Here is a 495,172-nt window from a genome sequence, read left to right as displayed (position 1 = left end):
ATTAACTACAAAAAATTAATCATGATTAATTGCAGTTTTAATCGCACTGTTAAACAATAGAATACCACTTGAAATTTATTAAATATTTTGGACGTTTGTCTACATTTTCATATATCTATTGCATGAGGTGAATTGAAAAATACTATTTCTTTTTTAATTTTTACAGTTCAAATATTTGCAATCAAAAATATACACTTTGATTTCATTTATAACAGAATACGAGTACTGTAGTGCAATCTTTGTTGTGAAAGTGCAACTTACAAATGTAGATTTTTTTTTAATTACATAACTGCAGTCAAAAACAAAACAAAGTCCACTCAATCCTACTTCTTGTTCAGCCAATTGCTCAGACAAACAAGTTTTTTACATTTACAGGAGATAATGCTGCCTGCTTCTTGTTTACAATGTCACCAGAAAGTGAGAACAGGCATTTGCATGGCACTTTTGTAGCCGGCATTGCAAGGTATTTCCGTGCCAGATATGCTAAACATTAATATGCCCCTTCATGCTTTGGCCACTAGTGCAGAAGACATTCTTCCATGCTGATGACGCTCATTCAAAAAATAATTTGTTAATTACATTTGTGACTGAAGTCCTTGGGGAGAATTGTATGTCCCCTGCTCTGTTTTACCCGCATTCTGCATATATTTCATGTTATAGCAGTCTCGGATGATGACCCAGTGCATGTTCATTTTAAGAACACTTTCACTGCGGATTTGACAAAACGCAAAGGTACCAATGTGAGATTTCTAAAAATAGCTACGTATCAGAGGGGTAGCCGTGTTAGTCTGAATCTGTAAAAAGCAACAGAGGGTCCTGTGGCACCTTTAAGACTAACAGAAGTATTGGGAGCATAAGCTTTCGTGGGTAAGAACCTCACTTCTTCAGATGCAAGTAATGGAAATCTCCAGAGGCAGGTATAAATCAGTATGGAGATACTAAAATACTAAAAATAGCTACAGCACTTGACCCAAGGTTTAAGAATCTGAAGTGCCTTCCAAAATCTGAGAGGGACGAGGTGTGGAGCATGCTTTCAGAAGTCTTAAAAGAGCAACACTCCGATGCAGAAACTACAGAACCCGAGCCACAAAAAAAGAAAATCAACCTTGTGCTGGTGGCATCTGACTCAAATAATGAAAATGAACATGCGTCGGTCCACACTGCTTTGGATTGTTATCAAGCAGAACCCACCAGAAGCATGGACGCATGTCCTCTGGAATGGTGGTTGAAGAATGAAGGGACATATGAAGCTTTAGCACATCTGGCACTTAAATATCTAACAGTGCCATGCAAACGCCTGTTCTCACTTTCAGGTAACATTGTGAACAAGAAGCGGGCAGCATTATCTCCTGCAAATGTAAACAAACTTGTTTGTCTGGGCGCTTGGCTGAACAAGAAGTAGGACTGAGTGGACTTGCAGGCGCTAAAATTTTACACTTTTATTTTTGAATGCAGTTATTTTCTGTACATAATTCTACATTTGTAAGTTCAACTTTCATGATAAAGAGATTGCTCTACAGTACTTGTATGAGGTGAATTGAAAAATACTATTTTTTTGTTTTTTTACCGAGCAAATACTTGTAATAAAAAAATCAATATAAAGTGAGCACTGTACACTTCGTATTCTGTGTTGTAATTGAAATCAATATATTTGAAAATGTAGAAAACATCCAAAAATATTTAAATAAATGGTATTCTATTATTGTTTAACAGTGTGATTAATCGCACGATTAATTTTTTTAATCGCTTGACAGCCCTAAAAGAAAAGAAATCAGGTTTCCCTCCCAATTTCCCCTTTCCGTAATTAACTCTGCCGGGCTTCCCTGTTGGAGGGTTAACGGTATCACTAACCTGCTGCAAAATGCTGCAGAGTTCGAGCAAACAGCCTGCGCTCTGCTCCTGCGCTCAGCTGCTCCCCGCCCACATAGGGCACACAGCCTTTGCAAAGCAGTTGCCTTGACTGCTTGCTCTCCTGGAGTCTGAGTCCAGCAACAGAGCACCACTCTGCTGGGTACTGTCCAGCCCAACCAGAGACAGTCTCAGCCCCAAAGAACTCACCAGCCACAGGGTGAGAGACAACAGGTGGCAATGACAGAGATGAGTGGCACCAGGCAACATGACACGATACTGCTCAGTAGTACTCACAGCTCCTTGTCCGCTGAAGGGGGTTTGTGGTAATGTCAATAGACGAAATGGGCCAAGACACCAGGTGTTAAGTGGACCCTGTCCGGTAGGGCACTAGCCAGTTAAACTTGGGCCGAGGGTCCAAGGACCAGGGCTGGCTCCAGCTTTTCTGCCATCCCAAGCGGCAAAAAAAACAAAGCAACAACAAAAAAGCCGATCGGCAGCACTTCGGCGGCGGCTCGATCACGCTGCATCATTCTTCCGCGGCAATTCGGCGGCGGGTCCTTCACTCCCCGTCTTCCTCTTCGGTGGCAGCTCAAAGAGGAAGAGAGGGACTGAGGGACCCGCCGCCCCAATAGTGGACGGAGTGCCGCCCCTTTGTATTGGCTGCCCCAAGCACCTGCTTCCTTCGCTGGTGCCTGGAGCCGGCCTTGCCAAGGACAGCGTCCTTAGCCCCATGGTAACCCCAGCACTGGGCAGCTTTAGAACCATTGATCAGACACAGAACAGCCGACACACTGGTGACGGAGTTGAACTGGAAGTAAGGCTTTGACATTGCCACTCTCCCTGATTTCCTTTCCCGGCAGCTGGCAGTCTTAGCTGGTATTAACGATGGTAATACTGGTTCTCCTTTGGGGGGGGGGGACAGTAACCAGGGCCATCTCTAGCCATTTGGGTGCCCTACACAGCCCCCCCATGGGGGGCTGTCTGGGGCCCCCAGGCCTCCTCCCCCCAGGATCTGGGAGACAGGAGCTGTGGGGGGCCACTTGTGGGGGCCCCACAGGCCCAGAGTGGCCCGGGGGATTAGCGGGGGGCTGGGAGCAGCCCACTCCGCTTCCCTCACCCCGGCCCCAGCCGTGTCACTCTGGGGAGGGGGCTTGGGGGAAGGGATCTCCCTCCCCCCCCCGGCAGCGGTGGGAAGCGGAGCAGCACTCCCCAGGGACGGGATGCTGGGAGATGCTGTGGTGGCTGCGAAAAGGCCAGTCCTGCTTCCTTTAAGACGAAACACACAGAAAAGAGGAGAGGAAAGAACAGCAGAGAGAAAAAATGCAGCTTCTGTCTCTGGTGCTGCCTCTCAGCTGCAGTCTCTGCTGGAGAAAGACAGGCCCAGCCCCGCGTTGGCAGACACTTGGGCATGTCTGCACAGCGTTTTGGAGTTGCAGGAGTAAGCCTCCCAGCCTGAAGCCGCAGACTCGGGCCTGACAGTGCTCGGAAGTTACGGCTCAGGCCCGCTAGGCTTCGGGGCCCAAGCTGCAGCCTGAGCCGCCACTTCGCCAGGCTGTCTACACAGCTGTTTCTAGAGCACTAGGGTGAGCCCAGGTCTGTCCACCCCGGTTCCAAAAAATTGTGTAGACCGACCCCCCCAAGACCTGCAGACGTGGTCCAGCGGCGGGCTGTTTAAAACACTGGTGTTTAGCCGCCTCTCTGGTCACCAAGCAGTGCTGTAAAAGAGACAGTCAGAGCTGGCTCAGCCAGGCGCTGATTAACCAGCAGGCAGAAGGTGAGTGAGAGATAAGAGAAGAAGGAGGGGGGGCAAGTAGGAAGTCAGGTCTCACATCCCAGGTGCTGTTCAGGATACAGCTGGGCCCTGCTTTCCAGCCTGGTCCACTCAGCACATCGCTCAGGATCAGGATGGTGAAGGTCGAACAATGTCAGCCTGGATCCCGGGTCCAGGAGCCAGTAGGGCTGGCAGCCAGGATGGACGGTGCTTCTTCAGCCCGCCTGTCTCCCAGCCTGGCATGTTCACACCCCCACGAGGCGTTAAGGATCCCAGAAGGAAGTGATAGTGGAATAGCCCATCCCCCTCATTATTTGGTCCACCAATTAGGCCTAATTTCTGACACACCAATTTTGCTTAATTAATTTCTGATCCATTTTCCTTTGTTTACCAGTCACCCTGGGTCCTGGATGTGAGCAGTAGACCTAATTCAGTCTGCCTGTCTCCTTTCCATACCCCTTCGGTCATCAGTCATGGCCACAGGTCTTTGTACAGCGGGGGCAGCCCTGCTGGCCTGCACTACTCCCCCCGAGGGCACCGGGGCAGAGAGGAGCTGAAGGCTGGGGCCGAAGGGCCACAGTGAGGAAGCGCTGCGGGTGGTTAGGAGAGGGGACCCGGGGTGTTTGCTGGAAAAGGTGACACCTCCATGAAGGCAGATGCTGGCAGAGCAGAGGAACAGGTGGTGCCTGCCCCATGGGTTAGCACTGGCACCGCTGCCTCCTCCTAAAGTCAGGCAAAGAGGCCGAAAGGTGCTGCCCGTCTTCCTCCGCTCTGCCAGCGCCCGGCCCTGCCACCCCCAAACTGCGCTGCCGGTCCTGGCTCCTTCCCATCTCTGTCAGAGCCTCCAGTCCTGACCCCCGCTCCCCCTGCTCCCCCCAGCCCTGGCGCCTCCCTCCCCGCATAGCTCTGGGGAGGTTCCCAGCCCCACCCTGCAGCTCGTGGTTCCCCTCCCCCAGGCCCGGCTGGCCCTCGCCCTCACTTTGCAGTTCCCACTCTGACGCCGGTCCTGCACCGCCCCCTGCTGTCGGGTTCGGGCGCAGCCGCTGGCCCAGCACGGTCGCCCCCACATTGCCCGGGAAGCAGAGATGCTGTTATTTTAGTGACCTGCTGGGAGAGAAACTCGGATGGAAATTGCCATCAATCTCTGTAGGGTCCCATTGTTACCATAGAAACATGAATGTTCCTGCAGCAGGGAGGTCCAGCCAGGCGCAGGGAGTTACATGGGCCCGTGGTGCCCGGGCTCCACCAATGTTCAGGGCCAGATGTCTCCCCGGCCCTGCCTGGTGCCCCCGCGTGCCTCCCCCAGAGCGTCCCTGCCTGTGCCCTGGGCATCGGGCGGCTGCCCGTCCGCTCCACTTCGCTCTCGCCGGCCGCTGCCGGCTACAAAAGGGAGCGGCGCCACCTGCGGAGGGAGGAGGGAGGCAGCGCACACGTGATGGCAACGCCCCCCCCCCAGCACCCACCGCAGGGGAGGTGAGGGGGCTTCTGGACCTGAGAGGGCACGTGCAGTGACAGTGGTGCGGGGCGAGTGTGCTGCCAAGGGCGAGGGGGGGCCTCTCCCAGAGCTCACTGCTGCTGGGGGGGGAGAGGGCTAGGGGGAGGCCTCCCCTCTGGCCCCAGCCCCAGGGCAGCCTGCCTGCACCCCAAACACATCATCCCCAGCCCCGCCCCACCCCAGAGCCCACACCGCCCGCACCACAACCCTCTGCCCCAGCCTGAACCCCCTCCTGCACCATGAACCTCTCATCCCTGGCCCCACCCCACAGCCCTCACCCCCACACCCCAACCCTCTGCCCAAGCCCCTCCCACACCCCAAACCCCTCATCCCCAGCCTCACCCCTCACCCCCCACATTGTGCAATATAGGGGAAACTGTTAAACACATATTGTTTCCTGTCCATTTTTACATTATTTTAAAAAATATATATCGGCGTACAAGGCAGTTGCGGGAGGGCGGGAGCGGACGGACGACTTGGACCCGTTCTGGGCACCACCAAAAATTATATAAACCTGCCGCCCATGGGTCCAGCAGGGTCCTGCTCACAGCCCAGGCTGCAAGGCGGCCTGGGATCTACGGGCACCGCTGTTGACTCATAGGAACAAGGCACCCCAGGGTACTTCCTGGCTGAGACTGATCCTGCCACCCCAGCTCAGACCTTCTGGGCTTCCCTGCAGCCCCGTCTGGCTCCAGCAGCAGCTCCCCCCTGCACCTTGGCCCCTCCCCACCCTCCTGCCACCACGCACCCTCACCTCTGGCTGTACAAACATCTTTAACAGGAATTAATCAGTCAGCCATGAACCCTGGCTGCTGCTGAGTCACCGCCTCAGAGCCCAGATCTGTGCCTCTCCTGCCTGGAGCAGGGTCTGGGCAATCGATACACTGGGATATTCCCATCCTACAAGTGCAGACATCTGTATGATAGATTACAGACTTCTCCTTTATAGGATGAGCTCCAGTCCCCGTGGCATTTTCTTAAACCCCCAGCTCCTGGAGTCATGTGATCGTGTGAGACTGCTTTCATAACTGTTCTTTGAGAGGTGTTGCTCATGTCTATTCCATTCTAGGTGTGCGCCACGTGCGTGGTCGTCGGAGATTTTTGCCTTACTGGTATCCATAGGGTCTGCTCGGCTGTGGTGCCCCCTTGAGTGTCGCACTCATTTGTCGGTATATTAGGCACTGCCAACCCTACACCCCCTCGGTTCCTTCTTGTCGGCAACTCTGACAGAGGGGCAGGAGGGCGGGTAATGGAATGGACATGAGCAACACATCTTGAAGAACAACCGTTATGAAAAGTAGGTAACTGATTTTCTTCGAGTGCTTGCTCATGTTGATTCCATTTTAGGTGACTCACAAGCAGAATCCCTGGAGATGGGCTCAAAGTTCACGGTTGTGCGGTATGCAGCACTGCTCTGTCAAAGCCAGTATTGTCTCAAGCTTGCTGGCTAAGCGCATAATGAGGTGCGAACATGCGGCCAGACGACCAGGTAGTGGCCCTACAGATCTCTGGGATTGGTACCTGTGCCATAAAGGCCGCTGACAACGCTTGTGCCCTAGTTAAGTGTGCTGTCATGATCGCCAGCAGAGGCACCTTCGCCAGCTCATAACAGTAGCGGATGCAGGCCATGATCCAGGATGAAATCCTCTGAGCAGACACTGGGTGACCTTTCATTCTGTCTGCCACTGCAATGAATAACTGCATTGACTTACAGAACAGCTTTGCTCTATCTATGTAAAAGGCCAGTGACCTCCTGACGTCCAGGGCGTGTAGCCTGCGCGCCTCATCTGACGCATGAGGCTTTGGAAAGACGGGTAAGTAAATGTCCTGGCCAGTATGAAACTGGGAAACGACTTTGGGCAGAAATGCTGGGTGCGGTCAAAGACTGTATAGGGCAACTCCAAAGTGAGCGACCTGATCTCGGACACCCCGCAGGCCGACATTATTGCCACAAGGAACAAGACCTTCCAGGAGAGAGCAGGAAGCCAGAGGCTCAAATGGAGACCCTGTGAGTCTCGGCAGCACAAGATTCAGGTCCCAGGGAGGGACAGGATCCCGGACATGCAGTAGACACGCTCCAGACCTTTCAAAAACCATGCCGTCATGTTGTGAGCAAAGATGGACCTGCCTTGGAAAGAGGATGGAAAGCTGAGATAGCGGCCAGGTCGACCTTGGTTGATGACATGGACAAACCTTGGAGTTTGAGGTGCATCAGATAATCCAGGATCTCCTGCAATGGGGCCTGCTCGGCCTGAATATCCCGTTCTGAGGCCCAGCATGTGAACCTTTTCCATTTGGCCAGGTAAGTCGCTCTGGTGGAGGGTTTTCTGCTACCCAGTAAGACCTGCTGGACATGGGCCAAAGCATGCCCGTTCGTCCGTGCTTAGCCATGCGGTAATCAAGCCATCAAGTGCAGCACTGCCAGGTTCAGGTGCAAAAAGCTGACGTGGTTCTGGGACAGCAGATCTGGCTAGAGAGGCAGTTGCAGCGGGGCAGCTACCGAAAGGCTCAGCAACGTGCCGAACCAGTGCCAGCGAGGCCACGCGGGGGCTATTAGGATAATTCTCATCCTGATCTTCAAAAGGACTCTGTGAATCAGTGGCACTGGCGGGAAGGTGTACATCAGCACCCCCAACCACGGAATGAGATAGGGGCCCCTGCCCATCCCCCGGATCAAACAGAACACATGGCATTTTCTGTTCTGCCTGGATGCGAACAGGCCCACCTGGGGAATCCCCCACCTCAGGAAGATCAGGCTGACCGTCTGCGGATGGAGTGACCACTCGTGGCGAGACAAGAAGGTTCTGATGAGGTGATCCACCAGGATGTTCCTGGTTCCAGGCAGGTACGCGGCTACCAGATGAATGGCATGCCGCACACAGAAGTCCCAAAGGCAGAGAGCTTCTTGACAAAGGCCCGAAGACCTGGCACCACCCTGCCTGTTGATGTAATACATTGTGACAGTATTGTCCATCAGGACCTGCACCACCTTACCCTTCAGGTGGGGCAAGAAAGCCTGGCAGGCCAGGCAAACCACTCTGAGCTCCCTGATGTTGATGTGGAGGCCAGACTGTCCCGCAACCAGCGGCCTAGACGCTTAGCTTGCACAGGTGGGCATCGGAGACTAGGATCAGTGACAGGGATGGGGTTGCGAAGGGAACTCCCTCCAACACTGACCCACAGTCCAACCACCCATCCGGGGTGACCCAATCTGATCCAGCACCCTGACTACCCAGTCCAGGTTGTGCCTGTTGGGGACGTAGACTGACGCCAGCCACGCTTGCAGAGGCCGGAGATGGAGCCGGGCATGATTGACTGTGTATGTACCTGCAGCCATGTAGCCCAACAACCGCAGCAAGTGTGAGCCATGGTGAGCGGGTGGTTCTTCACATGGGAGATCAGGTCTGACAGGGCCTGAAAATGTGCTTCCAGCAGGAAGGCTCTGGCTCGCATGGAGTCGAGAACTGCCACAATGAACTCGATTTGCTGGACCGGCATTAAGGTGGATTTTTTCTCGTTCATTAACAGGCACAGCTTGCGGCAGGTGGAACTCACCAGATCGAGGCTCCTCTGCATTTGCTCCCGAGACCTGCCCTTGATGAGCCAGTCATCGAGATATGGGAAGACCTGGATCCCTCAACATCTCAGGTTACATTTTGTGAATGCCCTCAGGGCCAATGAGAGGCCAAAAGGGAGAGCAGTGAATTGGAAATGGTGTCCACCCACTATGAAACGTCTGTGACCTTGGTCCTTCAAGTTGAGGGTCGCGTACCAGTCTCCTGGATCCAGGGAGGGGATGATGGAGACCAGGGAGACCTTGCGAAACTTCAACTTTCTGAGTGACTTGTTGAGGCCATGCATGTTCAGAATGGGTCTGAGGCCCGCTTTTGCCTTCGGGATTAGGAAGTAGTGGGAATAAAACCCTTTTCCCTTCATGTCCCGAGGGACCTCCTTCCCCACCCCCAGGTACAGGAGGTTCTCAACCTCTTGGACAAGGAGTTGCTCATGAGAAGGGTCCCTGAAGAGGGATGGGGGAGGGGGTGGGTGGGAGAGAGGGCAGCTGAAAATTGCAGGGTATAGCCCTGAGATACTATGTCCAGCACCAGTGGTCCGAGGTGACCCCCGACCAGGCCGAACAATAGGGACGAAGACGGCTGAGGAGAGAACAAGTTGGATCTGGGGAATTTACTGGGATGTCGCTCTCAAGCGCACCTTCAAAGTGAGCTTCTGGCCCACAGCATGCTTCATTCGCCAGGCCGGGCTGTGCGGGTGAGCGGGAAGAGGAAAGGCAGCGACGACTAACGCTTGTGTCTCGGTCCCTGCTCCTTGCAAACCCCTGACAAGGCTGACAAGGCCTTGGGGACGGGGGCGGCCGGAACTACTTCTGTGCAGACTGCGGCGTGTGCATTCCCAGCAAGTGAAGGGGGCCTGAGTGTCCTTCAACCCATGCAGCCTTGCGTCAGTCTGCTCCGAAAATAGACCGTTCCCTGGATCGAGGTCTGCATCTCGCGGGACAGGCCGGTGGTCTGAAGCCAGGAGTTGCAGCTCATAACCACTGCCGGAACCACCCTGACTGCCGAGTCACACGCCCTCTGGGGAGAGCACCTAGCCACAGGGTGCCGAATTCCTGGGCCAAACCCTGCAGGAGGGCCTCCTTGAACTTATGGAGGGAGTCCCATAAGTTACAATTGTACCTGCCCACAAGGACCTGATGGTTCGCCACCCGGAATTGCAGGCTGGCTGTTGAATACATTTTTCTCCCCAAAAGGTCCAGTCTTTCGGCCTCTTTATTTTGGGGAGTTGAGCTGGTGTGCCCCTGCTTATCCTTTTTGCTGTTCCACAGAGACAACCAGTGAGCCCGGAGGTGGGTAGGTATAAAGGTACTCAAACCCTTTGGCCCAGACGAAGTACTTCTTTTCGGCCCTTTTGGATGTGAAAAATCTAGTGCCCAACTATAAAAAGGGAAATAAGGGCCTTGGCTACACTCGGGACTTCCCAGCGCTGCCGCGGTGCGAGTGTAGCCAAGGCCCTTCCCAGCGCTGGGAAGCGCGAGTGTAGTCGCGCCGCCAGCGCTGCGAGAGCTCTCTCACAGCGCTGTATGTACTCCACCTCTCCGAGGGGAATAACTTGCAGCACTGCGAGTGAGCGTGCAGCACTGCAGGCTCTGATTACACTGGCGCTTTGCAGCGCTGCACTCGGGGGGGGGGGAGGCGTTTTCACACCCCTGAGCGCAGCAAGTTGCAGCGCTGTACAGCGTCAGTGTAGCCAAGGCCAAGGACAACCTGGGAAATTACAGACCAGTCAGCTTAACTTCTGTACCAGGAAAGATAATGGAGCAAATAATGAAGCAATCACTTTGCAAACACCTAGAAGATAATAAGGTGATAAGTAACAGTCAGCATGGATTTGTCAAGAACAAATCCTGTCAAACCAACCTGATAGCTTTCTTTGACATGGTAACAAGCCTTGTGGATGAGGGGGGGGGGGGGGGAGTGATAGATAGACTGGTATCATTCTGGGATGTATTAGCAGGAATGTTGTAAGCAAAACATGAGAAGTAATTCTTCCGCTCTACTCTGCACTGATTAGGTCTCAACTAAAGTATTATGTCCAGTTCTGGGCATCACATTTCAGGAAAGATGTGGACAAATTGGAGAAAGTCCAGAGAAGAGCAACAAAAATGATTAAAGGTCTAAAAAACATGACCTATGAGGGAAGATTGGAAAAAGGGGGAGGGGGGTTCTTTAGTCTGGAGAAGAGAAGACTGAGAGGGGATGTGATATCAGTTTTCAAGTACATAAAAGATTGTTACAAGGAGGAGGGAGGTAAATTGTTCTTCTTAACCTCTGAGGCTAGGACAAGGAGCAAGGGGCTTAAATTGCAGCAAGGGAGGTTTAGGTTGAACATTAGGAAAAACTTCCTAACTGTCAGGGTGGTTAAGCACTGGAATAAATTGCCCAGGGAGGTTGTGGAATCTCCATCACTGGGGATTTTTAAGAGCAGGTTAGACAAACACCTGTCAGGGATGGTCTAGATAATCCTTGGTCCTGCCATGAGTGCAGGTGGCTGGACTAGATGACGTCTTGAGGTCCCTTCCACTCCTATGATTCTATGTTCAGAGAGAGGCGAATAAAGGGGTGAGATGGTGGGATCTGGAGTGATGAATGGTTTGGAGAAGGGCACTCAGGCATTACCATTCACCCTTGCTCACAACATGAGACTAAGGGCCAGTGCAGGGACACTCCAGGGCAACACACTGAACATGGAGACAAGGAAATGCTTTTTCACACCCCAGAATTGATCTGTGGAACTCACTGCCACAAGGTGTTGCTGAGGCCATGTACTTAGCAAGGCTCAGAAGCGGATTGGACAGTGACGTGGGTGATGACAACCAGAGTTCCATTAGCCAGGCTCAAAGCCAGGACGACTCTGACTGCTGCCCATTATACTAAAGCCCAGTTGTTATTCCGTGTGAGCACCAGACTCAGTGCAACGGGGCCCTGATCCCACCCAGGGCCCTGGACACTACTGCAAACACCACCATGCAGGCAGGGCCATATTATCCCAGCACTAGGCCCTAGGCAGGCAGGGCCCTACCTTCCACACCAGAGAATGGGAACAAACCTGGTGCATCCCCAGTACTACATGGGCTGCCTACAGCTGCAGCAAACATCACACTGCAGGATAACTCTCTCCTAGTCAGGTCAGACAGAGACTGGCTCCAGCTGTTCAGTCACTGCCCTATTAACCCCTTCATGTCTGCCCCCCCACCCCAGGCTCCCCGCCATCCATCTCGCAGCCAGCTCCCCCGTGTGGGCACTCACTGCCAATTCCTGTCCAGTGCCTGGTGACGAGAGCGAAGCTCCAGCTGGTCTGGTTCAGGGACCTGTCGCAAGTTGTAAGATGGTCGCTGGGCAGAGCGGAGGAGACATGGGCAGTTGGACGCAGGGCAAGGCCATGCAGGCTCCCAGGGGAGCCCTGGTGCAGGAGCTGCCCTCATGGCGCTGATCACCCCACTGCCCACTCAGGTTTGGCCCAGTCACCCATCCATCAAGACGGAGGGGCAGCTGGGCCAGACTTGATTGGTGCTGCAGCCTGATGCGTGGGGTCCCAGCATTGCTGAAGTTCGCCCCCGCCCCATTTTGGTCCCTAGGCACGTGCCTGGTGTGCTTAGGGGTTAACCCAGCCTCCACACAGGGCACAAGCCAGGTCTACCTGCAGGCGCGACAGTGACATTTCCCCATGGCAGCTGTTCCAGAACGGCCCACTAGGGGGCACTGACCTCAGCAGCGGCTGGTCCTAGCCCCTGAAGCTGCTGGAGCAGGGGACGAGCCGGGCGGCCAGGCCGACCCGACCCCACTGCCTGCCCCGCTCCCTGGCCCCCTGCCCCACACCTGTGCCCCTGGCCCTGTGCCCCGCTCCCTGGTCCCCTGCCCTGACTCCCTGCCCCACATCTGTGCCACCTCTTCCGCTGCCCTACTCCCTCACCCCCGTCCCTGTGCCCCGCTCCAACTCCTTACCCCACACCTGCACCCCCTGTTCCCCTGTCCCGACTCCCTGCCCCACACCTGTGCCCCCTGTTCCTCTGCCCCCGATTTCCTCGCCCCCCGCCCCTCCCCCAACTCCCTATCCCACACCTGCACCCCCTGCCCCACGCCCGCACCTCCTGCCCTGACTTCCTGCCCCGACTCCCTCGCCCCCTACCCCTCTCCCCCAAATTCCTATCCCACACCTGCACCCCCTGCCCCACGCCTGCCCCCTCTGCCCTAACTCCCTGCCCCACACCTGTGCCCCGTTACCCTGCCCCGCTCCAACTGCCTGCCCCACACCTGTGCCCCCTGCCCCAACTCCCTATCCCACACCTGTTCCCCTTACCCTCCTGCCCCGACGCCCTCACCCCCTGCCCCTCTGCCCTGCTCCAACTCCCTACCCCACACCTGTGCCCCTTGCTCCTCTGCCCTGACTCCCTGCCCCTCTGCAATTCCCTGCCCCATGCCCACACCCTTTGCTACCCTGTCCCGACTCCCTCACCCCCTTCCTTGACTCCCTCACCTTTTGCCCCCATGCCTTGACTCCCTGCCCCACACCCGTGCCCCCCGCCCCGCTCCCTCACCTCAACTCCCTACCCCATGCCTGTGCCCTTTGCCCCACACCAGCACCCCCTGCCCTGACTCCCTTGCTCCCTGACCCCCACCCTGGGCCCCCTGCCCCTCTATCCCGGACCCCTCTGTCCCCCACCCTGCTCAAGCCCCAGCAGGCGCAAAAACAGCTCCCTCCTCTCCACAGGGGTGTGATGCCCCTGAGGGAGCCGTGCCAGGGCTCAGACCTGTCCTGCTCTTATCCCAAGGAGGCCCACGCAGGGTGCCCGGACCATGCCATGGGGCAGGGAGGGCAGCACAGGGCCGGTGGTAGCTGCTGTATTAGCTCCATTTCCATCACTTGTTATAATTCCCTGTGGGCAGAGGGGCCTTTGCACGCTGTGCACGCACAGACAGCAGCCCAGGAGGGGGTCGGCTCGGGGTGGAGGCCCCTTGTGCCCAGCACAGACACCCAGAGCCATTTCCACTCCTCCTGTCAGTGCTGCTTGAGCAGCAGCAGATGGGGCTGTGGGCAGGGGCCGTAACCCCCCCACCCCTCGGGCTGGATGGGGCAGGCAGGAAGGGCCCAGCCCAGCTGTGCGCTCACTGGGCCAAGGGCCAGGGGCACTGCAGGGAGCGGTGACTCAGCCTCCTGCCAGCGGATGCATTAACCTCCAGCTGCAGACAGAGTCTGGGACCCGCACAGGCAGGCAGGAGGCTTCCTGGGTTTGTTTAGTTTGGAAAAGAGAAGACTGAGAGGGGACATGATAGCAGTTTTCAGGTATATAAAAGGGTGTCATAAGGAGGAGGGAGAGAACTTGTTCACCTTAGCCTCTAAGGATAGAACAAGAAACAATGGGTTTAAACTGCAGCAAGGGAGGTCTAGATTGGACATTAGGAAAAAGTTCCTAACTGTCAGGGTGGTTAAACACTGGAACAAATTGCCTAGGGAGGTTGTGGAATCTCCGTCTTTGGAGATATTTAAGAGTAGGTTAGATAAATGTCTATTAGGGATGGTCTAGGCAGTATTTGGTCCTGCCATGCGGGCAGGGGACTGGACTCGATGACCTCTCGAGGTCCCTTCCAGTCCTATAATCTATGAATCTATGAATCTTCCCTCTCTGGGTCCCGTGCCCGGCTCCTCCCCAGTGTAGGGGATGCTGGCAGGGTGCCCGTCCCATGAGCGGGTCCTGCAGTCATTGCTGGGCATGTGCTGAGATGGGGGCTCCTGGGCCATTTCCCCCCTTCTGCTTGGGGTGCCGGCTGGGTTGGAAGGAGCCCTGGCTTCCCTGGGGGAGTGACTCAGCACAGAGCATGTTCCTCGAGGTGCCTGGGCACATGGGACAGCGCCAAGCCGTCTGGGCCGGGCCGTCCCCTGGAGCTGTGCCAAGCCATTGTTCTGGGGCCCAGACGAGGGCACGAGCCCTCCCCCCTCTGAACCCAACAACCCGGATGCAGAGGGACCAGGTGCTCCCGCCTCAAGGCTCAACCTGCAGCAGCAAGCCCCCACCAGACCCCCACCCTGCAGCACTCGCTGGGCTCAGACCACAGCCGGCCAGCAGCTCCCGGGGAGTCACCCTCAGCCTACGGCTGTCAGCCAGCCCAGCACAGACCCTTTGTGCTGCCCTACACCCCCAGCTGGGGAGCAGAGACCCGGAAGGAGCCTGGGGTCCCACTCACAGGGGCACATATGGCTCACCAGCACCTGCAGCCCGCGGGCTCCTGGTGCAGGCACAGCGCAAAAGGAAGTGATGGGCGAGCCAGGCCCACACGCAACTCAGAGCGAGTACCGGCGAGCACCCTGTGACCTCAGAGTGCCTGGCCCCCCAACAAGGCACAGTCCCACCTCAGCCCCCACCTCCAGCCTCGCTCTCTGCAAGGTGATGCTGCTCCCGCAGGGCACAGGAGGGCATGTTTGTGTGCGCATTGACCTGCCCTGGCCAATGCATTTGGCTCCCCACCTTCCAGCGCCTGGCCCTAGGCCACCCCTCCAGCTGGCCCAGTCTCTGCCACCTGCAATCCATGCCCTGCTGCATGGCCTGAGTCAGGGCCATCCCACAATCCATCCCCCCTGCGGCCATGCCCTTCCGCATGCTGGCCCACCCCCTGCTCTCTGTGCTGCACCATTCCTGACTGCCTCCATCCATTGGCACCCAAACGAGATCCTGGTGCAGGGGCAGTGGCTGCGCTCGACCTTGGACCACGCCAGGACACCCCCGAACCTCAACACTTCACAGTGCCTGACTTACCTGCCATCAGCAGCCAGTCCCCTCTGCCAGGGCAGCCCAGGCGGAGAGCTGGCTGACTCGGAGCCATGCTGGGACAGGGGCTAACCCCATCTGCACAGGGCAGCCCAGAACAAACATTCAAACGCAGACTGGAGACAAGAGCCGCCCGTTCTGGAGGATCCCTGCTGTGGGCCAGCCTCTGCCCAGCTCGCTCAGCAGCCCTTCCTGGGGCTGGGCTGCAGGGCGGAGGCTAGCGCTAGCCAGCCTGCAGCATGGAGGTGGGATGTGGTAGCAGGCACGGAGGGTGAGACCATGCACTCAGCCAGGAAAGGCTCGCTGGAGCCTGCTCCCCGGGGCACAGCGCACCTGGCACGGAGGAAGCAGGCACCCAGCAGCAGCAAGGGAACCTGGGTTTCGTGCATCAGCCCCCGGCCTTGGGGAGCCAGTGCCAGCTGTAGGGCACCAGATGCTTTTGAGTGCTCGCCCTGCCAGGGGTGCCAGTTGCACCTGGGCAAACATCTCCTCTGGACAGAGGGACACTAGCTTGGCTGTACCCAGCACAGCCGCTACGGCCAGGACTGGATGGAGCCCCCGTGCAGAGCCACAGGCTGGAGCCAGCCCCACGCCCAGAGGAATGGCTCAGCACCGGTGCTGTACTACCTCTGCACGTGGAGCCCCCCGTGCGCTGCTCCTGCACTCACCTGGTGCTCAAGAGGCCCCCGCCTGGCCAGGTGGGCAGCCCCTGCCTGCCCGCTGCTCTTCTGTTCCCCCAGCTCCACTCAGGCTCATCCGGCTCCTGTGTCCTGAGGCTGCCAGGCTGGGAAGGCGCTCTGGATCTACAAGGTGGGTCTTGCTGGCTCTGGTGGCCGGTGAGTCCCAGCACCACACATGGGCAGAGTAGCCGAGCCAGGAAGGGCCCCCAGGAACCCCAGGAGAACCTGCAAGGCTCCAACCCCTAATGGACACATGGGGACAGGGAAGTGCTGCCAGCAACACCCCAGCCCCTGCAGGTGGGGCTGAGCACCCCAAGCACTGCTGGGCCTAGCAGGGGCAGGGAGACCAGCCACTCCCCATAGCACCCCACAGAAAAACAACCAGCTAGCTATCTGCCTTGCCCAGGCCAGGCTGCCCTGGAGCCATACACCAGGGCAGCCCCCCAGGCTTAGCCCCCAGGCCCCTTTAAACTCAGCAGCCCCACCTCTCTTCCCCCAGGGGCAGGCCAGGCTGCTCATTAGCAACCCTGCAGCCACCTGCTGCCTGGCTATTTCTCCGCCTCAGTGGCCAGCTGAGCCCAGGTTCCCTGGGACCCCTTTGCGGGGAGAACAGCCTGGCTCAGCCCCTCTCCCACGATGGCCTCTCTACAGCTCCAGCAGTTCTGCTGCCCAAGTCTCGCGACCCGCCTGGTGTGGCGCTTCCACCCGCCGGTGTGGAATGGGCTGTGCTTGGGCAGTGCTGCGCTGGGCCTGGCCGGGCTGCTCCTGCAGGCTGTGGTCCGGCACCGCCGGGGCTGTGGCAAGGTACCTGGCAGAGGCTCTGAGCGCAGGCTGCGTGCTGCCAGGGGGATAGTAGCTGCCATTACTGCCAGCAGCTGTCTGGGCACTGCAGGTGAGAGCAGGTGACTTCCCAGCTGCACAGAGCCCTGCTGCTGGGCTGCTCTCACGGGCTCCCCCGCCTTCCTCTTTCCACCAGGGATCCTGAGCCGCTCCGTGCTGTGGCTAGCAGCCCCCCCTGGCTCTGCAGGCGAGCTGCCCACGAATGGGACGGCAGGCTTTGCCGGGCCACTCTGCACTCTGGCTGTGGTATGTAGCATGAGCCCTGGGTGCTGTGTCTGGGGGCTGGGGGAGATGCTGTGTCTGGGGGGCTTGGTGGGGGACTGTGGCTGGGGGCGCAGTATCTGGGGGGCTGGATAGTGGGCTGAGACTGGGGAGGGGCTGTGTCTGGGGGGGCAGTATCTGGGGGGCTGGGTAGTGGGCTGGGAGAGGTGCTGGGGTTGGGGCAGTATCTGGGAGGGCTGGGGGAGTTGCTGTGTCGGGGGGCTGGGTGGTAGTCTGAGGGAGCCGCTGGAGCTGGGGGGGCTGCTTGGGCTGGGGGCAATATCTGGGGGGCTGGGAGGGCAGTGTCTGGGGGCACTGTGTCAGGGGGTTGGGTACTTGGAGTGCACTGGGGGGGGCCATGGCAAAGGGGAGCAGGGCTGGAATAGTGGGTGGATGGCAGAGCTGTGTGGGGCACAGGGAGGGCTCTGGCTCCCTTGCAGGTGGGGGACCCGCTGGCTTGGGGGTAGCAGGGCAGGGCACAGCCCTTTCACATCTCCTGTCACCCCTCAGATGTGGGTGCAGTACTTCTACACGGCTCACTTCTGGGCCTTGTTCTGCTACGCGCTGGAGGCTGTTCAGTTGCTGCGGAGACCTGCAGGCTGCAGGTGGGGCCACGCACCTTCCCTTGCACTCCCCGGCCCTTTGGGGGGCGACAGGCCCCTCCCCCCCACGCCCCATCCTTTATTCCCTCCCCATCCTCTGAGGACGCGGCCCTTCCGCAGCTCTGCTCGGGAGCCAAGCAGGGGCCCCGGTGACTCCATTTCCCACCCCACTCAGTCCCACGTCCTACAGCGCTTCGTGCTCAGGCCACCCTACTTCAGCTTGGGCCTGTGAGCAGCAGCCAGGCCTGGCTGCAGGGGCCCCGGCGATGGCTGGCACTGCCCCGGCGGGAGCTATGCTGTGGGGGGCCTGGCCAACCACTCTCCTCTTGCTTTGCTCAGGTCCCTGACTCCCTACTACCTGTTGTGCTGGGGCCTGTCCAGCACCCAGTGCCTGTGGGGCGTCCAGCAGCTCCTGTCCCCCGCCAGTGCCAGGTAAGCTGTAGCCCCTCCCCTGTCCTGCCCCTGCCCAGTCACAGGCTCATGCCCCCTTCTCCCCCAGGTGTGACGCGCAGCGCCCACTGGCACAGATCCTGGCCGTGGCTCACTACACTGCTGCCTACGTGCCGCTCTCGCTGGTCCTGCTGGTGAACCCGCTGCTTCTCTCCAGGGCCCTCTGTGCAGGTGAGCCAGCCCCACGCCCTGCCCCGGGCCCTCCCGGGAACACTGGCAGTGGAGCAGGGGGCTAACGGCATCTCTCCTGCAGCCACAGCCCTGCTGAGGGGGCAGACGGGCAGGTACACAGCCAGTGAACGGCTCCAGGAGCAGCAGCTTAGGAGGAGATTCACCAGCATCACTGTCACCTTCACTGCCTGGTAATGCCCCCCCGCCAGCCAGCGCTCTGCTCTCTTCCCCCCCCCCCCCCCAGCCAGCACTCTGCCCCAGTGCCTGGTAATGCCCCCCCCTCCTCCCTGCACCAGCCAGCGCTCTGCCCGGCTGCCTACAGTGTCCCTGCTGGAGGGCTGCTGATTCAGTGGGGAGGGGTGGCTGCTGTAGCTCTCCCCCGATCAGTCAGCGCGGCCCCATCTCTGCTCCCCGCAGCTGGCTAGGGAATGTGGTGAATGACGGGCTACTCCTGCTGGAGCCTGCATGGCGCACGGAGACCCTGCGGCTGTTGCACGTGGCCATCCGAACCTCCTGGATCATTGTGGTGGGAGAGGGCAGGGGGGGCAGTGAGGCTAGGCTGCCCCGGAGTCATGTATGGGGGTGGTGGGGTGCCTGTGAAGGGAGGGGGTAGTGGGGGTGGGGTGCCCTGGGGTCACTTATGGGGGTAGTGGGGGAGGGGTGTCCCGTGAAGAGAGGGGGTAGTGGGGGAGGGGTGTCCCGTGAAGGGAGGGAGTAGCGGGGGAGGGGTGCCCCGGGAGGGGGTAGCGGGGGTGGGGTGTCCTAGGACGGGAGGGGGTAGCGGCGGAGGGGTACCCTGGAAGGGGGTAGTGGGGGAGGGGTGTCCCGTGAAGGAAGGGAGTAGCAGCGGAGGGGTGTCCTGGGACGGGAGTAGCGGGGGAGGGGTGCCCTGGGAGGGGGTAGTAGGGGAGGAGTGTCCCGTAAAGGGAGGGGGGCAGCAGGAATGGGGGTCCTATGTGGTGAGACCAGTAGAGCAAGAGGCTGCAGGGCCATGCTCACCTGATGGGGGACACCACACGTTGGGAGGTGGGGGGTTGCTGTTGCTGTCAGCACAGTTGCACTGGGGCCCTGCCTGCGCCTGCCCCCTCACTGACCCCCCTCCTTCCTCCAGGCCATCCTGAACCCCGTGTCAGGGCTCCTGCTGTCCCTGGCGTTGGTGGGCTGGCAGCGGGCAGGCCAGCCAGTGGGCAGAGCAGCAGCGAGGACTCTCCTGAGCCTGTCCTGGGCCTTGCGGCCGCGCCTGGCCAGCTGTGGGCCCCCAACCTGCTCGACCTGCCGACCTCCAGGGCGTCCCTGGGTGAGTAGGGGCAGAGCAGCCCTGCCCCCGAGGGCACTGCAGGCCAGGGCGGGCAGCAGCCCGCACTAATGGCTCTGCCTGAAGGTCAGGGCTAGGGGGGCCGTGTGACTCACCCTGCCCTCGGGGGCGCCCCCAGCTGGGGTGCAGGCAGACTGCTAGGGCGCGGGAGCCAGGTGCACCTGAAATGCTGAGTCTCTGCCCCTGTAGGACTCCGGTCAGCCGCTTGCCCCTCACATGCAGCGGCTGCAAGGCAGGGGGCTTCTCGCCTCTTCCTCTCCCCCCCCTGACCCCGTTTCTGGTGCATCTTGTACCTCCTCCCCAAATGGAGCTGGCCTGGGGGGGCAGGGAGAGCAGAGCTTCCCTGGGAGGCAGTGGGGCTCAGCCCTGTGCTGGCCCAGGGTGGCAGCTGGTTACAGGATGCCATGGGGCTGGCAGGCCCAGCATATCTCCCTCCCTTGGCAAGACCTGCCCCCACCCTCATGTCTCCCACTCCCCCTGCAGAGTTAATCTCCGTGTGGCAGAGACCTGTGCTCTGCGCCCAGCCAAGCTGCGATGGACGGCTGGAGGGAGTGGCAGGGCGAAGCTGAGGGCGCCTGCCCCACGGGATGGCTCAACGGCTGGACGGACGGACTGACGGCTGCTGCAGTGTGAATAAAGGCTGCTGGGCTCAAGCCCACTCACTGCACCTCCCCCAGCTTGGGCCAGGCTGGCCTGGGGGGCTGAGTGCCTTGGGGGAGGGGGCCACAGCATCTGCCTGGGCTGCAGATGGCTTCGCCTGCTTCCCCAGGCTGGTGGGGTGAGCAGACTGGCTTTGGGCCTGAGCCAGCCAGGGCCTGGCAGGAAGAGCCCCTTGTCCTTTGAACTTGTAGAACAAACTGTGCCCCACTCCCCCGCTCATACGAGGGGTTCCTGGGCCTTGGGGCGGAAGCTCTGCCTGCATTTCTAACTACAGCGGGAACAGGCTCAAACCCCATCTCCCCCCCAGCCATTCCAGCCTCTGTCCCCCTTCCACCCAGGGCTAGGCTGCTCTGCACCCCACCCTTGTATTCAGGGGGTCAGGCAGGAGCGTGAGGGCAGATAGTAGCTGGGAGGACAGAGGGGGGTGGAGGGAGGGCGCAGCGCACGAGCCCAAGACTGCACCTAGCTGACTCAGTCAATTTTATCATACCAGACACCGCCCCCAGGCCCTGCCCAGCCCAGCCCTGCCCAGCTTGGCAACTCACTGCTGATGCAAACTTCCCCACCCCGCCCTGCTCCCCTCACTAGCCACTGCCCTGCTCACACTGCCAGCCACAGCCAGGGCCCTGCCATGCCCCCCACAGCACCCCTTGTGGGAGACACCGGGCTGGAGCAGCCAGGAGCTCCCCCACAGCCAGGACCCTGCCCTGCCCCCCCATAGCGCCCCCTGCTGGGAGACGCCAGGCTGGAGCAGCCAGGAGCTCCCCCCACAGCCAGGACCCTGCCCTGCCCCCCCACAGCCAGGACCCTGCTGGGAGATGCCGGGCTGGAGCAGCCAGGAGCTCCTCCCACAGCCAGCACCCTGCCCTGCCCCCCACAGCGCCCCCTGCTGGGAGAGGCTGGAGCAGCCAGGAGCTCCCCCCACAGCCAGGGCCCTGCCCTGCCCCCCCACAGCGCCCCCTGCTGGGAGACACCGGGCTGGAGCAGCTGGGAGCTCCCCTGGTAACCAGGGCCCTGCCCTGTCCCCCACAGCGCCCCCTGCTGGGAGACGCCAGGCTGGAGCAGCCAGGAGCTCCCCCCCACAGCCAGGGCCCTGCCCTGCCCCCCCCACAGCGCCCCCTGCTGGGAGAGGCTGGAGCAGCCAGGAGCTCCTCCCACAGCCAGGGCCCTGCCCTGCCCCCCCCCACAGCGCCCCCTGCTGGCAGAAGCTGGGCATTCCCTGCAGAGCTCAGTTTCATAATCTGTGCTCGTTGTTTGGCTTCCACTCCGGGCCAGGCCCTTCCCTTCCTGTGGGCAGAGCGAGCGCTGAGCCAGGAGATAATGCTGCTGGCAGCCACCCCCTGGCAGGACCTGACCCTCTGCCCTGTGTCACTCCTCCTGTGAGCGTGGGGGGCTGTTCCAGGGCACGTGGAATCATTGGCTCTGGGGCTGTTTAATTTCCCTGGGGGCTCAGGCTGCAGCCCAGCTCTGGGACCCTTCACCTCACAGGGTCCTAGAGCCTCGGCTCCAGGCCAAGGCCAATGCCAAGCAGCTACACCGCCCCATAGCGCCTGCCCCACGAGCCCAGGTCAGCAGAGCACACATCCCCGACGGGACATGCCCAAGCTCCACAGGATGAGTGTGGCCCAGTGGGGAACTGAACCTAGGTCTTCACCCAGGCTTGTGCCCTACCCACTGGGCCAGCCTTCCTAGCCAACTGCCCCCTCCCAGCTAATCCCACCTCCCACCTCTCCTAATGCTAACCCCCACCTGCCCCCCGACACAGCCCCCCGACCCCCTCAGACACAGCTCCACAGCCAGCTCCCGATGTCCCTGATACAGCCCCCCGACAGCTCTCCATCCAGTTCCCCAATGCCCCTGAGACTGCCCCCCAGACAGCACCGCCCCAGACACAGCCCTCCCAACCTGAACAACCTGCTGCCCCCCACAGCACACCCAATATGACTCCTCAGCTCTAACCCACCCACAGCCCCCCAATCCCCAACCACCCTACCTAATACAGCCCCTTCTAACACAATCCTCTATCCCACACACTCCTTCAACCTCCCCCCACGCCTAACCAGCCCCATAGCTCCCCTACCCAACTGCCCTTCCAAACCAACTCTAACCCAGTCACCCCCAATGACCCACACACAGCCCCCTCAAACCAACACAGCCCCCCAACTTCTCCTGCCACCTCGTCCCTCCCAACCCCCTCCTGCCCCACACCAAGTTGGCCCCCCACCAAGCCATGTCGCCTGAAGGCTGGGAGCTGGGTCCCTAGCTGTGCTGGGTGCGGGGAGGGCCCAGCTGCCCCAGGAGCAGAGGGCCTGGCTCAGTGCCCGGCCGCCGAGCTGAGATGAAGGCTGGTGCCGAGTTTGGAAGCTGCATTTCTTGCTGTTCCCTCCTGGGCCAAACAGGAGCCAGGGTCCGGAGGTCACCAAGTGCCAGGGCAGGCAGAGGTTGCATAGGCTGCTTTTGGCTCTGTGTTCAGCTGCAGAGACCTTGGAGCTGGGTGCAGGCCCCAGTGTCCGAGTTAATCGGTTACAGCCTGTATTTGCCTTTGCAGCTGTCCACGGCAGGGTTGGACTTGTTGAAATTCAGCGTCCCAGGGAAGCCGGGAGGGCCTGGGCCGAGGCACCGAGTACTGGGCGATATTTGGCCGTGCGGACCCCGCCAGCCATTGTCATGGGGAGACAGGAGAGGCTCATGGGCTAGGGGGTCCCTGCCTGGGGGCCCTGCCGGGAAACTCGGGCTGCTGCAGCCCCCAGCTGGAGTCAAGTCCAGGCCCTCCCATGCTCTCCTGCAGGTGGGCCTGGCACTGCCAGCTCTGGGCTCTCCCCTGCCTGAGGAGTCCAAGCTCAGCAGTTAGTTCTGGTGCAGCTGCCCTGGTGTGGGGCGGGGGGCACGTGGCTTGTGGCTGACCAGGGAAGGGCTGTGGCAGTCAGTGGGTGCGGGCCTGTCTGCCTGGCCCAGAGAGGGGATCCTGCAGAAAGGCAGGGCTGGCAGCCAAGTGGCACAGCTGGACACACCTGAGGCTGTTTACCTGGAAAGTGAGCAAGGCTGGATGGCGTCAGCCCCACTCCCCGGCTGATTCCGAGGGCTGGCCTGTGCGGCAGGGGAGGGCCAGTATAAAGGTCCCAGCGCTGCTGAAGCACGGCACTTGCAAGAGGATAATTGCACAGTGCCCTACCTGTTCCTCGGTGCCAGCGGTGAGTCTGGGGCCCTTCTCCACAGCACGCGCTGCCTCAGCCTTCTCCAGAGGCTGGCCCCCACTCCCACCCCCTGGGAGCGGGCTCTGGCTCCAAGCTCTCCATGCTGCCCCAAGAGCCTTAGGCAAGGGGTCCCGGAGGTAACCTCCCTAGCTGAGGGGTCTCCTTTCCACAGCCCAGCCCAGCTGAGGCAAGCTCTCCCCTCCTTCAGGGCTGGATGAGAGGTCTCTTCCCTCCCCTGTCCCTTCGCCAGCTGGAGGAGCAGTTTGGGTAGGCAGGGAGCGGAGGGTGGTGTTGGCCAGCTTTCTGCCAGGGATGTGGGAGGAAAGGCGCTCGCCCCCTGGGTGCCAGTGGCAAGGGGGGCCCAGGCAGAGTTAAAGGGGTTCTGCTGCTTTTCCAGGCTTTCATTGTGGGGGTGAGCGCGGCTTCACCTGGACTCTCAGCCACAAGCGAGAGTGTTTTCTGCTCCGTCTCCACCACACTCCGCCGGCTGCCCTGACCGGGGAGCCGTGGCTGCCCCAATCGTGAGCCAGGAGGCATGTGAGTGGATTTACACCTCCTCTGTGGCTCCCCCTGTAACGCAGTCCCTGCTGAGGCCCGTTCTCCAGCCGCTTTTACCATATGGGCAGCTAGCTCACAAATGCCCCGAAGGGCTCTGAAGCCCTCTGAAGCCCCAGCTACAGTCCCAGCTCAAGGGCGCTAAGCACCATCCAGCAGCTCCTGGGGGCGGTGCAGATTCCTCGGCGTGGCTGCTGGATTTTCCCAGCCATGGAGCCTGGGGCCAGAGGAGACAAACCTCAGATCCAGCCTGCTCCTCGCCTAGGGGCCTCCAAGCCTGCTGTTCCCACATCCGACACCCACCCCACGCTCCTCGGGCAGATGGGCCACAGCTGAGCCTTGGTGCCACTTCAGCTGCCAACCCCAGAATGATGCCCAGCACGCGCTGACCCTCTGGGGGCAGGGCTCCCCCCTCCCATCGCTGCCCAGCGCCCGCTGACCCTCTAGGGGCAGGGCTCCCCCCTCCCATCCCTGCCCAGCGCCCGCTGACCCTCTGGGGGCAGGGCTCCCCCTCCCATCGCTGCCCAGCGCCCGCTGACCCTCTGGGGGCAGGGCTCCCCCCCTCCCATCGCTGCCCAGCGCCCGCTGACCCTCTGGGGGCAGGGCTCCCCCTCCCATCGCTGCGCAGCGCGCGCTGACCCTCTGGGGGCAGGGCTCCCCCTCACATCGCTGCCCAGCGCCCGCTGACCCTCTTGTGGGACATCCTGGGCCATTTCCCAGCATGCTCCAGTTGCTTTCCAAGCAAAATCCTTCCCTCCCGTGCTGCCCCATGTGGCGCCTGGGCTGGGGAACAATGGGGCACAGACCCACACCAGACTAGAAGCTGGGGTCTCTTCTTAGTCGCTGGGCCATTTCCAGTGAGACAGCCTGAGCGCTCACCAACCCTCTGTGCCGCCCCAGCAGGCAGGGTCCCTTGGTGGCCATCGCAGCCCCAAAGCAAGAACTCAGCTGCACTCTGGCATGGACCTGCCGTGGCTGGGGGAGAGGCGCCCCTCCCCACCAGCCCCAGCACAGACCTGCCCCGGACTTGCTGCAGCCGGGGGAGAGGAGGCCCCCTCCCTCAGCCTAGCCCAGGCCCGCCGGAGCTGCCACAGCTGGGGAGAGGAGCCTCTCCTCCTGCCTGCATCCCAAAACCCTCATCCCTGTTCCGCACCCCCCAGACCCCAACTCTCTGCACCAGCCCTGAGCCCCCTCCCACAGCCCAAACCCCTTGACCCCACCTAGGGTTACCATATTTCAGCAAGCAAAAAAGAGGATGGGAGGAGCCCCGCCCTAGCCCCTCCCACTTCCCGCCCCCCCAGAACCCCCAACCCTCCCCCCGTTCCTTGTCCCCTGACTGCCCCCTCCTGGGACCCCTGCCCCTAACTGCCCCCCAGGACTCCACTCCCTATCTAAGCCTCCCTGCCTCTTGTCCCCTGACTGCCCCAACCCTTATCCACACCCCCACCCCCAGACAGACCCCTGGGACTCCCACGCCCCATCCAACCACTCCCCACCCCCTGACAGCCCCCCCCCAGAACTCCCAACCCATCAAACCTCTCTGCTCCCTGTCCCCTGACTGCTCCGATCCCTCTCCCCACTCCTGCCCCCTTGACAGCCCCCCCCAGAACTCCCAACCCATCTAAACCTCTCTGCTCCCTGTCCCCTGACTGCTCCGATCCCTCTCCCCACTCCTGCCCCCTGACAGCCCCCCCAGAACTCCCAACCCATCTAAACCCCTCTGCTCCCTGTCCCCTGACTGCTCCGATCCCTCTCCCCACTCCTGCCCCCTGACAGCCCCCCCCCAGAACTCCCAACCCATCTAAACCTCTCTGCTCCCTGTCCCCTGACTGCTCCGATCCCTCTCCCCACTCCTGCCCCCTGACAGCCCCCCCCAGAACTCGCAACCCATCTAAACCTCTCTGCTCCCTGTCCCCTGACTGCTCCGATCCCTCTCCCCACCCCTGCCCCCTGACAGCCCCCCCCAGAACTCCCGACCCATCTAAACCCCTCTGCTCCCTATCCCCTGACTGCTCCGATCCCTCTCCCCACCCCTGCCCCCTGACAGCCCCCCCCAGAACTCCCGACCCATCTAAACCCCTCTGCTCCCTGTCCCCTGACTGCTCCGATCCCTCTCCCCACTCCTGCCCCCTGACAGCCCCCCCCAGAACTCCCGACCCATCTAAACCCCTCTGCTCCCTGTCCCCTGACTGCTCCGATCCCTCTCCCCACCCCTGCCCCCTGACAGCCCCCCCAGAACTCGCAACCCATCTAAACCTCTCTGCTCCCTGTCCCCTGACTGCTCCGATCCCTCTCCCTACTCCTGCCCCCTGACAGCCCCCCCCAGAACTCCCAACCCATCTAAACCTCTCTGCTCCCTGTCCCCTGACTGCTCCGATCCCTCTCCCCACTCCTGCCCCCTGACAGCCCCCCCCCAGAACTCCCAGCTCCCCACCCCCCTGCTCCTTGTCCCCTGACTGCCCCTTCCTGGGACCCCTGCTCCTAACTGCCCTCCAGAACCCCACCCCTAAGCCTCCCTGTTCCTTGTCCCCTAACTGCCCCCTCCTAAGACCCCCCCCCCAACTGCCCCCCAGGACCCTACCCCCTACCTGTACCCTGACTGCCCAAAACTTTCTCCACCCCCCCCAAAAGCCCCCCCCCCCCCGTTTCTTGACTGCCCCCTCCAGAACCTTCCTGCCCCCGGTCCCCCTTACCCTGCTGCTCAGAACAGGGTGTTGGGCTCTGTGCAGCCGAGCCGGACACGTGGCTGCGCTCCCCAGCACAACAAAACCCGGTCCCTGGCCCTGCACAACAAAACCCGGTCTGGCCCTGCACAGTGCTGCCGGACCGGGTTGCAGGAGAGGCCAACTCAGAATGCAGGGCGGCTCCGGCTCCTCTACAGCTGCTCAGGAGTCCAGCCCGGGATTTTTCTGCAGCCCTCCCAGCCGCTCGCTCTGCCGGGGGAGGGGGAAATCCCGGACATTGTGAGTGCTTTACAAATTCCCCCCGGACGCTATTTTTAGCGCGAAAAGGAGGACATGTCCGGGTAAATCTGGACGAATGGTAACCCATACCCCACCTCAGAGCCTGCCCCCCTGCATTCCAACCCTGTGCCCCAGCCCTGAGCCCTCTCCTGCACCCTGAGCCCCTCATCCCCCACCCCACCCCAAAGCCCACACCCCCAGCCAGAATCCTCACCCCCCTGCACCCCAACCTTCTGCCCCAGCCCTGAGCCCCCTCTCACACCTCGAACCTTTCATCCCCACCCCCATCCTAGAGTCCACACCCCCAGCCAGAATCCTCAACCCCCTGCACCCCAACCCTCTGCTCCAGCCCTGAGCCCCCTCCCACACTCTGAACCCCTCAGCCCCACCCCCACCACATGAATTTTGTTATGTGCTCCAATATGAAGGTCATGTGTCACACATCACCTCCATAGTGGTGCACATAACAAAATTAATTCCACACGTGAACATAACAAAGTAGAGGAAACACTGCCCACAAGGACTCTAAGGTGACCAGCAGACAGGTTTACAGCTGCCCAAGAGAGGCAAGTTATTTGATGCTTTAGGGATGAGGTCCTTTCCCTTTCCTTTAGCTGGGTCTAGTGGGCATTTCCTGGGTTTATTATAATACTGTGGTTTGTCTACAGCTCAGATTGATCCAAAAACAGCTTTAACTCTGACCCCCATTAGGGCCTGTCTCCTAGTCAGCCATTCACCACCCCTTGCAGCCAGCCACCGGGTTCTTCAGCAGCAGCAGTGTCTGCATGATCACAAACATCCCCTCACGCTACACGTACTGCCCTGAAAAGCCCCCGCTACTGCCTGAGAGCGCCCCACATCCTGGGCCAGCTCCGCCTACGGCAGTGGACCTCATTGTGACGAGGGACACAAACCGCTCTAGCCTTGGAGTGCCCGAGACAAGGACGCCTGCTGCAGCTCAGCCCCAAGGCTCTGTCCCTGTGTACACACTCAGGCCTGCACCCAGCGTGAATGAAACTGCCCGTGTGGACTCTCTGAATTCAGCTGAAGCCTGGCTTGTATCAGTGGGGAAGTGAGCTAAGCTACATTGGTACAAGCCAGGTTTACACTGAATGCAGAGCATCCAGGCAGGGCCTTGTACCTTGTGCCTGATTGACAAAAGGGGAGATTTTAAACCAGAGCAACTTTGAACATGGACTAGTCCCACTTCTATTTCACTGCACAGGAATAAGGTGGTTACTTATAGCCCATCATTTTTTTGGGAGACTCTTGAAAAGGATTGTTTATGCTCTGCAAAATCCCATACAGGCTCAACACATCAGCTCCTTCTCCCATAAATAGAACGCTTTGGCAACAGGGCAGTTAGTAGCTAGAGAACAAGGGTGGACAACATCTCTGTCTCTTTGAGCCCCAGGATTGTCATTACCCTGTTAAATCTACACGAGGGGCCTCGGCTTATCAAGCGACAGGCAATTGTGGGGTGCCAGAGATCTAACCTCCGTTATGGGACAGTCTGGGAAAACCAGCACTGCCCGGGGAGGCTTCCGAAGAGCACGGCCATCTCTACGGGGCGAAGAACACTCGGTCACACCTTTGTAAGGACACCAGCCACGTAGCAGGGCCACCCCCTTGTGCACAGAATGGCGCTGCAAGTACCCTAGCGCTCCCCTCCCCCCACCCCCAATTCTTGGTGACTTGGCCCCCCAGCTCAGCCACAAGAGGCGCCCCACCCCACACCCCGTTGGGGTATCAAAGTCCAAACCAAGCCAGTTTCCTGCCCCAGCGTAAGCTAGACACAGCCTGGCTTCCTGAGGGTCTCGCTTCTCTGCATCTCTTTTTAGCCCAACCTCTGGACTCAGCCCTCCTGAGCCTCGTGGGGCAGCCTCCCTCCTGGGCTGTGCGGGAGCCCCACAAGAACCCTCGTCAGAGGGCTCCCCAGCCTGGGAACTCTCTGTTTAGAGCTGCCTGCCCTCTTCTCCTTCCCAGGGCCTCTCCCTGCACAGCTGGGCTCCCTCCCACTGGCAGCCCTGCTCACTTCGCAGCAAACTCCACCACTTTCCCTCTCCCCTCTCGGCCTCTCCCAGGGCTCCTCCTTGGCCTCAGGCCTGGGCGCAAACGTTCTCCCTTGGGGCAGGGTGTCACGGACTCACAGATCGTGCCCACTCTTGGCCCTGTGTGGTCCGTGGGGGGTGCCCCTTCCAGTGCGACAGCTCTTCTCGGGGGCCCACTCTCTCTCAGGGTCAGGCCCCTCCACCTCCTGGATCCGCACCTCTCTGAGCCTTAGCACGTCTGTCTCTGCCGTGGGCCCCCTCAGGGAGTCCACTTGCTCTGGACCCCCGGGGCCTCCACCCCCGAAGGGGTTGATGCAACCCTGTTCTCTAGCCCGGAGTGACTCCTAGCCAGCGTAAAACAGGAGGATTTATTGAGAGTTGAACACAGCACAGGAAACTCTCAGGGCCTCAGGCCTGGCCTCCCTCAGCCCAGCACATCCCAGTCTCCCTGCATCCAGGTGGGCTCTGCCTGCTCCCCCTCTCCAGCCCAGAGCCCCCCTGATCCCAGCTGGGCATCTGAGATCACCGGCTCTAGGCCTCTGTTCATTGTCTTCTCTCCAGGTAAACAGAGTTGTAAACCTGGGCCTTCTCTCCTCGCTTCTGTCCTCTGGCTGGAACCGGCTGGTTAGGTCACAGGGTCCTCACTCTGCAGCCCATTGTCCGCCCACTGGCCAGAACCGGCTGCGTCTCCTCAGCTGGGCCTCCGGGTCGCCAGTCACTGGGGTATCCATCCTCCCGGCCATCGGCTGGGTCCCCGAGTCCTCTGTCCAGTCCTCTGCAAAACACACTCCCTCTCCCTTCACCTCGTTAAACCAGTAACACCCAGGGAAACTGGGTCCCACCCCCTCCGCATGCAAACCATTGAAACTCCACAGAAAACAAGAAAACCTCCCACTACGTCACACAGGGTAAGCCCAGTCCTGCTTTCCAGGGCTTTCCCTTGGCCCCCCGGCGTTGGGGCTCTGCTGGGGCATCTCAGCCTGCAGGTCTCTGCCCAGCTCCCCCTCACCAACCCACTGGCTGCCCGTCCATTTCTGTCTCCCGCACGCCCGGATGGGCCCCTTGTCCCCTGACCCTGTGGGGTGGTGGGCTGCATCTGGCACAGGGGCAGCCCCGGAAGGGCCAGCTCACCCTGTGACATGTCTCTGTCCTGGCGGATGCTGTCCCATGGGCACATGGGGATTACGTCTGCCAGAGGCAGGCGATGGGCCGAGATGGGCCATTGGCCTGCAGCAGTCAGGGTTCAGGTATGTTCACACCTCTTGGGCTGTCTAGGAACCGGCTTCTCACTGGGCCCTCCTCTGGCCAACGCCTCCTGTGGCCGGGACCATCCTGCGGCGGCAGCAGCTTGGTAACCCCCGCAGGGAACGCGGCGCGTGTTTGGGAGCAGAGTGCTCTGCTGTGGCCAGGCTGGTGCCTGGGGAAGCTCCCGGGACTTACCGCTGTGGCGTGCTGGCCCAGTCTGCACTGCTCCTTGCACTCCCTCAAGCCAACTCCTGCAACCTCAGCAAGCTGCCTCTGGGCTCTGCATGTGGGCTCCCTTAGCAAGGGCCATCTGGGCAATGCTGTGTCGGGCCCTCTAGCCCAGAGCCCCTGCCATGGGGCCAGTGCCAACACTGCCCCACAGAGCCTGGGCGTGCTGGAGCTGGGTCGTGGCTGGCCTGCAGTCCTGCTCCTCATGCTGTGCTCCACGAGGTGCATTCCCAGCTCTGCCCCGCAGGGCGGGAAAGTTCCTGTCCCCACAAACCACGCAACAGCTGCTGGCTGGGGCATCCAGGCTGTCCCCGAACAGCACCTGTGAACAGCCACAGACCCACTCCCGCTCAGGGAACTGACCCTCGCTGGACCCACTGGCTGTGTTCCCCAGTGGCGCCCCAGCCTGCTTTCCATGCTGCCTTTGGACCTGTCTGCTCCAGCCTCTCTCAGGAGCAGGGAGACCCAAACGCTGAGCCCTGAAACCAGCGCCCAGACGGGTGCATCACGGACCCTGCCCTGCCCCCCGCTCATACAGATCTAGTTAGGGTGACCAGATGTCCAGCTTTTAAAGGTTTCAGAGTAGCAGCCGTGTTAGTCTGTATCCGCAAAAAGAACAGGAGTACTTGTGGCACCTTAGAGACTAACAAATTTATTAGAGCATAAGCTTTCGTGGACTACAGCCCACTTCTTCGGAGGCATCCAAAGAAGTGGAGGCTTATGCTCTAATAAATTTGTTAGTCTCTAAGGTGCCACAAGTACTCCTAGCTTTTAAAGGGACAGTCCAGTCTTTTGGGACCATTTTCTTCTATAGGCGCCTATTACACCCCACCCCGTCCTGTTTTTTTCACAGTTGCTATCTGGTAACCCTAGATCTAGTTAGTAACGCCTGAATTGAAAACACCAGTCCCTGCCCCGCTGCTATCATCGCCCAGCCCTGGCCCCGTCTAGCCTGCCCCACCCACTGGTATCGCTGGCCCGACTCCCTGCCTTCCCCCCCAGCCCATTCCCCCCCCCAAGGCTCCTCAGCCCACCTCCATCTCTCCCCCCCAGCTCCCCTGACTGACTCCACCCCCCAGGGGCGGCTCCAGGCACCAGCGCGGCAAGCACGTACCTGGGGCGGCAAGCCGCAGGGGGTGGCAGTCAGGGAGCCTTCGGTGGCACGTCTGTGGGAGGTCCGCCGGTCTCGTGGCTTCAACGGCAATTCGGCGGTGGGTACCCTGAATCTGCGGGACCAGGGACCTCCTGCAGGCATGCCGCCGAAGGCAGCCTGCCTGCCATGCTTGGAGCGGCAAAATACATAGAGCCGCCCCTTCCACTCCCACCTCCATCTCCCTCCCCACCCCCCGGCTGCCTCCAGAGTCCACCCCCGCCTCCATCTCTGCCCCGGCTTCCCTGCCTGCCTTCCCTGATGGTGTTGCCATGTGCGTGTGATGGGCACATCCCTCCCGCTCTCCAGCCCCCTTCCCTGGCGCTCTCTGTTCTGCAGGCAGAGCTACTCTTATGTGCATCTCAGCCCTCCCTGTCTCCTCGCTGCTAGCTCATTATTATGGCCACCTTAAAAGCGTCACGTCCCTCACTCTTCCAGCTCTGTGGCGCATGGCTCCTATGGGCTAAGTTTGTGCAGCATCTGGCCCGGCCGGGCCCATGGCGATAATACAAACAATTTTAACCCTTCTGCCGGTGCGGGGTCGGGGTCCGCAGCAAGGCGGGCTGGGTTCAGTTTTCTAGGGGTTCCTAAAGGGCCAACCTCAGCTCAGAAACTTGGGAACCTATACACCCCCCAGGGCACCTCTGATAGGCAATAGAGTCCGTCTCAAGCCCTGCGCCCATGGGTTCAAAACCAACCCTTGGCAGGAGGGGAGACAACACAATAAATGTGGGACAGCCTGCAAGTAATAATTCACTTACACCCCTTCAGTCAGACCCGGGGTCCCTCTCATTTGTTATGTCCATGTGCAGAATGAATTTTGTTATGTGCACCACTATGGAGGTGTTGAGTGACACATGACCTTCATATTGGAGCACATAACAACATTCCTGTGGCAGGGGTGGGGCCAAGGGGTTCACTGTGTGGGAGGGGGGGTCAGGGCTGGAGCAGAGGGTTGGGGTGCAGGGGGGGTGTGGGCTCTGGGATGGGGGTGGGGATGAGGGGCTCAGGGTGCAGGAGGGGGCTCAGGGCTGGGACAGAGGGTTGGGGTGTGGGCTCTGGGATGGGGTGGAGGATGAGGGGTTTGGGGTGTGGGAGGGGGCTCAGGGCTGTGGCAGAGGGTTGGGGTGCAGGGGGGTGTGAGCTCTGGGGTGGGGCCGGGGATGAGGGGTTTGGGGTGCAGGCTGCCCTGGGGCTGCAGTGGGGAGAGAGGACTCCCCCCAGTCCTCTCTCGCCGCAGCAGCTCGGGGCAGGGGGAGGGGCACCTCTCCCCCGGCTGCGGCAGGTCCACGCTGGGGCCCGGCGACGAAGGCACGTCTCCCCACCGTGAGCCCCTGTGCAGGGCTTCATAGGCAGCTGCACGGCTGCACAGCTCGTATGGAACTTAGGTCAAACCCTCCCGCCCCAGGTCCTTCCCAGCAGCCCAAGCTCAGGCCTTCCCCAGCCGCTGCACCTGGGTCACGGTGAGCAGCGGGGGCTGGTCCCCGTTTTCTGTCCTAGGTGGGGCAGCAGCTCCCCAGCTCACAAGAGTTATAGGTTCAATTGTGGGGCAGGGAGGTGACACCCCCATAGCCACGGCTGGGCTCTTGTGGCTGGTCTCTGGCCATCCAACTCCCCTGAGCTCTGCACCAGCCGTCAGCCTCAGGACAGGCCACCTGGAGTCACTGCGTAGCACAGGCACAGCGACAGTGACACCCGGCCTTTGCCAGCAAATCTCTCCCCCCCCTCGTTTCCCACCTGTGCCCAGCTCTTTCCAGCCGGGCCAGGCCAGAGCTCCATCCGAGTGACCCCAGCACAGCCAGGGCGGGTCTCTTGTCCCGCCCTTTCCCAAGAGAGTCAAGAGTGTTTTATTGCCCCCAAACTCAAAACTTACCTGTATTTTAACCAAAACAGCCCCAAATGCCACAGAACTGAAATGCAAATGAGGCCTGAACTCCGCAGTCAGCTCCCCAGCAGAGAGCCCCTCCACCCCCCATTGGAGCCCTGGCTCACCCTGTGGGGCCCCCTGCTCCCCCGGGTGCGATGGGGCGCTCCCTGCTCTCTAGGGCTCCAGAGCTTGCGGCTCCCACAAGAACTTCCTCCTGAACACGCTGCTGCTTGCTCTGCTCCTGCAGTCTGAGCCCTGCCCTGTCTCCCGTCCCCGGTGCTTGGGGCTCTTGGCAGAGCCCGGAGCTCCTCTCTAGAGAGCAGCTCAGGAGCCCGTAGGGGTGCCGGGGCGTGAGCAAGGAGCCGCGCTCCTCTGGCCTGGCTGGCTCTGCTGCCAGCAGATTCCAAAGGCCATTTTTGCTCTTCACACAACAGAGCAGCAAGGAAGCACACAGGTGTAGAGGAGTCCCATTACCCATGCCCCTCTCCCCAGGCCGTGCCGGCCTAGCCCCACACACACTCCTGTGCCAGAGGGGCTGTGGGCTTCTCAAACGCACAGCACAGCCAGGGCCACTGGAGGCTCACAAATTATTGACAGGAGACGCCCCAAGGCTCATGCAGTCCGACCTGCAGCAGGGGCAGGCTTTCCATGTGTCAGCATTGGGCTCGTGGCTCAGGCACCGAGCTGGGACTCAGCCCATCAATTCCCAGCTGTGCGACCCGGGAAGTCACTGACTCTACTGGTCCCCGCTCCCTGCTGGACAGGGCCGCCAGAGGGGCGGGGGGGGGCAAATGGGGCAATTTGCCCCGGGCCCCACAGGGGTCCCCACGAGAATATAGTATTCTATAATATTGCAACTTTTTTTTATGGAAGGAGCCCCAAAAATTGCTTTGCCCCAGGCCCCCTGAATCCTCTGGGCAGCCCTGCTGCTGGAGAGGGGTGCACATGCAGGAATGGCAGTACCCAGCAAGAGGGACACGAGAGAGGCAGCTCTCCCATGCCTGCAGAGCTGTCTGGCAAAGCCGTGATGTTCCCCCCTGCGTGGCAGACGCCCGTCTCTTGCTGCACAGGGGGATGGCTGTTCTTGGCCTCTCACGGCTCGCGCTGCAGCAGAGGGCATGACAATGCGAGGCCTCGGGTGGCCCCAGAACAGAGGCTCCTGGGTGCCCAGCTGGGACACCGGGCTCTGGCACAAACTGTGTTCTCGTTCCAAGAAGGAGCTGCCAGTTGCCAGATGTTTGTCAGAAGCCACTAGGCAGTGACTGATGCCAACTCTGCACCATGGCGAGAAGCTGGCCTGCACTTCCCCTCAGCCCTCTGACCCACCTCCTGGCAGCAGCTGTGCACCTGAGCTCCCACAGCCAAGCACCTGAACTTCCCTGTTTAATGATGCTGGTTCTGGCGGGACACAACTGAGAGTGCCAATTCATGACAAATTGCTTAAACAGGGCAGTTACAGCCCAAGGCTGGGGTTTTTCCACCTCTAAGGCAAACCAAACCAGCCAGACTAAGAGGACTTTGGTTTTGCCCCACTGACTAACCACAAGTCACACAAGCAATTCCCTTAGACACTCTAGTTTCCCAGTATCACCACCAGTGCCACTCGTTATGGGGACAAATGGTTATGAAAACCAATACCCCACTAAAAGAAAAAAAGTTCTCCTGATCCCCAGGGACCAAGCCCCAGACCCAGGTCAATATACAAATCAGATCTTACCCACAAATCACGCTGTTGCCAATCCTTTAGAATCTAAAATCTAAAGGTTTATTCATAAAAGGAAAAAGATAGAGATGAGAGCTAGAATTGGTTAAATAGAATCAATTACACACAGTAATGGCAAAGTTCTTGGTTCAGGCTTGCAGCAGTGATAGAAACTGCAGGTTCAAATCAAGTCTCTGGAACATCCCCAATTGGGATGGGTCATTCAGTCCTTTGTTCAGAGCTTCAGTTTGTACAAAGTCCCTCCAGAGGTATGAAGCAGGATTGAAGACAAGATGGAGATGAGGCATCAGCCTTTTATAGTCTTTTCCAGGTGTAAGAACACCTCTTTGTCCTTACTGTGGAAAATTACAGCAAAATGGAGTCTGGAGTCACATGGGCAGGTCCCTGCATACTTTGCTGAGTTACAAGGCATATCTGCCTTCTCTCAATGGGTCAATTGTATAGCTGATGGTCCTTAATGGGCCATCAAGCAGGCTAGGCAGAGCTAACACCAACTGTCTGGGATGTCACCCAGAAGCATAGCATAAGTTTGAAATACAGACAGTATAGAGCCAATATTCATAACTTCAACTACAAAATTGATACACACATATAGACAGCATAATCATAACCAGCAAACCCTAACCTTGTCTTAGACACTTCATTTGACCCCCTTTATACAAGATTTGGTGCCACTACAGGACTTTGGTTGCAACCATGTTCTATATGGTCCCAGTTCAAATCAATAACGTTACACCCTGGCTACATCCTGGCCTGCATCCGCCAGGGAGCTCTGGGTCCACGGCGAGCTGTCCCATCAGAGCGAGCCTGGCTTGTTCTCTGGGGCCTAGGGCCATGGCGAGCCCGGCTTGTTCTCTGGGCCCTGGGGGGGCTATGGCGAGCTGTCCCTTCAGAGCGAGCCTGGCTTGTTCTCTGGGTGAGCCGTCCCTTCATAGCGAGCCCGGCTTGTTCTCTGGGCCCTGGTGACAGTCACCTCTGCAGCAGGGGCGTGAGCTGGCGTCACCCTGAGGCAGCGTGAGGCTCTGGCCATGGGGGGGCAGTGGAGAGAGCACCCGGTGGGGTCCCTGGCATGCCAGGAGGGCAGAGAGCCAGACTCGTTCTCGTGGGCAAGGTGGGAGCGGGCGCGGGGCTGGGCCCGGCTGGAATGCAGGACACTGGCACTTTGTTTGGCAGGGGGTAGGCGGAAGTCAGGGCATTTGATCTGAATTCTACAGTGTGTTGTTCAGGGTCCCATAAAGGCCTCATTGTATGTGAATAGTTTATAAAGCAGCATATGACTTCCCAGTGCAGGGCAGCGGCAGATAGAGACAAGGGCAGGCAGCGCGGGGGGCTGAGCTGCGCAGAGACATGAGAGCTTAGCGGGGACCCTTCCGGGCTGCTCAGAAAGGACACACTCCTCACCACAAGGTAACACAGCCGCTACAGGCCCCGACCCATCTCCTGCTCCTGCCCCTCTGCAGAGCTCTGCACAGGGGTCAGTGGCGCAGGCGGAGCCGACGGGCAGAGGCAGGTGATGGCTGCAAGTCGCGTTTCTGGGTCTGTCTGGGGCTGGCAACCCCAGCAGGGGAACGGACGCTCGTCCGCTGGGCCCGCTGCGGCTGCTCCCAGTGCTCTGGCAGGGGACGGGGAGGTGTTGTTGGGGTCCTGGTGCCATTCTATTCTGATGGCCGGTGCAACGTTCTCCCCCGTCGTGGTGCTCTGGCTAGAGGTTGGGAGAAGGGGGCAGGCAGCAGGGGGCTGGGAGACGTCCTGGTGGAAGTGGGTGGCCCAGGTAACCCAGTCACAGCTTATCAGCAGAGCAAACAAGGGCTGGGGCTGTGTGGGGGGAGCGAGGGGCTGGCCCCAGGCAGGGCGGGAGCGCGCAAGGGTAACACGTGCCCTCACTTCCTGGCATGCAGCAAACAGCAGCAAAGGCCCATGCAGTTCCCTGGCCCCGTGGCACTTGGTGCATGCTGCTCCCTAGCAGGACGTGGGGTGAGCCAGGTGCCCTGGCCCTGGAGAGCACATCACCTGCTGCTGCTTAGTGCTCCGGCCCCAGCAACACCTTTTGGGGCTTGACCCTTCCTCAGCAAGCCACTGACCTGCCCAGATTGAGGCCCTCTGTCCTGCTGAGCTCTGTGCTCCTGCCCGGCCGGGCTGCGGGTGGAGAGCAGAGCCCCTGACTGTGCCCCATGCTGGGGGTCAGCAGCAATCAGCGCGCATGCCAGGGAAAGCTGCACCCCACCGCACTCCTCCCCACTCCTGAGGGGGAACAGCTGCCCACACTCCACCCCAGTCCTCCAGCCGCTGGCCCCAAATCCCACACCAGAGTGCCCTGGGCTCTGCAGGGTGAGGGAGTGCTGCAAATAATATGCAAATGAGCAATCCAATCAGCACAGACACCCCAGGCCCCAATCGCTACATGACATTCAATGTGTTCTAAGCTTCCCCTACCTCAGCTTCAGGGCGCTACAGCTGGGGGGTGGGGGGGGGCTGAAATCAGCAGGGCGAAGCTGGAGGGTCAGACAGCTGGGGCAAGGGCGGGGGGGGGGTTGGAGCTAGAGAGCCCCAGGAGGAGGGAGGGGATAAGCATATTAGTTGGATTCTCCTGTGAACGATCAGCCATGAGAGGGAACTATGTCGAGAATGAAAAGCCCATTGTTAGTGTAACCCAGACACCTCCTGGGTGTGGTGTCTGTCCCATCTAGTGGCACCGAGACCATGTAGAGAGATTAATGAGTTTGCTCCGCAGCCTTAGCTGAGCCAGTTGGCTTTTAGCTCATGCTGCAGAGGCCCCAGGTTTGATCCTGCCTGCCAACGACTGGGGTCTGTCTGTGTTACGTTAGGTTTCAGAGTTAACACTTCACTGAGGTGTCCGGATTAGTTCCCAGCTCCCTGTGCTCGTTTCAGGCTGCCTGCAGACTCTGGCAGAGAGCCTGGTGTTTGTTTCAAAGTGGTCAAAATTCTGCAGGCTTCCTTTACAGCATGAGGGCTAGAAACACAGACCAAGAGTGTCACTAGTGGTGACTCAGTGTGGGTGCCCACCTGCAGACAGCCAGGCCTAACATACAGCATGGTCGGCCCCCCAGCTACCACTGGCCAGGCTGTGCGGACACTCACATCAACAGAGGAAAGGGCTAAGTAAGAAGCACGGTGAATGCTGTCCCTGGATCCTCGACTGCTTTTGGCCTCTGGTCTCCAGTCCTCTCAGTCCACAGGGCCCATCTCTAGGGTCTCTGGGCTGCTAACCATCTCCTGCTGCTGTCTCTTGCAGGTGTGAGGCACGATGAATTGGGCAGGCCTCTACACAGTGGTGAGCGGCGTGAACCGCCATTCCACTGCCATCGGGCGCATCTGGCTTTCTGTCATCTTCATCTTCAGGATCATGGTGCTGGTGGTAGCAGCTGAGAGTGTCTGGGGGGATGAGAAATCTGCCTTCACTTGCAACACACAGCAGCCAGGTTGCAACAGCGTCTGCTACGACCACTTCTTCCCCATCTCCCACGTGCGCCTGTGGGCCCTGCAGCTGATCCTGGTCACCACACCCGCCCTGCTAGTGGCCATGCACGTGGCCTACCAGCAGCACCAGGAGAAGAAGCTGCTGGTGCTGACGGGGCACGGCGACACCAAGCACCTGGAGGAGGTGAAGAAGCACAAGATGCGCATCTCGGGCTCCCTGTGGTGGACGTACATCTGCAGCGTGATATTCCGACTCCTCTTCGAGGCCGTCTTCATGTACATCTTCTACATGATCTACCCTGGTTACCAGATGATCCGGCTGGTCAAGTGCGAGGCCTACCCATGCCCCAACACCGTCGACTGCTTCATCTCCCGGCCCACCGAGAAGACCATCTTCACTGTCTTCATGCTGGCCACCTCGGGCATCTGCATCATCCTCAACATGGCCGAGCTGGTGTACCTGGTGGTGCGGGCCTGTGCCCGCCGGGCCCAGCGGGACTCCAACCCCACATCGGGGAAGAGCTCCTTGTACGGCCACAAGCTCTCCACCGAGTACAAGCAGAATGAGATCAACCAGCTGCTGACGGAGCAGGACGGCTCCCTCAAGGACATGCTGCGCCGCAACCCGGGGCTGCAGGAGAAGAGCGATCGCTGCTCCGCCTGCTAGAGGCACCAGCCCCATTGGGTGGGGGCCCTGCCATGGCACAAGGCCCTTACCCCTCAGCCCTCCACCGGGAGCCATGGGGGACAGGCTCTGCAGGGAGACGAAGAGTATTGAACGGAGCCTGTTGGTACACTCATGACTGCCTGAGCTCCGGCCCTGGGACACTGCCAGCTTGTGCACAGGTGTCGTGCCAAGGCCTTCACCCCACACTGCCATGGGCCCATGGCCACGCACAAGCCCAGTCATCACACCCTGAAACCCGTCAGAAAGGCTGGGGCGGCTGCAGAGCGCTCGGAATTTGCCTTAGTTCATTGTGTGATGTCCCCCAAGCCCCACCGGTGCCCCCAACAGAGGCCCTGTCTCCTGCAGGGAAAGGAGCCATCCTCATTGCGGGGCCCAGCCCCCGTGGCTGCTGAGACAGAGGACACCAGGTGGGGCCTGGCAAGTGGAGTGTCGGAAATGTCGGCCATTAAAGCTGTGTTTTCAGGAGCTGCCTCTTTCCCTTTGTCACCTGGGGTTTGGTGAAGGCTCAGGATCCCCGGGGCGGCGGGACTGCAGGCCCCCCCCAAACCCTGCCAAGCCGGCCCACTGGGCCAGCTCCTTTCTGTCCTGCTGGGGGCTGGGCCAAGCACAGACTGAACAGAGAGCTGCATCCCCCCAAACACCTACCAAACCCTCCGGGCTTCTCACGGCAGCCAGGCCCTTCCCCTGTGTCCTGCATGGCAGTGTGGTATCCGGGGGCTGCTCGGACCCTGCCCAGCCCCGCAATGCTGCCAGAAGGCTGCAGACCGCCCAGGTTCTGTGAGCATACTGTGAGTGTCCATCTGTCCTGGGCTCACAGCTCCTTGGTCAGCATGGGATGCCTTTCCAGCAGCATGTGCAGCAGGACAGCTTTCTCCCCCAGGGCCAGGACCCATCTTGCTGCACATGCAAGTCCCAGACCCCTGTGCCCCCTGCCCCTGCTGGACGGGGCACACTCACAGGCCAGAGACCACTTCAAAGCCCAGCTCTGTGACATACCAGGGCACAATCCAGACTAGTTGGGGGCTGTGTCACCCCTGCCCTGCAACCTTGGGTGCCTTGCTGTAGCAGCTCCGACCCGGACTCTTCACAAACAGCCTCCAGCATGCAGGGCAGCCCCTGAGTGTCTGTGTGTGACTGCACCCAGCCAGCCACACCCTGGCTCTCACCAGCCTGGGTTACACTGCAGGGTGACCCCAGCACACCCCCAGTCCTGTACGTCCAGCCCTGGCCTGGACAGCAAATATATTAAATCCAATATTCCTTTAATGGAATAATATGCCAGTTAATTAGCTTAGATAGTTCTTCAGACACTTCACTTAAACACACTGGCTTAGATAAAACAGCCAAACATGTTTATTATCTACAAGGAGAGAGATTTGAAGTGAGTACAAGTAACACGGCATAAAAGTCAGAAATGATTAGAAGAAACTAAAGAGAAACCCTTTGTTGGTCCCTTGCTTAACAAACTACAGCAAGGTCAAGCAAAGCCTCTCACCACATGCTGCAGCAGATTACTGTCCAAATGCTCAGGTCAAGACCCTCCCCAGAGTCCAACAACTGCTTCCTTCTGCTCTTCAGGCACAGTAAATGTGATGGGGGGGGCACGTTGGGGTGTTTGGCCCTCCTGTTTATGGTTTCAGTCCCCCAAAAAACATTTCCAGTTGGTACCAGGAGCCAAAATGTCTAGATGGAAGGATGTTCCCTGCTGTTTTTTTCTCACCTGTTTGAGCTTCATTTCCCTCCCTGCTTGATGATTCTGTTTCCTGCTTAAATGCAAATGAAGCAGAGTGCGCTACTTTGTGTAGGACAGACCTGTCTGCCTGGGCTGGGCTGTGGGGTGTGGAACGTGTGCGAAGCACCATCCAGGGAAACCCTACCACTACACACACAATGGTGGCACATTTTACCAGGATGCTACTGAGCAGCAGATGAGTTTTCACAGGGCTCCTGTGCAAAGGTGATTCCAAGAGTGAGCAGGTGTGAATCTAGCCCCCACCCCCAGCCCTGTGGGTGGGGCATATTCACAGGCCAGGGATCCCCTGCAGCCCAGCCTACAGGTTGTGCCGCATAGGATAGAGTTGGGGCTCAGGGAAGACATCAAGGGACCCCCCCTCAGAAGTGGGAAGGGGGGCTGCTCCCTGCTAGCCTGGGGCTGGGGGGCAGGTGTGGGGGGTCTCAGCTGTATGTTTCTTTAATTTTCATGAGTAGTTTTCTCCCCTGGCTAGCTGGACATGGGGCCACTGAGGGGAGGGCAAAGGAGGCGCTAAGCCTTATGTGTGGGGGGGACACACACCATGCTGGAGAAGAGGATGGGGGTACCACGCTTGGGAGATCTCCATGCAGCTGAGGCAGTGGAGTGTGCTGGGTGCTGCGTGGTGTGGGTGTGACGTTATTGACATAAACTGGGACCATATAGATCATTGTTGCAACCAAGGTCCTGTAGTGGCACCCAAATCTTGTATAAAGGGGGTCAAATGGGGTGTCTAGGACAAGGTTATGGTTTACTGGTTATGATTATGCTGTCTATATGTATGTATCAGTTTTGTGGTTGAAGTTATGAGTGTTGGCTCTATACTGTCTGTATGGCAAACTTATGCTATGCTTCTGGGTGACATCCCAGACAAGCTGAGATTAGCTCTGCCTAGCCTGCTTGATGGACCATTAAGGACCATCAGCTATACAATGGACCCATTGAGAGAAGGCAGATACGCCTTGTACCTCAGCAAAGTATGCAGGGACTGGCCCATGTGACTCCAGACTCGATTTTGCTGTAACTTTCCACAGTAAGAACAAGGAGGTGATCTTACACCTGGAAGAGACTATATAAGGCTGATGCCTGATCTCCATCTTGTCTTCAATCCTGCTTCTTACCTCTGGAGGGACTTTGCTACAAACTGAAGCTCTGAACAAAGGACTGAATGACCCATCCCAGCTGGGGATGTATTCCAGAGACTTGATTTGAACCTGCAGTTTATTCCATCGCTGCTGCAAGCCTGAACCAAGAACTGTGCCATTACTGTATGTAATTGATTCCATTTAACCAATTCTAACTCTCATCTCTATCTTTTTCCTTTTATGAATAAACCTTTAGATTTTAGATTCTAAAGGATTGGCAGTAGCGTGATTTGTGGGTAAGGTCTAACTTATATATTGACCTGGGTCTGGGGCTTGGTCCCTTGGGATCAGGAGAACCTTTTTCTTTTACTGGGGTATTGGTTTTATAACCATTTGTCCCCATAACGTGTGGCACTGGCGGTAATACTGGGAAACTGGAGTGTCTTAGGAGATTGCTTGTGAGACTTGCGGTTAGCCAGTGGGGTGAGACCGAAGTCTTAGTCTGGCTGGTTTGGTTTGCCTTAGAGGTGGAAAAACCCCGGCCTTGGGCTGTAGCTGCCCTATTTGAGCAATTTGTCCTGAGTTGGCACTCTCAGTTGGGTTCCGCCAGAACCGCATTGTCACAGTGGCGTAGTCGGCAGGATCCACAGAACTAGGTCAATTAAGCTTTGGGTCAGAACCCCACGCTGTCCAAATTTGAGTTTTGGGATTGAGAGTTTTGTTGGTTAAAGAACTGCTGCAATGGCTGAGCAAAGAGCATATGAGGGACTTGGCAAAAAAGCCCTGGAAAATTTGTGTTCAGAAAAGAGGATATGCTTTAGAAAGAAAGCTACAAAGGAAGAACTGAGAAATCTGTTAATAGCCAGTGATCAGGGGGCAAGAGCACAGCCCTTACCTGAGGCTGCAGAAGATGCAGAAAAAATTAGGATGCAAAGGGTGACAAGTAAACTGCAATTTGAGCATGAACAGAAGCTAGCAGATCTTCGATTGCTGGAGAAGCAAAAAATAGCAGAATTAGAAAGAGAGAGAGAGAAGGAGGCTGCTGAGAGAGAGAAAGAAGCCGATCAAAGAAAGAAGGAGGCTGATGAGAGAGAAGAGAGAGCTCGTAAGGGACGTCTAGAGCTGCTCGCTGCTGAGCAGGAGACTCACAGGATGGAACAGGAGACGGCCAGACTTCAGCTCCAAGTAATGGAAGAGCGGAGAAAGTCATCCCCACCTGGTACTCCACCTCCCCCCCGCCATGAGAAAAACTGGGAAAGGATGTGTCCCATTTACAATGATACTGAGGATATAGAGGAGTTTTTGTCTACCTTTGAACGCCTCTGCAATCTGTACCAGATCCCCGAGGGTCAGCGAATGCCTGTCCTGCTGACCAGACTGACTGGAAAAGCCAGGGAGGTATTTAATGACTTGGGGGAACAAGAAGCCTTGGATTATGGGCAGTTTAAAGATTCTGTGTTAAGGCGATTCAAGGTTACTCCTGAATCTTACAGAGTTAAGTTTAGAGAGTTTAAAATGCCTAAGGATTGTACTTTTGTAGAATGTGCTCATAAGCTGATGGGTTTTGTTAAAAAGTGGGTTGTGGGGGCCAAGGCGCATGGGAGTTTTGAAAAACTGCTGGATTTAATAACTTTGGAACAGTTCTTAGACATTGTGCCGGACAATGTGAGAGCAGCTGTGTGTGACAGGGACCCTGAGTCAGTCCTACGGGCAGCAGAGATTGCGGATGCCCATACCCAAAACAGGGCTCGAGAAGGGTGTAAAACCCCGGGGAAAACTGATCACCATTCTCCCCAGTTCAAGAGGAGGGAAGGATTTAAAAATAAACCTGACTCTTCTAAAGGAGTTCAAGGGGGTCCGGGGGGTAGGAACTCACATCCCAGGACGGAACAGGTTACATGCTATCACTGTGGTATGCTGGGCCACATGAGACCAGACTGCCCGACACTGAAGGGCAGCCCAAAACCAGCAACCCCAAATGCCACGGCCAATGCTAACCCTGTTGTTGTAAACTCACAGGCAAGCCACACAGAGCCCAGCATTGGTGCCCTGTGTGCAAATGCTGTTTCTGTGGTCTCGGAAGAATCTGACCTTAAAACTCACATTAGAGCTAAATATGGGGGAAATAATGCAGAGTTTATTAGCAGTGCAGAAGTAAATGGAGTGAGGTGTATGGCATGGAGGGACACCGCAGCAGATATTACTCTGGTTAAAGCAAGTCTGGTCAGGAAGGAAGATTATTTGCCAGGTGAAGATGTAACTGTTGTAGCCTTATCTAAGTATTTTGTCAGGGTGCCTTTGGCTAAAATCCACCTGAAATGGAAGGGATTGGAGGGCACCATGGTTGTGGGAGTAAAAGACATAATCCCTAAGGATATTATGATTGGAAATGATATTAAAGCTATGGTCAGTCAAGTTAATACAAACCAGGCACAAGAGAGGATTGATCCTAAGGTTGTGCCTATGGAGGGTTTCTCCAAAAGTTTGTCTTTGGAAAGTAGCTGTTTGGCTGTGAATGGAGTTTCTGAATATCTATCTAATGTCTCAGAAGTAAATCTGGAATTAGATCAAGCGAAGGGAGAGGAGAACAAGGAGATTTTGGATGAGCCTAGGCAGTCTTGTGAGCTGATGGCTTTATCTAGTCAGCAGTTTGGGAAGGCAAGGAGAGTGGAAGATGAGTGTCCCTATACCTTGTCTGTTTCCTGTGCGAAGAATAGTGACAGTGAAGGAAATGTGCCTGTGTCTGTCAGGGGTATTGACTTGCCTATGGAGGAAGCTACCCCAGTCTCCAAGCAGTTGTCTGTGAACAGCCCGGTGTGCTGGGACAAGGGAAATGAAATCCCAAACTATATGTCCAGTAAAGAAAAATGCGTCTCCAGCTCTTTTTTGTCTGTGGAGCAGACAGAAGGTGCCTTTCGGCCTATGATGGTTGAGAGTAATTTAGTTGTCTCAGAGTTGGTTCTGGATTCAACTAAAGCCCAGGAAGGGAATGGTCCTAAGTTTGCATCTGCTGGGGAGAATGGCACCGTAGCTAGGTTGCATCCAGTTAGTGTCTTAGCAAAATCCCAGAGACCAGACAATTCTGATGCTTGTATTGGGCCTGTTGCTCATGTGTGGTTGGAGAAGGGTGCAACAACTCTGTCTGATCCGGGTGATACCCTAGCCAGGGCACAAGGAGAGCAGAAAGGTAATTTGGTTGTGTTACCTACGGACAGTTTAACAACTTGTAGCAAAAAGGAAAAAATTCCTAAGCTGGTGTGTGGCAAAGAGAAGGGAAGTATTTCTAACCTTTTAACTAAGGCCTGGTCTACACTACGGGTTTAGGTCGACTTTAGCAGCGTTAAACCGAATTAAGCCTGGACACGTCCACACAACGAGGCCCTTTCTTTCGAATTAAAGGGCCCTTTAAACCGGTTTCTTTACACCACCTCCGACGAGGGGATTAGCGATAAAACCGGCCTTTGCGGGTCGGAATTGGGGTAGTGTGGACGGAATTCGATGTTATTGGCCTCCGGGAGCTATCCCACAGTGCTTCATTGTGACCGCTCTGGACAGCGCTCTCAACTCAGATGCACTGACCAGGTAGACAGGAAAAGACCCGCGAAGGTTTGAATTTCATTTCCTGTTTGCCCAGCGTGGAGAGCACAGGTGACCACGCAGAGCTCATCAGCACAGGTAACCGTCATGGAGTCCTCCCAGGATCGCAAAAGAGCTCCAGCATGGACCGAACGGGAGGTACGAGATCTGCTCGCCATATGGGGAGATGAAGCAGTGATAGCTGAACTCCGTAGCAGTAAAAGAAATGGAAAAGTATTAGAAAAGATCTCCAAGGCCATGAAGGACCGAGGCCATAACAGGGACACACAGCAGTGCCGCGTGAAAATTAAGGAGCTAAGGCAAGCCTACCACAAAGCCAGAGAAGCAAACGGAAGGTCCGGGGCAGAGCCGCAAACTTGCCGCTACTACGCGGAGCTGCATGCGATCCTAGGGGGTGCAGCCACCACTACCCCAACCGTGTGCTATGACTCTCTCACTGGAGAAACACACAGGGAAGACGGTTCGGGGAACGAGGAAGATGACGATGGAGGTACTGTAGGTAGCTCACAGCAGCAAGGAAGCGGAGAAACCGGTTTCCCCAACAGCCAGGATATGTTTGTGACCCTGGACCTGGAACCAGTAACCCCCGAACTCACCCAAGACCCTCAGGGCACACAGGAGACCTCTGGTGAGTGTAACTTTGTAAATATTTGTAAACATTACAAAAAAAAAGCAAGCAAGTCTGTTAACGTGTATGGGGATGGGGCGGAAATCCTCCAGGGACATCTCCAGAAAGCTCTCCTGGTTGAAATGGGGTGATTTTATTAAGGGGGACATTCAGAGGCGCCCGTTCCTGCTCTTCTGACCAGAAATGTTCCCCGCTGTTAACCACGCGGTGGGGGGGAGGGGTGAAGTGATCATCCCAGAGAATCGTGTGTGTGTGTGTGGGGGGGGGTGGTTTACTTGTGTTTGTGCCGCATGTTAACCGGGAAACCGCAGCCCCCTCCTTTTACATTGAAACCCCATTTTAAATGGACAACCCAATTCATCCTTGATATGGGAAATGCGCTGCTGTTTGCAACCTTTCCCGCATGTTAAGAAGGTTAAAAAAGCCAAAACACTGTGGCCTACGATGGCTGCCTGCAAGCCGAAATATGCGACCTTGTAATGAAAGAGTGTACCCATTGTTCCCTAAAATGTGTCCTTTTTAACCACCTCTCCCTTCTCCTCCACCAGCTGCAAATGTTTCTCCTTCGCAGAGGCTCGTGAACATTAGAAAGAGAAAACGTAAGACGAGGGACGAGATGTTCACGGAGCTGCAGATGTCCGCCCAGGCTGATAGAGCACAGCAGAATGCGTGGAGGCAGTCAATGACGGAGATGAGAAAAGCCCAATATGAACGAGAGGAGAGGTGGCGGGCTGAATCGCGGGAAGAACAGAGCAAGTGGCGGGCTGAAGACGATAGGTGGCGTCAGCTTGCAGACAGACGGCAAGAGGCAATGCTCCGTCTGCTGGAGCATCAAAGTGATATGCTCGAGCGTATGGTTGAGTTGCAGGAAAGGCAGCAGGAGCAGAGACCGCCGCTACAGCCCCTGTGTAACCAACAGCCCTCCTCCCCAAGTTCCATAGCCTCCTCACCCAGACGCCCAAGAACACGGTGGGGGGGCCTCCGTCCACCCAGTCACTCCACCCCAGATGATCGCCAAAGCATCAGAAGGCTGGCCTTCAATAAGAGTTAAAGTTTTAAAATGCAGTGTGTCCTTTTCCATCCCTCCTCCCCCACCCATCCCAGGCTACCTTGGCAATTATCCCCCTACCTCTGTAAGGAACTAATAAAGAATGCATGAATGTGAAAAAACAATGACTTTATTGCCTCTGCAAGGGGGAGGGGAGGGTGGGGTGGGGTGGTTGGTTTACAGGGAAGTAGAGTGAACCGGGTCGGGGGGGGGGGGTTGGAGGGTTCATCAAGGAGAAACAAACAGAAGTTTCACACAGTAGCCTGGCCAGTCACAAAACTCGTTTTCAAAGCTTCTCTGATGCGCACCGCGCCCTGCTGTGCTCCTCTAACCGCCCTGGTGTCTGGCTGCGCGTAATCAGCGGCCAGGCGAGTTGCCTCAACCTCCCACCCCGCCATAAAGGTCTCCCCCTTACTCTCACAGATATTGTGGAGCGCACAGCAAGCAGCAATAACAATAGGGATATTCTTTTCGCTGAGGTCTGAGCGAGTCAGTAAGCTGCGCCAGCGCGCTTTTAAACGTCCAAATGCACATTCCACCACCATTCGGCACTTGCTCAGCCTGTAGTTGAACAGGTCCTGACTCCTGTCCAGGCTGCCTGTGTACGGCTTCATGAGCCATGGCATTAAGGGGTAGGCTGGGTCCCCAAGGATCACGATAGGCATTTCAACATCCCCAATGGTCACTTTCTGGTCCGGGAAGAAAGTCCCTTCCTCCAGCTTTCGAAACAGAGCAGAGTTCCTGAAGACGCGAGCATCATGTACCTTTCCCGGCCATCCCACGTTGATGTTGGTGAAACGTCCCTTGTGATCCACCAGGGCTTGCAGCAGCATTGAAAAGTACCCCTTGCGGTTTACGTAGTCGGTGGCTTGGTGCTCCGGTGACAAGATAGGGATATGGGTTCCGTCTATGGCCCCGCCACAGTTTGGGAATCCCATTTCAGCAAAACCATCCACTATTGACTGCACGTTGCCCAGAGTCACTACCCTTGCTATCACCAGGTCTTTCATTGCCCTGGCAAATTGGATCACAGCAGCCCCCACCGTAGATTTGCCCACTCCAAATTGATTCCCGACTGACCGGTAGCTGTCTGGCGTTGCAAGCTTCCACAGGGCTATCGCCACTCGCTTCTCAACTGTGAGGGCTGCTCTCATCTTGGTATTCTGGCGCTTCAGGGCAGGGGAAAGCAAGTCACAAAGTTCCATGAAAGTGGCCTTACGCATGCGAAAGTTTCGCAGCCACTGGGAATCGTCCCATACCTGCAGCACGATGCGATCCCACCAGTCTGTGCTTGTTTCCCGGGCCCAGAATCGGCGTTCCACGGTATCAACCTGCCCCAGTGACACCATGATTTCCACATTGCTGGGGCCTGTGCCTTGTGAGAGGTCTATGGCCATGTCAATTTCCTCATCACTCTCGTCGCCGTGCTGCAATCGCCTCCTCGCCTGGTCCGGGTTTCGCCTTGGCATGTTCTGGCTCTGCATATACTCCAGGACAATGCGCGTGGTGTTCATAGTGCTCATAATTGCCGCGGTGATCTGAGCGGGCTCCATGATCCCAGTGCTAGCTATGGCGCCTGGTCAGAAAAAAGGCGCGAAAGTAGTATCTGATGGACCAGGAGAAGGAGGGCGGGAGGGAGGGAGGGAGGGAGGGAGGGCCAAGTGACGACATGGCGTACAGGTACAGGAACAGGGAGAAACACAAACAACTGTCACACAGAATGGTCCCCCCAAAGATTAAACTGGAAACCCTGGGCTTAGCAGGCCGTTGATTTCACGGAGGAAGGGGAAGCAAATGAACACAGAATAAATCTATTTTTTACATCTTAAGGTGGCAGCCGACGCTGCAGCATGAGTGACAGCCATACCAGTATGATGATGATGGGTACCAATCATAATATACCATCATCTGCCAAAAGGCAAGGGGCTGCTGCTGTGTAGCAATGCAGCCCCATGTCTGCCAGCCCCACGTCCGCCAGCACCCAGCATCGCCCTCGGCCTCTTCTGGGTGCTTAGCAGACAATATTGGGCAATTGGCAGAAAATAGTACATTATGACTGGTAACCGTCATCATCGAGACAGTAGCATGTCTGCCCAGGTGGCCATGATTGACAGCCACTCCAGTACGACGACGACGGGTACCAGTCATAATATACCATCGCCTGGAAGGGGCTGGTGCAATGCAGCCCTACGGCTGCCAGCCCCACGGCTATCACTCATGCTACACCGTCTACTGCCAAAAGGCAGTTAGCAGCTGCTGCTGTGTAGCAATGCAGTCCCACGTCTGCCGGCACCCAGAGGACATATGGTGACGGTGAGCTCAGCTGTGCTGAGCGGGCTCCATGTTGTCTGCACAGGTAACCCAGGTAACCCAGGTAAAAAGGCGCGAATCTATTGTCTGCCGTTGCTGTGACGGGGGAGGGAGGGGCCTGACGACATGTACCCAGAACCGCCCGCGACACTGTTTTGCATCATCCGGGCATTGGGATCTCAACCCAGAATTCAAAGAAAAGGCGTGAACCGCTTCGCGGCTCGAGCTGTGGCGCAAACGTAGTATCTGACGGCCTAGGGGAAGGAGGGAGGGGGGCCGAGTGACGACATGGCGTACAGGCACAGGGAATTAAAATAAAGAACGGTGGCTGTGCATCAGGGAGAGACACAAACAACTGTCACAGACTGGTCCCCCCCAAAGATTAAACTGAAAACCCTGGGTTTAGCAGGCCGTTGATTTGACGGAGGGAGGGGGAAGCAAATGAATACAGAGAAAATCTATTTTTTACATCTTAAGACGACGGTGCAGCGTGACTGATAGCCCTCGGCATCTTTCTGGGTGCTTGGCAGCAAATACGGGGCGGTGTATGACGATGGTCTTCAGGCCTATTGCACGAGCTGCTGCTCAGGGAAGACTCTGCTAATGTGCGATGACCCGACTTGTAATAGGCCGGCTAACAGTCATAATACACCATTTACTGCCAAAAGGCAAGCCCCACGGCTGCCAGCACCCAGATCGCCGATGAAGGCTACCAGTCTACTGCACCGTCTACCGCCAAAAGGCAGTTAGCAGCTGCTGCTGTGTAGCAATGCAGTCCCACGTCTGCCGGCACCAAGAGGATATATGGTGACGGTGAGCTCAGCTGTGCTGAGCGGGCTCCATGTTGTCTGCACAGGTAACCCAGGTAACTAACCCAGATAAAAGGGCGCGAATCTATTGTCTGCCGTTGCTGTGACGGGGGAGGGAGGGGCCTGACGACATGTACCCAGAACCGCCCGCGACACTGTTTTGCATCATCCGGGCATTGGGATCTCAACCCAGAATTCCAAGGGGCGGCGGAGACTGCGGGAACTGTGGGATAGCTGTGGGATAGCTACCCATAGTGCAATGCTCCGGAAGTCGACGCTAGCCTCGTACTGTGGACGCGGTCTGCCGACTAGAGCACCTAGAGTGTGGACATACACAATCGGCTGTATACAACCGATTTCAATAAAACCGGCTTCTATAAATTCGAACTAATTTCGTAGTGTAGACATACCCTAGGAAGCCTATGGGTTCACCTGAAAGGGGATTGTGTAGAGATCTGCCTGATGGGCCAGAGGTGATCCTGAATGTAAGTAAGACCCAGACAGAGTCTGTTGTTGCTCAGGAAAGTGTGCCTTTAGAGCAAGCCCTAGGTGAAGAGGGTAAGGGCAGAATTTCTGTGAGGGGTGAATTGCTGCTTAGAAAAGCTCCTGGAGAAAGGAATCCTCATGGTACTCGGTGCAAGCAGTTCCCTGCAACTGAAGGGTGTGAGAGTGATTTAATCAAGGAAGTTTCAGTTCCTAGCAGCCAAAAATTGTCTGTTGTGAATGGATCCTCTGACTTTCCTTTTAAAAGATCCAGTGTGGGTAGCTTTGAGAAGGTCTCAGAGGAAGTAAAAGTTGTTAAGGAATTGAGGCATCCCTATAACCGAGTGGCTGTGTGGGGCCAACTTGTTGGGGAGACAATGGTGTTGGAACAGGAATGTCTCCTTTCTGATTCTTTAAATGAGCAATTTGTGCTTCAGGGTTTGAGGACAGATTTGGTTACTGATGTGTCAGAGCAGAGCAGTTTTATGGCTAAATGCTTGAGGATGCGGGGGAGAGCAAGCAAACTCTCACCCGCAGACTCTTTGGATTTGTGTGGTATCTCTTTAAGACAGAGTCCAGCCTTGGAGATGATAGCAGTTACGAATATGAAAACTGGTGGACTGGCTCTGGTCTGGGGTAGTGCAAATTACTTGCCTGGCTGGGAAAGGAAGGACTTGCTAATAGCTGTTAGCACAGAGGGCCCACCCCATCAGCCAGTGAATTCTGTTAAGCAAGAGAAATCGGGGTTTGATCCTGCAGGACAAGGAGGAAAGAGAACGCTGAATTTTGCAAAGGGAAGCCACAGGTTAACCCTAAAATGCCCCAACTCCAATGGTATTGAGCCAAAGGTGTGGCATGACAAACATGACTGTAGATGGACACTTGCAATGAACTTGTTGTTATTGCTAAATTTTGTAATTAACAATGTGCCTAATCTTTTGGAGAATCCCTTGAACATGTTAAAAGGAATACATGAAAACACACGTTATGTTAAAAGGCCTTGTTACACTGGGGTTTCACAGGTAATGCCTATAAACAATATGGGAACTTTTCACAGGGGAAAAGACATTCCAGACCTAATGTGCTGTATGAAAAGGAAGACTGAGGCACACTACCATATTGCTTTCATGGCTAAATGCCAAGATTCCTGGACTATGAAGAACATTAATATCTGCATTTATTCGATGTTAATTGGGTTCCAAACATTTGCCCGAGCTTGTATGGATAAAGTAGCAGTCTTCTTTAGCTCTTGGCAAGATCACATGGCACATACAGGAACCATGCTGCCAGAGCAGATCCAATCCACTATTGTTCTAACTAAGTGTTACCTTGAGTTTGTAAAGAGGTTCAATCATGTGGTTGAACATGATTTTGATAAACCATTTCTGTTATACACTGGTACGGCTTCTAACCCAATACTAGCTGTAGTGAGACAGAACCCAGGATGGGGAGCTCTTGGGATGCAGTCAGTGATGTTTGTGTCATCCCTTCCTGCATCAATTTTGCGTTGGGGGTGTGACGTTATTGACATAAACTGGGACCATATAGATCATTGTTGCAACCAAGGTCCTGTAGTGGCACCCAAATCTTGTATAAAGGGGGTCAAATGGGGTGTCTAGGACAAGGTTATGGTTTACTGGTTATGATTATGCTGTCTATATGTATGTATCAGTTTTGTGGTTGAAGTTATGAGTGTTGGCTCTATACTGTCTGTATGGCAAACTTATGCTATGCTTCTGGGTGACATCCCAGACAAGCTGAGATTAGCTCTGCCTAGCCTGCTTGATGGACCATTAAGGACCATCAGCTATACAATGGACCCATTGAGAGAAGGCAGATACGCCTTGTACCTCAGCAAAGTATGCAGGGACTGGCCCATGTGACTCCAGACTCGATTTTGCTGTAACTTTCCACAGTAAGAACAAGGAGGTGATCTTACACCTGGAAGAGACTATATAAGGCTGATGCCTGATCTCCATCTTGTCTTCAATCCTGCTTCTTACCTCTGGAGGGACTTTGCTACAAACTGAAGCTCTGAACAAAGGACTGAATGACCCATCCCAGCTGGGGATGTATTCCAGAGACTTGATTTGAACCTGCAGTTTATTCCATCGCTGCTGCAAGCCTGAACCAAGAACTGTGCCATTACTGTATGTAATTGATTCCATTTAACCAATTCTAACTCTCATCTCTATCTTTTTCCTTTTATGAATAAACCTTTAGATTTTAGATTCTAAAGGATTGGCAGTAGCGTGATTTGTGGGTAAGGTCTAACTTATATATTGACCTGGGTCTGGGGCTTGGTCCCTTGGGATCAGGAGAACCTTTTTCTTTTACTGGGGTATTGGTTTTATAACCATTTGTCCCCATAACGTGTGGCACTGGCGGTAATACTGGGAAACTGGAGTGTCTTAGGAGATTGCTTGTGAGACTTGCGGTTAGCCAGTGGGGTGAGACCGAAGTCTTAGTCTGGCTGGTTTGGTTTGCCTTAGAGGTGGAAAAACCCCGGCCTTGGGCTGTAGCTGCCCTATTTGAGCAATTTGTCCTGAGTTGGCACTCTCAGTTGGGTTCCGCCAGAACCGCATTGTCACAGTGGGGCAAGGATGTAGCCCCAGCCCAGGCCTGTCCTGCCCCCTTGCTGACAGTACCACACTTGGGCCACGCAGACAGCCCCTCAACCTGTCCCAGACAGACCGCTTGGGCTGCCCTGTGGAGGGCAGGCAGCATGCCCACCACAACTGGCCCTTGCACAGAGCAGATACAGGGGTCTTGTCCCTGCCCGGAGAGCAGCCGGGCAGCGGTTGCTGTCCCCGGGCACAGGGCAGCCCCAGACGCATTCCCAGCCTGCCGTATGGAGGCAAGCAGCGTAGGGTGCAGTATGACCAGTTCCACCAAAGCTGGAGCCTAAACACCTGAATGAAGCTTAGTCTACCCTCATACTTTTCCTGGGCTTATTGAGAATATGAAATAAGAGAAATCCAAAGTATGACTCCAACCGGTTCCCATGCGTACAGGTCAGTCAGACTTTTGAATTGGTGGGAATGGATTTAACAGGGCCATTACCGGCAACGAAGGAGGGATACCGGTATATACTGACAGCCACAGACTATCTTACAAGATGAGTTGAAGCATTTCCACTTCGAAATAAGTTGGCATCTGAGTTGTTAAAAAAAATGTACGAAATTATACAGCAACTTGGATGTCCACAGCATTTACTGACAGATCCTAGGCCAGAATTCAATAATGAGGTAAATACTTTTTTCTGAGGTTGTTTTTGACTATGTCTTCAACCACACTTTCAGATCACAGATAGTTGACAGTAAACATGGGCTTCATTGCCCTGGGGAGTTTTTCTTTATGGGCATTTTTGCTGACAAGTTTCTATGAACTCCCACTCAACTTTGGCAAGGATTACTACTGGTCACCCCATCAGGGTTGCTATAAAATTTTATTCTTTCATCTCTTTATACCCACCAAACCTGTCCAAAGGAAAGTTTATGGCATAACATTTTTTCTTTCAGTATAACCTAGACATTTGCAAAAAATTGGGACTACAGCATAGCTTCACCAGCCCATACCACCCACAAACCAAATGGATTGGCTGAAAACACAAACAAATCCATCAAAAGGTAATTTTACGGCTGGGAAAATTACAGTATTAATAGCAAGGAGAATGCACTATGACAGAAGCTACAAACTGCTTCAAAATGTTAGTACGTCGCAAGTCCACTTGTCTTTTATTTCAAGAAAAAGTAATCGTACCAATAAACTAGGATGGCCTCTTTACGCCTTTTGGATTACGTATAATTTCTCTCAGTAAAGACAGTCCTTTCCCCTCCCCCCACAAATAATTAGGTCCTATGATGATGTCACTTGAATAGATATGTGGGCAGAGTTGGCATTGGGCTTTGTTGCAAGGATAGGTTCCTGGGTCAGTGTTTTTGTTCAGTGATGTGTGGTTGCTGGTTTGGGCCCAACAAAGAAAATAACAGAACACCATTAGCTGTCACCTTCAGCCCCCAACTAAAACCTCTCCAGCGCATCATCAAAGATCTACAACCTATCCTGAAAGATGATCCCTCACTCTCACAGATCTTGGGAGACAGACCTGTCCCCACTTACAGACAACCTCCCAACCTGAAGCAAATACTCACCGGCAACCACACACCACTGAACAAAAACACTAATCCAGGAACCTATCCTTGCAACAAAGCCCGATGCCAACTCTGTCCGCATATCTATTCAAGTGACATCATCATAGGACCTAATCACATCAGCCACGCTATCAGGGGTTCGTTCACCTGCACATCTACCAATGTGATATATGCCATCATGTGCCAGCAATGCACCTCTGCCATGTACATTGGCCAAACCGGACAGTCTCTACGTAAAAGAATTAATGGACACAAATCTGATATCAGGAATCATAACATTCAAAAATCAGTAGGAGACCACTTTAACCTGTCTGGTCATTCAATGACAGACCTGCGGGTGGCAATTTTGCAACAGAAAAGCTTCAAAAACAGACTCCAAGGAGAAACTGCTGAGCTGGAATTGATATGCAAACTAGATACAATCAACTTAGGCTTAAATAGAGACTGGGAATGGCTGAGCCATTACAAACATTGAATCTATCTCCCCATGTAAGTATGCTCACACTTCTTATCAAACTGTCTGTACTGGGCTAGCTTGATCATCACTTCAAAAAATTTTTTTCCTCTTACTTAATTTGCCTCTCAGAGTTAGTAAGACAACTCCCACCTTTTCATGCTCTCTGTATGTGTGTATATATATCTCCTCAATATATGTTCCATTCTATGCATCCGAAGAAGTGGGCTGTAGCCCACGAAAGCTTATGCTCAAATAAATTGTTAGTCTCTAAGGTGCCACAAGTACTCCTGTTCTTTTTGCAGATACAGACTAACACGGATGCTACTCTGAAACCTACATCAAATAGTTTCTAGCAAGGTCGGACCTATCGCTGCTCCAGGTAGCAAATTCCTACAGATACCTGTTTCACACACCCTATGGTGTAAGAAACTGCTTTCTGTAGGAATTAGCTAAATCAAATAGCAGTTTTTTAGCAAATTAGGAGGAGTCAGCAAATAAGAACAACCTTATGTTCTTGGTGGTGATGGGGGACTTCAACTACGCAGACATCTGTTGGGAAAATAACACAGATTATCCAACAAGTTTTTGGAATGTATTGGAGACAATTTTTTATTTCAGAAGGTGGAGAAAGCTACTAGGGGAGAGGCTATTCTAGATTTGATTTTGACAAATAGGGAGGACCTGGCTGAGAATTTGAAAGTGGAAGGCAGCTTGGGTGAAAGTGATCATGAAATGATAGAGTTCATGATTCTAGGGCAGTGGTTCCCAGACTTTAACAACCTGTGAACCCCTTTCACTAAAATGTCAAGTCTCACGAACCCCCTCCTAAAAATGAATATTTCCAGGGATTTTCTCCTTTACCTGAGTATAAACGATAAAAGCAGTGATCTTGGAAATACAAAATTTGTTTTTATGATATGCTTATTAAATAATTAATAATAGTGTGTATCATTACAGTATTTTTATTACATTATGAAAATGGCAACACACTTCCAAGCTCTCACTTTCGTAGCTTGTGTCACTTTGAATAAGCCTGTTATAAGACAGGACTCCTAGGTTTCATCAAGGAGTATCAGATGTGAAACAGCAGTAAGGTATTTAAGAAGCCAACTCAAAGAGTTCCTCCTACACAAGCATTCAGGTCTTGAGCAGTCCAGGCAAACAACGCACATTACAATAAAGCTTAAACTTGTTCTTCATAATAATTTTAAAAACAATACTAGCTGCCTAGTTAATTTTAAAATCAGCAAAAAATATCCACCTCCCTTTCCATTTCTTATAAGGAGTCTTGAAGTTTAAATTCCTCAGTGTGATAGATATGTTTGCTTTAGGGTGACTGGACAGCAAATGTGAAAAATTGGGACAGGGGGTGGGGGATAATAGGAGCCTATATAAGAAAAAGACCCCAAAATCGGGACTGTCTCTATAAAATTGGGACATCTGGTCACCCTAGCTTGCTTTGATCTGCTTAGCTCTTGGAAGTCCAGGGGCTCTGGGCTGCTGGCTCCAGGCTGCCTGGGGTACCTAGGGACAGCTCTGTCCACCATTAGGGCATTTTTTCCTGAGAACCCCTGTAACATTTCGCAAACCCCAGTTTGGGAACCACTGTTCTAGGGAATGGTAAGAGGGAGAACAGCAAAATAAAGACAATGGATTTTAAGACGGCAGACTTTAGCAAACTCAGGGAGTTGGAAGGTAAGATCCCATGGGAAGCGAGTCTAAGGGGAAAAGCAATTGAAGACCAGTCATAACTATAAAGGGAAGGGTAACAGCTGTCCTGTGTACAGTACTATAAAATCCCTTCTGGCCAGAGACTCCAAAATCCTTTTACCTGTAAAGGGTTAAGAAGCTCAGGTAACCTGGCTGACACCTGACCCAAAGGACCAATAAGGGGACAAGATACTTTCAAATCTTGGGGGGGGGGGGGAAGGCTTTTGTTTGTGCTCTTTGTTTGGGAAGTTGTTTGCTCTTGGGACTAAGAGGGACCAGACATCAATCCAGGTTCTCCAAATCTTTCTGAACAAGTCTCTCATATTTCAAACTTGTAAGTAAACAGCCAGGCAAGGCGTGTTAGTTTATCTTTGTTTTCTCAACTTGTAAATGTACCTTTTACTAGGGTGTTTACCTCTGTTTGCTGTAACTTTGAACCTAAGGCTAGAGGGGGGTTCTCTGGGCTCTTTAAGTTTGATTACCCTGTAAAGTTATTTTCCATCCTGATTTTACAGAGATGATTTTTACCTTTTCTTTAATTAAAAGCCTTCTTTTTAAGAACCTGATTGATTTTCCTTGTTTTTAGATCCAAGGGGGTTGGATCTTGATCCACCAGGAGTTGGTGGAAGGGAGGAGGGGGAATGGTTAATTTCTCCTTGTTTTAAGATCCAAGGGGTTTGGATCTGTATTCACCAGGGAATTGGTGAAGAGTCTCTCAAGGCTACCCAGGGAAGGGAATTAGCATCGAGAGTGGTGGCAGCGGACCAGATCTAAGCTGGTAGTTAAGTTTAGAAGTTTCATGCAGGCCCCCACATTTGTACCCTAAAGTTCAAAGTGGGGAAGCAGCCTTGACAAGACCATTGGCAGTTTTTCAAAGAGATGTTATTAAGGGCACAAGAGCAAACTATATCACTGTGTAGGAAAGATAGGAAGTATGGCAAGAGACCAGCCTGCATTAACCAGGAGATATTCAATGATCTAAAAATCAAGAGTCCTACAAAAAGTGGAAACTAGGTCAAATTACAAAGGATGAATATAAACAAATAACACAAGTATGTAGGGACAAAATTAGAAAGGCCAAGGCACAAAACGAGATCAAACTAGCTAGAGACATAAAAGGAAACAAGAAAACATTCTGCAAATACATTAGAAGCAAGAGGAAGACCAAAGACAGGGTAGGCCCATTACTCAACAAGGGGGAAAACAACAGAAAATGTGGGAACGGAAGAGGTGCTTAATGACTTCTTTGTTTCTGTTTTCTCCAAGAAGGCTGGTGGCGACTGGACGCCTAACATAGTGAATGCCAGTGAAAATGAGGTAGGACTAGAGGCAAAAATAGGAAAAGAACAAGTTAAAAATTACTTAGACAAGTTAGATGTCTTCAAGACACCAGGGCCTCATGAAATGCATCCTAGAATACTCAAGGACCTGACTGAGTAGATATCTGAGCCATTAGCAATTATCTTTGAAAAGTCATGGAAGACAGGAGAGATTCCAGAAGATTGGAAAAGTGCAAATCTAGTGCCCAGCTATAAAAAGGGAAATAAGGACAATCTGGGGAATTACAGACCAGTCAGCTTAACTTCTGTACCTGGAAAGATAATGGAGCTGTAGCGAGGCGGTGGGATACCCCACAGCCCTGCAGAGGGATGAGCCTCCCCTAGCACCAATGTGGGTGGAGCTAGAGGGTCCTGCGCCCACCCCCCACAGGTCATGGCGCAGGACAGGAAGTAGAAAAGCCCCGCTGCAGAGCTCACTTGAAGGCCAGCCGCCGGAGAGGCCAGATGCCTGTGACCTAGCTCTGGGTTGAGGAACGCCAGCAGGCCACGCCTACCCCTCGCCAGCTACCCCGAGGGTCAGCCGAGCCTACCCCTCGCCAGCTACCCCGAGGGGCAGCCGAGCCTACCCCTCGCCAGTTACCCCGAGGGGCAGCCGAGCCTACCCCTCGCCAGCTACCCCGAGGGTCAGCCGAGCCTACCCCTCGCCAGCTACCCCGAGGGGCAGCCGAGCCTACCCCTCGCCAGCTACCCCGAGGGGCAGCCGAGCCTACCCCTCGCCAGCTACCCCGAGGGGCAGACGAGCCTACCCCTCGCCAGTTACCCAGAGGGGCAGCCGAGCCTACCCCTCGTCAGCTACCCCGAGGGGCAGCCGAGCCTACCCCTCGCCAGCTACCCCGAGGGGCAGCCGAGCCTACCCCTCGTCAGCTACCCCGAGGGGCAGCCGAGCCTACCCCTCGTCAGTTACCCTGAGGAACCGATGGTGCTGGAAACCGCTGAGGACACCGGCCAAACCCAGGTACCTTACGAGGGGGAGTCCGGAAGTAGCCCGGGGGCAGCCGAGCCTACCCCTCGCCAGCTACCCCGAGGGGCAGCCGACCCTGGCCTGGCCGCAGCAGGGCCAGAACCAATGTCAGTGTGTTGCGGTCAGGATCCCCACTGACACAGCAGCGAGTCTTCTGCCGCTGTTAGGGCCCCGGGCTGGGACGCAGTGAAGTGGGTGGGCCTGCGTCCCCCCCGTCACCCCACTCACGGGTGGCCGTCTCCCCCTCGCCCCAGACGCTCAGAAGCCTGAGCTCCTGACTGTGTGTTTGCTGCCCGCCCTGACCTAGGGCCTGGGCCCATAGCGAAGCAAATAATTAAGCAATCAATTTGCAAACATCGAGAAGAAAATAAGGTGGTAAGTAACAGCCAGCATGAATTTGTCAAGAACGAATCGTGTCAAACCAACCGGATAGCTTTCTTTGACAAGGTAACAAGCCTTGTGGATGGGGGGAAGTGGTCTACATGGTCAATCTTGCCTTTACTAAAGTTTTTGATACTGTCTCCCATTACCATCTCATAAACAAACTAGGGAAACGCAACCTAGGCCTTCAGTAACTGCTACCAGTAGCGCATTCCTATGGAGAGCAGTTTAATACACTACACCTGCTGCAGTTTTTGCAGTTACACCGGCCCCACCCAGCAGCTGCAATCAGCCCACAGGAGCCCACAGGCAGAGAGGGGCAGTGCCTGAGGCCCCAGCAATGGCAGGGAAATGAGTCAGTGACACAGACCCAGAGAAACCTGCCCTCCCCCACCCCCCAGGCTGCAGAGGAAGGCAAACAACCCAAGGTCCCTGCCAGTCTGACCTGGCGGAAATTCCTTCTTACTCAAGATAGTTAAGTCCAAAGCAGATTGCAAAGAGTTACCAAGGGATCTCACAAAACTGAATGACTGGGCAACAAAATGGCAGATGAAATTCAATGTTGATAAGTGCAAAGTGATGCAGAGTGAAAAACATAACCCTAACTATCCATACAAAATGATGAGGTCTACATTAGCTGTTACCGCTCAAGAAAGAGATCTTGGAGTCATTATAGATAGTTCTCTGAAAACATCCACTCAATGTGCATCGGCAGTCAAAAAAGCGAACAGAATGTTAGGAACCAATGGAAAGGGATAGCTAATAAGACTGTAAAAATCATATTGCCACTATATAAATCCATGGTATGCCCACATCTTGAATACTGTGTGCACTTCTGATTGCCCCATCTCAAAAAAGATATATTAAAATTGGAAAAGGTACAGAGAAGAGCAACAAAAATGATTAGGGGTATGGAACAGCTTCCGTATGAGGTGAGATTAAAATGCCTGGGGCTCTCTCTCTCAGAAAACAGATGACTAAGGGGTGAGTTGATAGATGTCTATAAAATCATGACTGGTGTGGAGAAAAAGTGTTATTTACCCCTTCTCATAACACAAGAACCAAGGGGCAACCAATGAAATTACTAGGCAGTAGGTTTAAAATTACACAAGGAAGTTCTTCTTCACGCAGCGCACAGTCAGTGTAGGAACTTGTTGCCAGGGGATGTTGAGCAGGTTGTGGGTTCACAAAAGAAATGAGAGATGTTCCTGGAGGACAGGTCCATCAATGGCTATTAGCCAGTGGTCAGGGACCTGCTCTGCCCTGGGTCAGAACAGTCCCTGGCGCCTGGGTTTGGTGTCCCTGCTGCTGGGGCTGCAGCGTGTGGGCACGTAGCCAGGCTGTGCCCGGGACAGGCAGAGGGGCCGTCCCACAGCTGGCCCAGGACAGGGTTTGTGCTGGGGACGTGTCTGTGTTTCATGGATCTCACTGGGCAGGCTGAGCCCTGCCAGTGCCCTGCCCTCTGAGCTTCTACAAACTCGGGGGGAGGGGCAGCTAACGCCACCTCTACACTATAAATATTAACAAGGGGGCGTGGCTACACTGCATGCCCTACCCCCACTGCAGCGAGAATGGTAAGGAGGGCTTTGCAAGCCTCCACCCCTCCCTGTGCAGGATCCCAGAGGGGCCCTGGTCCGCTGAGCTTTGTTGTGTGGCTGCAGCACAGGGCTCTGACCGGAGTGCACCCAGCTGGCCAGGTGAGCAGGAATGCGCCAGGGGCTGCACTGGGCGCCCCCGCACGTTGGGGCATGGTTTCCCCCCCCCTCCCCCCAGTTCAGGCAGAGCCTTCCATCCTTGGGCACCGGGCAGCCGCGTGGAGGAGCCCAAGGCACCATGTGAGGACGGCGTCAGAGATGGGGCATTTGCAGAGGATCCCAGGCCCAGCAGCGCATGGAGCCGGTCGGTCAGGAAAACGACCCTCCAATGGCATTGAGGCGGCCAGAGCCAGTGAATTGCTTGGGCTCGGTCACAGAGAGCTCCCCCCCTCGCTGCCCCTACACCCTTCCCTGCAGTAGGGATTATATTTAGAAACGTGCTCAAGCCAAAAATAAAGAAGTAAAAAGATTTCCCAGTGGCTTTTTCCATTGTCAGTCACGGTGACAGCCACGAAGCGCCTGCTCCAACATAACCTGCATAAAACATGCTAGGCAGACAGACAGACTTGCACGCCTGCCCCTTGCCAGAGACCAGCCGGACACCTCTGCCCCTGGAAGAGGAGCTGGGACACGTCCTGCTGGGGCTGCGGGGATCTACTACCCCAGAGGCACGGGGCAGCTGAGTTGCCTCCACGGCCAAGGATCTGCAAACGGTGAGGGGGTTTCTTTGCCTTTTGCCTGGCCTGTGGTCTCATGGCAGCTGCCAAATGCACTAGGCACTGGTGTCTGCTCCAATTTGCACAAATGGGCCCCGACCCTGCCCTCCATTGGTCTGTGGGAGAAACCCCGGCCCTTTGCCCCAGTCTCGCCCTTGTGTGGCCCTGGCTGCATGGGGAGCAGCTTTGGGCTGGGCGACTGCCTCAGCTGCCTGTGGTGCAGGACGGGCTCCTGGTGCAGCGCTTTGCGAGCCCCACGTAAAGGGCTTGAGCAAAACAACTTTGACTTGAACTCTAGCCTTGGAGCTTTCAACCTGGGTTAATCCCTAGAAGAGGAAGCGCAGTGCAGGCTCCCCCCTACTGCCCAGCCACCTGACTCCCTCCACAGGGACCTGCTCAGCTGTTCTGTTCAGGAGGCCACTGATTTCCAGCTGCCCTGAGAGGCTGCTGCAGAGCTAGGAACAGAACTGAGCCATGCTGAACCTGGGGCCACCTCAGAGCCAGTCTCCAGCAGTGAAAGGGCTGCAGCCCAGTGCTGCTGTCAGTGCCGCCTGTCCCCAGCAATCAGTGCTCTTAAAGCGGGATACCGGGGCCAAACGGGGGTTAATCCTGGAGGGGTTTTGCAGCCACAGGCAGCTGATGGGCTCAGGTAGCCTCAGGTTAACCCGCTCCCTGCCCTGGCTTTGCTCTTGAGTCAGGCACATGGCTTTTACAAACACATCCCTGGCAGCAAAAGACAAGCATGGCTGTGAGCTGGATCAGGCATTGCTGTTCTGGGACCCCAGGGAGGAAGCTCCAGATGCCGGCAGCGGGACCCAGGGAGGGCTCTGCTGTAGGGATGTGCCCAGTGCAGGGTGCCCCCATGCCAGCTTCTCACAGGTCTGGAGCAGCACAGGGTGCCGGAGTCTCTGGGATGCCGACGTCTGGGCGTGTTCCTCTCTTTTAGGATGAGCCGGTATTTGCACTCATGGGTGACTGGAACCTGCTGGGGAGGCTTCTGGAGAGTGCTCAGGAGCACTCCACAGTGGTGGGGAAGGTCTGGCTCACTGTCCTGTTCATTTTCCGTATCCTTGTCTTGGGGGCAGCTGCCGAGAAAGTCTGGGGGGACGAACAGTCGGGCTTCTCCTGTGACACCAAGCAGCCAGGCTGCCAGAACGTCTGTTATGACGAAACCTTCCCCATCTCCCACATCCGCTTCTGGGTGCTGCAGATCATCTTCGTCTCCACCCCCAGCCTCGTCTACCTGGGCCACATCCTGCATCTGGTGCGCATGGCGGAGAAGGAGCAGCAGCGAGAGGAGACTTGGGGGGCCCAGCAGGAACCCATGGTGCAGCATAAACCTTCCATCAAAGATGTTCATGGCAAAATCCGCCTGCGGGGGGCCATTCTGAGGACGTATATTTGCAACATTGTCTTTAAGATGCTCTTTGAGGTGAGCTTCATTGTGGGCCAGTACGCACTGTATGGGTTCGAACTAAAGCCCCTCTACACGTGCAACCGCTGGCCCTGCCCCAACACGGTCAACTGCTATATAGCCCGGCCCACCGAGAAGACCATCTTTATCCTCTTCATGACGGGGGTGGCCTGCCTGTCTCTGCTCCTCAACCTGATAGAAATGTACCACCTGGGCTTCACCAAGTGCAGGCAGAGGCTGGCAGCCAACCACTGTCGGGCACCCAACCCCAAGGCCAGCTCCAACGCTCCCAGAGAAACAAGCAGCCACCACATTCCCCACTGTCCTGCACCCTACAGCCTTCCCCATGCCGCTGACCCCAGCCTTCCATTGCAGCCTTACGCCAGCCAAGCTGCTCCCTCAGCGGGCGGGGACAGCCGTGCAGCATGGAGCAGCCGCGAGACAGGCACCCAGGGTCCGGTCATGGAAGAACTGTTGCAGCAGGGCAGCAGGTCCAGTAAATCCAGCACTAAGCTGAGACCCAGTGACTTGGCTGTTTAAGGAGGCGGCCCATCCCTGCACTGAGAGCCTGTTGCACTGGCCCAGGGCTGACAGGCAGGGGAAGGGGGCTCTTGTACCAGACAAGCACCATTACCACGAGGCTGCATCACAGGGCGCACAGCTTGGCTTAGGAGCCTGTTGTGTTTCCATGGATACCACCATGGAAATACTGGGCCCATAATACAGACACCAGGAGCCTGAACTCTGGGCCAGACGTGCACAGCTCAAGCCCTCTCCCTTCAGTGGCGCTGCAGCAGCCTTGTGGCTGTCGGGGGCAGGAGGCAGGGAGCGGGCCGGGAGCCGATGGGGGTAAATGCTCTATACTTGATAGGACGCAGGCAGGGCCTGTAGCTTTTCCTTCCCCATGTGACAAGGCCTCTGGGCTGCATTGGACCTGGGCAGCCCCACTGGCGTTTCCCCTTTTCTGGATAGAGAGCTGCCCCCGCCCTCCCCCCAGCCTGACCTCCGCTCCTGGGCAGTAACATTGCTCAAGAAGGCCCCAGCAGAGACTCCTAGTAGGTGGCTGCTCAGGGACAAGAGATCCTCCCAGGCCCCAGCAAGGAGAATGGGACTGGACATAGCCTCTGCCACGCACCTGGGGCCAGCTGGGTGTTCCACAGCTTTGCAGGCTGCTGCTGTAACAACCTGTCAGGGAAGATGGTGCTGCTCCGAGCAGGAAGGCCTAGGCCCCGCTGCTGCTGCCTCCTAGCCCCACGGCTCCCTCCCCAGCCGGGGCGACTCTCAAGCCATCTCTACCTCCGAGGGCAACGCATGTGGGGAAGCAAAGACTGCAGCTGTGATGTTCAGGTGATGATGAGGTTTCAGGTTGGGCAAGGCAGCACTGGACCCCTGTATTTGGGCACCCCCTGTTGTGATGTGACTGAATTCTCTCTCTTGTGAAAAGGGGAGGGACCACCACTGCAGCTGGAACTAGGGCTAGCCCAGGAAGCTTCTTCCAAGGCTGACAGCAGCTAGCGAGACGGCGCCTGCAGGGCCCACCATTCATTTCAGCCCCCCAGCGCTAGATCACGTTCATCTCATTGCAGGGAGGCTCCGTGAACCTGGACCTAGGGCTGCTTGGCTGTCTCCTGTCCACACTCTCCTCTGGTCCCACGCAGGACTGGTCAGATTGCCAGAGGGAGAATTGTAGCCTCTGGAGAAGGCCGTGTTGCACACAGGGTGCCCCTCATGCCCTCAAGGGCACAGCCCAGCCACTCCCTGCTTAGCTCATAGGAGATGGAGGCAGGAAGGCCATGGCCCTCCCTTCCCCCATGCAGGCCAGGCCTGCCCTGACCACAGTTCATAGCTTCTAATGCCGGAAGTGACAGGCCACTATGGGGTGGGTTTAGGCCCCAGCTCAGGCAGAGCTGGCACGTCGACCCATGCTGGGAATTACAGCTCCCAGCTGCTGGATAGGGTGCCCTGGCAGGTGAGCTGCCAGACCTGGTCCTACATCCGTCACAGACCCTGGCATGGATGGCGGGGGCAAGGTGGCAGGGATCAAGCATAACTCCCTTATGACTGAGCCCTTGAGACAGGCAAGGGGGCAGCAGCCCTAGCCTCCTCCCTGGAGCAGAGGCAGCCCCTGCTCTGCCCTTCAGTGGATTAAGGACAGCAGCGGCTGGCAGGTTTTTGCATCTTTATTTGAAATGAATGGTTTCTAGAGACACAAGGTTAGCCTAATGCCCCGTTAGCACTACAACAAGACCGGTGACTGGCTCACTCTTGACATGGAGACAGAGGGCCCCGGGCCAGGTCCCAGAACAATATATACAGACTCAACAGACAGTGCCGAGTCCCATTGACAGCTGATAAAAAAATCAAAACAAAACACCAAGGGGAGGGAGCCAGAAGGGAACAGCAAAGCTGGGGCAGGGGCTGGGCAAGCGAGAGACCCAGGCAGGCTCCATTCCTCTGTCGGCCTGCGGCCCCCTCCACTGCTTGCAAGTTCTGGCCTGGCGCGGCCCAGCAGGATTCTCAGTCTAATGCAGGCTTGGAGGAGACGGGCCCAGCAGCAATGAGTCCAGGCACAGAGGCTACCTCCTCCATCTGATAGTGTCAGGCTAGCAACGGGGGCACCGTCCATTCTGCTAGAGCTTGGGGGGCAGGGAGGAAGGGAGGGGCCCCTGCTCGTCAGCTCTGGCAGCGAGGATGCCCCTTGGCTCCCATGCCCGATGCAGAATTCAGACCTTCAACGGCCCCCAGTGGCTGTTGTGAGTGCACAATGCAGGGTGAAGCCACAGCTAATGCAGAGCTGGGGAAGGGAGATCCCAGGAGCCCCCTGGGCAGTGAGCTCTGCGCTGCTGAAGAGGAGAATGAGATGAGGAACCAGAGACAGCACAGCCAGGCCCCTCTGGGAACGCAGCCCCCTCCAGCAGAGCTGGGAATGGTCCAGCCCAGAGAGTCAGCGTCTAGGAATGGCCCTGCTACCCCGGCTGGCACGGCTCCTCCCAGGGCCCTGCGTGCTGAGCATGGCTCACTTCCCCACTCCTGCTGCTTGGGCAGGGAGCTGACTGTAGGCTCAGGGCCTCCTGTGCGGTCTGCTAGGCCCAGCCTGTCCCCACTGCACTGACCAGTCTCTTCCCCATGTTACACCAGGCAGGGGGAGACTGAGAACGGCCCTGGGGAGAAGGGACAGGCAGGGCTCACCGGGCCAGTGCCCTTTGGGGTTCCTGGCTGGGAGAGGGACTGGCTCTGTATCTCCACCCCGGGAAGACAGGCGGGGGAAGTGGGACACTGCCCCAGTCAGGCAGAGCACAGGTAGGGCCTGGGTGCCAGGGGCTGGTGGGGGAGGGGGACGGCATGTTACTAGCATCAGGCAGGGATGTTCAGAGTCCTACATGCGCTGAGCTGGACAGCGCTACCACATCTGCAGGGCTGGGAGCGGCACTACACCCCCATGCCATGCCATGCCACACTCACATGCCACAACCCTGGCCAGATACGAGGAGCAGGGGAGACACCTTCCCAGGCCAGAGCAGACCCAGCCCAGCGGGCTCTGGGTGCCGCCTGCCCATGCTCCAGCCCTGGCCTGCGCTCAGTCCATGTCCTCCTCCAAGCCGCTGCCCCGGCTGTGCTCCTCGTAGATCTCCCGGACGGCCAGGATGCGATTCAGCATGCTCTCCAGCATGCTCCTGTCCATGGGGATGACCGAGTACCAGAGAGGTGACTCTGCAATGCACGACCGCTCTGGCTGCAGGTAGAAGACGTCGTTCCGGTTCCGCAGGCTCTCTGGACTGTGGCAAGAGAGGGGCAGAGTGAACCTCATCCTAGAGGCCAGAAAGCCCTGGCCTCCTCAGCCACCCTGAGCCCATAGGGTCCTTCCCTCTTGACCTGGAACCCAGCAAGCCCCCCAGGGGACCAGCGGGCCTCAGTGCCCCCCCATTCACCCAGGAGACAAGGAGAAGCCTAGAGCCCACCTGACTGAGGTCTGTAAAGGAGGCACTAACACTTAGGGCACTGCTCGTCCTGCAGGGAAGGGCCCATGAGCCGGGCTTGGAGCTCCTCTCCCAAGGTGACCTGGGACAATGCTCATGGCAGGCAGGAGTGGGGGGTCCCGAGGCACCACAGCCACCTCCTCCTGCCAATCCGAGGGGAGGGAGGGACGGTGCCCACTGAGACGAGTTACTCAGCCCAGGGGCTGTGATCACAGCACTCCGGCAACGGCAGACACAGGCCGGACCTGGGGATTTGAGAAACCAACCCCTGGAGACGCGCTCTTCAGGCCTCCTGCTTCACTGGCAGGACCCTGGCAGTCAGTGCTCTGCACAGCTCTTTGCAAAGGCAGCACGTCAGGGGCAGCCTCGGGCCGCTCTGCAATGACCTTCCAGCCAGTCGAGGGGCCAGACTGGGCACACAGGGCTGCAGGAGAGCAGGGGACGCCCCAGCAGATGGGCGGTGGCTCTCTCTCCCCGGGAAACTCACCATTTGGAGAGATAGAATTCATAGAACTTGACCGGGCACCGGAGAGGGTTCATCCTGTTCTCCCGCTGCTCCAGGATCGGCAGCTCCTCCTCTCGCTTCCGCTTCCCAGAACTGCTGTCTGCAGAGAGAGGCCAAGTCAGAGCAGCGCACACGCGGGGCAGGGGCGGGGAGACAGACACGCGCAGGCCCCTACCTCGCCCTTTTTTCTGCCGGACGGGGGCGTAGTAGCGGATGCTCACCACCTTGGTGGTGCCCCGGGCTGTAGTGCACTTGCGGGACTGGCGTACCACATTGGTGAAGGACAGCTGCATGTGCTCCTCCGCAGTCTGCAGGCCGAAGAACTTGGTGTTGAAGAACATGAGGGTGTTGAGGAGGACAAAGGGGGAGTACACCCCCAGCTGCTTACACTCCCAGAGATGCTCCTCCTCCACACGGGAGAAGATGGTGTCTGCAAGCACACAGCGGAAGAAGCTGGGTCACACGCATCTGTCATGCTGCGGGTTCCCCGGCAAGGTCTGGCCTGGCAGGGAGACTGGAAGGGATGTGGCTGCCACCACCAGCCCAGCTTCAGCCATGTGTGTCAGGGGAACATCAGCCAGGGCACTGGGGTCCTCCCCTGGATCTCTCTCCCTGCCTTGGGCTGAGGGAGCTTGGCCCAGTGGCAGGACAACACCTGTTACAGCAGAGACCCTTGCCCTGGGGAGTGCCCATGTCCAGATGGACTAGCCAGAGGAGCCATGCTTGCAGCGCCAACTGACACCAGGCTGGGAGCTGTCCCGCTGTCCCCTCCCCAGCCATGACCCAACCTAGGTTAACCCACCACAGCACAACTGGTGCAAACCAGCCCCAGACCAAACCAAGGGCCCCGCCTCGGTACTGAGTGTCACGCACAGCTGCATGTGCTAGTACAAGCAGAAGGAAAGGGAGAACAGCAGGCAGGACAGGATCAGGCAACTCCCATGCAAAACCAAGGCAAACTGCTCCAGCCCAAGAGCCTCCCCTGGCAGGCAAGAGGCTGGGACAGTTAGCTCGACTGGTATCAGGGTACATGGAGACAAGGGCACCCAGCCTGGGGCCCAGAATGGGGGCGCCCTCTGGCTGCCGAGTACTAGGGAAAACACGGCCCTTATGTAGGTGTCTAACCGGGGGCCGAGTGCCCTGGAATGACTCTCTGTTACTGCTTGGATTATGCCAGGAAGGTCACAAACCTCTGGCCTGGGAGTTGGGAAGCAGACAAGGGTTCATAAGCCCCTGGTCTGACACAGTGCTTTCCAAAGGCTGGGGCAGGGCCTTCCCCTGCTATGGAAAGCAGCAGCCTGGTCCAAAGGGGCTGGATGGAGAGTCCCCTGATGTATATGGACAGAGAATGTGGTTTCCACGGGCACCCGCTAGCCTGGATTCAACCCTCAGTCAGCCTGAGATGCTGAATCCCAACTGCCGACAATCCCTGGCCCAGCTCTGCTGTAGTGTCCTGGGGGGGAAGATTACATGAGGCTCCAAGATGCAGCAGGGGCAGTGGCCTTCCCCCTCCAGGAAGAAGAGTGGGCAGGCCTGGCTTTGTGCCCTCAGGAGAATTCAAGGATCCACTTGCCTCCCATGGCAAACTTCCCCAGGAAGCATTCTGGGGGAGGGGAGGAGGGGAAGGGGCAAAGGTGGCCCCTGCTTGGCCAACTCCAGCCAGGCCTGAGAGCTTGACCTCTGGCTGCTAATAAAGGAGCGTGCAGCCTTGGGACACGTACTGTTTGGTAAGAGTGTGGGCTGCCAGCCACTAAGGGACTTGTTCAGCTCCTGCACGAAGGTCAGGTAGTAAAGGTCTGTGAAGATATTCACCATCCGGTTGTTCTCCAGCAGGTACTAGAAGGGAGAGAACACATGGTTAGTGTCGGGCACAGGATGGAATTGTTCTGTACTATAAGTGTGATGCAGACGTGTATTTCACTTGGGGCGCGCCCAGTGCGCTGGAGCTGGAGAATTTTGCCTAGCATGACCCATAGGAGGCAGCACTCGTGCCTCATGTTCAAAACCTCCCCCCCGGCTATCTAAGGTGGCCGCACCCTCCCCCACCTCAGTTCCTTCGCACAGAACGCCCAGAGACTGGACTCTGATGCAGAGGGGATGGAGGGTGGCTTGTAGAATACATGTCTGCATCACATCTCAAAAAGCCAGTTACAGGAAGGAACCATTTCTTCTTCTTTGAGTACATGCAGCTGTGTATTCCACTTAGCGGGCTCCCAAGCAGTAACCCCCCCAGGAGGCAGGGCTTGGAGTCTACGTACACAAGGATCACACGACCATCTACCAAAACTTGCATCTGCCCTGGAAGATACGGTAATGGCATAATGGTTTGTAAAGGTACGTAACAACCACAGAGCAGCCCCGCAAATATCCAACACAGATGTCACTGAGGAATGCTATTGATGTTGCTTGTGCTCTCATAAAATGCACTCTTACCCACTGAGGTGGCATAGCCAAAGCTATTTCATATGCAGTCTTGAGACAGGACATTATCCATTTAGAAATCATCAATGACGAGAGCGCCTGACCCTTAATGCGATCTGCATATGACACAAACAGGCGAGGCATGAAACGGTTTAGTTCTGTCCAGACAGAAGGCTAGACATCGTCTGACATCTAATGGATGAAGACGCTGCTCCTCCGGAAGTGAATGCAGGTTCGAGAAGAACACAGGCAAATATCCCGCCTGGTTCAAATAAAACTGAGAAACCACTTCAGACAAAAACGCTGGGTGTGTTTGTAAAGTCACTTTGTCCATGGGGAATTACATATAAGGAGGCTCTGCAATCAGAGCCTGCCATTCACAGACTCTGTGTGAATATTATCGCTACCAGGAACTCAGTCTTCTGACACAAAAGCAGAAAGGAACAAGATGCCAGGGGTTTGAATGGAGGTCCCATCAAAGCTGCTAGAACTGCAATATGGTCCCAAAAAGAACTGGCTGTCAGACCAGAGGATGGAGACAAAGAAGCCCTTATAAGAATTTTGCTCCCATGGCACGGGAGAAGACTAATGTTCCCTGAATGGGGGGGGGGGGGGGGGATGATGAAATGCTGATATCGCTGCGAGACGCACTCTCAATGAGCTAAGCGCAAGACTCAATGACTGATGGAGCAGCAAGTACTTCAAAAAACAACAGAGGTCCTGTGGCACCTTTGAGACTAACAGAAGTAGTAGTAGTTACTTCTCTTAGTCTCAAAGGTGCCACAGGACCCTCTGTTGCTTTTTACAGATTCAGACTAACACGGCCACCCCTCTGATACTTGACAAGTACTTCAAGAGGTCCTAGATTGGGCTGCGGAATTCAACCACCACACTGAAAACCATTCCATTTCACCGAATACGCCATTCTGGTAGAGGGCCTTCTATTGTTGAATAGGACCTGTTGAAGAGTGGCTGAACGCCGCACTTTCTCCTCGTTGAGCCACACCATGGCATGCAGGGAGCTAATCCCGGGATGCAAGGTGCAGCCGTGATTCTGAGTGAGTAGGTTGGGATGGAGAGGAATGGATATGACAGTGTGAGAAGGCCGGAGAACGAGCACTGCCTCTGTCACGCTGGGACCATGAGAATGAGTTTGGCCTGATCCACCTTCAGCTTGAGGATGACCTGTGAGAGGATCGGGATCAGGGAAAAGCGACTGCCAGCTAAGGTGGAAAGTGTCGGACAGGGAGCCCGGACTGAGGCCCCCTCGAGAACAGAACAGATGGTATTAGCACAGGTCGATCGCCAGAATGCCCCAAGCTGCCAAGATAAACCAGAGGACACATGTCTTCAGGGACCACTCATGACTCAGGGAAAAATTCCTGCTGGGAAGGTCTGCAAGATGATTCTACACCTGGGTAAGTGGTCATCTATCAGAGTGATCCTCTCCTCAGTGGAGAACTGCTACTGCCTGATTGCCTCTTGGCAGAATACCCTGGAGTATGTTCCCCCTTGCCTGTTCACATAATACAACACGGTGGTATTGTTAGTATGTGAACCACTGAGCCCTGATACGGTCCCGAAAAGTGTGACAGGCATCGTAGATGGCCTGAAGCTCCAGCACATTGTAATGGGAACAGGGGCCTCACTGCATATCAGACTTCGAACTTTCAGCAACCCCAGATGCACTCCCCAGCCCATCAGGGAAGCATCTGTGACAACAGACCTGGGTTGTAAGGGCCAGACGAAGGGAATGCCCTGACAAACATTCTCTGGAAGTGTCCACCACTGCAAGGAGTCCAGGACCAGTGGAGGGAGACGGACCAATCTGTCCAAAGAGTGAAGAGTCGGATAGTAAACTGTCCTGAGAAACATTTAAAAGGGGGAAGATGCAACCTTACAAACTGTACCAACTGCATGAAAGTGGACATGCGGCTCAAGAGCCTCAATGCACAGCCCAGCTGTTGTGGAAGGCTGAGACTGCAGACTGCGGTAATGGTGGCAAATCGCCTGAAAACGGCCAGTTGACAAAAACACTCCCGAACTTGTCGAGTCTATTAGGGCCCCAAGGAACTCAATTTTCTGAGTGGGAACCAAAGTTGACTTCCCCATGTTTAGGATGAGACCCAGATGGTCAAAAATACGCAGTGTAGTGTTTATGTGAAAAGGATTACCTCTCTGGACCTGCCCCTCAGTAACCAGTCATCCAGGTCTGGGAAGATGTAGTTCCTTTCTTCCTGAGGTGCCATGCAGTGCCCAGGACCATGCATTTAGTAAAAACCCGAGGGGCAGAAGAGAGGCCAAAGAGAAGCGTCATATCTGGAAAATGACGTTCCACTATGACAAGTCGCTGCATGGAAGTCAGCATCCTGAAGGTCCACAGCAGCAAACCAGTCATTCTGAGACACCATGCGGAGAATAGTTGATAGAGTGACCATTCGGAACCTCCTGTACCTGATATTGTTGAGGCAGTGAAGGTCAAGAATGCGTCTTACCCCTCCTCCCCTTGGATTTGGGCACCAGAAAGTACTGGGAATAGAGGCCCTGACCCCGGCGTTCCAGCAGCCAGTAGAGAGAGAATCTGCACGAGGAGCAGTACCTCATGAGAGGGGTCCCTGGAGAGGGATGGAGAGGAACTGGATGGCACAGCCCAATCTGATGGTCCTTAGGACCCAGCTGCTGGTGATCAACCTGCAAGCACTAAGAAAGCGAGGCAGCCTGTCCCCAAACAGAGGGGATGGGGACAAGGAAACAACGACATGAACACTGCTCCAGACCAAGGAGTCAAAATGGGTGCTTGGGTGGCACTGGGGGAAAGCGTGTTGACTGGCCAAACCCCAGACCCGAATGCCTCCTCCCCTGGGACCTCTGCACCTTTCTGGGGTAGTCCCACTGTTTCTGGGGAGGGAAAGGCTGCCCAAATGTGCGCTGCAGACGATGCTGCTCCTGACGACCACTGTAGTGGCATTTCTGCACTGCTGGCATATACCCCCCAAAGACCATAGGGAAGCCATAGAGTCCTTGATGGAGTGCAGCATCTCGGCTGTCTTGTTCAAGAAAAACACTTGGACATTGAAGGGCAAATCCTCTATGGCTTGTTGCACATGGGGAGCAATGCCCGAATTCTGCAGCCAGGACGCCCTTCTCATGGTCACTGCCAAGGTCAAAAGCATCCACGATGTCCAGTGTGGACTGCAATGAAGTCTTAAGCTATCAAGCAGACTTCGGAGAGAAGTACACGGAATTCCTCAATGGAGGCTTTGGGCAGCTGGTCTGCAAACTTAGAGATAGCTGTTTAGTTCACAAAGTCATATTTGGACAGCAGTGCCTGCTGGTTAGCAACCCGTATCTGCACGGAGAAGGAGGAGGTGCAAATCCTCCTTCCCATCACATCCACCCGTTCACAGTCCTTAGCCTTTGGAATGGACTTAAATCTGCCCTGCCGGTTCCTATTGTTCACCTTGGTTACGACCAGGGAATATAGGGCTGGAGAGGAATAGAAACCCTCAAATCCCTGCACCTGAATGAAGTAGCTTTTCTCCAACACTTTGTAGTAGGCAGTACCGAAGTTGGCATGCTCCAGAGCACACTGTTCCTAGGGAGGACGACTCTTCCAGGGGAAGATAGGTAATATCCAACAACGTATAGGTATTCTCCTGCAGGAACTCCGCTTGAACACCCAGGGAAGAAGCCAGACCACACCGCAAAACGTCCTGCTATGCCTTGAAATCCTCTGGTACTGAAAGAGGAAGATCCAGGCACCTGGGAATCGTCTGAGACAAAGACGGAGTGGTTAACTGGGGCCATGCCGGATTGTGTTCCAGGACTGATGGGCCTGGACGGGACAACTCTGGAGGCTCTGCAAGGGGAAGGCTCACAGGTACCTGGGGCTATGGTGAATCAACAGCCACCATCACAGACCTGCCCAGTGATCTCACCTTAGAGCAAGATGAGGAGAGGGACCTCTGGATCAAGGAGCATCCCACAGATTCCATGGAGGCCACTGGTATGGATAGGGCATTGGTGGCCAGTAGGTGTCGGGCCAGGGGACCCCATCCTGACTGCAAGACAAGCGCCAATCCTGGTACCCATATGGCTCCATGAACGGACCCCGATGCAGGTCAGGTGATGGACAGTGAGAGGAGGAAGATTCCGACCTGGACGCCAAGGAGTCCAAGGCTTCAGGGAATCAAGGTGGCACCTGGCCTGAGCGTGTGAGCAACCAGTCTGACTCACCTGTAGCCCAGAATGGAGAGGGAACTGGGGCCGACAGTGGAAACAGAATCACCGGCACTGAGTTCGCCTCCATAATGTCTGGTGCTGGAAGTAGTGTTAACCCCAAAACCAGCAGTGGTACCGAGGTGACTGAAGGTGCCACAGTGGAGAGCGACGAGTGCGCGCTGACAACAGGGATGCCAAAGTTGCTCCTGGCACCAAGGAGATCCCTTGTGATGAGCCTGGTCCCAGCCCTAGCCCCACTTCCACTGACTGTGGAAGGGAAACATTGGTGTGTGGTGCTGACAGACACACAGGTCCATCAATGGCTATTAGCCGGATGGGCAGGGATGGTGTCCCGAGCCTCTGTTTGCCAGAAGCTGGGAATGGGCGGCAGGGGATGGATCACTTGATGATTACCTGTTCTGTTCATTCCCTTTGGAGGCACCTGGCATTGGCCACTGTCGGAAGACAGGTGTGACGTTGCACTCCATATGTTTTATGGAAATATGTTTATAAGTGTGAATATAATGTAACTGGAATATGGTTTATGCAAAAGGTCTCTTGTAAGGTATCATTACAAAGCTTATAATCTACTGAGTGTGTTCATCCTATTTGTATGAATGTATCATTCTTGTATCTGAAGCTAGAAATATGAAGTATTACTCTGAAGTCCTACTGTAACTATGCAAAGTGTGGGCCATTAATGGTGGTTTAGAATCTTGATGGCTCCCATTGACCAGGGCAATTGGTTGTAAATGGCTCTGTTTACTTGTAAGCCTTCCTATGTTCATGTGAGTCAGGCCGGAAAGAATGGAGGCTTGGGGTCTCACAGGACATATGACCATGTTACATGGTACTGGAATCCATCTTAAACCTGGTGCTTTTCCATTTAGGAGGGATAGGGAGCCAGAGAGACAAAAGATTCCTGCCTTGTGCCAAAGCCATAAAAGGGGATGGAACAGGACAAAGGGGGCTGCAGTCATGAGAAATCCCCTAGTTACCACCTGAGCTGCAACTAACAAGAACTGTACTGGGGAAAGGATTGGGCCCAGACTAAGGAGTCTAGTCTGTGAAAGAAGGTTATTGGAACATCTCTGAGGGCGAGATTTACCTGTATTCAGTTTCTAAATTAGGCTTAGACTTACGTGTTTTGTTTTATTTTGCTTGGTAACTTACTTTGTTCTGTCTGTTATCACTTGAAACCACTTAAATCCTAATTTTTATACTTAGTAAACCCAGAGTAAGTGATTAATACCTGGGTGAGCAAACAGCTGTGCATATCTCTCTATCAGTGTTATAGAGGGAGGACAATTTATGAGTTTACCCTGTATAAGCTTTATACAGAGTAAAATAGATTGATTTGGGGTTTGGGTCCCATTGGGAACTGGGTGTCTGGGTGATGGAAATAGGTGACTTGCTGAGCAGTTTTTGGTTAAAGTCTGCAGCTTTGGGGGCGTGGACCAAACCCTGGGTCTGTGTTGCAGCAGACTAGCGTGTCTGGCTCAACAAGGCAGGGTTCTGGAGTCTCAAGCTGGCAGTGGAAAACGAGCTCGGAAGTAATTCCAGCAAGTCAGGTGATAGTCCCAAGGGGGTCTCTGTGATCGAACCCATCACAACAGGAAAAAGGGCAAGATGGACCTTTGGTCTGACCCAATATGGCCATTCTTATGTTTGGTGCAGCAGCCTGCCCAGTCAATGGGCTATAAACGATGCAGCCCTGGCAAAGTCCTGGACCAAGGGAGAAGTTGGGACAGAAAAGCAGAGGTCCATTGCCACTTACTATGCCACTGGCGCAGAAACAGCCAGTGCCGGCATCACCCTTGTCGGTACTGGACTCAACAGATGCCATGGGACCAAAATTGGAGACAACAGGACAGGGTCTCTGACCTCCCTGTGCAGTAGCGGGGAGAGGTTGACGGAAACTGCTCCATTGCATCGTTTCGATCCACACTCCTTCTGGAGGAGGCAGACAAGTCCCCACACAACCTGGAGCAGCCACGATCAGTCTTACGAGACCTCTTGCTTGGCGCACTCAGAGGGAGCGACTCCTCCATCTCTTCAGAGAGGCACCAGCTCCAGAGTGCGAAACAGCAGCACGCAGAACCTGAGGGCAACGTCCGATCCCACGTAGGCCTTGGTGCCGAAACAGGCCATGTGGCCTGTTCAAGCAGGGGCTGCTTCAGACCAAGATCTCTCGCTACCCGAGTCCGTTTGGTGAATGATTTGTGAACTGACCACCACTCCTTGCCGTGGGCTTTGTCTAAGCACAGCAAGCTCTGTGTGTGGGGATCGTTGCTGGGATCACTCCCCCACACCATGGACAATGTTTAATCCCTGGTGATGGCATCACAAGGGAAATACTGAAACTAATGCTAACACACATCAGACTAAGGGCACTATTAAGTAGACCCAACTGGAGAAAGGCACTAAGACATAGTGAGGTTAGGAGCCACACACTGCTCCGGACAGGAAGAAGGAACTGAAGGGGTAGAGGCAGCGCTGCCTGCAATAGCCAGGGGAGGGACTATCAGCATGAGGCACGAGTGCCACCTCCTACAGGTACTGCTAGGCTAAATTCTCCAGCTCTGGTGCGCTAGGTGCGCACACACCTATGTGGAATACATGGATGCATCTGACCAAGAAAGACTGCTGCAGAGACTCTACCACAGGGTATCATATTGCCTCTATATAAATCTATGGTATGCTCACATCTTGAATACTGCATGCAGATGTGGTTGCCCCATCTCACAAAAGATATATTGGAATTGGAAACGGTTCAGAAAAGGGGCACAAAAATGATTAGGGGTATGAAATGGCTTCCATATGAGGAAAGATTAATAAGACTGGGACTTTTCAGCTTGGAAAAGAGATGACTAAGGGGGGATATGATAGAGGTGTATAAAATCAAGAGTGGTGTGGAGAAAGTAAATAAGGAAGTGCTATTTACTCCTTCTCATAAGGCACAAACTAGGGGTCACCAAATGAAATTAAACAGGCAGCAGGTTTAAAACAAACAAAAGGAAGTATTTTTTCACACAATTCACAGTCAACCTGTGGAACTCCTTGCCAGAGAATGTTGTGAAGACCAAGATTATAACAGAGTTCAAATAAGAACTAGATAAGTTCATGGAGGGTAGGTCCATCAATGGCTATTAGCCAGGATGGGCAGGGATGGTGTCCCTAGCCTCTGTTTGCCAGAAGCCGGGAATGGGCGACAGGGGATGGGTCACTTGATGATTCCCTGTTCTGTTTATTCCCTCTGGGGCACCTGGCATTGGCCACTGTCGGAAGACAGGATACTGAGCAAGACGGACCTTTGGTCTGACCCAGTATGGCCATTCTTATGTACAGCAAAATTAATAGGCAGCAGGTTTAAAACAAACAAAAGGAAGTACTTCTTCACTCAAAGCACAGTCAACCTGTGGAACTCGTTTTCAGGGGATGTTGTGAAGGCCAAGAGCATAACTGGGTTCATAAAAGAATTATCTAAGTTCATGGGGGACAGGTCCATCAATGGCTATTAGCCAAGATGGTCAGGGATGCAACCCCATGATCTGGCTGTCCCTCTGACGGCCAGAAGCTGGGTTTGGACAAGGGATGTATTACATGATAATTGCCCTGTTCTGTTCATTCCGTCTGAAGCATCTGGCACTGGCCACAGTCAGAGACAGGATAAAGGGTTAGATGGACCTTTATTCTGACCCAGCCTGGCTGTTCTTAGTACTGGTCAGAACACACATTGCAGAATTAGAGGGAGTTCAGAGAAAGGTGAGGAGAGTTAGAGGCCTGGAAAAAAACACCTGAAGAGAGAGCCCCCAGCGCGATCCTCACACAGCTAGAACACAAGAAGCTGCTAGTTACTAGGGGTCATGGGGGGAGCAGGCCAGGGGAGTCCCCTGCCCCTGGGTACAGGTTTGGGTGGGGAGGGCCCAGGAAAGAGCCTACTGGTACTGGGGAGAGGGAGGGGTGCAAGGTCTGCCCACACTCTCCCATTGCGTGGTGTTAGGGTGGAGCACACGAGGCCAAGGGAGCCCCCCTTACCTGCTGGATGCCGAGGCAGAGGTAATAGATGCTGTCTGGCTCATAGCGCTCGCCGTTGGGCCGTGTTATCTCCTTGACGAACTGGGCAAGACCATAGTTGAGCTCGGCAGCCGTGCAGGCCAGGATATCCTCTTTGATACGCATGGGCTTAGCTGCAGAGACAAGCAGATCAACCTCAGGCAAGAGCTCTTGGGGGGTTGGAGTGCTCAGCGCTGACAAGGGAGCCTGGCTGCTGGTGTCAGGGACGGGTCCCTGGGGCTCGCTGGACTCAGGAGCTCCTTGGACAGGCTTCCCAGGCCCACTGGGCTCCGCAGCCTGATGCTGCAACCCCTCCCCAGCAATCCCTGGGGCAGAGGTAACACTTACGCCCAAAGCGCAGCTCCTCTCCCTTGCTGGACTCCCCGCCGGCGTACTTTGTCTGCACCCAGCATTTCCAGGCATTCACCCCATATGAATAATTCAGTCCTGTGCAGCTCGGCTGGCTGCTCATGGAGTCCCGGGAGCAGCTTTCGGAGAGCACCAGACGCTTCTGACCCTGCAGAGACATGCACCGTAAGGCTGGGAATGCCAGAGCACACGGGTGCACAGGCAGGTGTTCCTGACAGTCCCAAAGGATCCCAGAACGCCCACAGACTCATAGAAGCGTAGGACTGGAAGGCCTCTCCAGAATGCCCACGACAGTAATGGTTAGGGGAACCAGCTGTGAGACCAGGCTCAGGTGCCTTGTTAGCATGTTTGGCATGCAGGAACACCCCATTATCACAGGGTATCACAACAGACAGGTGCAGGCACTGCTGGGGCAAAGGACCAAAACCTGCTACCAATGAGGGCAGACCAGGGGCAGCCACAGAGCTATCACCAAAAGGAGACAGCCAACCATCAGACCAGCCCTCTCCCACGCAGCAGGAGCTGCAATATTGGCACTAATTCAACATGTTAACAGAGGCTGTGAACTCCCACAGCAAAGCTAAAAAAGCCTAGAAGCTCTGAGGGCCAAAGCTTTTCGGGTCAGGGAGATCAGTGATATGCTCAGCTGAGCATTTGATCTTCACACGACATTCCCAAGGTTTGTTTAGTACCCACAAAGCCTGGGAGCAGTACAGACACAGCAACAGGCAGCCCTACACCCTAGAACAGGCTGACTACTACGTTCAATTGAACTCAGGGCCCTTCTGCAATTAGAGCCGAGTAGCCTGGCTCCTTCAGAAGGAAAATCTACATCAAGAGGGCGCCTAGCTGGACACAGAACCATAGAATCGTAGGACTGGAAGGGACCTCGAGAGGTCATCTAGTCCAGTCCCCTGCACTCATGGCAGGACTAAGTATTATCCAGACCACCCCTGACCGGTGTTTGTCTAGCCTGCTCTTAAAAAAGCTCCAATGATAGAGATTCCACAACCTCCCTAAGCAATTTATTCCAGCGCTTAACCACCCTGACAGTTAGGAAGTTTTTCCTAATGTCCAACTTAGATCTCCCTTGCTGCAATTTAAGCCCATTGCTTCTTGTGCTATCCTCAGAAGTTAAGAAGAACAATTTACCTCCCTCCTCCTTGTAACAATCTTTTATGTACTTGCAAACTGTTATCATGTCCCCTCTCAGTCTTCTCTTTTCCAGACTAAATAAACTCCGTTTTTCAATCTTCCCTCATAGGTCATATTTTCTAGGCCTTTAATCATTTTTGTTGCTCTACTCTGGACTTTCTCCAATTTGTCCACAGCTTTCCTGAAATGTGGCACACAGAACTGGACACAATATTCCAGCTGAGGCCTAATCAGTGTGGAGTAGAGTGGATTACTTCTTGTGTCTTGCTTACAACACTCCTGCTAATACATCCCAGAATGATGTTTGCTTTTTTTGCAACAATGTTACACTGTTGATTCATATTTAGCTTGTGATCTACTATGACCCCCAGATCCCTTTCCGCAGTACTCCTTCCTAGGCAGTCATTTCCCATTTTGTATGTGTGCAACTGATTGTTCCTTCCTAAGTGGAGTACTTTGCATTTGTCCTTATTGAATTTCATCCTATTTACTTCAGACCATTTCTCCAGTTTGTCCAGGTCATTTTGAATGTTAATCCTGTCCTCCAAAGCACTTGCAACCCCTCCCAGCTTGGTATCGTCCACAAACTTTATAAGTGTACTCTCTATACCATTATCTAAATCACTGATGAAGATATTGAAGAGAACCGGACCCAGAACTGATCCCTGCGGGACCCCACTCGTTATTCCTTCGAGCATTTTTGTGAACCACTGATAACTACTCTCTGGGAACCGTTTGCCAACCAGTTTTGCACCCACCTTATAGTAGCTCCATCTAGGTTGCATCCAAGGAGAGAACCTGGCATCCAGGCTGCAGTCCATTCAATGGCAAAGCTCCCTTGCACAGCCCACCTCCTGCCCCCCATACGGCCCGAACTGAGACCAGAACCCCACAGGGTTCAGCAGGCAATGTCCACCAGCTGCCCTGGGCTGCTGCAGCCCCGCATACGCACATGCAGCGCTCACCTTCCGGATGGTGCGAGGGAGGTCTGGATCTGTGGATACATCATCTGGCCCGACCAGGCCACAGTCAAAGAGGAAATCCACACTGGGGTTAATGTCCAGAGGGTCTGACAGGAAACAAGGCAGCACAGGAGGGTTCAGGGGTGTGGGATTTCGCCAGCCATGCCATCCCCTCAAAGGGACAGAGCCAGCCAGGCTAATGTGGGCATTACCTACGGATCCCCCCAGGGAGATCTCCTAGCCCCAGCCAATGGCAGGCAGCAGCACTGACAGCACCAAGCCATAGTGCATGATAACACCTGGGCCTCTGAAAGAATTCAGCAAACTACCCTCTTGAGGGGGGTTCCCCTGCTGTGCCATGGTCCCAAATTATCTCCCTCTTCCAACGCTGCGGCCAGGCCGCACCTTGCTGTAGACACGCTCCCTCAGTCTCATGGCACTTGGCTCATTGGAGTCTCCCACTCTGCTAAGTACTCCAGGGATCTCTGACCCACGCCTGCGAGCCAATGAGCCAGGAGTGAGCAGATGCCTGAGAACAGCCCCCTTCTCTGCTGCTCCTTCCAGTAGGTCACAGTCCCAGGTTACCCCAGAAGGGGCCACCTTGGCTGCCATGCTGCGTTCTTCCCGACTGAGGGAAGGTGTCCTGGGCACTGGGGGAGGAGAGTGGGGAGCATCACCACAGCTACCTGGCTGCTGGTTTGCAATGGGACATGCCAAGAGGCAGGCTCTAGCTCCCCCTCCCCCGTGGCTTTGCAGAGGAGTTACTGCTTCCGAGGCATTCCTGGCCCCCCTGGGCATCTGGGAGCTGGGTTACAGCCCCCTGTGGAATTGTCTGCTCTATTTCCTGCCCATGCTTCTGGCCTCCGCACATTGGATCACTCTGCTGTTTATTCAGCCAGATCCCTGGAGCAGATTTAGTGAAGGACAGACCTAACCCTTTCCCTGATGGTCGCCTCGCCCAGCTGAGCGGTCACTTGGCACTAGCCTTCAGCCAAGCCCTATTTAGGAGACACTGTCACAATCTAGAGCAGCCAAGCTCACTTTGAGACACACCACAGCGGAGGCAGGAATCTCCAAGGGATCTGGCACAGCCACACCCCGCTTCGTTCCTGGCCTCACCTTTCTGCAGGTTTTGCTGCTAACTTCATCTGCGTCTCCCTGGCATTACTCCTTATTCCATGCAGTGTGGCCCTCCCACTCCCTGCCCTTCATAGGCTGCACCAGTGACCCTGACTTGCCAGGGCCCAGGGTCACTGCTGAGCCTCACTGGCTTCCCTGCAATTGTGCAGAGACACGTCAGCACGTTCACTGCCCTCTTGGCCTCTCCTCATGCTCATGTTGGAGGGACCAGCTCCACCCCCCAAATGTATCAGCTCCTTCTGCCTCTGGCCCTGTGTGCCCAGCTGGCCATTTGTTCTTTGACAAGCAACAGTGTCTCTGTAAATGCTGCCTGAGCAGCAGGGTCCCCAAGGCAGTCTGAATGCATCCCTGGGCCCCACGCAGCCTGCTCTTACTTTTGGGGAAGTCGGCCTCCAGGTCCTGGCCAGGCTCATCCAAGACATTTGCCATCTTGACAGCCATGGCTAACACATCATCTCTTGCTGGCCCAAACAGGTCGCAGTCCTCCAGGAGACCCTCCGCGCTCTGGTTACTCACCAGGTCTGCAGACACAAGAGCAGCTCAGGATACTCAGGCTCCAAATTAGCCTCCCCCACCCCCTCCAATTGGAAACAGACATAATGGGTCAAATGACACTTGCAGAATTAAACAGACTCTCTTAGGCTGAGGCTCTGTGCTAAAGTGCAGCTGACCTCCCTAAAAGCCACGCTGCGGAGCCTTCTCCAGTGCTTGGAGTGGCCCTATGGCCTCTCCCGGAGACCAAGTCAGAGGCTGCAAAGTAGGACTCAAGAAACCTCTCAGGTGACTGTTTGGGAAATGCTTACTCCGTGTGTAGTGCTGCACACCCATAGCCCGCGAGGGACAGGGACTCGCACTCCTGCCAGGAGCTCCATTTTAAAATAAATCAATTGGAAGTGAACCCAGGATGGTTCAGGAACATGTGTAGTACTCACATCCCCACCAGACAGCGCTGCAGGCACAGTTCTCTGCCAGAAACACAGCTCTTCAGGTGCCTTCTCAGTGGCATCCATCTTAGTGGTGGTGCTCCCCACAGTTAGCAACCCCCCCACACCCCAGGCTGTGCAGAAGTTGAAGCACAGACAGAAGGGCTGGCTTTTGTAGCAGCTGAGCCCAGGCCAGCTCCTGAGAGGGGCTCCAGCACAGGGAATGGCGATGAAACCTACCGCACAGGTCTGAGGATGCCTTGTCCAGCTCCTCAGCCTCTGCGATCATCTCGGCCATGGCCAGGATGTCAGCCTCCAGGGGGTTGGAAGGGATCTTCACCTTCAGCTCCTCGATGGTCTCCACTATCTTATCCGTGCTCTCCAGCGTGGTGGGCAGGAACATTGGCACAGGCACCTATCCGTCAGCAGGACAGCAGGCAGAGGTCAGAGCCAAACACGGCCTCTGCTTTGGGACCTGCACCCGACAGCAAACTCTGGCTCTGCCAAGTGCACCCAAAGCCAGGAGGGAGGAAGGAAGGGGGGCTCAGAGAGGCCCGTGCAGAAGAGATTCAGGGGAAGGGGAGCATGAGCAGATGGGTGTGTTGCTTACCGGGACAGGCATGGAGAAAGGCACGGGTACTTTCTGGCAGTACATATGCATAGGCACAGGCACGAAGATCGGGACGGGGATCGGCAACACAATCACCTGTGGCTTCCAGTCTGCCTCTGGCACAGAACAAACGGCATGTCAGCGCCTTCTGCTGGCTGGCATGGGGACCAGTCTCTCTCTCTTGCATCCCACCTTGGTTCTATTCCTTACAGCACCCCCTGCTAGTTGTAAGTCTCTCACTCTCCTCCATATGCTGACACCCACTGCAGCGCTACCAGGTCCTGCATGCACACCCAGACACGAGCTCCCTGAATTCACAGGCAAATCCTGCATGATGGGCTATTGCTGCAAACCCTTCTCTCCTAGAGAGCCAACGGCCAGGGACACATCTTACAGTGCTAATGGCATTTAGATTGCTCACTCCCCCAAGAAGGGAATGCCACAAGCACACCAATGGCTCGCCAGGACAGACCTCTTTGGCAGTCTATGTGGAGCCCGTTGGCAGGCTGGCTCAGATGTTGCTGCCGCCCAGAGCCTGCACGTGGTCAGCTTGCCGCCCCTCCTCCCCCCCGACCCCAAACGAGACCACTCTCTGGAGTGACATGCAACAATCCATCAGCGCTGAAAATCCCACTTGGCCCTAGGGAGAAGGCACATGGCTACTGTTGGGATGGATGCAGCACCAGCAGGGGCTAAGCAGTGGGTATTGCCGGGGAGGTGGCCAGTTAGCAAGCAAGAGGTGCAGAATTTCCTGTCTTTCCAAAGGAAGGGGTGGGGAGGTTGCAGGGACAGGTGGCACAGGTGCTATTTGAGGAGGAAGCTAGAAAGCGGACTGGACCAACTTACTCTGCTCTCAGCAGGGGCAGACCACTTCTCTTTGGCTGGCACCTTCTAGTGAGTTGCTTCCCCTCCCCTCCAGGCTTTCAGCACAGAAGTTACAGCCACTCCCACTCCCCTCTCAATTTGGTGCTGGGCGTTCAGTGAGTTTACACACACTCAGTCAGGAGCTTGTCCCAGTGGTCCCTGCAGCCCCAGGAAGACACAGCACATGCTCTTACCTGTCTGACATCCCTTGGACTTCACTTCTATCTTGCAGGACACACCCCGGTTCTGCATCAATGGTTTGCACATAGCAGCCTTGTTCTTCCGAGGCGTGGCTGGAACTGGTGGCGGTGGGGGAGCTGGGGACATCTGGGCTGAGGAGGCCTTTGCAGACACCTGTCGAGATCCAGAAAGGGACAAGTCTGTGTCCTGTGCTAGTGAACCCCCCTCTTCCCCAACAACCCACATGGCAAGGGCCCAGTCCTCATGGCCAGGCCCCTTCTCCCTGAAGCTGCTGCTGGTGGTGCCTCCTGCTGCCACCGTTTCAGGCAGTACCTGCAGACCCCCAGATACCCACTCCAGCACCATTCACTGCTCTCAAGCCAGACACCCAGCAGGTGCTTGTACCTACGGACACACCCCATGCCAGGGAGCCAAGCCCTGAATGGGCTGCACTGCCCAGGGGCGCAGACCTGGCCAAAGGAGCGGCGAGCTCAGAGCCGGTGACCAACGAGCCCCAATCAGCAGGGAGCGTAGCACCCATCAGTCCCACCCTAAGGAGCAGGGAAGGAATTTGGTCTTTTCAGGGTCCCAGGCTTTCACAAGTGAAACGAACAGCCACAGTCCAGGAGGGGGAAACAGGGTGAGGGCATGCGTCAGTCAACGCTGGGAACCTCTCAGAGCTTTACATTGATGTGCCTTCCCACGGCGTTCATCTGCTCTCCTAGGGCCAGTCAGCCATTGCCACTTGCCCATGCAGCCGTACTGCCCTCCCCACAGGCTGGTTCCCAGCAGCACACCTCAGGCTCCTCTGCCCGTGCACAGAGATGCTGTCCCAGCCTCAGATGGGGCCAGGGCCACCCTGGAAACACTGGCCAGGTCCTAGAATTTGTTACCAACTCAGGAAGTCCCCCTTTGGGACAAGGGCAGCCCAAGGGCCTCCCCCAATGTGTTCCCCCTCAGGCCTCACCATATTAGTCTCTGCTTTCTGTGGGGAAGAGCCAGGAGGTTTGGGCTCGGGAGTCTGACCTGCAAGGGAAAGAGAAGAACCATGAACACATGCTGCATTCTTGCTCGCCTGTGCTCTCAGGCTGGCGGGTCCCACTGGTGGGCCTGGACAGAGCAGCAGCCACTGGCCAGAAGAGCAGGGACTGACATGCTCTCTTCTCACTAGCCCAGGGCCAGTCCTGGACCATACTTGCCAATGTTTCTAGCCCGATGAGGTTGCAAATTTTGGACCTTAAAAATCACATCATCGTCTCCACTGTTATCTTGCTCTCCCCAGCACTCCATCCCAGCTGTCAGCGCTGGCCTGGCACCTACCCATCCCACAGCGGGTGGGCAGCAGATTCCAGACTTTTATTCCCAGCTTGACCACTGACCTACTGCATGGCCTTAGCTGAACCACTTCCCCTCCCTGTGCCTCAGTCTCCCCACTGTAAACCAGGATACGCCCTTTGCAAAGTGCTTTGGGATCCTCAGGAGGAAGGTGGCAGAGAAGGTCAAATGATTAACACTACTGCCAAAATCTGCCCTGCCGTGCCCCCCGGGAGCGAGGATGGCATAGCCCAGTGCACTCTGAAGACAGATGGCCTGACTCAGGGATTCTGTCTGGCAGAGGTAATAGCAGACCAGGTCAGGAAACCAGCCAACCAGCTACTAACCATAGAGATGAATGGTCTCCCCAAGCCCCTCTCAGGAGTAGTTTGTTGTTAGCTCCTTCACCCATGTCTGCCAGCGTGTCCAGAATTACCCAGCAGGCATTAGACTGAGAGTGCTGGTGGGCAGGGACTGCCGTACACTGTACTAACGCAGCTGGAGCAGCGATGGCAGGCTCAGCTCTCCGTGCAGGCTTCAGCAGAGCTCAACATGCTAAGGAGCAGGAGTCACAGAGGCACCAGTCCCCCACAGTGCGCTCCTCCCTGAGCAGAGCAAGGAGCTGCCGATGGCCCAGCCCTGTCAAGGCTCATGGGACCAGCCCTTCTTGGGTGCTTGACCCACACAGATCTTCTGTCTCTTTAGGAACAACAGAGAGCTGCTGGGGAAATCCGAGCACAGCCCACTTGATGGGTGTGTGTGTGTGGGGGGGGGGGAGAGGAGGGGGCAAGTCCTGCCCCAAGACTCCTGCCACAGGTCTGGCAAAGGTCCACAGCTGCAGAATCTGCAGGTCTCTTGGGGGACCTCCCACCTATCAGCAGACAGGCAGCGAGCCCAGACAGAATGGAGCCCATAATGTGCCTGTCTCCAAGAGACCATGGCTGTCAGCAGGGAGGGCCAGGGCTGTAGGGCATGAGCTAGGCTGGGTGACAGGCATCTCTGCAGCAGAGCAATCAGAGGCCTACAGCAGCACCCCACCTGGCCAAGGACAAAGGACCCGCTGCATGAGGGGCTGGGAACCTAGAAGGTCTCTCACAGAGCCCCACAAGCTAAGTGACCAATCCCCCATCTTCTGGGTCAGGTGCTCCTCTGAGGCACACTGGCTGGTTCGTGGGTTCCTCCTGCCATCAGGTCAGGAGCTCTCCAAGCCCCCATTTGGGAAGATTGCCATTCTGCATAGGAATGTCTGGCCGGCCAGAGAGGGAGGAAGTGCAGTAGGGCCTGTTGGAGAGCCAATCCTTCCCAGTGGGAGACTGTCCACAGCTCTGGGACACAGGTCTCCCCAAAATCGGCCCGAGGCTCTGGTGCTCACACACAGAGACTTAGTCCAAAGAAGGGGCAGTGGCAACCTGCAATTCGCTAAGCAGTTCCAGGGGCACCATCTTTCCAGAAGCAGCCACAAGGTCAAAGGGATGCAGAGCTCCGGAAAGCCACATGGCACAAGAGCCTGAAGAATGTGCCTGGGACAGAATCAGAACTGCACAAGGCTCCAGGTCTGTCCCAGGCACAGGCACTGGTTTCTTACCACTCATGGCCCTCCAGAGTTCTTCATCTCTTTGACCCTGCGGCTGCTTCTGGAGAGATGGTGCCATCTCCACAGCACTGGGGAAGAGGGTGTTGGTCCCAACATGCTCCTTTGTGCTGTCACCTGAACCACCCGGAGCACTGCTGGTAGGAAACGCCTTTCCTGGTTTGGGCTGCTGGAGCTGAACCTGTACAGGGCCCAACCAGAATCCCTGCAAGAGGAGCTCTTTCCTGCTGTCTCTCTGTGCTCTGGCAGGTCACGCTGAACCCATCAGTTCTGGGACAGGCATATCACCCTCCAAACCTGGGATCCCCGGGGGAACCCTGCTGTAGACATGAACTCCGTGGGCTGTCGATCAGAATCTAGTTAGTTACTACACACAGTTGGCTTCTGACCTACCCATTTCCTGAGACCTAGCTCCTGCCCAGCTCATCTTGGGAATCAGGGGTGGCATGCAGCAGTAAGATCCTTCAAGCCTTTCACTTCCTGTGTATGTACTGCTCTGTGCTGAGAAAACATCCTTGTAAAGTCCCAGCCTCCCTTCAGGAGGCTCCATGCCTCTTCTTGGGCTCACACACAAATGGCACTGCCATCAAAGGTGGACAGCACTGGGTGCATTTCAGATGAGCCACCTATTCGTCACTTTCAAAGGGGATAAAGAAGATCAGCAACACGGGTTGATGGGCTGGCTGATTACTGGGCTTGGGGGGAGAGGGGGAGTCTTACAGATCCCCTGCAGCCTGTGCTGCAGAAGCAATGGCCATGGCGTGTGAAACAGGTCCTTCCCTAGGGCCCAGAGGGGCGAATGGCTTGCTTGCCCAGGCGACTCGTGTGAGTGCTCCACAGGGCAGCGTTACAGGCCCCTCCAGAGTATGCACTACCTCAAGGGCAAGGAAGGAGGTGGTGGGAGGAGTCCATGTTACCAGCTATGGATAGTGCAGCTATCAGCTTCCCCTCCGGCTAGGCAAGATCAGAGCATGGCAGGGGAAATGGCAGGCGTAACACTCGCCCTCTGTCGGGGGAGCCTGACACATCTTGCCTGGCTGGATCCTCAGCTCCCAGATGTCTCAATACTACGAGGGGCCAACAGTGCTTTATCCAGGTAGCTATAAGTTCCAGGTCCCTGGGGCCGCCAGGGTGGGTCATTCCAGCACGCAGGCCCTCCCGCCCCCCTCCGATGTGCAGGGCCTTGCCCTTGCTCCTGGCCTTTGTTGCTCCAACATGCTTTAGGTGGGGTGACCCCTAGACAGCGCTCAGGGACTTCACTGGCTACAGAAAAGGCTGCCATTTACTGAGTGCTGCTTCTCACCAGGAGTACATGGAACAGCTCTGCTGTTAGCTGCCCTGCCATCCATCTGGTTTATGGTGCCGGTCCATTCCTGTCCCCTTCTCCTGCCAACAGAGCCTGGAGACTGGGGGCAGAGCCCTGGTCTCTGGAGTGTATTTCCTCACCTTGGTGCAGGTGAGCCAGGGATCTTCTCAGTAAGGAATATTTGCTCTTCTAAGGCTGTAGTGCTTTTGGCAGCAGGCTCAGGGTTTGGCAAAAGTTGATGCTGGGTCCATCTGAAGTTCAAGTCATTTGATCTCCCAGTATTACAAAAGCACTACATGTCCTGGGCACTTTGCAAGCCTAAACCAAATCAACTGAGTAACACAGGAGGAGGTCCTGGCCCCAACAACAGCCAAGCAGAGCAAGGCTACGTCTGTGACCCCAGGACGGGGTTAGCTGTGTCCCCTCATGGTACCAATCGGTACCTGCCATCCAGGGAGATCCCAAGGCACTTTGCAATGTCCTACCACTGATTTACACAAGTTAACTACAGGAAACGGGGTAACAGGCAGAGAGAATTCAACCTCCAACTGGAACTGCTGGAACACAGCACAGGATTGTCCAGGACACTGGGGTTAGCAGCCCCAGCACTACCCACAACAGCCTGGGATTGCGGAAAAGCAGAAAGACTTCCATGTCATGTCTCATTAAAAGAGCAGCACAGCTCCCTCTACTGTCCTGCTCCGTTACAGGCTCAGTTCTGACTGAGGGAAGAGCCCCACCTATAGCACCACCAGCACCACAACCTGCAGCACCCTGGGTGTTCCTTGAAGGTCTCCCATCCAAGCACTGACCTGGCCCAATCCTGCTTAGTTTATGAGATCTGAGGAAGTCACAGCTCGGAGGTAGTGCGGGGCTGCAGGTGGATTATCAAGTCAAACCACGCTGTCCCCTAACCCTTTAAATCAAGCTCCCAGCTGGCAACTTGAGGAAAGAGGCTGGAGTCGCCTGTTAAATCCCTGAGCATCCTCGCTAAGAGTGAGAGCTACAGGCAGCATGCTGGCGCCGGCTCCTCCCATCTGGGCCCTGTGTGTCATAGAACCATAGACGTTAGAGATGGAGAAGCCCCAGTAGGTCCCACTCAGTCCATCCCCCCAGGGGCCAGTGCAGGATTGTTCCCTAGTGTCTCGTCCAGTCCCAGCACTGGAGTTTCCAGTTCTCCCTGTCTCTCTCGGGCTGAGCTCTGCTGGGCTCCCTCCCTCCTTCCTACTCACTGTTCAGCAGGCTCTCGGGCCCCTTCTGCGTGTCCAGGTTGGGCTGGTTCTGTTGATTGTAAAACCTCAGCAGACACTGCTGGTTGCAGAAGTGTTTGATTTGCCCCCGCCAGTGGATGGTTTCCAGCAGCTTCCCCTGACGCTTGCAGGCATGGCACCGAGCTGCCTAAAGCCCCGAGTGGTAGGAGACACAAACAACCAAGTAACTAACTACACCCACTCTGCATGCAGAGAAAGAGGAACACTTGGTAAGATGCTGTGAGCTCTCCCACAGAAGTGCCCTGTCAGCAACAGCAGTGTAAGCTTCTCTACACCACCACTAGCTGTGGACTCCCGCAGTACAAACTTCCTCAGAGCAGTGCTCTGGCAGGATCAGCTGTGAGCTTCCCCACAGCAGTGTCCCACCATTGCTAGCCTGGGACTCCAGCATCTGGAGCTCCCCAAAACAGGGCCAGCTGGGGACTCCAGCAGGGCCAGCTCCCCACAGCAGGACCCAGTTCTCTGGATCAGTGCCCACACCAGTAAGTCAGTGCAAGGCTGCCAATGCCGATACTGACCTTGAAGTACCATAGCAAGTATTTGCTCTTGCAGTCTTCACTACAGAAGTCCCAGGTGCTGCCCTCCAGCTGCTCGGTGACCGCCCGCTGGCAGGTCTGGGAACAGTAGGTGCAGGTGATGCAGCACAGACCCAGGTTCTTGGTAAAATCCTGTTTGTAAAGAAGCACACACCCTGCGGAGAAACAATAGGAGTGAAACCTTCCCAGGATGCACTGGGGGACTCCCTGACCTGAACAAGACCAGAAGCCAGGTGTGTGGAGACACAACAGAGCACAACGTTGTCGGGAACAATCCTGCACTGGCCCCGGGGCTGGGACGACATGGGACCTCCGCGGATTTGCCATCTCTCACCTCTTTGCTCCTAGGAAGAGCATGACTCCAAACAAACGCCTCCAGCCTCCTGTGTGCAGGAACTTGCCAGGCAGGACAAGGTCAGGCCAGGCCAGCCCAGGTGCAGGAGTGCAGGTGTGTGATGACAGGAGGTGCGGAGCTGCCACCTGCTGTCTCCCCCAACCCTCAGACAGAGAAAAGCAATGAGACAGCCCTCCCCAAGCTGACATTGGACGGCAAGGCCTCTTCCCAGGTGCTGGCAGCCAGAACTCCACCCCTGAATCAGCCTCCCTGCACTACAAGGCAAGGCCTTTGCCCTGGCACAACAGACCTCCCTCCATTCCACTACAAGGTCTCTCCTTTCCCCAAGCCACAGGGTCGGCAGCAGGTGCCTTCCTCTCCCATGCTCCCTCCATATACCTTCGCTGCAGAAGTTCTTCTCCACCCCAGAGAAGCGGATCTTCTCGTGCAGCAGCTTCTCTTGCTTGCAGTGCTCACACTGGGACACCACCCCACGCAGCCGCTTGAAGTCCTCACAGCAGTCCTTGCAGCAGAACTGGTACACTTTGTCCTGCCAAAGAGACCGCTGCCTGGGTCAGCCAGCCTGGCCAGAAACCTAGGCTGGCTAGGAAAGCAGGAGCGGAATCATAGTGCTGGGTAGACAGAGTTACAACGTCCCCAGTGTAGGAACTGGGGCAAGAGGGACTCACCCTGAACCCAGCCCAGCCTGTGCCCTGAACACCAGGAGAATGTCTTCCATAGCCACCCTCACAGGGCTATGGCTGCCAGCTAACCTGGTCGAGAACAGGCTGACCTGGGCTCTGCCACTGCCCAAGGGTGGCTCCACTCCTGTCCCTCCTGCTCCCTCTTCAGAGCAGCGAAAGGCACCTGAGGCGGCTCCGCAACCCCTCTGGTTTGGGCCTCAGCCCCATGGACCCAGGGCCCAAGACCCTGCTGTCCCTTCTCACCTGCCAGTCCAGAATCTCTGGCTTCCCGCTGAAGAGATTGTGACAGTAATGACAGTTCAGGTGGATCCCCCCCTCGGGGCTGGTACGCTGCAGGGAGAAAGTTAAAGGAGAAAGGGCACGTAGGGGGCAGATGTACCCACCGTGCCCACCAGCTGGAGCATTCCTGCCCAGCCCCACCACACTCACTGGCCAACATATCCCCACCCACCTCTGCCTGCCAGCACATTCTAAGGTCACTGAGCTTAAGGACAAAAGGGGACCATTAGAGCATCTAGTCTGACCTCCTGATGGTGACAGGCCATTACATTCCACCCAATTCCCCTTGTATTGAGCCCTAGAACATGGGGTTATGTTGAAAGCAGATCTTCCAGAAAGGCATCCAGCCCTCATGTGCAGACCTCAAGAGATGGAGAATCCACGACTTCCTGGGGAGTTTGTGCCAACGGCTAGTCACCCTGCCTGAAACGTCGGTGCTTTATTTCTAATCTGAACGCGTCTAGCTTTGGCTGCCAGCCACTGGTTCTCGCTCTGCCTTTCTCTGCTAAATTAAAGAGCCACAGAGTGCCATGGATTTTCTCCCCACAAAGGTGTTCAGATACTGTGGTCAACTCACCTCTCAAGTGTCTTTCTGACAAGCTAAACACATTGGCCTCTACATCTCTCCCTAGCACATGTTTTCTCCAGCCCTCAAATCCTTTTTGTGGCTCTGTTCTACACCCTCTCCAAAATTTCAACACTTTTTAAGGTGTGGACACCAGAGCTGGATGCAGTCCAGGATCAGCCTCATCAACGCCTTATTCAGAGGTGACGTCCCCTCCTAGCTCCCCCACTCACTATGTCCGTTTACACAGCCAAGGGTCACATTAGCCCTTTGCCAGAGCATCAATATAAGAACATAAGACCGGCCGTAGTGGGTCAGACCAAATGTCCATCCAGCCCAGTATCCTGTCTTCTGACAGTGGTCAATGCCAGGTGCCCCAGAGGGAGTGAACCTAACAGGTAATGATCAAGTGATCTCTCGCACTGGGAGCTCCCACTCAGCTGCTTGTCTGCTATGACCCCTAAACCTTTCACAGTCCCCTTCCCCATGGTTGGCATTCTTTGTTCCTAGATGCATGAACTTGCATTTGGCTTTATTAAAACACATGTTGTTTGAATGGGCCAAACCAGATGGCTCTGTATGCTTGCCTGTCCTCAACATCATTTACCACTGCCAAGCTTTGTGTCATCCACAAACCGTATCAGCAAGAATTTATATTTCCTTCCAGATCATTGATGAAAATGGTGAACAGTGGACCTAGGAGACCGATCCCTGCGGGACCCCATTAGAAACATTCCCAGTCAGTAATTCCCTATTGACAGCTGCTTTTTGAGATCTGTCCGTTAACCATTCTTAATCCATTTAACATGTGCTTGACGGATATCATAGAGTGGTAATTTTGTAATCAACACGTTGCGTATCACTATGACAAACCCCTTACTAAAGTCTAACTGTACTACATCTACACAGTTCGCTTTCGTCAGCCAAACCAGGTTTGTTTGACAAGACCTATTTCCCATAAAGCCATGATGACTGGCATGACTTACATTTCCATCCTTTAATTCTTTATTGATTGATTCCTGTATTTGCTTTTTCATTACTTTGCCAGGGATTGATGGCAGGCTAACTGGACTATAGTTACTCAGGTCATCCTGCTTGTCCTTTTTGAACCATTGCATGACATTAGCTCTCTTCCAAGTCTTCTGGAATTTCCTCAGTATTCCACAATTCACTAAAAATGCATGTCAGTGGGCCAAGGATCTCCAACTCTCTTAGGACTCTTGGTCAACATTATCTGGGGCTGCTGCTCCCTGGGACTCCTACAGGGAGGGCACACTGGAAAGTCCCAGCTGGGGCCTAGGAGTTGCACGGACTGTGCTTGTAAGTAACCCTGGTGCTGGTCCCACCCTCTGCTCTTAGGCTGGCTGCAAGATGTAGCTGGTTGTAATTTACTCCTAGGCCCCAGCTGGGACTTTCCAGTGTGCCCACCCTGTTGGAGTCCCAGGAAGCAGCAGCCTCTGCTGGGAGAGGAGAGGGGAGGGGGATCCCTCCCTGACAGGAAGCGTGTTTCAGTACCTGGAATTTGGTCCAGCAGCTGGGGCTGCAGAACTGGTACACAACCCGGTCAGTCTTGTTGTAATAGCAGGGCTCAGACAGGCTCTTTCTGCAGAAGCTGCAGGGCCTAGTGGGACCTAGCAAGACAGAGACAGTGATGGCAGCAGCGTGGAAGGTGGGACTGGAGGGAGAGAATGGGCTGCACGTTCCTATCCCATTTTCTGCAGGTCTGTTATAGTGGGCCTGGTACTCAGACACCCTGGTGCAACAATCCCAGGAGAACGGGGATGCTGGGCTTTGCCAGGGCAGAAATGCTGCCTCAGGGGAAAGGGAGGTCGCAGCCTCACTCCAGCTTGGTGACCAACCCGGCTTACCTAGGGCAATGTCAGAGATCCCCAAACGTGTGACACCTCTCTCTCTGCAGGCTCCCCCTAAGCCTCACTCCGACAGGTCAGAGGTCAGCGACACAGGGCCCTTTGGGGCAGACGTTCTCTTACCTGTCAGACCCGACTGCTTCACTTTGTGAGAGGTGGTACAGCAGATGGAGCAGAACAGGCCCATCTTGCCGCTCCGATCCACGTTGGGCAGCATGTCGAAGTTCTTACACAGCGTTTTGCACCACATGCAGGGGTACACGCGGGTATTCTTCTGCAAGCATAAAGCAGAGGGTGGCTACTGGAGAGCTCAGGCCCCTGCTTTCCTCCATCCAATGTCCTAGTCCATCCTCACCCCCTCTCCCTCCTCCCATCCCCTTCAATGGCTCCACAAGGCAGTTCTTCTACAGCAGGTTGACATGAACACACAACATGGACGACAAGCTTGCACTCTGTTCCCCCCTTGGGTCACAGGCCCTGGCACGCTCCCCTCTACCATCTGAGAACCCACCTAGATCTCAGGCTAGCCTGGGACACACAGCCGCTTTGTAGGGACCCCATGGCTGGATGCAAGAGAGGCCCCTCAGTGGGGGTATTGTCTAGTTCACTGAATCCTGCACAGCACAGCAGGATAGAACCAGCTCTGGGCTTTCTGGCCACCATAAGGAGCCAGCTCTGTGCCTTTGACAATCAGCCTCGCTAGCCAAGTGACCAGGAGCGCCAGCCCACAGGTCCCAGGGCCAGGCCGACTTATCCAGCCAGCCCACAGGTCCCAGAGCCAGGCCGATTTATCCAACCAGCCCACAGGTCCCAGGGCCAGGCTGACTTATCCAGCCAGCCCACAGGTCCCAGGGCCAGGCTGACTTATCCAGCCAGCCCACAGGTCCCAGAGCCAGGCCAACTTATCCAGCCAGCCCACAGGTCCCAGAGCCAGGCCGATTTATCCAGCCAGCCCACTGGCCACAGGGACAGGCCTGGGGAGCTGCAGCCCCAGCAGCAAGAGTAAGCTCAATGCACCTCTACTGGTCTGCTTTGAAGAGAGCCTTTGGATCTCTTTTCTTAAAAAACTTCCTGAGTGTTGGAGGAGCCAAAAGCGAGACTGCTCAGCGTTGCTGCTACTGCAGAGGAAGCGCCCTGCACTGAGCCAGGGGAAGGCTGGTAAAAGCCTCGGGAAAGGGAGATGGATGCCCCCAAAGCCCCTCCCTGTCTCCAGGAACTCCTCACCTTCTTGTAACTATTGAGGCAGGTGGAATTGCAGAAGCGTTTCTGCTGGCCCTCGTGGAAGAGGTACTCCAGTGGCAATCCCTTGTTGTAGATGTAGAGGCCGCAGTTATCACAGCAGTTGGTTTTCAGCCCCTTGGTGGCTCGGAATTTGGTGAAGCAGGCGTCACTGCAGAGCCGGTGCACCACGTTCCCATTGCTGACCTCGTGCTGGATCTGCACACACACCGGCACCAGGCACTGCCTCAGAGGCAAGCACAGGCCCACCCCGGCCATTCCGCAGGGGCCTGGCCCTCGAGCTGGCCTGTGCCTCTGGGCAGGAAGGGCCATTACTCTAGCAAACCCATGCAGGCTGGCTCCCATCCCAACAGGACAATGGAATGAGCGGCACGGGGAGCTGCAAGGGGCAGCATGGGGAGAAGAGAGCAGAAGCTGCGCCTCTGGGGCTGATGGGTAGAAAACAATGGAAAAGGAAGAATCTGAAAACAAGCCCAAATCTGCACACAGGCCACAGCCTGAGGCCATAGGAGTCCCTGGCAGGTTCCCCAGGCCAACCCAGATACTGATAGGCTCAACCAAGCCCCTATAACTGGATTAGGTAGCTCACAAGCACCTGGAAGGTGTGGGCAGTTGCATTAACTCCAGCTCCAGCAGATGGCTTCAAAGCTTCTTAGGCCAAACACTGGACAGACCAGGGCTCTGCTTACCTCCCCAGGCTTGTGACAGACACTGCAGCGGCTGGTGTCCGAGGCCTCTGCAGGCTGAGGGGCTGGTCTCTGCTGCTGCGCTTCGTAGAGGGAGAGGCACACAGAGGTGCAGAACTCATGGAAAGAAGCACCTGAGCCGATCTGGGCCACAACAGAATCCTTGGTGTTCCAGATCTCTCTGGGGGGCAGGAAGGGACTGGTTAGCGCAGGGGACACCCCCACTCCAGGACAAAGAGGGAGGGTGGGCCGTAATGCAAGGGGCTCCAGGACAGGGGGATGTGAGGGGGATCAGAAAGTGCAGTTAGAGGGAGTGGAGTCCTGGGGTGGGGAACGATAGGGTATTGGGGGGAGACCAGGAGTATGAAGGGGGGCAAGGGAGCAGGATGGGGTGACGGGGGAAGAGTAGACAAGGGATTCAGCAGGAAGGGTAGTGGGTTGGGGAGAGTGTGAGGGTGGGCGCGAGGGAAGGTAGGCAGGGGTAAGCAATACTGTGAAAGCAGGGCATATGGGTAGATGGATGAGGAAGGCAGGGTGAGATGGGGGCGAAGATGGCTAGTCAGATGGAAGGTGGGGGGGAAGGGGGCAAGAGGGCGGATAAGGCAGGGAGAGCACACACTTTTTACAGAAGGTGCAGATCTTCTTGCCGGGTGGTTTCTTGGAGAAGGTGGTGAGACAGGAACTGGAGCAGAAGAGCTGAGGGAGCCCTTTGCGCTGGTAGGCTGTCTGGCCCTTCTGCAGTGGGGTCCGGCAGTTGGCACAAGTCATCTTGGTGACGGTGGAGCGGGCAGCCCGCTGAGCCATCTGTGTGCGTAAGGACATGCGGGTCGAGCGCCGGGTACGGAAGGGAACAAAGTCCTCATCATTGGGATCATCCACCATAGCATCCGAGTCCTCGTCAGAGACCGGGACTGTGAGCAGGGAAAGGGAGAGACAGATTCCCTGTTAGGGACCGCAGCATAACCCTATGTCCAGACTGGGGACAGGGCTTTCTGGAGTCCATTTCAGGGTGCAGAACCTGGAATTTCCTCAGCAGGGAGGAGTAAGGGACCTTGGAAAACTGTAATGTGCTGACAGGGGATGAAGCAGGAAACCCGCAGGCTCACTGAGCCTTGGGCACTGCTGTCTCCACAGGAAAGGCACGATTCTTTGGGGCCAAGCAGCAAGTTCAATTGCAAACACTTAGAGCAGACTGCAGAAATCTCTACACATTCCACTGTGCATTACAGAGACCAAGGCAGCTCCCACCAGCCCCTTCCCACAAAAGAGAAGGGAGCAGGTGGCACAGCCAGGGTGCGAGGGGCACAATTCCTCCCCACTCCTAGAGGAAGGTGCAGCAGATGCCACAAGCACTTTTAGACTCTGCATCTCAGAGGCAGACACGGCATGTTTTCCCCCAGGAAAGTCCCTACAATGAAGCCCATCTCCTGATCCCCAGGTGGGGTGGGGAGAAAGGGACAGAGCTGCCCAGGGGATTGTGCTCCTGGCTGGGAAGGGGCGTCTCAGAGGAGTGCGCACACCGCCCCTCACCTCTTCCCTCTCCCCCGACTTAGAATTGGGCCGAGTGGCCAGCCTAGGTTACTTACTGCTCTCAGAGGAATTCACAGTTTCAGGCCTGGCTGCCTCTGATCTCCTGGCTCGTTCGCTTCTCTTCTGCTCCTGGAAGATACCCAGAGAATATTCAGATCAACCATCTTCTGGGGTGACCATGGACAGAGAGCCTCGGCCACTCCCAGGGCCCAGCTTTAGGGCTCTTCTTTCAAACTAACTGCAGATGGTTCAAGCTTTGCTGAAGCCCAGCCAAGGTCCTGACTGGGTTTAGCAGGGCAGGGGGACCGAGCTGGCTTAAGAGAAAGGAGCTGTAGCCTGGCAGGTGGCAGGGAGCTAACATTGAAGCCACCTGCACAGCACAGAGAAGGTGTCTGCCCCAGGAGACATGCACACTCCTTCCCATGCTCACTCAGAGGGGTGGCCTTCAAGTACTATTTCAGACAGAGACACTTGTCTGAACTCTTCTCACCTTCTCAGTTGGCTGTTCGCTTCCCTTCCCGGACAGGTCTTCTCCTGCAACGGAAATACAGATGACACCTGAATCCCAGACCCTGGTTCTCTCCAGAGCAGGGGAAAAGCTTCCTGCTCAGAGACAGCAGCCCTCTGCATAAACAGGAGGGGCTAGAAATCACAGGGAAGAAGACCCGCCTTTGCTCCTGCCTACGCATGCCAGCAAGGCTTGATACCACAGAGCCACATGGAGGAAGAACCACATACAAGGTGTGGTATTCACAGCTGGGAGCATGCTGTGGGGAGCAGGCCTGCATGCAGAGTGGGAGAGAGACACTGGGCAGCTGCAGCTGTCACTTCTACATTTTCGGAGCCAGCCTGCCAACCTGGCGACCGAATCCTCTCTCTAAACACAGAACAGGCTCAGCCTGGGAAAGGTGTGGGTAGGTCCAGGCCTTCCTCAGCCTGGTGTGGAGAGCAGGGCATGAACTCTGCCTAATGGAGACATGCCCTGCCCACGCTGCTCCACCCCTAGTGCCAAGGTAGCCGCAGACATCACCAACCGCACCAGCATGGGCTGAATCCAGCTCTTTGGCAGGGGGACCAGTAGTCAATAGGAGCAAACTTCAAGCCATGGCAGCCAATGAGCGCGCTCATTTGCACCCAGGGCCCTGACTGCCAGAGCTATTAATCCCTCCTATTGGGGCCACTTCCCCAGCCCACCCAATTAGCAGGCAATGCTGGTTCACACACAGAAGAGACCTAAGTTCCCTGTAAGCTGCGCAGCAGTCTATTTAGAGCCGTGTAGGCGCTCAGGGAACTTGCCTGGAGACCTGCCACAGCTGGGGACCAGCCGGGGAAGGGGCGCCCCTCCTGCTGTGGCCAGGGCGACGTGGACCCAGCTGTGGCCAGAGTGGCCCAACCCAGCCACAGGCGCAGCCGGAGCACCCCTCCCCAGGTCCGAACTCAGCCCAGGCCCAGATGTGCGGGGATAGAGGGAGGGGTGCCTATCTTGCAGCCCCAGCCCAGGTGCTGCTGCGGGGAGAGAGAGCTGGGGGGAGTCCTCTCTCCTCGCCATAGCCCCGGAGCACCCTCCTGCACCCCAAACCCCTCATCCCTGGCCCCACCCGAGAGCCCGCACCCCCAGCTGGAGCCCTCATCCCTCCGCACCCCAACCCTCTGCCCCAGCCATGAGCCCCCTCCCACACTCTGAACCCCTCGGCCCCACCCCCACCATATGAATTTTGTTATGTGCACCAACATGAAGGTCATGTGTCACACATCACCTCCATAGTGGTGTACATAATAAAATTTATTCCGCACATGAGTGGGAAAAATTAGAGGGAACACTGGCAGGAGACCCCAGGGTAAGTCGAGAGCTGATCAGTCTCCAGTTTACTGGAGCAGAGGCTGCCCACCACTTGTCATGCAAGAACTTTGCCCTGGCTTTGGAAGACCTACCTGGGGATGATGACAGTGTGGTCTCCTGTGCTTTCGGCATGCTGCTCTCTTGTCTGAGGGCATTACCTCCATCCTCCTCCCCCTCCTCAGCCTGGCCTTCATCAGTGTGCTCAGGGGGCAGGGCAGGGCTCTGTTGTAGCCCCTCTTCTGCTGCTGGCTCCTCTTTTTGCACAGGGGAGCTTTTCCTTGGTGCCTTCAACCTTGTTTTCTTTGTCTGCTTAAGACTGGGCTGTGGCGAAACCGCTGGCAAACTTGAGAGCTGCGTTGTAAATTCCTCTGTGGATGGTGCACAGCTCAGCTCCCCTGCAACAGGAATGGGCTGCAGGGGGGACTCCGGGGTATTGCCATCACAAAGCGCAGCAGTGGCAGCAGCACAATCATCTTTTAGGTCCCCAGAGTCATATTTTGGTTTATCTTCCCCTTCTTTCCAAGCTTCTGGCACAATGTCTTCCCTAGCCAGCACAGAGGAGTCCCCATGCCCATCAGCCATGTCCTGGGAAGAATGTGCCTTGTACAGACCCTCCAAATCCCCTGGTTTATCTAGAACCATCAAGTCAGTGGCTTCATCCAAGTCATCTAAGACACCAGGTTTCTCCAGAACATCCAAGACACTGGGTTTATTTAGATCAAGATTGTTTGATTTGCTTAGGTCAGCCAAACTGTCTGCTTTCACCAAAAGGTCTAAGTCCCCATCTGCAGTGACCTGCTTGGTCTGATCCCATTCCATCACAGGGGGTTGAAGACCTGACCCTTGCTGTGTAGAAGCTGTCTGGGAGCCCAGAAGGTCTTCCCCAAACTCCATGTCAGCAGGGAGATCACCAATCAGTGGCTTATCAGGCAGAGAAAGTGGGTCCAAAGATCCAGGAAATTCACTGGAATCCATTTAGAAGCAGCAAACAACTGTGAATGAGAAAGAGCCAGAAAGTCAATGTTACAGTGTCTAAATACAGCATTACACACTCTTCCAGGCTGTACCAGGAGATTCCTGGTGGGAATCTAGCACAGACCAGGAGACAAGCGACTCCCCTCCACTTCTCACAGTATAACAGGGAGTTACAAACTTCTGGAGCCAAAAAGCTGCCTTGGGCTCTGCCTGCCTGGGAATTTACCAACACATGCCTTTGCTCCACCACGGCCAAGATTCAACTACAAGGGTGAGTGAGTATGTTTACAGCAGAGAAACACAGTGAGCTACTACAGAGGAACTGTTTCAATTCAGAGGACGCTGTGTAGCTATGCAGCAATCTGCAATGCGGTAGTGGGACAGGTGCCCCATCACCCCTTCAGTACTTCACCAGAGACAGACCAGGGGGCAGGATGGGTCAGTTCTCACACAGCTGCCCACTGTTACTACTTAAAATGCCTTTTCTCCCAGCCAGTTCATCTCACCACCAGGAGCCGCCCCTCCCCTGTCCTCACTGTAGGAATCCCCTGCAATCTATGTAGCCCACGCCATGGAGACAGACTAACCCCAAGAGCTGGGAGTCAAAAAGCACAGAGAGACAAGGACATATCTCTGGGATCCCAGCTGTATAGGTGCAGGAGTTGCGGAGTGTTTGGTTTCTGCAGAAAGAAACCTTCCAGTGGGGAGTAAAGCGGGTTATGAGTGAAGACAGAAATAACCCTAAGAGGCTAAAAACCACTGACAAAACATAACAGAAAATCTAGTACCTTGGGGAATTACCCTGAAACTGGTACAGAGCAAGCTGGGCAGCAACGATGCACTAATCTGTGCTACCCCTGCTGGGCTCCTCAGTACGTGAGAGATTGGAAGTTGAAGTCAAAGGAGAGCCACAAACATGATCAAGGGCTGGAGGAGCTGGAATTATGAGCAGAAACGGAGAGTGAAATACAAATGTCTTAGCTAAACCAGAAAAACTACCATCAACTATATGACAGGTGTAAAAACCAAAGAGGGAGAGGGATCCTAGGAAGTGCCCAGCTCGACCAAATCTATGGTCTAACCAGTGCAGCATTCTTTTTCTGACAGGCCAGAACCGGACACTTCAGAGGAAGGAGCAAGAACTCCACAAGAGCAGATGTAGGATAAAGCATCATTCTAATCCCTAAGAGTTAGAAATTGGTCTAAGCTCTGAGGCAGGAGGTTTAATGTGCCTTCCAACTTTCGTTACCAATCACTATTCTAACTCTGGACATTCTCAACCCTGTAAGTGTCCACTCGCTTCTTAAATGGTCAGTGTTTGGTCTCAGTGACACCCTGTGGCAGCAAGTCCCACTGGCTAATTACAAACTGCGTGAAAATGTATTTCCTTTTCTCAGTTTTGGATCTGCCACCTTTTAATGTCATTAAAATGTCCCTTTGTTCTTCTGTCATGAGAAGGGAAAACAGGAGCTCCTGATCCACCTTCTCTTGACCAGTCATTTTACAGACCTTTATCACGTCTCCTCTTTAAAGGTAACAATCCCTATTTTTTCCAATCTCTCTTCAGGGAAGCTGTGGCAGCTCTATCACTTGAGTCTCCTAAACTGGCCCCAAAATAGCTAGCAGAGTGCAGGTGCTCCTCCTCAGATTGCTCCATCTGTTGTACCTCTGAGTCTTTTGCCCCTCGGTCCTCTAAGTTCCGGTGGCCAGCACAAGACTCCTCCTCACACCCTGTGCCATAATACCACTTGGTGGATGCTCCCTATAGCTCTAGCACCTACGAGGAAGGAATTATTACAGCCTTTAGTCCAGCATCCTCTCTGGAGGAGCTGGGACCTGCCACACTAGTTGGCTGTGTAGAAGTCACCTCACAGCTCAGGTGAATGGAGTTCATAGTAAAATAATCTTTGACCGTATGAAGAGAAGGTAACCCTCATCCAGCAGCCGACACCTCTTGAGAGGGCGTATTTCACTTCTGTCACAAGCCCACACCGTCCAGCATAGACTATAAATAGGGTGCAGCAAGGATGAACCCTCCAAATAGTGTTTTCTCTCAAACAGGTTTGCAGTGCAAGATGACAAAGGGCAGAGTGAGACTCGATCAGCTCCTTCTCTTCCCATCCACAGCAGAAAAGCCAGGCATCACTCAAGAGGCAGTTTATTTCAAACTAACACACAGGGAATACATGTATGGAGCAGGAACAGACCTGGAGAAACTGTCTTCAGAAGGAGGTAAAAGTCTGACTCTGTAGCCAGATGTAAACATTTTCAGTTATCAACTAAAATAAGAATAGCCAAATATCCTACTTCAGGGTGGCAGCTGAGCACTGCTGCCCTCAGGAAGGGAAACGATTCATCTGGTACTCTCCTCTGAAGACATCATCTCCCACAGGCCTATCTCTTCAGCATGAGAATGGCACAGCTCCCCTTGTCCCATTAGGGCACCAGTAATAGAGAGCCATGCCCCCTACTACTGTCGCATGCTACTTCCTGCCAAATATAAATGCTGCCCTCTGTCTGTTCCACACAGTTCTTCTGGCTGGATAGGAGGCAAAGCTCCCAGGATGAGCCAGTTCAAGAACATAAAATCTAAAATGTGCCTCAGAGAAAGGAAAAGGAGGAGTGCAAGAGAAAAGCCTCTCAATGAAGAAAAGGTCCAGAGCCTTAGGGGAGGTGAGAATGCTCCAGAGAGGAGATCTTCCAAGAAGCAGAACAAGTTAAATAATTTATCCTTTTCTAAAGATGCCCTCTACCAGGATTCCCACTTCTGCAGAGTAAGAAGTTAGTACACCGCAGCAGCGAGCAGCAATAAGGTCAACACCAGCCCAGTGAACAGGGAGGGGTTTCATTTGATGTACAAAGCAGAGGAGAAAGACACTTCTCAAAACCACAATTAGGTGCAATGTACAAGCCTGCGGAATAAGCCACAGGTGCTAAACACACAGACAAGATTAGCCACTGTATGAAAACACCACAAAGCTTCATTTGGTGGTGGGAAAGTTTGATGTCCTGTAATAGGGGCTAATCAGGCCTAGTTCACCCGTGTTAAGGAGCTTCTTCTCTAGGAAGCCCCCGGCTAGGGTTCCACTGGGTTGCAGCTCAGGGCCATTGTTTGGGACAGCCAGAAACCAGTCCTCCGCAGTCCCTTGAGTTACTACTTGTACCTCTGTAGTCTTCCCCAGCTTCTTTGTCCTGCTCCTCCCTTTGCTGGGTGGGTTGGTTGGTTTGGCAGCTTTTCACCAGCCTGCTGAAGGACTCCTCTCCCTGCAGTCCCCCTCAGGGCAAGTCTACACTACAAAATTAAGTCGAGCCTAAGTTACACCAATGTACAGCTGCAACAGTAATTAAACTGCTTTTGCACGTCCACACCACGCTCCTTGCGTCGGTGGTGTGCATCCTCACTACCAGCACTTGCACTGATGCAGACAGCAAACACCACGGGGAGCTCTCCTACTGTACAACTTGCCACCATCTAGCACAGGATGGTTTGGGAAAGGTTTACAATGTCTCATGGGGGCAAATGAGTCACTCAGAGGCAACTGGGAACACGGTTTCAATATCCCATGATGCAGTTTTCTCCATCCCATAATTTTATCTGCATCCTATGAGGTCTGTAACTCTTTTCAAAAGCCCCACAAATCCACACATCTGCCATGTCTGTGAGAGGCATGGTTCCTGCACAGGTCTGCACTATTTTGAGAGCACAATGCGCCTGATCCTGCAGCATTTGCAGAGCCACCAGAGAAGGTGTGGGGAACATCACAATTCCATGGAGGCTAGCTTGTTGTGGAACACAAACAATTGAAAGTTGTTCCTAGTCTTCACAGAGCAGCTGCAGATGGGGAAGCACCAGTTCTGGGCCCAGGAAACAAGCACTGACTGGTGCGATTGTATTGTTACGCAGGTATGGGATGAGGCACATTGGCTGTAGACTTTTCGGATGGGCAAAGCCACATTCCTGGAAGTGTGTGCAGAGCTTGCCCCAGCCCTCCTGTGCAGCGACACCACAAAGAGAGCTGCACTGACAGTGGAGAAGCAAGTGGCAATCGCTGTGTGGAAGATGGCAATGCGAGATTGCTACTGATCTGTCAGTAATTTATTTGGAGTTGTGAAATCCACCGTGGGGGTTGCTGTGATGCAAGTTTTCAGGGCCATTAATCACATCCTGCTACAAGGGTTTGTGACTCTGGGCAACGTGCAGGACAGTGGCTGGTTTTGTAGCAATGGGGTTCCAAAACTGTGACAGGGTGGGGTAGATGGCACACATATCCCTATTTTGGCACCAGACCACCTTGCCCAAATACATCAACAGAAAGGGCTACTTTTCTAGGGTATTGCAAGTGCTGATGAAACACCAGGGATACTTTCCCTGACCATCTTGCGTTGATGTCAGTAAGGTGCATAACACACATTTTTAACACAGGCCTGTTCAGAAAGCTGCAAGCAAGGACTCTTCCCAGACCAGAGGGTTACCACTGGGGATGCTGAAATGACACTAGTGAACCTGGAAGACCCAGCCTGCCCCTTAGTCCCGTGGCTCACAAAGCCGTACACCAGCCACCTTGACAGCAGCAAGGAGCACTTGAATTACGGACTCAGCAGGTGCAGCATGACAGCTGAATGTGCCTTTGGCCATTTGAGAGGACATTGGCACTATTTACTCACGAGATTACTCAGTGAAAAAAATATCCCCCTAGGTATAGCTGCCTGCTGCGTGCTTCATAGTATGTGTGAAGCAAAGGGGGGAAAGTTTCCACCAGGGTGGAGGTGTGGAACAGCTGTCTGCTGATTTTGAGCAGCCAGACACCAGAGCTGTAAGATCTCTCCAGGGAGCTATGTGACTCAGCGAGGCTTTGAAAGACCATTTTAATAGAGAGCCACAGTGATGTGTGCTGCTATATCATGCTCTGCCTGGGTTTTTTTTGGCAGCCCAGTATGAACCTTGTAATGAGTGCTCTGTGTGTGTAGTAATATAACATTGCAAATGCACCTATTGCTATTATCTGTGAAGGTCAGCCCTAGCCCTCATATGTTGTGAGCTAATAAAAATGAATTAAGTTTCCATAAATAGACTTTTATTCCCAACAGACATATCTGTAACTGAATGAAACTTTATAAATACAGGGAAAAGAACCTTTGAAGAAGAAAGAACAGTTATTTCCATTTCATATACACATACACCAACTGTCTGTCACAGGGGGGAGTGGTAGGGGTAATGCAGCACCCCTGGATACCACGTGGAATGTGGGAGGACAGGGGTGTGGGGAGGTGCCAGAATGCAGCTCTCTATGGGCTGCAGAGGGAGGTGAGCACGGGTCTGTTGAAGCTGAAGATCAACAAGAGTCTTCAGCATGTTTGACACTTGAGAAGCACTAGCATCTCCTATGCTGCACGTCTCTCTCCTTTTCCTGTGCTTTTCTCCTCTCCGCTTTAGCCCTGTCCATTCTATCCAGGAGGGTGATCCTCTAAGCCCTGTGCTCGGTATCCGAAGCACTAGAGGCTTGCAGGCTCTTTTGGAACACATCATCCCATGTCCTCTTCCTTCTCCTCCTCCTCCTGTGGCACAGCCGCTCTGCTGGTCTGGATGGAGAGACCCTCAAGGCCACATTTCCAGCTGCAAAAGATGCAATGCACAAAGTTACTATTGGGAGTGTATTCACAAGATAAATGGAAACTTGGCATACTGAACTCACTCCCCTTGATCCACACAAGTTACAGGCACTACATTCTCACTTCTCCTTGGGATTCATAGAGCATGGGGCAGTTCCTCCACCTCTATTAGCTATTTCACTACCTCTTCTAGCATGATCAAAAAAGAATAAATGAACAGACAATACCAAAGCAATATCAAAGCAAATTGCATACTTACCAGAGGTTCCTTCTCCTGCATCAGGCTCGCCGGTGCTGGACATCAGAAAGAGGTCCTTGCTCACCATGCCACTGGATCCACCCTGGTCGCCTGTACCCCATGCTCCTCCTTTGCCTTGTCCAAAACCTCTTCCTCACTGTTCACTTCGGGGGCCTGTTACTCCAGCTCCCCTGAAGTATCCACAGGGCTCTTGGCAGGGGTGGTGGGGTCTTCACCGAGAACGGCATGCAGCAATTTGTAAAAGCAGCATACCTGCCGCTCTGCGCCAGAGACACTATTTGCATCCCTTGCCTTCTAGTACGCTGCCACAGCTCCTTGACTTTTATGCAGCACAGCTGTGGGTCCCTCTTATAGCCCTTCTCCCCCATGCCCCAAGCGATCTGCTCGTAGATATCAACATTTCTGCGGCTAGATCAGAGTTATGCCCCCACTGCCTCTTCTCCCCACAGATATCCACTACTTTTGGTGTACTCCAGGAAGAAGTGTGTCTGCATTGTTGAACCGGCATGGTCAGTTGCTAGATGAGCTCTCCATACCAAGCAAACAGGAAATGGAATTTCAAAAATGTGTGGGGCTTTAAAAAGGAGGTGTGTCTACCTGTGTACCTGGCCCCCGGGCAGTGGAATTCAAAAAGATGACCAGAACGGTCACAGTGGGGTATTGTGAGACACCTCCTAGAGGCCACTGAAGTCAACCCAAGTAATGCAGTGTCTACACTGACACCACATCGACTTAACTGGTATACCTCTTGCAGAGGTGGCGTCATTAAGTTGGCATAGAGAGCAAGTCACAACGGTGGGAGTGACATTTTAGTGTAGACTCTTACAGAGTTAGGTCGACATAAACTGCCTTGTGTCGACCTAACTCTGTAGGGTCGACCAGGCATCTACCTGCCGCTGTGGAGTTACCAAACCAGCTCTGGCTGAGCATGCAGGCAGTTGCTTTGTTAACTCCCTGAACCTTCAGCCAGCATGGAGTATATAGATGCCACAAGACCTCCCCTATCTTGTGAACATGTTCTGGAGCACAAGTCTGAAACGGGACTCCTTTCTGCAGGCCAGTCCAAATAAAAACACCTTGTAAATGCATGGGGAAGAGGACCCCAGATCAGCCTTGCTGATGTCTACCATGGAAACACCCCTGAGGCAGGCCGTAGAGGCACCTGTGTCGAGGCATGCGGTCCAAGGCCCAGGGCTGTCCCTAAGGGGGGTGCGGCGCCTAGGACATAGGCACCGAGTTTCTAATCTGCCAGGGGGGTGCTCCCCTAGGCCCCACCCCCACTCCACCCCTTCCCCCAAGGCCCTGCCCCCACCTCTTCCCCACCCCCTCCCCCAAGCACACTGCAACCTCGCTCCTCTCCCCTCCACCCCCAGCGCCTCCTGATGCTGCAAAACATCTGATCCGCGGCAGGCAGTAGGCGCTGATCGGTGGGGCCTGCTGGTGAGCAGGAGGCGCTGGGGGAGGATCTGTGAGGGGGGCTGCTCCTCGCCTCCCCCCGCCTGCCTGCCACCCGCTGCTTGCCTCCCTGTTCGCCTCCTCACCCCGCTCACCCACCTGTCTTACCTCACCGCCCAAAGCACGGGACCCGGGGCAGTCACCCCAATTTTCCGTACCCAAGGGACAGCTCTGCTGAGCCAGTCTTCTCATTTCAGGCAGTCAGGACCAGTGTTCCCTCTAATTTTTCCCACCCACGTGCGGAACGAATTTTGTTATGTGCACCAATATGGAGGTGTTGAGTGACACATCACCTTCATATTGGTGCACATTACAAAATTAATGTGGTGGGGCCGAGGCATTTGGAGTGTGGGAGGCGGCTCCAGGCTAGGGCAGAGGGTTGGGGTGCAAGGGCTCTGGCTGGGGGTGCAGCCAAGGTTGAAGGGTTTGGGGTGCAGAATGGTGCTCCGGGGCTATGGCGGGGCGAGAGTACCCCCTGCAGCTCTCTCCCTGTGGCAGCTCCAGGGCTGGAGCTGTAGGATAAGCACCCCTTCCCCGGTCCCAGCAGGTCCAGGCTGGGGTTGGTTCGGGCCCAAGGGGGAGGGGCACCCCGTCTGCGCCTGGGTTCAGGAATCTGGGCCCCGTCTGGGTCGCACCACCAGGCCAGTCCCACATCTGGGGGTGAGGCGGGCCACGCCTAGGAGTGGGCCGGGCCACAGCAGAGTTGAGGCCGGCAGAGGTGCGCCCCTCCCCCAGCTGGTCCCCGGGGCGCCTGCGCAGCACTAAACAGACTGCTGGGCAGGTTACAGGGAACTTGAGTCAGGACACCGTAACATGAAATGCAGTAAGACTTCAGCTCAGACAGATCTTTCTGTGAACAACACTGCCCAGCATATTGGTGTCCAAAACTAGCTGGACTATCGAAGAACAACTAAAGGACTTCAGCATATAGAAAAAGGCTTCACTGAGGTGAGCATGTGGGTGAGGGAAAACTTAATAGGCCAACAGACTACTGAAGCGGAACTCCATCACCACAAAGAGGGTTCTAAGATAAGCCCAGAGCACCACCGTATCCTTGTAAAACCTGGAATAACGTGCACCAGTGGCTGGGGCATGACTGCAGTCATTGTTCAGTTTCATTAGCTTTCTCAGGACCGCGCTGATACCACTTGAAACAAGGCTTTTTAGTGAATGGTTTGAAGAGCAATAAGCCCTGCATAAGGCCAATAAGGAGCTACAGATAGTGCCTGGCTGTGACAGGTTCATGGCAGGCTGAAACAGTTGCCCAATGTACCTGGATGGAGTTAGTTGGACTCAGGCAGAAGTAAGGGGTCTCTTTGCACCTCACTGCAAACTTTTTCCACTTGGAGTTGTAGGTTCTTCTGCTAGGTGGCTTTCAAGAGACCACAAGTTGCCTGCTTAAAGACACCATGACTACAGATCTCTACCTTGCCAGGAGCCATGCTCTGAAAGCCAGATTCTCAGACCAAGGATCAGCTTTGGCGAGCTGCAACAGGTCAATGAACCATACCTATCTGGGAGGGCAGAGGGCTTTGGGGATCATTGAGCGTCTCTCTCTCTCCTGGACTTTGCCAGAAAGTCTCCTTTCATAGGCCTGCCCAGGAGGCGTCCCTTTATAATGCGGGATTTTCTTAGTGCCACGAGCAGGACACTAGTGGCTTATTGTTCATGGGAGTGCTGAAGTGATCCACCTTTGGTGCCCTTTCCATAGGGGAGATGTAATCCACGGACCACTCTCGAGGATCTACCACAGATCTATCTGCAATCACATCTTCCTTTCTTCAGTCCTTAGTGGAACAAAGGATCTGGTCCAAGAGGTGAATATATAGTAGAACCTCAGAATTACAAACACCTCAGGAATGGAGGTTGTTTGTAACTCTGAACAAAACATTATGATCTTTCAAAGGTTTACAATTGACTTAATCCAGCTTTGAAAATTTGCTATGTAGAAGGAAAATGCTGCTTTTAACAATCTTAATGTAAATGAAACAAGCACAGAAACAGTTTCCCTACCTTGTCAATTTTTTTTTAATCTTTCTTTTTTTTTTTTTTTTTTTTTTTTTTAGTAGTTTACATTTAACAGTACTGTATTTGCTTTTTTTTTTTGGTCTCTGCTGCTGCCTGATTGCATACTTATACTTCCAAATGAGGTGTGTGGTTGACGGGTCAGTTCGTAACTCTGAACTGCCTGGTAATAGCAACCATAATGTAATTAAATTTAACATCCTTGTAAGGGGGAAAAATGCCAAAAGAAACCCACCACCGTAGCATTTAATTTCAAAAGGAGGAACTACACAAAAGTGTGGAAGCTAGTTAAGCAGAAATTAAAAGGAACAGTCACAAGGATGAAATGCCTACAAACTGCATAAAGACTATTTAAAAACATCATCACAGAGGCTCAAACTAAATGTATATCCAAATTAAAAAACAAAACAAAAAAAACCCAGTAAGATGACCAAAAAAGTGCCACCATGACTAAAACAGCAGAGTAAAAGAGGCACTTAGAGGCAAAAAGGCATCCTTTCAAAATCAGAAGTCAAATACTACTGAGGAAAACAGAAAGGAGCATAAACCCTGGGAAGTCAAGTGTAAAAGTATAAGGCAGGCAGGCCAAGAAAGTTACTCTTCAAATTCTATCTAATGATAGCTAATAACAGAGAAAACAGAAAAATGTATTTATTTGTACATCAGAAGCAGGAAGCCTGCCAAACAATCGGTGGGGCCACTAGACAGCTGAGTTGCTAAAGGAGCGCTCAAGGAAGACAAGGCAATTGCGGAGAAGCTAAATTAATTCTTTGCATCAGTCTTCATTGCAGAGGATACGGGGGAGTATATCTCCAGCCATACTTTTTAGGTGACCAATTTGATCCACTGTCCCAGACTGTAGTGTCACTAGAGGAGGTTTAAGAACAAATTGATAAATTAAAAAATAATAAGTCACCAGGACCAGATGTTATTCACCCAGAAGTTCTGAAGGAACTAAAATATAAAATTGCAGAACTACAGTATGTAACCTCTCTCTTAAATCAGCCTCTTTACCTGATGACTAGAGATAGCTAATGTAATGATTTTGTTTGTTTGTTTGTTTTTTAAAAAGGTTTCAGAGGTGATCCTGGCAATTACAGGCCAGTAAACCTAACTTCAGTATCATGCAAATTGGTTTAAAATTATAGTAAAGAACAGAATTATCAGACACGTAGATGAACACAATATGTTGGGGAAGAGTCAACTCAGCTTTTGTAAATGGAAATTATACTTCACCCATCTATTAGAATTCTTTGAGGGGGGTCAACAAGCATATGCACAAGGGGGATCCAGTGGATATAGTGCACTTGGACTTTCAGAAAGCGTTTGTCAAGGTCCCTCACCAAAGGCTGTTAAGCATAGTAAGCAGTCATGGGATAAGGGGGAAGGTCCTCTCATGGGTCAGTAACTGGTTAAAAGACAGGAAACAAGCGTAGGGATAAATGGTCAGTTTTCACAATAAAGAGAGATAAATAGTGAGATCCCCAAAGATCTGTACTGAACCAATGCTGTTCAACATATTCATAAGTGATTTGGAAAAGGGGGTAAACAGTGAGGTGGTAACATTTGCAGACGAAAAAAAAGTTACCCAAGAGTTAAGTCCAAAGCAGACTGTGAAGAGTTACAAAGGGATCTCACAAAACTGGGTGACATCATGGCAGATGACATTCAATGTCGATAAATGCAAAGTAACGCACATTGGAAAAAAATAATCCTAACTATACATATAAAATGATGGAGTCTAAATTAGCTGTTACCACTCAAGCACTGGATAGGTCCCTGAAAACATCTGCTCAAAATGCAGCAGCAGTCAAAAAAGCCAACAGAATGCTAGGAACCATTAGGAAAAGGATAGATAATAAGACAGAAAATATCAGAATGCCATTATATAAACCTATAGTACACCCACATCTTGAATACTGCACGCACTTTCAGTAGTCCCATCTCAAAAAAGATGTATTAGAATTGGAAAAGGTACAGAGAAGGGTAATGAAAATGATTAAGGGTATGGAACAACTTCTATACAAAGAGAGATTAAAGAGACTGGGACTGTTCAGTTTAGAAAAGTGACAATTATGGAGGGATATGATAGAGGTCTATAAAATCATGAATGGTGTGGTGAAAGTGAATAAGGAAGTATTATTTGCCCCTTCACATAAATACAAAAACTAGGGAGACAAGGTGGGTGAGGCAATATCTTTTATTGGACCCACTTCTGTTGGCAAGAGAGACAAGCTTTTGACCTGAAGAGAAGCTCTGTGTAAGTTTGAAAACTTGTCTCTCTCACCAACAGCAGTTGGTCCAGTAAAAGATATTACCTCACCCACCTTGTCTCTCTAATATCCTACTACCAGCACAGCTACACCACCACAACATACAAGAACTAAGGGTCACCCAAATGAAATTAATAGGCAGAAGGTTTAAAAAAAAATAAAAATAAAATAAAAGGAAGTACTTCTTCACACAAAGCACAGTCAACCTATGGAACTCACTGCCATGGGATGCTGTGAAATCTAAAAGCATAAATGGATTCAAAACCGAATTAGACAAGTTCATGGAGGATGTCTAATGGCTAATGTCTAATAGCCATGGTGGTCAGGCATGCAACCCCATGCTCTGGGTAAACCTAAACCTCCAACCGCCAAAACCTGGGCCTGGATGACAGGATGATCACTTAAAATTGCCCTGTTCTGTTCATTCCCTCTGAAACATCTGGCAGCGGCCACTGTCAGAGACAGGATACTGGGCTAGATGGACCATTAGTTTGGCCCAGTATAGCCGTTCTTATGTTCCCTGCCAAGTGCCTGCTGACAAAAAAATGGGAGGGACACAGCTTGTTCCCAAATCTGGACTGCCCAGTACCTCCTTGTCTGTTGACTGAAATGGGTATCAGGTTGCCATGCTTTCCATGAAGACCATCACTGGGGATACAAGATCACTGAAGGTCTTTGGGATTAGGATAGGACTCCTTCATGTCCAGAACATTTATGTGCAACTGCTGTTCCTGAGGAGACCAAGTTCAATGAAGGGGTAGTCCCTCAGCTGCAGTTTAGATAGGAGGTGTTGAGACATCCAATCTGTTACACAGATATGAAATGGAAGCCCTTGTGTTGCTTATTTCCAGTGGGATCCCAGGATCTGCTGAGGTTGCCTCATGTGCAGATTGTGCCATGGAAACTACAAATACAGTTGTAGCCACTAGATAGAACATTCATAGCATGGCCTGTACTGTCACCTGCTGACTTTTCATTATCTTTTCTGCCAAGCGAATTAGATGTTGGATCCCATCCTAGGCAGGAAAGATTTGAGTTGAGATATCTAAGAGGGCTCCTGAATATGACAATTGTCTTCTGGTGCAAGTTGGAACTTTGGTCATTAAGCTTCTTGATAAAGTATCCTAAGAACCCCACGGGATATACACACTGATCTTTGACACCAACCAGAGCAGTGTCCTTAATCAGTTAATTGCCATGGCAGGGGAATGTTGGGGCTACCTACAGAGACCAGGAGTCCACAACTACCAAGCATTTAATGAAAACACAGTGCTGATGCCAGTCCAAAAGTGCAGATAATGCTGTTCCCCTACGACCAATCAGATATTCCCAGTGCTTGAGACGTTTCCCTTTGTGCACAGAAGCATCATTAAGGTCCAGGGCATTCAAGCAGCTGATTTTCTCTAGCACACACGATGGCTCCTAGGGTAACCATCTTAAACTTTTCTTTTGCCAGATACCGATTCAGATTTCCAAGATCCAGGCTGTGCTGGAAATTTCTCATCTTTTTGACTATCAGAAAGTATCTAGAATAATGAAGGTGTTAAACAACTTCTACTAAAGTTCAACATTTTTAAATCAGCAAGTCCAGGTGAGATGGGGTGACGACTCACCAGCGTGACGCCTCCTGATGGTTGTCCAGGGAATTAGCTCTTTCTCCAGCTTCGGAGCGCCCTCTGATGACGGATGTCTTGCCTGCCGCTGGCCCCTGTGTCCCTCCCAGACCCCGGTGCCCTTTGTCTCGGGGTTCTGCCCTCTGCAGTACCCATGCAGTCTCTGGGTCTCCCCTCCCAGGGGAACCCCCAACCCTCTATCCCCAACCTTGCCTCAATGGCTACTGCCAGTCATCATCTAGCCCCCGCTCCCTGGGGCGGACTGCAGTCTCTAAACCACTCATCATCGGCAGAGGCAGCTGGCCCCCTTGCCAATCTCTGGGTTGCCCCTCTGCAGCCCCAGTACCTTTTGTGGGCTCTTAACTCGGCCTGCAGCCTGGGCTTTGCTAGGCTGGAGCGCCCCAGCTCCCTCTGCCCTTCCCCAGCACTACTCCACTCTAGGTAAGATCCTCAGCTTCCCAGGCAGTCAGGTCCTTCTCTCTCAAGAAAATTAGAGGAAGTGTGTGTCTGCAGCTTCTGACCCACAGCCCTCTTACAAGGCCCAGCGGGGCCCTGATTAAGCTGACCATAGCTGTGGCTGCTTTCCCTACCAGCCCAGCTTTCCCCACTGCACCAGCTTTATCCCCTTCAGGCAGATAACTTGCACCCAAGAGTTTTAAATGAATTGGCCAAGGAACTCTCTGGACCAGTAATGTTAATTTTCAGGTTTCAGAGTAGCAGCCGTGTTAGGCTGTATCCGCAAAAAGAACAGGAGTACTTGTGGCATTCAGCAAATCTTTAAATAATGGGAAATTTCCAGAGAACTAGAAAAAAGCTTATCTTGTGCAATATTTAAAAAGGGCAAGCAGGACACTGATCTCAAGCAAAATAATGGAACAGCTGATAAGTGACTCAATCAATAAAGAATTACAGGATGATCCAGTCAACGTGATTTTAGATAATAGGTCTTGTCAAACAAACTGGATATTATTTTTTGAGACTATTACAAGTTTGATTGATAAGAGTAATTGGGTGGACAAAACACCCTTAGAGTTCTGTAAGGCATTTGACTTAGTACCACACAACAATCTGATTCAAAAATTAGCACTATACAATATTAACATAGCACATAATAAGTGTATTAAAATCTGGCTAACAGATGATTCTCTATTAACATTTTGAGATCTATCAATGAATGACTGTGTTGCGAAAGACTGGTTCTCAGCCCAATGCTACTCAATACTTTTATCAAGGACCTGGAAAAAGTAAAAGGTTACTTACCAGTAACTTTTGTTCTTCATGAGTCAACTCTGATTTCAAACTTGGAAGATTGGCACCCCCTTGTCTGAGGGGCTGTCCACTGGGGCTGCAGGACCTTAGTGACATTGACATTCAATTTCATAACTCATATCAAGGGAGCACAGCCCCCAAACATATCAGTTCCTTCCTATCTGCCACCAAGAGCATTAGGGAACTATCGTGTGTGGTCAGCCCCGCAGATCTGGGCTAATCCCCTTGGTTTAAATAGTTATAGCTCAATTATTACTGCTGATAAAGTTGGCAGAGGCCATTAAGGTTGATGGGAGTGGTATGAGGAGGACAAGATCACTGTTACAGAGAAATCCAGATCACTTGATAAATCAAACTCCATGCATTTTAATACAACCAAATGCAAGGGCCAACATACAGGAACAAAAGAGTAGGTTATACTTACAGGGTGGGGCCTGTATCTGGGAAAACTGAGCCTCTGCAAAGGATGTTGTAGATAATCAACTGAACATGAGCCCCCATTGCAATGCTGCAGCTAAGATGGATAATGCCATTATTGGTTGTTGTGGTGATGTAAATTACTCCCGCACAGCCATCAGGCAAGGTGGTGTTACAGAACTCCTTTGGTCACAACCAGCTCCAATTTGACAAGCCTCTGAGGCTTGTCAGGTCTTGGGGTTGGCCCTTAAAAGGGAGGAATCCAGGCTAGTTGAGGAGGCCCTCTGAAACAAGCAGACCTGGAGCACAGTGCTCCCAGCCCCAGGTCCTAGGTTACTGAAGGAAAGGCTTGAGCACGCTGCCTGGCCTAGCCTTTGGAGAAAGAAGACGGAAAAGAAAACCAGCCTTTGTTGGAACCCCCGGGACTAAGTCTTGGCTTTAGCTATAGGGGCCAAGACTTCCTTTGGGGATCTGAATGACTGGCTTCCCCTTATTGGCACAAAGCCCCGAGGGCGATGGAAGTATTTTCTTTTTCATTTGGACTGTTCTGTACCCACCAAAGAGGGTGGACTCAAGCAGCACAGATGAAGGGACATCCCGAAGGGGATTTCAAGTAACGAGGTAATGATGTAGGAGGTAAGTGAAATGCCCTTCCCCCCTTCAAGGGTGCAACTGGGGAATGTAGCCTTTGACAGATGTAGAAACAGGGAAAGCAGGAGGAGGGAGTGGCATTCCCTCCATGCATATGGCACTGGTGAGATTATTGCTGGAATATAGAGTCCAATTCTAGTGTTTACACTTTTAAAAGGACATTAAAAAACAAGAGGAGTCAAGAAAGAGCCATAAGAAGCAGACAAGGTTTGGAAAGCTTGCCTTCCAGTGAGAGACGTAAGGAGCTCCATCTATTTAGTTTATTGAAAATTAAGTTAAGAAGGGACTTTATCACAGCCTAGAAATATTTACATGGGGAAATTTCTGATAGCAGATGGCTCTTTCATCTAGCAGACAAGGCAGAACAAGATCCAATGGCTAGAAGCTGAAGTTGGACAAATTCAACCTGAAAGTAAGGCACAGATTTCTAACAGCACAGGTAACTAACCACTGGCCAACAGAGATTCTCCATCATATGCAGTCTTTACATTCCCAGTGTCTTAAGTTATTGGACTCAATGCAGGAATCACTGGGTGAGGTTCTCTGGCCTGAGTTATGTAGGAGGTCAGATTAGATGAGCACAATCACCCGCTCCTGGCCTTTAAATCTGTACCAATCTTCTAGCTCATACGAGTCTAAATAGCAGCCATCCACGCCATGATCCCTCAAGCCTGCTCCCCCATGCAGCTGGAATGGTCTACACAATATGGGTCATCCCAAGCTCTCTGGAAAACACCTCACTGGCTTTGCCACAACTATCAGTGCCAGGGACACCAGCACCAAGACTAGAGTTTCTTGCACCTGGCGCACCAAACTCTTGGGGTTCAAGCCTCAGGTCTTGGTGCAGTAGTTACTCTGATTCATCAAGTGATCATACACCTGCCAAGAGAGAGCAACAGGATGCCCTGAAGTCGGTATTGTAGGCTTCAGGATAGTTTCACAAGAGCAGCAGTAATCAAACTAGGTTGCCCAGAATATACACAGAAACTTTATCCTCCTCCCTGCTTCAGCCAAGTGAATGCAGGAGGTTGAAATCCAGAAGCCTTAAGGCAGAACTGTCCAGAGTTGGGGCTTTGACAGGGTGTGTCAGAAAGTCCAACTTACAGGGCCACTCTGGGATGCCTCAGAGGGCTTGAAGGTACTCCTCACGCCTCTTCACCACTCAGGTACATCCACTGATGTGTCCAACACCTCGGCACTAGTGGTAAACTCTGAGGCAGACAATATCCGCATGCTCAGCAGCCTGTGACAGATTTTGGAGCAGAGGAGCAGCCTCCTTCCTCCTTGTTTTCCCTTCTTCTGACACCAACGGCCCTCTGCTGATACCTATGTCACCTCTTTGCCAAGTGATGGCAGATATTAGGGCTTTGCCCATTAACTTCCCAGGGGAGAAGTGAACAATATGGAATCTGGGTGTATTCCAAGTGTAACTCATTTTATTTGCATACATACACCAGCCCCAGAACAGAAATGCAGGCAATCCCTTTTTTCAGGAATATCAGCCCAACTCCAATGCCTGATTCCCAGGGAGCAATTCTGTCTCAAGAATTGACCCCAGTCAGAGACCAAGGCAGAAAGCAAACTTGCACAGCTCCCTCTCCAAGAACCACTGCCTCTACCCAGAGCCTCACCTGTAAAACAAACAACTCCACAAGCATTTCTTCGCAGACCAAAAACCTGCCACCAAAAGACACCTGCCAAAACAATACCATACACAAAAACAGGGTGAGTGAAGAACAAGCATCAAACTGAGAGAGACACTTAAGCGGATGTCGCTCAGTGTCAAGTCAGCAGCCAAAAGACAAAAACAGGTATTGGAGCCCTGGAAAAGGCTAAAGAATAGTGGCTCCTCAATGCCAAGGAAATTGCCCAAACATGCACCACCATGCCAAGGCAATGGCCTCAAAACTTCCCACAGATGACCACAGCTGCCTGGAAAGCAGTTGCAGACACAAACCACCACCAGATGAGTATAGCTGAGACATGGGGAAGAGCTGGAGTGCTGGTTTGATGAGGTGCAGTCCCTGAAGCAAGCTCATTTACTAGCTGTGATGTTGAACATTTGGAGACATTTATACTCCATGGGGATGGCAGACAAAACTGCCAGTAAGCAGCCTGGCACTGATGCCATGCTATTTTCTAGGGCCCCAAAACCTGAAGAGCTAGGAGAGGGTTCTAACGAGTCTTGAGCTAGGAACCAAAGACCCATCAGTGAGAATCCAGCACAGATCAGGTTCTTAGAAAAGGAATTTTCTCCCCATATGCAGGTGTATACAATTGGCCGGGGGCATTACAGGGAATTTCCACCTTTCCCGAGGTGAACTGCATCAGGAATTGGCAGAAGCAGAATGCTGGTTTGGATAGACCAGTGTTCCCCCCCACCACCACTTTGGTAAATCCTAGGTTTCTCTTCCTTTACGTTGATTAACTTCAAGTATGGGCAATTGGAGAGGCCCATGAGCTCTGGCCAGGGGATAGCCACAGGAATCTGCTGGCAGGGTCCATGCCCATCAACCAAGAAGACTTTTCATTGGGGAAGAAGGAAGAGGTAGAGAATGGGGTCTCTTACGCCAGATCTATACCAGCAAAGCGCTCCTAGTGTGGACTCAGCTATACCCTCTAACCCTGAGCAAAACAAGCTAGACTAGTAAAAGTGCAGTTTTGCCACTGTGTCTACCCTACAGACTGCTGCCAGCACAGCTATATCAGTCAGGGATCACACCACTTCACAGCTCAAACTCATAGCTCCGCCAGCAGAAGTCTGTAGCCTAGACACAATCTTAAGCTTCTCTCCCACCCACCCAATTTAAAGCTATAGGACCTAACTTTGATCCTTTGTCCCAGATGCCAGATTTTTATTGGGAGTCTGGAGTGACCAGCTGTTTGGGTGGGATTGTTACACTGCCCCCAGCAGCTGGGGGGGGGGGAGGGTAGGGGGTAGGGCAGAAATGACTGTAGGCACAAAGGGAACTTGGAATGGGGCCTGGCTTGTGAATAGGCAAGAGGCATGGCTGGAGCAATGGGGTGCAGCTTGGTTTGGCTTTTGCTCCATCAACCCCAGAGGGCAAATGTGCTACTGTCCCTTTCAAGATGAGAAATTAAGCTAGGATGGAGGTGATGACAAAGTCATGCTCTAATCAGGAGCTTTGAATTTGGGAGGTAGTTTGAGGGAATGGCAGCACAGTTTACAAGGAAGAAGCAGAGTGATGAGAAGTGAGTGAGCTGCAGGCTAGAATCAGAGCTGGAACAACACATCAGGAAATGAGAGAAAGCTTCTACTGGGGCAGAAAAGTAACTCAAATAATAGCTCCTTCTGACTTAGTTGAGAGGGTCATCCCCACCCTGCATCCCAGAGCCATGCACCATACCCCATCCCACAAGACCACTCCCTGCAGCCCATATCTCAACCCTTACCCTGAACAAGCCCACATGGCAGGTAAAACCCCACCTCCACCCCACAGAGCCATACCCCCTCCCATCAACAGCCACAGCCCACCCCTTGCAAGCATGTTCTGCAGGCACCACCAGCAGATATGTCCCACCACAACCAATCCAACAGCAACCTCCAGGCAGAGCTTTGCCCTGCCCCACCCCATTCCCACTCTCCCAGGCACACCCTCTGGGTAGAGCTGTTGCTTTAGGGACATAAAGGCATCTCCTCCTTTTTCTCCACTCTAGGGCCTACAACATAGCTCAGGAACAGGGAGCTGGAGTCTAGTGTGACTCCAGCAACAGTATTTTTAGGCACTTTCAAATACAAACTTTTTATTCTCACGTGTGGTGAGCCAAGCACATGGGACACGCTGCAGATAAAGTCTCTGCCCAAAGGGCATGCAAACCAGGTGGCGAAGAGGAGGGGAAAGGGCTCTGGAAAAAGCCCTGCTTGACTCTGATGTGGAAAAAGGTATTGGGAAAACAAGCTCAATAGGTGTAAATGTTCCAATCCCATTTGGTGTCTGAGAGAAACAAGAAGTCCCCAAGGCCAAAGCACAACCTACAATCAACCACTGTATAGCCAACCACGGGCAACGCGCCATCTTAGCTGGGCTAACCAGAGGCTTGCAGGGCTTCTAATGATGTCAGAACATGGGGGTAGAAGAGACACACTGTATTTCCTGGAGACCCAGAGCAAGCACTCAACGCCAGCACAGCCTGGTCTGAAATTCTGGGCAGTGGGGCAGACTGGGGACCCAGACTGCCCCACGTGCCGGCAGGCATCAACACTCAGCTGCGGCCACCTGCCACCAGCACAGACAGAAACAATCCTAGAGACAGCTCCTCACCTGCTCCACCCTTTCCCCATAGACCCCTACCATCTTCTCTCCCACTTCCCTAGAACACAGGTACCCTCCCCCATGAGGGGAGCAGCACCCGCCCCTGCGCTCCCAACCCTGTTCCCCCTCCCCCACGAGGGGAGCAGCACCCGCCCCTGCGCTCCCAACCCTGTTCCCCCTCCCCCACGAGGGGAGCAGCACCCGCCCCTGCGCTCCCAACCCTGTTCCCCCTCCCCCACGAGGGGAGCAGCACCCGCCCCTGCGCTCCCAACCCTGTTCCCCCTCCCCCATAGCGGCTCTGCACATATATGCTCCCTCCCTCCCTCTTGCGCGGAAAAGGGGGCGGGGTAGGTGCGCGCCCCCTCCCCCCTGCGCGGAAAGGGGGCGGGGGAAGGGTCGGTGCGCGCCCCCTACAATGCGCGGAAAGGGGATATGGGTCGGCGCGCGCCCGTCACCGTGCCCAGAGGGGGCCCCTCCTCCCAGGGGCCCGGCCCCTCTCCGCACGGGGGGCCCAGCCCCGCCCCCACCCGGGAGCAGAGGCAGAAGGCACCCCGCGGGCGAAGGCTGGAGCCGCCACCCCCCTCCCTATCCGGGACCGCGCCGCCCCGCAGGCCGCGCTAAACCACCGCAACCAATGAGGACCCGCCCCCAGCTCAACCGCGGCTCGTACCTGGCTCGCCGCGCCGCCCGCACTGCCCGGAGCCCGGATTCGGGTCGCGGCCCCTTTAAATGGAGGCGCCGCTCCGAGCCCTCAGCGCGCTGCAGCCCAAGGGGGGGCGGGGGCGACTCCCCATTGGCTGCGGCGGGAGGGGGGTGGTTCCCTATTGGCTGCGGCGGAGCTTGGGCTCGCGAGACTCCCTTTCAGAGGGCAGCCCCGAAAACCCGGAGCGGACTCTAGTGTCCGGGATCGGAGGCAGAACCTGGGATCTGCAGGGCGGCCCGAAAACGCGGGGTGGATTTTCGGATCGGAGGAGGATAAAGCCTAAAGAAGCTGGAGCATAGCCCAGAATCGGGGGAGCCCGGGAAACTCGGTGTGGCAGCCGGGCCCGGTAAGGGACGCTGCCTCCGCAGCTGCCCCGCATGCTCGCTTGTGGGGTGAAATCCCGGCGCGGAACCCGGGATCAGGAACGGCACCGTTTGCATCGTCCCCTCCTGGGGGTGCCCGCAAAGTGCGGAGCGGATCCTGCCGCCGGAGCGGGAGTACCCCCCCCCCCCCCGGAGCCGTCTGCCCCGTTAACCCTCTCGGGCCCGGGAGAGGCCGCTGCGGAACGGGCCCCGCCTCGAGCCCCGCGATGGCTGGCCTCGGCCCCGGGCGGCCCTGCCCTGCGAGCGCGCGGGAGGCGGCTCCCGGCCCGCTCCGGCCCCTACCTGCGCCACTCGGGAGCCGCCCGGCCCGCTCCGGGCTCCGCCGCCGCCTCCCTGGAGCTGGAGCGTCTCCCCCGGGCGGTGAGTGACAGCGCGGCCGGGCGGGGCTTCGGCGGGGGCCCGGGACACGGCACCGCCCCCGGGCTGGGCTGCGCCCGGACCCCCGCCCGCCCCCGGGCACCCGCCCACTCCCACGAACCCCCCCACTTCTCACCCGCCGGGCCCCGCCCACTGCCGGGCACCCCCCCCATGGCCCCCTCCCCTCACTGACACTCCCGACTCTCCTCACCCCCCGCCCCCCACTTCTCACCCGCCGGGCCCCGCCCACTGCCGCCCCCCCCATGGCCCCCTCCCCTCACTGACACCCCTGACTCTCCTCACCCCCCGCCCCCCACGGACCCCCCCCACTTCTCACCCGCCGGGCCCCGCCCACTGCCGCCCCCCCCATGGCCCCCTCCCCTCACTGACACCCCTGACTCTCCTCACCCCCCGCCCCCCACGGACCCCCCCCACTTCTCACCCGCCGGGCCCCGCCCACTGCCGCCCCCCCCATGGCCCCCTCCCCTCACTGACACCCCTGACTCTCCTCCCCCCACGGACCCCCCCACTTCTCACCCGTCGGGCCCCGCCCACTGCCGCCCCCCCCATGGCCCCCTCCCCTCACTGACACCCCTGACTCTCCTCACCCCCCGCCCCCCACGGACCCCCCCCACTTCTCACCCGCCGGGCCCCGCCCACTGCCGCCCCCCCCCATGGCCCCCTCCCCTCACTGACACCCCTGACTCTCCTCACCCCCCGCCCCCCACGGACCCCCCCACTTCTCACCCGTCGGGCCCCGCCCACTGCCGGGCACCCCCCCAGCCCCCTCCCCTCACTGACACCCAGACTCTCCTCATCCCCCGCCCCCCACGGACACCCCCACTTCTCACCTGCCGGGCCCTGCCCACTGCCGGGCACCCCCCCATGGCCCCCTCCCCTCACTGACACCCAGACTCTCCTCACCCCCGCCCCCCACGGATACCCCCACTTCTCACCCGCCAGGCCCCGCCCACTGCCGGCACCCCCCCCATGGCCCCCTCCCCTCACTGACACTCCCGACTCTCCTCACCCCCCGCCCCCCACGGATACCCCCACTTCTCACCTGCCGGGCCCCGCCCACTGCCGGGCACCCCCCCCATGGCCCCCTCCCCTCACTGACATCCCCGACTCTCCTCATCCCCCGCCCCACACGGATACCCCGACTCTCCTCACCCGCCGGGCCCCGCCCACTGCCGGGCACCCCCCCATGGCCCCCTTCCCTCACTGACACCCTGACTCTCCTCATCCCCTGCCCCGCCAGGCCCCACCCAGTGCCGGGCACCCCCCCTTCATGGCCCCCTCCCCTCACTGACACTCCCGACTCTCCTCACCCCCCGCCTCCCACGGATACCCCGACTCTTCTCACCCGTCGGGCCCCGCCCACTGCTGGGCACCCCCCAATGGCCCTCTCCCCTCACTGACACCCCCGACTCTCCTCACCCACCCCGCCCCCCACGGATACCCCCACTTCTCACCTGCCGGGCCCCGCCCACTGCCGGGCACCCCCCCATGGCCCCCTCCCCTCACTGACATCCCCGACTCTCCTCATCCCCCGCCCCACACGGATACCCCGACTCTCCTCACCCGCCGGGCCCCGCCCACTGCCGGGCACCCCCCCATGGCCCCCTTCCCTCACTGACACCCTGACTCTCCTCACCTCCCACGGATACCCCGACTCTTCTCACCCGTCGGGCCCCGCCCACTGCTGGGCACCCCCCAATGGCCCTCTCCCCTCACTGACACCCCCGACTCTCCTCACCCACCCCGCCCCCCATGGACACCCTGACTCTCCTCACCCGCCGGGCCCAGCCCACTGCCGGGCACCCCAATGGCCCCCTCCCCTTACTGACACCCTGACTCTCCTCACCCGCCCCGCCAGGCCCCACCCACTGCCGGGCACCCCCCATTGCTCCCTCCCCTCACTGACACCCTGACTCTCCTCACCCCCCGCCCCCCACGGACACCCCGACTCTCCTCACCCGCTGGGCCCCACCCACTGCTGGGCACTCCCCCCATGGCCCCCTCCCCGACACTCCCGACTCTCCTTACCCCCCGCCTCTTCTGCCCCACTCCCATAGGCCCCCTCCCCCAGGGACACTTCCACCTCACATGTGCACAGATCCCTGCTGGGCCCTGCCCGTTTATGGGGACCCCCCAGGACCCCTTCCCCACCGCTCTGGACCCCCGCTCCCCTGGGACCTGCCCACTTCCAGCATTCCCCACCTCACCAGGTCCACTCCCCCCCTCCTCCTGGGACACCCCCAGCTCTCCTCACACCCCCAGACTCCCGCCCTGCTGGGCCCTCTCAACCCACAATACCCCCACATCTCCTTATACCCCTGGGACCCACCCACTCCCTGGTATTCCCCATCCCTGTTCACCCATAGTCCCCCTCCCATCACCTCTCTCACACTCTCATAAACCTCATTCTGCCTGGAACCTCCTCCCCATTCCTCACCCACACCCTGGACCACTGCCCCCCAGACACCCTACCACCCTCTAGGGACACATTATCTCACACATATCCCTGTGGGGGGACCCACCCCCTCGTGGGGATCCTCCCTCCCCCAACACCCCATTCCACACAGTCCCCCTCCCCTCAGAAACAACCCCATCTCTCCTCACACATATCCCTGGACTCCCCAACCTGACTCTGCCCCGTCCCCCAGGAACCTGCCTACTCCCAGACACCCTCTTCCCCACCACTTCTCTCTCACACACACACGCACACCCTTCCACCGGCCCCACGGGGGCACACCCACTCTCAGCTGTCCCCTCCATCCCACATCCCATTCCCTCACAGCCCGCCCCCAGAGATCACCCCTTTGCTCACACCCCCTCATCCTCCCCATTCTCCTAGGGACTCCCCAGTGACACCCCATCTACCCTCACACCCTCCGAGACACCCCATCCCTCCTCTCATACACCCCATCCCCCCAGACACCCTCCTGCATCTCCTCACACATCCTGCCCTCCTCTCCCATCCTCACACACACACCTCTCTTTCCCCAGGGACACCCCTCCATCTCCTCTCACACATACATACACACACACACACCTCTCTCTCCCTGAATAACCCCATCATTCCTGGACCCTCCCAGGGGCTGCCCACCGCTTCATACACACACTCCCCTCTGCCTCTGGGGACTCCCCATTGTGCCCCTCCCTCCCACACTCCCCTGGACACCCCCATCCCCTCTCACATCACTCTCCCCCCAAGGATTCCCCATCCCCTCTCACAAACACACCCCTCTCCCCCAAACATGTCCCATACCCTCTCATACACACAGCTTTCTCCCCCAGCCCCCCCCCCATTTTGTCACACATCCTTCTAGCCCCTGGAGACACCCCCCATCCCCTCATGCACACACACACCATCTTCTGTGGACCTCTCCATCCCCTCACACACCCCTCTTCAGCTGGACACCCCCCAGAAACACTCCCCATTCCCCTACACACACATACCCCTTTCCCCCCCAGGACACATCCCATCATCCAGAGCACACCCCATCATCCCCTCACACATCTTCCAGTCCCCCAGAGACATCCCGCCTCCCTCCCTCACACCCCCCATCTCCTGGGGATCCCTTTGTCCCCTCACACACACCGTTTCTCCCCAGACTTCTTCCGTCCCCTTATACAACCTCTCCCTTCAGGGACACTCCCCTCCCCCACCCTACCTTGGATGCCCCTCACACACACACACACCACCCTCGGGGATGGCCCCATTGCCTTGCACACCTCCCTGGTACATCCCTATCCTCTCTCACACACACATCATCCTTTCTGAACACTATTGTTTCCTGTCATTCCTCCATCCTCCACTCCTGTCCTCCCTCATGAATACCCGTATCCTCTCACATGTACCCATTCCCACACATGAAAACCCCCATCCACTCTCTCACACACCCATCCCCTCTGGATGCTATTATTGCCTGTCACCCCCCACCCCTCACAACATCCATTCCCTTCCTTACCCATCATCTGGTGTACCTGCCTCCTCTCCCCCATTCTCGTGGGTACACCCCCATCTTCCCCCATCCATTCACCCATCCTCTCCTTGTATACACACCCATCTCACTCCCACCCCCATCCTCCTGGTACACCCACCTCCCTTCACCCATCTGCCCAATTCCACACAACCCAATACCTTTCACATGCCCTCCTTATTGATTCTCCCCTGAGATTCCCATCAACCCCCTCAATTTACTTCTTGGGAACACCCCCATCCCTTCACCCATCCCCCACCACTCACTGATCCTCCCTATCCCCTCACACACACCCTTCACCACAATTCCACACATTTTTTGAGATTCCTTCCATCCTCTTCCCCTTAATTCCAGCTGAGATCCCCACACGTGCCCTCAATTTACTCCTTGGAAACACCCTCATCCCTCCTCACTCCAATCCCCTCCCAAGGACACTCACCTGCCCCCTCAATTCCCAACCCACAACTCCCCCCCCCCCATCCTCTCACTTGCTTCCCCACTCCTTCCCTGGGGAACCCCAACCCCTCACCCAACATCTCCCCCTCCAATTTCATGCCCCCAAGGGGGGTAACCCAATAGGGAGTCACAGTGAGAAAGGGCTGCACTGCAGGCACCAAGAAAGTGAGACAAGGAGCTGGGACTGGAGTCAGAAAGGCAGAGGGCAGTAATAGGATACAGGGAGGAGGATGCATGGCTGAAGCTGCAGGGAAGGAAATGGATTTTAGCTGCAGTGTGTTAGATAGAAGAAGGGAGAGCCAGGAAGGCTGAAGAAGAGGCAATTACAGGAGTCCAGGCCAAAGAGAACCAAGGCATGACCCTGGGTTGTGGCAGCAGAGATGAAGAGGAAGAAAATGTTTAAAGATGTGATACAGAAAGACAAGATAACTTGGACAGGAGGAATGGGTAGAGTCACAAGATAACCTGCTTCACCAGCAATGCCAGCTCACCTACCTGTTCATCAACTTCTCACACCTTCCTTGCCACCCCTTTTTCACTGAACACCTCCCTCAACTGATCTGGATGGCCAGTAACTGCCCTCTCCTGCTTTAAATCTCCACTCAAGTCTAGAAGAAATCTGCCAGTTGGTGTCAGCTGAGATGAGGGGGAGAAGGGAATAAATCATTTGCAAGATAGGAAAAAATACTTGCTTTATTGTGTATATATATAAACAGTGTATCCCTCTATCCCCACCCTTCATATGACATATGTCTTAGATGGTAAGCTTCATAAGGCAAATGACTCTCTCCCTACATGTGCAGTACAATGGGGCCCTGATCCTGATTTTGACCTCTGAGGCCTATTTGCAATGTAAATATTAAATTATATACAAAAAAAGTCAAAATATTAAGGTTGCAAAGTGAAACACTCAAAATCTAGGAAGCACTTGTGCATCCTTAACACTGGCCCTTTGTGTACAGAGCCATTAAACCTCAAGAAAGAGAAGGCCTCAAAGAGTAAGAGAGGGATCTATGGTGAGATTGAGGAGAATAAGAAAGGAGAAGAGACTTTTAGACATGGAGGGGAAGAGCAGAAGCAGGGGAGGAGGGGATCAAGGAGGGAGTTGGAGAAGAGGAGGTCAATGCGCTGGGCATAGAGAACTCATTCAAGATGTAGGAAAGAAGTGGGGTGCTAGAAAGCGAATTGGGATCACAGAGAAGTTTCCTCTGGGGCAGCAGTGCCCAAACCATGATCTATGCAGAACTTAATTGTCACATTCTCAAGAGAGCTAAAATATATAAATACTTCCCTGAAGTGATTTTCACCTCTTTGTGTTTTATTGATTTACACTCTAGCCAGTGGTTCTCAAGCTATGGGGCGGGTCTCCCAAAGGAGGCCAGAGAATGTGTCAAGGGAGGCAAGAGCTGTGTGCTTTTATTTTATTTTTTTTAATAGCTCTGGCTGTCAAGCCACCTACCCCCACCCCTGTGGCTTGAGCTCCTGAAGAAGGGCTGTGCCCACCCCGGAGGTGGGGAGAGCCAGAGCCCCACCCTGGGGGCTCAGGCTCTCCTTCCTTTCCCCCACCCCCCGCACATATCCTTCACCTGGAGGGGCGGGGCTCTGGCTCTCAGTCCTGGGGTGGCGGCAGCAGCAGCACAGAAGTAAGGGTGGCAATAGGGCACTAAGTCTGTTGTGAAAAGTGATATTAACAAATCAGGGTGCTGCCTTCAGACCTGGGCGCCTGGCCAGCAGCCACTGCTCTCTGCTCTGCCTTCAGAGTTGGGTGGTAGTAATCGCTGCTCTCCGAGCTCTGGTCATATGTACTGGGGGGGAGGGGCATAAATGACTACAGGCACAAAGAAGGGGGGCCCCAATCAAATACGTTTGAGAACCACTGCTCTAGACTTAGAACAGTGTTTGTGTGTCTACAGATGCAGGTACACACACAAATGCAATCAGATGGAGATAATAGTAGTAGTTATCACTGGTATGTTATGGGGTTTGAAGGTACAGGCAGCTGGGAAGGAAACTGATCACGTCAGAGGAGACGGGTCTGTGCACATGGGATGGGAGCTAAAGCCTAGTGATCATCAGTGGGAGAGGAGATGGGGGAATGGGTAATGGCCAGTAGGAAGGAAAGTAAGGCTGGGCAGCCTCCAGTGGGAAGGGAAGTAGGGCTAATCCAATGGTAGAGCTATGACCTGGCAAGAGATGTTAAGATAACAAGAAGGGTTTCTTCATGTATTTTAGCAACAAGAAGAAGTCAAGGAAAGTGTGGGCCCCTTACTGAATGAGGGATGCAACCTAGTGACAGAGGATGTGGAAAAAGCTAATGTACTCAATGCTTTTTTTGCCTCTGTCTTCACAAACAAGGTCAGCTCCCAGACAGCTGCACTGGGCAGCACAGTATGGGGAGGAGGTGACCAGCCCTTTGTGGAGAAAGAAGTGGTTCGGGACTATTTAGAAAAACTGGATGAGCACAAGTCTATGGGGCCGGATGTGCTGCATCCAAGAGTGCTAAAGGAGTTGGTGGATGTGACTGCAGAGCCATTAACCGTTATCTTTGAAAACTCAGGGTGATCGGTGGAGGTCCCGGATGACTGGAAAAAGGCTAATATAGCGCCCATCTTTAAAAAAGGGAGGGAGGAGGATCCGGGGAACTACAGGCCAGTCAGCCGCACCTCAGTCCCTGGAAAAATCATGGAGCAGGTCCTCAAGGAATCAATTCTGAAGTACTTAGAGAGGAAAGTGATCAGGAACAGTCAGCATGGATTCACCAAGGACAAGTCATGCCTGACTAACTTAATTGCCTTCTATGGGGAGATAACTGGGTCTGTGGATGAGGGGAAAGCAGTGGATGTGTTGTTCCTTGACTTTAGCAAAGCTTTTGATATGGTCTCCCACAGTATTCTTGCCAGCAAGTTAAAGAAGTATGGGCTGGATGAATGCACTTTAAGGTGGAAGAAAACTGGCTAGATCGTCCGGCTCAATGGCTCCATGTCTAGTTGGCAGCTGGTTTCAAGCGGAGTGCCCCAAGGGTCGGTCCTGGGGCCGGTTTTGTTCAATACCTTCATTAATGATCTGGAGGATGGCGTGGACTGCACTCTCAGCAAGTTTGCAGATGACACTAAACTGGGAGGAGTGGTAGATACACTAGAGGGTAGGGATAGGCTACAGAGGGACCTAGACAAATTAGAGGATTGGGCCAAAAGAAACCTGATGAGGTTCAACAAGGACAAGTGCAGAGTCCTGCACTTAGGACGGAAGAATCCCAGTCACTGTTACAGACTACAGACCGAATGGCTAGGAAGCAGTTCTGCAGAAAAGGACCTAGGGGTTACAGTGGACGAGAAGCTGAATATGAGTCAACAGTGTGTCCTTGTTGCCAAGAAGGCTAACGGCATTTTGGGCTGTATAAGTAGGGGCATTGCCAGCAGATCGAGGGACATGATCATTCCCCTCTATTCGACATTGGTGAGGCCTCATCTGGAGTACTGTGTCCAGTTTTGGGACCCACACTACAAGAAGAATGTGGAAAAATTGGAAAGAGTCCAGCGGAGGGCAACAAAAATTATTAGGGGGCTGGAGACATGACTTATGAGGAGAGGCTGAGGGAACTGGGATTGTTTAGTCTGCAGAAGAGAAGAATGAGGGGGGATTTGATAGCTGCTTTCAACTACCCGAAAGGGGGTTCCAAAGAGGATGGATCTAGATTGTTCTCAGTGGTACCAGATGACAGAACAAGGAGTAATGGTCTCAAGTTGCAGTGGGGGAGGTTTAGGTTGGATATTAGGAAAAACTTTTTCACTAGGAGGGTGGTGAAGCACTGGAATGTGTTACCTAGGGAGGTGGTAGAATCTCCTTCCTTAGAGATTTTTAAGGTCAGGCTTGACAAAGCTCTGGCTGGGATGATTTAGTTGGGAATTGGTCCTGCTTTGAGCAGGGAGTTGAACTAGATGACCTCTTGAGGTCCCTTCCAACCCTGATATTCTGTGAATCACTAATGGGTGGGAAGTGTCTATTAGACAATCTTTCTGATAAGAAGTTGGTTCCACGTAATGAAACATTAGGTGAAGTAGCAGCATTCTTGAAGGTGGAAGAAAGAAAATGAATAATGGTGATGGAAGGAGTGAGACGAGGAGACAGGCTGGGATCCAGGATTGGAGGCAGTTAGAAGCTAGGAGACGTCACAGGTGAACACAAAGTTCACGGTAGCAAAAACTCAGGTGTTAGGAACCCTCGTTATAGTCTCACAGCTTTATGAGAACTCCCTCCAGCCTTTATTAATCTATCCGAGTAGAAACAGATTGTTTTTCTATTTAAAGAGTATTTAAAGTTCAGTTATTGTCAACAAAATATGTACATCCAAATCAGTGCTACTGCCTTTGGGGACCACATAAGCTTATTCTATGTTTTAGTTGTGTTGGTTTTGTAAGGCTTGGGAGAAGGAGCCGATACTCCATTCTGAGCCGATTTAAGATGGAGTCACCGAGAGCTGATAAAAATTGAGCCCACTATAATAGAATAAGAATCTAACACCAGGCATGCTGGGAAGAAATTGAACTCTATTTCCAGTCCCACCTGGTCTGGGTCAGTGTTTCAGCGGTCACATGGCAGTAGTCATTATCAACTGATACCAGTGGCTGTTATTACACCCACAATGCGATGTTTACGGTCACTCTTCAGAGTCTAAGTCTATGTCCACACTAGCAATTTGTTGGACGGAGGTGTGGGAAAAAAAAAAACCCACCCCGACCAACATAAGTTTCACAGTCAAAAGCACAGGTGTGGATAGCGCTATGTCGGTGGGAGATGCTGCCGACATAGCTACTGCTGCTCATTGGGGGTGGTTTAATTATGCTGATGGAAGAGCTTTGTCCCGTCAGCATAGAGCAGCTACACAGGAGACCCTGCAGCAGTGTAGCTGCACCACTGTAAGGTCTGTAGTGTAGACATAGCTTAAGACTTCTTTCACTCACCAAAATCCCCACGATGGCTAAAGATGGGATTTTCAAAAGTATTGGATATTGCCGTAACTGCTCCCATTTAAGTGAATGGGAATTTTACCATTTGTTTCACTGGGATTAGTTAAGCCAATACCCTTTGGAAAAATCCCACTCTAATTCTAAAAGCTCCAACCCTGGCCTACAAGTGTGAGCTAGGGTTGGAGAAGAATTTAAAACAGAATTTAGAGGAATGACAATCTGCTCTGAGCCTGCTCCTGGGCACCTGCTAACAAAGCTCTTCCACACCCAAAGTTGCACCAGTTTCACTAAATCAGTGTAACATCCCATCTTTAGGCCCATTCTACACTTAAAATTTAGTTTGACATAGCTATATTGCTCAGGGATGTGACAAAACTACACTGCTGAGTGCCATAGTTATGCCAAGTTAACCTCCAGTGTAGATGCACCTAGGCTGATGAAAGGATGCTTCTGTCAACCTAGCTACCATTGCTTGGTGAGATGGTGTTCCTACACCTGCAGAAAAAACCCTCTGTCACCGCAAGCTGTGTCTGCACTATGTGGTTATGCCAGTATAGTACGCATAGTATAGACATGGCCTGAGTGAAACTGGTACAATTCTGAGTTCAGACAAGCCGAAAGTTGCTCTTGTTCTGTACTGAAGGTTCAACTGCCTTTAGCTCCTGCCCTTTTGACTGAGCCCTACAGAAAACTGTCCCCAGCCAAACAATAGCAGTACAAAGGGGCAACTCAGCCCACCTTCAGAACTTTGAAATGTTAATGCCATTAAGCACAGGCAATTTCTCAGATCTTCTATTCTCCTGGGATTTGGTCAGTGTTGTTCTCATGAAACCCCCACACATGCTGAAACATCACAGAGGTCAAGAGGAATGTCTCCTCCACTTCACGCTGCTAGTGCTAGTATTACAGAGATGGAATCTACATGCTGGGGGATGCAGTGCCTCCTAGCTTCTTCCTTTGATGCTAGCTGCTGCTGCTGCTTATATTGTAGCAGGTGCATCTGCACACATGGGGCTTCTGTAAGACTAGCAATGACTGCTGATCTCCTGAGAACTCTGGTGAAGCTAATTTCCCACACACACACACCAAAAAAAATCAAGGAAATTAAATGCAAAAAGACTCCATTAATGCAACATTAAGGCTGTGAACATAACTGCACAAGAATTAGGTAAGGGAAATGTTTCCTTTTTTATTACAGTTAAGTCTTACTAATAGAGTATAAAATGTAGTGCTCTTACCAGGCCTAATGTGCATTGTAAACTACGAGGTGTTCACATAGTTATGTGATGCCACATGCCAGTTAGATATCAGACAGGAGGTGTGTGAATCACTTTTTCTCTTGAGGCAGCTCTGACCAAAATTACTTGTGTCAGGCTTGGTCTACACTATATACTTACTTCTGTATAACTATGTCGCTCAGGGTGTGAAAAATCCACATACCTGAGTGACGTAGTTATATTGATCTTACACATACACACACACACACACACTGTATAACTATGTCGCTCGGGGTGTGAAAAATCCACACACCTGAGTGACGTAGTTATACTGATCTTACACACACACACACACACACACACACACACGTGTAGACAGTGCTATTTCGGCGGGAGAGCTCCCGCCAACATAACTACCGCCTTTCGCAGAGGTGGATTATTAAGCCAACGGGAAAGCTTTCTTCTGTTGGCTTGGAGCATCTTCACCTGACACGCTGCATTGGTGCAGCTGCCCCAGTGCAAATTTGTAGTGTAGACCTGCCCTCAGTTTAGCTCTCTGTTTGAAATATGTGAGTTGGAGTTTTCTACCAGGCAGGAATGTTAACAGTTAGCCAGTATCCTGCCTCCCAGATGAGCCATCATTCCTGGCCAGGAGGTAGAGTTCTGGGAAAGCAGGGGTTCGTTCTCTTGTAGTGCTGGGGAGTGGAGCAAAGATGGATTTTCATCCTCCCTAACTCCTCATCCTGAAACTACCAGGCCAGGGTGAGCAGTAGCCCTCTCAGCATGCAAAATAGGGACTGATGACAAAACATGGGAAGTGTCTCCAACATGGGGCACTGCTTACCCAAAGTATATATTAAATGGCACATCATTTGGGGGGTTCTGTTAATTATTTTCAATAATACCTTTGTTAAACTACTGGTTGTCCTGTGTTACATTCCTTCCCTTTCTCTGGGTATACATTTTCCTAGGAGTCTGTTTCCCACAGAGGGACACTGTCAACTTTGGGCATAAAAAATAAATAAATAAAAAACAAAATTTGCACCACATTAACTATAACTGTATGATTAAAGCAGTACCATCTCCCTAGGGTGGATGCAGTTATATTAGTGTAGAGGTGCTTTTATTCCTGTACACAAAGGGGAATAACTACTTGTTTAAGTCACCTTTATAGTGGTTTAACTGAATATACAGTAGGCTTTTACTTGTTAGCAAAATAATTATACAAGTCACATCCATAACCAAAATAGTTACATCAATAGAAATTTCAGCTGTTGACCAGGTCTTAAAAATTTTTTGGTTGAAAACACACACATTTCCTTACCTGTGTTTTCCAGTTGCTTCTCCTCCACCCATCTCCTATCCTGCTGCTGCAGGCCCTAGGAGGGTTTCCCTGAGCTGAACTGTATTCCCACTACTGTCACCTTTGCTCCCCTCCACACTAACTGTACAACCTCTGTCCCCAGCCAGATTGTGTAACCTCATCACCTTCCCTGTGGAACACTCTACCGCACGCCCCCCCTTCCCCCCCCCCAAAAAAAACCCCCACCTGTGCCTGCAGCCAGGCAAGATTACAAGTCTGGTTAATAAAGGTAATAGTACTGATAGCACTTTTGTAAAGCAGCTAAGTACTGCACAACATTCTGATTAAAAACAAGCACTAAACAAAATCAACATGGGTCATATTAAATATATTCAGAGCTAACAGATAAATATGAAAACATACCTGTTCATTAACTATTATCAACTGGGGGTTGCTCAGGCCTTGGTTCTTGGCCCAATGCTATTTAATATTTGTAATCAATGATCTACAGTATAAAATAATTGATAAAGTTTACAGATGAGACTAAGGTTGGTGGATTAGTAAATGAGGGTGACAGACCACTGTTTCAGAACAATCTGGATCATTGTAAACTGGATGCAATCAAACTACATGTGTTTCTGACTGAGCTTGTGAAGTTCTCACTCAGCATTTCTCTGTCTGTAACACAATCAATTCCAAAATTTCAGGGAATGCTCTAGGCATCAATGGCCAGAACTGTATTGATTTGGGGGGGGGGATATCAGAAAAATGGGGGAGACACAAAGCTCCTGTCAGCTTTTTAGCACAGCCAACCAATGCAAGCACCTCTGCAATGGACTACAGATCAAACAACTTGTTGATGGCACCCGTTAATGCCTTCTAGCATAACAATACTCCTATTTCATTGCTGTGTATCTTCCCAACAGAGTTAAATCATTCAGGATGTCAAAATGTTAGTCTCCCAGACAGAAAGAACAACTGTGAGGGAATGAAGGTGGTGGTGGGGGAGGCTAGGATGTGAACGCAGCCCCTGGCATGAGGGAGGAGAGAATGAGGATCCTGGTATGGGGGAATGGGAAAATGGAGCACAAAAAGCCACTCATGGGGAGACTGGGGGAACTTGGTTTGGGGAAGGGGCTCACACAGAGCCCATGGCATGTGGGAAAGACAAAAACCCTATCATGCAGGAAGAGGGGAGATGGGGGAAGAGGCTAATGAGATTTCACACAGTCTCTCTGACGCGGGGGAAGAATGGGGGACTCTCGAATGGGAAAAGGGGGCCACACAGAGCCCTGGCAGGGTGGAGGAAAAGGGAATGAGGGCACATAGCATCCCTGGCTGGAGAAGATTGAAAGACCCTGGAATAGGAGAAATGGGGGGCATAGGGGAACGAGAGTAATGGAGCACACAGAGACACTTCCGTGAGGAGGAGAATGGAAGGCCCTGGAATGCACACAGAACGCCTAGTTGGAGGGAGATTGTGGGAAGTTGCAACAAGTTCCTGAAATAGAGGGGGATGGGAGGGTGACACCCACCCACAGATCTTGGGGACAGGGAGAATGAAGGAGCTCCTGCTGTGTGTAATGTACTTGGCCTACAGTAACTAGAAAGCATGCAATCCTCTACCAATACTTCCAAATACAAGGTCTTACATCTAGAACACAGAATTCAGGTCATCCAGGGTCAGGGACTGTACCCTGGAACACAGTGACATCAAAAATAATGTAAAAAGAACAGGAGTACTTGTGGCACCTTAGAGACTAACAAATTTATTAGAGCATAAGCTTTCGTGGGCAGTAGCCTGTTCTTTTTGCGGATACAGACTAACACGGCTGCTACTCTGAAAAATAATGTAGGGGCCCATTGTAGGTAACCAGCTGATTATGAACTCCCAGAGCAAAGCTGTAGCAAAAAGGACTTAACACAGTCCTTAAACTGGGGCATATACTTCGGGAGTAGGGAGGTTACAGTACCCCTGCATACCACATTGGGGAGATTGTTACTGGATTACTGTGTCAACTACTGATGGATGCATCCTTTAGAAAGAATGCTGAAAAACTGGAGAGGGTTCAGAGAAGAGCCACAAGAGCAAATTGAGGAGTGGAATGAGTGGGAGACTTAAGATCAATCTATTTAGTTTATCAAAGAAGCTACTTGGTTGTGATCTATAATTACCAACACAGGAGAAAATACTGGATAATAGAGGGAATCTAGCAGACAGAGACAGAATAATATATAATAACTGGAACTTGAACTCAGTAAAGTTCAAATTGGAAATAAGATGCAAATTTAATTACCTATTAGAATAATTTTGCCAAGGGATGCAGTAAAATCTCCATCACATGGAGTCTTTAAATCAAGACTGGGTATTTTTCCAAAAAGATCTGCTCTAGTGGGAAATATGGAGTGACATTGAATGGCCTCTGTTACTCGGGTTAGGCTAGATGAACACAAGGCTCCTCTGTCTCTCACACCCCTGCTGCCTACCACTCAACTACGAGCTCTCTGAGGCCGGCTGATATTTAATCCCTGGCTGCTGGGCTGTGGGGTAAATGGGAGCTAGATCCACAAACAGGCCTTAGGATCTACATTGCAAACCCTAACTTTACAGACCCTGTTAGTCTGTATCCGCAAAGGTGCCACACGTACTCCTGTTCTTTTTACAGACCCGGCCACCGAGCGGAGTCAGAGACCCGCTGGGTGCCCGGGCTCCCAGACACTGCAGTAGCCGAGCGAGATGCGGAAGGCCCCAGCAGCACGCTGGGCAGGAGTCCCCGCAGCGAGCCAGCAGGAGATGCCCAGGAGAGGGACGGGGCCTAACCCGGGGCCTGAGGCTGAAGCTACTCCACGCTGCAGGAGAGGGAGCGGCCGGGAGCGAGCGGGGCCGCGCAGACCGGGCCGGCCGGGCGCGCTCCCCGGGGACCATGGCGCTGTGGGACAGAAGCGGCCCTGGGCGCCCCCCCGCCCGACCCTCCAGCCCAGCGGTCAGGGCGCCCCACGCGGCTTCCCGCCCCAGCCCACAGGGGCCGGCGGGCGAGGCTGGCAGCGGGCGGGGCGGGGCGCTGCCCTGTGGGCTCGGGGACAGGGAGGCCCCAGCCACCCCCCTCTGCTCGGGCGGGCTCGCGCCGGGAGCAAGGGTCATAGCTCAACCGCCGCTCGGGGCGGGCGGGGCCGCGGCGCCGGCCCCCGCATTCGCTGCAGTGGACTGACAGCACGCGGGGCAATGCTTGCAGCACTGTCTCTTTAAGCATCCCCACGCTCGACGCTTGCGCATATGCCGATCCCAATGCGCCTGCGCACGCGCAGGGATTGGCTGGTTCGTTCCTTTGTCCCTACCTCGCCTCTCACCTAAGCTTGGTGCCTGAGGGGATGAGTGGCAGCTAGTTTCGCGGGCTGCGAAGGCTGCTCAGCCAATAAACTCCGAATAGAGGTGCGATCTCGTCTTTGGTCCCGCCGTGCTCCGTTCCTTCTGTGATTGGCACGGGTACGAGCCACTGAACGGAAGGTATGAAGAGAAGGTTGGCCAATGGGGCAGCAACATGGGCGGGCCTTGGGTAGCTGGTTAGGCTGTCCGATTTCCGGCCGCACGCGCTCTTTTTTTCTAGGCTACTAGAGGGCGAGAAGGCCGCAATCCGTGGTGGGAGCGAGGGCCCAGGAACAGGTGAGGCTGGCGGCGGGGGCGGCCCGTGAGCGGTACCCCGGGCTCCGGACGGCCCCACCCCACGGCGCGGGAGGCAGAGGCTCCGGGCGGAGCCGGTCCGGGGGCGCAGCGGGCTCCCGTGGGTTCGGCTGCCGGTAGCCTTCCGCCCTGCTGGGCCCGCGCGGCGAGGCCGTGGTGTCCGGCTGACGCGCCTCCAGCAGCGGCTCGTAGCGGGGCCGCGCCGGCGGGAGGCCTTGGCTGCACGCGAAGCGCAACCGGTTCAACTTCATTTTAAAGTCCCACTTCAGGATAAACTGGTGCCACTTCCTCGTGTGCCCCCCTCCGCTCCCAGTTAACTGCCGCCCGGCCCGTCACCCCCGCCCGCTCTTCACTCTTCTCCTCCAGCCTCGCTAGCTTTCACACACACACACTTGCCCTTTCCTCCCCACTCGGGGCCTCGCAAACCTTCCTTAATCCCGCCTGTGTGTCTGCTCCTTGTCTCCCACGCAACCTCCCCGGGTGCTTTTGCGCGGCTCCTCAGTTAACTGTAAGTAAACGACTTATTTGTGCCAGTGGTTCTTGGTAGCTTCACAAATTATATGTTTTTTTTACTACCTCTCCTTATGTTTCTTGTAGGCACAGTACCCCGCTTGTCATTCTTTCTGTAGGTGATTGGAGATAAATTTATCGCTTTGCATAGCCCTCTACCTCTCATGTTCCTGCCTCAATTGACCCCGCCAAACACACACACTTGCCGTAAATGCACCAACTTGGGAGAATTATCCAAGTTGCAATTCATTCTGTCTTATGCATTCTAAAAGCTGCTAACCAGGTTGTAGTTGCAGGTTTTTTTCTTTGTTTTGTTTTTTTGGTATATATTTGAACTGTCTGCAGCTCCTAGGTACAGTGTGTATGGTGCTTCATGAGTAAAATAACTTCTTTTGACTGAGTGCATAGTTTGAGCATGCTGTGTAATGATTGCAAATATCTTGTCTGGTTACCTTACAACCACTTTGACCAACTTGGAACCTGTCACAGATTGAAGTGTCACTAGAGGGGTTTTTGGAATTAATTGATAAACTTAAGAGTAACAAAAAGAACAGGAGTACTTATGGCACCTTAGAGACTAACAAATTTATTTGAGCATCCGATGAAGTGGGCTTTTTGCGGATACAGACTAACACGGCTGCTACTGTGAAACTTAGCAGTAACAAGTCACCAAGTCCAGATGGCATTCACCCAAGAGTTCTGAAATAACTCGAATGTGAAATTACGGAACTATTAATTATGGTTTGTAACCTGTCCTTTAAATCAGCTTCTGTACCCAGTGACTGGAAGATAGCTAATGTAATGCCAATATTTAAAAAGGGCTCTAGAGGTGATCTCGACAATTACAGACCGGTAAGTCTAATGTCCGTACTGGGCAAATTACTTGAAACAATAGTAAAGAATAAAAATGTCAGACACATAGAAGAACCTAAATTGTTGGGCAAAAGTCAACATGGTTTCTGTAAAGGGAAATCATGTCTTACTAATCTATTAGAGTTCTTTGAAGGGGTCAACAAACATGTGGACAAGGGGGATCCAGTGGACATAGTGTACTTAGATTTCCAGAAAGCCTTTGACAAGGTCCCTCACCAAAGGCTTTTACATAAATTAAGTTGTCATGGTATAAGCAGGAAGATCCTTTCATGGATTGAGAACTGGTTAAAAGACAGGGAACAAAGGGTAGGAATAAATGGTAAATTTTCAGACTGGAGAGGGGTAACTAGTGGTGTTCTCCAAGGGTCAGTCCTAGGACTAATTCTAGTCAACTTATTCATAAATGATCTGGAGAAAGGGGTACACAGTAAGGTGGCAAAGTTTGCAGATGATACTAAACTGCTCAAGATAGTTAAGACCAAAGCAGATTGAAGAACTTCAAAAAGACCTAACAAAACTAAGTGATTGGGCAACAAAATGGCAAATGAAATGTCATGTGGATAAATGTAAAGTAATGCACATTGGAAAAAATAACCTCGACTATACATATAATATGATGGGGGCTAATTTAGCTACAACTAATCAGGAAAGATCTTGGAGTCATCATGGATAGTTCTCTGAAGATGTCCACGCAGTGTGCAGCGGCAGTCAAAAAAGAAAACAGGATGTTAGGAATCATTTAAAAAAGGGATAGAGAATAAGACGGAGAATATCTTATTGCCCTTATATAAATCCATGGTACGCCCACATCTTGAATACTGCATACAGATGTGGTCTCCTCATCTCAAAAAAGATATACTGGCATTAGAAAAGTTTCAGAGAAGGGCATCTAAAATAATTAGGGATTTGGAACGGGTCCCATATGAGGAGAGATTAAAGAGGCTAGGACTTTTCATCTTGGAAAAGAGGAGACTAAGCGGGGTTATGATAGAGGTATATAAAATCATGAGTGGTGTAGAGAAAGTGAATAAGGAAAAGTTATTTACTTGTTCCCATAATATAAGAACTAGGGGGCACCAAATGAAATTAATGGGCAGCAGGTTTAAAACAAATAAAAGGAAATTCTTCACACAGTGCACAGTCAACCTGTGGAACTCCTTGCCTGAGGAGGTTGTGAAGGCTAGTACTATAACAGGGTTTAAGAGAACCTCCATGAATTTATCTAGTTAAGTCCATTCATCTAGTTAAAAGCAACAGAGGGTCCTGTGGCACCTTTAAGACTAACAGAAGTATTGGGAGCATAAGCTTTTGTGGGTAAGAACCTCACTTCTTCAGATGTCTTGCATCTGAAGAAGTGAGGTTCTTACCCACGAAAGCTTATGCTCCCAATACTTCTGTTAGTCTTAAAGGTGCCACAGGACCCTCTGTTGCTTTTTACAGATTCAGACTAACACGGCTACCCCTCTGATACTTAATCTAGTTAAGTCCATTAGCCAGGATGGGTAAGGAATGGTGTCCCTAGCCTCTGTTTGTCAGAGGGTGGAGATGGATGGCAGGAGAGAGATCAGGTTAGGTTCACTCCCTCTGGGGCACCTGGTATTGGTCACTGTCGGTAGACAGGATCCTGGGCTGGATGGACCTTTGGTCTGACCCCGTCTGGCCGTTCTTATGTTAGGCCTCTCCACCACTTCTAAACGGAGCAACTTAGTATGGAAGTAATTAGTGGCAAATGAACGTGGATGCCCAAGGTAACTTTTTAGTTAAACAAGTACTATGGTGCAGCTTTCTAAGCATTAAAACACCAGTACTGATTGCACAGATGCTTATAGTAAACAGTGTCATTGGGGGAAATATTTGTGGGGTTTTTTTTTTGTTTTTTTGAAGTCTGATTATCTTATATAAGTTCTATTAACCATCAAAATAACAGCCACTAAACATAATATATATAAAATAAGAATGGCCATACTCAGTCAGACCAAAGGTCCATCTAGCCCAGTATCCTGTCTTCTGACAAGTGGCCAATGCCAGGTGCTTCAGAGGCAGTAATCAGAACAGGTAATCATCAAGTGATCCCTCATCTGTGGCTCATTCCCAGCTTCTGACAAACAGACTAGGGACACCATACCTGCCCATCTTGGTTAATAACCATTGATGGACCTATCCTCCATGAATTCATCTAGTTCTTTTTTGAACCCTGTTATAGTCTTGGCCCTCACAGTATCCTCTGGCAAAGAGTTCCACAGGTTGACTCTACATTGTGTGAAAGAATACTTCCTTTTGTTTTGCCTAATTAACCTAATTTTATTTGATCACCCCTAGTTTGTGTGTTATGAGGAGGAGTAAATAACACTTCCTTACTTACTTTCTTCACACCCATCATTTATAGACCTCTATCATATCCTCCCTTAGTTGTCTCTTTTCCAAGCTGAAAAGTCCCACACATATTAATCTCTCCTCATATGGAAGTTGTTCCATACCCCTAATCATTTTTGTTGCCCTTTTTCAAATCTTTCCAATTCCAATGCATCTTTTTTGAGATGGCCTGACCGCACCTTCATGCAACATTCAAGATGTGGGCATACCATGGATTTATATAGAGGCAATATGATATTTTGTCTTATTATCTATCCCTTTTTAATGATTCTCAACATTTTGTTAGCTTTTTTGACTGCCGATGCACATTGAGTGGATGTTTTCAGAGACCTATCCACAATGACTCCCAAGATCTCTTTCTTGAGTGGTAATAGCTAATTTAGACCTCGTCATTTTATGTGTATGGTTGGGGTTATGTTTTCAAATGTGCATTACTTTGTATTTATCAACATTTAATTTCATCTGCCATTTTGTTTCCCAGTCACTCGGTTTTGTGAGGTCCCTTTGTAACTCTTCGCAGTCTGCTTTGGACTTAACTAATTTTGTTTCATCTGCATATATTGCCACCTCACTGTTTGCCACTTTTTCTAGATAATTTATGAATATATTAAATAGGATTGATCCCAGTACAGAACCCTAGGGGACACTATTATTTACTTCCCTCCATTCTGAAAACTGTTTATTCCTACCCTTTGTTTCCTATCTTTTAACCAGTTACTGATCCATGAAAGGACCTTCCCTCTTATCCCATGACAGCTTACTTTGCTTAAGAGCCTTTGGTGAGGGACCTTGTCAAAGTCTTTCTGAAAATCTAAGTACACTCTATCCACTGGATCTCCCTTGTGCACGTGCTTGTTGACCCCGCTCAAAGAATTGTAGTGGATTGGTGAGACATGACTTCCTTTTTCAAAAACCATGTTGACTCTTCCCCAACAAATGATATTCATCTACGTGTCTGACAATCCTGTTCTTTACTATAGTTTCAACCAGTTTGCCCAGTACTGAAGTAATTGCCAGGATCGCTTCTGGAGCCCTTTTTAAAAATTGGTGTCATGTTCTCTATCCTCCAGTCATGTGGTACAGAAGCTGATTAAAATGATAGGTTACATACCACAATTAGCAGTTCTGCAATTTCACATTTGAGTACATTGAGAACTCTTGGATGAATAGCATCTGATCATGGTGACTTATTACAGTTACTTTATCAATTTATTCCAAAACCACCTCTAATGACACCTCAATCTGGGACAGTTCCTCAGATTTGTCACCTAAAAAGAATGGCTCAGGTTTAGGAATCTCCCTCACATCCTCAGCCGTGAAGACTGATGCAAAGAATTCATTTAGGGTTTGTCTACACTGGCACTTTACAGCGCTGCAACGTTCTCGCTCAGGGGTGTGAAAAAACCGCAAGTTGCAGCGCTGTAAAGTGCCAGTGTAGACCGTGCACCAGTGCTGGGAGCTATTCCCTTCATGAAGGTGGGTTTTTTAGAGTGCTCTCTGCCGTGACCACACAAGCCACATTAAAGTGCTGCCAGCGAAGATGTGCCCTTAGTTTCTCCACAATGGCCTTATCATACTTGAGTATTCCTTTAGCATCTCTATTGTCCAGTGGCCCCACTGGTGGTTTAGCATGCTTCCTGCTTCTGATGTACTTTAAAAAGGGACATGGTTAACATAAAATCATCCTGGCCTGAATTTTTACTTGCTACTGTTACAAGGAATACATCTTATTAGAATTGAATGCTTAGAGGGTTTTTTCAGTTTTCTTTTTGCATTTGAGTGCTTCACATGTATTTCACTTTCCCCTGGGTATGTGGTTCTTTCACATAGCAACATGAGAGAAATTATCTTAAAAAATAGGAAAATATAACTGCAGAGGTTGGCATTAGGACTTTGAATCAGGACTGAAAACTGACTAGATTTTAAGTTAAACTTTTCCCTTAAAGGCGGATCTCTTCTTGGTTTTGCAGTATTTATGTGGCTAATAGGTCAGAAAGAGTACTTTAGTTGGAAATATCATTGGCTACACAGGTTAATTTAAATCAGATGTACTATGTTCAAATTGTATTTCCTTCGTATTGTCTGTTTTCCCCCCAGGTGTCTGGGGTTGCAGAGACTGGAAATACTTCTGTTCTGATAATTATATCTGTGGTTGTGCTCAGGAAAGTAGCTGTAGTGTTGTGTGCTGGTTTGTACTTTGAGGATATATAACCGATGATATATTTGCTCTCAGGTTGGAAAGATGCAAGGAAATAAAGGCTTTAACATGGAGAAGCAAAACCATGCTCCAAGAAAACAGCATCAGCAACAACATCAACAACCACCTATTCCTGCTAATGGACAGCAGGCCAACAGCCAGAGTGAGTAGATTACACAAGTCAGTCCTGGTTGTAGCCCTCTGGGCTGCTGAAGTGCCATCAGCATAGGCCCTGACTTAAGTTTCACTTTAAACTGTTACAGGTTCTTTTCCCTATTTGAGATAGGATTAGTTTGGATCCTCTTCTGCTGTCAAGTTCCTCTGGACTTTTTATTGCCAATCCTTGCCCTGTGAATAAACCCAGAGCTTTTTACTAAATCTGTAAACAAAGGAGATTGCATTCAGGATTACGCGTTCAGTTCTGCTCTTATGGCAGCGGTGGCCAACCTGAGCCTGAGAAGGAGCCAGAATTTACCAATGTACATTGTCAAAGAGCCACAGTTATACATCAACAGCTCCCAGTGCCTCCCACCCGCCGGCAACGTCTCCGCCTGGTGCAATCAGCTGTTTCGTGTGTGCAGGAGGCTCTGTGGGGGAGAAGCGAGGGCATGGCAGGGGAAGGGGCAAGGGCCTTGAAGGAAAGGGATGGAGTGGGGGCAGGGCCTGGGGCAGAGCAGGGGGTTGAGCAGTGAGCACCTCCCCACCCCACCCCCGGCACATTGTAAAGTTAGCATCTGTAGCTCCAACACTGCAAGGAGCCGCATATTAACCTCTGAAGAGTTGCATGCAGCTCCGGAGCCACAGATTGGCCACCCCGTCTTATGGCCTGTTCAAATGTGTTGAATGCTGGCAGTTCCCAAGGGCTTCACTGAGATTTTTGGCACTTAGTGCTTCTGAATCAGGCCATTAATGTGCATGTTCAAAGATTCCTTCCTTGCTGCTTATAGGATCTTCCAGTAAATCTAACTACCTGGAGGACTGCAGATCTCTCCAATCCTTCAGTGTTATCACTATGGATTTTACAAGAAAGAAGTGGCTTGTCTGTGACTGGCACTCTTTCCTCCTTTTCTCTCGCCCTCACCCTTCTTCCCAACGTTGTACCAGAGGACCACCTAGCACAATCCTTCCTAGGTACTGGTGGGATAGAGTTGCTGTCAGCATAGATGCAGTTCTAATAGGAAGGTTGTTGTAGTGTTCCCCAATCACACGTCAAATCAAATCACAGATCGCATCAAAACTTCTGAGCGAGGTGGTCTCCTGACTTGGCTGCTTGAGACTCCAGCATCAGAGGGCCAATAGTACCAGTCAGGGTTGCTGTGCCAGTAACTCCAATCCACTGAAGTTTACTCTTGTTCAATATGGGCTGGAGCTCTATGGGATTGTTGGGTTTTGGTGATGGTGATCTTGAGCTGGAGAAGTGGGGTTTAATGACCTTTGGGGCCTTAACAGATCTAATTTAATGGTTCAGAAGCATGTAGTGGTGAGGGTCTGAAGCTGCCATTTATGGATGACTGGGAGGGTGTCTGGTTACAGTGATAACATAACTATCAAATCAACTGATTTATGTAGTAGATTCCACGTTCATAGCACAAGTGTTGTTAAAAAATAGACCTGCTTAAGTGGTGTGTGTGATAAAGTGGTTGGCCAGCCTTCTCCCTACTAGAGTGGGATAGTTTTACCCTTGCATTCTAATCTCACCCATTAAAAGCTGAATAGAGTGACAATGGGAGATCATGTCCCTATTCATGTGACTTACAGGTCATCTCAAAATACCGTTTTTGTGATTATTGCCTGAGACCATAAGCCAGAGCACTTCGCATATTTTTTTCCCACCATTGTAGTATCTGTGCACTTTCATACTCCCTGCCTCACTATATTTTATGATTTATCATTAATTTGCTGGCTTTTTGGTTCTGTTTTAGCCACTGAGTGTTACTTGAACATAGACTTTGACTAACTTTGCTGACTTTTCTGAGGTCCCATCCATATTGCTGCTTTTATAGCTTCCAGCTGCTTTCTCTCCAGCTTGGAGATAGGGTCTGGGTTCCAGACTCTTTCTAGTGCATTCCCAGGCTGTAGGTGGCTGAAATGTTATCTGTTTTTTCCCCCTTTTGCATCTGTTGTACTAGGCAAGACTTATTAATGTAAGTATCTTTTGAATGTTTGTTTTCCTGAATCACTGCTGCGTTCTGAATTCATTCCAGGATGATAATCTTCTAGCAGCCTATGACACTGCAGCTTTTCTGTAGATAGCTAAGCTGTGGTCTTGAAGTCCACGTGCCAAACATAGCTTCTCTTACTGTGGACTAAGCATCTTTTGATGCAGTAGTCAAGTTAGGAAGGCTGCTGCATTCTTCCAAGGTCCCTACTTCCCGCTTTGGGCTCTGCCTCACATAGTGGCCGATGCCTTGTTACGAAGCAGTGCTGTTCCTGCAAACTTCATCTTTCATCAGAATGTTGGCCCATGCTGAAATACTGTCTCCTTGTTGCTATGGAGTTGGTTGGAGATGTTTGAGACTTGGGTGAGTGGGTGGAGTTAGCTATTGTTGTATGTCTTTATGCTCGCTGTGATGTAACATAGTGGAATTTATCCCCCCAATTGTAGAGCGACTGTGTACCTTATTCCCCTCAGATGAAGGCCTCACTATTGACCTGAAGAATTTCCGGAAACCTGGTGAAAAGACATTCACCCAGAGGAGCCGCCTTTTTGTGGGGAACCTGCCCCCAGATATTACTGAGGAGGAGATGAGAAAGTTGTTTGAAAAGTATGGGAAGGCAGGTGAAGTCTTCATACACAAGGACAAAGGCTTTGGATTTATCAGGCTGGTGAGTCGTTATTGCTACCTTTCGGGTGTCCTGTGTTAGCGCTCTGACATTAGGAGAGTGGTGCTCGTTGGAAATAGTAACCATGTTCACATATTTTGCTAATCAAGCTGGTATCGTCACATAGATGTTTAAAATTAATTCTGGTGATCTGGAGTATGGGATACATTGGAACCAATCTAAGCAGCTAGTGTGGATGGGAGCCTGTTCGGAGGGAGAGTATGGGTGCCAATCAGCTTCACTGCAATTCCAGCCATTCATAATATGCAAGTGCCTTTAAGGTCTCATTATGGCTGGAGAGAAAGGAGATACAAGTTTGCTGTTACAGGTGAAACTGGCAAAAAGCAGGGTACCTTTAGGTGGAAGTCATTGACTTCATCATTTTTCTTGATGGATGTGAGGAAGCTGTTTGTATACAAAGACCAGCCTCTATAATTACTGCTAGTGATGGACAGTCTTGAGCCTGGTGGGTCTCTGGTTGATCAGATTGAGGGAAGTAGCTTAGAGCAAAATTGCTTGGTACTAACTGAAATAGCAGCTGAGGTTGCCTCTGTCCTGTCTCTTCTCCTCCGCCCCCCCTCCCGCCCCCCCATATTCACTTCTTAGTTGAAAATTGATCTCTGTTTTGTCTTGTGCCTGTCTCGTGGTTGGTTCTTAGATTTTTAATATTCTGAATTATACAGCAGGTTAGTTGCCGTACAGTTATATGAATTAAACAAGGATACTTCATTTATTTCAAGACAGCTACTCCAGACATGGGAATAAGGTCTTGCCCATCCTCCAAATTAGTGTCTTGGCATCCCATTTAGGAACGGAAGATGTAAAACTGGGGTAACAGCTGTGCTTGTGACAAAGCCTATATTTTGAGTCCCATACAAGTGTTTTGCTTATATTGAACATCAAGAAACAGGAAGGAACCATCTTGACACTTATTTGTCTTGAAACACAAAATGGGCAGCATGGTGAGAAGCTGGAAGCTTTTAAAAGTACTATGGAGATAATGAGTATATAATGCAAGTTTGCATATTTTCCAAGAAGTCATTAGTCAGGTAACGGATCTTAAGATTTTGAAAGACTCCTGCCTTTCTTGTACTTTCATATACTGAGCAGTTCCTGTGTCAGTCATCAGACTAGACTACTGGGAAGAATCAGGAAAGTAGCAGTTCTCGCTGTGATCCTAGTGCTATTCATAGATGTGTGCTTAATTAATATTAACTCCTAGCTACTGTCTGTAATCCTTGCAACATTCCTTTTAAGTTTTGTACCTGATGTTACCTGCTTTCTTTTTATTTTCTCTCCCCAAACTTCACACGTGCTCCCTGAACTAGTTTAACGGGCACCTTGGATAATGGTCAGAAGACTTCATTTTATTACAAACATTACTAAGGCATCCTTTGTGGTATAAAGAGTTCTTTGTTCTTCTCACTGTAGTGCTTGTCCAGGGAAAGACAGGCTAGTGACCCTGTCCTCTGCTTCTGTGGCAGGAAACATGTTTCCATACTGCACTGCAAATTTTAATAACTTTCTTGTCTTCAGGAAACTCGCACTCTAGCCGAGATTGCGAAGGTAGAACTAGACAACATGCCTCTCCGTGGGAAGCAGCTAAGAGTGCGCTTCGCATGCCACAGTGCATCACTGACTGTCAGAAACTTGCCTCAGTTTGTGTCAAATGAGCTCCTGGAGGAGGCCTTCTCTGTGTTCGGCCAGGTGGAAAGGGCTGTGGTTATTGTGGATGACCGAGGAAGATCGTCTGGGAAAGGCATTGTGGAGTTTTCAGGGAAACCTGCTGCTAGGAAAGCTCTGGACAGATGTAGTGAAGGGTCTTTCCTGCTAACCACGTAAGTGAGGCGGGTGAGAAGTGCTGTTCTGGAAAGTGCATAGCTTGGCCAGGGCGGGTGCTGGCTTGTGAAACACTGATGCATTAACACTAGAGTGGGGCTATGTGTGGTATGGGGCAGACAGAAGGCAGTATGTACTTAAACTTAAGTTCTATAGTGACAAACTTCCTGTCTCATATCTGGACCATGTTAGAATAAATCTGTGCACAGGCTTATGTTCAAAATTACCTTGCTTCCTGGAGGCTGCCCATGGGATTGAGTATGCTAATCTGGGAGCTGCTGCTGTTGAGGTTTCTCATAGACAAAGCCTTCTTTGGGCAGTTCAAGTAGTCCTGAAGAAGCAGAGGCTATTCCTCCCCTCTTAAAGTATGGCTGGCAAGTGAATAAAGCTTGTGTATGTTAACTGTGCAGTCTGGATCACCCCAGAATTGATTATGGAAATGGGCTTTTGTTTCGCAGTGGGTACTTCTGTGATAGAACCTTGCACCCAATCCTGTCAGCAGGCACAGATTCAGTTTCAGTTGTTTAAATGACTAAGTTGTGTGCGTGCGTGCATTTGTTCTGGCTGCAGCACACTAGCCTCCATGCTTGAGTGTTCCGGGACACCTAGCAGGTCTGCAGATTTCAATGGCCTTCTGGGAGTGGTGTTCCATTCTTGGGAGTGGAACTAAATCTGGAATGTGCTTTGCCCCATTGGTCCCAACAGCCAGTGAGTCGAACCTTTTATGTATGGTACAAGGCCCATCGCTCCAATGCTTTTGGTTAGGCTGGGTCGCTGTTTTGGGGAATGCTGAGCTGACTGTTTAATTTGTTTGTTTCCTTTTTGGGTTTAAAAAAAAAAAGTCAGTTAATTTGGTAACAGCAGTTATTAAAGCACAGGGTATATTGCGTTTGATTTATAATCCACTTACTCTAAGTAACATTTTATTGCTGTCCTTGTTCCCTCACTACCATCATCCTTGCATAACTTGCCTTGTTCCGGAAGGTTTGTAGATGGCACCTTTCATTCCCCTGCTAGGATACCCTGAGATCAGTACCCAAACACCTTCAACTTCAGAAAGCAGCTCAGTTCAGTTCAAACTTTTTTTTTTTTCCCCCTGTGCTAGTCTCTCCAGTATATGTCTGTGAGAAGCCAATGGTGGGCTACAATTGGAGGGTCTTTGGACTCTGCCCAGACTGTTTGGAAATCTTCACTCGTATCACATCTTTGTTTAGTAACTATCACTGGCTGATTAAGGACTCAGAAGTAGCTATCTTAAAGAAAGAATACAAGAACTAGTGGTCACCAAATGAAGTTAATAGGCAGCTGGTTTAAAACAAGAAGTAATTCTTCACACCATGCACAGTCAACCTGTGGAACTCCTTGCCAGAGGATGTTGTGAAGGCCAAGACTATAAGAGAGTTCTAAAAAGAACCAGATAAATTCATGCAGGATAGGTCCATCAATGGCTATTATCTAGGATAGGCAGGGATGGTGTCCCTAGCCTCTGTTTGCCAGAAGCTGGGAATGAGTGACAGGGGATGGATTACTTGTTCTGTTCATTCCCTCTTGGGCACCTGGCAGTGGTCACTGTCGGAAGACAGGATACTGGGCTACATGGGACTTTGGTGTGATCCGGTATGGCCATTCTTATGTTCTTAAGAGATTGTGGAAGCAATTTCAAACAAGTCACACTCAAAACCCAGACAGTACCAATGTATAACTTGGGTGTGAAGATGGCTTTCACTTGTATTCTGGCTGTCATTGTCTTAGATGGTTTTCTTAGGCCCTGTTATTCTGAAATTTCATTGGTAGAGAGAGAACAGTATTTTATAGCTCTAGCTAGGATTAAAAAACACACAGAAGCTGGCCTGCAGTGCAGCCATTGTCTAGGTAACACTGAAATCATGTGGTCTCTTTTCATTCCAGATTTCCTCGGCCTGTCACTGTAGAGCCAATGGACCAGTATGATGATGAGGAGGGACTGCCGGAGAAATTGGTCATAAAAAACCAGCAGTTTCACAAGTATGTGTCCATTAAGGAAGGAAGAGGGGTGTTAGTGGTGTCTAGAGATTGGTGTCTTAATCTTTGGGAGAGTGCATCCTCACAAGCTAGTAAAAAGCTCTTTTTATTGCCTTAGTATATTTCTCTCTTCTCCTAATCCTAAATATGTTTCTTTACTAACTTATGCATGCCTCTAGAAAGCACCATTTCTGTTCAGGCAGCTGAACTTTTCATGAGTAGTTGCCCCTACACTAGGGAGGTGGGTGAAGGGCAGAGAATAACTAGGACTACCTTTTAGTTTCTTTCTTCAATGTTGGGGAGAAGATATGCCAATGCTTCAGATAGGATCCTCTGCTGGAAAATAGCAAGATGCAGAAAGAGCAGCTTCCCGTTCGTTGCAGTTAGAATTCTATTTCTGTGTCAGGCTGACAAGATGGCAGCTCCTTGGATAAGATATTCTAAGTGTGTTACTGATCGCTCTCTTTTGTAGCTGTTAATTAGAATGTCTCGTATTTCATTTGTATTAATCTTTATTTTCCTCATTGGCTTTGCTCACGTTTCTTTATCTCCCCCTTCTCCTGTTCTCCTGCAGGGAGCGTGAACAGCCTCCTAGGTTTGCACAGCCTGGTTCTTTTGAGTACGAGTATGCCATGCGCTGGAAGGCTCTAATAGAAATGGAAAAGCAGCAGCAAGAACAGGTGGACCGCAACATCAAGGAAGCACGTGAGAAGCTGGAAATGGAGATGGAAGCAGCTCGCCATGAGCACCAAGTTATGCTCATGAGGCAAGGTGAGAGCCAAGATCATCAAAGACCAATAAAACATTGGCCCGAGACCACTCTTAGGATTTCTTCTTAAAGCCAGGAGTGTCTAGCACAGTAACCAGACCAGTGTTGGCTGAAGATGGGCCTGGGGATGGATGTCTGACTGATAGACAATGACTGTCTGGCAAGCTAAATGAATCTGCTGTACAGCATAACAGACTTCTGTTCTGCTATCTTCTGTAGGATGGCAGCTATAGAGTCCTAGTTGGTCACATTTGTGAGGCCATACACTTAACTCAGTGGTTCTCAAACTTTTGTATTGGTGCCCCCTTTCACACAGCAAGCTTCTGAGTACAACCCCCCTTATAAACTAAAAACACTTTTTTTTAATGTTTAACACTATTCTAAATGCTGGAGGTGAAGCAGGGTTTAGGGTGGAGGCTGACAGCTCATGACCCCCCACGTAATAATCTCGTGACCCCCTGAGTTCTCCCAGTTTGAGAACCCCTGACTTAACTTGATGGCATTTCTTTGTGTATGTCTGTAATGCAGTAACTTGTGAATGCTGTATCTTGATCAATTTCAAAATCCCAGGGAATGTCCTATATATCAGTGGTGAGAACCCTACTGATTTTGGGGGAAATTGGAAATCTGAAAAGTGAAATGAGGGACACCCAGAACCCCTACTGTCTGTTTAGCACAGCCACAGCTTCAAGCACTTCTGCAGTTGTTCATAGATTAGATTGATTGAATGGCACTCTTTCACACTTTCCAGTATAACCAAATATTTGTCTCTCATCTCTGTGTGCCCCCCTCCCCCCCAGTAGAGTTTAACATGTTGACAGGCTGAATTACTTATCTCCCAGACACATAATAAAGGCGCGGGGCGTGGGGGGGAGGGATAATTGGAGCATGCACACAGCCCATGGAATGGGGGGTGTACAGAACCCTGGCAGTGCAGGGAAAATTGTGGGATCCTGGTACGGGGCAGGTGGGAACACAGACCCAGCATGGGGAGAAAAGAATGAGGCAGACAGCCCCTGGCATAGGGAAACTAGGGGCACACAGGATCCCCACCATAGAGAGATTTCGGGACCATAATATGGGGGCACACAGAACCCCTGTCCTGTGGAAAACCGAGGACATGGAGGGAAGTGGAAATGGCTTGAACACACAGCTGCTTGCATAGGAGGAGAATGGGTGCCCCTGCTATGGAAGGAGAGGAAATGGGGACCATACAGAACTTCAGGCGTGTAGGGAGGGAATATGGGACCCTGGTATGGGGGGGGGCAGGGAGGAAGGAATAGTGGGGCCCCCACAGAACCCCAGTCAGGAAGGAAGGAGTGCAGGGAATTGCATGGAGTCACTAAAATAAAGGGGGATGTAAGGGTAGCACCCAGGGACCACTTGGGGGAGGGTGGAGGATTGCAAGGAGCCCGTGGTGTGCACAATGAGCTCAGGCTAGAAAAACTACTAATGTGCTACCCCTGGTATGGAAACGAACTGGTAAGTTAAGTTCAGGTAGAGATTCACGGAAGTTGGGGGAGGTAATGTTAGTCTGGTCACCTAGCAGCCTGCAGAGGGAATGACATTTGGCCCAATGATTGGCTTCTACTGTCACCTCTTCCAGACTTAATGAGACGCCAGGAAGAACTAAGGAGAATGGAGGAACTGCATAACCAAGAAGTGCAGAAACGTAAACAGCTGGAGCTCAGGTAAAGGGAGGTGCTGGCCATTCATATTGCTGTGAATTAAATGCATCCCCTTAGACCGGGGCTAGAGCATTATCCAGAGCAGTTGGACACACAATTTAACAATATCATTTCCAAACATTGTTGAGTCATCTTCATCCATAAGCAAAGTTTACAGTAGGTTTAGGGTGCAGGATTGTTTAGGGGGTATACCAGTGACCTTGAAGGACACTGACTAGTACTTGTTTTTTCACTGATAGACTCAGGTTTGGATTCTTACTGCTTGGCTTTCAGAAGTATATACAAAAGCCAGGTGTCTTTGCAGCAACTCTGATTGCTCTAGCACTGTAGGTAGGGAAACTCTTGCCCTAGCCTCAACTTTTTAATTCTTCCTGTCACCTAAGGATATATGAGAGACTCTCTCCTCTCTCAACTCCTTTATGGTCTTACTGCTTGGTTCTCAAGGTAAATCTGTAGGCCACCAGGAAGATCTTCAGACCAGTTCTTTGTGGAACACAGCTTGAGAACCACTTGGCTAATGTTTCCTGATTACGTATGGATAGTGTTTGTTTAGAAGCCTAACGTATTCTCTGACTGAGATTTTTTTTCTAATAAGCTCACTAGAATTGAAAGGGATGAGAAATAATTGTAGTTTTCATGAGTTGTAGAAATTTATCATATTGAAGGGCTTAATGCTGCACTTGTCTGGAAGAACAGTGTCATCTTTACTGCTGACAAATGCCTACCGTGTAGCACTTTGCCCCTGTGATACAGAATCTGCTTATGTTGTGCTGAGTGACTCTAGAATCCTTTCCTTGCAGGCAGGAGGAAGAACGCAGGCGCCGTGAGGAGGAGATGAGGCGGCAGCAGGAGGAGATGATGAGACGCCAGCAAGAGGGCTTTAAAGGGAATTTTGCTGATGCGGTATGAGTTCTCCTACCTTTTGATTCACACATGGCTTCTGTCAGAAGGATAGTTGTCCAGACACAGGGCAGGATTTCTGTTGATAAGAATATAACTGGGCATATATTTTCTATAGAAGAGTACCTTTGTATGGAGGTACAAGTAACACAATAAGATGGGGATGGGATTGTCTTTTTACAAATCAGTTTGATCTTATTGAGGATCACAAACACTAAAAATAACCATACTCATGGTTATTACATGGTCTCACTACAGGCAGAATTAAGATTGTTTGAGTGCCTTAACTGTGTTTCCCTTTTTTTTTGTTCAGTCTTTAATTTCAGGGGGGCTTGGGGGTGTGTTTAATGATTGGCTTTGGGATAATTACATCATCTCTAATGTAATTTACCCTACATTACTGGTATGTACTCTGTCTTAACTTCACCTGAATGCAGTTTTGTCTGGGACGGGGGTAGGCAACCTATGGCATGCATGCCGAAGGCGGCACACGAGCTGATTTTCAGTGGCACTCACACTGCCCGGGTCCTGGCCACCTGTCTGGGAGGCTCTGCATTTTAATTTAATTTTAAGTGAAGCTTCTTAAACATTTTAAAAACCTTATTTACTTTACATACAATAATAGCCTAGTTATATATTATAGACTTATAGAAAGAGACCTTCTAAAAACATTAAAATGTATTACTGGCATGCAAAACCTTAAACTAGAGTGAATAAATGAAGACTCGGCACACCACTTCTGAAAGATTGCCGTCCCCTGGTCTGGGACTATACGGATGGATATCCAACTGTTCATGGGAACTCACTTCCCTGCTGCTGTCCATGTAGGACCCAGAGTGTGTCAGTCTTGCTTTGCAGCAGAGCACATGCTAACAGGTCCTATTCTTGGAGCAGTGATTAAAAATTTCTTTCATGAAGATCTCTGCAGAGCCCCACAAGGAGTCACTTGCCTGGCCACAATAACATTGGTCTGAAGACTGCTGCATCCCTTCTTGGCAGTTTGTCTAAACATTGCTGAGTTTAGGGACCACTGTTGGCATACAGTGTGGTTGCCATTAAAAATCAGTACTTGTCAAGTTACCTCACAATGATATTGGGTACTGCAGTTCCCCAAGCGTTAGAATGGCAAACGTCTCTAACTGATTCCTTGATACCAGTAGCACTAGTTCTAAGGCCACGTGTTTCACAGATCAGTAGGGCTAAAAACAACACTATTGGGAATTCACTCATTTCTAGCTCTGGCAGTTTGCAAGATCGGCTCTTAAAATCTCATTTCAGAAACCACCTTGCTTTCAATCTATTTTATTTCTGATGCTGTAATAGCTGCCACCTCGAACCATGGGAGCTAGAAATTGTAAACAGTGCCTTATACTAATAGCTTGGAATGTGCTTTCACAGGGTGGAAAGCAGTGGTGTCATATATGTCAAGTGGACTGTGTGCATGCAGGTTGAACTATTTATGTGGCCTACATGACATCCAGGGTTTTTTTTGATGTTTCTTTTCTTCATGGTTGTGAAGAAAACTTTCCACGTGTAAACAGCATGGCTGATGCAGTACTGTCTTCCTGAGGCTGCAAACAGTTTGAAACAGTGACTGTGAATTTCCTTGGTCCACATTGATCTCGTTAATATTGACTCCGAAGCCCATGATTACACTCCTATATTCTCCCACATTTATCTCCCCCTGATGTTTTGTTGTATCATTAGATGTAAGCTCCTTGGAGTAGAGATGGACTCTGTGGGATGATCTGCTCCGTTTTTGAGCTGCTTTTACTCTTTTTTAGAAACCGATGCAGCCCTCTAATATGGATTAACTTATACTGGTATAAAGGTGGCATAACTGTATCCACACTAGAGGGTATCCTGGTTTATCTGTACAAAATCATCACCTAACTGAAATAGTTAAATCCTGTACACAGTTTCTGTACAGGATTTATCAGGCCTAAACTATGTGCCTAGTACCCAGTACAACCGAGCCCTGATCGGGGCCTGTAAGTGCTACTGCAATTCAAATAATAAATAGTAGTCCTGGGCATACAAATGAAGGAAAATGAAACTGGCTCTGCTTCTTCTTGTGAACTGCTCTTGGGGTAAGGGGACACTGTTTGCTTTGAAGCAAAATAGCCCCTTTTTGGGCTCACTAGCCTATGCCAATAGTAAAAGCATCTGCATTCCTTTTAAAAAGTATGCTGTTTCCTGACCTTGGTGAGGTAGTAGAGTGAATTTCACCTAGTGTTAGCAATAGTCTGAGCAGCCAACAATGTCAGATCTCTTTACCTAGGCATCAGACATCTCTGTATACCAACACTTGTGCTTTAAAATTGCACAGTGCTTTGCTTCTGTTAGATGTTTCACAGTGCAGGTGGCTAACTATCCTGCAGAATTATACCTTTAAATTGAGATCTTATTTGTTCAGCAGTGAATAGTGGGGTGGATGGTTCATTTTCCTTTGCAACTTTTCCTAGAGAGTGACTTTTCTATCCAGTCTTCAATGATAGTCTATTGAAACTCTCTGGGTTGTATTAGACAATGTCTTAAAGGATGTGGTGTGAAATAAGTCTCTCTTTCAGAGGGAGCCACCGGATATGCGCATGGGACAGATGGGCATGGGAGGTAAGAGCTGCCTGTGGTTATCTGTCTGCTCTGTTTCTATGCATGTTCAGTTCCCCTGTCTGCAGACACTTGACCCGCTCTTGGACTGTTTCATTTTGCTAATTCCATATTTAGTACACTTAAAACTTGCTGTAAATAACTTACCAATGATGTCTGTTCTCTTAAGTTTATATAAAGTAGTCTTTAAAGCATGTGACAGTTCACAGCAATCAAAGTGAGAAGTATTTGGTGGATACAGTAATGAAATTACTTTAGGTGGAAAGGTATGTCTGCAGAGGGCTTAGCTCAGTAAGCAGAAATTTCAGGTGAAATTGTAGGTAGAGTCCAAGTGGAATTAAGATTTCCCAAGGAGACTTGTGTCTACTTTAGGAATAGGTAAAACATGCAGAGAGATGCAGAGCTCAGCAAACAAAAAGGTCAGATGGGTAATAAGTATAACTCATTGATTGTATTTCCCTATTTCTAGTTCACAATCTTCAGTTTTAGGCTACTTGGGCAGAAATCAGTGAAAAAAGGTGTATTGGATGATTAATAGATGTTGAAATGTGATCTTTATGGCCGTCAGCTATCTGTGCTTTTTGGGTTGATTTGAGTTTTGACTGCAAGGGTAGTTAGGCTTGGTTCACCATTATCTGATAACCAGTCAGGCTGCCATGCATTTAGGACTCCCTCTCTGGGATAGAACAAAGCAGGAAGCTTGCGTAGGTCTTGTCTCACTACTATGAGACGTGTCCCCCAATTCCCTTATGTCTCTGCCAGGAATATTCTTCAGATCTCTCTTTCAGGTGCCATAGGTATGAACAATAGAGGGGCTATGGGTGCCACCACTGTCCCCGCCGGTGCACCTCCTGCAGCTGGTCCTGGAGCTATGATGCCTGATGGAGCCATGGGAATGGTAATGTATCTGCAGCATTATTTTTCTAGCTACTCTCTTTTGAACAGTTTTAAAGAGTACAGTGTGGGGCTAGCTATGGAGACTCAGTAGCTTCTGTTGCTAAGGCTGAAACTTGCTTTACATCATAGACCTGCTTTTTGGCCCCCTCTCAAATCCTCAGAGGTCATTGTTCATATATGATATGTGGCCAGCATGGAACTTGCTGCCCCAATCTGAGGTGACTCAATCAGAATTCCTAACACTTTTCTGTCATATTGTACCTCAAAAATAACTTGCCCTAAAATGTATTTGAAAGATCTCAGTAACCGTTTTTGCATGTGACAGATCTTTTACGTGAGGAACGGAATATTTGGGAAACTTCACTGAATTGGGGATCTGGGTTCTGGCAGACTATGTGGTTCAAATTTTCAAGAGCTGTCTACCTAGCAGTTCCCATTGAGAACAATGGAGAATCCCCCTAAAGTGAGAACAGTGTGGGTTGCTGAGCTCTTCTGAAAGTCTGACCATTAAAGGGCACAGAATGACTGGAGACCTATGTTTGCTTATTTTTCCCTGCCTAAATGGTAACTTTTCCTTGCAAAGAGCCTTCAAAATGGAAAAACCATGGTTAATGGAGGCTTTTCGTTGTGACAGTTTTGAGATGGGGAGGAAGAATTGGGAGAAAAGAGACACACAACCCCCCCCCCCCCCCCCATCACCAGCAGTCAATTTTGTGAATGCACTATCTTGACTATGGCAGTATCTCCTTTTGTCCTTTCCACTGGTGTCTTTCCTCTGCAGTGGATGCTGGGGAATTTTCATTTTCTTCCCCGCACTTCCCTGTAAGTGGAAATAAATGGAGGGATCATTGGGGCTTCATAGCCTCTCATAGTTATTTGACGTTTCTCCTCCCCGCCTCTCCCTAAATGCTCTATAAAGTTTAGGAGCTCTTCAGGTATCCTGCTCCTTGCTTTCCATCAGTATCATTTTAAGCTGTTTAAAAATGCAAAAACCCAAAGGAAATGTCAGGATAAAAACTCTTAATGCTGAATATCTATCAGTACCAGAAGGTTAAAAATTCCATGAATTAGAAATCCAGAATTAAGGCTCTGCTTAAAAGAAACCCGCAGCCAAACTGTGCTTCAGCAACAAGGCCACAAGAAAAGCAAATCAGGCAGTCGTCCATCCACACATTTTACCTCAGCAGTCACCACAAACTTGAATGCTTTACTCTGAATCAGGCAGTGGCTATACCAACTTTTGCCTTTATGTCCACACATAATGAAACCTGTCCATATATTCACTTTTTGAATTCTAACTGAACAAACAGAATACTAAATATAGCTATTCCTCCACTCTTTAAGATTCACTGGACCACCAAGTAGGCGAGTATGAAACCATATATAAAACCAGTGCTTGTTGGTGCATATTTTTGATACTACATCTGCAAGTTTTATGAAGGCAGTATATTTGCCTAATAAGATAGCCACAGCCATTGTATGTGGACTACTTAAAGCCTTTATAAAAATGATGCAAGGAACAAAGATATGAAAGCTAGGTTGCTGTAGAGGCAAAGTTAAGGTTGTTGCATGTCTTCACTTCAATTCTAAGCTTTCAGATGTTTGGGGTTTCTTTAGTTTAACAAAGTTTGTGTGAGTAATTTAGTCTTAGGAAGGTAATGGAGTGGGAATGGTGATGACTCTTAAGAGGGTTGAACTAGATTAGCTTGTAAAGAATCTGGTTTTGATAATCTCCAGTGATGTCACATTAAAGCCTTGTAGCCAGCTTCAGAACGGGCCATGTCTTCCCTCCATATTTCTCTCCCATTTGCTCCACAGAGCTCTGCTCTTGCCTGAGGCACAGTATCACATCTGCAGCATGAGCATAGCAGCTGAATAAATATTTGGTGTCTAAAGAGTTCTAGGTATTTTGCATACCAAATAAGAGAGACTCTGCTTTAGAAAGCTTACAGTCTAAGCTGTAGACTAGTGACCATTGGGGTAGGCAGGCCAGGGGGAGGGAGAGGACAAAGGTTACCAATAAGGTCATGCAGTTGCTCTAGTTGCCAATGTAGCATATATTATTATCTGAGACGTCTTCAGTTCTCTTGTGATAACATTAGTGTTTCAAGTGGTGACCAAGTTTGTGTGGGTAAAGGGGCAGGGAGATTGGTGGATTGGATGATGGGGAGAGGATGGATTCAGTGAGGGGGAAATGTGAAAGGGATAGGCAAGAGAGTGAAAGGAGGGGAGTCTAGCCACACTGTTGAAAAGGAGAACAAATATTGTCTCTTGTGAGTGTGTGTGTGTGTGTGTGGGGGGGGACTTCTAGAGGCCAGGAGGCTTTTATAGGCTGCTTTGGAAGCCAACCCTGCTTATACTGGCTCCATGTTGGTGCTGGGAGTTAATGGAGCCCTGTGTCCCAGAGCAGCTGCTTGGTCTGATACGGTGCAGGTCCTGCATTCACCCATTCCTGGCACTGACAGTGGTTCCAATCCTTCCCTCAAGTAGGGCCTGTGAGAACGTGGCCTGCAGGGCAAGAGCAAGGCTGTTCCAGACCCTTTCTTTTCTGCGTGGAGAGTACAAGGGGGGGGGCTGCCATTTTACTACCCCTAGTTGTGTAAAATCCTCAGCAACACTGGCAGCATGTCAGGGTTCCAAACCCTTGATCACCCCCATTTGTAGTTTGAATGATGATTGGGGCTGGGTGTCCAGGAATGGTGTTCGGTTTGGGGGAGTATGGTGGAATTGTGAAATTCTCAGGATCCCAGATTGCATTACTCAGACAGTCCACTATAGGGCATTAGTCTATGGGTTTGTGCGGCTATTTTCCAGTATGCTTGGCCCTGAATTCTGTGGGGACGCTGACTTTGTTTCTGTGGTACTTAGTTATCTGAGATCACATCCCTGTCAGTCCAGTCTTGGTTTGGGGCACTCCCCTCAGTAAATCTGGAATTAAGAGTTTGCTCTATATTCATAGAATAGGGAAGATTCTGAACTCGCTGCTTTCCAGTTACTTAATGACTTGAGTTGGTTGTCACTTGGTTCTGCGGAGTCCTGATCAGACCCAGGTGGACTGGAATTGCTTCTAACTTAAGTCTTTTCTCCTTTCTGCCTCTTCTGCGCTCTCGCCCTGTACAAGACACCGCCACCGCCCACTGATCGCTTTGGCCAGGGCAGCGCAATGGAAGGACTTGGAGCTATGGGAGGAAACCCGCCTGGCTTCAACAGAGGAAATCCTGGGGGGGACTTTGGCCCTAACAAACGTCGTCGATACTAACAGGATTAAGCTACCCCCTACCAACCCCCCAAAGAGGAAAGGAATCTTGGCAGGCCACATAGGGTTCTACTTGGGGGTGACTGTTCATGGTAGTTTTAATTAGGGCCTGCTTTGGCAAAGCCACTCTAGGAAAAGGGGAGTGCAGTCTGACTGGTAAAGGTTTTAGTAAATTTAATATGGTGCATTCCTATAATTTCAATGTGAAAAGTGGATTCTGGGAGGCTTCAGTAGCTGTGCAGTAAAAGTAAGACCCGATAGAACCCTGATGCCTTTACCATTCCATGTTTCCTACATGCAGCTGCAGTCCTGAGACTAACTTAGATACAATTGGAGTATTAGCATTCGTCCAGTACGGCTCCTTTGAGAGCACGGGCAAGTCTCTGGAGAACTAAGGCAGCACTTGGATCTTTTGCAGCCCTCAGCGGCTCTGTAAATTTATATAGCTCCAAATGACCCATCATGTAGTGAAACCAGGAGGGTTTTATGTTTTTTATCTTGTAGTTTTTACTTTTTCCCTGGACCATTTATTTCTTTAAAGTAGTGGACCGTCATGTGCAGCCTGAATGGCTGGAAGGCTCTTGATTGAATGGATCTTTGATATGTGTTGTACCGCTGTTTATTTTTACTGGTAGTAAAGTACAATCTATTGGACAAAGATACTGTATCTCATGCTGAAGACTTAACTGAAACTATTGTTTGTATAACCTTAATCTTGCTTGTCTATTGTGTAGAACTACTACAAGATTTTCGTTTAGTGTAAATTGTTTGAACACGAGCTGTAATCGTCCCACTAACAAGTTTGAGTTTGTCTGAGGAATGTTACAGGAATGCATTATTAAAGTGGATTTTAAGCCTTTTTTTATCTTGTGTGCAGTCTCTTCTGTTCCTGAATAAAGCTTCTGGGTACATGCAGACTGAGGCACATGAAGCCCCAGTCATTGGAGCAAAATTGCATTGCTGTCCTCATCCACAACGTGCAGAAATTGTCTAACCCTTGAGAGTTCTCCAACAGCATTATCCTTGTCGTAGATGGCATTTTATTTATAGAACTTTGAGTTGGTTGGAGCCTTCCAATCTCAACTTCAGGGGCTATGCTCGGGTAATTCACTGAGGTTTGTGCCTTTCAGATCTTTTCAGACTCTTCTGCTCTTCCTATTTCCACTTCACCAGAACTCGTATTCCTGCATCCAATACAGAGCTAGTAGAAGCTTTTTCTCTTATTAAGATGTGGTGGAAACTAGAAATATGAGTATTTTGAGATGCTGTATCCTGAAGTCTCAAGCTCCTTGCTCCGTTTTGCTGTCTGGGAAGCAAACAGGTTGCTTCAGCAAGGGATACTTTTTGCAGGGGAGAAGGTGAGTGAGCAACATGAGACCATGTGTAACTTGCCAGAGCTGTTAAATAAGAAGGGAGATCAAATCAGAACAGTTCCAAATGCCTAGCCCTAATGGGGGCAGGAGATTGAAACTGTATTGTCTCGAGTGCCAGTACACTGTTTGCAATGATTTTGCTTCAGTAAGTAGAAGCTTGAAATTTATGATAAACCTACTTAACTAATCACAGAATTCCAAGGGTATGTTGTTTCAGGATATAAACCAACCTCCATTAATGGGGTGGCTAGCAAGAAGTCTTTCCTGCCTCAGGCTATTCCATAACCATTATTGCAGTGCTTCTTGCTCCTTTCTCCAAAACACCTGGTACTGGACTAGATAGCCCTCTGAGCTGATCTAATAGGGCAATTCCCGTTTCTAACCATAGTAGAGAGAGTGGGTTCTGCAGCTACATCATGTGCTGCTAAGATGTTTTTATTTGAACTGATGCAGTAGTTTTGTCACTGGTTTCTCTTTGGGTTACCTTGGCTTGGTAGGTATTTGAGGTCCTGCAATGCTGTGTAGTTGAGTTGGCTGGAAAGCTGCCTAATCTTTCCTCTACACCCTACTGATGGGACAGTAGGGTCTTGTGTCTTAGTTACAGCTGATCTGTCCCACCTCTCTGCATAGGGCTGAAACGGGTACCGTGTGGTGTGATCAACACCTAGAGTTTCTAACTTCACAGTGTGTGTGGCAAAGGCAAGATGAAATGTCTAGGTAATCTGATAACTTCTGCTATGCTGCTTCTCTGCTTGTTTGCCTACTGAACTGCAGAAGCAGGAAAAGAAGTCTTAGGAAAACGGGGACTGCTCAAGCAGTGGAGTCCGCTGTTGTGACATTTTCCTTCACCACAGTAATAATGTAAGATAAGGGCTAGACTGGCTAACCTTTTTCTAAGAGTACAGGAACAAAAACAGGGTGTGAGAGGATGGCAGGGAAAGGGGGACTTAGCACTGCTCAAAGTTCATCTTACTCGCAAGCCAGCCCCGTCGTGGAAATTAGAAGGAAACATCCACTGGCAGCTACGCAACTAGAAGCCAAAACTCCTCTCTGTGGTATGTATGTTTCTGAGAGAGCTTTATTCTCATTTGAATTCCTTTTAAAGCAAGGTGGGGAGCAGACTAGGGAACTGTCAGGAAAATCAGTAACAAGGGATTGTTATGCACTTCACTGAGAAGAAACGGCAGCAGAGACCAGTTGTTGGATAATTTCCAAGGCTGCTGTGCATTAGGCGGGATGTTAAGGACAGGATGACTTCGGAGCTCATGCTGGATGCTGATGAAATTTTGTTTCATTAGGGGTCTCTCTGCTGCTGACCACTCAAAATAAGGGTGGCTGGAGATGCTGCAGCTGGGCTTACATTGTTAACTTATGCTGAAAGAAATGGCTTTTATTAAGAGGCCATCCAAGGAGCAGGACTTTAGAGAAGGATTTTTGTTTTTTCTTCTGACAAGCCAAACTCAACCTGTGTGCGTAAGAACAGAGCATACTTTTCAAGATTACTAGCAGATACATAATTGCAGACTTTGCAGATTCATAAATTCCAAGGCCAGAAGAAACCAATGTGATCTAGTCTGACTTCCTGTATAACAGGCCATAGAACTTCCCCAAAATAATTCCAAGACCAGAACTTTTAGAAAAACATCCAACCTTGATTTAAAAATTGTTAATGACAGAGACACCACTGTCACCCTTGGTAAATTGTTCCAATGATTAATTACTGACATTGTCAAAAATGTACACCTTATTTCTAGTCTGAATTTGTCTGGCTTCAACTTCCAGCTATTGGGTTGTGTTACACCTTTCCTTTCTAGACTGACAAGCCCATTATCAAATATTTGTTCCCCGTGCAGATACTTATAGTCTGTAATCAAGTCACTCCTTAACCTTCTTTGTTTAGCTAAGTAGGCTGAGCTCCCTGAGTCTATTACTATAATGCATATTTTCTAATCCTTTAATCATTCTCATGGCTATTCTCTAAACCCTCTCCAGTTTATCAATATCTTTCTTGAATTGTGGACACCAGAACTGTACACAGTATTCCAGTATGCAATGCAGTTGTAGAGAGAAATTAGACAAGTTGGGTGAAGCAATATCTTTTATTGGACCAACTTCTGTGTGTGACAGAGACAATCCACACAGAGCTGTTCTTCAGGTCTTGGAAAGGTATTTCCAGCATAGCAACAAAATGCAAGGTGGAAGAGATAGCACATATTGTAAGGGACCATTCAAGGTAGACTGGACCATTAACAGCTCTGCAGTCATAGGACCAAAAGGGGCAGAAGGGTGGGTTAATGAGTAACAGAAAGTTGTAAGAAGCCATAAATCCAGTGTCTCTGTTCAATCCATGATTTTTAGTGTCTAGCTAAATAATAAATTTAAGCTCCCAGGCTTGTCTTTTGAAAATGCTATGCAGGTTTCCTCTCAGGATGAGGACTGGTACATCAGATATAGAATGATCCTTTTGTGAAAAGTGTTCACCTGCAGGTGATGGGGTTTTTGTCTTTTTTCAATTTCCTGTGTGAGTTCATTCCAGAGCATGGTGATTGGTTTCGCTCACATGATAGGCATGTGCAGTTGTACCAGTTTCAAATACAGAAGTAAAATAACTTCTACTCTAGATTCCTCTGTGTATGCATCCCAGGATGGCATTAGCTCTTTTTGCCACAGTGTTGCACTGTGAGCTCATGTTCAGCTGGTTATCCACCACGACCCACAAAATGTTTTCAATCACTACTTCCCAGGATAGAGTCCCCCATTTTATAAGTATGGGTTACGTTCTTTGTTCCTAGCTCTAGGCAGTTGCATTTAGCCATATTAAAAAGCATATTGTTTGCTTGTGCCCAGTTTACCAAGTGATCCAGGCTGCTGTGAATCAGTGACTTGTCCTCTTCATTAATTACCATTTCCCCCCAGTTTTTGGTCATCTACAAACTGAGTGATGATTTTGTTTTCTTCTAGGTCATTAATAAAAAATGTTAAACAGTGTTGGGCCAAGAACCAATTCTGGCAGGACCCCTCTAGAAACACCCACTTCATGATGATTCCCCATTTCCAATTATATTTTGAGACCTATCAGTTAGCCAGTTTTAAATCCATTTAGTATGTGCTGTGTTAATTTTATATCATTCTGCTTTTTTGATCAAAATGTTACCTAGTTAAACACCCTACAGAAGTCTTAAGTGTATAACATCAGCACTACTACTTTTATCAACTAAATTTATAATCTCATTAAAAGAAAATTCAGTTAGCTTGACAGAATCTATTTTCCATACACCCATGTTGATTTGCATTAATTATTTTACCCTCCTTTCTTTACTAATTGAGTACTGCATCAGCTGTTCCATTATGTTGCCTGGAATTGATGTCAGGCTGACAGATCTGTAATTACCTAGGTCATTCAGTTTATCCTTTTTAAATATTGGTATAACACTTGCTTTCTTACAGTCTTCTGGAGCTTCCCCAGTGCTCGACATTAACAGTCCAGCGAGCCTCTCCGTCAGCTCTTTTAAAAATTCTTGGATGCAAGTTAACTGGACTTGCTGATTTAAAAATGTCTAACCTTAGTAGTTTCTGTGTACAGTCTCCAGAGATACTAGTGGAATGGAATGAGTGTTATATGGTATGACTACAATCATCAGTTTTTCCCAAATACAGAACAAATATTTATTGAACACCTCTGCCTTTTCTGCATTATTGTTGGTAACTCTGCCATTTCAATCTAGTAATGGACCAATACCATTGTCAGGATTCTTTTTGTTCTTGCTGATCATCTAGTATGGAGGCCTCACCTGCATCAGTTCATAATCCCTGGACCTCAGCAGGAGGAGACCAGTCATCACATAATTATCTAGAGTGGGTCTAGCCTGCAAGGAATTCCTGCTTCTGCTGAAGGATGCCTTCAGATTCTAAGGGCAATGCAATTGTCAAGTGTTACATAAATCACCCGGGCAGGGCACATTCACCTTCTGGGTGAGGCAGCCAAAAAGTTTAGGAAGTGATGTAGCTTTTCCCCCCCTCACGGAGGCTTGGTCTCAGGAAGAGGAAGGTCTAACGTTTTAGACCTGGCACCCAGAGCTGATTTTCATTCAGGCAGTTCCTTTAGATGAACTCTGCACATTGGCACTACCTGCCCACTTTCACCATGGTCTGAGGGTAAAAATTCCTTAATTACTAGATGAAACTGGCCACTCCCCCTTACACTCTCAGAGCCACACTGGGAGGGAGGAGAGAGCGGCTCTGGGATGGACGCTGCTCTCCAGAAGCTTGCAATGCAGGCACCTTAATCCCACAAGTGTGAATTTGCAAAGGCTGTGCGAAGAACTTCAGCACCTGGTAAGTAACCTTCATTTCTGTGTGTCCATCAGCACTAGCCCTGCCACGAGCATAGTGCAGCAATGTAGCCTAGAGAGATGATAAAGATGACTGAATTGAGAGGGAAAATATAGTCTTTTGGCCACTAACAAGGTAAAGATATATTTCTGTACTCTGCTGCTACCTGGGACTCCAAGAACAATGAGGTCTGGTAAGATTCCCAGATTGCCAGCACTGGTATTTGCCATCATGTGAGCAAGTGGGCAGAGTTCACCAGATCCTCAAAATGCTTCTCACTGTCCATCAACATCACTCCAGCGAGACCCATGTTGTGCTTACAGATCTGGCTGAAAACCAGTTTCTTTTATGTCCTCCAGAGTGGAAAGGGTTAAGGAAATGGTCTCCATACTGGACCCAGAGGGAACCAAGTTGAGCTATTTTATGCTTCTAGGGGTACATCTACACTACAGGGGGGAGTCGATTTAAGATACGCAAATTCAGCTACGTGAATAGCGTAGCTGAATTCGACGTATCGCAGCCGACTTACCCCGCTGTGAGGACGGCGGCAAAATCGACTTCTGCGGCTTTCTGTCGACGGCGCTTACTCCCACCTCCGCTGGTGGAGTAAGAGCGTCGATTCGGGGATCGTTGGGACGCGATAAATCGATCCCCGAGAGGTCGATTTCTACCCACCGATTCAGGCGGGTAGTGTAGACCTAGCCTAGGAAGATGTTATGGACGTGGTCCCCTGGTGGTCAGCTCCTTCCTGCACAGAGATGAGCCCTGATCAACACTGCAGCACTCGGCTTTTAAGAGTGGGTAGGGAGGAAAGGTGAGCCAAGAATCCAGGCACCATGTTCCCCTGCTTGAGTAGGTAGGCAGGAAACCTAGTACTGAACTCCAGGACCCCCTCTCTTCTGGGAAGAAATTGAGGGGCAGCCATTCACAGTGACAGCATTTCCTATGACTTAAATCTGATACTATATTTCCCATTATGTTGTGGTGGTTTTTTCCTTAAAGTGCATCTCATAAAAGACTTACCAGCTTTTTAAAAGTCATGTAAGTTAACCTGCCCCATGTTACCGTTATCTGCTGATTGATTAACTTTTCAAAGAACTCCTACAAGTGTGCTGGTTTGACCAACTCATGTTATCCACACATTGTGCTCTTGTAGCCTTCATTCAGCTGTTAGAACTGAGCTGAGATTTGCCCAGCTGATGCCAATTATTTCCCTTGGCTCTGTACTATGTACAAACCGTATCTCGTCATCTTTCCGGTCTCCTAAGACAGCTGCTGTTTAAGGATATCACATCTCTTACTAGTACAGCTATTACGTTTTATCTTCTTCAGAATCTTGGGCTCAATACTAGATGTTCTTGGTGATTGTGCCCCTTGATTCAGAAAATTTTTCAGCTATAAAAAAAGTTGTTTTGGAATAAGCATTTCCTTGTTGGCTTCTACAGTAAGTTTGCTTATTTTCTCTGCTACAGTACCATTCTTTGTTAATGTCCCTCATTCTCTGGTTTATGGGGGTACCTGTAGGCACATGTGCAGCCTTGCTTCCCCTAAATTTAAGAGGTTTTATTTTTTAACTTAATGTTTTTGGCTTCTTGTTTTTACACCTTGCCATAGTTTGGGTCCTGACTGATTTTAATTTTTTGAAGGAAGATTTCCAGGTTGTCCTCTTGAAAGAATGCCTTTTAAAAAAACCCTAATAAACTGCTGCCTGTCTCGACTTAGCCAAGTATTTCCCCCCCTTCCCACCAAAGCTATGCAAACTCTGTCTCTTAAGAGGCAATTTTAAATATACTCCAGCCACTCATATGACTTCTTTTTTTTTTTTTTTTTACTTTAGGCCGCAGCCAAACTGTTGTTTTTGTATAGAAATGCCGTACTGGATCAGATTCATAGTTCATCTAGTCCTGTGTCTTATCTCAGACAGTGATCAACACCAGACGCTTCAGAGGAAGGTGTAAGAAACCTCACAATATGCATATGTAGGATAATGTGTCTCCATGAAAGTCTCCTCTTAGCCCCTGATTGTTAGAGATTGGTTTAAGCATTGAAACATATGGCTTAAATCCCTTCTTAGGCCTTTTTGTTAGCATTAACTAATATAATTTTAGATATTTTTATCCATATAAATGTTCAGTCCCTCTTTGAATCTTCCTAAATTCGTGGCCTCAACAACATCCTGTGGTAGTGAGTTTGTCTAATTACCTGTTGTGTGAAAAAAGTATTTTCAGTTTTGAGTTTACCACTTTTAAACGTAATTGAATGTCCTCTTGTTCTTGTGTTGTGAGACTAGGAACTGCTGTTAGTCCTATGTACCTTCCCTGGACCATTGTTTTATATGCTTTTATCATGTCCCCTCTTATTTGTCTCCTTTCTAAGTTAAGCCCAGTCTTTCCAATGTCTCTACATGTCAGAGCATTTCTAGGCTCCTAATCATTCTCATCCCTTATCTCTGAACCCTCTGCAATATACTTAGTGAGATGGGATGACCAGAACTGCACAGAATCCAGATGAACCATACATTTTTATAACATTTCTTGTGTATTATTCTCTATCCCCTTCTTCATGCAGCCTTTTTTTTCCCTCCCCTACCACAGTGATGTTGAGTAGAGGTCTTCTCACAACAATTACTGTAGAACTCATTGTCACAGGGTGTCATTGAGGCCAAAAAATTAGGAAGACTTAAAACGGTATTGGTCATTTATAGAGATATCTGTCATTACAATAGTTAACAATCTTGAAAGAGATATTAAACCTTTGGCTTAAGGCCTGAAACATATCTTTAAGAAAAGGGATTTGATTTAAGGGGGTGCTGATCATCCCAGATCTGCTTAATGTGGTGTTTCTTGCAGCTTCTTTGGAAGCACCTGGTGCTGGCCACAGTCAGGGACAAGATATTGGATGGGGTGGACTATGGGTCTGATTCAGAAAGGCAGTTGTCTTCATTGAGCTGGCCAGAGGGATGCCCAGGTCCTTTCCTGAGTTGATACTAGAGTTAATTTAGTTAGAGTTATGAGTAGTTCATTTTACTTACACACTCTCTCTCTCGTATTTATCAATGTTGAACTTCATCTGTCATTGTGTTGCCCACTAACGTAAGTTAGAACCTGTAAAGTTCCTCCATCATCTCTGGACTTGACTAACTTAAATAACTTTCATCTGCAAATATTGCTGCCATCACTGCCATCCCTTTTATGATTGTTAGTATTTTCAATATTACTGCACTTAGTGTGCAGCCTTGGGGCATTGGGCTGTCAACTTTCAGTACCTTGTGAGGTGAGTTACCCTCTCTTCTGATACTAAACTTAATTATGCAGTAACCTGTTTCTCAGTAAAATATCTGCACTCACCATCTGCATTAACTCCCGCCTGTTAAGCAATAAAGACCATTGCCCTTGTTTCCCACCCAGACAAATTTTCCATGTTTTTGGTGTCTCTTTTCACAAGAGAATCTGATTATAATTGAGGAAAATGGGGTTAATGATACTATTTCTGCTGTTATACAGATTTAATGACTACAGAATAAATAAGCCTTGTTTTCAATTCCCAAGCAGTCAGGTTCACAGCAGGCTCTGCCACAGGTGTTGGTCACAGCTAATCATACTCTGCCCATTCAGCATGATCTCCTGTTTTATTTTGAATTCAGACCCAGCCCCCTGCTTTCTGGCTGGAGGAGGTGGGCCACTTATATTAAAACTAATCTTGAATTTTCCTGGCACCTCTCTGCCAAGGAGAAACCATGGCTACTGGCAGAAGGGGATAGATTTGGACTTGGGCCTAGCTGGGCGCAACCTTTACCTCTCTGTCAGCCTGACAGTCAGCAGGAGTAGCTGGCATGAAGCCAAGAGTAGCCCTCTGCTAAGGTACTAGAGAGAGTGTCAGAGTTAGGTCCGGATCTTCAAAGATAAATGCCCAATTCTGTAATTATTTCAATGGGAATTAGGTGCCTCAATCCCTGAGTGCCTTTTCCAGTGTGGGGAGAAAAACAGGCAGGAAATTAGTCTTCAAGGAGGGCTTATTGTGGAACAGGAGCGTTGTTCTTGGCACAGAATGCTGACTACAATGATTGTGAGTCCTAAAGCTTAACCTTGTTTCCCAGTGTGGTACAGGAAATGGTTGCTCGTCCTCCCCCTTCCAAGCAGCATTAGTTCCTCAAAGCTCTGATGCAGTGTGAGGATCTTATTAGTGCTAGCAATGCCATAATGAACTGTCAGAAGCTACAGTTGCAAACTAGAGGCCTCTCCCTCTGCTGCCTGCCTTTTACCATGTGACTTGCCATATTAAACCAGACCAAAGGTCCAGTTTCGTCCCAGGGTTTTCAAACTTCATTGCACCCTGACCCCCCTCTGACAACAAAAATTACTACACAATCCCAGGAGGGAGGACCAAAGCCTGAACCTACCTGAGCCCTGCCACCTGACGCGGAGGCCCTGTAGGCCGAGCCCCGCTGCCCAGGGCTGAAGCCGAAGCCTGAGCCCCGCCATCCAGGGCTGAAGTCCTTGGGCTTTGGCCCTGGGCTCTAGCAAATCTAACACTAGCCCTGGCAACCCCATTAAAATGGGGTTATGACCCACTTTGGGGTCCTGACCCACAGTTTGAGAACCGAGCTGGTCCAGTATCCTCTCTTCAACGTTGGCCAATGGCAGATGCTTGAGGGAAGGTGGAAAAATCCCTCAGCAGTCATGTATGTAGGATGAGCTGCCCAGCCACACACACCAGGTTTTTTCCTGGTCTCTAACACTGTAAATGCAGGGTGGCAAGGACCTCGAGATCTTCAAGTCCCTCCCCCTGCACTGAGGCAGGACCAAGGATACCTAAACCATCCTTGGCAGGTGTTTGTCCAATCTGTTCTCAAAACCTCCAGTGGTGTGGGGATGCCACAGTCTCCTATAGAAGCCTAGTCCAGAGATTAATTACCCTTATAGTTAGAAAGATTTTCCTAATATCTAAACTAAATCTGCCTGGCTGCGATATGCTGATTACTACTTGTCCTATCTTCAGTAGACGTGGAGAACAATGGATCAGCGTCCTCTTTCTAACAGCCCTTTAACATATTTGAAGACTCTTACCAGGTTCTCCCTCAGTCTTCTTTTCTCATGGCTAAAACATAAAACAATTAAAGTTCCTATATGCATGCTAAAACCTTACCAGAAATCACCCCTCAGTCTTATGGGGCCTCACCTCACTAGGCCGAAGTCCTTCCCAGGAAGGATTACGGTCCCCCTTGAACAGAAGATCCTGTCCATTTGTTTGATCAGAAAGCAGGCCTTGAGTCAGTTTAAACTCAGGCTTTTTATCTAAAAAGTCCTTTCTTTGTCTGTTGGTCTCTGGAGAATATGCAAGCCTCTCCAGGTGGTGGTACTTCTCTGGATGTGTTACGAATGAAGTGAATTTGCCCTAAACCGCCCCTAGTGGTGTTAGTTCCTGGAGGAGCTGTGGCCATTTTCTCCAATGGAATTACGTATGATTCCTGGCCCACAATAATACATAGTCTTAATATAGTAAGATCTCCCAAAGATACTGCAGGAAATTGCCATACCTGTCACAATCACATTTTTGGCCCATTCAGTTTGTGATCTGCTGTAACCCCCAGATCCTTTCAGCAGTACTACTGCCTACCCAGTTATTCCCCATTTTGTATTTGAGCATTTGATTTTTTTTTCCTTCCTAAAGCTCAGTAGTTTGCATTTGTCTTTACTGAATTTCATCTTGTTGATTTCAAACCAATTCTCTAATTTGTCAAGGTCATTTTGAATTCTAAATCTGTTTTCCAAAGTGCTTGCAATCCTTCTCAGCTTGGTGTCATCCATATATTTTATAAGTATACTCTCCATTCCATTATCCAAGTTATTCATGAAAATACTAAATAGTACCAGACCCAGGACAGACCCCCGTGGGGCCCTATTATATACATTATCCCAATTTGACAGTGAACCATTGATAACTACCCTTTTGAATATTGTTTTTTCAGTTAACTGTGCTCCTACTTTATTGTAATTTCATCTACATTTCCCTAGTTTTCTTATGAGAATGTCATTTGGGACTGTAACAATAGCCTTGTTAAAATCAAGATACATCATGTGTACTGTAGCAGAGGGGTAGCCGTGTTAGTCTGAATCTGTAAAAAGCAACAGAGGGTCCTGTGGCACCTTTAAGACTAACAGAAGTATTGGAGCATAAGCTTTCGTGGGTGAATGCCCATTTCATCAGACCCAAGCTGATGCGTCTGATGAAGTGGGCATTCACCCACGAAAGCTTATGCTCCAATACTTCTGTTAGTCTTAAAGGTGCCACAGGACCCTCTGTTGCTTTTTATCATGTGTACTGCTTCCCCTCTATCCACTAAGCCAGTAACTCTGTCAAAGAAGGAAATTAGGTTGGTTTGGCATAATTTGTTCTCAACAAATCCATGTTGGCTATTCCTTAGCACTGTTATCCTCTGACAAATTGTTTGTTTAATAATTTGTTCCAGTATCCTTCCAGGTACTGAAGTTAGACTGACTTGACTATTATTCCCTGGGTTCTTTGTCCCCATTTTTAAAGATAGATTCTGTGTTTACCCTTCTCCAGTCCTCTGGGACCTCACCCTTTCTCCATGAATTTTCAGAGATAATCCTAAATATTACATCTAACTTATCTAAATATTCTTTAATGTGTTCGTTGCTTGTTCCCCCTTGTTAGAGATTGGCTTAAGCCCTGAAGCGTGAGGTTTAATATCCCTTCCTTCCTAAATTTGTTAATTTGTTAGTAAAGTAGAACCTCGGAGTTACAAATACCAGAGTTATGAACTGACCAGTCAACCTCAAACCTCATTTGGAACCAGAAGTAAGTAATCGGGCAGCAGCAGAAACAAAGGGAAAAAAAATAAATACAGTACAGTACTGTGTTAAACATAAACTACTAAAAAAAAAAGGGAAAGCAGCATTTTTCTTCTGCATAGTAATACAGTTTTGAAACTTTCAAAAGTTTACAACTGAACATTGACAAAGAACAGCCATAATGTTTTGTTCAGAGTTACGAACAACCTGCATTACCGAGGCGTTGGTAACTCTGAGGTTCTACTGTACTAACTATTCTAATGCTGAATATTCTTGATACCCATACAAATGTCCAAGTCCTTCTATAGTTGGGATTATATTTATCAACATTGAATTTCATCTGCCATTTTGTTGCCCAGTCACCCAGTTCTGTGAGATCCCTTTGTAACTCTTCGCAATCTGCTTTGGACTTAACTATCTTGAGTAATTTTGTATCGTCTGCAAACTTTGCCACCTCACTGTTTACCCCTTATTCCAGATCATTTATGAATATGTTGAATAGCCTTGGGCCCAGTACAGATCCCTCGGAGACACCGCTATTTATCTTCCTCCATTATAAAACTGACCATTTATTCCTACCCTTTGTTTCCTGTCTTTTAACAAGTTACTGATCTATGAGAGAACCTTCCCTCTTATCCCATGACTGCTTACTTTGCTTAAGGGCCTTTGATGAGGGACCTTGTCACAGCCTTTCTGAAAATTGAAATACACTATATCCACTGGATCACCCTTGTGCACATGCTTGTTGACCACCACAAAAAATTCTAATAGATGGGTGAGGTGTGATTTCCCTTTTCAAAAGCCAAGTTGACTCTTCCCCAACATACTGTGTTCAGCTATGTGTCTAATATTTCTGCTCTTTCCTATAGTTTCAACCCATTTGCCTAGTATTAAAGTTAGCTTACTGGGCTGTATTTGCCAGGATCACCTCTGCAGCATTTTTAAAACATTGGCATCATGTTAGCTATCCTCCAGTCATCCTGTGCAGAAGCTGATTTTAGTGATAGGTTACATACCACAATTCTGCAATTTCATATTTGAGTTCCTTCAGAGCTCTTGTGTGCATACCATCTGGTCATGGTGGCTTATTACTGTTTAATTTATTAATTTGTTCCAAAACCACCTCTAGTGACACCTCAATCAGGGACAGTTCCTCAGATTTGTCACCTAAAAAGAATGGCTCAGGTGTGGGAATCTCCCTCCCATCCTCACCTGTGAAGACTGATGCAAAGAATTAATTTAGCTTCTTTGCAATCATCTTGTCTTCCTTGAGTGCTCCTTTAGCACCTTGATCATCTAGTGGTCCCATTAATTGTTTGGCAGGCTTCCTGCTTCTGATGTACTTAAACATTTTTTTTGCTATCAGTTTTTGAGTCTTTTGCTAGTTGCTCTTCAAATTCTTGTTTGGCCTGCCTAATTATACTTGGCTTGCTGGAGTTTATGCTCCTTTCTATTTTCTTTAGTAAGATTTGATTTCCAATTTTTAAAGGATGCCTTTTTGCCTCTAATGCATCTTTACTCTGTTTAGTCATGGTTGTATTTTTTTTAGTCCTCTTACTTTTTTTTTATTATTTGGGAGTACACCTCTGTGATGGTGTTTTTTAAAAGTTTCCATGCAGCTTGCAGACATTTCACTCTTGTGACTGTTCCTTTCAATTTCCATTTAATTAACTTCCTCATTTTTGTGTAACTCCCCTCTCTGAAGTTAAATGCTACTGTGGTGGGCTTCTTTGGTATTTTCCCCCTCATAAGGATGCTAAATTTAATTACGTTATGGTCACCGTTACTGAGCGGTTCAGCTATATTCACCTCTTGGACTAGATAGACCCTGTGTTCAATATAGGACTAATCAAGACTTGCCTGTCCCCTTGTGGATTCCAGGACAAGTCGCTCCAAGAAGTAGTCATTAATGGTGTCTAAAAATTTTATCTGTGCATCCCATCCTGAGGTGACGTACTCTCAGTCAGTAGGGGAATAGTTGAAATCGCCCATTATTACTGAGTTTTCTTTTTTATATCCTCTCTAATTTCCCTGAGCATTTCCCAACCACCCTCCTGGTCAGTAGTATAGTCCTACTGCTATACTCTTATTATTCAAGCATGGAATTTCTATCCCTAGAGCTTCTATGGTACAGTACTGCAAAAGGATGGAAGATTGATTTTCTCTTGTGCTCAGGATCCAGTAGTAATAAAAAAGGGTAAATCATGTAGGGGAAAACATAAGCACGGCCATACTGGGTCAGACCAAGGGTCCATCCAGCCCAGTATCCTGTCTTCCGATTGGCCAATGCCAGGTGCCCCAGAGGGAATGAACAGAGCAGGTAATCATCAAGTGATCCATTCCCTGTAGTCCATTCCCAGCTTCAGGCAAACAGAGGCTATGGACACTTCAGAGCATGGTTTTGCATCCCTGCCCACCCTAGCTAATAGCCATTCATGGACCAGTCCTCTGTGAACTTATCTATTTCTTTTTTGAACCCTGTTATAGTCTTGGCCTTCAGAACATCCTCTGGCAAGGAGTGCCACAGGTTAAACTGTGGTTTTGGAGTTCAAATGAAGGTGTGGAGGAAAAAGGTAATTCTAGCATTTGAGCTCCTGCTTAAGGTCAACACTATGATTTTGTTAATTCCAGGCCACATTCCAGCACAGATTGCTCCTGATCCCTCCTCTATTGCAGTTTGAAGGGCACACAGAGCAGCAAGCATCAGGCCTGGTCTATGCTTAAAACTTAGGTTGACATAGCTATCGTGGTTGGGGGTGTGAAAAATCCATATCCATGAAAACTGTAGCTATGGCAAACCAGCCAGCAGTGTAGATGCAGCTAGGTCACTGGCAGAATGCTGCCATCAATTGCTATCGTCTCTTGGGGAGGTGGAGTTCTTTCAGTGACAGAAAAACCCCTTCCATTGCTGCAGTTCCCTGTGTCTACAGGACAGGGCTACAGCAGCATGGCTATAGCACCCATAGTGTAGACATGGCCTCATTCTTCCCACCCGCCTGTTTCAGCAGCAGCCTACTCTTCAATATAGAGCTGCTGTGGGCTGCATTTCGTAAGTCCCACATGGTCATGCAGCTAGCGCTGCACGTACAGGGTGCCTTCCCCCTGCTGCTTTCTTGGAGGAGGGAGGCAAGAATCCCAACTCAGCATCCATAGTTGGCCTCACCTAAACTTGACAGGTCATAGCTTCATTAATTTACAGCAACGGGGGATGACTGACATAGCTTACTGGGAATTGCCATACAATTTATATTGAGCAGACTAGTGCCTAAACTATGCCAGCTACATAAACACTAGCAGTGCTGGCACCCACCCTGAAGATATCCGTATCCAGATGGATAAACCTACAGCTCCCATCGCGGGAGTATCTGTAGTGCCAAAACCCTGTACCATTCCAGTAGGAGTGTCTAACCGAGCCTATGGAGAGTAAAGCTAGATCCTTTAGATTGGCAGCGCTTTCTCAGCAAGTAGTTACTCAGCTCAACAATACTTAATTAATAATATTAAGTGTACATATGTAGAGAGAGAACCTTGGGCTTTCCTTTAAAGGAAGAAACCAAACTCCAAACAAAGGTTTCTTTCTGATTGGGATCTTACATGCAACACAATCTGGGAGAATGCTAGGTAACAGGGTATGGAAACTAGAAAAATTGTATGAGACTAGGTTGCCAATATCAAGTTGACCCAATTTCAGATCAGTTACCCCTGTGGGGAGTGTGAACATGCTGAAGTAAGTAGCAACAGCCATAAAGAATGGGGAGTAAAGCACCAGATGAGGAGATTTTGCAGCACACAGATCTGGAATATTATGTTTAGTTCTTGTCATTGCCATACCAGAAAGATGCCAATAAACTGGAAGGAGATTAGAGAAGAATTAAAAAATATATATATATATCCAGGGGCTAGAGGGACTAAGAGGCAAAGAAATATAACTTAGATTATGTTGTTCGTCTTTCTAGTTCGAAGAGGACCATAACATCACTGATTGGTTTGGTTTCTGTGAACACATGAGTAGCTGACAGGACAATTTGAGCTTTCAACTGTCTGTGGCACACTGAACAAGAGATGCCACTATGGGTTATTTGATTAACAGTGAACATACTGCTGTTAGTTGGTGCTTCTGCTCTGCCTCAGCAGTTCTTCTCTGTTCATAGGCTGTAGCTCCGGTGTGGATGAAACTTTGCCAGGTAGAACAATCATAACAGAGCTTCCCAAAACTCTGGGTCAATATTGAAACGCCTTAAGGACAACTTGAGGGAGTCTTTGAAATGTTTCTTGTGACCTCCCTGAGAGTGCTTTCCTTCCTTTAGCTCACCATAAAAGTTCTTCTTCGGCAGTCACTCATCTGACATTCTGGTGATATGGCCTGCCCATCTCATCTGTGATTTCATCAACAGAGTGTGGATGCTTGGAATGCCTGCCCGTAGGAGAACCTCAGTATCTGGAACCTTGTCCTGCCATCTTCGCCTCATCAGTTTCCTCAGACAGTCCACAGGAAAGTGATTCAGCTTCATAGCATGGTGTCTGTACACTATCCAGGTTTCGCATGTATCAAAGTTGGCAGCAAGATGGCTTTGTAGACATTCAGTTTTGTTTGACTGATGCCTCTGTGCTCCTACACATTTGCACGTAGTCTGCCAAAGGCCACACTTGCACTGTGACAGTGTACTGCCGAGGTAGGTGAACTTTCCTTTGCCTGGAGGGTTTGGTCATTCACTGTGATAGCAGGCTCTACGTACGGCTTTCCTGGTGCAGGCTGGTATATCACTTCTGTCTTCTTGATGTTTATTGTGAGACCAACGTTATCACAAGCTGCAGAGAGCTAGTCCATACTCTGCTGCGTGTCTGACTGATAAATAGTGACTAGAGGGGGAAGAGTGGAAGGCAGATGTCCACAGATATTTGAAGAGTATAAACACCAGAAAGGAAGATGAATCACTAAAGTGAGACAACGCTGCAAAGGAATAAGATGATGAATACCAGGAAAGCTTGGTGGCTGCAAATTGTATCAGGCTGTGGAACAATATTTCAAGGAAAGTGATGGAAACCCCATTGCTTGTAATATTAATTTACAATGAGTGAGGGCAAGATAATACTGTAAAGGGATGAACTAGGAGACCTGGATGAACTGGTAGATCTTTTCCATCTCTAACATTTGTTGGAGCAGGTCAGTGTACCCACACACACTGTTGTCTGTGATTGCAAGGGAAGAGACACTGATGAATCTCCTTTCTTGTGTTCTATGGAATACAACAAAGAAAAGATATATCTGATTTATTCAGGATTTCTCCCTTCCCCTAGTCAAGATTTCAACCATGGCCCTCCCCATTTCACTCTTCCTTCTCACACATTCAAGTTTTTGCTCCTCTGCTTGGTAGTTATCTCTTTACTTTCTTCACTCCTTTCTCATAATTTTCCTGTGTCAGGCAGTAAACCCAGTACTGCAGAGTCTGCCAAACCATGGGAGATGCTGTTGTATCCACACCCAGTCCCTGAAAGCTTGGTGATGAGATTGTCTCCCCAACATTGTTTTGTGCTTGTCCACCAGTCCTACAGGCCACCTAGTCTTTTGTCAACATCAGCACTTTGCCCATAATAAAATCTGCCAAAAAAAAAAAAAAAAAAAAAAAAGTCACCACTTACTCACATAAAGGTAGGTTTAGACAAGATGGCAAGCTCCTGCTGTTCCCCTGTGCTTTGTCTTTATTACATTTTTCATCTTCCAAAGGAGGCACTCAGACCCCACGGTGATGAGTGTGGCGTACCTGCTTAGATAGAAGAGGATGCGCAAAGAGGAACTATAATGCTTTTCTACACTGAAGTAGAGGCAACAGTCTACAGAGAGGGTCACACATCAAAAGGAAAGTCATTGCATTCCAGATCAGCCTACAGTAACTCTTCCTAATCTATCCTTTAGCCTAATTACAGAGCATGGGATCATGTAGGATAGATGGCAAAGTACAGCTGACAAGTCTGTCATGTAGATAGACTATGGCCTCATCTTTAATAAGACTGCATCAAGATTTAGCACCCTTTCATTATAAAGAGGGGGTGGCATCAAAGTGCTGCATTTCATGCACATTAAGTGCAGTTTTCAAACTTCTGTCAGCTTGCCAATGGGGCCTTTGTTGAATGCAAAGTGTGGATGCCCCCTAAACAGGTCTAAGAAGAAATAGCAGAGCAAGGGCATTTTTATGGACATTGGTCTGTAGTGTTAGAGTGAAGGCAGAAGTAATAGTGTGCTGACTGCTTTTGTACAAGTACCCAAGAGCATACTTCATGTTCACAACCATTAAGGAATCATAATTGCAACAAATCAGCAAGGAAACACAAAAGGGCATATTCTAGAGAAGAGGACAAGACAAAGACCAGGATCAAATCTGATTCCCCTGTTCATTGAGTATTGCCCAGACCAAAAACTAGATCTTTGACCTGTACAACCCAGGAACTAAAATAACACGCATCAGCTCTATTCAAAGGATCCGTAAGAAACAATTCCAACCCAGTCTGCAGTCTTGTAACGCAACACACTACCTGTAACTCACTTTTATTAGACATTACAAACAACTTTATCTGAAATTGCTTTTGTTCATTCAGGAATGTTTGTATTAATTGATATTTTCAATAAATTCTGTCAAAGAAAAAGGAACGAAAAGGCAGCGAATGTGCTTTGCACACTGATCTAAAACAAGGAAAGGAATAGTCACCTGAGTCAAATGCAGTGAAAAGGAAAATGTAAGAGAAATGCCAGGCCAGGAAAAGCTAGTACTGATGTGTTTTAATAGCACAGAATTTTTTGAGGTGCAAGATGGTGTCAGGAGACTTCAATTTTAGTCAGATTTTTCTAGTTCCAGGTCAACAAAGCAAGGATGATGTTAGGTTGCATTAAGAAAGGTATAAAAAAAAATAGTATAATGTCGTTATATAAACGAATGACATACTCTGACTTTGAAAACTGAATTCACCTCTGATCATCCCATCTCTGCATGTTTACATCTAGTCTATAAGATTAGAGGTGTGAAAAACCTCTATGTAGAAAGATTGAGAAGATTAGGACTGTTTAGTTTAGGGAGAAGATGAATGTAAGGGGACATGACAAACACATACACAATTCATTATTTTAGCAAAGTTCAGTAGTGAGCTCCTTATTTTACTTACTCAAGGTGAAGAACAAGGAATTAAAAGGCAACAAATTTAGAAGTAATGGAAAGAAACCGTTAAAAAAAAAAAAAAAAAAACACCCACCGCCTACCCTATGGAACTCATTACTATAATATAATAGAGGCCAAGTGCTTAGCAGAATTTTAAAAAGTTAAACATTTACATGAATAATAAGAATATCCACAATTGCGTTAGGATAAAAACGTGTAAGAGTTATAAACCCACCACTAGCTACCTGGAATTAAGAAGAAAATTCTCCTATGGACTAGCTATTCCATAATTACCATGGTCAAGAGTTCTTTCTTCAAGTGTCCTCTGCATAGTCCCACTCAATGGGATCGCCGACCAGTGCAATCTGAACGGCAAAATTTTACTAGCCATAGCCATTGGAGCATCCACCCGCCTCCCTTGGCCTCTTCCCCTCTACCCCCCCCCCCCCCCCCGCCCAAACTCTCTGAATTTTCTAGGGCAAGAATTTAAAAAGAAGCACTCCACTGCCTCAGTTCCTTCAGCTGTGACCAGCTGGATGGTTACATGGTTGCTGTAGGATCCTTATGGATCTGTATTAGGTGGGTAGTTGTTCTGTAAGTACATGGTTTATTTAGAGCTAATTAGTTAAAGTATAACATGCTGGATCAGAAGGCTAAGGAGTCTAGTTTCAAAAGGTGTAGCTCATGCCCAGCAGTATTTCCAGTGTCAGATGCACATGCCAGATGCTTGGCATGTTTTGAAGAAGGGCATTCTCCCTCTAAATGTCTGATCTGCTCAACATTTGCCACAAGGGCAAAGAGGGACAAAACTGGTTCCAGGCAATTCCATTGCAAGAAGCACTGATGGCGGTGGCCAGTTCTCAGAGACCAGCTTCAGCTCCGCCTCTAACCAAATAAGCCAGGGAGAAGCAAGATTCTGCTTCTGTGTCAGACGCAGGATCCAAGAGAGCTAAGGGTCCGACAAAGAATAGAGAATCTGGATCAGTGACAGCCTGTGTTTCCAGAGCTGTCCGGGTTCAGAGAGACTTTGTTGCAGTACCGAGGAAAAATGTGCAGCCCTCATTGGGGTCGGCCTCATTACAAAGAGCTACTCGGAGGGATAAGGACTTACCGGAATAGAATCTCATAACGGAGCCAGGCTTTGATTCAAGATTTCAGTGCAGAGTTAGGAGTCATCCGTGGATCCAACAATATCCGATCCGGAGGAGCCTGTCCTGAGGTGAGATCTAAGGATCCAATTAAGAGAACTGAAGAAGGTTTGCTAACTAGCATGCCACCGCATAGCATTACAATTAAAGGAGTAATTCATCAGGCAACTCCATCTATGGCTCTGTTGACAGTTGAGTCAGTACTGCGTCTCAGGACACGTCACATGAGATACTACACCCAGTCAGGCCGACTGCTTCTCTGAGAGACAGCAAAGAAGAGGAAAGGGTCAGGAGCCCTGTGCTGCTGTCTTCTCCTAGACCTCTTCAGGACCCCTGGAGAAGAGCTTCTCTGTGCTCTCCTTTTTCAATAAGGTTATTGTCTCTGTTCCCACCTGAGCTGCAAATGGATTGGGGCCAGAAGAGCAATGCAGATCGCAGGTTAGAACCAGGAAAAAATTATTGTAATCAGTTCACTGCAGCCTCACTGGATCCCCGGGCATAGAGGTATTTCCAGCCAGATCCATCAGTGGGGTTTTGACCCAAGTGGCAGGTACCTCCCTGGGCAAAGTGGTCTCACTGGCCATTTCTGGCATCTTATCAGGAAGGACCAACATATGGGGTCAGACCTTCAGCAAGACAGTATGAGGAGGACATTCAATTGTCACATCTAAGGGATAAGGACCAGCCAATGTAGCTTACTCAGAACAAGTTATATATGGAAATAGATGAAATATTATCCGAGGAGGAGGAACGGGAGCTGGAAGATTCAGAATTAAGGGATGCGCCTTCTCTGGATGAAAATGTAGAGGACATCTCAGTATCATCACCAGCGGAAGATATTGTAGCCTTTCATGAGTTTGAATGTCAAAAATGTTACATATTCCTTCTGTTAGAATGCGATGATTGCTCCACAGCATCTTCAAAATTTGAGGGGCAGCGGCTAGTCAACAAGTCATACTTCTCTTGTTAGAGGGATTGCTTCAGTCAGCAAAGATAGGCTGGAAAACTCCCTCAACCACTTAGCCTGTCTAAGAAGGCAGACAAATTATATCCGTTCCCTCAAGAATGACTTGCTGTGTTTCATACCCATCCATCTCCTAATTTGTTGGTGGCTGAAGTGGCACTTTATAGATTAAAAGGTGCCCAAGCTCACTATGCTCCATTGAATAAGGAAAGGAAGAGGCTGGGGCATTAGGGAAATAAATATTTTCTTCAGCTACATTAAACATGCGCATATTCAACTAATGACGTTGTCAAAACGAGGTACCAATACCATCTCTAGAGCAAAAAGCCCTCTTTCCTTAATGTGCTCCCAGAGGAACACACAAAGTTATCAAATGCCATTTTGACTGAAGGAGAGAATGTTGTTAAGCAACAGTTGAGAGTGGCTTTTGACTCCTAAGATACTTCAGCAAGTTCTGTAGCTTTGGCTCACTAAGGAGACATGGATGGGTAAGATTGTTGAGACTCCTTCTCGAGATAAAAAGGAGGATTGAGGACCGTCCATTTGAAGGAGAAGGTCTGTTTAGTATTCAGACTGATGATGTACTAGAAAAGAGGAACAATATAAGATCTACTGCCAGGGTTTCCTTAATACAGAGAAGAGGCTGTATTTGACTGCATTACCCAAGTATCATAGGCAATACCCTCCTTCTTCATTTCCTTCACTTCATTACAATTCTCAGAGAACGCTATATCATTGCCAACCTCAACATTATACCCCACAACACCCGCTACAATAGAGGAAGAAATTTAAACCTTGCAATAATAAAGGGAAGGTTTTGTCATCTTTGTCTTCTGTGGTTCCTCCAAGACATCAAATCTGACATAAGGATACAGAGCTTCAAACCAGTCCCTTTGGACTTTATTTATGCACAGTTTGGGGACTGCTTGTCCTTTTTTTTATTACCAGTGGGAGTTAATAATATTGGACAGATGAATATTAGAAGTTATTTCATGCAGTTATGCAATTCAGTTCAAAACCTTTCCCTCAGCAACCACCTTACTTCATATCTGACAGAGATCAAAGTTATCTCAATTTGTTGAAAAAAGGAGGTTCTGTCTTTACTAATTAGATGCAATAGAAGTAGTTCTACAAGATCACAGAGGGAAGAGGTTTTACGTGCATTATTTTCTAATTCCCCAAAACAATGAGGGACCTTTGGATTGAAGGAGTTCGAACACTTGTAGAAAGAAATTTCACTTCTGCATGTTGTATTTAACTTCTATAATACCTTCTCTTTCCCTCTAGGATTAGTTCGAAGGTCTGGACTTAGAAGGTGCATACATCCACATTTCTATAAAACCATGTCAGCGGAAGTACCTGTGTTTCATTACTGGAGAGGACTATTTTCAGTACAAGGTCCTCCTTTTTAGGTTGTCCACAGCACCCATGGTGTTTACAAAATGCCTGTCTGTTGTGGCAGCATATCTAAGAAGGCAGGGGGTGTATGTATAGATGTACCTAGACAATGGGTTAACAAAAGCATCATCCAGGGAACAGCTCTTACTACATGTAAGTCAAGTATGTTCACTGTCAGCCTGGGATTATATATAAATTGGGGAAAAGTCATGCCTAAACCATAGTCAAAGGATTCTTTTTGTAGGAACCATATTGGATTCAATTGTGGGGAGAGCTTTTCTCCAAGAGGAGAGAGATGTCAAAATAAAAAGAGATATACATCACCACCCCCAGTTACCAAGACAATCGATTCTTTTCTTCTTTTGGTTGCTAGGTCTGCTGCATCAACCACAGCACTGATTCCTTATGCTCGTCTCCAGATGAGAGAATCTTCAGCAGTGATTACCAAAGAATTACAAATCAGATTTAAACAGCATGCATTGAAAAATATTAATTCCATAACATCATTAATGTGTTGGGCAGACCATCATAATGCAATAAAAGGTGTTCTTTTCAATCCCCCTACACTGGCAGTAATACATGCATCTACCCTAGGATGGGGAGCCTATCTGAACATAAAAATGTTGGTCAGAGATCATTGGTCACCAAAGAAAAGGAACTTACACATCAGTATTTTAAAATGGAGACAGTCGGACTAGCCCTTAGGTCTTTTCTACCTCAACTCAGAAACAAAGCAGTTTCAGGTAGTAACAGACTATGACAATGTCATATCTAAACAAGCAAATGGGCACTTACTCTGTGAAATTATGCAGAGAGACCAAGAGTCTTTGCATGGAATGTGATAGTCATCCAGTAGCTATTCACATAGCAGGGGAACACAACACCATTGCAGCAACAGGAAATGCTAGAGATATTGTTCCAGGGCAGACAGAGGCAAGGAATCAATATCGGATGCTTTCTAATACAGTGGGATCAGGGTTTAATGTATGCTCCCCCCACTATCCTCTTATTCAAAGAATGATAAGTTAAGACAGGACAAAGCCTGGGTGATTTTAATGGCACCATTATGGCCTAGACAATAGTGGTATCCAGATTTGATACATCTGTCCACTGATGTCAGACTTGTCACAACAAACAGGGAAAGTCAATCATCTAGACCTTTGATCCCTTCTCTGGACTGCATGGGGAGTAGACCTTTAGCTAGACTAGAAGAAAGCCTTTAATTAGAAGTACAGCATTTACAGTTATATTCTAGAAAAGAACCCACACAGAAATGCTATAGTCTTAAATGGAAAGGTTTGTATTGTGGATTTCCATGTGTAATGTGGATTTGTATATGGCAACAATTAATTATATATTAGAGTATTTATTGTATCTTAAGAAGACACCTCTTTCATTATCTTCAGTTAAGGTTAATCTCTCGGGCCTGGTCTACACTGGGGGGGTGAGGATCGATCTAAGATATGTAACTTCAGCTACGAGAATAGCATAGCTGAAGTCGACGTATCTTAGATCGACTTAGAATTACTTACTTCGTGTCCTCGTGGCGCTGGATCGATGGCCTCGGCTCCCCTGTCGACTTTGCTTCCACCTTTCGCCAAGCTGGAGTTCATCAGTCGACGGGAGAGCGATCAGGGATCGATTTATCACGTCTACACTACACGTGATAAATCAATCCCCGATAGATTGATCGCTACCCGCCGATCTGGCGGGTAGCGTAGATGTACCCTCGGACATATCAGCATATCATGTATCTGCAGAGGGAAAATCAGTTTGTACTAATGATACAGTTAAGAGTTTTATAAATGGCTCTAATAATTTGTATCCTTCAATAAGAACTCCTATACCTTCTGGGATCTTAATGTAGTACTAGCACAAGTAATGAGACCTCCCTTTGAACCTCTGGAGAGCTGTTGTTATTTTGTTTATCTGTAAAAATAGTATTTTTGATAGCAATCACTTCCATAAGATGCATGTGAATTGCATTCATTAATGGCTGATCCACCATTTACTGTGTTTCATAAGGATAAAGATGTTCTTTGCACTCATTCTAAGTTCTTACCAAAAATTGTCTCTGATTTTCACATATCAATCTATAATTTTTCCTCAAATCCCATACTCCAGATAGAGAAGCTAAATTACACACATTAGATGTGAGAAGAGTATTATCTTTTTAGTTAGACAGGACTAAACAGTTTAGACCGTCTTCAAGGCTGTTTATAGCTCATGGACCAAAAAACAAAGGAAAGCTATTTCTGTACAGACTCCCTGTAGATTAGGTATTTATGAAGCTTATAAATTGTCGGGATTATCCATTCCACAGGGCATCAGAACTCATTCAATTAGATCAAAGGCATCTTGCATGGCTTTATCTAGACATGTTCCCCTGTTAGAGAGATGTAGAGCAGCAACCTGGTGTTCTGTTCAACTTTTACTAAACCTTATTCTGTAGACCTGCAATCTAGATCGGATGCAAAGTTTGACAGGGCATTCGTGTACTCCTTGTTTAACTAGAACTCCAGCTCCCATTATCCTGGGTCACAGTACTGCTTATTAATCTGACCCATGAGTGGAAATATGCATAGGACACTCAAAAGAAGAAGTTAAGGTTACTTCCCTGTAACCGAGGTTCTTCAAAACAGACTCTGCATATTCACATTCCCTGCCCATCTTTCCACACTACCTTGAAGTCCTGCTTATCAAAGAACTTGGGATCCTGGGGGATGGAATTGAGGCAGTGGAGCGGCATGCTCCTTTCTAAACCGTTGCCCTAGAATGACCAGAGTTCAGGGGTGTGGGAGAGGTAAGGAGGCAGTTGCGTGGATGCTCCAACAGCTATTGCTAGTAGAATTTTACTGTTCAGGCTGCACTGGTTGGCACATCCCAGGAGTGGGAATATGCAGAGGATGCACAAAGAACCTCGGTTACAGGTAAGTAAACTTCATTTTTTACACTTTCTTCTGAAACATGTGGTGCTGGCAAATGTCAGAGACCGGACACTGCACTAGAGAGACAGAAGTTCTGAGCCAGAATGCCTCTTCCTATGTTCTGTATTCCTAGTCTGGCTGTGTTTAGATAATCCGCTCCCTATGCCTTAGCATCATGCTCACAGGCAGGCAGGTCTAAACAGTGCCACCACAGAGGGAAGCCAAAACACTAATTTTTCTGCTTGGTGTCTAGGGTGTAGAAATTAATCTCTTCTCTGTACACAGAGGGAGCCACCTATAGAAGAAAGAGTGAATCAGAGCAGGGAAGTGTTGATAGCGATTATGCTCTAGGGGAATGGGTCCTTATTCTTACAGTTCCAAGGAAAAGAAAATATGGAGCCTAACAATCCTTAGCCCAGCTTTAGGATAGAGTCCAAAGCCACCAGAATCTGGGTGTCAGGTTATAGGTTGGGCAAGTGCCTAAGAAAGTAACTACATGTTTTTATTGGTCAATTCTGGAATTAGAAATCAGAGGTGGATCACGTAGGTCAGGCGTTCACATTAGATCACCTAGGCTAATGGTTTGCAAATTGGTTTGCAGAATGCTGGCTAGCCACATGATACTGGCTTACCTCCTTTTCTCCAGATGTCAAATCACATTCAAAGAATCTAAAACACATTAAATACTGTCCTAATATCACTCTTCCATGTCAGCAGTTATCCTCAGGGATAATATTGCATCACTAGAGGGAAGGGAGATGTCCATAAAACAATTTGCACATTGAGGTATGGTCCACCCCATGACAACTCCCTGACTGGGGCAACTACTGCCCTAGAGGCCAGTGCAGAGATGGTCCCTGAAGCCGGGTGCCTCAAAGTGAACTCCTGCCTAAACCAATTAATTTTAGTCCCCCATTCACCCGGGAAACTTTCCAATCATTAATGGGAAATAGATTGTGCGAGCCCTGCAATATTCTAATCTCTGGTTCCCTTTGTGTGATTTACTTGCATTCATTGATATCTGCATTCATGCTCATTCAGTTCTGGCTTTCAACCCACACTGCTCCCCGCAGAAGTTCCCAACTGTACTGTGAAGCTATTCTGGGAAGATAATTTAGTCTCCCTGTTCCTTACTCCTAGTTCTGCACTTCCCTTACTTTTCCATCAGTGGAGCTTTCTTTCCCTGGAATGATTACTCAGAGGAGGCAGACAGGACTGATGGTTCTGCCTCTGTATTGGCTCCGGGGTCTCTATCCTGTAATGACTCTTCTTCACATCAGTGTTTCTATGACCATGGCTAGTCATTCACTGCACGCTGTCTAGTTATCACTCCCATTTCATCTTGGGCATGGACTGAAATGATCAGAGTCCTCCCAATACTCACCCAATGAGCCTTGGTCATTGAGACACCACTCACTGTACACTGGAGTGACAGCAGCTGTAACACAGCTGGCTGCTTGCACCCTTGTCATTAACTCTCTATAGCCCTGCAGCTCTGCTCAGCCGAAGGTGTTGTCAGACGTCACCAGGCCCGTGATGTTGTACCTCTTGCTTTAAAAACACAGTAGGAATTCATCTAAAACCAAAATTGATAAAGAATGTTAAAGACTCATGTCATTAACGGACTTTGAACTTGCTAGCTTTGAAATGTGACAGATACACGAGATTCCCACACCCTGTTCCCAAACCTGCTTCTCAGGGGTTAGTATACCTGGAACTTTTTTGGGTGGAAGGGGGAAGGATGGGGACATTAAGAAAAAAACACCTCCCCCACTGCAGCCCACGGTGAAGTGCAGGCCAGACCTTGGGGAGAGCAGGGAAAGCTCTGTGAGTCTCCGACAGGGAGAATGCACCCACTGATTTAATGTATCCATTTCACCATATGTGGGCAGGTATTAGAAGGATTAGTGCAGACCCCACTTTTCTCCTCAGGGACACGTCTCTCCCTTGAGCCCTGTACTTACTGATCTCTTCTGAGTATCTTATTGGGTGCTGGGAAGCAGGTGGCGTAAACCCGCCCACAACTGAAAGCCCCTTCCCCAGCCTGGGGAGGAGCTACTGAGCCCAGAACTCAACTAAATTTGGGAGACAACAAAGGAAAAAAACAGGAACAAGCGTGAGGGTCAAAGGGCCAAAACTAGGGAACCTGAAGGGGACACTGAGCACAGAACCCTGGACAGTGCCCACTGCTCCTCAAAGGTATCCAAGGAGCCAGTCACCACACATCCCTCCAGTACCCTGATAGCCTTTTACATGCATCCGACTGCCAATACCTGCCGTACCCCCTACTGTCCTGACACCCCTTTACCCACAACTCCACTATCCACTCTACCCAATGCACCCCCGCACACACATCCGTTGTCCTGCTACCTCTTTATACAACCCTGCACTCCCCCGATACCCTTTAAATACATCTCCACTCCCTGCTCCTGCCTGGATCCCCCACTATATACCTCTTCACTACCCTGATACCCCTGCCCCCACATGCCCACTGCCCCATCTTCACACACAAACACACACTACCTCTACCACAATACCCCCTTGCACTCACATGCTATCCCCCTCTACACCCCATACACTCTCCCACTACCCACCCTCTGCCCCACATCCCGTACACACTCCCACTACCCATCCTCTGCCTCAACACCAGCCCCCACACTCAGACACACTACCCCCCTTTGCCCCACTACACCCCGTACACACTCCCGCTACCCACCCTCTGCCCCGCTTCACCCCATATGCACTCCCGCCCCCCGCACTCACACTACCCCCTTCTGCCCTGCTACGCCCCGTACACACTCCCACTACCCACCCTCTGCCCCACTACATCTCGTACACTCCCAATATCCACCCTGTCAAGGCTGCTTCCCCACTTTGAACTTTAGGGTACAAATGTGGGGGCCTGCATGAAAACTTCTAAACTTAACTACCAGCTTAGATCTGGTCCACTGCCACCACTCCCAAAATGCTAATTCCCTTCCCTGGGTAGCCTTGAGAGATTCTTCACCAATTCCCTGGTGAATACAGATCCAAACCCCTTGGATCTTAAAACAAGGAGAAATTAACCATCCCCCTCCTTTCTCCCACCGACTCCTGGTGGATCAAGATCCAACCCCCTTGGATCTAAAAACAAGGAAAAATCAATCAGGTTCTTAAAAAGAAGGCTTTTAATTAAAGAAAAAGGTAAAAATCATCTCTGTAAAATCAGGATGGAAACTAACTTTACAGGGTAATCAAACTTAAAGAGCTCAGAGGAATCCCCTCTAGTCTTAGGTTCAAAGTTACAGCAAACAGAGATAAACACTCTAGCAAAAAGGTACATTTACAAGTTGAGAAAACAAAGAGAAAAACTAACACGCCTTGCCTGGCTGTTTACTTACAAGTTTGAAATATGAGAGACTTGTTCAGAAAGATTTGGAGAGCCTGGATTGATGGCTGGTCCCTCTCAATCCCAAGAGCGAACCACCCCCAAAACAAAGAGCACAAACAAAAGCCTTCCCCCCACCAAGATTTGAAAGTATCTTGTCCCCTTATTGGTCCTTTGGGTCAGGTGTCAGCCAGGTTACCTGAGCTTCTTAACCCTTTACAAGTAAAAGGATTTTGGAGTCTCTGGCCAGGAGGGATTTTATAGTATTGTACACTGGAGGGCTGTTACCCTTCCCTTAATAGTTATGACACACCCTCTGCCCCACTACATTCTGTACATACTCCCACTACCCACCCTCTGCCCCAACACCACCCCCCGCACTCAGACACACTACCCCCCTCTGCCCCACTACACCCCATACACGCTCACAACCCCTCAATGCCCCACTCCAATGCTGCACACTCTCCCTCTGTCCTGCTGCCCTTTTACACAGGTTCCCACTACCCTCCTCTGCCCCGATACCCCCCCACACACACCATCTGCCTTGATATCCCGTTACACACACCCATTGCCCCAGCACCCCAAGCTGCACCAGGGAAGTGCAGCACCCCTCAGCAATCCCAAGTTGTGCCCAGGGGGCCCCTGGCTACTTCTCTGCCCAATACCACTTCCTGATCCACTCCTTGTAGCTGAGGCAGGACTCAGTTGCTGCCAACAATGCTGAGGTTCCATGCCACTCAGACCCAGGTCAATGATGCAGACCTGCACCCCCATCCAGGCTTCCTCCCACCAGCCCTGTGCCCCCCTCCAACCTTCCTAGTAGCCTCAGTCCATATGCCCTCCACAGCCCCTGCATCCCACAGCCTCCCCAATGCTCCCCCCCCCAATAGCTCCCACCACCTCTGTGCCCCCTCCAGCTGCCCTACACGCCCTCCAGCCTCTGTGCCCACAGCCCTCTCATATCCCCGCAGTCCCTGTGTCCCCCACAACCTCCCTGATAGCCTCCATACCCCACAGCTCTTGTACTCTCCCAGTACCCACAATAGCCTCCTTCACAGCTCCCACAAACTTCCCAATCCCTATGCCCCTAACTCGAATCCCTCTTCAAAGACTACACCCGGTCCTCCACCCCAAATACCCAGATATCTCTGAGTTGCTGTTGGATTCCCAAGGGGACAAAGAAAACTTGAGCAATATGGTTCTGCAGCAGGGTGACCTCTGAAGCCTGTTGCTTGTGCTCTCTGCTGCCTGCCCTGCTCCCTGCATCACTGAGCTGGGAGCGGGTTGATTTGCAGCCTGGTTCCTGCTCTAGGGTCCAGCGTGGTCCAGTTTGCTGAGATGTCTGCAGACGCAGCCAAGTCCCACCCACTGGTACAGGCACTGGTTCACCTCACTGCAGGGGCAGCAGGTGAGTCTGGAGCCGGGGCCCATCCTCTGCAAGGGGCGGAGGGCATTGGCAGGTAGAATCATTTGGGAGCATATCTGGGTTCTTCAGAAGGGCAAGATACCTGGCTGGGGAGAAGGGGAGCCCCGAGCCAAATGCATGGATAGGGCCCCAACAGGAAGTGGGGTGAGGCCAGGAAGGCAGCAGGATTTGGACTTGAATCCCTGAAATAAGACAGGACCGCGGTTCAGGAGCAAGTTAAAACTTATCAGAGGGAGGAATTCTAGCTCAGAGGACACCTGCAATCCTGGGCCTCTCAGCTGTGGGAGGAGGAGACTTACAACCCCCAGCACCTGACCCTGAGGTACCCGGGGGCTTTGCCCCATCGGGGGTGGGGTGAAGAACTGGCACTGAGGTACCTGGGGGCTTTGCCCCGTTGGGGGTGGGGTGAAGAACTGACACTGAGGTACCTGGGGGCTTTGCCCCGTTGGGGGTGGGTGAAGAACTGGCACTGAGGTACCCAGGGGCTTTGCCCTGTGGGGGGGGGTGAGGTGCTGGGGGGGGGTTAAGGGGGCACTGAGGTACCTGGGGGCTTTGCCCCGTCGGGGGTGGGGTGAGGTGCTGGCACTAAGGTGCTGAGGCTTTACCCCTGGGGCAGGGGCAAACGTACTTAACGTACCGCACAGGATCTTTTCAGGGGGGATAACGCAAAGCGCTACATTTATTGGTAGAACATGTATCAATCCACACTGTATCATATGCATATGAGATATATTACACTCACACACAAACTCCATCTTGTTGTTGTTACCAACTAGTTGCTCCCCTTAACTGCACTGGCCAGGTGAGTTAGATGGGGAAGGGGTGGAGCCAGGCTTCTGTTGATCCGGATCGATGCTCCGATGTTGACAAGACGAGACCTGGGATCCTCTGCAAGACACCTCACATTTATAGCAGCTTCCCTCTCATGCAAATCTATATCAGATGCAAAATCTGTGTCTGTGTCAGTTGGTCATCTGTGGGGCTTCCTTCTGGGTGTTGTCTTAATGCTGCCACATTTATTTTCAAAGAGGGTGTTTTCAAAAGAAGGTGCTCCCTTCTAACTCCCAGGTCCGTCAATATGTCTGATCTTCTTTAATGAGCCCACTTGACAAGTTTTATTGTTCTTGGGTCTGGCTTCTATCCCCTCCAACTGTTGCAGCTGTCTGGAGGTGCTTGCCTTCCACGCCTTACTCATTCACACCTCATTCATTCAACAAGGCAATTGATTAAAAGGGGGGGAGATCTTATTCTACTCCTAGTGAAAAGTATCAGAGGGGTAGCCGTGTTAGTCTGAATCTGTAAAAAGCAACAGAGGGTCCTGTGGCACCTTTAAGACTAACAGAAGTATTGGGAGCATAAGCTTTCGTGGGTAAGAACCTCACTTCTTGCATCTGAAAGCTTATGCTCCCAATACTTCTGCTAGTCTTAAAGGTGCCACAGGACCCTCTGTTGCTTCCTAGTGAAAAGACATTTTTCTTCTACCTTAACTATCCTTAGGGGCTATAACATTATATACCTCTACCCCGATATAACGCAACCCGATATAACGCAGTATAGCAGTGCTCGGGGGAGGGGGGGCTGCACACTCTGGTGGATCAAAGCAAGTTCGATATAATGCGGTTTCACCTATAACGCAGTAAGATTTTTTGTCTTCCAAGGACAGCGTTATATCGGGGTAGAGGTGTACCAAAGCTCAATACAAATTTTCTATATAAGGATTTGATACAAAGTTCCTATATCAAAGGACTTGCTACAAATTTGTATGAAAATAGAGGTTATCGATGGAAAGACTTAATACAAGGTTATCTGAAGATGCATAATACAAAGTCATATGAAAATGATACACAGTTATGCGAAGATGCTTAATGCAGAGATTTAGCTATTGGCGAAGGGGGGCACTGAGGTAACTGTGGGTTTGTCTCTGCAGGCGGGGTGGCATGTGTGGTGAGCGGGCAGCCCTTTGACACAATCAAGGTGAAGATGCAGACCTTCCCCACCATGTACCGGGGTTTCTTTGACTGCTCAGTCCGGACGTACCGGCAGGAAGGGCTGCCTGGGCTGTACCAGGGCACCACTCCAGCCCTGCTTGCTAACGTGGCAGAGAATGCAGTGCTCTTCGCTTGCTATGGCTTCTGTCAGCAGCTGGTGAGGCAGCTGTTTGGACTGAGCAGTGTGGTGGAGCTGAGGTATGGCCTGGCCCTGCGGGTGTGCGGCATGGGGACGCCAGAGGGGGTGGGGCTGCATGGCAAGGCTGCTGTAAGCCCCCCTGGGGGGCTCAGGTTGGGGGCACTTTGGGCAGTATTCGGGGTGACGCCATTTTGGGAAGCCGAGTCACCCACGTTTTCCATCTGTGACAGCCCAGGAGAAGGCTGTGGGGACGTCCCTGAGCAAGGGGATAGTCAGAGTTGGGGAGGCAGGTCATGCTCCTCCTTTAGGGTAGTGGTGATGAGGGCCTCTGCTCGGCCCTCTGCAGAGCCTGGGCCTGTGGGGGGTGAGCGTTGGCTCTAACATCTGTGTTCCCGCGCCCTATGGTGCCAGCGACCTGCAGAGTGCACTTGCCGGCTCGTTCTCCTCTGTCTTTTCCTCTATGGTGCTGTGCCCTGCGGAGCTGGTGAAATGCCGCATGCAGGCCTTACATGAGATGAAGGTCACCGGGCGAACAGCACTAGCACGTCACAGGTACGTCACAGCCTTGGGAAGCAGGCCAGGCTTTGGTGAATTACACACGTCACACACAGCCCTGGTGGGGAAGGTTTGTGAGTAAGGCCTTGGCTACACTGGCAATTCACAACGCTGCACTTGCTGCGCTCAGGGGTGTGAAAAAACACCCCCCACCCCCAGCACAGCGAGTGCAGCGCTGTAAAGCGCCAGCGTAATCAGCGCCTGCAGCGCTGCATGCTCGCTTGCAGCTCTGCAAGCTATTCCCCTCGGAGAGGTGGAGTACTTGCAGCGCTGCAAGAGAACTCTCGCAGCGCTGGCGGCGCGACTACACTCGCACTTCACAGCACTGCTGAGGCAGCACTGTGAATCCGTGAGTGTAGCCAAGGCCTGAGGCAGAGGGTCTGAATTCCCTCTTGCCCAGGAAGATGAGGGTGTCACACTGCCCAGCTGACTAGAGCTGGCTTGGTGCTAAACCCAGACAATGTAAACACATTCCTTCAGAAGTGCTTACTGGGCAGGGCCCTGCAGCTTCCTTCTGTCCCTCCTGGCCAGACTGGCTGCCTGTGGGTCTGCATGACACAGCATACCCAAAGCCTTCCTCTATCCAGGGGTAGGCAACCTATGGCACGTGTGCCAAAGGCGGCACGCGAGCTGATTTTCAATGGCACTTACACTGCCCGGGTCCTGGCCACTGGTCCGGGGGGCTCAGCATTTTAATTTAATTTTAAATGAAGCTTCTTAAACATTTTAAAAACCTTATTTACTTTACATACAACAATAGTTTAGTTCTATATTATAGACTTATAGAAAGAGACCTTCTAAAAATGTTAAAATGTATGACTGGCACGCGAAACCTTAAATTAGAGTGAATAAATGAAGACTCGGCACACCCCTTCTGAAGGTCAAGTATCAGAGGGGTAGCATGTGACAAAGTGGGTATTCATCCAGGAAAGCTCATGCTCCAATACAGCTGTTAGTCTATAAGGTGCCACAAGACTCTTTGTTGCTTTTTACACTTCTGAAGGGTTGCCGACCCCTGCTCTGTCACAACCAAATATCCTCCTCTCCTTCCTGGAGACTGTATTGTGGCTGAGCTGGCGGCCAACATCTCTCCCATGGCACAGTGCAGATCATTGCTGCTGTGGTTGCCAGGCTACCCAGCTCCCCCATTTTTGTGCCTGTGTCCCAAATTAATCCCATGTTTCCAAAGGACAATTTGTGGAGAACATTTGCAGATAAGGGAGCAAGGGAGGTCAGTGGATGATACACCAGAGCCCACTCAGATACATGAGTTTAAACCAAGTCCCCCTGCTCCTTTCTTCCTTCCACCTCAAATTCCGCCTCTAGCAGGACATGCTGGAGTGCGCCCAGTTTGGCCTAGAAAACTAATCTGGGATTCACTCTCAATGAGAATTTGGGGTAATATGGCATGGTTCTAGGTTGACTGATCGTCCTGGGTTGGTAAAGGTAATGCTGAGTGTGATAGTTTTCATTCTGGCCCTGATGGTCCTTTTTTGGGTACATTGCCTATGTTCTCTCTTGCAGCTCTACCTGGGCTACTGTGAAAAATATCTTTCAATCTGAGGGCCTGCTGGGATTTTTCCAGGGCCTGACCAGTACTTGGCTACGGGAGGTACCTGGCTACTTCTTCTTCTTTGGTGGCTATGAAGTCAGTAGAAGCTTTTTCACCCAGGCTGGTCAGTGCAAGGAGGATCTGGGTGAGTAAAGTTGGATGTGGGCAAGATAAAGGGAGTTTCAGCCTTAAGGCCTTTGCAGAGGAGTGGTAAGGAATTGTATCATTTTGAGCAAGGATAGAACTAGGATCTGGTTGTTTTCACAATGAAGTAGTGACCAATATCGATACTGCTCTGACCACTCTAGGGGTAGTGTTGTGCTACGGCGCTATGAGCTTCAGGCAGGTGACAGAAGCAGAAACACTTTATGCAGACTGGACAAGGGGGAGTCCCAGGTACTAGTAGATGGACACCAAATCAATTTGAAGGAGAAGATGTGGAACTTCAGAAGCAACCCATACATGTCACAATCCCAGGTTCCAACCCTCCTGGAAGATTTTAACTCCCCAGTTTTTTATTTATAGCATTGCCCCTTGGCCCAAGCAGGTTCTTAACCAAGTTTTTTCATTAGGAGGAGAAATTGATTATACAAGTCAGGGATTTCTTTGGTGCAAACCTGTTTATTTACAAAGATTGCCCAGAAAGTCATGTTTCCCTGAACACAATAGGAACAAACAATAAGTGGCACTTTCTTTGCCCAGAAACCCAATCCTGTTTCTCCAGAGTACTATGCTCAAAAGAAGCTCTTTCTCTGCTCCCTCTCAGGGTCATGCTAACAGTGTTTCTCTGGTTTTCTCCTGACGACACACACAGCTCCACCAATCAATGGCCCAATCTCTGTATTTTCAATCAGTCCAAGGGAAACCCCTCTTATTTTCCCTGAAGTAATTCTTGTTCAGGCCTTCCTACATGGTCCAGCACCTTCGCTGGTGGCTTTCAAGTACATAAAAGGTTTTACAAGGAGAAGGGAGAATTGTTCTTCTTAACCTCTGAGGATAGGACAAGAAGCAATGGGCTTAAATTGCAGCAAGGGCGGTTTAGGTTGGAAATTAGGAAAAACTTCCTGACTGTCAGGGTGGGTAAGCACTGGAATAAATTGCCTAGGGAAGTTGTGGAATCTCCATCATTGGAGATTTTTAAGAGCAGGTTAGACAAACACCTGTCAGGGATGGTCTAGATAATACTTAGTCCTGCCATGAGTGAAGGGGACTAGGCTAGATGACCTCTCGAGGTCCCATCCAGTCCTATGATTCTGTGATTCTTTTGTTCCAGCTATCTTACTCCACAAAGGAGCTTAATTGCTTCTCCAATTTAGCCTGAATGAAAAGTAGCTAGCATGTTAATCAGGTTCAGCAATGTCTATGATTGCCCACAGATCAAACATGCCAGCCGGCAGCCCCCATAGCCCTCCAGCACACCACGCCATCTCAGGCCTGGTCTGCACTAGGAAATTAGCTTGGTATAATTATGTTGCTCAGAGGTGTGAAAAATCCACACCCCTGACAGGCCCAACAAAGAAAATAACAGAACACCACTAGCTGTCACCTTCAGCCCCCAACTAAAACCACTCCAGCGCATCATCAAAGATCTACAACCTATCCTGAAAGATGATCCCTCAGTCTCACAGATCTTGGGAGACAGACCTGTCCTCGCTTACAGACAACCTCCCAACCTGAAGCAAATATTCACCAGCAACCACACATCACTGAACAAAAACACTGACCCAGGAACCTATCCTTGCAACAAAGCCCGATGCCAACTCTGTCCACATATCTATTCAAGTGACATCATCATAGGACCTAATCACATCAGCCACACCATCCGGGGCTTAATGGTAGCACTGGCCCTGCTCTCAGGCAGGCAGGAACACCCTTGTCCATCAACATTCAGCCAGGCTGAAGACTGGGGAGCGGGAGGCAGGGTCGGTTTGATGGGGAAGTTTCTTTCTCTCCTACATCAGGATCAACAATCAAGCAAGCAGGGAGGGACCACATTCAGCACAGCTGGGTACATTGTCAAACCCCAGAGACACAACAGGCTGAGCCTCATTGGGCCTGACATCCACTAGACCTGCAACTTAGAGTGGAAAATAAGAAAAGAGACAGACACAAACACAAGTAACCAAAAGCCATCTTCCCTTGGATTCCTTTGGGTTTTAGGTCCCTCCCTCATACATGGTTTGCCATTGACCATCATGGCAACCCTGCAGGATTCCAGGAGTTCTTTTACCCAAAACGCTCACAACATTAGGGCCTTGTCTGGAAAATGTTTGTTTGTTGCAGTCCAAACACTCCGTGTCTGTGACTAGTCTGTGCACCTATTAATAAAATCCTGGTTCCCAAACCAGGCCAAGTAAGTCCTCCATGTGTATCAGATTCTCTCAGCATGACTCTGCCTGAGGAAATGAAGCTTCTCCAGATTCCAGGACCTTGACCACAGCTTTAATCCACTATAGTCTCTCCTGAAGTCAGGCTCTGGCAGTGAGCAGTTTCCATTGTCATGACAGATGTCACCATGGAGAAGCTGTTTTTGGCTTGGTATTTACCAACGTAGTGGAGATGGTTGATATTCTGAAAGTTCTAGGTATTCTCAGTGCTAGTGATCACAAACTGTAGAATTACTGAGCCATACCAACTCTGACCATGATCTTATTAGCCCTCCCCAGCTAGGTTGTATTGCTTGGAGATTGATCACTCCAGGGTAATCCAGGAGATGTTCTTTCTTCTGAGTCGGTTCTGAACCAATCAGAGCCCCAATATGTTGGTTAGTGGCAGAGTGGTTCCCATGTGTATCTAGTTACGTTTTTACATGAGGTGTCATCTGACGGATGAGACACCGAGGTTCTGATCATTCATGATTCAGTGAAGATCATTTGGCACTTTTGGGGTAAGAACTGGGGTGCGAACCCTGGTGTCCTGACCAAATTCCAACTCAGTCACTTATATTCTTCTTCGAGTGGTTGCTCATGTCGATTCCATTCTAGGTGTGCGCGCCCATGTGCGTGGTCGTCGGAGATTTCTGCTTTTGCAGTATCTGTAGGGGCAGCTGTGGCACCCCCTTGAATGCTGTGCTCATGTGTTGGTATATCAGGCGCCACCGACCCTATGCCCTCTCAGTTCCTTCCTACCGCCCATGGTGGTTGGTCAGAGCACCTTTCCTTGCATAGCAAGGGCTGGCGGTTTCGTCACTTCTGACTTTGAGGCTTAGGGCCTTGTAAATAGTTGTTTATAGTAGTTAGTGTTAAGTAGTTGTTAAGTGTAGTTAGGAGTTAGAAGTTAGAGTCCCAGGTGGGGCATGCCCCCTCTCTGGGGTTTAAGCCCTGCGCGGACTGTAACAGGCCTATGCCAGTAAGTGACCCCCACAGCAGCTGCCTCAAGTGTTTGGGGGAATCACATGTGAAAGACAAGTGTTGTATTGTAAAAATTTTTGCCCCAGCACTCAGAAAGAGCAGGATATTAGTTTGCGGGCTCTCCTCATGGAGGCTGCCCTTCATTCGGCTTCCAAGCTGTCCCACCAAGACTTGCCTAGTACCTCGGCCTCAGTGCGCAGCACACCCCTGTCACCGGGCTCCACCCGACACCACTCCCCATCACCAGTGCCCAGAAAGAAAACAAAGAAGCACGGCTCCCCAGCACTGGGCAAGAAAGTCCATGGGACATCGGGCAAAGGACACAGTTCTGGCTGCCCGGCCACTTCGGAGCCACGTGGACATGCCTCCCCGGCCAGGGCCCTTATTCCCTTAAAGGATCCACCACCAACTCCCGAGAGCGGTAGGAGCCCCAAACTCCTGGTGGCATCGATGCCTTCTTAAGCTCCCCCGCGCTGAGAGAGCAGTGGCCTCCGCCCCACAGGGCTGGCACCGCACATGCCACAGGAAGTGGTCCCAGTCCCCACCATCTCAACGTGGATCATCTAGGGGGAGGCGCTGGTCTCCATTCTACCAGCACCGTTCACCCTCCCGCCAGTTGTCCTCTCAGCACAGATCTCGGTCACCTGTCCCATGAGAGCGCTCCCTGTCATGATTCCGGTCCCCTGGCCCCAGTCCCCTCAATACCGGCACTGATCCTCCCACTCCAAACACCGGTCTCCAGTGGTGATGGTCAGCAGGCAGACACAGGCGTCGACAGCCCCGCGTGGTCACTGGAAGGGGGTTCCTCTGACATGAAAGGGCAGTTCAGCCCCTCGCCCAGATCCCCCTGGCACGATTGGGCACCTGAGGCCACGTCAATATCAACGGCACTGCCTTGGCAGCATGGCCAGTGGCCAGCACAGTGGCCTTATTGGAGTGCGTGGAGCGTGCCAGTGATGACGATGCCCCCTTCGCACCACTCATCTTCCGCCGCCTCGGAGCAACAGCTGGCAGCACTGGTGGCACCAGGCTTGGTGCATGAGACTTGCGCAGAGGTCAGGGTAGAGGAATCAGCGCCCACCCCAAAACCTCCCTCCCCCACGGAGGATGATGCCCCAGGGCCTCCCCTGGCCATACAGACGAGGTGGTCGCCGGACCCTCGAGGGCTAGCCCGCCAGACGATTGTAAAGAACACCAGGCCCTGCTTCAACAAGTGGCTGAGAACTTGAGCCTAGAGGTGGAGGAGATGACCGAGCAGGCCGACACCTTGTTCAATGTCCTCTCAGCCTCTACCCCGGCCCATGCTGCACAACCAGTGCATGACGGGGTTCTGAAAATTGCCAAGGTCCTGTGGCAAACCCCGTTGTCCATCCTCCCTCCTCCAAAAGGGCCGAAAAGAAGTACTTTGTCCTGGCCAAAGGGTTTGAGTACCTTTATACCCACCCACCTCCGGGCTCACTGGTTGTCTCTGTGGAACAGCGAAAAGGATAAGCAGGGGCACACCAGCTCAACTCCCCAAAATAAAGAGGCCAAAAGATTGGACCTTTTTGGGAGAAAAATTTATTCAACAGCCAGTCTGCAATTCCGGGTGGCGAACCATCAGGTCCTCGTGCGCAGGTACAATTCTAACTTATGGGACTCCCTCCGTAATTTCAAGGAGTCCCTCCCGCAGGGTTTGGCCCAGAAATTCAGCACCCTGTGGCTAGGTGCTCTCCCCAGAGGGCGTACGACTCGGCGGCCACGGTGGTCCCGTCGGCAGTGGTTATGAGGTGCAACTCCTGGCTTCAGACCGCCGGCCTGTCCCACGAGATTCAGACCTCGATCCAGGGAACAGTCTATTTTTGATGGGAACGATTCAATGGGAACGGTCTATTTTCGGAGCAGACTGACGCAAGGCTGCATGGGTTGAAGGACACTCAGGCCACCCTTCACTCGCTGGAAATGCACACGCCGCAGTCTGCACGGAAGCAGTTCCGGCCGCCCCCGTCACCAAGGCCTTGGCAGCCTCATCAGGGGTCTGCAAGGAGCAGGGACCGAGACACAAGCGTTGGTCGTCGCTGCCTTTCCTCCTCCCGCTCACCCACGCAGCCCAGTCTGGCAAATGAAGCATGCCAGGGGCCAGAAGCTCGCTTTGAAGGTGCACTCGAGAGCAATGCCCCAGTCAATTCCCCAGATCCACCTTGTTCTTTCCTCAGCCATCTTCGTCCCTATCGTTCGGCCTGGTCACAGGTCACCTCGGAGCATTGGTGCTGGACATAGTATCTCAGGGCTATACCCTGCAATTTTCAGCCCTATGCTTGGGGGGGCTGGGGTAGGGTTACCATATTTCAACACTGAAAAAAGAGGACACTGCACCCCACGCCCCTGCAGCCTCTGTGCCCCCCGCCTGGCCTGCCCCTGCGCCCCCCTGCCCCTGCAGCCTCTATGCCCCTACCTGCCCTGCTCCGCCTCGCCCTGCAGCCTCTGCACCCCCCCCCCCGGCTGTCCTGCTCCCCCGCTCCCCCAGCAGCCTCTGATTTTAATTTAATTTAATAACCATTTTTTCTGCTACCCTGAATTGCACTGTATCAAATGGATACAGGAGTTGTTTTTGCTTCCTGTCCTTTGCTGAAGGGTTGCTGTGGGCTGTTAAATATCTATGGTCTTCCACCTCAGAGTAGAGCCCTGCAGCAGGACCTGGATCCCATGGGTCCCGCAGGACCCGCTGCCATAATAGCGGGAGTGGGTGGGCGTAGGAGTGAGTACTGCGGGGTGGGACAGGAGCAGGATTAAAAATTGTCCCACACCGGACTCTAGCTCAGAGGTCGCTGGGTTTCAGTGCTGGATGTATGGATGACATATATTCCCATGATGAGGCTGGGCTGCAGATGTTGGAAAGAAGAAGGTGAACTTGAGGAGTTGTGGAAAGATGTAACTGCTGATTTCCTTGCTTTTTATGGTTTGCACTGATGAGATATGCACCTCAAAGCATATTTAATAAATAGGTAGCAATGCTGATAGCTAGTCACATGGAGAGCGATCTGTGTTGTTACGTATCACCCCCTTTATACCTCCCCTGTGCTTTGACATGGGCTCCCCTGCCAGACCTGGTAATTGTTGCTCCATCCTGGTAGTTGTTGAAAGCAGCTATAAAAACCCCCCTGGGGAGTGCAGGAAGAATGAAGCTCTATGAGAGGGGACATGGGAGGAGAGCAGCTTTGCAATGGGGCCTGGAAGGGAAGCAGTGCTGTGAGGGACATCGGGCTGAACTTGTGCACGGGTCACCAGAGAAGAGCTTCACCCCCACTGCTCTCTTCCCCCTCCTTCTGCCATTCCCAGGCCAAGCCACACACAACCCTGCTTATCCGCACAGACACTCACGTCCCTTGGGCTTTCCAATGAGCTGCTGCATGGTATGCTAGAGGAACTACGGGGGGTGAGCAAGGATATGGGGCTAGCCAGGGGGTGACTGAGGAGGTGGGGGGCAGGGTTCTGGGAGTGACCTGGGATGGACGAATTGTCCAGTGGTTCAAGAGGAAGGCTGGTTCAGCGATTAAGATGCTACCCTAGGACTTGAGAGATCTGAGTTCAAATCCCTGCTCTGCTGCAGAGTTCCTGTGAGACCCTGAGCAAGTAATTTCGTTTCTCGGGCCACAATCACCATTGTACAGTGGGGACAATACCTCAGAAGTGTGTGGGGATAATACACTATTGATCATGAGGCACTCAGATACGACAGTGAGGGAGGCCAGGAAAGCACCTCGGAGAAATTAGACCTGGGAAGCCCAGTGCCTCTTTGGTGAGGCATCAGCACTTATCAGGCTCCCCTAGCACTGTTGCCTCCACTCCCTGTGCCCAAGACAAAAGCTAAACTCCAGACAGGTCTCTTCAGCCTCTAATCATGTAATTCATGTGCCTGGCCTGGTCTCTCCTCCCTGAGTCCCAGGGCTGCTGGTTGCTTGCACACATTTTCTCTTCTTTTGCTCGCATTTCTCTGCAGGATCTGGGAGTTCCCCAATGACTTTCCCCTTTTCCACACTGAGGTCTCTCTCCCTGTGTTGAATTTTAGGTTCTCTTCCCCTAACAGTGAGTGGTGGGATGGGGGGGGCCTGTTTCTGGCTGGCCGTCTATCCCATTGACTCAGTGAAGTCTCGGATCCAGGTGCTTTCCATGGCAGGGCGGCAAGATGGCTTCCTGCTCTCCTTTCTTCACATCTTGAGGACAGAAGGTAGGTGACACACAAACAGCTTCATTCACTGAATCCATCTCTAAAGTTAGACATTTTAAAATCAACAGGTCCAAATTATTTGCATCCAAGAATTTTGAAAGAGCTGGCTAAAGAGTTTTCTGGACTATTAACATTAATTTTCAAGACTCAATAAGCTCAATCTATTTATCTTAACAAAGACGTTAAGGGCTGATTTGATTACAGTCTAATAAATACCTAAATGGGGAACAAATATTTGATAATGTGCTCTTCAGTCTAGCAGAGAAAGGTCTAACATTTGGAAGCTGAAGTTAGACAAATTCAGACTGGAAATAAGGTGTAAATTTTGTCAGTTAAACATTGGAACAGCTTACCAAGGTGGTCGATTCTTCATCACTGACAATTTTAAATCAAGATTGGATGTTTCTGTAAAGGATTGGCTCTAAGAATTATTTTTGGGAATTGTCACACAGGAGGTCAGACGAGATGATCACAACGGTCCCTTCTGTCCTTGGAATCTCTGGTTCCCCTACTCGAAAAGGGGCTGTGGGCATTCCCCAGGTTTGGTCTCTCTGCCTGAGAGCGTTTCCCTTGACATCTTGCTCTGGTTGAGAATCTCACCGAGCTGAGGCCGTTGTGGGCTCTGTAGGGGATGTTCTGTTTGTCTGTCACAGGCCTGGTGAGCTCACCTGATTGTGGTGTTTGTGTTGTAGGTTTCACGGCTCTTTACTGTGGACTGATGCCCACAGTGATACGCGCACTCCCCTCCAACGGTGCCCTCTTCCTAGCCTATGAAATGACGAGGAAAAAGCTAACTGGCCTGCTTGATAGGACACCCTGAGGTCAGAGGTCAAGGCCTGATTTGGAAGGTGGCATTATAAAGCAGCTTGAACTAAGTTTGGGACTCCTTTCTGGCTGCTATGGCCAAACCTTTCTGGATGGTTCTCAGTGCCTTTGGATTTTTGACACCTCCCAGCCTGGGAAGGACAGATGTCAGCAGGCACTGAGCAGGCTGGCATTTAAGGAGTAATATTATGTTCACAGGCATTTCAAAGGGATGGGGACAAGGTTCAACCCCTGGCCAATGCAAAACTGAATCATATAGATTTCCTTCTCTAGTGGGTTCCCTGTGTGCCTCCTTTCTAAAAGTCTACTCTTTAATCTGCATTTCTGATCAAATCCAAGTGACCTGTGTTTGCTGAAATGGAGCAGAGAAGTAAGCATGCCCCAGCAGGCAATGGTGTCTAATATGATATGTTTGTCTTTATGTACATAGATATAATGAGAATAAAACGTTCCTAGATTTTTGTGGCAATAAATTAAAATCTCTAATCGGAGAGGGTTTCTCTGTTTTGATGGGGGAGAGTGGTGGGATTCTGGGACTAGAGAATCAGGAGGAGGAAGAATCTGGGCAAACTCAGTCTGGGACTTGGAGAACATTGTATAACATTTGCTCTTTTCTCCTGTGACCTCAGTGATGACAGTGGAATGTTCGAGGAAGCTCCAGAGAGTAGGCTCCCATGCTGGATTTCATGAGAACCTGTATGAAAAGCTTTACTGAAGTCCAGATATGCTCCCTTAGTACACTGATGTATGCATGTCCAGCAGTAGCCAGCACCTTCCTCCTAGCAGCCACCCCTATTCATTGGATTCGACATATCAGTTCAGATGCTTAAGGCATGCACTTGGGACCCTCCAGAATGTCTTTTCCTTTGGTTTGGTGAAAGCATTTCTTTAACTTTTGGATTGTCTGGACCCCTCAGTTCAGGGCAACTGCACCAGTATTTCCCCTCTGTGGTCCACCAAGGGATCCACTCTAGGCTCCCAGATCATCATCTGTCACCTCTCTTGGGTGGAGACTCATGTCTCTCTCCCTCCAGACTGGGATTTTTCCAGGCTGCAGAGTTCCTTGCCTACACTGTGATATTCCCAGCAAGTGAGACTTTCTAAATTGTATCTGTGCTTTGCTTTGCTTCCTCTCCTGAGGCTGTGAACAGAGTAATTACCAGCAATCACCAGTCACCACACACATCTTTCTAAGCAAACACATTTATTCTTAAGGTGAAAGCATTACAGAGAAAACAATAAAAAACCCTCACACATTCTAAATGCTCAACGGTGGTCCTCTGTCTCCAGCTGCAAGTTCTGGTGGGCATCAGTCCTTCAAAACCCAGAGGGCTGCAAGTTCATGACTATCTCAAATTCTGAACCAGAACGACCAGCTGGGCAGTTCATCTGTTTCTTTATACAGCTTGGGCCTTTGATCTCTAATCTTTGGGAACAGGTAACCAGCAATCAAAGACCCGCCCCTCAGGGCATAGCTTCAAAAGGCAGGGTTTGTGCATAACCAGAAGTGGGGAATTTGCATTAACCAACCCTCCCCCCGCCTTCCAGATACTCTACAGGAAACCCACTTAACGCTTATTGTCTATTCTTGTCCAAAAGTCCATTCTTGTCTGGCACATTTTCAGTGGTAGTCCTTTGAACTTGCAGGCCTCAGATCACATCTCCCCCCTAGAGAGGTGCAATGGGGTGTGTACTCCACACAAGCCCTGAACGGATTAATCTGGGCCTGATTGAAGATGGAGCACAGCTGGGGAGGGGCTGGGTAGTGCTTATAAAGCCAGGAAATTTGCAGCAGAAAGGGGCTGCAGGGGGAGAGTCTTCAGTCACTCAGTGGGGTATAGAAGAGGTACGAAGTGGTCCAGGGTGGGCAGCAAGGACTCTGAGGGACCCTTGGCTGCCAGCTAGTGGGTCCTGGGCTGCAACCCAGAGTAGAGGGTGGGCCTGGGTTCCCCTACCAACCACTGAGGAAGGTGGGGTGAAACCCCATGAGGTAAGGGGTATAAAGAGCCCAAAGGCAGACAGAAGACCTGCTGTAAGGTCATTAGACGCTCTGTTACCCTGGGAGGGGTGGACAAAAGCATGATCTGTCCAGAGGGACAAGTTGTGGGGAGAGAGACCATTGTAGTGATAGAACAGCCATTAGCAGGGGGTGCCATGTGGGAAGACAGTTGCTATGCCATGCCTGGCCATGAGGCGGCACTCCTGCAGTGAGTGAACCCTTTACAAGAGGTTACATACAATCCTGGCCCACAATAATACATAAACTTTGCATTTAATACAATGAACCCCAAAGATACTTACACTGAATTCAGTGAGGTTTCCCAAGCACATGCTGGACACTGCTGTCTCTATCACAGCACATTCCATCCAGGCTGGATTTCACTAGACCCTGTCTGAGGTGCTTTGCGAAAGTCCAGCTGGTGCCTTTGTACACTGACATCTGTGTATCTAGTAATAGCTGGCACCTTCCTCCCCCAGCCTCCTTAGTCATTGGAACAGATGTGTCACTCAGGAGGCTCGACGCATGCGCTTGGGACCTTCTGGAATGTCTCTTCCCTTGGTTTGCTAGAAACCTTTGGTTCTTTCTGTAACGTTTGGATTATCTGAACCCTGCTCTGTCCTTGGCCAAATATTTCCATACACCAAGGTTGAGACTTAGAATCACTTGCTGGAAATATTCTTTTTCCTATTAGTAAAGTTCAGGATACTTAAATGTATTGCCTCATAACCCAGTCTCCTCCTTGTCACTGTGTAAGGAATTAAAAGTAGGGATATGATTAGAAAATATTAATGTAAAAGTAGCACCTGCCCAAGCCCCGTTCTAATACTGCCTGGCTACACACCTGGACTGGGACTGAAATTGTGCTTTAAGCATCATTTAAACTGTTTGTCTGCTAGTCTAAGGATGTTCCTCCACCCCCACACCAATGACACTGTACGTGTAATAAATAACATCAACCTTTGCTTACTGTTCACACTCACATAAATGGATGTGCTGGACTCCACAACAGATTCACTAGCTACATTCTTCTTAGGGATGGTGGCGGGGCAGGGAGAAGAACCCAGCTTGGTTTCTCAAAAGTCAGACTGAGCAGATCATTGGAAAAATTGTGCTGCTGCAAGATGAGTGATTGTGCAGTGGAGTCACTGATTAGGAGGACAAAGAAAGGCCTTTTGACTGAACATAACCTTGGCTGCAGCAGCTGCCTTCCTAGCACAGGGATTATGTCATTATTCACACCAGGGCATGGAAGTTTGTGGGCTTGCACTAGGGATAAATTTGGCTTCTTTCTTATTTTGTTCCTTTCCCTGCCTGCAGTTGCTGTGGGCCCTCCCCTCTCAGGAGGGGGGCAGGACAGAAATGTCTGCTCAGACAGTGACACTTGAAGCTGACAGACATGTCCAGCCAGCTCAGCTGCTGGGCCTGTGTGCCCATCTTTGGGTTGCTCTCTGATTGCCAGACTGCCCCTCTCTGGCTGTGCCTAAAGATAGAACCAGCCCATCTCTCCTTCCAGCCTCTCTCTGCTGCAGGCTTTACAGAGCAATGTAATTAATCAGCGCAGGGACAGGAAAGTGTGCACAGGCCCTTTGCACCACAGGGCAGGAGTTACAATTGTTCGAGCCTTGGAAATGGCTTTGCTGTGTTACAACAAGGGCTGTGGACAAAGATTTGATGCTGATAAGAACTCTGAGGGTAAGTGGATTTGTTTTCCAGGAGTTAGTGAGCTGAGATTTGAGCTTTTTTCCTCAATCTTGTTACAACGTTTCCTTGCCCTTGTGTCAGGTAACAGAAGTCGAACTACTGGGATTTCCAGTGAGCCAGTTGCTCTAGCTGATTCCCCGACTCTTGGAAATGCCCATCTGAGTCAGCAGCATTCAGCTGCATGTGGAAAACCATGGCCAATTAATAGATGGTGCCTGAAAATGTGGAAGGGGATGCAAATTCTGCCCATGAGTTGACACCAATCTGCACTGAATTGCATGGTAGAGTTAAGCTAACCTGGGGCCCTAGGCATGAAAATAAATTCAGCCCCCTTCCCCTATCCAATCCCCTGGAAGTATTTCATTGAGTTGGCAGCATTTTAATGTTTTTTCCAGGACCAATTGTCTGAGTAAGCGAGGAGCCTAAGTGAGGGGTCTAGTGAAGTTCAAGTAAATGGAGGCAACTGGTGTCAATGAGAACTCCCTTCCAGACAGGTGTTGAATCGCTGAGGTCATTGCAGCTGTTGATGGAGTTCCAGGTACTCGGGGGCCCTAGGCTCTGCCCTTAGCTAGTCTGGGTTCTTCAAAGCCCAGAACAGTCTCTGGTTCCTGAGGTGCATGAGAACCAGGTAGGGCATTGACTGTCCAGAGGTCATCTGCAGGTGCCTGTCCTGAGCTGAGTATCTCATAGGGGCGTAAAATGCAAATCTGAGAAGTGTTACCCTGTGGACCAGACCTGGAAATAGAATCATAGAATATCAGGGTTGGAAGAGACCTCAGGAGGTCATCTAGTCCTACCTCCTGCTCAAAGCAGGACCAATTCCCAACTAAATCATCCCAGCCAGGGCTTTGTCAAGCCGGGCCTTAAAACCCTCTAAGGATGGAGATTCCACCACCTCCCTAGGTAACCCATTCCAGTGCTTCACCACCCTCCTAGTGAAATAGTGTTTCCTAATATCCAACCTAGAACCTCCCCCACTGCAACTTGAGACCATTGCTCCTTCTTCTGTCATCTGTCACCACTGAGAACAGCCGAGCTCCATCCTCTTTGGAACCCCCCTTCAGGTAGTTGAAGGCTGCTATCAAATCCTCCCTCGCTCTTCTCTTCTGCAGACTAAACAAACCCAGTTCCCTCAGGCTCTCCTCATAAGTCATGTGCTCCAGACCCCTAATCATTTTTGTTGCCCTCTGCTGGACTCTCGGCAATTTGTCCACATTCCTTCTGTAGTGGGGGGCCCAAAACTGGACACAATACTCCAGATGTGGCCTCTCCAGTGCCGAATAGAGGGGAATAATCACTTCCCTTGATCTGCTGGCAATGCTCGTTCTAATAGGCCTCCTACTAATAGCCTGATTGGCCCAACTGCTTGAGCTAGGGAAAGGGGTAGCAGCAGGCACTGCTTCTCATTGCAATCTGACTCACTCCTGTAGACAGGGACCTGCTGCTCTGACAAGCACCATACTGACGGCTGGAGTAGGCTTCAAGAATGCACACTCTGTTCGGCAGACGGGAAACTCAGTGCTCTCGTCCCAATAGTTCCTAGCCGGTCCACCACAGTGATCAAGGCAGGAGCACTGGCTGTGTGGGAGCTCCAGTTACTCCGTTCCCAGCCTCGCCCAGGAGGAGACCCTGTAGGAAACAGGGCAGACGTACTGGCTGTGGATGCATAGGGGTTGCCCCGGCTACTTCAGTCGCAGCCTCTCCCAGCAGGGTGGCCATGACAGAATGCACCCCAGTGTCCACACCCTACTCACTGTTGTAATAATCTTTGTATAGAGTGTGCCTTGTGAGGTACCATCTGAAAACTCATATTTGCTGGTCTGTATTGTCTTGATAAAATGTGTGAGGCAACATTGTCTGTGACATTATAAGATTCCCCTGTATGGTGATTTTAACATATGTTCCAAACTGAGGTTGGCAAACAGGTCTGTGTCAAACAAAGGATTGCGTGCTCTGCTTAATTTGCATTTAAGCAATAAACAGAGTCATCAAGCAGGAAGGGAAACAAAAGGCACTCCAACCAGTGAGGAAGAGCAGCAGAGAACATCCTTCCCTATAGGATCTCTATGTCAGGGGTGGCCAAACCGTGACTTGTGAGCTGCATGCGGCTCTTTTACCATTAAAGTGCGGCTCCTGGAGTTCCTCACAACATCTCCACTCTCTGCTTATCAGACTCGTGGGGGAGCTCAGGGCCTCTGCCTTGCAGTAGGGGAGTGGGGCAGGGGCTTCGGCCCAGCAGGGAGGGAGAAGTCTCAGGGCTTCAGCAGGAGCGGGGCTGAAACCAGAGCCCCAGCAGGCACCTCCAATGGGGGTGAAGCACTGAGTCCTGGCAGGTGTGCCCTGGCTCTCGAACTTCTGAAGATTGCCGTATGTGGCTCGGAGGGTCAGTAGGTTGGGCAACCTGCTCTCTGTCCTGAATTTCAGCTGGAAATGTTTTCAAGAGGGGGACTGACACTATAAAAATGAGGGATAAATACCTCAAGGAACACTCCCCCTGCTCTCTCCCTCTCTGTCCATTGATTCACCACATGAGAAGGGACAAAGGAAGCAGGGGTCCTGGCCGAAAAGTTTGGTCAACAAGACTGTTGAGAGGATGTGCTGAGAAAAACTTTGCTTTGAATTTAGTATAGTTAAGTTCAGCACGAATTGCATTTTATCTTTCTTTTTCTTGTAAATAATTTCTGACTTTTATGCCTCATTACCTGTATTCACTTAAAATCTCTTTGTGTAGTTAATAAACTTTTTACTGTTTTATATAATCCAATGTGTTTAAATTGAAGTGTCTGAAGAACTATTTAAAATAATAAGATGGCATATAATTATCTTAAAAAATAGCAGACTTATCATATCTGTATTGTCCAGGAGAGCGTTGAGGATTACAGGACACCTATTTCTAGGGGAAATCCTAAGACGGGGGGTGTGCTGGGGTCACCCTGCAGTATAATCAAGGCTGGTAAGAGCCATGGTGTGGCTGGCTGGCTGCAGCACACAGACATAGCTGGGAGTGACTTACATGCTGGAGACTGTTTGTGAGCAGGCCAGACTGGAGGCTACAGCAGCACAGCATGGCAAAGGGCACCCCAGGTTAGAGGACGGGGTGACACTGCTACTCGTTAGTCTGGATTGTACCTTGGTACTAGGTTTCATAGAATCATAGATTATAGGACTGGAAGGGACCTCGAGAGGTCATCGAGTCCAGTCCCCTGCCCGCATGGCAGGACCAAATACTGTCTAGACCATCCCTGATAGACATTTATCTAACCTACTCTTAAATATCTCCAGAGACGGAGATTCCACAACCTCCCTAGGCAATTTGTTCCAGTGTTTAACCACCCTGACAGTTAGGAACTTTTTCCTAATGTCCAACCTAGACCTCCCTTGCTGCAGTTTAAACCCATTGTTTCTGGTTCTATCCTTAGAGGCTAAGGTGAACAAGTTCTCTCCCTCCTCCTCATGACACCCTTTTAGATACCTGAAAACTGCTATCATGTCCCCTCTCAGTCTTCTCTTCTCCAAACTAAACAAACCCAGTTCTTTCAGCCTTCCTTCATAGGTCATGTTCTCAAGACCTTTAATCATTCTTGTTGCTCTTCTTTGGACCCTTTCCAATTTCTCCACATCTTTTTTAAAATGCGGCGCCCAGAACTGGACACAATACTCCAGCTGAGGCCTAACCAGAGCAGAGTAGAGCGGAAGAATGACTTCTCGTGTCTTGCTCACAACACACCTGTTAATGCATCCCAGAATCATGTTTGCTTTTTTTGCAACAGCATCACACTGTTGACTCATATTTAGCTTGTGGTCCACTATAACCCCTAGATCCCTTTCTGCCGTACTCCTTCCTAGACAGTCTTTTCCCATTCTGTATGTGTGAAATTGATTTTTCCTTCCTAAGTGGAGCACTTTGCATTTGTCTTTGTTAAACTTCATCCTGTTTAACTCAGACCATTTCTCCAATTTGTCCAGATCATTTTGAATTATGACCCTGTCCTCCAAAGTAGTTGCAATCCCTCCCAGTTTGGTATCATCCGCAAACTTAATAAGCGTACTTTCTATGCCAATATCTAAGTCGTTGATGAAGATATTGAACAGAGCCGGTCCCAAAACAGACCCCTGCGGAACCCCACTCTTTACGCCTTTCCAGCAGGATTGGGAACCATTAATAACAACTCTCTGAGTACGGTTATCCAGCCAGTTATGCACCCACCTTATAGTAGCCCCATCTAATTTGTATTTGCCTAGTTTATCGATAAGAATATCATGCGAGACTGTATCAAATGCCTTACTAAAGTCTAGGTATACCACATCCACCGCTTCACCCTTATCCACAAGGCTCGTTATTCTATCAAAGAAAGCTATCAGATTGGTTTGACACGATTTGTTCTTCACAAATCCATGCTGGCTGTTCCCTATCACCTTACCACCTTCCAAGTGTTTGCAGATGATTTCCTTAATTACTTGCTCCATTATCTTCCCTGGCACAGAAGTTAAACTAACCGGTCTGTAGTTACCTGGGTTGTTTTTATTTCCCTTTTTATAGATGGGCACTATATTTGCCCTTTTCCAGTCTTCTGGAATCTCTCCCGTCTCCCATGACTTTCCAAAGATAATAGCTAGAGGCTCAGATACCTCCTCTATTAGCTCCTTGAGTATTCTAGGATGCATTTCATCAGGCCCGGGTGACTTGCAGGCATCTAACTTTTCTAAGTGATTTTTAACTTGTTCTTTTTTTATTTTATCCGCTAAACCTACCCCCTTCCCATTAGCATTCACTATGTTAGGCATTGCTTCAGACTTCTCGGTGAAGACCGAAACAAAGAAGTCATTAAGCATCTCTGCCATTTCCAAGTTTCCTGTTACTGTTTCTCCCTCTTCACTAAGCAGTGGGCCTACCCTGTCTTTGGTCTTCCTCTTGCTTCTAATGTATTGATAAAAAGTCTTCTTGTTTCCTTTTATTCCCGTAGCTAGTTTGAGCTCATTTTGTGCCTTTGCCTTTCTAATCTTGCCCCTGCATTCCTGTGTTGTTTGCCTATATTCATCCTTTGTAATCTGTCCTAGTTTCCATTTTTTATATGACTCCTTTTTATTTTTTAGATCGTGCAAGATCTCGTGGTTAAGCCAAGGTGGTCTTTTGCCACATTTTCTATCTTTCCTAACCAGCGGAATAGCTTGCTTTTGGGCCCTTAATAGTGTCCCTTTGAAAAACTGCCAACTCTCCTCAGTTGTTTTTCCCCTCAGTCTTGATTCCCATGGGACCTTACCTATCAGCTCTCTGAGCTTCCCAAAATCTGCCTTCCTGAAATCCATTGTCTCTATTTTGCTGTTCTCCCTTCCACCCTTCGTTAGAATTGCAAACTCTATGATTTCATGATCACTTTCACCCAGGCTGCCTTCTACTTTCACATTCTCAACGAGTTCCTCCCTATTTGTTAAAATCAAGTCTAGAACAGCTTCCCCCCTAGTAGCTTTTTCAACCTTCTGAAATAAAAAGTTGTCTCCAATGCAGTCCAAGAATTTGTTGGATAGTCTGTGCCCCGCTGTGTTATTTTCCCAACATATATCCGGATAGTTGAAGTCCCCCATCACCACCAAATCTTGGGCTTTGGATGATTTTGTTAGTTGCTTGAAAAAAGTCTCATCCACCTCTTCCACCTGGTTAGGTGGCCTGTAGTAGACTCCTAGCATGACATCTCCCTTGTTTTTTGCCCCTTTAAGCCTAACCCAGAGACTCTCAACACTTCCGTCTCCTATGTCCATCTCTACCTCAGTCCAAGTGTGTACATTTTTAATATATAAGGCAACACCTCCTCCCTTTTTCCCCTGTCTATCCTTCCTGAGCAAGCTGTACCCATCCACACCAACATTCCAATCATGTGTATTATCCCACCAAGTTTCAGTGATGCCAACAATGTCATAGTTGTATTTATTTATTAGCACTTCCAGTTCTTCCTGCTTATTCCCCATACTTCTCGCATTTGTATATAGGCATCTAAGATACTGGTTTGATCTTTCCTCCCAGTTTTGTCCTGACTCTCCTTTCTCTCTGCCAGTATAGCCCACACTCCCTCTTGTTTCCGACCCATCTCCCGGGTCTCCATGTTCCCCACTTACCTGTGGGCTTTGCTCACCTGTCCCCGTCGAACCTAGTTTAAAGCCCTCCTCACTAGGTTAGCCAGTCTGTGTCCGAATAGGGTCTTTCCTCTCCTCGAAAGGTGAACGCCATCTCTGCCTAGCAGTCCTTCCTCAAATAGCATCCCGTGGTCTAGGAAGCCAAAGCCCTCCTGGCGACACCATCTTCGCAGCCAGGCATTCACCTCCATGATGCATCTGTCTCTGCCCGGGCCCCTACCTTTGACAGGAAGAATTGAAGAGAATACCACCTGCGCTCCAAACTCCTTCACCCGTACTCCCAGAGCCCTGTAGTCACTCTTGATCCGCTCAGTGTCACACCGCGCAGTATCATTTGTGCCCACATGGATGAGTAGCATGGGGTAGTAGTCAGAGGGCCGGATAATCCTCGACAATGCCTCCGTAACGTCTCGTTTGTGCACAGCTTGTTGCACTTCAAGCACTGGGATAGCACTGGTGGCTGGAAACAGTCACAGAGAGGTTACAGCTTGTTGTTTTCTGTTTGCTTATTTTGAATAAGGGAAATAGAAACAGTAAATCATAAAAATGAGTAGCAGCGACAGAACTTCAAAGCTAGAGATGGCCAGATTGGAGAAAGAAGAGAGACAGAGAAAGTGAGCCAAAGAAAAGCAGGCATAAGAGCAGCGGCTGGAAGCTGACCAGCGGTGAGCCATGGAGCTGAATGAACAGGAAGCAGCAGCAGCTGCTCACCAGCAAGCCCTGGAAGGCTGTTTGTGAGTGGCCCAGGTGGGAGCTCCTACAGCAAGGCATCATAAAGCACCCAAGGTTACAGGGGAAGGGGTGACACAGCTACTCATTAGTCTGAATTGTGCCCCCGCGTATGTCACAGGGATGCTGTAGGGAGCAGGGCAGGAGCGCTGGCTGACCAATAGGGATTTGTGTCCTGAAGCGCTGACCCTGTTTTGAGAGATGGGGTCTAAATTAGCTGTTATCACTCAAGAAAGATCTTGGAGTCATTGTGGAGAGTTCTCTGAAAACATCCACTCAATGTGCAGCGGCAATCAAAAAAGTTAATAGAATGTTGGGAATCATCAAGAAAAGGATAGATAATAAGACAGAAAATATCATATTGCCTCTATATAAATCCATGGTACACCCACACCTTGAATACTGCATGCAGATGTGGTTGCCCCATTTCAAAAAAGATATATTGGACTTGGAAAAGGTTCAGAAAAGGGCAACAAATATCATTAGGGGTATGGAACAGCTTCCATATGAGAATAGATTAAGAAGACTGGGACTTTTCAGCTTGGAAAAAAGATGACTACGTGGGGATATGATAGAGGTCTATAAAATCATGATTGGTGTGGAGAAAGTAAATAAGGAAGTATTATTTATTCATTCTCATAACAGAAGAACTAGGGGCCACCAAATGAAATTAATAGGCAGCAAGTTTAAAACAAACAAAAGGAAGTATTTTTTCACATAATGCACAGTCAACCTGTGGAACTCCTTGCCAGAGGATGTTGTAGAAGGCCAAGACTATAACAGGGTTCAAAAAAGAACTAGATAAATTCATGGAGGATAGGTCCATCAATGGCTATTAGCCAGGATGGGCAGGCATGGTGTCGCTAGCCTCTGTTTGCCAGAAGCTGGGAATGGGCGACAGGGGATGGATCACTTGATGATTCTCTGTTCTGTTCATTCCTCTGGGGCACCTGGCATTGGCCACTGTTGGAAGGCAGGACACTGGGCTGGATGGACCTTTGATTTGACCCAGTCTGGCCATTCTTATGTTCTTATGTTCTTGTTTTTGGCTCATAGATTCCTGTGTGTACCACCCAGGTGTTCCCATATTCCATGATGCCCTAAAGGTGAGTGCAGCGGTAAAGGGACAGCTCTTGTCATAAGTTCAGGATCAGGTGCCAGAAACAGCTGCCTACGTGAGGTATGGATGACAGTCCATATGTCCATGTGTATGGGTGACAGTCCATCCAGGACAAAGGGAGATCCAGGATATAGGGAAGTGTGTGTTTGATGTGGGGATTGAAAGGTCAGTATGGTTTTCCGTACCTGACCATATACATCCTATTCTTGTGTCCAGGGCTGGTCTTGTTGCAAGAAACGAACCACAGACTTCTCAGAATTCCTCTCCATAAAGGTATGTAACCCACACACCTCTACAGGCGCTCCAGTCTCCACTGCTCCTAGACACACTTGGCCCCCAAAACAAAACAACGGAACCCTCACCCTTGGGCTGCCTGACTGGTCTGTCCCAACTCTGTCCACTTCCCTGCTGGTCCATCCCTGTCCCGTTCACTTCCCTGCCCAGATCTCTATCCCTGTCTGGTCTGTCCCCGCCCTGTCCACTTCCCTGGTCAGATCCCTATCCCTGGCCAGTCTGTCCCTGCCCTGTCCACTTCCCTGGTCAGATCCTATCCCTGGCCAGTCTGTCCCTGCCCTGTCCACTTCCCTGGCCAGATTCCTATCCCCATCTGGTCCATCCCTGGCCAGATCCCTATATCTTGCTGGTCTGTCCCTGTCCCGTCCACTTCCCTGGCCAGATCCTTATCCCTGCCTGGTCTGTCCCCACCCTGTCCATTTCCCCATCTCTGCCCTGGCCAGTCTGTTCCTCTCCCGGCTGGTTCCCTGTCTCCATCCAGCCTGTCTCCCCCCCCATTCAATTCCCTGTCCACCATCTGGTCTATCCCATTCCCACCCAGCTCCCCTGGTTCCCCTACTCTAGTGGGAATTTTTCTCAGACTAATGATGTTACTCATCTGAGTCCTAGATACTGGTTGATGGATATGGATCTGACTTTCTCTGCCTAGTCCTGCTTCTCAGTCTCTCACGGACTGCTCCTGGATGGCTTACCAGTCATATTTAAGATGGATGGAAAAAACCTTCCTTCCTTCCTTCCTAAATTCGCTCCACTTCCTCACTCACAACTCTCTTTTCTCTCACTCAAGCACTTAACTCGGGGGCTGTCTCTCACTCCTCCCATCACATCCAGGCCAAGACCAAATCTTGCCATTTCTTCATTTGCAGCGTATCAAAAATCTCCCACCCATCTTCGTCGCAGTAGCTAACACTCCTGCTCAGGCCCTGGGATCTCCGGTGTTGATTATTGCAATGTCTGCCTTTCTGGCTAACTGTTATGCACATTGTGCTTCACCAGCAAAGGACTGGTACACAAAAAGAAGAGCCAGAGGCCTCTCTGCAATGCTCCCCAGAGGTGCCCAGGGTTGTGAGGCACCTCACCACCACCTAGCCTCATCATGAGGAAGTCTTGTTTGTGCCTGATGTGGATCAGATCCTTGAAACCACCAGCCTCTGGCAGCACAATTAGAGCCTTCCAGGCCTCGGTCTCTCTGTTCAGGTAGCAACACACCAACTGCCAGATCCTTGGAGTGTTCCCTGTAGTGTCTAGCCCCCTCCACTGAACCCTCACAGGGCTACCAGGCCTGCAGTTCTTAAGGAACCGTACGCCAGCTTGTAAGACTCAACTCAGGTTCAGCACTTTGCTTAACATCACAGCACTGAGATCTAGTTATAATGAAAACAAGAATGTGTTTGTTGTCAGAGAACCAAGATGCATGTGATAGTGAGAATACTGGAAAAATGGGTTACGTACAAATCAAAATCATAACATGCTTTCTAGAGACTAAAACAAGTTATCCTCTGGTTTAACAGCTTGTCTCACCCATCGTTCTCACCAGCGTTTTCAGCCAAGCCTGGCTGAGACTCCTCTTTCACAAAGCAAACTGACTGTTCGTTTGCTGCCTCAGGGAAGGTGCTAGGGTGTCATTTTTTGTCCCCCAAATATTCTAGAGCAAATCTTTGACGTGCACCTCAAGATGGGGTCTCTCTTCTCCCATCCCTCTTCCCCGACTGTTTGCTTCTTCCTGTTACTTTTCTCTCACTTCACAGTGCTTCATTAGCATTCGGTTCAGACTAGGGAGAGGTGACCTGCTGTGAACCATACAGTATTTAATTTAGGTCTAAACAGCCAGACACTTCTTGTCTGACAGAAACCGCTTTTTTACCTTTGCCAGTGGCCAGTCCTAGACACAGACATTAAGTACATAATTGCCAGTGTATATACGTAACTCCTTACACAGCATCTGTATGTGCCGTTTGTGATTAGATTGATGACCAGTGTGACGCTGGCTTTTCTTTGAGAGCTCAGACGACATTCTTTGGTGACCTAGATAGACTGTATGTCCCAGACCCAGGAGATCCTTGTCACCCAGGCAACCCTCTGTTCCCCTTGCCCACTGGCACTCAGAGGTTCCTGAGCCACCCCCTCCTGCTGCACTGTAGTGCTAGGCTGTTGGGATGCTTTTGGCACAACTTCCTGGCAGTTAATGCAGCTGGGCACAGCATGACGCTCTGCTCCCCTGGGCTGCTGAGGTTAGGGACTGTCCCCTGCACGGTGCCCCACACATTAGTGTGCTTAGTGTCCTGGCTTTGTGGAGTTCGGGGGCAGCCTTTCTCTGCAGCACGGGGCATGTGTCACTTACTGCTCTGGAGTAGAGTAAATGGTGGATTCTTTGTAACTTGACATCATTACATCACAAATTGAAGACGTCAGTAACTCAACCAGAGATTATGGGCCTCCTACAGGAGTGGGTGGGGGAGGTCTGTGGCCTGTGATGTGCAGGAGGTCAGACTAGATGATCACGCTGGTCCCTTCTGGCTGAAAGTCTGTGAGTCTACGACCATGACCTACAAGCCCCTTGCGTGGGGAGGTCAAAAGGAGTGTTAGGCTTGTCTCTGGTCCCTCCCCTTAGGGCTGCATGAAGGGGTGTCACAGCAATGAGAAGCCCCCTGAGCCTTTCCGGCCAGAGGATACCTCAGACAAGCTGAAGGCCAAGCCAAGCACAGAACTCATTGTCCAAAGCCCCAAATCAGCTGAGAAGATGCAGCGTGAAAGGCCAAGGTGAGTCAGGCACTGGCCATGTAGATGGCCCTGCCCCTGCTTCCCTCTCAAGATGGGGCAGGGAAGGTTAATCTGAGTGTTGAGGGAAACAATGCTGTTTTTTGTTATGTTTTGTGTGGTTTTTCTTTCCAGCTCTGATGAGCCAAGACAGCCACTGCTGATTAAAGTGTCCAGGTCTCTGGAGCAGACCCTGGAGAAGCTGAATCTGGCCTCCAAAAACCAATGCCCAGAGGGAGGTTCCTTGTGCAGGGGTGAGAAGATGGGGATGGGCCTGGCAGGGTAGTCTTGGGCTGTGCATTATGGGAAGCATGGAGGGTGCACTACTTAGAAGCAGGTATGTGTATCATGAAGAGGGATTGCAGGCTGTGGCAGGCTGTGGGGTTATATGCCAAGATGGAGCTGTGCACTGGGGGGCTATGGACTGGTATCCTGGTGAAGAATAATGTGGCTCATGGTCCTGGGTGATGGGCGTGTGAGTGGAACCCCTGGGTGAATGTCTAAGCCTGATAAAGAGCTCTGTGCTATGTGTGTTGATTACAGCAGAGGCCATTCCGGATGTCAGACCTGGCACCACCTGTAAGAACTCAGGCTGTAAGGTGGTGAGTTGCACCCTTGGTTTTGTGTTCCAAAGTCCAGGTCAGGGTGTCCCAGGCTCTGGGGAATCAGATCTCGGAGCGTAACTCTGTGGACACATGCTCCCTTCCCTGCTGATTCTGGCTCAGTGCCCTGCACTGGCGGAGACCAGCTTTCTGGGTTTGTTTGGCAACTGGGGGGAGAGGGTCTTCACGATCTCTCTAGTGCCCACCAAAAATAGTAAGTGTCAGCACCTGGGACTTACGACAGGAACATCTAGCTACATTTTCTTCAGCCACAGTGAAGGTTTCGGGTGGAATCTGCTGGCCCCACAGCAAAGTTGGCGTCACCACTTCCGTCACCGAAATCCAACAGGCTTCCCAAAAAGCTCTTACTGCAGCCTCCACTGGCCAGGAGAGCAGGCTCCTGGAATGGTCTGCATGACAGACAGCAGTTCCATCACACCAGCATTGCACACTGATGGCTTGTGTAGGTGTGTAACCTTCCAACCCCAGAACCCTGGAGCAGGGGTGCTCGTCCCAGTGCAGCTGGGAAGCCTGTAACCATGGGGAGAAGGGAGGGGTTCAAGGGGCTGGAAGGAGGGAGGGATTAGGGTGAGTGGGATCCAGAAGGAAGTAGATTGAACGGTGTAGGGAGAGACTGAGAGGGCAAGGAGAAGGAGGGAGAGCACAGCACAGGGAGTGCCGGGCGGGAGAGAGAGGGGTAGCAAAACCAGCAGGGAGCAAACACACAATGTGGGGAAGCATGGAAATGGCAAGGAGGGAAAGGTGACGGGTGTGGGGACTGAGAATGGCTAATAGTGAGTGTATGTCTCTGTCCCTATCCCCTTGGTATCTGAGCCTCCCATCCCATGCTGCATGTGTTTGAGGAGAGAACTGGGGAAGGGGCAGTCAGTGAAGGGTCCTGAGGCTCCAGCCATGTCCTGCAGGGCACTGCGGGGACCAGCTGCACTTTAAGCAAAGAATTCTCCTTCCGCCTTCCCCTAAAGGTTCAGGTCAGGTTTCATTTTCATCAATATGCTGTGCTGATCATTGCCACTGCCTCTTCCCCTGCAGATCTACAAGGGGGCAGAGAATGAGACGGAGGCTTGTATTTTCCACCCCGGAGTTCCTGTCTTCCATGAGGGGTAAGCAACATCCTTTGGAACCAGGAGACTTTTATCCCCATACTTGTAAAAACTGCCTGCCTGCCTTGGACCCTGACTCCGCTCTTCAGTGGCAGACCAGTCAGCAGCACAGCAAGCTTTCCCACAAGGAGAGACGCTCAGCCTGGGGAGGCCCACTCAGTCCGCAGCTCCTCCAACTAGATGGCCAGTTGTGTTGGTTATTTTTATCCTGTGGCCATGTGACACCCCAGCTCATGTCACACAGACAGGCTAGCAGATGGCCACATCTCTTAGTCCCTCTGAGTTTGTTCAGACTGGAGCTGTCAGTCCCAGATCCCCCATGCTCAGCATCTTGAGTGCCCCAGGTCTCCCTGTCTCCACCTAGCTCTACCCCTAAACCCCTAGAGCTCCCATCTTCCTTGGACTCATGTGTCCCTTTCTGGCATTCCTAGATTAATTTGTTTCTTGCTCTTTCCCCAGTATGAAGTACTGGAGTTGCTGTGGCATTAAAACTACAGACTTCAGTGTGTTTCTGGAGCAAGAGGGCTGCAGCACTGGAAAACACAGCTGGATAAAGAAGGAGGTATGCCAGTGAGCAGACAGCAAAGGAATCCTGAACTGTCACTGCTCCCCGCTCTGTGCTGGTAACTGTGGCATCTGCTTGTCACTGGGGCAAGACAGGCCAAATGGATTCTTAAAATATCACATGCAAAAAATATTATGGCTGAAAACAATGTAATTCCGAGGCCTTGAATGTGCATTACCCGAGTCTCCTTTCCTGATCACACAGCACAGGCAGAAACACAAATGCCTGCATTGGAGCATCAGGGTGCTAGGCAAAGGGGCAGAGTAGGCATGAGAGCCAAATCCTGTTAGTGCTGTTTACGCAAATAATCCCTCCTTGTAGGGAGAGTGGGACTGGGCCAGGACTGCTCACTGTGTCCCTTCTTTAAAGGGCTAGTGCAGACCCAGGATGGAGAGAAATTAATGTCCTCTCCATTTTAGTCTGTCGTTTGCTGAATAATGTGTCACTTTGCCCAGTGGCAAGGACTCCAACAATATTTATACAGCACAGGGCTTTGAAGAGGGAAACCACCATACAGGTGTTATTAGGCTTTGTATGATCGCATGGGATAAGCCATACTGTAGCGCCTATGAAGAATGGGGCTGCATGACAGTCTGTGAGGGCCTTAACTGCATTTCTGGCATTTAGTGATTGCAGCCCTTCACCACATGCTGCCTTCAGTCACATAGGCTTGTGCATACAACTTTCTTGAGCGTTTTTTTTAAACTGAGGATAAATTAAAATGTATTTAAAAATGTATTTGAATCTCTGATCCTTTTTCAAACTTTTCTTAAACTTTTCCCTCTTGTCTGAGGCCAGGTCTGAGCAGCTTAGCTCAGAAGGCAGGTGTTTCAAACCACTAGCGATAGATGCATAAAAAGAAATGCTATCTCAGCCAGACCTAATGGAAATGAGCTAAAAAGTCAGGGCATGGTAGCAAAACTAAATACACATGACACAGGCAGTGCAGAATATGAACAGTCTCCCCAGGGGTGACCCTCCAAGGGAGGCTAAATCAATTTCAACAGGCAAGGGGACTAGGGAAGCTGCACCCAAAGTTTGAAGGCACTTCCAAGCTAACACAGAGTCTGCTCTTCCTGTCAGCAAGTGCAAAGGGGTCCCGCCTGGATTTTTCCCTTGAAGGTTTGCAGTTCAGGACTGACCAGACCCAGCCCTGCTTAGCTGTTTAAAAAAAAACACGAGAGAGGAAAAAATCAGGCCAGCACAAGCCTTCCCTTTGAAATATCCTGCTATTACTTCTTAACATACACCCCTCTGATTGCTACAGGGTAGTCATCTTCACTGGCATGGCTGGTTATTACTCCGCCCATTTCTAAAGCAGGCAGCAACACAGAACTGGGACATTATTACAGAATTGTGTCTGGTGCAACTGGTATAACACGAGATACATAACTGTCATTTCCCCTAATTGAACGTTGCTCTCCTTGCATGGCTACTGCATAGCTTCCTTTAGATGGGGCAGGCTGAAAGTGCAGCCCTTGGTTTTAACACCTTAGAAACCACTGGTGGGTGACAAATAAAAAAGTTAAGCAGGGTTAGTTAGCAAGAGCGGGGCACTGAGCCCAGCTACCCAGAGTGCCAAGGCCTTGCTGCTTAGATGGGCTGGTGGGTAAGTATAAGCAGCAGTGGGCGAGAGAGGAAGGTCTCTTGGCCCAAGCCTCCGCTCCTCTCCCCTCTCTGGAGATTAGTGTCCCCTGTGGCTAGGAGAGAGAAATCAGCTAGCCCAGTGTCTGCACTGTCAAAGGGAAAGGTTGAGCAGGAAACATTTCTCTGGCTGTAACAGTTTGCTTGTGGAAGACTCTGGCTGAGGTACAGAACAGGTTAAGAGGAACGTTTAAAACAATTGAATTGGATGTAGCATTTATGGGCCTGTGCATCTTCAAACCTTTCCTAGACAGGCAGTCTCACACTGACCTGGACTTCGTGCGTGAGAATCACACAGGCAGCTGAACTTCTGAATGCAGGAAAAGCCTCTCAAAATTTTCCTAGCACCAAACATTTCTGTGTTAGATACTTGCCAGTGCCAGTGTCAGTCTGGGTTGAATTACACTTGCTCCCTAAGATGGCTTTGTTCAGAAGTGTCACCCCCAAAGCATTCCAGCTCTGGGGTGATGAGTGCCAGTCTAAGGTCTGAGAGAGAGAGAATTCTTCAACCAAGTTCACAGCTGGAAACAGAGGTTTAGTTTTAGAGGAAGGACCAGCACTGATTGGAAGACTGAATTGTGTACCTTGAAAACCAGGCCTGTCTGATTCCCTGGGGAATCACTGTGGGGATTGGGAAAACCTGGTGAGGATCTTGCTGTGGAACAGGAGGAGGATGGATATTAAAAGTGATGTAATTGCTTTGGTGACCCTGCCTCCTGCACACAATGGTGAGACCCTCTTTAGTCTCATTGGGCTGCAGACTGGGTTGGAAATGGCTTTAGTCTAAATGTAAAGAACCCAGTGTTACATTTGACGTGCTGGGCCAGCTTGGCCTCTAGGGCTATGCTGGGACTCTAGCCTTTAGTTAACACATCAGCCAGGAGGAACGGTGCAGGGCTCCTTGGCTAGATCTGTTTTTTCTGCAATGGGGGACGAGATGTGTGTGCTGGAGGCTGGCCTCAGTAACAGGCTCCTTTTCTCACCAGGATAAGAAGTTGGTGTCTTGTCGACAAGACTGGCATCAAACCAGCAGCCAAGTGGTGGTGACAATTTATGCCAAGAATCCTCTGCCAGCACTCAGCTCTGTGACAGCCAGTCGCACTGTGGTATGTGGGGTCCAGGGCTAACAGACCTAGAAATGCAAAATGCTGTCCTGCTGCGTACTAGTCTTCGAGGCCTGTGCAGGCTGTCAAAGCCAGCCAGTGCCCTTTGTATGCATGCTAATGCTTTCCAGAACAGTCGCTTAAACACCCCACTTCTAATATAGAGTCTTAGGGTAGACCTTGTGCTCCTGAGAAGGAAAATGCAATTCCCCTTGGCTTGGTCCATCTCTCTCTTCCTTCTACTATCTGCTGCAGGGAGTTGCCATCTGTCTCTGTTTTTGTGGGATAACCCTGATATGAATAGGACTACCCTGCTTCCTGCTGAAGGGGTGAGACAACATCTCAGGCTGATAGTGTTCTACCTGTTAGCTGCCTTAGAGATACTGTTGCTCAGAATATTACTGCCCTGGCTGAGGAGTGGCTGGGCAGCAGAGGATTGCCTTTGTTAATTTCTGTGGTGTAGGTTCCCCTGAGGGCTGTCCTTTATGGAGCTGCAGCCACAGGGAGCAGTTTTGTCACTGTCTCTCACTGTGCAAATGAAGCTGTGTAGTGGCCAGTGCCAGGTGCTTCAGAGGGAATGAACGGAACAGGGCAGTTATGGGTGATCCATCCCCTGTCGTCCGGTCCCAGCTCCTGGCAAAGAGAGGCCTGTACTCGCAGTTGTTCAAGGTCACAAAGGTCCGGCTCACCCTGTTACATTAAATTGTTTACAAAAGTTGAAGACAAATAGACTGCTACAAACTGAACTGTTTGCATCAAAAACAATCAGTGCTGAGGGCTCCTGGTAAAGTCATGGGTTGGTATGATGGGTTAAAAGATTCTAGAAAGGGAAGAAATGCTTATAATTAAAAATTTTCAAAATATGTTTTGATTGGTTAATGTTAATAGGATGAGGTTGCCCCCCCTTCTTGAATATTGTTTAACGGGGGAAGAGGAGAGGGGTCATTGAACTGGGAACAGGGATGGACTCGAAAGACACCTGGAGCAAGTGTGAGGTGCCTTTTATTTGATTTATTTTTATATTTATAACTAAACCCTGGCAATATTTATTGAGTAGGGTCCTGGAATCTAAGTAGTTCTGTGGCTCCTCCTTGCACAGACTAAGGGCATGTCTACACTACGAAATTAGGTCGAATTTATAGAAGCCAGTTTTATAGAAATCGGTTGTATACAGCCGATTGTGTGTGTCCCCACATAAAATGCTCTAAGGGCATGAAGTCGGCGGACCGCATCCACAGTACCGAGGCTAGCGTCGACTTCCAGAGCGTTGCACTGTGGGTAGCTATCCCACAGTTCCCGCAGTCTCCGCCGCCCATTGGAATTCTGGGTTGAGATCCCAATGCCTGAATGATGCAAAACAGTGTCGTGGGGGGTTCTGGGTACATGTCGTCAGGCACCTCCCCCTCCGTCAGAGCAACGGCAGACAATCGATTCGCGCCTTTTTACCTGGGTTACCTGTGCAGACAACATACCACGCCAAGCATGGAGCCCGCTCAGCTCATCTCAGCTCACCGTCACCATATGTCCTCTGGGTGCGGGCAGACGTGGTACTGCATTGCTACACAGCAGCAGCTAATTGCCTTTTGGCAGTAGACGGTGCAGTATGACTGGTAGCCTTCATCAGCAATCTGGGTGCTGGCAGACGTGGGGCTGGCAGACATGGGGCTGCATTGCACACAACAGCAGCCCCTTGCCTTTTGGTAGAAGATGGTATATTACGACTGATATCTGTCATCATTGTACTGCAGTGACTGTCAATCATGGGCACCTGGGCCGTCTCAATGATGATGGCTATCAATAGTAGTATGCTATTTTCTGCCAAGCGCCCAGTATTTTCTGCCAAGCACCCAGAAGATGCCAAGGGCTATCAGTCATGCTGCACCGTCGTCTGCCAGCTTAAGATGTAAAAAATAGATTTGTCCTGTATTAATTTGCTTCCCCCTCCCCCCGTGAAATCAACGGCCTGCTAAACCCAGGGTTTTGAGTTCAATCTTTGGGGGGGGCCATTCTGTGTGACAGTTGTTTGTGTTTCTCCCTGATGCACAGCCACCTTTGTTGATTTTAATTCCCTGTACCTGTACGCCATGTCGTCACTCACCCCTCCCTCCCTCCTTCCCTCCCTCCGTCCGTCAGATACTAGTTTCGCACCTTTTTTCAGACCAGACGCCATAGCACTGGGATCATGGAGCCCGCTCAGATCACCGCGGCAATTATGAGCACTATGAACACCACGCGTATTGTCCTGGAGTATATGCAGAGCCAGGACATGCCAAAGCAAAACCAGGACCAGCCAAAGAGGCGATTGCAGCACGGCGACGAGAGTGATGGGGACATTGATATGGACATAGACCTCTCACAAAGTACAGGCCCCAGCAATGTGCAAATCATGGTGTTACTGGGGCAGGTTCATGCCGTGGAACGCCGATTCTGGGCCCGGGAAACAAGCACAGACTGGTGGGACCGCATCGTGCTGCAGGTGTGGGATGATTCCCAGTGGCTGTGAAACTTTCGCGTGCGTAAGGGCACTTTCATGGAACTTTGTGACTTGCTTTCCCCTGCCCTGAAGCGCCAGAATACCAGGATGAGAGCAGCCCTCACAGTTGAGAAGCGAGTGGCGATAGCCCTGTGGAAGCTTGCAACGCCAGACAGCTACCGGTCAGTCGGGAATCAATTTGGAGTGGGCAAATCTACTGTGGGGGCTACTGTGATCCAAGTTGCCAGGGCAATGAAAGACCTGGTGATATCAAGGGTAGTGACTCTGGGAAACGTGCAGGCCATAGTGGATGGCTTTGCTGCAATGGGATTCCCAAACTATGGTGGGGCTATAGGCGGAACCCATATCCCTATCTTGGCACCGGAGCACCAAGCCACCGAGTACATAAACCGCAAGGGGTACTTTTCAATGCTGCTGCAAGCCCTGGTGGATCACAAGGGACGTTTCACCAACATCAACGTGGGATGGCCGGGAAAGGTACACGATGCTCGCGTCTTCAGGCACTCTGGTCTGTTTCGAAAGCTGGAGGAAGGGACTTTCTTCCCGGACCAGAAAATAACCGTTGGGGATGTTGAAATGCCTATAGTTATCCTTGGGGACCCAGCCTACCCCTTAATGCCATGGCTCACGATGCCGTACACAGGCAGCCTGGACAGTAGTCAGGACCTGTTCAACTACAGGCTGAGCAAGTGCCGAATGGTGGTGGAATGTGTATTTGGACGTTTAAAAGCGCGCTGGCGCAGCTTACTGACTCGCTCAGACCTCAGCGAAAAGACTATCCCCATTGTTATTGCTGCTTGCTGTGCGCTCCACAATATCTGTGAGAGTAAGGGGGAGACATCTATGGCGGGGTGGGAGGTTGAGGCACATCGCCTGGCCGCTGATTACGTGCAGCCAGACACCAGGGCGGTTAGAAGAGCACAGCAGGGCGCGGTGAGCATCAGAGAAGCTTTGAAAACGAGTTTTGTGACTGGCCAGGCTACGGTGTGAAACTTCTGTTTGTTTCTCCTTGATGAACCCTCCGCCCCAGCCCCCCACCCGGTTCACTCTACTTCCCTGTAAACCAAAAACCCTCCCCTCCCCTCCCCCTTCGAGCACCGCTTGCAGAGGCAATAAAGTCATTGTTACTTCACATTCATGCATTCTTTATTAATTCATCACACAACTAGGGGGATAATTGCCAAGGTAGCCCGGGATGGGTGGGGGAGGAGGGAAGGAAAAGGACACACTTCAGTTTAAAACTTTAACTCTTATTGAAGGCCAGCCTTCTGATGCTCGGGCAATCATCTGGGGTGGAGTGACTGGGTGGCCGGAGGCCCCCCCACCGCGTCTGGGTGAGGAGGCCATGGAACTTGAGGAGGAGGGCTGTTGGTTACACAGGGGCAGTAGCGGCGGTCTCTGCTCCTGCTGCCTTTCCTGCAGCTCAACCATACACTGGAGCATATCAGTTTGATGCTCCAGCAGCCGGAGCATCGACTCTTGCCTTCTGTCTGCAAGCTGACGCCACCTATCATCTTCAGCCCGCCACTTGCTCTGTTCATCCCGTGATTCAGCCCGCCACCTCTCCTCTCGTTAATAATGTGCTTTTCTGTAGTCTGACATTGACTGCCTCCATGCATTCTGCTGTGCTCTTTCAGCGTGGGAGGACATCTGGAGCTCCATGAACATGTCATCCTGAGTCCACCGTTTTCTCCTTCTAATCTTCACTAGCCTCTGTGAAGGAGAAACATTTGCAGCTGGTGGAGGAGAAGGGAGAGGCGGTTAAAAAAGACACATTTTAGAGAACAATGGGTACACTCTTTCATGTTAAATTTTGCTGTTCACGTTACACAGCACATGTGCTTTCGTTACAAGGTCGCATTTTTCCTCTTATATTGAGGGCCTGCTGGTTTGGTGTGAGAGATCACTCACGCAGTGCCAGGCAACAGATTTTGGCTTGCAGGCAGCCATGGTAAGCCACAGTCTTTTGGCTTTTTTCACCTTCTTAACATGTGGGAATGGTTTCAAACAGTAGCACCCTCATTTCCCATACCAAGCACCCGTTGGGTTGGCCATTTAAAATGGGTTTGCAATGTAAAAGGAGGGGCTGCGGTTCCCGGGTTAACATGCAGCACAAATCCAACTAACCCCTCTCCCCCTCCACACTCAATTCTCTGGGATGATCACTTCACCCCTCCCCCCCACCACGTGGCTAACAGCAGGGAACATTTCTGTTCAGCCGAGCAGGAACGGGCACCTCTGAATGTCCCCTTAATAAAATCACCCCATTTCAACCAGGTGACCGTGAATGATATCACTCTCCTGAGGATAACAAAGAGCGATAAGGAATGGATGTTGTCTGCGTGCCAGCAAACACTGGGACCATACGCTGCCATGCTTTGTTATGCAATGATTCCAGACTACGTGCTACTGGCCTGGCGTGGTAAAGTGTCCTACCATGGCAGACGGGATAAGGCAGCCCTCCCCAGAAACCTTTTGCAAAGGCTTTGGGAGTACATGAAGGAGAGCTTTCTGGAGATGTCCCTGGAGGATTTCCGCTCCATCCCCATACACGTTAACAGACTTTTCCAGTAGTTGTACTGGCCGTGATTGCCAGGGCAAATTAATCATTAATCATTCAACACGCTTGCTTTTAAACCATGTGTAATATTTACAAAGGTCCCCTGTGTGCCCTCAGGGTCTGGGAGCATGCCTTGGGTGAGTTCGGGGGTTACTGGCTTCAGGTCCAGGGTGATAAACATATCCTGGCTGTTGGGGAAACTGGTTTCTCCGCTTCCTTGCTGCTGTGAGCTATCTACATTATCTTCATCCTCCTCTTCCTCATACCCCGTACCCCGAACCCTCTTCCCTGTGTGTCCTCTCAGCTAGTTTCCACATGAGCAGTACTGTTTTGTAAGTCCTCTGTTAGTAGTGGGAAGTCTGTTAGTGAAGCTGAAGGTTTAACCCCGGCCACCCTGAATCAGCACAAAAATCTGGCACCTTGGGGATTAGCACCTTGGCATCTCTAAAGTCTCCTGAAGGCTTCAGATCTCACTTACTTTAGATTTTGGCTGCCGAAAGGTGGAGGGAGCAAAGTTAATTTGCAGTTCCTAGGTGTGGCAAGGAAAGAAATTCTTCATCATTTAACTGCCACATCAGCTCTAATTATGGTCTTGGCTTTGGGTGGTTTGTTAATTCAGTATTATTACAATTCCTCCACAAAGGTCTTTGATAACTTTGAGTTAAGAGCATTAGGCTCTATATCCCACTGCTGCAATCTGTAACTAACAAGACAATAAGCAATTACATAATTCAGCATCTGTGTAATTATTGGTTCCCCTTCTCAGCCTCACCTCCTTCTGCAGAACACACAAATGGGGGTTAGATGCTGCAGGGCCTGGGAGCTGAGGATGAGGAGTTTGACTTTGCCCATAAAGCTTCAGGATAGGCAGGAGATGGATTATCAGATCATTACTACAGAGGCCTGAAATGGGCGGGGGCTGTCGTGTGGGGACACAAACACCACAGTATCAGGCTGATTAGTCTCCGTACTTAGTCTTGCCTCAGTGCAGGGGAATGGACTAGATGATCTATTGAGGTTCCTTCCAGTCTACACTTCTATGATTCTGTGCAGCTACACTATCCCAAAAGGCAGGTCCTAGAGGTGACACCTTGCCCTTGCTGTGTGGCTTTGATGCTCACTCACTCACCAGCTCTGCAGAGTTGGTCCTTCTGTACTTGCTAAGAGACTTCTTTCTTTCTTTCTTTCTTTCTTTCTTTCTTTCTTTCAGATTGATGTCCATATCATGTTCGAAGGTGACAAGGTTTTCCAGGCAAAGCTGGATCTCTGGGGGGTAAGATTTCTGTTTATCTTGGTTCCCTTATTCCAGCAAGCTGTGGATGGAAAGGGACTGGAAGCTGGGCTCAGGTGCCAAGATGTAAATTAACAGATCCCAAGGCCAGAAGGGACCGTTGTGATCATCTAGTTCAGTGGCTCTCAAACTTTTGTACTGGTGACCCCTTTCAAATAGCAAGCCACTGAGTGCGGCCCCCCCCTTATAAATTAAACACCTTTTTATATATTTAACACCATTATAAATGCTGGAGGCAAAGAGGGGTTTACGGTGGAGGCTGGCAGCTCACGACCCCCCATGTAATAACCTTGCGACCCCCGGAGGGGTCCCGACCCCCAGTTTGAGAACCCCTGATCTAGTTTGACCTCCTGTGTAACACAGGCCATAGAACTGCCACAAGATAATTCCTAGAGCAGAGCTTTTAGAAAAACATCCAATCTTGATTTAAACGTAGCCTGTGATGGAGAAGCCACCATGATCCTTGCCATGACTCCATGCATCTGAAGAAGTGAGGTTTTTTACCCACGAAAGCTGATGACCAAATAAATCTGTTAGTCTTTAAGGTGCCACCAGACTCCTTGTTGTTTTCATGATCCTTGGTAAATTGTTCCAACTGTTAATTGCCTTCACTGTTAAAAATTCACACCTTACTTACAGTCTGAATGAATCTCGCTGCAACTTGCAGCCCTGGGAGCCTGTCAGACCTTTGTCTGCTGGATTGACGAGCTCATTAACAAATATTTGTTCCCCATGTGGATGTTTATGTAACTCACACACCTCCTGAGTGTGGTGTTCTGTCCTGTCTAGTAGCCTCAAGACCACTTAGGCCTTGGCTACACTTGCAGATGTACAGCGCTGTGAGTTAAACCTGACTTCGTGCAGCTGAGTAGGGAAAGCGCTGCAGTCTGTCCACACTGACAGCTGCCCAGTGCACTGTCGTGGGCACATTTGTGGCAATTGCAGCGCTATTGGGAGCGGTGCATTATGGGCAGCTATCCCACAGAGCACCTCTTCCCATTCTGGCGCCGTGGGTTGTGGGAAGAGGGCGTGGGTGCGGGGCATTCTGGGTCTTGTCCCAATGCCCCGTGATGCATCGCTTCACATCCCAGAAATCCCTTTGTTTCCGTTCACCTTTGGCGCCATCTTTGGGAAATGGAGCCCGAACTGCTGAGGTGTATGCTGACTTATCTCGCCAGCACGTCACGTTTGGCTGTCGAACTATTCCTTAAGATCCAAAGTGACAGTGAGAGTGAGGAGTCCGACGATTCTATCGAGCCGCGTAACGCGTATGACACGAAATTGCTTGTGGCATTGACGGACATGCTCAGCACCGTGGAATGCCGCTTTTGGGCTCGGGAAACAAGCACCGAGTGGTGGGATCACATCGTCATGTAAGTCTGGGATGACGAGCAGTGGCTGCAGAACTTTCGGATGAGAAAAGCCACTTTCATGGGACTGTGTGAGGAGCTTGCCCCCACCCTGCGGCGCAAGGACACGAGATTGAGAGCTGCCCTGCCAGTGGAGAAGCAGGTGGCTATTGCAATCTGGAAGCTGGCAACTCCAGACAGCTACCGGTTGGTCACAAACCAGTTTGGAGTGGGAAAGTCGACCGTTGGAATCGTGTTGATGCAAGTTTGCAAGGCCATTAATTGCATCCTACTCAGAAGAACCATGACTCTGGGTAACGTGCAGGAAATAGTGGATGGCTTTGCACAAATGGGGTTCCCTAACTGTGGAGGGGCGATAGATGGGATGCACATTCCTATTCTGGCACCACCCCACCTAGGATCTGAGTACGTTAATCGGAAGGGGTATTTCTCTATGGTTCTCCAGGCGCTTGTGGATCACTGTGGGCATTTCATTGACATTAACACAGGCTGGCCTGGAAAGGTGCATGACGCATGCATCTTTCGGAACACTTGGCTGTTCAGGAAGATGCAGGCCGGGACTTTTTTCCCAGAGCAGAAGATCACGGTAGGGGAAGTTGAAATGCCCATTGTGATCCTTGGAGATCCCGCTTACCCGTTAATGCTGTGGCTCATGAAACCCTACACAGGGAGCCTTGACAGCAGCAAGGAACGGTTCAACTACAGGCTGAGCTGGTGCCGAATGACTGTGGAGTGTGCCTTTGGCCGTTTAAAGGGCCGCTGGCGATCTCTGTATGGGAAGCTGGACTTGGCCGAAAACACCATCCCTGCGGTTATATCCGCGTGCTGTGCCCTCCATAATATTTGTGAAGGGAAGGGTGAAAGCTTCACTCAGGCATGGACCTTTGAGGTTCAACCCTGGAGGCTGAATTTGCACAGCCAGAGAGCAGGGCTATTACAGGGGTCCAGCGCGGGGCTGCAAGGATTAGGGATGTCTTGAGGGAGCAATTTGAGGCTGAAAACCAGCAGTGATATCTGGTGCCCTGCATGGGAGTGAAGTGCAGTAGTTCCAATCTTTAGGAATCAGTGTCTGCTAAGCAGACAAGCAGACTTGCAGTGCCTGTTTATTTCCTGGGCTAAGGAGTCTTTTACTTTATGCAATAATAAAGAATGTTTTCAAAGCCAAAGAATCCATTTATTGAAAAGAAAAAAAATATTTATTGAAAAGAAACAAGGGGGTGGAGTGGGGAACGGTACAATCACAGATTTGCGTATGTCCTGTCTGGTGTGCTGTGCAGTGAGTGCTGCACTTCAGGACAGCTACACTGCATGGTGATGGGGGTTGAGTGCAGAGGCTAAGGGTTGTGGTTTTCAGGGCTGGGTGGTGAAGATACTGGTGTTGGAGGCAGCGGGTGGCGTGAAGAACACGGAATTTGGGGAAAGTGGGTTGGAGGTGACAGTGGGACACAATGGAAAGAGTTTTGGGACAAGGGCTGTAGGGGGGGATGGCGTTTGCGGTACTGATCCTCTTTCTGCATGGCTACGAGCTCCTGGATAGCGTCTGCTTGGCGCTCCAGGATGCTTATGAGCCTATCAGTGCTTTGCTGCCGGTGCGCGGTGTTTTGCCGCCGGTGCGCTGCGTTTTCCTGGCGGATCCTGCTTTCTCTCTCCCTCCAGTTCTGTGCTTTCTCATTCTCTTTAATAGATTGCCGCATCACTTTTTGCAGCATGTCTTCTTTGCTTTTTTGCGGTCTCTTCCTGAGTCTTTGCAGTCTCTGAGCAGGCGACAAGAGGGATGGCTGAGGTCTCAAGGTTGATGCTGCTGTATAGGCAAAATGCAACATTTAACAGAGGCAGCATTGTTTATACCAGACAGAGTAATGATTCCCCCCGCACTTAAGGAGTAGAAAACACACAGGGTCTACACAATAGCATAATTTTCCCGTCCGAAACAGAACACACATATCCCATGGGAGCCTCAAAATGGTGAGTAAGGGGAACTGATTGTTTCAGGGCTGCACTGTCCTCTGGGTTTCTGTGCCTTGGGGAGAGCCAACAGCTTCAGGGGGCACCTACACTGAACACTGTCCCAACATTTTCCACAGGAGTTCGTCCTGGACAATATCTCGCTGCTGAAGGTGACCTGGGAAGCAAGGGGCAAGCAAGCAATGCGGCTTCCGCCCTGGCCCATATGCAGCTTGCCTGTGTGCAGCAATGGTCCCCCCGCCCCTCGCGGCACAGTGGCGCGGACACGTTAGCCTGGCTGGGACAAGGACCACGGTGGCTCTCCCGATAAACCTGCGCAAGCGCATTGCACACATTCTGGATGAGACATTCGAGGAGATTACCGAGGCCGATTACCGCGATGTGATAAACCACATCAATGCACTATTCCGCATCTAGGCATGCATGCCTAACCCTCCTCTCCCAAAGAGCCTGCACCGAAAAAATTCCTTCCCGAAAAAAAAAAACGCTTACCGGGAACCTGCTCTTCTGTTTGTCCTCCACCAAGTACCGGCCGCTGCGACTGGCTACCTTCCTCCTGGCTCGAGAAGAGCTCCTGGCTGCATGGCTCCAGGGATTCCGGGCTGTCTCCATCTGGCCCACCACCATCACTCTCGTTTTCCTCCTCCTCCTCCCCCCCCCCACCGGCTCTGAAGTGTCCATGGTGGTGCTCGGAGTGGAGGTGGGGTTAACCCCAAGTATCTCATCCAGATCTTTGTAGAATCGGCAGGTCACGGGGGGATCACCCAAGCGGCCGTTTGCATCACGGGCTTTGCGATAGGCACTCCGCAGCTCCTTCACTTTAATCCTGCACTGCAGGGCGTCCCGGTCATGGCCACTTTCCATCATGTCCTTTGATACCTTCCCGAAGGTATCGTAATTCCTACGGCTGGAGCGCATCTGGGACTGGACAGCTTCCTCCTCCCAAACGCTGATGCGGTCCAGCAACTCGCCATTGCTCCATGCTGGGGCTCGCTTGGTGCGTGGAGGCATAGTCACCTGGAAAGATTCGCTGATAGCACTCCACGCCACGCCGGGCTGAGCAAACAGGAAGGGGATTTTTAAAATTCCCGGGGAATATAAGGGTGGGTCACATGGTTAGTTACCTGAGGCCAGGGCAGTAGAGTTTGAACTGATGACCAGAGTGGCTAGAACAGGCATTGTGGGATACTGCCGAATAATTCTGGAGGCCAATCACAGCGCATTGGGCGGCCACACTGGCGCCGCAGCGCTGCAGCGGCAGCGCAATACTCGCTGTTCCTCTCGGTGAGGTGGAGTACATACAGCGCTGCAACCACGGAGATACAGTGCTGCAAATGCCTTGCCAGTGTGGACGGGGAGAGTTACAGCGCTGGGGGCGGCTTTACAGCGCTGTAACTCGCAAGTGTAGCCAAGGTCTTAGAGAGAGAGGTAAAACGAGTCTGCTCTACAGCCTTAGCTGAGCCAGTTGGCTTTTAACTCATGCGGTAGAGGCTCCTGCACTAAGCGCCAGAGGTCTCAGGTTCAATCCCGCCTGCCTACAACTGGGGTCTATTACATTTACAGACTGATCAAGTCATCCCTTAACCTTTTCTTTAAGCTAAACAAGCTGAGCTCACTATCAGGCATGTTTTCTAATCCTTTAATCCTTCTCGTGGCCCCTCTGATGGACACCTGTACTGGATACAGAGTGGTCAGTGCTCTTGGGGAAGCATTGCAAGTACAAACGTGAACTCTCCAGAGCCTCTAGTGCTGGCATCCCAGAGTCTTACCCTGGACCTTCTCATAAGGCAAGGGGACATCACTTTGTCAAGGTTTGAGCCTCTCCAGCTTACCCCCTTGTGGCCCTGCCAGTGCACTATGTACTCCCGTCAGGTTCTCTCAGTCAATTACCAGACTTAGGCTGGCTCCAGAACATGCACCTGCTTCATGGGGCCTGCCTTATTCAGTTGTTTATAGCGGTAACTTGCTATGTTAGTTGCCCCAGGTCACCCTGCTCTGTGTCCCTATAAGAGTCCTGGTCAGCTCTTTGTCCCAGATCAGGAGACACCCCTCACCCCAGCATCTTCCTGGAGCTGGGTTGTGCTTCAGACAGTCCCTGTCTCTCCTTCTGGCAGAAGCCCAGTTCTCTGCCTTGGGCTGGGCTGTAATTTAGCCAGCTCTAGGGCCTTAGCCAACTTCCCCCTCAAGTGGCCACTTTCGCCTCTTACTCCCCGCAGGTCTGCAGACAGCTGCCATCAGCCAGCTTTATTACAGCAGCTCCAGAGCAACCTTGCTGGGCACCTTGTCACTTGCTGCAGGGACCCCACAGGAGTTAGCAGCATGCCTTGGTGGCTTCTCTCCAGGAACCCTTATTTAGCCATTCCAGTAACTCACCCCCTTCCTGTCCTCGGATGGGCCTTTATAGCCCCTGGTTTAACTCCGACCAACCAGACTGGCTTCACTGGCCACTGCTGCTCTGAAACTAGGGCCCTAGACCAGCTCTGCTTATTGGGGTCAGCTACCTTGTGGCAACTTGTTCCTGAGCCATAACGGTGCCCAAGAGCTGAGCCCAGTTCCATCCCAGCTTGAACCCATCTCTCATGGAGCCAGAAGAGACCCTGTTCCATTCAGATTTTGATATTTCATTTTCTTTTCATTTGTAGCTGGAGGGATATGGGCAGCTGGAAGTGCTGTGCTAGCTGAGGCAGTTTGAGTTTCCTGGAAGAGGTTTCTGAGCTGCCATTTTGTAGAGCTCCAGGAAATCCATTGGACTTTTATTGCTATGATTTATAAAGTGTTTAGAAGCGGCTCACGGTAAACAAGTAAAGAGCAAGACCATGCCCCAAAAGAGCTTATATGCCAACTTTAAAAAAATAATGTTAAGATTCCAAAGTCAAGCACTTAAAAGTTATGAAAGGCTAGAATTAAGGATGCTTGTGCAACCTTATCTCAGTCCTCTTGGGTGTACACATTATGAAACAGTCTTAATTACACAATCACATACTGTTTTTTTCCACAGGGTTCCTGCCTCATTCAGTGCACAAAAGGATGGCTGGTGTTCATTCAACAGTTTTTCAACATTGTCTAATATGTGACCCCAGGCCTTATTTACAGCACACTATTCAAACTCTGCTCCAAATAAAATTTAATTTTCTCATAGGCTTTTCTATGGCACTCATCATTATACTATCCACCCAGCTCCGATTCATCCCAGGAGCACCTATTTTCCATCAAAGCATGTTCATCAAATATGCTATACTTATGGCATCCCACATCAGCCTTTCCAACAATTTTGCCTGGGATCAATGTCTGGCTAAGTGGCCTATAGTTATCCAGGTCATCTTATTTATGCTTTTTAAATATTGGCACAATACTAGCATTTTCCCAGTCTTCTGAAACTTTCCCAATGTTCCAAAATGTGTTAAAAATCAACATTAATGATGCCGAGAGCTCCTTGGCTATATTGTTTAATAGTCCTGAGTTTAAGTTATCTGGTCCTGTTGGCTTTAAAGAGTTTAACTTTAATTGACTAGCTGCATCCTCTGCACTGAATGTCATGGGTCATGTGAAAAAAATACTAGTGATCATGTAATTAGAAACTGTATCATGGTGCATCCACACAAAGGGGGCCAAATTAAGGGTGCACTGGCAGCCTTATTTCTAGCATTTCCTAACTTTGGAATGCTTGACTTTGCAATCTTAGCATTCTGCTAACACCGATTTTGTGCCTAATTTGCTAGAGGGCCACACACTTTGTAGTATCTGTAGGCTGAGCATGAGCACAATGTACACAACAGGAGTTCCCTGCATTCCTCCATTCCCTACAATAAGCTCCCTGTGGGCCACCCTCCCATCCCCCAGTGTTTCAGGGACTCACAGCAATGCTTCCCCCCATCACGTCTGGGGCTTTGTGTGTCTCCCATTCTCCCCTTCACCACATGCCAAGGATTCTGTCTCTCCCTTTTTTGCTCCATTCCCCCCATGCCAGGAACTCTTTGTATCCCCAGCTTTCCTTTTCCCCATACTATGGTCTCCCATTCTCCCCCTCATGCCAAGGATTCTGGGTGCCCCCCTTACCTGTCCTGCAAGGGATTCAGTGTGCCCCCTTGCCAGGGTACCCTCTTCTTCCCCTCCAACCCTAATTGCTTTTCTCCTGTCTGAGAGAGAAATCATTAAGGCTGTCTTGATTTTAAACCTGTGTTGGGCCGGTGAGCAGAGCAGAAATGGGGAGGGTGTTATGCTGGAGAAGGGGTTAATGGCTGCCAGCAACCAGGTCTGTGATCTGGAGACAACTACATGTTGGGTTGAAGCTGATGCTTTACTACCCATATGCAAGAGCCTCCATGTGTCCTCCATGTCCCCCTTCTGGCTCCTTGCCCAGCCAGTCCCATTCCCCCCCACAATCCAGGCTCCTCATCCGATCTCAGTATCCACATACACACACACTCCCCGGCCCAGTCTCCTTCCCCAGCCAGTTCCAGTATCCCCTCCCATTCCTCATCCAATCTATTGCCTGCCCTCCCCCCCGGCTTCCAGTTCTGTCCCCATCCCCCACTGGTTCCCATTCTCCTGGCCCAGCCACTCCCAGTCTCACCCCTCCCAGCTCAGAGTCCAAGGTGCCTTGGCCCAATCTACTCTCTCCTCCTTCAGTCCGACTACCCCACCTTCAGGCCTTCTCTTGTCCCCTCCACGTTTGAGTCTGGCTGCTTTCTCCGTCGCTGCCTGACATTGCGAGCACGAGAGAGAGAGAGAGAGAACATCTTCATTCTCTCAGTTCTCATACCGACAGGGCCGACGCTTCCACTAGGCGACCCTAGGGCAGCAGGATTTGGGGTGCGGCATTTTGCCACCCTTGGCGGAAATTCAGTGCCGGGGGGTCCTTCCGCTCTGGGTCTTCGGTGGAAATTCGGCGGCAAGTCCCGGAACGAGTGAAGGACCCGCCGCCGAAGTGCCCCGAAGACGCGGAGCGGAAGGATCCCGGCCGCCGAATGCTCAGAGGAGGAGCGCTGCTGCCTAGGGCAGCAAAAACCTTGGCGCCACTCCTGCATACCGAACCTCAGAGCAGCCCATAACAGCAGGGAGTAGCAATTGCAGGGAAGGTCCTGCTCGGTCCCTGCCATGTGGGACTGAACCAGCCTCAGTGCAGTTAATTTTCAGTGAATTTAACTGCCAAACACTATCAAGTCTCTGCTGAGCACCTGCAGACTGAGATGCTTTCAAAAACACAGACGTTGACCAAATGTGGGTATGTTTCCTAGGAACTGCAAAAAGCACGTCTCTCACACCACACCAGGGTAACCCCTCTGCCCTGCTCCAAGTCCATCCCTGCAGAGACGTGCACTTCTCAACCAAAGAACTGTATGAATGTTTTTAACCAGGGTATCAAGTATCAGGGGGTAGCCGTGTTAGTCTGTATCTACAAAAACAACAAGGAGTCTGGTGGCACCTTAAAGACTAACAGATTTATTTGGGCATAAGCTTTCGTGAGTAAAAACCTCACTTCTTCGGCTGCATCCGAAGAAGTGAGGTTTTTACTCACGAAAGCTTATGCCCAAATAACTCTGTTAGTCTTTAAGGTGCCACCAGACTCCTTGTTGTTTTAACCAGGGTAAAATGACATATATTTTCCCTTACCTCATTCTAAGAACATTTTTTGCTGAAACTTTAAACAACCAACCAAAAATCAGCCTGACGCAGACACTTGGCAGAGAACATTTCAGCCCAAATGGTTACAATTTGGCAAAGTTGTACAGCTGAAAACAGGGTGTTATGCTGGGGAGTGTTGGCCACTCTTACGTAGAGCCAGCACGCCCAGCTCTACCTGTAGTTCAGACAGTGAACAACAAGTAAAAGGCCAGAGAGTGGCTGAGTGCGACAGTGGGGCCTGTGGTGATGCCATTTACACGTCTTGGTGCGCTGTAACATTTTGTTTATCTCTTCTCTGTGCAATCATACAGCATCCTTGGGTCACCCAGTCTCCTCCTGCATCAGGCAGAGCGCCCGCATGCCCACTAACCTGCCATGCATTTCAGTCAGGGTACGATTTTGCCCATAATTCACAGCATTCCTTCTGTACTTTTACAATCAGTAAGTAACTGATCCTTGGGCAGGTCTGTCATTCCTCCTCTTGTGCAGTGTGAGACGCTGAGGCACAGGGCAGTGACATGACTTAACCAAGGTCACATGGTGAGTCTAGTACTGCCAGGATTAGACTCAGGACCTCCTGACTCCCAGCCCTGTGCTCAATCCTCCAGACCAGGCTGCCTCCCTATTTTACTAATATGTCGCCTAAACATTCTCTGTGGCCCCACTATCTCCTGAGTAGGTAGAGCAGGGGTGGGCAAACTTTTTGGCCTGAGGGCCACATCTGAGTATGGAAATTGTATGGCGGGCCATTAATGCTCACGAAATTGATGGTTGGGATGTGGGAGGGGCTGAGGGCTCTGGCTGGGGGTGCAGGCTCTGGGGTGGGGCTAGAAATGAGAAGTTCAGGGTGCGGGAGGGGGCTCTGGGCTGGGGCAGGGCGTGGGGGTGCGGGTTGGGGGGTGAGGGCTCTGGCTGAGGGTGGGGGCTCTGGGGTGCAGGTGGGTGGGAGCGAGGGGTTTGGGGGATGGGAGGGGGATCAGGGCTGAGGCAGAGGGTTGGGACACTGGAGGGGGTCAGGGGTGCAGGCTCCGGGCAGCATTTACCTCAAGCAGCTCCCAGAAGCAGTAGCATGTCCCCCTCTGGCTCCTACACAGAGGCGTGGCCAGGCGGCTCTGCGCACAGCCCCGTCCGCAGGCGCCGGTCCTGGGACTCCCTTTGGCCACGGTTGCTGGCCAATGGAAGCTGCGAGGGCAGCACTTGAGGTGGGGGAAGCATGCAGAGACCCCTGGCTGCTCCTATGCTTAGGAGTTGGAGAGGGGACATGCTGCTGCTTCTGGGAGCCATGGGAAGCCATAGCACACGTGGAGTGGGATAAGCCCCAGAGCCTGCTCACCGGCAGGGGCTCAAAGGCCAGATTAAAATGTCTGAAGGGCCGGATGCAGCCCCCGGACCATAGTTTGTCCACCCCTAATGTAGAGGAAGGAATAATACTTTCATTCCCTTGGAGCATTTCCTATCCCTACCCTTCACTCCATCCTCCTGTAGCATCTCCTCCCTGAGCTTTTTTGCCTGTAACTACAGTTCCTCTTGTTTTGCTGTGTCTCTCCTCAGCTGTGTGCCACATTTCTGCACCACAGCATCCTGGGGCACCCAGGAGGGACTCCTATCTCTATGCATGGCACCCTGGAGGCCCCTAATCCCTGTAAATGGAATCCAGTTGGTTCGGCACATCACTGCAATGCAGTCATTGCCCTCCCTGACTTTACCCAGGATCCCTCTCTTCTAGGAGCTGAGAAGAGTACTGGCTTTGCTGTAGTGAAGGCTCAAGTGTTCTGGGTAGTTTATCTCAGTTGCTACTTGTGCTTTCCATTCCCTCTCCCTTGGTAACCTTCCACCTTTTCCTGTGTGGATGACTTAAGGCTCATGGTGATCAGCCCCCCACCTTCCCCAATGGAGCATCAGAAAATCGTTGAGGAATCATGGTGTTAGTGTCCCAGGTACTGAACTCCATGCAAACAGTTTGGTTTTCATTCTGCTCTGCCTCATCTTTACACTGACTTCTTGCTTCTCCAGGAAAACCCCATTGGCAAATATAATGGCTAATACTAAATGTCTGGCCAGAGAGTGTGTCTGATGAACCTTTACTGTGACATGCCTGCCCCATTCTCTCTAGGTCATTGATGTACAGAAGAGCTTTGTAAACATGGTGCCCACAAAGGTGGAAATCACCCTGCGAAAGGCCAGCCCCATGACCTGGGCCAAACTGGAGCATCTCCAGAGCAGCTCTCAGACCAGACCAGACCAGACCGAGACAGACCCTATGGATGCCGAGGACCCCGAAGGAGTGCAATGGGAGGAGTCAGATGACAGCTTGAGCTGGTCAGAGGAGGGAGATGAGGAGGGGGAGGAAGGAGCAGTAAGCAAATGACATTCATGTAGCGTCTTCAAAAGAGAGATTGAAGCCTCTTTCTTTCAAACACAAGCATGTGGGACCCCAGAACCATCTCCAGGTGAGCAGATTGAATTCCCTGGAGACTGAGGGCCAGCTCTGAATTTAAAGCTGCTAGAGACACTGCCTCCCAAGTGTAAAGAGTTCAGCTCACCTATGTCTCTCTGGCATTGTCTACACTGGGATATTTCTTGTACACTTGTGAGGAAGTTAAATAGCAGCTCCTAAAGTTTGACATTTTTAAATCAGCATCCAGGCGTTTTAAAAGAGCTGGTTGAGGAGCTCAATGGACTGTTAATGTTAATTTTCATTAAGTCCTGAAAAATCACAGAAGTTCCGAAACACTGGAAGAAAGCTAATGTTGTGACAGTATCCAAAAGGGTAAACCATATAACCTGGGTAATTATGCACCTGCCAGTCTGACATTGATCCCAGGAAAGATAAAGGAGCGGCTGATATGGGACTTAATTATATTACTCTCCTTTAATTTTTTATTAATAAATGCCAATCAACATGGGTTTATGGAAAATAGATCCTGTCAAAACTAATTTGATATCTTTTTTGAATGAGATTACAAGTTTTGTTGATAAAGGTAATAGTGTACCACATAACATTTTGATTAAAAAATTGGAATGATATTAAGATGGCACACATTAAGCAGATTAAAAGCTAGCTAATGGATAGGTCTCAACATTTAATTATAAATGGGGAATCATCATTGAACAGGTGTGTTTCTAGTGGGGTCCTGCAAAGATCAGTGTTTGGCCCTACACAATTTAATATCTTTATTAATGACATGGCAGAAAACATAAAACCATTATTGATAAAGTTTGTAGATGACCCAAAAATTGGGGGTGGTGGTCAGTAATGAAAAGGAGAGGTCACTGATACAGAGTAATCTGCATCGCTTGGTAAGCTCAGTGCAAGCAAACAATATGTATTTTAATATTCATAGATTCCATGTTGTAGCAAGGTGAGACTCACTGGCACAGCACCTCCTGCTGGTTGTTCTGGGAATTAGCTCTTCCAGCCCAGAGCACCCTCTGCAGGCTGGTGTCTCACCTGCCACTGGCCCCCATGTCCCTCCCAGACCCCAGTGCCCTTTACCCTGGGGTCTCCCCTTCCTGTGGAACCCCCAACCCTCTAAACCCACCTTGCCTCAATGGCTACTGCCAGTCATCATCTAGCCCCCGCTCCCTGGGGCCAATTGCAGTCTGTAAACCTGCTGCCTTTGCCTATCTCTGGGCTGTCCCTCTGCAGCCACAGTACCTATTTGGCCCTTTTAGCATAGCCTGCAGCCTGTTTTTTTTCCTGGCTGGAGCTCCCCAGCTCCCTCTGTCCTTCCCCAGCACTGCTCCACCTCAGGTACCCTTCTCAGCTCTCAGGCAGCCAGGTCCTTCTCTCTCTCAAGAAGTTGGAGAGAGAGTGTGTGTGTATTAGCTTCTGGGCCACAGCCCTCTTATAAGGGCCATCTGGGCCCTGATTAAGCTGGCCACAGTTGTGGCTGCTTTCCCCATCAGCCTACCTTTTCCCAGCTGCAGCCCTCTCCAGGGCTGCTTTAACCCCTTCAGGGACAGAGCGGGGTGACCACCCCGCGACACATGTCCAGAAGGGACCATTGTGATAATCTAGTCTGACCTCCTGTATAACACAGCCCATAAAACGGCCCCAAAATAATTCCGAGAGCAGAGCTTTCAGAAAAACATCCAACATGGCTAAATGTAAATGCATACAGCTAGGAACAAAGAATCTAAACCATACTGACACAATGGGGGACTCTATCGTGGGAAGCAGTGACTCTAAGAAAGATTAGTGGGGTCATGGTGGCTAATCAGCTGGCTATGAGCTCCCAGTGCAACGCTGTGGCCAAAAGGGTTAATGTGAATCTTGGATGCATAAATAGGGAAATCTCAAGTACGAGCAGAGAGGTTATTTTACCTAGGTATTTGGCACTGGTCTGACCACTACTGGAATACTGCGTCCAAGTCTAGTGTCCACCAGTGGTGGGGTGTGATTTTTTTGACAAGAGAGGCACAAATCACAAAATGGGTGTATCTATGACTACAAGTTATATGGTACGTGGCAGCAACTCCTCCTTTGCCATTTTGAATGGGACCCAATCTAGTTGGTGGTCTCTGGGCAAGCCTGCTGGACTGGCCCTCACACCCGAGCTAGGTGGGTAAACCCCTAGTTTCTCCAGGTTCATGGATAGCTCTGGGGTTTAGGTGGGAGGCAGGTGACTGGACACCCAGAGTGAGACAGCAGTGCACATGGCCAGAGGCAGAAACTTAGGTACTTAAGGAACTTTTACCCTGACAATGTAGGTGCTGAATGAGTTTAGGCACCTACAGGGATTGGTGGCAATTTTGTGGGTTGCAGTGGAGCCTAAACCCCAAACTTAAGGGTCTAAACACCTTTATGAATCTGGGCCCAAGAGCTTTGCTGTTACTAAGGTCTCTGAAGATTCCCACAATAGTTTGGTTCCCATGCTTGCAGAGCTCCCTGCCCACAAAAGAATAGTCTATACTAGTCAAATACCTGATCCCCCATCCCTTCAGAGCAAGAGAAGGTATCCCCCATCCCTCACACAGGAACAGTGATACTTGGGGAAAAAAAAAAAAAAACAGCTCTCCTCAAAATGAACATCCAGAGACACCACAAAGAGTGAAATGGTGAATTGGCTCAGTACAATGGGTCCAGAGCCAAGCAGAGTCAGACAAGGTGCCTGAGAAATGGGCTCTTTCACATGGCGTGGAGCAGCCAGGAGCACAATAAAGCTACAGAGCTAAGAGCTTTATTAGTAGTAACCCGGAGTGATACAGATAACCAGTCCTGCTGCTGAGTGCATCAACTCCAAGTGCCTCCTGGCACATCTCCCCTCTGAACTCCAATAACACTCTTCCCAAATTACCACCACCATTTCTACTAAAATAGGTGAATAGAGAACAGTTCAACATGATCTAACTATAAACCTTCCCCAGAGGGCAAGACAGCCTGCCTGAACCTCTGAGCTCGCTGAGATAGTTATTCTGTCTCATGTTCAGTGGCCCTCGGGTAACTGCATGTGCTGCTATCTTCTTTTCCACTGCCCTTTTCCTTCTATTTGGCTTTAATCTTGTCCTCTCACTATTCATAAATTCCCAAGGCAGAGGAGACCGTTGTGATCATCTAGGCCTAGGGTGACTAGATGTCCTGATTTTATAGGGCCAGTCCCAATTTTTGGGTCTTTTTCTTACATAGGCTCCTATTACCCCCCACCCCCATCCCGATTTTTCACACTTGCTGTCTGGTCACCCGATCTAGGCCAGTGGTTCTCAACCTACTTACCATTGTGGGCTGCATTCACGCAATATATACACTACCTGTATGGCCCTGAGGATGTCACATGGATTGCAGCTGTGTGCTGTTTGGGCCGCGGGTTGAGAACCACTGGTCTAATCTGACCTGTATAACACAGGCCATAGGCAAGCATAGGAGACAGGACACTGGACTAGATGGACCTTGGGGCTGAACCAGCCTGTCAATTCCAAAAGCCTATGGGATGGGATTTATGCTTTTATGTTAAATGCTGTTCATTTTGTTTCCTTATCTACCTACGCTCCCTCACCCATCCCTCACACTTTGGTTTGAGTTTAAACATCTTCTGCCTTGTTTAATTTCTTGCAGTAGTTTAACACAGAATTATGTTTTCTTAAAAAAAAATTATAAAGAATTTTGTAAAGACAAAACATTAAAGTTTGGGCCCAAATTACTTCTGGGATTTGTAAAAAATATGTGGTCACTGGGAGCTAGCTAAGTACTGAACCACCTCCTGTGGGTTCCACAGTGCCTCTTGCCTTCTCTTTTTGACTGTAAGCTTTCTGGATCATGGAGTGTCTTTATACTTGCATTATGCACAACACAAAGCACACTTGTAGTTAAGAAATAATAAATAGATGAAATTCTCCACCCAGATACAAGTCACTTCTGTTAACAGGTTGGATTCTGGGTCCAAGAGAGTTAAGTCTAAAGCTGACTGCAAAGAGTTACAAAGAGATCTCATTAAACTGGGTGACTGAGCAACAAAATGGCAGATGAAAATCAATGTTTATAGGTACAAAAAAATAATCCCAACTATACATATAAAATGATGGGGGTCTAAATTAGCTGTTACCACTGAAGAAAAAGATCTTGGAGTCATTGGGGATAGTTCTCTGAAAACATCTCAATGTGTAGTGGCAGCCAAAAAACCTACCAATGTAGGCACCATAAGGAAAGGGATAGATAGACCAAAAATATCATAATACTTCTGTACAGATCTATAGCACACCCACACTTGGACTACTGAGGGCAGTGCTGGTTGCCCCAGCTCAAACAGATGTATTTGAATTGGAGAAAGTACAAGGAAGGGGAAGGAAAGGGCTGGATCAGGCACTAACTGCCCTGGCATGGTCACGCCTGCTGAGGCACATGGCACTGGCCACTGGTGCAAGACAGGACACTGGGCTAGACGGACCATTGCTCTGACCTAGCCTGGCAGCTCTGATCACGTCCCCACAAGACCGGCTTCCCTTGCATGCACTGCCGAGCGCACAGGCAGGAACCCACAGGCTTGCACAGCCCAGGGCAGGCCTGAGTCCTCCCACACCCCAGCCCAGCATGCCCCCACGGAGCCATTGCGCTGCCCCAGAGAGCGCTGGGCCTGGGAGAGTAGGGGCGGAGCCTGTGGATGGCCAGCGTGTCCAGGGTCATAGAATCATCTAGTCCAACCCCCTGCTCAAAGCAGGATCAACCCCAGACAGATTTTTACCCCGGATCCCTAAGTGGCCCCCTCAAGGACTGAACTCACAACCCTGGGTTTAGCAGGCCAATGCTCAAACCACTGAGCTATCCTCCCCGTCGCAAAGTCTGGTCCCGATTTGCAGCCCCCAGGACGGTTGGGGCGGAGTCATGGCGACCCCGGCATCGCCCGAGGAAGGAGCTCGCTCGACCTGAGGTACTACATCTCCCAGAGGACACCGCGCTCGTAGGCGCACATGCGCAGTGTGGGGTGCCGAGGGCGCGCATGCGCAGGGTGGGTCCCAGGGCGGGTCCCTGAGGTTACTCGACTCGTACCGGTCGTTGCCGTCGAGGGCCCGAGCGCGAGAGGAGCCTGCGGCGAGTGCGGTCTCCGCCGGCCGACCCGAGGTGAGCGCGGGGCCAGCTCTCGGGGGCGCTCTGGCCGCGCGGAGTAGGGAGCCCCGCCGGGGGCGGCTCCGGGCTGCCGCGGGCCGGTGTCTCGGCGACTCGCCCGCGTAGTGCGCTGGGAGGCCGCGCGGGGCCCCGGTGCGCTGCCTCCATCTTGGGCACCTCACGCTCGCCTGAGCAGGGCCGGGCCTCCCGACCGGGCTGAGCCCGCGGCCCAGCGGCGGCGGCTGTGGGCGAGCAGGGGCTCGAGGCCGGCTGTCCTGAGCCAGGCTAGTGCCCGCGCCCTAGGCGCAGCCTGCCCCGGTGTCGCCTCAGCGCGGGCCCGGGGCAGGCGCGTTGCGATTCCCGTCGGGCCTGGGGCTGCCCCGCTGCCGCCTTCTCCGTGCGGGGACCCAGGTGAAGCGGCTTTCCCAAAGGATCGCGTCACTCCCCGCTGCCTAGAGCACCGTCAGCGAGCCTTGCCTTCCCGCGCGAAGCAGGAGGCGTTGTGTGCACCACCGTTTTGTTTTGTTTAGTGTTTTTCATACATCCCTATCTCCAAATGCTTGAGTTAATTTCCTTGTCAATTTAGTGTTTCTCTTCCTCACGTTCAAGGTATTGCCCACCTTAAAGAACTGCCCATCTCTATTGGTCCGCTTTTGTCTTTCATGCGTTGTGCTCAGTGCCTCTCCGCTAAGGCTCTCCCCCTCATCTCGTTTGTTATCTTCATATAAGATGTTTCTTCACAGTCAGGGCTTCTGAAACTGATCAGAATGATGCGGAGTATGTCATGCCACTGCTTGGTAAAGTGATGGGCTGCAGTTGTGGCCTTGATGCTGTCTGTCAGAAGACTCAGGAAGGCAACCTAACATGAATATAAGACATGTGATCTTTATAACCACAATTTCTCACATAAAATTGTATGTTTTGTAGAAAACAATGGCTTGGGCTTCCTATAGTTAAAATAGAAAGTTTCAGTTTGTCACTAGCAAGTGAAATTTTCAAGTCCTGATCCAGGGAAAATATTTACAGTTGGTGGCGCTGGCAAGCTGTCATTTTTTCCTCAGGGCTTTGTCGTTCTCCCTCTAAGCTACTTACTGTAGCAATAGCAGAACAGACACCCCTAATTCTGTTCAGTCATATCCCAAACTTAATGCCTCAAGGAGAGGAACCAGCAATAACATCACAAACCAATCCATGAATAAATTATTGGATATCCTAAATGTATTAGCCAAGAGGAAGTGTGAGGCCTCATCTGGGGACAAGAACAGCCTATATTATGGGCAGCAATAACTGCACAATAGTTAGGGTTGCAGCATGATCTCTATTAAGGACTGAATTCTGTAGCTTCTTTAAAATTAATATGCACAGTGTGATTGATTTAAAGTGGAATGCCAGTTTTCCCATTTTAAAATGATAAAACTTCCCCACCTCTTCCTTACAACACTTCTGTGAGGATAAGTTAATTGTTTTTGAGGTGCTCAGATACTACAGTAGTGGATGATGTATAAGCACCTAGATCAGTGGCACTCTTTTGAGCTCTTCCTCTCCCCTCAACACACACACAGGTTTTAGTATCCTGTTTTGGCTCAAAGGGGCCTGACAAACCTTTTTTTAACTCTGAGGTGGATTGGAAGGGAGCACTGATGAGCCAATTTTTGTCCTTCCTCTTAGAGGAGAGGGGGAGGGTATCCCACTTTCACCCTCATCCTCTGCTCTGGGGAGGTGCTGTCTGAGAGCATGTGGGCCCACTGACCAGCGTTTATGCTTTAATTAATGGACAGTATTGACTATGCTTCAATTACTGCTGGAGCCTGTTGCCACCCTTTGCTGTCCTGGAGCCAACTTACATTGCATAACTAACTATAATCACCTTATTACTGTACCATGGGGAAGATTGTGCAGGAAGTTTACTCTCTGATCCTAAAATCTATGAATCTACAATAGGTAGATATGAGGAGGCATTGAGAACATGCTATTGTTTGTGTTGTTTCACAGATTTGAATTCCAGCATTCATCTGCATGCACTACCGCTACATTCACTGTTAGGTATAGCTGTATTGAATGGTGGAAGAATTAGTTGGAGCATCTTGGCAGAGCTTTTGCTGTGATATGGAGAGAGGTGCATGTATACCTTCAGAGATCAGAGTCCTGTGCCACCTTATAGACTAACCGACGTATAGGAGCATGAGCTTTCGTGGGTGAATACATGCATCCGAAGAAGTGGGTATTCACCCACGAAAGCTCATGCTCCTATAAGTTGGTTAGTCTATAAGGTGCCACAGGAATCTTTGCTGCTTTTACAGATCCAGACTAACACGGCTACCCCTTTGATTCAGAGATCAAGTACACCTCGTTTCAGTGCTGATTTTTGTCTGTTGTCCGTAGAGGTGAACAAGTGTGTCTTACCTTGGGGTTGTCAGCAGTCTGGTTGCATACATGAAAGCGGTCTCCATGGTTTAGTGAGGGTTAAGTGAAGCATCGCTCACAAAACAGGATTAATAGTTATGAAAAAAAAAAAATCTAATGAGAATCCAGCAACTCACAACTCAAACATTTCTTTAGAAAGCAAAGGAGTACAAGAAGTGAGTAAATTCACATATTTTGGTAGTAGCATGCAAGCCAGTGGGGATGTCCAGATGGAAATAATGTCACAAATTGGCAAGCAACAGCTGCATTTATCATCTTAACTAGATTTGGTTCTGGAAAATCTACACTTTTAAAATCAAACTATGAATCTTCAACTCAAATATTATTTCCAACTAACATGGAGGTCAAAACTGGAAATCCACCTAAGGTACAGTCAGTTATCCAAGTGCCTTAGAGAGCAAATACCTTAGGAAAATACTCTGTGTTAAGTGGAATAAAATACCAAGATTTGTTAGAATTCAACAAATTATCTCTAAGGTAATCCAGAAAAGATGGAAATATCTGGGACTTATTAAAAATGAAGCCAGAGTGTCTTCATGGCAGGCATGCCATTGGGCAGCTTGAGTAACATACCAAAAGGGCCATCCAAAAGAGAGTCATATATTAGGGGGATTTACTATGGCTGTGTTTCTGCAGTTTAGGCTAATAACACTGCTCTACAGCCAAAATGCTTCTGAAATAAATGTAGTCAAACTTTACTAATTCTGGGTCACTCAGAACGAAAATGATGCTTAAAATTGTTGATTGGCTCTAGTTTTCAAGATATGCTATTGGGTCAGTATATACGACCCTTGACTTGGGAATGGCGGAGGATAAGTGAGTTATAAAGGGAAGGGATCTCAATTTAAGCCAGAAATGACTAAAATACATCTTTGACTGGATCTATGAATAAATCTATGACTGGGTTTGGACAGTACTTGCTTTTTAGGCAAAACAATGAATGATGCAATCTGAAGCTGGTGTTGCGTCATACATGATATGAATTGCATCATGTTATTCCTAGAAGTCATGGATGATGCAATCATAACGAAGCTTACGTCACTTTGCTGAGCAAATTGCCCTATATCAGCTCTAGAAATCATACAGTGTCGTGCTCTCTTATTTGTGAGTGTTTGATTTTGCAAAGGGACACATTTCTGTTTAGCCAAAGTGAGCAGAGATGCCTCGTACTTGTGTGAACAGTGCAGATAACTTCTGCTATGTTTGTGGTGAAGTGACTTTTGCATCACAAAAGCGCAGTATAACCACTATGGTTAAGAAAGCCTATCACCTTTATTTTGGCTGCAAAATTGGAGCTCAGGACAAGAGGTGGGCCCCACACATATGCTGCAACACTTGTGCAACAAATCTTCGCCAGTGGTTGAACAGGAAAAGGAAATCTATGCCTTTTGCAGTGCCAATGATTTGGAGAGAGCCAACAGAGCATACCAGCAATAGTTACTTCTGCATGGTGCCTCAAGTTGGGAAAGGTGTGTCAAAGAAGAAAAAGTGGACTGTGCATTATCCAAACATTCCATCAGCTATACGCCCAGTACCCCACGGAGAAGGACTGCCGGTTCCTAATGCACCAGAATCAGTCTCACTTGAGTCAGACGAGGAAGAGGATGAAATTTCTGGTCCTGAACCATCAAGGTCACAGGACCCACATTTTCTCCCATCCTCCTCCTCTGAACCACACCGCATAACACAAGGTGAACTGAATGACCTTGTCAGGGATTTGGAACTACCCAAGAGTAAGGCAGAGCTGTTGGGCTCCAGACTCCAGCAGTGGAATCTCCTGGCAGGTGATGTTAGGGTTTCCGTGTTCCGTGACCGTCAAAAGGATCTTGTCCCATTCTTCTTCATGGAAGGTGATCTTGTAGCCTGCAACACATTGATGGTGTGATGGCAACCCTCAACATCGTTCACGATCCAGATGAGTGGAGACTGTTCATTGATTCATCGAAGACGAGTCTTAAAGCTGTTTTACTGCATAATGGCAATGTTTTGCCATCAATTCCAGTTGGTCATGCAGTCCATATGAAGGAAACCTATGACAACATGAAACAACTTTTGAGGTGCATAAACTATGACCAACATCAGTGGCAGCTTTGTGGCGATTTGAAGTACTGCTGTTTTCTCTGCGAATGGGATAGTCGTGCAAGAGATTCCCACTACATCAAGAAAGATTGGCCACTCCGACAGTCACTGGAGCCTGGGAGGAAAAGTGTTCAGCATCCACCACTTGTTGAATCAAGGAAGATTTTGTTACCACCCTTCCACATCAAGATGGGTCTGATGAAGAACTTTGTCAAGGCCATTGACAAAACACAAGCAGCTTTCAAGTACCTCCGTGGAAAATTTCCAAGGTTAAGTGAAGCTAAGATAAAGGAAGGTGACTTTGTTGGTCCTCAGATTTGTGAACTTCTTCGAGATGATGCATTTGACCATGCACTGCGTGGCAAGGAAAAGACGGCATGGAAAGCCTTCCAGTTAGTGGCAATAAATTTTCCCAGAAACAACAAGGCAGACAACTACAGGTTGTTGGTGGAAAACCTCCTCAAGGCATACAAAAGCCTTGGTTGCAACATGTCACTAAAGATACATTTTTTGCATGCTCATCTAGATTTTTTTCCACCGAACTGCGGAGCAGTGAGCGACGAGCACGGCGAGCGATTTCACCAGGACATTGCAACAATGGAGAAACGCTATCAGGGCAAATGGAGCCCATCAATGCTTGCAGACTATTGCTGGACAGTGACAAGAGATGCTCCATTTAATGAATACAAGAGACAAGCCAAGAAGCGTCGAGTAGACACTGAATAGGAGTAAACTATGTACATAATAGTTTTTTGCCTTTTGTTTCATAATAAATTTTATTTATATAACCCTTTTGCTGATTTTTAAAGTGTTACATAAACAGGACAGGTGAAATATTATCATGTAAAGCAACCATAAACACACAAAAAGACCTAGGTTTACAATTTATGATTAAAACTCTACTATCTACACAATATACATAGACATAAAATGTAAAAACTTAAATATCTTAGAAACAGTAGCCAATCAGTTGTTTTAATTGTCATATTTGAATTCAGCACATCAAAATACATAATAAATAGCACATTTTATCTCTGAAGCAGACGACTGCTCAAAAATTGTAGACCAGTGTAATTCCTACTTCCAAATGAATGTGCAGATATCCTTATGGGGGGGTGTTCATGAAATATCAAATTAACTCTGTATTTCCTGGCCTTCATAAGCTTGATTTGATTTTCTTGTAATGATAACATTTCTCAAGGGTATGTGGGGAGACCTCATCTGAATGTTTCCTGTTTTTTTAATGTTTGATTTTGGGGATTTGAAGTCCCATGTTCTGGGAACGGAAGGCATGTTGTACAGCAGCATCACTTAACACTCCATCTTAATGAAAGGTTTTGTGAGTGAATAAAATATGCCCAATGTATCTGGAAAGCTCTCAGCAGTATCAGAGGTGCTGAACCTCCAGAAGAAAGAAAAAGACAGCTCTGTATCTGTTCACATTTGGAAGGTTATCTTCAGAATTGTAGTGGTTAGAACCTTTATTAATTAAAGGTTAGTTTCTGCAGAAATTAATGGTACAGACTCTCCAGCTTGTCAGTGAAAAATTCTTAGGTCACTCATGAGTAATCAAATAAGACAAGCTGTGTAGGTGGAGAAAATAATTAAGGTTATTGAAAATGTAAAAATGGAGAAAAGAAATTAGACGTTGCTATTTATGGGGCATTCTTGTGGATTATTTTGACGTTTCCAGAGCTTCACAGCACGTCTCCCATCGCCATGTTTGCTATTTTTCAAAGCAGTGATTTCTGCACTTTAAATATCTGTAATTGGGGAATTGAAGATACTGGTAACAGTGAATGGCATATAATTTATATTGGTAAACCCTTTGGTTTTGGCCTGATTCTCCCCCTTTCCCCCCATTGGAAGATGTACAGAAAGTGTAAACCATTCCATTAACACCTTCCCACCTCTGCTATATTAAAAGACTATTAAGTTGCAAATGGAATCTCTAATGGTCTAGAACAGGGGCGGGCAAACTTTTTAGCCTGAGGGCCACATCGGGTTTCTGAAATTGTATGGAGGGCTGGTTAGTGGAGGCTGTGCCTCCCCAAACAGGGGGCAGGGGCCTGGCCACGCCTGGTTATCTGCCCCCCCCCCCCCCCGCTTCTCGCCCCCGATGGGCCCCCCCCCCGAACTCCTGCCCCATCCCTCCGCCGCTCCCTGTCTCCTGACTGCCCCCAGATTCCCCACCCCTGGCTGCCCCATCCAACCCCCCCCTCTCCTTCCTGACTGACCCCCCCCCCGAGACCCCTGCCCCATCCAACCACCCCTTCTCTCTGTCCCCTGACTGCCCCCTGCTACCCCATCCAACCCCCCCTCTCCTTGTTGACTGCCCCCCGACCCCTGCCCCCATTCAACCCCCCGTTCCCTGCTCTCTGATCGCCCTGACCCCTATCTACACCCCTGCCCCCTGACCACCATCCTGAACTCCCCTGCCCCCTATCCAAGCCGCGCTGCCCAGAGCACCAGGACAGGCAGCTGCGCCACCCAGCTGGAGCCAGCCACGCCACCGCGCAGCACAGAGCACTGGATCAGGCTGCGGCTCTGCAGCTGCTGTGCCGCCCAGAGCATTGTGCCGGCCGCGCAGTGAGCTGAGGCTGTGTGGGAGGGGGGAAAGCAGGGGAGGGGCTGGGGGCTAGCTTCCCGGGCCAGGAGCTCAGAGGCTGGGCAAGAGGGTCCCAGGGCCGTAGTTTGCCCACCTCTGGTCTAGAAAGCCAAAATTAAGGTGCCTGAACAACTCCAACTCTGCCCCTGGTGCATATGCATTATGATGGACTCGGATTACATGATCACATAGTACTTTTCCCAAAAGGCTGCCGTATTCAGTGAAGAGATTAGATATGCTTCATGAATAAGGCAGCTTTTTAATATTTCTATTATCCTCATTGTTCAGTGTGTGGGCCATATGCTTAATGCTCTGCTTGCAGCGCAACCCTTGTACTGAATGAGGTGGAGTCTGCAGGTCCTGGTCACTTTAACAACACACTATCTGTCCCAGGCTAAGCTGAGCCTGTAAAGCATGAATTCCACAAGCTCTTTCTTGCGCCACTAACAAAACTCTGTTATGAAGGCAGCAATTGTCTGGGGCCTCTCTCTTTCAGTGTCCAATCTGCACACTGGGTCATGCAGAGGAAAATAAATGTTCATATAATTAAAAGTTACATTGTAAGGGCATAAGAGGGCAGTACTAAGATTGTGCAGACAACATTAAATTTGGCATTTCTAGCCTGTGGAGTGCTTTATTTTGCAATATTAATGTTCCTTTGAGGTAGTTTTTGGGATGGAATGTCCCATGTTTGCTTTTTTTTTTTTTAAAGCTCTAAAACAATGACATAACATGCAATTATTTGCTAGACACAAGTTAAATGCACTTTCCTGTACAGTCTGGGCACACAGTACAATGCATTCTTTTCATAGAATCATAGAATATCAGGGTTGGAAGGGACCTCAGGAGGTATCTAGTCCAACCACCTGCTCAAAGTAGGACCAATTCCCAACTAAATAATCCCAGCCAGGGCTTTGTCAAGCCTGACCTTAAAAACCTCTAAGGAAGGAGATTTCACCACCTCCCTAGGTAACCCATTCCAGTGCTTCACCACCCTCCTAGTGAAGAAGTTTTTCCTAATATCCAACCTAAATCTCCCCCACTGCAACTTGAGACCATTACTCCTTGTTCTGTCATCAGGTACCATTGAGAACAGTCTAGATCCATCCTCTTTGGAACCCCCTTTCAGGTAGTTGAAAGCAGCTATCAAATCCCCCCTCATTCTTCTCTTCTGCAGACTAAACAATCCCAGTTCCCTCAGCCTCTCCTCATAAGTCATGTCTCCAGCCCCCTAATAATTTTTGTTGCCCTCCGCTGGACTCTTTCCAATTTTTCCACATCCTTCTTGTAGTGTGGGGCCCAAAACTGGACACAGTACTCCAGATGAGGCCTCACCAATGTCGAATAGAGGGGAATGATCATGTCCCTCGATCTGCTGGCAATGCCCCTACTTATACAGCCCAAAATGCCGTTAGCCTTCTTGGTAACAAGGGCACATTGTTGACTCATATCTAGCTTCTCATCCACTGTAACCCCAGGTCCTTTTCTGCAGAACTGCCGCCTAGCTATTCGGTCCCTAGTCTGTAACGGTGAATGGGATTCTTCCGTCCTAAGTGCAGGACTCTGCACTTGTCCTTGTTGAACCTCATCAGGTTTCTTTTGGCCCAATCCTCTAATTTGTGTAGGAGCGCTGGCTACTTCAACACATTCAGACCATACTTTAAAAGCCCATACCCTTTAAAAAATGAAATAAAACTCAGCTTTCTTACTTATATACTAGTAGCTGAAAAGCTGGGTTGTTTCACAAGTACAGGGTATAATTCATAAAGTAAAAATGACTGAGAACTCAAAAAAATTGTGTGTCACTTAGGTTTATGGTTTTATGGTAAGTCTGAGTGAGGGTGTCTATTGTGCTGATAGATTTTTATTGATTTTTGATGATGATGGTGAATGAAGGGTGTGTCTTGCCTTGAGGGTTTATTGTGCATACTAATTGTTGGTGGGTTGTGGTGGTGTTTTGTATCTGGGGGAGGTTGTGCTGGGAGAGCTGTTGATGGCAGCTGGGCCAAGTGATCAAGCCATCTGTGCAATTGCTCTCATATATCCAGTGAAATTGTTTTATGCAAATCAGCAGTAGAGTAAGGTCGGTGATTGGTTGCGATATCAGAGGTAACAATGGTCTTATGACTCTTGGTATGTCATAAATACATGTCTTACTGTAGCTGTACACCACACAGGTGTAATTTGTAAAGTGAAAATGCCTGAGAACTTAAAAACTGGATGGTCACAGATGGTGAAACCCAGTAATAATGCAACCTGGTGATATTCTGAACATACTTGTAGCTGATTCCATTGCTTCATGCTGACTCTACAGACATAATAGGCTTCAGTGTGATCCACAGTGACATTCCTGGAATCTTATCTATATAGATGCAGAAATCTAATGGAATACTGAGAGACTGTCTCTCCAGTAATACCCTCCATTCAGTTGTTTCACCTTTGACTGTTCTTTTTAACTTCTGTTTAACTAGCATTTTTGTGTAGTTCCCATTTTTGAAGTTAAATGTTACTATGGTCTGTTTCTTTGGTATTTTCCCCCCTACAAGGATGTTAAATATAATTACATTATGGTCATTATTACCAAGCACCTCAGCTATAGTCATCTCTTGGACCAGATCCTGTACGCCACTTTGGACAAAATCAATAATTGCCTCTCCCCTTGTGGGTCCCAGGACTAGCTACTCGAGAAGTAGTCATATCCTGCTACTTCTTCCATGTTTTGCAAATTCACTTTTCTCTATATCCTGACTGCTAAAACTCTTGCCCTAATTATCTCCCACCTTGATTTTAACCAATTCCTTCCTCTGTCCTTCCAGATGTACACTACCTGCCCATCTGTATTACATCCAAAACATTGCCACCAAAATTACCATTCTACCTTGTAGATCCATGCACATTGCTCTCATTGAATCCCTCTATTAGCTCCCATCACTCACCATATTCAATTTAAACTTCCCATCCTTGCCTTGAAAGCCAGGCACAACTGTCCTAGCCTGCATCTTGGATCTCACTTCATAACTCATATCTCTTTTGCCATACCAGTGGTGCTAGTCTTAGCTCTAGGCTATATTGCAAACTTATGTCAGAAAATCCACACCCCATGCGATGCAGTTATACTGACCGAACTCCCGGTGTAGACAGTGCTATGTCAATGGGAGGGCTTCTCCTGTTGACATAGCTACCACCTCTCAAGAAGGTGGAATACCTATACCAACGGGAGACGCTCTTCCATCGGCATAGGTAGTGTCTTCACTACAGTGGCGCAGCGATGCTGCAATGGTGTAAGTGTAGACAAGCCCTACATGTCTCCTCTTGATAGATTTCTCATATTCTTGTCTCCATATCTTCCATACTGCCGCCTATGCACATACCTTCCTTTCCATCCTGTTCTACTCATTTTCTTCCTTTCTCACTTAAATCCCTCCGAAAGATTCATTTTCAGGGCCACCAAAGCAAATAAATATCTAAGATGAATCCCCTCGTCTGGGTCCCTCTGTCCCTCTTGTCTTCTCTTCTCTTTTTGACTGTAAGATTTTCTGGACTATGAAGTGTTGTCATACTTCTATCATGTACAGCACCATGCACGCTTGTGGTTAAGAAATAATAAATAAGAGAAATGAAATTACCTACCCAGGTAGAAGTCACTTCCCTTGACAAGTTGGATTCTGGGTCCCTGGTGTGTGAAGGTTTTGAGTGTTTGGAGGGTTTTGCTGCAAAACCTCCACAAGAAAATGATTGTATATTTAAATAAGTGATACTCAGACCTCAGTGGTTCAGGAGCCAAACTAGTGATCAACTCCGAGTAGGTTGTAGATCCTTGATGATGCGCTGGAGAGGTTTTAGTTGTACGCTGTAGGTGATGGCCAGTGGCGTTCTATAACTTTCTTTGTTGGGCCTGTCCTGTAGTAGGTGACTTCTGGGTACCCTTCTGACTCTGTCATTTTGTTTCTTAACTTCCCCAGGTGGGTATTGTAGTTTTAGGAATGCTTGATAGAGATCCTGTAGGTATTTGTCTCTGCCTGAGGGATTGGAGCAAATGCGGTTGTATCTTAGGGTCTGATTGAATTGGCCTCATTAGCACTACAAAAAGTAATTTTCCCTCTGTTGATATTCACCCCTTCTTGTCAACTGTTGGGAATGGGCCACATCCACCCTGATTGAATTGGCCTCGTTACTGACCCCCCACTTGGTAAGGCAACTCCCATCTTTTCATGTGCTGTATATTTATACCTGCCTACTATATTTTTCACTCCATGCATCTGATGAAGTGGGTTATAGCCCACAAAAGCTTATGCCCAAATAAATTTGTTAGTCTCTAAGGTGCCACAAAGACTCCTCATTGTTTTTGCTGATTCAGACTAACACGGCTACCCCTCTGAAACTGGTTTAAAAAATAGCCTTTCATACAAATCTCTAAATTTTAAGTTCACTTTAGTATTTTTTTTTTTTTTTTTAAATACAACATTCTGAACTTCCTTGGCGTTTGATTCTGCTATGCATTACATAACAATGCAGTCATCGCAGTGGGATTTATGCCACACATACATGTTTGAGTTACCTGTGTAGATTTTTATGTACCAAAATTTAAGGTAACTTATGTCCCACTAATAAAAGCCTATTTTAATAAAGTACAAATAACTTTATCCAGAGAGAAAATATAGCCAGGATTCTACTTCCCATATAAAGACTGTGGGATAATTGAATAGATCACTGTAATTGACCGGGACCAGCAGGTTTTTTAAACCAGGATCTCCTCATCTCTTGCCTGGGTTTTGTTTTTGTTTGGAACAGGAAGAGTACCTCGATTGGACATTCAAAGTTTAATGAATTAGTTCAAATGAGTATACTTTGTCCCTACAGAAAATTACTATATACTTAAGTATAAATCACAAAAACTATGTTTTGTGATAGTTAAGATTGCTCTAGTCTGTTTTTAAAAAGGGATTATAAAAAAGTCATACTAGAAAAAACTAGTCACGTGGCACTCTTTAAACAGTCGTAATTACCTTTTAGTTTATCATCACAAACTGCCATAGACAATTAAAGCAGTGCACAAACTACAAAAAAACCTCCTTGTTTTGAGTTAGAGGATCAGTTACATTCTTTGTATAGGCCTTTTTCACCCCTATTAAAATGGAAATTCTGGTGCAATCTTAATAATAGAAGTGCCACCACCCCAATATAATGTACATAACTCTACTTTCAATTATGACTCTAGGTAGCTGATCATTGATGTTTGCCACTTTAGTAATTCAACTTTTAAAATATTTTTATGATATTAAACTCTAGTCTTGACACTGATTCTGGCTGGCATGTTTGAACAGTTAGATGCACATGTTGCAGCAAGATCCACCTTTTTAATAGTTGTTGTTGCAAGAATTGGGGTGTTTTAGCCCAGAATCTTGGCTAGATTCCAATTTAAATGATTTATATTATATCTACCTAAATTTTCTCCTTCTGTTTGACAAATAAACAAAAATTCCCAAAACCTACTCTTTGTTTCCCCTCCAAATCTGCTAGGAGATCTCTGGGGCAGAATTTCTACCATGGTCTGCAGAGGTGGCTGTATGTTAGTTGTGAATATGTGTACAGTTCCCAAAGAATTTTGGGATCCTCCAGTTTGCCAGGCACTAACCTGACTGAAAAGTTATTTGAGCATCTGTTTAGATCTTTTATGTACCAAAATTTAAGTAACTTATATCCAGCCTATACAGAATATTAAAGTATACTGATCATGGGAGGAAAACCAGAAGACAGTATTGTGGAAGCCCAGTGTAGATAAGATGTCAATGCAGATGTGATTGATAATGTCAAGGGATAGGATAAGGGCAGAGGAGAAACCCTGAAATTTGATTAGTAAGAGATTATTGATGACTTTTAGAAATTGGGGTGGGGGGGATCAAGAATGGAGTTGGAGAAAAAGAACTTTGCAACTTTTGAAGAAAAATCATTTTAACATGGTTTCAGAACTATGTTTTGTGGTATCTTTTCATTTTTTGTAATAGGCAATGTAGTCACTCACTTTCGTCTTGACTGGAAGCAGCTGATTGTCTGCAGTTTGGGAGTCAAGGACTATAAGTAGTCCCTCAAAGGTATTTGGGTGGGGAGGCAGATACATGCAGCAGGTTCATTCCTGTTCAGACTTAGCAATAGAAACTCCAACATGAAAATGTACAGCCAACTTTTGTGCCTGAAGATGAACAGCAGGAGCTTCAGGTCCATAAAGTCCAGATTGAAAATGATGGGAATCATATGATGGCGAGAGATAGAATAGGTTGGATTTGAGGAATTCTCTGCTTGGCCATCTAGCTAAGCCCCCTGCTTTAAGTCAGCATATCATAATGTTTCTTAAGGGATGTGGGCGTAAGTAAAGTCTTAGGCCTTGTCTACACTACAGAGTTTTGTCGACAGAAGTAATCTTTTGTCAACAAAACAATGGAGATGTACACAGTATAATTCTCCTTCCACCAACAAAACTCTCCAGCTTTGCCGACAAAATAAAACCACCTCTCATTGAGGTGTTGAGCTTTTTGTGGCAAAGTTCTATAGACAGAGTGTCAGTGTAGACACTGCACTTGGTTATGTCGCTGTAAATTGCTTCCAGGAGGTGTCCCACAATGCCCGTCCTGGCTGCTCTAGTCAGCAGTTCGAACTCAACTGCCCTGCACCCAGGTACACAGGCATCTGCACCACCTCCTTTAAAGATCCAGGAATTTTTGTAATTCCACTTCCTGTTTGCTTGGCATGGAGAACTCACATTGCATCTTTCCAGCTGATCATGGTGGCTCCATGCAGCAAACTCTCTCCCGCTTGGAGCACACCTGAGTTGTTGGATCTGCTGGCTCTGTGGGGAGAGGCGGCTGTGAAGTCCCAGCTCAGCTTCAGCCATAGGAACTTTGATACCCATGGTCAGATTTCTCGTGGCATGTTGGATAACGGCTATGAACAGGGCATGCATCAGTGGCATGTGAAGATAAAGGAGTTGAGGCAGGTGTACCAGAAGGCAAGGGAGTCAAACCGTTGCTCTGGTGCTGCATTGGAGACCTGCCATTTCTATAAGGAGCTGGACGCCATCCTTGGTGGTGACCCCACCTTCACCACCAAGATCCCTGTGGATACTTGGGCCGGGGGGGCAGCGGCTGGAGACAGCAGACAGTGGACTCAACCCTGAGGACGAAGTCGTGAACAAGGAGGTTGAGTTGGAGGACGAGGTGGGACAGGCAACAGTCATCCAGTACCGTGGCGAGCCAGGACCTCTTCTTGACTCAGGCAGGTTCGAGCCAGTCCCAGCAATCTATCTCTGATGCGCATGATGCAGGAGAGGGGAGCTCTGGTAAGTGATCTTTTTGAGTTGATGCTATTCGGTTATATGAGGTAGAGCTGTCCTTTGCTATATGCTAGAAGTGGGTGAAGGGATAGAAATATACAAGACTAGCTGTGATTTTTGCATGTGATTCACATCCCCCTGTGCAGCTATGCAGTGAGGTGGAACAGTGTGTTAATGCACACTGAGATTTCATGGGAATGCTCTAGTGAGATCTCTAGGAAACTTTTCTGGGGGTACTCACCAATCCTCTGCTGAGGGTTCCTTGGCAGAGCTGCTTTGTTCTTTTCCCCCATTGTAGGAAACTTTCCTGCGCCAATCGGGAATCACTTGTGCAGGGACCAAAGCACCACAGAGGTGAGCTGCATAGGGATCTGAGCCACACGCATGCAGGAGATGCATCCTTGTTTACCTGCAGGAGTGAGATATTGACTTCAATGATCCCTGCCTGTGGAAAATTGGTGGCAAAATTTTCAGTTTTGTCCCTAGGTGCTTGCAGTGCTCCTCTTAAAAAGCCTCCCAGACCCTTTGCCCCATCTTGAGCACCCTGCCTCCCCTGGCCAAACTCACCATGTTTAGGGTGTTGGCTGAGCTGTGTGCCTGCCAAGGGATAGTGAGAAACTGATTTCATATTTTAAAAGGTGCATTTTACTATAATGATTTGAAGCTGTGAGTGCACTAACAATCATGGTTCTATTTGTTGTTTCTTGTGCTTTTGCAGATGTGGCCTTCAGGGGAACCCACTACACGCCGGCAGAGTGCTCCTGCCAGGTAAGGAAGCCAAGGAGGACATGATTTGAGAGGTGCTTCAGTCCTCAAATGCCGAGAAACAAGAACACAGGGTGTGGAGAGAGAATAAAAGTTAAAATTATAAAATAGGCAGGAGAGCCAGGAGTGAATTTTAATGGGCCAGGAGCAGATGATAAAAGTGATGGAGGACCAAATGGAGATGTTGAAGTCTGAAATCCTGCTGCAGGCAGAACACATGCATGCTCTTCACCTCCTCCTTCCCCCCACAGCCGATATAGAGCTGCTTGTCATGCCCTCCCCAAACTCCTCTCAGACATTTCTTGCATCTTCCCAGTCCGTCTCAGTACCCTGTTGACTCCACCCCTTCAGACAGTTTCCAAAATGATAGCTGGAGTTATACACAGCTATGAGAGCCTACATCAGGACACTGCCCTTCACTGTTATCTCCCTTTCCACCGAGCATTTTCTGTGTGATTTTAATTGGTATTTAATAAAAACATACTCTCTGAAAAATAATCAATCTTTATTTGTCTCCTACACAGAGTGGTTGCTGCTGGAATTAATACAGAGTTGCAATTTGATCATTTGCTGACTACAAATCATGAAAATGTTGATGATTCCTGATCATGCAAGGCGGCAAGTTAAAGCATGGCAGAGTGCTGTATAGAAAGACACATTGCTGGTGCTCATTGTCAAAATGGTGCCTAAAAAGTTCCAGGATTCAAATAGCCCTCTGTTGTGCCCCTCTAATAGCCCTGGTATCTGGCTGCTCAAAATCAGCCACCAGGTGATCCGCATCCACACTCCACCCCGGGGGAAACTTTTCACCCTTAGTCTCACAAATATTATGCAGCGCACAGCAGGCTGCTATGACCATGGGAATATTTTCCTCATTTAGGTCTAATCTGCCATAAAGGCAGTGCTAGTGTGCTTTTAATCTGCCAAAGGCACATTCTATGGTCATTCTGCACCTGCTCAACCTATTGTTGCAGTGATTCTTGCTGCTGTCCAGGTTTCCTATGTAAGGCTTCATGAGTCATAGGAGTAGAGGGCACACTGAGTCTACCAGGATCACTATGGGCATTTCAACATCACCCATTGGAATCTTGTCTGGAAAGAAAGTCTCTGCTTGCAGCTTTCTGTACAGGCCAATGTTCCTGAAGATGCATGGGTCATGCGCCTTCCTGGACCACCCCACATTTATGACAGTGACACGCCTACGGTGATCCACAAGCGCCTGCAATACCATAGAGAAATACCGCTTTCTATTGATGTACTCCTTTGCAAGATAGTCCGGGGCCAAAATTGGGATATGCGTGCCATCTATCGCCCTGCTGCAGTTAGGAAATACCGTTGCCGCAAAGCCATCCACTATTTCACACACATTTCCAAGAGTCACAGTCCTTTGTAGCAGAATGCCATGCACACTTGCGATAACGCAGTCCCAACTTTGGACACCAAACTGATTCATGAGTGACCGGTAGCAGTCTGTAGTTGCTAGCTTCCACAGAGTGATCACCACATGCTTCTCCACTGAGGGGGCAGTTCTCATTTTGGTGTCTTTGTACTGCAGTGCTGGGCCAAGCTCCGCACACAGTTCCAGGAAGGTGGCTTTCCGCATCTGAAAGTTCTGCATTCACTGCTTGTCATCCCAGACCTGCATAACGATGTGATCCCACCACGCAGTTCTTGTTTCCCGAGCCCAAAAGCGATGGTCCACCATATGCAGCAGCTCAGTGAATGCCAAAAGTAATCTGGTGTTGTTTCTCTCCATTGCACACAGCAGGTCAGGCACCTCGGATCCCTGTTTCGACTGGGAGCTGCTCATGATATACTGCATGACCAGCCATGACGTATTCATAACCGTGATCATAACAGTAGAGAGCAGTGCAGGATCCATCCTTTCAGACAGATGGCAGGCGCACTGTAAACAGGCTGTTGAAAAATGGCACTGAACGTAGTCGGAAGCCCATGGAGTAATGGGACAGAAAAAACTACATCATGGGACGTTGAGCCCGTATCCATGATGCACTGTGATCCACTCTGCCTTCCCACAACTCCTAGCTGCAGAAGGTGGCAAGTAGCACAGTGGGTTAGCTACCCACAGTGCATTACTCTGTTGATGCTAGAGCACCAATTGTGGATGCGCTCTGCTGATAGGAGCGTTATGTGAACATGCACAAGTGATGTAATTAGAGCGGTTTTTGATTGTTGGCGTAACTTGCATCGACACAACTCTGGAGTGTAGACAAGGCCTTAGTCTCTGATATCTCCAGTAGTGATTCTACAACCTGCTTTTGGAAGCTTTTTACTGCTGAGATCTTCTTACGGTATTAGGGTTTTCCTAGTACTTAACATGAGCTTTCTTTGCTGCAGCGCATTAGTTCCTGCCTCTTCTGTCAATGATTGGTGAGAATAATCTGATCCTGGCCTCTTTAGAACAGTTCTTTGTGTATTCAGAGTGACATGGTAGCAGTCTGTGATTGTAGTTCAAAGAACAGATGTATCAAGTTTTCCTCCTAGGTTCTATTTCCTAAACCTTTTATTGGTGTGGTCTGAATACTCTACAGTACTATGCAACTGGTGCTGAGTGAATTAATTACTTGTTTTATAGGCAGTATTCATACATCTTACTAGCGCATTTGCCTCATCTGCACTGAATCATATTCAGTTTAATTCCTAGAGCCTTCTCTGTGTTACTACTGCTTAGGCAGTAGAGAACAAGGATCGCATGGAGGGGGCTGAGCCATGCAAGTGATAGAGAACATCTTGCTGTGGGGCACAAGACCCCAGATCCCTTTCTCTGCAGTCAGGTCCCTCCTAAAGACTCATGTCTAGATTACATACAAGAAATTATCTGGCTGGTTAAGGCTAGGTTGTAGGTATTCAGCTAATATATTTTTATTTAGATAAATAATCAGGATGTGTCCAATTGCCACGTGACCACTCTATTTGTATATTGTACCTCTTTTCCTCTCCCCTGCTTCTACTGTTTCTTTCTAGAGCAGAGGGTCTCAAACTGGGGAGAGGTATGGAATATATTTTGGAGTGTGTGTGAGAAGCTTGGGGGGAGAGGGGGAGACTTACTGCGCACATTTTACCCACAGCAGCAAATAACTATCAAAGCTGATTCCTCCAGACATATCAGGTCTTGAGATGGCACTGTGCATTTGACTCTGATGGTGCTGTTCATTTTGATAGATTTCTGTTAAGCTTGAACAGCATTATACAAGTCATTGCCATCTGTACATTAATCTGTTTGCTACAATGCAGTGTGCACATTTAATTTTAAGCATCACAATTTTGCTTTTGCCCTTATTACAATGGATCGTTGGCTCTGTTTGAATCAATGCCTTACTGTTTTTAATATTTAGTGAGAGTTGCATGTTGATTTTTTTTTTTTATTGGTATATGTACTTGTGTGTGTGTGGGGGGGGGCATAAACTACTACAGACACAAAGAAGGGCATGATCAAATAAGTTTGAGAACCACTGTTCTAGAGTGTAAGCTTTTCTAGTGGTGACTGCTTCTTTGTGTGTGTTTTTAGCATCTAGCATGCTGTGTCTGCTACCAAAAATAAGTTATTAGAAATGTTGCGGGCATGGTATTAGAGAAACCTTCTTCACTTGGTGTTTAAAATTCCTATAAACGAGTCAGCTCTTTCTGACTTTTTGTCTCTTGTTTTCAGCAGGATTCTCCATTTCTGGGTAAAGAATGCAGACAATAAAGTGCGTAGTTGTTGGAGATGGTGCAGTGGGAAAGACCTGTCTTCTCATCAGCTACACCACCAATGCCTTTCCAGAGGAGTACATACCCACTGTGTTTGACAACTATAGTGCCCAGATGACTGTGGATGGCCGGACAGTTAGTCTAAATCTCTGGGACACTGCAGGCCAGGAGGAATATGACCGTCTGCGTACACTCTCATACCCTCAAACCAATGTATTTGTCATCTGTTTTTCCATTGGAAGTCCCTCCTCTTATGCAAATGTTCGGCACAAATGGCACCCTGAAGTCTCTCACCACTGTCCTAATGTTCCAATCCTTTTAGTTGGCACCAAAAGGGACTTACGAAGTGATGTGGAAACAGTTAAAAAGCTGAAGGAGCAAAGCTTGGCTCCCACTACCCCACAACAGGGAACTTCACTGGCCAAACAGATTGGAGCAGTAAAATATTTGGAATGCTCAGCTCTGAACCAGGAAGGGGTTCGAGAGGTGTTTGCTGAAGCTGTGCGTGCAGTTTTATACCCAGTGACAAAGAAAAACACAAAAAAGTGTGTCCTGTTGTAGTTGCCGAAGATGATGGATATTTGAAGTGGAATAAAGACTGACAGGGATCTTGGTGGGCTCCTTTCTTTTTTTAATCGAAGATTTGCATCTTGCACTAACAGCTAAACAGAAATGGTTCATATTAAAGTATATTCTTGCAGTTTGGTAACTGCTTCAGGGAAACTGTGACAAACCAGTTCATTCCAGCCTAGTGAGAGAGTGATCAGATATCTATCCATCTTCTAAAGTTCCAGAGTCTCCAACATCTCCAGAGTTCAGTTGGCTTCCATTCTTTTCAATGGAGGAGGAGGAGGAGACTTCTTCAAAGCCAAACTTCACCTTTACTAGACAAACTTCAGTTATTGGCCTTGCTGAAAGAGACAGATATTGCTAATTTTGCTTTAAATGTAGTTCCTGTGCTTCTGGCCCTTACTGACTCATCAACTTGGTTTACCAGACAAGAGTCTGGCTTTCTAATTATTGCTTTAATTTGACAACATGAAATTTGAAAACCATTTGTCGAAATTTGAAAATGCTTTCAGTATTGATGAGAGACTTACAAGTAATCACATTCTTTACTATAAAGTATGAAAAGTTAATGAAAACCAATCATGTTTAGTCCAGTGGTTCAGACATAAGGAACTCCTGAAATGGTTTAATTAATATTAAGACCAGAAGTTGGCACCTCCTGATATGTGGAATTCTGGATGACAGTAACTCAAATAAATGATTCTGTGGTTATTTAGGAACAGAGAGGTGAGATGGTAACAAAATGCAAGTCTTCCATAGTTGTCTTAACTGCATTAGGGATTCTCTTTCCCCTCTAAAAAAGTATTTTAAATTCTGAGAGTGGAGGTACTGTTCTCTCTTCAAACTGCTTGAGGTAATTGGGATGATATTCTCAAAGCGGATTTCCTAGTATGACATGCACACATGTACATCCCCCTACCTTTTAGGAGAATTCCAGAGAGTTGGAAGGAGGCTGTTGCCCTTGAGGAATTAGTTCTCTCTCTCTCCCTACCATAATTAGCCCCTGCATCATTGCATGAGAGTTCATGGCAGATTATGTCTTTGAATTTTGTAGGTCCTATTACATGAAGCCACGAACCATGTTTAACTATGGTTCCAGTTAAACTGTTTTTAATGGTTGGCTAGCTATAGTGGATACGGTTACCTGGGCTAGAGCATTTTGAAAATAATTCTCCTCTCCACGGTAGCTGGTCACACATTATTATAAAAGTACTTTAGCTGAAGCTCTATTTAAACACTTCAATAACTGTTCCTACCCCTTTGTGAATAGTCACTGGCTTTTATCTTCAGAAGTCTATGTATACCCACAACAACTAGAATGAACAAAAAAGCAGCAGTATGAAACCTCCATTAAAGACTAGCCCCTGCAACTTGCAGATCTGAAATTGATGTGTTGTATAAGAGATTTTGTATTAATGTAAGAATGCTGGGACTGGGTTTTGTGTACTGAAATTAATAAGCCCATTCCTTGCTTGGGTGTCACTGACTGTATTTGGGAGCAGCCTACATTAGTGGTTCAGATCTCAGTTTCATACAGGTATCTCACCCATGCAAAAACGTGTGTTATGCCTGCACTATATGGAATGAGCTCTCTTTTCTCATTGCAGCAAGATGCCAGCAGGTTGGCAACTGTAGGGCTTTTAGGATTCAGAGAAATATTAAATTAGCCTTGCTTTAGGTGGTATTAAAGTATGAGGTGGCTACGTTCTTATCTGTGCCCTAATTCCCCTCAAAGAAGAGGATGTGCCTTTCTCTCTGCCTGATGTACTGATAACTTACATTAACTACAATTCCATTATAACTGATGGCATATATTACTTTAGCAAATATCACTCTAAAAGGCTAAATTACAAGCCACAGTTAAACCAAGCCATCAGTATGACTAGCTAATGAAACAATGTAGTGTACTGGGAATGACCAAATAACCATATGCCATGATGTTTGTAGAAGCCTGGAGATGCTTCCTTCTATATACCACTTTCTTTTTTGTTCTTCACAAAGTGCCATGGACTAGAACAACTTGGAGAGCTCTTGACTGTCTTCATAGTACCTCATTAACAGACTGATTTCAACATCTGATACTTCTATGTGTATTTTCTGCCAAGAGGAGTAGGTATCCTTACTCCAGGGCCTGATCTCTGCAGGAATGAATTTCAGGAGTGTGCAGATATCTTGAACTTTTTTTCATTATTACAATAATTGATAATGTGTTAACAAAATCTGTAAATGGTCACTCTCTAAGTTTGGGATGTTGCAAATTTCTATAATTCTTAACCTGTTTTATTGTAACTCTAGTGCAGAGTTCTGGTTCTTTTTTTTGCCTCAATTTTGTCCATTGTCACATAAGTGGAGACTTGACTTAGCTCCCTGATCATATGGTTGGATTTGTCTATTTCCAAATAAGATCAGAACATTCCAGCATTGAGATGAGCAGTTGAAACCAGCCTTATAAAAGTTTTATATTTGAGTGGCTGGGAATGCAGCTGACGTGACAATTCAGTCTCTCCTATGCTATTCAGTTTTTATATCCTTCTAGCAGACTAATCATTTACATTTTTTGTCTTTGAGAGAGTTCACTTATTTCCCCCCTACCCCACCCCCAATTGATTTGAACAGTTCAGGAGTGCTCTGTCCAAAAGATGCTCTGAGGCAGTCTTTTTAGATGTATACGTTTAGCACTCAAATGCTCTGTTCAGTACACAACGGTAGCTATTTATATGGAATTTAAACCAGAAAGGCCTCAATGCTCTGCTTTTGAGTGCCAAATTTGTGACCTGTAGAATTCTTGGTGCTACTTGGGTAAGTCTGAACGAGCAAATGGACCTCTCTAAGCAAAGGAGTTCTCTGAGACAGTTAAAATGGGAAGGTGAGGAGGACTCCTTTGCATTAGAGGACCCTAAGATCTGATTGAAGTGTGGTACTGAAACATACACTGGCAACTTGATTTTATACTTAAAAGGAATTTGTATTGCAACTAACAATTTAAAATGATTTTTAAATTATGCAGAATTAAATGTAATAAAGCTTTCTTGATCTCTTGCTGTTTTATTCACTCATTCCATTTTCATATTACAATTCTTAATCTCTTCTGTGGAAATCTGGAGACTTGAAATACAGCAAAGCAAATTTTGAACAAATTAAGAAGTTTAATTGTTCAGTCCAGTTTTACGTGATTGTAAACTGTGTGAATCTGATGTCTCTTTACTATAAAGATGCAAGATAATTCTCATTAAACCCTCTTTCCACATGTTAATAACTATTATAAGTGGGGCTGGTAGCACTCCCTATATGGGCTGACACTTTGCATTAAGACTTTTTCAGTTGGTTATAGTCTTGCCAAACTATAACTATTTTGTGTGAAATTTTGCATGCCAGGTGTCTGCCCCAGGTTGAATTTTTTTGGAAAATTTCAGCCAAAACTGTTCAGCTGTTTTGAGAATGAGACGGGGGCAGGGTGGCGGGGAAGGTTGTTTTGCTTATGTTAAAATATTCTGATGACCAGTGTCCCTATGCTTTGGACCAGAGATTTGAAATTTGGCAAGGGGTGAACTTTGTGTCAGGGATGTGCCTTTTGCCATTCCTGTGAAAATCTACTTATGTTTGGCCAAGTTATAAGCCTTTGAAAAACTGCAGTTCGCAAATCCTCAGTACAGAATTGATTTTTTGCAGCTAAAATCTCTGAAGGTTCTGTCCTTGCTGGGCATGCTGTAATCCCTTCACAGCTGCTATGTGTGATCAGATTGCACATGTCAGCCCATGCCTGCAGTCTTGAAGAGGAGCAGCCTTTACAGGGAAAGTCTGACAACTGCTTTTGAAAGGGCTGGACATTAGAATTGAGAGCAGTGAGAATACAGGAAACACCTGCACCTCTATCACGGAGCCAAACTAGAAGAGGAAGGAGAGGCAGAGGAGACAAAAGCGAGACCAGAGGGGAGGGAAAAGAGTAGGTTGAGATAAGGAGTTGGGGGGGTGTGAGGAAACTTGGAGTGACTGGGCCATGGCAGGAGAGGAAAGGGGAGGTTGGGACTAATTGGGCAAAGAGACAAATAGGGAGCCCAAATGTGTGTGCAAAGACTGGAAGCTGGTGAGGGAAATGGGGATGGTGAAAACTTTAATTTGGCCACCTTGTGCATCTGCATTGATAGTCTTGAATTACGTGATCACATTTTTTTTTTTCCACTTGACCTCTGATTCATTCAATGCACGAGCTCGACCTACTGTGGAGATGAATTGGGATTATGTATCAAAGGAAGATGTTGCCTGTAGGATGCTGCTTCATCTGTTACAAAAGATGGAAGGTATATATTATTTGTAGTACTGGGATAGGATATCACAGGAAGAGAATGGACGGCCTTCTGGTTAAGGCTGTTGAATACCACCTTGGAAAACTGATTTATATTCCTGCCTCTGCTATAATATAGAGTTCCTAATGTTAGGCAAATCGTTTAAACCAAACTTTTCACAGGGGGTCACTAATTACTTCCTGAATGCTATGATGGGATACCTTGAGCTCTGATTTGCAGAAATGCTGAACTTACAGCTATAACTGAAGTCACTGGGAGCTTTGCTAAAGTACTGTGCAAAATCAGGTGCTAGGTATCCCGTATTAGAAACCTAAAATTATCAGAAACATTATATCCGCTATGCTTTAGTTTCCCATCTGTAAAATGGGGATAATACCATCCTTCCACTCCACAGATGAAAATAAGTTAACTAGGCTATCTCTACACTGGACTTTATAGCAGCACAGATGTCCTGCTACAGCTGTGCTGCTATAAATGTCCCCTGTGTAGCTGCTCTTTGCCAAGAGGAAAGAGCTGTCCTTCTGACATAATTAAACCACTCCCAATGAGCGAGGTTAGCTATATGGACAGGAGAGTGTCTCCTGCCAACCGCACTGTCCATACCAGAAACTTATGTTGGTCAGGGATGTTTTGTTTTTTGCCCCCCACACCCTTGACTGACAAAAGCGGTAGTGTAGTCAGTTTCTGATTATGAAGCATGCAGATGCTGGTCACCTTTGTAAAATACTTTGGAGAGTTGGTGAAAGAACCAGCTACTAGTAGTATAAATGCCATAGAAAAGCTAAGAAGAAAACTAACTACTTCAGAGCAGAAAATACGGTGAGGGGTGTGTGTGTGTGTGCATGCACGCTACATCTTGAACAATGAGGATAAAACAAAATGTTGACTACTGCTCACTAGGTGTGCACTGAATTAGGCAGGAGTCCTGTGAAATAATATATAATTAAAGACTATCACAAAGTATACATGTAAGGGTGCCGAATTAAGATTGTATAAGTAACCCTCTGTTTGCATTTCTAACTTTGAGTGCTTGATATTGCAAATGCACAGCACTGCTATATTGCAATTAGGGCTGTGGATTAATCGCAGTTAACTCGTGATTAACTAAAAAAAAAATTCACAATTAAAAAAAAGCGTGATTAATTGCACTGTTAGACTACCAATTGAAATTTATTAAATATTTTTGGATGCTTTTCTACATTTTCAAATATATCGATTTCAATTACAACACTACAAAGTGTACAGTGCTCACTTTATATTATTTTTGATTACTAATATTTGCACTGTAAAACAAAAGAAATGGTATTTTTCAATTCACCTCATACTAGTACTGTAGTGCAATCTCTTTACCATGAAAGTGCATCTTACAAATGTAGATTTTTTTTTTACATAACTGCACTCAAAAACAAAACAATGTAAAACTTTAGAGCCTAAAAGTCCACTCAGTCCTACTTCTTGTTCAGCCAATCGCTAAGACAAATAAGTTTGTTTACATTTACGAAAGATAATGTTGCCCACTTCTTAATTACTATGTCACCTTAAAGTGAGAACAGGTGTTCGCATGGCACTGTTGTAGCTGGTGTCGCAAGGTATTTACGTGCCAGATGTGCTAAAGATTCATATGCCTCTTCATGCTTCAGTCATCATTCCAGAGGACATGCTTCCATGCAGATGATGCTCGTTAAAAAAAGTGTTAATTCAATTTGTGACTGAACTCCTTAGGGAAGAATTGTATATCTCCTGTTCTGTTTTACCCAGATTCTGCCATGTATTTAATGTTATAGCAGTCTCGGATGATGACCCAGCACATCTTGTTCGTTTAAGAACACGTTCACTGCAAATTTGACAAAATGCAAAGATGATTTCAATGTGAGATTTCTAAAGATAGCTACAGCACTTGACCCAAGATTTAAGAATCTGAAGTGCCTTCCAAAATCTGAGAAGGGGGAGATGTGGAGCATGCTTTCATGTTTTAAAAGAGCAACATTCTGATGCGGAAACTACAGAACACAAACGACCAAAAGAGAAAATCAACCTTCTGCTGGTGGCATCTGACTCAGATGATGAAAATTAACATGTCAGTCTGCTCTGTTTTGGATCATTATCGAACAGAACCTGTCATCAGCATATCCTCTGGAATGGTGGTTGAAGCATGAAAGGACATATGCATCTGTAGCACATCTGGCATGCAAATATCTTGCGACACCGACTACAGCAGTGCCATGCAAATGCCTGTTCTCATTTTCAGGTGACGTTGTTAACAGGAAGCAGGCAGCATTATCTTCTGCAAATATAAACAAACTTGTTTGTCTGAGCTATTGGCTGAACAAGAAGTAGGACTGAGTTGACTTGTAGGCTCCATAGTTTTACATTTTTATTTTTGAATGCAGGGTTTTTTTGGTACATAATTCTACAGTTGTAAGTTCAACTTTCATGATAAAAAGATTGCACTACAGTACTTGTATTAGGTGACTTGAAAAATGCTATTTTGTTTTTTACGGTGCAAATATTTGTAATAAAAAAACAGCATTGTACACTTTATATTCTGTTGTGATTGAAATCAATATATTTTAAAATGTAAAAAACAATAAAATACTCTTTAAATCTTTTTGGATAACAGTGTAATTAATTGTGGTTATTTTTTTATTGTGTAATTGTGATTGATTTTTTTCACCGCTTGAGAGCTCTAATTGCAATGCCCCTGGGAAGTAAGTAGGTATTAGCTATAGCTTTGTACAGAGGAGGACACTTACTCCTAGAGAAGGTAAGGCTCTGCTGTTGAGAGGTACCGAGCCCCTACAGCTTTAGCTGCAATCAGTAGCAGGTGTGGGCACCTAGTGAATCTTGTTTTTCAGAAGTCTGTATAGGGGTACTAGCGTGAGCGTGCCCGAGAGCTGGAACTAGAGCCCTGTTGGGCCGGGCACAGAGGCTGCCCACGGCCAGCTGGCGCTGCCTGGGATCTGGAGCTGACCTAGCCCTGCCGGGATCTGAGCCTCCCCGCGGCTGGTCCCTAGCTGGGGCTGAGGCTATGGGTATGTCTACACTATGAAATTAGGTCGATTTAATGGAAGTCTATTTTTAGAAATTGATTTTATACAGTCGATTATGTATGTCCCCACTAAGTGCATTAAGTTGGTGGAGGGCGTCCTCACTACCGTAGGGAGCATCGACTCATGGAGCGGTGCACTGTGGGAAGCTATCCCACAGTCTCCGCTGCCCATTGGAATTCTGGGTTAAGCTCCCAATGCCTGATGGGGCAAAAACATTGTTGTGGGTGGTTTTTGGGTACGTCAGTCTCCCCTTCCTCCCTCCGTGAAAGCAACTGCAGACAATCATTTTGTGCCTTTTTTTCTGGGTTACCTGTGCAGACGCCATAGCACTGCAAGCATGGAGCCTGCTCAGCTCACTGCTGCTGTTGCGAGCATTGTAGACACCTTGCGCATTATACTGCAGTATGTGCAGAACTTGGCTAAGAGATGGCAGCACGAGGATGATTGTGAGGAGGACATCGACACAGACGTTCCTGATAGCACAGGATGTGGCAATTAGGACATCATGGTGGCAGTGGGGCTGGTTGATACAGTGGAATGCCGATTCCGGACCTGGCAAACAAGCACAGACTGGTGGGACCGCGTAGTGTTGCAGGTATGGGATGATTCTCAGTGGCTGCGAAACTTTCGCATGCGTAAGGCCACTTCCCTGGAACTCTGTGAATTGGTTTCCCCTGCCCTGAAGCACAGGAATACCAAGATGAGACCTGCCCTGACAGTTGAGAAGCGAGTGGTGATAGCCCTGTGGAAACTTGCAACGCCTGACTGCTACCAGTCAGTCGGGAATCAATTTGGAGTGGGCAAATCTATTGTGGGGACTGCTGTGATTCAAGTAGCCAATGCAATCACTGATCTGCTATCAAGGATAGTGACTCTGGGAAATGTGCAGGTCATAGTGGATGGCTTTGCTGCAATGGGTTTCCCTAACTGTGGTGGGGTGATAGACGGAACGCATATCCCTATCTTGGCACCGGACCACCTTGCCAACCAGTACATAAACCGCAAGGGGTACTTCTCAATGCTGCTTCAAGCACTGGTGGATCACAAGGGACGTTTCACTGACATCAGTGTGGGATGGCCGAGAAAGGTGCATAACACTCGCATCTTTATGAACTCCGGGCTGTTTGAGCAGCTGCAAGAAGGGACTTACTTCCCAGACCAGAAAATTACTGTTGGTGATGTTGAAATGCCAATAGTTATCCTTGGAGACCCAGCCTACCCCTTGCTCCCATGGCTCATGAAGCCATACACAGGCAGCCTGGATAGTAGTAAGGAGCAGTTCAACTATAGACTGAGAAAGTGCAGAATGGTGGTAGAATGTGCCTTTGGATGTTTAAAAGCCTGCTGGCACTGTTTGCTGACTGGGTTAGACCTCAGAGCAACCAATATTCCCATTGTTATTACTGCTTGCTGTGTGCTCCATAATATCTGTGAGAGTAAGGGGGAGACTTTTATGACTGGGTGGGAGGCTGAGGCAAATCGCATGGCGGCCAATTTTGAACAGACAGCCACCAGGGCGATTAGAAGAGCACAGGTAGGTGAGCTGTGCATTAGAGAGGCTTTGAAAATCAGTTTAATGACTGGCCAGGCTATGGTGTGACACTTGTGTGTTTCTCCTTGATGCAAACCCACCCCCTTTTGTTGATTTTAATTCCCTGTAAGCCAACCACTCTCCCCGCTTCGATCACAGCTGGCAAAGAAATAAAGTCACTATTGTTTTGAAACAATGCATTCTTTAATAATTAAAAAAAAAAAGGGAGATAACTGATAAGGTAGCCCAGGTGGAGTAAGGTGGGATGGGGGAGGAGGGGAGAAGGGAAGGACAAGGCCATATTGCTTATTGTAGCCACACTACAAATCAAAACTGTTTGAATGACAGCCTTCTGTTGCTTGGACCATCCTTTGGAGTGGAGTGGCTGGGTGCCCGGAGCCTCTCGCCGCATTCTTGGGCGTCTGGGTGAGGAGGATATGGGGAGGACAGGCAGTTGTACGGTGGATGCAACGGCGGTCTGTGCTCTTGTTGGCTTTCCTGTAGCTCCACCAGATGCCTGAGGATGTCCGTTTGCTCCCCCATTAGCCTCAGCATTGCATCCTGCCTCTTCTCATTGTGCTCACTTAATGCTTTCCTGGACTCTGCCACTGAATGCCTTCATGCATTCAGCTGTGCCCTATTAGTGCGGGAGGACTGCATGAACTCAGAAAACATGTCATCGCAAGTGCGGTTTTTTTTTGCCTTCTAATCTGTGATAACCTCAGGGACAGAGATGATAGGGGGAGCATAGAAACATTTGCACCTGCAGGGTGATAAAAAGGGAGAGTAAAATTTATGATACATTTCTGAGAACAAAAGGGAGACTCTTTCACAATGAATCAAGCAATTCACAGCAGACAGCACATGTGCTTTAGGTACAAGGTCGCATTTTGCCTTTATAGCGAGCGCCAGCCGGTATGGTGACACATCGCACACGGCTGGGCAACAGAATTTGGTTTCCAGGCAGCCATGGTAAGCCGAAGGGTACGCGGGTTTTGCTTCTAATGCCTTCATAACATGTGGGAATGTTTTCAAACTGCAGCGCCCTCCTTTCCCATAGCAAGCAATGCTAGTTGGGTTTGCCATTTAAAAGGAGGGGCTGCAGTTTTCGTGCAGAGGTGCAGCACACACTTCGCCCCCCCCCCTCTGCGGGGCTATTTGGGATGATCCCTTCGCTGCTCCCCCCACCGCATGGCTATTCTTAGGGATGATCTCTTTTTAGCCAAGCGCAAACAGCCCAGCATGAACGGGGTCCTTTTACTGTTCCCTTACAAAAATTCCCCTATTTCAACAAGGTGACCATGAATAATATCACTCTCCTGAGGCTAACACAGAAAGATATAGACCGAATGTTGCTTGTATGTGACCAAAACTGAGGACCATTCGTTGCCATGCTTTGTGCTGCAATAATTCCAGACAACTTGCTACTGGCTTGGTGTGGTAAAGTGTCCTACTGTGGAGCCCTCCCCAGAAACCTTCTGCAAAGGCTTTGAGTACCTCCAGGAGAGCTTCATGGAGATGTCCCTGGAGGATTTCCACTCCATCCCCAGACCTGTTAACAGACTTTTCCAGTAGCTATACTGGCCGCGAATGCATCCCAAGGCTTCAGGGCAAATCAAACACTAAACACTACTGCTTTTAAACCCTGTACTGTAGTTACAAATGTGCACTCACCAGAGGTGCCTTCTCTGCCTTCAGGGTTGGGGATCCAGCCTTGGGAGGTATTGGCTCCAGGGTGATGAAAAGATCCTGGCTGCCGGGGAGAACAGATTCACCGCTTCGCCTGCTGCACATTCTCCTCCTCCACAAAATCCTCCTCCATGTTACCTGAGACCTCTCCCTTGCAGTTGTCCACAGATAGTTGTGGAGTAGTGGTAAGGTCCCCTCTTAGAATGCCATGCAGCTGATCATAGAAGCGGACTGTTTGCCTCCTTTGTTTTTTGGTAGGCTTGCCTGAGCTCCTTGACTTTCACACGGCACTGCTGTGTGTCCCTGGTGTAGCCTCTGTCCCTCATGCCCTGTGCAATTTTGGCATATATATTAGCATGTCTTCTTTTTGATTGGAGTTTTGCCTGCACAGATTCTTCTCCCCATACAGCAATCAGATCCAGTGTCTCCCGTTCGCTCCATGGTGGAGCTTGTTTGTGATTCTGGGGGGACTGCATGGTCACCTGTGCTGCTCAGCTCGGCATGCTGACCAAACAGGAAATGAAATTCAGAAGGTCCCGGGGCTTTTCCTGTGTACCTGGCTAGTGCATCAGAGTTCAAAGTTCTGTCCAGAGCGGTCACATTGGAGCACTCTGGGATAGCTCCCGGAGGCCAATAACGTGGATTTGCGTCCACACTACCCCAAATTGGACCCACCAAGGTCGATTTCAGCGCTACTCCCCTCGCCGGGGAGGAGTACAGAGGTCGCTTTTAAGAGCCCTTTAGGTCGATGGAACGAGGCTGCTTGTGTAGACGCGTGAATGTAGCTGGAGTCCACGTACCTTAGAGTTACCGCGGGGTCGGTGGGAGAAAATCTCCCTCGACTTACTTTACTCTTCTGGTCGGGGTAGAGTACCCGGGGCGACTGGAGAGCGATCGGCACTCGATTTCGCGGGGCTTTACTAGACCCGCTAAATCGACCGCCGGTGACTCGCTCTCAGAGCGTCCATCCCTGCCGTGGTCTCCCGCGGGAGTCGGCGGTGGGCTGGGCAGAATCTATCGCCCAGCAGCGCCGGCCCTGGCCCCGCCCTTCCACCCCGAGGAGACGCTCTCGCCCGCGTTCTCTATGGTGCTCTCCTGAGGCGTGACCCGGCGGCGCTCGCTTTCCGGTTTTGTTTCCGGGTCGCGTTCCGGGACGGGCGCGATGTCGGACTCGGAGAGCGAGGAGGAGGCGGAGGGGGGCCGCGCCGGGCCCTTCTCCCTGGCCGGGTTCCTCTTCGGGAACATTAACGAGGCGGGGCAGCTGGAGGGGGAGAGCGTCCTGGACAAGGTGAGGCGAGGAGAGCTGGGGGGCGCGGGGCTCTGGCTGGCCGAGGCCGGGCCCGGGCCCCTCGCGCTGCGGCGGGAACGTAGCCCTGGTGCTCCCCGGGTGTCGTCCCTCGCGGCGCCGGTCCGCTGACGGCCGGTCCTGTCTTCCGCTGTTCCAGGAATCCAAGAAGCATTTAGCCGGTTTGGGCGCCTTGGGGCTGGGCAACCTGATCACCGAGATCACAGCCAGCGAGGAGGATGCTGCGGAGACTGACGGAGCCCAGCTGGACGAGGAGGGTGAGTCTGGGTTGGTTAGGCTGCAGCTACTGCAGCACAGTCAGACTTGGTCAAATCGAAGGGTTTCTTTAAAGAGTAAAGGTGCATTTCTAGCTCTTCTTACTGAAATGAAAATCGTAGTTTTATCGTTTACACTGGTCACGTTTTGATATCTGCCAGTCAGTAGGAAGGCGGAGGCAATAACTATGAGGCATAAACTGTCCTATTTGCATTACTAATGTATTAATACTTAAGCCTAATAATTGTACTTTAGGAGATAACTGTGGTGCACATTTGTGCATTTGCATCAGTTGTGTGCATAAAGTGGTTAAATACGGGATTAAATGAGTAGTTAGGTGCCTGTTTAGTGATTCATTATTGTCTCTTGTTCAGTCTTTAAAATAACCAAGCTAGTATGGAGGCCTCTATGTTTTTTAACTAATATATGCTACTTAAAGTTCCAGTTTATTGTAACCTTGTTTTCCTGCTCAGTTGTGTTTCTCTATTTCCCCGTTGCATCTTGGACTTACTTAAATTGTAAAACCTATTGGTTCATTGATCTATTGCCTTCATTATTTGTTTTTCGGCGTATAACACAATGGGGCTGTGATCCTTGATTGAAGTTTCTAGATGCCACCTGTAATGTACTGGAGAGACAAGGTGGGTGAGGTAACTTTTTTTATTGCACCAGCTTCTGAAAAGCTTTTGAGTTTACACAGAACTCTTCTGGTCTGGGAAACTACCTCAGGGCTTGTCTTCACATACAGTGATACAGCTGCTGTAGCATTTTAGTGAAGATGCTACTGTGCCAATGGGAGTGGGTTACCGATTTTCACAAATTAATTACTCTAGAGCTGACATGTCAGTCCTCATCCTCAAAGGGAACCTGCACAACAATTTTAAAAGATGAATCAGGGCACTTAAATTCATTACTCTGCTAGACACTAAAAATCATGGACTGAATACAGATACTGGATTTATGGCTTATTATAACAATCTGTAACCCACTAACAATTCCTCCAGCTGCTATCCACCCTTTCTTTCCCAGGACTGGAAGGGTATTAATGGGCCACTTCACCTTGAATGGTACCTTGAAATATGTGTTAACTACTTATGCTAAACAGTCTGTTCAAACCTTGTGTTTAGCAATGACACTGAGACCTTGTCTACACTACAGGTTACTTTGGTATGACTTGCGTTGCTCAGAGGTGTGACTAATCCACACCTCTGAGCGATGTAAGTTATACCGACCTAAGCACCAGTGTACACAGTGCTATGTCAGCGGGAGAGCATATGGTCTACACTGGCACTTTACAGCACTGCAACTTTCTCGCTCAGAGGTGTGAAAAAACACCCCCTGAGCACTGCAAGTTTCAGCGCTGTAACATGCCAGTCCAGACAGTGTACCAGCGCTGGTACCTATGCCCCTCATGGAGTTGTTTTTTTTTTTTTTCAGAGCTCTCTCCAAGCGCTATGCCGCAACTACACAAGCCACGTTAAAACGCGGCTGCGGCAGTGCTTTAACATTGCCAGTGTAGACTAGCCCATAGCTACTGCCTCTTGCGGAGGCAGGCGTTATTAAGCCGATGGGAGAGCTCTCTCCCGTCAGCTAAGAGTAGTGGTTCTCAGCCCACAGCCACATACGGCCCAATTAGCACAGAGCTGTGGCCCATCTCAGCTGTGTGCTAAAAGCTGCCTGGGTGCCCGGGCTCCTGGGTTCCCAGCTGCTCAGCGCAGGGGTATCTGGACTGCCACGGTAGGGTTGGGGTCTGGACTGCCGGCCCACCCCGTGTGGCGGGGGTCGGGGCAGCCACTCGGCCCCGCAAGCTCTGCAGTCTGAGTCGGGCGGGCAGCTGGCCTCCCGGTGGAACGAGGGTTGGGGCTGCTGCTGCCCTGCCATGCAGCCCAGGTAACACATTGTGGGCCGCGTTGTAATCAGCTGAGAAGCAGTGGCTTAGAGCCTCTCCACCATAAGTGCTAGACCTACGTGCTCTAGTGTAGATGTACCTGAGTTAGTTCCCCAGACCTGAAGAAGAGTTCTGTGTAAGCTTGAAAGCTTGTCTCTCTCATCAATAGAAGTTGGTCCAATAAAATATATTACCTCACCCACCTTGTCTCGCTAGTATCCTGGGACCAACGTGGCTAAACAACATTATGTACTGCAATCTACTGTAAATACAAATAAATAAAGGACAGAAATAGCACTGGTCCTGAAAGTGCTTGAAATGTCTTTTTCTCACCGAGTGATGCTCAAAGCCTCAGTAACTTTAATAAGAATAGAAATAGTTCCAACATAAGGGCCAGAGTCTACCCTGCCAGTAATCTTTGTATAAACCTCATCTTATCATTAGACAATTTGCTGTAGTTCAAGGTTAATGTATTGCCCTAGCTTTGTAAACTTGGGTAAATCTCACTGCCCAATTGCTTTCCACTGCCCTTATATATGTTTATGTTGTCTATAGATTGTCTACTCATTGGGCCAGGGATCCCTACCTTTATACCTATCTGTATAGTTCCGCGCTCACTGTTTGTGGGATTTATTTTTGTTTAATACAAAAAACTTTTATGTTAAAAGAATGATATGAAGGTTGCAAAGTCAAGCGTTTGAAAGTTGAAATGCCAGAATTAAGGATGCCTATTCAGTCTTAAGTCTGTCTCTTGTACATGAGCATTGTGATGATTTTTAATTACATGATCAGATATTTGTTTTTCTTTTCTGTACACGTTCCACTTTTTCCCAGGATGGAACAAAGCTCAGTGAATGAGGCAGTTGTTCAGTATTGCTTTCTGTCATTCAATACGTAGCTCTGGGGCTTATTTATTGCACACTATCCGAATGCTGCACTGAATATAGAATTATGAAATTCACCATGGGCTTTTCTGTACTGCTTATCACTGTAGTATGTTAGTACCTCACAAATGGTAACAGACCCAATTTTGGTTGGAGATCATCCTTTCTCTTCCTAAAGTCATCTTCCTTATTCTTTATATCCCTTTCAACTTCAAGAGCAAGTTAGATGGTGTCCTACTGACACAGCATCATTCACTACACAGCCCTGATTCGTGCCCCTAGCACCCTCCATCCTGCATGCTAAATGAGTTAGGAATCTTGTGGAAAAAGTGATCATGTAATTAAGGACTGTATCGTGCATACACAGAACATCAAGGTTTTGAGAGCAGCCTTAGTTCTGGCATTTCTTAACTTTCATGAGCTTGACTTTTGCAATCTCACTAACATTCTTTTAAGAGTTCTTAATTTAATTTTCTCTTTTTTTGGAAAAAATGTGAAAACAAATTTATTTGCAACTGTAGCAACACTCCATCATGGATTATCAGCAGGGTGTGAATCATCACTCAGACTGCAGCATAGACTCCTTGATTGCAGTACTAATTATATTAGCTGCCAGCAGGAGTGAGCTGCCAGCAGGAGTGTACATAACATAATGAAACAGTGAGTTATTTATAAATGTGTAGACCTATTTTACAGACAGTATAGCAAAGGACAAAGATATGATAAGTTATTTTTGAGAGGCAGCGTGGCAGTCGTAGAGTTATATTCCCAATTTTTGTAACCCCTAAATTGGGATATGGTGCTTTGCTTGATACAATTGTGAAAGTACAGAATTACGAACGTTCATCAGTAGAAAAAAATCATTTAGGGCTCATGGTCTGGTTCCCAGGTGGTTCACATAACTCTGGGTCAAAGGGTCTGTCTCAACAGCTTATAACTCTGCCAAATTTGAACAGATTTTCATGAGGCTGGCAAATGGCACTTCCCTGACCACAATGATCCATCTCCCAATTTTCAAAGTCTTGCTGCAAACCACGAAGGTGTTGGAGCTCTTGGGGGCAGGGGAAGGGAAGAAAGACCAGACCGTTTTAGAATAGAAAACGTTAGGTAACCTTAATACAGGGATTGCATTTGCTCCTCCAGTAAAATAGAGTATAGAAGGGGGTGGAAAGAAGTTACAGCAGGAAGGAGTAGGTAGGCGGGTGGAGAAGTCAGGATAGACTAACATGGGATGAGGTAAGATGTGGTGAGCACATGTTGGGATATGATATTGTTTTATGACAAGTCTTTCCTCCTTCTCAGGCTGGGTTAAGAGCACAGAGGATGCTGTTGATTACTCTGATATTAATGAGGTGGCTGAAGATGAGAGCCGCAGATACAGGCAGGCAATGGGCACCCTTCAGCCAATTCGAAGACAAGGTAATTAGGGGTGGTAGGAGTACACATAGACAAAATGATTAACAGTTAATGGTACAGTATGTCTCTGTGGGCGGATTGGCTTTTGCTGCTGTCTTTGAGAGTGATCTTTCTCTAATCATTATTATTCTGCCATGTTCTTTGCCTGCTTCACAAACCTCATGTAAGCCAGTGGGGCAAATAAATGGCCCGGACATCAAATAATGTACATGAGGGCGGTGAAATTTCAGTCCCTTTCTTTAGGGCTGGGTTTATTTTTCCAAAGCAAAACAGCTCATAATTTCTATAGATAAACCAGATTGTTTTCTCTGACCCAGGGTCTCCTGCAATATCCTACCTCCTCCTCATAGGTGTTCCTGTAAACTGAGTTGTTGGTTGGCCTTTGATCTAAGGACAGGGTAGGCCACAGGCTGTTACATGATTTCTGGACTCAGACCTTTCTCCTGAGAGGAAGTCAGTCAGTCACAGGAGGGGGCTAAGGCGCATTCCCTTGGAGGATTGTCCCAACCTATGACAGCCTTCCTCTGTTTCTCCCCATCTCCCTTCCCTAGCATTCTGTTTAATGGCCCTTGCTGCTGAGGAGGCATCTTCATCCAAGTTCTACCACGACTTTCACAGGTTATAAGGAGGGGTGAGACTGGCCTTTATGCTTCTCCAATGGGGACTAGTATAGGAGGTCCCTGCCTGTAGAATACAGAATTCCAAACATCTGCCGTTTTTTGCCCCTATGTTATTGCTAGTGCTATTGATGAATCTACTGCCTGTCTCCTAAAGGAACTTTCCATCTCCTCTCCTGTCAGTCAGGAGCAGGAAATTAGGAATGTTGCAGTAAGCTAGGGCTTCTGCCCTGAATTTTCTTGTTTCTCATATCAGTTTTCCTGCTCCCCTACTCATCCCCATTTCAAGCCCTGATTTTGTAAGCGGTTGAGTGTAGGAAAACCACAGTTGGGGCAGCTTTGGGTGATCTATTTGAGAAACTGGAAAGGTATTTGTAATAAGTTAATGCTGAGACAGGGTCCTTTCTGTGGTTTGGGGTGGAGATCAGAGACCCTAGTTGTGGTATTGGGGAAGGGGTGTCTGAATATCCTTGAAAATGGATTTTTTTTAAATAAAGATAAATAAGTTAATGGAGGATAGGTCCATCAACAGCTCTTAAGCCAAAATGGTAAGGGATGCAACCTCAGGCACTGGATGTCCCTAAATGCCAAATGGCAGGAGCTGGGATTGGACAACAGGGAATGAATTACAGAGACAGGATACTGGGCTGAATGGACCATTGGTCTGATCCAGTATGGCCATTCTTACGTTCTGAAGGTGATTGTCTCCTTTTGACTGGTTAGATGAGGATGAGGATGATTATGATGCTGACTGTGAAGATATTGATTCCAAGCTGATGCCGCCGCCGCCTCCACCTCCAGTAAAGAGAGACGATGAAAAAGATGCAACTGCCCCTGGTGAGTAAGGACTCTCATCTTCTATCTGAAACTTGTGGAAAGAATCTAGGAGTTTTGGGATGACAGGATGTGACACATCAAAGATTCAAGCATTTCTATCCAGTGGCTTTATACTGTAGCATGTTTGGGATCTTGTCAAAGATCCATCCTGCAGACTGGATCTGAAGATGGTTCGTGGCCAATTATGCAATGAAGTAGCGCTGCTTAGGGGTAACTGGCTCTTATATAAAATACAGAGTAAAAGATGTTATAACACTTTCAACAGTAATGTTAAGATTCATAATCAAACTAACCTGTGAAATTCAGCTGCTTCTCTGTTTTGCCTTCTCTCAGCGGGGACTGTGAGTTGCAGAGGTGATCTAGGGATGCACTGAAAGGCTAAACTGGAACAGGAATCAATAACTATAAAACATGGAGACTTAGATTAAGCATAATTTAAGATCAGGAAACAATGCTTGTGGAGTGTGGGGGTTGTACTGGGGACCAAGAAAGGAAACTTGTTCATAAGGTACTTGCTCTATTGTAGTATCTGAAGATGGAGATGGTATCATTCTGCCCTCCATCATTGCTCCGTCCTCTGCTACCTCTGAGAAGGCAGATTTCAGCAGCTCTTCTGATTCTGAGTCAGAGATGGGACCCCAAGATGCAAGGCAGGCAGAATCCAAGGAAGGGAAACTGACACTGCCTCTTGCAGGAATAATGCAGCGAGATGCCACCAAACAGCTGCCAAACGTTACCGAGCTGTTTCCGGAATTCCGGCCTGGCAAGGTATTGTATCTGTTGGGGACAATGTCCAAGGGGAAAAGATGGAAACTCCGTCACTTGGGACACTCAAGACTGGAAAAAAAGCCATCCTAGTAAATGTGTGCTTGGTAGAGTGAGAGGGGCTAGGTGATTGTCATCTCCATCTCCGATTTCTCTGTGTTTGTGTACTGGCTGCTATCAGTGACTGCTTTCCATGGGAAGGTGGATAGTGCTTCTCCTGCTCTCAGGAGGAGTCTCTTAGAAAGAATTTTTCATGTAAATCAGGTTCTGACGTATATGTTTTACCCTTTAGATAGAGCTTTGGTGCACAGATTTCAAAGCACTTTATGAATGGGGAGAGAGTACCCTTCTCTAGATTACAGGTGAATCACTGAAGTTAGTCACAGCCTCATCCACTTGTTTGTCAGCTTCTCTCACAAATGCCTCTGCTCCTTATTCCCTAACTCAGGGAACTTTCTCCTGAACTGATTCATTTAAATACCTCCTCAAGACCTATTGCGTCTGTGACTCCTATAAGAAATCCGCTGATAGTAATGGCTAGGATGAGATGAAGATGGGGGTAATTTTAAGTAGCAAACTGTTTGTAGGTCCACATCTTCTTAGGTTGTAAATTCCTAAAGGCAAGGGAGCATGTCTTTGTATGTGTTTGTCCAGCACCCAGCACAAGGATGTCTTGATCCTGAGTGGGGCTGCTGGATGTTTTTCCAGTGTAAATGTTTACTAATAACACTGCTCTACAGCCAAAATGCTTCTGAAATAAATGTAGTCAAACTTTACTAATTCTGGGTCACTGAGAATGAAAATGATGCTTAAAATTGTTGATTGGCTCTAGTTTTCAAGATATGCTATTGGGTCAGTATATATGACCCTTGACTTGGGAATGGCAGAGGATAAGTGAGTTATAAAGGGAAGGAATCTCAATTTAAACCAGAAATGACTAAAATATGAATAAATCTATGACTGGGTTTGGACAGTACTTGCTTTTTAAGTAAAACAATGAATGATGCAATCTGAAGCTGGTGTTGCGTCATACATGATATGAATTGCATCATGTTATTCCTAGAAGTCATGGATGATGCAATCATAACGAAGCTTACGTCACTTTGCTGAGCAAATTGCCCTATATCAGCTCTAGAAATCATACAGTGTCGTGCTCTCTTATTTGTGAGTGTTTGATTTTGCAAAGGGACACATTTCTGTTTAGCCAAAGTGAGCAGAGATGCCTCGTACTTGTGTGAACAGTGCAGATAACTTCTGCTATGTTTGTGGTGAAGTGACTTTTGCATCACAAAAGCGCAGTATAACCACTATGGTTAAGAAAGCCTATCACCTTTATTTTGGCTGCAAAATTGGAGCTCAGGACAAGAGGTGGGCCCCACACATATGCTGCAACACTTGTGCAACAAATCTTCGCCAGTGGTTGAACAGGAAAAGGAAATCTATGCCTTTTGCAGTGCCAATGATTTGGAGAGAGCCAACAGAGCATACCAGCAATAGTTACTTCTGCATGGTGCCTCAAGTTGGGAAAGGTGTGTCAAAGAAGAAAAAGTGGACTGTGCATTATCCAAACATTCCATCAGCTATACGCCCAGTACCCCACGGAGAAGGACTGCCGGTTCCTAATGCACCAGAATCAGTCTCACTTGAGTCAGACGAGGAAGAGGATGAAATTTCTGGTCCTGAACCATCAAGGTCACAGGACCCACATTTTCTCCCATCCTCCTCCTCTGAACCACACCGCATAACACAAGGTGAACTGAATGACCTTGTCAGGGATTTGGAACTACCCAAGAGTAAGGCAGAGCTGTTGGGCTCCAGACTCCAGCAGTGGAATCTCCTGGCAGGTGATGTTAGGGTTTCCGTGTTCCGTGACCGTCAAAAGGATCTTGTCCCATTCTTCTTCATGGAAGGTGATCTTGTAGCCTGCAACACATTGATGGTGTGATGGCAACCCTCAACATCGTTCACGATCCAGATGAGTGGAGACTGTTCATTGATTCATCGAAGACGAGTCTTAAAGCTGTTTTACTGCATAATGGCAATGTTTTGCCATCAATTCCAGTTGGTCATGCAGTCCATATGAAGGAAACCTATGACAACATGAAACAACTTTTGAGGTGCATAAACTATGACCAACATCAGTGGCAGCTTTGTGGCGATTTGAAGTACTGCTGTTTTCTCTGCGAATGGGATAGTCGTGCAAGAGATTCCCACTACATCAAGAAAGATTGGCCACTCCGACAGTCACTGGAGCCTGGGAGGAAAAGTGTTCAGCATCCACCACTTGTTGAATCAAGGAAGATTTTGTTACCACCCTTCCACATCAAGATGGGTCTGATGAAGAACTTTGTCAAGGCCATTGACAAAACACAAGCAGCTTTCAAGTACCTCCGTGGAAAATTTCCAAGGTTAAGTGAAGCTAAGATAAAGGAAGGTGACTTTGTTGGTCCTCAGATTTGTGAACTTCTTCGAGATGATGCATTTGACCATGCACTGCGTGGCAAGGAAAAGACGGCATGGAAAGCCTTCCAGTTAGTGGCAATAAATTTTCCCAGAAACAACAAGGCAGACAACTACAGGTTGTTGGTGGAAAACCTCCTCAAGGCATACAAAAGCCTTGGTTGCAACATGTCACTAAAGATACATTTTTTGCATGCTCATCTAGATTTTTTTTCCACCGAACTGCGGAGCAGTGAGCGACGAGCACGGCGAGCGATTTCACCAGGACATTGCAACAATGGAGAAACGCTATCAGGGCAAATGGAGCCCATCAATGCTTGCAGACTATTGCTGGACAGTGACAAGAGATGCTCCATTTAATGAATACAAGAGACAAGCCAAGAAGCGCCGAGTAGACACTGAATAGGACTAAACTATGTACATAATAGTTTTTTGCCTTTTGTTTCATAATAAATTTTATTTATATAACCCTTTTGCTGATTTTTAAAGTGTTACATAAACAGGACAGGTGAAATATTATCATGTAAAGCAACCATAAACACATGAAAAGACCTAGGTTTACAATTTATGATTAAAACTCTACTATCTACACAATGTACGTAGACATAAAATGTAAAAACTTAAATATCTTAGAAACAGTAGCCAATCAGTTGTTTTAATTGTCATATTTGAATTCAGCATATCAAAATACATAATAAATAGCACATTTTATCTCTGAAGCAGACGACGTCTCAAAAATTGTAGACCAGTGTAATAGTGCTAAAAAAAACTAGATGAAACAATTAGGTAATCTCCCAGGAGTTGTTGTAGGGTTGATCCCTATTGTAAATTTGCTAATATCTTGTAAGTGCTTTGGAGCAGGGACTGTCTTTGTGTGTTTCTGTGGTGCTTAGCACCTACTCAGGTCAGGGCCCCACTGTGCTAACACAATACAAATAATAACTGTTCAATCTAGTTTTAAATGTGGCAAGAGACTGGGATTCCACCACTGTTTTCCAGCCTCATACATCTCACTGTCGGGAAGATTTTCCTCAAATGAAATGCTAATTCTTTTTCTTAATCTTGTCCCAATTACTCCTACTTATATCCCCTTTATTATAGGTGGAGCTGTTAATGACAACAGTTATTAAAGTTGCCTAACTCTTCCTTTTATTACCCCTGTTTCCAGTTTATAACTTTGCCAAACATCTACAGTTCATGTTGAAACTTTCCATTCTTGGTCTCTGCCACAAGTTGATTTTTTCTGGAGTTTTAATAAAAATGATGTAGCTATTTTGGAGAACAAGATTGGCAGGTGTATTATTCCTTTAATTTTAACCAAGTTTTTCAACCATTTTTTGAAGAGCACTAGCACCTTAGGGGTTTGCTCCAGGAACTTGAAATTTGGTAGGGGGATATACCCGGAGGTAAACGTTTTTTTTTCCTTGTGAAAATCCATCGAGATTAGTTATAAATCACAGAAAATGATTATTTGCACATGTACCGTAGAATTTGTTAGAGGCTTATTTCAAATCCTGTATCGTAGAGCCCTGCGCAGGACTATTTTTTTTTTTTAATACTGCTCCCGTCCTGTCTGCAAGTCCCACTCCCATCCACTCCCGCAATCTTTCCTGCATTTTTATCCCGCTTCCACCTTAGATCTCGCCAGAGAGACAGATTCCACCAGGCTCCTAAAAAAACCAACCAACCAGGGCGGGTCCACAACAGTTTGGCACCTGAGGCGGGGAGCTCAAACGACTCCTCCATGCCCCCTCGCTTGGGTCAAAACTTTGAAAGGTCTCAATTCTGCCTTCTTCCTGTTCTACTCCTCTCATGGTACAGCTCTGCTACCTATCCCAATAAAGGAGAACTAACAACTTAAAATGCCTTGTTAAAAAATGTTATGCAACACTTAACTTTCAAACGCCTGAACAGCAAATGTAACTTTTCTTGTCTGCATAGTAAACATTGGCATTTTTATCTGTTTGAATAATCAAAGTGGTGCTTTCCGTGCCTTCTTGGTTGCAAAGATTTGAACTGCTTCCTGAAGGTCCACAGTCTGGGCCAGCTCGTGCTCTATTGAGATGGTTGCATGGCCGACCAGCCTCTCCTGTGTCATTGTGGAGCGTAGATATGTTTTTATTAACTTCAGCTTGGAGAAGCTGCGTTCTCCACTGGCAACTGTTACAGGAAGTGTTAGAAGTATGCACAGAGCAACAAAAGCATTTGGAAAGAGGGTGGTCATCTTATTTGTGCACATATATTCCAGAACAGCCTTTGGAGTTGATCCTGCTGAAATGTATCTTGAAAGGGCTTTCAGTTCATCACCTAAATCACACTCATCAATATCGCGCATGTCATCATGTGTCAACATTGTCTCTAATGCCCTGCATTGCTGGTGTAGGTCTTCCTCAGGTATAGTGAGGAGTTTTGGAATATCATACAACATCCCAAATATACTGCTGTGTTCCTTGAGCTGCATGAAACATTCTTCAACTGACTTTATTGCACAATCTAGCACCTGGTTAAATAATTCAACTTTGAATTGTTATTTGGGGTCTCTTATGGGATTATCCCGTGCCTCGTAATCAAAATGTCGTCTTCTTTGGTGACTCTTGTATTCTTGAATGGGTGGGAAAATAGCTTCAGGGTGAAGTTCCTCTGCAGAATGTTTTGAAATCCCTCATCTGACCGGTAAGACTATAGATACGACTTTGTCCAGTTGTTCCATTGCTCCAGATATATGAAGGCCAACACCTTGGAGTCTCTTGCTTACAACATTTATTTCAAACCGTGTCATGCCACAACACTAAGCCACACAGAAATTTGAAGTTATGTATGTTTCTGGTGATTCCATTTCCCTCTGCCACCCACGAACAGTTCCTGTCATAGCATTATCCTCCATAATGGCAACTATGGCATCATCTATCTTCCCAATTTGGTATTTGATAGGCTTTATCGCCTCCACTTGACTTTCCCATTGTGTGGCACTCAGTGGTTTCAGTGTCAGAGAGGATGTTCCCATTTGTTGCTTCGAAATTTGCCATCGATGAGTTGATGCAGAGAAAAATACATAGATGCTTTGAATTATGTTAAAAAAATTCAGCAGCCTCGCTAGAAGCTGATGCTGCATCACTGACCACCAAGTTCAATCAATGAGAACTGCATGGGACAAAAAAAATCTCGAGGGTTTAACTCTCGGATCCGTGTCTGCACTCCTCTGTTCTTTCCTCTCATGTTGGCACCATTATCGTAGCCCTGACCTCTCATGTCAGCTATCGCAATTCCTGTATCTTCCAGCTTTTTAAGAAGCACATTTGTCATACCAGCTCCTGTAGTATCATCAATGTCAATAAATTCTAGAAAATACTCTGACAGTCACCATTTTCACTAGGTTCTGTTGTCGTTACAAAACACATCATCAAAGTCATTTGGTCTGTATGGCTGATGTCAGGTGTGCAGTCCAGAATAACAGAGTAATATCCTGTTTGAGAGTAGCAGCCGTGTTAGTCTGTATCCCCAAAAAGAACAGGAGTACTTGTGGCACCTTAGAGACTAACAAATTTATTATTAATAAATTTATTTATAAATTTGTTAGTCTCTAGAGTAATATCTTGCCGACTTCAGATCTGCCACAATCTTCTGTTTGACTTTTGTTGCCAGTAACTGTATGATCTCATTCTGAATTGTTTTTCCAAGGTAGTGGTGTGTGTACATTTCTTGGATGGTGACTCTTCTTAGATGCTCCTGGAGTACAGCATCGAACTCCGCCATCAGCTCCACAATTTTAAGGAAGCAACAGAGGGTCCTGTGGCACCTTTAAGACTAACAGAAGTATTGGGAGCATAAGCTTTCGTGGGTAAGAGCCTCACTTCTTGCATCTGAAGAAGTGAGGCTCTTACCCACGAAAGCTTATGCTCCCAATACTTCTGTTAGTCTTAAAGGTGCCGCAGGACCCTCTGTTGCTTTTTACAGATTCAGACTAACACGGCTACCCCTCTGAATTTTAAGGAAGTTTCCTTTGTTTGGCACATACAGCTGATCTGAAGTGCCACGCAGTGCTAGGTTTTTTTTGGTAGCAAGCATTCTCACAATGGCAATGAGCCTTTTCAGAACATTTTGCCAGTAAAGAGACTCTGATGCAATCTTCTCTTGACGCTGATCATCTATGGTGGCCTTTAACCTTAGTCTAATCTCAAGTTCTTTCCACCTATGGAATGCTCTCTGGTGATTTGCTGCCTTCTCATGGCATGCCAGATTTCTAGACAGATTTTTCCAGTCCTTTGTTCCTGTAGAACCCAGTGTGGCTGGAACATTAGACTGGAAGAGTTTGCAACAAAAACAGTATGCAGCATTCTGGGTTTTTGAGTACATAAGCCATGGCCTCTCCACTTTGTCACCATTGGGGATTTCATGCCAGTAATGTGTTGGATGGAAACTTCTATTTTCATTGTCTTTGGAGAACATGAAGTTTTTTTCACTTGCTGTGGTCCATGCAGTACAAGGAAGTCCCTCGGGCTCCTGCTCAAGTGGGTCCACAGTCCTGGATCATCTAGATTTAAGGAACTAAACTAAGCAGCGGCTGTTTCTTGCGCCTCCACCACACTCTTCTCTGATCTACACTTTTCTTCAGGAATGTGCATGGTTAAATCCATTTCATATGGATGCTGCAGTAGCTGCCAGGTCACCTTCACTCTGACTAACTGGAAGATCAGGCATCTCCTCACCACTCATATCCTCACTGGGGCCAGAAGGCTCACCGTGAACATTTGTGTCTATGTATCTCAGGAGACCTCCTTCCTGCTTAGATAGAAAAGCTTCCTTTGCTTTCTTTCTTTTTCTGAATGCTGCCCCATAGGGCATTTTCTTCTTTCACTCATGACTGCTGTTCTGTGCCAGCTAGAGTGGCTCTCAACACACAATTGAAGGGGACAAATAAGCAGGCTGGTAGCAGGGCCTGAGTGAGGGAAGATATCAGTGTCTTAAGGGCCTAACTGGCTCCTAGTACTTCCTGTTCTCCTCAAGTGGGTTCAGGGAAGCAGCAGGAAACAGGAAGCTCCCAGAGAAGCTGGTGTTATTCAGTCCAGGCTCCTAGGGGTGCTAGAGAGGTACATAAGAGGCTCCTCCTCTGTCTTACCGCAGCTCCTGCTGCTTTCTATTATTCCCTCTCTCCTTTACTCCTGCCTGCCTGTTATGTCTCTTGTGCCCTCCTTCCTCCAGCACAGCACTCCACCATCTCTGTGCATCTGGGGCAGAGAGAATACATGTGCACCAGCAGCAGACAATTTTCTACACTCTGGGTCCTAGTGGCGCCGCCGCCCCCCCCCCCCACCCGACCCCCCCGCGCGGTACCTGAGGCGGCCGCCTCAGTTCGCCTCATGGTAAGACCAGCCCTGCAACCAACCCTCAGTTGGTTACTATATTTTATATATATAAACGGAATTCAGACACAATTTTTATTACTAAAAGAATAGAACAAATCTTGTTTAAACTATGTAAAAATACTTTGTTAGACATGAACTCTTTCTATCCCTCGCTTAAATTTAAGTTTTACAATTTTTAAAGTGTTTTCCAACTAATTACCACAGTCTGTCTGTCTTCTTCACCCCTGCCCCCAACCCTGCCCCCAACAAAGTACGTTTTACTTGCTCCTGCTATTATGGCAGCATGTCCTGTAGGTCCTGTGGGATCCCAGTCACGCTGCAGGGCTCTGCTGAATGGCTCCATCAAAATACCATTTGTGGCCTGGAAAAGGTGCACTGGCCTGGAAGCCAAAAGACTATGAACCTCAACTCTTCCGTTGACTAGTCTATTTAGACTGTAAGCTCTTCAGGGCAGAGATTGTCTACCATTATGTTTGTACAGGACCTAGCATAATGAATCCCTGTTCTTGGTTGAGCCCTAGGCACTACCATAATAAACATGATTAATAATAATGGTGGTAATAATTCTGTGCATTTCACAAGCCATATTACTGAGCAAGGCCTTGCATCCTTACCCTGGGAGGCAAGCAAGCACCCATATTTTACTGAAGGAGTAACTGAAATGTCTGTCAGGGCTAGAAATAGAATTCATGTCTCAGATATGGCAGGCTCAGGTCATAACCAGTTAACCACCTTGCCTCTCAGAGAGAACCTGCTAAATGTATGTGTGTAGGTATCTTATCTGTTGCTATTCCTCCATATGTAACCCTTGATAGCAGCTTACTGCTGCTGTCAGCTAATCATGGAATTGTAGGACTGGAATGGACCTTGAGAGGCCATCTAGTTCAATCCCCTGTACTCATGGCAGGACTAAGTATTGTCTAGACCATCCCTGACAGGTGTTTGTCTAACCTGCTCTTAAAAATCTATAATGATGGAGATTCCACAACCTCCCTAAGCAATTTATTCCAGTGCTTAACCACACTGACAGGAAGTTTTTCCTAATGTCCAACTTAAACCACCCTTGCTGCAATTTAAACTGATTGATTCTTGTCCTATCCTCAGAGGTTAAGAAAAACAATTTTTCTTCCTCCTCCTTGTAACCACCTTTTACATGGGCCTTCATCATCCTAATCCTTGAGGTGCCCTGGCCAGAGAGAGAGGGACCCAGATGACATCACCACCCCTACCAGCTCCAGCTGAATCCCAGATACCATCAGGGATGAGAGTTATTACCATCTTAGATCCGAGCTGAGAGACTGTCAGAGAAGGGGGCTTTTCCTTCTAAGACTGAACTTTTACGACAACAACAACACCTCCAGCCCATCTCAACTAATTTCTTCTCCTTTTCCCAAAAAGGCAGTGTTAGATCCCATCTAAGAGACAGTCAAACAAGAAGGCAGTCTTTCCTTCTAAAAGCTGTTGACAGCTAAAGGGCAAGGGATCAAAGGATGTTGTTAAAACGAAAGACTTGCTTAAAATTTTAACTGTGTCCTTTTCTGTATCTTTAATAAAAGGTTAAAAAAAGTGTTATGGTATGTTTGCCAGGGTGCTAAGCAGGCTGAGGTGTCTCTATATCAGGCCCTGGACCCTGTTTAATGTTGGACAGTGACTGGGTTTTGTTAACACCTTTAGCCCATTTATTCCATCTAAATTAATTCAAATGACCACACACTGAATGATAAGATAAAAAATAATTGAACAGCTGCTCCATTCCCTGGGACCATTCAACCTATGCACTGAATGAGGCAGGATTCCTGTGTATGTGATTATACGCCTTGTATCATAATGCATATGCACCAGAGAGCAGAGTTAAGGTTGAATGTACAACATTAATTCTATCATTCTTGAACTTTTGAGTGTTCAGCTTTGAAACTTTAACATTCTTGTAATATTATTTGTGTGTAATATTATACATCAGCATTCTCCTTGGTTTTTACGCACTTCAGATATTTCTATACTATTGTGTCTCTGCCCCCATAATAGTTGTCATTTAGAAAGGATTTACATGTTTAACTCTTTTTCCTTCCTTATAGAAAGTTCCCTCCATCCTGTTAACAGTTTTATTGGCTTTTCCTGGCATGCTCTCTAACTTTTCAATATGTCTGTGGTAATGGAATATGCTGAATGAAAAGACATTTTGTCCAGATTCTGTTGTGCCCCCCCTGGATAAATGGGGATTGTTCCGCCTCTGCTCAGGGTTTAACTTTCAGGTGAATTTCAGAATAAAATATCCTTGAGGATTAAATAAAGGTTCTACCAAACAGTGGGAAAGTGTCTCTGATTCATTTCAAATCTGAGAATAATGAGACCACCAGCTGCACCAGGAATTGGGGGGCACTGTGGAAGTTAGGTGGTTACACTTCTCCAGTTATTTCTTGCCCCTGGCCTTGCCTTGGTGGAAAAGTCTCTTGGGCTTGGAGTGCTTCCTCATCCTTGCTGCTCATGTGTATGAAATGCTTGTGCCTATATCATCAGGGACCTGTCGTTTGTCCTTGTGACCATCTTTCTTACTTCTTGTTGTAGGTGCTGCGTTTTCTCCGTCTCTTTGGCCCTGGGAAGAATGTTCCTTCTGTTTGGCGTAGTGCCCGGAGGAAACGCAAAAAGAAACATCGGGAGCTAATGCAAGAAGTGCAGATCCAGGAGGGTGAAGCTGCAACTGAGGCAGGAATGGAAGAGAAGTCTCCCTGGGAATATGAATTTGCTCCTCCTCCTCCTCCTGAGCAGTGCCTCTCAGATGATGAGGTGGGACATCTGAGATGTAGGAGGGCCTCTAGCTAGTAACAGGTAGTCACCCTGCCAAGACAATACTGGTGAGGGGGGGTTAGGCTGCCATTCCCACTGTGCAGAGTCTGCTCCTTGGATATTAAGCAGGGGCTCCAGAGACCATTCCCTAGTGGGTTAAGAGCCCTTGTATGGTAAGGAATTAGGGGACTCTTTCACTGTTTTATTGTAGCAGTGGAGAGTCCTCGTATTGCTGGACTGTCAGTTCCAGCATTTGCTAATGCAGCTATTAAGTTTGAATATGCATCTCTGCAATTTCTGGGAAATGCTCCTCTCCACTGAGAATGAGACAGAATTTGAAAGCAAAAGCTCCTGTTTGCCAGCTCTGAAAGCGGTGACTGACAGGTTCCTTTTTCCTGCTGTGCTGCAGATCACTATGATGGCACCTGTGGAGTCCAAGTTTTCCCAGTCTACTGGAGACATAGACAAAGTGACAGATACCAAGCCCAAGGTGTCTGAATGGCGTTATGGGCCAGCCCAGCTCTGGTATGATATGCTGGGGATCCCTGAGGATGGCAGTGGATTTGACTATGGTTTCAAACTAAAAGAGCATGCGAGAGAACAGGAGACTTCAGGTCATTCTGTGGAGAAGGTGAGAGGAAGCATGTGTAAGGGGGAGGGGGCTGTGAGCGTGTGGTTGTGTGGTGGTGATGGAGCACAATAGAGAAGGTAAGGGAACAGGGCTGGGGTGGTGAATAAGGCTGGGAACCAGCCAGTGGAAGAGATGTGAGTGGGAGGGGGAAAGGGGGAAGATTCACAGTGGAGATGGTAGGGAATCTCTACTCTTTCTTCTATAGTTTAAGCAGCAAAATCAAAGTTAACGAGGGTCTAATGCCATTGTTCTTCCCTCTGCAGAACTTGGAAGTGATGGCTGAGAAGGATGACTTGCTGGCTGATGAGCACTTCCTCATGGTGACACAGCTACAATGGGAGGATGATGTGATCTGGAATGGGGAGGATGTCAAACACAAAGGGACTAAAACACAGCGTGCGAGCCTGGCAGGCTGGCTGCCCTCCAGTATGACCAGAAATGCCACTGCGTACAATGCCCAGCAAGGTGCGCGGCAGCTGCCTTTATACTTTCTTATGCCCACACCCTGAGGGAGTGGGTGGAATGAGGGGATCTCTGCGTTAGCCTAATTGAGAATGTTATGTGTACAAACTAATTCCCCATTCTCTCCTCTTCAGCATGTGGGGTTGTGTTCTTTCTCTATCAGGAGGTGGCTTTCGCTAAACCAAGTTGAGGCCAAAGCCTTTTGTCCTCCTCCTGCCCAAACAGGCTTGGCCTCTTCTGTTAGACACGAGAACATCGAAAGTCAAGTGCATGTCCAGCGAAATGTCCTGCTGTCCTTCTCCTTTCTAACTGAAATGAGGGGCTAGACATACCTAATTCAGTACCAAAGGCTGTATACTGGAGACCCCCCCTAGTGACTGTTCAGATTTCCATTTATGGCAGCACTAAAATTCCTTTGCTTTGCAAGTTAATGCTTGGATGCTTGCTCTTCAGGGGCCAGGGGAATTTTGTGTATTTTATCAGAGGTGACATTTAAAAAGGAACCTTTCTCACATTGTTCCTGAGACTATAATCTTTTGGGGCTCCTCTAGCTAAAGGAACACAGTTTTTACAAACACCAAACTTTTATCTCAAGCTCAGACATAGGCTGTTTTTTAAAATTGAACTGTAAATCCAGAATTATTCTTTATTCATTATAACTTACTCTGTCTCTCCAAGGAAAAGCTGATGGAACTTTCAGGTTATACCAATTACTCTCATTTTTGGATGCTGCTACCTTGTCTCCCTGAGTCCCCAGCTCTTGTCATCAGACACCCTGAGGAGCCAGGAAAGCAGATTAGATAGCAAGGGGTAGTGAGGATGGGGGAGGGGCTCTGAGAGGGCAAGGAAAATTGAGCTGAGCTGTCAGAGAATAGGGAAAAACTATGGCTATGCAGAGGTAGTGCCTGGGGTCAGGAGCAGCTTTGTTACAGAAGGTGGAGAAAGCGATTAGAAGAGAGGTTGTTCTAGATCTAAATCGATGGCAAAGCGGTCTCTGGTCGACTCCAATACTCATCTTACTCCTCTCGTTCCCAGTGAAGTCGACGGGAGAGCATCTCTCATTGACACAGCGCAGTGCAGACACTGCAGTAAGTTGCCCTAAGGTACGTTGACTCCAGTTACATTATTCACGTAGCTGGAGTAGCATAACTTAGGTCAATTTACTGCGGTAGTGTAGACATAGCCTTAGAATACTTAAAGAACTGGCTGAGGAGATCTCTGCGCCATTAGCGATTATCTTTGAGAACTCATGGAGGATGTGAGAGATCCCAGAGGACTGGAAAAGGGCTAATATACTACCTATCTATAGAAAGAGGAATAAGGACAACCCGGGGAATTCTAGAACAGTCAGCTTAACTTTGGTACCCAGAAAGATAATAGCGCAAATCAGTTTATAAGCACCTGCAAGATAATAAGGTGATAAGTAATAGTCGCCATGGATTTGTCAAGAACAAATCACATCAAACCAACCTAACAACCTTATTTGACAGTGTAAGGAGTCATGTAGATAGGGGGCAGCAGTAGATGTGATATATCTTGACTTTAGTAAGCTTTTTGATACTGTCTCACATGACCTTCTCATAAGCAAACTAGAGAAATATAGCCTAGACAAACCTACTATAAGGTGAGTGCATAACCGGTTGGAAAACTGTACTCAGAGAGTAGTTATTAGTGGTTCACAGTCAAACTGGAAGGGCATATCGAGTGGGGTCCTGCAGGGATCAGTCCTGGGTCCAGTTCTATTCAGTATCTTCATAAATGATATAGATAATGGCACAGAGAGCCCACTTATAAAATTTGTGGGCAATGCCAAGCTGGGAGGGGCTGCAAACACTTTGGAGGACAAGATTAGCATTCAAAATGATCTTGACAAACTGAAGAAATGGTCTGAAATAAATAGGATGAAATTCAATAAGGACAAATGCAAAGTACTGCACTTAAGAAGGAACAATCAATTGCACAAATACAAAATGGAAAATGACTAGGAAGGAGTTCTGCAGAAAAGGCTCTGGGGGTTTTAGTGGATCACAAACTAAATGTGAGTCAACAGTGTAACACCATTCCAAAAGAGTGAACATCATTCTGATCTGTATTAGCAGGCATGTTGTAAGCAAAACACGGGAAATTATTCTTCCACTCTACTCAGCACTGATAATGCCACAGCTGGAGTACAGTGTGCGGTTCTGGTTAGCACACTTTGGGAAAGTTGTGGACAAACTGGAGAAAGTCCAGAGGAAAGCAACAAAAATTATTAAAGATCTAGAAAACATGAAGAAAAATTGGGGGAAAAAATTGATTTGTTTAGCCTGGAGAGGAGAAGCCTAAGGGGAGACATAGTCTTCAAGTATGTAAAAGGTTGTTACAAAGAGGAGAGTGATAACTTGTTCTCCTTAACCACTGAGGACTAGACAAGAAATAAAGGTTTTAAATTGCAGCAAGGGAGATTTAGGTTAGAGATTAGGAAAAACTTCCTGACTGTCAGGGTGGTTAAGCACTGGAACAGATTACCTAGGGAGGTTGTGGAATCATTAGAGGTTTTTAAGAATAGGTTAGAGAAACACCTGTCAGGGATAGTCTAAATAATGTGTAGTTCTCCTTCGGTGCAGGGGACTGGACTAGATGACATATTGATGTCCCTTCCAATCCTACATTTCTATGATTCTGTGGTGTATAGAGACTGCTCCTCACAGTGCTGATGGTGTGTTAACTGCCTGGATCACCAGGCTGCAGCCCCTTGTACAGATGAGGAGGGCTGAATGACAATGCATAGGTGCTGGAACAAGGGGTGCTGGGTGTGCTTGAAGTGGTGTCCATCGTAGACAGGGTTTACAGTTTGATTCAATGGCTCTCAGTATCCCCACTACACAAATTGTTCCAGCATTGCTGTGGAGGATTATGGGGGGACTGCAGGGGATAACAGGGTATTGTGGGGGAAGAAAGTTGTGGGGGATTCCAGGGAGGCTGGGGAACCCAGTATCACTGTTCTTGTTGGTTGGAGGGCTCCCTGGTGTCCAGGCAGCAGTGCCATTGCATCTGCAGTGACCAGTTGTCATCGGTGCTGCAGTGCTGTTGCCAGATGATGATCTGATCTGATAATCTTGCTCCTATATCTTGCCAGGACCTCCCCACAGGAGGCTCACTGGAGGGAGAATCTGCCTCAGAAGTGGTGCTTTTAGATCCTGCCAAGGAAGCTAACTGTGACTTTGTATTTTCCATATACAAATAACTTATTGCAGACTTTGCCAGTGCCCTCATTCATACTAGACTCTACAGAATCTGTTTTAGGTGCTGCTTGGAGTTGAGTTGTAGAGGAATTTGTGTATAGTTGTTTGACTATATGCTAGAAGTGGAAGGTGGTTAGTTGTGGGGTAGTGTCAGATTAGGGGGCAGGCTGAGGAGGAGATGGTTGAACACCTGCAGAAGAGGAATACTGTCTTGTAAAAAATCAGTCAAATAAGTGACTTTTACTATATTCTGGACAGTATCCTCTCTTCCCCATTCTGCTGTTGGCTCTAGCCTCCCCTCCAGGATTACTGAGATCGTGCATAGCAGAAATGTGGATTCAGTTTTCCTTTTTAAACTAAATAAGGAAAGTCAAAGATCCCTTATGTAGTAAAATCTACACTCCAGGGTGGGATTTCTGGCCTAAAATGCTGCCTCAGGTCCCACCATAAAAGATAGAGCCCTCAGTTTTACCCAGTGGAAAGAAGCTTCTCTTTCCCCAAAACTCTGCCCTCTGATAGGAATAAACCTTCTGTTCCCTTAATAGGTACATGGGAATTACTAGACTGCATCATAACTGACCCATCTAGTCCAGCATCGCATGTCTGACAACGGCTCTTAATAAACAGCTGTGGAATAATCTGCCCATATGAAATGTTTCTTAAATTTGGGCAGGAATGTTTGGTTTAGGCCCTGAAACATAAAGGTTTATATCGCTTGTAAACTTGTATTCTTTCTAAAGGAATTGCACATATTTTTATTGTTCAGATCCATGTTGAATCCTTTGAATGATGTAAAGGTCTTTGTTTTAGTCTGGTGGCAATGAGTTCCACAGATTTATTATGCATTGGGTAGAAAAACATTTGACTTTTCAGATTTAAATGTTCTTGTTTTATGCAAGAGGGCAAATAACAGCGCTCTACTTGTCTTCTCCACACCATTAATTCTTATACATCTTTATCATACCCTCTCTTGTCTGCTCACTAGGCAGTCCTAATCTTTTCAGTCTGTCCTCAAACACAACTCTCAGGTTTGTAATAATCTTTCTTGCCCATCTCTGGACCCCTTCAATTTTTGCTATATCTCTTCAGATAGGGTAACCATAACTGAACATGTTATTGCAGGTCAGGATATATCATTTATTTATATAATGACATAATATGTTCAGTATCATTTTTTCTCTCAATACAACCTAACATCTAGTTTTGTTTTTTTAACCTTTGTTGTGCACTGAGCAGGTGTTTCTTACTGTGCTGTTCACAGATCCTATCTGGTATTGGGAAGAATACTCTGGTGCTGCCCCACTGAAATATATCCTGTTGGGCTTTGGGGGAGAAATATAGCATTTCATTAGCATCAGCATTTCAGAGCCTCCTGCTAGCAGCAGCCATGTTGCTGGAATGTAACATTCTTTGGGGGTCAAGATTTGTGAGGCAAGGATCCTACCCCTAGGCAGAGACTGGAAACTATTTTCCATCCGGGTTTGAGTTCTGGTTTAACAGTCATCAGAAAAACCCTAATGTTACTCTTGTTTTCCTCTCCAGGGCTGAACCGTAGTGGCTCTTTGCTCAATCCACCCATTCCACTAGTGCAGAAACCCAGTGTAGCAGGGGTCCTGGGCATCGCAAAGGGCAAAGAGAAACAGCCTCCTGAGCAGCAAGGTAATGAGCAAGCATTAGTCTGTGAATAGTGGGCTATGTGGAGAGAGACTTCTGTATAAACTTGGGCTCAATACTAGGGGTAGGAGGGTCCTTCTATAATCAGTGACTTCCAGGTCAGCAGGATGTCCTGCTGACTTCCATAACCTCTCAAAGGGCCTTCTCTATCCCTCTTAGAGAGTCTCTCCTTATCCCCCATAAAGCAAAGTACCATGGGCTTTCATGAGTTATCAGAGCTCCTAAGAGGCTTGTGACCTCTCTGAGATCTTTTACTTTGCTTATCTGAAGGTCTTCCCCTTTAATGGCAAAATGTCGTGGGGGCCACGTGTAGCTCTTCGGAGACCTTTTGTCCAACTGTAGTAGGGTATAGGCTTATGTGAAGGCTCTGTTCCTGCTACAGTATAAGGTTCTGTATGCATTTTTTTTGCCTTTGGAGACATGGACCCAAGAGCCCTGGGAAGGAGGGAAAGATTGAGTAGAACTGAAATGGGACAAAAGGGATGAATTGAAAAGTTGCTATAGTAGTCTTTGTGGAGTGTTAACCATCAAAGATCACATTCTGCTATCTTTGCAGCTGCCCTGGATGAAGATAAACCCTGGTTCTCCATTTTCCCAATTGATAATGAGGAGTTAGTATATGGCCGTTGGGAAGACAATATCATCTGGGATGACCAGGCAATGGAAATGTTCTTGGATCCTCCAGTCCTGACACTCGACCCAAATGATGAAAACATCATCCTGGGTATGATCATGGCATTAGCCCTTTGTCTCTGTCTCTTCTTGGGGCTGATACTTCCAGACCAGCTGGGAAGAGCAGAGCAGGGAATGAGGGCACTTATTGGAAAGCAGGGGCTACTTAGAAGGCAGGCGGTGCCTACAAAAGTACAAAAACGAGGCTTGAAGAGGAAAGATAGGTGCATCCTATTCTGCAGGGGTGAAAATAGGAGTGTGGAATAATAGTTGTGTTTCAGGGATATTTTATGTAGATGGGAATCTCCAGTGGGTGGCTGTCCATTCTTGCTGCTACCCTGTGGCAAGAATTGACTGGTTGGGCCAACGTTCCTACCTTTCTTGTGTTTTAAAGAATTCTGAAAGATATTTACAAATGATCCAACAAAACTAAGACAAAATTGATCACTCTAACAAGTTGGCACCTGCATTTCCAACTTCATGTTCAGAGCACCAGTAGACCAGGAAAAGTGAACCAAACTGAATTATACAACAAATAAATGAATCCATGTCCTAATGCCTTCCCTTCCAAATGACCAACATCCTAACCTTGAAGACAACATATTGTGAGGGAGCAAAGGGAGAAGAATTTTATGACAACCTTTTTCAGTGTCCCCAGCTTGAGGCTCCTGCTCACTCAGACTGAGAGCAGGCCTTCCAGGCTACAGAAGCTCCATGCTGGAGTTGCATTTTTTTTCTGGGCTCTCTGTGTCTGTCTCCCATTTCGCTACATATTTGCTCCCTGAATCTTCTCTAGAACAATATAACTTAAAAACAGCTCTTGAATTTTTACTAGGGATGCCCTGATAGAGCCTTTATTTGTGCTCTGGGGCATTGATTCCTCACTGTCAGGGAGTTGCACTTGTGATGGCAAATGTGGAAGGCGATGGAGTCATTCTGGTATTTTGGCAAGTGGTGACTTGGTAAGAGATTTTGAATTGCTGTAGAGATCTTTTCCGGGTCAGAAAGAAGCTGTGCTGATGGTAGAGAATCTTCAGGAATAGCTCTTGGAGTACACTCTGCCTCTTCTGTGTTCATTACTAGAAATTCCTGATGAAAAGGAAGAGATGACTTTGAACTCTCCCTCCAAGGAGAACAAGAAAGAATCATCTCTGAAGAAGAGTCGGATCCTGTTGGGAAAAACAGGCGTCATCAAGGAAGAACCACAGCAGGTCACTGGGCATCTCAGTGCTTTGGGGATAGGAATGGGTTAGGAGGAGTAATTTTTGACTTTTTTTTTTTTTTTTTTTTTTTCCTGGTGTTAAATCAGAATATGTCTCAGCCGGAGGTGAAGGATCCCTGGAATCTCTCCAATGATGAGTTTTACTATCCCAAACAGCAGGGGCTTCGAGGAACCTTTGGAGGGAACATCATCCAGGTAGTGACAATGGGGCTGACTTTAGGGTGGAGGCAGATCTCCTTACCTTCATGCAGAAATCTCATGCTGGGATTTAGTTGGATCTTGTCTGGCATCAAAATAGTTATCCTTCTGTGTGTGTAAGTTATCACACTGCTGTTCCCCTCAGATCCTCATTGTTCAGGTTATTTCCTTGTTTAAGGCAAAATCCTGGGGCACTATCCAGGGGTTGTGTCAAACTGTGGTGTGTGCAGTAGAATATCCCATCATTGTACCATGCCAGACTTGTTCAGTGAATCACCCTCTGTCTGCACTGCCCTTACTGGATCTCTGCGGATGTTTGTGCTGTGGAGACTTGAGGCAGTGCTTCTGTTGCCAAGTTTATTTGACCAGGAGATTATCAAATATCATTTAGACATTGGTAAATCTGAGTCAACACTCATGTAAACCAAGGCAATGAGATCTCCTCCCTCCTCCGCTCACTGTGATGTTTTGAAGGTACTGTTGTAAAATCCTAGCTAGGTTTCCTATCTCTTAAGCAATGGGAAAAATTTACACAATTCTAAATGCACTTCTTCCCTGGTTATAAATATAGGGATGCTTTCCCTTTCTTTAAGTAATAAAGATCCCTTTCCACATTTGGATGCTCTTTGAACTGTTAACCGGGGGAACATTGTCTCTTGTGCACAACAGAAAGTGAGTCATGTTTGGACATGATCTCTGTGAGAGAACCTGTCTCTGAGGGGTCCAAACACCTTGGTCACTATTGCTGCTAATGGAGTAAAGAAATTTCAAGGCACTGCCATAAGACTCTGGGGTTATTTTCTGTGTGGCCATTGTAGACTGGACTCTGTACTGATGTCTGTCCTCTGTGTCTGTTTCTCTCTTGATCCCAGCACTCTATCCCTGCAGTGGAACTTCGCCAGCCATTCTTCCCCACCCATATGGGTCCTATGAAGCTCCGACAATTTCATCGCCCTCCATTGAAGAAATATTCCTTTGGGACCTTGTCCCAGCCAGGACCCCATTCTGTGCAGCCACTGCTGAAACATATCAAGAAGAAAGCCAAGGTAAAGCAGTGTTTCTTTGTATATCTAGATCTGTCCAAAGTCTCCATTGCCATGGTACATCTGCTTGGCATGCTGTTTCCCTGATACTCTCTTCTTGCATTCACACAGATGAGAGAGCAGGAGCGGCAGGCTTCAGGAGGTGGTGAGATGTTCTTCATGCGCACACCACAGGACCTAACTGGTAAGGATGGTGACCTCATCCTTGCTGAGTATAGTGAGGAAAATGGCCCTTTAATGATGCAGGTTGGCATGGCAACAAAGATAAAGAACTACTACAAGCGGGTGAGTTGTAAAGAAATGTATAATAATGTTTAAACATTAAGTCATATTTAATGTTATAAACAAATCTAAAAGGGAATTTTTCTGCTTTATTGTCTTCTTTGTATGGCTGATGTAACTGTAGAGCGACAACTATAATTTTACATTCAGATGATTAAGCCAGATAATTGCATCTGGAGTAGCAGAGTGTGTTGCTGTGATGCCTCCTTTGTATTTGTGAATGGGCATTGAGTTGATATATGTTCCATGGTCTGTTCTGGGTGACCACAGTTGCACACGGGAGAGTCTTTAATTTTCCATTTGTGCAGGAAATATTGGCATCTCCCATGGTTTGTGCGGATATGGGTTAGGGTTGCCTGTGAGCTTCGTGGGAGATTGAAGCTATGGATCTTCTGCATCGGATCTTTCATGAGGTGTTTATCTGTAACTTCTTATGAACTCCATTCAGCTTTATGGTGAAAACTAATAAACAGAGCCCTGCGCAGATACAAATCTGTATCTGCATCCATCCGCAATCTGCAGAAATGGTCCGCGAATATCTGCATCCGCTGATGTGGATATCTGCGGATATCCGTGGATTTGCAGGACTCTGCTAATAAACCCTCGCTGTTAGCCCGTGGTTTGTTAACCCCAGAAGAGTCTCTTGAATGCCCGTTGCCGGACACATGGTATGGGACCTCTTCCCTTAGGACATTAACATGGTAATAAGAAAACAAAGAGCAAGCCTGTAAAATATTCATAAATGGCTCTATTTACTGAAAAAAGGACACTCTCAGAGCAAGATTTGCCTTGATAAACATGGACCTGGAGTCTTCCATACAGCCATCAGTAACGATTAAGTTTGCTCCTTTTGGCAGCGGTGGCCAAAGTTCTGGGAATGTTTTATGAGCAGTCTGTAATTGTGGGTTTTTTTGACTCTCAATGAGATATAATGTATTAGCTGAGCTGCTGCCTTATTGACTATATCATGGTTTTCTCTCTGGGGATTAAAAACATTCGCATGCTCCCCTCTACTATAATATGAAATGCTGGTGAGCAAATGCGAGATGGAAATGTTACTGGCCATGGTAAAGGTTAAGGCTCATTCTAAACCATCCCTGTGTGTAGAGTGAAATAATTAAAAAAAAAAAAAAAAAAAAAAAAAAAATTGCAATCCAGCAGAGGCCCCTTCAGCACTGTTCAGGCACAGTGGAAGGATTTTGATTTGGTGGCCCTGCAGAAACAGGGTACTACTATATAAAATCTTGTTCTAGGCAGGGAGCACTCAGAATATTTTCCCTGGGAAAAAATTTGAGTGGATGTGATTGTGGGTTTTTCCTACACAGCTACAATCTGAATTTATATATATGTGTAGTGAAGTGCTTCTTGGGGGCATCAGGAAGTTAAAAACATTGTTGCCTAGATACAACAAATTGGGTGGTGGCCACAAATGAAACAAAATGTTAGATGTTGTGTTAAAAACTGCCTAGCCATGTGTGCTCAAATTGACCCAGGCCCTAAAAAAATAAGGGCAGATTAGAACGTAAACGAATAAAGGGATCTTGAGTCTAGTTACAAATTAATTACACTGGTCCCTTACCTAAAACTGCTTGAGGGAATAGATTTGCCTTGGTAATTGTTAATGATTTTTCTAAATGGGGGACAGCTATTCCCATGAAATCTAGCAGAGCAACTGTGACTGCTAAGCTTCTGCTAGAACAAATTTTTACCAGATAGGAGCATCCACGGGTAATAAACTCAAATCAAGGAACACACATTACTGATGAAATTATGCGTACCACAATGGCTTTACCAGGTATACAGGAAAAATAGCATGTTGCTTACCATCCTCAGTCTTCTAAAATAGTTATAATAATAATAATAATTAATTAATAATACCCTAAAGCTAATGCTTACAAAATACCTAAAAAGATGGAATAAAAGGAATGGGAATGTTCAGTTGTCACTGACTTTAATGGCCTTGTGAGCTACCCCTCATAAAGTTATGGAGGTAACTCCCTGTAAAATTATAATGGGGGATAAAATGACGCTGCCAGAACACTTACTATGTGCTAGCCCAGATCTAGTACAGGCACTATTGAATCAATGGGTGTCACAGTTAAAAGGGCAACCAAAAAGTGTCCATTTATGGGTAGCCAGAAACATATGGGTGGAACAGTAAAAAGCAGCTGAACAATTCAATCACACAGTTAAAAAGAAAGAGAGAGAAAAAACAAGTCCTGGTGTGTACTGGGTACACACGAATAAAGAAAAGCGAAAGTGAAACATGGTTTCACATTAACCAGTTTAAAATGTTTAAAGGGGAAGCATAACACTATTGTTAATATTTTACAAAATGGCTTTTTTGGAATATTTTGTGTTTGTTGAACTATAAATTTGAACATACAAATTAAACCAGCCAAAACACATAATCTAAACCTCCCGCCCAACAAACTCTGGAAACTCATTCCGGACTACAACTACAATTGGGTGGTTGGATAAAGCCAGCAATAACAGATATTTCAATGCTTGCCACAGGTAAACTGGATATTAGAAAAATAGATGTGGCTGAAAATCTGCATAGTAACCTTAATTACGATGACACTAAAAACGCTGGTAAAATAAACTTAAAAGTACCATATTCTCAATGTAAAAAAGGGATGGCAAATTTATTTTCTATGGGAGCATTAGAAGGGGACATATTGAGGTCTACATTTTGTAAAATTAAGGTGCATAATTTTAGGGCTAGTGCAGGGGTCGGCAAAGTTCGGCACGCGGCTCGCCAGGGTAAGCACCGCGAGAAGCCGCGGCCAGCACATCGCTCGCCCGCGCCTCTTCCCGCTGCCCCCATTGGCCCAGGATGGCGAACCGCGGCCAGTGGGGGCCGCGATCGGCCGAACCTGCCGTGTCAGCAGGTAAATAAAACTGGCCCGGCCCGCCAGGGTAAGCACCCTGGCGAGCCGCGTGCCGAACGTTGCCGACCCCTGGGCTAGTGTATTAATTAAAATCAGACAGGCACAAACCCCTAAAAAAAAAACCCCAAAGTCAGTCCAAATAAAAATTAACTTACTAAAAACTAGCTTTAAACCATGGAAACTAGCAGGAATGTGTGTATTGGAAAATCAGGAACGTTTCAAATAATTTATCCATGGATTGCATCAAGAGAAATAAAAAGGCAGTAACAGCTCCCCCAGATTTTTACTTATAAAATCAGAATAGTACAAAAATGATGCGTAATATCATTTGAAAAAACACCAGTGGGTACTGTCTGGGTTTAATGGAACTTGGTCTACTGCATCTAAACAAGTAGCATGAAGGGCCACTCACATGTCAGCACGAATACGCTGGTATAACCGTCAAAACAAAACAAAAATTCTAAAGTTAATAGCAGTTGATGCAATTCGTTGCTAATATACATACCAATTCTTCTTCGAGTGTTTGCTCATGTCAATTCCAAGTAGGTGTGTGTGGCTGTATGCACAGTCGTCAGAAGGTTTTTTCTCCTAGCAGTACCTGTCGGGTCGGCTGTGGAGCCCCCTGGAGTGGCATCTTCATGGTGGTATATAGAGGTCTCTGCCAACTCGCCACCTCTTCCTTCTTACCGCCAGTGATGGTTGTTGGAGAAGCTTTTCGCTTGCTATAGCAAGCAATCGCCTAGTGGACTCTTTCTAGTTGTATCTGTAAATATTTTAAAACTTAGTATTAGTTCAAGTTTTTCTTAGTTAGATAAGTTTCAATTGGGGGTTCCTCTCACCACCTTTCCCCTCCTGGGGACTGGGGCATGTCTCGATCTCAAGGGTTTAAGCCGTGCGGGTCTTGTTTGAAGCCTATACCAAAGGGAGACCCACACAACTCCTGTTTAAAGTGTTTTTGGGGGAAGCCCATCAGACTGAGAACTGCAAAATGTGTGGATGCTTCCGCCCAAGGACTAAGAAGGAGAGGGACTTTAGGCTGAAACTATTCCTTATGGAGTCAGCTCTTTGTCCCCAGCCTGCACAGGTGGCATCCAACCCCACGCCCAGCACTTCATTGCGGAGCATGCCGGCCTGGGTAAGAGAGGCTGTGGCACCAAGAAAAGACGGGCTCCAGGGACCCTCAGCACCACCACTCCCCGGCGCCGAAGACCTCCTCCAGTGTGCGTGCCCGGCACCGTTCCCATTTTCTGGTGCTGCACAAAAGAAAAGACAGAGGCCGCTCTCCCAGAATAGCAGTGGAATGAGGAGGCACCAGCGGGGTGTGTCCCACGCCGGGACATCCTGCTCTGGCTCCGACTCAGCTGGCACAGTTGACTCTGGCCTCATAGGGAGGTCCGTCGGATCTGGGTCTAGTGGACTCCCTGGTGCGGGAGTCTTGGGAGGAGGACTTTTATAGATTCATAGATTCATAGATTCATAGATTCTAGGACTGGAAGGGACCTCGAGAGGTCATCGAGTCCAGTCCCCTGCCCGCATGGCAGGACCAAATACTGCCTAGACCATCCCTAGTAGACATTTATCTAACCTACCCTTAAATATCTCCAGAGACGGAGATTCCACAACCTCCCTAGGCAATTTGTTCCAGTGTTTAACCACCCTGACAGTTAGGAACTTTTTCCTAATGTCCAATCTAGACCTCCCTTGCTGCAGTTTAAACCCATTGTTTCTGGTTCTATCCTTAGAGGCTAAGGTGAACAAGTTCTCTCCCTCCTCCTTATGACACCCTTTTATATACCTGAAAACTGCTATCATGTCCCCTCTCAGTCTTCTCTTTTCCAAACTAAACAAACCCAATTCTTTCAGCCTTCCTTCATAGGTCATGTTCTCAAGACCTTTAATCATTCTTGTTGCTCTTCTTTGGACCCTTTCCAGTTTCTCCACATCTTTTTTAAAATGCGGCGCCCAGAACTGGACACAATACTCCAGCTGAGGCCTAACCAGAGCAGAGTAGAGCGGAAGAATGACTTCTCGTGTCTTGCTCACAACACACCTGTTAATGCATCCCAGAATCATGTTTGCTTTTTTTGCAACAGCATCACACTGTTGACTCATATTTAGCTTGTGGTCCACTATAACCCCTAGATCCCTTTCTGCCGTACTCCTTCCTAGACAGTCTTTTCCCATTCTGTATGTGTGAAATTGATTTTTCCTTCCTAAGTGGAGCACTTTGCATTTGTCTTTGTTAAACTTCATCCTGTTTAACTCAGACCATTTCTCCAATTTGTCCAGATCATTTTGAATTATGACCCTGTCCTCCAAAGTAGTTGCAATCCCTCCCAGTTTGGTATCATCCGCAAACTTAATAAGCGTACTTTCTATGCCAATATCTAAGTCGTTGATGAAGATATTGAACAGAGCCGGTCCCAAAACAGACCCCTGCGGTACCCCACTCGTTACTCCTTTCCAGCAGGATTGGGAACCATTAATAACAACTCTCTGAGTACGATTATCCAGCCAGTTATGCACCCACCTTATAGTAGCCCCATCTAATTTGTATTTGCCTAGTTTATCGATAAGAATATCATGCGAGACCGTATCAAATGCCTTACTAAAGTCTAGGTATACCACATCCACCGCTTCACCCTTATCCACAAGGCTCGTTATCCTATCAAAGAAAGCTATCAGATTGGTTTGACATGATTTGTTCTTCACAAATCCATGCTGGCTATTCCCTATCACCTTACCACCTTCCAAGTGTTGGCAGATGATTTCCTTAATTACTTGCTCCATTATCTTCCCTGGCACAGAAGTTAAACTAACTGGTCTGTAGTTACCTGGGTTGTTTTTATTTCCCTTTTTATAGATGGGCACTATATTTGCCCTTTTCCAGTCTTCTGGAATCTCTCCCGTCTCCCATGACTTTCCAAAGATAATAGCTAGAGGCTCAGATACCTCCTCTATTAGCTCCTTGAGTATTCTAGGATGCATTTCATCAGGCCCGGGTGACTTGCAGGCATCTAACTTTTCTAAGTGATTTTTAACTTGTTCTTTTTTTATTTTATCCGCTAAACCTACCCCCTTCCCATTAGCATTCACTATGTTAGGCATTCCTTCAGACTTCTCGGTGAAGACCGAAACAAAGAAGTCATTAAGCATCTCTGCCATTTCCAAGTTTCCTGTTACTGTTTCTCCCTCTTCACTAAGCAGTGGGCCTACCCTGTCTTTGGTCTTCCTCTTGCTTCTAATGTATTGATAAAAAGTCTTCTTGTTTCCTTTTATTCCCGTAGCTAGTTTGAGCTCATTTTGTGCCTTTGCCTTTCTAATCTTGCCCCTGCATTCCTGTGTTGTTTGCCTATATTCATCCTTTGTAATCTGTCCTAGTTTCCATTTTTTATATGACTCCTTTTTATTTTTTAGATCGTGCAAGATCTCGTTGTTAAGCCAAGGTGGTCTTTTGCCACATTTTCTATCTTTCCTAACCAGCGGAATAGCTTGCTTTTGGGCCCTTAATAGTGTCCCTTTGAAAAACTGCCAACTCTCCTCAGTTGTTTTTCCCCTCAGTCTTGATTCCCATGGGACCTTACCTATCAGCTCTCTGAGCTTCCCAAAATCTGCCTTCCTGAAATCCATTGTCTCTATTTTGCTGTTCTCCCTTCTACCCTTCCTTAGAATTGCAAAGTCTATGATTTCATGATCACTTTCACCCAGGCTGCCTTCTACTTTCACATTCTCAACGAGTTCCTCCCTATTTGTTAAAATCAAGTCTAGAACAGCTTCCCCCCTAGTAGCTTTTTCAACCTTCTGAAATAAAAAGTTGTCTCCAATGCAGTCCAAGAATTTGTTGGATAGTCTGTTCCCCGCTGTGTTATTTTCCCAACATATATCCGGATAGTTGAAGTCCCCCATCACCACCAAGTCTTGGGCTTTGGATGATTTTGTTAGTTGCTTGAAAAAAGCCTCATCCACCTCTTCCACCTGGTTAGGTGGCCTGTAGTAGACGCCTAGCATGACATCTCCCTTGTTTTTTGCCCCTTTAAGCCTAACCCAGAGACTCTCAACACTTCCGTCTCCTATGTCCATCTCTACCTCAGTCCAAGTGTGTACATTTTTAATATATAAGGCAACACCTCCTCCCTTTTTCCCCTGTCTATCCTTCCTGAGCAAGCTGTACCCATCCACACCAACATTCCAATCATGTGTATTATCCCACCAAGTTTCAGTGATGCCAACAATGTCATAGTTGTATTTATTTATTAGCACTTCCAGTTCTTCCTGCTTATTCCCCATACTTCTCGCATTTGTATATAGGCATCTAAAATACTGGTTTGATCTTTCCTCCCAGTTTTTTCCTGACTCTCCTTTCTCTGTGCCAATATAGCCCACACTCCCTCTTGTTTCCGACTCATTTCCCCGGTCTCCATGTTCCCCACTTACCTGTGGGCTTTGCTCACCTGTCCCCGTCGAACCTAGTTTAAAGCCCTCCTCACTAGGTTAGCCAGTCTGTGTCCGAATAGGGTCTTCCCTCTCCTCGAAAGGTGAACGCCATCTCTGCCTAGCAGTCCTTCCTCGAATAGCATCCCGTGGTCTAGGAAGCCAAAGCCCTCCTGGTGACACCATCTTCGCAGCCAGGCATTCACCTCCATGATGCATCTGTCTCTGCCCGGGCCCCTACCTTTAACAGGAAGAATTGAAGAGAATACCACCTGTGCTCCAAACTCCTTCACCCGTGCTCCCAGAGCCCTGTAGTCACTCTTGATCCGCTCAGTGTCACACCGCGCAGTATCATTTGTGCCCACATGGATGAGTAGCATGGGGTAGTAGTCAGAGGGCCGGATAATCCTCGACAATGCCTCCGTAACGTCTCGGATACGGGCCCCCGGCAGGCAGCATACCTCTCGAGATGAAATGTCAGGGCGACAGATGGGCGCCTCCGTCCCCCTCAGCAGAGAGTCTCCGACCACCACTACCCTACGTTTCCTATTCGCAGTGGTGGCAGCAGACTCTCCAGCCTTAGGGGTACGAGGCTTCTCCTCCTTTACTGTAGGGAGTGATTCCTTCTTTCCTGTATCAAGAAGAGCATAACGGTTACCTATAACCACGGCAGGAGGGTTCGGAGCAAGGGTGGAGCACTGCCTGCTGCCAGAAGTAACCAGCTGCCAGCGTCCACCCTGAGCCATCTCCTCCTCCACCAGTGGTGTATCAGCAGTCCTGTGTACTGGGACAGCTACCTCAGCTGTCTCCACATGGACACTGTCGAGGAATTGCTCGTGGATACGGATGCTCCTCAACCTAGCCACCTCCTCCTGTAGCTCTCTCACCTGCTGCCTGAGAGATTCCACCAGCAGGCACCTTTCACATTGGATGGTCCCCCCAGCCTGGATATCCGTAAGTGGAAATTGCAAGTTACAGTCTTTGCAAAACCACACCAGGATCTGGGTAGAGGCATCCATGCTTAGGCACTCTGTCTGGCTACAGGCACAGGTGGAGGAGACAGTAGCAGTGCTGGCACAGGTGTTGCGGGTCTTCCTAACCATCGTAAGCCTCCCTCTGTCAAACTCCCGTCTGCAGCCCCCTGTCAGCTGAAAGGGTTGTTTAAGCAAACAGTTAGAATGTAGTTGCTTTATAGGTATTAAGGGGAATCAAGAGAAAACAGATGGAACCGGCAAGGGACCCTCGCCCCCTTCCTGCTCCCCTTCCAAACTCCCTTGCGAAACTCCCTGTTAGCAGCCCCTGTTCGCAAAGCTCCCTGGTCGCTTGTGCGCTGCTTTATAAAGCCCTGGCCTGTATGAATGCCCCGCCCACTGATTAAGGCTCAGCCACTTACCAGAGGCTTCTAGCTTTCAAACCTTCCTTTGAAGCTCACAGCTTCCAACTGCCAGCCACAGCACACGGTCCTTCAAACAACCAAAACAAACAAACAGACTGACAAACACAAGCTCAGCACACAGCAAGTAACCCTCAAACACAAACAAACACACACTACAGACAGTCACTTACCCCAAAAGGTTGCTGTATTGCTCCTCCTTCACCTGGAGAACTCCCTTGCGAAACTCCCTGTTAGCAGCCCCTGTACGACTTAGATCGTACCTCCACGCTGGACACCTTTGAGGTAGCTGGGGACCTCATAGTAATAATGGTGCAGTCCCCCACATGGGCACCGTCACCGTAAAAAGGCACCATGCCCTCTATGGGCAAGCTGGCGATGATGTGGCACTGCTCCCTGGCACTCTCTCGCTCTGCATCGCCATGGTTGCCAGGGTCGGAGTCCTTATCGGACTTGGAGGCAGAGTCGAATGCCTCTAGGCGAAGCTGGCACTGCTCCAGACAACAGGAAGGGCAGCCATTGCCTATGATGTCATGGCAGGCACGAGCCCAGTGGCCCTTCTGGATCCCATGGGCCTACCACCAAGCTCAAGAGCTGGGGTCCGGATCCTTGTCTGTGGCTTCGGAGGCACGGGCCCCTCCATCATCAACATCTGTAGCCCGGGAACCTCCCTGTGGACAAGAGATGGGCACGCAGGCCGGCACTGAGACCACAGTGGGACCCAGCATCGGGACTGGTACTGAGATGGGCCTGGGCCCGGAGACCAGCACCACTCCCGGCACCACTCAGGGCATTTCGGCATTGGGGATGCCTGCGAGCCAGAGGGGCAGGAAGACCTGGTGCCCCTGTGGGCATCTTCCTCATCTTCCCCTGATGAAGCAGTGGCGGGCACATCTACCACACTGCTAGCCATGGACAACAGAGCCTACCAGAAGTTGATCAGACAGGTGGCTCAAAATTTGGCCATGCAGATGGAGTAGGTGTCAGAGGAGACCGACCCCATGGTCGACATTTTGGTGCCTGAAGGTCCCTCGAGGGTGGCTTTGCCCCTCATTAAGACCACCCACAACACTACTAAAGCATTGTGACAAACGCCCGCTTCTCTTTCCCCCCACGGCAAAAGGGATGAAGAGGAAGTATTTTGTGCATTCCAAAGGGTATGAGTACCTGTTCACTCACCCTCAGCTGGGCACTCTGGTGGTGGAGGCTGTCAACTGAAAGGAAAGGCAGGGACAACTGGAACTGACACCTAAATACAAGGAGGTGGTGAAGCTGGCCCTCTTTGGTAGGAAGGTATATTCTACCGGGGGCTCCAGCTTCACATTGCCAATCAGCTGGCAGTCCTTAGCCACTATAGTTTTAATTCTTGGAAAATGTCTAAATTTAAAGAACTACTTCCAGCGGACTCCTGCTGGGAGTTTGCTGCGGTCCTCGACGAAGACGGTCATCTTGAGGACCTCCTTGCAGGCTTCCTTAGATTCGGCAGACTTGGCAACCTGTACCATGGCAACAGCCATGGCCATGAGAAGAAGCTCATGGCTTCAGGTGTCAGGGCTCCTGCACGAGGTCTGGTAGACCATTCAGGATTTGCCTTTTGACTGTGTAGGGCTGTTTTTGGAGCAAACAGACACTAAGCTCCACAGCCTAAAAGACTCCAGGGCACCTCTGAAGTCCCTGGGGCTTAATACACCAGCCCCCTAAAGAAAGCATTTTAAACTGCAGCCTGCTCCTCAGTTCTATTCAGCTCCTCCTGGACAGGGTTATAGCAGGAAGCGGGACAGGTGTAACAAACGGAGACCTTCTCAGTCCCCCTCTAACCAGGGCCCAGTGCTCAGCAAAGCAGCCCCCAGCCTCCAAAGCAAAATTTTGAAGGTGCGCCCGGGGGTGACGCACCAGTTCAGATCCTGGATCCTTCCCCTCCCTTCGTAAATCGTCTATCCCATTTCTACCATGCCTGGGCACAAATCACCTCAGAGCAATGGGTTTTGAGCACGGTAGCATTGGGATATTCTCACCCTTCCCACCCTACTTTGCCATCCCTCTTCAGAGACCCTTCTCACGAGCAACTTCTCATACAGGAGGTGCAAATGCTCCTACAACTTGGGGCAGTATAGGAGGTCCCTTTAGAATTCAGGGGTGGGGGTTCTATGCTGGGTATCTCCTAATCCCGAAGACCAAGGATGGACTCAGACCTATTCTAGACCTGTGAAACCTCAACGAATTCATGAAGAAGATAAAAAGTTCCACATGATAAAGTTCTCCCTGGCTCTGGGGGACTGGTATACTGCCCTCAACTTGAAGGACATGTATTTTCACATGTCCATAGTCCCATCCCACAGACAGTTCCTCTGCTTTGTGCTCAACAACACCCACTATCAGTTTACGGTTCTTCCTTTCGGCCCCTTGGGTGTTCACCAAGTGCATGTCAGTCGTGGCAGCCTTCCTGTGGAAACGGCAGGTGCAAGTATTGCTGTACCTCGACGACTGGCAAATCAAAGGCTGCTCCAGAGCCCAAGTGGAAGTTCATGTGAGCCTAGTTCAGATGACATTCCACAGGCTTGGCCTCATACTGAATGTAGCAAAGTTGACCCTAACCCCGACTCAGAGAACAGAGTTCATCGGAGCTCTCCTGGACTCCGGTCAAGCCAGGGCATTCCTTCTGGAAACTCACTTTCTCACCATGGGTGCCATCATAGAGAACCTCAGGTGATGATACCCCACCACTATGGCATGAAATTGCCTGAAGCTGCTCAGCCATATGGCCGCTTGTACATATGTAGTACAGCATACCAGTCTGCGACTCCATCCCCCTTCAGGCTTGGCTAGCCTCAGTGTACAGGCCTAATCAAGACCACCTAAACAAATTGAACAGGAGTACTTGTGGTACCTTAGAGACTAACAAATTTATTTGAGCATAAGCTTTCGTAGGCTACAGCCCTCTTCTTCGGATGCATAGAATTGAATATATTGAGATGTATATACACATACAGAGAGCATGAAAAGGTGGGAGTTGTCTTACCAAGTCTGAGAGGCCAATTAAGTAAGAGAAAAAACTTTTGAAGTGATAATCAAGATAGCCCAGCAAAACACACACAAAAATAGTTAATTTGAAAAAAATAAAATGTTCATAAATAAGGTAGTATTGATAATTTCCAGCTGCATAATGTTACAAAACAAGGTATAAAGAATGTGTGTTTGACAAAGGGAGGTGGAGGACCCACACCAGATTGGATCAGCATAAATGTAATAAGAAAAACATGCTACCTGCACCCCAAGACTGGGCAATCCTTACACTATCCTGCTCTATCCAAGTCACTTGTGCTTTATGCTTAATAAGGTGGTAATAGATTTTCCTAAAAGTGTCTTATTAAAGCTTTAAACTAGTTAAGCTTAGTAGTTGGTGTGGACTGTGCTTTCGCGCAATAACGTGCCGGGTTTGTTGTTTGGTAGCAGTTCCTGCTGCTGAGTGCTAACTAGAGTGGCATTGCCTCTTACAGAAACCTGGCAAGGATCCTGGAGCCCCAGATTGTAAATACGGAGAGACTGTTTACTGTCACACATCTCCATTCCTGGGATCGCTGCACCCTGGCCAGTTACTGCAGGTGAGAGGAGCTGCATTAATTTTGATGGAATAGATGGGCCCAGAGAGTTAAAAGTGTTAACCTGAGCCTGTTATTTTACAACACTAAACAGTAAAATGTACTTTGGGTTTTTTGAAAAAAGAAGAACAGGAGTACTTGTGGCACCTTAGAGACTAACAAATTTATTAGAGCATAAGCATATGCATCCGAAGAAGTGGGCTGTAGTCCACGAAAGCTTATGCTCTAATAAATTTGTTAGTCTCTAAGGTGCCACAAGTACTCCTGTTCTTCTTTTTGCGGATACAGACTAACACGGCTGTTACTCTGAAACCTGGGTTTTTTGAGTACAGAGACCTTAGCTTGATGAGTGTTGTGGAACCATAACATTGTATTGAAGATATAGAAAAAGAAGAAAAAACAGTAAAAGTATTTTAAAATATAAAGCATTAAGTAAGGCTTTTATTTTACCAATATGTTTTCTTTCCTTTCCTTTTAGCTGTAGAGAGTTTTTAAAAGTAAAACCTCTTGTTTAGCAGATTAAAGGTGGTAATAGCTATCCTTTTCGGGGAAAAAAGAAATTAGTTGACCTGGTTTGGAACTGTTGTTGCTGCCATTGTTAGAGTTTGATTTTGCTTTCTGTAGGACAACACACACACAAGAGGAGAGAGAAAATTATAGAAAATATAGCTTGTGTCTTCGGTGCTAACTTCAGTCTGAAGCCTTGCTGCTGGAAAAACATGGCTACAGCACAAGGTCTTGTTAGGCACTTTGAAATCTTGCAAACTTGTACCAGCATTGGGCTGTTTAACTGCCTCACTGGTCACAGACTTACAATTTATAACAGTATTGCACAAGATGCAGTCCCAGCTGGCTAAGCCAGGCTCTGATTAAATAGAAGGTGAAAGAGAGAAAATAAAATAGAGTCTGGAAGGACACATGAGGGAGGTGATGACACCTGGAATCAAGTCTCTCTTAGGTGCTGTTCAGGATTTAGCCTAATCTGGTGGAGATGGTGATGTCATTGATTCCCTCCCTTTCATTGGCCATGTCTGGTTAGGATGCTTTTCAGGATCACTGTCATCCTGGGGTCACAGGAGATGCTGGTGGTGGCAGCCATGATGGTAGAGTGTATAATCTGAAAAAGCAAAGACAGACGAATGGTTGGGGATAGTGATCCAGCACCTGAGCAGTGATGGCAGGGGTATGACTTAATAGTTAAGGGTTTGTTGGGTTCGACTTACATTCCTCCCATCTTCTTCTCCTGGTCTTTCTACACCCCCCACCCCCATCCCAGTGTCAGGGGTCTCTCTCCCTCCCCTCCCCCAATAGGCATATTTTACTAAGGAGATTATTTAGTCAGTGGTTTCTTGTAGGCTTTATGGACAAAACAGACCTTGAAGAGGGGTTGAGATGTAGACAGGATAGTGGCCTTACGATCAACTCAGGCGGGTCCTGTTCCATCCATGGGAGCGGCATGGGAGAATCTGACAGATGGTTATGAGGCTAGGTGTTATGAGTGAAAGAGATGGTTTGGTGGGGAGGTGATCTAAAGATGAATAGGAAGGAGCGGATAGTACTTTCCTTTCAGTGTCTCTGGTCTGAACCTTTTGTCTTGTCATCTGACTCTTCTCTTAGTTTCTCCCTTCATATCTAGCTTTTTAAAGTGCTATTTTTCCTTTTTGTATCACCAAAATCTGTCCTTTCATCACTACCCTGTTGCTAAAACCCTTGTCCAAGCCTTGGTATACACTTGATTACTTAAACCTTCTCCTCTCTGGCCTCCCTATCTCTTCAGTGTGCCCTAGACCTATCTTGGAAGATGTAAAATGCTATCTGTGTTTCGTAAGGATGCCTCTGCTAAAGTTGCCTCCCTCTCCTGTTGCTCTGCTACTGCATTCAAGTGCCTCACCTTCAAGACTTTGCTTCTCTATCTAAGCATAATGTTCTGTCCCCTCTTACTAACTGCTCCCTCCCCCCCCTCTCAGCTTTGCACCTCTATTTATATTGTCTTGGTGGAATACTCTCACTTCTGTCTGCCAAGTACGCTTTCTGCCCTCTTTCAAATCCTACCTTAAAGCACAGTTTGAGGCATCCTTCATGCTTTGTTTTCCACACCTTCCCTTACCTTAATTATTGTCCCATGTCTTGTCTCACTTCAGTTAATTAGTCTCTGGGGCAAGAAATGTGTCCGCCTCCGTAAAAGTGCATGTTGTGATCTGAATGAATATTGATGGTGTCATGATGACCGTATTGTGCTGGGTCTCTTTCAGAGCTCTTGTTGGTGTTGCAAAGTCTCCAATGATCAGTGTCTATCTTTCAAATTTTTGTTTTTCTCGTCAGGCATTTGAAAACAATCTCTTCCGGGCTCCCATTTATCTGCACAAGATGCCAGAAACGGATTTCCTAATTATCCGGACACGACAAGGCTGTTACATTCGGGAGCTGGTCGATATCTTTGTCGTTGGACAGGAGTGCCCCCTCTTTGAAGTTCCTGGTCCCAACTCCAAACGGGCCAATACCCACATCAGAGACTTTCTACAGGTATGTGATAGGCCCAGTATGGGGACGATTCCACTAAGAGAACCCGGAGAGAGTATATGAGGTAGCTCCAGGCCTGTAAGGTCTGTCCTGAGATGAGGTGCCTATTGCCCCTGTTAGGGCCTTGTCTTTGTTTCAAAGGTAAGAACAATATGGTATAAAACACACTTTGGTTAAGTAATTTTAATTTACCAATTACCTATACAAGTTTCTCATGGTTCTATGTATTTTAGATGAAGTACAGACTGCAGACTTATTGTAAACTTTCAAGTTTTTTAATAGCCAAAATAGAATTTGAAAGCAAATAAGTTATAGAAAGCAAAATAAATATGGTTATTTGATAGTGTTCACGTAATTTAGAAGAATGAATTTACATGGGAATGAATTTAACAGGGGATTACTAAAAAGTAATAAATCAAACCAATTACTCCAAATCTAATCATAACCTTATTACGTAGGTAAACTAACTCTAGTTCTGTGCTACTCTTGGACAAGGGATTTTGGTACCAAGACAGAACTGTGAATTCTTAAATACATAGCTTTATTGATTTGACAAATAAGCTTATTTTTTCCAGTTAAATTACGGAACTGTCGGTAACTGTTCAACTCAACAACTGTAAATTTAAAAAAAACATTTAACTTTAAACACTCACTTAATGACTAAAAACGGCAATTTAATTCAAAATTATCTTACCCAGGAGACACTCATAGCCAAGTTTTCCCACTTACACACACAATTAGCACACATTAAGCCCCAAATAAAACTTGCAGGTAACAATTTAAAACTAATTCTAGTGTCTGTGGAATTTTAGCAGTAGTCTACTTACAAATCTAGTCAAAGTTTTTTCCTCTTTTTGTCTAAGAAACTATCAAATTCTCTTGGTTACAGAAGCCTGACTTTTCTAGATTAATCTCTTTGAAACATCCAGACCGAGACACAAGACCTTCAAGAAGAGTGCCAGCTGTCCTGACCAGACCAACTTTGGGTCTTACGGCACCTACAAAACTGCCGGCACTGACAGTCCTACCAGCGCCAATGTCCATTACAGCACTGAGCAAATCCTCCACTTCATTTGCTGGCTGCTCAGGAGAATGCACCTCTCCCTCGGCACCGATACACACACCAGTGCCGATGATGCTCCCCTCTCCTCCCCAAGAGTTTAGCTCCCCTAAGGAACTACTTGTCTCTGATGTGCCTGAATCACCACTACTCAGACTTGGAGCTGGAGTGGAGCTGGAGCACAGCTCCAAAGCCCTGGATACCATTGTCCATTCCATTGCAACTGCTGTAGTCATGAGACGTATGTCATGGCTCCACCTCTCTGGCCTTCCTAAGGAGGTACAAACCACCGTTGAAAACCTACCCTTTGAGGGCCCCAAATTATTTGCTTAAGAATTCTCGAGCAACTCTCCGCTCTCTTGGCATTTACAAACTGGCGCTGAAGAGACGCCTGGGGAAATACCAACGTCCTCCGTGATCCCAACCACCACAATACACTCCCCAGCAGCAATACGAAACTCAACGCCGTTGACAGAAGCCCCCTACCAAACACAGGCATATGACTCCTCAGGGGGATATCTCTCACTCACCGTCAACCAAACAATAATTTTGAAGGTATGATTGAGGCCCAGTTTGGCGACTGCTTAGTCCCCTTCTTTCAATCATGGTGGCTGATTACTTCAGACAAGCGGGTTTTAGAGATCAGGAAAGGGATGAAGTATCCTTCCCTGATATCTGTCCCACCCCGCCACACTCTCTCCCCGTTCCTTTTCAGGGACCCTTCTCATGAACCCATCCTATGAGAAGAAATAAATAGTCTTCTGCAATTGGTAGCCAGAGAACCTGTCCCATCCAAGCACAGAGGGAAGGGCTTTTACTTCCATTATTTTCTGGTCCAAAAGAAATCCGGCGGGTGGAGACCAGTCTTGGACCTTCAAAACCTAAACAAGTTTGTTCAACTGCAATGCTTCAAGAGAGTTCCCCTCTCTACCGTTAGCTCAGCACTGGAATGGTTCTTGGCCTTTGACCTTGAAGATGCGTATTTTCGTATCACAATACATCCTGCGCACAGATGGTTTCTCCGGTTCTTCTTGGGGAGCGATCACTGTCAGTACAAGATACTACCCTTCAGACTGTCGACAACCCCTCACATGTTCTCCAAAGCCCTTGAGGTAGTCGTTGCATAACTACCCAAAGAGGATGTCATCATCTTTCCATACTTGGATGATTGTCTCCTCAAGGCCCCATCTGAAACTGATGTCTTTTGCGTTGTCTGAATGACAGTGGACCTTTTCTCGAGCCTTGGCCTTCGCATAAACTTGGAGAAATCTACACTGACACCAGTGCAACACCTGGAGTTTATCAGGGCACAATTGGATGCCATACAAGCCAAAGTCATCCTCCCAGCTCACAGATTTTTGACTGTAGTCAATCTTCTATCCACAGTCAGAACCTGCACCCAAATCTCAGCCTGGACACATGGCAGTGGCCACGTTTGTGGTAAAGTATGCACAGTTCCACGTGAGATGTCTTCAGGTATGGCTACGTACTCAGATACAGCCTGCACAAACTCCTATCCAGGCCTATGATGGTCAAGGACTAACTACTTTGGTTGAGACAGCCCCAGAACATCTGTCAGGGTTCCTTACCTTCAACCAGCGCTGTCCATGATTCGAACAACCAATGCCTCCTTAATCGGTTGGGGAGTGTGCCTTCACTCTCATACAGTGCAGGGCAGATGGTCCTTAACCGAATTCATTCTGTACATCAACCTCCTAGAGCTACAAGCGGTCCGTAATACCTGACAACACTTTCTCCCACTGATGGCACATTGCACCATCAGAGTCACGATGGACAATGTCACTTGCATGTCCTACATCAACAGGCAGGACAGAATGAGGTCTCACTCTCTATGCTTGGAGGCATTGAAATTATGGAACTGGTGTATCCAACATGGCATCATCATCTCAGCTACATACCTCCCTGGACACCAGAACACCTCTGTGGACTCATTGAGCAGGAGATTCTTCCATGATTATGAGTGGGAACTAGATATGCAAGCCCTTATTACATCTTCAACTGCTGGGAATTCCCCACCATAGACACCTTTGACACACTGGAGAATGCCTGCTGCCCTCAATTCTGCTCAAGAGCGGGACTGGGATGCGTATCACTGGGAGACGCATTTCTCCTCACATGGGATGCGCCACTTCTCTGTGCCTTTCCTCCCTTCCCCCTTCTGTTCCGAAGACTTCACAAGATACAAGGGGACTGAGCCTGTGTCATCCTCGTAGCTCCAACATGTCCATGACAGATTTGAGAGTGGTAGCCGTGTTAGTCTGGATCAGCAAAAAGAACGAGGAGTCCTTGTGGCACCTTAGAGACTAACAGATTTATTTGAGCATAAGCTTTTGTGGGCTAAAATGCATTTTAGCCCATGAAAGCTTATGCTCAAATAAATTTGTTAGTCTCTAAGGTGCCACAAGGACTCCTTGTTCTTTATGACAGTTTTGGTATACTTACCTCATTTGCATGATGTTATGCTCTCCAATATCTTTCTGTCCAACCCCGTGACTCCTTTTACAGGACATGGGTTGCATTCTCCATCCCAATCCACAGCTGCTCCACCTGAAAGCATGTCTCCGGGATTTGGAAATAACTGGTTTGAAAGCAGTTAAATAGGTACTCTTGAATAGCAGACTTGACACAACTAGACACACTTACCTCCGCAAATGGACTAGATTCCAGTCCGGGTGTGCCTCCCATCAAGACGAGGCAATAAGCACTCCATTACCACTTATCCTGGACTATAGTTTATACCTTAAACGATCAGGGTTATCCACAAGCTCCATTTCTGTGCATTTGGCAGCCATCACGACTTTTCATGATCAAACGGAGAGCCATTCTGTCTTCACCCACCCACTCACAAAACATTTCTCGAAGGGCCTCCAAAATCTTTACCCTCAAATTTAGGACCTGATCTCAGCCTTGTCCTATGCTCTCTTACTAGACCTCCGTTCAAACCAGTGACAACATGCTCATGCATTCATTTATCTGTGAAAACAGCATTCCTTGTCGTTCTCATCTCTGCTCAACGGGTTGGTGAAATTGGAGCTCTTATGGCATACCTCCCGTACACAGTTATTCATAAGGAATAAGGTACACTATGTCCACATCTTTACCCAGGGTACCATCCTCTTTCCATCTCAATCAACCTATCCACTGTCCCTGCTTCTTTCCAAAGCCACACAGCAACCAACAGGAGGCAACATTGCACACCCTGGATGTTAGATGAGCATTAGCCTTCTACCTGAACAGAACTAAACCTTTGAGAAAATGGCCGCGATTATTCCTTTCAATGACCGAAAGATCAAAAGGTGTGGCCATCTCCAAGCAATGTCTTTCCAAGTGGATCTCACTGTGTATACCCCTGTCCTACCAACTACACAATCAACAACCACTTCCTGTAACTAGAGCGCTTTCCACCTTGATTGCTTTTCTCAATGATGTCCCGATTGCTGACATTTGCAAACCAGCCACATGGGCATCAGTGGACATTTTTAGCTATCACTATGCCATTACTCAGGCTGCCCCAAAGATACTCTACTCGGACACACTGTCCTATCATCTGCAATAAATACTGCTCCAAAGCCCCAGCCTTCCAATTAGGGACACTGCTTTCTAGTCACCTACAGTGGAGCACCCATAGGGACACACACATCAAAGAACTTCAGTTACTGCACAGGGTGAGTAACCCTCTCTTCTTCTTTGAGTGATGTCCCTATGGGTGCTCCACTGTAGGTGACTAGAAAGCAGTGTCCCTAATTGGAATACCTGCACTCCTCCCTTCTGCTTCAGAGCTGAAACATAGGCTCTGCGGCAGAGAAGGAACTGTGGGGCAGTTGGACTGCACAGCACTATATATCCGTCCACTCACGGTGTGAGATGGGGGAGTTGCACATGTGCGGTCCAACGGGCACTATTGATGAAGATCTTCAATCCCAGGTGTAGGGGATGCTGCTGCACCTACAGTGGAGCACCCATAGGGACACGCATCTCGAAGAACCTCAGTTAAAGCACAGGGTGAATAACCTTCTCTTCTTACAATCTATCCTTATAGGTCATGTTTTCTAAACTTCTTATTATTTTTGTTCTCCTCTGGACTCTCTCCAGTTTGTTTGCAACTTTCTTGAAGAGCGGTGCCCAAACCTGGACAACAGTACTCCATCTGAGGCCTCACCAGTGCTGAGTAGCGCAGAACAGTTACTTCCTGTGTCTTGCATTCAACACTCCTGTTCTGTCCCAGAATGATATTTGCCTCTTTTGCAACTGTTGCTGCATCACATTGTTGACTCATTCAATTTGTGAACCCCTGTAACCCCCAGATCCTTTTCTTCAGTACTACTGCCTACACAGTTATTCCCCATTTTGTATTTGTGCATTTGATTTTTTTTTCCCAAAGTATAACGCTTTGCACTTGTCTTGATGGAATTTTGTCTTACTGATTTCAGACTAATTCATTAAGACTGATGATATTGTATGCATCCCAGTTTATATAAGATAATGTTGGGCTATACCACTTTACAAATATTTTGCCAACAGTTCTGCATTTAGGGTGATTGTTGGTTAGGACACCTGTTAATTCAGGCTCTAGCCAACAACCCACTTCTCCAAGTGGCTTTCCATGAGCATCTTTCAATATACCTTTTGGCCAGTTTTGCATGACTCTCTATTTTTTTGAGTTGCACTTTCTCCTTCAGCATTCTTATCTGTTTGCAGAAATGTTCATTTTGAAGTTCATAATAAAATTAGGATAGTCTTCACATAAAGTCTCTTCAGATTCTTTGATGCTGTACTCTTTTAGTAACTCACTTTGTCTTATTTGCCTGGTTCAACAACAATAAGCTGTGTAACAGTTAATGAAACGAGACAAAACAGCTGTCTGTATCTTATCAGTACCTGGTTGTTCTGATCACTTCAGTGATAAAGTTGGTAGGATCATTTCATATCTTAATTTTACTGTGAAACTGCCAATCCATCAATTAGGCCTCTTTGTCACTTGGCCCTTATAAAATTTTGGTTGGACTCACTTTAGGTTTTTAGTTCACATTAGTCTCTCAGTGTACAAGTTGACCATGTCCCTTTTAGTATAAAACAGATACCTTTGTTATATTTTTATGGATTACATTTCTATTTAAAATAGACAGCATGATTCAAAATACTTCTAATACTTACGAGTTTCCCTTGGCAACAAAAGTTTCTTAAATTGCAGGAGTGTATTGCATAATATTTTAGATAGCTTTTAATTTTGTATGTAACTAACAGCTTTTCGGTCTCTTTGCCAGCTAATAGAATTATAAACACAATATCAGACATAATCTGCTAGTATCCATATTTATTATGAACTACTCAGTATACTAATAGAAAGAAATAAAAAGAAAAGCTAAAGATGTTACTTCATCATAACACAGCAGTTTGTAGTTAAATTATCTAGCTTGCTGTTGTTGTTATCCAATCTAAAATTCCTCTCTGAAACACAGAAACAACTTCTGCTATTCAACATGATAGGAGTACAGAGGCCTGGTATATCAGGGATTTGGACCTGTAATCACAGATATGTATACTGTTAATTGAAAACTAATGTATGTTAAAAGACAGTTAAGGTTGCACTCAAGCACTCAAAAGTTCAGAAATACCAGAATTAAGGTTGCCCATGCAACCTGGATTTGGCCCCCTTGTGCATATGGATTATGGTACAGTCTTTAATTGATTACATACTTCACCCCCACACAATCCCTGTCTTATTCAGTGCACAGGGTGGACAATGCTTATTGAATGAGCAGGTATTCAGTAGTTTGTTTTAGCCTCATTGTTTAGTGTGTGGCCCCAGGCCTTATTTACTTCATACTAATCAAGCTCTGCACTGAAGACAGAATTATTCATTTCCTCCTGGGCCTTTCTATGGTGCTTATCATTATAGTATCTAAATGCTTCATAAACATTAATGAATTTATTTTCACAACGCCTCTGTGAGGTGATGGGGTGTTATTATTCCCATTTTATAGATGGAGCACCAAGAAGAAAATAAAAAGTTTCCACCAATTTTGGGTGCCCAATTTGAGATGATTAGGACTTGATTTTTCATAGAACTTAACATTATATATCCCTTTATATGTTCAAAGTACAGGTTTGGCTACTTCAGTGCCAGTTGAGGGGCAGAGCACTTCTGCAAATCAGGCCCCAGATGTTTCAAGTTGGGCACAAAAAAAATGAGAAACACACAATTAATGACCACTGATGACAAGTTTTGGTTCAAATGGCTTGCCTCGCATCTTATAGAAACTCTGTGGCAGAGGCAGGGATAGAATCCAATTCTCTAGGACAGGCTCAAATGCCTTAACCAGGAGACGTATTTTCTCTTCCTGTGATTCCCCTGCCTCATTTACTACACACCTTCCAACTTCTGCAACAGATGAGGTAGTGATCCTATAGACAGCCTCCTTCAGCACCACATAGTGCCGCCACCCTCTTCCCCCCCGCGCGCCCGGTGTCCCGATATTATCTTCATCTTATCTGGTCACCCATGGATATAATGGTATGTGATCATGTAATTAAAGACTATCGTAATGCATATGCACAAGGGGGCCAAATTAAGGTAGTACAGGCAGCCTTAATTCTGGCACTTCTGAGCTTTTGAGTATTTGACTTTGCAATCTTAATGTTCTTTTAACACATTTTTTGTGTGTGTAATTTTCTAAGTTTTAAAAAAGCAAACTGAAAAAAATCCATCATATGGAATCCTTTGATTCCGACATGGGTAATCAGCAGTGTTGGAACCTTTTGATCCACAGAAGAGACCTTTGCTACTTGAGCTAATAAAGTAACTGATTGCAGTAGGAGGTTGTATGTGATCCAGCCACTAGAGGCGGATGAGACACATACTTTACCAGTAGGTTTCACAGATATTTGCTGACAGCAGAGGAATGGTGAAACTCAAGAATCTTGGTTCCATTCCTAGTTCTGAAGGGTGAGAGTTCCCACAGACACTTCTTGCTCTTTCCCCTCCAGCCTGTCTCCTTGAGTCTCCCCCTCTTGGCTTTCTGTCAGTTTGTCTTTCTCCTCTTCCCCCTTTCTCTCCCTGCCCTTTTGAGGATCCTTGTTCCAGTCTCCTTGTTCAGCCATTCCCATTTTTTTCTCCCTTCCCCCTGCAGGCTCTTTATCCAAATCTTACTTTTGTACCCCCTTCTGGGTTGTCTTTGCATTTCAGCTAGGTTGCTAAGTGACAGCAGGGGGAATATTGAGAGCAGAAGGGTCTCTGAGCTCTCAGTTTCTGTGGCAAGTGCCACAGAAGCTGGGAAGAGCAGGTGCAGGGAAGGTCCTGCTTAGTCCCTGCCACACCATGCTGGAGCATACTTAATGCAGCCCAAATCTTTGGAGAATTTAGCTGCCAAATTTGCAAGTCTGTATGGAGCATGCATGAATTGAGATTTTTCAAAGGGTTTTATAACTCTCCTCCCCCTCCCAAATTTGCATGTTTATTCACAGGACCAAGAAAAGGCATATTCCTCACACCAGGGTGACCTCCTCCTGTCAAATTTCAAGTCCCTGGTTCCAAAATATAGAGACTAGAGATTCCAATAGGTCATAAGAATTTTTTTTTAACTTGGGCAAAACATATTTTTCACTAATCTTGTTCTTGGAAATGGCTGAACCGTTTTGGTTGATACTTTCCAAAAAAAATTCAGCTGTAGGCAGATACCTGGCATGGACAATTTAAGCCTAAATCATTAGTTTGATAAAGTTATAAGCAATGGAAAGTGGCTCTTCTGATGGGAAATGTTGGTCGTTTTTAAGTATAGGCAGCACTGTTAGCCCTCCTATACTAAATTCCATCTTCAATGAGTGCTCAGCACACAAAGCATACAGCAATTTTCTTGGCTTGCTTTCTAGGTCTTCATTTATCGCTTGTTCTGGAAGAGCAGAGACCGGCCCCGGAGAATTCGCATGGAGGATATCAAAAAGGCATTTCCTTCACACTCAGAGAGCAGCATTCGAAAGCGACTAAAGCTATGTGCTGACTTTAAACGCACAGGTAATCCAGAGTCTTCCATGTAGCTCATTAATCACTCAAGAAGATCAGCTTTTTAGTCTGCCATCCTCTTACCACCTTCAAGAAACAGCTGAAAGCCAACCTCTTCCCAAAAGGCCACATCCACCTCTTGTTTATGTACTCTAGCTTGTTTGAATGTGAACAAGTGATGTCCGGCCTCTTCAGCCTGAGACCTCAATGTATTATTTAAAAAAGGGTCAAGGGGCCACAGTAGTGCTTCAGCTGTTTCTCCAGGCTCAGCAGAGCCAGTTCTGCTCCAAACTTGTGTCTTTGCCTTCCACAGATTGGCAGGAAAAGAGGCAGTGGAGCAGCTAGTTACTCTCCTCCTGCCACTGCAATGCAGCAAGAGGCCTACAGGGGAGCTGCTGAGTAGCTGGGAAGGGACAGCAGCTGCTCTGATGCAAATCATGTGTACTCTGCAGTTGAGGTGGCACGTCTTTCCTCCTCCCTGTAGTGATGGGTGTTATTTGAATGCATTGGTTTAAAAATCCTAAAGGCCTGATTCAGCAAACACCTTTTCAATTTACAAATACAAATTTTCTTCTTAACACAGTTGATCTCGAGGGCCAAAAGTGGCCACTGCTGTTGTAAACCCTTTGGAGTAGGGATTTATCAGGTTGGCACTGAACTTTCTATACTAACTTGCACACAACCCCCTCATTTTCCTGCTGGCACTGAGAGAAATTCTTACTCTGTGTGGTAGTGCACATTGTGTCTTACAAAGACAAACTGAATTCTTGCCTCTGCCCTAAGAGTTTGACAGTCTGATTCAAGCAAATACCATACACAGAATGCCAGAAACACAAAGGCTAGGTCTACACTACCCGCCTGAATCGGCGGGTAGAAATCGACCTCTCGGGGATCGATTTATCGCGTCCCATCGGGACGCGACAATCGATCCCCGAATTGACGGTCTTACTCCACCAGCGCAGGTGGGAGTAAGCGCCGTCGACAGGAAGCCGCAGAGGTCGATTTTGCCTCTGTCCCTAGAGCGGGGTAAGTCGGCTGCGATACGTTGAATTCAGCTACGCTATTCGCGTAGCTGAATTTGCGTATCTTAAATCGACCCCCCACTGTAGTGTAGATGTAGCCAAAGAGGCAAGAAGGAAGTAGTGTAGAGCTCTGTATTGGATGGTTCCAAGAAAAGTGGATTTATAGGGATGTTGGGGAATGAGAAGAGGAATAAATGCCTGGGACCAGGGTGGATTAGATTTAAAATAATAATTTAAATCACTAGTCAGGAAGACTCGATTTAATCATGGATTTGTAAATAAAAGTGCATTCTTTTTGGTTGTTATAACCTTAATACATATTCTTTACAACTCAGAGATAGATGTAGGTTTCATTTTTAGAAGGTACACACTATACATTTTTAAAGTGATTTATTTTGAAAACTTTTCAGAATAGTTTTACAGCTATATCAGAACATTGATTGTTTGGTTATTTCATTTACCAAAGGTAATTGAAGCAGATATTTATGAAGTCATTGGGAGGTGAACTATCTCCAATTCAACAGGTTAATCATTAATATTTGGAGTATTTTCTTGCCAGGCTGTATTAGGAGGAGAACATCACCAGACAGACATTTAAATTGTTTTATTTAACTAAAACAACAACGTTATGTATTCTGGATTTTTTTCTTCAACAGCAAACATATAATATTTTAACAAAAGAAGCATATGAATTTTTGAATTTAGTTAAACATTCAAGTTTTTTTTAAATCAGGTTTGTTTTTGTTAAAATTGTTTTTAACTAAAATAGTTAAATGAAATATATTAAAAAAAAAAAAGTTAAATCGACTATGTCAGCCAGATCAACATGAAAAACTTAAAATATTGGCTTCTGCAGCTAACTCAGTCATTGTCTTCACCTTCATTTTCCTGTTTGTTCATAATCTGGAAAAGAAAAACAAGCTTTCCTGCTTTTTCAGATCCCAAACGATTTCTCAATTTGAAATGAATTAGTCCAAAGGAAGAAAATATTCTTTCTACACCAGCAGAAGAAGCTACTGCTGTTAAGTCAGATTATCACTTCAACAGTCTCTGAATCCAAGTGCTTAAGTGATTTCCACCAGTTTGCTGGTATGACTTCCTTTAAAACATCATCAGCAAACATGTATTTCTTGAATGGTTCACCCTTAGCTCTGAAGTTTATTATAGTTGGCATTTTGGAGGGATGATTGTTGGATGTCCATGTCATAGCCACCAACTCTTCTTCAGCAGTTAAGGTTTGACCCTGGTGCTGAGTATTGAGAATATTTGCAAGAAAATGAGCTGGAGATAGTGCTTGTCCCATTCGTTTTTTTAATGCTTGTAATTTAACTCTGACATTGCATATTTCTCTTTTTAAGATCTCACTCAGTTCCTTCCAAATTTCAACAGTGTCAGCAATAAAACAGCTATTTCCCTGCATTTTGTTTAAGGCTACAGAAATAGGCTTCAGGGTACTCAGCATGTGTTCAACATTTCTCTTAAGCCCAATGTTGAGAACTTTGGCTGTGACAGTGCCATCTATTTTTTCATGATTTTGTTCACAAACTGTCATCAGATTAGGCCAGTTCTTGATATAGTACTCAAAACAGTCCACTACTGAGTTCCGTCGCACGTCTTGTGGCATAGTTAGCTTGGTTCCTCCCACTTTTTTCAGAGCGGCTGCTGCAAAGTGGTTGTTACGGAAGTATTTTGCGATTTCATTAGCCTTTATTTCTGGAACACTGAAATCTTTGACTAGGAGATGCATCAAATGAGCACTGCAACCGTATGTTATTAGCTTGGGACTCTCTTCACTCTCTTCTAAATAATTTCTTCTTATCTTGGATACAATTGCAGCATTGTCTGTGACCAAGCTGCGTACTAGACATTTGAATTTTTTTTCACAGTTTGTTATAGCTTTTACTTTTACTTGTAAGTATTCTGCTGTGTGGGCATTATCCTGATGTATCAATTGTTTCTGTAAGGAAGACATTCCCTTCTTCTGTTGTCACACAAGCACATACAACAGGATCATTGTGGACATTGCTCCACCCATCAAGACTCAGGTTAACAATTTCGCCCTCTAGACCTTTTGCACATTGCTCAATTTCTCTTTCATACACTTTATCCAGCAATTTGTCTGGGACATCTGCTCTGTTGGGTGGACTGTAGCCTGGTCTTAATGACTGAACCATGTTAATGAAGTGTGAGTTCTCAATCATACGGAAAGGAGAGTTTGTTGCATAAACAAACCAGGCAATTTTTTCATCAATTACTTTTTGTAATCTGCTGGTTCCTATCACAATCTTATCTGTTGTTTCTGGATGATGGAGATTTTTTTTCTTTTTACTACAGATGATATAGTGTGGCTAGGTGACATACATGATGTGACTGAAACACTATCATTGGCAGATAACTCTGAAAGTATAGAAAATGATGGTGATCTTGAAGGTGGATAGTCTTCAGAATCCTGTATGTTGAGGATGGATTCTCCTAAATAAAATAAGTCAATGCAGTTATTTAATTATTATTACCATTCTGCTCATTTAGTGTTACTCATTGCATTCACTGACACTCAGTACTACTTTAAAGGTGAAATTGTAAAAGGAAGATCTACCTATTTCAGCTATTTATTTTTTATCATAACTGCATCTAAAATGATAGTACCATAGAGTAACAACTATATTTTTTGCTTAAATATGAGAATTCAAGAATAGTCCAGAGGGAAGACAGACAGTCCTTAAGAAAGAAGTATGAAATAAAAAAGTTTACCAACCTGAAGATCCTGCATGTTCAGACATGTTCCTTTCATCATCTTCAACGCAGCTTCCTCCTGAGAAGGAACACTTCTCATGGCGTTGTTTCATTCGGACAACCGGGCCTTGCATTTCTTTTTTGCACTGTTTGCATTTTGCATGCATGCCTGTCTTACCCACAGGTAGAGGAACTTCATTAAAATATTCCCAAACTGGGTCTCTTTTACGGCCTGCTGCCATTATAGGTTTTTCCTGTTAGTGAGAGAATGGTATGGAAGATCTCAAATCAATGAAGGCTACACTCAGAAAGACCTCAAGACTTCTGGAATGTGCTGCTCAAACAATTTCACTTTTGTTTCTACTGCCTGTCCCTCCCTTCTCACATTTATCTCCAGACTTCTTCTCCTTGTCCAGATCTATTCCGCCCCCAACTATCTTCTATTCATTGAACTTTCTGAAACTTTGCACTTTTAGAGAGAGGTAAGGGATTGACTCTGTGTACACAAATTTGCAGAAGGACAATAGGGTTGAGGTCTGTTATTTCTCACCTCTATATATTAACTAATTAATTTAATTAATTTATTTAAAAATTTTTTTGCTGTTAACAGGCGTGTTATCTCTGGAGACACAAATCCATAGTTTGAGAATTGCAATACTAAGCATCTCTGATAGTACTCAGTCTAGAAGATACCGAGTCCCATTGGGTAGATAGAAAGATTAACCTAAATAATCTATACAGAAGCCCCTGGAACACCATAAAATTGGGTCACTAATCCATGAACTATTGGAACTCATTTACAAAACTTTTTTTAAACATTACATGAATATATTGTCTCATACGATAGAATTAGAATTTATAATCCCTACTTCATGATAAGATATCTTTGAGATATATAATGATCTTAATGAAAACTGTCTTTAGATAGATTTTTTTTTTTTCCTCAAAAAGCATTTTATCAAAAAAATCAGATTTTTTTATTTAAATTAAAACAAACAAACATTCATTTTTATCCACCCTGATTGGGACATACTTGGTGCGCTGATGTTTTAAAAGCTTTTGAAACTTAAGTGTTAAGAGGCAGGGGAAGAGGTGGCACTGCGGTCTCTTAGCTGCAAGACATTGACCATGATAAACGTAATTGAAGCAAAAAATCTGTCTAACCCTAATTTGTTTTTAATATCGGGGATTTGTTTAATTTGTTCCCATTACTGGATGTTATACTAGAATCATTGAGATTTGGAATGTAGCTGAGAGGATGTAGCCCTCAGGTTCTGGGACCTCTGTCTGTGGCACAGTATACATCTTATTGCCACTCACCTTCCACGGGCCAAGAATGCTTTGGCAGATTGCCTCAGCAGGACCTTCTCGTCTCACCATGAGAGGTCCCTCCATCCGGAGGTGGCCAGCTCCATCTTCTACAAGTGAGGAACTCCCTAGGTGGACCAGTTTGCAGACCAGGAAATGCCACGTCTTTTGCTCAATAAGGGGCATGGATAGGGGATCCCTGTCGAACGCTTTTCTATTCCCATGGTCGGGGGCTCTGATGTACGCCTTTCCTCTAATGCTGTTGTTCCCAAGGGTCCTCATGAAGATCAAGCAGGACAGAGTGAAGGTGATCCTCATAGTGCTGGCTTGCCTGTGCCAGCACTGGTACAGCGTGCTGCTGGACTTTTCGGTGGCAATTCTGTTCCAGCTGCCACTCAGGCTGGACTTGCTGTCCCAAAACCAGTCTTCTGCATCCAAATCTGGTGGCGCGGCACCTGACGACTTGGCTGCTGCGTGGTTGAATGAGCAAGAGCAGCAGTGCTTGGCCGATGTCCAGCAGATTCTGTTGGGAAGTAGAAAGCCCTCTATCAGAGCAATCTACCTGGCCAAATGGAAGCGGTTCACCTGTTGGACCTCGGATAAAGGCATCCAGCCTGAGTGAGCCTCATTGTAGCTGATTTTAGACTACCTTCTGCATCTCAAGCTCCAGGGCTGGTCTCTTTCATCAATCAAGATCAATTTGGCGGCCATCTCGGCCTTCCATCTGCCACTCAGTGGCAGACTGGTTTTCGCCCAGGACCCGGTGAGAAGGGTAGGTGAACTTGGGGCCGTGATGGCGGATCCTCCTTTCACTATTTCCCATAAGAATAAAGTCCCCCTGTGCCTACATACCAATTTTCTGCCAAAGGTCATATCCAGTTTCATCTCAACCAATCCATCCACTTACCTGCTTTCTTCCTAAAGCCTCATGCTTTAGAAGAGGAATGTCGACTTCACTCCCTCGTCTGCTGGGCCTTGTCCTTCTATCTACAGAGGATGAGACTGATCAAGAAATCCCCTAGATTTGTTTATTACAATAGTTGAAAGAGTCAAGGGACAGGCGATTTCCACACAGAGACTCTCCAAGTGGATTTTGGGGTACATTACACTGTGCTATCAGTTATCTGGACTGCCTCCACCCCTTAGGGTGAGGGCCCATTCCACAAGAGCCCAGGCATCAACCATAGCCACCCTCCAAGATGTGCTGCTTCAGGACATATGCAGAGCAGCCATGTGAAGTTCAGTACATACCTTTGCTACACATTACGCCTTGGTACAGGACTCTGCGATGGATGCCTCATTCGGAACCGCTATCCTCTGCTCAACTATTCCATCCTCATTCTTGCACCCTTTTCCGACGTAGGTACTGCTTGTTAATCACCCTCAGTGGAATACAGTAGGGACCATTGCTTGAAGGAGAAGAAAAAGAGAAGTTGTTGTTGTTACTCCAGCTACAAACAAGTTTCTTTGAGAAGTGTGGTCCCTATCTGTACTCCACTGAGTGTTTATGCAAGCGCATCATGTGTCCAAAATTGGAGATTTTGAAAGTAGTAGTGTCCATTGGTCCACACGTGCTCCCTTGGCTTGTCTCATGGTTTCGTCCGAGATGATAAAGGGTAGGGCAGACTGACCGCATCTCCAGTTCCTTCTCCACCGTGAATACAAGAGATCCAAAGCAGAGGGGAAGGAGGGCGCATAGTTGAATACAGATAGGGACCTCACATCTTAAAGAACCTCTAGTTACATGTAAGTATCCTCTCCTTCTTTTTTGAGGGATGGTCCCTGTTACAAGTAAGTAACCTCCTCATTTCTGCATTTTTCAGGGATGGACTCAAATTGGTGGGTATTAAAGTCAGACTTCAGATTACCAACAGAAGAGGAAATAAGAGCGATGGTGTCCCCAGAGCAGTGCTGCGCCTATTATAGCATGATTGCAGCTGAACAGCGGCTAAAGGTAAATGTCTCTTGCAGGCTAACTGATATATACTGATATATTACAGGTAACTCTTTCTTTGTGAAAACAACAAGGAGTCTGGTGGCACCTTAAAGACTAACAGATTTACTTAGGCATAAGCTTTCGTGGGTAAAAAAACTTACTACTTCAGATGCATAGAGTGAAAGTTACAGATGCAGGCATTATATACTGACACATGAAGAGAAGGGAGTAACTCACAAGTGGAGAACCAGTGTTGACAGGGCCAATTTGATCAGGGTGGATGTAGTTCACTCCCAATAATAGATGAGGAGGTGTCAATTCCAGGAGAGGCAAAGCTGCTTTTGTAATGAGCCAGCCACTTCCAGTCCCCATTCAAGCCCAAATTAATGGTTAAATTTGCAAATGAATTTTAGTTCTGCAGTTTCTCTTTGAAGTCTGTTTCTGAAGTTTTTTTGTTCAAGAATAGTTACTTTTTAATCTGTTATAGAATGTCCAGGGAGATTGAAGTGTTCTCCTACTGGCTTTTGTATGTTACCATTCCTGATGTCCGATTTGTGTCCATTTATTCTTTTACGTAGGGACTGTCCGGTTTGGCCGATGTACATGGCAGAGGGTCATTGCTGGCACATGATGGCATATATAACACTAGTAGACGTGCTGGTGAATGAGCCCCTGATGGTGTGGCTGATATGGTTGGGTCCTCTGATGGTGTCGCTAGAGTAGATATGGGGACAGAGTAGGCAACGAGGTTTGCTACAGGGATTGGTTCCTGGCTTGGTGTTTCTGTGGTGTGGTGTGTAGTTGCTGGTGAGTATTTGCTTCAGGTTGAGGGGTTGTCTGTAAGTGAGGACTGGCCTGCCTCCCAAGGTCTGTGAGAGTGAGGGATCGTTTTCCAGGATAGGTTGTAGATCATTGATAATACGCTGGAGAGGTTTTAGCTGGGAGCTGTACGTGATGGCCAGTGGTGGTCTGTCATTTTCCTTGTTGGGCTTGTACACGCACCCCTCCAGCACCCCCCTCAAATACCCATCCCCTTCTTCAGCTCCCCTCCTCTGACTCCCCACCTGCTCCTCCCCCCCCCCCCCCCCCCGGCAGTATCCTTTTTTAGGGAACCTGAAATATGGTAATCCTAGTCCAAATGCTGATGCATGTTTCAGCTTTGTTAATCTCCTGGTGGGTCTCTCCCCACAGTGTGTTCTGTATACTACACTTGGTCTGTTCTCTGTTGGAGACTGTCAGTCTCATAGTACTCTGTTTTTTCCTTTTCTCATGGGTCCTTTTTATAATTTGGGAGTTTGATTTTTTTTTTTTTTCTTCTGTTTTTCTACAGGATGCAGGTTATGGGGAAAAATCGTTCTTTGCCCCAGAGGAAGAGAATGAAGAGGACTTCCAGATGAAGATTGATGATGAGGTACTGTCATGGCAGAGCAGGGAAAGGGTTAGACATATGATGGCCTGTAAACTAGTCTGGTAGCAAATAAATAAAATAAATGTTTTTTCAAATGGAGAACACATTTTCTTTTGGGTGTGGATTGTATAATCATGATTTCCACTCCTCCCCCCCCCCCCCTTTTTCTGAGGAATCCACTCCTTGCTGCAAAATGGACTCGGTGCAAGGGCTTGTCTGTACAAATAGTTAGTTGTGGCAAACTGGGATACAAGCCTACCCCCACTAGCCTATTATGTGCTAAGTGTCCTGGGGCTGACGGTAAAATCTATGCCAAAACTACAGCTAATATAACAGCAAAGCATGGCCTGAACACATTACAGTAGTGCTCTGAATTTCACTGACTAGTTGTAATAGCTAGGACTGTATTATCTGAGACTGTATTATCCACCCAGCTCCCACCAAAGCAACTGTGCTCACTCTACAGTGATGCTGCTGGTAGATACGCCTGAGAGTCTGACCATAGGCCTAGGGGGAAGAGCCTTGTCAGCATCTCTTCATTGATGAATCCATGGTGGGGAGTTGAGTTGGGAGTTAGAAAGACAAGAAGAAAAGCACCATGAAAAGAAGTGGAGGAGAACCTGGAGAATGGCGAAATGGAGACTAGACCACTCTGTGGACTTTGTCATTGCTCCCTTTAATTGTTATTTAGTGTTTAGTTACCAAGATGATGGAAGTCTTAGAAATATCCAAGATAAAGAGGGAGTCTAAGTAGTGAGTGGACTGTGGTGATCCGTGTCCCATTCTCGAAGGAGATTACTGCAGACCCGAAGCGGTTCAATTTGACAGACTATAAACTTAGATCTAATAAAAATATAGTAATGCAATCTGATGGTACAGCAGGGGTCCATGAGGCATCAGCTAGTGCTAGCATGAGCAGAGGTGCCTGGGAGAGGAGAGAGCTAAGGTGACAGCACAGGTCAGGAGGGCTCAGCACATCAGGGAATGCAGATGTCTATATTTATTTCACTGTATTTTTAAAGCTGTTTGAACATAAAAGTTTCCTCTGAATGAGGACAGTTCATGTGTGTTTATGGTTTACTCAGTTTATGTCCATTAAAAACTCTGGGCTGTCAGTAAATTAAACTTGAGAACATTAGTAAAAACTGTTTAATTTGCTTGAAATTTTGGTGGGGCCAAAAACAGAATGGGTGGAAATCTCTCCCTGGTGAGAGTGACAGAAGTGTGATGGCCTATTCCTCTCCTTTATGGCAGGTGCGCACAGCTCCTTGGAATACCACACGAGCCTTCATTGCTGCTATGAAGGGGAAGTGTCTTCTGGAAGTGACTGGTGTGGCAGATCCTACAGGTTGTGGTGAAGGATTCTCTTATGTGAAGATCCCAAACAAACCAACCCAGCAGAAGGTAGATATGTTCCCAAGGCTGGCGTGGGGCAAGAGGGATAAGTCTGAAGAAGTGGAATAAAGATAGGGTGGGAGGGGCGGTTTGAGAGGATGTCAGACAGAGGGAATGAGAATACAGAAAAGGTTAATGTGTGTGATGACATTCAGAAGCTATGTCTTTCTCTGAACAGGATGATAAGGAGCCACAGCCAGTGAAGAAGACCGTGACAGGGACGGATGCTGATCTCCGGCGTCTGTCTCTCAAAAATGCCAAACAGCTTCTACGTAAATTTGGTGTTCCTGAAGAAGAGGTGAGCTTGATACAGGAGCTGCACAGTATGGAGCCCTGTCCATGGGAAACTTTGTTAGATGGATCCAGAGTGGCTTATGGAGAGGGCTCACTTTTAACTCTAGCCTTTCTGACTACGGATCCTCCTCCCTGAACTATCTGTCTCCTGAAGCCTTTTCTAGTGTGTGTCTTGTTTCTCAGATTAAGAAGCTTTCCCGTTGGGAAGTGATTGATGTGGTGCGCACAATGTCCACAGAGCAGGCTCGCTCAGGGGAGGGGCCTATGAGTAAATTTGCACGTGGGTCTCGGTTCTCAGTGGCAGAACATCAGGAGAGATATAAAGAGGAGTGTCAGCGCATCTTCGACTTGCAGAATAAGTAAGTTCTTATCAGGTATTTACAGCTTCCTGTCCGTTCCCCAGACAGGAGCCTAGAGTCTTTTGCTTTGCTTATGGGCCTTATGGACTTTGAATGCCTGTGAGCTGCAGAGCATAGTGGGGATTCATGTTGATTTGTCCAGCTGAGCCACATTAATAGAGCACTGAGGATGAGGGCTTTGAGGGAATGTTTATAGAAAATATCGGGATGGTTTTGGTGTTCTCTTGTTTGCAGACCTTTTGGGAAAGATCCAGAATGGAAGTCTGGCACCATACCCTGGCAGGTGTGGCATGATATTCCCCAGAGCTCTGTTTCTACGGTCACAGTTTGCTAGCTTCTTACCCCTGTCTGTTGGGTAGAAACTACTGGCTCCACACCCTTTTATGTGTTACTATAGCTCGTAACATTTACATCTCCATTCCAAGGCTATATCTACATTTAAAACACTACAGCAGCACGGCTGCAGCAGCACTTCAGTGTAGACACATACCGCAGCAACAGGAGGGGTTCTCCCTTTGCTGTAGGTAATCCACCTCTCTAAGAGGCGGTAGCTATAGAAGACCTCTTCCATCAACCTAGCTCTAACTACACCTGGGGGTTAGGTTGGCTTAACTGCGTCTCTTGGGGGTGTGGATTTTTTTATAGCCCTGAGAAATGTAGTTATGCCGATTGTAACTTTTCAGTGTAGACCAGCCCCAGGTTCTTTAACCAAAATGTTGGTCTGAGAGCCAGCAGGGTAGGCAGATGAGTGGACTATCACTATGGAGAGAAGGACAATTGAATGCGAGGAGGGGCATTGAGTTTGGGATCCTTTTGGGAGCAGAAGCTGCAGGATGGCTGAAGCAGGAGAGTTGATTAACAGTTTGAGGGGTATATGTACATTCCAGGCTACTGTTTGGGAGGGCTGGTTTCATACCTACTGCTGTCACTTTTGTCCTTTCATTTATGCATGGAGGGTGGTGGTAGATGGCGATGCACTTGTGGTTTGTAAGATAACTGACTTTGAAGCTGTCTCCTGTTTCAGAGTTTTAGAATCAACTGAGATCTTATCAACAGACACAGATAGCAGCTCAGCTGAGGACAGTGACTTCGAGGAGATGGGAAAGAATATTGAGAATATGTTACAGAACAAGAAAACCAGCTCACAGCTGTCTCGGGAAAGAGAAGAACAGGAGCGGAAGGAGCTGCAGAGGATGCTTCTGGGAGAAGACAGTGGCAATGACAAGGAAAGGAGCAAAAAGGACAGGAGAGACAAAAAAGGATTGTGTGAGTGATTGCAATAAGTGTGGTGCTGGGGGCAGGCGATGTGGTGATGGTGTGGAAAACAATCTTGGAGTACCTAGGAATTACTTTATTCGACCAGACCAGTGCTTTGTGTAGCTCAGTGTCCTGTCTGAACTGTTGCTTCAGAGAAAGGTGCATAATCCTCATAATTATGCATTGATGTGTGTAATAGGTCTGTGCCGGGGCTCGACCCTTCCGGGCAGGAGGGGAGCCACACCGACTCACTATTGTGGGGACAAGCAGTCCGTTAGTCCCGAAGCTCCGGCCCTCTGGTACCGGGGCGGAGCAAAGCCAACAGCTAACTCAGGGCTCCGGCCCTCAGGGAGAGGCTGAGCGGACAATCGGGAGTCCGGGGGTCAGGCCCTCTGGTGCAGGGGCTGAGCAGTCGAGCAGCTGGGGAGCCCAGGCCCTGGATCAGGGCGGGGCAAAACACAGTTAAAGCTCAGGCCCTTGTTGCAGGGGCTGAGCGGGCGAAACGGTTTAGGAGCCCAGGCCCTGGATCAGGGCGGGGCAAGCACAGTTAGAGCTCAGGCCCTTAATTGCAGGGGCTGAGCGAATAAGCAGGTGAGGCACGCTTAGGCTCTTGTAGGCGGGCGTTGGGTGAGGGGGAAGCCTGCCACCCATGAGCGGGGTTGCAGGGGGGGGGAACGCAGGCCCACCCACTCCACTGCGTTCCAGCCCGGGGCCCTAGCAGCGGGTACTGCCGCCGCAGGTCAGTGGGGTATCCAGACCGCAACACACTGACATTGGCTCACACTCGGTTGCAGCCGGACCGGGGTCGGCTACCCCCGGGCTACTTCCATGATCCCCCTCAGAGCCTACTTCGTTCGTCGCACCGGGCTCGGGCCAGTCCATCTGCATGGGCTCCTCTCGGCCAGGGCTTGGTGGCAGGTCCGGTAGCTCTGCCGGGAAGTCAGGCCAACGGCACTCAGGCGGCTCCTCTGGGTAGCAGCAGGGGCGGAGGGGTTCGGGTGCAGTCTCGCCCTCAGGGTTAGTGGGGTGGGGCTCCCAGGGATGCTCCCAGCGACGGGCTCGGACGGGCTCCGGCGGCTCCTCCTCGTAGCGTGCCCGGGGTAGCTCAGGCCAGTTAGGGCCCAGGCCTCGGAGGTCTCTTGGTCGGGAGCTCCCGGCCGCACGTCTGCTCCCTGTGGTAGCTGGGCGCGGACTGAGCTCTGCCGGCCGGCCTTTATACTTCCTGTCCTGCCCCTTGACTTCCGGGGGGTGGGGACAGGCGGAGGTGGTTCCACCCACTCTGGTGCCTGCACCGCGGGCTCCCTCTTCTGGGCAGGAGGGGAGCCACACCGACTCACTACAATGTGCTTGTTTGAATGTGCTTATTCAAAAGAGGTGGAGGGTGGTATTGTCTTCCTACCCCCAAGCACATAGATGGATTAGCTTAAGGCGTGAAGATTAATATCTATTGTGTTCCCTTTGCCTGCTGATTTTATAGTTCTGTTATAAAGCTATCAAGTTTGGGCTGACTTGTTTAGGATGTCAAGTGCTGCATTCTGCTCAGAATTCCTTTACTCTTGAGAGAGGTTTGCAGACTTTTTTCTACCGCAGTGGTTTTCAACCTATCGGCCGTGGACCTCTAGGTCTAAGACCCACAGACTATGTCTAAGATTTCCAGAAGGGTCCACACCTCTATTTGAAAATTTTTAGGGATCAGCAAATGAAAAAAGGTTGAAAACCACTGCTCTAGAGCTTTATTTACTTTATAATTAGTACGATGTTATTTTAACAATTTGTGACATCCTCATCTGGTTACACCACAGTTGTATATGTGCAACAGATTTTCACAACACATTCTAGGCGTTAGTCGTGTTTGTGTGTCCAAATCTACCACACTGTGTTGTAGCAATTTATTCTGGAAAAACTTGGGCAGCTATCCTGTAGTGCCTCAGCAGAGAAGAGTGTAATTTGGAGTACATCTACACCTAGGGCTTGTCTACACTATAGTATTGTGATATGTCCTTACCATGCCGGTAAAACATCTCACCTCCACAAAAACAACTTCCAGCAATGCCCAGTTGCTCAGACCATCATTGTTGTTACATCTTATTCTGATCAAAATTAATCACTATTGAATCGGTAGTGGATTGATCTGTAATGTGGTATTGCCACTGCAGGCAGGAAACTCAGACTAGAAAAAAGTTCTTTGACAGAGGGGACATTTAACCACGAGGACATTACCAACTTTTCCTTTGGCTGACAGAAGGTCTCAATCAGGCTGGATGTCAGAAGTGTCTTGGATTTCTGCTTGCACAGAACCGAGCCTTCAGAAAGTCACATGGGTTATGTGTTTATATATGCCATTTGTAAAGAAGATAACAGAGCCTCTAAGGCAACAGTGTTTAAATAGGTAGTAGCAGCAATCAGGGCAGGCAGAACTCCACATGGGATCAGGAAACACTCAACTAGGGCAATGGCAACTCGGAGCCTGAGAGAAATTAAAAAAGGGAGGGCTATTGAGTTAGCCATTCCTACAAGACCTGATGGAAACAGCTCTGCTGGGAAATTCTGTAAAGAAATTTGTAACCACATCTCCTTTCAGAGTGGAGAGAATTCACAAGGACAGCTTAACTAAAGCCATTGACTATAAACAAAAGCCAGCCCCAACAGATAATGAAGGAAAGGGGCCTCTGGACTGTTGGGGTCTGTTTTGTAAAGTCAAAATTTGCAGGCTAGAACAAAACAGTGTTTTACAGGAGAACTTGTTCCAGAACTCTGCATGCAGGAGGATGTGTGGGCATGGCTAACCCAGTTGTTTTCCTTTTTTTCAGGGTTATGGATTGCATGTTATGAGATGTGATTTTAAGGATCAAGTACTCATATTGTTTATTCTTCCCTTTCAGTAATTGATAGCATTACTGCTGAATCTTGGGTTCCTCTGTCTGATCTTTCTTCCTTCTGTCCAGGACAGATACATAGTGCAGATATCTAGGCTGAAATTGCAATGAAAGAAATGACAGAAGCTACATGTGTATGACCTAGATATTTATATAACACTTGAGTGCCATGGTTTAACTTTTCCCAGTTAATATGTGAAATCCTTGTTGACGCTGATACTGCGTTGATGAGCACCAATAAAAGAACCTGCCTAGATAAATCTAACTTCTTATCTTATCTTTCTGCTCATACCATGGTATCTGCATGCCTTACATCTGCATCCTAGATTCTAGAGATGGTATTTTAGATTCTCAAGCAAACAGGTTTGTCCCTGTCCCTGTTCTCTGGTATTGGTGTCTCATGATCTCTCAGGACAAAGGGAATGTAAAATTTCTAGAGCATGAACTGTTTTGGAAACCATTAAAATAATCTCTTTTGTAGCATCAGCTTCAGGCATCTCAGCAGGCTCTCACAAAGATGATGACACTGCTTCTGTAACCAGTCTCAATTCCTCTGCCACTGGCCGTCGCCTCAAAATCTATCGCACGTTTCGAGACGAGGATGGGAAAGAGTATGTGCGGTGTGAGACAGTTCGTAAGCCCTCTGTCATTGATGCCTACAGCCGAATACGGACCACCAAGGATGAAGAGTTCATGTAAGGCCTTAGAAGACTTTTCATTTCCTTCTGGCATCAGTTATGTAGAGTGTCGGCATATCAGTTCCTGGCTGTGGGGAATTACTGCTGAAAAATACTGAATCCAGTATAACTGAACTGAGAATGCACTCTTTTGGCCGCAGGTGGGATGGCTCTTATGCCTGCTGCATGGCAGGAAGAGGTATGTTCCTCATGGCCTGTGGAGCAATCTCTGGCTTTGTCCAGTACCTAATACTCGAGAGAGGTGAAAATCTTCAATAATGCAATTGTCCAAGTGCAAATTATTTCCCTCTGTTTAAAATGTGTTGTCTTTTAATGTGGTTGAATTTCCTCAGCAGAGCTGATATCTGGGATTATTGTAGGTGAAGACAGCAGCCACGCTTATAGTTAAGGTTGCTTAACTCTTTCCAATGTAAGACCTTGTTTTCAATCGCTTTATAACTCTGCCAAACTCGAATCATTTGGGCTGAAAATTTTCATTCGGTCTCTGGCTGAATTTTTTGGAAAGTTTAAACAAAGATGGTTCAGCCACTTCAGCAAATGGAAATGTTTTGCCAGTGTAAATTATTATAACCATTTATTTGAGAAGCTCTAGCACCTTTATACTTTGGTGCATGAACTTGAATGTTGGCAAGGGGTTGCCCTCAGGTTATCGGGCTGCCTTTTTTGTTGTCTCTGTGAAATACCAGCGAAATTCCAGCTGCATTGTAAGCCTCTGAAAATGCTATTTGCATATGTTCAGAGGTTTGTCAGAGGCTGGTAAATAAATTCTCCAAAAAATCTATTTACACTTAGCCTGTGCTAGTCCAGTGCCATAGGGATTGGGTAGGATTTCCCCTACAGTAGCTCATTTTAGCTGCAGAGGGGGTAGGAGCAACAGGGATAGGCAGAAAGAGTCTGAAACAGCTAGAGAACACCCCTCACCAGAACCTGGAACAGAACGCAAAATTTCGGAGTCCCTATGTTTCTCTGCTGACTAGCAAAAAGCTATAAAAGCCACTGGCAAAGTTTGTCTCTCCACGTCTAGTGACTGGTCCACATGGAGGATAATAGCTTATTGCTGCTACTAGTTACTCTTTTAGCTCAAGTGACAGAGGACTGTGCTGTAGATGTAAAGTTTTCAGCCCTGCTAAGACTTATGTGGGGATCATTATGGAACCTTAAACTGACTGCCTTGTATATATCCTTTATGATGATCTTTAGTTACGTGATCACATACTATTTTGTGCACAGGATGGACTGTACTAAGGGCATGAATCAGGGTTATGTAGTAAATGAGACCATTGTCCATAGGATCCTTACCTCACTTAAAGCAGAAATTGAGAAGTGTACAGTGAATGAGGCGGGATTGCAGGAAGAAAAAGAATGGTCTTGTGGTTAAGGCAGGGGAATACCACCATGGAGAATTGGATTCTATCCCTACCTCTGCCACAAACTTTTCCAGTTATATACCGTGGCCACTGTGTATCTCATTTTATGTGTGCCTAACTTGAGACACGGGGGGCCTCATTTGCAAAAATTCTGTGTGCTCAGTTGCAACAAAACTTGATGTGCTTTGAACATATACATTTTAAATACTCTGGAAAATTGGGCACTAAGCATTTCAAATTGGGCACCCTGAATTAGTGGACACTTCTGACAGTTTTGACCTTAATCTTTTTGTGCCTCAGTTTCCAATCTGGAAAATAGGGATAATCTCCTCCTCTCAGCTCAGAAGGGTGTTATGAAAATAAGTTCATTAATGTTTATGAAGCACTTGAAAATTTACAATGATGAACACGATAGAAAAATCCATGAGGAAATTAATAATTCTGTACTCAGTGTAGGGTTTGGATGGTGTGTGGCAAATGAGGTCTGAGGTCATTGCACGATAAGGATAATGAAACATATTTAATAGCTACCCATTCTGAGAGCACCCTTTATCTTGTGCACTGAATGAGGCAGGGGCCTGTGGAAAAAATAGCATGTGATCATGTAATTAAAGGCTGTATCATAATGCATCTGCATAAAAAGGCTGAATTAAGGTTTCACGGGCAATCTGAATGCTCGATTTTGTAATCCTAATATTCTTTTAACATAGGAATTTAAAAAATATTTCGTACCTTCTAGTTTAGTAAATCTACAGTGTATCTAAAAAATAGACTGAGTTGTCCAGATAGTCTGTGACCAGTGCCATGTGGGTCAACCAGTCAAAATCTCAAGTGTCTCCTTCACTCCAGGACTGGCTATGCCTGGGAGTGTTGCTGACGTGCTCACAATTGCTTCGTTGGGAAAGGGATCTTGTTCTACTGCCCATCCACCCTCTGCATGCTGACTTGTGTAGGGATCACTGCTCCCATCAGTGAAACTAGATAAATCCTGTTCATGGGAGGAAGTGTTTAAACAAAAATACTAGTGCTTTTCATGAAGGTTTGGGGATAAGGCTCTGCTGTTCCACCACTCTTGCTCCTCTGGGAGGGATCCTACTGTGGGTGTTCAAGTTCCAGGAAAACTGGGCTGGCAGAAGGATGCTTGGCCACTTGTAGACCTAGATTAAAACCTTTGTGTTCCAGACGAAAATTTGCCCTCTTTGATGAGCAGCACCGGGAGGAGATGCGGAAGGAGCGGCGCAGGATCCAGGAGCAGCTAAGGCGGCTCAAACGGAACCAGGAAAAAGAAAAACTCAAGGGCCCACCAGAGAAAAAACCCAAGAAAATGAAGGAGCGGCCAGATCTGAAGGTAACTAAGCATCAAGTAAAACAAAGCAATCCAAGGGAGAAAAGGCAATGGAATACAGTGTCCTAGCAAACCTCATTTGGATAGAAGAAAGAGGAGAAAACTATGGGATACGTTATGACAACATAGGTGCTGTTTCCAGGGTCTTAATATCAAGTATAAGTCACACACTCCATGCTTAGTTTTGCTCTATAACATGGTCCAGAATATCCCAGGTCCAGTACTTCCAGATAAGTGCTAATGACTCTTATCATGACGTGAGCAATTTTTGGCTGTCAAGCGATTAAAAAAATTAATCGCGATTAATTGCACGATTAATCGTGCTGTTAAACAATAATAGAATACCATTTTAAATATTTTTGGATGTTTTCTACATTTTAAAATATATTGATTTCAATTACAACACAGAATACAAAGTGTACAGTGCTCACTTTATATTTATATTTGATTACAAATATTTGCACTGTAAAAAACAAAAGAAATAGTATTTTTCAGTTCACCTAATACAAGTACAGTAATGCAGTCTCTTTATCATGAAAGTTTAACTTAAAAATGTAGATTTTTGTTGTTGTTACATAACTGCACTCAAAAATAAAACAATGTAAAACTTTAGAGCCTACAAGTCTACTCAGCCCTACTTCAGCCAATCGCTCAGAAAAATAAGTTTGGTTACAATTTGCAGGAGATAATGTTGCCTGCTTCTTGTTTACAATGTCACCTGAAAGTGAGAAGAGGCATTTGCATGGCACTGTTGTAGCTGGTGTTGCAAGATATTTACATGCCAGATGCGCTAAAGATTCATATGTCCTTTCATGCTTCAACCATCATTCCAGGGCACATGCGTCCATTCTGATTACATGTTCTGCTTGATAACGATCCAAAGCAGAGTGGACTGACGCATGTTCATTTTCATCATCTGAATCAGATGCCACCAGCAGAACATTGATTTTCTTTTTCGGTGGTTTGGGTTCTGTACATCTGAGTGTTGCTATTTTAAGACTTCTGAAAGCATGCTCCACACCTTGTCCCTCTCAGATTTTGGATGGCACTTCAGATTCCTAAAGCTTGGGTTGAGTGCTGTAGCTATTTTTAGAGATCTCATATTGGTACCTTCTTTGCGTTTTATCAAATCTGTGGTGAGTGTTCTTAAAACAAACAAGATGTGCTGGGTCATCATCCGAGACTGCTGTAACATGAAATATATGGCAGAATTTGGGTAAAACAGAACAAAACAGAACTCCCCAAGGAGTTCAGTCATAAATTTAATTATCACATTTTTTTTTTTTTTTTTTTTTTTTTTTTTTTTTAACGAGCATCATCAGCATGGAAGCATGTCCTCTGGACTGGTGGCCAAAGCATGAAGGGACATATGAATGTTTAGCATATATGGCATGTAACTACCTTGCAAAGCCAGCTACAAAAGTGCCATGCAAATGCTTGTTCTCACGTTTTGGTGATGTAAATAAGAAGCAGGCAGCATTATCTCCCATAAATGTAAACAAACTTGTTTGTCTTAGCAATTGGCTAAACAAGAAGTAGGACTGAGTGGACTTGTGGGCGCTAAAGTTTTACATTGTTTTGTTTTTGAGTGCAGTTATGTAACAAAATAAAATCTACATTTGTAAATTACACTTTAACGATAGAGATTGCACTACAGTACTTGTCTGAGGTGAATTGAAAAATACGATTTCTTTTGTTTATCTTTTTTACTGTGCAAATATTAGTAATAAAAAATAATATATAGTGAGCACTCTAACTTTATTCTGTGTTGTAATAGAAATCAATATATTTGAAAACGTGAAAAAAATCCAGAAATATTTAATAAATTTCAATTGGTATTCTATTGTTTAACAGTATGATTAATCATGATTAATTTTTTGAGTTAATCTCATGAGTTAAATGTGATTAATCAACAGCACTAATTATTTCCTTTATATGTTATGTGGAGCTAGAACATCAGGCCAGTAAGAAGCTGCTATCTTACTGGTAAATCGGTAATTATCTTACCTCTAAATCAAATGGTGGATTCTCTGTCTTTGACTTCAAATTAAGACTAGATGCCTTTCTGGAACTGATACTTTAACCAAGCACAAATTATACAGGGCTTAAAACGGATAACTGGGTGAAATTTAATGGCTTGTGATATGTGAGAGGTCAGACTAGATGATATATAGTTTCCATCTGGCCTTAAACTCTGAATAAATTTTAATTGTTCACCTTGTTTATCTTTTCTGCAGTTAAAATGTGGGGCCTGTGGTGCAATTGGACACATGAGAACTAATAAATTCTGTCCCCTCTACTATCAAACGAATGCCCCACCCTCCAACCCTGTTGCCATGACAGAGGAGCAGGAGGAAGAGCTGGAAAAGACAGTCATTCACAATGATAATGAAGAGCTTATCAAAGTGGAGGGGACCAAAATTGTTCTTGGAAAGCAACTGATTGAGAGGTGAGGGCAGGACTGGAGGTGCAGGGATGGGTGATGAGAAGGGCAGTCTGTGGGCTGATGCAAAATACATACACCTCACAGGTGCAGTAGATACAGGAGTAAAGTGGCTGGGTTTTAGATATATTGTTGATAATGTAGTATTTAAATCCTGATTGAGCTTGGTATTGTACCAGACAGGATCCATGCTGATTTTGAGGTGCAAACAGTCTTGTTGGTAAGAGATGCAAAGGAAATAAGAGGTCTATTTCTTTTCTCTAGTGCAGATGAAGTTCGCAGGAAATCACTGGTCTTGAAGTTCCCTAAACAGCAGCTTCCTCCAAAGAAAAAGCGGCGGGTTGGGACCACAGTTCACTGCGATTACTTGAATGTGAGTGTAGATGTCATTGGATCAGTTTTTAGTCTCGTCATGTCCAATTGTTAAGGCTACGTTTTAGTCATGGGTATTTTTAGTAAAAGTCATGGACAGATCATGGGCAGTAAACAAAAATTCACGGCCTGTAACCTGTCCATGACTTTTACTACATACGCTCACTAAAACTTGGGGTGCCGTGGTTCTCTAAGGGGGGGTGGGGTCTGTGGGTGCTTAGGGGGTGGGGCACAGGCAGCGGCGCACGGGGCCTGCAGGTGCAGGCAGCATGTGGAGCCCCCTGACCTCTCCGCCTAGAAGCTGCAGGGCCATTCCAGTGGGAGTCAGGGAGCCCCCACCCTGAGGTAAGTGAGCCCCCGCCCCCTCCCACACACCCAAACTGCTGAAGCTGGCCCAGGGGCTGCCTGGCTTGGGTAGCTCCTGAGCCATCACCGGCTGCTGCAGAAGTCACAGAGGTCATGGAAAGTCATGGAATCCGTGACAGACTCACAGGCTTACCCATTGTCCATCCTGTTCAGTCCTTGAACTGCTCTTGGCCATCCATAGTACAGCACATGAGGCATTTATCTGCATATCCACCCATAGAATTAATAAACTAAACCTGCAGAGAACTTGTTTAGATTGATATTTTGTGTTTTGGAAGTGCCTTAATTTTCTACTTCTATCTGATTTCTTCAGCGGCCTCACAAGTCCATCCATCGGCGACGAACGGACCCTATGGTAACTTTGTCATCCATTCTAGAGGGCATTATCAACGATATGAGGGATCTTCCCAATGTAAGTTTAGGCCGTATGATCAAAGTTCTGTGTCCTGAGTAGGCTGATAGATTGAGTTATGTGGCTGAATCTGAGACCCCAGAATTATGCAACACTGTCCCCGCAAGCTCTCTCCCTGTCACTGCCTCCTTGGTCCAGTCCAATCAGACTTGCATCCCTTGACTATTGCCCTCAATTCTTCAGTTTATTGTGCTGCAGGTTGTTTTCAGTGAGAGTAACTGACTCCTAGATGTCTAGGTAATATGATAACTGGGGCTCTTGGAATCAGGGAAAGCAGTTAAGCCTTTTTGGCACTGGGGAGATGATACATCTCTGCTTTCATTTCCCTCCTGTCATCTGAGCAGTAAAGGGGGGAGAGGATCAATGCAGGGAGAAGGGTTGAATTTTTCATTCCCACCCCATTATTTGTTACTAATCCAACAATTAGTAAGTAAATTAGCTTCGTGTTTCTTTTTAAATGATCAGCAGTGGAATAATTCACAATGTTGACGTGTCATCGTTAAGCTTCAGACTCACCCCACTAATAGGCTCTTGCATTCTGACCTACACTTTCAAAGCTGTCACCAGACTCCTAGACATCATTGTATTGGCTTACATTTATTTCACACTTTGAAGATTATCTTTGCAACGGTAAGGATTAGTGAATTTTTTTAAAAATAAAAGTTTAGAATCTCTGGAGCACAACTATAGAGCGGATGCAAAAAGGACAATTGTGCAGCAATTTATACAGGTTTATAATTGTATTATATGTGGGATTTTGGAGAGAGCTATTGAATATCGACTTGTTTCTGGTTTTAGGTAGAGTTGGAATTGATTTTAAAATATTAGCCAAGATTTACAAAAATAGGAGTCTAAAGTTAAGTTTCTTATTTAGGCTCCTGTGAAAGTAAACGTACTTTCAAAAGTGCTGAACACCCAGTAACTCCCACTGAAGTCCTTGTGGGATGCTTCTTCCTCAGAATGGTGGCAAAGTCATAATAGAATAGTAAATTCTGTGGAGAGAAACAAAATACCACAGTCACATACAGTTGGTCTTCAGCATATGTAGCTTAGTATTTATGTCTACACAGCGTTTTGGAGCAAGCCTCCCAGTCGGGGTTGATAGACTTGGGGTAGTGGGGCTCGCACTAGTTCTCTAAAATTAGCTGTGCAGACAGCGCTTTGAAGTTGCAGGTTGGGCTCTGAAGCCTAGGGAGGGGGTAGACATCAAAGCCCAAGCTTGAGCCTGACCTGAACTTCAAAGTGCTGTCTATGCAGCTATTTTTAGAGTGCTAGCATGAGCCCCGATACCCCAAATCTATTGACCGGACTGGAAGGTTCACTCCAAAATACCATGTAGACATACCCTAAAGGGCCTCTGATCTGCTGGCTATTCTGCTTGTGGAGGTTGATGGGACTGAATGCCCATTTTTTTTTGTATTCCTCAGACATACCCATTTCACACACCTGTTAATGCAAAGGTCGTGAAAGACTATTACAAAATCATTACACGGCCTATGGACCTACAGACCCTGCGTGAAAATGTCCGTAAACGTCTATATCCTTCCCGGGAAGAGTTCCGTGAACACCTGGAGCTGATTGTCAAGAACAGTGCAACGTACAATGGTAGGAAGCTCCCTAAAACACTGAGGTTCAGTTTTTCATCTGGTGAGCTGTGTTGCACTGTAATGGGAATTGTGCATATGCCTTGTGTATGGAATCTGGTGGCATGGGAGGGGGAAAACTCTCATACTCTGCAGGGAAAAGATGAAAGCAGCAAAGTTAACGCTGTCAAAATGAATAAGATGAATATAACAGACTTCTTCAAAGATATCAGGAGGACAATAAATTAGTCAGCTTGTTATAAATTTAGAAGGGGTGAACTCTAAAATCTGTCTATACAAAACAAAATAAGAGGCTTGGGCAGTTAGGAAGTAATGAAGGCTTTATCAACAGGAGGTCAGATTTGCAGGTAGAGGTACCCTGTTAATTTCTGGCCATAACCCGAGCTCTGTCCACAGGTGAAGCCAAAATGAGTCATTCTTGATAGATTGCACTTTACGATATGATCATCCTTCTCTTTTCTTTCAAACTTTGATCAGCAGTGAGAGAGTTACCAATGTTAGTATTTACATTGCCATATTATGCTTCAGAGTCTATGCATTCCTTGAAGTGAATTGCGGCAATCCACACCTCTCAAGGCTGTTACTTCATATTCTGCAGATTGAGGAGTAGCCTTCGTTACAAAGGCTTTGTCTAGACTACCACTTTTGTCAGTAAACCTTTTGTTGGTCAGGGGTGTGGAAAAAAACACCTTTCTGACCGACATAAGTTGCATCGGCAAAAGTGCTGGTGTAGACCGCGCTATGTCGGCAGGATCGACTCTACAGCCGATGTAGCTAATGCCAGTCATTTGGGGATGGTTTAATTATGATGACGGGAGAGCTCTCTCCTGCTGGCAAAGAGCAGCTTACCCGGGAGACCATACAGTGGCACAGCTGAAGTGGTGCAGCTATACCGCTGTAAGGTCCGTAATGTAGACATAGCCAAAGGCTTTGCTGATACAGCTATGCCAGCAGAACCCCCCAGTGGAGACTTAGACCCCCCAGTAGAGCTTATACAAGCAAAAGGACTGTGCCAGGATAGCTGTGTTTGCATGGGTTTTTTTTTTTTTTTGGCAGAGCTTTGTTAGTCAAGGGTGTGGTTCTTTCACACCCTGCCAATGTAAGTATGCTGACAAAACTTTGTAGTGTAGGCTGGCTTCAGGCAAACATCACTATAGTGATTTACATTTGGTTGGTGTTTTCAAGGTTTTCGTCCCAGCCAGAAACCTATTTTTGGAAAATGAATCTTTAGATTTTATAGAGCAACATGCAGTTGCTGGGTAAAAGTGCTGATTCACTGAACCACTGTGAGGCAGCCCTATTGTGACTCCTGTTAACACAGCTTTTTATCTGACAAGTATTCTTTAAAAATATTAGGCACTATATAAGTGCTAAGCCTTGCCATATTCCAGGCCTCATGTATTCAGCGGCAAGCAGGACTTAAACTCTGGTAGACCTCCCTGGATTCTGCAGTAGTCTGGAAAATCTGTAGCCACTTCATTCACAAAGGAATCACCGTCTTTGCTCAGTTGGTTTTCCGTGTTTTCTTCACAAACACGAGGGCTAGAATAATGGGTTGTTCTTCGAGTGCTTGCTCATGTCAATTCCAGTCGGGGGTGTGTGCGCTGCACAGTAGCCGGACGTTTTTTCCCCTAGCAGTACCCGTCGGTTTGGCTCAGGCGCCCCCTGGAATAGTGCCTCCATGGCGCCATATATAGGGTCCTGCCAACCCGCTGCCACTTCAGTTCCTTCTTACCGCCTGTGATGGTTAGCCAGAATGCTTGTTCTCTCTTGCTTCGGCAAGCCTTTCTCCCTAGTAGTCTTCAGACTTTCCTCCTGTAAATAGTTAAATCAGTAGTTAGTAGTAGTAGTCATTCAGTCAATATATAGTTAGAATTCCAGTAGGGAATTGTTCTGGGGGTACCCCTCATTGTGTTTCCCGCGGTACTGGGGCATGCCTCAGTCCCCGGGGTTTAAACCTTGTGCAGCTTGTAGCAGGCCTATACCCAGGAGTGACCCCCACACTTCCCACTTGAAGTGTTTGGGGGAATTGCATCAAAAGGACTGTTGTGCTGGAGTTGCCCTCCACGCCGGAGACCTTTGAGGTGGTGAGAGAACTTACCACATTCACCTAGGCAAGACAGGGCACCGAGCTCAAAAGCAGCGGCACCCCCAAGACCATCGGTGCCGTCCCGAGGCAAGCCAGCGATGGTACTATGTTGGTCGCGATCCCCTCGGCACTGGTCACCGCTACCCTCAGGCAGCGGACAGGCAGGGGAGCAGCACCGGTCCCCAAGCTCCTGGCACCGGACTCAAAACAGGCGAGAGCATTTCTACCAGAGTCGCGTTTTCAGACCTGTTGCAACAACATACAAAGTCTCTGACAATTCCCTACTACCACAGCAAGGAATTGCCTAAAGCCCCTGGGCCACGTGGCTGCCTGTACTTACATAGTACAGCATGTCAGACTGAGACTCCAAGCTCTTCAGGTGTGGCTAGCCTCGGTGTATCGACCAAATTGGGGCAGTCTAAACCAGATAGTCACTCTTTCCCAACTGGTTCTTGAGTCTCTCCTATGGTGGCTCAGCCTGCAAGTGGTGTGTGTGGTTATTCCCTACTCCAAACCTCAGCCATCCCTGTCACTGGTTATGGATGTGTCAGCAGTGGGTTGGGGAGGGCATCTAGGGGAGCTCAGGACTCAGGGCCTCTAGTCCCAAGTGGAGCTCTCATTTCACTTCACATCAACGTCAAAGAGCTGAAGGCAGTCTGTCTGGCATGGCAGTCCATCTGGCATGCCAGACCTTCCAAACTCACTTGGAGGGGAGATGTGTGTCAGTCATGACAGACAATACAACAGCGATGTTTTATATAAACAGACTGGGCTTGATTGCAGATGTGTTCCTTCTTCCCTGGAAGGACCACCTCCTTTACACGTTTCCATCCATCCCACTCGAACACAAGGTGCTACTCAAAGTTCAGAGGGACAAAGCCTTGGTGATATTGATAGCTCCAGCTTGGCCATGTCAGCACTGGTACACGTCTCTTCTGGAGATGTCAGTGGAAACCCCAATCACCTTATCGCAGCTCCTGGACCTGATGACTCTGGACCACAGCTGCCTTCAGCACCCCAACCTCGAATCTCTCCACCTCATGGCTTGGAAACTCCATGGCTAAACCCAACAGAGCTGGCTTGCTCTGATCCAGTTAGGGAAGTCCTCCTTGGAAGTAGGAAACCGTCCACTAGGGTCACCTACCTAGCCAAATGGAAAAGATTCACAATTTGGTCATTGTAAAAACACGTCTCCTACGCACTTGACAATACCCTTTATCTTGGGCTACCTTCTACATCTAAAGCAGCAAGGGCTTTCTGTGTCATCAGTAAAAGTCCACTTGGCTGCCATTTGCGGGCCAGTCAGTCTTCACTAACCCAATAGTTGGATGCTTTCTTAAAGGGCTTGACAGGTTATACCCTCAAATATGGCAGCCAATCCCAGCCTGGGACCTTAACCTGGTTCTTTCCAAACTACTGGGACCCCACTTTGACCCACTTGCGACATGCTGTCTGCTCTATCTCTCATGGAAGGTAGCATTCCGTGTAGCAATAACCTCTGCCAGGACAGCATCCGAACTTAGGGTGCTAACGTCTGAGTCTCCTTACACAGTGTTTTATAAGGACAAGGTTCAGCTTTGGCCGCACCCGGCCTTCCTCCTGAAAGTTGTCTCTCAGTTTCATGTTAATCAGGATATTTTTCTGCTAGTTTTCTACCCCAAGCTGCACGCAAACAGCCAGGAACAAAAACTCCACTCCTTGAAAGTTCGCCGGGCATTAGCTTTCTATATCGAAGGGACAAAGCCATTTTGAAAATCTGCTCAATTATTCATCGCAGTAGCAGACAGAATGAAAGTGCTCCCAGTCTCTTCTCAAATAATTTTGTTATGTATTACAACATGCATCTGAATGTGCTATGACCTGGTGAAAGTACTTGTCCCCGTGCTGACAGCGCACTCCACAAGGGCACAGGCATCTTCAGCAGCATTCCTCACCCAGGTTCCGACCCAGGAAATTTGCAGGGCTGTGACGTGGTCCTCATTCCACACCTTTACCTCACATTACGCCATTACTCAGCAGGCTAGAGATGATGCAGCCTTTGGCAGAGCGGTGCTTCAATCAGCAAACCCTTGAGCTCTGACCTTGCCTCTGAGTTCCTGCTTGGTAGTCACCTAATTGGAATCGACATGAGCAAGCACTTGAAGCAGAAAAAACAGTTACCTAACTTTCGTAACTGCTGTTCTTCGAGATGTTGCTCATGTCCATTCCAAGACCTACCTGCCTACCCCTGTGTCAGAGCATGGCCAGCAAGAAGGAACTGAAGTGGTGGCGGGTTGGCAGAGCCCTATATATGGTGCTATGGAGGCACGACTCCAGGGGGCGCCTGAGCCAACCCAACGGGTACTGCTAGGGGAAGAACCTTCCACATACTGTGAACGCGGCGCGCACCCCCCCTAATTGGAATGGACATGAGCAACGCATCTCAAAGAACAACAGTTAAGAAAGGTAGGTAACTTTTTTTGTTTCTTTTTTAAATTGAAGCTGAAATTTTGGAATGCAATTCTGTGGCAAGTTGCGGTTTTTGTGGCAAATTTCACACTTGTGGAATCATGACATACATAGGACTCTGCTTTTCAGTAACTGGTTCTTGGAGAGTGTTGCTTCTGCATATTCACAATTCCTGCCCACCTTCCCTTCCTCAGACTTCTGCTCTCATGACTGGGCTTTAACAGAAGGAAATGGGGACTCCATGGCCTCTGCTCCAAAGGTTCGGTGCAGTCCAGGGGGTGCTTATGGGTTCCCAATGGACACTGGTTTTCTAGGAGGTTCCCAAAGTTCAATGGCACTCTAGGGTGTATCCCACAAGTGTGAATATGTAGACACAACACTCACAATAGTAAGTAAACCACTGTCCATAATAAACTCTAGTAAATGTGTATGCCGTAGGAGAGAATCATTATAGTATGTGACTGGGGACATGTTTCAAACCATGATAGAAATATAATTAGTAATGCAAGTAATGAGTAAAGAGAGATTCCTAGGGTGTTACCTCATAATGCTCACAAGTGTTTTGTGATCAGAGTTTTCCTTTGTGTGCCATGGGGATGGTGAGCTTCATCCTCCCACCAGTCCTGAAATCTTCCACAGACGCCAAAGTGCATCACTGTACTTGCTGTGTATTTGCAGGGCCAAAACATTCACTGACCCAGATATCTCAGTCCATGCTGGACCTCTGTGATGAAAAACTAAAAGAGGCAAGTCTTGTAATTGGTTCTTGTAAGAATGGAGAGGGAGCGAGTGGCATGGGGGTTGAGGGGTTTTGAGGGCAGAGAGGTTTTGGAAGTGCAGACAGAAGAATGAGTGGGGCAGGTGGGTTGTCTTTCTTCCTTTTCTGGCTATTTATATGCATTTTTACTGTTATTGGATCACCAAACTATTTTACACTGGCTTCTGTTCCTTGAGAAAGACACTTCTCTGCTCCTCTAGCTATCGTAAGTTGTCAAGATGGGTTACCACACAGTTATTGGGGAGTATCTTCATAAACAGGTGGATATGTGCCTGCCTCTTAAAGGTGGAGGGTGTTTTGATGATGAATAGTTACTGATGGAGGATCAGCTATTAACATCCTTTAAATTCATTTCAGAAGGAAGATAAACTGGCTCGTTTAGAGAAAGCAATTAATCCTCTCCTGGACGATGACGACCAAGTGGCTTTTTCCTTCATATTGGATAACATCGTCACTCAAAAAATGATGGTGGTACCAGATGTATGTGATTGAAATGCAGTGTGTGCATGAGTTAGGAGATGTATAGCAATGGTACTCAAAGTGAAGGCCTGGAGAGCCATTCCCTATTTACTGGAGATGAGCAGACATGCACTAATCGTGGTGCTATGGCTGACATTACAGGCAGATGTTTGCAGTTTTGTGGCTGTTATCACACATTGATACAATATTGCAACATAATCAAGAGATGCTATGTCAGAATGACCTGCTGGGATTTTGTGACTGAGGTCAGGTCAACATTAAAAAGTAAAGTTGACCCAGCTATTTCACTCAGGGATGTGAAAAATCCAGACCTCTGAGTGACATAGTAAACCCAACCTAACCCTGTTGTAGACACCTCTTGGGGAGCTGGATTAACTACAGCAATGGGAGAACCTCTCCATCACTCTAGTGAGGCTCTACGCTGAAGTGCTACAGTGCAATGGTGCTCCTGCAGTGTTTCTAGTGAAGACATAGTCTGACTCAATATCTCTTCCATCACCCCTTTCTTTATTGCTTGGAGTATGAGTCAAGATGTACATTCTGATTTCAGCTCTGCTGCTGACTCTGCTCTTGGGTAGAGCGGGTGAAACTCAGAATTTCTGCCAGAGGAAATTTTGACATTTTGAAATGTGCATTTGTTCTGAATATGGACAAACCCAGATTTTTTTCAAAGTTTCCTCCAAAATGGAAGTTCTGGAAAAATTCTATTTTGGAAGCACTGACAGGTGGTGTTTAGGAAATATGCTCTCACAACAGCTGCTATCTGAAATTGGTATAATTCTTTCCATTTTCACTACTGCCCACCACTGAATAGGAAAACAGAAACAGTTAAACAGAAATTAAAAGGTACAATGACTAAAGTGAAATCCCTGCAAGCTGCATTGACGCTTTTTAAAGATACCATAATAAGAGGCCCAACTTAAATGTATACCCCAAATTAAGAAACAGTAAAAGAACTAAAAAAGAGCCACCGTGGCTTAACAACCATGTAAAAGAAGCAGTTAGAGATAAAAAGGCATCTTTTAAAAAGTGGAAGTCAGATCCTAGTGAGATAAATAGAAAGGAGCATAAACGCTGCTAAATTAAGTGTAAACGTGTAATAAGAAAAGCCAAAGAGGAGTTTGAAGAATGGCTAGCCAAAAACTCAAACGGTAATAACAAAATAGTTTTTTAAGTACATCAGAAGCAGGAAACCTGCTAAACAACCAGTGGGGCCCCTGGATGATCGAGAAACAAAAGGAGCACTTAAAGACGATAAAGTCATTGCGGAGAAACTAAATGAATTCTTTGCTTCAGTCTTCACGGCTGAGGATGTTAGGAAGATTCCCAAACCTGAGCCGGCTTTTGTAGGTGACAAATCTGAGGAACTGTCACAGATTGAAGTGTCACTAGAGCAGGTTTTGGAATTAATTGATAAACTTAACATTGACAAGTCACCAGGTCCAGATGGCATTCACCCAAGAGTTCTGAAAGAATTCAAATGTGAAGTTGCGGAACTATTAACTAGGGTTTGTAACCTGTCCTTTAAATCAGCTTCTGTACCCAATGACTGGAAGATAGCTAATGTAACGCCAATATTTAAAAAGGGCTCTAGAGGTGATCCCGGCAATTTCAGACCGGTAAGTCTAACGTCAGTACCGGGCAAATTAGTTGAAAAAATAGAATCAGAGAATATCAGGATTGAAAGGGACCTCAGGAGGTCATCTAGTCCAACCCTCTGCTCAAAGCAGGACCAATCCCCAGACAGATTTTTGCCCCAGATCTCTAAATAGCCCCCTGAAGGATTGAACTCACAACCCTGGGTTTAGCAGGCCAATGCTCAAACCACTGAGCTATCCCTCCCTCCAGTAAAGAATAAAATTGTCAGACACCTAGAAGAACATAAATTGTTGAGCAAAAGTGAACATGGTTTCTGTAAAGGGAAATCGTGTCTTACTAATCTATTAGAGTTCTTTGAAGGGGTCAACAAACATGTGGACAAGGGGGATCCAGTGGACATAGTGTACTTAGATTTCCAGAAAGCCTTTGACAAGGTCCCTCACCAAAGGCTGTTACGTAAATTAAGTTGTCATGGGATAAAAGGGAAGGTCCTTTCATGGATTGAGAACTGATTAAAAGACAGGGAACAAAGGGTAGGAATAAATGGTAAATTCTCAGAATGGAGAGGGGTAACTAGTGGTGTTTCCCAAGGGTCTGTGCTAGGACCAATTCTATTCAACTTATTCATAAATGATCTGGAGAAAGGGGTAAAAAGTGAGGTGGCAAAGTTTGCAGATTATACTAAACTGCTCAAGATCGTTAAGACCAAAGCAGAATGTGAAGAACTTCAAAAAGATCTCTCAAAACTAAGTGATTGGGCTACAAAATGGCAAATGAAATTTAATGCGGATAAATGTAAAGTAATGCACATTGGAAAAAATAACCCCAACTATACATATAATATGATGGGGGCTAATTTAGCTACAACAGATCAGGGAAAAGATCTTGGAGTCATCGTGGATAGTTCTCTGAAGACGTCCACGCAGTGTGCAGAGGCTGTCAAAAAAGCAAACCGGATGTTAGGAATCATTAAAAAGGGGATAGAGAATAAGATGGATAATATCTTATTGCCCTTATATAAATCAATGGTACGCCCACATCTTGAATACTGCGTACAGATGTGGTCTCCTCATCTCAAAAAAGATATACTGGCATTAGAAAAGGTTCAGAGAAGGGCAACTAAAGTGATTAGGGGTTTGGAACGGGTCCCATATGAGGAGAGATTAAAGAGGCTATGACTTTTCAGCTTGGAAAATAGGAGACTAAGGGGGGATATGATAGAGGTATATAAAATCATGAGTGATGTGGAGAAAGTAGATAAGGAAAAGTTATTTACTTACTTCCATAATACAAGAACTAGGGACCACCAAATGAAATTAATGGGCAGCAGGTTTAAAACAAATAAAAGGAAGTTCTTCTTCACACAGCACGCAGTCAACCTGTGGAACTCTTTGCCTGAGGAGGTTGTGAAGGCTAGGACTATAACAACATTTAAGAGAGAACTGGATAAATTCATGGAGGTTAAGTCCATTAATGGCTATTAGCCAGGATGGGTAAGGAATGGTGTCCTTAACTTCTGTTTGTCAGACGGTGGAGATGGATGGCAGGAGAGAGATCACTTGATCATTACCTGTTAGGTTCATTCCCTCTGGGGCACCTGGCATTGGTCACTGTCGGTGGACAGGATCCTGGGCTAGATGGACCTTTGGTCTGACCCAGTACGGCCGTTCGTATGTTCTTATGAAAAGTGAAACTTCTTGGCAGTTGGTGACAAACTGACAGGGCTTCTGGGGTCTGGTCCAGGGAAGCTCTACCCTGCAAACTGCCCAGGGCTTCTGGACTACCAGGCCATCTGGTCCCCTAGGTTGCCTGACTCTTGGGGCTGCTGGTTCCCTATGCTGTGAGAGTTGAGCAGCCTGGAGAGCCCAGGAGTCTGGAACCCCTGTCATCCCCAGCCCAGGGCAAACCTCATGGTGCGGCTGCCCTGGAACCACAAACCCTAGAATTCTGGGCTTCCTAGCAGTCAACCAGGCAAGCTGGCAGGAAACACCATTGGAACTCTGCTTGTGGTTCATCGAAGGTTCATCAAACCTGATACATATCCGCAAGACGAATTGACATTTTCTGACAAAAGCCTGTTTTGTTGGAAAATTCTACTCTTGGGTAACTCACTCTTTGTGCCTCAGTTTCCATATTAGTAACACAGCAGTAATGTTTGTCTTCTTTGAGACCCCCTGGAGCAAGGTGATATGTAAAGTGTTATAGCAGTGGTAATAGCACTTTTGTATTAATTGTATGTAGCACTTTTCATCTCCAGATCTCAAGACACTCAGAGTACATACAAATGTCAAGCTCTTACTATGTTTTAAATTTTAAAAAATTATATTGTGAAATAACATTAAGCAAATAAGTGACACTAAAACAGAAATTTTGCCTGTAACACTCCATTAAACTTTACTTATTGATTCATTATATGCATTTCAGCATTAAATCCTACTAGGAAGTCAGGGAAGAGATTCCAGGTTTCTGCTCCCTTAGGGCCATGTCAAGTAATCTTTAGGAATATTTACAGGTTTGTTTGACTTATGCTTGGCACAAGAATGGACGTCGGGGAAGGAAAAAAAGGTGGCTTTAAGTTTCTAGGCTGATCTACGCTGGCACAAGTTGGAAAAGTCCAGGTGCACAAGCCAGGGATCACTGGGGAGTAGGTATACTCTAGCTATGCCCTTTGTTATTTTCTCACAACCTCTGTATCAGGGGCTGAGAGAATGGTGCAGGAGTTATCATATATCCTGAGGCTCCCCTAATGCAGATGGAATCCTCAAGGGGCTGAATAAACTGGCTGTAGGGTGACTTTGGGCTACCAGAACAGGGCTGAGGATCTGGCTGTTTGTTAAAAGAATAATACAGCTTTAGGTTTAGATAATACAAGTTGGTGGTGAAGGCCCTGGTTATGACCATTTTCCCAAGGATTGACCATTTGACATAAGGGGAAATATTGATATGTATTCTTTAATTCTTCTTCGAGTGCTTGTTCATGTCGATTCCATTTTAGGTGTGCCTGCGCCCACATGCATAGTTGTCGGAGATTTTTGCCTTAGTGGTATCCGTAGGGCCGGCTGTGGTTCCCGCTGGAGTGGCACTCCCATGCAGTGGTATATCAGGCACTGCCGGCCCTGCACCCCCTCAGTTCCTTTGTATAGCCTGTGATAGTTAGTTGGAGGGCCTTGTCTTGCTTCGCAAGAACATTAGTAGTTTATTCATTGACTAGTTAGTTGTTGTTGAACATAGTTTCATAGTTAGTTGATAGTGTTACTTAATTAAGACTGTCCCCTGTTGGTACTTTGCCCCGAGCGGGGCAAGCCCGCTACCCGGCTTTAAGCCACGTGTGTCATGCAGCAGGAAGATGCCGATCAGCAATCCACACGATAGCTGTTTTAAGTGTCTGGGAGAAGGCCATCGCAAGGACAGGTGCCGCATCTGTAAGAACTTTTGCCCGCGGACTCAGAAAGAGTGGGATATCCACTTGTGGGCATTGTTGATGGAGGCTGCTCTTCTCCTGGCGTCGGAACCCTCCACTGCGGCACCTACACCCAGCACTTCGGCCTCGGCGTGCAGCGCACCACCGGCACCTGACTTGGCCCGGCACTGCTCCATGTCACCTGTGCCAAAGAAGAAACTGAAGAAACTAAGCCCCTCGGCACCAAAGAAGAGAGGAGCATTGGGCAAAGGACCTCTGTCAGGCCATGCATTTGTTATGGAAGTCAGGGGGGTACCACAGAGGTTGGACCCACCAGCCCCACCAAGGACCCTCCTCCCACCCCAGGTTCCCAGCCTGTGATGGGGCCTGCAGTGCCCAAAGCAGTCTTGGCAGCCAAGGAGCAAGGCCGAATGACTCCTCAGGTGCCACGCCAGGTGACCAAGATGGCTCCACTTGTGGCACCGAAGGGGAAGGCCATTGGGGTGTTGCCGCATAGACTGGCAGAACACCCCAGGTTGCTGGATCGCAGACGCAAGTCCCCCTCACTGCAACCTTGGGACCCAAGGCCGCACCCTAGCTCGCCGGCCAAGATCTCAGTCAAGATCCCCTCCTACTAGGTGGGGGACTCAGGACTCATGGTACCGCTCCCCATACCACCGTTACCGACGACCGTCTGGCCATAGGTTGCCTAGATGCTGAACACCCTCTCTCAGAAGGTTTCCTCCTTGTCGGTCCCCATCCTGGAGGGCTCACTCGGGATCTCAGCATTGGTCACGCTCACCCTGGTACCGCTCTGGCAGGCGGCACTACGCCCCGTCGTTCGCCTGCCAGGGTCAGTAGGCAGACTCAGGCCTCGATGGCCCTGCCATAGTCACCGGAGGGGCAGTGGTCAAGTTCGAACCATGACTTCAGCCCGTCGGTGAGGCGGGACGACTCCCCTCCGACATGGGAGACTGAGGCGGCACCGGCCGTGGTGCTGACACAGCAGGGGCCAGGGCCTCCCCACTGGCAGTACTGGAATCCATGGGTGGTGCCGGTGATGCTGGTCCAGTACTTCCAGGCCACATCGGACAAGCCGGCCAAGGTGCCACTGGTGCCGCAATCGGAGCACGGCACCACGATGGAGGTGGAAGCCGCTCCTTGTACTCTGGCGCTGAGGGAGCCCTCCCCTGACAAAGAAGGGGATGACACCATCCCTCAGGCCACTCAATCATCATTGTGTTAGTCTGAATCTGTAAAAAGCAACAGAGGGTCCTGTGGCACCTTTAAGACTAACAGAAGTATTGGGAGCATAAGCTTTCGTGGGTAAGAACCTCACTTCTTCAGATGCAAGTAAATTTCCATTACTTGCATCTGAAGAAGTGAGGTTCTTACCCACGAAAGCTTATGCTCCCAATACTTCTGTTAGTCTTAAAGATGCCACAGGACCCTCTGTTGCTCAATCATCATTGTCATCCCCGGACAAGGCAGTGGCTGGACCCTCCCACACCAGCAGTCCCCCGGACGATTTTAAGGCGCACCAGGCCCTACTTAAACTGGTGGCAGAGAATTTGGGCTTGCAAATCGAGGAGGTCGCTGAAGAGGCAGATGACCTCTTCAGTGGAAGAGGCAGATGACCTCTTCAGTGTTATCTTGGCCACCACACTGGAGAAAATTGCATTGCCCATCCACCCAGGGGTACTCAAGATAGCCAGATCGGTGCAGCAAACCCTCTCATCTATTCCACCAACATCTAAGAAAGCAGAAAAGAAATACTATGTCCCTGCAAAGGGCTTGGAGTATCTGTATACTCATCCCCCCACAGCATCACTGGTCGTGTCCGTAGTAAATGAAAGGGACAGACAGAGCCACCCCAGCGGAATGCCCAAAAATAAGGAGGCCAAGAGACTACTTATTCGAAAGAAAAGTTTATTCGACGACCAGCTTACGGTTTAGGGTCTCTAACCACCATGACTCGCTTAATAAGTTCCCGGGGGCCCTCCCACAGGAACGTGCCCAAGAATTCACCGTGGTGGTGAGCCCTCCAGATGGCCTGGGACGCAACAGACTCGGCGGCCAGGGTGGTCACGTTGGTGGTGGCCATGCAGCTCAGCTCCTGGTTGAAGGCTTCTGGGCTGTCCCAGGAGATGCAGACCATGGTACAAGACCTGCCATTTGAGGGTTTGGGGCTGTTTTCTGAGCTAACTGATTCTAAGCTCCATGGGCTCAAGGACTCCCGAGCCACCCTCCACTCCCTGGGTTTGCACACCCCTCATACCTCTTTGCTTTGTCAATTCAGCCCCCCCCCATGCCACTTCCTGACCTCCTTACACAGGATCGCAGTCACACCCTGCATCCGGCAATCAGTTCCTTGCACCTTATGGCATGGGTGAACGAGGAGGAAGAGCGTTGCTCGAAGGCTGTCCAGTGGGTCCTACTTAACAGTAAGAAGCCGTCCACTAAAATGGCCTACTTGGCGAAGTGGAAGAAGTTTTCTGTGTGGTCCTTGGCCTGTGGGACCCATCCGGTGGAGATTTCTATCCAGGACATCTTGGAGTACCTGTTACACCTTCAGGAATCAGGCTTAGCAGTTTGTTCTCTGAAAGTGCATTTGGCAGCAATATTGGGGTTTCATCCACCCATCCAAGGGAAATCGGGTTTCTCCAACGACATGGTGAAAAAATTTCTGAAAGGACTTCTCCTCCTGCATTCTCCGGTCCAAGAGCCAGTCCGCTTGTGGGACCTGAACATGGCTTTAGCAGCTCTAATGGGGCTTCCATTCGAGCCCCTTTCTTCCTGTCCACTGCCCATCCTGTTTCAGAAAACTGGATTCTTGATAGCCATTACCTCTGCCAGGAGGGTGTGTGAGTTGCAAGTCCTGATTTCTGGGTCTCCTTACACGCAATTCTCCAGGGATCAGGTTATGCTCTGGCCACACCTGAATTTTGTATCCAAGGTGGACTCTCTGTTTCATTTGAACCACATAGTGTATTTGCTTGTATTTTTCCCTAAGCCATATTCCTCCCCGGAGGAACGATGTCTCTGTATGTTGGACGTTAGAGTGCAATAGCGTGCATCACACGCTGTGTTGGCTCTGCTGCCATGCACTAAAAGTTCCTTACTGCGCTCCTAAGCTACTCCCATTCATAGCAGGTAGATTGAAGCGCCCTAGTGAACTTTTAGTTCATGGCAGCAGAGTCTGCATGGGCACTTAGTGCCTGGCAGGCCAGTGTGGGTTAAATGTATACCCTGCTTGCTGTGAACTAACTTTGTTTAGACAAGTCCTTATGCTAAAGTGTGTGCAGTAAATCTGTAAGTAAAGTTTCTAATGGAGGACTCTGGAATTTTTTTTTTTTTTATTAAAAAATCAGCATTATTGTCTTCATTTACAGAAGGGGTAACTGAGACAAAGAAGTCATTTACAAATGCAGTCCAGTTTACCTGGTTCTCAGTGCACTGCACAGCACATTGCATCATGCCAGCTCTCTGGCATTTTTTCAGCACTGTTCTTGCAGCCTTAAGCTTAACCAGGGAGAGCAAGAAAATTCTCTGTCAGACTCCACAAGTGCCTCATACAAGAAGCTGATGAGGGCATGTCTGGATGCAAATATTGCACTGGTTTAACTAAACCAATTTAATTTTGTGAGGGCTCTCTTATATTGTAAATCTGGCTTATATTAGTTTATCTTGCATTGGTAAATTTACAGGTGCAAGTTAAACATATATAAGCCAGTTTTAGAGTGATATGAGTCCACACACAAAGTTGCACCAGTTTAACAAAATCAGTATAAAATCATTCCTTTAGTTAAATTGGTACAATTTTATGTGTAGACCAGGCCTTAGTGATTTATAGTTAAGGCTAAGATTTTATCTTGGTTATTTTAGTAAAAGTCACAAACAGGTCACGGGTAATACACAAAAAAATGAAGTCCCATGGGGGGGGCAACTGACAGGCCGAGCCCCCTGCCATGGCAAGGGCCACAGCCCCTGCTCCAGCAGCCGCAGTGGGGAGCACAGCCACAGGGGACATGCAGGCCCAGCTCCAGAGCTAGCCACAGCTGTGGGACAGGGGTGTGCGGCCCCGACTGCAGCCTCTGCCAAGCTCCACCCGCAGTGGGGCGGGATGGGGGCATACACGGCCCTGGGAAGCCGCAAGGGAGGCGTGTGGCCCCAGCTACAGCCCCCAGCGAAAGCCACGGGACTGGGGCGCATGGCTCCCGCCAAGCCTGGGACACTGTGGGGCTGGGGTGTGCAGCCCCCACCAATCCCGGGATGCTGCGGGGCTGGGGCCCAGGGCCCTGTCTGTAGTCTCCAGCGGAAGCCGCAGGGCTGGGGTTGTAGGTCCTGGTTCCAGTTAGCCCTAGTTAGTTGCAGGGCAGGGGCGCACAGTCCTGCCGCCACCTCCTCCTGAAGCCCTAGAAGTCACGGAGGTCCGGTAAAGTCATGGAATCCGTGACTGCTGTTACCTCCATGATAAATCGTAGCCTTATTTATAATGTGACATGTAGGGGGTGGGGTAGTGTTAAGAGATTGCCCGGCCTAGTGCGCCTCGGATTTGCTGTGTGTATATGAATAAGTTGCCCTGGTATCTGTCCCTCCAAAACTTTGACAGACTCTTCCCAGTGGATGCTTTTTTATTAGGCTTCAGGAAGGAAAAGTTGGCTGGAGTCAGGGTTTTGAATTTTCTTTTTTCTCCACAGAAATCTCAGGCTTTAGAAGTTTGGCTCCTGCTGATAGTTTCCTGTGGATACAGAATTTAGATGTTTTTCCTGCATTGACTTTTCAAGGAATTAATGTTCTTGATAGTGATTCTAGCTAATGCTTGGAAAGTAACAATGATACTAAATAGTAAAGCCCACTGGATAAGAGCTGCTTTGTATAGTACAGGTTCTTGCTCTTTTAGTCCTATGTTTATCTTTGACTCTTGCTGAGGCTATACAATTGGATGCAGGAATCACTGTGATAAACATTTCCGGTCCATATAGAATCTGTATCTAAGTTTCTGCTAACTGCTCTTGAAGATTATTTTGTGAAACACTCTCTCGCTTGGCCTCAAGATCCAATAACCATTTCTACAAGGAATTGTTCCCAATTATGTCTGTCTGTCTGTTTTTATTTTCTGCAGTCTTGGCCATTTCATCATCCAGTTAATAAAAAGTTTGTTCCAGATTATTACAAAGTGATTATCAATCCAATGGACCTAGAGACCATCCGCAAGGTATGCAGCCATTTAAGAAAGTGTTCAACTCTGTTACTCATGTATTTCTTCACACAACTCAGTCAATCTGTGGAACTCTTTGCCAAAGGATTTTGTGAAGGCCAAAACTATAACAGGGTTCATAAAAGAACTAGATAAATTCATGGAGGATAGGTCCGTCAATGGCAATTAGCCAGAATGGGCAGGGATGCAAAACCATGCTCAGGAGTGTCCCTAACCTGGGAATGGGCAATAGGGGATGGATCACTTGATGATTACCTGTTCTCTTCATTCCCTCTGGGGTGCCTGGCATTGGCCACTGTCGGAAGACAGGATATAGGGTTAGATGGACCTTTGGTCTGACCCAGTATGGCCTTTCTTATGATCTTATCACTGAGTAATCTCTTCCAGAATATCTCCAAACACAAGTATCAGAACAGGGAGACCTTCCTGGATGATGTTAAACTGATTCTTGCCAACAGCATTAAGTACAATGGTAAGTAATTCCAATATTAGCCCCGATCATTACACTGTCCTGAAACCATATCTGACCACTCCTAAACCCTTGCACTACTTTAAAACAGACAGTGCCCCAAACCTAGTTATGTTAATTAGCACCTAATAATCTTTTTGCATGCCATGGGATTATGGTTAAATTTCAGAAGTCTAATTCTTTTGTTTAAATTTAAAAGAATTCAGTTGTAATTCTGTAAACCTAAAGGTCACTTCATGTCAAACGAACTGTACTCTTTATAGCCACCTGAGATTGGTGTTGGAGGGGTTGGAATGTTTATGACCGAGCATGCACAATGCAATCTGTTAAGGATGGTTTCAAAAAGAGCCAAATTTACAAAACCCTGCAATGAATCCCCACCCTTTCCTCCTCCTCCTCCTCCTCTTTACAGAAGGATCAGCACCTCCATCCTGGACTCCTTTGAGTGATCAGAACACACTGTCTCCCTCACTGACAAGCATCCTGACTTATTTCCTCCAAACCCTTCCTTTCTTTCTTCTAACATTCCACCTACCATAATCCATTTGCAACTCCAACTCAAGCCCCTTTGCTGCAGCTGTGTTCTTCAGGGCACAAGTCAGTTGGCTCACAGACTTGTTTAGTAAAAAGAACAGGAGTACTTGTGGCATCTTAGGGACTAACACATTTATTTGAGCATAAGCTTTCATGGGCTACAGCCCACTTCATCAGATGCATAGAATGGAACATATAGTAAGAAGATATATATACATACAGAGAACATGAAAAGGTGGAAGTTGCTGATTCCCATCACTGGCCTTACAACAGGAACTTCTCATGCACAGTAAAATCCTATGGTCTGGAGATTGACTGCTGGTTTAACCATGCCCACACAGGCCACAGAAGCAGCTGAAACTCTGTTTTGGCCTTAGACTGCTTCACCTTTGTAAGACCTAGAACTAGGTCACATCCCCAGTCTGCTGCTTCAGTAGGTAGAGCAAGCACCTTCTTTTAGCAGCTCCGCTATCGGGGGTATGGTTGGGCCATGAGCCTTTGGGTGCTAGAGGCAGTTCTTCCTCTGCTCCTCTCTCCTTCCCTCCTCCCCTCCAGTACACTGGACCTGGATTGTGACTGTGGTCATCTCCTGATCCGTACGGCCATCTCCTGATCCGTACGGCCACATGGGGTACACTCTGTACAGCAGGGGGTGGGCAATTGTCCATGCCTTATCACTGGTCTTTGCATACCTTAGCTGGAGGGATTGGCTAAAGATGACTCACTCATGATCTGCTGGCTTCATTGTGGCAGAGTCACTGGGTCACAGGAGGGTGTGGGGCAGCATCTAGTGATTCTGTAGCACACTAGCTATGGCTAAATTGTCTAATCACACAAACCCAAACACCCTTGTCTCGCCCCCTGCCTTGCTCACTCCATCTCCCCCCCTCCCCCCGTCGCTCGCTCTTCCCACCTCACTTTCACTGGGCTGGGGCAAGGGGTTAGGGTGCTGGAGGAGGTTTGGGGTGCAGGCTGTTGGCTGGGGCAGGGGATTGGGATGCAGGAGGGAGTGAGGGGTGCAGGCTCTGGGAGGGAGTTTGGGTACAGGAGGGGCTTCCAGGCTGGGACAGAGGGTTGGGATGCAAGAGGGGGTGCAGGATCTGGGAGAGAGTTTGGGTACAGGAGGGGGCTCTGGACTGGGGAACAGGATTGGGGTGCAGGCTCTGGGAGGGAGTTTGGGTGTGGGAGGGGGCTCAGGGCTGGGGCAAGGGGTTGGGGTGTGGTAAAGGTGTGGGGTACAGACTCTGGCCGGGTGGCGCTTCCCTTGGGCGGCTCCCAGTCAGCAGCGCAGCAGGGCTAAGGTAGGCTGCCTGCCTGACTTGGCCCCACACCGCTCCCGGAAGCGGCCGGCACATCCCTGCCCTATGGGAGCTACGGAGTCGTTGCACGGGGCGGGGGCAGCGTGTGAGACCCTCTGCCTCCCCTTCCCCTCAGGGGTCGCAGGGTCATGTCGGCCGTTTTCGGGACAGAGCCAGGGCAGGCAGGGAGCCTGCCTTAGCCCCACTGTTCTGCTGGACTTTTAGCGGCCTAAAATCTCTCTGTTTGGCTTCAGTAGCTTCTGGGAGATCAAACCTGATTCTGGGAGGGTTTGCAACCTTAGCTATGGCTAGAGCAGCAGACTGCACTGCTAGAATGTGGGACATATGATTGATTCATGATTGACAGGCCATTAAATCCCCCATCCCACACCCTGCTCCTGTCAACCTGATTCCAGCCACACTGCACCTAAACCTGATTGCTGCCTCAGTCTGCTCCTCAGGGGTTCAGTCCAGCCAAAGACACTCTTGTTTCTGAATGAGACGTTGCTTGCACAATTGCGTAACCGCTCCTGGCCTGCTCATTACAGCTATCATGGGAATTATGCTTGGAGTGGTGTGGGGGTAGGTCAGCTACCCATTGGAATAAAAAATGATATCCACCAAGTGGTAACTCAGCCTGGCACTGCTGCCTTGCAGCTAGTTCTTGACTGAACAAAGGCTAGAGGAGAAAACCAAAGAAAATCTGCTCCAGAGAAAACATCAGGCGGTTGACACTGCAACTAAGCTTTGCCCTCCAAATCTCCTGCAGCTGTGCTGGCTTCAGAACGTCTTAGTCTCCAAGCATTTGAGCCTAGTCAGTACTGCTCAGAGGAGGGCTTTGGTCCTAAGGCAAATCTCTACCTCTTTGTTTGTTTTCTGGCTAGGCATACACACTTGTTTGAGTCCATTGGTTGCCCTCTTCAAATTTGCTTGTTGAAATGTGAGGACAATATACATTGATACGTCAGATGATCAAGAGGTCAGTGATCCTAGAAAGTCCACCCTCATTGACAGAGCAGCTTGACATCATTGTAGCTGCTCTCTCTCTGAAATCAGAGTAGCTGACACAGACTCTCTACGTGAGATGCAATACACCTTTTTCTGGCATGGAAAAAGTGAATGAGACAACTGTGGACACAGGATAGGTTTTTCAGTCAAAAACTCATTGCAACATTAGAATGTATCACATCACTAAGAATATCTACCATAGGTGGCTTTGCCAACATTATCAGTACGTATGCCCCAATGCTTTCCGTTTGTCTCTAAAGAGAAGGACTTGTTCTGTCAGCAACTTGATAGCATCATCTGTAAGCTACCATTGGGTAGCAACACTATCTCCTGGGAGACTTCAAAGCTAGAATCTTCTCAGATCATGAGATGTGGCTCCTGTGCATTGGCCAGCATGGAGAGGGAAAAATTAATTACAATGGGCAAAGACTACTGGAGCTCTACACCTACTGAGGACACTGCATTACTAACACCTACTTAAAAGACATATGGATGTTCACCATATTCAGAGTTTTCAGAGTGTAGACTGTGACACAGACTATGCACTTGTATGCTGCAAAATGTAACTTTCACTACAGAAATTTCATTGTACCAGACAAAACTGTTGCCCATGCATTAACATCAACAACACAAAAGGCCAAGGAAGGTGTCTTCAATTCTCTGTGAATCTCAGGGAAGCAAGCTATGAAACTGATTGCATCTCCCTGAGAGCTGGTGCACCATGGAACACACTCAGAGTGAATATCCATATAGCTGTAGCCTTAGCGTTTGGAAAAAGGACTGTACAGGATAAGCACTGGTTTGCAGCATATTCTGAAGAAATACTTCCAGTTATTGAAATAAAATGCACAGCATATGTTCACCACAACATGAAATCCTCTCCTGAAGTTTGTGCTAACCTTAGTTTGACCAAGAGCTACTCCTGGGTGCGTTCTGCACCAAAAAATTAAAAATTCTGCACACATTCTAAAATTCTGCAGATTTTATTTATCAAAATAACACATCATCATGCCAGTTTCAATTATGTTGGTAATTTATTTCAAAATACCTGTCAGCAAGTATGTCTGTAACAATACAGACACACACACAAATTCCTCCAGGAAAAGAGTTAAAGAAACCCCTATGACTACCCAGTTCCTGTTTCTCTGCCCCCTTCCTCCCTTCCCCAGAGCCCAGCTTCGGGGCCAGACACTCAGAACCCCTCCCTCCCAGAGCCCAGCCGTGCCCCCCCAGCCCAGATACCCGCACCCCCTCCCCTACTAGAGCCCAGCTGTGGGGAGCCCCCTTGCCCAGACACCCCCCCCCTCCAAGCCCAGGGATCCAGACTGAGAAACAGCCTTATGCTCAGTCCCAGGGGTGCACAGAGTTTCCTGTGCACCACCCTCTCCTTCCCTCAGGGCATGCTGGAAACTGCAGCCGCCAGGAACCCTCCTGCTCCCGCCAGCAGTGTCTTCTGTGTTCAAGCTGGGCTCTGCCGGGTCCAGTCGCCACTAGCAGTGGCTAGCAGCACTGCAGCCCGTTTCTGTGCGGGAAAGGAAATTCTGCGCGCACAACACTAATTTCTGCAATTCTGTATTGCGCAGTGGTGCAGAATTCCCCCAGGAGTAAAGAGCACATTGCAATGAACAGCAAGGCATTGTGTTCAATAATACTGGCTTGTTCTGTGCAAAAAGATACCAATGTCCTTTGAAAAAGGAGTTCTAAGAGGAAGGTAGATGGAATTAAGAAAGCAGTTGGCCCTTCAGCCAAGGTTGCCTCACTCTAATGAAAACATCATAATTGGCAGAAGCAATGCTGGGTATAATACTATCTCAGACTCTGTTCACAGAATCCACTGTTTCTCAAGCAGTCTTCACCATCTCTCATCTACCCAGCAACAAATTTGGCTCCCTTTTTTGTTAAACCCATTAACCCGAGTTACAGTTATATGGGGGAGCAGTCTGCTGAAACAACGAGACTTTCAGCTGCTGCTGTGGCATGTTCAGGGATGATTACACTAACAGTCATTCTTTAGACCAAAGTATTCGCTGCTATGAGAAGACACATTTGCAGTATGTTCAAACAGTCCAATCTCCCCATTTGTCCTCTTGTATTAACCCTCTTCCACTTCCCTTTTACCTCAGATATTCTCCTTTTTCCATTCTCTCACTGATTCTCCCTATGACTCTCTGGGTTTTCAGTACTCCTCCAGTCCTCATGTATTCTCTTCCTCTGCTGTGACTTGCCTGTTTCTTCCATATCAGCTTTCCTCAGTGTCCTTATTCTAAAACATGTATATTCTACCTTCTGCAAGGCCACCCTGTATAACTTCTTAAAAGGACATTGTCAACTTAAAAATCTCACTGCTAATGGTTCATGTTTTACCTGTTAGTAACATCTAAGATTGGGGATGCGGGGGTGGGGTGGGGGGGGGGGGGAGAAGAGAGGGACTATTTTCTCTTTTCTTTAAACATTTGGCTGGACATTGTGCATGTCCTTCTCACTGTTCCCCTGTTAGCTTCCATGGTTTCTGTGGGGCTTTCATATGAGCAAGACCAAACACTTTTTAAAATGTTTGATCACAAAAAAAAATCACAAACTCTGGCAAGTGAATGATCTGAAATTAGTAGTAACTTTTTGTTTTAAATTGACACTTTGTGTTGACAGTATTCCTTTAAATTCCTGCATCCAATATCTCTTAAGTTTCTGAGAAGTATTGGGCCATGGAATAGCTTTCTAAGGAAAGTTAGTGGTAGCAGCTCCATCAGTTGATATCTTAAAATTGAACTGGACAAGGCACTTGAAGACCTACTGCAGTGGTAGACTGTAACGTAGCAAATCTTTTCCATTTGATTCTCTTATCGCCTTTGTATGAAAGGAGTAAAAATGTGGGGCAGGAGTAGTGGTGCTCTTCCAAATTCTGCCCACAAAATACATTCTGCAAGAGAGCTGCTCACAGCAGATTTAGTTCAAAATATGACAGTGTTCTTTCTCAGCTCTGCTGCACTTCTTGAGCGTGGTTTCCCCTCAGAATATACCCCTTGAATATACGTGGGGATGTGCTCGTCTCCTTTGAATCTGGCTCTTCGTTGAGTGGGGGGAAAGAGATGTGATATCTACTCACTTGTGGCACCAAAATGAGACTTCCCTCTCTTTCCTTTCTTACATGCGGCATGAAATAGTTATTGTTGTCTTTTCAATTGTAATTAATGGGCATCTGAGTTTAATCTCACTGAGATTAATGGGGTGATTTGTACTTCTCAGAGCTTTTCTTGAAGGCTCTCCACAGATCCATGTAGACCTCTCTGCATCAGTTATTTGGCTCACATTTTGAGGTTTTCTTTGCAATAATAACAGCTAGACAGTTTTTTTTAATGTTCGCCAAAATCTCAGTTTTCAAGGTAGCAGCTGAAGAGAGCTGTGGGTTTGTCATAACTCCGCATGAATCCCAGCCCTGCTGTAGGTTGTTTCTGGTCACAGAAAAATCAGAAGACAGGTTGTGGGGTTTACTTATTTCATGGGCTTTGTTAAAAAATCATAAAGTGCTTGTTCAAAGTGCCAGCATTGAGGAGAGCTCAGACAACATAAGAAGGTGTGGTTCTCATTGCAGGGCCGGATAGTCAGTACACAAAAACTGCTCAGGAAATCGTGAACATCTGTTGCCAGACGCTGGCTGAGGTATGTGGTCTAGTCTGTTGCAATGTATTTGTATAGTTAACTTCTATTTCTTTACAACCTTGACAAACTTTTTTTTTCTTAGTATGATGAGCATTTGACTCAGCTTGAGAGAGACATCTCTACTGCTAAGGAAGCAGCACTGGAGGAGGCAGATTTGGAAAGTCTTGACCCTATGACCCCTGGACCCTACACACCTCAGGTGAGTCTGATGAAGTGAGGTTTTGCACCTCTTTTCAGTTCCTATATCTGTCACTAGGTGTTTGGTCCAGAGGGGCCTCCTGCTGTCTGTTCCTGTCTCCTGGAACATTTTGGTTTTAGTTAAGGATGAATTCTGTATTGGCTCCCAGAAGGTGGACTGAATGATTGAATAATTAATAAATCATATATACCTAATAAGTATTAGATCATCCAGTCCATTTCCCAGAGCACCTGCAGGATTATTCCTTATGGTGCATACATACTAGTGCTTGTCCAATATAGTTGTAAAAGTTCTGTGTGTTAGAAGCCCTGTCATTGAGAAGACTGTTCCACAGCCAAGTACATCTGTCAGCAAGCTTCCCTCATATTTAGCTTAAATTTCATTAATCATATTACTCTGTTACATCCCATGTACCTCAGCGATGTCCTCCCTTCAAATATCTTTGCTGTTGCATCCTCATATTAAGTTGCTGCTTAGCTAAGCATTACCTATTAAACTCTTTGTGCATAAACCAATCCCTTCAGCCTTCTAGACATGTTCTTTGTGGGATTCATTCCAATTTGACTTCTTAATAAAACTCCCATGTTATTCCAGGTGTAGTTGCACCAGAGCTATATAGAGAGCACTATTCCTTTCTAGCTGTGACACGTGATGCCTTTGCGTATGCAATCTAAAACTGCATTAGTCCTTTTTTGCAGCTGTATCACTTTCCAAACAAATGTCTCATTTGCTGTTCCCTAGATCTGATTGGCTCCCATCTTGGTCTTTTTCAGCATTACTGCTTTTCAGGTTTCCCATCATTTGAGACTTGGAATATCTTCCTCGGGTATTACTCATAGATCCCCAGTCTACTCTGAACAGCTGTTCTCCGTCCTTGATATTTACATACTTAAAATAATTATCTGGTAAAACTGGATTGCATTTCTGATTAATTCTAAAATTAGTGGATGAAGGGACATGGTTAGGAAAATAGGAATGGCCACACCAAATCAGCCCAAGGTATAGCTAGTCCATTATCTTGCCTCCAAGAGTCTCCAGTACCAGATGCTTTAGAGGAAGGTGCAAGAAACCCTTCAGTAGAGAAGTCGTGGAACACCTCACTGTAGGGAAAGTTTCTTCCTAATTCAGACATATGGTACTGAAACATGAGGGTTTATATCTCAAAGTTTTAACCTAACCAGGGCCGGTGCTACCATTTAGGCAAACTAGGCGGTTTTCTAAGGCGCCAAGATTTGGGGGTGCCAAAAAGCGGTGCCCCCCATTTTTTTTTACTGCATTCCTACGCCCCCTCTCCGAGCGCGCGGTCGCCGCTCCACTTCTCCTGCCTCCCAGGCTTGCAGCACCAATCAGCTGTTTGGCGCCGCAAGCCTGGGCGGGGAGGAGAATTAGAACGGGGGCAGTGTGCTCGGGGAGGAGGCAGAGCAGAGGTGAGCTGGGGTGGGGAGCTGCCGCACGGCTCCCCGGGGGCGGGGGGAACCTCAGGGCGAAGGGGGAGGTGGGGAGCTGCCGCAGGGCTGGGGGGGGGGGGGAGCGCAAGGTGGAAGTTTCGCCTAGGGCGTGAAACTTCCTTGCACCGGCCCTGAACCTAACTAATAAAACCATGGACATTATAGTTATGTTGGAGGATGTGCTAGCCTCCCTTTATTCAGAGAAAATGTAAGAGCCACTACGCTCCTTTATGGAGTAAGGCATATGAGTATGAGACAATATGTGTCACTACCCTAAACAAAGGACCCATGCAAGCCAGTCAGAAGCAGAGCTATGTGGATGGAGGGGTTTGGCTAGGGATAGATTGCAAAAACTAGCTGGATGGGGGTGGGTGTCTGTAACAGTGAGAAGCAGCCAAAAGACAGACAGACAGGACCAGAAAAAGCCACAGAGACAGCAAGAAAAGCACTGGTAAAATGGCCCTGAGAAAAAGCCAAGAGAGCTTTTTGGGCAGAATGCTGGCTAGAAGCTGAGAACTGTGAGCAAAGAAAGTGCCTCCTTTTGCTTGATTCTTTATTTTGGGAAACAGTATTTTGTGGATGTTCTGTGTAAATAAACAAGATTGCCTCAAAGAAATAACTATCAACAATTTTTCCTCCCAAATTAAACGGTCTGCAAGACCCCAGATATTCGGGTAACATTATGTACCATTTATTATGTACATTTCTAATCCTTTCTGAGTACTGCAAAGTTCTTGGCCTCACTATTTTGTGGCACAGAATTCTACAGTTTGTTCTTTAGAGGTATATTCTAGACCGGGGGTCGGCAACCTTTCAGAAGTGGTGTGCCGAGTCTTCATGTATTGACTCTAATTTAAGGTTTCGCGTGCCAGTAATACATCTTAATGTTTTTAGAAGGTCTCTTTCTATAAGTCTATAATATATAACTAAACTATTGTTGTATGTAAAGTAAATAAGGTTTTTAAAATGTTTAAGAAGCTTCATTTAAAATTAAATTAAAATACAGAGCCCCCCGGACCAGTGGCCAGGACCTGGGTAGTGTGAGTGCCACTGAAAAACAGGTCGTGTGCCGCCTTCGGCACGTGTGCCATAGGTTGCCTACCCCTGTTATAGACAGAGCTGGAATCTTTGTCTGTACTTAAGGATGCCTGATGCATCCCACAAGAGACCCTGTTTTCAGTTGCTTATAACTTTTTGCCAAACTTTAACTGTTCTAGCTGAGATTTTTCCATGCCAATTTCTGCATCTAGATGAATTATTTTTGGAAAACTTCAGTAAAAATAGTTCACCTGTTTCCAAGAACAAAATGAAGGAAAAATGCATTTTTGCGTATGTTAAAAAACAAAACAAAAAAAACCTTCATCATTTAACTGAGAAGCTCTAGTCTTGCCATGCTTTAGACTCCATGCGGCCCACTGGGGCTCACTGTACGGCCCACGGGGTGTGAGTAGGCAAGCGGCGGGTGAGGGAGGGGGGCTGAGGAGGTGAGTGGGCGGGCAGTGGCGGGGGGTGAGTAGGCGAGCTGGAGGGGTGGGGGGCTGAGGAGGCGAGTGAGCGGGCAGTGGCGGGGGGTGAGGAGGCGAGCGACGAGTCGGTGGCTGACCTGTTCTACTGATCTGGTCTGGCTCCCAGCCCCTCTCCAAGGGTTGCAGCTGTCTGGAGGTGCTGCCTTCCACGCCTTCCTCATTCATTCAAGAGGGCAATTGATTACAAAGTGGGGGGAAGATCTTATTCTATCAAAAAGACATTTTTCTTTTACCTTAATTATACTACCTTAGGGACCAGCTATAACATATTACCAAGGTTCAATACTGCTATTTCAGCAGGGTGGCGCTGGGGAAAGAGGATTTTTTTCCACGGGGCGGGCGGCGCTGGGGGCGGGGGTTGTTTTGGGGGGGCTGGGCGGCGCTGGGGGGGTGTTTCGACAGCACTGGGGGGGTTGTTTCCGTGGGGTGGGCGGTGCTGGGGGGGGTGTTGTGTTTCGGGGGGCTGGGTGGCGCTGGGGGAGGGCTTTCCGGCGGCGCTGGGGGGGGGGGGGTGTTTCGGCGAGGCCGGGGGGTTTCAGCCCTCAGCTGTTTTCTTTGGAGTAATATGGCCCTTGCCGCTTTACGAGTTGTGCAGGCCTGCTTTAGAGCAAGGCCTTGAAACTTGGAAGGGATATACTTTTTGCTATTCCTGTGGAAAAAGCATGCAACTTTGTTCCAGTTTGTAAGTCTTCAAAAAATCTGTCTGCACATACTCAGTAGATATTTGATAGTTTGGCGGCAAAATTCTCTGAAGATTCTAGCTGCCCAGCACTGCAGCAGCTGAGCAGAACTCTCCCTGCAATTGTACCTCTCAGTTGCAACAAGTAATTTCTTTCTTCTCTATATGGGTGTGACAAGATCCCCAAGATACAACTTGGAACTGTGGGACTGCTGTGCCCCCTTAACTCTCCAGCCTGGGCTGTCTCCCACAATGCTTTGCCAGTGACACGCAGCAAACCCTTCCAGGTGCTGCTGCTGTTCAGCCATCACCATGTGGAGACCCACACCCAGCTAAATTGCATGAAGGCTCTCTAAGCCACTCATGAATTATACAGAGAGAGGCACCAGCAAATCGCCCCAGCCTTGCACGCCAGAAGTATACCATCTTACACTACTCAAGACCTTCTCTTGAACAGTGCAAGCTCATTAATTAGCTCACCATTTCATCAAAGGAAAGTGGACATGCATGAGCCTTTGTAATTTGAGCAGAGTCTCCAAGCACTTTAGACAAATTCACTAGTAAGGATAAAACATTAAAATAAGTGTATTCACTACAGAAGATAGTATAAGTGGTAGGTATAAAGGTCAGAGATAGTTACCTAAGAAATAAAAGTAAAACTGCATCCAAATCCTAAACTATTAGATTAATCAAGATTTGAATCAAACAGCTTTTCTCATCCCACTGGATTTGTAGGCAGATTACAGTTCTTAATATATGCAGGCTGAATTTCCTTCTCAGCTTGGGACCAGTCTCTGCAGTTCAGTGTTTGTCTTCCCAGCATAGGTGGGGAAGGAGAGAGGTGGTTTCATGGTGCTACTCTCTCTTATTTTATATCCTCAGTCTATGTGCCTGGAAAAATACTGGCCCAGACATATCCTGGTGGGCTTTGCTGAGTCAGAGTTGAGCAATCCTCATTGTGTGATGCTTGTGCAACTGTGTCTTATTAAATTGTAGATCTCTTGTTTACGATTCCCCTGCTAGCCAATGGTCGTTTGGATGTGGATTATCTCCTTTGTTGAACTGGAGAACTAGCAGGGGTGACTCCCAAACTCTCAACATACTTTAGTAACAGCCATATAGCAAAATCTCATAACTTCATACACACTAACAGTATACATATTTTGGCAGAACCGTGAGTTTCAGCAAACAATGACCTTTCATATGATACCTTGCAAGTCATGCCTTGTATGAAATATCATAACCCTATACCAATGATGAATATGGGGGTTACAGGGTACTACTTTGAGGTTCAGTACATCACAGTGGGTCTGGTGGGCCTACCTGGAATATTGCATTTACTTCTGGACACCCAGTACTAACAAAATTTAGAGACAATGGAAATTCAGAAAAAATGAAGGGCCGGGACAGATTACTTAAAATAAAAGTTGAAGTTAAATAGTCGTTGCTTATGCAAATTAAACCTAAGGTGTGTGGGGGAAGAAGGATAACAGGCGACACGTATTTTATGGGTATAATCCCCCAAAAGGGAGACAGGAATGATTTAGGGTCATACAAAGGGGTATGTCTAGGAGTAATGAGTGAATTTAAGAGGGGGAGAAATTAGGCTAAATATCAGGGGAAACTTTCTGATGGTAGGATGTGTCAGGTTGTGGAACAGTCTTTCAAACGAAGTCATAGAAGAACCATCCCGTGGAACACTTAAAACACAATTGGACAGTAAATGTACAACTGAGAACAATCCTTGATTGGTCAGAGGAGGGGAGAAAATGTCATTTTTCCCATAGGACATTTCAGTCAGTTCTTTATGTCCCTATGGGTGGTCCATCATAGGATGTGTGCATGCCCATGCGCTCTCAGTCAGAGACTGTAAATAATCATGTCTGCAGGTCCATGCCTGTGCAGAGCACAGCCTCATGCTCCCATGCAAGGGCATATAAGGAGGTGTAGATCTGTCACTATTCCAGTTTCTTCTCAACTGTCTGTGGCTTGAGATTGAGTAATTGTGGCGTCTGCTGCTTTCAGCTACTTCCCACCTTTCTTGTGTACTTCCATTGTTTATTTTATTTTAGTTTTTATTTTCCTAGTTACATTTTTCTTAGTTATAGCACGTTTGTGCTTCCTTCCTCGGGTCTTTTTCCCATAGCAATTGCCAGTGTCTCGGAGAAACTCACATCCTGTCAAAATGTAAGGTCTGCACAAGGTCCAAAGGACCTAGGACCTATGCCGAACTCTGGAAAGTCCTCTCAGGGTATGTTCCTAGAGGAGTGTGGTGGAATGGTGTCAAAAGAGCCCTGCATGAAGACCTCAGAGTCTGCAGATGTCTCATCCTGAGATAAAGGGTGGGAGGGAAGGGGGAAGAGGGCTTCAAGCATCAGTGCTGGAGGCAGTGGATCAGATCCTGTTCCGATGTGAAAGGGTTCAATCTCCAGCTGTCAAAGCGGTATCAGGGAAGTGGCTCCTTAAGAGGAGGGACTTAAGTTCCTCCAAGATGAGGAGATCCTCAGGGGAAAGGAATCTTGAGGACTATAACAGGCAGTAGGTGCCTGAGGCAGTACCAGAGCTGAGAATGGGGACTGATGCAGGGCTAACGATGCTGCATACAGTACCGGAGAGGCTGACCAGATGATATCTCCATGCTTGCAGCGCTGATGTTCCAAAGAGGATGGTAGCAGGGAAAGAGCTAGGTGCCAGTCTGGCTGGTCTCTGTGGCTCTGAGATGACGAAAGTACCAGAGCCCTTGAGGTGGTCTTGAAATCCCCGGTTTTAGATTCATAGATTCTAAGGCCACAAGGGACCATTCTGATCTCCTCTATAGCATAGGCCATAAAACTTTCCCAGAATAATTCCTAGAGCAGATTTCTTAGAAAAACATCCAACCTTGATGCGTCTTGGTGCCTAGAGGCATCAGATGTTACCCAGTAGGGGCTTTTCGGTGCTGTTTACCTGAAGGTCTCTGCAATTGGGGCTTCTTGGGGAGTACCGGGGCTTCAGTACCCGTGTCAGCCAGAGCCTTGGCAGTACCCATTGTTGGACACAAGGTCTCCTGAGAGTTGGCTCTATAAGGTGACTTACCTCTCATTTGAGCTTCCCAGTGGGCTTACTCGACCACCTCGTCACATTACAGCAACCAATTTTATAGGGTAGCACCTTGGAGGAAACACTAGCAAGAATACTTGATGGTACTGCAAGTCACAGGCACTGTAGGCTCACCCACCGGTACCATGTGCTCCCTCATACCCAAGGAGACCCAGGAGGAGTGGGACCCACTGAACAAAGAAGGCTCTCCCCATTTGACCAAATCCTCCTCCTCCTCCCCAGACCTGGTAATGCCACCACAGCCTTCACATACAGACAACTTTAGGGCCCTCCAGAACTCAATGAACCATCTAGTGGAATCCATCCAGATTCCTTTAGAGGAGTCTCAACATTTCCTGGTAGGCATTTTACATATCACTCCCCAGGTTAAAATCGCCCTATCCATCAATGAGATATTGTTGTCACCTGCACGTATGCTATGGAAAACAACTGCTACTATGCCGTCCACTTGTAAACAGGCAGATTAAAAAAAAATTACATGCAGTCATTGACAGAAATTATCAAGCATGCGCCAGACCTTCTCCTGCCTAGAAGAAGGATAAATGCTTGGATCACCTGGGTAGGAAAAGCTATTCCTTGTTGGCTTTTCGGTTTCAAGTTGCAAACTACCCAGGCTTGATGGCAGAATATGATTTTAACAACTATTCAAAGTTTACTTGTTTTATTGAACAACTACAACCAAACCAAAGGGAACAATCTCAAGTCCTCATTTCAGAGAATCAGTCACCAAAGCTTCCCTGAAAGCCTCTCTTGATGTTGCTGATGTGGCTTCGCGGTCCTTAGCCATCACACTAGTTACGTACCAAGTGTCTTGGCTCCAAGCTTCCAGCCTCTCGAGGGAGGAGCAAAATATTGTGGAGGACCTCCACTTTGAAGGGCCCAAGCTCTGTAGTGGGGACATGAATGCCTCACTCTACTCCCTTAAACACTCAAGGTCTCCGTTGTGGTTGATGGGAATATACATGCCTGCAACAGAGATGTTTTAAGAAGCCTTAGCACACCACTCCTAACCATTCCAGTACCACCCACAACAGATCTATACTAGATCTACAGAGCTCGCCCAGAGGGAGGTCCAGAAAACAGGACCGCCATGCTCTGCGACAGCACAACCTGTACTTGCCTCTAAAGAGACCCATTTTGATGACCTGGTTTGAGGGCCCTGAAGATCCTCTGCTGCACGATTCTGCCATCTTATCTCCCTGTCCCATTTCCTACTTGCCCGGCATCTCAGACAAGTGGATCCTGGAGTTGGTTGCGATGGGATATTCCATTCATTTCCAGTCTAATTCCTCCTCTCCCCACCATCCCTCTTCAGGATCCCCTCTCGAGAGGTTCTCCAAAAAAGAGGAAGTCCAATCCCTCCTTTATCTGGGGACAGTCGAGCCAGTTCCCCCTGAATTTGATGGAAGAGGGTTCTATTCCAAGTATTTCCTGGTTCCCAAAAAAGGCAGCTACTGGAGGCCAATTTTAGACCTCAGGAAACACCTATGTCCTATCACAATGCTTCAAGATGGTAACCCTAGCTACTATAATCCCAGACTGGTTTGTCACCCTCAACCTCTAAGATGCCTACTTTCATGTGGCTATTCATCCCTCCCACAAGTGCTTTCTGTGCTTTGTTATAGGCTCAGAACATTATCAATACCGTATCCTCTCCTTTGGACTCTCCATGGCTTCAAGTGTCTTTACAAAGGCCCTCTCAGCAGTAGTGGCCCACCTGTATCAGTGGGGCATCACAGTCTTTCTATATCGGGACAACTGGCTTCTCAGGGGCCACTATGCCCAAGAGACCCAATCAGCAACCACCAAGATCCTTGCCCTGTTTCAGTCCCTGGGCCTTCATATCAATCTAAAGAATTCCATTAACACCAGTCCAGTGGATAGACTTCACTGGAGCCACCCTAGACTCCCTAACTGCCAGGGTGTACCTGCTCAAGGAAAGATTTTCCACTATGTCCTACCTGATCTCTACCCTACAACAGTCTCCAAACAATAGGAAGGGCCTGCCTACAACTCCTACGCCACTTGTCTGCATCCATGTTTGTTATGCTGTGTGCGAGACTGCACCTCAGATGTCATCAGGCTTGACTAAGGACTATGAACACCCCAAACAGATGGTCTTTCTAAATGAATCACCGTGCCCCCGCAAGTAGTAGACTCCTCTCTCAGGTGGTGAAAAGACCCATTGAAGGTCTGTGTGGAAACCCCATTCTCATGTCTGCCACCTTTTGAAAATCCTCACACCAGATGTCTCTCCTGGGCTGCGGGGCACATCTATAAAGTGCCACAGCACAACAGGGCAAATGGCTCCAAGAGATATCACTCCACATCAGTATCCTGGAGCTAAGGACGATATGCTGTGTTTGACAGCAATTCCTTTACAGCACACTCTGTAAGGGTAATGTTAGACAACAGGGTAGCTATGTACTACACAAACAAGGGTGAGCAAGAGCCCTGTCCTTATACACAGAATTGCTAAGACTGTGGAACTGTGCATCTCCCATCACATAGAAATCTCTGAAGCTTACCAATTGGGCCTTCAGAACACAGTTGCAAACTCCCTGAGCAAGAATTTCTATCAGGACCCTATGTGGGAGCTCAACAGCTCCATCTTCCACAGCATCTGCCAAATCTGGGGTCTCCTGAAGGTGGACCTCTTTGCAGTCCGACCCAGTGCGAAATGTTGTCTTTTCTGATTCAACAGACGATACAGCCATAGCTCTTTGGGAGATGTCCTGCTAGTACCTTGGCCCCACGTCTTGCTGTACACTCTGACGGGATCCCAGGGCTACAACCTGACACTGTGGGATTGCTGTGCCCCCTTAACTCTTCACCCGGGGCTGTCTCTCACAATGGTATGCCAGTGACAAGCAGCAAACCCCTCCAGGTGCTATGATAATCACCATGTGGAGACCCCACACCCAGCTAAATTGTATGAAGGCTCTTTAAGCCACTCAAGAATTATACAAAGAGAGGCACCAGCAAATCACCCCAGCCTGGCACCCCAGAAATATACCGTCTTATACTGCTCAAGACTCCCTTGGGTAGTGCAAGTTCATTAATTAGTTTGCCACTTCAGCAAAGGGTGGTGGATGTTCAACAGCCCTTGTTAACCTGAGCTGAGATTCTCTGTTTTAGATAAAATATAAAACAGATTCAGACAGGAAAAATAGATTTTAAGTGATCATAAGTAGAAGGCAAAAATATCAGTTTGGTTACATAAGGAAATAAAAACACAGTTTAATTCTAACTTTAACAAACTAAGTAAGATTTGAATCAAACAGCTGTTCTCAACCTACTAGATGTTATAGAAGATGTGGGCAAATTACGGCCCGCGGGACCATCCTGGCCGGCCCCTGAGCTCTGGCTGGGGAGCCTAGTCCCTGGCCCCGCCCCCGTGGTCTCCCCTCCCCCACAGCCATGCCGCCGCACAGGCTGCGCTCTGGCCTGCCGCTCCAGCTGGGCAGCGTGGGGAGCGCAGCTGGCTCTGGCCAGGTGTCGCGGCTGCGAGCTCCTGCTACTGGTAAAGGGGCGGGGAGTGGAGGGGTTGGGTAAGGGAGCGGGGAGTCCTAGGGGGCAGTCAGGGAGGAGGGGGCGGTTGGATGGGGCAGAGGTTCTGGGGAGGCGGTCAGGGGATGGGGAACAGGGAGGGTTGGGAGTGGGAGTCCCCGGGGGATCTGTCCGGGGGCAGGGATGTGGATAAGGGGCGGGAGGGCAGTCAGGGAGCAGGGGGTGCTGGATAAGGGGGTGGGATCCCGGGGGGCAATTAGGGGCGGAGGGTCCCGGGAGGGGGTGGTCAGAGGATGAGGAGCAGAGGGTGGTTGGATAGGGGGTGGGAATCCCGGGGGGGCTGTCAGGGGGTGGGGGAGTGGATAGGGGTCGGGGCAGTCAGGGGACAGGGAGCAGGGGGGTTGGATAGGGGGCGGTGGTCCCGGGAGGGGGCAGTCAGGAGACCAGGAGCGGGGGGTGGGGGTGGGTTGGAAGTTCTGAGGGGGGCAGTCAGGGGGCGGGAAGTGGGAGGGGGCGGGGGCCAGGCTGTTTGGGGAGGCATAGCTTTCCCTACCCGGCCCTCCATACAGTTGCGCAACCCCGATGTGGCCCTCGGGCCAAAAAGTTTGCCCACCCCTGTGTTATAGGATGCTCACGGTTCTTAATACATAGGCTGTATTTCCTTCTCAGCCAGGGACCAATCTCCCTAGTTCAAAGTTTTTGTCTTCCAAATGATTTTCCATGTGTTGAGATGGGGGAGGAGAGAGGCCAAATGGTGATGTCATCAGCCCTTATTTATACTTTCTCTTCAGATGCTAGAAAGATCCTTGCTGTGACGTGGGGGTCAGGTAGCCCCCATTGTGTACGTGCCCTCTCTAAGGAATTTCTGGTTGAGTGGATTCTTCTTGATTGGCCATCACCATGTGTGTGGCTGGTCCTGGTGTCAATCTGTCTTACAAGGTGCTCCTTTGTTGACACTGAAAGGCTGGCTGTGGGCATCTCCCAACCTCACAGTATATTTCAGTAACACACACATAACAAAACTTCATAACTTCAGATACAATGGTAACACACATAATTCAATAGGATAATAAGGCTCAACAGATCAAGACTTTTTAAATGATGCCTCATAGGACATGCATTGTACAAAACATATCAAAATCATATCACAGTAGTGAATATGGAGGTTCCGGTGTGCTACCTTGAAGGAGGGAGGGCTGATAGCAATCTCCTGGTTGAGACAAGTATGGTATTCGGATTTACTTCATCTCCCTGTGGTTATGCGCCTCTGCCTTCCACTCAGGGATCCATCCCAACTTTTCATCTCTGAAACTGATGGCTTAGCTCCTCAGTGATTCTTGGGCATAGAGTTAAATTGTTCAGCCAATGTTCAGTCAGTCCTTTTGACAAGCAGAAAATCTACAACTCACAAAACTTATCTGCAGAAGTGGAAACATTTCAATTCCTGGTGTTTTCCCCACTCTTTGCAAACCTCAGACGCTCCAGTCCCAAGGATTCTGGATTACTAATGGACTTAATGGCACAAAGTCTGTCAACGAGCTCAGCTAGAGTAATCTGGCTGCTATCACAGCCTTCCATTCACCTATAGAAGGGGTTTCAGTCTTTTCCCACCATCCATGGTCCGAGTCATTAAGGGCTTACATAATTGATTTCCCTCTGTCCAGAACCCTGCTTCCCCTAGAACCTTAATCTGATTCTCAACGCCTTAAGAAAACCCCTGTTTGAACCAATACCTGTTCTCTCTCCCTTAACACTCCTTTCTGATGGCCATAACCTCAGCCAAAAGAAAGGGAGAATTTAGGAGAATAATTGCAGACCCATCATACCTTTCTGCTGTGACAGGGTCACATTGCGCCCATGTCCTTGCTAAAGTCTTGTCAGAATTTCATATCAATCAAGGGATTTGTTTGCCAGTATTTTAAATCCTCATGCCTTGAGAGAGGAAGCTACTCTTCTGACCCTAGTCTTTGACCTTTACAGGACAGAGACCTTTAGGGCCTCTCCCCGATTCTTTGTATCCTTTGCCAAAAGGAGGAAGTGTCAGCCAATTTCCACTCAGATTTTCAAAGCGGATTTTTGGTTGTATCTTGACATGCTATGAAGTAGCTGGGATACATCCCTCCTCATAGAGTGACAGCCCAAGCTCAGTCTACTTGTTTAGCCTTCCTTAAGGATGGCCTGATACCAGAAATCTACAGGGCCGCAAGCTCGTCCTCAGTTCACACTTTCACCAAATATTACATTGTCATACCTGAGGCCAGAGCCTGACACAGTCCTCCAAAGTGTCTTGGATTTGCCTCCTCAGTACCTGCCTTCATATTGAGATACTGCTTGGGAGTCTGCCTGTATGCTCTTACATGGGAGCACAAAGTGCTGTTCTGTACAGTCGCAGACACTATTTACTATCTCCAATAGAGAGTGCATGGGCATGCGTACATCCTACAGAGGTGTACCCATAGGGACCAAACAGCTAGAATAAGTCAAGTTACTGTACAGGTAAGTAACCTCTCTTTCCTTTCGTTTCTGTTCTCTGAATTCTTTCCAATGTGGTGATTAGATGGTTCATATAAGAATAGCCAAAAAGTTGTAGGGGTGTGTGATTTTTTTTTTTTTTTTTTACCATACCTTAACATGATACTAAATATTTTTTGTCCTGTTTTTATACTGTGCCCATTCATGTAGTATGCATGTTTTTTAAGTCAAAATATTTTTCTCACTTTTTCTTAGGAGTAAATTGCTTAGTTTAAATATAAGGTGTTTAATAATGAGAGCCAGGTCAAACAAATGTATTCTGTATTTAGTTCTGAAAACGGTGAACTCCGGGGTCATTCTTATCTCTTGTGATAGAGTTCCAAAGTCTTGGTTCAGCGCCTGAGAAAGTTACGTCTCCTGTTTCTCATGTACTTTAGCCACCAGATTTGTATGATACCAACACCTCTCTCAGTATGTCACGTGATGCTTCAGTCTATCAAGATGAGAGCAACTTGTCTGCTATGGACACTCCCACCACTACTCCAGAGAAGCGGGGGACACAGGTCAGAAATCTCCCATTTTTCAAGTGGTAGAGACCTAGGAAGTAGAAGTAACTTATTGGAAGGAGGTTATTAGCTTTGTGGGTCACAGAAGACAAAGACACATTTGTGGCTTTTCCTGGCAGAAGTGGAGCTAGGTGCGGTTAAAAAGGTTCTCTCTATCTCAAGAATGGGGAGCAGAGTCTGACGACTGATTTTTTTTTTTTTTTTTTTTCCCCCCATCCCTTTCCTTGAAGGGAGAAGTTGGTGAGTTAAAAGGCTCTCTTTGCTCTGGTAGTTGATGGGATTTTTGGTATTACACCGGAATCATATGATACATGGAGACAGTTATAATAGGGCTACAAGATTAGTGAAATGTGGGGCTTTGTGCAGGCAGAGGAACAGTCAATTGCTAGAGCAGCCTTTGAGAGAGCTGCTTTCTTTCCTGCGTCTTGGCTGCTACAGCAAAGAAGGGAAAACTGAAAAGAGGCAACTGGGAATAAAGACTGGTGAAAACCTACTGCTGAGAGAGAATCTGTCTAGGGCCAGAGACCCTCACTTGTACTACTCAGGACGGACACATGGTGACTCATGCTACAAAGGCCTGATGTTAAGTCCCTCTTTAGTTTTGATTAGGGCACAGAAAAAAAATATTCAGCAGGTCCAGGAGATTTTTTTTTTTTTTTACTGTGGTAGCACCAAAACATGCTGGATGCTGTACAGACACATAGGAAGTGACAGGTACTGCTCCCTGAGGCCTGGTCTGCACTGCAAATTTTTGCCAGAATAGCTGTGTTATCTAGAAGTGTGAAATAATCACATCCCTTGACCGACATAACTGTCTGTAAAAACCCTGGTGTAGATGCAGCTATGTTGATGGAAGAATACTTCTTCCTAATAATATTGGCCAAGGTTCTGTAGTGTAGAGAAGCCTTGAAAGCCAACAACAAAAAAGAGAGAAAACATATATTCAAAGTGGTCAGGATGATGACAGGCACCTGTTTGGTTTTATTTTTTCATACGGGGGCAAAGATGGACTGAGGGGGGAATGGCATACAGGGATGTGTTAATAGGAGCGTGAGTATGAAAATGAAGGAGGACAGCGACATTAAGCAGAAAGAAAGGAAAGGAAGTGGCCAGAGTGAGGCGGCAGCAGATATTGTTAGAGAGAGAGTAGGGAGGATCTTGGGGCATCCCACTCAGCAGACTAAGAGTATCAGTGGTAGAATATAGTCTGATATCATTGGTATCTGCTGTTCTGAACATGCTTCCTAGTGGGCAGTGTCTAGTACGTGTGGGAGTTGATTCTGTCCCCAAGTGTGCAGCACTTCCTCCTCAGCCCATATGGCTGACAAAAGGTCTGCTGGAGCCTGCTGACTGCCTATGAAAATGTCCTAGGAAAAATTGTAGTTTAAGGTCTAGTGGCCCACTCTGAGTAGCTAGGAAAGCAGAGAAGCCCAGGCTTTACACCCTCAGTTTCTCTTGGACTCCTTAGGAGGAGTAGAGCAAGAGAAGCCAGGTAGCAGACAATGCTAAGTAGTCTTGGAATACTTAGGAAGAGTCCCTGTTCCATGGGTGGATTTTTCATTGTGGTGTCAGTCACCGCTGGTACCTTCCTCAATGGTATTGCTATTTGTGTTCCTCATTCAGATGCGCCAGGGACGAGGTAGGCTGGGCGAGGAAGACTCTGACGTAGATATTGAAGGGTTTGATGAGGATGAGGATGGGAAACCTAAGACTCCAGCCCCAGTGAGTATATATACAGAAATCCCATCTGTAGTCCACTTGCATCCTCATGATAGAAGACTCCACAGTGCAGGGGAAGTCTGCTGGGTCTGGCACACTCAGTGACATCAGAATCCACAGCAATGACTAATCAGATACTTATCTGAAGTCATAAAACTGTTAATATAAAAACAAATGACTGAGTATATTGTCAATATGCCAGGTATGGCAGCAGCCTTGTATATGACCTTTGATGTATGCCATTCCCATTCTGTGTGACCTAGGAAGTTGAAGATGGGGATGGTGACCTTGCTGATGAAGAAGAAGGCTCAGCACAACAGCCCCAGGCCAGTGTTCTTTATGAAGATTTGCTTATGTCAGATGGAGAGGATGATGATGAAGGGAGTGATGAAGAAGGCGATAATCCCTTTTCGTGTAAGTCCTGGCTCTTTAAATCACAGCCTTGAGCAGGAATTAATTGTTCCCAAACCCAGCCAGTTTTCATGCCCTTCAATTATAGTAGCATACACTACAGCTTTTGTAGGTATACAGGACACTATATTTGTATATTGGTTACAAAGTACAGATTGTTATGGTGCAGTTACAAAGGAGATGTCAAGAGCAGAAAGAGAGAACCAGATGAATTTAGATGAAAGCTGAGATGAAGTGGAGTAGCAGTGAATGCTAAGTGTGGGCAGGAGAGAGAGTTGGGTGTTCACACATGATTCAGATAGTGGAACTCTGAAGCTTGGAAAAGGAGAGGCCTGTGGCTTAGATGTAATGCTGAGGGACATGTGGAGTGGGCTGGGCAGCTGGTGCAAGCTTAAATGATATTTGGATAGGAAAGCTGGAACATTGGATCATGCTATGAAGGACCAGAGAAGGGGACTGTTGAAGCTGCACAGATAGGTTGGCTGATCCACATGGTGGGATGGATGAGTAAGAAGAGGTAATTATTTCGGTGCAAGAATGGCAGATAGATGGCTTTTGTAAAAGGAAAAATTATTCTGGAAAATCAGCCAGTATTGTATTTTTTCAACAGACTACAAAAGGATGCAAATCAATCCACAAGGTATAAAAGCTCTGTCAAAATTAATAAGCAGGCCTCTTCTGTTTGTTGCACAGCTATCCAGCTGAGTGAAAGTGGCAGTGATTCAGATGTGGAGCCCAGTGCAATGAGACCCAAACAACCTCATGTCCTTCAAGAGAACACACGAATGGGCATGGAGAATGAAGAGAGTATGATGTCCTATGAGGGAGATGGCGGAGAGACCTCTCATGTTATGGAGGACAGTAATATCAGGTAATCAAAGTTGAGAATAATATAGAACTGTAGGGAATGGGGTAGGAATGCAGGCTCTAAGGGAATCTCTCAGCTACCCAAGTCCTGGCACTTTTGAGCAGATCTCCAGACTTTTTTCTTTTCTGTAAGAGGTTAAGTAGAAAATGTGGATGTAAACAGATGAGCTGAAAATGTCAGTGTAATGAGATTCCATTCTTTCTTTTAGTTATGGCAGCTATGAGGAGCCAGATCCAAAGTCCAACACACGAGATACCAGCTTTAGCAGCATTGGAGGGTATGAGATCTCTGAAGAGGAGGAGGAGGAGGAGGAGGAAGAACAGCGATGTGGGCCAAGTGTGTTAAGTCAGGTTCATCTTTCAGAGGATGAGGAAGATAGCGAGGATTTTCACTCCATTGCAGGAGATAGTGACCTGGACTCAGATGAATGAGTTGTCCAGACACCCTGTTACTGAGGGATGTAGCAATCTGTGGTCTGGATTCAGATGAATGAATTTCCCTCATACTCTTTTGTACCAAGGGACTATGCACTGTTAATTTGAAGCATCTTATTTTTCTTGTATAACTTAAATTTTAGTAGAATTCTGTTGTATATTTATTATTAAATTATCTGAATTGTGAATGACAAGATTTAGACAAAGATAACTTGCTGTGACCTGCACAGTAGTCCAGGAGCTCTAGTTACTGAAGCCAGCTACAGGTTTATAATCTGTTTTACTTTCCTTCATTCTTTTCAGATATACACTGAAAACTTCTTACAAATATTAGGCTGTTGTTTAAATACCTTACATTGACCTTTGATATGACTCAGTTAACCAGCCTATACATTTATATAAGAAATAAACAATTGAAGAAATATTCTACAAAAGTCTGAGTAAATTTAACATCTAAAGCATATTTTTTAACATATAAAGCAGCTGTTTTCCCTTTATTAAAGAGAAGGGCATGGTCCTTTATATTTTCTGAAGTGTACCCCAAATATTCAGAAAAAAATTAGTCAGGCCTATCAGCCCATGAATGCATTCCCTGGAATTCTACCACAACCGGTTTCTAGGTCTCTTGGGAACTGCTTAATGGCCTTGAACATCTTAATTCACAGGAAGAACGCTTTTGAAGCTCCTTGCTCAAGTTAGTTTGTCCTGGAATTCCGTAACTGCTAACCCAAGTCTTCATCCAGGAGTTGCACAGGAATTTCTCTGGGCTTTCCTTGTGCTTTAAAATATCTGGGAGTGAGTTCACTTTCCTGTTTTAATCAAATGAAGAGAAAGCATAGAACCATCTAGGAAGTGCTATAGAGCCTCCATGTCTCTCTGTTGTATAGTTCATTGGATGTATCCTTAAAATCAAAATACAGATAAATTCCTTATATGCTACTTCATTATAGGATGGTTTCTGTTCCACTGTCCCTTAGCTTTTGTGAGAGCAGGTCTCAGTCCATTTGTGATTTCATAACCATCCTTGCCAGGTAAGCATGTTGGTGCTCTTCCATGTATGGAACAGAAGGGAGAAGAATAGATCGTGTTCAAACTGAAATTTAAAATATGATATGTTTAGCTACTATAAAGTGAGTACTTAGTGATTGGGTTCCTTCAAAATACCTATGTCGCGCTTAAAAAAATCCCTTCTTTGCACATATCTACAAATAGTAGTAGCTACAAATCCAACCAGAATCAGAACTGTTGAATTTCCTGACTTGTGTATTTAAATTCTCAATCTTTCAGTTGATATTGACACATTTTGTTTTAATGTAAGTTACTTTGTTATTTAATTTACAGTTTGATAGTGAATGTATTTGAAATAAATTTGTAACAGTAAGAGGGTTGTAAACATTTTGTGAAATGCATCACAGGCTTTCAGCTGAAACTGGGGTGTGGGTGTGTGAGAGAGAGGTATTAATGTGGCTGAACATATGGGCTATCATGGTCGTCACATACTTTATGGAAAATAAGCGATCCATACTATGAGGAGGGGCTGGGGGCTGTCAGCCCCCTCTCCCAAAGATTAATTTACACCAAAATCATCTCACTTTTACAACTGCGAAAACGAAAGTAACAGAGGGTCCTGTGGCACCTTTAAGACTAACAGAAGTAGTGGGAGCATAAGCTTTCGTGGGTAAGAACCTCACTTGCATCTGAAGAAGTGAGGTTCTTACCCACGAAAGCTTATGCTCCCAATACTTCTGTTAGTCTTAAAGGTGCCCCAGGACCCTCTGTTGCTTTTTACAGATTCAGACTAATACAGCCACCCCTCTGATACTTAACACGAAAGTAGCTGCCCTGTTACCCGTACCCTAGAGCCCAGCGCTGGGCAGCGCTCTTCTCTTCCCGTCGGCCTTTCCCCTGGGGCTACGCTACGAGACGAGTCCAGCTCAGCTCGCCTCGCCCCGCCGCGCCTTGCAGCAGGGTCTGTCCGGGGAGCGGGCGCGTGCTCCCAGCGCGGGTCACCCACCAGGCCCTGGTCCTCCCCGACCGTTCTCTAAGCTCCGCCCCTGGGGGTGGGGCTTGGGCGCCAGTATGCACGCGCCACGGCCCTGCGTCTCTCCTTGACGCACGCACCCGGAGTTGGCCGCGGGCGCCATGTGCTGGTGAGAGAAGGTGGTAGCGCCTGACGCATGCGCGCTGAGATCTCATTTGTCGCAATGGTCTCACGCGGAAGGATAAGGATAACGAGATGAGTGGAAAGATTTTATAGGCTTCTCTGGCTCCCTAATCAGGGAGTCCACCGAAAGGAGGCGAGTTATTTCCAGAAACAGATTCATCCGCCGCAATTGGATTTGGTATCGGCTAGGATTCTATACCACCCAGACTTCCTTTACCTATTCGGACTATTTTGTGGAAAGAAATAGTTCCGTTAGGAGCCATATGCCCTGGCCGTGTAGCTTCCTCCGCCTCTGCCGCCATTTCTGGAGCCGCCGCCTTAGCGTGAAGGGAGAGTTCGGAGACGCTGTTGCTCGGTGGCTTGTTCGCGCCTGACTGGATCTCTCCGCGCCCGGGGAGCCCCACAGCTTCAGCCCGAGGCTCGCCCGCCCGCCCGCTGCCCCGGCGTCTCTCCTGATGGCGACCTCTGTGGGGAACGTGGCTGACAGCACAGGTACCGGCCTGCGGGGCCGGGCAGGCCGCGCCTCATCTCGCTGTGGGGATGCGGGAGACCTGAGATCGCCGCCCTGCTAGGGCTGTAGGCCCCGTGTCCCCGGAGGGCCTGGGGGTGGGGCTGGAGGCCTCGTGCCGGGGCGGGGTCCTTGCGCGGGGGGAGTTGCAGGCCCCGCGACCTCTGTTCGTGGAGGCCCGTTTGGTGGTATTTCCTGTTCCGCACTCGGAGAGCGTGCCCTTCCCCCGTGGGGTAAAGGGGTCCTTCTCCCCAGTCAGCCACCTCCGCCATCCGTGGGTTCGTCCGTGTGGACAGATTTGGATATTGATACTGCTGATAAAAAATAAGAATTGAAGTTTAATTCCAGAGCTCAGGTTTCTGGGGGTTCTTAGCCATTACGGCAAATGTGGTTGTTTTAAAGAGAGCTCAACGAAAATATAAAAGCACTGAGGTGTATACATTGGCAGTGGGGGGAGGGTTTTCTGCTAGTGAGAAGCACAAGCTAATACGGAAGTATTCTGTATTCTACCCTGTTGATGTATGAATCATATAAAGTGTCAGCATAAAACACTAGTGTTTGTAAAAAGAATGAGGAGTACTTGTGGCACCTTAGAGACTAACAAATGTATTTGAGTATATTACCTTTTCTGTATTGTGACCAAGTGGCTGAGAAGTTTATACTAAATGATTCAATTTGAAAGGTGGAATTTTCCAGAATCCTGTGTCTGAGGTTCAGTAAGTGTGCATAGAAGAATTCAGTCCCCAGATATTTCACGCAGCAACTCAAGGTGTCTCGCTGATCTTGCAAACATACAAATTGGGCACACTGAATTTGTTCTTTCTGTAACAACTTGTGGTAAATAGTATAAATTGTAGGTCTTAAGCTGCAATTTGTGGGGCCACGTTAGTTTAAACTTTTTTTAACTTTTCTATTTTTTAAGTCACATTGTTTCTTTTTTGTTTTCATATTTCAGTTTTCATCATAGCTTGAATTTCTTGTAAAGCATCACTGAGTGTGCATTTTTGATGGGTTGTAGAGCCATGATTTATTTCGCACTTGTGTGAAGGCTTTATGAACTAGGGCCCAGAAATATATTTCTTGGGAAGTGCCTGGACCTCTCCTGCTACCTTATCCCCTTTGTTCCAATTACAATTTTCAGGAGTTCCTTTTCTGTACTTTCAGGAGTATGCGTTGAAGTGAACCAAATACTTTATTTCATAAATTGACAGCTTAATAGGAAAATGCTTTTAAGATCAAATCTTTTGCAAAAAAAATTAGCTTTTGGGGTCTTTTTATAGCTTTTTCATATTTGTTTTCTATGCTGGTTAGCGCTGTATCTGAGTACTTGATAAACATTAACTTATTGTCACAGCACATATTATTCTTGATCAAGGTCTCTCATAAAGTCAGGTACTCTTTAGAAAACATTTGAATTAGTGTATTTATACTAGACTATATAAATAATAGCTAAAGAGTTCTGTATGAGCCTGAGGAAGATCTCTTCTGGAATCTACTTAACTATCATGGTTACTTACAGAACTACTTTGAGTTGAAGTGGACTCTAGATCAAGGTATTAATTGCAAGGCTGTGCATTTGTTTGATATATAAGAGACACCAATTTATCCGTGTTAAAGAGAAGGGCTCTGATTTCCTTTTGGACTCTGATCTAGCAGGCCACCCCACATCCCCCAATACTTGCAAATAGGACCAGTTCCAAAATTTAACAGAAAGGAGTGAAGTGGTTGGTTGGCACTAGTGCTCCTGAATTTAATTGGTGGGGAGAAGTGGGGATGTTGCTCATTTTCGAAAGAGTTGGCGAATGAAGGAAATCTAAGGGTGTGTTTCACCTATCCTCAGGCTAGTAAAATGCATTCTCCCAAGTTTTGGACAAAAGTAAAGCATCTCTGATCCACTTCCTTGTGTTTGTCACCCTCCAGGTCTTATCTGGACTGCAGTTTTAAGCATGAAACTTAGATGTTGTTGATTTTGGTTTTTGGCAGACGGGGGAGATAAAAATTTGTATCTTAAGTATCAAAGCAAACAAGTAAACCAGATTACCTTTAGTTTCACAGGTGTAAATCTCATTTCAACATTTCCCTCTTGATTTAAGGGCAGTAGTACATAGCAATTGATTTCCTCCTTTTAGCTTTCCTTGTCTTTGCAACTTCAGTAGTAGTAGAATACTTAACAGCAGGGATTGGATTTTTTTTTTTTTTTTAACCAGGCACCAGCTATTTGAAGGACTAAAACTCAACCAGAGGTAGCACCAGTGGGAACTGGGTACCTGACGATGTGGTCTAGGCCAGTGGTTTTCAAACCTTTTTTCTGGTGACCCAGTTGAAGAAAATTGTTGATGCCCGTGACCCAATGGAGCTGGGATATAGGGTTGGGGTGAGGGCTGGGTATGAGGGGTTCAGGGTGTGGGAGGAGGCTCTGGGCTGGGGCAGGGAGTTAGGGTGTGGGAGGGGGTCAGTGCTGGGGGTGCAGGCTTGGGTGGGGCTGGGGATGAGGGGTTTGGGGTGCAGGAGGGGGCTCTGGTTTGGGGGGGCTCAGGACTGGGGTTGGAGCGCAGCTCCGGCAGCTCCCAGTCAGCGGTGCAGCCAGGGTGCAGACGCAGGCTTCTTGCCTGTCCTGGCACCGCAGACTGTGCAGCACCTGAAAGCGGCCAGCAGCAGGTCCGGCTCCTAGGTGGCTCTTGCCTGCAGGCACCGGCCCTCCCAGCTCCCATTGGCTGGGAACCGGCCAATAGGAGTGCGGAGCCAGTGCTCAGGGTGGGGGCAGCGCGTGGAGCCCCGTGGGGCCGCGCCCCTTCCCCCACCCCTGCCTAGGAGCTGGGCCTGCTGCTGGCCGCTTACGGGGCGCAGTGCGGTGCCTTAGCCGGGCAGTGCCGATGATGGGACCCAATGTCTTTCATTCCGCGACCCAGTAATGGGTCACAACCCACAGTTTGAAAACCATTGGTCTAGGCAATCCTCTGGTGAGCTGCCTAGTCCTCCACCAGATCAAGTTCCTGGGAATGGTGGTGTCCTTAGATTCCCGAAGAAGAGTCCAGCTTTCATAGCCTGTGACTAGTAGTAGTATTAAAAATTTGAAGCACCACTTATTCTTTCAGCCTATTTTGGAAGTTTGTGAATAACTTAAGCCAGCTTCTCTTAGGAGCTTTCCAAAGCTGTGTGGTAAAAGTTGAGGGATTCATAGTTCTGTACATGACCAGAGTGTTGCTAATTCCACCCTAGGGCAGCATGTCAAAGCTATGAACAGTAGGAGACACACTAGAGCTGTCTGTCTTCCCTTGGAAGATAACACTGAATCAGCTTAGCCTTCCAAACATGAACTGAGTGTCTCTTTACGATCAGCACTGGAAAGATTCATTTTTGAATGAAAGATTGATGGGATACCATCCATTTGAAATGAGTGAATTAAAAAACTGAATAAGTAGCTTCAGATTCCCTTGACCTTTTTCTTTCTTTCTTTCACAATTTCCTACTTTTCACACAGCAGTATACTTTTTAGATTCTCACAAGCAGGGGAAACTGACTTTCGGGGATTTCTGTAGTACCTATATGCTTCCCTGGTAAATTAGATCTGTTTGAGGTCCTTAGTATTACGGAGGGTTCAGCTGTACTTGGGTTTTACATTTAATAAAATGAAGATCAACCAGGTTATGGTGCAAAATGTTTGTGTGAAACTGGCTGCACAAAGGTGTCGTAGCGCACCCACAATAACTGGAAAAATGGAAGTCTTTCATTGGTCTTTCATTTACAGTAATCTTCAGTGTTACAAGTAACAATAAGTGGTACAAAATGTTCAGACAGAACTTGGTGCAGGGCAACTTTCCTGTTCTCTGGGACAAATGGATTTCTCAAGCCCTGCTTAGTAGTAGCCTGATTGTTCATTTTCCATGCCAGGTAGCTGTGATTTGTAGTTGGGAAGTAGGATTGCATGATCTTTGTCTCAGAAAGGTGCTGTTTTATTTAAATCTTTAAAATATGCATATATACAACAAAAATATTCAAGATTTATCAAACACGTAAAACTCCTCTTCCTAATCTAACTAGACATTCCAAATTAATAACTCCATCTGCTTAACAACCTTGCCCCCCAAACAGCCTGTCCTTCCTAATGACCCATTCCTTGAAAGGCTTGGAGAATATAGTCTTTAATTACAGCATGCTCTGTCAGCCAAGCCACCCTCTGGATGTTTTTTTGTTGTTTTGTTTTTGTTCAGCATAGATGAGATAAGCAGTGTGTGAGGGCAAGGAAATACTATTTGAGCCTTGGTGGCACCATATGAAAACTTTGAAACAAGTTCTAATGGAAAACAAGTCTTCATATGTAGCAAAAGTCTTTCTGTTCCCTTTCTTTTATTTCTTGATTTTTGCATGAAACCTATATCTTTATTTTTAAGAATGCTACTGTTCTTGCTGTTTCCCACCCAATATTTACTAGAGAAACTGATTATAATATTATGAGCAGGTTCTAGCTTCAGGTGGGGGGGAATAAGCAAACAGATTCAACCTGTTTTCATGCTGAGATATTTGGTATTAAGGATAGGAAATACAATATTGCAGCAGAAGTTTCTTCAAATAGAATTTCAGTGTGAAGTCTCTAATTCAGTTTTAAAAACTCAGTGGTTGTATGTTGTATTATTTAGTTTGATAGTTTTGTATGTCATGAAAAGAAGCAGGGAGTAATGACTATTTTCAGAAATTCACCAGTTTTTAATATATTAATTATAAATTCTTATTGAATATATTTCCCAACTCTGACTGAGAAAAGAAGACCATTGTAAAGTAGCATTAATTTTTATGCTTAAAGATGTCACAAAAGTATGTTGAAATGAAGATTTAGGAGTTTAAAATGCCAGACACTCTAGTGCTTTACGTAGTTTCAAGCATTTTCATCCTTTAATTTTACACACCATATTTTTACAACTTTTTGTTTCCATTTTCTAACTTTTTGTTTTCCCCCCTAAATGTTTTGGTGATTCTCCAGAACCAACGAAACGTATGCTTTCCTTCCAAGGGTTAGCGGAGTTGGCTCATCGTGAATATCAGGCAGGAGACTTTGAAGCAGCAGAGAGACATTGCATGCAGCTTTGGAGACAAGAGCCTGATAACACTGGCGTTCTTTTATTACTATCATCCATTCACTTCCAGTGTCGCAGACTGGACAGGTAGGAAATTTGGAATGTCCATTTATACTCTTTGTATCGTTAACACTTCTAGTCTGAAAAAAGAATCTATTAATGCTGTCTGCAACTATGAGAAACTTTGTTATAATTCTAGTTAATTTTGTAATCAAAACTGATATTTGAGTCACTATTTGACTGACAACAGAGAAGGTCAGGGCACTAACCTTAGATTATTTTTCCGTTTTTGGCTTTGGTTATGGTGAATAGCATCCCAGACAACTCCAAGGTAGTGTCTAATCTTCCTTCTGGGCTTTTTTACCACTTTCTGTAGAGGTCGTGTCCAAGGTTGGTAAATTCTGCTCTGTGAAACCATACTCCACCAGTTTGGGAATGGGAGCCTCCAAAATGACAATCTTCATGCAAAACACATGAAAGTGTGTTAGCTTTTATTAAGCCTCCTCAGAGCTTTGGGTTTTGTGCTCAAAGTAATGGAATTGAAGAATAGAGAGAGGCCCGCATTCCTCTAAATAGCTTAAGTTGGTTAAACATGTGACAGAACTTCTTTTAATGCCATAAATGGACAAATCAGCATCAACTGTATGTACCAGGTGCACTCAAAGGCACTTATACCTTATTTCTTCTGGTGCCACTTGGACACTAGCTGTTAGGCCGCAACATATGTTGTTTACCTCTGAAATATGTTCCTCTCTTTGGAACCTTTGTGAAATTTTCTTAGCCTCAGAGGTGACTCATTGGTGTATTTTTACCTTCATTAATCTTTCTGCTATGCCTCAGATGTTTAAAAGCTTGCTAGCTGTTCTAGTTATTGGAGGTGTAACTACAGTAATTAAATGGTGTGTTTAGAATTATTGCTACAAGCATCTCCTCACCATAGTGCATTGGTATCATTTTATGTGGTTTAGATCAAGTGTAATATTTCCCAAGTTTAGGGATCAAAAAGTTTCTACATCACCCCTCCCTGTTATACTGTCTGTTGAAAAGAGTCAGAAAAAACATATGCGTAGGTTGATCGGAAGGAGTGCCAAAGCCTGCAACTGTGAAAAGTGTGAATAGAAGTCTTGCAGTGTTTTTGATTCATCAGTGTGATCTTAGGCCAGAAGATTTGCAAAATTCAACTTACTTCTGACAAGTAATCTGTCTTGAATGAGCATGTAAAATATTGTGAAGTTGGAATAGTAGATTTTATGCCTGGGCAGATAAAACTTGCTGGATGGTTTTCAAGGATGGCTAATTGGTTATATATTTTGACTGATTTGAGCAGGGCTTTGGAGCTGTGCTCTGGCTCAGCTCCAGCTCCAGGCAAAAACCTGCAGCTCCACTGCTCTGGAGCTGCTCCGCACTCCAGCTCCGCTTCAAAGCCCTGGATTTGAGATTGTACCAGTAATTCTGGCTGTAGGCTTGCCTGTAAACCCCACTATTGGCAAGTTGTTTGTGTTAACCTGTCTGATTTTCTCCAGGTCTGCTCACTTCAGCACTTTGGCTATTAAACAGAATCCATTGTTGGCCGAAGCCTACTCGAATCTAGGGAATGTGTACAAGGAACGTGGGCAGCTGCAAGAAGCTATTGAGCATTATAGGCATGCACTACGCCTCAAACCAGATTTCATTGATGGATATATTAATCTGGCTGCTGCACTGGTAGCTGCAGGTGATATGGAAGGGGCAGTACAAGCCTATGTTTCTGCCCTTCAGTACAATCCTGTAAGTAACACTCTGTTCATAGAGCTCCATGTTATACCCCACCATCAAGCACACTGCTGCTTCAGTACAGATAGAGAAGTCTTTGGTTTACATGATGGTTTGAAGAGTTAAGGCTGGTGGTGAAACCCTAACCATAGACTTAGTGCAGGGGTTCTCAAACTTCATCGCACCAATTACTACGAGACCCTGGGCTGGAGGGCCAAAGCCAAGGCCCCACCACACCGGGCGGTGGAGGTTGGGCGTCGGCTTCAGTCCTGGGCCCCAGCAGGTCTAACGCCAATCTGGCGACCATTTAAAATGTGGTCACGACCCACAGTTTGAGAACCGCTGACAGTGTTTCTAGTGATCAGATTTTTTACAATTAACATGCTTTTTAAAAGGCATGACATTCTTTGCTTGTCTGTGCAAAAAAAAAAAAAATTATTTCTGGGAATGTTCTATGACTGCTTGTTATATACTTACCTGTATAATTGAGTTAATAAAGGAAATTTCCCAAGCAATGACTCTGAAAAACATTTGGGAGTCGTGGTGAATAATCAGCTGAACATGAGCTCCCAGGGCAATGCTGTTGCCACAAGGGCTAATTCAGTTCTTAGTTGCATAAACAGGAGAATCTCGAGTAAGAGTAGAGAGGTTATTTTACTTCTGTAATTGACATTAGTGAGACCGCTGTCAGAATACCTAATTCCGGTATCCAAAATTCAAGGATGTTGATAAATTGAAGAGGGTTCAGAGAAGAGCCAGGAGAATGAAGAAAGGATTAGAAAACATGCCTTATAGTGGTAGACTCGGGGAGCTCAACCTGTTTAGCTTAACAAAGAGAAGATTAAGGGGAGGCTTGATTAGGGCTTGTGTACACTTAAAACGGTGCACTGGCACAGCTGTAGTGCTTTAATGAAGATGCTCTATGCTGAAGGAAGAGAGTTCTCCCATTGGCATCGTTAATCCACCTCCCCAAGAGGTGGTAGCTATGTCAGTGGGAGATGCTCTCCTGCCAGCATAGTACTGTCTACTCTGGCGGGTAGGTCAATATAACTACATTGCTTTGGGTATGATTTTTTCCACACCCCTGAGGGATGTAGTTATATTGACATAGGTTGGTAGTGTAGACTAAGCCTTAGTCTAGAAGTACCTACATGGGGAGCTGATACTTGATAATAGGTTCTTCAGTCTAGCAGAAAGATATAACGTGATCCGGTGGCTGGAAGCTGAAGAAATTCAGACTGGGAATAAGGCATACGTTTTTAATAGCGAGGGTAATAAACCATTGTAATAGTTTACCAAGGATTATGGTAGATTCCCCATTGCTGGCAATCTTTAAATCAAGATTGATGTTCTAAAAGATATACTAATTTGGGGAAATTCTGTGGCCTGTGTTATACAGTAGGTCAGACTAGATCACAGTGGTCCCTTATGGCTTTGGAACCTATAAATGATTTTAGATTTTTTTTTTTCTAATAGGTGATTTGCTATTGATGCCTTTGACTTACCTGGGGAAATTCTGTGAGAAGGAAGAGAGTAGGGAAAAATTGATCTCTGGATTGAGAACTAGGGAATGCTGTACTGTCATTAACATCTTTTGAAGTTTTTAAATCCTATAAACCTGAAAGTTGTTAAATACTAATAAATCCATACTATGGATTAACAAGATGCAAAAAAGATTAATATTTAACATTTGTGTTCCCTTGGATGGGATCATCTGCTTTAGTGACTTTGTCAAATACCTAATGCCAAGATGTTACTGTTCATTATCTTTTTAGTCTTCACTAGAGCCTTGCAATCTGACAGAATCAGAATACAGTTGTGGGGTTCGGGTCAGGTCAGAATATAACCTGACCAAAATGGGTAAGGTAGGCTCTGTCACCACCTACCCATGCGGTCAGTGTGGCAGTGGCTGCAGGCCCCTCTCCTGCTGGCCACTACAATGTCTCTGTGGAGTAAGACTGATGTAGACTTCTCACTCCACATCATGCACAGTACAATGAGGCCATGGCAGCCAGAAGGAGCAGGGCATGCAGCAGCTGTCATGTCAACTCCGTGGGCAAGGGTGGCAGGAAACCCCCACCAGGCCAAACCCCAAGGCCGAGGAGGCCATGCTGACACAAGTTCAGGGGGAAGGGTCATCTTTGGGTCAGTTCTATAAATGCCTCAACACACTCAGGTTGGATTTGCATTGGGTTGTGCTTGCTGCAGGTTCATGTCAGGGTTTAAAATTAGGCCTGAGCTGACCTCTGGTCTGCATTGTGATCTCCAAATACTTCACACAGCCCTGCTGACTGCAGTGGGACAATTGGCTACTGGATCAGGATTGTCAGTTTCCCGGGGAAAAACTAGTTTAGGACCGGGCGCTGGTAAATACTGGTTTAAACCAGGAGTCTGCGAGAAATAATTTAGTATCCAGAAGTTCAGCAAGCATAGAACAAATCATTTCAAACTTTAGATGCATTCCTTCAGAACTGAGGAGTAGGTTCAAAGTTGGTCTTCTGCTATAGTATGCTGCATGACCAATAGGACCTGGACTGGTAGTCTGCAACTGTGCATGCTTCTGATTGCTTAATGCTTCAGGCCTACAACTCTGCATTGTCTTTTTCACATAATCAAATGTTTTTGACTTTTGTTTATATAATATTGAAAACCGAAATGGGTCATGACATGTATAAATTCCCTGAGAGGGTACTGAAGCAAAATGTATGCAGATATTCTGATCAGTATTATACATACATATATTATGTATTATACACACTCAGTTTTACTTTTTGTGCATCCGTAAATTAATCCACATATACTGTCTTATTTAAACTGTGGTTACACATGTAACTAAAACTAAATGTATTGTGGTGTCCATTAACAAAACTGTTTTAAAATAGTCCAAGTGTAAGGCATTTTCTAACTGGCTTTTTTCTGGGGTGGTTAAAAACCATGATTTTATTTGATTAAAAAATAATCTCTGGTAAAAAATTGTTAGGTTTAGCTTTCCTCATTGCAGCACACTGTCGGCTTGTGCGCTGTTCAGGAATACTGCACTATTGTTTCCTTGTGTTCTACTCAATGTAAAACAAGTTTAAAATGTGTATCTTTCCAGAGAGTGGACGCTGGAAATGCCTTCCTCTCCTGGTCCTCCCATTTGCTGCCAAAATAATACTTTTAGTTCTGAGTCCTGGCTCTGGTTACAATGAAAGTAAGAAAATGATAAAATAGAGACAGCGAAGCAGGGGAAATGGGACAAACTACCAAATGAACAAAATTGGAAAAGAAAAGCTGCCTTAGAGGCAGGGTTACTTTCTGTCTAGGTCCTTAAGGTTCCCATCACAATAGAATCTGAACAAAGCACTGATAATTATGAAGGTACGATTAGGGTGATGGGTTTGAGACCCAAGGTAGATTTTTGATAGTTTCTCCCAAAATTATTTTCACTACTGCTCAAAAGAATTGAGGCTCTCATACAAAAACGAGACCTAAAAACTTATTTTCTTTGTTTGCTGTTGGTGTTTTTCCATTACTGGAATTGGATTAATCGAGTGCTTCTCTTTATAGGAGTCACCATATTACTGTTTAACAGCTTGATTACGCACTACATCAAAGATTTTAGGTCTAGAGAAGTCATTAGGCCTCATCTACTTGGTTACGAAGGATCTTGAACAGTACAATAGAAAACAATGAGCACTAGGGGATTAGAGAAGTTTAAGCACTTTCATGAGGTCTCTTCACTCCCAAGTGCAGCTGCTGACAACATGACTTTGATTTTCAGGACTTGTACTGTGTTCGTAGTGACCTGGGGAACCTGCTCAAAGCCCTGGGTCGCTTGGAAGAAGCCAAGGTAGGTGTTCAGTAGAATACATTTAAACATCAATGTTTTGAAAACTTGAACTTTTCACCAAGTCTTCAAATCTGCGTTGATCTGCAAACAATCTGAGAAACTGCTGAAAACTGAAGGCACTGAATTGCCCCAGCGTAGTTGCAGGGCAAGATATGGCACGTCCATGTTAAATGTTGGTTTAAATCAAGAAACGGAACATTACTGAGTCTTTCTGCTGAACTAGACTATCTGATATCATTCTGAAGTCTTGGGCAGGGCCTTCACCATGATCTTATCTGGAAATAAATAACATTCCTTCAAATCTGAGGCTTGCCTGCTGGTGCCAAGCAGAGAGCCTGTGATTTAGCTCGAGATTCCTGTACAATGCAGGTGCTATTGAAAATGCTGCTCTTCTAAAGTCCTTTGCGGCTTGTAAGTGGAGAAGAACCTTATCCAAATGTTACTCTGTAATATTGGCTTTTAAAGATTTTATTCTTTAACCTTTCCCCTCACCTTTATAGTGGAAGAAAGGCTAATAAACTATCATAGATGCAGTACATCATCCCCTAAACTTGTGCTTCCATGTCTTCCCCCAAAATAAAGCATCAGAAGGACAAAGCTGGTTTGTTTGGGAAATGAACTGATTGAAAGAAAACTTGCTAAAGTGGAAAGGTGGCTTCTAGCAGTCTGTGTTTCCCAAACTGAGAATTTGAACACCAACATGGGTTTTAAAGCTCTTGACATATTTAAAACTTTGATTGCAAAACAAAATGGTCTTGTTACAAGCCACCTTACGCGTCCGCGCTGCAGGGGTGAGGAGTGTGGAGAAACCAGAGTGACTTTGGACTCCACGTCCGTCACTCCAAGCCCCACGCGCATGCTAACAAGTGGAGTGTATGAATAGTGTAGCTGTCTGTTTGGCTGCAGCACCATTTGGGGAGGGATATTGCTTTCAGCACTATCTATTACGGGGTAAGGGGAGTGCTACTTTAAAGTGCATTGTTCATATTTTTTTCTGACAACTCGGATGCATACTTGTCTAGACCAGCATAATTCACAGTTGGTCAGATCTGAGCTGAGCAGATTCTGAAATAGTAGTTCACCAATTATAAATGTCTTTGAGACACTTGGTTCTCAGCCCACCAAATGGACAGCTAACATGCATTGCACTTCACTGCAGCTTTAGTGTGACTGGTATAGGCCAAGACACTGCGCCTGCCTTAGGTTGCTGACCTCTTTGTTTCAGAGCTCTGGAGACACCTAGTTTGAAAGTTATTCTGTTTTTTTCTGAGAACTCATTGAGCAAGAAAAATATCTTGAGTAAATTGCAATGTATTTCTTTGGTTATCAGTGCATTTGAAAGATCAAGCCAGCAAATTCCTTACAGTTTGAACCAAAACTTAATTTCTTGGTAGACATTTCAGAGCCTTTCTTCCAAAAAAAAAAAAAAAAGTCCCTGCTGTATGTAATAGCCCTGATTAATCCTCTCCCTTCTGCATGACTCCTATGTTACAGATTGTTCTCATTCCCATGTTAGACATATCCAGAGAATTTCAATTGCTTTGTTGAACTTTTACTAATGATCTTGTTTTATTTTCTCTCTTGTTTTTGGTTTTTCACCACTGATATTGTATTTAGAAGGTTTCAGGTGGGTGAAACCTCCTATTCCATGCGTAAGGTGCCTCGCTGAAGGGAGCTCGAGGCCTGGATCTAGGGCAGACACACACCTCCTCCTCCTCTTCCAGCAAGGAACGCACCGAAAAGTCACATGATGAGAAATATGGTAACGGGTTTGTAACTGCCACAGCAAAACCATTTGCCTCCATGCCTGAATCTTCTGTCTTGTGGCTCCAGAAACAGCTTAAAATATTTTATTTACAAGCAAGTAATGTAAGAGAATGTTTTATACTACTAGCCACAATTCTTTCAAAGAAATAAAGTAAAAGTAAATTAAGATATTTAAAAAAAAAAAGAAATAATAATTGGAAATAGTTTATAGTAAAAGCTTCTAACTCTTCTGGTTGTTCATTTTTTCCTTTTTTTCTTCTTTGTTTGGATTGCAGCGTTCTGCTCTTCTGATGATGCGCTGTGATCCTGCAGTAGCGCAAAGGCTGCGCAGCGGTAACGCGCATTGCGTGCGAGTAAGCCCTTGTGAACGGTTGACTAGATGATTAATCTGTGATTGGGCGGCTGTCTGAGCTCCATGCCATACCCTTTTAGATAAAATCGGGTCACCGTTCATTTAGTCCAGATGTCAAATTTAACATGGAAGTTTCTACATGGGCCTGTCTGGTAGATTAATGATTCTGGTTGGCCGTTCACTCTATCTTGGGGCAGTCTATGTAGCACAGCAATTTGCAGCGATAGCGTGGCGGCGTGCTGTTAGGATGCGCCAGCGACTTCTTGCGCTTGCATTACAGGGACCTAAACCTTCATGCAATTCTGTTATTTGAGGTTTTGAGGCTGAGATGACTCAGTGAAAATATAGTCAAGAGGGAGGAGTTGTGAGTAGAAATAGCAGAATAAAATACAACCTGCATATAACTTCTGACTCAGGGGAAAGGACAGGTAATCCTTCAAAAATGTTAACGCCACTTTCAGTAGTTTGCTTCTAGATTTTTTTTAAACATTTTATATCCACATCTTCAGAGTACTTCTAAAATCATATACATTTTTCCTGACTTAAGGCCTTTGTATCCAAGGGAAACCAGTTGTTTATGGAGTAAATTCTTGATGACTCCTAGATGTGGCAGACAAGTCAGAATTAGAAATGATTTGGAAGAAAAATCCTCCGTTCTGTAATAACACTTATGTCCTCAGGTGAATTGGTATCTGAAGGCATATTACCTAAAGATCAGCATAACTGAAAAATGGTGGGCTTGCACTTAGGTTTTGGTTTGCGCTGGCGCAGGATCAGCCAGCTGTTTACAGTGCATTAGTTTTGGCGCAAGCTAGCCTATACTGCAGGATCACTTTTGGCTGGTTAGAGAAGGAATACTGACAATTATTTTTTTCTCATTTTTCTTTTTACAAATATTCCCCTTCCTCTCTATCTTTCTTCTTAACTGTTTCAAGGCCTGTTACTTGAAAGCAATTGAGACTCAACCAAACTTTGCAGTAGCATGGAGTAATCTTGGCTGTGTTTTCAATGCTCAAGGAGAAATTTGGCTTGCTATTCATCATTTTGAAAAGGTAACTGTTTATGCCTGTCATGTTCTTCAGTTAATTCTAGTGAGCAAAGAATTGTGTAGATACAAATAAGCACTTTTCTAGCTGGGAGAAGTCTTCAGGTCTGCATATACTACTACCCAATGTGGTATATTGTTAATTATTGGTATAACTTAACTCATGAAATACCTATTCACGTGTAACACTGGAGTAGTGTTTTAGAATTGCTGTAATAAGGAATTTTCATAGGTAAGTGGCTTTAATAGCCTTTTTCCATCTCTAACTCCTCTGAGAACTGCTTTATTACAAGCATTTCTAAAATGTCATCCTGGTAGTATCTGCGCACTCTTAAATACAGATGGCTAGTACAATTTCCTGTTCAAGTAGTTTTCTTCAGTTTGCTGTTTCCAAGTTTTTCCGTTGAGCAGCTTAGGAAAATTACTTTAAACAGATGTACTAATTGCATTTTTCCAGGATGTTAAATATTGTTTCCTGTTCATGTTTCTACTTATAGATTCTTATGTATATATAATTCCTGCTCTCGCTAGTGTGCAACACCTCCCAGTTAGCGTAATCTGATGATGTGCTGTTTCTCTTCAGATTCCTTAATGGTCTAAATCCGGTCCTATTATATCCTACGTGACAATTTTTTTTTGGCCTCCGTGATATAAACCAAGAATCACAAATGGCAATTATGATCATTCAGCTATTTGTAGTCGATGTGGTAGTTTTCATATGAATCACTTTTACGTTTTTAGTCTATCAAATGCTTATCTAAAATCTAATCATCTGCATTCTTTATTTTGTATCTTCTGTAATTTATTAGCATACTTTCAGTTCCTAGTAAAATAATGTACCGGCTATGAACTTGCTAGAATAGCCTTCTAAAGACCAATACAATATTTGCTCTTTTTTACTCTGGTACCGACTCTGTCTCTATAGCATCTAAAAAAATTGTAGTTGGCTTAGTATTTTGCCACAGGTGAGGGATATGGATTGCATTTCTTAACCCTGCAAGTACAGGAGGGTTGTTTCCTAAAACAGGTAGAGAAATCATAGCATTACATTAGTGGGGGTAAAGCAGAGTAAACCCAACTTCAAACAAATCTTTAGGGCACAACTGTGGGGTTGAGGAAAACTGTTCTTATAGGAAGGGATTCACACCAAAATGTGTGAGTGATTCACCCAGACACGTCTGTAGGATTTCCATTAAGTCTCACTGGTTGTAAAGCCATAAACGCTGTTGTCTGTTGCTCCATCGTGCAGAATAGCTGTGCTTCAGCATCACTGTGATGCAGTGACCCCGTACGATCTTGCAAATATCAAGAATACTACATGATGAAAGATGTTAGTTTATTTTATAACATAAACCAACCACAATTGGCATCTGTTGGAATCCATTTTGACAGGCAAGGGATTGTATGAACATGGAGACAACTAGGTCAGGGTTGATACAGGAGTGGGTGGGTGAGTTTCTGTGGCCTGCGTTGTGCAGGAGGTCAATCTAGACAATCATAATGGTCCCTTCTGACCTTAAAGTCTATGATTCTATATGTTGGTAGGCCAGTTTAGGGAAGCTCGTACTGTTATGTGTTCTGTGAATAAAAATAGGACTTCAGTCCTCACTGTTGTCAATCCAGCATCTTTCACAAGTGCTAAATTCACTCCAGAAAGCAAGCAGGAATATGTTGTGTATATTAGCATTTTATGCTTGCCTTTCATCTTCCTTACTCGTAGTTTGTTTATAGATCCTTTAAATATTAACTTTGGGTTTCTTAGGGTACTGTTTAAGGTATGTGGTAATGTTCAAAGTTTGTTACCTTTTTTAATATCTTCAGGCTGTGACACTTGACCCAAACTTCTTGGATGCTTACATCAATCTGGGGAATGTTCTGAAGGAGGCAAGGATATTTGACAGGTAAGCATATAACATCCCTTCAGCAGCCAATCAGATGCTTAACCAGACATGGACTTCTAATTTAGAAAGCTTTTCTTTCTTCAAGCATTGCTTGTAAAGACTGCAATTCAAGGAGAAACATGCTCTTGATATGCAAGCTTTGAGCTTCCTGGAGAGCAGAAATTTAGTCTTGTCTTACACTACCCCTGTCGGTATCCTTCTTGTGAGATCTTATGCTTTCATCTCATTTTTATTAATACAGTGTAGTTAGGCTATTTACCAAAACTTTTTAGTTCTTCTGTGCCTCTTTTTTTCTTTTTTCTTTTTTTCTTTTTCCCTATTGAGACTTTCCTGCTCCATTGTAGATGACTTGCGTTCATAGAATCATAGATGTGTAGGGCTGGAAGGGACCTCAAGAGGTCATAAAGTCCAGGCCCCTGCGCTGATGCGGAACCAAGTAAATCTAGAGTCTAGACCAGTGGTTCCCAAACTGGGGTTCGTGAAATGTTACAGGGGTTCTTGGGAATAAATTCCCTAATGGCGGACAGAGCTGTCCCTAGGAATCCTGGGCAGCACGGGGCCAGCACCCTGGAGCCCCTGGACTTCCAAGAGCTAAGCAGATCAAAGCAAGCATATCTAATACACTGAGGTGATTTAAACTTCATGACTCTTTATAAGAAATGGAAAGGGAGGTGGATATTTCTTGCTGTTTTTAAAATTAAATAGGCAGCTAGTATTGTTTTTAAAATTATTATGAACAAGTTTAAGCTTTGTAACGTGCGTTGTTTGCCTAGACTGCTCAAGACCTTAGTGCTTGTGTAGGAGGAACTCTTTGAGTTGGCTTCTTAAATACCTTCATGCTGTTTCACATCTGATACTCCTTGATGAAACATAGGAGCCTTCTCTTATAACAGGCTTATTCAAGCTACGAAAGTGAGACCTTGGAAGAGTGTTGCCATTTTCATAATGTAATAAAAATACTGTAATGATACACACTATTGATTATTATTTAATAAGCATATCATAAAAACAAATTTTGTCAAGATCACTGCTTTTATCATTTATACTCAGGTAAAGGAGAAAATCCCTGGAAATATTCATTTTTAGGAGGGGGTTCGTGAGACTTGACATTTTAGTGAAAGGGGTTCACAGGTTGTTAAAGTTTGGGAATCCTAAAATCTTGCCAGCAGACCTAAAACTGATAAAAGGAAATACTGTTATATGCAATACACAGTTATTTCACTGCCACAGGATACTGTTGAAGCCAAGAGTGTAGAATTTTAAATCGTTTCAGAATTGATGTAGCTAATGAGACCATCCAGAGTTACAAAAGTTAAGACTTAAAACTCTTGGTGTTTTTTTTAAAAACAGATATAAATCCTTGTGTTTCAAGGCATAAGGAAGCTTAGAATGGGGGCTAGGAAGAAGCTTTCTGAGAGGACTGTTTATTCCGTAACTGCTACTGCAGGGTTAAAATTAAAAAAAAAAAATTAAAATTAATGGAGATATCCCATCTCCTAGAACTGGAAGGGACCTTGAAAGGTCATCAAGTCCAGCCCCCTGCCTTCACTAGCAGGACCAAGTACTGATTTTGCCCCAGATCCCCAAGTGGCCCCCTCAAGGATTGAACTCACAACCCTGGGTTTAGCAGGCCAATGCTCAAACCACTGAGCTATCCCTCCCCCCGTTACAAGGTTCCTTGTAACTTTCTCTGAAGAATCCAGTACAGACCTCTGTCTCTCAGAATACTGGACAAGACAGATTGCTGGTCCCCATTTGTTTTAATTTCAGGGTGATGAGACAGATGTGAGTTGATAGCAGAACATTTTTGGTCTTTCTTGAATTTGCCCTTTCCGTGCTTAGGACTTAGGAAACCCGGGTTCAGTTCTCTCCTCCACTCAGACACTCCCCGTGTGACCTTGGGAAAACCACCGTGCCTCAATTTCCCATTTGTAAAAGAGGGAAAATAAAAATAGCACTATCCTACCTCAAGAGAGGGTGTTGGGAGGATAAATACATTAAAGATTGTGATGCTCTCATACTAGTGTGGTGCGGGGGCCATGAGTACCATAGATAGTTAGTTATTCATTCATTGGAACCAGAGTTGTTTCTTTCTGAAAGCCCGAACTAGGAATTTGCAAGTTGACTATTATTGGGAAGGTGGTTCCTGGATTATTATGGTGACTTTTGGATGGCTCGGTCTTCCAATTCTAACTACACAGGTTGAAATTTGTGAGCTGTAAGATCAGTGAAGAGCACATACAATGGTAGCTTTGTTGTTATATATGATTGCCATTTCAAAACAAAAAAAATTGGCCCATCTAGTTCAACAATGCCTGTACTTGATGCTTGACCAGCCACTTATAAAATATTTCCACTTTCAGATCACTTTGGATTTAGGAGGAAGAGAGTTCCTTAATCCTGTATAGCTATCAGCTTTTTCTCTTTCATTTTTCAGACTTCTTCATTTTGAATCCCCCCCCCCTTCCCCCCCCCACTTCTTCTGGTTTATGGGAAAGGATATATAGTCCATTTTATTTTATATGCTTTTTATGTCCACTTAATTCCAGACCTTCAAATCCTTCATGCTACTGCTCTTCCACTTTTGAGATTGGACAACTAAAATGGAGCACTATATTCAGCTGAGAACCTTTTATCTATTTTTTTATATTCTCTAGCATATATTTTTGATTGCTGCAACACATTGCATGGATGTCTTCATTGGCCTGCCCAAAATCTCATTTTAGTTTTGTGAGATCATTGTTAATCTGAACCCATGAATCTCAAATTTTAGTCCATAATTTTTTTCCTGGGAAAAGAGCCAGGTTGTACTATTTCAGAGCTATGTACCAAACTGTGTTTTTATTCTTAAATAAGGTTATAATTTCTATTGACTGACATGCATCTTTCGAATTTCATAGATGGCCTGAAAGGCACATTATGTTCTATTCTGGCCACCTGCACAATGCAGATCCTAGAATTTGATGCAGTAATTCCTATATCTAGTTCCATAATGTGTGGTTAAACTAGAACATCTTTCTTAGAAAGATATCTGACTTGTTGATTACCTTTTGGTGATCTGTTCCACTGTGTAAATGCATTATTAAATTAATGTATTTTCTAGGAATCAAGATTCTTAGCCACATGAGATTTTTATTTATATAGAAGCACAGGTGTGCATGATCTTCAGACAAATAAAAAAGGTAGATTCTTAATACATGTTTACAATCTAAATTACACGTAACTGAGCAAGGAATGACACATGGGTTGGGGATGAGGAGGCAGAATAATGGAAAGATGAGCTACAATAATAAGATTGAGTGCCTTGCCATAATTTAACACTTCGTTGTGTTAAATTGATATATTTTGACAAAATAAATTTAGTGTAAAAGTCAGAGTAGCATTTTTAAAGCAAGATCTCCTGTTCCTCATAGCTTCTAAAGTAAGAGTAATCGCAAGCAAAAAGAACACTTGATTTCATCCCACATGGGGATTGTTCACGTACAGTGTAGATAAATGTAAGATAAAGCAAATAATGCAAAGGGGTACTATTGGAAACAGACTGTAAAGTTGGCTGATGAGAGGGACTGAGCTTGGCTACATTATCTCAGAAAACTGCTGAGGTAGCATCGTTGCAAAAGTAAAACGTACCCCTTAGGAGGACTGGTATGCAAAAGAGAAGAAACTCCTGGATCAGGGTACCTGTTAAGGCAAGAAATGTATTATGCTAAATGTTGTAAAAGCGGTACGCTGTAGACTAATCACAAGGTCTCTGTCCTCATAGACATAGACATAGACTTAAGGTCAGAAGGGACCATTATGGTCATCTAGTCTGACCTCCTGCATAACGCAGGCCACAGAATCTCACCCACCCACTCCTGTAACAAACCCCTAACCTATGTCCGAGTTATTGAAGTCCTCAAATCGTGGTTTAAAGACCTCAAGGTGCAGAGAATCCTCCAGCAAGTGACCCGTGCCCCACTCTGCAGAGGAAGGCGAAAAACCTCCAGGGCCTCTGCCAATCTGCCCTGGAGGAAAATTCCTTCCTGACCCCAACTATGGCGATCAGTTAAACCCTGAACATGTGGGCAAGACTCACCAGCCAGCACCCAGCATAGTCTAATTTTAACTTGACCTGTTTAACAAAGGGGAAGGTAATAAAATAGTAGGGACTGGGTATACGAGAAGGAACAGGGATGAGAACCAGAAGAATACAAGGTTATTTACGGCAAGAGCATTATGGAAAAATAATGTGTGAATCTTCAATATAAATGACTCTCCTTGGTTGTATGGAAAAAGGGGGCTTGAGGAGGGATTTGGATGGGAAGGCATTCCATGTGTAGAAGGGCGGCATCTTAGACCACTTCTAGAAGCTACTTAGATTGTCCTCTAAACACCTTGTTCCTTTCTTTTCACACTAGCTCTGTAGAGATGATATTTAGTTGGCCACAGAAATCTTGTTTTAAGAAATTAAACGTCTCTGTATGTATTACTTTCTTTTAGATATCATTACATTCACACCTGATTTTTCTTAATGTAGTAGAAATATATTTAAAGTTATTTTTGTCTTTAAAAGTGACTTGTGATGGTTGGGAAGGGGGAATTAATCCTTTTTTAGTTTGATACACAAAGGAGACCTGTGAGGGGAGTTTGTTTTTTGTGTGTGTCTACCTCAGAAATATTAGGGATTTCAGGTCCTTTTTGTTGGGGATTGGAGATGTGTGTGAATTTGTTGAAGACTGCAATGTGGATTAGAAGCTCTCTTGGCTCTTAACTGATGGGAGAATAACACACTCTGCTCCCAAGTCTGATAATTAAATAGATGTCACACAAAAAAACAAGAAAAGCTTTTTAAACAGTCTGAATAAATCACTTGTCTCCTCAGATGGGTTTCACTTTTAATTTCTGTAATGTCATAATCATTTTTCTCCAGTTTCCCTTACTCTTACAGGGTAGACAAGACGTTTCATGCCTTGATCTCAAAGCAGCAAAAGGCACAAACCCTATTTTCTCTTCAGTGTAGGTTACCTTTATGACCAAGTTAAATGTAAAAATAACTTTCTGCTGTCATCTTACATAGGCCATATGAACACTAATCACACATCTCTCGTTACAGAGCTGTAGCAGCCTACTTACGAGCCTTGAGTCTGAGTCCTAATCATGCAGTTGTGCATGGCAACCTGGCCTGTGTGTATTATGAGCAAGGACTGATAGATCTGGCAATAGACACCTACAGACGTGCTATTGAGCTACAGCCACACTTCCCTGATGCCTATTGTAATCTGGCCAATGCTCTAAAGGAGAAAGGCAGTGTAAGGAGCATTTTTGTTTTCTTGCAGTCTGCTATATTTGAGAGGTTCAGCTGATACACTGCTACCTTGATATAACGCGACCCGATATAACACGGTAAAGCAGTGCTCCGGGGGGGCCGGGCTGTACACTCTGATGGATCAAAGCAAGTTCAATATAATGCGGTTTCACCTATAATGCGGTAAGATTTTTTTCGCTCCCGAGGACAGCGTTCTATCAAGTTAGTGGTGTACTTATTTCAATGCCTTGAATGATAATGAACTTTAAGGTGGGATGTTGCCTTTAGTATTTGATTTGCTTGTCAGCTTGTAGGAGAAATAATAGGAGCAAAAAATGCTCCATCTTAAAGCTTTTAAAGGTAGACATATTTACTCCTGAAGGAATTATGCACTAAAAAATTAAAAATTATGCACACATTTTAAAATTCTGCAAATTTTTTTGTCAGTAAATAAATGTGACTCCAGCATGGTAGTTGGGAGCACCGGTTACTGGCTGCTTTGAGGTGGGAGATCTGGTACAGGGACTCAGCAGTGAGGCTGTACCCAACCCTGACATAGTGCAAGAGCTGGGCCTGCCCAAGAAACACCATGGGGGTCCTACCCATCTGTGCCAGGTGCACTTGGTGTGGGTGGGCAGGCTCAGCCCAGCAGAATCAAAGTGTGGAGGGGCTTATTGTGGGGGGATCCAGGTATGGGGTGAGAAGTTCCTGTATGGGGCAATCTGGGTGTGGGTGGCTCAGTGGGAGATCTGGATGCACAGGGGCTCATTAGGGAGTTCTGGGTGCAGGGGATCCAGGTAAAGGTGGTTGCGGCTCAGGAGCAGGGGTGGGGGGAGTGGGGCCTGGGTCGTTTAGGGAGGTCCAGGTGCAGTTGGTTGAGGTTCAGTGGAGTAGGGGTCTGTGTGGGGGACTTGTCTGAGGGATCCAAGTATAGGGGGTAGGGCTTGTCAGGGTGAGGGTTCGATGGGCTTGCTTAACGGGGGAGCCCCAGCTGCTGCTGAGAGCTGCATGCTGGGCTCCCGCTTTCCCCCGAAATCCTATCCCCTTTTCTTCTCCTTCCCCCTCCCCTCACCCCCACATTACTCTCCCCCCCGCCCTACCGCTGGCACTCAGTTGCACCGAAAACAGGAAGGTTCCCCAGCACACAGAAGGGGAGCACAACTGGCATTGGGGCCCGAGAGGCGGCGTTCAGCTGCAGTCATTGGAGCCAAGATGCAACCGCCTTCAGCTGGGCAGCTCTGCAGTTGCAGAAATGGGGGGGGGGGGTGGCAGTGGCATGTAACCCTGTGTGCCCCCCATACCTCACTTCTGTTTGTGGGGGCATTCCCCCCAAAAAAATTGCACCCGTGGTCGTTTTCTGCAGGGAAGCACAGTAATTCTGCGGGGGAGGGGGAGTTCTGCGGGTATGCAGTCCCGAAGAATCCCCCCAGGAGTAACGTATTGTAGTGGTGACCACCTTATTGATATTTCTGTGGCAACATTGCTTAAACAGCAATTCCCTTGCTTGTTTATTTTAAGTACTGCTTGAACACAATTCTTTTTGTTTCTAAGGTTGCTGAAGCAGAAGAATGTTACAATACAGCTCTTCGTCTGTGTCCCACACATGCAGACTCACTTAATAACCTGGCAAACATCAAGCGAGAACAGGGAAACATTGAGGAGGCAGTTCGCCTATACAGGAAAGCTCTTGAGGTACATTTGGATATAAGGAAGAGGGTAGGATGTGGACAAAAAAGCTGGGAACATATGAGGGGTCGATTGTACTTGATGATAAAGAAGTAGATAGAGGCAGTGGTACTTCTGTTTAAGATTTGATTAATTTGCCAAGGAGACTACCCCTCTGATAGTTGTCCATTGTTAGCCGTGTTAGTCTGTATCCACAAAAACAACAAGAAGTTCTGTGGCACCTGAAAGACTAACAGATTTATTTGGGCATAAACTTTCGTGGGTTAACCCAATTCTAACTCTTCTGCAATGTGATGCCCTGCAGGGGGGAGGGGTAGCTCAGTGGTTTGAGCATTGGCCTGCTAAACCCAGGGTTGTGAGTTCAATCCTTGAGGGGGCCACTTAGGAATCTGGGGCAAAATCAGTACTTGGTCCTGCTAGTGAAGGCAGGGGGCTGGACTCGATGACCTTTCAAGGTCCCTTCCAGTTCTAGGAGATAGGATATCTCCATTTATTTATTTATTTAAGATCTGAGGGGCAAACTAACTCTCTCCTTTGTTTCCTGTAGGTGTTCCCAGAGTTTGCTGCTGCCCATTCAAATTTAGCAAGTGTTCTGCAGCAGCAAGGAAAGCTGCAGGAAGCTCTGATGCATTACAAAGAGGCTATTAGGTAAGAATTTTGCTTTTTAAAATTCTCAAAGACCTGCGACAGGAATTCTACAGTCGTCTAGACAATGGCTTACAACTGTTATGCAAACCAATAATCGAATAGCAGTCTGGATGGGCATTCTTAGAGGACAGGCAACTTGTACTGTGGATAATGTATGGTGTGTTTTTTAATTTTAGAATCAGCCCCACGTTTGCAGATGCTTATTCAAATATGGGGAATACTTTAAAGGAGATGCAGGATGTTCAGGGAGCTTTACAATGTTACACCCGTGCCATCCAGATAAATCCTGCTTTTGCTGATGCCCACAGTAACTTGGCCTCTATTCACAAGGTATAGCCATGTTCATAACTTTTTTTATTTTATAACACGGTGATGCATTTGGCAAACTCATTCCTGAATCTGCTTGTGCTTGCTGATTTAGTCTCTGCTTTTGCAGGATTCAGGGAACATACCAGAAGCCATTGCTTCTTATCGCACTGCTCTGAAACTGAAACCTGATTTCCCAGATGCTTATTGCAACTTAGCCCACTGCTTGCAGGTGAGGAGAGAGGGCTGTGACTGTAATTCTATTGGAGATTACTCTAGTGTAAATATCTAGGACTAACCACATATTAAGGATCCAGTGTATCTATTTTAAAAGGAGCAGAAATAACTCTTGGTCAAATTAGAAAATAAGACTGTGGAGCCATTTTCTCTTACGGACCAGTGCTTGGGTCATAGGCGATTTGAAATACAAGGGAGCTGTAATGGTTATTAAAATACTTGTCAAGTGTCTTTTTATCTCTTGGAATGGAAGAAATGTTAATCACAGTCCCATGTAAACAGAACTTCTCAAAGCTCTGACCGGGGTTTAAAGTATTCTAACCAGCCATTTAATTTTTCATAAGAATGGCCAGGCTGGGTCAGACCAGTAGTCCATCTAGCCAAGTATCCTGGCTTCTGACAGTGGCCAGTGCCAGATACTTCAGAAGGAATGAACAGTACAGGGCAATCATCATGTGATCCATCCCCTGTCATCCCGTCCCAGCATCTGGCAGTCAGAGGCTAGGGACATCCAGAGCCATGGGATTGCATCGCTGACCATCTTGGCTAATAGCCATTGATGGACCTGTCCTCCATGAATTTAGCTAATTCTTTTTTGAACCCATTGTAGTTCTGGCCTTTACAACATCCCCTGGCAACAAGTTCCACAAGTTGACTGCATTGTGTGAAGTACTTCCTTTGGTTTTGTTTTAAACCTGCTGCCTATTAAATTCATTGGATGACCCCTGGTTCTTTTGTTTCTTCTTTTAGATTGTCTGTGACTGGACAGATTATGATGAAAGAATGAAAAAGCTGGTCAGCATTGTAGCTGATCAACTGGAGAAGAATAGACTGCCATCTGTCCACCCTCATCACAGCATGCTGTACCCCCTTTCTCACAGCTTTAGGAAGGCTATTGCTGAGAGACATGGAAATCTCTGTTTGGATAAGGTAGGAACTTTGAAGACTTTTCCATATACTTGGTTATACCTGAGGAAAAACAGATTGTGCTTTGGTCAATTATATTCTGGTATGTAATGCCAATTTTAAAATAGTGTTTCTCAGGCTTCAGATTTACCACCTTGTTGAGACTGATAGGTCTCTTTGCTTCCTGGTTTTGTACAGTGTGGTATTCTCTGGTATTGGGAAGAGGTCAGTCAGATTTAACAACCATCAGTTACGACTGCCAAAACCTCTTACTCTGGCAATTCCTCCCTCCTGCCCCCAATCTGACCAGAGTTCTTCTGTGTGTGCCGTAGTGGTGTAGTGCGTCAGTCCCAGGAGAGCTTTTCTCTCTCCCCAACATAAGTTGGTCCAATAAAAGATATTGCCTCACCCACCTTGTCTCTCTAGAATCCTATGTTGTTCCCTCAATATCTGATCCTGCCTCATCTCCACACTGACCTATCCTGACCATGGACCCATAGGGTGGAACTCTTTTTTTAGGACTGATTAACTCAGCTTTTTGCTTAGACTGACATGATCTGCTCTCTCCTACATTGCCTAATTGTGTTGCCAGTTCAATGCACTTAACATTTATCAGCCTGTATGCAGCACTTTAGTGACTGGCCCTATTGCTCCCTTAGTACACTAATCTTTTGATCAAATTTTGATACATGGCTTTTTTCTTTAACTAGCGGATGTGTAGACTAAGCTATACACTCAGTCAAGCCTCCATTTGAACTCAGATTTGGGTAACACACAGCTCGGGCTGTGTGAGCAACAAATGTGCAACCCTCTGCCTGAAATTTGGGAATTGGTCAGATGTGGTTTTCAAATATTATTAGGTGATAAGCAGAAACGTCATCAATGCAGTAGCATAGAAATTTAAATATGGGGAAAATTAATAACTCCGTGTAATTCTGAAAGTCTATCCTATTTACTATCTCTGCTCTTGATGCTTCTGATTTTATTTAAAGTTTATCATGTCTCAAAAAAATCTTGTGAATTTGATTGCCAGATCAACGTCCTTCACAAGCCACCATATGAGCATCCAAAGGACTTGAAGGCTAGTGAAGGCCGGCTTCGTGTTGGCTATGTGAGCTCTGATTTTGGAAATCATCCAACCTCCCACCTAATGCAGTCAATCCCAGGAATGCATAACCCTGACAAATTTGAGGTAAGAGAACATAAATAGCATGCTGAAAGTTTTAAATACCCAGGGAGCCTCTATTAGCTGTTACCTAGGGAAGGTAAAGTGCATGATTGTGCAGAAGGTTTGAGGTCACGTCCTCTTTCCTGGCAGTTCTTGGTGTATCACCTTTTGGAGGAGGAGGCGTCTCTTATATCCCAATAGCAGTTCATCTTGCCATTTATGAAGTGGCAGTGAAAGACCACCTGGAGATTCATCCCATCCTCAACTAGAGACACATAAGGGAGGAGCTGTTAATCATTGGGAGTACCCAAGGTACGGAAAAGGAAGTGGCTGACATTGTGTTGTATGTCCCAAGATATCGTCTAGTAGGGTCTTCCCCATTTAATCTTTTAAATTTCTTTCATTTCTCATTTGTCTGCACGACCTGTCTTACAACAGGATCAGGATACCCAGTAATGCTACCGAACAGTAGCTGCATATCTGTTTGTTTAAAACTCTGCCTGCCCCAGTCACACTTCTTAATATTTATTGCACATTCTTATGAACCATTTTCAAGAAGACACTACACTCTCCCTCCTGGGTTATTTCTATCAAGGGATCCTCACTAGCTTCAGGTGTCCTGGCTACTCATTTGTAATTGAAACTGGAAAACAGATGTACAGTTGCAACATATTCAGTCACTCCCAATGAAGTAAGTATAACTATACCCCTAAAAATTGCCAGTTTTCTGAATTACTTTCGGTATAAATGGCTTCTTCAAGTGATAGTCCCTATGTACATTCCACACCATTACGCATGTGCATCATACCCCTGAGCCCAGACATATTTAGTAAGCAGCAGCCATTGGTCCGCACATGCACATTTGTTCTTTGTGCTCTAAACCAAGAGTATAAAGGATGTTTGGAACCGATATCTCTCTAGTTCCTTCTTACCACTGCATGGCCTGAGTCAGAATCTTCTGTGTCCACAGCTGTTTCCTCAACTGGCATTCTGTAAATATAGCATAAATAGTTTTTAGTATTTTAAGCTATTAGACATAGTAGAGTGTGGTTGGTTTGGGTTCTTCCTCCTCTCCCCCCCCCCCCCCCCACTAAGGAAATTCCCCCCAGAAAGCTGGGATTATGCACGGGGTTCAAGAATTGTTTTTGCCCCTTCTCGTTTTCTGTAGAACATCAGTGCTGCCTCTACAGCAATTTCATCATCATTCCCAGATAAGGCAGTTACCCCATCTTCACATTCCCCGCTTGACAATTTCAGGCAGTTACAGGACCTCTTGCACGGGGTGGTACCCGAGCTGCGAATACAACTTGAAGTAGTTCAGGATCCTAAAATAGATTGCTGGACATCTTGCAGCACTCTGGGCCCAGTCGAGCAGCCCCTCCTGATCAACAAAGCAAACATGGATCCAGCAAAAACAGTGTGGACACTCCCACCCCCAAGAGGACCAAGCAGTGCTGTTTTGTTCCACCAAGGGGGAGAGAGGGGTCTATTCTTGCACTTACCACACCTACCTTTTTTAGTGGTAGAAGTGGCCAGTGAGGGATCCAGGCTGCAAAACCAAAGAACTGCTTCATCAGACAAGGGTGCTAAATGCCTCATGTCACGCTGTCTGGAGTGGTTCATGACTGAGAGTGCCAACCTCAGGGCAGGCTGTCAAAAAGCAGCACAGACACCCCAAATGGGTGGTCTGTTCTATAATAAGATTTCACTAACCCAGTAACAAATGTGAACTGAAGCACTAAAACAGTCTTGTCATGGACAGTCCCTTTGAGCACTCTAGTCTATCTTGCCACCTAGGCAAACTGGATTTAGTGATAAATGGTCACTTACACTAAAGTCCACAATATTCAATATCAAAAATGCAATATCCCAAGAGAGCAGTCGCTTACGCCAGGTCAATTTGTACCTTAGATCTCACACCACAGACTACACTTATAGCCAATCTTATAGTAAATTAAGTTTCTTCTTCGAGTGCTTGCTCATTTTGATTCCATTGTAGGTGTGCGCAATTGTCAGAAATATTTGCCTTAGCGGAATCTGTAGGGCCGGCTGTGGTGCCCCCTAGAGTGCTACGCACATGCCATGGTATATCAGGCACTGCCGGCCCTATGCCCTCACAGTTCCTTCTTATTGCCTATGGTGGTCAGTCAGAACGCCTCTGTCCCTTGCTTTGCAGGTGGCCAGTGGTTCCTTTTCTTAGCCTTGTGCTTCTAGTTGTAAATAGCTTTATTGTTTAGTTGTTGAACCTCATCAGATTTCTTTTGGCCCAATCCTCCCATTTGTTTAGGTCACTCTGGACCCTATCCTATCCTCCAGCGTATCTACCTCTCCCTCCATATTAGTGTCATCCGTGAACTTGCTGAGGGTGCAATCCATCCCATCATCCAGATCATTAACGAAGATGTTAATGAACAAAACGGGCCCCAGGACCAACCCCGGGGCACTCCACTTGATACCGGCTGCCAACTAGACATCGAGCCGTTGATCACTACCCATTGAGTCCGGCGATTTAGCCAGCTTTCTATCCATCTTTATAGTCCATTCATCCAATCCATATTTTAACTTGCTGTCAAGAATTCTGTGGGAGACCGTATCAAAAGCTTTGCTGAAGTCAAGGTATATCACGTCCACCGCTTTCCCCATATCCACAGAGCCAGTTGTCTCATCATAGAAGGCAGTCAGGTTGGTCAGGCATGACTTGCCCTTGGTGAATCCATGTTGACTGTTCCTGATCGCCTTCCTCTCCTCCAAGTGCTTCAGAATGGATTCCTTGAGGGACCTGCTCCATGATTTTTCTGAGGACTGAGGTGAGGCTGACCAATCTGTAGTTCCCCGCATTCTCCTTCTTCCCTTTTTTAAAAGATGGGCACTATATTTGCCTTTTTCCAATCATCCGGGACCTCCCCCGATTACCATGAGTTTTCAAAGATAATGGCGAATGGCTCTGCAGTCACATCTGGCCCCATGGCATTGTGCATGTCCAGCTTTTTAAAATAGTTCTTAACCTGTTCTTTCACCACTGAGGGCTGCTCACCTTCTCCCCATACTGTGCTGCCCAGTGCAGCAGTCTGGAAGCTGAACTTGTCTGTGAAGACCAAGGCAAAAAAAGCATTGAGTACTTCAGCTTTTTCCACATCATCTGTCACTAGGTGGCCTCCCCTATTCAGTAAGGGTCGCACACTTTCCCTGACCACTTTCTTGCTGCTAACATACCTGTAGAAACCCTTCTTGTTACCCTTCACGTCCCTTGCTAGCTGCAACTCCACCTGATTACACCCCCAGCATGCTCAAGAAATATTTTTATACTTCTCCCTAGTCATCTATCCAAGTTTCCACTTCTTGTAAACTTCCTTTTTGTGTTTACGCTCACTGAAGATTTCTCTGTTAAGCCAAGCTGGTCACCTGCCATATTTGCTATTCTTTCCGTGCCCTCAATAAGGCTTCTTTAAAATACAGCCAGCTCTCCTGGACTCCTTTCCCCCTCATATTAGCCTACCAGGGGATCCTGACAATCCGTTCCCTGAGGGAGTCAAAGTCTGCTTTTTCTGAAGTCTGGGGTCCGTATTCTGCTGCTCTCCTTTCTTCCTTCTGTCATGATCCTGAACTTGACTATCTCATGGTCACTGCTGCCCAGGTTGCCCTCCACTTCTGCTTTCCCCTAACAATTCTTCCCTGTTTGTGAGCAGCAGGTCAAGAGGAGCACTGCCCCTAATTGGTTCCTCCAGCACTTGCACCAGGAAGTTGTCCCCAACACTCTCCAAAAACTTCCTGGATTGTCTGTGCACTGCTGCATTGCTTTCCCAGCTGATGGGGGGGAGATAGCTCAGTGGTTTGAGCATTGCCCTACTAAACCTAGGGTTGGGAGTTCAATCCTTAAGGGCGCCACTTAGGGATCTGGGGCAAAAATCTGTCTGGGGATTGGCCCTGCTTTGAGCAGGGGGTTGGACTAGATGACCTCCTGCGGTCCCTTCCAACCCTGATATTCTATGATTGAAGTCCCCCATCAGAACCAGGGCCTGTGATCTGGAAACTTCTGTTAGTTGTCCGAAGAGAGCCTCGTCTACCTCATCCTCCTGGTCTGGTGGTTTATAGCAGGCACCCAATACGACATCACCCTTGTTGCTCTCGCCTCTAAACTTAACCCAAAGACTCTCAACAGGCTTTTCTCCAGTTTCATACTGGAGCTCCGAGCAATCATACTGCTCTTTTACATACAGTCCAACTCCTAGATCTTTTCTCCCCTGCCTGTCCTTCCTGAACAGTTTATACCCATCCATGACTGTGCACCAGTCATGTGAGTTATCCCAACAAGTCCCCGTTGTTCCAATCACATCATAGTTTCTTTACTGTGCCAGGACTTCCAGTTCTCCCTGCTTGTTTCCCAGGCCTCCTGCATTCGTGTATAGGCACCTCAGATAACTAGCTGATTGCCCTACTTGCTCAGGGGTTAGGTCTCCATCCCCTGGCAAACCTAGTTTAAAGCCCTCCTCACTAGGTTAGCCAGCCTGCCTGCGAAGATGCTCTTCCCTGTCTTCGTTAGGTGGATCCCATCTCTTCCTAGCAATCCTTCTACCTGGAACAGGAACCTCCATTTCCTACATTCTTACTAAGAGTAAACCAGACTAGTATGAAGGAAGCAGTACCACTTAGTGGGGAAAGTGGACTGGAGCTCAAATCTGGGGTCCGTTCCCAACTATGTCACAAGTTCAATGTGTGGCTGAGCACATATCTTAATCTCCTGAGCAAAATCAGGATACTGCCTACCTTTGTAAAGTATTGTGAGAGCTTTACTTAAAGCCAGAATACTTAAACCAAAGTGTTTTGGTTTTATTCGCAAAGACGCTTTATTTATTGGATCAGTCAGAACTGACTGAAACTTCCCCAGGTCACAACATCCCTTTGCGTTCAAAACACTGACAGCTGACTTAATCAACCTAAACTTTCATATATACTTTGAAAAAAGAACAGGAGTACTTGTGGCACCTTAGAGACTAACAAATTTAGTAGAGCATAAGCTTTCGTGGACTACAGCCCACTTCTTCGGATGCATATATACTTTGGAAACTTGTTCCCCGACTCCCTTTCTCTTTGCCTCTCTTATGGTGACGCTTGTGATTATCTTCCTGATAAACACAAAAAGTACTACTACTTTCAGATTAGCCGAGAGATATAAAAATAGCAAATTTATATCAGACTGATACCCTGTCATCTTCATGAAAGAGCTGCTTTAGCTACATTTGGAAATTTTAACAACTTAAAAAAAATTTTTTTTTTTTTTTTTTTTTAATCTCTGGTACAAACATTAATGGTGGCAGGAAGTCAGTAAATACCTAGTAGCAGAGGGGTAGCCGTGTTAGTCTGGATCTGTAAAAAGCAATAGAGTCTCCTGTGGCACCTTTAAGACTAACAGATGTATTGGAGCATAAGCTTTCATAGGTGAATACCCACGAATTTACATGTGTCTGACAAAGTGGGTATTCACCCACGAAAGCTTATGCTCCAATACATCTGTTAGTCTTAAAGGTGCCACAGGACTCTCAGTAAATACCTATGTTGGCTTCTAAGCAGAGTGTGGCAGTGAAACATCTTAATTTGTTCTGGAGTGAGGATGTTGTTTCACTATATACCAATGAAAAGATAAACCCCAAACGGAACTTGAATCCACTATTTCATGCTGAAGTCAGCATCTGGCCCTCTAAACCAGTGGTTCTCAAACTTATTTGAGCCCCGCTTCTTTGTGTCTGTAGTCGCTATGGCTTCCCACCCCCAGGTACATATACCGCCACTCAGCTCTGAAGGCAGAGCATTGGCTGCTGGCTGAGTGCCCTGCTCTGAAGGCAGCACTGCGCCAGCAGCAGCATAGCCGTGTCAGGGAGTCAACAGGATACTTAGCTCCCCATTGCTACCCTTACTCCTGCACTGCTGCTGCTGCGGCAGGGCTGACAGTCAGAGTCCTGTCACCTCCAGCTGAGGGATTTGGGGGCTGAGGGGGAGGAGTGCCTGAGTTCAGGCATTATCCCCACTTCCTGGATGTGCACAGCCCTTATGCATGAGTCCCAGCCACCTGGGGCTGACAGCCACCGCTCTTCACAAAAGAAATAAAAAAGCACACAGCTCACGCCTCTCTTGGGAGGCCTGCCTCATCGTTTGAGAACCGCTGCTCTAGACTAATTGGGTTCATGCAGGTTGACTGTTTGAATCAGTGACCAGTAAATATTAGATTTACTAAAGGTAAAAATGTTTGCATACCTTGTCACCCTTTGCTTTTGTCACTGGATCCATGTCACACTTCTAATTGGAGAGTTGCATATTGCTTTCTCCAGAACTTATCCACTGATTGGCTGGAGACTCAATAATGAAAAATGGGCTGAGTGTAAATATCAATCCAAAAGTGAGACCAGTTGTGAAATTTACACTTTTAACAAACGCTTAAGCTGCTTATATGCAATTTTCGTAACCCTTATTTAGGATTTTTCGTGTTCAAAGCACTTACAAAATAACTGGCTAATGTTTGTGTAAAATAATATTAAACTTGGTCCTAAACAATTTCCTCTTTTGAATGAGGATAACATGTAGAGTAATTACATAGCATTTATGATGAAATTTTAGTCAATAGGCTAAATTTCATGTACTTATATTAACTTGTAGTGCTGTATATCCTAGGTGTTCTGTTATGCCCTCAGCCCTGATGATGGGACAAACTTCCGTGTAAAGGTGATGGCGGAAGCAAATCATTTCATTGACCTCTCTCAGGTGAGCTTTCATTCTTTTGAATTTGCAGCATGTTTTTCAGAAATGGAGATCTCAACCTGTGGTTAAGGATCCTGGCCACAGTGAATTTCTTGGAGCACAAATTATGCTCACAGGTAATGGTAAGAGTGATCTTCAGAATTCTTGAGTTTGTGGTAGTGTATGTTAGCAGTTTCATCGTTATGGAGGGAATCGATGGGCATCGTGTGAACTTTGAGTGTGACTATTGGAATTTTATTAATGTGGGTGGCTGGTTGTGGATTAAAACGATAGTCATGCACATAGCCTAAGTTGATCAAGGAGACTTGCTACAGTGGCTGAATATTTTGGGCTTGATTCTTGGGTACATTAAGGCTGCTGTATGCTACTCAAACAATAATAAAGCAACCATGGCGTAGCAGGTTGGTGAAAGATTCCACCTGCATAATGGAATAACTGAGAGATTTAGGCACTGGAGCAGCTTCTACCTCCATCACCTCTTTGGATCAAAGGTATGTGGCAAAAGTTTTACTACATCCTAAATGATCCTCAGATGCAAAAACAGTGTCTGGAGTCCAAGGATGGCTGGCATACATTAGGGCAGTCCTGCAAATCCTCTAGCACTCAGTGCTTTTTTTTGGTCTCTGTCTACACGAACAAGGTCAGCTCCCAGACTGCTGCACTGGGCAGCACAGCATGGGGAGGTGGTGACCAGCCCTCTGTGGAGAAAGAAGTGGTTCAGGACTATTTAGAAAAGCTGGATGAGCACAAGTCCGTGGGGCCGGATGCACTGCATCCGAGGGTGCTAAAGGAGTTGGCAGATGTGATTGCAGAGCCATTGGCCGTTATCTTTGAAAACTCACGGCGATCGGGGAGGTCCCGGATGACTGGAAAAAGGTTAATGTAGTGCCCATCTTTAAAAAAGGGAAGGTGGAGGATCTGGGGAACTATAGGCCAGTCAGCCTCACCTCAGTCCCTGGAAAAACCATGGAGCATATCATCAAGGAATCAATTCTGAAGCATTTAGAGGAGAGGAAAGTGATCAGGAACAGTCAGCATGGATTCACCAAGGGCAAGTCATGCCTGACTAACCTAATTGCCTTCTGTGACAAGATAACTGGCTCTGTGGATGAGGGGAAAGCAGTGGACGTGATATACCTTGACTTTAGCAAAGCTTTTGATACGGTCTCCCACAACATTCTTGTCAGCAAGTTAAAGTAGTATGGGCTGGATGAATGTCCCACTGTCAGACATATGCAAGGCAGCTACCTGGGCATCGAACCTTACCTTCACCAATCACTACGCTCTCATCCACACTGCAGCATCTGACACCAGATTGGGTAGAACTGTCTTGTCAACAGCCTTCTTGCCTCATCCGAAGTCCCTACCATCCTAGGGGATACTGCTTTTCAATCACCTGAAGTGGAGCACCCACAGGGACATCTCTTGAAGAAGAGGAGGTTACTCCCCGTGTGCAGTAACTGACGTTCTTCGAGATGAGTGTCCCTGTGGGTGCTCCACTACCCGCCCTCCTCCCCTCTACTTCGGAATTTGTAACACACTCCGTTGTAGAGAAGGAACTGAGGAGCCCGGGCTATGCATGCGCTATTAGAACACTGACAGCTCGAGAAAAAGGCACAGCGCGTGCGTAGCCGTAGGGGTACTGCTGTAGAAATCTCTGATCGAAGGCACTGGGACGCACCTAAACCTGAAGTGGAGCACCCACAGGGACACTCATCTCAAAGAACATCAGTTATTGCACAGGGTAACCTCCTCATCTTGGAATCTGAGTTTGTCTGCATCTTCCACACCATAGCTATTTGGCCTTGTAGCAGGGTCCTTCTCGCCATTTGGCATCTGGGGATTTAAAAATAAATAAACCTTCTGAGAGCTGCTCTCTCTCCTGTCTAGACTGGTAGCAATAGTTGCCGCAGTGAGCCCTCCATTGGTCAATATTTCTGACCTCCTGTCTGGTTCAAAGGAGGCAGACTGTGTAGGAGATTTGCAAGAATCCTCTCCTGGCCTGCAAGAAGGGCTTGTCTGTGTTGCCACCTAATGTTTTCTGACTGTTCCAGGAGTTACTAGGTTACATGCCAGAGGCTTAGGCATTGAAGAGTTTGACCTACCAGGACAAGATGTGCACCTGTTGTTCAACATAGAATCATAGATGTGTAGTGATGGAAGGATCTCAAGAGGTCATGAACTACCCTTATAGTTAAAACTTTTCCTAATATCTAACCTAAATCTCCCTTGATAAAAATTATGCCCTTTACTATTTGTCCTGCCTACAGTAGATATGGATTACTGTCCTCTTTCTAAGGTCATATCTACACTACATAGTTAAGTTGACTTTATTTAAGTCGATACTGAGCCACTGATTTAAGCAAGTTGATCTTGTGTGTCCACACAACGCTCATTGTGTCGGCAGAGTGCATCCTCACTAGCAGGGCTTGCATAGACGCACCAAGCACTGCACTGTGGGTAGCTATCCCACAGTGCATGTAGCAGAGTGGAATTTTGGGTTGGGCTTGCAGTGCCTTATGGGACCAAAACATTGATGTGGGTAATTATGGGAACATGGAGTTAGCCTCCCATGATGCACTTGCCTCCCTCCATCCTTCTCTCCCTGAAATTAATGGCAAACAAACCAAACCTTTTTTATGCCTTTCTTCATAATCCTGGGTTACCTGTGCAGACGTCATAGCATGATAAGCGTGGACCCCGTTCAGCTGTACACTGTTGTGAGCATTACAAACATCTCGCACCTTCTTCTGCAGTATTTACATAGCCGATACGGGAGCCGCCGCACAGAACGGTGTAATGCCACGCAAGTAACGCTGCTGGAAGATGTAGAGCAGAGCAATTCGCAGTTGCTGGCGACAGTCATGCATCACCTTGACACGGTTGAGTGCCATTTCTGGGCCCAGGATTCAAGTACTGAATGATGAGACTGCATCATTATGCAACTATGGGATGACCAGCAATGGCTGCAGAACTTTTGAATGCGTAAGGCCACTTTCCAGGAACTGTGTGAAGAGCTTTCCCCAGCCCTGAAGCGCAGCAATACTAAAATGAGAGCTGCTCTAATAGTGAAGAAGTGAGTGGCGATAGCTCTGTGGAAGCTTGCAATACCAGACTGCTACTCATCAATGGGGCATCAGTTTGGAGTGGGTAAATCTACCGTGGGATCTGTTGTGATCCAAGTTTGCAGGGCCGTCGACAGACTTCTGCTAAGACGGGTAGTGACTCTGATCAACATGCAGGACATAATGGATGGTTTTGCCACAGTGTGGTTCCCTAACTGCGGTGGGGCGATAGACGGAACACATATCCCTATGTTGGCACAAGACCACCTTGCCAAAGAGTACATAAACCAAAAGGAGTACTTCTCAATGGTGTTGCAAGCACTGGTGGATCACATCGGCCGTTTCACCGACATCAACGTGGGATGGTCGGGAAAGGTGCATGACGCGAGCATCTTTAGGAACACAGGTCTGCTCAGAAAACTACAAGCAGAGACTCTTTCCAGACTGCAAAATAGCCATTGGTGATGTTGAAATGCCAATCGTGATCCTGGGAGACCCAGCCTACCCCTTGTTCCCAGGGCTCATGAAGCTGTACACAGGCAGCCTGGACAGCAGTAAGGACCAGCTCAACCATAGACTGAGCAGGTGCAGAACGGTGGTAGAATGTGCCTTTGGACATTTAAAAGTTTGCTGACGTTTGCTTACTAGGTTAGACCTTCGTGAAAGCAATATCCCCATTGTTATTGCTGCCTGCAGTGTGCTCCATAATATCTGTGAAACGGAGAAAAATTTCTGCTGGGGTGGGAGATTGAAGCAGATCGCCTGGCAGCCAATTTTGATCAGCCAGACACCAGGGCCACAAAAGGGGCTCTGTGTCTCCATGAGGCTTTGAAAACCAGTTTCAGCAATGAGTCAGAGTAGGGGGGAGGGATAGCTCAGTGGTTTGAGCATTGGCCTGCTAAACCTAGGGTTGTGAGTTCAATCCTTGAGGGGGCTATTTAGGGAACTGGGGCAAAATCAGTACTTGGTCCTGCTAGTGAAGGCAGGGGGCTGGACTCCATGACCTTTCAAGGTCCCTTCCAGTTCTATAAGATAGGTATATCTCCATATAGTGTGACGCTTATCTGTGTTGCTCCTTACCAAACTGTCCCCTCCATTGCATTTTCTTCCCTGTAAACTCCACCACTACCAACCACCGTGTGTTGAATGAATAAAGAACCTTTTCTTCTCAATCCATTTAAGTTTTATTATGCACACTGAACACAAAGACAGCAAAGAAAAGTAAGATAACCTGGGGCAAAAGGGCTAATACTGGGGGACGGCGAGAAAAACAAGAAAAGCTTACTTATATATGCAGTGCAATAACAATCAAAGGTGTGGAAACGGGTGTCCTCTGGTCCTTTTACCCTCCTCTGGTGTTGAGTGCAAGGGATACTGAACCCCCCACCCCAGCCTTATAGGATGTTTGGGGGAAGAGGTTGTAGAACTGGGCAACGATGACAGTAGGTTCAGCATAGGCTGCAGTTACTCTAGCATCCAGCTGCCTTTCTTGAACCTCAACCAGACTCCTCAACATGTCTGATTGCTCCTTCATAATCCCCAGCATCTCTTCCTGCGCAGCACATTCTTGTTCCCTGTATGCTGTCCTGTCCTCCCTGTCCATCTCCAGGTTCTCGGACAGTGTAATCCTCCATGCCCTAACTGATCTTTAATTCCCCGGGTCCTCTTTGTGTGCCTTTTTAAAGATAAGTACTGTTTTGCCTTTTTTCCAGTCCTCTGGGACCTCATCTGTCCTTTGAGTTCTCAAAGATAATGGCTGTTAGTTTTGAGACTGCTTCAGCTAGCTCCTTAAGTATCTAGGATGAATTTCCTCAGGCCCTGCTGACTTGTATTTAACTTACCTAAATATTCTTTAACCTGTTCTTCTCCTATTTTGGCTTGCATTCCTTCCCCCTTGTTAATATTGTGTTGAGTGTCTGTTTGGTCATCATTTCACTTTTTAGTGAAGACTGAAGCAAAATAGGCATTAAATACCTCAGTCGTCTTGATATCCTCCGTTATTAGCTCTCCTTTCTCTCTAAGTAGAGGACCTACAGTTTCCCTTTGTCTCTCTTGCTCTGAATATATTTAAAGTGCCTCTTTTTATTGCCTTTTGTCCCTTGTTAGGTATAACTCATTTGTGCCTTAGCCTTTCTGGTTTCGTCCTTTCATGCTTGTGCTATTCTTTTGTATGTCTTAGCAATTTGTCCATGTTTCCAGTTTTTGTAGGATTCCTGTTTGATTTTGGGGTAATTAAAGAGCTCCTGATGGAGCCATATTCACCTCTTACTGTTCTTCCTGTCTTTCCTTTTCATCAGGATAGCTTGTTGTTATGCCTTTAATACTATCTCCTTAGCAACTGCCAGCTCTCCTGAATGCCTTTATCCCTTAGATAAGGGCCTGTGGGAAGAAAATATACCAATTCTGAGTTTTAGTCTGCTTTTTTGATGTCCGTTGACCTTATTCTGCTGCTCTCTCCTTCCTTTCCTCAAAATTGTGAAATCATTAGGGCTGTAAGTGACTGCCTCTAGCTCTCTGGTCCTGGTATACCAAATGTCTGAATGAACTTGGACGTGCTTGTCTTCTGAGTATTTTTTCAGGGTTAAATGAGTGACTGTTGTCAGTCATAGCATCTTTATTTGGGGGAGATGGATATGGGAAACTTGAGCTAGCTGTAAATTTAATCTGAACTATATAGTGCTGCTGAAAGTTTTTCTATATTTTAAACTTGTTGTTGGTGTGCTGACCTCTAATCTTGCTTTTGGCCTTTCAGTGATAAAGTAAGAATAATTAATGTTTGCTCTTGATTCTTGTATTTTAGATACCATGTAATGGAAAGGCAGCAGATCGTATTCACCAGGATGGGATACACATCCTCATTAACATGAATGGCTACACTAAGGGAGCCCGTAACGAGCTGTTTGCTCTCAGACCAGCACCTATCCAGGTAAAGGAATTAAACAGTGTTTGGAGAGCGCTGTCTGATGTAAGATCAATGCTCAACATTGTCATAGAACAGGCTGGTTTCTCTCTTCCCTTTTAAGTTGGGAGTGCTGTGGAAGTGGCATGCTGATCCATATTGGACAGGAAGAAAGTAAGCATTGCTCTGTAAGGAGTAGTGTATGAATAAAATAATTAGTTTATATACAATTAGCTCCCTTTTTCCAATATTTATATGTTGAATAATATTCCAAGGAAAGAGTAAACATAGCTTCATGGTTCCTGAGCACGCTAGCTTCTCGTTCTGATGAGAGCAGATATTGTAAGCAGTGTGGTCAGTCATGCTGTTTGGAACAAGGCCTCAGCTTTGAATCTTTGCAGGAAGGATACGACTAGGAGAAACCAGAGCTGCCTCTGGGGAATTTATTTCCATGAAGAAGAATAATTCTGTACAGGTTGAGTACATGATTGCATAAGCACAATATTTTTTGGTAACATAGCATCAGATAATGGTGTGTATATACTGCTGAACTAGGTGTGGTTTGAACATGCTGTGGTATACTTACACCAGTGTCCTTACAGTGCATATATGCAAACATGCCATGTTCAAATTAAAATAACTCAATACCAACACATAGTGGAAGATTAATGCTACTAAGAGGAAACCCTGGATGATGGAAATACCCAAGGTAGTGACATTTTAAATATATAGGTGAGCTGAAACTGTTAGATACAGCTTTAATCTGTTGTAGATGAGCTACATTTTTAAGTTACAGTGAGCTCAAGCCATGTTATAAAATTCTATAAAGCAAATTTATTTTATTCTGTCATACAAAAATGTTAGAGCAGTTTACTGTTATCAATATGTGGATACTTACAGGATCTGCATTACTGTAATATCCTGATGTCTCTCATCGTTAATGGATTTTATCCTTACAATACTCCTGGTAGGCAGGGATATTTCATTTTATAGATAAGGAATGGAGAGACAGGGCAGGGCACATCAGGATGTTGTTGTGGAACTGGTAATTGAACTGTGGTCTCAAGTGAGTCCAGTATCCTATGTGCTAGGCTATCTTTCCATCCTTCATTGATGCTGTATTGTTGGATAATAGTGTCCTTGGTTTAAAATGCACACTGGATTGATTGAGTTATTTGAACTCATTCTGCATTTGGAGGCTTTCCGTGGCTAACACAGAACTGCCGTTTCCAAAGTATTTTCTGAAAAAATACTGGAAAAATGTAAGTAGCAAGAGAGAGCTGTCAGGTTTGTGTTTTATTTTACCTTGCCTTAGGTGTGCTAAAATCTCTTAGTATAGATAAGGAGACAGGGTTCCTCAGAGCACAGATATTCTTGAAGATAGTTTGGCCTGTAGACTTCTAATTTTTTAAGGGTGCTATATACACAAAATTCTCACTCCTGGGTCTCTGCCTCCAATATGAGATTAGGGAGTCTCAAAGCTAAACAGTCTTGGACTGTTGCAGCATGCACACGCATCAGCAGGTAAGATATTCTTGCCTTCTCATTAGCAGGGCCCTACAAATTCACAGTCCATTTTGGTCAATTTCATGGTCATAAGATTTTAAAAATCATAAATTTCAGCTATTGAAATCTAAAATTTCTCAGTGTTGTAATTGTAGGGGTCCTGACCCAAAAAGGAGGGTTTTTTGCGGGGGAGGGTGTGTCACAAGGTTATTGAAGGGGGGGTTGTGGTACTGCTATCCTTACTTCTGTGCTGCTGCTGGCAGCAGCGCTGCCTTCAGATCTGGGCAGCTGGAGAGGTGTCGTCATAAGCAGCAGCACAGAAGTAAGGATAGCATGGTATGGTATTGCCTCCCTTACTTTTGCACTGCTGCTAGTGGGGCACTGCCTTCAGAGCTGGGTGCCCAGCCAACAGCCGCCCCACTCTGAAGGCAGCGCAGAAGTAAGGGTGGCAATACCATGACCCCCCTAAAATAATTTTGCGACCCCCCCCCTTACAACTCACTTTTGGGTCAGGACCCCAATTTGAAAGATGCTGAAATCTGTATAGTATAGGGTAAAAGCACACAAGACCAGATTTCACGGAAGGAAACCAGAATTCACGGTCGGTGACTCGTTTTTCATCTTCATGAATTTGTAGGGCCCTATCCATTAATGCTTTAATTTCTATTTTTTGCTACAGATAGTTGAGCAGCTCCTTCTGATTGCTCCTGAGCTAGCTAGTGAGCATGCTGGTGGTGATGGATTAATCTTGGTTTCCTCGGGATTTTAAATCCGTGTTTCATCTAGTCTTTCTGTAGGTTAAAATAAAAATAAATGAAATACACTGGTAGCAAAGAGGCACCACAAATCAGGAACATGTTCAGTGGTATTGTGGAATGCCATACCGAGGAATTCTTGTGGTCAGTCACCTCAGTAGTGACTTGCTCTGATGCATAATCAAATCTGTGGTCCTAATGTCTTCTCTGACCTTTTGATACCAGTTGATGTGCGAAAGAAGAGAGCTGTCCCTCTTACCCATCCATTTCAGAGCCTTGCTAAATGGGATAGATAGGTTCTCAGATTGGTGCCCGTCACCGTGGCATCTGTACATCTCCAAGAGTAAGAACAACAATCTGCCTTTTGCCAGTAGGGAAGGAAGACCTAGATTTTTGTTACTCATCTGAGCATAAGTGTGTGCAAGTGTACTGGTTGCAGAAATGCTTCTGCAAAACAATAGGAGTAGTCTTATTTTACTAGATGCTGACTTGGGTGTCTGACGCCTTGTATCCTATAAAGCAGATCTTAATCAGTTGAGTCGTCAGGGGTAGAAGTTTCAATTTGTTGGTCTAAGAAAAGGATAGTGTAAGCCAAACACCACCTTGAAGAATGTCCTTCTGTGAGGTTCTTGAAGTAGTGCAAATGCTAGTCTGTTTTGGACTTGCGGGTTCTGCACTGCTGTACTGTTGCAGCTGTATGTGAAAACTGTCTTTCAAAAGAGCCGACCAACCCAAAGTAGTAAAATGATTGATGGGTTTCCATTTCATTTTGGGCTCATGCACTCTTACCATCTCACCTCCATTTAACTAGTAGTGGTTGTGAACCCATTTCTCTTTGCAGGGATCCTTTTGGGGCTGCATCCCTCTTGGATGTTAAGGAAACCCTGTGCGCCTAGCTCCTCTTCTCTATCTGGGGCAATCTGCTCCTTATTTCCCCTCCCCTCTGGAGAAAGCAGAAGTGGCTCGAGCCTTTCCTCGCACAACAAAAAAGCAGCATCTCCTAACTCTCTGCTCTCGGCTATTCCCCTTCCGTTATAGACTCCTTTTCCCAACCTATCCCCACCCCCACATAACTCCAGAGCAAGAACCAGTGGCTTCCTGGCCCTGCTTGTGTGGATGAAATGTCTGTTTTTAACACACTGCTGAATGCAGTGGGACAAATCCCACCTATCCTGTTGTATAGTACGCTAATCAAAAGAGGAAGAGACTAAGGGTAAAAACTTTTAAAGCACCTTATGTCCTTTTGACTTTCAATGAGACTTAGGTTCATAAATCACATGAGCAGTATGGAGAATTACCTTAAATCGCGACAAGGGGCAGAGAAACTTGAGGACCATTTAATTCCAGGCCACAGCAGTCTCCAAACAGGTGAAAGAAACTGAGGTGACTGGTTAATATCCAACTTTATAACTGTGTATAGCTGGCCCTGTGTGCTTGATAGATTTCTGGCCATAGTTGTCACAGGGTTTTTTTTTTTTGTTTACTTGTTCATTATTCCGATTGACGATAATTCTCTCATTTTGTCGGGCGTCAGCCATTTGAGAATCCTTGAGAACCTTGGTAGAGAGATGCTGAATCAGAGCAGGTTATACAGTTGCACATGTGGTTTGTCCATACTTGAGATTAAAATCTGTTGCTTTTTGGCTTGGCTTGTAGGCTATGTGGCTGGGATACCCTGGAACCAGTGGGGCACTGTTCATGGATTATATCATCACAGATCAAGAAACTTCCCCAGTTGATGTGGCAGAGCAATATTCTGAGAAATTGGCTTACATGCCAAACACTTTCTTTATTGGAGACCATGCTAATATGTTTCCCCACCTGAAGGTAAGAGAGAGTGATGGAAAGGAAAGCCGATAGTAATGATTGTACTTCTCTGGGAACTTATATTCAGTACAGTAATTTGGCAATGGAATGTGGTAAATTGAAACTTGTTTTTCTTGATCCACAGAAAAAAGCAGTCATTGATTTCAAGTCCAATGGCCATATTTATGATAACAGGATTGTTTTGAATGGCATTGATTTGAAGGCATTCCTTGACAGCCTCCCTGATGTCAAAATTGTTAAGGTGAGAACTCCACTTCTGTGCACTCTGCCTTAGTAGACTGAACGCAGCATTTTCTCACTGATGAATCTTGCATGATTTCTTAGATGAAGTGCCCTGATAGTGGAGACAATGCAGACAGCAATGCTGCCCTCAGTATGCCAGTCATTCCTATGAATACAATTGCAGAAGCCGTGATTGAGATGATTAATCGTGGACAAATTCAGATAACAATCAATGGATTCAACATTAGCAATGGACTAGCAACTACACAGGTGAGGCAAAGTAGGACAGAAAAATGTTTTTCTCCTCCCTCTTTATTCCCTTGTAATTTCTCTTCCTTCCATCTTGAATCAATGTTTTATTTTTTTTCTCATAATACAAATTAATCCCTTGAGTTTAAGTGATTTTGTTACTCTTCTTTGAATTTTCTTCATTTTAGCTACCTATTGTGAAAAAGGGGACAAACAGAATGCAGATTTCTGGGTCTGATCATGCCAGTGCTGTGTAGCTGGACAACTTACATGTTATACCTCTCCATATGCAGTCCTAAATTGCATTAGTTCTTCTTATTGCCAGATCACACTGCAAGCTCATATCTAATTACCCTCTCAATCTTCCCACTTAAACTGCTTTAGGCATTGCCATACAGCTTTCTTAATTTGCATTTTTTCAGATGTAATGTTTTTCTGCCCATATTTCTAAAGTCTCTGGGTTCCATTATGTCTTCAGAACACTTCCGAATTACCATCATGTGTGAATTTTCTTAAGTCTTCCAAGTGATTAAAGATGTAATATGATTGGATGTAATTAATTGAAGCACCCCACCCTTAACTCGATACATAATTTTCTTCTTTGTTTATGGTGCTCTAATCCATCTTCACTATGCATGACCATCTCTTATTAAAGCTGGTTCTTTTAAGTGCTGATCCTGTGCTTATTGCTGTACAAGACCAATGTACATATAGTCCTTGCCCCAAGGAATTTACTGTCTAAAACAGATAAGAAACTGGAGGAGCTACAAGAGATTGCAAGATAGTGTATTTAAAATTTTTAATTTTAAGTGGCCTCTGCACATTCCCACACTTGGGATATGTTGGTGGTGTAGCTTGGACTGATAGAATCTTCTAATAGCAATGTCTAGTGGAACATGCTTGTGCCTTCAGAGCCATAAGGGAAGGAGCAGAACATTTGAAGAGTGGGACTATGAAAGGGATTGTGGCACATTGTCCACCTCAGTTCCTTCTAACCCTGGTAACAGATGGATCAGTAACCTAGCTGGGTCCTTGGACCCACGTTTGCACAAATGCATCATTCCTGGGGTCAGTGCTGCCTTACTTTGCTTAGTTATTTTCTTGTTTTTTTAACAAAAGACTCTGGCAAATGTCATTAGTTCTGACACATATTGGAACCATAGATGGAGAAACCATGGTTCAAGAGATATGCCTCTTGCTCTGCTGCTTTTCCTAATACAAATGCATATGTGCATTGTTTGGCTTCCTTTGAGAAAGGTCATTTGCCTTCTCATTGTTCCATATGCAGCACCTTCTCACTCTGGGCCAGAAATGAGTATCAGAATCTTCTCCAAGCAATGTCATTGCAGGAAGCATTAGTGGCTAAAGCCTTCTGGTTCCAAAACACTGTGATAAGCCAGTACTTGAACAGCCTTGGCTTAGACCCCTGATCGGATTAAAAAGCCCAGTAATGTCCCATTTCAGGCATTTGTCTGTGTGCCTGGAACAAAACCTAAGGTCCTTGTCACTGTGATATATAAAGATTAGATCCAACCAAACATGCTTTAAAATCAGCTGGTCTGGATATCTTGCATCCAAGAGTTTAAAAAGAGCTGGCTGAAGAGCTTGCTGGACCATAATGTTGATTGATTCTTCCCCCCCCCCCACCACCACCACCACCACCCCGTAAGTGGTGGAACACTGGAGAAATTCTAGAAGGCTGGAAGAAAGCCAAGTTTGTGCTGATATTTAAAAAGGGTAAAGGGGATAACCCAGGTAGTTACAACCGTCAGTCTGACATTAATCCCAGACAAGATAATGGAGTGGCTGATATGGGATTAGACTTAATGGTCCCTTCTGACCTTAATGATCATCTAGACTGACCTCCTACACAACGCAGGCCACAGAATCTCACCCACCCACTCCTGTGACAAACCCCTAACCTATGCCTGAGTTATTGAAGTCCTCAAATCATGGTTTAAAGACCTCAAGGTGCAGAGAATCCTCCAGCAAGTGACCCGTGCCCCACGCTGCAGAGGAAGGCGAAAAACCTCCAGGGCCACTGCCAATCTGCCCTGGAGGAAAATTCCTTCCTGACCCCAAATATGGCGATCAGTTAAACCCTGAGCGTGTGGGCAAGACTCACCAGCCAGCACCCAGGAAAGAATTCTCTGTAGTAACTCAGATCCCACCTAACATCCCATCACAGACCATTGGGCATATTTACCTGCTAATAATCAAAGATAGATCAATTGCCAAAATTAGGCTATCCCATCATACCATCCCCTCCATAAACTTATCAAGCTTAATCTTGAAGCCAGATATGGCTTTTGCTCCCACTACTCCCCTTGGAAGACTGTTCCAGAACTTCACTCCTCTAATGGTTAGAAACCTTCATCTAATTTCAAGTCTAAACTTCCTGATGTCCAGTTTATATCCATTTGTTCTTGTGTCCACATTGGTACTAAGCTTAAATAATTCCTCTCCCTCCCTGATATTTATTCCTCTGATATATTTATAAAGAGCAATAATCAAAAATTAAAGGAGGGTAATATAATTAATACCATTCAACATGGGTTTATGGGAAATAGTTTGACAGATTCGATCATTTTTTTTACTTAGATTATATTAATCTTGAAAAATGTTGATACAATATACTTAATCAAAATGTCAGATGCCTTACAGAAGTTTAAGAATTTAGAACAATACAAAATTAACATGGCATATATTAAATGGATTAAAAGCTGGTTAACTGAAAGCTCTTAATGTAATTGTAAATGGGGGATCATCATCGAGCAGCTGCTTTTGTAAAATGGTCCTGCAGGGATCCATCCTTGGACCTGTGCTGTTTAAACTTTCATCAATGACCTGGAAGAGAACATAAAATCATAACTGGTAGTTTACAGATGACACAGATTGGAGTGGTAAATAATAAAAATGATGGGCCACTGATGTGGAGTGATCTGGATTGCTTGGTAAGCTATGTGCAAGTAAACATGTTTTAATATGGCTAAATGTACACATCTAGGAACAGAGTGTAGGCAATTCTTACAGGATGAAGGACTCTATCCTAGGAAGCAGTGACTGAAAAAGATTGGGGGGGTTAAGGTGGATAAACAGCTGAGTAACAGTGTGGCCAAAACAGCTAATGTATATTTGGCACCAGTGTGAGCACTGCTGGAGTACTGCATCCAGTTCTGGTATCCTTGAATTGTGGATGTTGATAAATTAGCCAGGGTTCAGAGAAGAACCATGAGACTAATTAAAGCTTGGAAAATGTCTTTATAGTGAAAGACACAAGGAGCTCAGTCTACTTATATCAACAAAGAGAAGGTTAAGGGGCAACATGATGAGTCTCTTAGTATCTATGTGGGGAACAAATATTTGATCATGGATTCTTCAATCTAACTGACAAATGTATAGCAAGATCCAATGTCTGGAAGTTGAAGATCGACAAATTCAGACTGGAAAATAAGGTATAAATTTTTAACAGCAAGGGTAATTATCCAGTGGAACTGTTTTAAAATCAAGATAGGATTTTTTTTTTAAAGAGGTGCTCTAGTTCAGAAGGAATTATTTTGGAGGAAATTCTATGGTCTTTATGATGTAGGATGTTAGACTATGAATTTGGCTTTTCATATAATTAAGTCATTGTTATGACTCATAGAAAACTCCTCAAATCCACACTTATACAGAATCTAACCACTCATGGTATGACATCTTTTCTTGGATCAGGGGAGCTAGAGTGTGTATTCAACACTCTGTTCCAACATTTCAGACTGCAAGACCACCTTCCTAATATGGCATGAGGTCATATTAGCCTTCTCTAAGGTATTACCCTGTATTTAAAAGGACTGAAGAAAGGCAGCCGCAAAGGGAACCATCAGAAGTCTCTTGTCTGGATCAGCTACTGTGTCCACTGCTGAGGGAACAGTCTCCTTTACTTGTCAGCTGTCCAGATATAGATGCTGTCTCTGTCTCCCTCTTTTGTTTTTTATATGGCCCCAATCACTGTAGTATCTTAGCTCTTCAGTCTTTAATGTAGTTATTCTTACATCCCCCTCTGGAGTAAAGAGGAGCTAAGTGGCTTGCCCAGGTCACACAGGAAGTCTTTAACAGAGCAAGGAATTGAACTTGGGTCTCCCAAGTCTGAGGCAAGTGCTCTAACTGCTAGACCATCCTTCCACTCTGGATTTGAATGTTCAAACTTTTGCAAGATCATACTCCTTCCTTTCAGAAGATATACTACAATTTTATGAACTCTTAAAAGTAGGACTACTGTATTGAAGAGTGTTATGAACATACCTGTTCTTCACCCAGAAGTGTTCCAATTGGACTTGACTAAATGAGGCCATGGAAGCTTCCTCTATTAATATGGCAATATATCTAATTCATAGAGCTGCCACTTAATGCTCTCTTCATATTTTCACAAAATATATTAGTTTGTGCCATCTAAAGCAGATGCACAATTTCAGGCAGTATTACCTTTTCTGTTTAACTGAACCTCTTTATCCCACTGTATGGAGGTAGGAGTACTACTTGTCAAACACACGAGCGTGGGAATGTGCTGAGGCCACATGAAGAAATGAAATATACTCACCTATAATTAACATTCTTTTAAGATGACCTCTGCGCACTTTCCTTCTTTCTCAGTCGTACTTTCAACTTGAGACGGTAGGAGGAGGCGGTGTTGGAAGAAACTGAGACAGTCAGCATGCCATGCCGCCTCTATAGCTTTGTCCACCAGATATTTAGAGCTGCGAGGGGAAGGCCAGGAAGTGTGCAAGTTCTCCAGTAGGTTTTGTTCCTAGAAGGTTCCACTAATCCAAGTTGCACCATGAATACATTCCAAGTGTGTGAACGTGCAGCTATCCTCTCAAAGTATTTTGGTTACGAGTGAGTAACCTTCCTTTTCCTCATATTTGACATAACTTGAATCCGCTCTTCAGGTAAGTATTCATGCTATTAAACACTTGACTGGATTATTTCATTAGGTACCCTGTGGTCTGAGTTTCAGTGCTCTAAATTAGCTGTATAGTTGAAGTTTCTTATATTCTTCCTAGATTAACAACAAGGCAGCAACTGGAGAAGAGGTTCCACGTACCATCATTGTTACCACCCGCTCTCAGTATGGGTTACCAGAGGATGCTGTTGTGTACTGTAACTTTAACCAGCTATATAAGATTGACCCTTCCACTTTACAAATGTGGGCTAACGTGAGTAGTTATGTTTGCTACTAAGTCTCAGATCAGATCTCCATAATTTGACTGCTGTCTTGTTTACAGGAATGGTTTTAAAATGAGCAACAGATCTTTAACTTAAATTGCCCCTATTCAGGTCAGGGAAAGATTTCAGTTTCCTTGCCTGGTTGGTTGAGAATATTTATTTGGCATGGACCTTTTTGAATCCTTACAATACTCTCCGGAATAAGGGATTGGATAATAATGGGATTTGGAATTTCTTTGGGTCTCATTATAAATCGGATCCGAGTTGGGAGTTGAGTGAAAATTGTTACCCTTCTGACAGCTTTTTCATAGTCAATGTGTAATAAGCAGTTCAGTACTGTCCAATTTACACCACTACAACTGGCACTTATTTGCACCATTATCTGTGCTCTTCCCTGACAAGTCAACCATTAGATGGGTACAGAGGCTGAACATCTCACTTCAGGTCAGAGTGACAGAGAATGGATCACTTGATGATTACACTGCTCTACAGCCAAAATGCTTCTGAAATAAATGTAGTCAAACTTTACTAATTCTGGGTTACTGAGAACGAAAATGATGCTTAAAATTGCTGATTGGCTCTAGTTTTCAAGATATGCTATTGGGTCAGTATATACGACCCTTGACTTGGGAATGGCGGAGGATAAGTGAGTTATAAAGGGAAGGGATCTCAATTTAAACCAGAAATGACTAAAATACATCTTTGACTGGATCTGTGAATAAATCCATGACTGGGTTTGGACAGTACTTGCTTTTTAGGCAAAACAATGAATGATGCAATCTGAAGTTGATATTGCATCATACATGATATGAATTGCATCATGTTCTTCCTAGAAGTCATGGATGATGCAATCATAACGAAGCTTACATCACTCTGCTGAACAAATTGCCCTATATCAGCTCTAGAAATCATACAGGTCGTGCTCTTATTTGTGAGTGTTTGATTTTGCAAAGGGACACATTTCTGTTTAGCCAAAGTGAGCAGAGATGCCTCGTACTTGTGTGAACAGTGCAGATAACTTCTGCTATGTTTGTGGTGAAGTGACTTTTGCATCACAAAAGCGCAGTATAACCACTATGGTTAAGAGAGCCTATCACCTTTATTTTGGCTGCAAAATTGGAAATCAGGACAAGAAGTGGGCCCCACACACATGCTGCAACACTTGTGCAACAAATCTTTGCCAGTGGTTGAACAGGAAAAGGAAATCTATGCCTTTTGCAGTGCCAATGATTTGGAGAGCGCCAACAGATCATACCAGCAATTGTTACTTCTGCATTGTGCCTCCAGTTGGGAAAGGTGTGTCAAAGAAGAAAAAGTGGACTGTGCATTATCCAAACATTCCATCAGCTATACGCCCAGTACCCCACGGAGGAGGACTGCCGGTTCCTGATGCACCGGAATCATTCTCACTTGAGTCAGACGAGGAAGAGGATGAAACTTCTGGTCCTGAACCATCAATGTCACAGGACCCACATTTTCTCCCATCCTCCTCCTCTGAACCCACCTCATAACACAAGGTGCACTGAATGATCTTGTCAGGGATTTGGAACTACCCAAGAGTAAGGCAGAGCTGTTGGGCTCCAGACTCCAGCAGTGGAATCTCCTGGCAGGTGATGTTAGGGTTTCCATGTTCCGTGACCGTCAAAAGGATCTTGTTCCATTCTTCATGGAAGGTGATCTTGTAGCCTACAACAACATCGATGGTGTGATGGCAGCCCTCAACATCGTTCACGATCCAGATGAGTGGAAACTGTTCATTGATTCATCGAAGACGAGTCTTAAAGCTGATTTACTGCATAATGGCAATGTTTTGCCATCAATTCCAGTTGGTCATACAGTCCATATGAAGGAAACCTATGACAACATGAAACAACTTTTGAGGTGCATAAACTATGACCAACATCAGTGGCAGCTTTGTGGTGATTTGAAGGTTGCTGCTCTCTTGCTTGGTCTGCAGACTGGATACACAAAGTACTGCTGTTTTCTCTGCAAATGGGATAGTTGTGCAAGAGATTCCCACTACATCAAGAAAGATTGGCCACTCCGACAGTCATTGGAGCCTGGGAGGAAAAGTGTTCAGCATCCACCACTTGTTGAATCAAGGAAGATTTTGTTACCACCTTTCCACATCAAGATGGGTCTGATGAAGAACTTTGTCAAGGCCATTGACAAAACACAAGCAGCTTTCAAGTACAACCTTGGAAATTTTCCACGGAGAAGTGAAGCTAAGATAAAGGAAGGTGTCCTTGTTGGTCCTCAGATTCGTGAACTTCTTCGAGATGATGCATTTGACCATGCAGTGCGTGGCAAGGAAAAGAGGGCATGGAAAGCCTTCCAGTTAGTGGCAATAAATTTTCTCAGAAACAACAAGGCAGACAACTACAGGTTGTTGGTGGAAAACCTCCTCAAGGCATACAAAAGCCTTGGTTGCAACATGTCACTAAAGATACATTTTTTACATGCTCATCTAGATTTTTTTCCACCGAACTGCGGAGCAGTGAGCGACGAGCACGGCGAGCGATTTCACCAGGACATTGCAACAATGGAGAAACGCTATCAGGGCAAATGGAGCCCATCAATGCTTGCAGACTATTGACAGTGACAAGAGATGCTCCATTTAATGAATACAAGAGACAAGCCAAGAAGCGCCGTGTAGACACTGAATAGGACTAAACTATGTACATAATAATTTTTTGCCTTTTGTTTCATAATACATTTTATTTATATAACCCTTTTGCTGATTTTTAAAGTGTTACATAAACAGGACAGGTGAAATATTATCATGTAAAGCAACCATAAACACATGAAAAGACCTAGGTTTACAATTTATGATTAAAACTCTATCTACACAATATACATAGACATAAAATGTAAAAACTTAAATATCTTAGAAACAGTAGCCAATCAGTTGTTTTAATTGTCATATTTGAATTCAGCACATCAAAATACATAATAAAGAGCACATTTTATCTCTGAAGCAGACAACTTCTCAAAAATTGTAGACCAGTGTTACCTGTTCTGTTCATTCCCTCTGACGCACCTAGGATTGGCCACTGTTGGAAGACAGGATACTGGCGAGATGGACCCTTGGTCCTACCCAGTATGGCTGCTCTTATGTTGAGGCATACTGATGAGGCACTGTAAGGAAGCTTTGCACTGTTGATAAATGCGAAGTAATGCACATTGGAAAACACCGTCCCAACTATACGTATAAAATGATGGGATCTAAATTAGCTGTTACTAGTCAAGAAAGAGATCTTGAATAGTTCTCTGAAAACATCCACTCAATGTGTAGCGGCAGTCAAAAAAGCAAACAACGTTGGGAATCATTAAGAAAGGGATAGATAATAAGACAGAAAATATTATATTTCCTCTATATAAATCCATGGTACACCCACATCTTGAATATTTTATGCAGATGGGGTCACCCATTCTCAAAAAAATATATATTGGAATTGGAAAAGGTTCAGAAAAGAGCAAGAAAAATTATTAGGGGCATGGAACAGCCGTATGAGGGGAGATTAATAAGACTGGGACTTTTCAGCTTGGAAAAGAGATGACTAAGGGGGGAATATAATAGTGGTCTATAAAATCATGACTGATGTGGAGAAAGTAAATAAGGAAGTTTATTTACTCTTCATAACACAAGAACTATGGGTCACCAAATGAAATTAATAGGCAGCAGGTTTAAAACAAACACAAGGAAGTATTTTTTCACACAACGCACAGTGAACCTGTGGAACTCCTTGCCAGAGGGTGTTGTGAAGGCCAAGACTATAACAGGGTTCAAAAATGAATTAGGTAAGTTCATGGAGGACAGGTCCATCAATGGCTATTAGCCAGGATGGGCAGAGATGGGTCCCTAGCCTCTGTTTGCCAGAAGCTGGGAATGGGCGACTGGGGATGGATCACTTGATTACCTGTTCTGTTCATTCCTTCTGGGGAACCTGGGATTGTCCACTGTCGGAAGACACAATACTGGGCTAGATGGACCTTTGGTTTGACCCAGTATGGCCGTTCTTATGCACTACTGTATAGTGCTCCCTGTAAATAAATTGGAATCTTTAATCTCCAAGGCTGTGAATCCAGCATTTTCATCAATGCTAAATTCACCTCGTCGTTTCATCTGCTGTGGGTACACACCCCTGTGTGCTGCTGTTTGTCTTATTAAAATTAACTGGCAAACATGACTTTCACCTAAACTGTGGTAAAAAAGCAAAACGAGAGGTGCATGCTGTATCCACTCTGCTCTTCAGGTCGTATCCCAGAAGCTAGCACTTACTGTTTGACACATTGTGTGACTGACTTTCACTTCCACTTTGAAAGTGAGGCATTTCACAAATCCAGCTTTTTCAGCCTTTCCTTGTAGGTCACGTTTTCTAGACTTTTAGTCCTTTTTTGTTCTCTCTCTTGACTTCCTCTAGTTCTGCAGTTCCCAAAATTCATTACACTGCGACCTCCTAACAACAAAAATTACTACGTGACCTGGGAGGGGGGACTGAAGCCTGAGCCGAGGCCCCAGACCTGCCAACGGAGGATGGGGGTGCGGAAGGAGGAGCGTGAATCCCTTGGGCTTCGGCTTCAACCCCTGTCCCCAACAAGTCTGTTGCCAACCCAGGACACCCCATTGAAACGGGGTTGCCACCCATTTTGGGTTCCCAGCCCACAGTTTGAGAACCGCTGCTCTAGTTGGTCCACCTCTAATAACCACAGTTGGGGAAAGAAGCGCACACAGTACTCCAGCTAAGCCTTTATCAATCAGTGCTGAGTAGAGTGGAAGAATTACATCTTCTGTCTTGCTTACAGCACTCCTGCTAATAGATCCCACAATGTTGTTTGCTTGTTTTGCAACAGTATTACATTGTTGACTCAAAACAAGCAAATGTCATTCTGGGATGTATTAGCGGGAGTGTTGTAAGCAAGACAAGACCGCACTGATTGATAATGTCTCAGCTGGAGTACTGTGTGAAGTTCTGGGTACCACAGTTGGGGAAAGATGTAGGGAAGTCAAGAGGGAGAGCAACAAAAAAGATAAAGGTCTAGAAAACATGACCTACAAAGCAAGATTAAACAAACCCAATCTTTTCAATCTGGAGAATATAATACTGAGAGGGGACCTAAGTCTTCAAGTACATAAAAGGTTGTTATAAAGAGGAGCATTATAAATTGTTCTCCTTAACCACTGGGGACTGGACAAGAAGCAATGGGCTTAAATTGCAGCAAGGGAGATTTAGGTTCGACGTTAGGAAAGACTTCCTAACCATCAGGGTAGTTAAGCACCGGAACAAATTACCTAGGGAGGTTGTGGAATCTAAGTCATTGGAGGCTTTTAGGAACAGGTTAAACAAACACCTGTCAGGGATAATCTAGATAGTACTTAGACCTGCCTCAGTGCAGAGGACTGGATTAAATGACCTATCTATGTCCCTTCCAGTCATACATTTCTATTATTTCCTGCCACTATTAGCTTGTTCTGATCTATCCAGGAGGGTGATGCTTCTGAATGTTTTTTACACACTCACCCTTTATTTCCTTCCTGGTTTGTTTGTAGATTCTGAAGCGAGTTCCAAATAGCGTATTGTGGCTGTTGCGTTTCCCAGCTGTAGGAGAACCCAATATTCAACAATATGCACAGAACATGGGCCTTCCCCAGAACCGAATCATCTTCTCTCCTGTTGCCCCCAAAGAGGAACATGTGCGGAGGGGCCAGTTGGCTGATGTTTGTCTAGATACTCCACTTTGTAATGGGCACACTACTGGGATGGATGTACTCTGGGCTGGAACTCCCATGGTTACTATGCCAGGTAATGTCTCAGGGAAACAAGATTGTAGCCACGTGGTGACAATTCATATTGAATGTAATTGTTATAGACCTTCAATCCTTCTTGTTTTTATTTTTATCTTGTATATGTAACTATCTAGTATGAAGAGTTCATAGATCAGGGGTGGGGAAACTTTTTGGCCCGAAGGGTATATTGAGGCTGCAAAACTGTATGGAGGGCTGGGTACGGAGGGCTGTGCCAACCTCAAACAGCCTGGCCACCGTCCCCCTCAGACTCTCCACCCACCCATCCATCCCCCCCCGCTCTGTCCCCTAACCGCCCCCGAGACCCCACCCCTTATCCAACCCCCGTGCTCCCAGCCCCCTGACTGCTCTGACCCCTATCCACACCCCCGCCCCTTGACAGGCCCCCGGGACCCCATGCCTATTCAACCCCCCTGCTCCCAGCCCCCTGACTGCTCTGACCCCTATCCACATCCCTGCCCCATGACAAGCCCACCGGGACTCTCATGCTTATCCAACCATGACCGCCCCCCCCCCCAGAATCTCCACCCCATTCAACTGCATCCTGCTCCCTGTCCCCTGACTGCCCCTGGGACCCCCCACCCCTTAGCCAACCCTCCAGCCCCCGCCCCCTTACCATGCCGCTCAGAGCAGCATGTCTGGCCGCCCGGCCAAAGCCAGTCATGCTGTCGCGCCGCCCGGCCAAAGCGTGCAACCCTGCCATCCAGAGCGCTGGCAGCCTGGCTGCAGAGGAGGGGCCGGGGGTTAGCCTCCCCAGCTGGGAGCTCACGGGCCGTAGTTTGCCCACGTTTGTCATAGATAGTAAAAAAATTAAGTGCATCCCAGTTCTAGCTAGTGGGCAGGCTTTCCAGAACAGATAATCAGTGTAGCAACCTCCCCTTATGTATTTTCTCAGGCAGGAGAAAAAAATTAAGTAAATTGTAAAGCATCAAGAAGGAGTATTGGTTATCACTTTTTCTCTTTTTACAGGGGAAACTCTTGCATCACGGGTTGCTGCCTCCCAGCTTACTTGCCTTGGTTGTCTTGAACTTATTGCTAAGAGTAGACAAGAATATGAAGATATTGCTGTTAAACTGGGAACTGATCTAGAATAGTAAGTACATCTAGTTTGGAGGATGAAATGAAGATCTAGAACATTAAGGCACCATTATTGGGGATAGTGAGTGTTAGGAAGCAAAATGGAATAAACATAAATATAAACGGCTCTAAGCAGTGAGGCATGTCATTACTTTAGTTTTGTTGAACTTACTTTGACTGATGAAGTTACCCGCTGTTTGTTACCTTGGGAGCTGACTGACCTCCAAGGTTTTGAAGTAGCCACTAAACTGCTTTGCTGATGAGGAAGTAAGGTCTGTGCTCATTGGAATGAGGAATTGGGCTAGAATTCATATCTGCAATGTGTCCTGAGGGAATTACCTCCTCTCCTCCTCCCTACTCTGTTGGGGGGAAGGGCCCCAGTGGCCTAATGGATAAGGCATTGGCTTTCTAAACCAGAGATTGTGGGTTCAATCCTTTAGGGGGCCATTTAGGGATCTGGGGCACAAACTGGTCCTGCTAGTAAAGGCAGGGGACTGGAGTCCATGACCTTTCAAGGTCCCTTCCAGTTCTATGAGATAGGTATATCTCGATATACCTAAGTCCCATCTGGGGTGAAAAACTACTCTCTTGGATCTAGTATTCTCATACCGCGAAGCAGCAGAAGGGAGCAATATATGCCTTCAATAGAGGCCAGGGTTGGAGGCAAAGTGTGTGTGTGGGGGGATTCTTGCACAGACCCAGGGCTCCATGCTGAAGAGAGTGGGCGGGGTGTGAGAGACAGGCTGCCTTCTCAGGGAGGGTTAAGCTCTTTAAATAGCCATAATAGGAGCTAGGAAGGCAGATGTGGGAGGGAACTATACTAGAATGGGGCGTGGCATGTTCAGATGGGTGAGTATCATGAAATGCCCAAAGTATGCACTTGTCCTCCCTAAAAATACTTGGCTCTTTGCATGTTCAGATCACTACTACACAATCATTGACTAGCCCTCCCAGGATTGAGGAACCCTCAACGTATTCCCTATGAAGTAATTGTAACTTTACAGATCTAGAGACTGAGATTGAACATCATGTGCAGGATATCACACTGAGACATTGGCAGAGCTGGAATTAGAACTCAGACCTTACTTAATCCTAACCTTGTAATCACTGCTCCTGATCACTCTGCTTCTTGGTAGTGTATCCACATAGTCATTGTTAATGGCCTGAGTGTTAAGGATTGACCAAATCTATTGAAATTAGACATGGTCATTTTTTCATGTTTTCCCCTTTTCTGATTCCCTGTGGAGCTACAAAGTAATAAAGAACCTTCTGTCTGGAGATTACTGTTTACTTTGTGCAGCTGCTGGAAGGGAGATAGGAATGCTGACATATTGAACCTTCTGCAGAAAGTAAACTCAAACAAAATGCATTTTCACTTTCCTTTCAGAAAGAAAAACTTAGACTGAAATAAAGGGGCACTTGCAGTTGGGGAAATTCCATCCGATGGGGCTGTATCAAAGGGTTGGTGGGTCTGGTTAATTAGCATGTAGCAGTACTAACACAAATGTCCATAGCATTTTCACCAACAATGAAAAAGTTGAGTTTCTGTGAAGTTAACTGTTCCACATTGGGGAAGGAGCAACAACATGGATTTTGGGTAGGGGGATGACAATAAAGGGATTTGCTGAAGCAATGGTGTGTTGAGAGTTCTGGGTTAGTTGAGGTAATAGATCATAATAACCGTTTGTTCCTGTGTCTACTTCTCATCTGACTGCTTGCTGTTAACTCTTTGTGTAGCCTGAAGAAAATTCGTAGTAAAGTCTGGAAGCAGAGAATATCAAGTCCTTTGTTCAACACCAAACAGTACACAATGGAACTGGAGCGGCTTTACCTTCAGATGTGGGATCACTACGCTGCTGGCAACAAACCAGACCATATGGTTAAGCCAATAGAGACCAGTGAATCTGCATGAAGGACTCTGCTGACACAACTCTCCCAGAATTGAGCCTCTCAAACTCCTCTGCAAAGGAGATGGGAGCTAAAGACAGTGCATTTCTACTTAATCTGCCTGGTACTCTGTGACTGAAGTGATACATGATGGTGATTTAAGAGCACAGACCGACATACTTTGTGCATAATAGGGAGAGGCTGTAGAGATTGGGAACTTTCTATTCCATAAGGAGTTTGAAAAAGATTGGGTTGTGCACATGTACTGTATGTTTGCAAGGCCTGGTGCTTGATGGGGAAAGTGTGAACTGTCCATCCAATTGTGATTTCATGGATTGATTCAATCTTCCTATGAATTTCTCTCCTCTTATGTGGATTGGGAATTGGAGCTTTTTAATGTTTGATTTCAGGTGTTCCTGTTGGTATATGTGCGATTCTTCCATGACATGATTTCCAACTAGTGAGTGTTGCTCCCTGCATTAACTTCTTAACTGTGCAGATTGAAAGGGCATATTTGCTGGTGTAGTCTTTTTACAGGTTTTATAAACCACTTGAGCCTATATCAGCCTTTTAATGTTTGACCTCTGTTTTGGAACTTTCTGTACTGTGTTGATTTAGATGAGAACTCAGTGCTTGGTTTAAAAAAAAAAATATATATATATATTCTCCTGTATCTCAGCTAATTGGCTTCATGATGACAGCTCCTATTCTGTTGAAAAACAAAATTGGTTTAAAATTAATGCCCCTGAACTGTTTTGAAATAAACAAACTGGTGCCAAATACAAATCCTTCAGGAATGATTGTTAATTATGTACAGAGGCACAGTCCTATGTACTGTAGCAAGGACTTTTTTTAAAATAAAGATCTGGTTTGCCCAGTTTGACCCATTTGACCAGCGTTTCGCCTTTACTACCCCTTCTGTGCTGCTGTCAAAACAATGTTCTGGGCTGCTGGCCTTTTACCTTCCTTTCCATAGCTTGGCTTTTAAATAGTTCTATTCATTTCAGCAGAAATGAAATCCCAGGTAAGTATAGATTTTCATCTACTAAACATCTGCATCAAGTATATTAATGTTTATAAAAAAAAAGTATTCCAACTCTGAAAAGCTCTCAAGTGGGCAGTTATATATATAATTAATTATTGCAGTATTTAAGGACCACCCAGAAAGGCTTTTTTCTTAATGTGGGGGTGTCATTATCTCACTGATATGTGGTAACTTGGAGGCCATGGGCTGTATGTAAACTCTGAGGCTGAGTTTTGTATTGAACAAGCATGAATTACCGTAAGTAATTTTGTTCTTAAATCTGTGCGGAGGGTCATGGACTGCAGTTTAAAACTAATCAATGTCAGTCTTGCTAAGTGTGCTACACACATCTATTCAGTAACAGGTAACAATTTGTCTTCTAGTGCAGCAACAGAGAACTGTGTTCAAAGTGCTGCTTTTGATGCACCTTTTATCTGTCTCAGTTGATGCTTTTGAATGTACCCTAAGTGCTGAATGCTTAGTGTAGGATGCCTAGTTTTCTGGTAGAGTCTTACCACCTGCTAATACCTGAACAAGAAATCTTACGTGTCATTTTCTAACCAGAAATGACAAGGTTGGCGAGGTAATACCTTTTATTGGACCAACTTCTGGGGGTGAGAGAGAGAAACTTTTGAGATTAGAGGGTATGTTGACATAGCACTGAAGAACCTGTGGCTAGCCTGTACTAGGGGCTGTTTTGTTGCTGTGTTGATACTCTGGTTCCCCATGAAGAGGAGTGCTATGTAAGCTTATCACTTTCACTAACAGAAAGTTGCTCCACTAAAAGACAGCCTCGACCAACCATGGCTACACCCCTTGTCCACAACCAGCATGCACATTTATAAATTTTACTCTTTAAAAGCCCAGCCTTATAGCTTTGGACAATTGAAACTACCTAGTTTAAACCCGTAAAAATGAAAAGATGGTAGCACCTTAAGAATTGCTGCTGCAAGTTACTACCCCTGAAACAAAGCTGAACTAAAAAAAGAACAGGAGTACTGGTGGCACCTTAGAGACTAACAACTTTATTAGAGCGTAAGCTTTCGTGGGCTACTGCCCACTTAACTTTCACGGGTGGCGTGCTCTGCATAGGTGAGACTTGCTGGGGGTGCCCGTTGAGCTTTTTTCCTGGCGTGGGACGTTGCTGCTTTCACTGCTGCTTTGCTTATTGTAACAGGCTTTTGTTTCCAGCTAACTGCCTAATAAAAAGACATCTTATGACTACAAATAAAGAGCACTGCAAACAACGTGTTTTTGTTATAATCTCTGGCGCCGGCGGGAGCGGGTCTCCGCGCGGGAAGATGCGCTGGGCGCGCGCGGCCACGGTCCCTGGGAGCTGGCGCTGGGGGCGGTTCCGGCTCCGGGCTGGCGCCAGGTTCCGGGCGGGGTCGCAGCAGCTGCGCCCACTGGGCTCTTCGGGGCGCGGGCGAGGGCTGCGGCGATTCGAGGTGCAGTTCGGGCTTCCCCTGGCGCATGCGCGACCAGAGCGGCAGGGTTAAGTACTGCCCCGGACGTGGTGGCGCTGCACTGAAGGGCGGGCGGGAGGTTTGAACGTAGCAGCGGCGGATTCCACGCGAGGATGGCGCGCGGGCCCAGGCAGCGCGTCCGGGTGAGGGAATTGTGGGGGTGAAGAGCTGTCGAGGAACGGCGCGGGCGCGAGCCGGGCCCGGCCCGCTGGGCGGGAAGCTGGGGAGTCGGAGGGGGAGGGAGCCGGAGACGGGCCCTGCCGGGAAATCGCGGGGGAAGGGCAGGGACGCGGGCGTGAGCCAGGCCCTCCTGAGGGAGTAGTGGGAGCCGGAGCCGGGCCCCGTGCGGGCATGAGAAGTAGCTGGGCTCGCTTTAGGCCTAGGTCATTCTCTGTTGTTTTCCCCTTTCAGCTGGGAGCCCCCAGACCCTTGGTCAGCATCCCTCCGGTTTCCAACCTTGGTCCTGATGGGGCCTCTGTACAGAGACTGCTGCTCTTGTCCTCTGACACCGAGGATGACAGACAAGGCAACACCTGTTTGGGGACAAGGAACCCCCCCCACGGGACTGGGCAAAGTAGGTGAATTTGCAGGATTAATGTTTCCCATACCTTGCCAATTTGCGAGGGGCTGATGCAGTTGTGAAGGAAGTGAGGGCAAGAGATTCGGTGTTGGGGTGGGAGGGACGAGTGTGTGTTGGAGAGGAAACTCATGAGTGACAGCTGGAACATGGGGGAGGGCAGCCTGAAAGGTGGGAGAAGATCTGGGATTGATTGTGAGTCCAAACCATTAATGCTGTAAAAAGCAACAGAGGGTCCTGTGGCACCTTTAAGAAGTGCATCTGAAGAAGTGAGGTTCTTACCCACGAAAGCTTATGCTCCCAATACTTCTGTTAGTCTTAAAGGTGCCACAGGACCCTCTGTTGCTTTTTACAGATTCAGACTGACACGGCCACCCCTCTGATACTTGATTAATGCTGTAGTGTTCGTATTTTGTTGTGTGGATTTATCCTGCAGACACCAGCTCTGTACACAATAAATGATTCAATTAGAGAGTTGGACTGAGGGAAGATTTTAGAAGCTGTACATAACTGTATGTCAGGTAGTGATGTAAATTATGTCTGAAGGAGAAAATCTGAAGGCATGTTTAAAACACATGCATAACACAGTAAAACTTTTTAGGCCTTTTTGTAAAGAAGCAAAATAAAACATACCTACGTTTTATTTGTAGTTTGCCATAGCAGTGTACACATTTTCTAAGTATCAGGGGGTAGCCGTGTTAGTCTGTATCCACAAAAACAACAAGGAGTACGGTGGCACCTTAAAGACTAACAGATTTATTTGTGCATAAGCTTTCGTTCATCTGAAGAAGTGAGGTTTTTTTTAGCCATGAAAGCTTATGTCCAAATAAATCTGTTAGTCTTTAAGGTGCCACATTTTCTAAGGGTTTTGGGAAGGTCTGTCTAGGTGCCTTTACTTAAACCTATATAAAAATAGAATACCTTTTAAAGTTCATGGTTTCCAAACAAAAAACTACATAACTATTAACATTCAATTTTCCAATGACAAATTTAACAGTAAGCAATTGTATTATACACACCAAAAAAGATCAATGTGTCTTAATTGTATAACTGACATCCTATGCCATACAATAAGCACATGTCATGCAAGTACAGAAGAACCTCCAAGTTAAGAACATCTCGGGAATGGAGGTTATTCGTAACTATGAATAAAGTGTTATAGTTCTTTCAGATGTTTACAACTAAACATTGACTTAAAGGGGGGAGGGATAGCTCAGTGGTTTGAGCATTGGCCTGCTAAACCCAGGGTTCTGAGTTCAGTCCTTGAGGGGGCCACTTAGGGATCTGGGGCAAAATCAGTACTTGGTCCTGCTAGTGAAGGCAGGGGGCTGAAATTGATGGTCTTTCAGGGTCCCTTCCAGTTCTAGGAGATAGTAATATTAATAATAATAATATATGGAGATATCCTATGAACTTTGCTATGCAGTAAAGTGCTGCTTTCCTTTTATTTTTTTTAGTAGTTTACATTTAACACTATACTGTATTTGCCTTTTTTTTTGTGTGTGTGTGTCTCCTCTGCTCCCTGATTGCATACTTGTAGTTCCAAATGAGGTGTGTGGTTGACTGATCAGTTTGTAACGCTGGTGTTTGTAACACTGAGGTTCTACTGTATAGCATTTTATTCTAAATAGTGTAGTGGGAGAGGTACTGTAGAAAAATGACTTTTATATCAGGGCAACCTCTGTACATTTCCATTCCAACTGTGTACATCAAAACACCTTGCTGCACTTGCAGCTCCTAAATAACAGTGTTACAAATCTAAATGACTCACTACAACAAATTATTTCCTCTTAAATTCCCTCTATCAAACACAACACTAACATCTACTAAAAAGCTGTGCCTTCTAATGCAACACCATGCTAATTCAATATTCTGAACAATTAGAAAACATCAGTTTCTATCTACTTCATGTAGTCAGTTAAAAGTTGCACTTACTAAGTGGAGGTGGAGGGTAGAAGTATGTTTGGGGTGGGTGAAGTAATGTGGAGAGGCAAAATCACGGTTAAGCGAAATGAGACCACCCCATACTCTGTGATGGGACAGTATAAAAATCTGAAATTAATAGAATGGTTATAGATTGCAAAGGATGGCTGAGGACTTAACTAAAGATTTACTGGCACTATTATGGTGCAATATTCAGTTGAGCATCCTTAACAGTTTTTAATACTCCTCTACCTCGATATGACGCGACCCGATATAACACGAATTCGGATATAACGCGGTAAAGCAGTGCTCCAGGGGGGCGGGGCTGCGCACTGCTGTGAATCAAAGTAAGTTCAATATAACGTGGTTTCACCTATAACGCAGTAAGATTTTTTTGGCTCCCGAGGACAGCGTTATATCGAGGTAGAGGTGTAGTTTGTTTTATTCAAACAGAGCCACCAAAACGTGCAATGTACTTTGCAGACATAATAATGACAGGAGTCTACTTTGGAAGTTTGCAGTCGAAGTTCCTAGTATTGCTACATGAGTAGTCCAATCAAATTTAATGTGACTACTCACTTATATAGCATACTGATGTTATGTAACTGTCTGCAGGATCAGGGCCTAAGTAAGTGACACAGAGATAAAGGGAAGAGAACACACATTATGGGGAACATCTACATATTTCCACTCATGGAATTCAAGTCATCTGCCAAAGACTGCAGCTTCAAGGAAATTCAGAGCTGTCTGATTCTGTCATAGAGTAATTCTTTAGTGTATCTAGTTCTAGTTATTTCCATTCCCCCCTCCCCCCCCCAGTATAGACTATGGTAATCTTACCCTTGTTTGGTGTGTACCAGTCAATAAACCCCCCCCACCCCCCTACACACACACACACTCTCTCTCTCTCTCTCTCTCTCTCTCTAAAAGGCTTCAAACAGTGTGCCTGCTGCCCTGGGATAAGGTATTTTGTTTTGTTTGGGTTTTTTTCAGGTTGCCCATTCCACTGTCTCTGCAGTCTGGGAGAAGTGCACCCCCCAGACAGATATGATGATTACTGGGCTTACACACTGTAAACCCTTAGGGAATATCACCTTAGACTCCAGGCCTTCCTCCTGTTGGGAATCTCTTTGGGTGAAATCAGCTGAACTGCTTGAGGTACCAGGCAGGGGTTCATGCAGACCCTTAAACAGTCTTCCTCAGCTACAAAACCTTCTTCTAGGTTCTATAAACTGACCTTGGCACTGCCAGCACTGTGCTTAAAAAACCTATATTACAAATGGGGAATAGGTGCAATAGATAGCAATCAATATAAATGAGAATTTATGAAGTGCAGAAACTTGATAAGGGAACCCAAAGAAATTGGGAGGAAAATCCATGGCTGACTGTGTTAAAGAGTTTAAATATATCAGGAAGGAAAGGAATCCTAACAGTGTTCTAGATGGAGATGGTAAAATTGTTCATGATGTAGCAAAGGCAGAAGTGTTAAGCAACTACAGAGTGAAACAGAATGATGTATTAAGGCTATTTTTAGCTGCAAATTGACATATTTTATTGGCAATCGACTAATGAGAATCAGCCTTTCCTTAGGAAAATAACTAAAAAGTACAAATGCAAAACAAGATTAAAATTGATTTAAATAATGTTTCTTGCTTGCTGATTTAAATTGCTTTGATTTAAATCAATCCATCCTGTTGGAAGTGGCTACTGAGTGGAAGATTAGTGACTGATTAGATAGTATATCCTCTCTAAACTGGGATTTCCCTGTTCTGTGTTTGTACAGTGCCTAGCACGATGGGGTCCTGCCTATGACTAGGTCTCCCAGGCACTACAGTTAAACAAATAATTAACTCCTGACTTTAACCTTGTTGAGGCTTCCCTCCTTGTGCAATCCTATCTGGAAAGATGATCTGTTCTGTTTTCGGTTTCCAGTTATAAAGACCAAAAAGAAAGTGACTGCAGAATGCTGGCGCACGAAGGATGACAGGTGAGAAAACTTTGATAAGAGATTAAAAGGCTGGTCTCTCATCTGTTCAAAAGTTGTATTTTATTGTCTTTACTATGTGATGATAAAGTTGTCTGCAGATAAGTTGTCTTGCTTTTATACAGATTTTTATCTTGTTCTTATTTTTTCTTTAAGATCTTGTTTTTCTGTTTGGAAGAGCTTCTGTATCCCTTTTCCTAAATCTGAGAATTTGTGTTTTGTTTTTTACATACAGAACACAATAGCTAGTGGCTTTGAATGCCAAATCCAATGTTTGTGAGAGACTGGGGCACAGATGAGACCTAGCAGGCTGAATTTCAGTCCAAATACTCTGATTTAAGGTGTTGGTTTTGACCTGTAAAGGGCTGCCTATTTGAGAGAGAGCCGCTTTCCATGTCATAGAATCATAGGACTGTAATGGACTTTGAGAGGTCATCTAGTCCAGTCCCCTGCACTCATGGCAGGACTAAGTATTATCTAGACCATCCCTGACAGATGTTTGTCTAGCCTGCTCTTAAAAATCTCCAATGATGGAGATTTCACCACCTCCCTAGGCAAATTATTCCAGTGCTTAACCACCCTGACAGTTAGGAAGATTTTCCTAATGACCAACCTAAACCTCCCTTGCTGCAATTTAAGCCCATTGCTTCTTGTCGTATTCTCATAGGTTAAGAACAACAATTTTTCTCCCTCCTCCTTGTAACAACCTTTTATGTACTTGAAAACTGTTATCATGTCCCCTCTCAGTCTTCTCTTTTCCAGACTAAACAAACCCAATTTTTCAATCTTCCCTCATAGGTTATGTTTTCTAGGCCTTTAATCATTTTTGTTGCTCTTCTCTGGACATTCTCCAATTTGTCCACATCTTTCCTGAAATGTGGCACCCAGAATTGGACACAGTCTTCAAGTTGAGCCCTAATCAGCGTGGAGTAGAGCAGAAGAATTACTTCTTGTGTTTTACTTACAACAGTCCTGCTAATACATCCCAGAATGATGTGTGGGGTTTTGGGTTTTTTTGTTTTTTTGCAACAGTGTTTCACTGTTGACTCATATTTAGCGTATGGTCCACTGTGACCCACCCAATCACTTTCTGCATTACTCCTTCCTAGGCAGTCATTTACCATTTTGTATGTCATACTGCCATAGTTATGATCAGCAGAGGCATTCAAGCAGGACCTCCCTTGCTTAGAGAATGCTCTACTCTTTTTCTCAAAAAGAAGTACTTGGCTTTTGAACCTATTCTCCCCATCCTTGTTCCATAATAGCCTGGTTATGTTAACCGTCAGGATGTATAATAAGGCTTATCTGTTTGCTCAAGCATTTGCCAGAAGCTGATGTTACTGTGGAAGGTGAGTTTTGCTTGCGGATGCCACTGGGTTAACTGCTGGTTCTAGTTGAGGTTTTATTTATTTTTTTTTTTAATTTGTCTCAGAGGACCCTGGACTATTGCGCTGTTTGGTTGGGGGATGTCTCATCCTACTGTTTAGGAGAAGATGGTATAGAGACCACTGTTCCCCAAAGAGGTCCTGGTTCTTTCTTATGACTTCTTGTGTGCAGCAGGTTGAATTTTTAGCTTATCATATGTTGGCAGGGTTTCTGAGAGTGACATTAAATTTTCCCTTAAACCATATTGAAATCTTCTTTGAAACATTTTCTCTTTCTATAGCTTCAGAAATAAGCAGTTGGAGTTCTTAATCCATTTGAAATGTAAATAACTGATTGGAGCTGATTGAAAGGAGAAAAAAATTGCAGAATACACTGCTCTACAGCCAAAATGCTTCTGAAATAAATTTAGTCAAACTTTACTAATTCTGGATTACTGAGAACGAAAATGATGCTTAAAATTGTTGATTGGCTCTAGTTTTCAAGATATGCTATTGGGTCAGTATATACGACCCTTGACTTGGGAATGGCGGAGGATAAGTGAGCTATAAAGGGAAGGGATCTCAATTTAAACCAGAAATTACTAAAATACATCTTTGACTGGATCTGTGAATAAATCCATGATTGGGTTTGGACAGTACTTGCTTTTTAGGCAAAACAATGAATGATGCAATCTGAAGTTGGTATTGCATCATACATGATATGAATTGCATCATGTTGTTCCTAGAAGTCATGGATGATGCAATCATAACGAAGCTTACATCACTCTGCTGAACAAATTGCCCTATATCAGCTCTAGAAATCATACAGTGTCGTGCTCTCTTATTTGTGAGTGTTTGATTTTGCAAAGGGACACATTTCTGTTTAGCCAAAGTGAGCAGAGACACCTCATACTTGTGTGAACAGTGCAGATAACTTCTGCTATGTTTGTGGTGAAGTGACCTTTGCATCACAAAAGCGCAGTATAATCTCTATGGTTAAGAAAGCCTATCACCTTTATTTTGGCTGCAAAATTGGAGCTCAGGACAAGAGGTGGGCCCCACACATATGCTGCAACACTTGTGCAACAAATCTTCGCCAGTGGTTGAACAGGAAAAGGAAATCTATGCCTTTTGCAGTGCCAATGATTTGGAGAGCGCCAACAGATCATACCAGCAATTGTTACTTCTGCATGGTGCCTCCAGTTGGGAAAGGTGTGTCAAAGAAGAAAAAGTGGACTGTGCATTATCCAAACATTCCATCAGCTATACGCCCAGTACCCCACAGAGAAGGACTGCCGGTGCCTGATGCACCGGAATCATTCTCACTTGAGTCAGACGAGGAAGAGGATGAAACTTCTGGTCCTGAACCATCAATGTCACAGGACCCACATTATCTCCCATCCTCCTCCTCTGAACCACACCTCATAACACAAGGTGAACTGAATGACCTTGTCAGGGATTTGGAACTACCCAAGAGTAAGGCAGAGCTGTTGGGCTCCAGACTCCAGCAGTGGAATCTCCTGGCAGGTGATGTTAGGGTTTCCATGTTCCGTGACCGTCAAAAGGATCTTGTCCCATTCTTCTTCATGGAAGGTGATCTTGTAGCCTGCAACAACATCGATGGTGTGATGGCATCCCTCAACATCGTTCACGATCCAGATGAGTGGAGACTGTTCATTGATTCATCGAAGACGAGTCTTAAAGCTGATTTACTGCATAATGGCAATGTTTTGCCATCAATTCCAGTTGGTCATGCAGTCCATATGAAGGAAACCTATGACAACATGAAACAACTTTTGAGGTGCATAAACTATGACCAACATCAGTGGCAGCTTTGTGGCGATTTGAAGGTTGTTGCTCTCTTGCTTGGTCTGCAGACTGGATACACAAAGTACTGCTGTTTTCTCTGCGAATGGGATAGTCATGCAAGAGATTCCCACTACATCAAGAAAGATTGGCCACTCCGACAGTCATTGGAGCCTGGGAGGAAAAGTGTTCAGCATCCACCACTTGTTGAATCAAGGAAGATTTTGTTACCACCCTTCCACATCAAGCTGGGTCTGATGAAGAACTTTGTCAAGGCCATTGACAAAACACAAGCAGCTTTCAAGTACCTCCGTGGAAAATTTCCAAGGTTAAGTGAAGCTAAGATAAAAGAAGGTGTCTTTGTTGGTCCTCAGATTCGTGAACTTCTTCAGTCAGGAAAAGATGGCATGGAAAGCCTTCCAGTTAGTGGCAATAAATTTTCTCAGAAACAACAAGGCAGACAGCTACAGGTTGTTGGTGGGAAAACCTCCTCAAGGCATACAAAAGCCTTGGTTGCAACATGTCACTAAAGATACATTTTTTGCACTCTCATCTAGATTTTTTTCCACCGAACAGCGGAGCAGTGAGCGACGAGCACTGTGAGCGATTTCACCAGGACATTGCAACAATGGAGAAACGCTATCAGGGCAAATGGAGCCCATCAATGCTTGCAGACTATTGCTGGACAGTGACAAGAGATGCTCCATTTAATGAATACAAGAGACAAGCCAAGAAGCGCCGTGTAGACACTGAATAGGACTAAACTATGTACATAATAGTTTTTTGCCTTTTGTTTCATAATACATTTTATTTATATAACCCTTTTGCTGATTTTTAAAGTGTTACATAAACAGGACAGGTGAAATATCATGTAAAGCAACCATAAACACATGAAAAGACCTAGGTTTACAAGTTATGATTAAAACTCTATCTACACAATATACATAGACATAAAATGTAAAAACTTAAATATCTTAGAAACAGTAGCCAATCAGTTGTTTTAATTGTCATATTTGAATTCAGCACATCAAAATACATAATAAATAGCACATTTTATCTCTGAAGCAGACGACTTTTCAAAAATTGTAGACCTGTGATACCTGTCTAAAATTTAAACTGAAATTTTCTGACGATTTGTGATCTTGATCTGTGTAGTGTTGTCTGCCCATCAGTTCTTCAAGGAGTGTCCTTATGGGTGCTCCACTGAACGTGTGTCAGCACCCCTGTCCCTCTAATCAGAGATTCTAGATAGCAGTATACGTTCGGCCCACACGTGCACCCACCCCTCCTCGAGGCTAACTAGCTCTGTACTGGTGAACCGCCTTCAATTCTTCTTTGAGTGCTGTCCTTGTGAGTGCTCCACTCTAGGTGATGGTGCGTCCTGGTGCAGTTGATCGGAGATCTTCGGTAGCAGTGCCTGGTCGGGACTCCGCTGCTTTCTCGTGGCGTCTTTAGGGTCTTCCTGAGTGCGCGCGTTCCGCACCCCCCTCGGTTCCTTCTCAACCAGCCTTGGCTGAAGACGGGACTCGGGGCGGTGCTGATCCTCTTCCCTGGTTTCTGAAGGAAACAATTACAAAGAACCTAGAAATAGTTAGTAACTTCCCAGTTGCTTCCCTTCCTTTAGAATAGTTACTTAGTTTTGAAGAAAAAAAGTGTGTTTTTGTTTGTTTGTTTGTTTTACTTTGTCTCCCGCTGAGAGACTCTCCCCTGGCACTCCTAGCGCAATAATGCCAGGGGCTTCAGGATTCAAGAAATGTGCTTCCTATCAGGACTTTATGCCAAGGTCCGATGGACACTCACATTGTGTGAAGTGCCTCGGTGAGACACATGTCCCTGCCAAGTGTGTCCACTGCACGAGTCTCAAAACTAGAGCTCGTCATGATAAGGACCTGCGTCTGAAAATGCTTCTCATGCAGAAATCCCTGCCGCTGCCTCTGGAGATGGGCAATGGCAAACCCTCTCTCTCTCGCTCCCCAGCCAGGTCCGAACCAATTGGGAGCATGGCTTCACCCTCTCACGCGAAGAGGCAAGAAGCTCTGCAGCCGCCTATGGAGAAGAGCAGTGAACCCTCTCTCTCAGGCTCCCCTGCCAGGTCAGAACTGACCGGGAGCTCAGCTTCACCCTCTCGCGTGAAGAGGCAGAAAGCCCTAATGTCAGAGACACTCAAAAGGGTAAAAGAACTTCCACAGGGTCTTTACCCTTGGTGCTGTCAGCACCGAAAGCAGGCAACTCTGACTGCCCCTGCACTTCACAAGCAACTCACACAGGGCTGAAAAGCAAGGACCCGACTTCCTGCAGTGGGAAGCTCTCCTCGGCACTGGTCGTCCCCCCCCCCCCCCCCCCCCGGCACCGACAATGGACCCGGTGCTGACAATGGGTTCCACCCCAGTGCCAACAAGAATGTCGGCACCGGCTCTCAGCTCCTGCAAAAGTGAAACTAAAATCACTCCGGGCTGCCGCTCACACTTCACGTTCTGCAGCACACCAGCCTAGGGAGCAGCAACAATTCCTGCCTCGGCAGGATATCTCTGTGGCCCCTGAGCCTGACTCTCCGCTCCTAGACACGGAGCACTCACTGTTTGAACAGCAGCTCTCATCACCTGATCTGGATACTTTCACTGATAGTGAGAACAGCACACAGCAGCAGGCAGAGTTCTCCCTGCCTGAGTCTTCCCCTCCATCGGAGCCATACGTACCCCAAGACATGGGGCATCATAAGAATCAGCCTCAGTTTCCCTACTTTGTCCCCCAGTGGCCGGGACCCAACTTTTCCTACCTGGCCTCAGTGGTACCTATGCTCGGCTCCTGCCACCGCTCCTCCTTGCGCCCCTTCTACCAGACCGCAAGCTCGTCCAGCTCTATCAACACCTAGAGCTCCTGAACCCCGTCCTGAAGACATGGGCTATGAACCCTTCCCAGGTTTACCAGCTCCTGCCTACCCATAAACAAAGCTCTCCTAAAACCAGCTGATACTCTCTGGCAAACCCCTGCCTCCATTCCACTAACATGCAAGAAAGCTGAACATAAATACTACGTGCCCGCGAAGGATGTTGATTTCTTATTTTCCCCACCCACAACCCAATTCTATTGTGGATGCAGCGACGCAGAGAATAAAGCAGCCACACTACCGGCCCTCCCTGCAGGACAAAGACCTCAAATGCCTTGACCTCCTGGACCGCAAGGTTTATACCTCTTCTACTCTACAATTTAGAATCGCAAATTACTCTGCCCTCCTTGCAAGCTATGACCATGACAACTACAACAAGCTCTTTGATTTGCCTCCCATATACCAGAGGACAGGAGAGCGGACTTCAAGTTAGTCCTCGTTGAAGGTCAGTTGGTGTCTAGGACGGCACTACAAGCATCCATGGACATGGCTGATCCAGCAGCCCGCACCACTGCCACTGCAGTGATGATGAGCCAGTCTTCCTGGCACTCGGCATCCCCAAAGATTTGCAGTCCAAAGTGGAGGATCTCCCCTTTGACAAAGATTTTTTTTTTTTTTTTAAGAGTTTAAGTCCTTCACACTGAGAGACTCTAGAGCCACTTTGCGCACATTGGGCATATACCCATTCATACCCAGTAAGTCTCCCAAACTCTTCCTTTCATTTGCGGAAATACTCTCCAAATGGGTCTCCAGCTGCATTACCCACTGTTACCCCTTGCACATAACCTGCTGCCTCCATCAGGAATCCACATGCACTCCACAAGATGCATTTCCATATAGCGCATGTTTGTTAAAGATGTCCCCATCTCAGAAATCTGTAGGGCAGTGACCGAGGCTTCTGCCCATACTTTTGCAGATCACTACACAATTACCTGGGACATGCCTTGATGCCATCTTTGGTTCCACAATACTATAATCAGTAACAGATTCTACTCCGAAGCCCCACCCCTCCATGGGGGATATTGCTGTGGAGTCGCCTACAGTGGAGCACCCATAGGGACACTACTCAAAGAAGAAGAGGAAGTTACTCATCTTGTGCAGTAAGAATGGTTCTTCAAGATGTGTGTCCCTATGGGTGCTCCACAACTCGCCCTCCTCCCCTCTACTTTGGAGTTCTTACCAAGGGGCTCTGCAGTAGAGAAGGAACTGAGGGTGGTTCGCCTGCACAGCGCTAGTTAGCGTCAAGGAAGGGAGAGTGCATGTTCAGGCTGAACGGACACAGCTACCTAAAATCTCTGATTAGAGGCTCTGGGGTGCAGATAACACCTACAGTGGAGCTTCCATAGGGTGACACATCTCAAAGAGCCATTGTTCTTGCACAAGGTGAGTAACTTCCTCGCCTCTGAAGTGACTGTCTTCCTCACATCTGTTTTGTGCTTTATTTTGCAGCTCTCTTCTGCCCTTTTCTTCCAGTAGTGATGAAGAATTTGAAATATGTAAGTAAAGAGTGGTTAGAATCAGGGGGTAGCCGTGTTAGTCTGTATCTACAAAAACAACAAGGAGTCTGGTGGCACCTTAAAGACTAACAGATTTATTTGGGCATAAGCTTTCGTGGGTAAAAACCTCATGCATCCGAAGAAGTGAGGTTTTTACCCACGAGTGGTTAGAATGTTAATCTTGCTTTCTCAATGAGTGTAGAGAGGATGTATTCCTCATAGCTGCAAGAATATGAATTCCTTCTGGAATACCTTTTTACAGTGAATCTTTGTTGCAAAGCTTATTCTTTCTCCCAAGTCTTAAGGCATGGCAAGGGTTGAATGATGAGGGAGAGGGTAGCCAAAGAGCTGCTTCTGCTCTGAAGAGCTGAGAATTTTAATTGTGAGATTAAGTAGGGTCCTTGCTCTAGAGACATTTGGATACTATTGGTAATATAACAGTTGTAACGATTTTTGTCCATATATGCCCTTAAGGCATGGAATGGGATCACTTTTAGAAAGCTAAAATAAATTTCCTGTAATGTAATTCTCTCACATTCTGATTTAGTTTTATCTAGAATGAAGACTCCAAAATTCCTAGCACATCAAGTCTCTAAGAAACAAAATAGCAGGTGGGTCCTGGAATTATTGAATTGTCTATAGTTAGTCAGAGAGAGACTTTTTTGTCTAATCCATGGCAGCCAAAATGTCCCATTAATGAGTTATTTTGAATATGGAAAAATGAATTAGATCCTCTCTCATTTGCATGGGGTATCGTCATTGTCTGGAGGATTGGGCACAGGTTTAGAAGTCAACATTCTGAGTTCTAATCCTGGCTCTGCTGCTCATTCCATGTGTGGTCTTGGTCACATTGCTTCTCTTCCCTGTTCCTTAGTTTTCCCACTGTAAAATGAAGATTAATAACTCATAAGGCTTTTTTTAAAACTAAAGATTTTACAGCACTTTTAAAATGTAAAACATGATTCCTGCAGATTAGGAATGAGGCAGATTAGTGGGAGTGGAGTGTGGAGGTTTGCAATGTAGCAGCCTGTACTCTGTGGATTTTTATGGATCAAGGATTTAACAGTACTGACAGCTTTGCATCTTTCACATTAAAGGCAACTTTTTTGGTCAACAGTGTGATTTCTAAGCAGAATTTTATAAATTCTATCTTTAAGTTTCCCTATCTGTATCATTTTATCCAGTAACAAGAATGAGGGATAATGGTCTATTTCAATATCTGAACTTAGTTTGCAAGCATGTTCTCATCCTACTGTAGCACTGAACTTACAAAATAGCCCATGATTCTTGAAATGGAGTTCTGTCTTTTGCTTAGAAGTTTAATGATAAAATACTGACAAAATGTAACTGACAATGAAAAGTTACATTGAGAGAGTTCTTTGGTAGTAATGGATGTTTCCAGTGAATAAATTAGAACACTGTACCAGGCTGCTTTATTGTCAGCTTTACCTATATCAAGACAAAAATCATTCCTGGCTTCCTTTGCCTCATTTTATTGTTTCTCTACAGTTTGAATGAAATCCTCATTGTCTCCAGGGAAGACTTCTCCGATTTTACAAGAAAGAATGAGACAACCAAGAAGGGTAAGTAGCCATCCAGCAACAAAGAGGGGACAAGAGTTTTAGCTGGGTGGAGAAAGAATGCTTATTGTTCAGAGCTCACCATTATTCTTTAGGAAGAGCACAGACATAGCTTTGGAAAAGTTTGGTCCCTTGTAGGGTAAGATAACAGGACAGGTTCAATTCTGTTTGCTTTTTGCTGGATTAATTCTCTCCTTCCTCATTCTCAATTTCCCATTCCTCCATATGATCCTTCCCTTTTTCCTCTTCCTTCCTGTTATGCTTGTTTTAACACTGGGATATCAATATCTTCACTTGTGGTACTCTTTAAAATCCTTTCCATTTGAATCTTTTACTTATAAGAGAATCCAGCTGCCAAAGGCAAGTCTTCTCTCATTTCCCTTCAGTGCCCTTTCACATGCTGCATTTTTAAGGCCTAAAATTGACCATATAATCAGCTAAATACAAACTCTTATGTGTGCATAACTGCAGAAGCTTTCTTTTACCAGAAAGAGTGGCTGTAATAAAGTGTTCTCTAGCTATTCTTATCTTGTATCAGACTGACTTAAACCCCTTTTGCTGGCACAATGTAGACCCCACATACATACCTTTTTTATTGTTTATTGTCTGCAGTGCAATTGGAAGTAGTGTGATCCTAGGTGTGAATGAGCATGGGTTGGAGGAAGTTGCTAAGATTCCTTTCTCTGCCTGGTGTTTTCATGTTTTCCAAAGGATCTAATTAACTTGCATTAAAACATAAATGCTGAAGTCTTTGAATTTTTCTTTTTGAATTGTAGCAGTGAAGAATGTTCAGACCCAGAAGAAGCCAGTGACTTCTAGAAAGGAAAACACTTACTCTCAGGAATGGCTGTATCCAGAGATTTTAAGTGACAGTAAACATGATGATTCTGTTTTCATAAAAAGTACATGGTCTGACCACTGCCAAGAAATTGAAGCGAGGGGCTTGAAGGACAACCTGCAACACATAGAGCAAACTCCTTCACAAAAACAGAAAGAGTTTGATATTTCCAAATATAGTCCAAATTCATCTTTTGATGGGAAAGAGAGAGATTGGGAGGAGCGTGCACGGAACAACCCGCAGACCATGGCACTACGACATAGTGCAGCATTAGGGCAAGACAGCTCAGAGGATGAATTTGAATCTTTAATAGAGCGGATAAAGAAGCGAAGCATACCACTGACTCCAAGTTTAACTTCAAACAAAACCACTCTATCCCAATCAGCCACCACAGGTAGGAGAAGTCGTTCTTTATTTCTGTATTCTTAATCATATTTATTCATGAAGTATCTTGTGCAAATGGCTGGCAGTATTAACTGCATAGTTTTAAAAATGTGTTGTGCTTCTGACATAAACAGGACTTATGACTCGTTTTTGCAGAATGTTCAGACATATCAATGAAATGAGCATGCAGAGAATTGTAGTTCCCCTAAATTTAAATGATCAAGGAACTAAAATTCTTTATTTTTGTCCATTATTTTCATAGTTATAATAAATTTTAAGCTTCAGTAATAGATTTTTAGTTTGGAATTTCATTTTAAACTTTCAACAAAATCAAAGCTAACTAAAAAATGAAAATCAGTTTCCTACAAGTATGACAGGAATTGACATTCAAAATTCATTTAAATGATAATTAAACTCCTTTACATTAGAACAGGAGTACTTGAGGCTCCTGTTCTTTTTGCAGATACAGACTAACACGGCTGCTACTCTGAAACCTGTCATTATTTAAATTAGAGCAGTCAGATATTAAAGATCAGGTGTTAAGCTGTATAGTTATTTAGAGTTATAATTCTGCACCTATTCTGTGTTCTAAGATGCTTCTGTTTCAAGATGTATTTTTAGTTTTGTCAAGAATTCACAAATCAGAACTAACCCGCTTATTATTAACCAACTATAACTTAAGCAAATCTATACCCTCTCCTCTTCAAAAGCCCTTAAAATAGATATCTGCAGTGTACCCTTAAAGTTAACAGATAAAGGCAAATGGCACACAAGATCAGCTTCTCTCACCCAGGGGCTATGATGGGGAATTCTCTAGAGGATACTGGCAAGATTGGAGGTGCCACCACGAGCAATGCAGTCATATTGGCCTTCTCTTAGGTATTACCCTGAATTTAAAAGGACTGAAGAAAGGCAGCCACAAAAGGAGCCTTCTCCCAAAACAGTTGAAGGGAAACTTCTTGCACTAGCATGGTCTCGTTTGGATCTGCTACACGCTCTTGAGTACTGAGGGAACAGTCCCCTTTAATTGTCAACTGGAAGAGCTTGTCAAATCTTTGGATGTAGTTAGTATTTCTATTGCTGTCTATTCATATAGGGTCCTTTCTCCCCAATCACAGGGCACAGTGGTTCAAATACTTACTGATACTACTACTACAAGCTGGGGAGACCACATTTCAGCCAGATGGACAGAAAGGTTATAGTTCTGTGGGAGTGGTGCATAGTACACTACATTGATTCTATAGCTTTCTGCCTACATACTTGCAGATTGATGAGCAGAAACCTACATGATCAGCAGAAGTAGTTGCTCAAGAACTTGGTAGCAAACATACACTTACTGTGGATGTATCTGGAAACAGACCTGTTTGCAACAAGACACATCTCCAAATATCATGTTGAGCTCCAAAATAGGACAGGCAACCAGTTCATCTTGAAGGTGTTTTCTTTTAGAATAGGGAGTAAGACTTCTTTGTTCTACACACAATTCCTCTAATTCATAGAGTTCTTAGGAAAATCAAACAAGACCAAGCCAAAATTATTCTAATTTGTGGGGCCTGAGTGAGACAACAGTAGTTCTCAGATCTTCTGTTCCTATCACAAAGGATTTATCGGTGTCTCTCTGCAATTCCAGACCTGTTGATGTAGAAGAGGTTGTATTTCTAGACTCTCTCCACTCAGGGCCGGCTCAACCCATTAGGTGACCTAGGCGGTCGCCTAGGGCACTACAGTTTGGGGGGTGGTGACCACGGCGGTATTTCAGCGGCGTGACCTTCCACCGCCTCTGTAGGGGGCGACATTTCGGGGTGGGACCTTCCACCGCCTAGGACATCAGAAAAGCTGGCGGTACTCCTGTCTCCACTCCATAAGACTTTGACAGATCTGTATATGGTCTGTTTGTTGGGTTGGAGGGAAGGTACAGGGGATTCTATTAAACTTCGGGAAACAGTCAACTTGCCTTTGTTATGATCATAAGTGGAAAATGTTCTTTGTGGGCACCTGCCATTAACATAGCCCAGCTTCAGCTGCTGTTCACTCTATACCTGAATACATAGTTCATTTGAAATTCCTGGGCCTCTCTCATATTGTCAGAAAAAGTACATCTTGCAGCCATCTCCAGCTCACACAGCTTAATTGAGCAAAGACTTCATTTAGCCATGATATAGTACAAAGATTCTTGAAGTGGTTAATGAATCCTTGGGTTAAAGAACCCACACCTAGGTTAAAGTCCCTTGTAATACTACTTAGCCCTGGTCTACACTATGAGTTTGGGTCAAATTTAGCAGTGTTAACCCTGCACCTGTCCACACAACTCGGCCATTTTTTCGATTTAAAAGGGCTCTTAAAATAGATTTCTGTACTCCTCTCCCGACGAGGGGATTAGCGCTGAAATCAACCTTGCCGGGTCGAATTTGGGGTAATGTGGTCGCAATTTGATGGTATTGGCCTCCAGGAGCTATCCCAGAGTGCTCCATTGTGACCGCTCTGGACAGCGCTCTCAACTCAGATGCACTGGCCAGGTAGACAGGAAAAGGCCCGTGAATTTTTGAATCTCATTTCCTGTTTGGCCAGCATGGCAATCTGCAGGTGAGTGCAGATCTCATCAGCAGAGGTGACCATGATGGAGTCCCAGAATCACAAAAGAGCTCCAGCATGGACTGAATGTGAGGTACAGGATCTGATCGCTGTATGGGGAGACGAATCCGTGGACTTCAGAAAAGCAGACTTTGACTCCCTCAGGGAACTGATGGGCAGGATCCCCTGGGAGAATAACATGAGGGGGAAAGGAGTCCAGGAGAGCTGGCTGTATTTTAAAGAATCCTTATTGAGGTTGCAGGAAAAAAACATCCCAACGTGTAGAAAGAACAGTAAATATGGCAGGCGACCAGCTTGGCTTAACAGTGAAATCCTTGCTGACCTTAAACGCAAAAAAGAAGCTTACAAGAAGTGGATGATTGGACAAATGACCAGGGTGACCTTCACCTCAGGAGGTCATCTAGTCCAACCCCCTGCTCAAAGCAGGACCAATTCCCAACTAAATCATCCCAGCCAGAGCTTTGTCAAGCCTGACCTTAAAAACCTCTAAGGAAGGAGATTCCACCACCTCCCTAGGTAACCCATTCCAGTGCTTCACCACCCTCCTAGTGAAAAAGTTTTTCCTAATATCCAACCTAAACCTCCCCAACTGCAACTTGAGACCATTACTCCTTGTTCTGTCATCAGGTACAACTGAGAACAGTCTAGATCCATCCTCTTTGGAACCCCCTTTCAGGTAGTTGAAAGCAGCTATCATATCCCCCCTCATTCTTCTCTTCTGCAGACTAAACAATCCCAGTTCCCTCAGCCTCTCCTCATAAGTCAAGTGCTCTAACTCCCTAATCATTTTTGTTGCCCTCCACTGGACTCTTTACCTCTCCCCTTGTGGGTTCTAGGACAAGTTGCTCCAAGAAGCAGTCATTAATGATGTCTAGAAATTTTATCTCTGCACCCCATCCTGAGATGACATTCACCCAGTCAGTATGAGGATAGTTGAAACTCTATTTTTATAGCCTAATCACCCTAAGCATTTCACAATCACTATCACCATCCTGGTCAGTAGTATATTCCTACTGCTATACTCATATTATTCAAGCATGGAATTTCTATCTATCTTGTTGGAGTCTGTTTTTGAAGTTTTTGTTGTTGAAGAATTGCAACTTTTAGGTCTGTAATTGAGTGTCCAGGGAGGTTGAAGTGTTCTCCGACTGGTTTTTTGAATGTTATAATTCTTGACATCTGATTTATGTCCATTTATTCTTTTGCGTAGAGACTGTCCGGTTTGGCCAATGTACATGGCGGAGGGGCATTGCTGTCACATGATGGCATATATCACATTGGTAGATGTGCAGGTGAACGAGCCCCTGATGGTGTGGCTGATGTGATTAGATTAAATTCTTCTCAGCAAGTCACAAACAGTACATGTCACTTTGTACAGACCTTTGCTGCTTTGGAGCTCGGTATCAACAAAGAAATCTTCATTTGTGCTGATTCAGAAGATAAAATTTATAGGGGTTCTGCTAGCCATAAGAACGGCATACTGGTCAAACCAAAGGTCCATCTAGCCCAGTATCTTGTCTCCCGACAGTGGCCAATGCCAGGTGCTTCAGAGGAAATGAACAGAACAGATAATCAAGTGATCCATTCCCTGTCGCCCATTCCCAGCTTCTGGCAAACAGAGGCTAGGGACAGCATCCCTGCCCATCCTGGCTAATAACCATTGATGGACCTATCGTCCATGAACTTGCATAGTTATTTTTTGAGCCTTGTAATAGTCTTGGCCTTCACAATATTCTCTGGCAAAGAGTTGCACAGGTTGACTGTGTTGTGTGAAGAAATACTTCCTTTTGCTTTAAACCTGCTGCCTATTAATTTAATTTGGTGATCCCTAGTTCTTGTGTTATGAGGAGGAGTAAATAACACTTATTTACTTTCTCCACACCAGTCATGATTTTATAGACCTCTATCATATCCCCCCTTAGTCGCCTCTTTTCCAAGCTGAAAAGTCCCAGTCTTATTAATATCTCCTCATATGGAAGCTGTTGCATACCCCTAATAATTTTTGTTGCCCTTTTCTGTACCTTTTCCAATTCCTTTTTTGAGATGGGGCAACCAGATCTGCATGCAGTATTCAAGATATGGGCATACCATGGATTTATATAGAGGCATTATATTTTCTGTCTTTTTATCTATCCCTTTCCTAATGATTCCCAACATTCTGTTTGCTTTTTTATTTCCACTGCACGTTGCGTGGATGTTTTCAGAGAATTATCCACAATGACTCCAAGATCTTTCTTGAGTGGTAACAGCTCATTTAGACCCTGTCATTTTATATGGTTAGTTGGGATTGTTTTCCAATGTGCATTACTTTGAATTTATCAACATTGAATTTCATCACCATTGTGTTGCCCAGTCACCCAGTTTTGTGAGATCCCTGTGTAACTCTTCACAGACTCTATCTGAATCAAGTTTGACACTGTGTCAGACCATAAATCAGTCAGAGAAACCCACGTATGCTGATAAGAATGTTAGGCCATATGGTCTCTTCACATTTGTGATTCGAGATGCCAGACTGTGCCTACATTATTTGCAAGGGTGGTTGAAATCCACCTGTTGCCTAAGGAGACATCACATAGACATGCCAGTTCAGATTCCACAAGAAGTTGTCATATTGTTAAATTGGAGGAAGAACCCAGATGCAGTTTGTAAGAATGTTCCATTCTTCTTCGAGTGATTGTTCATGTCCATTCCAAGCAGGTGTGTGCGCGCCGCGTGCACGCCAGCCTGAAGATTTTACTATAGCAGCATCCGTAGGGTTGGCTCTGGCGTCCCCTGGAATGGCGCCCTCATGGCGCTGTATATAGGGGCCAGCCGACCCCCCACCCCCTCAGTTCCTTCTTACCGCCGGTGACGGCTAGCTGAAACTTCGCTTGCTCTTCAGCAATCGTGGCAGTGTTCTGTAGTTCTTGTAAATAGTTAATTAATTAGTTGGTTGTTAGTGTTAGCTAGCTAGATATTAGTTGGGGGGTTTTCCCCAACTTTTTCATCGCCCCGCTGGGGCATGCCCGGGTCCCCAGGGTTCAAACTCTGTTGGGACTGCGGGAAATTTATGCCGAAGAGTGACCCGCACTCTTCGTGCTTACGGTGCCTCGGAGAGACCCATCAAAGGGATAGGTGCACTGTCTGCAGGGCTTTTCACCCCAGGACTCTAAGATAGAGAGCAGAGACTTAAAGTCCTCCTAATGGAGGCGGCACTGCGGCCGCAATCGGATCCCGGGCCTTCCGAGCCGGCACCCAGCACTTCATCCTCGGTGCGCAGTGCCCTGGCACTGGAGATAAGTCATGAAGCCAAGGCCCCGAAACCCCGGCACCGGAGAGAGTCGGCGCATAAGAAACCATCTTCTACAAGACGCCGCTCTCAATCACCAGTGCCGGTTAAAAAGAACAGGCCGCTGAGGGAACAATCTCCCCATCGGGACTCTAAAGGTCTGGCGCCGTCCACGAGTGTTACAGGACAACTCGCGCCGCAGACCCATCCGGCCATCCCGTTGACTCCCGCCCCAGAGAGGGCAAGGTCGAGTCCAGAACGGCATAGATCCCCGGACATGATGGACGATGTGTGCCTCCCATCGATGCCGGAGGCGTTCGAGGCCGCATCAGACCTCTTGAGCCTCCTGATGCCGGCATTGCTGCACCGGTGCAGAGAACCTCCAGCTACTGCTCGGCCCCATTACCACACTAGGGGCAAACCGGCGATGCACTCTCCACGCAGCACCGCGTCAGAGGCGCCAGTGCGAGCACCCCCTCCGGCAACAGTGGATAGCGTGCCTCCGATGTCCTCATATTCAGAGACTTCTGACTCAGAGGCGGACTCGTACCGCTCTAACAGATCGAGGAGCAGGCTATCGTCCTCGCGTACGAATGCCCAACCGTACCCACCACAGTGGCACCAACAGCAGCAGTGGCAACCGCCCCCACAATGGCCATTCTGGACGCCATGAGCCTACCATCAGTCAGTGGGTCAGGCGTACGGGCCCCGCTCATGAACCGCTTCTGTTTCCTCAACGTCTGCGGCACCACCGCTAATGCCACCACCACCGGCACCGCCGTCTGACAGGAGTGTGCCACAAGGGGACACGGCACCCCCTGGTCAAACAATGGCACCGACGGGGACTTTGCTCCCAACAGCGCAGGCACCGTCCAGCACTCCTCATCGTTCGGTGGTGACCCCGGTACCGGCCACGGTGCCGCATCTTGAGCCCGCACCGGCCGCGCAGCCTGAGTACTGTGTGCCGCAGGCCCTCACAGAGGGAGACGTGGTAGATGAAGGGCTGCTGCATGGGACATCTTCCTCTTCATCTCCAGATGAGGCAGTAGCGGGAACTTCAGCGGCACTGGCCCTAGAGGACAATAGGATCCTCCAACAGCTCCTTACTCGAGTGGCCCAGAGCCTCTCGATACAGACTGAGCAGATCGAGGTGGACACAGATCCAGTGATTGACATCCTGGCCCCATCAGGTCCGTCTAGGGTAGCCCTACCTCTCATTAAGACCATTACGGACACAACCCGTACCTTATGGCAAACTCCAGCCTCATTGGCTCCTACGGCCAAAAGGACTGAGAGGCGATATTTTGTTCCTACCAAGGGGTATGAACATCTTTATACACACCCCCCACCGGACTCCCTAGTGGTAGATGCGGCCAACCAGAGGGAACGCCAGGGTTTCCAGGGGGCTGCTCCTAAAAATAGAGAGGCTAAGAAGTTGGACCTATTCGGGCGCAAGGTGTATTCAAAGGGGGGCCTGCAGTTGTGCATTGCCAATTAGCAAGCTATGGTGAGCTGGTATGGACACAATACGTGCTCGGCTTTGTCTAGGTTCACGGACCTCCTCCCACAGGACTCACGAACCGAGTTTTCGGCCCTGGTTGATGAGGGAAGATTGATTACCCGTGCTTCCCTCCAGGCGGCCTTGGACGCGGCTGATTCAGCCTCACGCACGTTGGCGACTGGTGTGGTCATGAGGCGCAGGGTCTGGCTTCAAGTTTCTGGCCTCCCTCACGAGGTCCAACAAAAGCTTCCATACACCGTCTTCCACAAGGACAAGGTCCAACTCAGGCCGCACCCAGCGTTCCTGCCTAAGGTGGCTTCCTCATTTCACATGGGTCAAGACATTTTTCTCCCTGTGTTTTATCCGAAACTGCACTCCTCGTCTAAGGAGCGCAGGCTGCATTCTCTGGACGTTCGCAGGGCTCTCGCGTTCTATATAGAAAGGATGAGATCCTTCAGGAAGTCGACCCAACTTTTCGTCGCCGTGGCCGACAGTAGGAAAGGGCTCCCGGTCACGTCACAGCGGATCTCAGCTTGGATCAGAACCTGCATCCAGGAGTGCTACAGTCAGGCCAATATACCAGCCCCGCCTATCGCGCAGGCCTCTTCAGCCGCGTTCCTGGCCCACGTCCCGACGCAGGAAATTTGTAGAGCGGCCACCTGGTCCTCAATCCACACCTTTACGGCGCACTACGCCATCACGCACCAAGCCAGGGAGGATGCTGCATTTGGCCGTGCAGTCCTCCAGTCTGCAGTGACCTCCGACCCCACCACCTAGACTCGGGCTTGTGAGTCACCTGCTTGGAATGGACATGAACAATCACTCGAAGAAGAAGAAACGGTTACTCACCATCTTGTAACGGTTGTTCTTCGAGATGTGTTCATGTCCATTCCAATACCCACCCTCCTACCCCTCTGTCGGAGTATCGGCAAGAAGGAACTGAGGGGGTGGGGGGGGGTCAGCTGGCCCCTATATACAGTGCCATGAGGGCGCCACTCCAGGGGGCACCGGAGCCGACCCTATGGACGCTGCTATAATAAAATCTTCCGGCTGGCATGCATGCAGCGCGCGCACACCTGCTTGGAATGGACATGAACAACACATCTCGAAGAACAACCATTACAAGAAGGTGAGTAACCGTTTCTTTTCTCTAGCTCTATCCACAAACATATTTGTAACAGATGCTTTCAATCTGGGATAGGGAACTCATTTGAACCATCACAAGGGCTAAGAACTGTGGGCGTGTGAGATAGTCACCTGTACATCAACATATTAGAACTCAGAGCAGTCTACCTAGCATGTGTGACATGTCTTGCGTTGATTGAAAGGAAGACAGTTTCGGTAATGGCAGGTATTACCACAGTGCTGTTTACATAAACAGACAGGGATTAGCCAGATTTCTTCTTTATGCCAGGAGGTGATTCACCTGTGAAACTTCAGCAAGTAACAGTCATAACTCTTTATCTGCTAGGATTACAATATATATTGTTGGATCCTCGGACAGTTTTCTGACAGTGATCAAGACTCCATCATTCAAAGAGTATTTTGTGACTGGGGTCATCCAAACATAAACTTGTTTGCCATGGAAAAGAACAGTGTCAAACCTTTCTTTGAGAGCGGATTGGAACCCCCGTATCTTGAGCAGATGCAGTCCTCATACTGTGGACTCCAGGGGTGATGTATGCATATCCTCTAATCCCTCTGATTCTAAGGGTGATCAGAAAAAAATTCAGGACCTTTTTCTTTCCTTACACAGAGCTCTTCTTCGGGTCTCTGAAATTTGTAAAGCAGCATCTTGGGGATCAGCACATCCAGTTACTAAACATTATTCTTTTTAAGAGGCATCTAGATCTGATGCCCATTTTGGTAGAGTTGTGTTGCAATCCTTATTTAAGTAGATCTGAACGACCACCACCTTTATATCAGTCACTGCTTGCAAGAATGGAATATATGTGGACAAGCACTCAGAAGGAAAAAGTTACTTTCCTTACAGTAACTGTTGTTCTTCAAGATGTTGTCCATGTCTATTCCACAACCTGCCCTTTTTTCATGCTTTTGCAAAGTCCTATACCTTCTAAATCCTGTATTGGGCAAAGCAACTGACGCAACTGACCCCACTCTGCCCTTTATGCCTGTGGGTGGAGGAGACATGAAGACACTCAGGGCACAGGGACAGACCCAATGGCTACTGCTGGCCAAAAGAATCTGAAGTCAAGCACATGGGCATATGCACACTAAGGGTGGAATACATAATACCTGCTGTAAGGTAAGCAACGATTTTTCAACTAATCTGGCACCACAAGCTCTAAAATGTCTTAAACATAATCACATTGTTATTCTATGGCTTCTCTAGAGGTCAGAATTCAGATTGTTTGAGTGCATTACCTGTGCACTTCCATAACATGTTTGGTTTACTATAAAGTGCAACTATTAATCAGAATATCCTGGGTCTATAACACCTTGGTTTTGGGATAATTGCATCTGTTGTCTATTATTTTTAAGTTTCTGATGCCTGCTTTTGTCCTAACTCCATTTTAATTGGGGGGGGGAATGTGTGAGAGAGAGAGAGAGAGTGAGTGAGAAGATTACAAACTGCTTTTTGCATCTGATTTGAACTATGTTAATGTTCTGCAGATCAAAGAAGATTTTTCTGATACTGAAGTAATTTTTCTAAAGAATATAAATATACCAAGTAATATTTTTGGCAGTAGTAGAGGAGCTCTAGTTATTGAGACAGTTATATCATGTTTGTCAACTAATAAACTACTTTGGTGTTTTGAATCTTGTGAATATACCCCAGACACCTCTGAAGGTGGGCATATTGAGTGAAGAATGCACAGTTTACTGTGTAGTGGTTTGTGGTCCTGTTGCCAGTCTCTATATTCTGTATTCGTTGCTGGAACTTCATGATATTTGGTTAAATTGGTTGTTTAATCTTTTGGTTTGTATTTGCAGAACTGGGAAACTTCAAGCCTCCTTGTGACAGTGCACAACACTCTGTTAAGAAAGAGAGAATCGTGACACCAAAGTCAGAATCCTCTTCATCTAAAGAAATGCCTTCTCTGAAGGTTCCTAAGAGCGCATCAGTCTATTGTGTACATTCATCAGATACAGAGGAAAGGTAGGTCTTTCTCTTCTCCATCTTTTACTGTCTCCTATGAGTATAACAAATGGGTCAGGAAATGCTGGTGAGGTTAGAGGCAAAGCACTGCTGTCATGTAGAGTAACACTCTGGAAATTTATCAGGCTACAAAAGTGCTTGCTCTGCAGTTAACATAAAATTACAAACCTTGTTCTTTGAGTGCTTGCTCATGTTGATTCCATTCTAGGTATATGCGCGCCCACATGCACAGTCATCAGAGATTTTTGCCTTATTGGTATCAGTAGGGTCGGCAGTGGTGTCCCCTGGAGTGCCGCACTCATGGGTCAGTATATTAGGTGCCGCCAGGCCTACGCCCTCTCAGTTCCTTCTTACTGCCCATGACGGTTGGTTGGAGCAACGTTTTCCCCTTGCCTAGGAAGTAGTTAGTGGTTCTCTCCTTTCTTCTTTCCAAAACCTCATAAGTTGGAAGAAGAGCGCAAATTGCACTCTCTGGACATCAGGAGAGCCCTGGCCTTTTATATCGAAAGGACCAGGCTGTTCTGTAAGCAGACACAGTTGTTTGTCGCGGTGGCGGACAGGATGAAAGGTCTTCCAGTGTCTGCCTAGAGAATTTCATCCTGGATCGCTTCCTGCATCCATTTCTGCTATGATCTGGCAAAAGTGCCTCCACCAATAATTGTAACCACCCACTCGACTAGGGCGCAAGCCTTGGCGGTGGCATTCCTGGCCCAAGTGCCTATTCAAGATATTTGCAGGTCCGCTGCCTCATCATCCATCCACACATTTATGTCTCATTATGCACTTACCCTGCAGGCCCAAGATGATGCTGGCTTCGGTAAGGCAGTGTTGCAAGTCGCACGACCGTGAACTCCAAGCCCACCTCCAGGGCTACTGCTTGTGAGTCACTTAGAATGGAATCAACATGAGTAAGCACTCAAAGAAGAAAAAAGTTACGTTACTTACCTGAACTGAGAAGGGTGTAGGGTTGGTGGCGCCTAATATACTGACACATGAGTGTGGCACTCAAGGGGGCGCCACAGCCAACCCTTCGGATACTGCTAAGGCACCAGCCGCCAGGGGGAGGAGCCCTAGGGGGGCCCCTGGCACCAGCTGCTCAGGCAGTCCCCGGGGCCAGCCACATCGGCCGCTGCTCAGGCGGTGCCCGGGGCCACCAGAACAGCAGCTGGTGCGGCTGGCCCCAGGGCCACTCCATCAGTGACTGGTGCGGCTGGCTGCAGGAGCCACTACAGTAGCAACCGGCGTGGCTGACCCCAGGGCTACCCAAGCAGCTGGCCCTGGAATCTGTGACTTCCGCAATCTCCATGACAAACACGGAGCCCTAAAGATGGACCCTTGAGTCTCTGGCTACTGTATGCCTTTCAAGAGCTCTGATAGAAAGGGTTTTGAATGACTTGAACCATCCTCATTGCTAAACCCTGACCACTCCCTGATAGGGTCTGGGGGTCAGATTCTGAAAGGCTTTTTCTGAAACCATCTTTTCCTCAGTGCTGTGGGAGCCTCAATTCCAAGGCAAACTTGTGGCACCATTGCATCTGTGGGGTTTTCAGTTCATAGAAATGTTTAATACTTTCTATGAACATACTAAACTTTGTCTCAGTCGTGTGATATTGAGTTCCACGGATTACTTGTGCATTGTGTTTAAAAAAACAATTGTTTTTATAGGTTTTAAATGCACTTTCTTGCATTGAGAGAAGGTAAACAAGTGAACCTTATTACCTTCTCTATAGCATTCATTTAAATACCTCTCTTATATTCCCTCTTATTGCCTATTCTCTAAACAACCCTAATATTTTCAGTCTGACCTGAAATGGAAGTCTTTTCACACCTCTAATCATTTTGTCACCTGTCTCTGAACTGCCTCTTTTTGCTGTATCCCTTTGGAGGCAGGGTAACTGAAACTGAAGAAAGTATTTTAGGTGCTGACATACCATTTGATTTATATAATGATATTGGAACTTACTTATAGATTTTAAGACTTAAAGGGATCATTATGATCAGCTAGTCTTTCCTCCTGCATAACACACACCAAAGAACCTCACACAGTAAACTCTCTACTAATTCTATAATTTCTGTTTGAGCTATATAGTTTATCTTTTAGAAAGATATCCAGTCTTAAGTAAAAAAGCTTCAAGTAATGGAGAATCTGAAGATAGGTATGTTCTTCCAGTGATTAATCACTCAGGTTAATCACACTGTTTTAAAAAAAAAAAAAAAAAACACCTTATTTTTAGTCTGAATTTGTCTAGTTTTTGCTTCTAATCCGTGTTCTGCCTTTGCCCTTTAGATTAAAGAGCTATCTATTATTAGATCTTTGTTAATCCTCTCTTGGATAAACTATTTATTTTATTTATTTAGTCTCTCACTATAACGCAGGATCATACTTGTTCTTCAAGTGCTTGACCCTCTGTGTAGTGCACTACAGTTTTGCGCATATACTCTATGTGCCCAGGACTGGAGATTTTTTCCCTAGGAGTGTCAGTTTGCTCTACTTGGGCACCCGCACTCTCTTTGTGCTTCACACCAAGGGTTTTAAGGGGGAGCTGCCAGACTGCTGCCATCTTTACTTCCTTCTTACCACTCATTATTTAGGATGGAGCATCAGTGTTCATGCTGACTTCTTCAGTTTTTTCCTGTAAATAAATTGTGAATAATTTTTAATACTTAGCTTTAATTATTTAGTCTAGTTAATTGGGAGGTATTTGGGGTTCAGTTCACTAAAATTCGGAGGAGCAATTCCTGTTTAAAAAAAGGCATTTTGCTTCTTCCAGTGGCAGCAGGGAAAGGGTTCTAAGGATCCTCCACTTCAAAAACTGCATCAACTGCCACAAGCTCTTCCTAGTCACAGTCTACTATGATGTCTGTCTGTACCGCCTGGGGAAACCCACATCTAGACCAGGCGCAGCAGGACAAAGCAGTCAAGAAAGTTCCAAGTCTGAAAACTCCTCATGGAGAGGCCCATGAGACCATGGACAGCTGACAGGAGAGACACCCTCTCCCCCCAACCCAGTACATTGGCCTGAAAAAGGTAGGAGCAGCCCGTTGAGCTTAGCTCCAGCCAGTTCCAGGCCTCTACACCCTCTCCCAGCTGGCTCCAAGAAACTTGAGCAGAGCCAAGGCAAATGGGGAGGGAAGGGAGAGACAAGCACTCCAATAAGGGAAAGAGGGAGCTCTGTATCCAAGCCCTCGAAGAGGCAAATGTCCCCATCTCATACCAAGCCAGGAGAGCCCTCGTGCTCTGGAGTGGAACTGTCTGACCACTGTGCATCTGCCAGGAGTGCAAAACAGTATGGCATACTCCTTGAGCAGACAGCTCTCCACATAACATGTGTGGCAGCTGCACAACCAAAATCTACAGGACGTGTTTTGGGTGCGAGGGTCTCCAAACCACAATGCTATGTGTGTCGAATATGAAGAAAAAGTGCAAAGAGTTCTGCTCCAGAGGGGGTTGCCTCGTGGCCGGACCTACTCTCACAGGATCACTGTCGGTTGCTGCACCCGAACCGTGTCTCTCTCCACCTCACAGCTTGGATGATGCGTGGCTGAATCCAGAGGAACAAGCCTGCTCTAGTCAGGTACAGCACATGCCCTTGGAGAGCAAAAAGTCCTCCACCATAGCAACTTACCTGGCAAAGTGGAAGCGATTCTCCTGCTGGGTGTCAGAACGGAATATCTCCCCGACCCAGTCATCTCTGCAGTCCGTTCTGGATTACCTGCTTCACTTAAAGCACCAGGGCCTTGCCTTATCTTCGATTAAGGTTCACCTGGCGGACATATTGGCCTTCCATCCCCGCGTCCAGGATAGATCGGTATTCTCTCATGAGATGACTATCCGATTCCTGAAAGGCCTTGAAAGACTCTTCCCACCGGTCTGGGACCCGGTCCTCCACCTTGTCACCAGGCTCATGGGCCCGCCCTTTGAGCCTCTAGCTTCTTGTTCCCTTTCCCACTTGTTGTGGAAGGTCGCATTCCTTGTAGCTAGAATGCAGGAGACCCTAATTCAAGTCCCTGCTCCAAGGACTATTTATAAAAAGCGCAACAATTTCAACAGGAGAGATTGAGACCCAGCCCACACTATCCCATAGCCCAGTGGCTAGGATACTCTCCTTCGCTGTGAAGGACACAACTTCAAATCAATTACTTAACTTATAGTATTTTTTCTTCTGAGATATTATCATCCGTGTGGATCCCACAACCAGCCCTTCATCCCCACTTTTTCAGAGTCCTTATTATCTGGGATTCTGAATTAGCAAGGGAACTGAGGAATGGTTGCAGCTGCTCTGTCCTTTATGCCCTTAGGTGTGGGGTATAAGGACATACATGGTGCAGGCATGGCTGACTGCTGTTCAAAAGATTCTAATCTCACATGCCTGGGGAACGTGCACACCTAGAATGGGATTTACAGAAACTTCTCAAAGAACCATAGTTACTATAAGATAAGTAACCACTCTTTTTCATAAGACTTCTGCGACAACAAATGTGCTTTTTTTGCCGCTGCTTTTCATGCAGGTGGAATCTGTGTGGAGTGCCAGGCTGTTTCTTACAAGAGTTGTCAAACCCAGCATCCCAATATGTGAAAAATTTCAGGAAAAAAAAGGATGAGTTGACACAGAAGCTCTACACTCTTTATAACAACACCATCTTTGAGCAAAAGGTAACTTTTGTAAACACATTTCTGGACAATAAAATCACTGTTATCCTGCTAACTAGCTTTCTCTGTGAAACCATTGCCCTTTCCTTCTAGCTCACTAACTGGGATGAAGCTCAGCCTTGTAACAAGGTGCTTCTATTTGAATCAGGTCAAAAATGTGAGGGTTTTAAAAAGGGATTTATCATAGGTTTACTCTGGGAGTTATCAGACTTTCTCAGTGTGAATTATCTCTTAATAGTCTTGTGGAGAAAAACCTCCTGATCCATTCATTACTGCAAGGACACAAACTCCCTTCCCATTCATAATCATGTAACATCCCTAAGTAACTATATCTGTTGCTTATATGGAAAATTGATTTTTAGATGCCTTGGGTGAATCTGGTCCCTTATGATTCTTATATGTCTAGATAGTTGTATAGCCCCCATTGCATTGGAATGCTTCTCTTACTCTCATGTAGCAGTGGACCCTAATTGAGGCATATTAAGCTGGCTCCTACTCCTGTAAAAGAAGCTGGAACCAAAGAGCCCAGCACCACTTGATCAGCCAGCTCTCTGCAGACCAGAAGTGCTTGCCTGGATCATAGTTTGGGAATTGCTGCTGTAGGCTCTCTAACTGCACAGGTTACCCAGATGATTGGCACTTGGGTTAGCCTACCCCAGCATTTTGACAGCAAATCCAGACTCACCTTACTGAGTCCTCACTGTTTCTGCACTCACTCATGTGTATGGTTCTCTGTACTGAGATGCTCTAGGAGACTTTCCCAGTCAATTACAAGAAACTTGTCTGTCCTTCATGGGGAACTGTGGGAAGGATATTGGAGGATTATCAGAACTTGAGTGATGTTTGCCTGCATCCTATCTGCAGAATGGACGGGGTCCAGGGCAAGTGAAAGGGAAGCCTAGGTTTTAATCTATACCCCTACCTGTATAAACTATCTTGCATTTAAAGCACCTCCAAATTCAGATCAAAAGTTTTTCTTGTGTGGATGGTAGAGGAGTTTGGACTAAAAACCAGGTAAGAGTTCAGGTTAATTGTGCAGTGAAGACCTGCACTAAGCATACCAGCAGTACTAGAATCCTGAAAGAGATGGTTCCTTTCTGCTGCTGTTTTGGAGCAACAAGAGATCAGAGATTAAGTAGTTTGATAGGATTAGAAGAAGTTATACATCCTGGCAAGGGAAAATTGATGAGATTTTAAAAAGAGGTCTGGATAAACTGGGGACAGGTAGGTCAAATGATCTTATAAAGGGCTCCGCTTTAATTTGGTAGCTCAGTATTTGAAAGACAGCTATTAAGCATCAGTGAAGGACGTTTAATACCTCCTTAGACAATCCCCTGGGGAAGGCTTCAACCCCCATTGTGTGTTCAGAGAATTGTTTTGGAAAATAGGGGATAAAACCTTCGATCAGGGATCTTGATAAGCAGGTTGTGTGAAAGAGGGGATGGAGACATCTCTCTCTCTCTCTGAATACCCGAGGAAGAGATTGTCCAGCTGACCAGGGCAGGGAGGTCATATAAGGACTTGATTTCTAGAAATGTGAGATTTTCCTTCTTTTCTCTGTACTCTTACTTAAGTGGTATAATACAAACAGTTCTTTCTTGGTTTACTACCATTTTCTCTGCATTTAATAAAACTTTTTAAAGAATATTACTATTGTGTGGCTGTTTCATACTCTAAAGATAGTGAAGTTCTTCAGCCTCTAAGGAGAGGTAGAGAAGGCAAAGTGAGTTTCTCAGATCTAACTTCCCACTGTCTCTGTCTAAAGAGTATGAACAAAGGTGTCCTTTCCCACCAAGGTGTGTTGTGAAGGGCTGTGGCGGTATACACACACAAGGGCAGAAGTTTAAGGACCTGAGGAAGTGAGATGAGCTGGTGGTGATGTGGTTCCAGGGGGTGTGGATGGAGGGGCAAGCAGGGGCACAGGCCCCCCCAGTAATCATCAGGGGCCTCCGGGGGTGAGGGAGCCTCCAAAAGGGGTCAAACTTACATTCCTGCACATGCCACTACATGGTTCAAATGCACTGTTCCATTTTTTTTTTATCAGTTGCCAGAGAAAATGGAAATCGTCTGGAACAAAAAGATGCGGAAGACAGCAGGGTACTGCGTCACTGGACAAACAAAAAGTCCTGAGGTACAACGTCATGCTCGGATAGAGCTCTCAGAGAAAGTTTGTGACTCTGCAGGTAAGGGAAAGAGGATATTGAATATTAAATAAGGGGAAAGAATATTTATTTATTTCTGCATAACAGCTCTAAGATGCAACCTTTCCTATCCATCCACACAGCTAAAACTTATATCCAAGCTCTCATCATCTCGTTCTGGAAACTCCCGCCGAGCCTCACACACAGAACCCCTCAATGAGCCCCACTCCCCCCGCACCTGGACCACCCCGATGAGCCACCCCAACCAGCTGCACCTGGATCCCCACCCCACTGAACCCCATTCCCCCACACCCGGATCCCCCATTGAGTCCCCCACACCCAGATGCCCCCGCTGAGCCCCAGCCACCTTCACCTATACCCCCCCCGCAGAGTCCCATTACTGTTGTACCCAGAATCCCCCAACAAGCCCCTGTGCATCCAAGCACACACACCCCCTCCCCCCCAGCACCTGGATCCCCCACTGAGCCGCTCACACCCAGATTGCCACACACACAACCCTTTCAATCCACACCTGGATCCCCCCCACCCTAAATCCCTCCACACTTGGATCCTACCTGCCCATACCTGGTGCACCTGGTTCAGAGGGGCAAGGCCCTGGGATGTTTCTGGGGCAGACCCGATCCTTGCGCTGTGTCAGGGTTGGGTGCAGCCTCACCGCTGAGTCTGTGTCCCGGGGGGGAGCTGTGATCTCCCATCTCTGTGCAGCCAGTGACCATTGCTCCCCAATGCCATGCTGGAGCCTCCACATTTATTTAACAAATAAAATTTGCAGAATTTTAAAATATTGTATGAAGAAGTTTTAATTTTTTGGCACAGAAATTTTAATTTTTTGGTGCAGAATGTCCTCAGGAGTAATTTATACTTTATCTGTCCAGTGATGGATGCCAAGATGGCTGCTTCTTCTCTCCGTATATCTTCCCAAACTCACTGTTTTGTCCCCAGACTCAGGATAATCTCATGATGTTTTTTCCTGTCTGTGGATCTCCCATCCCCTTGCTGATTCATATGTAAATAGGGTTTCCATTGTTTTTGGTCACATCTTGCTTAATTTAATTGGAGATGTGTAGATACTCCCTTCCCTCCTTTCTGGGGGAAAAACTGTTTCTCCCTGTGTTTTGGTCACAGCCTTTAAAATATGTCATCAGTAAGTATCCACAATTCCTCATATAGTGCTAATGCAGACACTTCACAATGCTATTAGTCGTCATTATGTCACAGGCTTTCATAAAAGACATTACTCAATGCACTTTTTATAATACAGCAATATTATATACAATCAGTTGATTCAATTGCTTATCATTTGAGGGGCAGACCCCGATAAGAGGCTGTCTCCCCCACTCGCTAAGTTGATGGCTTTGTTGATCTTTTATCTAAGTGCACTTTCATTATCTCAACCTGATGACAAACTACTATACACTCATTTGTTTAGGGAAGATGGGATTATGCATTGCTTGCCAACACATTTTAAAACCATAATTCTAACATATATCCATAACTCTTTATACACCCCATATACACATTACTCCTGGGGGAATCCTGTGCCTAAAAATTCTGCGCATAACATTTTAGAATTCTGTATATTTTATTTGTCAAAATAACACAATATAATCACTCCAGATTCAATTATTTTGGTAACTTATTTCTAAATACATATCAACAATACAGACAACAGCAAAAAAGATACCCCCAAGAGTAGAGCGTTAAAGAAGCCCCTATGATAAACCAGTTCCAGTTGGGGGCTGCTGGAGGGAAATGTGTAGGGCTCCCAGAGCCCAGACACCTGCACTCCCTCCCCCTCCCCCCCCCCCATCCCAGCCACAGAGCACCCCCAGCCCAGATACGAGCACTCCCCTTCTCCTAGAGCCCAGTCACGGGGCACCTCCCAGCCCACGCACCAGCACCCCCCTCCCCCCCAGATCCCAGCCACAGGGCACCCCTGGCCCACACACCAGCACCCCCCTCACCCCAGATCCCAGGCATGGAGCATACTCAAAGCTCAGACACCACCACCCCCTCCCCCCAGATCCCAGCCACAGGGCACCCCCCGGCCTAGACACCAGTTCCCCCAGAGCCTTTAATCCCCCCAGCTTCTTTACTGTCCTGCCAGGGAACACAGGTGGGGCAGTGCAGTCCTGCCCTTCCTCACCCTTTGCCAGAACTGGGTCTCCCAGGCCCTCTCCTGTCCCCGGGAGAATAAGGATCAAGCAGAGCATGCAGCCTCCAGCCCACGCACCCTCCAGCTCCGCTCACTGCAAGCTGGGCTCTGCAGAATCCAGTGTCCCCTAGTAGTGGCCACCACTTCTGCAGCCCCAATTCTGCGGGGGAAACAGGGAATTCTGCAAAATTCTGCATTGTGCAGTGGTGCAGAATTCCCCGAAGAGTAACACACCATGTAAGAATTTTAATGATCAGTGAGCTATTAGCTTTCGATTGATATATTACATGCCACCTTTTGGGTATATATCATGACAACAGTGGGTTAGATGTAGTATGTCAGGCCTGACCAGAGTTGCTGACAGAGTAGTGAAACACCAATGGACCACTGTGTCACAGTCAGTAGCAATCAAAATTTGTCATCTGACATTTACTTGCTGGCTCCTGTGTTTAATGTGGTTTTAAAAACAGAGACCACAACACAAGTGACTCATTACAGTTAGTCTCCTCAGAGATACTAAAGACATGGAAACCAAATTACCTTCTCAGACTTGGGCCAGAATAAGGGCATTGTGTGGGGAAGCTTGGAATAGTACTGTCCATGTGGCATCTTTTACAGTCTTCAGAGCTGTCAGTCTGGTACTTGCAAACACTAATAAAGCCAGTGAAGAATGAGAGACCTGACTTTTTAATGGCAGTGTTCTTAATTTGTCTTCTCTCCTGACTTCCCCAAGACCGGCTTCGAGACACATTGATCCATGAGATTTGCCATGCAGCCACTTGGGTAATCAACGGAATTCGTGATGGCCATGGGCAGTTTTGGAGATTCTATGCTAAGAAATCAACTGTGGTTCATCCAGAGCTGCCAGTGGTGACACAATGCCACAGTTATGAGATTAAATACAAGTTCACTTATAAATGTTCTCTGTGCAAAAACACGTGAGTAATATTTACTTGCCTTTGGTCATCTGTTAACTTTGTTTTCAGCGTGTCCACATGTTAAGCTTAGACCTTTAACTCTTAAAGAAATTTGAGAATTAAAGGTCTCACCTCTATGAACTGAACTATTTTTTATTGCCTCGTTTTCCCTCTTCTATTCCCACAAAGAATCCCAAACTGATCCTCTTGATACTGGCTTCCAGACAGTTTCCCTTGCAGACCCATATTACTCCTGGGGGGATTCTGCACCAAAGAATTCAAAATTCTGCAAAATTCTATATATTTTATTTGTCAAAATAATGCAATATAATCACACCAGTTTCAATTGTTTTGGTAATTTATTTAAACTACAATACAGAAAAAAGTCACAATAACTATTCAGCATTTCCTAAACACATGAAAGTGAAGTTACAAACACTTGGTAACAATATCCTGCATTCCAGTTATAATCTTGAATTTTCATTTAAATCACATTACAGAACACCAAACAGCGGGGGGGGAAGTAGAATGTCATTTTAAATTGCTCAGACTTTCACACATGAAAGTCATACAGTTTTGCTAATCATTGCCCTGCACCTGGCTGAGTACTTTGGGAAGTGCTTGGTTCTGATTGTCCTGACATTTTATTGACTGCTTGGTAAAAAGTGAAAAAGCACATAGATCTTCCTAGCTGAGGATTCCCTAACTGTCATTTATAATAAGACTCCTTTACATCACTCTGGCAATGTAGGGGCCTGAAAGCTTTCACAGATTTTAATGCTCAGGGGGGAATTGACTGAGAATGCGAACAGTTAACTAACATGAGATCAATTAACCATCAACAGCAACTTTAACAACTTTACTACACAGTCAGGGTGCTACATTTGTGCCTCAGAGAATGAGATCAATTAACTCAGGCAGGCTGCTTCATTTGTGCCTCTAGTCTGCCTCCTGCATAATAAAAAGCCCTACTGCCAGGGAGCTGCAGTCGTAAGAGAGAGGGACACAGGGCTTGTCTACACTGGCAATTTACAGCGCTGCAACTTTCTTGCTCAGGGATGTGACAAAACACACCCCTGAGCACAGCAAGTTTCAGCGCTGTAGAGGGCCAGTGTAGACAGTGCACCAGCGCTGGTAACTACACCCCTCGTGGAGGTGGGTTTTTTAGCGCCCACACAAGCCATGTTAGCGCTTTAACATTGCCAGTGTAGACTAGCCCAGAGTGTGAGTGTGTGTGTGTGTGTGTGTGTGTGTGTCTCTCTCTCTCGCTTGTTGGCACACATACACCTCTCCCCTCCCCCCCCCCCCCCCCCCACAGTAATCATGCAGGCACGCACGCCCATCCCCCCTCCCCTGTCTCTGAGGCTGCTCCAGGCATGCTGGAACAGACGCACTGCCTGGGCTGCTGGGGAAGAGGCGCGTGTCCCCCAGCAGATTTTTTTTGCGTTTTTCTGTACAGGGGGCACAGAAAAATGCGGGCCATATGAATTCTGTGCCCCCATATGGGCGTAGAATCCTCCCAGGAGTACCATATGGAATTATACTTATGACAGACCTGCCTCCCCCTGCTGGCACTCTTTTTAATGGCTTAATTGAGAACAGATAGTTGGGAGGCAGGTTGTTTTTGAGTTAGCAGTATGGAAATCAGTGAGAATTTGAGATAACTTTCAAGGCCAGAAAGGGACATGTCAGTCATCTAGTCTTACCTCCTGCAAAACACGAGCCAGAGAATGTCACCTATTGATTTCTGCATCAAGCCCAGAACAGAGTGAGCAAATGACAAGACTTGTTCCAGGCAAGGGTCCCCACCCCCACTCCCTCGATGCTGGCACTCTCATGCACTGCACACTATAGCTGTCCCCTAAAAACCCTTAAAATCAAGCCATTTCATAATTGTTAAACTCAGTTTGCTCAGTCGCCAACCTACAGGCACACAGAGTCTGGTAGCCACAACCCTTAGTGGTTGGTGTTCCACGTACTGCTGTCCTTTGGCATAGAGGGTTTTCTTCTGGGGTACTCAGACTTTTCAATATTTCTGACCCCTTTGATCCTCTGAGGGACACACCTAACTTTCCAATCTTGATTCCTCATCTTCCCCTAAGCAACTATTATGCTTGCTACATAGAGACGGTAATAGTAGGACAGTATTAAGGAAACAAGATAAACATTAAAATCAAGTTCATGTTATGAGACTACTTGGATCTCTCCTTACTTCTCTATTAGGAGTGTAATGCAGGAGCTCTGATACACTATGATCTCACCTTTTACCAAGAAACTTATTTGAAACACAAGCAGAAAAATTAATCTGCTCACTGGGATTGTCAAAACTTCTGTTTATCCCATTGTAAGTGATACAGAGCTGGTGGGACCACTGGGATGTTTAAAGAAGATTGATCTGAGATCTAGAATATGTATGGTGGGGAACAAATTCAACAGCAGGGACCTCAGCTTCTGCAGCACTTCAGTGTGGCAGACTGAAGTTCTGCACAGCTTCATGTAAACTTAAAAATTAGGTTTTTTTTTAATTGAACTAAAAATTAACATGAATATCACTGAATTCCTTGTTGTTTGTTTTGGTATTCAACTGAACTTGCTTTACTCTGTTCATATATTCTTTTAATGTTCTGTTAAGCTTTGTATTACCATCATATAACATTGTAGACATTATCAGGAAGAAACTGAAGGTTCCACCTTGGCAACTGGATAAGGGATGTTTAAGGTTTTTTGGCAGGAAAATGTGGACAGTGATCTGAGACTGCATGATAAAAATCACTAGTTGAATATTCCTGCTAAAATGGTCAGCAGGGGAATAGTAATGTTGCCATTTAGGTTATATTTAGGTGTCAGAGTTAATGTACACTTGATCTGAATGTGAACAATTTGCACCTCTGAGCTATTGTTCCAAGGTGTCTCCAGACTCAGGCACTACACTGACTTTTTTGTTTTATTTTAGGATTGGGCGCCATTCCAAGTCACTGGACACAGAACGCTTTGTGTGTGCACTCTGTAAGGGACAGTTAGTCCTGTGCCAACCCACACGGAAGGATGGTACTGCTGCTAGAGCACAGCTAACACCATTTGCAAAGTATGTGAAAGAAAACTATGGATCTACTAAAAAAGAACAGTGTGGGCTGAGCCATGCAGAAGTCATGCGTAAGCTCAGTGCTGAGTTTGCTTTAAAGACTAGGCTCCTAGATTCCTGAATGCCTCTTGGGATGTATACACTGGCCCTGTGCTATGTAATCATTGTTTGTACCATTAGAGAAAATAGCTAGGTTCTGGTTGGTTAACATTGAAGATCTATTAAAGGTTTCTAAGCATCTGCTGCTGTTCTGTGTTCCCAGGAGCAGTGCTTGTGTAATCCCCTGCTGCTGCACTCAGAAGCAGGTGAAACACTTTTTTCTGATGAATCCCAGTTAAAGGACAAGGTGATATATGTAACTTTAGGTCCACGGCTGCCCATCCATCCCCAGGTCTCCTTAGTGAGGATCAAGAGCATCTGTTTGCTTATGATTAAATTTTCATTCTAATTTCCCTCCAGCCACTGAGATTTTATAAAAGTTAAAATTGGAAGGGGGGAGGACTAACTTGGAGCCTTTTTTAACCAATGTTTGAGAGAGAAACTGCATTTGATTTAGTTCTAAGAAAGACCCTGAGCCAACTGCCTCCATCAGACTTGTGATTGAAACACTTCTGTAACATATCTTCTCTTCTCAGATGATTAAATCAGATTTGTAATATTAATACTTAGACAAAAATCTACCTTTTTAATTCCTTACTGGTTATGATTAATAAAGATTGCCTTGAAACCTGTCAAGTATCAGGGTATAGCCGTGTTAGTCTGTATCTACAAAAACAACAAAGAGTCTGGTGGCACCTTAAAGACTAACAGATTTATTTGGGCATAAGCTTTCGTGAGTATAAACCTCACTTCTTCGGATGCATAGAGTGAAAGCTACAGATGCAGGCATTATATACAGACACATGGAGAGCAGGGAGTTACTTCACAAGTGGTGAACCAGTGTTGACAAGGCCAATTCAATCAGGGTGGATGTAGTCCACTCCCAATAATAGATGAGGAGGTGTCAATTCCAGGAGAGGAAAAGCTGCTTCTGTAGTGAGCCAGCCACTCCCAATCCCTATTCAAGCCCAGATTAATGGTGTTGAATTTGCAAATGAATTTTAGTTCTGCTGTTTCTCTTTGAAGTCTGTTTCTGAAGTTTTTTTGTTCAATGACAGTGACTTTTAAATCTGTGATAGAATGACCAGGGAGATTGAAGTGTTCACTTACTGGCTTGTGTATGTTACCATTCCTGATGTCCGATTTGTGTCCATTTATTCTTTTGCGGAGGGACTGTCCGGTTTGGCCAATGTACATGGCAGAGGGGCATTGCTGGCACATGATGGCATATATGACATTAGTGGATGTGCAGGTGAATGAGCCCCTGATGGTGTGGCTGATGTGGTTGGGTCCTCTGATGCTGTTGCCAGAGTAGACATGGGGACAGAGTAGGCAACGAGGTTTGCTACAGGGATAGGTTCCTGGGTTGGTGTTTCTGTGGTGTGGTGTGTAGTTGCTGGTGAGTATTTGCTTCAGGTTGGGGGGTTGTCTGTAAGCAAGGACTGGCCTGCCTCCCAAGGTCTGTGAGAGTGAGGGATCATTTTCCAGGATAGGTTGTAGGTCGTGGATAATGCGCTGGAGAGGTTTTAGCTGGGGGCTGTATGTGATGGCCAGTGGTGTTCTGTTATTGTCCTTGTTGGGCCTGTCCTGTAGTAGGTGATTTCTGGGTACCCGTCTTGCTCTGTCAATCTGTTTCCTCACTTCCCCAGGTGGGTATTGTAGTTTTACGAATGCTTGATAAAGATCTTGTAGGTGTTTGTCTCTGTCTGAGGGGTTGGAGCAAATTCGGTTGTATCTTAGGGCTTGGCTGTAGACAATGGATCGTATGATGTGTCTTGGATGGAAGCTGGAGGCATGTAGGTACGTATAGCGGTCAGTAGGTTTCCGGTATAGGGTGGTGTTTATGTGACCATCACTTATTTGTACTGTAGTGTCCAGGAAGTGGATCTCTTGTGTGGACTGGTCCAGGCTGAGGTTGATGGTGGGGTGGAAATTGTTGAAGTCCAGGTGGAATTCTTCAAGGGCCTCCTTTCCGTGGGTCCATATGATGAAGATGTCATCAATGTAGCGCAAGTAGAGGAGGGGCACTAGGGGACGAGAGCTGAGGAAGCGTTGTTCTAAGTCAGCCATAAAAATGTTGGCATACTGTGGGGCCATGCGGGTACCTGGTGTGCCTTCTGGGAGTGCAGGCCAAGGTGAGCGATCCAAATTTTAGGTCATTTTGCAGACGCAGCCACAACCACCCCTTAAAAA

The 495,172-nt window shown here is 47.6% G+C and overlaps 11 protein-coding genes across 33 annotated transcripts; 9 read left to right on the top strand and 2 right to left on the bottom strand.

Moving 5' to 3' along the window:
• Positions 1-23,032: 23,032 nt before the first annotated feature.
• On the top strand, positions 23,033-40,002 carry GJB1 (gap junction protein beta 1). Of its 3 annotated transcripts, XM_054040494.1 has the most exons (3): positions 23,033-23,626; positions 24,027-24,166; positions 38,665-40,002. In XM_054040494.1, exon 3 carries the CDS (start codon positions 38,677-38,679, stop codon positions 39,514-39,516), a length of 840 nt encoding a protein of 279 aa, XP_053896469.1. In that variant the 5' UTR covers positions 23,033-23,626; positions 24,027-24,166; positions 38,665-38,676; the 3' UTR covers positions 39,517-40,002. The 3 variants fall into 3 exon arrangements, with proteins under 3 accessions (XP_053896469.1, XP_053896468.1, XP_053896470.1); XM_054040493.1 differs by lacking the exon at positions 24,027-24,166; XM_054040495.1 differs by lacking the exons at positions 23,033-23,626; positions 24,027-24,166 and adding an exon at positions 36,509-36,818.
• A 23,526-nt stretch (positions 40,003-63,528) lies between these two features.
• LOC128843458 (gap junction alpha-3 protein-like) lies at positions 63,529-64,515 on the top strand. Its single transcript, XM_054040318.1, has one exon. It carries the CDS (start codon positions 63,529-63,531, stop codon positions 64,513-64,515), a length of 987 nt encoding a protein of 328 aa, XP_053896293.1.
• Positions 64,516-66,137: 1,622 nt separating this feature from the next.
• On the bottom strand, positions 66,138-122,741 carry ZMYM3 (zinc finger MYM-type containing 3). Of its 6 annotated transcripts, XM_054040081.1 has the most exons (27): positions 118,600-118,746; positions 115,892-115,985; positions 102,185-102,332; positions 100,514-101,413; positions 99,072-99,115; positions 98,638-98,710; positions 97,671-97,962; positions 97,055-97,232; positions 96,351-96,563; positions 95,250-95,400; positions 94,774-94,889; positions 92,658-92,744; positions 92,110-92,260; positions 91,359-91,531; positions 90,802-90,967; positions 86,326-86,384; positions 85,373-85,532; positions 84,315-84,430; positions 83,945-84,119; positions 83,156-83,302; positions 81,645-81,748; positions 79,504-79,672; positions 79,138-79,289; positions 70,179-70,293; positions 68,633-68,887; positions 68,440-68,557; positions 66,138-67,751 (listed from the first exon to the last, which is right to left on the bottom strand). In XM_054040081.1, exons 4-27 carry the CDS (start codon positions 101,394-101,396, stop codon positions 67,553-67,555), a joined length of 4,296 nt encoding a protein of 1,431 aa, XP_053896056.1. In that variant the 5' UTR covers positions 101,397-101,413; positions 102,185-102,332; positions 115,892-115,985; positions 118,600-118,746; the 3' UTR covers positions 66,138-67,552. The 6 variants fall into 6 exon arrangements, with proteins under 6 accessions (XP_053896056.1, XP_053896057.1, XP_053896055.1 ...); XM_054040082.1 differs by lacking the exons at positions 115,892-115,985; positions 118,600-118,746 and adding an exon at positions 113,608-113,622; XM_054040080.1 differs by lacking the exons at positions 102,185-102,332; positions 115,892-115,985; positions 118,600-118,746 and adding an exon at positions 122,611-122,738.
• A 15,430-nt stretch (positions 122,742-138,171) lies between these two features.
• Positions 138,172-184,774, top strand: NONO (non-POU domain containing octamer binding). 3 transcript variants are annotated; one of them, XM_054040088.1, is made up of 11 exons: positions 138,172-138,278; positions 144,286-144,412; positions 146,855-147,075; positions 148,609-148,910; positions 150,820-150,915; positions 151,487-151,683; positions 153,288-153,372; positions 154,170-154,272; positions 156,840-156,882; positions 157,668-157,777; positions 184,584-184,774. In XM_054040088.1, the coding sequence occupies exons 2-11, from the start codon at positions 144,295-144,297 to the stop codon at positions 184,677-184,679; spliced, it is 1,371 nt and encodes a 456-aa protein (XP_053896063.1). In that variant the 5' UTR covers positions 138,172-138,278; positions 144,286-144,294; the 3' UTR covers positions 184,680-184,774. The 3 variants fall into 3 exon arrangements, with proteins under 3 accessions (XP_053896063.1, XP_053896062.1, XP_053896061.1); XM_054040087.1 differs by lacking the exon at positions 184,584-184,774 and adding an exon at positions 160,898-161,892 and having other exon boundaries at positions 146,882-147,075; XM_054040086.1 differs by lacking the exon at positions 184,584-184,774 and adding an exon at positions 160,898-161,892.
• Positions 184,775-191,003: 6,229 nt separating this feature from the next.
• Positions 191,004-205,032, top strand: LOC128843602 (mitochondrial ornithine transporter 1-like). Its single transcript, XM_054040549.1, has 6 exons — positions 191,004-191,912; positions 193,858-194,116; positions 194,469-194,609; positions 196,137-196,309; positions 203,563-203,721; positions 204,414-205,032. The coding sequence occupies exons 1-6, from the start codon at positions 191,843-191,845 to the stop codon at positions 204,539-204,541; spliced, it is 930 nt and encodes a 309-aa protein (XP_053896524.1). The 5' UTR covers positions 191,004-191,842; the 3' UTR covers positions 204,542-205,032.
• Positions 205,033-207,863: 2,831 nt separating this feature from the next.
• ITGB1BP2 (integrin subunit beta 1 binding protein 2) lies at positions 207,864-244,961 on the top strand. 3 transcript variants are annotated; one of them, XM_054040548.1, is made up of 11 exons: positions 207,864-208,240; positions 208,645-208,787; positions 216,164-216,213; positions 216,444-216,500; positions 219,133-219,281; positions 219,414-219,532; positions 219,822-219,880; positions 220,931-221,001; positions 221,461-221,563; positions 224,197-224,316; positions 226,472-227,939. In XM_054040548.1, exons 5-11 carry the CDS (start codon positions 219,139-219,141, stop codon positions 226,814-226,816), a joined length of 960 nt encoding a protein of 319 aa, XP_053896523.1. In that variant the 5' UTR covers positions 207,864-208,240; positions 208,645-208,787; positions 216,164-216,213; positions 216,444-216,500; positions 219,133-219,138; the 3' UTR covers positions 226,817-227,939. The 3 variants fall into 3 exon arrangements, with proteins under 3 accessions (XP_053896523.1, XP_053896520.1, XP_053896522.1); XM_054040547.1 differs by lacking the exons at positions 208,645-208,787; positions 226,472-227,939 and adding exons at positions 230,578-230,640; positions 241,732-244,961 and having other exon boundaries at positions 208,014-208,240; XM_054040545.1 differs by lacking the exon at positions 208,645-208,787 and having other exon boundaries at positions 207,865-208,240.
• LOC128843605 (zinc finger and SCAN domain-containing protein 20-like) lies at positions 233,742-235,004 on the bottom strand. The gene is made up of 2 exons (XM_054040557.1): positions 234,486-235,004; positions 233,742-233,829 (listed from the first exon to the last, which is right to left on the bottom strand). The coding sequence occupies exons 1-2, from the start codon at positions 235,002-235,004 to the stop codon at positions 233,815-233,817; spliced, it is 534 nt and encodes a 177-aa protein (XP_053896532.1). The 3' UTR covers positions 233,742-233,814.
• A 2,128-nt stretch (positions 244,962-247,089) lies between the features above and the next one.
• LOC128843603 (rho-related GTP-binding protein RhoG-like) lies at positions 247,090-269,681 on the top strand. Of its 7 annotated transcripts, XM_054040551.1 has the most exons (5): positions 255,667-261,602; positions 261,895-261,950; positions 262,315-262,364; positions 262,886-264,092; positions 266,035-269,681. In XM_054040551.1, exon 5 carries the CDS (start codon positions 266,058-266,060, stop codon positions 266,631-266,633), a length of 576 nt encoding a protein of 191 aa, XP_053896526.1. In that variant the 5' UTR covers positions 255,667-261,602; positions 261,895-261,950; positions 262,315-262,364; positions 262,886-264,092; positions 266,035-266,057; the 3' UTR covers positions 266,634-269,681. The 7 variants fall into 7 exon arrangements, with proteins under 7 accessions (XP_053896528.1, XP_053896525.1, XP_053896527.1 ...); XM_054040552.1 differs by lacking the exons at positions 255,667-261,602; positions 261,895-261,950 and adding an exon at positions 247,159-247,173; XM_054040553.1 differs by lacking the exons at positions 255,667-261,602; positions 261,895-261,950; positions 262,315-262,364; positions 262,886-264,092 and adding an exon at positions 247,090-247,173.
• An 8,691-nt stretch (positions 269,682-278,372) lies between these two features.
• TAF1 (TATA-box binding protein associated factor 1) lies at positions 278,373-393,604 on the top strand. 2 transcript variants are annotated; one of them, XM_054039257.1, is made up of 40 exons: positions 278,373-278,504; positions 278,662-278,779; positions 282,852-282,968; positions 284,306-284,419; positions 284,946-285,187; positions 295,573-295,791; positions 296,201-296,422; positions 296,686-296,887; positions 301,651-301,767; positions 302,339-302,506; positions 303,538-303,665; positions 303,764-303,871; positions 304,747-304,920; positions 305,029-305,202; positions 317,415-317,519; positions 319,839-320,039; positions 328,987-329,128; positions 336,003-336,133; positions 337,446-337,526; positions 338,778-338,927; positions 339,097-339,216; positions 339,396-339,571; positions 340,596-340,837; positions 344,186-344,399; positions 346,952-347,117; positions 349,352-349,563; positions 349,822-349,930; positions 350,609-350,707; positions 352,135-352,312; positions 357,527-357,594; positions 357,984-358,106; positions 368,231-368,323; positions 368,714-368,798; positions 375,225-375,292; positions 375,375-375,491; positions 388,663-388,788; positions 390,415-390,513; positions 390,774-390,924; positions 391,615-391,792; positions 391,998-393,604. In XM_054039257.1, exons 1-40 carry the CDS (start codon positions 278,379-278,381, stop codon positions 392,218-392,220), a joined length of 5,886 nt encoding a protein of 1,961 aa, XP_053895232.1. In that variant the 5' UTR covers positions 278,373-278,378; the 3' UTR covers positions 392,221-393,604. The 2 variants fall into 2 exon arrangements, with proteins under 2 accessions (XP_053895232.1, XP_053895233.1); XM_054039258.1 differs by lacking the exon at positions 390,415-390,513.
• Positions 393,605-394,679: 1,075 nt separating this feature from the next.
• On the top strand, positions 394,680-452,994 carry OGT (O-linked N-acetylglucosamine (GlcNAc) transferase). 2 transcript variants are annotated; one of them, XM_054039228.1, is made up of 22 exons: positions 394,680-394,879; positions 399,904-400,054; positions 401,491-401,734; positions 405,483-405,551; positions 408,606-408,722; positions 410,537-410,616; positions 415,712-415,907; positions 417,455-417,595; positions 418,137-418,237; positions 418,414-418,567; positions 418,674-418,775; positions 419,531-419,710; positions 420,720-420,878; positions 427,518-427,607; positions 433,470-433,595; positions 437,486-437,656; positions 437,781-437,897; positions 437,981-438,148; positions 443,170-443,322; positions 448,884-449,136; positions 450,108-450,231; positions 451,953-452,994. In XM_054039228.1, the coding sequence occupies exons 1-22, from the start codon at positions 394,843-394,845 to the stop codon at positions 452,125-452,127; spliced, it is 3,108 nt and encodes a 1,035-aa protein (XP_053895203.1). In that variant the 5' UTR covers positions 394,680-394,842; the 3' UTR covers positions 452,128-452,994. The 2 variants fall into 2 exon arrangements, with proteins under 2 accessions (XP_053895203.1, XP_053895202.1); XM_054039227.1 differs by having other exon boundaries at positions 399,874-400,054.
• Positions 452,995-454,500: 1,506 nt separating this feature from the next.
• On the top strand, positions 454,501-493,123 carry GCNA (germ cell nuclear acidic peptidase). Of its 4 annotated transcripts, none has more exons than XM_054038916.1 (12): positions 454,501-454,574; positions 455,004-455,166; positions 459,025-459,079; positions 466,583-466,629; positions 467,177-467,240; positions 468,139-468,212; positions 468,986-469,441; positions 479,748-479,913; positions 484,423-484,567; positions 486,609-486,747; positions 489,615-489,819; positions 492,752-493,123. In XM_054038916.1, exons 5-12 carry the CDS (start codon positions 467,188-467,190, stop codon positions 492,999-493,001), a joined length of 1,488 nt encoding a protein of 495 aa, XP_053894891.1. In that variant the 5' UTR covers positions 454,501-454,574; positions 455,004-455,166; positions 459,025-459,079; positions 466,583-466,629; positions 467,177-467,187; the 3' UTR covers positions 493,002-493,123. The 4 variants fall into 4 exon arrangements, with proteins under 4 accessions (XP_053894891.1, XP_053894890.1, XP_053894889.1 ...); XM_054038915.1 differs by having other exon boundaries at positions 454,547-454,620; XM_054038914.1 differs by lacking the exon at positions 454,501-454,574 and adding an exon at positions 454,673-454,735.
• The last annotated feature ends 2,049 nt before the right edge of the window (positions 493,124-495,172 follow it).

This window comes from Malaclemys terrapin, chromosome 9 (assembly GCF_027887155.1).
Source record: "Malaclemys terrapin pileata isolate rMalTer1 chromosome 9, rMalTer1.hap1, whole genome shotgun sequence".
NCBI classification, from domain to species: Eukaryota; Metazoa; Chordata; order Testudines; family Emydidae; genus Malaclemys; species Malaclemys terrapin.
The sequence above is the reverse complement of the archived record's forward strand: the minus strand, read 5'-3'. Positions and strand labels throughout refer to the sequence as shown.

Excerpts from the sequence above, each read along its gene's own strand:
- GJB1 (XM_054040493.1), top strand. The coding sequence starts at position 38,677 with ATGAATTGGGCAGGCCTCTACACAGTGGTGAGCGGCGTGAACCGCCAT.
- LOC128843458 (XM_054040318.1), top strand. The coding sequence starts at position 63,529 with ATGGGTGACTGGAACCTGCTGGGGAGGCTTCTGGAGAGTGCTCAGGAG.
- ZMYM3 (XM_054040080.1), bottom strand. The coding sequence starts at position 101,396 with ATGGATTCCAGTGAATTTCCTGGATCTTTGGACCCACTTTCTCTGCCT. Across the intron at positions 97,233-97,670 it reads ATCTGCACCTTCTGTAAAAA|AGAGATCTGGAACACCAAGG; the intron begins GTGTGTGCTCTC and ends CCTGCCCCCCAG. Across the intron at positions 92,261-92,657 it reads CAGAGATTCTGGACTGGCAG|GACAAAGTGTACCAGTTCTG; the intron begins GTGAGAAGGGAC and ends TCTCTTTGGCAG.
- NONO (XM_054040086.1), top strand. The coding sequence starts at position 144,295 with ATGCAAGGAAATAAAGGCTTTAACATGGAGAAGCAAAACCATGCTCCA. Across the intron at positions 147,076-148,608 it reads GCTTTGGATTTATCAGGCTG|GAAACTCGCACTCTAGCCGA; the intron begins GTGAGTCGTTAT and ends TCTTGTCTTCAG. Across the intron at positions 150,916-151,486 it reads AAAAACCAGCAGTTTCACAA|GGAGCGTGAACAGCCTCCTA; the intron begins GTATGTGTCCAT and ends GTTCTCCTGCAG.
- LOC128843602 (XM_054040549.1), top strand. The coding sequence starts at position 191,843 with ATGTCTGCAGACGCAGCCAAGTCCCACCCACTGGTACAGGCACTGGTT. Across the intron at positions 196,310-203,562 it reads TCAGTGCAAGGAGGATCTGG|GTTCTCTTCCCCTAACAGTG; the intron begins GTGAGTAAAGTT and ends GTTGAATTTTAG. Across the intron at positions 203,722-204,413 it reads TCACATCTTGAGGACAGAAG|GTTTCACGGCTCTTTACTGT; the intron begins GTAGGTGACACA and ends TTTGTGTTGTAG.
- ITGB1BP2 (XM_054040545.1), top strand. The coding sequence starts at position 208,177 with ATGGCTTTGCTGTGTTACAACAAGGGCTGTGGACAAAGATTTGATGCT. Across the intron at positions 208,241-216,163 it reads TGCTGATAAGAACTCTGAGG|ATTCCTGTGTGTACCACCCA; the intron begins GTAAGTGGATTT and ends TTTGGCTCATAG. Across the intron at positions 224,317-226,471 it reads TGACAGCCAGTCGCACTGTG|ACCAGACGCCATAGCACTGG; the intron begins GTATGTGGGGTC and ends ACCTTTTTTCAG.
- LOC128843605 (XM_054040557.1), bottom strand. The coding sequence starts at position 235,004 with ATGCCTCCACGCACCAAGCGAGCCCCAGCATGGAGCAATGGCGAGTTG.
- LOC128843603 (XM_054040553.1), top strand. The coding sequence starts at position 266,058 with ATGCAGACAATAAAGTGCGTAGTTGTTGGAGATGGTGCAGTGGGAAAG.
- TAF1 (XM_054039257.1), top strand. The coding sequence starts at position 278,379 with ATGTCGGACTCGGAGAGCGAGGAGGAGGCGGAGGGGGGCCGCGCCGGG. Across the intron at positions 284,420-284,945 it reads AAAAGATGCAACTGCCCCTG|TATCTGAAGATGGAGATGGT; the intron begins GTGAGTAAGGAC and ends GCTCTATTGTAG. Across the intron at positions 296,423-296,685 it reads CAGGTCATTCTGTGGAGAAG|AACTTGGAAGTGATGGCTGA; the intron begins GTGAGAGGAAGC and ends TTCCCTCTGCAG.
- OGT (XM_054039227.1), top strand. The coding sequence starts at position 394,843 with ATGGCGACCTCTGTGGGGAACGTGGCTGACAGCACAG. Across the intron at positions 418,568-418,673 it reads ACTTGGCCTCTATTCACAAG|GATTCAGGGAACATACCAGA; the intron begins GTATAGCCATGT and ends CTGCTTTTGCAG. Across the intron at positions 433,596-437,485 it reads TCAGACCAGCACCTATCCAG|GCTATGTGGCTGGGATACCC; the intron begins GTAAAGGAATTA and ends CTTGGCTTGTAG.
- GCNA (XM_054038913.1), top strand. The coding sequence starts at position 454,944 with ATGAGAAGTAGCTGGGCTCGCTTTAGGCCTAGGTCATTCTCTGTTGTT. Across the intron at positions 459,080-466,582 it reads TGGCGCACGAAGGATGACAG|CTCTCTTCTGCCCTTTTCTT; the intron begins GTGAGAAAACTT and ends TTTATTTTGCAG. Across the intron at positions 489,820-492,751 it reads TGTTCTCTGTGCAAAAACAC|GATTGGGCGCCATTCCAAGT; the intron begins GTGAGTAATATT and ends GTTTTATTTTAG.